Source organism: Myotis daubentonii, chromosome 5 (genome assembly GCF_963259705.1).
Source record: "Myotis daubentonii chromosome 5, mMyoDau2.1, whole genome shotgun sequence".
NCBI classification, from domain to species: domain Eukaryota; kingdom Metazoa; phylum Chordata; class Mammalia; order Chiroptera; family Vespertilionidae; genus Myotis; species Myotis daubentonii.
The window spans coordinates 104,418,241-104,994,681 of NC_081844.1; the positions used below are offsets into that span (position 1 = coordinate 104,418,241).

The window sequence follows — 576,441 nt, forward strand, 5'->3', positions numbered from 1 at the left end:
TATCTCCATTCCAGGGAGTAAAGATTATGTAGCTTAAGTGTGATTGTTCATAGTTAAAGTGATTAATTACCCGCCTGGCACTTAGTTAAAGGGTTTTATTCCCTCCCTAACTTCAGGGGAAAATCCCTACCTGGGGAAACAACCTTTCTCAGAGAGGTGACCTTGGTTAAAACACATAGTGCCAAGAAGGTGAGCAAACATATTAAGAACAGTATGCCATATATGCCAGGTCCCTTGAAACAGCAAGGATGGACCGGCTCCTGGCAAGTGTGCATCATAGCGACTGGTTGTTCCACTGTTTGGTTGATTTAAATATTAGCCTTTTATCATATAGGATTCTATTTATCAATTATACTTCAATAAAACTGGAATGAAGAAGAATGATTTTGGCAGAAAAGGGAAGAGGGAATTGATGCTGGAAAATTAGCCAGTGAAAGTCCACAATATTGGAATGGTGCACCTTTAAGCGAGGACTGTACCTACCTATTCAGGGTGAAAAGGAGTATAGCAACGGGGCTCATGAAGAGTTGAACCGGTGCTATAGGTAGCAGAGCCAGGAGAGACTGCAGACTGGGCTGTCATTGTCATTACTACTATTCAATAGTTGAGACTGCCTCCTGGTATAATTATTCAATTTAGAATCAAATTATCACACAAGGGGTTGTGACAATTCAATTTCTGATGTCTTCTCAGATGGCTCTTCTGTTCCTATTGTCAGATCCTTCTCCTTCTGTTCCATGAATTAGTACAATCACTAAAGTCCTGCACATAGCATAGCATCTCCTCCCCTCTCCTTCTATCCTCCCCTCCTCTCTCCTCCTCCTCCTCCTTCTCTCTCCTTTCTCTCTCTCTCTCTCTCTCTCTCTCTCTCTCTCTCTCTCTCTCTCTCCAGGTTTCACATACTGCAAACTTCATCTCCATCCTATGAATTACGAAAATTTGTAAATTAATCTAATTCTTATTTGCAAACCCGTGGTCCATGGAGCAGCTGCTAGGACTCAGACGTGCCCATTTAAACGTTGGCTATTCGTATTTCTGATTAAACTTTTTTGAATAATGAATAGGCATCAGATTTACAAAACATAAACCCATCCTTTCAACACGCACGCAAGAGCTTGGACCCTTGCAGCCGACTGCATTGGTTCACATTCTGATGCTACCGCTGGGCCAACACACTTCTCTTCTTGGGGCTTGTGTTCCTCTGTCCACAAAGGGAGGACAATCGCACGTACCTCACGAGGCTTAACTTAGACAATCCGTGCAAACGGTGGCCCCGCAGGGGCACACGGGGAAGGCTCAAGGGTGAACGCCATTAGAACGGCCCTCAGTCTGTCCGACAGAGATGCTGAGATTTGTCCTACGATGTTTTCAGGCAGACTCTACAGGTTTAGAGTCCTGGGACCTCAGGACCAGAAGGAAGGGCCCCCAGAGCACATGCGGCCGACCCGCGGGTGGTGCATGAGGCCGGCCCACCTCAGAATTGCCCGAGGCTTCGCCTTCCAGTGGCACTGTCTTTCCAGAAGGCACTGCCTTTAAAAAAGAAAACGAAACAAAACAAAAAAACAACACACAGCAACGAGAAGCGGCCCCTGGTGGACATTCGGGAAACCAACTCTGAGCAAAGTTGAGGAGACTGAGCCATCTCCTCAGCGCGGACTCTGAGATCGCCACTCTCGCTAGCACCTGCGCAGGCGCAGTAAGTGGGCGGAGCTGACGCGCGGCTGGGGCTGAACTTCCCGTGAGAAGTGCGCGTTCTCGCGGGAACTGCATTCAAAAAGCCGCGGCGCTTAGCCGGAAGGTAGGTGTGCGCGTCGGCTGATGTTTCTGTGGCAAGACTTACCCTCAGGAGCCTGGGCGCTGTGAAACTCGCCGTGAGCCGCCGCCGGCAGCAGCTGGGGAAGGGGTGCTGGAGGTAGGGGCAAAGGGCCTGGAGGGAAGTGCGTGTGGCGAGGAGCGGTGGGGAGCGGCGCTGAAGGGCTCCTGCGGGGAAGAGAGGGCCCTCGGAAACCTGGGGCCTGGATCTCGGCCGAGGGCGTAGGCCGGAACGGCTTCTCCCGCGGAACCCCGAGTCCTTGTCCACCGGGTTCCGAGTCGGTTTCAGTTTTCCGTTGGGCCGCCTCGCCGCCTCCCGGGGATGCTGCCTGGACTTGTAAGGCCTGGGAGGCCGCCGGGACCTCCGAAAGATAACAGTGTCCAGGGTGAGAAATGCTGTAAGTGTGAACTATACAGTGGATTTCGAAGACTATACAAAAGTCATATTTCGTTAATAAAATCATATTTCGTGTTATGATTACATGTTGAAATGATATTTGGGATGTATTGGGTTAAGGAAAATACTATCCAAATGAATTTCGGTGGTATTAACCTTCTTTTTTTTTTAATGTGTCTGCTTGACAATTAAAAATCCCATATGTGGCTTGCCTGATTATTTCTGTTGGACAGCGCTGCCCCAGACAGCTGTGTGTCCGATTCTCCCCTACCTGCTTTTCACAAGCCATTGGCTGATTTAACCTTCTCAAAACCCCTGTTAGGTCGATGTTATTGGCCTTGTTTTATGGATGACGGGACAAGACATCACATAAGATGTTGTGGTCCGTGCAGCCAGTGAGTAGTGAACGTGGGAAGGACGCGGCAACCGCATTGCCAGGGCTCCCAGTCTCCTCAATGCTTTGCGCAGGCCATGCTTCTGCGGGGCAGGACGTTAGGCGCTGGACCCCCTTCCCGTCTCACTCAGCCGCTTACTAGCTGATAACCTCTGCGCAAGTTACTTAACCTTTCTGGGCCTCGGTTTGCACATGTGTAAATGGGGGAATTACCTTATTTCATGGGGTTGTCGGGTGGATTATAAATCAGATAAAATATGCACAGCACCAGGCACAATGTCTGGCACATACTAGCTGCAGTTGTTATTCAACCCTGGCTGCCTCTCATTGCAGATGGATATTTAACTCTTACGCATTCATCTACTGAAAACTCACTTCCTCAGGGAAATCTCTCTTGTCCCTATCCCCCATACCCAGGTTGGGACAGTTCCCCTGTGTTGTAGGCTCAGATAGTACCCTACAGCTCTCCCTGTTGCACTTAGTCACAGTTTTAACTCTACAGTTACTTTATTTCATGCCTTTCCGCTCAGAGACTGTAAGGTTAAAAAAGATAGGGCTCTTGTCTGGTTTGGGGTCACCATCGTGTTCTCAGCAGTAGCTCAGTACTTGACATGTAATAGGAATTCCAGCAAATCCTTTGAGTGAACGAGAGCTAATGTTTTGGCTTCCGTGGACATTGCTGGCTGGTTCCAGTTTTTCTTTGGTAAATTTTAACCCAGGACTCTCAAGAGAATTAAATGAGATAATGCATTTGAAGCTCTGTGCCTGGCAAATGGTAAATCCTCAGTAAGTATAAATTATTTTAACAGTTAGCAGCTGGCCCCATCATGTACAGGCTTTGGAAAGGGCTTACATTTCAAAGCAGTAACTGCCAGCCCTGCGAAATGTAGGCTGCTATTCTTCTCTTCTAAACCCCTATATCTCCTCTTTTATCTACATTCTTAATGACCTTGCTTCCTAATTCACAGATCAGTTGAAGTGGTTAGAAGGACACTTATTATATTTATCATTATATTTACACCATTATATTTACATACTTATCAATGTCTGTAACTATAGACTTCGCTTTCCCATACTTTAGATGAAATATTCATGCTTCTGTCTAAAATCAGTTCCTGTGCATTAGACCTCATTCTCTTTATTCATCACTTCAGCAGTTCTCCATGTCTTCTGTATTATCACTTTTTCTTCTCTCCTGGATCTATCAAATAGCATAGAAGCATACTGTTAAATTTTTCTTAAAATTTCTTATTTTAATAAATTTTTCTTAAAATTTTTGTCTTTAAAATAAAATACGTTTGATTTTTGCTTTCCCTCCAGCCCCTGCCCCATTTATCTGTTCTCCTTTGCCGCAAAACTGTACATACTGTCTCCTGTTCTTCTACCATTCTTTGTCCAACTCATTCCAGTCAGGCTTTTGCCCCATCTCTCTACCAGAACTGCTCTTAGGGTCATGATGACCTCTGTGAATTCAAATCCATTGGCCGATTCTCAGTTCTTCCCTCATTTGACTTGGCATTTGATAGAATTGGTCACATGTACCTCCTTAATACACTTTTGTTTATTGGCTTCCAGGACAGCACATGATCTTGGTTTTATTCTTCCTCACTGGTCATACCTGAGTATACTTTTCTCTCTTCTTTCCTGTCTCTTACCAGGGCTTATTCCTTGGCTCTCTTCTCTTTAATTATGCTCATACTCTGGTGATATCAAGGTTCAAGGATTTATGCTAATAACTCCCAAATTTATATCTTCAGCCCAGATCCCTCTTCTACTCATGTAGGCAACTGCTTACTTGACATATTTCATTAAATAACACTTAAGCCCCTGATTTTCTTACTCACAGTTTTTAATGCATCAACTGATGGCAAATCTATTTTACTAGGTGCTCAGGCCAGAAGCCTTGCAGGCATTTTTGACTTCTCTCTTTTTCCCACATCCCACATTTCATTTGTCAGAAAATCATGTTGGCTTTACCTTCAAACTATATGCAGAATTTGACCATTTCTCACCTCCTATGTGGCCACCCTGGTGTGAGCAGTCACACCAGGTCTTTCTGTATCCAGCTTGCTCCCCTCCAAACTGTTCAACATAGCAGCCAAATGACCCTTTTAAATATATCAGATCTCTATTCCAGACTTTTCAATGACTCTCCATTTCCCCAGAGTAGAAACCCAAGTCCTTACAATGGCCTGATCCTACCTATTTTTCTGCTATTGAGTCTTCTGATCTAAACTCTATCTTGTTCATTCTTTGGGCTTCCTTCCGTCTTAGGTGCTATCCCTCTGCCTGGACCATTCTTTTTCTAAATAGGTACACTGGTAGTTCTCCGCAAGGGCGCTTTGCTCAGAAGTCACCTGAGGGCCTCCTCCCACTCCAATACTTATTTCAACTTTCATCCTTGCAACAACACATCCACCTCTTGTAAATTCCCTTATTGTGTTTTTTCCCCATTGCTACTTTCTAATTACTATGTTTTTATAATTAATTAGTTCTAATTAATTATACTATGAAGGCAGATATAATATGATATATTGTCTTCTCCCACTGGAAAGTAAGCTTCATGAAAGAAACACTTTTTTTTGTCCATTTGACCTCTAATGTATCTGAAGTGTCCAGAATGGAGCCCAGCATGTAAGGGATTCAAACAATATTTGGCTACATTGACTGGAGAGATCAGGGAACACCTTAATAATGACGTGTTGCTCTTTCAAGGCAGCTGAATTTGAGTCTGGCCTAAGAGGCTGACACCAATTTGGAAAGGATGTTAAGTAAGGTTGAGTTAAAGTGGGATGTTTCTATATATATTTAAGTCTTTGCTTGAAAATCTAAAAGGACAGCAATGCTCTTTAATTATGCTGAACATGGTTTCTGTTTGCATGCCTTCTTTCAAATAACTAGGAAGATACTAGTGAGTCTGTTTTCAATAAAGCATATTTAATGTGGCAAATCTGATTTGTGCAGGAAGTTAACACTGTTGTGAAAAATTGTGAACATGATATTCTTACAATACCTGTACATATGTTTATTAGAGTAGTTTCTTTATTTCTTTCATTCTTGTCTTATCTTGATTGCCTGTATAAAGATATAATTATGAGACCCACCTTTTCTTAGCATTTAAGAAAACTTAGCACACAACAATTAAATAGTTTCCTGATACAGCAATTCTTAGAAGCAAAATTAAATATATTCACCATTTTTTGCTGTTTGATTCGGTCTCAAATCAGGTAATAAAATCTTGAGACATTCTTAGAACAAGACTGCAAATGTGACCACTTAAGTCAGGAAGAGCCCAGCTGATGTGGCTCAGTGATTGAGCCTCAACCTTTGAACCAGGAGGTCATCTTCGATTCCTGGTCACATGCCTGGGTTGTAGGCTCAATCCCCAGTGTGGGGCGTGCAGGAGGTAGGCCATTGAAGATTCTATCGATGATGTTTCTCTCTCTCTCTCTTTCTCTCCCTTCCTCTCTGAAATCAATAAAAATAAAATTTTTTTTTAAAGTCAGGAAGAAAATCTTTAGTACTGTGTTTTTATATGGCAGTGGTATTGAAATATATATGTAACTATATTTTTAAATTTTTATTATATGGAGTTTTTGTTTAAGCTTAAGTATTTTTATTTTCTCTATTTACAGTAGACTAAAAACAGGAAAACATGGAGGCAGATATAATCGCAGATCTTCGACGCAAGCTCAAAGAGGCTGAAGAAGAGCGACTAAAAGCTGCACAATATGGTTTACAACTAGTGGAGAGCCAAAATGAATTGCAGGCACAATTAGATAAATGTAGGAATGAAATGGTGACCGTAACTGAGGTAGGACTCTAGACTCCTCTGTTTATAAGGGTGTACTTAGCTATTGAAAATTTGTGCTGTCTAGCAATTATTGTAAATATTATTTTTATTCTTTTTTGAAGATTTTAGATCTAGTTCCCACCCACTCCCATCCCCAGTAAAGAGGAATGAACTAAATGAATTCCTAATGTTCTTTCTGACCCAGGGTGTTCTGACTTTAGAAATTAAGTTATGATTGCTCTCTTCACCACATATTAGATTTTAGATTCTGTTTTGTCTGTATTGTTTGTAGGTGGCCTCGCTTGTTTCATAGCTTTGGATGACATGTAAATGCTCTATGACACTGTACCAAGTCTTTAGTTCTTCACTAAAGTCTAGACCAGGGATCCTCAAACTTTTTAAACAGGGGGCAAAAGAAACTATGAACAAATTCCTATGCACACTGCATATATCTTATTTTGAAGTAAAAAAACAAAACGGGAACAAATACAATATTTGTATTTGCATGTGGCCCGCAGACCGTAGTGCTGGGGGCCGGTCCATCCTTGCTGTTTCAAGGGACCTGGCATATATGGCATACTGTTCTTAATATGTTTGCTCACCTTCTTGGTTTTAACTATGTGTTTTAACCAAGGTCACCTCTCTGAGAAAGGTTGTTTCCCCAGGTAGGGATTTTCCCCTGAAGTTAGGGAGGGGATAAAACCCCTTAACTAAGTGCCAGGCGGGTAATTAATCACTTTAACTACAAACAATCATGCTTAAGCTACATAATCTTTACTCCCTGGAATGGAGATAAGAAACGCCCTAACCTTTGGAATAGAGATTGATAGGATTGGAATCAACTGGTATAAATACAGATGTAACAAGACAACAGGACACAGAACCTACACAGAACCTGGAGAGAACATGGCAAAAGATCCTGGACAGAAACTGGCCTCAGAACCTAGAGACAGAACATGGCAAAAGATCCTGGACAGAAATTGGCCACAGAACCTAGAGACAGAACCTAGGGAGAGAACCTGGCTGAAGAACCTAGAGATAGGACCTGGCTACAGAACTTGGTTGGAGAACCTAGCCAGAACCTGGCTGAAGAACCTGGCTACAGAATCTGGTGACCGAACCTGGCTGGGGAACCTGGGGAACCTGGCTGGAGAACCTAGCAAGAGAACATGGACACAGAACCTGGCTGGAGATCCTAACCAGAACTTTGCTGGAGATCCTGGACAGAACTTGGCTGGAGATCCTGGATAGAACCTGGCAGGAGAACCTCTCTATGCTGATCAACAGAACCTGGCTGAAGAACCCAACTATGCTGATCAACTGAATGCTGCCTCTGTGTCCTTCCTTCTTCTCTGACTCCGTCCACACCTTTGGGGAACCCTGGACCTGCTGGGGTTGGACCCCAGCACCGTAGTTTGAGGACCCCTGGTCTAGACTGTATACTCAATTGCCTGCTAATGGGCATCTCAAACTTAATATAAACTGAAGAGTTGGTTTTTTCTGCAATTTTCTTTAACTTAATTCAGTAAATGTAATAACATTCATCTAGTTGCCTGTGCCAGAAATGTAGTAGTATTACTCAATATTTTTTTTCCCTTCTTTCTCGTATTTAATCCATTAGTAAGTTCCAGGAACTTGACCTACAAAACATATAGTTATGCTATTGCCACTCTAGTCCAGACCACCATCCTCTCTCCCTAGGCTAGATTATTACACTAGCCTTCCAACCAGGTTGCCTGATTCTCTCATTTCTGTTCATACGACTCATTCTTTACTTAGCAGCCAATTGGTCATTGAAGAATATATAAAAGGTCATGTGACAGCCCCTCTACAAACATACACTGGCTTCCAATTATATTTACAACAGAATCTGAACTCCTTACCTGCGTTTGCAGATCCCTGTGTGATCTAAGCCCTGCCAACCTTTGACCTTATCTCAAACTACTTTCCTTTGTTCTTAACTGTACTAGTCCTGCCTTATGGACTGTACACGAGCTGTTGCCTCCATCTGAGTTGTTCATACCCCACTTGCATAGATTGAGTTCCTAACCTTCTGGTTTCTGTAAGATGTCACCTCAGTGGAGATGCCTTTCCCTGACTATATAGGGTGTCCCCCAAAATGCATACACACACTTTGAATAATTGTAAAGGCAGCATTTATTAAAATATATTGTTTTAAAAATTGAGCTATGAGATGTTAAAATGTATATACCTGGTACATTTTTGGGGGACAACCTTTATATTGTAAAGCTTTCATCATTCACTCTCTTAATTCTCTGTAGTGCTAATTACCTCCAGAGTAAAAGCACCATGAAAGAGGACATTTTATCTGTCTTGTTCACTGTTTCGTTTCCAGTGTTTGGCACACATTTATTAGAAAAGGAATAAATCAGTTTTATTTAGTATATGCTCGGTAACATGTAAACTGATCTCAAATTTTAAATGTAGCAGGTAAAAATAACTAATAGCAACTCTTGTTTTTTAATTTTCTCTTTTTATTTAATTTTATTTCGTCTTACTAAAAAATACTTTTGTTGATTTTTGAGAGAGAGGAAGGGAGAGGGAGAGAGAAACATTGATGTGAGAATGAAACATTGATCGGCTGCCTCCTGCATGTCCCCTACCAGGGGTGGAACCTGCAACCCCAGTATGTGCCCTAATAGGGAATCAAACTGGCAACCTTTCCGTGCACAGGATAGACACCCAACCAAATGGCCACACCAGCCAGAACTTTTAAATCTTATTTTTTAAAACTTGTTGAAGAAGTTTGAATTGATGGCCCTTTTATCTTTAAGCTTTCTTATCAGTAAGCAAAAGTCCAATTAAGTACTCCTTTCATCTCAACACTGTATTAATTCAAAGAGTCATTTGTGAACATTCCTTAGAGAACTACATTCTAAAAAGTAAGGGCTGACTTAGTATTTCACTTTACCCTTAGTCCACTGTTTCTTCATTTTGTTCAGAGCCACAAGTAGAGCATATCATTATCAAACCAAGTAATCCTCACAAGGAAAACTTAAGTGGTATTAAAATTTTTTTTTCCTAGCAGAAATTACTTAACACACTGATATGCCATGGTATACTTCTTACTTCCTTGACAAGGTTTCAAAGCAATTACCATATCCCTAGAATGTACTTGAATATAGCCTCAAAATACTCCTTAGGGAGATTTTAATTTTTTAAGATTGATTAGCTACAAAGTTATTCCAGATTTAACATGTGGTTGTTGCTTAGAAAGCAGCAAGTGTGTAAAGCAGACATGAAACAGTTGAAGGTGAGAACTGCTTATATGTGATGGCTTTGTTATTTTTATGCAATTGAATTGTAATTGAATCTGCTTTCAGAATTATGAGCAAGAAAAATATACTCTTCAGAGAGAAGTTGAGCTCAAGAGTCGAATGTTAGAAAGTTTGAGTTCTGAATGTGAAGCTATTAAACAAGATCAAAAAATACACCTGGAGAAATTAGAAGAACAACTGAGCAGGACCCATGGACAGGAAGTGAATGAACTAAAAAACAAGGTTTGGATATCTATGTATTTCAGAAGAAAAATGTTCCATGCTTATGCAGCAATCTGTAAACTTTAGGTGATTAAGATTTTTCTTAATACCATCTATGCAAAATAGCTGAGATCAAGAAGAGCTCTATGTTAATATGAGGCATGGGAACACTGTGAAACAAGAGTTTACCTAAGGAATTTGTATAAATAACATTCTATTAGTTAAATACAATTATTTAATTTTTGTAACTAGATATTTGTTACAGAGTTTTGGTTTAGTGACCAGCATGACCCTTTTTGCTTATAGTGGATATTATGGCAGCCCTCCTACAGAAAGACTAGTCCCCTAGTTTTCACTACAATTAGTGACACACTCTATAATTCTACAACAGTTTCTTATAAATGTGTGTACATCAGAATTGATACTTTATAGTTTCTTTATTGAAGATAAACTAACATATGATTCCGTTTTTATAACAACTTCATAAGGGGGGGTACCATTATTACCTGCATATAACAGTTGAGAAAACCATTGTTTAAGCCTACAGAGTAAGTTGGACAAAATTACAGAGCTAGAAAGTATCAGTCAAGATTTGAACTGAAGCTGATTCCCAAGCCAGTGTTGCTGCACTTAGTCTAACGGCATGTAATACTGGTTCTATTCCAAGCATAAATACAGAGTAAATGCTTGTTCAGTGAGTGTCCATTCCCTTTTGACACCCCATCTGCAGAGTGCCCTCAGGTTACTTGTAAAGAATCCAGAACTTTTATGATGGCTTCTCTTTGTATAGTCCATATTTTTCAAAATCCTCTCCAGTAAAACTTGTGTGACTTTTGTCCTGATTTCTCAGAAGTCTGTTTTCTAATTTTCAGTGTTTTGTGTGGCATCTTTTAAGGTTTTTCTCTATTTGTGTACTATCTATACTATTACTTAATTTCTCATTAAATTCCTTTTAAAATATTTTCTCATTTTAAAGTAATAATATCAGTAAAATGGCATGTTTTAACTGGTAAGGTTTTTTTCTAATATGCAACACAAACATAACTATCAAAATATACTTTTGTGTAATGCTTAGAATCATCTCACATTCCACTCTGGCAAATAGTAATCCAGCTTGTCTGGAGCTAATCTTAGTTGAAACACCAATGACTGATAATGGTGCTTTTTCTCCCCACTCCTGTTTTCATTTTAGCGGTATTTTTCATTATCTGCCCTAAACAAAAAAGTAATCTAGAAAATATTCAGAGATTGAGGCAAGGCCAATTATAGAGATGGCTTTTTGGTGGAGCAAATACTAAATCAGTCAAAAAATATTTTCAGTCTTACTGAAGTTCTCAAATCACTTGCCATAAATGTGGAGTTTTATTTGTGATCTTTCATTTATTTCCCACATGTAACCTATCAACAAGTTCTAAGAATTTGACTTAAAAAACATCCATGTATACCACTGCAGCTCTAGTTCAGGTCACCATCATCTCTCTCCTAATTACTATGCTATCCCGCGTCTTTCACTGCTGTTTATACCATTCATTCTTCACACAGCACCAATGCTATCAGGAATCCAGACCTACCCTGATTACTTATACAGACTTATTTGTATGTTTATAAAACAAGGCATGTCACTATCTTAAAAGACGCCTAACCTTGGCCAAATATGAAGCCTCAACAGTCTCATCATGCAGTAAGTTTGAGTCAGTCAGTGATGTTTTTCAGAAAGATGGCCATGTTTTCACATAAATCATTTAGTTGAAATTTTTATTTTACATTCTGAAAGTAGAAAAGGGAAAACAAATCAAGCTAAGAGGCTGTGATTTTTTTAAATAGAAAATATATTTTAAAAATACATTCTAAGAATGTTGAAACCCTATTGACGATAATTCAATATAGATGATAATCATAACCCTGAACGATAAGTAAAAGCTTTTTATTGATAACAGGAACCCTTTAGTGAATGCTAGGCATGGTGCTACCGTTTTTCCTATGCAATCTCAGTTGAGAGTTGTGATGGTAGGTACATCATTTACCAGTGTTACATACGAGGAATGAAACTGACACAAGTTAAACCAGACCTGACCCTAACACTTCACCCTTCTGCTCTAAATGTTCCCTGTAAAGCTATGTATCCTTAGTCCTCCAAGATTTGGAACTATGTGACACTTTAGAAAGTTATTAAATAGTTCTGTTTAGGTCGACTATCTTCCAAAGTAGTTATCCTACAGGTACAAGGACAATTTGTACTGCAGTGGTATGTTCTGATGATCTTCATTTACCTTTTGATTGAGATTGTTTTGTGTTTTTTTTTAACTTCAGCTAGAGAAACTAAAAGCGGAATTAGATGAAGCTAGGCTTAGTGAAAAGCAGCTGAAGCACAAAGTAGATCATCAGAAGGAGCTCCTCTCTTGTAAATCAGAGGAAATGCGGGTAATGTCTGAACGTGTGCATGAAAGCATGTCTTCAGAGGTGCTGGCTCTTCAAATTGAACTGACAGAAATGGAAAGTATGAAGGTAATTTTTATGGCACATATGTTCTCAGGTTTTCTTCCCCTTTTTTGCACATATTTTACATGTTTTTGTAATAATCCTTATGAGCTAGTTTTAAGGCTGAATTATTTTTTGGCCTTTTATCTAACTAAAGAAGTGTTTTACAGAGTTTTTAGGGAGATTAGTTCAAGCATAATAAAGCTTTACATTAAGTGATTATATAAGGCAGACTTTATTAATGAAACCTCTGGAAGAATTTAGAGACATTTACTCTGATCCTAGTTTGTATCATTTAAAAAAACCCCAATATGAAATGTTGGTCCTGTGGAAGTTAATATGCATATGAACGTAGTTTTTTCATTGCAGGCTAAGGATAATTAAAATTTAAAGCCTTAAATTCATAGGAAAGAAACATAGTCTCTAGAGCCTTTTTTTGTTCTCTGCTGAAAAATTTATTATTTCGTTATGCACGTTATAAAACCTTTAACTAGTTCTTTAGTTTTAGGTGTGAATCATTGCTGATAGATAAACTGAGCGGCTGCTAAATAAAAGATTATTCAAGAGTTTCCTCTTTATCAATTCCTATTGAATAGACCACCCTCAAGGAAGAAGTGAATGAACTGCAGTACAAACTAGAACAACTAGAACTTCTTAATTCTAATCTAATGCGCCAGGTCGACCGGCTTACAGAAGAAAAAGAGGAGCGAGAGAAAGAAGCGGTTTCTTATTATAATGCCTTAGAGGTATTATGATTGCAGTAACATCTTTTCCAATTCATAATAAGTTGTTTTCTTGCCAATCTAATCTCTATTAGGTAAGTTGTTTTCTTTTTAATTTAGAAAGCTCGTGTAGCAAATCAAGATCTTCAAGTGCAATTAGACCAAGCACTCCAGCAAGCCCTGGACCCCAATAGTAAAGGCAACTCTTTGTTTGCAGAGGTACTTACAAACATTCCATTGATTAAATTGGCATTTCACTTAATACAAGCATAATTGCACATGTTAATATTTTCTAGGTGGAAGATCGAAGGGCAGCAATGGAACGAAGGTTTATCAGCATGAAAGTCAAGTATCAGTCACTAATGAAGCAAAATGCATTTAATAGAGAACAGATGCAAAGAATGAAGGTATGGAATTATCACCTTTAAAGGTTTATTAAACCTTTTCTGTATCAGCTTTACATGTACAGATACATCAAAGAAAGCATCTTTTCCTTCAATAAGTATACTTACAAAGTTATTTTTAGAACTGCATGATTTTAGAAAATCAGTATTTTTAAATTGAGCAAAAGATCCATTTATATTTTTAAAAATCCTATAGTAAAGATTTAGTTGTATATTTAGTACCCATTGGTTGTTTGATTTTGTAATAGTTACTCACTAGCCTTACCAGAGAGGTATAAATCTTTCTTTGTGGAGTGGAAAAGGAGACTTACATGATTTTATTTCTTGCTGTTGGTTTGGTGTCTTTTTTAGCATAGTCCTGAGATTTCTGCTTCAACTAAAAGTAGTTCTCTCATCCTTTAGTTCTCCCCCAAAAGCTTATATATAGGGTAAAATTTGAATTGCCTTTCCTTACAATTCCTCAAGTCAAGCATATAGGCCCTTTTAAATTTAAGGGTTTGTTAGTCATCATATTAGGCAAATAAGTGGTAATAGGAAAACATAGAGAAGTTGGAAAGATTTCAGTATTATACCAGCCTTAGAGTCCCAACCCCTGATCTGTATGTCTAACTCAGCTAAGATAGTAATTCAAAGACTGGAAGGCTTCCTGCCTTTTGTTTAGGATAATGAGATCTACCAATGAAATAGGAAACCTTGATTAAACCTTGGTGTTTGAAAAACTTGGGATTGAATCCTCATTCTGTCACTTGCTAGCTGTGTGACCTTGGTCAAGTATTTTTACTTTTCAGAACATCAGTAATCTAATCTGTAAAATAGAGATAATAGAATCTGCCTCCTAGAATTGTCCTGGAGTTAAATGAAAGCATAGAAAAATTCTTACATGAGGCTTGGCAAATAAGGAAGTGCTACTTAATAAACAACAGCCTTTGCTTTTATTTCTAAGACTTTTGACTCTGCTGCCTGGTTTACTGAGGCTCTCCACTTTCTGATTTCTTTGTAAATTTTCTCACATTTGCTCTTTGTTTTTCTTTCAGTATTTGTTGAGCTCCTGCTATTAACCACCCAACATTCCAATGATATCCCAAACTATCTTGAGATTGTAGATCTTCTTAGGCTAAGTGCATCTAGCCTCCAGTCTGAAGCAGGAACAAAAAGTGGCTTCTTTAAAATGTTACAAGTCATCTTTCTCTCTTCCTTGTAACTATTCCTGCTCTCTCATATCATTGCTTACTTTACTCAAAATTGTATTTAAAATAATTGGCACTTTTCAGAACTTCAGAAATATATGAAGGGAGAAAGAAATGTTAGGTACAGATTTTAGCTAATTTCCTTTCAATTGCTATGCAACTCTAGGTTTACGTGAGGTCATAATTAGATAAGTTAATTCTTCTCTTAAAAAATAAATTTATATTTATATTGAACTAGGGGCCCGGTGCACGAAATTCATGCACTGGGTGTGTGTGTGGGGGGGGAGTGTCCCTCAGCCCAGCCTGCCCCCTCTCACATACTGGGAGCCCTCAGGCGTTGACCCCCATCACCCTCCAATCGCAGGATCAGCCCCTTGCCCAGGCCTGACGCCTCTGACAGAGGCATCAGGCCTGGGCAGGGGACCCTCATTTCCCCCCATCACTGGTTCTGCCCCCAGCCCATGCCTGATGCCTCTGGCCCAGGCATCAGGCCTGGGCAGGGGACCCCCAGACCCCTCCAATTGCTGGCTCTGCCCCTTGCCCAGGCCTGATGCCTCAGCCAGAGGCGTAGACCCCCATCACCCTCTGATCACCTGATTGGCCCCTTGCCCAGGCCTGACGCCTCTGCCAGAGGTGTCAGGCTTGGACAGGGGACCCCCATCTCCCCCCGATCACTGGCTCTGGCCCCCACCCAGGCCTGAGGCCTCTGGCCCAGGAATCATGCCTGGGCAGGGGACCCCCATCTCCCTCTGATCGCTTGCTCCACCCCCCGCCCAAGCCTGACGCCTCTGACCCAGGCTTCAGGCCTGGGCAAGGGGATCATCATATCCCCCCAATCCCCGGCTCAGCCCCCCACCCAGGCCTGATGCCTCGGCCAGAGGAGTTGACCCTCATCACTCTCTGATCACCAATCACCGGATCGGCCCCTTGACCAGGCCTGAGGCCTCCGGCAGAGGTGTTAGGCCTGGGCAGGGGACCCCCAGCTCTCCGCGGTTGCAGGCTCCGCCCCTGCCCAGACCTAACGCCTCTGGCTGAGGCGTCCGGCTCGGGCAGCGGGGACCCGCAGCTGCAGCGCCCCGCGATCATGGGCTCCGCTTTAGGCCCAGGCAAGGGACTCCTAGCTCCCGGGACTGCCAGCTTCTACCGTGCCCAGCTCCCATCGCTGGCTCCACCCCTACTTCCTGCTATCACTGGCCAGGGCGGCAAAGGCGCCTGATTCTCCGATCATGGCTGGGGGGCAGGGCAAAGGCGGCCCCAGGGCCGCCTTTGCCCTGCCCCCCAGCTCTTAGCTCCCCCCTGGGTTTCTGATCACTGTCAGTGGCAGGGGGCTTCTTCCTGCTTTCCCTTTCGCCTTCCTGCATTGTGCCTACATATGCAAATTAACAGCCATCTTGTTGGCAGTTAACTGCCAATCATAGTTGATAGTTAATTTGCATATAGCCCTGATTAGCCAATGAAAAGGGTATCGTCGTATGCCAATTACCATTTTTCTCTTTTATTAGTGTTGATATTTCCTTAATATTCTTAGATTGCCTTTTACCCTTTGCTTTCCATTCTTGTGCTTTCTGAATCTTACATTTATGAATGTAAGTAGGTTAATAATTTCTCTCACTTAATACGATTGAAGTTAATTAAAACTTTTGAGAAATCCCACGAGACCCTAATGAGAGTGTGCAGCCTTTGTCCAGGCTATTTACCAGTTAAGTGATGTGCTTCCAGAACACCGCTATGCAGTTCAATTATGTCTCACAGAAGTACAAATAATTGTTACGGACTTTGGATATCATTCATAAGCAGTCAAAATAAGTAACTAAATTTACTGGTGTAAATGTTTCCAAGTTATTAGATTATTAGACTAGAAATAGCTAATTAGTTTAATTTCCAAAATGAGTTCAAAGAAATATAGTACAAAATATGAATTATACAAAAAATATAGTTATCAGAATCTTCCTCTCCCTCACTCAGTTTTATGGAGGGATGATAATTTTTTTTTCCAGTTACAAATCGCCACATTGTTACAAATGAAAGGGTCTCAAACTGAATTTGAGCAGCAGGAACGGTTGTTTGCCATGTTGGAGCAGAAGAATGGTGAAATTAAACATCTCTTAAGTGAAATTAGAAATCTGGAGAAATTTAAGGTACGTGTAACACCTTTTAAAACTGCAGCTAGGGGGGTGGGGCGTGAAAAAAAATGCGGCTAAATTTTGGGTTGAATATCTTAATACTTCTTTTTTACTTGAATAGGTTTCTTTGTTATATAATTAATATATAGTTTCAGTTGAGATTGACCAATATTTAATTTTTTCCTTCTAGTTTCTTTTTGCTTTTCACTGGTTTTGACTGTTTCTTCTTTTAGTAGAGTCGGAGTAAACTAACCTTCCTCATACTTGTTATTATGTGAGTTTTAACTTAAAGTACCCATATCTTTAGAGTGTAATTCAATGAGTTTTAACATGTCTCTTTTATTTATCAGCGTTAGATGTACAAGTAGTCTTGAGCTTCAGAGAAATGGAATCGTTCATTATATCTCTCTTGTGCAACTCAACATAGTGAGATTTGTTCAAGTTACATGTTATCAGTAATTATTTTTCATTGCTGTCCAGCTCCATTTTTTAAAATGTTTTTATTGATTTTCAAGAAAGAAAGGGAGAGGAATAGAGAGATAGAAACAGCAACAGGCTGACTCCTGTATGCCCCCTACTTGGAGATTGAGCCCACAACCTGGGAATGTGCCCTACCCAGGAATCAAACCAGTGACCTCTTGGTGCCTGGGTACATGCTCAACCACTGAGCCACACTGTCTGGGCCAGCTCAGTATTTTCTTGGCTACTCTTTTTTTTTTTTTTTTTAATGATAAAACTGTTTTTTTGGTGTGTGTTTTTTATATATACATTTTATTGATTTTTTGCAGAGAGGAAGGGAGAGAGAGAGAGAGTTAGAAACATCGTTGAGAGAGAAACATTGATCAGCTGCCTCCTGCACACCTCCCACTGGGGATGTGCCCACAACCCAGGTACATGCCCTTGACCGGAATCGAACCTGGGACCCTTCAGTCCGTAAGCCAACGCTCTATCCACTGAGCCAAACCCGTCTCGGCTTTCTTGGCTACTCTTGCATCGTTTTCCTCTATGAACATCATATGTAACTTCAAAAAAACTTTGTTGGTATTTGTTATTTGCCAGAAGCCGGTCCATCCTTGCTGCTTGACACAGTCGCTGCAGGAAAGAAACATCTGCACAACATATGTTTCAAGGGACCTGGCGTATATAGCATACTGTTCTTAATATGTTTGCTCCCCTTAGTGCTATGTGTTTTAACCAAGGTCACCTCTTTGAGAAAGGTTGTTTCCCCAGGTAGGGATTTTTCCCTGAAGTTAGGGAGGGGATAAAACCCCTTAACTAAGTGCCAGGCGGGTAGTTAATCACTTTAACTACGAACAATCATACTTAAGCTACATAATCTTTACTCCCTGGAATGGAGATAAGAAACGCCCTAACCTTTGTAATAGAGATTGATAGGATTGGAATCAACTGGTATAAATACAGATGTAACAAGACAACAGGACACAGAACCTAGAGACAGAACCTAGCAAGAGAACATGGCAAAAGATCCTGGACAGAACCTGGCTACAGAAATTGGCTGGAGATCCTATACAGAACTTGGCTGGAGATCCTGGCTAGGCTGCTGATCAACTGAACCCTGCCTCTGTGTCATTCCTTCTTTGCCAACTCTGTCCACACCTTTGGGGACCCCTGGACCTGCTAGGGTTGGACCCCCAGCAGTTATTAGAATTACATTAAATATAAATTAACTGTGAGAGTATAAATGTCTTCTCACTAACTGAATAACTAATTAAAGTTTATAAGTGACAGATTTTAAAAATGTTAACCTCTTGAGCATTTTAAATTGTAGCCAGTAGTGTATTATGAAATTTTAAATGTATGTAACCTTTTTTTTTCTCTTATAAGAACTGTTGACTACAATTTTGGTTAAATTTGTAGTATATCAATTGTCAGGTTTATGTGGGCCACCAGCAGGCTTAGCACTATACTTTGAAAATTATGGCTTGAACCAGGAGGTTTTAGCCTGCAATTTTTAAAATTGTTCACAAGTTTTTAAGCAGTATATTATATATTTTTACCCTAGAGAAATCTTGCAGGGTTTCCATCAGAATCTCAGAAGAGTGGGCACCAAAAATAACTGTAAGGATCTCCACTCTTTCAAATTTTTCTAATTTATGGCTTTGTCATAAAATCCAGAATTAAACTCAGAAGTATTTATTTCTTCCATTTTAAAAGGAGAGGGAAATCAGAGGATGCAGGTATGGTTAGGAGCCTTGGCTTTGGAGACAGATCTGGGTTCAGATTCTTCTTAGTTTACTTGCCTGTGGCATCTTAAACCAGTTCTCTTATGTGTATGAGAGGGATGTTCATTCTTGCATCTAGTTCAGAAGGTAAGTGAGTTGAGTGGATAGTACTTGTTAGCACAGTGCCTGCTATGGGATAAGCATTCAATAAATGGTAGCTGATATTATTATTAATAAACATTTTGCTAACCTAATTTGTTATTTATTTTAATTAATAAGAATTGTTGCTTTATTTAGAGTTTATATGAAAGTATGGAATCTAAGCCTTCAGATAACTCTGGTACTCTGAAAGATACTACCTATTACACGGATTTACTTCAGATAAAGCTTGACAACTCAAAGTAAGTGTTGGTTGGATTGAAAGATGGAGACTCTTGTTTATAATAAGTAGTATTAGTGATTACATATTTTTGTTTTAATATTGCCAAAAAAAAAAATCCAAAAAGGGAAGGTAACAAAAATATCTCTGGGCATTAAGCAAGATTTAGTCAAGATTTAATTAGTGCTGATTATTGAAGAAAAAATACTTTTAATGAATAATTAAATATTTTTATTTCTTTGTGTTTAGCTTTTTAGATTGGTAAGTGAAAATAACTTTAATGTAGAAAATGTTCTTATAATCTAAATTTTTCAAGAATGAATATCATATAATTTTAAAGGAATTTATTCACACATGAATAAACGTGAAAAGAACATTTCCCCACTTTGTTCATTTTCTTTAGAGAAAGCATGAGGTTTTTATTTTATTTAAAAGTGCCATTGTTAAAGCTTAAAATACATTTTTTGACTAAGTTCTAATATATAATAAAAGATTTGCACTAACAACTACACTTGTTTATATTATGTTATTTTAATATTCCTTGGTTCCCCTTTTTTATTGATATAGCAAAGAAAATGAAAGCACTAAAGGGGAATTGTCCATACAACGAATGAATGCATTATTTGAGAGCCAGCGGGCTCTGGATATTGAGCGAAAACTTTTTGCCAATGAAAGATGCCTCCAGTTTTCCCAAAGTGAAAATATGAAACTGAGAGCTAAAATAGATGAGTTAAAACTAAAGTATGAACCTGAAGGTATGTATAGCTTATAAATTTTGTCTTTTAATCATGAGAAGCTCTACAGTTCATTTTTATACAAATCCCATTACAGACGAATTGTATTTATAGTAAAACCTGTACTGCTACAAAATGTGTAGGAAAATTCAAAGAGAACTGGGTACTAAGTGTGCATGACTATAATAGCTATTTTTGGGTATCTGTATAGGAGAACCTTGACATTTGTGACTTTTTCAGTTAAGATTACAGCATCTCATGTAATGCCAAAGAGTTCCATTTTGTTGAGGCAACTGATGTTTGGGAGCTATGTTAGTTAATGCTGTTTATAGAAAACCTAAAACGATGGAGACTTAAATAAGATAGGTAGTTATTCCTTCCCCTCATAAAAGTCTGGAGGAGGCATTCCAGTACTGGCCAAAGTCTGGATCTAGACTTCATTTGCATTGTTTGTCAGTATACATCTTGAGCACAATTTAGTCATGGCCTCATCTGCCTACAAGTAAAGCTGAGAAATGCAGTCTTTTTCTCAGGGTCCATGTTCCCAACAAAATCTTGGGGAGTCTGTTATTAAGGAAGAATAGTAGAACCAAATATTAGAATGCAGCTAGTGAGTATAATCACTCAGATAGAAAATACCCATTTTATACACTTAAAGAGAGTGATTTTACTGTACCTAAATCCTATATAATAAAATCCTAATATGCTAAGGGTCTGGTTGACTGGTTGGTTGTTCAGCCAATCAAAGTGTAATATGCTAAGGCCTCTCAACTGCTTGGTATAACATGCACTGACCACCAGGGGGCAGATGCTCCAACTGGTAGGTTAGCTTGCTGCTGGGGTCCGGCCAATTGGGACTGAGCGAGATGGGCTGGGCACGCCCTGGAGCCCTCCTGCGGTCCCTCCCCAGCTGGCTAACCTCCTGTGTCCCTCCCCGGCCCCAATCGTGTACTGACGGGGTCCCTCGGCCTGGCCTGTGCCCTCTCTCAATCTGGGACCCCTCGGGGGATGTCGGAGAGCCGGTTTCGGCCCGATCCTGCAGGCCAGGCCGAGGGACCCCACTGGTGCACGAATTTGTGCACTGGGCCTCTAGTCCTATATAATAAAAGGTTAATATGCAAATAGACTGAACAGTGGAACAACCCCAACAACCGGTCGCTATGACGTGCGCTGACCACCAGGGGGCATGTGCGGAACATGGCGGGCGTAGGCCATTGGGGGATAGTAGAGGAGGTGAGTGGGGGCGCCAGACCAAGGCAGGGTGCTGGTCTCTGTCATCCAGGTTACTGAAAATTATTTGCTCCCGCGTGCCACAGTCCCGCCTGGTGCTCACACCTGCTGCCGGTGCTGACCCCACTCCCACCTGCTGCCGGCACTGGAGCCGCCGTTTGCATCCACTGCCCATGCCTGGCGCTGGTCCCGATCACTCAGTGCCATTAGTGGGTGTTGGTGGCGGCTGCTGGCCCTGATCGCCCTTGAGGGCTTCTCCACCTGCCCCTGCTCCTGAGGGGTAATTGGAGCTGCAGCTGCTGCTCAGACCCCTGACGGCGCCAGCCCCACTCGCAGCTGCTGGTGCTGGCCCCAATTGCTCTGCGCTGTCAGTGGGTGTGAGCAGTGGCGGCGGGAGTGGGGCTGGGCAGGGGCATGGAGGATGGGCCAAGACCTGCCCCTGTGCCTACCGCAGCCTTGCAGCCCACAGTTCCTTTCAGGGTGCATGAATTCGTCACTGGGCTGCTAGTTAAGATATAAAAAGCCCAAAGTAAATAAGTCTAAGAATGTGATGGTGCTTATACAAAAAAAAGTGTTATTACTTGTTTTAGGTTATAGATTTTTCAGCAGTTTTTGTGCCTACACTGTTCATATGCCTAACATTCTATTTTCATTACTGTTTCAATGACTGGAGTTATTCTCAACAATAATGGGAAAGCTGTCAGCAGTAGTAAGGTGTTTTTAGTTAAAAAGGCTTCTCTTTCCCTAATTCTCATAGGCTCTCCTGATTAAGAATTAATCCATTTTCAATTTCAAAGGTTGCTGAATTGAATGAACATAGCAAAGAGACTTGAGGCAGTATAGTGAACCTAGATGATGTGGATTTTAAAGGAGCAGTGAAAGAGAAAGGGAAAATAATCCTATATAATAAAAAGCTAATATGCAAGTGGTCGTCACGCCCTCATGCCCTCGCGCCCTCGTGCCGGAACTGCTCAGCCACTCAACACTGGGGAGAGAGGAATGGGAACCAGCCAGGCACAAATGAGCTCGCAAGAGAGGAATGGGGACTAGCCAGAGTGCGGCCCGGGAGAGGGACAAGCCACACACCCCATGGTCCCAGGCACCTGTGACTGCAGCCCAGTTAAAGCCACCCGCCCACAGTTCCCTTCAGCTGTAGCTGACCCAGGTGAAGCCAGCTCAGGTCCTGGGTGCCTGTGGCCGGCCAGAGGGAGGGATGCTCGGGTCCTGGATGCCAGTGACCAGCCGGAGGAGGGAATCCTGAGTCCCAGGTGTAGGACAAGGCAGAGGCATTTAGGTGTGATCAGGCTGATCGGGGAGCAGTTAGGGGTGATCAGGCAGGCAAGCGGTTAGGAGTCAGTGGTTCCAGATTGCGAGAGTCAGTTGTACATCCGCCAAGGGGCCTTGGATTGGAGAGGTTGCAGGCCGGGCTGAGGGACGCCCCCCTGCCCCCACCACCCTGCATGAATTTTGTGCACCGGGCCTCTAGTGATTCTATAATGTCCATATAGAGCAGGAACACCACCCACACTAGTCCATGGTTTCTCCAACTTCACTAAAATTTTTATTTTGAAAATTTAAGACATGTTGGTATGAGGACAGGGAAGATGTATTAGAGCATTTAATTCAGTGACTGGATGTGGAGCTGCATAGGGAATGGAGTGGTGTTAATGTTAAGCAGTGGAGCTAGAAGGCCACTGTAGTCTATAGTGAGATCTAATATGGTTTGAACTAGGGAGGTATCCATTGTAGAAGAACTCAGGTTTTGAATATATTTTGTAGGGGAGGCTAATAGGCACAAGTTACCATTTTCAGAGAATCTGACCTGGTTTTGTGTTTTGTTTTCACTTCATCCTTACAAAACGCAATATTGAATCAAGTGGGTACTTTTATTTCCCATTTTAAAGATAAAGAAAATCTCAGAGAGGTTAAATACTTCCCCAAGGTCATCCAGCTGCAGAGTGCTTGTGTACTAGGATTTCGACCTGGATTCCTTGACTCTTAGCCATGGGATCCTTCCTCATCTTCACACTGTGATCTTATGAAACCCCAAACAACTTTTATCACAACACCAGAAAAGAACATTGAAGTGCTCATTCCTAGAGGCAGATATATTGAGTTCCCGAAGAAAGTGACAGGCAGGCAGATGACCTTTAAAAGACAAAATTAATGGAGTCCATGACAAAGAAAGATAAAAGAAACAAAATATTTACTAAGGCAATGAGTGGGTTTTAAAAGAATGGGGGAAGGAAAACTATATAACTAGTTCTACCTCTTAATGTGGATTGTGTCCTTGATTTATTAACTGGATATATTTTTAATGATTTTATTCTCAGAGAAAATTGAAGTGCCTGTACTCAAAAAGAGGCGTGAGGTACTGCCTGTGGATCTAACCACCCCTAACAACGTATGTTCTAACGGTGCTGTTGGGGAAGATGTTTCTAGATCACCATCTCAGAAAGAGGAGGCACAGTCCTGTACTAACAACTTAAAAGATAACAACTTACAGTTAAAAGATACAGTTGCTGTAAATGTACCAGGAATTACTCTCTCTCCTCACAAAAACCTGACTGTGAATATTCAGCCAACGGAGGAAAAGAAATGTGTGAAACTTGTAGAAGTTCCAGCCATGAGTGAAAGAAGTGGAAACTCCCCTGACTCTCGCAGGTCAGTGTCCTCTCTTATTCAAGGTAACCAGCACTTTCTCCATCTCTTCTCTATAACTGCATGAACTGTGCTGTTTCTTCATCTCTTTTCTTAGTGTTACATGCAGTATAATTTCTTCTCTCTACTTTCAACATTTTTAAAACTTTAAGAAAGACTAATGATTGCTAGGGGAAAGGACTTCTGAATAAGGAAATTATGTTTTTAAGTTACACTTTTCTGTTTCATGAAACAATTATCACAGTTTAATACCTCTGAACATTTTGTTGGTTTGGATAAGTGTACAGTTATTGTTTTCCTGGTTCAATAGGAACCAGGCCAGCCAGGTGTTGCTCAGGGGTTGAGCATTAACTTACAAACCAGGAGGTCTTGGTTCAATTCCCGGTCACAGCACATGCCTGAGTTGCTGGCTCCATCCCCAGTAGCAGGCATGCAGGAGGCTGCTGATCAATGATTCTCTCTCAACATTGATGTTTCTATCTCTCTCTCCCTCTCCCTTCCTCTCTGAAATCAATGAAAATCCTATATCAAAAAAATCAAAGGCTAATATGCAAATTGTCCCCTGGGGAGTTTGACCAACCAGGAGTTCAACTGCTCACTATGACATGCGCCGACCACCAGGGAGTGGCAGCCAGCAGCCGGAGAAAGGAAGGCCTTGATCGTCCCTGATCGCCAGCCAGGCCTAGGGACCCTACCTGTGCATGAATTTTGTGCACTGGGCCTCTAGTATATTAAAAGAAAAGAAAAAAAAGAGTGGTGATTAAAGAAAAATAACTTACCTCCTAAAATGTCTTTCTAATGGTCTAAGAAATTTCAGCCTTTTGGAAAACTTCAATAAAATTTTTAATTGATTTTTAAAATGATTTATCCTAAGCCTTTAAGTATGGGCTTTGATACCTGTTTTGACATTTTTAAATATCAAAGGTAAGTTCATTTAAAAAATATATATATCTTTTTATTGATTTCAGAGAGGAAGGAAGAGAGAGATAGAAACGTCAATGATGAGAGACAATCATTGATCAGCTGCCTCCTACATGCCCTGTACTGGGGATCAAGCCTGCAACTTGGGCATGTACCCTTGACTAGAATCAAACCTGGGTCTCTTCAGTCCATAGGCCTACACTCTATCCATTGAGCCAAACCGGCCAGGGCAAAAGTAAGTTCATTTTTGTTTTATATCAAAACTTCAAAGCTTCTATTCAAATATTTCTGAATATTTGAATTTTTACTAAAATAGAAAATGTCTAGACATGTGTAACTTTAGAAACTCATGTTTTAAGAGCCTTAGCCTTAAAAAAAAATTAAAGTAATAGAGGTCAAAAGGTAAGAACGTAAGTGAAAGAGAAATACCTCGTCATTGTTTATTTTTTCTTAAATTATTATTCTGCTAGTTGAAACTCAATTTGATTTCTTTTATGAGACAAATACACATCTACTTATGCAGCACAGGATCTCACATTATTTTTACTTATGCATTTTGCTTTTTATATATTATGTTAACATTAAATGAGTGCTACAGCATTGTAAACCTTTTCACTAGGTGTGCTTATTATGATAGGCACCCTCATTATATTTTAGTTCTTTAATTTAGGCTTTGCCATGACTTTTTATCCGCCTTAAAGATATTTCTTTAGACATTTAAAAAGGCAGTCTATTGACATAAAAAGATTCTTTTAGAGAGTCAGTGACTTAGTTTTCTTAATGGTATTAGAGTCAACTATAATGTTTTTCCTTATATAAATAAAAAAAATCACCATATCTTATTAGAGGCCCATTATACTAGAGAATTCTCCCTTCTTTCTTTTTCTTAACCACACTTGAATTCAGAGTGGGTGCTTTAATGCCTGTAGGTTAGCTGCTGAATCAAAGCTTCAAACAGAAGTTAAAGAAGAAAAAGAAACTGCAAGAAAATTGGAAAAGAAAACTTGTAAGAAATCACACCCTGTTCTATACGTGTCCTCTAAATCAACTCCAGAAACTCAGTGCGCTCAGCAGTGAAGACTGGTCTTTAAGAAGAGTAAAGTAACACTTGCCCAAAAGGTTGCTGTGGAGGTTGTCTTCAAATTAAGATTGTCTTCCTCTGAAGCATACCACCTTGTTGGTTATTTCTTTCTACTCACTGTGCCAGGACCTGGCATGTTCATACTGTTTTGACCAAATGTTCTAAATTTGGTTGTGATTCCAACCAGGAGATTTCTTTAAGTGATGGTCCTTCGTGGAGCTCCTGTGTGAATAAACTATTAAATGAAGGAAGGTGTTGTTATAAATCTATTTGTTGCATTGTATATGGATTTTTAAGTAATATTAACACATACTATCAGAGCCATATGTTATATTGTAACTGGATTTTGTCAGTGTTTAAAATACCTATGTTCATCTTTGTATTTTTGACTCTAAATTTTCTAAATAAAAATTTTTTTCCCTTGAAATGATTATAGACTGGTCTATGACTTAATTTCATATATACTGTAGGTGGGTGTATTACTCTGTATCAGTGGTTTTCAACCTTTTTCATCTCATGACACACATAGACTAATTATTAAAATTCTGTGGCACACCAAAAAATATATTTTTTGCTGATCTTACAAAAAGAGGGGAGTATAATTTTGATTCATTCACATCAGATAGCTGTTGTTGTGTTGACTGTGGTCATTTTTTTATTTGACAATCTAAGGGAAAAGAGGTCAGTGCCCCTAAGTAGTCAGGTATTGCATGTTTTATAAAGTCTTGCAGCACACCAGAGTATCTGCTGTGGCACACCGATTGAAAATTGCTGGTCTATACTATATAGAAAGAGGCAGAGAGATTTATTTTAAGGAATTGGCTTACGTGCATATGGAGGCTGGCAAGTCTAAAATCAGCAGTTCAAAAGGTGTCAGGGTGGAGACGCACAGAAAAGCCAATGTCATAGTTTAAGTTTGGAAACTGTCTTCTACAGAATTCTACAGGTCAGTCTTTGTTCTATCTAGGGTTTCAGCTAATCACAGGCATAGGCTCACCCATGTTATGAAGGGAAATCTGCTTTACTCAAAGTCCACAATTTTAAATGTTAATCTCACCTAAAAGCACTCTCACAGAAACATCCAGAATAATGCTTAACCACATACAGCCCAACCAAGGTGACCTACAATTAACTATCACAGTAGGTTAGTTAGGTAAGTCTATTGAAATGTATTAGGTAAAAGGAAATTGCCTCTTCTAAATAAATCAAATAAACTTAATTTATTGCAAAAAGCATACCCTCAGGAAATTAGATATTGCACATTAAGTAACATCTCTTGCCAAAGGAAGTAGCTGAAGGCACTAGAAAACTATTTTAAACTGAGAAAAATAAATGAATAGCTTATTCATTGCATATTGTAGAATGTAGATCAATTTCTTCCAACATTGAGTTTTTACTATGAGTTAGGAGTGCAAAAATAATCCTTCATTGCTCTCAGTGTAGTAGACCCACATAAATGAGTAATGGTAGAAATATTACTAGTATTAATAGTTATATCTAACATTTGGATCACCTAATGTGCCCAGCACTGTTTTAAGCCCTTTCATGTATTGCCACATTTAACCTCATCTTTGTGAGCTGGATATTATATTTAACTTATTCTCATTTTACAGATGAGGAAACCAAGGCCTCCAAGTGGTTAAGTTACCTGTAAGGGCACAGGTGTTAGTGGGTGATGAAAAAAATTAAAAGAGTGGTAGAAGTTGTAATAGAATATCCAAAGTGCTAAAGGGACTGAGAAGGAAACAAGAAACTGCCTGGCGGCTTTTTACTTTTTTTCAAAATCTTTCAGCTTAGATTCCTTCAGAGGTTTCCCAAGGCATGGAGAGAATAGCATTACAGCAACAACTACTATCAGAAACAACAATCTTTGGTGAGGGGAGAAATCTGAGTTCTAGAGTTGGCACATGATAATTCTCAAAATGTCCAATTTTCAACAACTATTACAAGGCAAGAAACAAAGTATGATCCAAAAATAAGAAAAAATAAACTCTGCCAAACATTGGACTTACTAGACAAAAACTTTAAATCAACAATTTTAAATATGCTTAAAGAGCTAATGACATAAAAACAATGGCAAATAGAGACTGCCAATAAAGAGAAATGGTTAAAGGAACCAGATTGGCACTGTGGAGTTGAAGAGTACAATAACAAATGAGAAGCTCACATTCAACAGCAGATTTGAAAAGCAAGTAGAAAAATAAGTAAAATTAGAAGATTGGCCAGTTGAGATCATTCTGACTGAAGAACAGAAAAGAATGAAGAAAAATGAACCATGCCTAAGAAATCTATGGGGCACAATCAAGCATGGCAATATATGTAAACCTAAAACTGTTCTAACAAAAAAGGCTCTCTCTGTAGTTTGAAAAGTGTGTGTGTAGGGGGTGGGGGGTGGGTGGGGTGCGGGGCGAGCAAAAGAGAAAATGAGGGGCCTAGTAAGACAAAAGAACCACAATATCAGAGGACTCGGAAATCTACTCTGCCACTGACAACAGACTATTAAAGACTGTACTTCACTATGATGACAGAAGGGGGCACCATTTGACTAGGAACCTTGTAAAAACACCCCAAAATTTACATGACAAATAGGCAAAAACACAAACCTTTTATAAGAAGGAAACAAAAAATAAGACCACCTTGTGAACTGATGACCCCACCAAAACCACTCAGCCCGCCCCTCCCAAAAGCCATATGAAGGTGAAGCAAAGTATAACTTTCTTCTAGATTCTAGAACACTCAATGCTATTGAATTTTTTAAATAGAGAAAAATCCTCAAAAACTCACACACACAAAAAATCAAGCACTTACAGAAGCAAGAGAATTAATCTGACATCAGACTTCCCCAGAACAGTATTCAGAAGAAGGCATTAATCATACAGACTTAAAAAGAACTTTAAGAAATTGTAAATCTTGGATTTTATTTGCATTGAAGTTATTCTTTAGGCATCAAGGCTATAGGAAAACCTTTTAAAAATGACAAGAAGGATTTTTTTTGTACCCATGAACCTCCTTGAGTAATCTCTTAAGAGTAATCATCCCAGCAAAAGATGACTGGGAAAACTTTTGAAGAACTGAACTAAGAAATAAATATATTGTGGATAATTGGAACCAGATTTTTCACTGTTGGAGAAGAAAATTCAACAAAATGAGGGGAGCCTTGCCAATGTGGCTCAGTGATTGAGTATCAACCTATGAACCAGGAGGTCATGGTTTGATTCCCGATCAGGGCATATGCCCAGGTTGCAGGCTTGATCCCCAATCATGAAGGTGGCAGCCAATCAATGATTCTTTCTCATCACTGATGTTTCTATCTCCCTCTCTCTTCTCTGAAATCAATAATATGTATTTAAACCAACTAAACGAGGGGGAAGGCTAAATGAATGAAAAAGGCTAAAAATGCCTACTATGGTGCTGGATTCCATATGAACTAGGTTTTTGAGAGATTTTTAAAAATTATATATATATACAGATATACAGACACATTTACACACAAATACACACTTCCTAGCCCTATCTGCTGATCCTTAGAAAATGGCATCTCAATAGCAATGAGCTCATCCAGCACAGCTAGCACCCAGATCTTGGTTTCATAATGTCATTCTCTACTAAGTGAACTATTTCTTTGAGAGATGGTTACTTTCAGGACTAGGCTGAAATGAATGAGATGACCCTAAACATCTTGTTCCCAAAAGAAAAAGTGCTTCAATGATGGGGACATGTCAAAATGACATGGGCACCAGCTTGAAGTGGCTTCCACTGTCCAAATCGAGGACAATTTGAGCCTCTAAATAAATGATGGTGATGGATTATATTGAGTAGAATAAGAAACCATGAACCCATAGTTTTGAATAAGTACATTAATAAAGAAGGGAAAGCTTTTTCTCACAGTAGACTCTCATTTAATACACGTAGAAAGAATGGTAGAATTCAAAAATAACTACTTGGTAATTAAGTGATTCAGAAAAGAATTATCAATAGTTGCTAAAACTAGTGGACTAAAAGTATGATGAGCCCATGGGTACTGTGGCTCAGTTTTTTGGAGTGTCATCCCATACACTGCCGGGAGCCGGTCCATCCTTGCTGTTTCAAGGGACCTGGCATATATGGCATACCGTTCTTAATATGTTTGCTCACCTTCTTGGCGCTGTGTTTTAACCAAAGTCACCTCTCCGAGAAAGGTTGATTCCCCAGGTAGGGATTTTCCCCTGAAGTTAGGGAGGGAATAAAACCCCTCAACTAAGTGCCAGGCGGGTAATTAATCACTTTAACTACGAACAATCATGCTTAAGCTACATAATCTTTACTCCCTGGAATGGAGATAAGAAACGCCCTAACCTTTGTAATAGAGATTGATAGGATTGAATCAACTGGTATAAATACAGTTGTAACAAGACAGAAAGAGACAGAACTCAGAACACAGAATTTAGAACACAGAACTAGAGACAGAAGAACTTCGCTGGAGAGAGCATGCCGGAGGATCCTGGAGAGGGACTGGCCTCGGAGCCTAGAGACAGAGCCTAGCGGGAGAACATGGCAAGGGATCCTGGACTGAACCTGACTACAGAGATTGGCAGGAGAACCTGACTGGAACCTGGACACTGAACCTGACTGGAGAGCCTGGACAGAACCTGGCTGGAGAACCTAGCGAGGGAACATGGCTACAGAACCTCGCTGGAGATCCGAAGCAGAACCTCTCTGGAGATCCGGGCTAGAGATCCTGGCTAGGCTGCTGATCAACTGAACGCTGTCTCCGTGTCATTCCTTCTTCGCCGACTCCGTCCACACCTTTGGGGACCCCTGGACCCGCTGGGGTTGGACCCCGGCAATACACCAAAGGGTTGCAGGTTCTGTTCCACATTTGGGGCATGTACAAGAGGCAACAACCAATGTTTCTCTCTATCTTCCTCCCTCTTAGAGTGAATAAATATGTCCTTGGGTGGGTATTAAAAATAATAATAATAAAAGTTTGCTGAGTTACAGACTATTTACATCATCTCATGGTATCTCTCCACAAATACACATTAATTACAATGGGAAAAATAGTAAACTTCACATGGAGAAACCTAGGAGACCTCACCTTACTCAATGATCAGTTAACAGCACAGTAATAGAACAAATTGATAGTGTGCATGTCCTGCCATAAAATGCATAACTTGCATCTATCTAATCATGACAAAACACCCTGAAACCCTAACTGAGAGGCATTCTATTTAATAACTGGCCTGTAATCTTAAAAATGCCAAGATCATGAGTGACAAGTAAAGGTGGAGGAACAGCCCTAGCTGATTTTGCTCAGTGGTTAGAGCATCAGCTTTCAGACTGAAGGGTCCCAGGTTTGTTTCCGGTCAAGGGTCTGTACCTTGGTTTCAGGCTTGATCCCCAGTAGGGGCTATGCAGGAGGCAGACAATTGATGATGTTCCTCTCTCATTGATTTTTCTATCTATCCCTCTCCCCCTCTCTCTAAAAATTCAATAAAAACGTATTTATTTTTTTTTTTTTTACAAAAAGGTAGAGGAACAGATCCTGTTAAAGAGACATATAGCAAGTGAATGCAACTTGTGATATGTAATTTTCTTTGGCAACAGAAAACACTAATGAGACAACTGGAGAAATTTGATTGAGGACTTTGATTAGCTGATAATATGGTGTCAATTATAATTTCCTGAATTTGATCATTGTTTTTAAGAAATACCCTATGAAATATTTAGAGGCAAAAGGGCATCATGTCTGCATCTTATTCTCAAATGGTTCAGCAAAAAGCATACACACACACACTAATTGAAAGGGGCATGATTAAGCAAATGTGGTGAAATGTTAACATTTGGAGAATCTGGGTAAAGAGTTTACAGATATTTTTTAACTGTTAAAACTTCTGTAACTCTGAAATTCTGTTAAAATGAAAAGATTTACAATGGCATTATTTCAGATGATGACAGTATATGTAGAAAATCTAAAACACTTTATAGATAAACTATTAAAATTAAGAATTGATTTTATTAAGGGTACCTATTAAATATAGGGTATTTAAAAATTTAATTATGCCGTATAAAAACAAATATGAATTTTTAAAAATTACACAGGTTACAATAGCATAAGTTATATAATATGCCTAGGGATAAAGTCAACAGAAAGATGTACAAAACCTATATACTGAAAGTTACAGAAACATTGTAGGGATAAATTAAAGATCCAAATAAGTGGTGGAGCTAAAAAAGAAAAAAAAAAAAAAGAGGGATCTCTTACCCTTTGGGACAGCATGAATGGACCTGGATATGAAATAAGCCAATCTGAGAAAGACAGATGTCACATGATCTCACTTATTTGTGGAACCTAATGCATTGACCAACAAAATAAGACCCAAAGCATGGAGGCATGGAACAGACTGGCATACCTCGATGTGGGGTTGGGGAGATGAGAAGAGAGAAAGCAAAAAACTTACATACTTATATGCATAGCCCTTGGACATGGGAAATAGAGTGGTGAAGACCTGGGGGCTGGGCAGGGGCTGGGAGGAGGGGGGCAAAGGAGGGGGGAAAATGGGAGATGTCTGTAATACTATCAACAATAAAAATATATTAAAAATTAAAATAAATGGTGGAATGTACCATCACTTCTTTCCAAATTGATCTAAGATTCAACACAATTCCAATATAATTCCTTGCAAGTGTGTTTTTGGTTTTGTTTTTTGTTTTGAAACAGGAAACATCCTAAAATTTATATGCAAAGGCCAAGGAAATCTTGCAGAAGAAGAAAAATGGAGGACTTATACTAAGAGGTACAGAGGCTTGTTATAAGATGATAATTAATTCAGTGTAATATAAATGCAGACATTGAGAAATATATCAAAGGAAGAGAATAGAGAATCTATAAACAGAGCCAAACACATATGCTCATCTGACTTGTGACCAAAAAAATGGCTACAAATGCAGGAGTGGAATGGGTGGTCTTTTTGAAAAATAATGCTGGGTCAATTTGTATAAAATATGAGGATGGGGAAAAAATCGTCCCTGTCTCCACCTCTCCACCTGGCACAATATCAATTCTAAATGTATTGCAGATGTAAATGTAAGGCATGAGAATTTTCTGTTAGAACCCAGTCTTTTTCCCCTAATATATTTTATTTATTTATTAATGCATTAAATGTTTGGGGTGACATGAGTTAATATGATTATATAGCTTTCAGGGTTTCTATGTTGCACAATCTGTATATTGCACTGTGTGCCCCCACCCAAAGTCAAATCTTCTCCCATTACCACAAATCAGGCCCCCTTCACTCCCCACCCCATTCCCACTGTTGTTTGTGTTCATGAGCTTCAGTTTTATATCCCATATATGAGTGAAATCATATGAAAACCCAGTCTTAAATCCAGAAAATGTTATCCCCAAACTGGTGTTCTTTTTAATAACGGTACATCCTGTTAGCCTTGGGAGGTACCTTATATCAGTGGTTCTCAACCTGTGGGTTGCGATGCCTTTGGGGGCTGAACGACCCTTTCACAGGGGCTGCCTAAGACCATCGGAAAACACATATATAATTACATATTGTTTCTGTGATTAATCACTATGCTTTAATTATGTTCAATTTGTAACAATGAAATTGGGTATTACCACAGCATGAGGAACTGTATTAAAGGGTCGCAGCATTAGGAAGGTTGAGAACCACTGCCTTATATAGACAAAGAAGTTAGGAAAAGTATGCATAGAAACTATAAAAGAAGCACAGGCAAAGAATATGTCAAAAGAGAATAAGAATAGTGAAATTTAAAACCTAAAATAAGTGATTTCTTCTAACTGAACATATGGCCCTTTGAAGCAATGTTTTTCCTATCTGGTTACAATGAATTCCTTACCATGAATAATCTGTTATTCACATTTCCTCTACATTCTGGTTGTGAAACCCTCTCTCATTTTTTTAAATAACTTCATTTTGCTGCTGTACGTTAGAAAGTAAAATGAAGAGAGTCTTTACTATGCAAATTGTCCACAAAGTTGGAAAACATAGGATACATGTATGCTTGAACAGTATATTACACGTCTACCTTTGTCACCCTATCCACCCCTAGTCACTGGCTATAAACTACCCATGAAAAATGTAGTCTCAGTATGACTGAGGAAGAAAGATTTCCAGAAGACATCACTTGGGACCATAGACATTTATGTTCTTTGCAGTGGATTTAAAAGGCACATTTCTATGGTCACCACACCTCTTGTAATTTCTTCTTAATTCTATGGTCTCCTCCAGGTACCACCCATTTATCTGCTCTTCTTTCCAATAAAACTCAGAGAGTTGCTTTATGCTCACTGCTTCTATTTTCTTATCTTATACTAGAGGCCCAGTGCACGAAATTCATGCACAGATAGGGTCCCTAGGCCTGGCCGGCAACAAGGGCCTATCTGTGAGGTGACCAGCAGGGCAATTGGGGGGCCCCTGCTGGCACCTGCCTTGGCTGGCCTGGCGCCACCTGCTCGCCAGCCTCCCCCCACCCCCCCCACCACTGGTCACCTCCCTCTGTGAGAGGCAATTGGCAGGGCTACTGGGGGGCAGTGCTGGCCCACTAACCAGCCGGCCCTACTCCTTGCCGCTGCCACTGGTCGCCTCCCTCTGCGGGGCGACCGGCAAGGCAATCAGGGGGCCCCCACTGGCACCTGCCTTGGCTGGCCTGGGACCTGCAGGCTGGGGCAGCTCTTGCATTGAGCATCTGTCCCCTGGTGGTCAGTGCGTGTCATAGCAAATGGTCGTTTGGTTGATTTGCATATTAGGCTTTTATTATATAGGACTAGAGCCCCGATGAACGAAAATTCGTGTAAGAGTAGGCCTACCTTCCCTCGGCTGCCGGCACTGGCTTCCCTCCCACACCCGGGACCCAGGCTTTCCTCCTCCTGCCGCTGCAGGCACCCAGGACCTGGACTGGCTTCCCCTGGGCTGTCTGCAGGCACCCAGGACCCGGCCTGGCTTTCCCTTGGCCCCAGCTTTGTCAGGAAGGACGTCCGGAATGACGTCCAGTCTAATTAGCATATTAACCTTTTATTATTATAGACTAGAAGCCCGGTGCACAAAAATTTGTGCACTTGGGGGGCAGGGGGGTCCCTCAGCCCGGCCTGTGCCCTCTCGCAGTCTGGGACCCCTCGGGAGATAACAACCTGCTGGCTTAGGCCTGCTCCCGGGTGGCAGAGGGCAGGCCCAATCCCTAGGTGCAGCCCCTGGTCGGAATCAGAGCAGGGCCGATTGGGGAGTTGGGGCGCCTTCCCCTGTCATGCACAGAGCAGGGCAGATTGGGAGGTTGTGATGCCACCCTCAGTCACGCTCAGGGTAGGGCCGATTGGGTGGGGGGTTGAGGCACCGCCCCGTCACACTCAAGGCAGGGTCGATGGGGAGGTTGCGGCGCCACCCCCTGTCATGCACAGAGCAGGGCCAATCAGGGGGTTGGGGCGGCACACCCTGTCACACACAGAGCTGCAGGGTGGTCAGGGGGTTGGGGAGCTCCCCCCTATCAGGCACAGAGCAGGGCTGATCAGGGGGTTGGGGCGCCTTCCCCTGTCACGAACAGAGCAGGGCAGATAGGGAGGTTGTGGCCCCGCCCCCTGTCACACACAGAGCCAGAGCCGCAGGGCGATCAGGGGGTTTGGGTGCTGCCCCCTGTCACGCTGATCCCGGTGCCGGGAGGCATATTACCCTTTTACTATATAGGATAGAGGCCTGGTGCATGGGTGGGGGCCAGCTGGTTTGCCCTGAAGGGTGTCCTGGATCAGGGTGGGGGTCCCCACTGGGGTGGCTGGCCAGCCTGGGTGAGGGGATGATGGCTATTTGCAGCTCCTCACACACCCTTCAGGGTGGGGGTCACCACTGGGGTGCCTGGCCAGCCTGGGTGAGGGGATGATGGCTGTTTGCAGCTGGTCACACACCCTTCAGGGTGGGGGTCCCCACTGGGGTGCCTGGCCAGTCTGGGTGAGGGGCTGAGGGCTGTTTTCAAGCCGACTGAAGCTCCCAACTGCTCCTTTTTTCTTTCTTTTTTTTTTTAAATTCTGGGCCAGCTTTAGCTCTGGCTGCAGCTCTGAGGCTTCTGCTGCTGAAAGAAGGTATCTGGTTTGTTTCGGTTCTATAATCGAAACACTGTATAACTCCAGCTCTGAGATCCTGGCTCGCTGAAAGCAGGTTTCTGGGGTTTTGTTTAGCTTCTATATTTGTTACAATGTTTCTTAAATTGCAGGCTCAGAGGCCAGCAAAGCTGGCGGGGAACGTTGGTTTCCTCCGTCACTGAAGCAAGCAAGCCTCATGTTAGTTTCAAGCTGCCTGGCTGCCGGCCGCCATCTTGGCTGGCAGTTAATTTGCATATCTCACTGATTAGCCAATGGGAATGGTAGCCGTTGTACGCCAATTACCATGTTTCTCTTTTATTAGATAGGATTCTCTCCTTAACTAACTCCAGCCAGGCTTTGTCTTGCCCCTTCACTGTCTAACTATTTTCCTATTCCTCAGTAGTAGACCATTTAATTAGACATATGGCTACTGAGAATAAAGACTCTATTCCCCAAATTTCTTTCCAGTAAGGTGTAGCCAGAGGGCCAGGTCCTGGACAGAGAAATACAAGCAGAAGTGACGTGTGCTGCCTCTCAACCATTCTTCCTCTGTCATACCTCCTGCTAGCTGAAATGGGGATGTGGTAGTAGATCTATCGTGGATCATATACTTATACTTCATTTTGTAAACCTGAGGGATGGATGGTGGAGTAGAAAAAAAGAAGGAGCCTGCATTTCTGATAATTCCATTGACCTGCAATGCCATCTAGAACTTTATGGGAAAAAGAAAATAGGCTTTTATCTTGTATAGGCTGATTTAATTTTGGGTCTCTGGCTTTGGCTGTACTTATCTCTATCTTTGTATCCATACAGTTTACAGGCAAGTCCTGCTGATACCTGAATCTGAAATATTTATTGAATTTAACTGCTTTGCCCCCACCACTTTGATCCAGTCATCATCTTTCCCTGCATACTAAAGCAGCCTCAAACTGGTCTTATTGCTTTTATTCTTAACCTATAGAGTTTGTTTTCCAATGAGAATAATTTTTTAAAATGATTCTATCACCTCCTACTTCAAATCCTCTAGTGACATTTGTTTATGCCCCCCCATCAATAGACCGCCAACAACACCCTGGCAGGTGCGGCTCGGTTGGTTGGAGCATCATTGTCTCATGCACTGAGAGGTCGCTGGTTCTATTCCCAGTCAGGACACATGCCCAGGTTGCAGCCTCCACCCCCAGTAGGTAGTGTGCAGGAGGCAGCTAATTGATGTTTCTATCTCCCTCTCCCTTTCTCTCTTTCTCAAATCAATACACACACACACACACACCACCACCACCACCACCACCACCACCACCACCACCACCAGCATCAAACCTAAAGTTGAACATGTTTAGTTTATTGCCTATGACTATACAACCATGGAGAGCCATACGGTGTCTCAGTAAGAGGGTATTAGAAAGGATTTTGTTACAGGATTTGGGCTTGGGTTGGTGATTTTGGGTAATGTTTAAGGAAGCAAAGTTAATCCTATAATTAGATATATTAATAAATCTCATGTAGAAAGAAGGACTTTAGATTATAATGAGGCTTAAGCTGAAATTGATGAAAAGAAAAAAGCACCAGTCACTGGTATTAGCCATAATAGGAAGATGTTTTGGTAATTTTTGTAGTTTATACAATGTTCTTTTTTGTTTTTTTTTTCTTCTGTTTCTTCATGATTGCAGAGCGGTCTAGTTTTTACCTTTATCCATCATGGCCACGAGTTAGCCTTGTCTGAAGTTAATGTTCTGAGAAATTGTTGATGTTCAGCAGGACAACACCACAGCCGAGCTCTAAGTGTGAGGCCGGCACCTGACTGTCCGGGGGGGCTGCTTGTCTCTGTATCACTTCCCAGTGCACTCAGTGTACAATTCAAACTCCTTACCATTGCCTTCAAGGTTCTACATGATCTAGTTCCTACCTAACTTCCAAACTCATCTCCTACCACACCAGCAGTGCATCCCCATAACAATGGTCCTTTTTTGGTTTCTTGAATGCTTCAAGCTTGTTCTTACATCTGTGGTTAGTTTACTCTGGAATTTTCTTTTTGTAGGTGCCACTTCTTAAATATTACTTCCTGGTGGAGTCTTCTCTGACGCTCTCCTTCTCCACTCCCCCAAGACACTGTTTACATCACTTTGCTGGTTTATTTTCTTTATTAAACCTTATCCTGTACTTGATTTTCTGTCTTTCCTGCTAGGGTACAAGATCCACGAGAGAAGGAATCTTGTCTGTGTTGTTTGCCAGGATATATCCTCAGTGCTTATCACTCTGCTTTTCACATGATGGGCTCTTAGTGGAGTAAAGGAACAACTAGAGTGTGCTGTGCAGATGTGCTTCTTAGGGAAGAGACACACCCAGATTGTTGGAGGCTTATTGTCAGAATGCAAATGCCTATGAGAAATCCATTGTCTCCTGTTAGCCATGTACTTGCTCTCATCTGGATTCCTGACTGAGATTGTTCCAGAGGTCTCCTTGGCTCTGGCAACTTTCTGCCTCCAGGAACACCTACTATTTGTATTCCTGACTGGTTTGGTTCCCTATCACCCAAAATAAAGACCAAAAAGTGTTGGCCTACCTAATTTCCAATAAACCCACTGAGGGGGTCACATCTCAGATGTCTACAAGGACTCAGCAGGCATGAAGCAAAGTGGGTTTGCTTTATTATGGCAGCTGAAGAAAAATTCTTTTGACACACACCTCAATCTAGGACTATTCTTCACATCCATAAATATATACCCTCCTCTCCTATGTTTCCTGAAACATCCTGTCAGCCTCTCTTGTTTTCCCACTTGTGATGGAACATGGGCTCAAGCAGTTTATCATTTTTATCTTTACCTTAAGAAAAACAATAGTTTAATGATAAATGGCAAATGAGACTTGGCCTCAGTATTGGGGGGAGAAGAGGGAGTGCTGGGGACTGTGGCAAACTAGAGGGCAATGAGTTATCTCCCGCTGATTTCTGCCTTGTGGAAAAGCAGACTCAGTATCTCGGAATTACCAGACCTTCATATTTGATTTGAGAAAAACTATAAATCTAGAAGTTTAGGTGAAATCCCTTGATTGTTAATAGTTGACATTAAAAAAAAAACCGAAACACAGTGAGAATCAAATGTGCTTGTTAAACAAATAGGTCATCTTTCAAATTTGGCCTTTGGACTACTGGTGCTGGATCTCTGTTGCATGTCCAGTTTTCTCTAGGTAAGGAATCACTCGGTGCCATCAGACATGGATAAGAAACAGGGTTGGTGACATCGTGTGCACAACTTGAGTCTTGGCAGCGTTGCCTAGAGTTTCTGGACAGAAGAGGCAGCTAAAGACTGAGAAAAGCAATTCATGAGAATGGGCTGCTGTGGGTGCCCAGGAGGGTTGTCTAACTGGAGAAGGAGTTGGCAGGTGGTGGTGGTGGGGGTGGTTAGCATGGAAGTCTTCCCAGAAGAAGAGGTGTTTTTGTTGAAGGAACACACATATAAGGACTTGGAGACTTCAAACAGTACCATGTGGCAAGACACCACCTCTGTCATGTGGTGTCACGTGGTATAGAGTGGGTTTGGTGCAGGGGAGTGGGGCTGTAAGAAGGGGCAGGCAGAGGAGGCAGGAAATGAAGCTGTAGAGGACAGCTGGAATTCAATCATGAGGGGCCTGCATGATGTTCTTCTGAGTTTAACTAGTATCCTAAAGGGTATGGAGGATGCACTGAGGTATGTAAACCAGGGCCTTGACATCTTAGTTTTGCCATTTCGACAGATCCTCCTCGCAGCCATGTGGAGTGTTAGTTAGCAGTAAGGTTTGAGGCTATTAACATTTATTGGAGCAGAGCAAACCCTATTAAGCAGTAAAGCTCCAACCCCACTCCCATACTGTCTTCTAGAGATTTCACTGGTACCTTAAGGCGGACTTATTTAAATGCATCCTTATCTAGTCTTTGTTGTTGCTGTTGCTGCTTCCTTTGGTGCAGGTAATTACTTCTTAGCACTCAGGTTTTCTTACCTAGAGTCTTCTATGGCCCTGATAGGCACCTAGAGTTTCCTCTGATAAGTAAAAGTTGGGTAAATACAAGTTTTAGCTCCAGGATATTAGAACTACTCAGAACATGTAATAGAGGCTATATGCCATGACTCTTATGAATAACACAAGTAGAGATGCAAATGCTGAGTAATACTATGGAGGCTGCAATTCCCCAAAACAGCCACATGTCAGACACCAGTGGAGGATGGACCAGAAGACCCTTGGCCCTTACCTACTGACATGCCAGGTAGAAGTCTCCTAGCTACCCTGGGTGCAGGTGTTCTCTGGCTGAGAATTAAAGAAACTCACAGGAAAGGGGGCCCACCCCGGTAAACTATAGGGGACAAACTTGGTGCCCAATGAGGGCTTCCTAAGAATATACTCAATTTTCAATATCAAATTTTGAATTTTATCATTAAAAATTGTGGAAACTTGAGTTCTCTTTGTTTTGTAACTACCTATATAATATCCTTGATTATGCCTCTGGTCCTGCAAAGACTTAAATATTTACTATCTGATTTTTTATAGAAAAACTTCACCAACCTTTGATGTACAGTACAATTTATAATACTGCTGTAATGGTTAGTTTTATGAGTCAACTTGGTGTGACTACGGACCTAATTAATTATTTAATCAAACACCAACCCAGGTGTTGCTTCCTCAGTATTTTGTAGATATAATTAACATCTGCAGTCAGTTGAATGTAAGTGAAGGAGATTATCCTCAGTAATCTGAGTAGGCCTGAGCCAATTAGTTGAAAATGAGGAAATTCCATCTGTGGACAGCAGCTTCAGCTTCTGCCTGAGAATTTTCCAGACTTCTTCCTGTTGGCCCGTGCTATAAATTTTGGACTTACCTAGCCAGCCCCATCTTCACATAAGCTAATTCCTTGCAAATCTCTCTCTCTCTCTCTCTCTCTCTCTCTCTCTCTCTCTCTCTCTCTCTCTCTCTCTCTCTCTTTCTGTTTTTCTGGTAGAATCCTGACTGATTCAGCTGCTCACTATAAATAATACTCCCCAATTTGTGCTGCTAAAAAAACTGAAAAGGAAATAACTTTAGAAAAATGAAATTAATATTTTGCCACAGCTGCCTGTCAGCTGTGACATTGCCTATTGTATCTTATTGACTCTATAGTACGAGGAAGAAAAGGGGCAGAGAGAGTTATGAATAAAGGAAAAAAATTCAAGAAGACTTTAATTCAGTCTTATTGTGAATCAATGAGACATATTTGTTTCTTGATAGAATCTGTTCCCAGAGCAAAAATGAGTTGTGTTGTTGTTGTTGTTTTGCAAGAAATGTCTCTATTAGCCTTACTCTAGGACTCTTCCTGAGGTCACTGTTACTGGCTGCTAGAGCACCCTTGACCTCCTGGCATTGTTGGTAAGTCCTGTGCTTGCGTATTTACAGAGAAGAGGTTCTTGAGCTCTTATCAGATGTTCAAATGGGCCTGTGGCACCAAAAGGATAAAAACCCAAATGACTTCCCCTCCAGTGGATATTTAATTCTATGTGTCACCCACTGCATACATTCTTCCTCTAATCGTCACAGTCTCTATCATGTGTCACCCGCTGCATGCATTTTCTTCTGTGATCTTCACAATAATCTTAGGAAGTGGGTATCCCATTTTACAGATGAGGAAACCGAAGCTTAGAAAGGGGAAGCCATTTGTCCTAGATGCACAGTGATCAGGCACATGTGGATTTGAACCCACAGCTGACGGGATGCTTGTGCAGGTGGGAGGAGTTCTGTTCAATCTCTAGGCCCAGTTATCTGGGAACTTCCTGCACTTGCAGTGATAGCCTGGGTGGCCCCAAGTCCTGGCTTGGCCTCTCTGTCCCCTGGCCTGCCTGGGGAGGGGATACATTGGGGGTGGCCCAGCTTTTCGAGGGGGTTGGGGGCTTCTAGCCATCTAGCCACTAGCCCTCTAATGTGCCCCTGCTCATCAGGAGGAAGGAGCAGGGCGCCCCAGGGAGGAGGGGAGGGGAGGGCGGGTCCTGACAGGGAGTTTGAAAAGAGGAAGGAAGTGGGGCCGGCAGAGTGCCTTGCCACCCCCTGGCTGCTTCCCCGCGGGACGACTCCAGGGGCCCACAGGCCCCCGGCCCAACCATGGCTCCCTGGCGCAAAACTGACAAGGAGCGGCAAGGCGTGGGTAGGTGCGGGCGAGGGGTCCGCAGCTGGGAGCAGGGCAGGTTGCCTGAGAACCGCGCGCTGGAAGATGCTGAGGAGCCCGCGGCTCCGGGCGGGCAGGGCGCCTGCAGTCAAGGTCCTGGGCGTGCTCAGTGGCTTCCTCCGCCCGCGCGGGGCCAGCTGGGTGGGGAAGAGGAGGCGAGGGGAGAGGAAGGTGGGCACCCAGCCCACCAGGCAGCGCCCAGCCCGTGCCAGCACCCGGTCCCTCCCGCCTGAGGCTGCCCTCTCTCCTGAATGCCTATGCATTTCCCAGATGGCATCCTGCCCAGCGCTTGGCAACTCCGCTCTCTGTGCCGGCTCAAGGCTCCAAGGATGCCGGGTCGGAAGCTGGTATTTGTAGAGGGAGCACTGCTCTCTTCCTTGGGCTGCGCTTGCCTCTGCCCAACGGACATCCAGCTGCCTGCTTCCCTGGCCGGTTCCCCCTGGGTCAGGTGACCTCTGATCTGGCTGAGTGCTAGCCCAGAGGGCTGTGGAGGCTGGGGGCTGGGGGCTGCAGGGTAGAAAGCCTCTGGGGGAAAGGCTCCTACCAGGTCATCTGGGGATATCCAAGAAGCCCGCTCATCAGCTTCAGCCATCTCAGCTCCCAGAGGCCTCTGCCTCGAGCTCAGGGGCGGAAGTGGTGGCTGGGGGAAGGGAGGCTTCAGGTACTGGGACTCTTTCTACTAAGTGGCATCTGTGGTGCAATCCCCTAGACTCACGTGGTTTTCAAACTTGAGTGTAAATTTAAAACCGCTGTGTGGTCTGCTGCACAGGCAGACACCACCCCCAGAGATGGGGGTTGAAGGTCAGAAGTTGGAGGACCCAAGTGTCAGAGTGATTAGGTGCAGGGCGTCCCAGGGCCACCGTTGTGGAAACACTGCCTTGGGGAATTCAACGTTTATCCATATACTTACTGGGTTCCAGGCGCTGTTTTCAGATAAATAGTTCCCATCCAGAGAACAAATAATCCAAACCCTCAAGGAAGCTCAGTTACTCCATCTGCAAAATGGAGAGTTTGAACTAAGGATCATTTTTAATGTCAAAGATTCTCTAACTCTGGCCTTCCAGCTGGGGGTGTCAGGCTAAAACTCTTCTCAGGGGGAGATGGAGACTATTAAATGGGGCAGGCCGCTGTAGGTGGGGGATTGGTGTGGTCTAGATTCTAGACCAGGGGTGGGCAAACTTTTTGACTCGAGGACCACAATGGTTCTTAAACTGGACGGGAGGGCCGGAACAAAAGCATGGGTGGAGTGTTTGTGTGAACTAATAAATTCAAAGTAAACATCATTACATAAAAGGGTATGGTCTTTTTTTTTTTTTAGTTTTATTCATTTCAAACGGGCCAGATCCGGCCCGCGGGCCGTAGTTTGCCCACGGCTGTTCTAGAACATGAAAGCTGGGCATGAAGGACATACACATCCAGGGAAGGAGAGCTCCTGCCCTCGGGGGAGGGTGCATTGAAGGCAATGATTGTGCTCAAACTAAGTCGGAGTTACATTTTGGAAGACTATGAATGCCAGGCTAAGAAGCTGAACTTTTCCCACTTAGGCAATGGGGAGCCATAGAGGGTTACTGAGCAGGGGGAGGGACAGCAATGTATTTGTGCTGACGTCAGTGTGGAGGGAGGCTGAATGGACAGAAGAGCAGAGATGCCTGTGTGGTAGACAAGGGGCAGTATTGGAGGTCCAGGGCAACTTGGGCAGTTAATGGGAGAGACTGAGTGTGGTGGAGGAGTCCCACCCTCTGTCCCAAGGGCTGCAGCAAATTCCTGCTAGTTAGGCCCTGTGTGATGGGGTGAAGATTATGGACTCTGGAGCCAGAGTGCCCATTCTTGGATTCCAGCCTCCAACAATTCCCAACCCTGTGACCTAGACAGTTTACTTACTCTCTCCAGGCCTCAGTTTCTTTGTATGTATAATGGGGATAATAATAGCACCTGCTTCCCAGGGCTGTGGGAGGACTAAATGAGTTAATCCACATAAAGTTCCAAGAATAACAGTTGCATAAAACAATCCTCACTTAATGTTAGGAATTATTTTTAGGCTTTGTCCTCTGCATGGGGACCCAGTTGAGGACATGACATCACAGGGTGGGGTGGGGTTACAGGGTGGAGTAGGGTTCTCACCCTCCCTAACAGAGGAAATCCCACCTATGTGCTTGGCTTCTGGTAACTCTGGTAGGCCCTAGACCTGGAGGCTTCTTGATCTGATGGTATAGACATTTTTGATGCCTACTTATAATAATTCTATTTTATGGGAGCTCAGAGGCTCTATGACCTTCTAGGGAGCTAGAGAGCGCTTGCCAGGGATCTCTTCTCTCTGCAGATAAATGTCAGAACTAAGGAAAGTAACCTTTGACCCTCATCTGCAGGCTCTGGGTAGATGGAAGGAAAAGTCAAGGCTTGGCTTATGATGAGAAGGTCATCCAACGGAGAGAACAGTGGAACTTTTGAGTAGGTTTTCACCTGTAACAAAATATAATTAATTGGGAGAGGGCGTGGATAGAGTAGAAGAACAAAAGTGGGTGACAATTTACCTTTCTACTGCCTGCCTGACTAGTTAATCCTAGTCCACTTACATTTAACATTTCCTTTTGGCTTTTACTCTTTAATATATATGTATATTGATTTCAGAGAGGAAGAGAGAGATAGAAACATCAATGATGAGAGAGAATCATTGATCGACTACCTCCTGCATGCCCCACACTGGGGATCAAGCCCACCACCTGGGCATGTGCCCTGATTGGGAATCAAACCATGACCTCCTGGTTCATAGGTCAATGCTCAACCACTGAGCCACACTGGTTGGGCTAGCCTTTACTATCTTAATCCCTTACCCAAAGACCCTCTTGACACTTTCTCTTATATCCTATTGGCTAAGACCCAATCACATGACTAAACTCAGCTGCAAGGGAAACTAGAAAATGCAGTTTGTAATGTAGGCAGCCATACACCTAACTAAAAATTAAGAGTGCCTAAGGAAGGAGGGGAAGAAGGATATTGGGGATTATATATTAATTTTTTCAGGCTGCCATAACAAAAATACCACAGACTAGGTGGTTTAAACAACAGAAAGTTATTTTCTCATGGTTCTGAGGGCTAGAAATCTAAGACCTAAGTGCTAGTAGGTTGATTTCTCCCGAGGCCTCCTTGGCTTGCAGACAGCTGCCTTCTCATTGCTTTGTCTTCACATGATCATGCCTCTGTGTATACTCTCCCCCGGTGTCTCTTCCTCTTCTTAGAAGGACACCAATCATATAGGATCAGGGCCCCACCCTAACAGATTCATTTTAATTTAATCATATCCTTAAAAACCTGATCTCCAAACATGGTTACATTTGGAGGTACTGGGGGTTGGGGCTTCAGCATAGGAATTTATGGCCAAGAGTAGTGGGAACAAGAGTTACCAGATGATCTGTGGTCTGTGGCATGATGTTTAGGGACTGTAAAAGAAGGCTTCAAGGCAGGGATTCTCAGATAATGGGTGAGGGTAGAACAAAGATTTGTTTGCTCGGAAGCTGGGGTGCCAGGTCAGTTTGTATGGGGGCTTCAGTTCTGTTTAGAAACCTCTTCTCCCTGCAAGTTGTCTCTAGCTATGGTCGTGTACCCGTGTGTGGTGTTGGGCAGTCTTTGTTGGTCCTTCTGAGAGCTGTGAGGGCCTATCCCCTCGCTTCCAGTGGTTTGCTGGCAATCTTTGGTATTCTTTGCTTATAGAGGTATCACCCCAATCTCTGCCTCCATCTTCACATGGTGTTTCCCCCTGTGTGCATGTCTCTCTCCAAAATTTTCTTTTAGTAAGTGCAACAGTAATGTTGGGTTAGGGTTCACACTCATGACCACTTTTGACTTGATTACTTCTATAAAGACATGATGTCCAGTTAGGTCACATTCTAAGGTACTGGGGGTTAGGACTCAAAGACATCTTTTGTTTAGGGGAAGGAACACAATTAAAACAATAACAGGCTCTGCAAAAGCAAGGAGGGCCTTTTCTACATTTTGATTGGGGAATATGGATGAATCTGAGATCATCCTCTGGTCCAGAATGCAGGCGATCCTGCGGCAGCCCAGGACCCTGGACAGAGCTAGTCCATGCCAAGGTGGGCACATACTGAGTGGGCAATGGGTGCTTAAGTCTCTTGCAGCAAAAGCTCTTATTACAAGGAATAAAATCCACTAAACTAGTTAGGCCCAAAAAAATGTGTGTGTGTGTGTGTGTGTGTGTGTGTGTGTGTAGGAGGGAAGTAGTGTATTTTGAGAATCAGGGAAAAATCAAATAGAAGTCCAGGAAACAAGAGCAGCAGGCTTCTCGAAGGACCTGAACTGAGGAGTCCTGGAAACCTCTGGCTCTTTCCATGGCTTCCCACATTCCCTAAACATATCCGCCCCCTTCTCCTTTCTCTCCTCGCTAGTCCTCATTCTTTCACTCCTTCCTAACTTTGATATTCTCATAATACCATGATGATGGTCCCAGCATGCCACCTGCCCCAGCTCTGCATGACTTTGCAGCTCCAGCAACTACTGAATCTTCTCTTCGTGTTTACTTGTCAAAGTGCCGAGAGAGAAAATCTGACTGCCTCGACCTTTTTAAGAAAGGCCACCCAAGTTGGAGATCATTGTCCATCTAAGAAGAGACCCCACCCTGATCAGGGTCCAGTATGCTGTGGCTGTGGGGTGGGGTCATGAGGCTTGCTACTCATCTAACGTGAGCCACAGGTGGGGACAGATTTTTTTAGGAGGCATAAGTTGAGCATGCATCCCAAGCACATGAGGGCAGGACTCTAAGACAGAGAGACCAGTTTCTACTGTGCTTGTTGTCAAAGGCATCATTTAAGGAGAAAGGATAGAGAGCATCATTAACTCACTAACTTGTTCATTCATTCACTCATTCTTCTTCATTTATTTCTTAAATATTTGCTGGGTATTTCCCATGTGCTAGGCACTATGTTAGACACAGATAGCTAGAATAGGCCAATTTGGTTCCTGTCTTTTGGAGCTTATAGTCTGTGGGGAAGACAACAATGAACTTTATGGACAATTTGGTAGTCATATAATTACTAATTGTGGTATGTGTTATTGTAATAAAGGAGTGCTGTTCCATGAATGAAACTATAGGAGGGAGGGGTCTTAAATAGATGGTCTGAGAAGGCCTCTGAAGAGCAATGGGGAAAAGAGTTCCAGCCTGGTTGGTGTGGCTCAGTGGTTGAGCATGGACCTATGAACCAGGAGGGCACAGTTTGATTCCTGGTCAGGGCACATGCCCGGGTTGCAGGCTCTATCCTCAGTGTGGAGCATGCAGGAGGCACTCAATGATTCTCTCTCATAATTGATGTTTCTATCTCTCTCTCCCTTTCCCTTCCTGTCTGAAATCAATACAGATGTAGTATTTAAAAAAACACAATTCCAAAGGAAAGGCTTGGACAGATCTTAGTACATGTATCTTTGCTATGGAGGCCAACTGTATCTTTGGACTGTCCCCAGAAATTAGTCTCGTGCAACAAAAATACCTGGGTTGGAAATCCAATTCCTTCCTACCACCAATTCTCAGGTGCCTGGGACTCCTACTTTCCAATGCTTCAGCAACTTGGGATTGCTTAGGATGCCTGCTGAGCTGGCTGTTTGAGTCCACACAAGGAGATTGTCCTAATCCCTAAACTCATGGGAGCTTCATTAGTTGGTGGGCATCTTGCTCCCAACCATTATGTTTCTGCTTGTGTGGGCCTTGCAGACTGTATTTACTAACCTCTGCTTCTTCCTGAGATCAGCATCCTTATGTTGCTGCTGTATTTTGAGACAGGCAGTGCAGCCCCCATAATATTCTGCTAATTTCTGGACATTTGGAATTCTGTTTTTTTTTTTTTTTAAGCTTATAGGCCTTTCATTTCATAGCTAATTGCACATGGGTGCCACAGCCTGTGTTTTGCAGCAAATGTTCTGCAAATGGGGAATGATAATGCGTATCGCCATCCAGCTCCAGAGGGATATGGGGAGTGACACCACAAATGTTCCCTCTAATAGGCACTTTCTCCTTCCTTCCCAATCCCCTTAATGGGTGTGAGTTGAAAAGCAGTCAGACCGAATTTGCGAGCTTCGTCTTACTCAACTTTTAGTTCTCCTTGGAGAAAGTCATCCCTTGCCCTTCTGACCCCACTGGGACACTGTCAGCTTCTGCATTGTTTAGAGCCTCAGTCACAGAATCTGGGGCTGCAGGGGGATGTGACTAACAATGTGGGTTCTTTTCCAGGCCCCTCCCAGACACTGCTCCCGGGCTCTCAGAGGTCCCCTGACAACACGTGATCCCTTGGGTCAAAGCCTAAACTAGGTGGAAATTGTGACTTGCGTACATGCCCCAGGATGCAACGTGGGGTCTGAACAGAGAGAGTGCTGAGCAGGCGTTTGTTGCACTGGATTAAGTGGAGGCAATGCCGGGCCTGAGACATGGTGATTGGCATGTTGGGCTATCGAAAAGGAACATAGCTGGTGCCAGCTGAGCCCTGGAAACTGGGATTTTGCTGCTTAGCTTACTGGTGGAGGCAGGAAGGGAGCTGTTTCAGGGAAGAGTGTTCAGGTGGAATAAAAAGTCAATGCAAAGGTCCTGAGGAGGGAGCCTCTCTGCTGTGTGGGAGGAGAGTAAGCAGGGGCAGAGGAGTAGGAAATGAGTTATCTGAGGGCACCAATTGTACTGAGTAGCGCCTGGTACACGTTGTAATGACTTTGGTTTTTCCTCTGAATGGAAGGGGTGGGGCATTTTGGGGTTTTGAGTGGAATTGTAGAATGTTCTATCTTGTTTTGAAAGAATCGTTCTAGCAGTGTTATGGTAAAGTGGTAGAGGGGAATTAAATGTGAAGCAGGGAGGCCAGTAAGGCAACTGCCACAATAACCAGGCAAGAGTTGGCGGTGGCCCATATCTGGGGGCAGTGGAGTAGGTGAGATGTGCTGGCATGCTGGATGCGTGTGTTATAAGTGGAGCAAATGGGATTTTCCTCATGGATCGGTTGTGGGTATGAAAAAAAGAGAAGAGTCAGGGGTGGAGCTAAGGGTTGTCAAGAATAAGAAATTTTTTATAGTCTATTCATATCAATTAAGTTCAATAAGCCTGTGTTAAGTGGTGGTCCTGAGCTGGGGATTGGGGCCCAGAGTTGAAAAGGGTGTAGGCTCTGCCCTCAGGAAGCTCACAGGCCAGTAGGAATTTCTTTCTTCCTTTTGCTTGAGGCAGCAAATAATACCACCATTGTTAGTACTAATGTCTCCATTTCACAAGTCAGGGATGGATGTACCTCTTGCTTCATGTTCCTATGGCTCCTGCCATCACCCCCATCATATTTCACTCCAGCCTTGCGTATAATTACCTGGCTCCTCCATAGAATGTAAACTCCATGACAGCAATACTGTGTTTCTGGCTCTTCCCCAGCACAAAGCAGGTGGTCATTTAGTAGTTGTTGTTTGGGTGATGAATGGATGGGTGGGTGGAGAGGTAAATGGATGGATTGATGTACAGATGGATGGATGGCGGGTGGATGGGTAGGTGGATAGATAAGTGAACAGGTGGATGAGTGGGCACAGGGTAAGGGATGGAGAGGGAACAGGGATTGGAGGTTTTTCACTTTCTGGTGCCTCATAAGGTTCAGATGGATGGAGTTGCAGCTTCTTGCCTTCACATCCTCCCTCCTCCCCACTTCCCTGTTAGGTTAGGTCCCCTGAGAGCAGCATAGCAATGTGGTGTTCTTGAACTCTTTTCCAAACACCTAGACCCCTGTAGTTGGCCACTGCATCAAGCCCCACGGTTCTCACCCTTGGACTCCATTCAGATGGTCCTGCTGTCCCTCACTGGACTGGGCATGCATCAAGCTAATTTCCTCCTCTGGGCTCTCACTCCACTTCTTCCCCTTGCCCTCCCGCTGCCCCTCCCTCTCCCTCCAGTCTCACTTCCTTCATGAGGCCTCTCTTGATCTCTTTCCTCTGAGAGCCCACAGCTGCTGGGGCCCACAGCTCAGCCCTTTATTTTGAAGACAGCTTCTTGTTTCTTGTGTGCTTACTTTGTCTCTTCACCTAGATTTCACAAATACTCAGGAGAGCAGGGGCCATGCCCTCTCACCCCACTCTTCTTCTTTTTTTTTTTTAAAATATATTTTATTGATTTTTTACAGAGAGGAAGGGAGAGGGATAGAGAGTTAGAAACATCAATGAGAGAGAAACATCGACCAGCTGCCTCCCGCACACCTCCTACTGGGGATGTGCCCGCAACCAAGGTACATGCCCTTGACCGGAATCGAACCTGGAACCTTTCAGTCCGCAGGCTGATGCTCTATCCACTGAGCCAAACCGGTTTGGCTCACCCCACTCTTCTACCCTGCAGGATCCCTGGGCTGAAGGCTGGGGGTTGAGAAATCAGACTCTCTTTCAGCTCTAGTGTGGGAGTGTGTGAATGCAGAAGTGTGTGTGTGTGTGTGTGTGTGTGTGTGTGTGTGTGTGCCTATAGGAGTATGGAAAGGAGATAGCGATTCCAGCATGGTGTTTTAGAGCGGGACTTATCAACCTACCGCTATTGACACTGGGAGATAGAGAATTCTTTGTCATAGGCTGTCCTGGCCCTTGTAGGATGTTTAGCAGCATCCCTGACCTCTACCAGCTGGATGCTATGAGCTCTTCCATTACCCATCCCCAGGTTGTGACAAATAAAATGCCTCTAGATATTGACAGATGTTCCCATGCAGGCAAAATTATCCCTAGTTGAGAATCACTGCTTTAGAGTCCCAACTTTCCTCTCATTGGTTGGGAATGCCACTTTGGCCCACTAACAACTGAGCACAGAGATATGCAACCCATATGGTCATTTGTGGATCCATTAGGGGTCCAGTAAGCACCTGGCAAAGAGCAGCTGCTAAATACATGCCCATTAGTGAGCAGCAGTATGGTGCAGTGGCTGAGGGAGTGTGCTCTAGAGCTAGCCTGCTTGGGGTGAAATCCTGGCTCAGCTTTTTCCTAGCTGTGTCGCCCTGGGCTACTTACTTGATCTTATACTACCTCAGTTTTCTCATTTGTAAAATGGAGCTCATCACGGTTTCACCCACCACAAGAACTGGCGAGGATTAAGTATGTGACTGTGGCTAAAGCCCCTGGAAGAGTGTCTGGTCCATAGAAAGTGCTCAGCAGAGGTTGTCCTCTCTCTGTCCTCTCTTGGTTGATGGAGGAACACCACCTCCTCCTTGGTTTCCTCTGGCTGTGATTCTCCTGCTCATTCACTGCTGACTTGCACCACTTTTGAGCTCTGGCCTTGCTGCCTGACACTCCTGCTAGGTCATCTCATGCACCTGAAGCAACACCAGGATGTTGCCTCGGTGCTGAGGCTGTCGACACAGGCCAACTGCTTGTCCATTTCAGTAAACGTGTTTCCCTTGAATCCAAAGTGGACCTGCTGGCCAGTTCTATTTCCCCCTGGAGTGGAGACAATCCAAAACCCAACTCAGGGACTGGAGAAGTGAGCTTCAGGCAAATGTATTCCTTTTCTCTATTATTGTTCTGTTCCTCTTATATAGTTACTTGCCCAAACTCTATTAACACTTGGTGTTTGCTGAAGCTTTTGTTTTCAAACATGTCAGCAAATGGCAGGGCCCCAGATGAGGGACAAATCAATCCATCCTGAAGGGTCACAGGGTGCTTGGTGGCTACAGTCATAATTGGCAGCCAACTTGGGTCAGCATCTGTTGAAGTAAACTCAAGAAATGCAAGAAAGATCCAGAAGAAAGGACATACCTGTCCTTCATGTTTGTATCCCTTCACCTCAACAAGTATTTATTAAAGCTCAGTAAACACTGATGGAACTTCTACTCTGGACCAGGTTCTGAGATGTCAATAAGGGAGGTTCAGTCTCCACCCTCATTGAGGCTGGAGAAGACAGGAAATGAACAAGTCCAGCATACACACACACACACACACACACACACACACACACACAGTTGTGACATCAGCAATGGGCTAGTCAGGGAAGCAAGGACTTTGGACTCCGTTCTGGGTTTGAATCCACTTTCTACCACTTAATCTCTGAGTTTTTCACAGATTATATGGAGGCTAATACTTTGCAGGGTTACTGTGAAGATTAAATGAGCTCATACAAGAAAAATGCTAGGGATTTTGTCTGTCTTATCTATCACTGTAACCCCAGTAACCAGGACAGTGCCTAGCACACAGTAGGTGTTCAAGTGAATATATGTTGAAAAATCACATGTGCTTGGTACACAGTACATGCTCAATAAATCTGTTTACCATTTGGGGGGAAGCAGTGTGTACAGAGGTTAGAATCTAAACTTCTGAATTGCTCTGTCTCTCTAATCTTTCTGGTAGATAACTTGTTTACCTTCCCAGTGCCTCTCCTAACATTGCAAAGAGCACTGAGACCCCACCTTCGTTTCTGTGAGCCATGTGATGTAACAAAGTTGTTTACTTTTTTTTTTTTCTCTCAATTTGGGCTTCTGGTAAGCAGGGTGCTTCCATATGTGCTTCCATATGTTAACTAGAATTGGTGGCTAATTAGTAGATCCAATTTCCAGGATTGTTGGAAGACCCACCTGCCTCAAAGTAGCTACTGTTTTGTCCACCCAGGATTTCCAACATGAGAGTCCTCACTGGGTTCGATGACCCAGTACTTGAAACACCCTTTGATCCTTGGCCATACACCATATGTATTTTAGTCTGGGTGGGCTTGTCAGTCACCAACTGCTGCCTTGGTTCCTGAGCATAGCATTTGGATACAGGTGGAATCCTCCTTGGGGAAGCGTCATTGTTCTCCAGGGCTGGAGACCTTGCATGAAAGGGGAAGCTGGGATGGGTGTCTATGGAAATCCTTTCCTCACTTGTCTGTCTTCCATAGGTGGGCATGGCTGGGGCGGGGCGGGGCAGGTTATGATTTCAATAGTTTTCACTTATTCTCTGTCCTATATCTTCCTTGTGTTTTTCTTCCCTTTTCATCCCTCACTCAGAAGTTGAGAGGGGTTAGGCCTGCAGAGAATGGGAAGAAGGTCACCTGTTCTTACACTGGTCAGAGGCAACTCAAGGAGGGTCATAGATAAGCAATCAGCCTTCAGCAGAGAGTGGCATTCTGGTTCAAAGTTTCCTGTTAGTCATTTAGAAAACATAACAGAATTGGGTATTAGTGTGCAAAGCCACTTCCTTTGTCAGTAATGTCTACTTTTCCCCCCAAAGGAGCTTTGAGAACAGAAGGCCTTATGCAAGCAGAACACATTTATAAATTACAGGGCAACGTCAGTTACTTTTATTTTCAGAAGGTATGAGTCCTTGGAATGAATACAGAGCTGCACGTTGAATATCAAGTTTCAAGACCTGTTCAAGACACCTTCTTAAGCTGATTGATTGGGACCTTCCCACCTAACAGAGCTGGACAGAGCATGCGGAAGATTCCAAGAAAAAGCCAGGGTTGAGACAGGGAACAGCACAGTCTTGCCCCGCCCTCCAAATATCTGATGAACAGACCTAATTTGCTAGTACTCCAGGAGCAAACACATGTTATGGATGCTTTTCTTCTGTTGTAAACCTCAGTTGCTTCTCTGTTCCTGCCCAGCTTTGTGGCAGGCACGTCCTCAGTCCTCAGCCATACGTCTGGGGCTAGAGGGAGCAGGGGGTGGACAGTCTGTAGACAGAGGGCACCAGCAATCTGGAGCGTGTCCACTTGCCAGCAGCCTTTGTGGGGACAGGGTTTGAAATCAGGCCAGTCGTGGAGGGAATGAAGAAACAGGCCATGTTTATGCAGGAGAAGAAAATTCTTAATCCCCTGAAGGCCCTGTCAAGGTTCTCTTTTGGACAAAGGATTAATTTTATTGTGTGGACTACAGGGTCATTGGTTGCAAAGTACAAGGAAGCAAATTTAAAGGTGACATAAAGACAGCTCTGAAAGAGTTCTGAATGGATTGTTTAGGAGGTTTTACAATGCGAATAAAAAGGAAAGTGACTATCATTTATGGAGCAGCTATGATGGCCAGACATGGAATCGGGCCTTATCTGTGTGTTAATCTCATCTGACTTTCCTAGGAACCCCTGTGAGGTAGTGACCAGCATCTTCTCCATTCTGCAGTTAGGGAAACTGAGGCTCAGGGAGGTGACGATGCTGCTTAAGCAGGCTGCAACTGGCCCATACAGTGCCTTTGTGTGGGTTACAAAAAGACACCCCTCCCCTGGTGGACAAAGTACCTGGGTTGGCACAGGCCTTGGCAAGCAGATTACTGGTTAGGTGCCAGCCTCCACTGCTCCCTTATGGGTGGCCTTATGCAGGGCAAAACCTGAGCAATCACATGCTGTGGCTGTGGGCGTGAGGCCAGAGCTGGTAAATAGCAGAATTGGGCTTAAGAATCACTGTCTGACTCCAGAGACACTGGCTCTTATGAGATTTATCATCTCTCAGGATTAAGACCTTCCATCCCTGTGAATGTCTACAAGGCTAGTTGGTCCCTTGGTGAAAGGGCTAATGTGTATAGGTCTTCAAACTAAGTAGCCTGCAAGTTTCTCCTTTTCTGTCAGAGAATGCGGCTCAGAGAATGTGGCAAGACCGAAGCAGGAAGTAGGATCTGGTGAACACCTGAACACCTGCTACCCAGGTGTGGTGGGGGAGGCAATGGGTGCAGAGAATGAACAAGGCACAGGGCTGGGTTTGGGTCCTGGCTTTGTGATTTATCACTAGGCGGGTAAAGGGGAAGCATAGGTAATCCACTCAAACCCTCTGAACCTCAGTTCCCTCATCTGTAAAATGGGGTAGTACCTACCTCATGCAATGACAACATGAAAGGACATTTAACAGGAATCAGCATTATAAATGTGTCTTGTCTATGTTTGAGGAGGGTTCTGATCTCATTTCTTCTCCAAGGACTCTTCACTGATGTGATCACTGTTTTCACTGAATCTGTATGTTTTGGTAGGTTATGTTTTCATGTTTTATTTGTCTCAAGACTTTTTCTCATTTTCCTTGTGAGCTCTTCTTTGATCCTTGGGTTGTTTAAGAGTATGTTGTTTAATTCATTCCTAACTTTATTCCTTTGTTGTTGGAAAAGGTGATTTGCATAATTTCGGTTTTTAGAAAATTTCTTAAGACTTGTTTTGTGGCCTAACATATGGTCTATTCTGAAGAATATTCCTTATACACTTGAGAAGAATGTATATTTTGCTATTGTAAGTTGGAGTGCTCTGTATATGTCTTTAATTTTTGCTTATTTACAGTCTTGGTCAAGTCCTTCTTATTGGTTTTTGTGCCTAGTTGTTGTATCCATTATTGTTAATGGAGTATTGAAGTCTTCAATTACTATTGTAGAACTGCCTATTTTTTCCTTTAATTTTGCCAATGTTGGCTTCATATATCTTAGTGTTCTATTATTAGGTATGTGTATGTTTATGATTGCTGTGTCTTCTTTTTATATTGGCTCTTTTGCCTATATATAATGTCCTCCTGTGTCTCTTGTAATAATTCTTTTACTTAAAGACTATTTTGTTTAATATTAGTACACCCATCACAGCTCTCTTTTATTATATGTGTGGAACTTAAAAAAATTATTTCACTTTCACTCTATTTTTGATTTTGGATCTCAAGTGAATCTTTTGTAGCCCTAGCCAGTTTGGCTCAGTGGGTAGATTGGCGGCCTGTGGACTGAAGGGTCCTCTTATACTCCATCTACAGTAATTTTCTTTGTGCTCTCAAGTGTCTTCCTTCCTCAAGGCTTTTGCCCATGATGTCCCCTCTCCCTGAAATGCCCTTTCCCTTGGTGTCTCCATAGCTGAAATTACAAGGTTGCTGTGAGAGTGGGATGAGAAGATGTGCTGAACACATGCTGGGCAGTCAGTAAGAGGTCAACCCACAGGCGAGGGTGTAAACACCCGCCTTGTCACTCAGACCAGAGTGATAATGAATGGAGGCCTGTAGGAGCCAGGCTGGGCCCGAGCTGACTCCTGTGAGTAGGCAGTGGGTTGGATTTGTTTAGACCAGGTGGGCTGCCTGGGCATCAGATAAACTCGGGTAGAGAGAGCAGGAAGGAGCAGAGGTTCTCAGTGCCTAGAGTTCTCACAGGGTGCGTCTCTCTTCCATTTTACAGCCATATACAACTTCCAAGGGAGCAGAGCCCCTCAGCTTTCCCTGCAGATCGGCGACATGGTACGCATACAGGAGACCTGCGGAGGTGAGTCCCTGTCCCTTAGAGCCAGGCCCCTTGGCTGATGGTGTTGAGATGCCCCCACTACATGCTACACAGCACCTCTCGCCCTCTGTTGGAACATGCAGCTTTGTAAAATATATTTTGCTGATGTTAGTAATTAGAATGCACTGAAAATAACACTTGTTTATTTTAGGAATTTATGCTTAGAAGCAAAGGCCTGACTGGGTGGTTTGAGGGGGGTGGTTTTGGCCTGTGATACTTTCTAGATACAATTCTTTATTAGTAATGATTCCATTACAAAGGAAAATCAGCATTATTAGGGTCCCAAAGGGCCCAGTGAATTATACCCCTGGTTCAGGAGTGCTGCTGTGCACAACTATGTGGCTTGGGCTTTGCACCGGGTCCCCCATGCTTATCCCTTCATCAAGCTGGGAGCCCTGTCTTGGGCAAAGGGGTATTTTTCTTCACACAGAGCTGCCATCCTCTTATGAGGCCAGTGTCTAGTGGGCTGTGGCCACCCATGATGGTGGTAGGGGGTCTTTGTAGAATCTGTACAAAGGCAAATGGTCTTGGACTCATGAGTCGGGCCACTAGAAATCAATGTGTATCACCTACGTCACTGATAAAATTGATCATGGGAACGTGGCTTGGGTCTAAGAGCCAAATGAGCTTGCTCATGTGTGGCCCACAGTCAGGCAGGCTCTCCCAGCTGCGCCCTAGGCTGCTTATAATCCTACCTCATGGAGGGCATAGAGTGTGCTCTTCCTGTGGCCAGGCAGAGCAAGAGGAAAGAAAAGTGGAGTAGGCTGAGCACCCTGCCCCTGCCCGCAGTTAATGCCCCAGGAGAGGCCCTCCTCCTGCCCTGAGTGGGAGTGAGGAGCAGATAGGAGCAGGTGTGCTACTGGCAAGGGGAAACAGAGAGCCAGGGGAAGGGAGGTGTTGCCTACAGAACTAGCCACTTTGGGCTCTTCCCACATTGAAGGTGGGGGCCCTGTGCTAGGTTCTGTGTAGCGCATTCGTTCAGTTACTCCTCAGCGGGACAGGTAGCATCTCCAGTGTCGGGTTAGCTACACGCAATGTGCAAGGCGCAAGGTGCAAGGTTGTTGCAGGGGTGCTCATACATGCACACACACACACACACAGACACATGTACACACGGACACAGGCACACAAAAGGCAAACAAACAGAATTTTATTTTGGGGGGGGGTGAGGATTTCAATATTTCAAAATACCTTTAAAGGAGTCATCATGGAGAAAATGAGAAGTTGGTTCACCTTCTTTACCTTTATCCTATGCTTTAGTATTAGTATTATTTTGGGCTGTATATGCGAGGATCCCATGTACTTTTCAGTTTCCAGGACTAGAAAAATTCCTAGTCTGGCATTAGAACATTTTATACACAGAGTAACTGAACCAGGGAGGGGGTTGGTGGGTGGGCAGGGGTGGGGAAGGAGATGGAGCAGGGAGGAAGAGGGAATGCTTTCCTAAAGACTCAGGTCTGTAATTCCTGACACCCTGCCTCATTTCTTACAAACCTAGCTCTGTGGCAGATAAGCAAATTCTGGGTGTCTACCAAGGGTAAAGAATGAAACTAAAAGCAGCAAGATAGCTCTTCTCCATGGCTTTTAGGTGCCACTGAACGTTACTGCTAGAGACAGGCACGAGGCCTCACATTTGCAGCTGAGGACCCAAGGCTCAGGGAGGAGAGGTGACTGGCCTAGGGTCACACAATGAGCCAGGTGGCCATTGTCTCCACCCCATGCCCATAACCCACACTCTTTCCTCCACGCCATGCCTCCCAAGGCAGTGAGAAAGCCTCTGTAATCAGGCTTCCTGTCTTACATTTTGAACTTCACACAAGTATTTTCTCTTCTTTTTATACACTTCCCTTGAAGAAATCTTGGGGGCAGTGCACAGACTACACAGGCTGTTTGTAGCCAGCCTTCTATGACTTCGACGGGAGCGGGCGGGAGGGGGGTGGTGTGCGGGGCGGGGGGGGGGCGGGGGGGGCGGCAGGGGGGGGCGAGGGCTTGGAGCCGGCCTTCGCAAAGCCTACAATTGCTGACTCAAGCCACTTTCATTTGTCTTTGGGATTGAAGTCCTTGCTTCTAGCCTCTTTGGTACTGGTTTCTACTTATAATTCTATTTTATTAGTCGCATTTTAATGTATTCTTGTAGTAAGCAGCCCTGATACATTTCTAGAAAGATCTGGGCATATTTATTTAGTAAGTGATGGCCAATTCATGAGGAGTTTGAAAGTACAATGTTCAGAATTCTGTTAGAAAGAGTCTACATATCTGAGGACTCACACCCACACACTGGTGCCCACATAGTGTTTTTCAAACTGGAATTTATGGAATCCTAAGGTTCCCCGAAGGGCCTTGGGCAGCTGAGAGCTCAGATCAGGCCTAGTGTCATCTGCTTTGCAGATGGGGTGTTCTGCCTATGATTCTGATCGAAAAACGGTTCCTCTGCAATATTTAAAAAAGTGAAAACCACAGTGTTAGTCAAAAATTAGTCAAAACGGTGTAGCAGAAAGAACTTGGGTGTGGCCATGAAACCCTCTTATAGAAACCTACTGTCGACATAAGAAATGTCCAAACTGGTAGAGAATTTTTATAAGAGTTTATTTGAGCCAATCTAACCGTATATGCCCGGAGCAAGATCTCAAATGCTCCAGAGAAAAACAGTTTTCCAATTTATTTTCTGCATTTAAAATTAAGGTGTGGGGGAGGACATAAGGAAGATTGCATGGAGGTGGGAAAAAGCAAGCTGGTGATGGAGTTAACATGATTATGTGCTTTCTTGAGGGTGGTTATAGCTTATTACAAAGGTATGTTAACCTGGAGGCACAGAAACAATGGATAGGGCTTGCTTAAGGCAACTGTAAACCTTTTACTAAAAAATGACCTGCCTGGGATGTGGCTAGTCCCCATGACCTGCCCAGTGAGGAATTTATGATCGCATATAACCTCTTTTTTGTACACACTACTTGAAAAATAAAATTGAACCAATTGAGAGATGAATAAAAAATGTACAATATGAGAATTGCAAAGTTGTGAAAAGGAAATAGGGTGAACATTGAGTCCAGATGAATCCATTTATAAATACTAGTATTAAAAGTCATAATGTTTATGGCTACCAGAAAGAATGTAATTGTCAGGAAACTGGACAATTAAAAACAACTAATAAAATCATAAAGTAGGGAGCCCGGCCAGTGTGGTTCAGTGGTTGAGCATTGGCCTATGAACCAGGAGGTCACAGTTTGATTCCTGGTCAGGGCACATGCCCAGGTTGGGGCTCGATCCCCAGTGGGGGTCATGCAGGAAGCAACCCATCAATGATTCTCTCTCATCATTGATGTTTTTATCTCTCTCTCCCCCTCCCTTTCTCTCTGAAATCAATAAAAACATACTTTAAAAAAATTATGAAGTAGGGAGAGCAATGAAAGAGAGTAGATTAATTCCATGATATCACTTTTATAACAGAGTTGGTTTTAATTAGAAATAAAACATGTAACTAAAAAAAGCCATAACCACTCCAGTTTTTTAGTTTTTTTCATGACTATTTTCATTTTAGAGGAAATTTTTGGAAATCTTTTTTGAGAAGAAGAAACATTTAATTGAAGTTTCAATATTTCCTTCAATTTCACTTCTTTTCTCCTGTTAAATACAAATAAGATTAAGTTTGAGATTTGTATTTACATAGTATCTCTACTATATGCTGATTTTTATGAGAGCATTTAAAATTATATTTCATCTATTTATCCATCTGTCATTTTGTATACTAATTATAAATGAAAGTTGACTGGAATGATATTAACAGTGTTTTCCTTTTTCTGGGTAATGAGATGCAAGATGATTCTTTTAGCTTTTATATTTCTACTCTTCTTAGTTTAAATTCTTTATAACACATGTCTATTTTAGACAAAAATAATATAGTCTTGATGATTTGAAACACATATCTCCAGATATTAGCACCAATTAATATTAGGTGATAGGAATGCGAATAACTGTTTTTTTTAAATTGTATTTTTTGTACTTTTTAATTGTTTTTAAATCTCTGCTTCCTATACCCTCACTACCCCGCGCAAGAGTGGAAAGAGCATGGGCTTTAGAATCAGAAAGTTATTCTCTGCTCCACTACCCACCAGCTGAGGGACCCTAGGTAGGTAAGCTTCCGTTTTCTCACTTGTGAAGTGGGTTATTACCACCTTGCTCCTGGCCTTGTTCCGAGGATAAAATGAGAGAAAGTAGAGAAGCTGGCCAGCTCCATGTCTGTGTCTGAGATGCTCGTGTTGGTAATTCCCTCTCCTCCCCATTATAGAGAGTGACACTGAAACTTTACAGTATGGCCAGGGAACCCTGAGGCTGGCCCTCTCCTTGCCTGGGATGGGTGAGACTAGCCCTGCCCTGCTTGTGTAAGAGATTTACTCAGTTGGGTAGATGAGGAAGACAAAAACCTGCCCTGGAACCTTAGACATGAATGAATTTCCTTTCTCTAGAGCTCAAGCATTTGGACTTTTTATTATGAAGATAATACTTTGGTGTCATAAAAAACTAAACAGTTCAGAAGGATACCTGTTGCTAAGCCTTAAACACCCTAATGCTTATTTCTTTGTCCACATTACACTCTCAGGCTGCCTCTTCTACGCAGAGGCAGCATAAACATTCAGTGTCCCGACTTTACTAGTAAATGTGGAAACACATGTAAGAATTTATTGGGCAGTCAGAGCTCCACATAAAAAAGCAGTGCTCTTTCCCCCCAGTCACTTCCTTCACTCACACTTGGTTGACATCTTCCCTGATATTTAATGACATCTCAGAAGAAGACTTCATTTCCATATCCAGTGTAATGTTCCCCTCCTTCTTCGCTTTCCCCAGCTTCCATGAGGCTGGGGCTGGGAGTCTGAAGTTCTCTCTTTCTCATTCTCTGTCTTCCCTGATCAAATGAGCCCAAAGATCAGCCTGTCCCCTGCACCTGTAGCCATGTAGCCAGGGAATGAGATGCCAGCCACCCCCCAACATCTCTGAGTGGATCTCCTGGACTATACCTCCAAGCTTGTAGTAGGTTTGGGGTATGAGGGAGCTATACAATGCCTTCCTCGGGTGACCACATCTGCCACCTCCAAAGATCTCTCTGTCTCTCTGTCTGTCCCTGTCTCCCTTCTGATTACACAGACCGTAGTAGTGGAGGTAGCCCAGCTTTGGGGGTAGCCCAGCTTGCTCAGACTCTTCTTTATGAGCCCTTCTGAGGGAATGTCTGCTCCACCCTCAGTTATTTGCTACCTGGGTCTCTTTCTGGGGCAACAGAGAAAGTTCCATTCCATCTACTGATACACACGCTATCCCAGCCATGTGTGTAAGATCACACAGACATTAAGTTGTAGATCTTGATTCAAATCCAGGCTTTGGTTCCAGAACTCACCCTCTTAACACATTGCGGACCAGTAGTTTTATTGCTAGCTTTACCCAGTGGCCAGATAAGTTTCTGTTGAACGAGTACAAAAAACGTTTTACATCAACATTAAAGGCACGCTTTAAAATTAAATACCCATTGCATTTTGAAGTTATTTATTACATGTTCTTACAAGCTAATATCTTTTTAAAGTATGATACTTTGTAAAACACTGTGTAATACGAAGTGAGAATTCTTGTGATCCATCCACAATGTCTTTTAACTACTGATAGGTACTAGCTTCTGTTTGATCTTAGTATTATTAGATACCTCAATCATACAGGAAAGTCAAATACACCCAGGCACTCACCACTCAGGGAAACAAATATTAACGTTTCCCACGTTTACTTCAGACTTTTTTTTCAGAAACAAAAATTTTAGAGGCAGTTGAAACTTCCTCTTTACCCCTCCCTTATTCCATCATTGTATTTTTGTCCACACTATAGGTAACACATCCTGAAATTGAGATGTTTTTTTCCTCTCTAAGGTTCTGTACCTTCGCCAGACATGTTTATGTTCATAATCCTGTTTTTTTAAAAAAATAGTTTTTGCAAAAACTCTATGGGGTAGGTGTTATTTTTCCCATTTTACAGATGGAAATGCTGTAGGTGCTGGGAATAGCACCTGGTGTCTGACCCGTGGGGTCAAACCAAACCCGGGTCGAGCAACCTTAGTACTTGCTTTCTGGATAAGAAAAGAATTCAGAGCCAAGACCCAAACTCGCTAGAGAAAATTTATTTGAGCAAGCAAAGAGAAAGTACACTGGAAGAGAAATTTCAAGCTGGGGGTGGGGGGTGGATGAGGTAGGGAGAGAGGGGGAGGGGGCTAGGATTCCTTTTTAAACCCTGGGAGGATAATTAACTGCTTTCTTCTTCAAACTGACCTATCAGGGGCTGTTCTGTCTTCTGTTCATGCATAGAAGTTAGCCTCCAGCCCTCCCCCACAGCCCCCCCCCCCCCGCCCCCTTGTTCTCTACCGGTGGGGGTCTACCACATGACCAACCACATGCCAGAGGAGAAAAGGTCAGGAGAATCCCACCTGCATGACCGGAGGCATTCTAGGGGGGAGAGAAATCCCAAGGGCAAGGTCTTGAAGTGAATATTTCCAATATCTGCTCTACCAGTTCCTTTTCATCACTAGGTGTCCAGGGTGTTCCGCCCTGGTGACCTTCTGTAGCTGGCCCGTCGTCCTTGCTCTGCTCATGTCTGTCTAACTGCCTACAACTGAGGCTTAAGTGACAACCAGACATCATGCTGCCAGGAGGTGACAGAGAGAGGACTGGATCTCTAGGCTGTGATTCCTTTTTGGTGTGCTGGGATATTTTTAATCTCTCCTCCCTCTCCCCACCACCTGCAACTCATAGGTGACTAGAGAATTTAGGTACATTTCATTTCGGTATTTGGGATGTGGGAAGAGCGGACAATGGGAGTATTTTGGCGCTGCACAATTGTCCAGAAGAATGGTTAAAAAAATCCCTTTTCTCATCTTCCCTCACAATGCACTTTGTGAGTGTTCCATTTAAGAAAAGAAGTGCAATTACATGGGCAGGATTAGCACAAAACCCCTTGCTATTATTTAACCAGAAAGATGAGCCCGGACAAGTCCTGGGGTAGGGTAAGCGCTGTGTTACACTGAGCCTGCTTTCGCTCAAAGCTCAAAGTCTGTTGTCAAGGATTTGGCTGTGCGTGTGCCTACTATTGGTATAGGCCTAGTCAGGTCTTGGAGTACAGCTGGGTAACACTGACAGCTGACCAGATTAGGCAGCTGACTTCAGAAGGTCACAGAGGTCAGTGATCCAGCAGGGTGGGGATGTCAGCGCTGAAGTAGTTGCGCATTCTTGTCACCTAGCACGGGGAGATGGTTGTAAGTCCTTCTCACCAAGTGTCATTGGGATTTATTTCTGAAAGCACCTAGCCCCATGTACATGGTAGGTGGACAATCAGTGTTGGTTGAACTTGCATCTTGGAGCCAGAATGTGTATCTGGGGGTAAAAGTCAAGAGACTCTGTGCTCAGGAGTGAACTGAAGTTCTGAGAATTAGGAAACCTACAAGTGTGCACAAGTAACTGAGTCTCAAGGGTCAGAGCAGGCAAAGTCCCTGGAATGGAGCCCCTGTGACAGAGATGCAGATGTGGGCATGAGCTTTGGGCAGGGACTATTTGTCCCTTGATTGTTTTCCTATTTTCTGGTGGATTTTGGTGGCCTTAGCCATCAAGTGGATTCAGGTCATTGCAACCAAGTGACCCTTATCTGTATTTGTACTCAAAGAGACAGTTAATCTGTATTTATGCTCATCTCACAGGGGACATTGTGGCAGAACAGCTGGGAGGGCTGGCTTTGAAGCCATGCAGACATGCCCTTGAACCCTGATTGTGAGATTTGGCCCAGTACATCAATTGACTTGAATCTCTACTTCTTTATCTATAGAATGGGAATGTTAATACTTAGCCCACAGTATTGATATGAGGACTAAATGAGAAAATGCATGTGCAACACTTAGCATACAGCTTTACATGAATTAAACCATCAATAAATGGTAGTGAGTGATATTACAGAAATGCTCTCACACGAAATTGGTGGGATGGGGAAGTGCCGGGGTCCAACCCCAGCGGGTCCAGGGGTTCCCAAAGGCGTAGACGGAGTCGGCGAAGGAGGAATGACACGGAGACAGCATTCAGTTGATCAGCAGCCTAGCCAGGATCTCCAGCCAGGATCTCCAGCCAAGTTCTGGTCTGGATCTCCAGAGAGGTTCTGCTTTGGATCTCCAGGGAAGTTCTGTGGCCATGTTCCCTCGCTAGGCTCTCCAGCCAGGCTCAGTCACCAGGTTCTAGTCAGGTTCTCTTGCCATGTTCTATAGTCAGGTTCAGTCCAGGATCTTTTGCCATGTTCTCTCCAGCGAAGTTCTTCTGTCTCCAGGCTCCGTGTAGGTTCTGTCTTCTGAATTCTCTTCTAAGCTCTGTCTCTTTCTGTCTTGTTACATCTGTATTTATACCAGTTGATTCAATCCCATCAATCTCTATTCCAAAGGTTAGGGCGTTTCTTATCTCCATTCCAGGGAGTAAAGATTATGTAGCTTAAGCATGATTGTTCGTAGTTAAAGTGATTAATTACCTGCCTGGCACTTAGTTAAGGGGTTTTATTCCCTCCCTAACTTCAGGGGAAAATCCCTACTTGGGGAAACAACCTTTCTCAGAGGTGACCTTGGTTAAAACACATAGTGCCAAGAAGGTGAGCAAACATATTAAGAAAAGTATGCCATATATGCCAGGTCCCTTGAAACAGCAAGCATGGACCGGCTCCCAGCAGGGAAGAACTGTTATTGTGCAATGCTTTGGAGTGTCACCTCTGGAGTCAGATACTTGGGTTTAAATCTTAGTTGCGTCACTCACCAGCTGTGTGACCATGAGCAAGTTGCTTAGTCTCTCCGTGCCTCTCTATTTTCACTTGTAGAATTGAGGCAGTAATTGTACTGACTTTCTAGGCTTGTTGTGAAGATTAATTTATAATTAAAAACAAAACAAAACTAAAGGCTTGACCATAGTTGCTTGCACACAGCAAGCACTCAGAAAGGATAAGCACTGTCATTAATGGCTAATTATTACCAATAATGATGGAGAAATTAAAGAGGAGCATGAAAATAGAATGTCATGCTGTGTGGAGTGGTAAGGTTTTCACCACTGGAAGTATTCAGCTGGAAAGTAGCTTAGTGGGCTGTGGTTTTGGGGATTCGGGTGCTGGGAGGATGAAGATCTTAGGCAACCACTATTCTCCTTCCTACATTAAACAGGAAGCACGGTATGATGGCTGCTTATGTTCAAATCCTGACACTGTCACTAGCTGTGTGACCCTGGGCAAGTTCCTTTACTTTTCTGTGCCTCAGGTAGACCACTCTTCTGCAAAATGGGGTGATTATTACACTTCCTATCTCATATGGTTGTTATGAAGATTAAAAGGCTTCATATCCGAAGAGTGCTTAGAATGGTACTTAATTCCAAACCTGAGAATCTTTCTCTCCAACCTCTATTCCTTTCTTTCTGCTTTCCTTCTCTCTTTCCTTTTATCCTTCTCTCTTTCTTCCTCTCAAAATAGGAGCCACTGTGGTTCCCAGTGGCTTTGGAGCTTTCTTTAAGCCCTGCCCCTCAAACTGTGTCATGATGGGAGGGGTGACTTTGCATTGTAAGTTGTTTGCTCTGGGACCTGCTCTTCACTCTGTGGAGAACATATTTCAGCTACAATCTGTCAGCCTGGGAATGAGGCTTTGCTAATGAGGCTCCCGACAGACACGTTACATTTACGGGGATGACAAATGCCACTACTTGGCTGTGCTTGACTCATTTCAAAGGCCGGTGGGCTCATCACAGTCATCAGTACTTGCTACGCCGAGGTTCGTTTTGTCTGAGGCCTGGGTGCAACTTGGGTTTGTGTTAATTGTATCATTTGATATTCCTGCAAAAAGAAGAATCTTTTAAACATCTTTTTACCCATCCCTGAACTTGCCTGTTTTGTAATGACTAACTTTTGCAGATCATAGTTAGATGTCATTTGCTGCTGTTAGAACTGGGATATTATTTTAGGATGTTTGCCAAACTCCCTTAGCCTTTCCATGTCCTTGAGGCAGAGGCTGAAACATGCACATGGACACAGCACCCAGCAGGTCATGGAGATAAGGGAGGGGCTGGGTGGCGGCCGGTGAGCTGGAGGCACCTGCTGTCTCAGGGACCAGCTGCTCCTCCCCACCAGCCAGCTGTGGCCATGGGAGGGCGCTGGCCATCTCTGCTGGAACCTCCTGTTTTTTTTGTTTTTTTTTTTCAAAAGAAGGAGGAGACTTGCTTTTATGTGAAATTCCTGTATTTGTAGATGCTTTTTGGAGATGTTGGCAAACAACAGCTGGTTGAAGCCCAGGGGCTTCCCGACTTGATTAGTATCTAAGGTCCAAAGCAGTTTGCAGAAGTTTCTTTGCTAGTTAAACACACACACACACACACACACACACACACACACACACACACAAAAAAAAACACAAAAAAAAAACAACAAAAATACCAGCAATAGACTTGTGAGAATAGATGAGAGACCTGTTTCTCTGTTTTCTCTTTGCAGACTGGTATAGGGGATACCTCATAAAGCACAAAATGTTGCAGGTAAGATGAATTTGTTTTGGTTTGGGACAGTACTGGGTATCTTTACCTGCCATTCCTTAGCAAGCAGGTTCCACCCATCCCTCCTTGTGTCCTGTGCTTTCCCACCTCTACAACTTGGTACTCAGGAGCCTCAGCTTCCCCTTTCACTCATTCTTCAAGGCCAACCTGCAGAAGCCCTCTCCTCCCTGAAACTTCCCCCAATATGCCAGTCATATCTGATTTCTCCCTTCCTTGAGCCCCATGGTACTGTGCATTTTATATTTGAAATTGACCTACTGCTTTCCTGTAGAGTGCTTCGGGCATTCATAGTTTCCTCACCTCTGTGTCGCCATGACAGAGAAGAGACAGGGCTGGTCCCTGCCCTCGGGGAGTTCCCTTGTTCCAACCTCACATTACACCATATTCGTCTCCATGAGAGCAGGTGCCTGCTTTGCTCCTCTGCACACCTCGCACAGTGTCTAGCGCAGTGGCAGATGCCCCTACTGTGCCTATTGGTTGAATTTAGGAAGGAATTTCCGAGTAATTGACAAACTGTTGTTATTTACTGAGCCACGCTTTTGGAGGAAGGAAATAACAATAGATGCTTCTTCCTTCCTCCCTGACAGTGGTGTCTTGGGAGGCATGAGACCACTTTGCTCTCTAAAGAGCAATCAAATAAATCCAGGGAGAAAAGGACCTCAAATCAAATGAGTCCACTTGCAGCCAGGGAGACGCTTGCTCAGGACCTGACCTTCCAACTGCTCATGACTGTCGGGGGGACTGAGCACAGAGGGGCCAGACAGAGTGCCTTGTCTCTCTTAGAGTGAGTCCTTCAAGCACTCCTGTCTTGCCCATGTGATACGTTGAGCGTCCATGTGTCACCTGGGGCTGGAGCATCCTTTGAAATCTAGGGCTATTGTGGGATCTAGAAGAACTGATGGAGAATTGGAGGGGACCTGGACCTAAATGGGTGGATTTAGAATCCAGCCCTTGCTCTGTGGATGCTGGGGTTATTCCTTTAAAGTTTGAGAGTTTTTCCAGTAGTGGCTTTTGGAAAAGCCATGAGGACCTGGAGTCAGTTATTTCTGTGGGGATGTGTCATTTTATTGTACTTGATGTTTTGTTATGTATATTAAGCTATGTTATCTTATTTCCAACAGGGCATTTTTCCTAAGTCCTTTATCCACATCAAGGAAGTGACCATTGAAAAAAGAAGGTACTTGCCATTCCTCACTAGGCTTGGCCTTCAGTGGCTTATGAGGTGTCTCTGTCCTGTGTTCTTTGAAAGCATGACTTGGCGGATGTGATCCGTCTTTTTCGTGCCTGTGTTTATCTGTGTGGCTCCTTTCCCTCATCTAATCCAAATTGATTCCTGCTCAGGTCTGATTCTGAGTGGGTATCAGTAAGTTGGGAGAATCAGACTTTTCATTGGCAATTGCCTTTGGACTGTACTAATTAAATTAACCGTGAATAATGAGCTTGAAGGGCCCACCCCAGTGAAGGAGGACATTAAAAGGGAAGCCTCTTGCATTTGCATAATGTAATTGGTGTGGCTGTTGGAGGGGACAGCAAGTTCACAGCAAGGACCCTCTCAGCAACTGCAGCTTCAGGCAAATTGGCCAGCATTTTGTCCTGTTAGCACCTGGGTCCCAATTTCACACCGCTTTCTCTCCTGCCTTAAATAGAAATATTGAGAACATCATTCCTGCAGAAATTCCTCTGGCACAAGAAGTGACGACGACACTTTGGGAATGGGGCAGCATCTGGAAACAGCTCTACGTGGTGAGACCCCAAGCCCTGTTCCCAGGGATGGGCACTCCTTGCAGTCTTCGTTTGGTTGAAATGTGGAATGTAGCCTTGAACAGGGCAAGGGGGCTTTACTGATATAGTAGGACACAGTGTACGAGGACATCAAGGCCCAGAGGGGTTCGGTGACTTTCTCAAGGCCACACAGCCAGTTAGTGATGGAGCCATAATAAATGGGGGTCTGGCGTGATCCTTTTTTAAACGAATGCAAACATTTTCAAACTTGAGTGTCTTAAAGAATCACCTTGAGAGCTGTTACAATCTAAAGCTTACTTCAATGGGGCTCTGCCGTTTTAATAAACTCAGGGGATTTTGATTTCCTGGTCTGCTTACAACTCCTTCAGAAACACTGTTCTCGTATGTTAATTAACTAATGGCTGCTGTCCTCAGATCTATGAGGAAACTCTGACCCTGGAAAAACAAAGAGCGCATTTTGCATCTGTTTTCCCTGTATTGAATCGAATCTAATTTGAAGTCCTCCTTTGATGTTTCTGAAGTTCTAATGAAAGCAATTAGCTAAGAAAACCATTAAGCTGCGAGTGAAAATGTCAACCACGGATCCCCGCATATTTGTTACAGCACCGACACAGCTGCTGCTGTGCACACACGGTTTGCAGACTTACTTTTACAGTCATAAATGTTGACTCCCACGTGGATATTTCATAATATATGGTCATCGATACCTCCAATTCTGTAAGTTCCCCGACAGTTGTTAGCAAAGTTTGGGGGACCGACAGTAGACTTGAGGCTCATGTGGAGCATTATTCATCTCCACTCCCCTTTTGAAAACATCTCATACACATTCGCCAGGGAAGCTTGGCGTTTCCCCTGGAGAAATCTTTGACAGCAAGTCCATCGTGCCCTTGACCCTAGTAAACAGCTCCTTAAACTTCCAATATTCCAGTATCGCCTTCGTGAGTCTTGCCTTATTTCTACACCATCTATGTAACATGTTCTTAATACCTAAATTGGCTCCCTTTTTAGTAAACTGAAATGATTCGCATAAGGAACTGTATAGCAAGCTATTTCATTCTAGCATTTTCTGATTCTCCGACACCAATTGGATGCCCTACGATTCAATTCAATTTAACACTGACTACCCAGAGTTAGTGTCAGACACCATAGACTTAAGGGCTCAACCCTGCAAGATTTGTCATTTCAGATGCCAGTCACAAGTCCTGCGCCCCGATTCGGGGGTTCTCATGATTCCTCCCTAACCCCACCTCGGGCTCTGCTCAGAGAGTTCTGGAAAGAGCTGTATTCATGGTTACTGTTTTATTAGAAAGGATATAAGGCAGGAACAGCCACGTGGAAAAGATGCCCAGGAAAGGCACTGGGGTGGGAGTGGGCACAGAGCTGCTACACCTTCCCCAGGTGTGCCACTCTCCCTATATTGAAGCAAATCTAATCTGTTCACCATCTGGGGAGTTCCTTGAACCTTGTTGTGGAGGGTTTTAATCAAAGTCTCATTACATAGTCATGATTGATTATATCATTGACCATTAGTGACTGAGCTCAGTTTCTAGCCCCTCTCAGCTCCCTGGCGGTTGGGAGTGGGGAGGTGAGAGGGAAGCTTAAAATTCCAACTCTCTAACCACATGGCTGGTTCCTATGGCATCCAGCCCTCATCCAGAGGTTATCTAGGGGCGCTACCAAGTGTCATGTCATTAGCCTAAACTCAGGCTTGGTCGAAAGGAGCTCATTATGAATAAGAAAAGACACTCCTATCTATCACCCAGGGAATGCTAAGTATCTTATGAGCTGTGCCAAGACCTGGGACAAGGACCAAAACTATATTTCATTATACCACACATGCTTTCCCAAATGGAAAGCTAAAAGTACTTGGCACCATTAGAACATCATTCAAATAAATAACATTGAAAACAATGTTATTAAATGCTTGCTTTAGTACCTGCCAAAAGCTTTGAGCCACGGACCTTCTCTCTCTCTTTGTTAAAAAAACAGAAATTAACCAATGTGAGAGAGAGGTTAGAGATGTATTACATGAAGCTGCAACTTTCTCCTTGGCTTGAACAGGACAGGAGGAGAATCACCGTAGAGGCCCATAATATTTGGCATTATGTCTTTGTTCCATTAAAAGCCATATTGTATCCCGCAGATTATGCATGTCACACTTGGGGAAAACACTCTCCTAGAAATGGGCCTTTATCACCAGAGAAATGGCCCTAGTTCCCAGCCTTCAAGGGGCCTGAGCTCTAGGGCTGGGGAAAGTTTCTCATCTTCTCTTCTTGGTTCTTTGGGTGGCCTACTAATTAAATTAATATAAGACAGCTTAATAGGAGAGAAAAAAACAAATTTAATTTCATACTTATGAGAGACCCAAAGGTTTGAGACTCAAAAGGCAGCCAGGTGATGGAGGCTTCCAGAACATCCTGAGCTCAGGACAGGGGAGGGGTCTGGGAATACAAAGTGGAGGAAGGTCATTCACAGGAAGGCAGAGGAGAGCTTTGGAAAACTAAGCTTGCTCTGTTCTGCAGATAAGTTTCTTAGGTACAAAGGTATGTATGGTGAGAGCTCTCTTCCTGGTACAGGCCCTCCTTCCAGTGTAAATTTAGGCAGTTGAGGGGGAGGTAAAGAGCATTTTCTGAATCTGTTGGCTTTTGATTGCCTTTAGCTTGAAATAGTCCTCATGTCAAAATCTGCTCCCCTTCACAGCAGCTGCTCATGGTGTTCCTGCCCAAGCATCTTTTGGGATAAGTCAGAAATCATCCTTTCTTTAATTGAGAAGTGATTGGGATTATTACCTTTGCTTTTGGGAAACCCTTGTGGCCCAGGGACAGAGGGGGTATATGTCAGTGACTAAGACCACCACCCAATCCTTTTGTAGCTGGGGAAGGGTACCTCCTGCACAGGTGACTGGGATTGTTTCCTGTCTCCTAGGCCAGCAAAAAGGAGCGCTTCCTCCAGGTGCAGGCCATGATGTACGACCTGATGGAGTGGCGGTCCCAGCTTCTCTCAGGAACGCTGCCCAAGGACGAGCTGAAGGAACTGAAGCAGAAAGTCACGTCCAAAATCGACTACGGCAACAAGTAAACGCTCTTCCCTCTGAAAAGATGCTTTCTCCCCCTACCGACCCCCTTCTTCCCGTCCTCCCTCCCCAGACACTTGGTTTCATTTTTAGATACGAGTTGGCCACTTTCTATTTGGGAAAAGGCTGTTACCAAGGCTGTGCTTGTGTGCCTTTGTCATCATCCCCCTGGGACCCAGGACAGGCAACCAGAGAGCAGGCTTGCTTATGCAGTAGTTATTACCCGGCTGAGAGATTTAGGACACTCATTTAACCTACTTCAGAGGGGCTGGGGAGCGCAGTCATGCTGGCTCACTTTTGGCTTAGTTGTCATTTTATTCCTGCATTTACAAAACTGATCCTTAAATCCCAGTGTGAGATTTAACGTCCTTCCCCATCCTAAATTATCCAAGCCCCATACTGTCAGCTAACTCATGCACAGTTACAAAAGCATTTCCTCCAAAGGGAATAGCAGAGATTGATTGGAGTTTGAATGTTGTGAAGTTAAGGAGAACATGAAACAATTTTTTGAGGCAGGGAAACCTACTGGTAATAATAATAGTGGTAATAATATTTTAACTAACATTTAATCTGGGCTTATTATCTACCAGGCATGCTAAGTGCTCTGCATGCACTGTCTCATTTAATTCTTATAACAACTCCATGGGGTATGCAGTTGTAGTGTCCTCATTTTTTTCAGATGAAGAAACTGAGGCTCTTAAAGAGGTTAAATCACTTATTTGCAGTCACACATCTAGTAAGTGGAAGAACCAGCATTTAGTTCCAGGCTGCCTGGCTCCAGAGTCCATGGGCCTCACCACTATGTGACTTGGAGAGCATTTGAGAGCTGTAAAGACCTCCCTCTCCTCCAAATGCCTTATTCATTTGTTTATTCATCCCAACAACAAATGAGTGTTGAGCACTTATGATTGGATGAATTTCCTGCTACGTGTGGAGGCTATAGAAATGAAAGTTTCTGTCCACTACAGGACCACAGCCTAATTAGGACTGAACTCCAGGGAAACTATTGATATGTATTGTTGTCAGTCTGATGGCTTAGGAAAAAGATGTTCTTAAGTTGATTGGAGAAGGAAGTCAAGGAAGGCTTCTGGAGGAGGTGACTCCAAGCTGAATTTCAAAAGTTAAAAGAAGTGGGTCAGAGTGCCCACTTCTTTAAATACCCAGACTGCAAAGTGGGCCACAAGTTTGGAACTTCCCTGAGGAGGAAGTAGAAAGAGCCGATGCAATGAGAATAAGATCATTTCCTAGCAGCCAGGCTTTCTTGCTTTTGTCATATGCACTTGGGAGGAGATCCAAAGAGGAAAGCCAATGGGTCCAACTTACAGCTGCTGTCCATCCCAGGAGCCCAGGCCTTCTGCTGGTGCCTTGGCTGGCAGCTGCCAAGCGTGTCCAAATCTGCTTATAATGCACACGGTCCCAGAGTGACAGGACAACGGGTTTGCCACGCAGCTGCTGCCGCCATTGGTGCTGTGGCTCTGAGCACAGCCACAGCTGGGAGTGTGGGAATTGAGGGAGTTTTGCGGCTTTACAGCCATGGCATCTGTGACTTTCAGTTGTTGTGTCCTCCTGGAGGCTCCTGAGAAAAAGGACCAAGGATGGAAGGAACGGTCTGGCTCATGGGAAGCCTTTCCTGGGTTAGGGGCTCTTGTAGACCCTGGGCGTCCTGAACAGTAGTTGCCTCCCTTCTGGCCTGTCTCTCCCACTGTGCTGGAGGCTCCTCCAAGACAGCAGCTGTCTAACTCATCGCTGTGTGCCAGGGACAGGGTCTGCACACAGTAGGTGCTCAGTGAGTCGTCACTGAAGGAGTGCATGAGTTATGGTGATGGAAGAAAGGGGAGAGAACAGGCCGTCCCTCCATCAGCCTCCCTTCTGCCTCATGGCCCAACAAGCCCTGTGCTTTTAGTTTCATGCAGTTCCCTTTGGGGAAGTGAGAGATACCCTTAGAGACTGAGGCCCTGAGCTGAGGGGCCCCTTGCTTCTCGCCTCCCTTCCCCGATGACTTCAGCTGAAAGTGAGAGAGAATGGTGCACCTTGAATTAGTAGCGACTCAGAGCTCTGATCTGGGGTGCAGCGAGTGGCCTCCTGAGAGTCAGAGGCTGGACCTCTGGCTAGAGTGTGGCTGTGAGGTCAGGGAAGCATGACCGGGTACTGAGTGCCCACGGAGTGACCAAAATCAGCCCATTTCCTCCCCAACTTACTCCATTCCTGCATTGAGAAAATTTTGTTGAGCACCAAAGTGGCCCCAAGGACATATATAAAATGCATCCTTTATACATATTTCACAACAACAAAAAGCAAGCAAGGAGGACTAATGATGATATACTGAGCGCTTGCTATCTGCCAGGTACTGTTTTAGGCACTTTCCATGTATTAACTCATTTAAGTGTCAGGACAGGTCCCCATTTCTCAGATGATTAGGTCATTTTGCCCAAAGTGCTCTGGCATTTGAACCAGGATGCTTGATTCCAGAGTTCAGCGCTTAACCACTGCATTCTACTGCCTCCCAAGGACCATGTGGATTGGAGAGAGAGAGAGAGAGAGAGAGAGAGAGAGAGAGAGAGAGAGAGAGAGAGAGAAACAGACATCTGAGTAGGAAGTCATGCATTGCTTGAGAGGAGGAAGCATGAGTGAGAAGGTGGGAGGAGGCAGGGGTGGGAGGCAGGGCAGGGTGTGATAGCTCGGAATCTAACAAGACTAGTAGGAATTATTCAGTGAAGAATTGCAGGAGACAGGGATGGAGGGAGGGAGGGAGGGAGGGAGAGAGAGAGAGAGAGAGAGAGAGAGAGAGAGAGAGAGAGAGAGAGAATGCAAGAAGAGCTGTGAGATGAACATGAACAGGGAGAGGAAGGCAGATGGACCAGAACCTTGAGGGCCTGAGAGCCAAGTGGAGAAGTTTGCATTTTTCCAGGGGGCAATGGGAAACCACAGAAGGAGCCATTTCTGTTTTCTTTATCTTAAATTTTTATTTTTATTTTTAGAAAAATGCATACAGTGGGGGCTTCTTCCCTCACCTTCATCTTGGGTTCACTTTCTTGAACAGAAGAGAGCACTGGGGCCACCTCCTAACAGGAAATGTCAAAATGGTCAGTTCTCCAAAACAAATGGTCTGCTGTCCTGTGGGGGGCAGCCCTCCTGATGCTGAGTCGTGGGAATCCAGGCAGCCCTGCCCCTCGACTACTAAAGCTCCCAGCTTCAAGTGAGATTGGCAATGGATTGGCTCTCTGTGTCCAAAGAGTGAGGGAGGAATCCTCAAATGACCCCTCCACACCCAGGGTAGCTGCACCTGGAAGGATGTTTTATTCATACATTTTAGAACTGAATCCACTTTGATAAATTTTGAAGAGAAAGAGCTGGAGAGATCTTGGCATTAAATTATGTATGGGCGATGCTCCATCTTTTTCGAGGCCACGTGAGCCTCTGCTCGGCATTAGCCGAATGAGTTTGTTCCCCCTGAGCACGGCCCGTTCTGCACCGTGGCTACCCAATATTATGAGTCATATCTAGTGGGAAGTTAATTTCCTAATGAATGTGGACAAACGGGTGAACCTTGGCTCCCTTCTGTTTGCATTTGGATGAGATGAGAGACGTGCCTCTCAATCCGATTCTCAAATAATAGATGAAAGTTTAGTCTCCTTCATTTGTCTTTGCTCTCCTTGCCCAGTCTGGTACCCAGTAGTGGTGCCCAAGCAGGACTATTGGCTTTCTCAGAATCTCCATCAGCCCACCTCCCCTAGGGACAACTGAGGTCCTCCATCTCATCATCAAGTGCAAAAGCAGCTTCAAATTAGGCCTCTGCAAACCTATTCCGGGTTCCCCAATCCAATACTGCTCTTAAACAACTATAACATATACCATAGAGGTCAAGAGTGCAGACTAGGATGTAGTATTCCTTCTTACTAGCTAGCTGGGGTCCAACCCCAGCAGGTCCAGGGGTCCCCAAAGGTGCGGACAGAGTTGGCGAAGAAGGAATGACACGGAGACAGCATTCAGTTCATCAGCAGCCTAGCCAGGATCTCTAGCCAGGATCTCCAGCCAAGTTCTGTTCAGGATCCCCAGCGAAGTTCTGGTTAGGATCTCCAGCCAGGTTCTTTCCAGGTTCTCTAGCCAGGTTCAGTCACCAGGTTCTAGTCAGGTTCTCTTGCCAATTTCTGTAGTCAGGTTCAGTCCAGGATCTTTTGCCATGTTCTCTCCAGCGAAGTTCTTCTGTCTGTAGGTTCTGTGTAGGTTCTGTCTTCTTGGTTCTCTTCTAAGCTCTGTGTCCTAAGTTCTGTGTCCTGTTGTCTTGTTGCATCTGTATTTATACCAGTTGATTCCAATCCTATCAATCTCATTTCCAAAGGTTAGGGCGTTTCTTATCTCCATTCCAGGGAGTAAAGATTATGTAGCTTAAGAATGATTGTTCATAGTTAAAATGATTAATTACCCACCTGGCACTTAGTTAAGAGGTTTTATTCCCTCCCTAACTTCAGGGGAAAATCCCTACCTGGGGAAACAACCTTTCTCAGAGGTGACCTTGGTTAAAACACATAGTGCCAAGAAGGTGAGCAAACATATTAAGAACAGTATGCCATATATGCCAGGTCCCTTGAAACAGCAAGCATGGACCGGCTCCCGGCACTAGCTGTGTGATGTTGAGCACATTAATTAGCCTCCATATCCTTGGTCTTTCTTCACCAGTAAAATGGGGGTATTAATAGTATCTCCCTCAAGGGTTGTTGTAAAGGTTTAATGCATTAATACACATAGAACATTTAACAGATGTGAGCTCATTGCAAGTGCTGTGTGAGTCTTTGCTGTTATTAGTCGTCATTGATGCCAAACAGAAAGGTAGATGAACTTGAAACAAATCAATAACAAAGGAGAAAGTGTGTGACCTGGAAATCAGAGAGCTAAAGAGAGATTTGCCCCCAACAACTATGTTCAAGTAGTTATTAAATAAATAATATGTGAATACCTTTTCTGCATTTATATTATATATAAATACTAGAGGTCCGGTGCACAAAATTCGTTCACTCAGGGTGGAGTGGGTGGGGTCTCTCAGCCTGGCCTGCCCCCAGGGGATGTCTAACTGATGGCTTAGGCCCACTTCTTGTGGGGAGCGGGCCTAAGACAGCAGTTGGACATCCTTAGTGCTATTGCGGAGGCAGGAGAGGCTCCCGCCACCACAGCTGGGCTTGCCAGCCATGAGCCCAACTTCTGGCTGAGTGGTGCTCCCCCTGTGGGAGCGCACTGACCACCAGGGGGCTGCTCCTGCATTGAGCGTCTGCCCCCTGGTGGTCAGTGCACATCATCACGACCAGTCTTTCTGCAGTTTCGGTCAATTGCATATTAGCCTCTTACTATATAGGATTGTATTACATCATATCAAATCATATATCATATTAAAACGTTAAATAAATTGAGATAAGGCACATGTTTCCTTTGACCCCCTTTCCATCTCTCCTAGTCCTAGGGCCCTATCTCTCCACATAGGTACCCTTGTTGATGGTCTTGGTAATTTGGTGCATTTTGTCCAAGCTTCTCTCTCTGTTCATTGTCACTCATGTACATGCACCCAGATAACATATCTGGCTTGATTTTCTTTATATAAAATACACTGTATGCATCTGTCCATACTTTTTTTTTCATTGAGATACCTCATTAAACATATTAAAACAATATTATAAATTTTAGATCCTGCTTCATGAAATTCCATCACAGATCACAGATTATTTAGCCATTCCCTTTTAAAAAAAATTCTTTATTGTTTAAAGTCTTACATATAGTATTACATATATCTCCTTTCCCCCCATTGGCCTCTCCCCAGCCACCCCTAACACCCAACACAAGCCCTCATCCCCCTAGTGTCTGTGTCCATTCATTAGACTTATATGCATGCATACAAGTCCTTTGGTTGATCTCTTACCCCTCTTCCCCTTCCCTGCCTTCCCACTGAAATTTGGCAGTCTGTTTGATGCTTCTCTGTCTCTGTATCTATTTTTGTTCATCAGTTTTTGTTGTTCATTATATTCCACAAAAGAGTGAGATCATGTGATATTTATCTTTCTCTGACTGGCTTATTTGTCTTTACTGCCCTTCCCCAATCTGGTACCTGGTAGTGGTGCCTAAGCAGGACCGCTATTGGCCTTCTCAGAATCTCCATCAGCCCACCTCCCCTAGGGACAACTGAGGTCCTCCATCTCATCATAAAGTGCAAAAGCAGCTTCAGATTAGGCCTCTGAAAACCTTAGCATAATGCTCTCCAGGCCCATCCATACTGTTGCGGATGGTAAAGAGTTCTCTCTTTTTTATAGCAGCATAGTATTCCATTGTGTAGATGTACCATAGTTTTTTTAAAATTATTTATTGTTTAAAGCAGTGGTTCTCAACCTTGGCTACACATTAGAATCACCTGGGAATCTTTTTAAAATCCTGATTTCTGGGCCTCATCCTCCAGACATTCTGTTTCTTTGTTACTAATGTTGTGGCCCCACCCCATAACAAAGAAACAGAATTTCTAGAGGATGAGGCCCAGAAATCAGGATTTTAAAAAGATTCCCAGTTATTCTAATGTGCAGCCAAGATTGAGAACCACTGGTTTAAAGTATTACATGAGTCTCCTTCCCCCTCCTCCCCTCACCAATTGACCTCTCCCCCATCTCCCCTCCCCCAAGCACAAGCCATCACCCCCCACACTGTCTGTGTCCATTGATTTTGCTCATATGCATGCACACAAGTCCTTTGGTTGATTTCTTACCCCCTCACCCCCCACCTTCCCTCAGGTTGTACAGTCTGTTCAATGCTTCTATGTCTCTGGTTCTATTTTTGTTCATCAGTTTATGTTGTTCACTATATTCCACATATGAGTAAGATCATGTGATATTTAGCTTTCTCTGGCTTATTTTGCTTAGCATAATGCTCTCTAGTTCCATCCATGCTGTTGCAAATGGTAAGAATTCCTTCTTTTTTACAGCAGCATAGAATTCCATTGTGTACATGTAATTTACCACAGTTTTCTAATCCACTCATCTGCTGATGGGCACTTAGGCTGTTTCCAAATCTTAGCTATTGTAAACTGTGCTGCTATGAACATAGGTGTGCATATATCCTTTCTGATTGGTGTTTCTAGTTTCTTGGGATATATTTCTAGAAGTGGGATTACTGGGTAAAATGGAAGTTCCATTTTTAATTTTTTGAGGAAATGCCATACTGTTCTCCACAGTGGCTGCAATGGTCTGCACTCCCACCAGCAGTGCATGAGGGTTCATTTTTCTCCGCATCCTCGCCAGCACTTATTGTTGTTGATTTGTTGATGATAGCCATCCTGAAAGGTGTGAGATGGTATCTCACTGTTGTTTTGATTTTCATCTCTCAGATGACTTAGTGACTTTGAGCATGTTTTCATATGTCTCTTGGCCTTCAGTATGTCCACTTTTGAAAAATTTCTATGTAAGTCATTTGCCCATTTTTTGATTGGATTGCTTATCTTCTTTTTGTTAAGATGTGTGAGTTCCCTGTTAATTTTGGAGATTAGGCCCTTATTGGATATGACATTGGCAGATACGTTCTCCCATGCATTAGGCTTTCTTGTTGTTTTGTTGATGGTTTCTTTTGCTGTGCAGAAGCTTTTCATTTTGATGTAGTCCCATTTGTTTATTTTCTCCTTAGTTTCTATTGCCTTGGGGGCTGTATCAGTAAAGATATTGCTACAACATACGCCTGCTATTTTGCTGCCTATGGATTCTTCTAAGAGTTTTATGGTTTCCCATCTTACGTTTAAGTCCTTTATCCATTTGAATTTATTTTTGTGTGTGGTGTAAGTTGATGATATACTTTCATTTTTTTGCATGTATCTGTCCAATTTTCTGAACACCATTTAATGAAGAGACTATCTTGACTCCATTGTATGCTCTTGCCTCCTTTGTCAAATATTAATTGAGCATAATGGCTTGGGTCGATTTCTGGGTTCTCTGTTCTGTTCCATTTGCCTATATGTCTGTTCTTATGCCAGTACCAGGCAGTTTTGAGAACAGTGGCTTTGCAGTATTGATGTCTGGTACTGTGATCCTTCCAACTTTGTTCTTCTTTTTCAGGATTGCTGCGGCTACTCAGGGTCTTTTTTTGTGTGACCCATATGAATTTTTGGAAAGTTTGTTCTAGGCCTGTGAAACATGCTGTTGGTATTTTAATGGGGAGTGCATTGAATCTATAGATTGCTTTGGGTAGGATGGACATTTTAATGATGTTGATTCTACCAATCTATGAACATGGTATATTCTTCCATTTGTTTATGTCTCCCTCTATCTCTTTTTTCAACATCCTGTAGTTTTCCAAATTCAGGTCTTTTACCTCCTTAGTTAAGTCTATTCCTAGATATCTTAATTTTTTTGTTGCAATGGTAAATGGGATTGTTTTTGTTTGTTTGTTTGTTCCTCTTTCTGTGAGTTCATTGTTGGTGTATAAAAAAGCCATAGATTTCTGGGTGTTAATTTTGTATCCTGCTACATTGCCAAATTCATTTATTAAATCTAGTAGTTTTTTTTATGGAGTCTTTAGGGTTTTCTATGTACAATATCATGTCATTGCGAATAATGACAGTTTTACTTCTTCTTTTCCAATTTGGATGCCTTTTATTTCTTTTTCTTGTGTGATCTCTATGGCTAGCACTTCCAGTACTGTGTCAAACAGGAGTGGTGAAAGCGGGCATTCCTGTCTTGTTCCTGTTCTTAGGGGAAATGGTGTTAGTTTTTGCCCATTGAGTATGATGTTGGCTGTAGGTTTGTCATATATGGCTTTTATTATGTTGAGGTATGATCCCTCTATTCCCACTTTGCTGAGAGTTTTTATCAGGAAAGAGTGTGGCATTTTGTCAAATGCTTTTTCTGCATCTATTGATATGATTATGTGGTTTTTATCTCTCGATTTGTTTATGTGACGTATCACACGTTTATTGATTTGTGAATATTATACCATCCTTGCATCCCATGGCCATTACCTTTTTATAGACACTTTTTTTCAACACTTTGTTAATGCAAATAATGCTGCAACACACATCCTCATTTCAGTGTAAGGTGTTTCTCTAAGTTCAATATCTCAGTAAATATACATTAATACACATGCCACAGTCCCTCCTAAGGAGGCTGTACTGCATCAGTGTGACTCCCAGCTATGCACAAGGCTGAGGGTGTAGAGCTGTTCTGTGAGAGTCTATGAACCTAGAAATCAGGTGAACTTTCTGGTAGAAACTCCTCACTGTTGTCCCGAAGGCTTCAGCCTCTCGTGATTTATCCTCCCCTCCCATTTTGCTTTTCAGAATCCTTGAGCTTGATCTGATTGTCCGAGATGAAGATGGAAATATCTTGGACCCTGATAACACCAGTGTCATCAGCTTGTTCCATGCACACCAGGAAGCAACTGAGAAAATCACAGAGCGTATCAAGGAAGAAATGGTGAGCTTTGTGAAACAGGCTTTGACCAAGATGGGCAGGCATTCAGTACATCATAAACTTAAAATGATAGGCTAATTAACCAGACTATTTTCCCTATGGACAGAGATGATCAGTAACCACATTCATTTTACTGTGGTTTTGTACTGGGATCTGTAATTCATTCTGTATCCATCCCATAGGTAGTTTAATGCCAGTAAATTTCCTGTTCTCATAGAACTTTATAGCCCAGAGAGGAGAAAAGAAGAAAGGCAGTAAAAAAGTAAATAAACAAATGAAACAATTAATTACAGGTGGTAGTAAGCTTCTAAAAGGCAATAAACTAGGGTTATGTGAATCAGTGAACCAGGAGCTATTTCAAAAGGTACCATGAAGAAAGGCTCTCTCAGCAGTGACATCTGAGATGACACTTGAATAATGCAAAGGCATCAGGCCTGGGAAGAGCTAGGGACAAAGTGTTCTATGCAGAGAGAACAGCCAGTGCAAAGGCCCTGACGTAGGACTGAGTTCTGAATGTTTGAAGAGTAGAAAGACCAGTATGGATGAAGTATGATGAGCAGTGTGAGAGTGTAGGCAACGCCTTGGAGAAGCCGGTAACAGGAGCCAGGTCTTATAGGACCTGAGGAGTCATGCAAAAGGGCTAAGATGTTATTTCAAGTGTGGTAGGAAGCCAACAAAAGATTTCAAGGAAGCAGTCTTTTCAAGGTTAACATCTGATTCATAATTAAAAATAATTTTAACCACAGTATTTGAAAGCAACCTTATTTTTAGATTTATTGAGATACAATTTTCACACAATAAAAATTAACTTATTTAAAACTAGTCTAATGAATCTTATTAATACATAGTGTTGGGTAAACTACACCACAATCAAGATATAGAGTGGTTGCATTACCCTAAATGTTTCTTTGAGTTCCTTTATAGTCCATCCCCTTCTACATCTCCAAGCCCTAGGCAATTTCTAATTTGCTTTTCAAATCTTTATCAGATATACATTTTGCAAATATGTTTCCACCCAGTCTATGCCTGGCCTTTTGATTTTCTTAAATGTGTAATTTCATAAGCAGTTTTTAGTTTTGATGAAGTTTCTTTAAGCAATTTTTTTCTTTCACAGTTTGTGCTTTTTATGACACTAATTTCATGAGGAAGGTTGGGTCAGTGGTGGGAAACCAAGATGGGAAAATCAAGGCCAAGAGAGGTTAAAATCAAGGCAGTGTGAGAGTGTAGGCAAGTGACTTTGGCTCAGGTTGCAGAAACTTTGGGTTGTAGAGCTGAAAATACTGCTGAAATTTTCGGGCTCAAAACCTACGTGATTCTCAATATCCTGGACCATTTTTCTGTTGTCCCAGGTGGTGCTGGGCTAATTTTCTCTTTCTTCCTCTCACGTCTCAGTCAAAAGATCAGCCAGATTATGGATTGTCTTCCCGGATCTCCTCATCCCCTACCCACAGCCTCTATGTCTTTGTGAGAAACTTTGTGTGCAGAATTGGGGAAGACTCTGAGCTCTTCATGTCTCTCTATGACCCCAACAAGCAAGCCGTCATAAGGTAGGTGTGGTCAGTGTTCCCTGACTTCTCTGCATGTGGAAGGCTGGAGTTGGCGGACCACAGAACATCTTTTCTTTCCATCATCCCTTGTGCAGAAATTCCCACCCACAAGAGAAACTGAGCCTAACTGAGAATATGAAATAACTTTTTTTTTAGGGCATGGAAGTCAGGTGGGAGTATTTCTTACCACCAATTTTTTTCCAGAGTTGGGTTATGGTTTTGTAAATAGTTCTGGTTTCTGGAAGACAACCAGAAATAACAAGATTCAGAGAGGTAGCATTGGATAGAATAGAAAGAACTACTTTAAAATGGGAATTGAGAATGAATGGTGCAAACTCTGTATGCTTCTTAGCAGCAGTGGCTTAAGAAAGAGTAATTGCTCTGGGTTCACATCCTGACATCCCCACTTATTCTTTCTCTCTCTTTTTTTTAATATATTTTATTTATTTTTTACAGAGAGGAAGGGAGAGAGATAGAGAGTTAGAAACACGATGAGAGAGAAACATTGATCAGCTGCCTCCTGCACATCCCCTACTGGGGATGTGCCCGCAACCCAGGTACATGCCCTTGACTGGAATCGAACCTGGGACCTTTCAGTCCACAGGCCAATGCTCTATCCACTGAGCCAAACCGGTTTTGGCACTTATTCTTTCTCAACCTTGGGCAGGTTATTACTTTTTCTTCACTCTGGGTTTTCCATATGCACAATGTGAATGCCAACTTCACAGGGTCATTTCTTTCAAGCTTTTAATGAGAAAAAAAAAAATCACATGGAGCCCAGGGCTGGCAAATGCTACCCAGGCTCCAAGAGGGAGTGGCTGTGATTATTACTACTTCAATGAACTGTTCTTGAGAACGAAGGAAATGAGGGAACTTCTAGGTGCCTCAGCTCAAGGCGGGAAAAGCACCTTTGGGAATCTCCAGGGAAAGACTTTGGCCCTCACTTCTGTCCCCCTGGCCTCTGCTTTTGGCTCAGGCCATACTTCCTCCCAGGTGACCACTGACTATGGCCCCAATAGGGTTAGGGCCAACACATGGTCCTATACTGGAGGTCCTGGTTTATGCATTAGAATAGAGCTGGAGCATGATCTCCTGCTTTTATGGAGAAAATGATGTCTTTCTAGCTGTGATGCCATGACAGTGAAATGAGTGTAGGGCTGGTGAATGTGGGGCTTTAGAAAATAATGGCTCTCTTGGAGACACTTGTGAAACATAGAGGGGACTGTCCATCTCAGAAGGCTGAGCTGAGGCCTGTATAGGACCTCATTCACTTTCATTACTCTGTGCCACTTGGATGAGAACATGAGGCTCAAGGAAGCCAAGTGACTTTCCCAAAGTCACATGTTTTTATAAGTGGCAGAGCTGGGATTTCTACCCGGGTCCATCTGGCTCCAAAGGCAAGGGGGGTCCCCAATTTAGCTTGTCACCAAGGCACTTTTTCCTAGGAGTAACATCAGATACCTGAATGGTTTTCACCAGGGTGTCATTTATGGTGGAAAGTTATTCTTTATAGCAAACCAAATCCCTAATACTAGAGAGCCAGCCCAGCTCACCTGGCTAGGCCTCAGTGGACACTGCAAACATGTTTTCCTGCTCCCTGAGAACCTGCCTTGGAAGGGTCTGAGTGGCAGTCTCCTTGCTGCTCCTGTCCTTTGCTCCCAAGGCACCCGTGACAAAGATCCTGAAAGCCCTAACAGGACCCTCCCTGCCTCTAAGAAAACATGAGGACTCGTCATGACTGAATTGGCAAGGGTGCCTGGCCTGCTGGCCCAAGTGATGGATGGCCTGAACCTGTTCTGGGGAGAGAGGCAATGGATCAGTGAGATGGCAGCCCTGTTCCCTGATGTGTCACAGCGATGATGTGCTTGCTGGGGCGTGCCTGAGAGATGCCTCTGAGCATGCAGAGACACAGGGAGTGAGGGATGGGGAGGAGCAGGACAAAATGGGCAGAAGCAAAAAAGTAGAAAGCAAAGAAAGAAGAGAAGAGGCATGATACAGAAAAATGAGGGGGAACTTGGATGCCTTACTGGTGTCAGACTGCCTCCGCCCTTTCCCTAAGAAACCAATCTCCGCTCTTGCCTGCCCTAATCAGGGTTGACAGACAGTGAGCAGCAGGCTAGTTAAGGCATCCTCAGCGTGGCCCAGATGTGGATTGGGGAGAATTTGGCTGAATTCCAGTGGGATGAGTCATGGTCAGATTCCAGTGGGCCTCTGAAGAAATCTGGTTTGGAAGATTTAAGGTAAATTTTTGTAGGACAAAAAAAAAAAAGTAGCTCAGGCATTGGGCCAGTACAAGGCTAATTTCTAGAAAGAGCTTGAGGAGGAGTTGGAATGGTCCTCACCCTTCCTCTGAGGAGGGTGCCACGTGGAGGAGGCCTCACCTGTCTTAGTGCCGGGTGGACCTTCCCAATTTACCCTCAGGTCTTCCTGGGCAAGGATGGATGGGCCCCTGCTCAGCCCTCTAAATTGCTTTCCTTATTTATGATTCTATTTCCCCTGGAAGAAAATTGCGAGGCCCTGCTGTTTCAACCTAGCAGGGTGGTTCTCTATGGGGCTTGCTACCTGTAATGAAAGGTCTGGGTGATACCCACGTATTTCACCATGACGGGTCAGAAATAACCAATGGGAAATCGCTTAAAAATTGGGGAGGGGAAATGAAGTCTTCCTGGCTAGTTTGCTGCAAATTTCACTAAGATTTGAAAATGTTACTGAAAAAAAATATAAGGTGCATTTAACTTGATTGAGTTTTAACCATTGGTTAATCCGAAGCTGTGTTCATTTGTCAGCAGTTCCGTTTCCCCCTTGAACTTTGCTTGGATTACTCTCATTAAGCTAGCGGTGAGTGGGGAGAGAGAAGCCAGAAGTCAGAACAAATCTCTAAAAAGAATGCAACTGCCCTTAACTTTGTTGAATTCTCATTATGTCTTCTTGGGGTGACTTGATTTCTGAGCTTTATTTTGCTTTTTTCTAATTCAAGATAATAAGCATTTATTTAGCACCTACTATGTACGCCTGGATGTCACAGAAAACCTACTGACTCAACTGGGCAAACTGTACTTGGCTTCTCCTCAGCTAGACTCTCTCTTTTCAGCACAGCTGGATGGACCAGGATAAACTGCACAGGGTGGTGTGTGGCTTGAAGATGTGAAAGGATTAATGATCGTTTGTCAGAACCATGTGACTGCCTCTCATAAAACCCTTAAATGGGATTTAGTTAGCCACGGGATCAAGCCAAAATTCTTGAATGGCCTTCAAGGCCTACATGGACTGGCCTCTCTCTCGAATTTCTCTCTTTCCCTAGGATCTGTTTCTAGATGTATATGTTTCATTCTGCTTCAGGTTGGTTGTACTCATGTTTGCTTTGCTGGAAAAATTTCCCTTTCCCACTCTTTTCTTGACCAACTTTATTTGCATGTCTCATCAAACACTTCCTTGACCTCTCAAACTAGGCCAGGCTTTCCTGGTTCACATTCTCACAGCATCTTGAACAGTTCTCTTAGAACACAATTGCATGTAAATAGCTGTTAGGACCCCATTTAAACAGTTACTTAAGCGTATCTCAGATAATGGCTAAGGCCCTCAGTGGTCCATCACAGTGTGATGTTCCATTCAAGGAAACAGTCCTACATCAAAGGGATAATTTAAAATAATTAAAATCTTTACTCAGTCTTAAAAGGGGAGTGGAATGGAAAGGGTGAATACATTCTTTTTTTTGGGGGGGGGGATACAATAAAAAAGGACATTTTATTTATTGCAAAGCAGCTCAATTGTGATATTGTGATAAAGCACAGCAGTGAAAACAGCTGAATACATTCGTAATGTCCAGCAAATTGCACTAAAAGAATTTCCCCTTCCTTTCTGCCCCTCAGTAACCCCACAGAAAATGCTTCTGCTCTTCAAAGAATATTAGGCAGCTGGGCCAGAATTTGCTTAGCAGCTGTGGGAGGAAAAGAGGTCGTACATACACACATCAGTACTTCTCGGCCCCTGCAAGTCTAACGTCTGTCTCCCTGATGGGACCGTCATCTTCTGCAGGGAGGGGCCGTGTCTGTCTCCAACACTGCGGTGTCCCCAGCAGCCGGCCTGGTGTGGCGTGCAAAGCAGTGGCTCGGCGAATATTTTGAGGGAATCCGTGTTGAGCCCCTGGCAGTAACGGGTTGCCACTTCTCTTCCCACAGTGAGAACTACCTGGTGCGATGGGGCAGCAAGGGCTTCCCGAAGGAGGTCGAGATGCTCAACAACCTGAAGGTGGTCTTCACGGTGGGTGTGCACTGTTTCTCGTTACATGTTCCACACGCCCAGGGACACGATCTTGGGAATGAGGCTGAGTTGGCCCGGAGGGAGTGTGGCCTCGTTGCAGAGCCGTGTTCCATGCTTTCTGCAGCGCTTTGGAGCTGGGGAAGGGCACGGTGTGCCCCATGGAAGCTGTGGGGAAGGTGGATCCTCCCCCTCTCCCTCTCTCGTCCTCCCTCCCGGTCTCTTTCTCACTCAGCTGTACAGAGAACACATGCAGAGTGCTAGGTACCATCTGGATGAACTGGGTACAGCAGCTGTGCTGGCTTTCTGGTTCATTCATGGTTAACCTGAGTTCCTTTCTTTGGTTCCGAGCTAAAAACCTTTCTCAAATATATCGAGAAAAAGATAAAGACCTTCCTAGATCATTAACTGGCTTGGTAATCTGGATATTCTGAACATAATGAAGTCATGCATGACTGAAGATGTTACCAGCCATCCTTTTCAAAACCAGTGCTCATGGGGCAAGACATATGTAGAAATGCTGAAATCAATTGCCATTTGGACGATCTGTTTCTGAGAGTGAACAGGCTGTTTGGCTTTGGAAAGGAGAACCAGTGGGAAGAAGGAGATAAGGGCTATTTCCAGCAGAGTCCCTTCCCTTGTCCTGTTTCCATGAGGTTGTGTCAAAGGTGTGATCTTAAAACACCTAAGGATATCGGTGTTGTCTGAAAGCTCCTTTGAGGCAAAGAACATGAGATTTTTCACTATGTTGCCTGTGTTAGCAAGGGCAGTTATAGAGGAGAAGCCAGGGAGGGATTTGGGCGCTGGCCATCCTGATGGGTTTGATCCAGGAATATCGAACATGCTGGATTAACCTACCTGGCTCTACAATAATTTTCCAGTTCCAACCCATTAAACGTGATGTCTTATGTTATGTCACTATGAGACAGGAGTGCAGCTGATTTATTTTGTTTGTTGTTTCCTAAAAAAAACAAATGGGCCAGAGGAATAAGATCATAGGTCCTAATTGCTTAGACAAAGTTATAAAAATGTGCCTCAGTCCTGTTTATCTATTATTAGTTCAAAGGAGGAGCCAATTTATTTTCTTGATAAATAGGAGAATCCCGTGGGGCTTCCTGATTAAACCAGGAGACAGATGTTTCATGAGAGGGAGAGGGACAGGGAATCAATCAGTGGTTCATTTCTCAGAGAACCAACTCATGATGTAAACACTCGGAAAAGGGCATCAGTAAATTTATGTCGCTCAGTATTAGAGCGAATGGGATCCTGCCTTTGTGGACTTCTGCCTGTAACACCAACTCTTACTCCCACAGCAAATGAACTTGAGAACGTTGGTTGACTGGTTCAAAAGGCTGACACCGCCCTCTCTTGAAATGATGGGAGTCTTCATTTCGGGGCAGGCAAGGTCATGGTGCTCTAGCTTCTTTCTTTTTTACCCAAGGATATATTTTTCATTGATTTTTTTTTTTTTTTTTAGAGAGTGTGGAGGGGAGGGAATAGTGGGAGAGAGAGAAAGAGAGAAAAATCGATGTGAGAGAGACATATCAATTGGTTGCCTCTTGCAGGCACTCCTACTGGAGCTGGGTCTCAAGTCTGCAACCAAGGTACATGCCCTTGACCGGAATCAAACCCGAGACCCTTGGGCCCTCAGGCTGACACTCTAACTACCAGCCAGGGCTCTAGCTTCTCATTGATTCAAGGGCTATTTAGTGAGTATCTGCTGTGTGTAAGGACTGTGCTAGTTGCTGGGGACCCAGTCCTGAATAAGCTGATAGGCCCCTGCTCTTGTGATGTGATGGGAATAATTCAGAAAATAAGTAAGTAAACAAGCAAGCAAACAAACAAGAGAAATGTCAGAGCAATCTATGCAATGGAGATAATTCAAACAGGGTGACGTGATGGTGTTTGACCGGGAGTTACTTTCAGTTGGGCATCTAGGTGATGTTTAAGTTAGAGATGAGATAAGACTTGGCAGGCATGTGTCTCGCTGGCCTTATTTATCTTGTCCTGGATGTTAGCTCTTTCTAGTTTCCTCTTTGGGGGCAGAGCTTGAGGAGCTGGCACGTGGGTTTGGCTGATGGTGGAATTCCCCTCTGCTTTACAAGCATTTACCTCCCCTCCCCCCGCCCCTTGGCCTCTTAGAAGGAGAAACTGAACCAATGAGACATGTAGGCATAGACCATGAGGTTCCCTAAGACCTTGCCCAGTTTTGGAGTCACTGCTAACACGTAGGAAATAAGACTGAACAATAATTATTAAATCAGGTGACATGGTTTTAAGTTTCGTTGCCCTGCTTCAGCTTCCCCGACACATCTGAGTTTTTCAGGCCAAAGTAAAATGATGGGGAGACACCACAGATTGTAACAGTTCTGAGTGAGGGTTGCCCGTTTGTTTACGCGCCCTTAGAGAATAACCTGTGCTCAGGCCTTTTGCTGTGTTTGCATAGCATATCAAGATTCTCTAGTGCCAAGGGTCTCTGATGAGACAGCTCTTAGAAATCTGGGGCCTTCCTTCCTTTGAGTGAAGGGAAGAGGGGGTGGAATAGAGGCTTATCTAGGAACCTTATAGGTTTATCTAGTGCAGTGGTTCTCAACCTTCTGGCCCTTTAAATACAGTTCCTCATGTTGTGACCCAACCATAAAATTATTTTCGTTGCTACTTCATAACTGTCATGTTGCTACTGTTATGAATCATAATGTAAATATCTGATATTCAGGATGCTCTTAGGTGACCCCTGTGAAAGGGTCGTTTGATCACCAAAGTGGTCGTGGCCCACAGGTTGAGAACCGCTGATCTAGTGCATTAGTTGCCAGAGCTGCCATTCCAAAGGACAGACAGGATGGCTTAAATAACAGAAACTTATTTTCTCAGCTCTGGAGGCTGGAAGTCCAAGATCAAGATGTCTGCAGGGTTGATTCCGGCGGAGGCCTCTCTCCTTGCTTGCAGATGGCCATCTACTCCCTGTGTCCTAATCTCCTCTTCTTAGAAGGACATATTGGATTAGGGCCCACCCTAATAACCTCAGATTAGCGTAATCACCTCTTTTTTTAAGTACTGATTTTAAAATTAAATTTATTGGGGTGAATTAATCTGCTTCCAAACACAGTCATGTTCTGAGTATTGTGGGCTTAGGACTCCAACATATGAAATGGGGGAGGGGGTAATAATTTAGCCCTAACATCTAGGAAGAAACCGTTCAGGTGCTGGGGCCTCTGTAGCTCTGAAAGATACCAATTCAAAGCTTTGAAAAATCACAGTGGAAGAAGAGAAGTAATTAGGAATGAAGGTCATTATAAATGAAGCAAGACTTGAGCCTTTGAGGATGGAAAGGCTTTGGCTCTATAGAGGAATAAGCCATAAGCATTTGAGGCGGTGGTGCGGACAGGGGGCTTAGGAAGAAAGACCCAGGGTTGAAAGCAAGCATTGTGTGTTTGTGGAGCAATAAAGAAATCTTTGTGACAAAAATAGAGCACTTACCTGCAGAGAATAGTGGGGAATCGGTTGGATAGGCTGGCTGGAAACATATTATGTCTAGGACTTTTCGTGTCAGCCAGGGAAGATTAGCACTAATAGGGTAGGACCTAGGGAGCTGTTAACAGTGTTGAGGGGAGAGAAATGAAATAATAAATGTGGCTTCTAAATCTGGGCTTGTAGGGGATTTCAGGGTGGACTGGAGAAAGGGGTCAGGCAGGCCGGCGAAGAGGCTGTCCCACCATCTGTACGTGAGATAATTGGGATCTCAACCTCAGTCACCTATGGGGCAAGGCAGGGAATGCAAATGAGTGTAGGGTCATCCTCAGGCTGAAAGCCTCCTCCTTCCCTCTTTCCCTCCCTCCCTGCCCAGCCTGGAGGCTTTGGGGAATGAGAAAGCAGATGTCCATGCCTCCAGCTGGTGCAAGGACAGCCCCTGTATAGGTCAGCTTTCTGTGAAGAAACTGAACCAATAGGACATAGGTGGGCAGATAGATGCATTTTAAGGATTTGGCTCACCCCATTATGGGGGCTGGCAAATTTGAAATCTGCAAGTCTGGCCAGCCGGCTGGAAACTCAGGCAGGATTTCTACTTCTCTGGGAAACCTCAGTTGCTGTTCTTAAGGGCTTCAACTGATTAGATGAGACCCAAGTACATTATGGAAGGTAATCTTTGTTACCTAAAGTCAACTGTTGGTAGCAGCTAAAGAGACGTACAAAATGCGGTCACAGTCAATGTCTACACTAGTGTTTGACCTGGCAACTAGGCACCATAGCCTAGCCAAGTGGATGCATTACATTAACCATCTCGGCCTCCAAGCAGAAAGGGGTGGACCACATTGGGGCCATATCCTGTTCCCAGAGACTTTGTACCCTCCCTCATTTTCCTCCTACACCAGCCACAGTGAGAGGCTGGGGATGGCTGCTTTGCCCGAGCCCTGGCTCCGATGTGAGTTGGCAGGCTATACCGTATGCCTGCATGCGGCTTGGCTTGGAGGACAAGCAGCTATTACCTAGTTAGGCCTTGCCCAGGGTTCTCTGCTCTGATGCCCACAACATCCCTTGATGTTCCTTCTCCAGCTGACTCCAGCTGGAAGGGGGTCCCAGGATCACTGGAGCTTTTAGTTTTGAGCCCATCAGTCAGATGCTGAGGTGGTCCAGGTTGGGTTTCCTCTTGCATGCCAGTCTGATGGTGAGAAGATGTATTGTGGAAGTTAGACTTGTGGACTTTGAAGTCAGAGTGATTGGACAGTGTCTCCAAGGACTAAGGGCATAACCTTGGGGAAGCTCCTTATCTTCTTTGTGTCTCGGTTTCCCCATCTATAAAATTGAAGTACAATAATAGCATCTACTTCTGAAAATTGTCAAGGATCAGTTAAGAGGATGACATGCGACATTTAGCACGTGCATGCGACACTGGTGTGGGTGATTTGGTCTCCTTCTTCTGGACACCGAGTGAGTGCACGTCCCTGTCCCCCTTGAAGGTGGCGTGCTCACACACCTCGCTTTCGCCAATGAAATGAAGGCTGAAGTGGTGTGCATCTGTCCTGGTGGAAGCTTTAAGTGCCAGGACGTGATTTGCCATGTTTCCTTCCCTCTGCTGAGGGGTGGGAGCACCTTTGTGACGAGGTCATCCATCAGCCAGGGGCCCAGAGTGAAGAAGTGAGTGGAGTGGAGACCCGCCCATCTGCAGTGGACCTATTGCTGGAGACAGAAGGAAACTTCTGTTGTGTTATAAGCTCTGAGATATTGAGGTTGTTTAGTGTCATAACAACCCAACCCTGAGTGATATATACATTAGGTGTCAGGAAATGGGAACCTAGGGTTTCCCCCTCTTCTTTTTGCCTTTTTCTTGAGAGGTGCTTAGCAATGATGAAATGGATAGAGTCATTTGTAGCAAATGCTGTTTTGGGGGGCCACCAGCTAGGATACAGGGAATTCTATCTGTATAGCCAATATTATACCTCTAGATTTCTCTTTCTGTCAGATTGAGGTGGACTGGGCACCTGAGTTCTGTCACCCAGTTTCCTTCCCAACACTCACCTTTCTCATCTGTGAAATGGGTGTGCTAGCTTGGTTTTCTGCCTTTAGCAGCACCAGTTGTATGATTATTCCATGAATACTAAGTGCTAAACTCGTCCTCAAGGACTTACTGTTACTTGGTTTCCCTTTCTACTTTTTCCCATTAGGCCCATGATGTGTAATTGTTCTCATTTCCTGCCCCACAGGATCTTGGAAACAAAGACCTCAACAGGGATAAAATTTACTTGATTTGTCAAATAGTCCGAGTTGGGAAGATGGATCTGAAGGACACTAATACGAAGAAGTGCACACAGGGACTGAGGCGGCCCTTTGGGGTGGCAGGTAATGACACACGACACGCCATTCACTCTCACTGGAGCGCACATTGTATGTGGCTGTGTTTTAGGGGGATTCTCTTCCCTCTCCTCCTTGACCTCTCCCCACCCCACCCGAAAAAAATGTTATGCCAGACAGCCCCTCATACTTACATTTCTGGTGGCTAAATAAAAAGTATTAGTGACCAAGTCCAGGTTTATGATGAAGGCAATGATAATGGGATCCTCCAGTCTGGAGCAGGGCGCAGCCTGAGCAGTGGGCGCCGGGGCTCCCCAGCAAAGAGAAAAAGGAAGAACACCATGGGTGGGATCTAATGATAAAGAGCAAATCATTGAAAAAAAACAACTCAGGAGGGGAAATGCAGTTACACGGAGTGAATCACCCACCACCTGTGTGATTGCAGGTGGGAGCGGATGATTGGAGAGTCCGTGTGACCCCGGAGGCTGCCGAGAACAAGGTCCCTTTCCCACCATCCCCAGCCTTTGCTCTCTCGGGTCCTAGACTTCAGTATTCTTGTCCCACTTGTGTGGTTTTTGTTATATTTGACTATCACTTGTACTATTATTTACCTAACGTATTTTCTTTTAATTAGCCCACTTTATTATAACTAAAGCATATTTTTTCCTTAAAAGGCAATTTAAATACCTGTGAAAACAGTAATTGGATATGCTATTTCTTTTGATTAGAATATAAATTTCTAATTATGTACCATTTATAATCTCTGTGTACCACATTAAAACCCAGGGTTTCTGGTTCCTCACTTCCAAATACTCTGATCTTCAGTAATCACAAACCAGCTGGCTCTCAACTTGTCCCCTACACTGCTTGCAGAGTGGTGGAGTGGAACAAGTTAGCTTATTCTAAGCTGGTTTTTTTTTTTTTTTAGCCTGGCAGTGTTGCTAGCTAACTAGTTGATTTTGGGCTAGCATTTTCCCCTTAGTTTCATCATCTGAAAAACCAGAGACGTGGCTCTGGTTGGTGCATGATCTGCTTTAAAATGCTCTGATTTTATGTGAGGGGTGAGGGAAGGCCCCTCACCCCTGACATCACAGTGTTCCTGCTAAGGCATGAGGGACCTTACACCTCACCTCAAAATGTGCCTTTGCCCTCTTCTGTGGCCTGACCGCTCTTTCAGTTTCAGGTGACAACATTCTGGTGTAACTGAAAGGTTCAGAGATAGATTGCTTCAGGCATAGCTGGATCCAGGAACTCAAATGAACTGACATCTCTCTATCTCTTGGCTCCCATGGCCTCTTATTCTGAAGATGGCTTTCCAATTAGTTTCCAAAATGTTGGCTAGTGTTCCAAGCTTGCATCCTACCAGCTTAGCAATCCAGGGGCAAGAGGCATCACTTCCCTATTAGTTTCAGCAGAAATCCCAGGAGCTTAAACACAGTCATGTGGTCATCCCAGAGTATCTACCCTGACCAGGGGTGTGTGGTCCTCTGATCGCCCAGGTCATATGAACAACTCTGGAGCCAGAGGGAGATTGCTCCACCCAAACACTGCTCACGGAGAGTGGACCATGGGGGTGTATTAATCGGAGAGAGTAAATGTTGGCCAGGTTCAAATAACACTTCCCCGCCTTTTCTTGGCTCCTTAACTCACCTCTTGAGCTAGATTTAGTCACTGATTAATTATTACTCAAGAAATTTTAGGGGCTCCCTGCCCAGGGCCTGCTGTGTTGGGGGTATGTCAGGTTACTAGGATTTTCGCTCTACCTGACCAGCTTTTTTTAGTGCCTTCTCTCACCCCCATCACTTCTATATCCCTGCTCCAATGCCGGAGCTCTTCACCTTGGTTTTGTAGACCTTTAGTGACTGAGTTAAGAAATTTCTGAGGATCCAGGACCCCTCTGGAATCACAGGGTTCAGAGCTCCGACAGTTATGTGTCTCTGCTGTGAGCATGTTTATGAAAAGAGGGTGAATAGATCTCATTTGATTCTCAGATCCCATAGCGAGTCACCACTCTCAGGTTTTGTAGGCACAGTAGACGTGCAATACATACACGTCAAATCCAAAACCAAGTGCTTCATTCCACAGTCACTACCCTGACCCTTTCTTCTTGGCTCTGCTAACCCACATTCTCCCGGATGGTTCCCTGGCTTGCTGATGCCCAGCCCCCTTTGCCCAGAGGTTGGCCAGGTGCTACATGTTATGAGCATGTCTGTGTATTGTCCGATGCTGGCTTGCCCTCTTAGACTTTCCTGCCCCAGCCTTCTGCCCTACAGTCTCATCCAATTGTCATCCCTTCCTGGGTGCAGGAGGACTTACACTGTTCATTTCTCTTCTTTTTCTAGTTATGGATATAACAGACATTGTCAAGGGGAAAGCAGAGAGTGACGAAGAAAAGCAGCACTTCATTCCTTTCCACCCGTGAGAGATTTCCCATTTATCTCCATTCCATTAAGCCACACCCTTTCGCATCAGGGACTGCATGAGGGCCTCCTGTGAGTGTTTGTGCTCTTTTCCTTTGCAGGGTGACAGCAGAGAATGACTTCCTGCACAGTCTGTTGGGCAAAGTCACGACCTTCAAGGGAGACAGCGGAGGGCAAGGTACAGTGCCAATTTGCCAAGTGGACTGGGCCTGACTCTGGCTTGGGAGCCTCTGATTCTTCAACAAACAGGTCAAAAGCCTGAGCCTTGGGAAAGACAGCGTTCCTTCCAGACAGACCATTGCGAAGAATGGGGGCTGTGACCCACAGAGATGGAAACCACATCTCCTGAAGCTGGGAGCCATGTCCTAGTGCCCATAGGAAGACAGGGACTCCTATGTCCTGGCTACCTCCTATATGTCAGGCACTTGAACATGTTTCCTTATTTTATCTAGCCCTTCCCACAGTTCTGTGAGGTAGACGGTATCATGTCCTTTATGAAGACTGGGCTTAGAGAAGGCGGAGCCATTTGACAGGCGTTGATGTTGCTAGAAGTAACCGGTGGGATTCAGACCTAGAGATGCCTGGTTCCTGATGTCTGCTTCCAGATGCTTGCTTCCAGTGTTCTCCTTCAGAAGGAGACCCAGGGAGAGCTGGTGGGGGGGCCGAGAGGGTGAGACTGAGAGAACACCTTGAAGAAATTGGCTCTTCATCCTTCCAGGCCTCTGGGTGACCATGAAGATGCTCGTGGGGGACATAATTCAGATCCGCAAGGACTACCCCCACCTGGTGGACAGGACGACCGTAGTGGCAAGGAAGCTGGGCTTCCCCGAGATCATCATGCCAGGTCTGGCCTTTCCCCGGGGTGGGTGGGGGTCCGGCTGGTTGAATCCTTTCTTTTTACAAAACCAACTCCTTCCTTTTCTAATGCTTTTTTCTAAATTTTCCTGAAGGCCACCACTGAAAACAATTTTTGTATCTACAGAAGTCTACGCATTCACTTACTAAACACAAACACATAAATATAAACATGCACTTTCTCCCCACAAGTGGGGCTGTCCTTTATATGCTTTATACACCATTACTTCATATTCTTTATATATAAAGTTACTTGCTTCACCACTTAACTATTTAGCATGGACATCTTTTCTATTTTACTACATATAGAATAAGTCCATTCTTTTGGGGAGAATATTCATTCCCTTCAAATTTTAAACTATATTTTTATTACCAAAGGACTTCATGCCTGTTGTAAAATGTTCAAATAGCTTTAAAAGGTATAAAGTGAAACATTAAAAGCTCCCTCAAATCTTTGTCTCCAGAAGTAACCACTACTATGAAAATTTTCCCAATGTGTCTGTCATAAAAGGAAAATAACTGAGGTTACATGAGAGTCTTTGGAAAGTTCCCTTTTCCTTGTATCCACGACTGTTCTCATTGACTTCCCCCCTACCTTTCACAGCCACTGGGGCCTGTATTGTCATTCCTTCATGCCTGCTTTACCTGAGACCTCAGTTTCTTGTGATTCCCCTTCAATTATTCTTGCCCCCATCCCCGAAGACCCTTTGCTCCTCATCCCTGACCCTGGGTTCCTTGGGCACACGAGCAATGCTCCGCTTCCACAGAGTAAAAGATCAGTGAGTGTCCACGGTAGCTATTAATGGGCCTGGATCAGTTCAATTGGAGCTTTCCTTTGCCTTCCCAGAAGGTGTCACTAGAGGATGAAAATTAAATGATTTCAATGGAGAGAAATACATGGCCAGTTTTGACCATCCTGCCCCCCCCCCCCCGCCCCACACACACACTTTGCAACTGATTTCCTAGTGTTCCTCCATCCCCTTGTTACCTATTGCTCCCACCTCCCCGATGAGATAAAATGCCTTTCCAAGCAGTTCTGATTTTAATTTCATTAATGGACATGAAGGCGGGGCACTTCCGCTCACTCCCCCTGTTCTCCTCCTCTCTAATCAGCAGCCCTCCAGCTGCACAGACTCCAACTCTTGTCTCTCTCTCTCCCTCTGCCTCAGGGGATGTCAGAAACGACATCTACATCACTCTCCTACAAGGCGACTTTGACAAGTACAACAAGACCACACAGAGGAACATGGAAGTGATCATGTGTGTGTGCGCGGAGGATGGCAAAACGTTGTCTGTAAGGACTCCTGCTGTCGCTCTGGGTGACAAGGCCCCCCTTGGGGGCCTCTGCTAGTAAAGATTTGCATTTCCCACCCCTGATTCTGCTCTCTAAATGCCAGCTGCCTTCAGGATGGTGTTGAGTAATGTGACCTACACCTTAGAGCTCGGTTAGCACAGTAGCCCATAATAAGACCTGGTGTTGTTATTTCTTTACACCAAAGCAGCTCTTCAATGCCTGTTCCTCTCCTTTCATGACTGCTAGTTCTTTCTTTTTCTTTTTGCTTGGCCTCACTCCATAGGTTAGCCTTTGCAGTTAAAATGTTGTTCTCATTGAAACATGAGCTGGTTTATTCAGGCAAAATTCATGGCAAAAAAAAAAAAAAAGATCAATACAGAGCCTTAGGCTGGTGGAGACTCAGGATGTGCTCAACACAGACAACCCAACACTTGCTCTAAATTCCCAGCGCTCAGCCAGATTCTGGTGGAAAGCCTCATTAGTAAATTGGTCTCCAGAGGGCTGGCCGAGTGTATGCAAGAATGCAAAGCACGTTGCTATAAATATTTAGACAGCATATGTCCTCTACAATATTTGTCATGTGTGTTTACATCTATTTACTTACATTTCCTCTAAGGTTGTCAGCAGCTGTGACCGGTGTGTGGGAGGGTCTTGCGTCTCAATTTCTCCTTTCGGAACACTTAGCTGAAAATAAAATTGCTCTCAGCAGAGGTGGCAGCATGGGCAAATGCTCCTCTCAGGCCGCAGTAGGTGATCAGATAGCACAGTGGGATGTGGTGCGAGTGACGATAAGTCATCTGCTCTCGCCTGGGGCCTGAGCTCAGGCAGATCTTGCCTTCCTCTACCTAAGAGTAACTAGCATTACAGAGCCATTGCAACGTGCCAGTTACCCCGGTAAGCATAATGCATTGCCGTCATTACCCCATCTTTACAGAGCGGGAAACTAAACAGCTCTCCCAAGGTCATGAGGTGAGTTTGAGGCAGAGGGGGATTTTGATTCATTCCAGGTTTCTGGCCCTCTTAAACACTTCACTGTGATGTCTATCCATATAAAAAATTACCCAAGTCATTTCTCATTTTAACATGAGGCTAGTAACTAATTCTACCAAAATCTATTTTAACTTTAAGGAAATCCCCACAATTGCATTTTTGTTCATAAAGACTGGCTTTGTTAATTAATATTTAATTGAGCAAAATACAGGCATTTAACTCATTTTATTTTTTTGGATTCTGAAACTTTGCTGAAAAATAAAGTAAGTGAGAGACATGTTGCCGAAAGGAACATAAAGGAAGAGTGGAGGGTTTTTATCTGAAAGGGAATTTGCATTTCCCTGAACGTACAGACCACTGCTTTGAAGTTATTTTTACCCAGCTACCTGTTGGGGAACTTTTTAACCTCGGCTTCAGTTTTTAAACCATTGATACCCTTGCCGCCAATGCTGCCAAAGGACAAATTAGAAGAAGCAGTTAACAGAAAAGCAGGTGTCTTACCTTGTTTCTGAACCATTCTTGCTTCTATCTCTGCTACCTTTTCAAGTCATACCCCACCAGGCGGCATAGACGCATTTCTCACAGATGAATACGGGAGCACGCATGCTGGGGCTGAGGTGGAGAGGCAGCTGTGGGTCGTGGTGATAATTTGCAGTTTCATCTACCAGGGAAGTTATGGGGGAGTTCAGTTGACTGACTATTGAAAATTGCTATGGAAGCCTGTGGGAGGCTTGCCTTTCTCTCTTTGCAGAAATAAATATGATTGCCTAATGAAGTGCCAGGCGGCTCACTCAAACACTCCTGTCTGACGCTGGTGGGCTCCTGTGGGAACGGGCCCCTTTAGGGATATCGACTTCTCCTCCTGCTCCAGGGGCACCAGGCCCTTGGCGGAGCGGGGCCAGAGGACAGTGCGGTATATTGGTCATTGGCTCACTTTGGGGTCTCAACGACCTCGCTCAGAAAGGGCCATAGGAGAGAAGCTAATGAGGTGAGCTCTGGGCTCAAACATTCAGGGTTCAGAGCCAAGCCTCTCCTATCAGCTGTGTGGTCTTGGGCAGGTTTATTTGTCTATAAAAGAGGAATAATAATCCTTCTCGTCAGATTTCAGGTTAAACAAAATGGTACGTGTAAGGTACCTGGTATGCAGTACTCGGTAGCAGAAAGGAAAACATTAAGAGAAGGCAGATCTACTACAGGGTGAAGCCCTGGGCATGAATCCAGGGGTTCAAGGGGCAATCCAATGTGGATGCCTGAAGCAAGTCTAAGGAGAATCAAAAAAAGGCTCAGATGCCAGGTTGAGAAACCTCTGCTCTTCTGATCAGCTTAAGGTGGGAGGTAGGGCAAGGGGGGCAGTGTGGTGTCGTGGTTAAGACTATGCCTTCTGGGGCCAGGTAGCCAGGCTCAAAGTCCAGCTCAGCTCAGAGTAGAAGGATGACCTTGAACAAGTAACATGATCTCTCTGTACCTAAGATTTTCTGCCTGCAAATGAGGCCAGCAGTGGCACCTTATTTTTGTGACTATCAAGTGAGGTAATCTACATAATAGGTGTTCATTACCGTTGGCCATCTTTCCTGGAAAGGTAGAGCGATCTCCAGGCTTCACTCCCTCCTGGTGGATGCTCATAGGCATCTCCCCGTGAGGTGGCTTCGTCGGTGTGGCACACTTTCTGGCGAGTTCCCATCCATGGTGACATTTGTTCCTCAGGTGATTCCTGCAAGGTAAATAGGGCCTGTGTTATGAGCCTGAGGTCCCTCCTGCTGAAGTGTGCCTGCCAAGGCCAACTCAGCCTTAAAGCCTCCAGCTTCCTGATTCCTGCTCAGATGTGCTCAGCTGACGGAGTCAGCAGAGCCTCCTGACTGTTAGCTGGGGTCCCGGGGGTAGGCAACGGGGAAAATTATTGAACAGGCTTACTTGAGACATATACAAATCTATATTTTCCCTAAAACTGGGCTCAGTCCCAATCACGATGCTCTCTAGACACATTTGGCAATGTCCAATTTATCTCTAAAGGGTTGAGGGTCTTAGGCCTTTCTCAGAATAATACTGAGACTTTTCTCCAGCCTTAGGCAATCAAAATTTTTCATCATCTGAGGCACTGGCTGGGTAGCTCAGCTGTTTAGAATGTTGGCTGCGGGTTAGATCCCGGTCAGGACACATACAAGAATCAACCAATGAATGTATAAGTAAGTAGTACAACAAAGCAATCTCTCTCTCTCTCGTCCTCTCTCTCTCTCTAAAAAAATCAATACATAAAATTTAAAAAAATTGTTTTTTCACCATCAGGACAGTTTTGTGGGATTGCACTGCCTGCCATACAGCAATTCTACTTTCACCAGAGATAGATGTGTATCTTTAGATTTTATGAGCTAGATGGAATTCACTGGAGCTACAGAAACTCTAAGCCCATAAATGTCACCAAATATAAATCTTGGGTGGCTGGAAAGCATCTAGGTTGTTCTAGAAGGAACACTGGACAAAGAGTAGAGGGTCTGAGATGTAATCCAGCTCTGCTACTTGTGGGCAAGTGACTTAACCTCTCAGGGCCTCAGTTTATGCAGTTGTGAAATGGGGATAATGATGGTAATCATCAGAGGTAGTTATGAAGATGAAAATAAGTGAGGTCAGGTGTGGAAAGGACTTAGCACAATGCTGGACAAAATGCACTCTTTGAAGGCTTCGAAAAAGCTTGGAAGCATGTTTTTAGTTTATTGCCCCGATAATTTCTGAAAGGCTTCCTCCCTGTGAGAAGTAGAAGAGATGTGTGTCTTTCTTTATTTCCAGTTCTCTGGTTCTCCTTGTGATTTATTTATTTATTTATTTATTCATTCATTCATTCATTCATTATTTATTTATTGTTAATCCTCACCTGAGGATATTTTTCCACTGATTTTAGAGAGAGTGGAAGGGAAGGGGAGAGACACACAGAGAGAAACATTGATGTGACAGAGACACATTGATTGGTTGCCTTCAGCATTTGCCCTGACCAAGGCCAGGGATCGAGCCTGCAACCAAGGTATGTGCCCTTGATCAGAACTGAACCCAGGATCCTTCTGTCCTCAGGCTGACACTCTATCCATGGAGCCAAACCTTCTAGGCTCTTGTTTTTGTTTTTAGAGATCAGTTTTGAAAGGACACTATATCCTTACTTTGAAATAGACTCAGTTTGGCTGCAAGTACGACCCATCAATATTAAACTGAGCTCCTCCTTTCCCTGTGGCTCGGAAGTAAAGTGGGCGCTCTGCCACAAGAGGGGCGTGGTTCTCCTTCCCACAGGTGAACTTGTTCACCAGGGGTCCCAGGGCCCACACGCGGCCAGCTGGGTCATTCAGTCCTGGGAGGTGGGCTTGGTGCCAAGGATCTATTGGAGAATCTGGTAGAATCTGGTGAGAGGCCTGGACTCTCTGATGATACAAATGCCCAGAGGCACACGGTTTTGCAATTTGGGGGTTTGGAGCTACAAACCCAATCCTCACATCCCTGAGTCTGTATAGACTCGAGGTTAAAATCTGCTGCTCTTGTATAAGAACCCCACTTAGGCCCCTTCTGGGTGATCCTGGCTCAGATGTGTTTGGTGGCCAAATAACTAGAATGAACAGAGAGAGAGAGAATCAGGGGTTGGTATACTTCATAAAGAGGTAATTCCTATTGCCCTTGTTGGTTTGGCTCAGGTTTTATTCTGGTTAAGGGCATGTACCTCGGTTGCAGGTTCAGTCCTGAGCCGCGGTTGGGGCATGTGCAGGAGGAAACTAGTTGATGTTCTCTCTCACATCTATGTTTCTCTCTCTCTCCCTCCTCCCTCCCTTCTACTTTCTCTCTAAAGATCAATGATATCCTTGAGTGAGAATTTTTTTTTAAAAAGGATAGGTAATCCCTGTTACTTGGAGGTGACTCTATGGCAAGGAATAAATAGCCTACACAGGTATGCTTGCTCTGTCCTCACTCTGCTCAGAACATCCTTGTGCATTTCTGCTCAGAGCCTAGGAATTTTTCTTCAAGATCCTTCCTGAGTCAGTGGAACTCAAATGCCTCTTTTCTGTGCAAATACATGTGTCTGTCATCACATTGCATTGCTTAGTGATATGTCCGCCCATCTAATGATCCCTCCATTGAACAGAACCCTCATGTCAGCTTTAATATCTTATTCCCATAACCCAGAGCTCAGGAGGGGCCTGGTACCTGGAAGATGCTTCCTAACCATGGGCTGCCTCAGCCCCCTATGCCTCTGTCTGTCTGAAGCCTGAGCTCCTCCCTCCCCCTTCCCAGCTCCCATAGGCACTTTGATGTGATAGCATCAGAAATCCATCAGCACAGCGACTGCCTGACTGATGGGAGCCTGTTTGTAAACTTTGTGCACAGTCAGACTCAGGAAACAAATAGGATTAATCAGACTGGCAGCGAGCAGGGACTCTGGGACCGGTCACCATTTGCAGTAGGGCCTCTGCGTCCGCCCTGGCGCGCTCCTGCGGTCTCCAGAATGCAAGTAATAGGATTTCTGCAGTTAAGCAGCTGTCACCCTCGGGCCTGGGGACATGCATATACATCTGTAATGTAGAAGGCCATGTGGGTACCTGGTAGGAGGGCTGGGAGGAGCAGGGTTTTCCCAGGTCCTAAGGCCAGCCTCGGCCTTGGGACCAAAATTACCCAAGCCCAGAAAAGGGCAGTTCTGTAGAATTCTCTCTCTCTCTCTTTCCCCCCTCTTCGGTCAGAATGCAATCTGCGTGGGAGCAGGGGACAAGCCTATGAGTGAATATCGGTCCGTAGTGTACTATCAAGTCAAACAGCCACGGTGGATGGAAACAGTCAAGGTAATAATAATACATTATAATAATAGCAGCAAATACGTATCTGGGGCTCAGAGGCACCTCCCTGGGACCTGGAGCAATACCCCACAGGTGTCCGTGGCACACCGGGCTGTGGAAATGGCGGGCCCGTGGGTGAGCACTCCGGTTCTCTTGCTGTCTCTCCACTGGCCGAGGGCCTGGCCACCGTGCAGTTGTCAGATGGTCCTCTCGTGGGTGGTACCCAGCCCACCAAGCTGTGTCGGGACATCAGCAGTGAGGAGTGACAGAGCTTGTGAGGCTACACAAGGCCACTTAACACCTGAACAATAACCTGCTGGGAGGGACCTCAGAGGGAAGCAGCATTAATCACAGATATTCACATTCCTAGATTGTCACACTAAGCAGAAGGGAAAGCCAAGCACTGGAGGAAGAGTTGGGAATTCATTCAGAGAACAGGGAAGCCTGGTCCCAGCTTCAGATAGCTCTGCCTATAACGAGCAGCAGGTTTGACTTCCCCTGTGCACTGAACCCAAACTCAGACGTTCACATGACTCAAGTTTCAGAGGTAGCTACGCAGACCCTGAGGTCCTTGCCTGGTCACCTGTATTCCTGTTCCCCTCAGTGGGTCTCCCTGTACTCACTTTCTTAAAAATGATGACCTGCCCAGCTTTGGGGTCACAAGCTATCGAACCAGGGCGGGGGGTGTCCTCTTCTCTGTGTTCTCTTGCACCCCAGTTATACCTCCTTGTTGGTCCTTGTAAACTTTGTGCACAGTCAGACACCCCCCTGGTTCAATAGCTTTGTGACCCCAAAGCTGGGCAGGTCATATGGTATAACTAGGCGCCGCCCCATGGGGGCCACAGGCTCTTTGAATTGCAGGGACTTCAATGAGCACAGCCAGGGCCTCACATGATTATAGCTTATAGTAACCACTCAGCGTGCAGGGGAGAATGGAGTGGATTGCAGCTGCCCATGAGGCCCTCAGGTCTTGTGTCCTGTCTGAAACACCCAAATGGGGACCTCTGCAGGCTCCATGTTCATTTTCTGGAGCAGAAAGCGCCCCAAAGTATGCATCTGTTTGAGTTTTAATAGTCTTCTATACAATGTAAACGTGCCCCTTTTTAAACACCAAAGTGGTTTCTCACAGCTCGCTGAGCTTCTCTGCCGAGGCCTGAATTGCACATTACAGAGAGAGCTGTAGGCTTTGTGGGAGATTTACTCAAATGTTATTGGATTCCAGCATTTTTATTAATTTTCATAAATGGGGGTCCTCAAGCATACCCCCTAACGACTATTGCTAATTTGCTAAGCCCTGCTGCCATTGCCCAAACTCCAGTGGTGAGCCAGGAAAGTGTGTGGTGTGCAGTTTGCAGCACATCAAACCCTGGGCTGAAGTTATGTGACTTTTATATCAATTTGGGGAGATTCATTTCCCCTCACTATAATTTACAGGTCTCTTTTCATTGGCTGGGATTGCAATTTGCCAAATGGATTACATTTGGTACTTTATTTTCTCTTCATAGCTAGTCCTTATGTAATTTATTTACAGTTCATCAGGCTTGATGGGTGGGTGGTAATAAATCAACATGCAGGGCTCTCCAGTAAATGGCCAGGCTGCCCTTTGGGGGTTGGGGAAGTGGGGAGGGCCGTGTAACGCATGGTCTCCTGAGCTCTGGTTTCTGCCTGCGGAGGTGGCTGTCCCCATTGAAGACATGCAGAGGATCCATCTGCGATTCATGTTTCGACATCGGTCATCCCTGGAATGTGAGTACCAACCAAGTGGCATCTGGGGCGAGAGGAGGGGGATAGCCGGGTGGCCCATGTGTCCTCCTCTTTCCTGACCTCACAATGCCACTTCCAGCTAAAGATAAAGGAGAAAAGAACTTCGCCATGTCCTACGTGAAGCTGATGAAGGAAGATGGGACCACTCTGCAGGACGGATACCATGACCTGGTTGTCCTAAAGGTACAGTGAGTTGGAACCAACTCTGCAGTGAGGGGGCTGCAGGAAGCAAAGGGGACAAGGTGGGATGGATTCGTGGTTAACAACAGGGACCCCAGGAGCACACACACCACGGCTTACCAGCTGTGTGGCCTTGTACAGAAACTAACTTCTCTGGGCCTCTGTTTCCTCATGTATGAGCCCTCAGTGAATAATTGTGGGGTGCACATGAAACAGTTTATAGAAATATGACAATGGTGGGTACATGGAACACTCAATATATGCAAAATGTGGGCTCTGAAAGGACCTGTGGGATGTGTAGACATTGGACAGATGCCTCCCTGGAGCTAATGGGGGAATAGTAGGATTTAGGGTCCCGATCCCGCTGCTGACCAAATCTGAACTCATCTCACATGTCTCCCTGAGTCTCAGTTTCCTTTTCTTCAGTGGTGATGGTGATATTTGTGACGAGCCCGTGAGATGACCCTTGTGAAAGGGCGTGTATAAAGAGTACAGATGTCAGCCATCATTGTTTTTGCATCGCGAGACTTAGACGGTTTTGGAGAAGTGGGAGGCGTTGCCTTGATTGTATTGCATGCTTCCCTGCGACCCCTGTGACAGCTGGTGCCTCTGCCTGCTAGCTCCTGGCTGTAGGCAACGTTGTGGCTGCGAAACAGCAAGGCCAGGAGGTGGGCATAGGCATCAGACCCTTGTGGTTGGCTTTCTCAACGTTGGAGGCTGACTTTGCTCTTTTGTCTGAGGTCCGCATGGCAAATACAGCTTCATTAAGGCTTTATGACATGATCCTCTTCTCTGAGTCTCTCTGACTTTTCCAAAAATGACCCTACTCCTTCTGTGCAGCCTCTGCGTTGTCATCTGTGTCATATCAAGGTAGCTCTTGGCATAAAAGCCATTCTTTCTCAACAGATTGCAGACTCACTGGGGGTAGAGTCCCAATTGCAGTCAGTTTAAAAATTACTCACCTTGCTTAAACCTTGGTCTCCTCACCTGTAAAGTGAGGATAATATAATGAGGATAATTGTAATCGACAGTTACGATTGTTGCGAAGCTTAAATGAAATGCACTAAGGCACATAAAGCACTCAGTGTGACATTTAGTTCAGAATAAGGCTCCATGAATTCTAATGCTCGTTATGCTCCCATCTACTCTTTCATTTCACATGCCAAGGGCTCACGCACGTATCACTCTGAGTGTGCTCTGTGCATTACTGCCATTTAGTCTGCTTGAAATGTCTAGGAAGCAAGTAACATGATGAATTCTCAGGTTCATCGTGAGAAATGTGACACAGAGAGACCAAGGGATGTATCCAACAGGACACAGATCTGTGAGTGGTAGGACAGGGCCTAGGTCTCCGGACTTTCAGACTCTAGGGCCTTTGCTAATATCAACTTCTTCAGGCTGATTCCTTATCTTGCTGGGGCAAATGTGTATTAAGATCTCAAAAAAATTAGGATGAATGCAAATGTCCTATCTGGGAAATTTTCCATTTCCTTTGCCCTTAATGAAGTCCACAGAGTCTCTAACTGGCTGATCAACCCCTTTTCCATGAAATGTAACCTGGGTTCCTGCCTGTTTGTGGAGAAGCTGCTCTACCAGCAGGTGGTCATTACTTCTCCGATGGCTTCCCCATGATTTCCAACCCTCCCCACTTTACAATGTGTGATGTGGCCACTGCAAGCTCAGTATGTTGGGTGTCTACCCTTGGCTCGGGGAAGTAAACAAGGTGCTGTTTCCAGGGGGACAGCAAGAAGATGGAGGATGCCAGCGCCTACCTGACTCTGCCTTCATATCGGCACCACATGGAAAACAAGGGGGCCACACTGAGTCGAAGCTCCAGCAGTGTTGGGGGGCTCTCCGTCAGCTCCCGGGATGTGTTTTCCATTTCCACCCTAGTGTGCTCCACAAAGCTCACCCAGAACGGTAGGTGTGTGCGTGTGAGTGTGGGTGCATGCGTGCATGTGCACATGCATATAAGTGTGCCTGTGTGTGTGCCTGTGTGTGTGCCTGCACTTGTGCATGCGTATGCCTGTGTGTGCATGTCTGTGCGTGTGTGCATGCATATGTGCATGTGTGTGCCTGTGCCTGTGCCATGCATGTGTATGTATGCACAAACCCAGCGATGGTAACTGTACCTGTCTGCGCTCTGTCCTAGTGGGCTTGCTGGGTTTGCTAAAGTGGCGAATGAAGCCTCAACTACTGCAGGAGAATTTAGAGAAATTGAAGATTGTGGATGGAGAGGAGGTGGTGAAGGTCGGTATTCATCCACTAGTAACAGAGCTGGGAATCACGAGTGGCTTTGGAGGGGCGGGGGGAGGAAAGTGTTGAAGGGGATGGGACAGCTTTTTCCTGTTACTGGGACATCTGGGGATGATTTGGTCCAATGACACTGAATGTGAAGTTGCAGAAAAGTATCTTTGTGCTCAGTTTCTGGAAAATGATCAGTATGGGTGGAGATCCCAGCTCACCTGCTTGCCAACTTCATGTGATATTAGTATGAATAGGACATACTTCTCAGGGTTGTTGTGAGCATTCAAGGTGATGATATTTAAAAATTACTCAGCACAGTCTCTCACACAGAGTACCCAATAACTGAATGAAACACACGACATATACAAAGTTCATTAAAAGGTAACTATTAATTTTGTTGTCATAAAGTACTATAGCAGTATGATCTCTTAGTGCTACCTACACATTGTTGTCAGAAATAACACAGTACTGTTGGTTTCCACAGCTTGGAGGGCATTATGCTTTAAACATGAGAATGGGAAGGACACCAGGGCTCACATTTTAAGTGAAACAAGCAGAAAAAATGCAAATGCCAGCTGTATTGTCGTGTCCACCTGGTGGTGGAGAATACAGCGTCTGAAGTTTAGGTCTAATTAAAGCCACCCTCCTCTCTGGCACCATGACTTGGGGCGAGTGTTTCCTGGAGGTCCCAATGAGGGTAATCTTGTTTCCACCAGGAACTTGGTGCAGCTAGAAGCTCCGAGATTCAGCATCTTTATACGGTCGCTCTGTGTTTTGAGGACTCTAGGAAATACTGACCCACCCCTTAGGAGGGAGGGGTAACACATTTTAGTTAATTTCCCATACATGCAGAAAAATGGTTGAATGTCCAGATCAGTTCTTTAAATGGTTGGTATTGACCTACCTACCTGGTTCACCAAAGGCAGAGAGGTTCCCCAAACAGCCTTTCATAGGGTCTGTCACTTTTGAGCAGCTTAAAGAAGACATCTGGGAGTGAATTCCACTGTCTCCTTTTTGCATTATTTTTTAAAGTTTTTTTAATTGAAGTATAATGTATAAACAATAAAATATGTACAGAGCACTTATTCTAAAAGTACAATTCAATGTATAGGGTGGGGCAAAAGTAAGTTTACAGTTGTGAGTATGCGAAACACACAGTTTATTTTTGTATTATTATTTATTAATTAGTGTAGTATCTTCTATACAAACAACTGTAAACCTACTTTTGCCCTTCCATGCATTATTATACATGTACATACCCATGCACCCACTACCTAGATGAAGATACAGATACAGAACATTTTAGCATTGTGGTAGGTTCCCTCATACCCTTCTCAGTCAATACCCACTCGGGGATAACCACTAAGCTGACTGCCATCACCATTGATGGGCTTTTGTCTATTCTTAATTTCATAAAAATAGAGTAATACAGAATGTACATGTTTGTGTCTGACTTATCTCACTGCACACAATGCTCAGGAGAAGTAGTTGGCTCTTTTATCACTGTGGGTTTATTTCTGCAGTGTGAAATGCCACCCTTTATTCATCCACCATGCTTCTGTTGGTGGACAGGTGGGGTGCTCCGAGTCCTGGTTCATGTGAACTTGGTCCCCTTGACCATGGCGCATGATGGATGTGTGCTCTCGGTCTCTGTGGTCTACACTGAGAAGTGGATTTCTGAGTCACCTGCACTCTTTCTTAATGCACCCTTCATTATTTTGTCCAGTTTCTCCAAGATACTCTGGATGCCCTCTTCAACATCATGATGGAGCATTCTCAGAGTAACGAGTATGACATCCTCGTCTTTGATGCTTTGGTAAGAGAGGGGATTGTGGCATAGACATCAACGTGTGTCTCACAGAAAGAACCCTGAGAACATATAGTTCTTGTGGCCCTTTTCATGACTCTTTTGGAGGAATTGTCACGTGAGGCAACCAGACCAATGAATGAGCTGCTATTTCCTTTTATTAGTTTGGAGTGGATGCCTAGGCAGAATGTGTGAAAGGGGAATCTTCAATGTTGATGTCAGAGTGGCTCTGGGTGGAAGTACATGAAGCTGGATACCATGAGTAACCGAGTTGGCTTTCCATGAATGCCAGGAGCTGGTCTCTGGTCAGGCTGTGAAGGACCCACAGTGTATCTTAACTATCCTTTCCCTTCTTTTTCTTCATAGTCTCCAACTCACCAGAGTCACTACGCTCACTCTTTCTACCCAGAACCTTTCATGGGGTATGCCATCCAGATCTTTCTGCTTTCCCTCTTTCCAAATGGTCTCTTCCTTCTCTTGCTGTCCTAATTCACGTTTCTCAGTGTCATGTCAAAATAAACATAAGAAACATTTGAACTAGGGGATATCAGTGACCAGCAGAGTGTTAATGTGTTAATCCCTTATGTCAGTGACATTTATGTTTATGAAGAGGTTGCTTGGAGACAACTGTGACTTAGAGCTTCCCAAGAGGGCCTGGAAAGCTAGCTTGAGGAAAGATGTTCTCTGACAAAAAGATCCTTTGTTCAACCACTTAGTGAAGTGCTGAACACTGCATGGCCCTCTCGGAGAGTCATGATGCACATAGATATATTAAAGACTCTGGTAAGTCCTGCAATAAAGAAGGCAGTCTAAGGATGGCAACCTGAGATTTCCCAAATTTACCTCACCAAGAAACCTTTGTATCTTATAATGCTCTGTAGCACACTGCATGAAACACTTTTTAGGAGAGATACCACCTTAATGAAAAGGACTAAAGATATATTAGCGAGCTAATTCCTGGGTAAAAAATTTTGCTAGGGGTTCGGTTATGCCATGTGACTATGGCTTCCTGCCCTAGGTCTGTCCTGAAAACACTGATTCTTTGTCTTTGCCTTAGATCTACATAATTGGACTCATTGCTGACCGGAAATTCCAGCATTTCAACACCGTTCTGGAGGCTTACATTCAACAGCATTTCAGTGCTACCTTGGCTTACAAGTAAGTGACTGTGTGCCTCCTGCTTGCTCTGCCAGGATGCTGAGGGCACAAGGAACTTAGGTATTTTCCTTTTATCACTAGTCTGTGTGAGTTCTCCCTTTTTTGAGAAAATCCAATTTGTGCCTCGGTTATTTGGATTAAATAAAAATATGCAAACCCATCGGTTGAAGTGAATACAGTGGCAGAAATACATGGAAGTCTTTCTTTCTTCCTTTCTTTCTTTCTTTCTTTCTTTCTTTCTTTCTTTCTTTCTTTCTTTCTTTCTTTCTTTCTTTCTTTCTTTCTTTCTTTCTTTCTTTCTTTCTTTCTTCTTTCTTTCCTTCCTTCCCTCCCTCCTTCCTTCCTTCCTTCCTTCCTTCCTTCCTTCCTTCCTTCCTTCCTTCCTTCCTTCCTTCCTTCCTTCCTTCCTTCCTTCTTTCCTTCCTTCCTCCCTCCCTCCCTCCCTCCCTCCCTCCCTCCCTCCCTCCCTCCCTCCCTCTCTCCCTCCTTCCCTTCCTCCCTTCCATAAACTATCAGCAGCTACTTGCGATAAACATTGGGATTCAAAAGCTACAGAGGAGAAAGGCACATGCTCAGTAGATCACTATAGTTTGGATATAGACAACTGAGGGTCACAGAAGGGAGATGATGCTGGGAGGTTGGTGGAAGCCAGTTTGTGTAGGGGCCTTGGAAGGAGATCAAGTAGTTTGAAGTCTGCCTTGCCGGAAATGAAGAAACATGGAAAGTTCCTAATCAAGGGAGTTCCATGGTATAACAAGAACATTTTCAGCAGGAAGAAAAAGCTGAAAAAGACATTATCACCACCATTATTCCCAATCATATTCTAATTGTGACTAGTTTTTCTAGTCAAAAGATTTTCCTTCCTCACTAGTTTTTTTGTTTTTTTTCTTTGCTGGCTTTTTAGAGGCAGGAAATAATTATTCACTCTCTGTATTAAATGTAATTTTAAGCAGAGTTATTTTTATGGTTGTAAATGAGTAAGCTTGGCTGTTCCACCACCTTTAACCTTTGATTGAAAGCCTTATAATTTACTGAGCAAAGGAATTACCATGCCGTGGGTTGGGAAGCAATGTATTTTGAAAATATAATCCCTTACTCAGGAAACTGATGACAGTGCTGAAGACTTACTTGGATACCTCCAGCAGAGGGGAGCAGTGTGAGCCGATCCTCAGAACCCTCAAAGCTCTGGAATATGTGTTCAAGTTCATCGTTCGGTCGAGGACATTGTTTTCTCAGTGAGTACTTGCTCTGTGAGGGTGATTGATTGGCTTTGCAATTCCTCTGGGATACAACATTGTGCCACGGGAGAAACTCTCTTACACAATGATCACCAGCCTTCCATCAAATACAAATCAAAAACCCAACACAGAGAGTTAGGAATAGGTAATAATTGTTCCTTGTAAGTTTATTTGGGCATAAAAGAAATCTTAGCATGTTGTAGAGTCATGCTCCATCCAATGAACACAATTGGTGATTTGAGGCTCTTCAGCGTTTCATATGATCAGGTTGGTTGTGTGTGATGGGATATAAGAGGAAAACATACTGGGAATGTATTGTCCAGATTCTTAACAGTTCAAATGAAGAACACTCAACTCAAACTGACTTCTGGAGAAATAGGACTTTATTATATTTTACACTAGGGGCCCGGTGCACGAAATTCGTGCACTGGGTGTGTGTGGGGGGGGAGTGCCCCTCAGCCCAGCCTGCCCCCTCTCACATACTGGGAGCCCTCAGGCGTTGACCCCCATCACCCTCCAATCGCAGGATTGGCCCCTTGCCCAGGCCTGATGCCTCGGCCAGAGGTGTAGACCCCCATCACCCTCCGATCGCCTGATCGGCCCCTTGCCCAGGCCTGACGCCTCTGACAGAGGTGTCAGGCTTGGACAGGGGATCCCCATCTCCCCCCGATCACTGGCTCTGGCCCCCGCCCAGGCCTGAGGCCTCTGGCCCAGGAATCATGCCTGGGCAGGGGACCCCCATCTCCCTCTGATCGCTTGCTCCACCCCCCGCCCAAGCCTGATGCCTCTGACCCAGGCTTCAGGCCTGGGCAAGGGGACCATCATATCCCCCCAATCCCCGGCTCCGCCCCCCACCCAGGCCTGATGCCTCGGCCAGAGGAGTTGACCCTCATCACCCTCCGATCACCAATCACCGGATCGGCCCCTTGACCAGGCCTGAGGCCTCTGGCCTAGGTGTCCGGCCCGGGCAGCGGGGACCCGCAGCTGCAGCGGCCCCGCGATCGTGGGCTCCGCTTTAGGCCCAGGCAAGGGACCCCTAGCTCCCGGGACTGCCAGCTTTGACCGTGCCCAGCTCCCATCGCTGGCTCCACCCCTACTTCCTGCTATCACTGGCCAGGGCAGAAAAGGCACCTGATTCTCAGATCATGGCTGGGGGGCAGGGCAAAGGAGGCCCCAGGGCTGCCTTTGCCCTGCCCCCCAGCTCTTAGCTCCCCCCTGGGTTTCCGATCACTGTCAGTGGCAGGTGGCTTCTTCCTGCTTTCCCTTTCGCCTCCCTGCATTGTGCCTACATATGCAAATTAACCGCCATCTTGTTGGCAGTTAACTGCCGATCTTAGTTGGCAGTTAACTGTCAATCATAGTTGGCAGTTAACTGCCAATCATAGTTGGCAGTTAATTTGCATATAGCCCTGATTAGCCAATGAAAAGGGTATCGTCGTACGCCAATTACCATTTTTCTCTTTTATTAGATAGGATTATTGAAAATGCCAGCCTCAGGCATGGCTGGATCCAGATGCTTATTGTCATTGGGGTAGTCTCTATCTCTCGAGATTTTGGCTCTGCTTTCCTTTGGCTGATTGCTTTCTAAGGCAAGTTTTCCAAAGTTGAAGCTATTTGAAATCTCAAGTTCACGTATTGGCTTAAGCAATTCTAGGTTCCTTGTTGTTTCAGCAAAATCCTATGCCAAGAACTGTGATGGGTCATGTGCTAAGGTCTTAAACCATGTGACCAGGGGAATGAATATGCAGATTGTGTAGTGGTGGTCACATGTGCACCTCTGGAGCCATGGGTTGGTCAGCCACGTCTGGTGTGCACTTGCTTAGTTGGACAGAAGAAAGCAGAAGTCTGTAATCATCATTTTAATAATGATGATGGATGGGTCATGATGCCATCATACTTGATGAGGCATCTGAAATGGGTAATCATTTGGGATTCTCAAAACATTTTTTGAGATTTCAGTTAATAAATAGAAAGAGATGAGTGTTTTGCACCATGTCACAAAACATATGTCATTTAGGTTATTCTAAAAATGAAGTATCTGTTTCAATTCCTCTAGCTTGTCAGTGTGTCAAGGCAGAGACTGTGCTTAATTAAAATCTTAGGGGTATTCTTGCAAGTTGGAGGGATACTTGTAAATTATTTGAAATCCAAATAGAAGACAACTGTGGGTCTTTCAAAGGGTTGAGTTTCTTGGAGGAGTTCAAAGACTCACACATTGCACTTCTAGATGAACAGGCAAGGATATCTTACTTCATCTTGCAGGTGAGATCTTCAGATCTACAAGGACAAATTCTTTTCATTTATCATATCTTCTGCCCAATTTTTCCTTTTAGTTTATTTGTTTTATTGTCCTTCTTTTCCTACCTCCTCCCTTTGTCTTCTCCCTCTTAGTTTTTGTCTCTTCCCTCCATAAGCATTCCTACCTTTGCTTTCTTCTCTGCCTCAAGGCGTGTCATCTTGCAGGGCACCTAGCTCTTCACTTAGAGTAAATTCAGTGCTGCTGGAACCGAAGTGACTTTTGGCTTCTTCAGGCGTGGGTGATCTGTTACCCCTCACTGTATCCCCAGCATAGCATACAAAACACCATTGGCACTCAGAACTGCCTGCCAGATGAAGTCCATTTGGGGGACTATGAGAAGGAATTTGGTGAGAAGAGATGTCTCTAAGATAACTGAGGCATAATCTTGGATCCATTTTCATGAACATATATTTAGGCAGATCTGCAGGGAGGGTCTAGGACAGCGGTTTTCAACCTGTGGGTCTGGACCCCTTTGGGGGTTGAACGACCCTTTCACAGGGGTCACCTAAGACCATCGGAAAACACATATATAATTACATATTGTTTTTGTGATTAATCACTATGCTTTAATTATGTTCAATTTGTAACAATGAAAATACATCCTGCATATCAGATATTTACATTATGATTCATAACAGTAGCAAAACTACAGTTATGAAGTAGCAACGAAAATAATTTTATGGTTGGGGGTCACCACAACATGAGGAACTGTATTAAAGGGTCGTGGCATTAGGAGGTTGAGAACCACTGGTCTAGGACCTCATGCTGAGGGAAGGTAGATTCCCTGTGTCTTGTTCATTTTCGAATCTTCAGCAGTGGCTTGCCCTCCAGTGGATTCTGAGGACATTGGGAAGTAGTGGGGGATTTTCCCTATATTCAGAGAGCATTTCATTTAGGAAACTGGAAAAGAGAAGGTTCAACACGTTGCGATTTATTAGCCAGCTGGTGGAAAAATGTAACAGTGGTCACTTTGGGGGCTTATTGTGTCTGGTACTGTGTTTGTTTCCTGCCATTCCTCTGTCCTATTTCCTCATGTGCATAATTGCAGCGAGTCCAGCTCCCATCGGCTGTTCCCTGGCCATCTGTCTTTGCACACACCGCACATGAACATGCAAGGGCTGGGGGTTTTCCTGGGTCTGTTTCCAGGGTGCAGTTGGGTAAGGGAGGAAGAGAAGATGGTGACAAGAATGGGAACTTTTGGGAGATTATTCATTTCTATCACAGCCAAAGGAAGCGATTTTCCTGGCCCCTCTTCTTGGGTCACTAGCTCCTGAGTCCCAGTCTGGGACAGGTGTCTCGGGGCACATACCTGTGCCGTAGCTGCAATGGAGGTTGGCAGAGCCATTTGAGCTTCTGCCAAAGGGAGGCCAGCTTACAAATATGGGAAATTCCTAAATTGTAGGAATGTGTGCCAAAGATGTTGGGTGGCCATCAATCGAACCAATATCTACTACGCTTTTCTGGAATGACTGAGCCCCTGGGCGATATGGCACAGAGCGAGGAACATTCAGAAAGAGCTGAAACGATTATCTTCTAGGCATTGAGCTTCTGTACAAAACTCCTTGCAGTGCCTTTTATCCTAAAGCTCAGGCAGCCAGCTGAGCTGATCCCCAGGGTTTCTGAGACGTGGAATCACTCAGCGTCAATAGCAGCCTGTGTGTCCCTGATCCGCATTATGGGCACTGGCTAGCTCTCTTTCTGCTGCTGGCATGTAGCAATGGGACTGCAATTCCGTGGGCTACGGGATAGGAGGCAGTGTGGGGTGATGATTAGTGTTGAATAGTTGGCTCAGTGATGGTTAGTGTTCACATTGGACAGGCCTTGGAGGGATCACATTTCTATCCCTGTAAGTGCCTGGCTTACAAACCCAGCCTCTCTGAGCCTCAGTTTCCTCATCCATAAATGGGGATCAACGGGCTCTTAGTGTTTTGATGATGAAATGAGATTCATGTACAAAACTTCTCCATGTAGTATCTGGTGCTTATTCCACAGGCATAATAAATGGCTTCACCCAGGAGAGAGACAGGGTGCTGGTTTCAGAGTCTCAGATTTAAATCAGTAAGAGGGAGGTCTGTTTCTTGATTCATTCTCCAGATTTGGCCTACCAACCATGCTATCCTACACATTTCTTGCTGTTTATTTCTTAAGGGGAGGGGATACCTTTACCAGGTGTCTGTGCTCTTTGAGGTCCACAATGAAGGGGCTTTTACGGCCCCATGAACTCACCTTGGTCTGCTGCTGGCACATTGGGTGGGCCCTGCTTATGTCTGCTGCTTCCACTTCTGTGTGTGTGTGTGTGTGTGCATGCACACACACTCAGGCCCCTGTGGCCCAAGCCACCCAGCTCTCCGTTCCCGGCTTGCTCTGCTGTCCTTTGCATCATGCCTTCCACTCTGTTGCAGACCTGCGTATGCAGTTCCAGCGCCCTCCTCCTTCTCCATGTAATCCCAGCCTCCTGGGCTGCTCTGCCATTCACAAACGCCTTCTCCACCCGCATCCCCCTCCCTGTGCTGATGAGAGGCAGTCAGCTCAGTGGTTAAAGGCACAGCCCCCAGAGCTAGGCTCCCTGGGTTTGAGTTCTACATTTGAATTGCAGCACCACTACTTACTGGCATTTGTGACCTTGGGCAAATTATTTCATCTGCCCAGAGCTCAGTTTTCTCATATGTAAAGGAGGCCTGTAGAAACCCTTGCAGGGCTGTTGTGCAGACTAATGAGCTAATGTAGCAGGCACTTAGCACAGTGCCTGTCAAACAGCAGGTGCCCACGATTATTATTATTGCCAAGTGCATTTCACTCATTGTCTCCATCAGTCTTCACAAAAGTCCCATGGAGAATCTCATGTCCTGACTTCATCTCCTCCTACTCCCGCCTCACTCCGTGCCAGCCTCACACGCCTTCCCTGCTGTGGCTCAGACTCCTGACTGGGGCCTTTGCACCCTTCCCCAGATACCTGCTCGCTCACGCCCTGGCCTCTTTCACATCTTTGCTCCCATGTCTCCTCAGGACCCTATTTACAATGCAAACCCTGCCCCAGCACTTCCGTTGTCCTGCCCCCCTGCTTTCTGTCTTCTCCTCCCCACAGAACCAATCACACGTGAACATGCTCTATACAATTAGTTATGCTTTTGTTTCTGCTCTCTCCCTGTTAGAGTGTCAGCTTTGTTTCCTACTGTATCCCACGCACTGAGAACAGCGCCCGGCACGTGGCTGGCATTCATTCCACGTGAAATGGGTCAGTACCTGTTCCCTTTCATAGATCAGGGAATGGGGGCTTAGATTCAAGCTCAGAGGTCACACAGCTAAGCATCAGCAGAGCCAGGCTCCATAATTGTACCTCGTCTGATGAAGCCACCTTAAGAACCGAACCTTTTCCGGGCCATGCCTGGCGAAATGTGGGTGGGCTGGGGAGGGGCTGTCCCGGGAGAGAGCCGCACTGCCTGGGAGTGTGGGCTTCCTGGATGCTGGCAGGGCTGCTGAGAGGCACAAGGCTGCTCCGGCTCAGGTGTGGTCATCCCCAAGCACAGAGGGTTTCAGTAAAGAAAGCGATGATTAGGACGAGTTTCAGGAAAGGCGTCCTTACCAATATGGCGAAGCTGTGCAGGCAACCGTGACTCTATCCACGGACCCTCCCAAGGAATGAGTAAAGACGAGCTGACAAAGGGCCAGCCCAGGTGAGCTCACACTCACTGGTCAGGAAAAGAGAAATGCACTCAGCATCCCAATGGGCGCAACAGTGTCTCCAGGCGTGGTCCTGCTCCCGGCCTTCATCTGGGAGCCGGAAGGCAGGCCGTGGTTTGCCTGCACTGAGGCTGCAGCTCCACTAGCACAGGCCCCACAGGGCACGGTTCAGGCCTGCAGTGCGTAGTCCGTCTGGTTCCCTTGCCAGGGCCAGACATCCTCGCCCTTTCTCTAATTGCCTTCAGCACCAGGATGCTCTGGGAGGCTCCCGTTAGCCTTTTTATTTTGCCTCTTGCTTTATTCCGCCCATTCCCAGCCTCCTCCTCACCCAGCCACCAGCTCAGTTTTTTTCTTATGTAAATATCATATGCTAGTTTATCCTCCAGGTCATGAATATGTTAGGAGGCAAGATTGTCTGAATAAAGCTCAAGGGTGCTCAGTGTCGCCTGCAGGTGGAGGAATGCATAAGCTTCTGCCTTTTAAACAAAAATGCATTTAGCTCGAAGGTACTTGCCAGTATGAGTTTCCATTGTTCACGTATGACTAAATATTAAAATGTACTCATTTGTTTATGCCGAGCCAGGCCCGGAATGCTGGTTTCTTCGCTAGTCCTGTGTCTCCTGCATGTAATTTGTTTGCATGTTAATGCCATTTATTCCTATGGAAGCCTCTGTTTTGGGTTTTGAATACAGTTTCACTTTTTGATGACAGTAATGGCTCAGTGAACTGCACAATTGCAGCTAATGGAATTATTTCATGATAACATTAATTTGGCATCGGATCAGGATGGAAGAGTAAACTGTCATCGAAGGATATTGTCAAACAGTCACTTCCCTTTAATTTATTATCTGCTTTATGAGTTGCTACAGTGCAGGGGGGGGGGGGGGGCGGTTAACAGCCCATTTCTTATAAACACAGGGAAGGGCATTGTATTTCGTTAAGTCGCCGTTATTATAACATGAAATGTGCCTACGCTTGCATTTTTAAACAGTCCTCTTTCCCCTTTGCATGTGGGGATATTGATAAACTTTTATTGGGCACCTATTTTGTGCTAGGGATTTTGAATGCTGGGAACTCTGAAACGAATGTCAGACTTCCTCAAGTGGCAACAATCTAGTGGGAAAGACAGATGGGCAGACCAGCAATCAAATCCTAGCCCCCTGGAAAAGCAATGATCATCAGTAGTTGACAATGGAGGCTTGCAAATGGTTCCTGGGGGCAGAGAAGTTTGAGTGACAAACCTCAGGAGGCTTGGTAATTCTCAGAGGAGATGATGTTTTAAACTAGACATTGAAAGGCATTTAAGAAGCCTGCCCATTGGTAGAAAAGAGAACCAAGTACGAACAGTCCCCTACTGACGATGCTTTGACTTATAATTTTTGAACTTGACAATGGTGCAAAAGTGATAGACTTCCAGTAGAAACCCTACTTGGAATTTAGAATGTCGATCTTTTCCTGGGCTAGTGATACATTGTAGGACACTCTCTGGTGATGCTGGGCAGCTCCCAGTCAGCCCCGCATTCACAAGGGTAAACAAACGATACCCTGCCTAGTAGTCATTGTGCTCGATGACTTGGCCCAACTGTAGGCTAATGTACGTGTTCTGAGCACGTTCATGGTAGGCTAGGCTGAGCTATGATTTTTGGATAGGCTAGTATATTAAATGCCTTTCAAATGATGATATTTTCAACTAACAGTGGTTTACTGGGATGTAATCCCATCATGAGTCGAGGGCACCTGTAGAGGGAACAACATGAACTAGAACTTCCCATTCTGTGACACTGAGGCCCCACTTCGGAAGCCTCCCCTCTGTGCCTGGCCCTGTGTCACTTTTCACTTCCCCTCACTTAATACCCAGAACAACTCTGCAAAGTATAGGCATTCTCATTCTCATTTTACAGAAGGGAAGTGGCGGCCCAGAGAGGTGCAGAAAGTGAGTCCAGGTGACAGGGAGGGACATGACCGCAAAGCCTAGGTTTTTGTGCTATCCCATGCCCAGCATGAAGAGCACGATGTGGAGAAGAGCAGCTAATAGTGGGTGAAGCTGGGCTGGTGGAGGAGTGGGGTGATGTGTCCGAAGACGTGGGCTCTGGCTAGAGTCCAGCCGTGGGCAAACTACGGCCCGCGGGCCGGATCCGGCCTGTTTGAAATGAATAAAACTAAAAAAAAAAAAAGACTGTACCCTTTTATGTAATGATGTTTACTTTGAATTTATATGAGTTCACACAAACACTCCATCCATGCTTTTGTTCCGGCCCTCCGGTCCAGTTTAAGAACCCGTTGTGGCCCTCGAGTCAAAAAGTTTGTCCACCCCTGGGCTACACTGAGAGATGTCTTGAATGCCAGGCCAAGGAGTTGGACCTCATCCTCTCTGCCGGGGATATTGGCATAGATGCCACCCTCTGTCCTCAGAGCACAGAGTGAATACCCCAGAGGGTGTTCAAATTCTTTGGGATCAGGTAAAAATATTAAAATTTGTTTATTTTGTCCAAGATGCAGAAATTGAACTCTATAAACATTTGACTTATAATTTAGAGTAGTTCATGGATATAATTTATAAATAAGTGTCTATTGAGAATCATGCTTCAAGTTCTTTTGTCATAGGAGTAGTTTGGAAACCCCCTGCTTTGGGGTTCCAAGCAGATCAACACGATTGCATACATGTTTTAGAAAGATGACTGCAGAACTAATGTTATGTTGTCCAGGGGTGGAGGGGAGGCAGGAGATCAATAACGAAGCTGTTGCTGTAATCTGGACAAGAGACTGAGTTCATCTCAGGGGGGCTGGGGAAGAAGAGGAAGAAGGTGAGGGTTGATAGAGGGCAGGATTGCCCATCTAATGGAATGTGGGAGTGAATTGAAGGAGAGGGCTGATCCGAGGCTGGACCGCGGGATGGGGCCCGTGCGATCAGGCATTGCTCACCAGCATGATGAGGGCTGGGAGGAGCAGGTGTGGGGCACGTTAAGTTTGAGGTGCTTCTTGGCACAGCCAGATGGAGATGTACAGCAGACAGTTAGATATAGATTTGCAGTGTAGGAGAGATGGGATACAGGTACAGTTTGTCACAAATTGATCCCAAGAGGTACCTGAAGCTACAGCATAAGGTGAGCAATACCCTAAAACTCAGGATGAAATGCAGGAGATGAGCGTGTTGAAGGGATGGATGAGGAGAGTACCAGGAAGGCTTGGGCTCCAGGAGCCAGGAAAGGATGTGTATCCAGGAGAGGGTATAGCAGCAATATAGCTGCTGCCATGAGGTCACTGGGACTGAGGACTGGCCAGAGCAAGGTATTTTGCAATTAGGAGGACTTTGGGGAACTAGCCAATCCTTTCCCAGAGTTTAGCATCTTTCCTGATATCCAGTCAGGAGGCCATCTGGGAGCCGAGGGATCAGGTGCAATAGATGTACCATCATCTGCATGTGAATTAGGTCCATTGTGGTTGTCCTTTGCCTGGTGCAATCCTGGACTGGCTTCCCCTACGGATCCTTCAGAGGCCTACGAAACTCATTCTGATTTGGCGCCAACCTCAGTCTCCGCTCACAGCAAAGTGTAAGACATTCACCTGTCAGCTTCCATTGTCCCTTTAAATGGCTTAATTTTGCAGAACAGGACTGTCTGTGCTATAGATAGGTAAGGGAAAAGCCATGGAGGACTCTCTCAGGTGGAAGTAGGAGCTGCTTTCCTTTCCTTGTTACCTCCTCGTGCAGAGTCTGGGAGCCAGTGTGCTGGCAGAGTCCTGGCCTCCGCACAGAGAGGGCGATTTCTGTCAAACACTGGCGCTGACAATTCCTCAGAGGATGACTTAGGTGGGAGATCAATTACCCGAATAAATGTATAGGCGTAGGAAACGTGTTTGTAAATTCCTGGTAACCAAATATGAACATGCAGGATGGTAAAGGGTCCATCCAGCTTGCCAGAGGGTGAAACTCACCACATTAACGTAACCATCAGGAATGCCGAGCCGAATCAGGACGGCTGGGTGTACTTTGTGACCCCCAAAGCAGAATTTGTTCCCTTAATAGGAAATAGTGTGTTGCCCAGTTGTTGGAGTCTTTGGGGTGGATGGGAGATTTAAAGGGACTTACTTGAGAAGTGCATATGTAATAATATGGTGCCCCCCATTGTTATACATTTTAGAGTGTGGCCTCTCCGGAGCCTGAGAAGCCACCGCAGAGCGTGGCAAGGGCCCTGCCCTGGCTCACACTGCAGCCTTTGTCGGCTGCATGCATTGCGTGCCTGCTTTTCTGAACCCTGGGACTTTGCCCTTCCCCCCACTTGGGGAGGCACCCATGGGACAGGAGGAATGTGCACCTGATTCACTGGCTGTCTTAGGACCTGGAAATCTCAAGACGGTAAACAGTTTTTCCTGTATGTGGGTGTCTGTCAACATTTGTAGAATCGCCCCTGGAGCCTACCACCTCTGAAAGGCCTTTAACTCGGCATTTATTGTTCCTTACCACAGCTTTACCACATCCCATGTTCTGTGCACGCTGGGCCCTAAGACTTGCTTTCCCTTCTTACCCCTGGAGTTGGTAATGAAAGTTTCTGTCTAGTCTAAATATTTCTCCAGGGGTGGAGGTTTGGTTCGCATTAACAATGGAGTGTTTAGCCAACAAATATTTATTGAGTAGCCACTAGGCCACTCTGCTGTGCACTGGAGATACGACAGTGAAAGGGACGGCCTCAGGCCTAGACTCCTGGGATTTTTAGTTTAGCTGGGAAAGGAGTCGTTAAGCAGATGGTCATGTATGTGCAAATGAAATCAAGGGGAGATGTGTGAGGTGCCCTGGGAGCACTTTAGGAGGTGATCAAATCTGATCATGGCATCAGGGAGGTGTTCTGGAGGATGTGCCATCTGAGCTCTGACTTGGCAGGTGAAGAGGAGGGTGTGGTCAATGAAAATGAAGCTGAAAGGTGGCCTAGGAATAGTAGGGAGCTTGACTCAGTTGAATTGTGGGAAGGCCAAGGTAGCTGGAATTTAATGACCGAGGGATAGAGTAGCAAGACATTGCCCGGAGGTATAGGAAGGGGCAGACCAGATGTTAAAGATTCTCGAAGGTCAGGCCATGTTTATGGACATTATCCTGAGAGGAATGGGGAACTCCTAAAGGATTTCAAACAGAAGAACAATATGACCACTTGTGTTTGGAAAATGGTCCCTTTGACCAGTGTGTGGAAAAATGATTGAAAGTGTTAAGAGTGAAGGAAAGGATGTGGGTTCAGAGACCCCTATAGGTGAGAGGTGATGGGGATGTGGTTGAAGGTGGTGCTGATAAAGATGGAGTATAGTAAATGGTCTTGGTGACTACAGTTCACAGGACCATATTATATACTTGGGAGTTGCTAAGAGAGTAGATCTTAAATGTTCTCACCACATACACACACACACACACACACACACACACATACATTATATGGATGTGTTAACTAACCTATTGTGGTCATCATTTTAGAATATATACATGTATCAAATCACCAGGATGGATACCTTACACTTATACAATGTTATCTGTCAACCATATCCCAGTAAAGCTGGGGAATGACGTTTGGGGAAATGGGGCTTGATGACTGAATGCCATCAGGCTCTTGAAGATTTACTCTACCTATTCCACTCTGTCGCCAGGGGCCTATGGGTCATACACGTGCTGGGGACTCTGCAGATGGGCTGGCTTGGTCTTGGGTGATTGGCATGCCCTACCTGACTCTGACAATGGAAGCCAGTTAAGAATCCCGAATGCCCCCCCAATGGCAAAGTGGTCCATTTAGAGATGAGGGGACCTGCTAAAGGTCACAGCACTAATTAACGCTGGAGTCTGGTGTAGAATTCAGTTCTGGGCATCCAGATCACTGCCCTCTGCTGGCAGCCGGCCTGGCCCTCAGCCATCCCGCAAAATGAGGTCTCCAGTAACGCACACCTATGCTTGAACTTAACACTTCCTCAGGTGTTCCCAGATTTCAAAACAATTTTATTTCACATGTATTTTTAAAACCAGCACCATTAGTAAGGAAAATGTTAAAAATTCTATTTAACTCCACACACCAAATGCCGAGGCTCTCCGTGGAACAGAGCAGGAAGCCTGGGATTAATTATTCTTCCAGGGAAGCCATAGGCTGAAAGGACCAAGTTTAGGTGCTCTTGACATGACCACTGTTTAGAGTAATAATACCTTGATATTTGTCAGGCAATTATCTCTCTAGCTGGAGTCCGTGCCAGGTACCAGGAGGTAGGCGAAGCATCTCTCTTCTGCAATTGTAGAGGAAAATCTGCTCCCGTTGTATGACCTTGAGCTAGATGCCCTGCCTTCAGCCCCAGTTCCCAGGGTGAGAATGAGAGAATTCAGGAAAGACTTGGCGGTGGGGGGGGGGGGGGAGGGCGGAGTGGAGGGGGGGTGTGGCGCGGAGAAAATTGTTGAGAAAGGAGCTGGAGGGCGAGAAACATTCACCTCAGAGAAATATTCACTTTTTAAAAATCAAATGTAAAATTTACTGGTTTAAAATCAGCATCCTATCTAATAAAAGAGAAACATGGTAATTAGCATACGACTGCTACCCTTCCCATTGGCTAATCAGGGCAATATGCAAATTAACTGCCAGCCAAGATGGCAGCCGGCAGCCAGGCTGATTGAAACGAACATGAGGCTTGCTTGCTTCAGTGACGGCGGACTCCAATGTTCCCCGCCTGCCGCTGCAGGCTTCTGAGCCTGCAGTTGGAGACATTGTAATAAATATAGAAGCTAAACAACACCCCAGAAACCTGCTTTAGTCTGCCGGGCTTCAGCCAGCAGGATAGCAACATTGTAAGCAAAGGCCAGAAACCTACTTTCAGCAGCGGAGGCCTAAGAGCTGGAGCCAAGCCTCAAAGCTAAAGCTGGCCCAGAATAAAAAAAAGAAAAAGAAAAAAAGGAGCGGTTGGGAGCTTCAGTCACCCCCAGCCTGAAAACAGCCCTCAGCCCCTCACCCAGGCTGGCCAGGCACCCCAGTGGGGACCCCCACCCTGATCCAGGACACCTTTCAGGGCAAACCAGCTGGTACCCACCCGTGCACCAGGCCTCTACCCTATATAGTAAAAGGGTAATATGCCTCCCAGCACCGGGATCAGCGGAGCCATGAGGCCTCCTGGTACTGGGCTCAGCATGACAGGGGGCAGCGCCCAAACCCCCTGATCGCCCTGCGGCTCTGTGTGTGATAGGAGGCGGGGCCACAACCTCCCTATCCACCCTGCTCTGTTCCTGACAGGGGAAGGCGCCCCAACCCCCTGATCAGCCCTGCTCTGTGCCTGATAGGGGGGAGCTCCCCATCCCCCTGATCGCCCTGGGGCTCTGTGTGTGACAGGGTGTGGCGCCCCAACCCCCCACCCCCATGGGCCCTGCTCTGTGTGTGACGGGGTAGAGCCATAACCTCCCCATCAGCCCTGCCCTGAGTGTGAGAGTGGCGGCAGCCTAACCCCCTGATTGGCCCTGCTCTGTGCGTGACTGGGGGTGGAGCTGCAACCTCCCCATCGACCCTGCCTTGAGTGTGACAGGGGACGGTGCCCCAACCCCCCAATCGGCCCTACCCTGAGCGTGACTGAGGGTGGCATCACAACCTCCCGATCGCCCTGCTCTGTGCCTGACAGGGGGCGGCGCCTCAACTCCCCAATCGGCCCTGCTCTGAGCCCGACCAGGGGCTGCACCTAGGGATTGGGCCTGCCCTCTGCCACCCAGGAGCAGGCCTAAGCCAGCAGGTCGTTATCCTCCGAGGGGTCCCAGACTGCGAGAGGGCACAGGCCGGGCTGAGGGGCCCCCCTCCCCCCCGAGTGCACAAATTTTTGTGCACCAGGCCTCTAGTATAATATAAAAGTATATAAGGGAACTATTGACATGCACAATCGGTTTCCTAAGAGATAATGTAATTATTAATTTTAATGTGTAGACTTCCAGATTTTACTCTGTGTGTGTGTGTGTGTATGTGTGTATGTGTGTGTGTGTGTGTGTGTGTGTGTGTGAGAGAGAGAGAGAGAGAGAGAGAGAGAGATGTATGTAATCATTCTACAACTTAATTTTTGTTATCACTTGAGATATCAATGACATTTCCTAGGTGATTAAAATCCTAAAGGAAGAAATGGTAAGAGAATCAATCAAAACCTAATTTCTTCTTGGTACTCAAACTTAGACCACAGCAGGCCTAAAGAGAAAGAGCTGGAAGTACCTTGCTGAATATTAGCTTCTCTTTCAAGTAGATGAAGCAATCTCTCTTATTCCCAAATGTCTTGGAACCATGGAAATGTGTGTGTGTGTGTGTGTGTGTGTGTATGTGTCTGTCCTTAGGAGCTTTGTTTTGGGAACACTCAATTTCTAATTATATTGAGGGGAAAACCCCTCAATACTGATTTTCATGCTAACGGGAAAATTTACTTACTGCAGAATTATGCAACTCACTTCTTGCCAAATTATATAAAGGCCACAGCCCCTCTCAGTACAATGAAGGATGGCACGGGGCACCCATCACACTTGATTCATAACTGAGAGTTCTTGTCAAGGCTTTTGTCTTATTACCTACTTCCTATTAATTTATTACACAGGGCTGCCCTATTTTAAAAGTAAAGTGAATGTTTTTCTTTCATTGCTTCCATATTGTTAACTTCGATTTTTTTTAAAAAATTTAGGCTACTTAAGCTTCCACCTGAGACAGTTTTTCTTAGTGATTGCATTCATTTATTGTGTGTGCATTCTAGACATTTTTTTTCAAAACAGGATCCTCACATGTGGAGTTTGTCTTTTCCCTACCAATCATTCTTACTTGGGCTGATTTACAGGAAGAGGACTGTTGAGTGAAACTTCTTTGCCCTAAGGGGCGATCCCTTCTCAAATGTCAGAATCTGGAAAAGTAACAGCTCAAGTAGAAATAATCTCGTCACTGAGGAAAGGCTGGTATCAGGAGCTGGTCGGAGCACTGCCTGTTGGCTGCTGGTCGTGTTCAGATACATGAAGTCTGCATGCGTCTCTTGTGTGCTGAGGCTCCTTGGCAGCGCACACTGCGGTGGTCCCAGCCCTTCATGTCATAGTCCCTTTCTCATTCTTTTAAATCATTGTCTTCTAACGCCATAGTGCTTTACATTTCAACTTCGTTACCTATGCAAAAATAATTTCTCTGGCCACATTGAGCTGGACAACTCACTCCAGGCTCATTGCAACCAAAATTCCCCGAATTAATCTATAGTTTCCGATTTATTTCGGGTGAATGAACCTCGGTGGTTGGGGAAGGGGTGGGGATGGTGACAATGACCATGCAGGAAAGAGGTGAGTCAGGAAGAAGGCCCTCCCATTCATGCATCTTTCCCAGCCCGAATGCTTTGACTTAGATGTGCCTGCTGAGTGCACTGAATGGCTCCTTTCTGTAAGTAGGATCAATAAATGCAAGGATGAGTTTCAGACTGATTCAGCCCCTGATTGGGCTATAATTATTCTTCATCCCAGACTGGGGGGTGGGGAGGTAGAGAGAGAGAGAGAGAGGTAGGTAGGTAGGTTTGATCTTAAGAGTGTTGTGAATTTTCCAGAGTAAGGACTCTTCTGAAGCCACGAATGGCCTCATGGTTCTTTTGTAAAGTCACTAGTTTACCTGTTCTAATAGCGCGAACTATTGGCTTGGGGTAGAAACATCAGCCAAGTCACCTTGAATTTAGAGTTTGGACAGAAAAAGGTTCCAGGCAGTCATTTAGTTTCCCTTGCAGACTCATAACATCATCCCCTGGACAAATAATGCTTTTATTTTTTACCACCACCTGCTCTGTTCCAGCCTGGCAATCAGCTATCACTTGTCTCTGTTCCCTGGAGGCAGTATTGCCCAGTGGTTAAAGGAGTGAACTTTAGAGCCAGACACTCTTAGGCTCAAATTCTTACTTGCCATTTACTCGTTGGGTGACCTGATGCAGTTAGCACAGTCCTTGGTGCATAGCAAATGCTTAGTAAGTAGTAGCTCTTATTAGCAGTAAAGGTAATAATAATGAAGTCTGCACAGCTGAAGATGACTGTTTATACCACCCTTGAGATCTCGTTTATGTACCATTAGAATTAGCTTAACTGCAGTGAGTTCCAGATTCATCAGATAATTCTGTATGGCTACGTTGAAGGCACCGAGGTTCATTTCTTTAATAATGTATCATTTGTTAATACATTTGTTTATAACTCGCTCTTTTTTGAAAATCTTCATTATTGAAAGTATTACATAGGTCCCCTGTTTCCTCCCATTGATCCCCTCCAGCCTGCCCCACCCTCCATCCCAGGCCTTCACCACCCTATTGCCTGTGTCCATGGGTTATGCATATGTGCATACAAGGTCTTTGGTTGATTACCTCCCACCCACCCACCTTCCCCCTGTTTTGGGTCTATTGATAGACATGGGATATTTTGGCAGATAGTCTTGCTCTCGGCCTGCATGGAGCTTATACCTAGTGGAAAAGACAGGAAGTGAGTGGAGAAGATAGAGACTGAAGCATTGGGACAGGAAGCCTCAGTGACTGTGGCAGTCATTTCTTCATCGAAGGAAGTCCACTAAGTGAGTGGCCTCCCTCCCACAGTATTCCTCCAGTGCCCATCGTTATATTTGGGGGCACAGAAGAATCTTCACTTGTGTGGCAAAGTAACAAAATAGTGTGGTGTGACATGATTGTTTGAGACGTTTCTCTCAGTTCCAGAGATGATCATGGAGACACTTAAAACAGAGATTTCATTTTAAAAACCTTCCAATTAATCCGGTCTTGCTCCCAGGCACTTGAGAAATGCATTAAGTATGTGTCTTGCCAAGAGCATATTCAGGCAAAGATGTGACTGGGTGTGGGAGACAGAGGAAAGCTGGAGCCTGGGGCTAATCCTAGGGGCATTTCCATGACTTCTTGGGAGAAAGGAGGCAGGAGGGAGCCAGGCTGTGCTGGTGGCATGGGAACGGGGCTGCCCAGGGCAGAGGGGTGTCATCAGACAGGTGGTCAGTGTCAGCTGGTGCCCCTGCTCCCTCCGCATTTCCATTCCCTTGTTTGTGCCTCTTGAACCGCTTTTTCCTTTTCTCATCTAGAAAATGTATTTAATATCTTCTACCGAATGAGCTAATCCGTGTGAACAATGCAGCAGAGTACCTAACCCTTAGAAAGTGCTCAATACTAATGTTAACATCTTATTAATGTAGCAAGGGGTGGTGGTGTCAGTGACCCTGCGGGCAAGGTGCAGATCAGGAAGGAGACCCTCTCATTCATGCCCTGTTCCTGCCCTTGAAGCTCTGACATGCTGCACCTGTTGACTTACCTCATGATTTCTCTGGGGACAGGGACTGAGTCCTATGTCTGTCTCCACGACAGCGCCTGGCACGCAGTAGGGGCTCAATAAATGGGGCAGTGGTTGTTTTTTTGAAGATGCTGATTTCTGTCTCCTTATGGTTTCGGAAGCAAAACGGGTGGGCTGGAAGAAAAACATGTACAATTTAACAATAGCTAATATGCATTGAGTGTTTACTACACTAGGCACTGTGCTAATTGCTTTCCATGCACTATTTGATTGTAGGACCACCTTCTCGGGCTACTGCCCTTTTTCTAACGAGAAGGCTGAGCCTTAGGATGATTAAGAAACTTAGCCAGGGCCACCCAACTAGGAAGTGGCTGAGCAGGGTGTGGAAACTGCACAGTCTCACTGCAATGTCTGTATTGACTCCAAGAGGTGGGGAAGAGATCAGGAGGATGCCTGTGGAGGTGGCACAGAGGAGCTAGGAGCAGCTGAGGGATGGAGAATGAGACGGGGTTGGGGGCCCAGAAACACGGCCCCTGGATTCTAAGGTGAACCTACCTGCTGCCTTTCCTGCCCCAGGACGCCTTGGTTAGATGCTGCTCCCCTGAACGGTGGCCTGAGGCTGCCACCTCCATTTCAGGCTGAGAAATGTACCTTTTATATACCTGCGTGGAAGAGGAGGTGCAAATACTGCACATACCACCCTATGGGGCCCCACTTGCAGTTAGTGTGGGCTCAGCTGTGCACAGTGTCTCCTTAATGAGTCACGTGCAGGCTGAGCAGCACTGTATTTACCTGAGTCCTGGGAGCCCGAGCACCCACTGCTAGGGGAGGAGGGGCAGGATAGGCTGAGGTCAGCCTCATGTGCCCCGGGATGGTGCCTCGCAGGTGGATGCAGTTTTTTCTGGTGGCCAGAGCCTTCAGGCCTTCAGCAATCCGTTCCCTGGTACCATCGGCCGGCGTCTGTAGTATCTTCCTAGGCATTCTGAAGCCTGAACAAATGTCTCCCTCCCGAAGCTATAACAGAGACCAGGTGCTACAAAAAGACCTTGGAGCTGCATCTGCTGTGCCCTTGACTTCAAGGCCACATGGACAGCCTTGCAGAAAGATGAAGCATGATTTTCCTTTGCACTTCAAGCTTCTCAGGGGAGGCCCACAGTGCTGAATGGCCCTCCATCGCCCATTTATTTCTACCATATAATCTAAAGCCCTGATGTGTGTTTTTTCTGAGTCACTTTTTCCTCTATTCCTTTCATTTCTGTATACTCGGGTCAGAAAATTTGCCAATATGATCACTTCTCTACTCAGGAATCAACAGCACAACAAGAATAGCTAATAGTTACTTAACATTTACTAACTGCCTGATACCATATTAAACACTTGAAAGGCATCATCTCATTTATTTTTTTTCACCTTGAAATAACCCTTTGAGCATTATATTTCCATTTTCTCAATAAGGAAGGTAAGATTCAGAGATAACATTTCTCTGAAGCCACAAAGCCAGTGTGTGGAGGAGGCTGGCTGGGTAGCAAAGCCCTTTTCAACTAAATAGCTTTTGTTTCCTTCCTTCTTACCAAAGGTAATCATTTCCTCCAACTTATTATTCCCACCAAGTAAAACCTCAGGCTTAAAAATCACACACACACACACACACACACACACACACACACACACACACACCACGATTGTTAAGACTGCAACAGTTTTGACTAATGATGTAGCCAGTGTAAACTGCAAGCCATTTCTGCACAGAATCATTCTTTATCCTTTGTGAAACTTAGGCTGGTGTGGAATACATTTCCCTTCCTGACCTAGAGTGTGGTGTTAAGGGACCTACTTGTGACAAAACGACAGTGAGCAGCTTGGGTTCCCACTGAGGCAGATGCCCCACCCAGTCTTGTCCTTGTGGTTCTGTGTCATCTGCCCTCCGCCAGGAGGAGGAGAGTGCTGAGTTCTGTCTGGAGCTATTCCACTGGAACTGTCTGCGACCTGGAGCAAATCACATGTCTTCTGACCGAAATTAAATTCAGTTTCCCACAGCTTACAAGTCTCTTTTCCTTCCCACATCAGTCAAATAACATTTCTAAGACGGTAGTGAAGCCAAGTCACTTCCCCACCTTGGCCTCAGTTTCTTCATCTGTACAGTGGGAAGCATGGACGAAGTCCTCACTGTTCCTCCCCACGGCTCTTGGTTCAGGACCCAGGAAGTCCATCCCACTCTGCAGAGTTCTGACTAGAAGGGGCCGGTAAGGAACTCAACCAGGGCCAGTCTAAGCAAAAAAAAAAGGGGGGGGATTATTGGGAAGAGTTAAATAACTAGACACAGAAGAGGTCAGGATCCAGGGTAGCTTTAGGGATCTCTTCAGCGGGGGTTCACAGACACTCCCTCCCCCTAGAGCAGTGTCATTAAGAAAAAGCCCATTTGTGCTGGCCCATGTGGCTCAGCGGTTGAGCATTGGCCTATGAATAGGAGGTCACGGTTCAATTCTGGGTCAGGACACATGCCCAGGTTGTGGGCTTGATCCCCAGTGTGGGGCTCTCATCATTGATGTTTCTCTCTCTCTCCCTCCCTTCATATATATAGACAAAGGCCATTTTTGTTTCTCTGTTTAAAAAATATAAATTTTAGAGACAGAGCTACCTGGAACTATTTATTATGGGAGGTGGGTGTGAGTGTAGGTAGGGTCAACAGGCAGGAAAAACTGCCAGAGGTGCCCTAGCCAGTTTGGCTCAGTGGATAGAGCGTTGGCCTGTGGACTAAAGAGTCCCAGGTTCGATCCTGGTCAAGGGCACATGCCCAGGTTGTGGGCTCCATCCCCAGTGGGGGTGTGCAGGAGGCAACTGATCAGTGATTCTCTCTCATCGTTAATGTTTCTATCTCTCCCTTCCTCCCTCTCCTTTGCTCTTTGAAATCAATAAAAATATATTTAGAAAAAAAAACTGGTGGGGTACACACACACACACACACACACACAGGCAAAACCACAAGTAAGTTACAGAGAAAGTCCATACATATGTAAACAATAATGAGTCCCCTGTGGGCAGCCACATCTGGGTATTAAATCTGACGAACAACTGGGATTATGACAGGGATTATGATGTTCATTAAAGATTCTCAGGTGGCTGTGACTGAAGGAAAGAGTAATGGATTTCAAGGGAAAAGGCTTGGGGGATGGCCCTCCATTAGCTTAGCTTGGGGCACAAAGAAAAACTAGCATGCTGTTCTTTGGGGCAACCACCACCCTTTGAATTAGGATCCTCCCTTCCTCCCTGCCAGACCTGTCCCATCTTTTCCACTTGGATGGGATTCAGGCAACGTCTCGAGCATTGTCTGTGTCCTCGTCTAAGCACGGGGAATGACAAGAAACGTTATTCTTCTGCACCCACAATTAACCACAGCAAGACGAGAGCTGGCAATTACTGGCCTGGCATATACTGAGCACTTTGCCTGTGACTGGGTCTCCTCACCGTCCATGGGCATAGAGCTGTCACCTTCATTGTGCAGGTGAGAAGCTGAGGCTTGCAGGAATGAAGAGAGGCAGCGAAGTACACAGCTGATGGAAGGCCAGGGTTGAATTCTGGCTCTGTCCTTACTCAGGGGGAGCCCTTGGACATGGTGCTGAAGCTTTGTCAACCTGTAAAATGGGGATAGGGCCCGCCTCATGGTGTGGTTGTGAGGGTAAGTGATTTAGTGTGTATCTGAGGATAGTGCCTGGGGCACAGTAACGTTCTGTAATGCGGGCTGTTATGAATAAGGTCTGCAGCAAGTCCAGGGCAGAATGGAGACTGGAACCCAGGGCCGGCTGACTGAAGCGCTTCTCTGTGCCAGCAGGGAAGGAAGGAGGGGGAGAGAAGGGGAAGTCGGAGGGGAGAGAGGAGGCACGCTGCTCCCGGACTCCTGGCTCCTTGTCTCTGTGGCCTTGAGGCAGACACCCGGAAGTCAGCGGTGATTGCTGGGCCTGTAATGCACCGCCACGCTCAGCACTGGCTGACCCTTAAGCTTCTTACTCCAGAGGGCTGTAGGAGGGAGTAGGGAGAAAGAGAGAGAGAAAGACTAAAGACAGAGAGAGAGAAGCAGAGACAAACATAGAGCCCCTCACAGAATGCACATTGCTCAGAGGTAAACAGAGAGAAACACAAAGAAAGGAAGTGGAGCCCAGCCAGCATTGCTCAGTGGTTAAGCATCGACCTATGAACCTGGAGGTCATGGTTCGATTCCTGGTCAGGGCACATGCCCGGGTTGCAGGCTCAATCCTCAGTGTGGGACATGCAAGAGGCAGCCAATGATTCTCTCTCGTCATTGATGTTTCTAACTCTCTCTCCCTCTTCCTTCCTCTCTGAAATCAATACAAATATATTTTAAAAATAAAAAAAAGAAAGGAAGTGGAAGAGAAGCAGAAAGGAGAGACTCGAAGGGCAAGGAGGTGGGTGGGGATTTAGTGGAGACCGCGCTGAAGTGGCTGCAAGGGGCCCGTCTGTGGTTGACAGAGCAAACAAACCTGTAAGTGTGTTGTTTTATCTGCGGGGAGCACGTTCCCCTCAGCCGGCACCCGGGAGCAGAGGCTGCGGGGCTGAGACAGGAGACGCTCCTTATCTGCTGGGACAGACGCTTTCCGCTCTGTACTGTGTGCAGGTGCCACAGGTCAGGCCGCGGATATGCCACAGATGGCGATAAAGGCTTGTTTGGAGAGGCCTTGCGCTGAGCAACACTCCGAGGCGGGGCCCTGAGGGCGATAAGACTCGGGTTGTGGAGGCTGATCTACTAGTACAGTGATCGGCAAACTGCGGCCCCTTGAGTGTGGCTCTTCCACAAAGTACCACGTGCGGGCGCGCACGTACAGTGCAATTGAAACTTCGTGGCCACACTCAAGGGGCCAAAGAGCCACATGTGGCTCGCGAGCCGCGGTTTGCCGACCACTGTACTAGTACATTGGACATGGCTTCCATAAAAAGTCACACATGTGTATTAGCGCAGGGCCTGAAGATCTCTAGGAGGGCGTCCGTCAACATGCTAACACTCCTGATCTCTGGTAGGAGTAATGAGCTGTCTGGCTTGGCAAGCAATGCAGTTCTGGTTTGTGTACCCTTTTTACAATAACAACGTGGGGCCTTTCTATTCAGCGAAATAGCAGGTTTAAAATGGCTGATAAGCATGCTCCTGAAGTGACGGGGCAGCGAAAGCAGGGCCCTGACGTGGGACACGCGTGTCCCTAATCATCTGACAAGCTGGGGGGCCCTCGTGTGATTGAGAATTTTTCTCCTTGATGCTTTGCATGATACTTTGAAAATGCGGTGATCACCATCTCTGCTCTGATTCTTGAAGGAGGCTGACATTATTGATGTCTTCTCAGCTCAGACACGTTTTATTCCTTATTCTGCAGGGCTTAATAAAAGACGGTGAGGGCAGGTTTACCATGTGAGGCCGTGGGAGTGGGAGCGGGAGCAGCCTGTTCAGTGGAGGGGGGGTGAGGAGGTTTCCCTGGAGTAGATTATGCAGCAGGGACTGCTGAGCCCACTCCCTTCCCCTGAGTCCCCTCCTCCCACCCCGTTCTCTTTCCAGTTTTAAATGAGGTTTGTGGCTGGCACACACCTTCAAAGCTATTGCCTGTTGGCTTGAGAAGTGACCCAGATGTGTCTTCTTTCAGGCTTTACGAAGGCAAAGAACAGATGGAGTTTGAAGAATCCATGAGGCGGCTCTTTGAATCCATCAACAACCTGATGAAAAGTCAATACAAAACCACCATCCTTTTGCAGGTTGGTTTACGCCATGAAAACAATCTGTCTTTCCCCTCCGCTGCTCGGTAAATGGCAGCACGGTGAGATCACGTCTGCTTTTGCTTGAACGCGCAGCCCTGTGTCAATGGAAGGTCTGGGAAGGCCATAGGTTCAGGGATCCCGAAGACTAAGGACTCCATAAGGCAGGAGAGAGAGAGCATTTTTATGGTTTGTTTCCCATGAAGGTAGCAGTGCCTCTTAAAATAGCTCTGAAGCTCTTGCTACCTGGACAGAAGTAGGCCAAACCTGATCCACTTCTAATGCTGAGTGTAAAGTGGCCGTCTCTTCAGATCGTCCGAGTTTTATTCTCAGCAACCTAAACTCGGGCCCCCTTTGAATGAGGAGCCTCTTTCAGGAAGACGTCATACGTGCACGTATTGTGGGGGGCTGGGGGACAACAAAGGGCAGTGGGGTGAGAAGGTAGGACAGGAAAGAAGGAAGAGGGGAAGCAAGGTGAGCTGATGAGCATTTACAGAACTGAGGAGTCAGCAAGAACGTTCTTTGTCAGCAGTACGACTTCATGCTGGTCATGTAACCTCCCCTGTCTCCTTTTCCTCATCTATGAAGCTTCCCTGTTTGTGTGAGGAGTACACGAGCATGGTCTGAAAAAGAGCAAATTATAAAACGCTATGCAAATGTGGTGAACTCACAGGATTATTATGCTTTGGGCATACGCATTTTTACCCAGGTTCTCATTGTCTAGGGAGCTGTTTAGGAATGGAATATATCGCTTTCCCTGGGACTTGGCCCCGATTTTGCTGGTTTCTCCGCATGGATCCCTACCCCAGAGCCATGGAAAGGGGCTCCCTCTCTTTCTTGATTTGCTCTAAGGGCCAAATGTAGCTTCAGGGATTTACATAAAATCAATGATGCTTTCTACCTATTTGCATGGTTGTTAAAAAGTTGGCAAAGAAGAATTTAAAGTCATGTTCAGATATGGAGAGCAAGAGCGTTTGAAGGTAATTTAATGCTGTTTGAGGCGGATGAGGGAGAGGGGTCAGGCCATGAGATGTTAGCAAACCCCACACAAGGAATCTTCTCAGACATTGACATTTGCTGCAGGAGAACAAGCATTGGGTTTTGAGCCAGAGGGCCTGGGGTGGGAAATGGGGCCTCCACACTTCCGGTTACCCTTCTATGAAACGGGAAGCCTAATGCCTAATTTAGAGGATTAAACGGAGTAATGTGTGTAAATCATGATGTATAGAGCCTGTTGCATAGTTCAATTTAAATCACTTTTAGTCATTTGCATCCCTCCCTCCTTAACCATAAAACAGAAGCGTGGGAGGTCTTTTCCTAGGGTGGAATCTGGGAGGGGGTTTTGTGTTCCTAATTCTGTCACATGGAGCCAAACAATGTGAGGGCATTCAAGATTCAGTCAGATTAGGAAATACAGATTCAAAGTTCAAGGGGAATAAAGCCACAAAAACTGACCATATATAGAGGAAGACAACGTTTTACCTAGTGGAGCACTACCAGACTGCGGGCGCTCCGATTTTGAGCCTGCGTGGGGGATAGCAGGAAAGGGTGCTGTGATCTATTAGTAATATCTGTCATAAGTTTTGAGTGAGAAGGTGTTCCCTGACAGCCCCCTGAGTCAGTGGGAGAGGGTTGTCACCAACCCTGATCCTTGTCTTCTCATATAAATGAGTTTATACGAGAGACCGTGACTGTACTGCGAAAAGCCAATTTATTAAACCATGCACCTTTATTGAAAAAGCAAAGCAAGCAAACCTATACATCTGGCTTATGAAGCACAGGCGTACAGTAAAAATGCCAATGATTGACATTCGTGGTTCAGACTTTACACTCCCAGCTGGCCAGTGGCTTACGGTGGAAACCCGAATCCGTGCCTGCCTCAGTCCAGAGTGGAGCGGGTCTGGTTCAATCTCAGCTTGGTCCACTGTGAGTTCTGGGACCTAAACAAGTTATCACTCATTTTTAAGGCTCATCTAACTCTTGTGAATGGCTTTCTGTACCTTTCCCTCGTTGTTCAGCATTGTCACGGCAGCAGCTCACCCAGAACGATGAAGAATTTAAAGCCAGACATTCAAAGAGGGTAGAAAGAGCATTAAAACCACCTTCCATTGACCTGAGTACCTACCAGGTGCCCAGCATGAACCTGGGCTTTCACACACAGTGTTTTTAATCTGCTAGGAATCACTGCCTTCAGTTTCCACAGGAGGCTCATAAAGTTAAATAATTAATCCTAAATTATACCTATTTATAGTGGTGGAGCTAGGATTTCAACCACCCAGGTCTCCTAACTGCAAAGTTAATACTCTTCTCTAAGCCGTAAGAAATGGGTTACGCCAGGGGGTTCCATGTGTTTGCAATAATGGGCCATATGCTAGAAGCCCCTGTGTGTGCCAGGCTGTAAGCGTTGTTGATAAAACGGATGGCAGCTTGAGACGGTCAACACCAGACGCCTGGGAATCAGGTGTAGCATTTGGAGACATTGTGCAGACCCATTGGACCCATTCCCCTGTAGGTCTGCCATTCACTATTGCTCCAATTTGGTGGGATGAGTCTAAATAAATGAAAAGCTCATACTGTATGACATGCTTCTTTGGTCACTATGATTACCACGCATGCTAATGAATCCATTAGAAGGTCCAGGAGGGCGGCGGGGAGGGGGTCTCTCTCTTTTATTCTAATATCTGAACCAGCAGCTGCCATGTAGTAGGTACTAGAATATCTTCTGGTTGATTGAATGAAAGAATGAATACCCGCTTCCACCATTTTATGTTTTAGCATTTATTATGTGTCAAGCATTGAGCTAAAAACTTTACACATATTGTTAGCTCATTTGGTACTTATAACAACAATTTTATTAGGCAGGTCCTCTCTTATCTTTACTTTGCAGATGAGGAAATGGAGACTTAGAGAGGCTGAGCAACTTAACCACAACTAGGAAGTGGCAGGCCTGGGATTTGAATCCAGGATGTGTAAGTCCTGAGTTTGAGTTCCTAATCACAGCCAAACCAAGGACTGTTTCATGAAAGACCCAAGTCTTTGGCAAAATGTCAGGTGGATAAGCAATAAACAACAGTAAAGAAAGGGAGATATTTGATCCATAGTCATGAAGGGGAGCTAATTAAAGTTGCCTCTTTCTTTACTCTCTTTTCATTGTTAATCGGCATAAAATGTTCAGAGTCCGAACTAAGGGAAGAAAGGGGGCCATTCTTAAGTGGCCTAGGGACTGTATGCTGAAGCCCCAGAGGTAGGAGAGGTGAGATGTAATATTTAACAACAGGCACTGGAGTGTCACCTCAGGTCTTTAAATGATTCCTTTTTTAAAAATATGTATATATATATTTTTTGATTTCAGAGAGGAAGGGAGAGGGAGAGAGAGATAGAAACATCGATGAGAGAGAATCATTGATCAGCTGCCTCCTGCACGCCCCCTACTGGGGATCGAGCCCGCAACCAGCCATGTGCCCTTGACCAGAATCAAACCTGGGACCCTTCAGTCAGCAGGCCAACGCTCTATCCACTGAGCCAAACCGGCTAGGGCTATAAATGATTCTTTAATTGCGTCCCCTTCTCAACCATATACCCCCTACTTAGAATTAATATTTGGGAAGGATGACATTTTGTTCCGGTGAGGCTGCTGTGGATATACTGACAGCTCACCTTAAAAAAAAAATTAATCTTCACATCAACTCTATAAAGCAGGTAACTTTATTCCCTTCATTCTCTTGGCAAAGAAACTAGAGCACACAGTGTTGATTTCCCCAAGGACAGTAGATAGACATGATCCAGCTGGACGTGAACTCAGACAGTCTGCCTCTGCAGCCACGCCTGCCTCCTGCCAAGCCTCAGGGGCCTCGGGGCACATGGGAGATGAGTGACGAGGCTGAATGTCCCGAGAGCGTCGCATGCCTTCCTCTCGTCATGCTGTGGTGGATTTCTGTGACATTGTTTGTCCTGTTTCCATGGACCTTGACCGCCATCACTTGGCTAAAATCAAGGGGTTGGCAAGGGGTGGGCTGGGACTGCTGTCTGCGCTCCCGGGTGAGGAGGATGTCAGCGCTCTGGGGAGCCGCGCCTCATTGCACAATGGGCTCTCTTGGCTGGAAGTCTGTGTCTGCTGGCACCCAGACTGAGCCCTCTCTGTTTTCACAGAGAGAGACAGAGAGTCTGGAAACCCTCAGAAGAAAAGTCCCCTTTGATTTTGACAGCATGCCAGCAGTTTGGTTTGTTTTTAAACCTCCGTTGTTTGCTAGCATCCCAGGTTGATCAATTCTGGTGAAGTCCATCTGGATAGCAGTCATCCTGCGTGTCCTCCCATGACTCCTCTCTGAGCAGTGAAATCATCTGGCTCTCTTCTTGGAGGCTCTGCCTGGCCTCTGGAAGAGGGGTCCAGAGCTGATGAGTAATCTAGGAAATTTACTTGGGGGTCACATGATGAACCCATTCATGACCTGGCAAACATTTTCCTGGTGGCTATTCTTTGCAGCTCCCATATCGGTGGTGAGGAGAGTCCTTAACTTAAGGGATGTCAGAAAACTACCTTCTTTCAAAAACTATGGTCCTAAAGAGAGGGAGGTGCTTTCTCTACCTCTGCCCCTAAATCAGCCTCTCTCCCTCCCTCACTGAGATCCCCCCACTTACCAAGTGGAAGCCTTTACTAAGCAGAGGGTCAGTGGCAGCATCAGGTCCATGTTCTTGCTGTGTTGCTTACTACAGGGTTTCTGGCAAAGTATTTAACCTCCGGCCATAGTTTCCTCATTGATAAAACAAGAGCACAGTGTCCACCCGTAATGTAGATGAAAGAATGAAACAACATCATGCATGTGAAGTATTTGATACATGTAATGTTTCCAATAATAGCTGCTACTTTAAAACCCTATGATTAATAATCCTATTATGTATGTTTGCATTTTCCTATTATATATACACATGTATATTCATACAGAAACATGAACATACTGCCTGTGTTTTCCTTAAATATCACATATAATAAACATGACAGCGACAGTAAAGCCACACGGTTCCCAGGAGGCCAACAGGCGAAGCTGTGTCTAGTCTCCAGGCCATAGAAACATGCACCCAGGGGGGTCTCCAGCGGGTCTAACGGCTGAGCTGCTCTGCCTTCTGGGAACCTACCTGCTCTCCCTCTGCTCAGGTGTGTCAGGGCTGCGTGAAGGGAGGACTCAGGACAGGAGCCCTGCGGCCATGCTGTGCTGTGACAGTGTGGCTGTGACAACAGACTTGGCAAAATTCCTGTGTCAGAGATGGGCTGTCCCCATCGGAAAAGAAAACCACAGCCTGCCACTTCTCTGTGAGGGTGCCTGGACGAGATGGAAGTTTAATACTCTCCCACTGAGTTCATAACACCCTCTGTGTCTCAGGGCGGCAACTTTTCCTTTATTGCCAGCCCACAGCTCAGAAGCTGGAAAGGTGGGTCCGTCCCCCAGCCCGGCCCCTCCTTACTAATAGCTGAAGGGCTGACTTGTGAGGCCACTGTAGGCCCCTGGGCTGTCTCTGTCTACAGCCTCACCCCAAGCCCGGAGGTGATGCTATGCTTAAGTCCAGGCCTCCCCAACTGGCTGAGTGTTTCTTTCTGTTTTTGTTCTCTCACTTGGGTCTTTGATAGGATGAGTTCATATTATGGTTCTTCCAGGTGCTGGGGAATGAGGGCAGGTGCATGAGAGGTGATGCAGGAGAGGTCCAGCGCACACGCTTTTGGGGGCCTGCTGCCTGCTGGGCATTCCAGTAGATGCCCGATGCGCTGTGTTCCAAGGCATTCCCCCTCCACTCCGCATGGAGATGCTGAGGCTGTGCTGGGGAGAACCGGCCCAGGTCCCTGTGGCCCAGACTCTGTCTGTTGGCCTGAGAATGAGTAAACGATCGGAGTGCTTGGACCAGCCTTTTTCAGGGCATGTGCCTCAGCCTCCGGTGTCTCTGAGACCTGAGTGAACTGGCAGCTGGTGGAGAAGTGCAGCCGCAGATGTGTCTGGTCTGGCTGGCACGGTGTTAATTCAGTGAATCAGAACAATGCATCCTGTGGACAGAGTGTGCATTCCACACAGCGCATCTCTCCCGCTGGCCTGTGTGGGGCGCATTCCCCTTCTTTATGTTGCTTGACCAGCCCTGCAGGTGTCTGCGTTGGCTCTACCTGCTTGGCGTTTCCTGGTAAAGATGGCCTGACCAGCTAGGTATACTGTGGCTGCCGGCAGGGATGTCACAATGCATCTTGGCTTATTAAAATGCTGAAAAGCTCTGCAATAAAAAAAAAAAATATACTCACTGGTTTATCTTTGCTTAAACCAAACTTTCCCAAATTATTTGAATGCAAAATCCTCCCCCCCACCCCGAATACCTAACACCATCCTATGGGACAAGGATGTAGTTTTAGGAACATCAGCTTTTGAATCTTGTTATCTCCTGTCATCATGACTTGAAATAAAAAAGAATAAATATCTAGACACAACATCGAATAACTGTAAAGAAGTCTGACAAATCTGACAAGATACAAATTAAAATCCTTCTGTGTAACGAGAGAGATGATAAAGCTGAAAGACAGCAACAGTTGAACTGAAGGAAAAACAAGAGAAAAGTCGTGCAATATGTCTCACTGGGAAAGGGTTAATATTAGCGAAACATAAAGAATTCCCCAAACCAGTGAAATATCCCCTAAAGAAGAAATAGGGAAAGAATATGGACAGTCAATTTACTGAATACAGATGTTCAATCAACACCTGCACTCGCAACCAAAGAATTGCAAATTATATCTCATATAGACAAAATTAAAAAGATTTATAGTGTGGGGTTAGCAAGGTTGTAGGGAAAGAAGTCAAAGGAAATTGATCATTGCTTCTTTCCGAGGTAATATGACACTATTTCCTAAAATGTATATGTGTATACCTTTGTATATATGTGTGTACATTTTGAAACTCTAATTTCTCCTCAAGCAGTCCATCCATCCTACTGAGAATCTTACACATACACACATGTATATGTCAAGTATTTTCTTACTACATATTTTATAGTAAAGATAACCTTTAGAGGAGGGCTTCAAATGGTATAGTGTACCTACAGGGCATCACTGTGTAGTGGTTAGAAATGAACAAAGTGCACTCTATGGAGTGATCTGCAAAAATACCAGTGGTATATGTTTAGCTGCAAAAAGCAAGTTGCAGAACTGTAAACATTACATACATGTACACATACATGCATACACATACAAACACACACTCGTGCATAGAAAGCAGTCTAGAAGGAACTCACCATGCTGTTGACAGTGGTCCTTTCTGGGGAGGAGGTTCTGGGGCTGAGATGGAGTAGTGGGACTTGAGGGCCAATTTTCACCCCATTGCTTTAACATATGCACATTTTTACATCAAACATGTATTACTGACATGTAAAAATGATAGAGAACAGGAAGAAAAGGATGTAGGCCCAGAGAGAGACAGTTGCTATTTGAGCGAGGTGGACATGTAGCTCCAGGGCTAGACCGTGGCTCTCTAGGCCGCCTGCCTGAAGCTGAATGCTGGCTCTCCCACTCACTAACTTTGGGACCTTGGGCTGGTTATTGAATTGATGTGCTGGAGGGTCTTTATCTATGAAAAAAATTCCCTGGTAGGGCTGAACTAAGGTTTTAACTTAAAATAAGAAGCCAAAATGAGAGGCAACAAGCATTTATTTGGGATAAAAAAGAATTGCAATTCTGTCGGTGTGGCTCAGTGGTTGGGCATCGACCCAGGGACCAAAAAAGGTTATGGGTTCAATTCCTGGTCAGGACATATGCCTGGGTTGCATGCTCAATCCCCAGTAGGAGTACATGCAAGAGGCAGCAGATTGATGATGTTCCTCTTTGATCGATGTTTCTCTCTCTCTATCCCTCTCCCTTCCTCTCTCTCTAAAAAACAATAAAAACATATTAAAAAAAGGAATCGCAGTTCTTGGAACTCTGATTGATGCAGAAACCCAAATAGAGTCCTGTTTACAGAGTGAAGGCAAAGGGATTTTATGAGAAAGGGGAAGGGCAATGATTACATGCATAGCATAAAGGAATTTCTTTTGGTGTCAGCAAACTGAGTTATTCTTTAGCCAGACAGGCCTGGTTACTGATTCCATCTCCAAGAGTTCGTAATCATCAGTCCTTATGGTTAGTTCGTGTACTTCCCCCATTAGCTCTGCAGACAGTGGTTGGTAAGATGCTGTTGGTTGGGCCAGTCTAAATGTTATTTGCCCAGTTCAAACATTCCAGGTTTGAAGGTATAGGAGGGGCTGGGCAGCTCCTCCAGAAGGCCTTGCTTAGGCCACTTTTCACAAAGGTTTAACAAAGGAACCTAGCAGTGACATTTGACGTGGTTTCTGCCCCACTGAACTACTCAGAGACTAGTCCTAATCATGTATGTTGACTAAGAAGCTGACTTGCATATGACTAGGATGTGATTTTCTTTAAGAAAGGAATTTTTACTATTTTTTATTTTGGTCTGACTATAAAAGAGTGATACTTGTTGACTGTAGAATACTTAGAATATACATAAAAATAAAAAGTAAATTAAAAATTCACAATACCCCTAGATTCTTAAATGTTATTTTCCAGCCATGTGACTTATAACTCCTTCTAGGGGAATGGCAGTTCCCTCTGCTGCTTAGTAAATGGTACTGCCATGTGAGAGGGTGGGGATGCCTCCTGCCTCTGGGTGCATCAGTCAAGGTGCACAGAGGGAAGGACAATCCACCATGAGGCCCAGTTCCCCCACACCAGCTAGTGGACCAAGATGTGCCCGCAATTGTTCACACATTGGCCAAGGAGAGAAAATCTGCATGATTCGGCCCAAAGCCATCCTCACTACCAACAAAACAATTCAAGCACCCCATCTTCCAATAACGATAGAAGTTACCATTTGTATTTTTAATCTTCACAATCCTGCAAAATAGGTTTTACTTCCTCAGTTTTACAGCTGAGGAGATTGAGATGTCAGAGAGGTTGTTTTGTCCAAAGCCAGGTGGCTTACTAAATAGAACCAGGATTTGACTGAAGAGCCGTATAACTTCTAAGTCTGTGGATTTTCTATACATTACTGCCTCCTTGAAGACAGAGGCAGTTGTGACTTACTTTTGTATACAGTATATGCCTGCCTATGTTTTAATCTACATAGAGTTTCAAATCACTGTAGCTGTGCCCAGGATGCACGATCAATCTCCCTTGATCTGTGTCCAGTGGCCAAGTATCCTCCTCACCACACCGCGCAGAGTTGTTGGATGTGGGCATCACTCATGTTTACTTACCTTCCCACCTAGGTGGCGGCTTTGAAATACATCCCATCTGTCCTCCATGATGTGGAAACGGTCTTTGATGCGAAGTTACTCAGGTGAGAACTTATGATGTACTTTCCTGGGCTCTGTTATCAAGCCAGGGACTCAGAGGCAGAGGAGGGCTCCTGCGGGGGATTCCCAACGGGCATGCCATTTAATGTCCGGTATAAATGTCTCCATTTCACCTGGGCTTGAAGGTGATTTGGGGTTTTAGTCTTTGCTTCAAATGCCCTTTTGCTTTCTCCTTCTTCACTCTGTTCTTCTCATGAAATGAACACACTATTGTAATGTGACTGTGCTGTTAGAGTGGAGCCATCTGAGCCAGATATGTCCTTTCCTTCTTCTTAAGTTCCAAGTTAACATATAGAAGAAATACTTTTAGATTTAGAAAGGAGTTGCAAAGATAGTATAGCGTTCCCACAGGCCCTTCTCTCAGCTTTCCTTAATGTTCACCTTTCCCGTATCTATGGCATATTTATCACAACTGAGAACTTCACCCTGGTACAAGTCTACTCACTGTACCCCTTTCTTCACTCAGATCTCACCAGTTGTTGTTGGTTGTTGTTTTTAACTGATGTCCTATTTCTGTTTATATGACAATTTTTGCTGGCTTCTTCTCATCTTTCTGGCCTTAAACTAAATGTTAGATTCTTGGAGAAGTTAACTCTGTAAAGAAATTAAGTTCCTTCCCCAGCCTGCACCATCACTCTCTGTCACAACTTCTTATTTATTTTCTTATAGCATATATCTCTTGCATTTGTTTATTTACTTCTGTGTCGTATGTGGGCCTCCATTAGAATACAAGTTCCAAGCCACTGTGACAGAGTCTCTTCCCATTGTCTCCTCACTGCTCTGCACATTGCTGGTCACATATTACGTAGATACTTAATAAGTACTTGAAAGAATGAATGAACACAGGGAGCTCATTTTGGAAAGCTCATAGGGGCTATAATTTTGTTTCAGTGATAGTTTTATTTTCACTCTATTTGGGAACAGCTATCTTCTTTTTCATGTCCCAAGTGGGTTATAACCGACAACTTTTTATATATTTTTTAAATTAAGGACCTTGTTTGATCTTAAGACTTATCATAAAGCATTACTAAGCACATAAAACATCCTATCTAATAAAAGAGAAACATGGTAATTAGCATACGACCGCTACCCTTCCCATTGGCTAATCAGGGTGATATGCAAATTAACTGCCAGCCAAGATGGCGGCCGGCAGCCAGGCAGCTTAAACTGAACATGAGGCTTGCTTGCTTCAGTGATGAAGGACTGCAACGTTCCCCACCTGCCTTGCCGGCCTCTGAGCTTGCAGTTTAAGAAACATTGTAACATATAGAAGCTAAACAAAAACCCCAGAAACCAGCTTTCAGCCGGCTGGGATCTCAGAGCTGGAGTTGATACAGAGTTCGATTATAGAACTGAAACAAACCAGATACCTGCTTTCAGGAGCGGAGGCCTAAGAGCTGGAGCTTCAGAGCTAAAGGTGGCCCAGAATAAAAAAGAAAAAAAAAGAAAAAAAGGAGCAGTTGGGAGTTTCAGTCCCAGCCTGAAAACAGCCCTCAGCCCCTCACCCAGACTGGCCAGGCACCCCAGTGGGGACCCCCACCCTGAAGGGTGTGTGACCAGCTGTAAGCAGCCATCATCCCCTCATCCAGGCTGGCCAGGCACCCCAGTGGGGACCCCCACCCTGAAGGGTGTGTGACCAGCTGCAAACAGCCATCAACCCCTCACCCAGGCTGGCCAGACACCCCAGTGGGGACCCCCACCCTGATCCAGGACATCCTTCAGGGCAAACCAGCCAGCCCCCACCCATGCACCATGCCTCTATTCTATATAGTAAAAGGGTAACATGCCTCCCAGCACCGGGATCAGCGGAGCTGCGAGGCCTCCCGGCACCAGGATCAGTGTGACACGGGGCAGCACCCAAACCCCATTATCGCCCTGTGGCTCTGTGTGTGACAGGGGGCGGGGCCACAACTTCCCTATCCGCCCTGCTCTGTTCGTGACTGGAAGGCGCCCCAACCCCCTGATCAGCCCTGCTCTGTGCCTGATATGGGGGAGCTCCCCATCCCCCTGATCACCCTGCGGCTCTGTGTGTGACAGGGTGCGGCACCCCAACCCCCTGCTCAGCCCTGTTCTGTGTGTGACAAGGTGTGGCGCCCCAACCCCCCCAACCCCCCCACCCATGGGCCCTGCTCTGTGTGTGATGGGGTATAGCCATAACCTCCCCATCAACCCTGCCCTGACTGTGACAGTGGTGGTGCCCCAACCCCCTGATCCGCCCTGCTTTGTGTGTGACAGGGGGCAGTGCCCCAACCCCCTGATGGGCCCTGCTCTGTGCATGACAGGGGGAGCTCCCCAACCCCCTGATCGGCCCTGCTCTGTGCGTGACAGGGGGGAGCTCCCCAACCCCCTGATTGACCCTGCTCTGTGCGTGACAGGGTACGGAGCCCCAACCCCCCTGATGGGCCCTGCTCTGTGGGTGATAGAGGGCGGTGCCCCAACCCCCTGACCCGCCCTGCTCTGTGTGTGACAGGGGCGGTGCCCCAACCCCCCAATCAGCCCTACCCTGAGCGTGACTGAGGGTGGCATCGCAACTTTCCAATCCGCCCTGCTCTGTGCATGACAGGGGGCGGCGCCCCAACTCCCCAATTGGCCCTGCTCTGAGCCCGACCAGGGGCTGCACCTAGGGATTAGTCCTGCCCTCTGCCACCCGGGAGCAGGCCTAAGCCAGCAGGTTGTTATCTCCTGAGGGGTCCCAGACTGCGAGAGGGCACAGGCTGGGCTGAACCCCCCCCCCCCCAGTGCACAAATTTTTGTGCACCGGGCCTCTAGTTAGTAAATAAGGTGATATGATAATGAAGTGAGAATCTGGTTTTAAACCCCTGTTTCTTCAACCCCTTTGCTGTGTAGCCTTGGGAAACGTAGTTAACCTTTCTCAACCTTGTAAATACTTATCCTACTTGGAAAATTGGGATAAGTATCGGAGCTATCTCATAGAGTTAGTCTTGAGGTTTAAAGGGCATCATGGATGTAAAGGGCAAAACACATGCCGGATGCACAGTCAGTGCTCAGGGTGACTGGCATGACTTTTCAGATTTTCACGTCTTTGCATGCTATTAGTGTTCAACATCAAGACTAACTGCACATCTTCACTGAAGGTTTACTAAGCAGCCGATGCTCCGCTAGGAATTGGGGGGCCAAGGAAGCTGGCAGTTTGGGGGTGGGCTCTGAGTGCCATGATGTTGGAGACACTGGTCTCACTGGTTCTCTGTCTCCTTTTTTCCTGCCTCAGCCAACTCCTGTATGAGTTCTATACCTGCATCCCCCCCGTGAAACTCCAGAAGCAGAAAGTCCAGTCCATGAACGAGATAGTCCAAAGCAACCTCTTTAAAAAGCAAGGTGAGTGCAAAGCGGCCTGGCTGGGTGGGCAGGGCCACAAACCCCAGGTACTCCTCACGTGATCCTGCTCCTTACATGCTTGCCTGGACAGAGCAATCTGCCCAATTACTAGACCGGCTCTCTAACCACTCCCTTAATCCGAGTAAATGAGAAAAGTGTCTAAACTGACAACTTAGAAACCAGAATCTAAACTGATTGTAGAAGAGCTTAGGTGGCATCGTTTGTCTGTCCTGAGAAAGTTTAATGAGGTGGTAAATTTGGAGTGGGATGTTTTGGTTTTTCTACTCTATGGTTTTTTGCTTATTTCTTCAACTTGAGAGGAAGTAGGTGAAGCTGCTTTTGGTAGAAAGACCCTGTTATGGAGAAGTTCTCAAAATTTCCAGAGGATAAGAATGACCTGGAGAGCTTGTTTAGACGTGGATTTCTACAACCTATCTCAGAGATTCTGATAGAGTGGGAATTCATTTTCTCTTTCAGTTTTTTAAAAATGTGAATCGGCTTTGAATAGGTGATGCATTTTACAAGGATCTAAATGCCGGGGTCTGAGAGGGTGCCACCTGCAGGAGATGCCCCCAGACCCATGCATAGCCACTGGGTCCCCTTCCCTAGAGGCAACCCAGGGGTCCCAGTCTCCAGTGTTTGCTTCCAGGGCCTCTGGATACATGGATTCCCAACCGTGGAGTTGATCCTTTAACAACACTTTGCTTAAACTTTGAGGGTCAACTGGCCACAGGTCAGGAGGTGGGAGATACTGGTCTCACAGGCTCTCAGCACTCCTTCACAGGCCAACTGAAAAAAATCGGAGTCTTAGTGGGCCTGTGCAGCTCACACCCTCGTTCAAGTGTCAACTGTTTGCAACACATCCTCCCCTAGCCTCTAATTATTGTTGCTCAAACAGTAGCATGTCACACAACTACCCTGTACTCGCCTTCCTTCCCTCACTAATGCTATTTCCTGGAGAGCAGGGCATGGCCGTGGATTTGAACAGGAGTGTGGTCAGCCTCCTGCTCACCCAAACTGACCTGGTAACCAGCAGTCCTAACCAGCACTCCACTGTCAAGGGCCTCCTGTTTTTGAGGCTAGAGAGCTAGGTGGCCACACCTCCTCCAGAGAAGACCAGATAGGACTTAGAAGTCTCTGTTCACTGTCCCCCACAGCTCCAGCCACACTCAGCCTTCCTGGCATCACGCCTGTATGTGAGGGTAGAAACAGTGACTCGAGGGCGAGCAGTGTTCTCTGTAGCCCGAGATCAACCCTTTCCAATTAGGTCCCTCTGTGTCCATCCTGGTGTCAGTAAGCCCCCTGGGCAAGGAACGAGAGACTGGGGAAGCAGAGGGTCAGTCAGCACCCAACTGGACTTCATGCAGAGTGAAGCTTGAATATTTATGTAAATTTCCTGGTAATCACTGAAATAACCAGGAACCACTTTGCTGTAAACATTTCTTCCCCGATTGCGTGGTTAACATGGTGCATCCGAAGTCGCTGTGGGAGGCCCTGGCGTTGAGGATAAGACAAGGGCCTGGGAAGAAAGTGCTGTGTTTTATATTCATGTCTGTGGCTTCCTGACTGTTCAGACAGATGTGTGACAACAGATTCATGCAATGCATCTATGCTTTGTTTGTGCAAGGTGGCTTGGCAAGGTGATTGGACATGAATCCTGGTGAGTCGTGTTGCATTTTTTTTTTACTACTAGCTTTTTTCAAGTGAACGTGCCGTGGTTTTCAAGTTCTGACTTCCACATCGGAACCAACTGCCCTCACGCTGAAAGCTTTGAGACATGTCTGCCCCTTCCTGCCCTGGCAGGCCCTTCTTGGATCTCAGGTGGTGTCACTGTAGAGATGAATCGAGTCCCCTCCTAGGGACATGACAAGGACAACGCTGGCTCCATGTGGTGCTGCACAGGCATCAGAGAGCAGGGTTACTCAGCTCTCCTCATTGTTCAGAGCTGCCGTCACTGTCGGGCCCTGCTCAGTGTCAAGGCCGGATGGAGTGCGGGCACCGTCCCGGTGGGGCACGGGTTGTCAGCTCCAGCCTGGAGGAAGGCGGAGTAATTCCTTACCGCAGCCACATCTCCTGGGCTAGGCCATGGCCCCGGAGGGTTAGCATAGTCCCAGGGCCAGCTGCACGGCTGCTGCTCACCAGGCCTCCTGCGTCTCTGAGTTTCAGATTCAGTAAAAACCCTCTGATTAATATTAACAGACAGAAGGCCAGTGCTGTACACAGCTACAACAGTAATGCAAAATTCTTAGCTTCAACACATACAGATGTTAGAAGTGGGTGAGCAGAGAGCCCTTTGGGGGCCCATTTTAAAGAGGAGTCAACGTGTAATTAGTCTCCTGTCTTTGGCTCACACGTGAACACAGTGTGCTGTATGCATAGCTTAAGGAGCCTCCTCTCCCACTGTTCATTTGCTAAGTGAACCCTCTTCCCAAAAGAACCCCCGAGGGAAACTCCAGCTCATCCTCTTTCTTAATGAAAACAGTCCGAATCCATGCGTGCTTCTGGGGTGCCTGTGTGTGAGCGCTCCCTTCATACCTGTCTGTGAGGTGAGTTGGGTTCCTTGGCCAAGCCTGAGCTGTAATGAGATCCCTCCTGTTCTCCCTGTGCAGTGTCCTGAGCCTCAGGGACCTGATTTGCTTTGTGCCTGTACCAGTTTTATCTGCAAGATGTGCAAATTGCCTGGATTATTGTAGGTGATGTCAGCTCACACAGCCTTGAACATTGCCATCAGCAGAGGGCCAGAGGCTCTTAGGCAGTCTCTGAAATGTTGGCCGCCTGTCTTATTGGCCTGTCTTCAGGAGGATCCTATGGAAAAGGGGAGACACTTCACTGCTTAGGGCTACTCGTTCTGGGGTCTTACTAGGCCCGGGTTAGATTCCTGATGCAGCCCCTTCTCAGCTGTGGGACTATGGGCAATTTACTTAACCTCTCTGAGTCTCAGTAAGCTCATCCATAAAATGGGAAAAACAATAACAGTGTTGTGTCTGTCCTGGAAGGCTGTTGTGTGGGCTAATGAGACGGATAGTACATTATTATCACAGAATAATGCCCCATTCCCAGCGGCCACTGTTATTCCTGGCGTTGTGGTTATTCTTTCTGCTGCTGCTTTCATTTTCCCAACTTCCACCTTGACCTTTGGATTTCCTTCAATGAGGGTGTCCTTCATGTTTTTTTGTTGAATATATTTTTATTGATTTTAGAGAGGAAGGGAGGAGAGGTAGAAACATTAATGATGAGAGAGAATCATTGATTGTCTACCTTCTGCACGCTTCACACTGAGATTCAGCCTGTACCCCGAGCATGTACCCTGACCGGGAATCAAACCATGACTTCCTGGTTCACAGGTCAACACTCAACCACTGAGCCATGCTGGCTGGACACCTTCATGTCTGATAGTTGCACGTAACCCTGAGCCAATCTTCTTTGTTTCCCTGGAACCTACGTGCTTTCCTCAGGGTCTGAGAAACAGGGGACTTAGAAGGGCTGGTCTGTATGTGCTTCCCATGCTGGCCTTGAATAGTTTCTCCAGGTTTTATTTCATTTCCCTGGAGTATTTTACAGAGCACCCATGCCAGGGTGTCTGGAAGGAAAAGTATAGGTCAGGGTGAGGTGTGAATAGTTTCTCACTTTACTGTTTCCCTTGCTGCAGCCTCAACAGAGTTGGGGACACCTGACAGCCATCCTCTATCATGATTTGCTCCTTGGGGCTCGTCAGAACACACACACGCACGCATGCACACATGTGCCCATGCATGCACTTTTTTCCTTTTTTTCTCTCCTGGAGGCAATTGCTTTTGACTTTTACTTGGCCTGTGATCTTGAGTAAATTACCTAATCCATTTAAATTTCAATTTCCTCCTCTCTAAATAACCACAGCATGGGTCTCATTGGGCTGTGGTTCAGACTCAGGGGCATAATGTGGCTTGTTATCTGGGGTGCGAGGGAGTTGAGTCACAGCAGTCAAGGTCCCGGTGGAGTGACTGGCCCTGTGTGAATGACGGCAGGGACAGTGGGAGGAGAACTGGGACATCTGTGCAGACTAATTTGCTCTCTTCGCCAGCCCAAGCTCAGACTTGCCTGGTGGTGAGGATGGGAGACGAGGAACAGATAGGCCCTGGGAGAGCTCTGAGGGGAGGCTGTGAGGAAGCCAGGCCTTCTGGTCCTTTGGAACAGATTTGTCCCTATGAGAACCTAATCTCTAAGTAATGTGTCTTTTTAGTCTGATGCTAATCAGATACGCCATCTGGTTCAGTGTAAACTGCTTTAGGATCCACATTGCTTGCTTTTCTCAACTTCCAAAACAAACAGAGAAGGAGTGGAAAAGGGAAAGGGAGAGAGAGAGACAGAGAGAGACAGAGATTTGGAAACTCTTCCCATGTTTATTTTCAGCCAATGGGTTTTTCTTTAGAAACTTTATCGAGCTGTTCTCTGAACACAAAGCATAGAGTTTTCTCTTTATCCAGATGCAGTTTCCTTCTTCCTCCCCTTCTTATCTGTTGCCCACAGTATCTGGAGCTGCTGGGCCCTCATTTCACCATGGGCTGGGCCACTGCAGGGGAGCGGGGGGCGGGCCAGGTTGGGAGGTCCAGCTCCATAGGGGTTTCTCTTTTCTAATGACCACACCACCGTAGCCTGGCCTGGGAATAGAGAAAAGTCCGCTGACTCCAGCAGGCATTACTCTGCCTGGTGAGCTGATGTAAGGTCTCTGAGTCTCCAGGGTTCCACCTCTGGAAAATGTGAGTAAAAATGTTGCCCTTAGAATATGGACTTTTCATTTAGGCTCTGCTTTTTTATGATGCTGGCTTCGTCACTTCCTAGCTGTGTTCCTTGAAAAAAGTCTCTTTAGCTACAGAAATGGAATAGTGTAAGTAAAAGAACTAGCAAAATTCCTGACATCATTGCTGGCATCTGTTCTTGAGGCATCTGTTGTATCACAATACTGACCACAAGAATAATAATGGCATCAATATCTTAAAGGGAGAGACTTACATTTATTAAATGTCAACTATATAGGGGCTATACAGACAACACATGTGTTAAATTCTTACAACAACTCAGTTACGTAGGTATTATCCCCATCACATAGATGGGGAAACCTCCAGGGTCAAGTAACTTTCATCCCAATGAGACCAAAAGTTACACCATATATTTGGACATTAGTGTATTAGACCATGTGCTGCTGGGGTAACAAATTGATCCCAAAATCTCAATGGCTTAGCAGTGTAAAAGTTAATTACTCTCTTGCATAAACCTGATGAAGGTCCTATACCAGTGGTTCTCAACCTTCCTAATGCTACGACCCTTTAATACAGTTCCTCATGTTGTGGTGACCCCCAACCATAAAATTATTTTCATTGCTATTTCATAACTGTAATTTTGTTACTGTTATGAATCGTAATGTAAATATCTGATATGCAGGATGTATTTTCATTGTTACAAATTGAACATAATTAAACATAGTGATTAATCACAAAAACAATATGTAATTATATATGTGTTTTCCGATGGTCTTAGGCGACCCCTGTGAAAGGGTCGTTCAACCCCCAAAGGGGTCCAGACCCACAGGTTGAGAACCTCTGTCCTATACCGTTTGTCTTCCAGAAACTATGCCAGCTGGTACCCATGGCCTCCCTGCAGCAGGGAGGAGAGGGCGGGAGAAAGCACAACTGCTCTCAACCACCTCACCATGAGAGTGACACCCACTGATGCCATCCACAGACCATTGGCCAGAACCCATCACATGTTTCCAACCTAGCTGCAAGGGAGCCTAGGAAGTGGAGAACACACATGGACCATTTGACAAGCACCCTCTCTCTCACTCACAGATAGTGTTAGAGCTAGATTTGGAATACAAGTCATTTGAATAATAAACTTCTTTCCACTACACCACTCTTTGTTCTCATAATGAATAAAAAAAAGATAGTGTTTATTTTCTTATTGGAAATGCTTTCTTCTCCATATTAGAAAAGGTGCCTCACTGTTGCTCCTGAGGGATTTTTTTTCCTTCCATTCTTCACTCCCCTCCCTTGTTCTAAGTGTTCGGCAACTAAGTTCAGGGTTCTTTGCCTGGGCAAAGAAAAGTGCTTTTCTTGATGCCAGTGGTTGCTATGCTACTGCAGTGTTCAGAGCACAGCTTTCCTGCAGTGAGAAGCCCTGTAAGCAGGCTGCTTAAGACTTGGGATGTCCACATCAGGCTCGGTGCTAAACTCTTCTGAAGGAAAAAACAGTGAGGGAACAAGTCCTCTTCCTCCCAGAACATGCACCAAACTTGTGGCTGGCTTCTTTCCTCTCCTGGCACCATACACGCCCTTCCACAATTTCTTTCTGTGCAAACACTGCCTGGAATACCTTCCACCGCCTCCCCACTTCCTTCCCTCCCCCAGACACCCTGACTAATAGTTCCTACCCATTCTTTGAGACCCAGACCAGACATCAAGTCTGCAGTATGCCCTCCCTGATGTCTCAGGCTTTTTGGTTGAGTCCTGTTCAACACTCACTCAGTCCCCACTGCAGGCCAGGCCCCGGGAAGGTGGTGGAGACACAATGACTACGAGTGGGCAAATTCTGCACCACCCTCCATGTGCCAGGATGACGCAGCTTCTTGATTCTGTTTGTTTATAATCTCATCTAATCTTGTTGAGTCTCCACATCACTGTGTACTGTGGCAACTTAAAATTTTCAAATTAAAGACATTTTGTGTCTTCAGATTTAAGCAGTCTTTCTAATTCAAACAGTCCCCTCCCGCTCTCTAAAAATCTTCTGGGGCTGGGTCCTGGGAACCCAACTCAAAAAGGGAAGAAAGACTCTGCCTTTGGCTTTCCCTAGAACTTATCTAAATGGCTCTCATTGGGACTTTAGCTCAAGAAGGAGTGTTGGGACACATGTGTCTTGTGGATTCAGGTCTCAACAGCAGACACCCTTCCCTCCCATCCCATATGCTTCCTTTCCAAGGAGGCCTTCCTCATCCCTCTTCCCTGGGGCTCTAAAATGGACTGGCTGCCAGGGTACCTGGCTAATGCAAGAAGGTGTGACAGTAGGGAGTTTAATAGGTTCAAAATATCTTCCTGGGTTCACAAAGAGGATAAGTCAAGGTGTACCACCTCTGAGCGGCAGAGCTCTCAATCCTTGGCTGCACCTGGGGAGTTCGTTAAAACTGCAGAATCCTGGACTCTCCCCGGAGATTCTTACACTGAAAATAGGGAAGGGGGCCAGGGGGTGCATTGCAGCAGCCTCCCCAGGGGATTCGGATGCAGGTGGCCCCTTGCCTGACCCTCTCCAGTTGGAAACACAGCTCCTAGAGCCCGAGTGGAGGCAGGGAAGCAGCGTGGGCAGAGAGAAGTGGCTCCCAGCACACAGGGCAAACTTGCATCATGATACCTGAGATTTTATTACCCATCTCTCTGTTTATGTGACTGTCTGTGCTGATAAAGTGAACTCCTGACAGACAAGGTTTAAGTTTTATTTCTTTGTGTGCTCAGTCTGATATCAGCTTCCAGAAACTAGTCTGTGGACCTTGGTGGTAAAATACATCATTGTTATTGGCCAGTGTCCCTTAACAAAAGGAAAAGGAAAGAACGTTGTACAGAACTGGAGTTGTTCTAGTGCTTGATTCATAATACACCTCATCATTGGTCTACACAAGGGCCTGCTTTTATTTACGTACATATTCAGTTAGTTATTTTAATAAATTAAACATCCATGTACTCACCACCCAAAACAAAAACTAGATATTTAACAATCAGCCTAGCCAGTGTTTCTCAATGGTTGAGAATTGACCTATGAACCAGAAGGTCACTGTTCCATTCTTGGTCAGCTCACCTGCCTGGGTTGCAGGCTCAACACAAGTAGGGGGCATGCAGGATGCAGACAATCAGATCCAGATCAGTGATTCATTCTCTCTCATTGATGTTTCTATCTCTCTCTCCCTCTCTGAAATCAATAAAAATATATTTTGAAAAAACCTAAAAACAGTCAACTACATGTAACCACATGGCTCTCTTTTCCACATTCTTGAATCCTTTGTTAATCATTCCACTGCTGTCCTTTTTATGCAGTTTTAATGAATAAATATTTTCCCTAGCATTTTGGTTATTTTAACTTTATATAAAGGGTATTGAACTGTGAGTAACTTAGAGGGACATACTTTTCCCTCTTAATTATTTTCATAGTCAAATCTTTTCCCATTTAATATTATACTAAGATTCATCCATCTTACAGGTTGCTGGTGTTCATTGTTTTGAACACTGTAGGACATTCCACTGTTTTCAATTTTAGGCATTTGGGTTATTTCAGGTATTTTTTTCTATTGTAAGCACTACTGCTAAGAACATTCTTGTGCATGTCTCTTGTAGCACATATTTAAGAGTCTCTATTAGGCATAGAATTGCTAGATTTGCTTGGTCATAGACATTATGATATAGGGGATCTGAACATGTAAAGTCAGAGACAGTGCTCACCTGTTTTCCAAAGGTGGCTGCACTACCTTACATCTCCACCAGCAATACATATGTGAGTCGGTGGACCCACATTCTCTTTAGCTCTGGGTGTTGTCCTAGTTCTTCAGTTTTGCCCCTCCCCCCCCAAAAAAGACTGTAGAATGTCATTACTCTTTAAGTTACATTCACTTGACCACCAGTGATGCTGAAGATCTTTTCTTATATTTCTTTGCCACTTGCATTTCATGTATGTGGCATATCTGTCCATTCTTTTGTGCATTTTTCCATTGGTTTGGTTGTATTTCTCTTACTAATTTGCAGGATGTTTTATATTTTCTTTATACTCATCTTTTGCTGGTTGTATGTATTACAAATATCTTCTCCCTATTTCTACACTTATAACTTCTTTTTTTTACTTAAGATATAGTTTTCCGACAGAAGTTTTTATTTTTAATACAAGCTTATCAATCATTTTCATTGTCAAATCTTGTTGTGTCTTGTTTAAGAAATCTTTCTCAACCCCAAAGTCTAAAAGATTTTCATTTATATTTTTACTAAGAATTCTATATTTTTAATAGTCATAAATCAATCTATAGCACTTACATTTATACAAAACATATATGGTGTGAGGTAGGAATCTGATTTTGTCTTTCCTGCCATTTCAAGTATGGGGCCGTCTCTTCTCCATGCCAGTGTCATTTTGCATTTCCAGGACATTGCTCTTCCCTGGAGACTTGAGGGCAGGGATTCCATCCCTGGTCCCCAGAGTGCATGCAGTTCCTCTGTGCTAGGTGAAAGCTGAAGGGTCTGAAGGGTCAGGGAAAAGGGGTAGCCTCTCCTTCCCAAGGCACGCCCCAAATTAGGCGCCTGTGTTATGTTAGCATCCCGGGGATTATGTGCAAAGACATAGCACTTCTCCAGGTGTAACACCTTCTCAATCATGAAAGAGATGAGATGGTTTTTCTGAGAATGAGAATTTTTCTTATAACAAGAGATTGCCTGGGCCCCTAGGGCAAGCTTCTCATAGTTTTTCTATGTATCTGATAAAAAGATTCCTGAGCTGAGGGAGGAAGAACCGTGGTTTATTTACACAGTGGAATTCCTACAGTGGTCAAAACAATGAACACCAGCAACCTGTAATACGGATGAATCTTAGTATACTATTAAGTGAAGAACAGCAAGGACAATACCATCTGCAGTGGAAACGCCATTGGATGTTTGCTGAGTCCTTACTATGCCCCAGGCACCATGCAAAACTGCTAATGTGCATGATCTCACTCACGGCCCCACTGGGTGACCTTGGGCAGGCCACTTAACCCCAGTAGAATAACCATAAAACCATGTGATTTTATAGAAGGTTAAACAGATGAAGGAAAACCGCATGATGACCTCACAGTCACAGAGCCAGGCTCAGAATGCTCGGAAAGGTTACTGGCTGGAGCCAATTTATTTCTTTAATAAAGAGCCGTAGAGTTTTGAGGACCTAAGTTTTTTTTTCTCATCGGAGCATTTAGAAGCATCAAAGATCTTGAAATAGGGGTTTGGTCCTCCCAGTCACAGTGTTACAAAGTCACATCCAGTTCCAGAACGTCCCTTCCGCACTCCAGAGATCTGAGAGGGGGCTGTCCTTCACATCCATCCCCTTTTCAATGTGGTGGATCACAGAATCCCAGCCCCGAAAGAAACCTTTAGATATGGAATCAGAGAAGACAGTGATCTAATAAGCTGCAGACAAATCCAAGAGAGATTTATGAAAGTGCCCTTTTTTTTTGGCTGAAGTAAAAATAAAAGGGCATACAATCAAAGAAAAGAATCCCCTTTGAACCTCCAAAAATACTTAGAATAGCAGCTTTTAATGACATGCTGAAGTACAGTTTAATTGGGCAGGGGGAGAAGGCTCCCAGATCAATTCTTTAATGGAAATCCAAATCAAGTCTTTTGCAATTTTTAAAAGGAGAATTTACCTCATTAAAGCTTGAGAACAGCACAATCAGGCTGCCCTTACACCTTCCAATCCGTGTTCCACAGGGTTCTTTTCTAGTTGGGGAACGATTCTTTATATAAGTGGAAACACATGTAATGAGGGAGTTTATGTAAACCTTTGAAAGGTTATATGTTTATTCCAATTCTTTTGTTTTTTGTTGTGAAATTATAGTCATGGATGGTTTAAATTATAGTGAGGCAGGTTTTAGACTGTCCTGAGACTTTTCTGTTGACCTGTTAAAGTTTGATTTTGCTGTTGTTTCCCCCCAACATCTTCTTAGAATAGAAGGAAGTTTCCGTAAGACTCTGATGCAGTTAAATTGAAAACCCGCCACAGAGTCATTTCAATTCAGGTAATATTTATTGAAAATATAAAAATGTAGCAGCACTGTGCTACAGGGAATATAAAAGAACTACAGTAATAAATAATTTTATGGCCACCACTTATGTAACCTTTATTTGGTGCCTGGTGCTATGCTTAGCTTTTCACACATTATCTTGTTTCGTTATCATGACATCCCTGTAAAGTTTAGGTATGCACATCTCCCTCTTATAGGTGAGGAAGGTTGAGAGAGGTTGAGAAACATGGCAACAGTCACATCCCCAGTAGCGTGTCAGAGCCCAGAAGCAGCTGGGGGCTGCGTCCACAATGCACTCTCTGGATTGCTGTGCAGTGTGGCGTCGGAACAGAAGGGTTTCTGCACCCCTTGGGGAGCTTGCAGCTGGGAGAGAAAAGATTCACCCCAAGGGTCTTCACACTTGAGCCCACACAGGCCGTGAAGGTGATGGGAATGAAGGTGCAGGGTCCTAGTCAGTAGGCCGTTTAATAAGGTGACCTGAGCAAATGTGTATTTCTAATGCCATCTGCAGTTAACTTTTCCCAGAAGATTTTCCACTTACCCACTGAACGTGAGGGCTTCCTTCACTTCACAAGGTGATGTGACTCCTTTCATTTTTTTCCTAAAACACAGTGCCATTTGGTCAGTCATTCATGTCCCCACCTTGGACAGAGACAAGTTCCAAGTATTTCTCTTACTAAGGAAATGGAGTGGCAATGATCCATGGACACTCGCTTAGGGTGGGGAGTGAGAGGAAGCAGTGAGGCCTGGGGCAGAGTCTGTGCCAGGGTGTATAGGATGCTGCGGATCAGTGCCCAGTGCTTGTTGCCATGTCTATTTTTTTAAAAAGAAGTCCTCCTTTGGGATTTCTATCTGAAATCTGTTTTTTTTTGTTTGTTTTTTTTTAAACAAAACAGGATGCAGGCCAAATAAACCTACATATGGACCCAGGGCAATAGCCTCTGGTTTAAATTTGTAACTTATAAGGTTCAATAAAGTTATAGGGTTTTAATAAATGTATATTTTATAGGTTTATTTATAAATAACCCTTTAAGAATGACCATTACCAGAATTCAGTGAGAACAGTGCTTTTGGAACATTGGGGATGGGTTCATGGAGGAGGCGGGATGTCAGTGAACATCAGAGAATAGTGAGTGTGATAAAGCCTTCTCTGGAGGAGTCTAGGGAGAGCTGGGTGTGTATCCGCTGGGTGTGTCTGAGCTGGGCCTCAAGGGGACTTGGGGTTCACCCTTGCCTGACATGCTCCCTTGCTAATGGGGGGCTCAGCCCACATCATAAGTTCTACCAGACCTCTCCTGGGCACACTGGTCCAGTGTTGGAAAAGATGACATTTATTGTTTATAGGAGTTAGTATTATCAAAACACTGTGAGTTTTCATAGAAGATTTGGAAATATAGAAAAGCACCCATGGTCTCATGATTCAGAGGTAACCATTGTTTATTCTTCCTCTCTTTTATATCATATTATTATCTATAATAATAAAAGCATAATATGCCAATTAGACCGGACAGCCAAAAGACCTTCCAAACATCCTTCCAGATGACCTTCTGGATGAAGCTGGGGCTGTGAGGGCTAAGGCAAGCCTCTGTGGCTGTGAGGGCCGAGCCCCTTGCACAAATTTCATGCATCAGGCCTCTAGTTTTACATAATTGTCATAAGGTCTTACCAGGTTTGAGATCTGCATTATCCACTGAGAATTATCAGGACTGTTTTTCCAGGCTATTTTTAAGGACTTGGGGATTTTATTATATAGATGGGCTATGACCGAGTTCACTATTTTCCCATTTAGGGAAATCTGGGTTCATTTAATTTTACGATAGAAAAACTTACTGGAATCCATAGCTTAGCCGACAGTGTTGTCCTTTTTTGCTCATGATTTCTTTACTGTTGGGCATGAATCTCACCCAGCTTTCCCAGCGCTGGCCCAGGATTCTGACTCTCCCTTCCTCCTCCTCCTCCTCCTCCTCCTCCTCCTCCTCCTCCTCCTCCTCCTCCTCCTCCTCCTCCTCCTCCCCCTTCTTCTTCTTCTTCTTCTTCTTCTTCTTCTTCTTCTTCTTCTTCTTCTTCTTCTTCTTCTTCTTCTTCTTCTTCTTCTTCTTCTTCTTCTTCTTCTTCTTCTTCTTCTCCTTCTTCTTCTTCTTCTTCTTCTTCTTCTTCTTCTTCTTCTTCTTCTTCTTCTTCTTCTTCTTCTTCTTCTTTCTCTCTCTCTCTCTCTCTCTCTCTCTCTCTCTCTCTCTCTCTCTCTCAGTAATTTGCTTCCTCCCAATTCAATAGATGCAGTGTAAAGCATACCATATTGTCTCTCATACTGAGCTGGAGTGGCATGATCCAATTTGGGAGGGATGTGTTTTCACAATGGCATCATAATCCTTGACGAAGAGGGTGTGTCCGTGTGTGGCACTTACACTCAACCACACAGAGAACCCTCATTAGCCCTGGGCAGCCAAAGTGGATTTGCTGAGCATGACATCCTCCAGGCAGGAGCGACTGCCCAAGTGGAACCAGACACTGAGCAAAGAGGGGGAAGCCAATTAACCAAAGGCAAACGAGGCCCTGACAATGGCATGAGCCTAAGAGGATGAAATAACTTGAGAGACATCCATTTCTGAAGTCGGCACAGCTCAGGACAGTTGTTCAGAACAAGGGTTTGGATCAGGTCCTGACTTTGTTGCCTTAACCAGTTCACCTCACCCCTAGGAGCATCCAATTCCTCACCCGTCAAAGGGCACAGTGTAGGGTGCTGACCTCACTGGTTTATCCTGAGCAGTAAACAGGATAAAGCCTGCATGAGGCGTAGGGGGGTCTGGCACTCAGAAGGGGCAGCAATGGTGTATCATCATCATTGATAACTGTTACTAGTATTTGTCATTGTCTGACAGTGGGTCAGAATGTGGAGCTGGACTCAGGAGACCAAGATTCTCAGCTCAACAGGTTTCTATCTACTCCAGCTGGGAAGTGAATGGGTCTCTAAGTCTCTCTCTTTCTCTGTTGCTGTCTCTCTCTCTCTTTCTTTCTCAAATGAGACACTTGGATTAGGGGTCATGGCATGTGTGCGGACCTCCATGTGCCCAGAACTATAGGTCACGCTTTTCATGGAGCTCATGTGAGCCCTATCTCAGAGGTGCTACTATTAGCTCCTTTTCCAGAAGCTAAAATGGAGACTTAGGAAGCTGGGATTCAACCCCAGGTTGCTAACATCTGCACTACCCTTACTTGTCTCTGCATCCCAGCGCTCTGTCATGATGGCTGATACACATGTGGATTGGTCACACTTGAGGCTTTTGAATGACTACGAAGGTGATGATGTTCAGGGCTGTGTTCACGGTGCACCCTTCTCTCTATTACTTAACCCCCCCCCCCCAAATTGTAGGCAAACAAATTCCAGAAGGAATCTCCTGTTAGACTTTGGGGACAGCTTCTGATACCTCCACTTTGTTTAACATAAATGACACTAGTAGACACTTGTTCTACTTGGGTGGTGGGTTAATTTGAGAGATACCGGAAGGGTTGTATGTGCTTGCATGCATTAAAGAATGTAGCATGCCATGGCAGTGGGGGGATCAAATATCTGAGCCAGAGGGCCCTTAACAGCTGCCCAGACACAGTCAGACTCAGCAGTTCAGAGAACAGGTTCACCCCTGGATGGACCGCAGCCAGCCACTCGCCCTCTTCTCCCAGAGAGTGCTCCCTCCCTCTCTCCGCCCTCCCGCCAAGACAATTTAGTTTTAAACATAAATATTCTAGGTCTAAAGAAATCTCTGCTCTGGCTCTGATGAGGGAGGTCGGCAGTGGGGAGGCTGTGCATGTGGGTGGTCAGGTACAAGGACAACTCTCTGTACTTTCTGTTCAATTTTGCTGGGATCTTAAAGCTGCTCTACAGGGATGGTTTATTATAAAATGGTAGAAATGCAGCGAGCGCACGCAGACACATAAGCACACATTGATTGGCCCCTCCCGCCATTCTTTGGAAGAACAGACAGAAAGGCCCTGAAGGATTGAGAGGCCCTCAGAGGCCCCTCAGTCGCCCACACACCGATAGTTATCATTGGTCCTCTGACCCAGGAGCGGTAGGGTCCTCTTTCTCTCTGGTTCACGGGAGCATGTCAGGCTTTTAGGGAGGCAGTGAGAGAGTTCCTTCATTGCCCAGGCCTGTGGTGGGGCCCATGGTGGTCTCTGCCCTTGCTGGCTCTCTGGTGTCACTGTCCCTGCAACAAACCCACGTAAGCCATCTGTGATGAGGACTAGGTGGTGGTTCAGGCCCACCTGTGCCCACGCCACTGCCCCCCCCCCCGCACCCCCCCCCCCCCAGCTTCCAGCTGTACGGGATTAACCTCCTCCCTGCCTTTGACTCCGCCATGGCAGGTTCACCTGGCCCAGGCCCACACTGTCCTCACGCAAACCCTTTTTAAAATGCATTGCCTTCACCTCCGTCTGGAACCACTTCACCTTGCCCCACGCCCTCTCCTGAAGCCTGCTGCAGGTGTCCACTGCTGCTCAGGGAGGCCTCCTCTCCTCTGCGCCCCCTCCGGGCCCAGGATGTGGGGTGGCGATTGACTATAGGCCCCATAGAGAAGTGGGGGCTGTAGGAACTTACCCCGTGCCATTTTCCCTCCCAGAGAGAGCGACAACCAGTTTTCTTTCTGGGTCATCTCAGAAACAGACACACTTTGCCAGGTGAGCTGTCTTTTATCTGACAGAGCACTGTCTGATCTCATCTGGGGGAGGCACATTTCTCACTAATGTGGCTTTGGCCTCAGTCGCCTTGGATCAGCCATTGCTCTGCTTAGAAGCAATTGGCTCCTTCCCACCAGCTTGAGCCTGTTTTGCCCCAGAGCTGCCATTCAGCTGGTTCTGCTACAAGGACACAGTCAGCCGTGTGTGTGTGTGTGTGTGGTCATTCTAGTACTCCTTTCCCTAGTGAAATCTTTGTAGGCTCCCCAAATAGATGGGAAAGTTGTCAACTTCTCCTCCAGGAAAATGTGTGGTGTTTCAGGGACCTGCAATGAGTTGCAGCTCTGACATCCAGGCTGCTTCCTGGTGGTGAGTTACAGTTGCACCGATGTAGGACCTCTGGGCCTCCTGCTGGCAGCTCTGGCTGTGAGGTGGGTTCCTCGGTGACATTGGGTTCATCATAAGTTCGACAGATGCAATGGAACCGCACGGTCTGAGTTTGGGGAGGCGCTCCTCCTCTCATGCTGCTCTCAGATTTCCCTTGTATTTGCACATCGCCGCCACCTTGACTCCAAGCAGCATATCTTCTCTGTGATCCAAAGAATCGCTGCTGAGCAGGGGCTCAATCAGTGTTTCCAGGACGAAGGGATGATTGCCTTCATCAAGGGAATGTAACAGTCTATTGGAGAAAACACTCTACTAAGAGTCAGAAGAGTTAAACTCTAGTCCAGGAAAGCTACTAACCAGCTGTGTGACCTTGGACAAAGCCCTTAACCTCTCTGGACTCCATTCTTCATGTGTATCATCGGAGAGTTGGAGTTCTAGTACCCTGTCCATCTCTGATAGTCACTGAGTCTGCACTGCCAGACAACATAGAGAAAGAGGTAGCGACTTCAAGGAGACCGAAAGCTGCTTGAAAAACGCTTTGTCATCCTGGGGTGTGGAGAGCACTCGGGTCAGCCGGACATGAAAGACACTGAAGGACTCGCTGTGCTCAGAGGCATCCAGGGCCGTGTACTGTCCCCACAGGCCACAGCCAATTCCATGCTGGGTCACCGAGAGGTTTGTGGGGATGGGCTCGGTGTTTTCTGGCACGAGGGCACCTGAAAGGGGGCAGCAGTCAGGACCATGGAGCTTCATTTACAGGTGGCTTTTCCTCTTAATACAGATATTTCTGTGGGTCTCAAATAATTGCTCTTCATCAGGCTCGCTCCCGCCAATATTGCAGACTTGCCGGGACCTATGTGTGTAGCGAGATGCTTGGTTTGGTTTGGTTTGGTTTACAGGGATTCGGGGCTCCCCTCTGGTGGCAGCTGCAGGTTTTAAAATCAATCACAGCCCAGGTAGCAGGAGGGTCACCACAGCACTCTGCTGTCTGTTCTAGGCTGGTGCCGAGAAATCAAGCTGGTCCCAGCTGCCTCCCAGGAAAATGTGTGGTGTTTCAGGGGCCTGCAGTGAGTTGTAAACCTTGATAGATGGTGGGACCTGCTGTCAGTGAACAGCAGAATAGCTTGTACCGTGTTCAAAGGAAAAGAAGAAATTATTTCTCAGAGCGTAAGAACCAGGATGTTCTCACGCCCTAGTTCATCATGAGATCACTGGCCACGTACATCAAGACACAGCCCCCCTGGGTGTGTGAGGGAGCAGAGAGATGGCTTTCCTGCATTTGCTCCATGACAGGGAGCAGCTCTGACATCCAGGCTCCTCCCTGGTGGCCAGTCTTCTGGAAGTTTTCTTTTTAATATATTTTTATTGATTTCAGAGAGAGGGAGAGAGAGATAGAAACATCAGTGATGAGAGAGAATCATTGATCGGCTGCCTCCTGCACGCCCCCTACTGCGGGTAGAGACGGAAACCCGGGCATGTGCCCTGACTGGGAATCAAACCGTGACCTCCTGGGTCATAGGTACAGCTCAACCACTGAGCCACACCTGTTGGGCTTTCTGGCAGCGTTTAGCTCTCTAAGCTTTAGATCTGACCCCTTACTTCTTTTTTCCTTTCTTGCCAATGTAGGGGAGCACACTGGGAAGCCCTCCCCTGTGCCCCTTTCCTGGGTAGTCCTGGGAAGTGGGCACCCTCAGAATGCGCTGCTGGTGGCTGCAGCTCTCCTGCCATCTCTCTGTGCCTGAGGTCAGAAGTGAGGGCCACAGAGATGGGCGGAGTCTGCCTTGGAGCCTATTCAGTTCACTCAGCAGCCACTGGGCTTCGGTCCACAGCTGCATCCCAGCTTGGCTCTGCCTGCTCTTGCCTGGGCATGTGCATCCACTCTGGCGGCTCAGTGCCATCTCAGTGCTCACAGCCCAAACTAACCTCTGGTATGTCTTTGCTTTCACTGTAAGACCTGTATCTTTCACTGCCTCCGGGACGTCTCAACTTCCATATAGGATGGGTGGGGCCACCCTTGTAATGAAGAGAGACAATATTTAGAACAGGTTTTCCAATTCCATAAATGTCTATTGACCCCCTGCTGTAAACAAAGCATTGAGTAGCCATTCAGGAAATAAAAAGTTGGCAAAATATGATAAAGTCCTCAAGGAGCTTGCCTTCATTTGCAAAATGAGGTGCTCTTTGTTCAAATGCAGGATGAATATTCTATAGTAGAAGTATAAGCAAAGTGCCTTAGACTTGAGAGGAGAAGGTTGTATGATTTTCAGATCTTTCTTCTTGTTCATAACATCTAAAATGCTATTTTTAAAAACACAAAAAGCACAAGAGAGCTTCAGAAATGTGAATATTCATTTTTTCTCTCTCAATTTATTAACCTAGATTTTGGTAACCTTTGATTTTCTTTTTTCCCCATGATCTTGACTTTGGCTTCAAATGTATAAAGAAGGTTTCTTGGATGACCTTTTTACCAAAGGCTTGTTGCCTCTGGAGACACACCACGGGGTCTATTCATCTTGTTTCACAGTCTCTGAGTTATACCCATCAGTGACCTTGGAAAAGTCACGTCACATCATTGCTTCTTTCTTTATCTGTAAAATGAGGATAATAATAGGTTTGATGAGAATGTGAAATGAAATCATGCTTAGCATGGTCCCTGGATGGTAAAAATTGCTTCATAAGTGGTAGCTTAAAATGAATATAAGTATAATTATTATTTTCATAAATTATTTATTCATAATTATTATGTTCATTTTCATTATTATCAGTTCAGAGTCAGAGCCAATGTAGAGCATTAAAAATAAAAAGTTGCCTGAATTGACTCAGCATATTAAGATAGGGAGAAAAAAAAAACAAAAACCCTGTTTAAGAGGATATACATATGCATTACTATAATTACAATAATATTTACTTTGTATAATTTTCATAGAAACTTTATAGTTTTCTGTCATTCTTATACAATGGAGAAATTTATTTAACTGCACCAGATCTTACAAATGAGCAAACTTGACCTGTTTTGAACTACTGGTCTGGGTGGTGTGTGTGTTTCCCCCCTCAGTCTGTTCTTCTCATGGGAAGGGGGAAATCACACTGGTAGTTTGAGTCAGCACGCTCTGTCACTCACCTGCATAAACTACACTTGACCCAGGCCATTGGCCAGGTGGTCTGTGAGGGCCGCTTCAAGTCGGTGCTTTGCCCCTGGCTCTCAGCCAAGGGATGCACGGGCATGGATCCTGGACAGTCAGCTGCTGCTGTGCCCGGAGTGCAGTCGATTTTATTGATTTTTTCTCCCCAACACAACAGCTTCAAAAGGCTCCTTTGCCCCAGAGTAGCTGATCTTTTCAAATCTTTCCTATTTGCTCCTGTAAGACTTTCACATAAAAGGGTAAATGCAATTAACAACCACATACTTTAGATGATGATGAGATGTTCTAGAATGTGTTTAAAGGTTTCACAAAACCCAGACACATGGAGTTGAGTGAATCCTTGGAGAGATTGCCTAGTCCAACCTCCTCTGTTACAGCCAAGGACACCAATCCAAAGAGTGGGCATGACCTGCCCAAGGTCGCGCCACGAGTTGGCCACAGAGATGAGAAGCCAGGAATCCTAGTTTCTATTTTTTTCTTTTAACTTGTGTTTCTCAATGTTGGGCATGTACTACCATATGCCAGATTATTCTCCTTGGCACGCAGGGTCATTTTAGGCTCACACAGGTAAAGTACTGCATCACAGAAGCAGATCATTCATTTTCTTCCAACTCCCTTTCAGCCTTTCTATGGCAGGGATGGCAGGACTTTCCTATTTTGCCTTGAATCCTTCTCTACTAATGTCCTTTGATAACAAAGAGAGAGCAGACCTCAGGACTAAGCGCCTCTGACAATTTAACCAAAGTGTTTTGTTTGCATGGTATTGGTACACTTACCCTGCCATCGATGGCAAGGATACAGGTTTTCCATGTTGAGAAGCATATATTTCATTTAAAATAAATGTAAACAGATTAGAATGAATCTACTTTAGGAAAAATATCAAGTAAATAACAGTGCAGGCTGCAAATGATGAGGAATCCATGGTGAGTTTCACATTAGCAACAATAATGGTTAACTAAAGCTTAGAAAAGATTGGATTCTGCCCTTGTGAATGCTCTGAGCCCTTTGAGGATAGATGTAGCTGAATTCCAGACTCTTTCTTATTCATGTCATGCCTTTGTTTATGTAGCAGCCAGAAAAACAATTATTAGATTTAAGAGGAAAACATAAAAACTATATATCAGAGATGAACTCAGAAATATTGACAATCTCATTATCGGTAACTTTCCTACAACCTAAACAGATGGTTTGGTTGCCAATTTAGTTTTGTATGTAGGGACTTTTGTGAATATTTTCCATGATAAACTGTATGCCGTTGTTGCATTTATTGAGAACAGAAACTAGTGTTATTTTTCAGGGACTAATGCTCTAGTCTAGACCTCATTCTTGTCTTGTGTTCCCATGCTAAGAAGTACTTTAATTTCTGATTATCTTGCTATTCATTGAGAGGGCATGAATGAAGAAAAAGGTGGCAAAATGCAATTCACCCAACATTTTCCCACTATTATCACATTTAAAGATTAAAATGAATGGAATATGAATATTAAACTTATTCATCAAATAGGGGTATAGCTAGGTCACTTTCTTTCTTTTTCCTATAATTTACCTATATCAGGTGAATACATGGAAGGAAAGATACAATAAAGTACACTGTTTTGGTGATTTTTCCATTATCTTTAATAGCTAACCTTTGAATACGGTTTGTTTTCCTGCTCCCTGAAGCAAGTTCCTGCTTACCTGTCACTTAGCTTCCCAGGGATCCAGGAGCCCCGAAGACCAGTTGCCGCTGGTCCAGCAAGAGCCTGCCTGCCCTCAGTGTCACACAGAACTCATTCACGCCTCCTCGTGCTGTAGGCCATTATGTGTGTGTTTTCTACAGTGCTCCTTCAATGGGAAATTTATTCTCATTTAGAGGAATATGAAGAAAGAGAAGGAAGGCGGAGTCAACTTCTGGTCACTTATGGGCAGTTAGAATCAGCCGTTTGAAAAATGAGCTTCTGAATCAGGAGAGATGTTGCAAAGTGACTGGCAGAACTGCATACAAAAAGGTAGAATGCTGAGATGCCAAGAAATAATGCCATTTCTATGACGGCTAATAAAAAGACTGCATTCAGGGCGAGGAAGGTTAATGATGATACATTTTTTTTAACATTGAAGATTAACAGGATAGCTTGCATATTCAAGTCAATTCAGACACACTGCTAATGGGGGAGGCATGCCAAATTAATTTCGACAGCACCTCTCAAATTATGATCACTCACTCTTCTCTGGCTGCTGCTCTTTGTTTTGGTAGGAAGGAGCTGCATGCATACTTACAGTGGGTGCACGCCACTGTGTAGTAGGGCATCTCTGGACCTGGGGAGTTTGGAGAGCTGGGTGGGGGGGGGGTGTGCCCTTCAGTCCTTAATCACCAGCGGTCCTCTGCTGGGTGTTTCCCTGATGGGATGTGTGCAGTTTGTCAGGAGCAAGGTTGTTGCTTGGCAGGGATTTTGGTTTCAATAGTCAATGAGACAAAGGAACTGAGCTGAGATGAGAAGAGAGTGGGAGGTGGGAGAAAGACTGGAGAGGAGAGAAGAGCTGCTCTCTCTTTATGCAAGAGATTCTCCATGTAGAGTTGGGGACAGCGTCTTTGGGTTACTGCTGCCTTGAGTCCTATTGAGGACCAAGGCTCAGATGACATAGGAACTGGCTCTGGAATCTAAACACCTGAGCATGAGACCCAGTGCAATATCTTATGCAATTTGCTTGATTTCGTCAAGCCTCACTGTGTTCACTATGATCAACAGGGAAAAGAATAATACCTACCTGATACCAGTATGTATTTTTAATTTTGGTAGAATTTACATATAGTAAAATATACACATCTTAAGTGCACAGATCAGGGAATTTTTTGCATGTGTATATACCCATGCAACTACCACCCACATCAAAATATAGCATATTTCCATTGCCTAGAAAGTTACAGATGGATATTTTAAAAAGTAAATAACAATAGTTTTTACCTTTATAGTGCTTATCATGGGCCAGGTGTTTTACATATATGATCTTGTTTCATTCTTACAACCTTGTGAAGGGAGGTGCTCTTACTATCTCCACTTTAAGGTAAAGAGACTTGCCCAAGGTTATAAGGACAGTAAGGTTCCTGCTCTTAACATCCACGCCCCATCACTGACTCTAAAACTTGCCCTGTGGCCTGGTGCCTTATTAAGTGCATTAGACGAATGAGAGTGGAGCCTCCTAAATGCTGACATTTCTTTCCATTCCTTCTCTCCTTGTCTGGGGCTGGTAGGCTGTGCATGATGCTCTTGCAGGAGAATTCGTGAGGGAAAAGGCAGGCTGTAGCTACCGTTCCATCCCAGCTTTGAACATCAGGTGCATTGTGGGTGCTCATCGTCCTCCACTGCTGTTCCCAGGAAGCCCTGCCCCAACTCCCCTTCAACCATCACTGCTTGGTAAAGTGGCAATGTGACACACTCATTGGTTAGATCACCTGGGCAGTTTTGGCTGCTCAACCATCTTTGGGCTCTATCCAAACCTTGTCCTTATGAGGATCTAAAAACTTCAAGTGAAAGTCCCTCCATTCCAAGCCCCTTTTAGCTGTCTTGTCCCAGATTCCCAGTATTTATATTTTCCCCATCCATCCCGTTCAGATCCTAGGACTTGCTGGTTTTCCTTCTCCACCCTTATTTTCTCCTTCTCCTCTTTGTCTTCTTCCCTTCCTTTTCCTTTTTCTTCTTTTCAGTTCATCATGGTCTTCATGATATCACCAAATGAACTGTAATAAGCCACTCACTCTCTGCTAAATGCACTGTAATTGCCCATTATAGATTCTTTGTGGGGGGCATCCATGGTTAATGTGTCTTTCATAGAGTTGAATTCATGCTTAACCTTTTGTACTAGATCATTTTCAGACACATTTAGCCAGCCGTCCCTTTGACATCTGCATCTGAATGTCAAACTCAACATTTCCAAAATAGTATTCATTGCATCCATGAAAACCCTCTCCTCTTCCATTATTTTTCTGCCAGTCATTTGGAGCTGGCCCTCAACTCTTCTTGTGCCTCATTTTTCACTTTCAATTAAGTACTAAGGCCTTTGAATCTTTCTTATATATGCCTTGAATCTGGTCTCTTCTCTTGACCTTTGCCACCTATCTCCTGGTCCTATTGTTACCAGTCCATGTCTGTGTCAGGGGCTGGCTATGCCCTGGCACAGGTCTGGGAACTTTCATGAGTCAGTTCTTGACTAGTGCAGGAAAAGTTTCAAGATACAAGTCCAAGTGAAAGTGAGGCAAAGGAAGGGCCCCTGGAGTGTTGCTTTTCCACAAAATACCACGTGCTGGCGTGTACGTACAGTGCAATTGAAACTTCATGGCCACACTCAAGGGGCCAAAGAGCCGCATGTGGCTCACGAGCCACAGTTTGCCGACCACTGGGATAGAAGAAGCAAAGGATACACCTGAGGAAAGGATACACCTGAGGAAAGGGGGATAGGCATGCTCAAAGGAGAGGGCACTCTGTTATTCTTTGTCCTGAGAGTTTTATCTATTTTCGATACGTGGAAATTTTAGAGGAGGTCCCAAGGAAGCATCTGAACAGAATATTCATTAGATTTCCGGGCATGTTGTTTAGTGTGCTGGGTATTAAAATGGGGTCATTCTCTGGTTAGTTTCACCTTCATCGTGGGTTAGTCTGGATCTCACTGGTTTTTGTTACCTAACTCCCTAACTATGGTGATTTGAACCATCTTAGGCATCTTCACTCAGGGAGGATAGGGTCTTGTGCTTTATCAGCTGGTGTTAATTGTTCAGCTATCCCGGCCATTGTTCAACTATTCGCTCAGTTTCTTCATTCCGTTTGCCAGGGAATTATCCTAGTTTCTTACTAATCTGCTTCACTCTACACCCCTGCGCCATATATGATGCTAGGCACTTTATTCACTTAAAAAATAAACAAAGGCGTGTAAGGGCAAGCACACAGTCATGAGCTACCTCCATTTATTGTTTTCCTGTTGTGCACGACCACATAACACAGTCAAATGAGTCAAAACCATTAGCTTTGCTCATGGTCTTTTCAGAGCTAAAATCCTACCATTTGATGTCAGAAGCAGCTAATCACTACTAAACTTGATGTAGGACATAAACATGAGAATGCAATAGGAAAAATTTATTTGAGGGTTCCATGCCACGGAAAGCTATGCTTCTCGAAAGGAATTTGTTCTTTTTGGCCTCAATGCTCAGGAAACTCAAGAAGGTGGGTGATTCCCTTTATCTCACTGATGTCCTGCTAGTGAGGAGCCACGTGGGCGGTTGGAACCTTACGTTAATGTTTATACTGGCATGTCATGCCTTTCTCCTCTCTTCTTTATGGACTAAGAGAGTAGATGAAGAAATACATAAACCAATAATAAATAGACCAACATGTCATGCCCCAAATATAATATTAATGTCCGTTTTATAAAAGTACAATTTGAGATTTATCGGCAGGGACTGAACGTATTTGCACACCCAGCGTGTTTCATTTTATGTGTGCTTCTCTACTGTCCTGCCAGTTGACCGGTTCTTTATTACACTTGGACTGCCCACGGGCAAGGGCCATGTATTGTCCTCTCTTTGTAAGAAAGCTCATTACTGGTCATTGACTGATATTTATTCTCTTTATCTCCTCCCTTCTCATACTAAACCAGTTTCCTCTTCATTCGCTTTAGAATCTCTTTGATCCTTCCATTTAAATAGTGGGCCTGAGTGTGTGAGTCATTTCTGAAATCGCTTTTGCTGTGGGCCTTCAGGGGAGGGCTCTGTTGGCTCGTTGGCACGGATGGAGAAATGAAGCAAGAGAAGCCCCCGCCCCCTCAGCTGCCTCCAACCTCCACCTTCTCAGCTGAGTCCTGTTAGAAAAGAAAACCAGGCCAGAAGGAGACATTCCCCCCATTTCCATTTTGATTTAAAGCGGGGGAGGGATGACAATGATTTTCCTCCTGCGTCTTTGAAGTGCGTTTCCAATTCTTCAGCTGGTTCTCTGTTTTCCCTTTGTAATAAACAGCACTGGATTTTACATGTGTGGGGCTATCCACCCACAGGACCCCAGCCTCCTCGCCTTTGGCACTGTTATGGGGAAGGTGAGGGAAAGATGATTGGAAACAATCACGCAACCATTCCATTTTGCTAATGCTTGAATCCAGGGGAATTTTCTCATTTAATTCTCTGAAATGAAGAGCCCCTCTGTTAGCCTTAAAATGTAAACAAGAGGCCTTTAATGTGCGCTTTCCCCAGAAATGGAATACCGGCTGCTCATATTGATCCAAAACACTGCTGTGGTTTTTTTGTGTTTTTTGTTGTTGTTGTTGTTGTTTTGTTGTTCTTTTCTATATTTGTAAGTTTTGCGATTACAGTGATATGATATAGGATTGTTTGAGTGTGGCTTGAGGATTGCTGGTAAGTGGCATTGTTATTCTAAGCTGTAAGCAGAAATGTAAAAAGATGCTCTGAGAACGCTTGCCTGAGCTCTTCTTGTCTATCCACACACAAAGGGAACACGAAGATCCCAGGCATTTTTCCCAATTATTTCAATTTATACCCGCCTCTTGAAACTCAATTCTCCGAGTCTGGTGTTTCAGACAAAGCGCACTTTGTGTGAATGATACAGATAATAGCTCCCAGTCCATTTCATTCCAGCCTGGACCAGGTGTTTTGTCGAGTGTGTGCGTCAGCTACAGCTAACGGACCTTGAAGCATGCTCGGTTTTGCACCCAGGAACTTCTGAGGAAGACCACAGATCCCATGCCATGTTACACACAGTAACTGCAACTGAATGTGTGTAATGCTTTCTCATGAAAAAGCCATTTCAATCCCTGTTTTTTGGAGGAAGGGAGGTAAAATGACCTGTCTGAGGTCACACAGCCTGGCAGTAGTAAGGCTGTGTGCAAGCCTAGGTCTGTAAACTCTCAATCCAGAGTTGTACCCATTTCCCCATACCTGCCTCCCTAGTGGGGAAGCCAAGAACGAGAAGATATTGCCAGAATGGGTGCTCAGGGCAGGGGTGAAGGTGAAGAAACACCAAGGTCTTGTTTCTTCAAGGACAGCACAGAAGAGTAAATTTTGAAATAACTCAACACTAAATAGAGTTCTAATTCTGAGAGTTGCCTTAAGTGTAAGCAGAGAGGGCTCGCTCTCTGAAATTAGCAGACATTTATTCATCTAATGCTTGTTAGGATCCCACTGCGTGACAGGCATTGTGCCCGGAACTGTGGCAGACGTGACTTGATTGAGATTAGATACTTCACCCCAGGCTCTCACTGTCTTCTGAGGGAAAGATGGTGAAAGGTTGGAGGGTCATGATCGCTGTTGGCTAGTCAGTTGCAGTGACATAAGTAGCTGAATAGATGGTTGGTTGGATTAAAAGATATGAAAGAAATGAGTGGCTGGACTAAAGACTAAATCACAGAGTTGATGAATGCTCACTGTTGTTGAATTCTACGACTGGGGTTTCTGTTTGTTTTTTATTTTCCTGGGACTGTAACTTGCTCTCTTTTAATTGAGCTAGACATTAATCAAACCAACCACCCAGAGTCTTTAATTTTCTGTTTAAAGAGCTTATGGGACCCAGCAAATTCAAGGGTGGCTGCCTCAAGCCTGCCGAATCCTGGGTTGGGAGTCATTGTCTGCACCCAGGAGCCTGTGAATGAGGTTGGATTCATGTTGGCCCTGGAGTCGGGCAGGTCTGTGTCAGAATCTAGCCTCTGTTGTGGCCCCACTAATTAAGAGATCATGCTGACCCTTGGCAAGCTCTTGTCCCCACTTTACAGGTTAGAAAAACCTGTAAAATGGGGACAGCGCAACATACACGTTTGGATAGGACCAAATGCATTCCCAACATGGTGCCTGCAACCCAGCAGGAGCTCAACACATTGCATGTCTCTCAAACTCAATATTCCACTCTCCCACTCTGCTCACTTCCGATGGCTTTCCAGGAAATGGCTTCTGTCCTTTATGAAAATATATCTGTTATCATGACTCCTACTGATGAGAAAACTCAGGTATGTATGTGACCATGGACTAGCTTAGAAAGGCTTGAGGTGGGAATAATTTAAGAAGATATTCATTGTCTTGGGTTGGGTTCTCAGAAGCAAGCTCTAAGATGAGGCCTGGGAGAAGGTGACTTACTTTTTAGGCAGTGTTTCAAGAACCACTGCTAGAGTAAAGATTGAAATTCATGGAGCCAGGCAACCGCATAAGTCTCGAGAGGGAACAGGGGCTGGGGTGAAGGGATTAAGGAATCCTGTGTAGCGTGATGCAGAGAGAGGCAGTGGGTCTGCAGTGATAAGCCTGGAGGGGTGAGGATGTAAGCCTGTTATAACAGGTGTCCTAAGTGCTTATAAATTGATTCGAATGCCAGATGTCACTGAATTGGAACCAAATGGGGTCAAGGGATAAAAGACACAACTCCTTGCAGTCAAAAAGCTACCATGACTCATTTATCCTATTGCGTGAATGTGAAATGGAGCACGTTGCTTTGATGGGAACCCTCTTTTCAAGCCTTCCCAGATTTGTTCAGTATAGAAGCTACTTGGCTCAGCCCCAAGCCATCTCCTCTGCGTGTCCTTCTGTGAGCCAGGGTGAAGAGGTGGGGGAGGCAGTGTGCTAGCAGGCTGAGCTACACTCATCTGGCATGGCATCGCAAAGGCAATCATCCTAAGCATTAGGGCACAAGTCAAATTTGGGGTCATGATTCAATTGGCCATATCGGCACCTTTGTTTTCCTAAAAGAACTTCCTTTTTTGTTGTTAATCCTCACCCAAGGATATTTTTCCATTGATGTTTAGAGAGAGTGGAAAGGAGGGGGAGAGAAGAGAGGGAGAGAGAAACATTGATGTGTGAGAGACACGTAGATTGGTTGCCTCCTGTATGCACCCCGACCAAGGATAATCCTGAAGTATGTGCCCTTGACCCGAATCGAACCTGGGACCCTTCTCGAACCCAGGGCCGACATCTTACCACTGAGCCAAACCAGCTAGGGCCTAAAAGCTCTTTCTATAGAGCTGGTTGGTGGTTGAATGAGTGCCCTGGCAGGGAGGAGGCCATGGCAGCATGGTCAGCAATAACAGGGTACATGATCTCAGAAGTTGTGCGGGGGAGCTGCAAGTGCAGGTAGCTGTCAATTATTCTGCCCTAACAGCCTCTGGAGGTGTGATGATAGACAGGCCATGTCTGTAGCCACTCCACATCATCAGAGAAATGTCAACGGAAGCCTTTCATTACTTGCTAGTTGAGGCGGTGGAATGATCGCCATGATTAGATCCTAATTTGATAAGCCCTAAAATCAATCTATGATTCTCTCAGTCGCATGCTCAAAATGCATATGCATACACATCTGTACAGCACATTTCATCCATCAGCAAGCTGTGTTGACACTGCCTCAATACTGTACCCCAATTATGTCCACTTCTGCATCTCTCTCCTGCCACTAACTCATCAAACTTTTATCTTCTCTCCCCTTCACTGTTACAGTAGGAGGCAGGAGAGCTTAGTAGATGTGAACACAAACTCTGGAATCATATTTCCTGGGTTTAAACCCCAGCTCTGCCACTTTCTAGGTGTGTGATCTTAAGTAAGTTACTGAATGTCTTCGAGCTTCAGTTTTCTAATCCATAAAATGGGTATAATGATATACTTCTCCATAGAGATAATGCCTGGTAGAGAGTGAGGGCTCAATCAATAGTATACCTCTTCTTTCCCTCTACAAAAAGCTTCCTCAGTGTTCTCATGCCTCTCTTTCTAGACCCTCCCTCCTCTCTTCATTAAAAATACAAAAACAAAACATAGTTATGTCCACCTAGTAATCAGACTCCGTGCCATGGGACAGGGGGTCTAATGAGACCTGGACCCAGTCAGGCTCTCCAAGTTTATTGTTTCATATTATCCCCCCCCCCATTTTCTATAATTCCAATCACACTCACCTCCATATGCTATCCCTCCAACAATCTAAGCAGATTTCCACCCCAGGGCCTTTGCATGCCATTTCTTCTGCTTGGGATGCTTGTCCCTGAGATCCTTATAGGTAGTTCCCTTCTCACCCCTGGTCTCAGCTCAAGTGTCTCCATCTCAGGGAGGCAGTCTTCCCTGCTCACTCCAGCCCCTGCGTCTCCCGCTGCCCCAGTCACTATTTTGTGGGCAGCTGACAGTATTTGTTGCTGTAGCATCAGCTCTCAGGGATCTTCCCAGTTCTCCTGGGATCCATGATCATTTCTGTGCATAGCTCCAGGAAGACTTCCTCCCTCAGTAGCCAGCTCCAGCCTTGCAGGGCTGCCCTCCGGCCATGGGGGCCTGCTTCGCCTGGGCACCCAGAGCACCCACAGTGCCTGGGGCTGTCCATCCCCAAGGTTTCACCACTCCTGCCGCTCTGCCCCTGTGGCCCACACTGTCTGCGGAGCTCCCAGTGTGAGACTTGCCTGCCTTTGGACGCTGCCCAGCCTCCTTCCCTCATGACCCTTCCAGAGGTTTCTGAAACACCTCCTAATAAGTAAGTCACCTTCACCCAGGCTTCATCTTAGAGCTTGCTTCTGGAGACTCTAATCCAAGACAATGAATACCTTCTTAAAATTATTTCTGATACCCCAATAGCATATAATATCCCCAAGAACAGTGCCTGCTGTAGAAGCTATTCATTACTATAAATATGTTGCATGTAGACTATCAGAGCTTACACATTATATTTATAATCAGTAAATTTTAACTTATATTTATAATCAGACATTTTTAGACATAAACATACATTTTCTTAAAGATTCCAGCACTTACACATCGATTTAATGTTCCTGCTGTCACTGTGTGTCTGAATGGCAGGTACCAACTTATTAGTAGGGCGTTAGCTTATAGGTTTAGTACAGTGGCATGCTTTATGCTAAGGATAATGGATGTATGGTAAAAGCAATAGCTTGGGTTAGACTTTAAGTGAGTATTTACAATTAAGTTCTGGAAGTCCATTTCTCTCTTGGGATTTCACCTCCATGGATATCTGAATCCCATGGATATCTGACCAGGATTTTTACAGCTGCCGAGTTCGGAGCTCTCCTAAGTAGGTTGTGTTGGTTTATCTGGGGAGATGTGTTTTGGCCCTTGGGGTTCATCAGGAGGAGAGTGAGGGATGGTTCTGGACCTTATAATTAGGCATGCTTTCCGGAGGTGGGGAAGTGAATAGTGAAGAGTGCGTTAGGGGAAACGCTAGTAGAGTTGTAAGAGGCTTGTAACCTGATCTGGAATATGGAGTTCGTGGATAGTTATTGATTTCCTGGTGGGTGGAATGGCTTTTCTCCCTGTCCCACAGCTGGAGGAGGGAGGTTGTTGTTGTGCCCAGATTTCAAGGTTCCCAAGACCCCCAGGGAGCCAGTCAGTCCGATGCAAAAGCAAAGAGTCCTTTATTATGCAAGCCGGCTTGCGCGCCCCGTTCACCAGACCCACCGACACAGCGGAAAGTCCAGTGGCCGAGAGAGAGAGGCCTGATGGGACAGGGGGTTTTAAAGGGGGGTGGAGTGAGGGCAGGAGAGGGAACTGTGGGCCCCGCCGACTGGCCAGGCGCGAGTCCATACAGGATGTGGTCATACTGATGGCCTGCACTTGCCTTGATTATTATTGGTTAGTCCAGAGAAATCCTGGGTGTGGCTAGCAGCGGCTTCCCCGGCGAAGAAGCACATGGCTCTGTCCCAAAATGGAGGACCCAAGGCAAGATGGAGGGCGCAGTCCTCGCCCGGCTCCCGCTGCTGCCGCTCAAACACGCCGCAAGGCAGGATGGCCCTCCCGCACAGCACCTGCAGCCAGCCTGCGGGCAGACCGGGACTCCTGCAGTGGGCGTCTGGGCAGCACAGGCCCAGCAAACGGGGTGTGGCCAGTGGAGCGGCCCAGCTCCTGAAGAGCAGCATCCGCTCCGAGCAGGCCCGGCCCGTGGCCGGTGCACCGCAGCATGGCGGCCTCCCTGGGCTAGGGCACGCGCCCCACTCCGCTGCCGCCGCTGCTGCACCGGGGCCGGGGATCCATGCGGCCCGTGCGGACGCCAGGTCGGAGGGGGGGGGGCGGGGGGGGGGGGCAGCGGGCGGGTGGCAGCCTGCGCCGGGCTCCCGCTGCGGGCCGGGGAGCCGATGCCCCACGGGGCCCGGCGGCTGGCCCACGCAGGCTCCCCTGACTGGGCCCGGAGGGCCGCATGGACCCCTGGCCCCAGCGCGGGCAAGCGGGGAGCCGACCACGGGGGAAGGGAGGAAAGAGCCAGGCGGTGAGGCCTTCTGCTCCCACGACCTCCCCCGTGGTCGGCCGCCGCCCGGCCCCACCCCTGAGCCCACCGCTGGCCACGCAGCCAGTCTGGACACTCAGACCCGCTCCGGGGAGGCCAGGCCCTATTTCGGGCATGGAGGGATTTCAGAGCCCAGCGGCCAGACTCCTCCTCCCGCACCGCCCGGAGAGGGAGAGGCCGGCGGCGCGCCTTTCAGTTGTGAGAAGAAATTGCCATCCATCAGACTGGAGAGGTGTCTGTGGAGGTCCCTGCGAGACTGGCTGATGGGACCAAGTGGCCTCTGACACGTGCAGATGCTCCCCAAGCCCGTGGAAGAAAAGCAGCCGAGCAGAGCTGCGTTTATGCTGCTCAGATCTTGCCCGGGAGAATTTGGAGTTTCAATTACTTGTTTGCCAAAAGGCCTGGGGCGAGGGCAGGGTGATCCTTGACAGCCACAAGTTCCTCACCTTCCCCCAAGAGGGTTGAGCTGAGCTGAATTCTCCTTGCAGTCAATAGGAACTCAGCCAGAGCAGAATGAGTTTCACCTTAGAGCCTGTGAAAATCGAGCAGGAGTGAAAAGTGGATTAACCTGGGGATTAACCGGTGCCGGCGAGGAAGGAAGGGCTGGCTGTGAGCGGACTGAAATTTCAAGTGCAGGCAGCCATGGGCAGGCTTAGAAAGGGGGTGACCACACTGAAGATGTGACTGTCTTTAAACTTGCTCCAATTGTAGGAGAGGGGCTCCAGAATGCTCCCGGTCACCTCATTGTGCTGGTGGGACCAGGATGTGCCTGGGGTGCTAGTCTCATCCTCAGGGATTTTATGGGTGGTTTTTTTGGTTCTCAGCTTCAGGGAGGTGGCTTCTGCATGTGGACTTTGATTCCATGCACAGGCCTTTGCGGACCCTCCCTCAGTTCTGGGCTCATACTGAACCCATACCTCTCAAAATCCTCAAGGGATGATGGTGTACCCCAGCTTCCAGAGACAATATGAATTTAGAATGTGAGGCAATTACACCTTTTGTTTTCAGCTTCAGGCCACAGTTTTATTTATGGGATGGTAAGAGTCTCACTTGTCCTGTTACATAGACAATGACCACAGAGGGTGACAAATGGTGAGGCAGAAGTCAAGTCTGGGCACTACAGGAGCGCAGAACAGGGTCACCCAGATCAGAGGTGAGTGTCAGGAATATGGCCCAAGGGGATTCGCATCTCTGTGAAGATCTAGAGCAGCGGTTCTCAACCTGTGGGTCGCGACCCCTTTGGCGGTCGAACAACCGTTTCACAGGGGTCGCCCAAGACCATCCTGCATATCAGATATTTACATTACGATTCATAACAATAGCAACATTACAGTTATGAAGTAGCAACGAAAATAATTTTATGGTTGGGTCACAGCATGAGGAACTGTATTTAAAGAGCCAGAAGGTTGAGAACCACTGATCTAGAGGGTAGGAAGCGGTTAGTGAGGAGAAGATGGGTGGGTAAGAGCATTACGGGCAAAGAAATAACGTACAAAGATCCAGCAGGAGGACAGACAGGGCTGGGTAGCATGGGAAGAGGGGGCTGGACAGGTAGAAGGGCTTGGTCACAAAGAGCTTACCAAACTCACCCTCAGGGCAATAGGAGATGCCTGAGAAACTTCAAGGAGGCGCCTTGTGGTCAGGCTACAGTTTGGGGGAAATTTCTGCTCCTCAGACTGAAAGTGGGGAGGCCAGGGTGGGAGACTTGGCACAGGAGATGGAGGTGGATATGACTTCATGGTGGAGTGGATGCTGGGGAGAGCAAGGAGGAATCAAATTTGCTGGTTGACAGTGTGACAGGGATGTCTTCCCCCTGAGAGGGAGCTGAGGAGCAGGAGCTGGGCTGTGCACAGATGGGAAGTTGGGAGGTGTCCCCGGGAGTGTCTCCCTCCTAGGGCCGTGGCCGTGGTCATGGCCACTGGTGCTTTTTAGCCAGATGCATCTCAAGGTGGTTTTCCAAAGTGGACAAAGGATCTCCATTTCATTCTTTCTGTGGGGCTGATATTGGGGAGAAAGAGGTGAGGAAAAGGAGCATCTTATTTGCAGTGTCCCTGGGCCGTGAAATGATTGCAAAAATGTGTCACATTTCAGGAGAGCTGTGCATTCAGGCGCTAGCACCTTCTACCACAGGAGAGAACTTTCTGGAAAGAAAGCAGGGCCCAGAAACACTGCAGCTTCCTCTCTGCAGCCACTTTGACACATGAAGACTCTTTTCTATGAAAACACTGAGCTGAGTAGCTCTGCAGGCTCCTCAGTACCTGGTCTGAATTGCAATTTAGGCTTGTCACTGGCTGGCAGGTCTTCAGCTTGTGTCAGGCACTGGGTCCCAGGCTGGGTTTGCAGGTCTTTCATACTCATTGCCTCTGCCTAGAAAGATTGATCTGAGGCTCTGCAATATTTATCTTTTAAATCATTTGTGTTTGTTTGCTTGACAATCAAGCTGCAATTTAGAGATGCTGTTTCCCGAAGCCTTACAGACTAATAGGATTTCACAGCTCCAATTACAAAGGAGAAAAATCATTTCATCTCCAAACGGAGGAGCCAGACATTTCTGAGAAATCATGGTTCACAAGAAGACAAAAGTACTTCCGAAAAACAGGCTCCATTATTAATGGCTTCCTTGGCTAAAATCTCACTGACTCTCAGCACCAGGAGTCTTTGTCTTGTTGGGGATGCGGTTTTTGATCTGTAAAGTAGAGGACTTTCATATTGGTAAACCACGGCAGCGCCCACAGCCACAATGGTTTGTAAGCAGTGTAAACATGTCCACTGCCTTTCCCCCAGCAAAGGTGTCCTCCTTCCTGATACTTCCTCTGAACTGATATTGTCTGGAATAATAGAATATTTGATGGGTTTTAACAATCATTCAGTTCAGCCCTTCATCTGATACTTTAAGAACATCTTTTAATATGTTTTCTTATTGATTTCAGAGAGAGGAAAGGAGAGGGAGAGAGAGATAGAAACATCAGTGAGAAATATCGATCGACTGCCTCCTGCATGTCCCCTATTGCAACCCGGGCATGTGCAAACCAGAAACCTCCTGGTGCATGGGATGATGCTCAACCAACTGAGCCACAGGCTGGGCTCATCTGATACATTGAATGCCTTTCCATAGACAACTACTCCTGCTTAAACACTTCTAGGATGGAGAGCTCTCTACTAGACCTTTCCATGGGAATTTACTAATTTTGCTCAATTTTAATTAGAATTTAAAGTTTAGTGACTTCCCAAGGAGATCTTTGTTAATATCTAAAAATCTCCAAGCTGGCCTATCCTCTGGGATTCATATCTTTGTGATGGAATCAAATGGAGGTATCACAACTAGAATCCCAACAGAATGAACTTTTAAGAAAAAGCACACAATCTGGTCTTAATTATTCCATAGCTCTGTTTTTATGGCCAGTCCAAACAGGTTGGGGAAGGGACCAGAATGATGAGTGACTTTCTATGGAAATCTTAACCTAATCTTTAACATTAACATTTTCACAAGGAGCCTATATTCTTGAATTAGTTATTTAATGAAAAGTTTTCTAAAAATAACAAGGAAAGGAAAGTAAGCAATGAGGATGCTCAAGCACATCTACACTGCCTTTGTTCCAGAATGCCGGGACATCCTGCTGCCTGTCATCACCAGAGAGCTGAAAGAGCTGCTCGAGCAGAAGGACGATGGGTCCCAGCATCAGCTGCAGGAGAAGAAGTTCTGCGTGGAGCTACTCAACAGTATTCTGGAGGTGCTCAGCTCTCAGGATGCGGTGAGTGCTCACGATGACAGAGATATCCTGGACGCAGACTAGGGCCGAGCTGATGAGGCTCTAAAATGTTTGTGCTGACGAATGGCAATTGAAGTCTAAAGATGTAGGCCAATGGCTTGCTCAGCAGGTCTGCTTCTCCAGGGACTAACCCCCATGACTGTGAAACATGGCCTAGGGATTGGGGTTGAGCATGTAGCATTCTGTGGGCATGTTTTTCATTAGACAGTCTTGTGGTGTAGGTAATACATATTGCAGGCTTTTTAGATGACTGGTCCATTTCCAAAGCCTGGTTTGCAGGGGCAGGAGGGGCAGTTTCCCATGCCTACATGGCCAAGAGAAAAACCTCCTACGGCTTTCTTTGCTGATTGGATTGAATCTTATTTCTCCAGTTAGCCCCTGCAATGGAGAAAATGGTTAAGAGTCATTCTGGATGAGCAGATTGCTCAGGAGTGATGTCCAGGAGGTGTTTACCCTGGATGGGCTGGTTTCAGAGGACAGGGTAGAACCAAACAATCAACTAAGTCTTTTCTAAGTGTTAGTGTAAGCTTTCCTCCTCCTCCCTCCCCAACCCCCACTCCCAGAAAATCCTCAGAGAAGGACTTTCTGGATGAACTCTATCTGTGATAGACTATAATTAGAAAACTCTGCAGAACAATGCTCCTTCACTGCTCATATCCCATAGTCAACCATTACTATCAATTTCTTTGCATTTCTCTCTTCTGTGTCATTCTTTCCATTCTTGCTTTCCTAATTACTAGTAAGCTTCCTCTAATCTCATTACTATGAAAATGCAGCAGCTTGCTTGCTTTCTTCAAGCATTCATTCATTCATTCATTCATTCACTCATTGTATAGTATATGATGTACCAGGTGTGTGCCAGGTATTGGGTATACAAAGGCATGGTTTCTTAAGAAAATCTTTATAGACATATAAATAAACAGTTGCAATATAACCTAACAACTAAAATCTACATGCATACTAGGAGTCTGGAGCCACAAAGACTGTGTGTGTGTGTGTGTGTGTGTGTGTGTGTGTGTGTGTGTGTGTGTAAACATTTTTGTCAAGAAAGCCTTCACCAAGATAGTGAAGCTTCAGTTGGGTGTTCAAGGGTGAATAATTACTGATCACAGATGCTATCTTATTTCCTATTTCCTAGGCACTGTGCTGAATGCAATCCATTCCTTCGTTCTGCTCACTTTAACCAGTGCCCAAGGTTGTTATCCTCATTTTACAGATGAAAAACCTGAAATTCATAAGCTTAATGTTCAATTATAGACAGCAAATAAATTGCATGGTCAAATTCAAACCCAAGTTGGTCCAACTCCAAAGTCTGCATAGTGATAGGCATTGGGGATACAAAAGCTTGATCTTTGTCTCTTCCTTTTCTTTCTATACTCACCCTTTTCCTTGGGGAGAGAGTGTATAATACCCAAAAACTTGGCTACTCAAGATTCACTCCGTGATGTTATGATAATGGTGGTGTTTTCATATATACACTCATGAGCCGGTTGTTGAACTGGCCCTAGTCTTTGCTATTTGATCTTAAAAAAAAAACTTTTTAAGGGAGAATTTTGTCATAACTCTCACAGTGTAGGGATCTGAAGGTAGGCCTAACATTTCTCCAGAAATATTCCACAGAATGTTTCCTCTTCCTGTTGAAAAGAATTTACAGTGTTCCTTATATATCAGTAATGCTCACATCCCTTTTCGTGTGGACTGTGCCAGAGGACCCCAGTTTGAGGAACATACTTTTAATGGGCTAGCTGCCAATTGCCCGATTAGGGGAGGCTGGCGCCAGCTCACAGTTCGTTAAGCCGTGATGCAGGGATTTCGCCCATCCCATGGGAGCGGCTCCCTGGAGTTCCATCCTGACAGGTCTCATCACTATGCACATTGGGTAACAGCAGACACTGGTAAGAAGAGGCGATGTCTCACACACTCTGGGCCGTGGGCCTTCAAAGCAGAGAAGTGAGTGCGAGGCTCTGAGCTCCCCTGGGGGGGCTGTGCATCTGGACTGGAGGTGTGTGAGAGGCATGATTTCTCTCTCTGCTGCCTTCAGTGCACGGCTTCCATAATGACTTCCTACTGTGGGGACTGCCAGCCCTTTCCCCAGGGGGAGCACCTGGCTGCTGGATGAGTTTTTAAATACTGGTATTACCACTGGGTTTGGTACAAGATTTGGATACTTTTGGAGCTTCTGACTAACCTCTCCATCTCTAAGATGGAAATCTCTCCACTTCTCAAGAGCTTTTTCTCTGACAGAAATTCATTCAGTAGCCATGATCACTTTGAACGAAATGGAAAGTCAGAAATCCCAAGTATCTAATCTAAATCTCTCTTGCTGTGGTACAGAGTGGCTCTCAACCCGGGCTGCACATTTACATCCCCCACGCTGCTCTGCAGAAGCAGCCGAGCCGAGGCTGCAGTCCCAGTCCTTCTGATTTAATTGGTCTGGGGTGGGTGGGGGCACCTCAATGACAACTTTACCAGGTGATAGGAACAGGCAGCCAGGGTGAGGACCACAGCTCAGTGCACGTCTGCAGCTTGAGCATGAGCCCGAGTGCCTTGGAGGAGCTATTAAAACAGGTTTCTGGTTGTTAAGTTGGAAGGATGGGGCCTGATCATTTATTTTTCTAACAAGTTCCCGGGTGATATGGATGGTGCTGGTCCGGGAACCACACTTGAAGAATCACTGCTCCAATATGGCCTAATTTTTTCCCCATCTTCAGTATTCCCTGGAAATAGAAGAACAGTTGGGCTCATCCTCAGGCCTTTACCTTTCTAATTGAAGAGCCCTTTCCAGTCTATAAAACCTAGCATCTTGCAATATGGCATTTAATAAACCGTAAAATGGCAGAATCTTCAAGCCCATTCATTTGTACTCCTGCATTCCTTTTCATGCGGCAGCGGGGACATGGCCTGTGCAAAGATCTGACTTTGAGAATCCAGACCGTTGGGTGTGCCGTTTGGTTTCTACAGGCACCAACTTCTCAAAATCAGAAATTAGGAAGAAAAATAAAAAAGGCTCCCAGGGAGAATGTCCTGGAATTGTTTTTTCTGGTTATTAGAATCCTCTCTGCTGACAACAGCATAGCCATCCATTGTGTAGTGGTTCTTTGGGGCATCACAGAATAGCCATCTGCCCTCCCCAAGCATAGACTGTGTCTGCCCGATGGGACCATTGCCCAGGGACAGACCGTGTGTGGAAGTTCGCAATTGTAGTGCAGGATGCCAAGCTTCCTTTTGGGGGCCATTGTGTGTTTGGGGGATGGGAAAGCATGCTTGTCTTCAATAGGTTGTCATTGTTCTAGGAGTTCCACCCAGCGCAGCAGGCCTGGCATGTGGAAGCTGGTTCCCTGTTATTACTTTATTCATCGTAACCCTGGGTGGCATATGACTCAGGGCAGATGCCAGCCTTAGCCTGGGTGTCGGTGGTTTTTTTTAATGATGGTGTTAAATTTCCTCACTCAGCTGCATGAGTTGCACTCAGCTTAGGAAAGAGACAGGCTCCGGTGAAGGGTGAAAGGTTGGACTTCTGCCTCTAGTAACCCCCTTTCTCCTCTCCTTCGCCAAGTTTAGTTGTCAACTTCCGTTGCTTTGAAAGGCAGTTTCCCACCAGCTTCGTTCTGTGCCTGGCCATCTGCTGAGTCACTCATAAAATTTAATTTTGCACCAGACCAGGAGAGAGTTGGTTTTCCCTCTTAAAACAGGCTTTTTGTTTTTATGTGTCATCCCTCAGAAGGAAAAGAGTCCTTGTTTGTACCCTGCCTGCCAGTCACATAGCAGGGAAAGATGGCCCCAGATTCTGAAGAGGAGGAGGTGGTTGTACCAGTATTTGCATCGTGGATGTCATAAAGAATGCACAACGTCTGCTTTAAAAAAATAAACCCTTGGAGTCCATGGACTAGACTTGTGGGTCTTACCAAGGCATCTTTCAGTCCTGACTGGTATGGGGGAATCTCATACTTGGACTCATCAGCTTAGTGATGGTGAACCTTTTGAGCTCGGCGTGTCAGCATTTTGAAAAACCCTAACTTAACTCTGGTGCCATGTCACATATAGAAATTTTTTGATATTAGCAACCATAGTAAAACAAAGACATATTTTTGATATTTATTTTATATATTTAAATGCCATTTAACAAAGAAAAATCAACCAAAAATATGAGTTAGTGTGTCACCTCTGACACACGTGTCATAGGTTTGCCATTAGACACATAGAACTTTCGCCTCTGCATTTTCTCTTGCTTGGAATGTCCTCCCCAGCTCCCATTCTTTCTGGGCAAGTAAGATGCTAAACTCCTTTTAGCTTCAGCTCAAATAATGTTTCCCTTCCGAAATCTTCTCCATTCCACATCCTCTTCCTCTCACTCTCCCACCCCCACTCCAGGCAGGACTTCCTTCTCTGGGTTGTCATAACCATGTGTTCAGACTGATATTACAGCACTGGCTGCTTTGTCACACTTCCCTGTGTGTCCCCTGCCAGGCCTTGAGCGCAGAGGCTCAGCAAATCTCACTAGCTGGCTTCTCAGAGCGTACGCTTCCAGCCTAGCCTCATACCAATCCCCCTTTCCTCTCCATCCTCCTGCTCCGTTAACATTCTCTCAATCCCTCGCCTGCCCAGCACTCCCTCACCTGTGGGCTGTGTGGGTGCTGTTGGCACTGCCAGAATGCATCCCCTCTCTTGTGGTCCCAGGAACAGCTTATGCCTGCTCTGTGTAGCATCTGTGTGTCATCTTCTGTCACTTACCTGCCTGTGGAACCAGGAGCCCCTGATGAGAGAGGTCCACCAATCTGCCGTGCAGCTCTGCTCTCCCCTCCCCATGCCTCCAACGGTGGCTGCACAAAAATATCTGTTGAAGGAATGAATAAGTATGAGTTTCCCAGATCAATAGCAGGCCCTTGGGTCTTCGGCTCTGAGTCTAAGGGGATATATATGCCTTTTCCTCCTTTTGCCTTCCTTGGATGTCGGGTACAGGGGGTTAAATGAACCACACTCAGTTTATGACATGTTATCCTTATGGGTATGTACAGGCCCTTCCTTATTTCTTGTGTGTGTGTGTGGTGTCTGTGTATTTCTCACCTTTCATCCATATCTCCTGCTCCCATCCCTCTTCCTCCCCCACCTGCTAGAGGTGATTTGTCAATATGTTGAATATGCATGTCTGATGTTTGGTGCATGTGGTTCTTAACACACAAACACTCCCACTCCCCAGGCATGCCCCTCTCTTAAAAGGGACCAGGCATTGACAGCAGCAGGGCATTAGCATCTTTAGCTCTGCTAAGGTCCCCAGGGCGGCGTGCACAGGGAGTAGTCTGCCTGGAGGGTGTTCTTGGTCCAGAGCTGCCCTGACCTGCCCACGTGTGGGAGGAGCAGACTCCACAGCTCTCTGCTTGGGTGCCTTCTAAAGTGCAGCCCCCATGGCCACCCTGAGCTCCGTGCTCTCATAATCCTCGGCAGCCTGCCTGATGCAGGCGTGAAGGGAGGCTGATGCCTCCTCTTTGCATTACCGTTTAATTCCCAGGAATCAATACCACCGTGCAAAAGCGGCAGGTTTTATTCTATCCTATCTGCTCCCTCGTATCTCTAATAACAGGCAGGGAGACAGGGCTTGCTGAAATTCTTTGTCTGGGGTGCATTCCAAGCAGAGAACAGCTAATTAATCCCCAACTTGCAGTTGAAATAGATCAAACTCTCTTGCTGTATCCAGGGCCATTTTCTTTATTCCCTTGCTCATCCCCTGCTTCCATGGCATTAAATGTGCCTTTGCTAGACCAATGGAATGACCTTATGTGTTCATGGACAGTGACATCCGATACACTTTTTCCCCCAGCACCTTCGAGCCTGTAAAGTCTTTCCTCATAAGTCATAAGGACTTTGTTTCTGGCCACCAATGGCAAGGTAGGCTTTATTATCCCGTTTTATGAGTGAGGAAGCTGAGTCTCAGAGAGAGGCTGGGTGATCCTAACCGAGGTCAGAGAGTTAGTAAAGGGCAGAGCTGGGAGGGAGTCACCCACCTAACTTCAAAGTCACTGGCATCCCACAGCCACGCCCGCCACCACTGAGCATTGACACTTTCCCAGTGTCGGTTCCCTGGTGGAGGGGAGAGCACAGGCCCTGGAGTCAGGCCACATTGCATTCATATGCTCATCCGGCAGACACCAGGGCTGTCCTGAACCCTGCGTCGTATGCTGGGGTGATGGTGGGGAGCAGAAAAGGCCTGCATCTGAGCTCCACCTCTTCCTAGCTGGGGACCTTGGAAGTCATGCAATCTCTCTGTGCAATGGGGTGCTCCTTCCCAAGGTGCTCAGGATTATGGGGAACACAAGCACCTGTGAACACAGGCAGCTCTGCCCCTGACACACAATCCACACCCAGTGCTGGTGGCTTCCCTTCCTCCCTTGCTGTCCTTCCTTCCTCCTTCCTTGCTCCTTCCACTGTTCCAGGCTTCCTCTGAGGCACCCCTGTCTCTCTTCTAAGAGCAGTAAAGGGCCCAGTGGCCTCCTGGGAGAATGGCAAACAGGTACTGTGCCCTTCCCACTGAGGCAGCCCCTTCCCGCCAGCCTGCGGCGCCAGCTGCTTCGGAGGAGGCTTGCCAAGGAAGATGCTGCAGACAGAGCAAAGCGTCGCTGCAGACAGAGCAAAGCGTCCCTGCAGGGCAGCTGGACTTCCTAAGTGTTCCCTGGTGGGGGGAAAAGAGCCAGCCTCCTTCCCAGGGGCTCCTTAGGGTCCCAGAACTTCGGGGCTCAGGATAGTCACTGCTGGGGGTCATGTGCTGGGTCTGACTCACACCAGCTCCTGAGAACCCAGCGTTACATTTTTAAAATCTTGTGAGTTATTTTATTAAATCACTGCCATTATTAAAAATTTATATAAATATCTATAAGTAAATAGACTAATTAAAATCAGAGGCAACAAATAGATACTCAAAACGCATCACTTCCTAATAATCTCTACCCTGGATTCTTGCATCTAGTGGGTTCCTTTGGTGGGAATACTACGCAATGCTCTGCGGCCGCACATCTCTTCCCAACTCCGTGTTCAGTGACGTCACATTGGCAGCTTGAAACCCACCGTCAGTGAGGACTCACACACAGCATTGCCAACACTGTCTATCCAGGCCTTTAGTTTTTCTTCCCTGAGAGCCGACTGGTAAACATGTGCCGACACATCACTGCCTGGGACTCAAAGGAATTGCAGAAAACAAGGCAAGCCCAGGGGAGCTGCCCGTGCGCCTCTTCTTCCCGTGGCCCTGGCTCTGCTGCCCCGAGCAAAGAGAAGCTGCTCCGGGGAGGCAGCGGCTTTTCAGACAGACTAAACACTCAACCTAGAGCAGAGATGTAGAAGGATGCTTCAGTTGCCATGGCAATTCTTACTGACTGGCAATGGCTTCTTTCCCAGCCGCGGTGAGAATATGGTGGCCTACATAGACCAGGGAGCGGGCTCCCAGGTTCCCGCACAGGTGAGGGGTGGGCAGAGTGACCTGGGCTGTGGGTTGGCTCTGCCTAAACCAGATGTTCAGTCCACACAGCTGTGGGAGAAGCATACTTCCAAGGGACAGTATTGTTTTTCCCTTCAGTAGGTTTTGACTCTTTGGCCTTAAATAGGGTTCAAGGATGAATAAAAATTCATTTTGATTAGCAAACATCACAGTAATCATTGTTACAAGGTAGAAGCATCTATGGATACCAAACTTGTTGGGCTAAAGTGTGAGGAGAATCAGGATATTTGCATAGTCTCAAGGTATCTTCCCAAGGTATCCACTTATTAATGACACAAGGAATGATAGTAACTTTATAGTGGAGAAACCTGACAGGCACCACCTTACGGTAACCAGGTGATGACAGAGAGCACCCCCAGTAAATACATAAAGCAGCATCCTGTGCCTCTTGACAGGATGTACTGAGGACAAGATTACTCATGTGGGGAATCGTGCCAAAAAGGCACAACCCGGATCTCATAATTAGAAAGCATTCAACAAACCCCAGTTGAAGGATATTCTACAAAATAATAGACTAATACTCTTCAAAAGTTAAAGTCATGTGAAAGACCAGGAGAACCCATCACATATTGGAGGGCACTTAGGAACCATGGCAACTAAATTCACTGTACAATCCTGAATTGGGTCATGGACCAGAAACTAGACATTAGAAGGAAACTGGCTAAACTGGAATCAGGCTTGCCATTTAGTAAGTAATATTGTGCCATTGTGAATTTCCTGGTTTGATCATTGTGCTCTGGTGATGTTAGCATGTAGGGAAGTTGGATGAAGAGTACATAGGCACCTTCTCTGCTACATTTGCCACTTTTCTTTAAGTCTGACATTTCAAAATAAAAAACATTTTAAAGATTAATTTTGAGGTGTGTAAGGGATGCTTGCCCACGTACAGAGAATGCATTGGGAGGATGAGGAGTTCCCCAAAGCACACCTGTTCCAGCATGAAGAGATGCTGATCGGTGAGGGGCTTTCTCCGCTTTTTCAGTTAAAACTACAAAATCCGCAGGCAAATGACCATCCTTAGTAGAGGATTCTACACTGTTAACTGCTCCGGCCTAGCAAGAGGTGATCAAGTGAGCAATTAGGCCATTGCGTGACTAAACCATCAGCGTGCACTCACCCAGGACTGGGCAGTTTCCTTCTAATGTCTAGTTTCTGGTCCATGACCCAATTCAGGATTGTACAGTGAATTTAGTTGCCATAGTTCCTAAGTGCCCTCCAATATGTGATGGGCTCTCCTGGTCTTTCACATGACCTTAACTTTTGAAGAGTACTAGTCTATTATTTTGTAGAATTTCCTTCAACTGGGGTTTGTTGAATGCTTTCTAATTATGAGATCTGGGAGTGTGATGGAGCAGAGAGCCTGTCCTGGCCACAGGACCTCCAGGGCTGAGCCTTGTCCTGGGCTCTCTGACAGCCGTGTCCACGCCATGATTCCTAGGCCAAATTTTGGGGCTTGAATGTCACCCGATCTTTGCTTGACAAGCTTGGAGAGTGAGTGGTTTAGCAAAACTTCCCAGATGGTCCTTGGGTTGTTAATCTCAGAGGATCCATCTGGAAAATTAAAAGACAGCTTTGTTGATGGTTGACCAGAACTCCCCCCAATAAAATTAATAATCCAATGTGTTCTGCTCCGTCAGCACTAATTAGAAATACTTCTTGACGTATTCTTCAATATTGCTTTATCTGCCAGGACCAAAGTATAAAGGAGTTTGCCTGCAACCAAATCCCTGAGGGCCTGTGTGCACTCCCTTCCGCCCTCAATTCCATACCCACCTTGTGCCTCCCAGGGCCAGGACCAGGGTGAGGCAAGTGAAGCTTACCTGGGGACGGGGACAAAGTGTATGGGCGCCAAAAATGCACTGATCAAGAAAAAGAATATTTCCATGCAGTATGGGTTGATATTTTGTTCATCATGTATTTTTTGCATTAATTTCTATTTTTAAACGGGGACATTAAGTTTGATTTGTCTGGATTATTGAGTTCTTGGATGCCTCTTACATTTTGTCCCATGGGCAGGAGCCTTGATCTCTCACCTTAGTGCTGGCTCTGTGTAGTGCCTCTTGCCAATACCAGCACCTGTGGTAAGAAAGCTGGGCTGTGCGCGTGAATGTATGAGCGTGGCAGCTGGCAGGCGTGGAGAGGCACCTTTTTGTTCACCCCGAAAGGATGCCGAGGAAGGTTGCTGTCTGCAGGGAATCCTTGCATAAAAGCACGAGTTGAAAGGAACAGCCATTTACACTGAACCTTCCCTGGACCAGCCACTTGCTTTCCAAAAAGCATTTCCTACATAATGTCTGAATTAAATCTCCCCTTCACAGTTGGCAGCGTGAGTTAAAAGCCCGCTCAGCAGCAGAAAAATGTAGCTATGTTTGGTCCAGGTTACAGTTACTGAGGGAACTATAACTTTGATTTGCCCAACTGGTCTAAATGTAAATCCTTAAGAGAAGCATGGTAAGTGCGAAAGGAAGTGCTTGGTTTTTAAAGATGCCTTTGATCCACGGCTCTGTAGTACCCCAGCTGCCACACGCAATCTGGGGGCAACAACCAGGGACTGAACCAGCAAAGTTTCCAGAAAACAACCCAAGAGTTCTAGAATGGACATTTTCTCAGGGAGATTTCAGATAACATTAGCCATAGGCATAAACAATTGACTTGGCAGCACAGGTTAGAAAATGAAATGTTTAATTCCATCCCAGTTTCTCCAAGCAAAATAACATGCTAAAGCTGTGTTTGACTAATGAATGCCTTTTCTTCCACCAGAATTCACTCTCAACTTAGCTTTCCTCTCCACCCATCTTTCCTACTGTCTCCATTGTATGCTGCGTTCCAGGTATACCAGTCTCTCACTGCCCCACCAGCCCTCATCCTTTCCTTTTTCTTTGTCATTTACCTGGTTCCTCAATCTGGAGGGCATTTAGTCCTGAGGCCCCCCAATTAGAGGTTCATGACCTGAATCTGGCCCACCGATCTATTTCATTTCCCTCATCAAATTATTATTATTTTTAAAATATGTTTTTATTAATTTCAGAGAAGAAAGGAGGGAGGACTAGAAACACCAATGATGAGAGAGAATCACTGATCTGCTGCCTCCTGCATGCCCCCTACTGGGGATCCAGCCCACAACCTGGGCATGTGCCCTGATCAGAAATCAAACTGTGCCCTCCTAGTTCATGGGTTGATGCTCAACCACTGAGCCACACAAGCTGGGCACACTTGCCGAATTATTTAATGAAACTACTTGAATTACTTCCTATTGTTTTCTAGGTGATGGAGTTGCAGGTTTATGCTGTCTGCTTCACCCACCTGAATGGTGACTACTGAGCTCCAGACTGCCTTTCCTGATAGACCCAACCCAACTTCTCTTCCCATTAAGAAACCATCACAGATTCCTTTTGCCCTATCTTATCAATCTCCCAGATGCAGTCTGAAAACTTTTGATTTTATATAGAATTAAGCGCTTAATTATCGGCAGTTTAACATCTGTTCTTGTCATTTTAGGCATGTCTGGCATATGTTGAAACAGGGCCAGCACTTTTTCTATTATTTTTCTATTTTTCTTTTCAACTAAGGCAATGTCTTTCCATCTCACAGAACATTATCTGAGCACCTACTGTTTGTCAGGCACCATTCTGGGCATCATGGATGCGAAGGTGATTAAGACAAAATGCTCATTCATTCAAAACTACCTCCGAGGTTCCTCAACTCTGGTGCTTGGCCTCAATGATCTATTCATTTTTCAGGGCCCACCTTGTCCTGTGCCTTTCTCCATGGTTAACACTCCTCCCGCTGCCACCAGGAACTCTCTCTGACTATTCAGATCATCGCTGTCTTTTATTATTATTATTATTATTATTATTATTATTATTATTAGTTAAGGTATTACAAATGTGTCCTCATCCCCCCCATTAACCCCCACCCCACCCCGCCCCGCACACTCATGCTCCCATCCCCCTGTTGTCCATGTCCATTGGTTTGGCTTATATACATGTATACGAGTCCTTCAGTTGATCTCTTCCCCTTACCCCCGCCCTCCCCTACTTTCCTTCTGGGGATTGATAGCCTGATCGCTGTTTTTCAGTCTTTGGATCTGTCCCTTTTCATCAGTCTATGTTGTTCTCTATAATCCACAAATGAGTGAGATCATGTGGTATTTATCTTTCTCTGACTGGCTTATTTCACTTAGTATAATGCTCTCCAGTTCCATCCATGCTCTTGCAAAAGGCAAGAGTTCCTTTTTTTTTTTTTTTTACCACAGCATAATATTCCATTGTGTATATGTACCACAGTTTTCTAATACACTCATCTGCTGATGGGCACTTAGGCTGTTTCCAAATCTTAGCTATGGTGAATTGTGCTGCTATGAACATAGGGGTACATATATCCTTTCTGGTTGGCGTTTCTGGTTTCTTGGGATATATTCCTAGTAGTGGGATCACTGGGTCAAATGGGAGTTCCATTTTTAGTTTTTTGAGGTAGCTCCATACTGTTCTCCACAGTGGCTGCACCAGTCTGCATTCCCACCAGCAGTGCAGAAGGGTTCCTTTTTCTCCACATCCTCGCCAGCACTTGTTGTTTGTTGATTTGTTGATGATAGCCATTCTGACAGGTGTGAGATGATAACGCATTGTCGTTTTGATTTGCATCTCTCATATAGTTAGTGACTTTGAGCATGTTTTCATATGTCTTTCGGCCTTCTGTATGTCCTCTTTCGAAAATATCTATCTAGGTCCGTTGCCCATTTTTTTATTGGATTGTTTATCTTCCTTTTGTTAAGTTTCATGAGGTCCCTGTAAATGTTGGAAATTAAACCCTTATCAGTGGTATCATTGACAAATATGTTCTCCCATGTAGTGGGTCTTCTTGTTGTTTTGTTGATGGTTTCCTTTGCTGTGTAAAAGCTTTTTATTTTGATGTAGCCCCATTTGTTTATTTTCTCTTTAGTTTCCATTGCCCTAGGAGCATTATCAGAGAAGAAATTCCTTCGGCATATGTTTGCAATTTTGTTGCCTGTGGATTTCTCTAGTATTTTTATGGTTTCCCGTCTTACGTTTAAGTCTTTTATCCATTTTGAGTTTATTTTTGTGTATGGTGTGAGTTGGTGGTCTAGTTTCATCTTTTTGCATGTATCTGTCCAATTTTCCCAACACCATTTATTGAAGAGACTGTCTTGACTCCATTGTATGCTCTTGCCTCCTTTGTCGAATATTAATTGAGCATAGTGGTTTGGGTCGATTTCTGGGGTCTCTATTCTATTCCATTGATCTATATGTCTGTTCTTGTGCCAGTACCAAGCTGTTTTAAGAACAATGGCTTTATAATACAGTTTGATATCTGGTATTGAGATCCCACCTACTTTGTTCTTCTTTCTCAGGTTGCTGCAGCTATTCTGGGTCTTTTTTTATTCCAGATGAATTTTTGGAACGTTCGTTCTAGATTTGTGAAATATGCCGTTGGTAATTTAATGGGGATTGCATTGAATCTATAGATTGCTTTGGGTAGTATGGACATTTTGATGATGTTGATTCTACCAATCCATGAACACGGTATGTTCTTCCATCGCTGTCTTTTGAAGACTGGGTGGATTCCCCTTATCTCTCAGCCACCTAGTGCATTCCACAGATGTGTGTCCACCCCAGCCTCCTGGAATTTTGTCATAGTCTACGATTTACTGGGCACGTTCTTATGTGGGTATCCTAATTCTAGTTTATAGGCCCTCCGAGGATGGGGCTGATCCAGTCTTCTATCTCTCCTCTACTTCCACACTGCCTGGGCATAGTGCCGAAGTCAGAGCAGATGCTCAATAATTAATCTTTGTGTTTTGATTGATCCTCTCATCCTCAATTATTCAACTTTCTCAAATACACACTGACACTAATTTTATTTTTTATACTCAGCATACCCTAATGAGAAAGGCAAATCTGTTGTTGCATTAAACATCATATACAAAGCAGGTACCAACTTGGAATATTGTTGTGCTCCCCAAATTGTTTCTACCTCAATTTAGAATTCAACATGCATTTTCCTGCAGAAATAATGCCACACAATGACGGTGGTCAGTCTGTGTGAGCATGTTTAACCCATAGTGTAAAGGAACAATGGGATAGAGAGCAGAGGCTCACGGTTACCTGTCCTCATTTCATGAATAGTTTCCAAACATTGTAGGTCCTTCACCTTACCTGACACTCATCACACTTTGCTCACCTTCAACTATTGGTTCCGTTATCTAGACAGTAAGTCCCATGAGTGTGAGGACTACATCTCTCTTGTTTACTGCCATATCCTAACACAGTACCTGGCACAAAAAGTATCTGTTGACTTTCACTGAGTTAAAATGAAAGATTATGAACTTTGGAGGCCCACAGACATGGATTCAAATTCTACCTTTGCTGCTAATTAGCTGTGTGATCTTGGGGAAGTGCCATGGCCTCTCTGAGCCTCAGCTTACCTCTGCATAATATTTTGTTCATCATGACTATCATATTGATACTTAATATATGTTTCTTCTTTTCTTTCTTCTTCCCCCAATGTAATCCCATAAGTATTGATTATTTAGTGATGTCTACTTTTCACGCTGTATTGGCTGAGGTGGTGGTGACAGAGAAGGTGCTATTTGGTCTGAGAGTGTTTTTACAGCTTTAGACAGCACATGACTTCTATTTCCAGCTCTAGTCCTGACAGTCTGTGTGTTCTGAGGCAGGTGACTCAGACATATCTGTGAAAGAGTGATGTTGGGTTTCTCTTATTTTCAAGTTTTTTGTTTGTTTGTTTGTTTGTTTTTACCTAATCTCTCAGTGTTCTAGGGGTAGAGCCCAGATTGAATTCAGTTTTGTGTTTTACCTTAATTATTCATGCATACTTTATATTCTAATTCAAAACAGATCCAGGTTTAAGAAATATTACTGTTATTTGTGAGTCATGCATTAAGGAACACCTGCTATAAGTCAATCACTGTGTAAAGCACCTGACATACAAAAGTCCATTCATTTTTGCCATAATCCAGGGAGCAAATTGTTATCATGCTCAGGTTGTCTGTGAACACACTGAGGCTTACAGGAGATTTAGGCTATGAAGTACATTACTGGCAGAGGCAGAGTTCAGTCTGTTTAAATCTAAACCTTTCTCCTACCCCTCCTCAAAGGATATATAAAAACAGGGTTTTGCCCAAAATGCTTATGCCATGTTAACTGGGAAGAGCAGGACACAAATTGTCTTTCACACATATAAGGACTTGAAGGAATCATAAATGAATGAGAAGTCAGATGTGTTGCAGGGTTGGACTGATAGGTATATAATCTCATTTTTGTTTTTGGTAAAGTTTGTGCAATAAATAATGAATGTTTTTAAAGAATGCTAGAATGCTCTGCATAATTTAGAGGTATAATCTGAGAGATAGTTGACTTTTTTAGACATTATAATTTATACTATGCATTTTTGTAAGGGATCAGAAATATAAAAATGAATGCAAAGCTAGTATTGTATTTTATGTCCCTCCCCAAGCATTACTATGACTGTAGTAGGTAATAAAGGACACATATGCCTCAAAGAACCTCATGGACAGGAACTAGAAATCCAAGGAGCAAAGTCTAAAAGTCACCTCTGTGGAAAGTGGAGACTTCTTTTTCTGTAAATAGAGCCAGTCATTAGGGAACAGAGGGACGCTTTCATATCTGGGAGCAAGGAATGCCATGACTCAAGGAAGGTTGTAGAGGAGTAGTTGTAATCTTCCTAAATAACCCCCCAGGAGATTAATTATTTATCTGCTTGAACCCTATTCTGGAAGATAAGTTACAATACTTTGTCTTCTTAGTTGTACGATAAAAGAAGAGAAGGCGATAGTACATATATCACCAGCATCTTTGCTTTTTGAGAATAGATAATTTAGCACATTTTTTATTTTGTATCAGACTCTGAATTGATAATATATAAAGTTAATTTAGGCAATATCATTCACCCATTCATCCATCCTTTCATCTCTCTGTCTAACCATCCATCCATCCATCCATCCATCCATACATACATACATCCATCTATCCACTCATCCTTTCATCCATCTGTCTATGCATCTATCCATCCACCTACCCATCTATCCATACTTTCATATGTCTATCCATCCATCTACCCATGAACACATCCATTTCCCATATTTGTTTATGTGCTTAGTACTTAATCTGTGTCAAGCAGATACTACCCTTTGGATATTAAACATTAAAAGCTGTGGTCCCCTACTTCCAAGAAATATGAATAAAATTGTGTGAAGACTCAAAACAGAGAACCACCAGCCCTGCCTAAGGTGAGGTGGGGATTTTGAGTGATGAGTCAGGAAAGCGTTCCCAAAGGTGATGATTGAACTGGGTTTTTTGACTACTGAGTAGGAGATTGGCAGGTGACCGGGGGAAGGGGCATCTCAGACACAGGTAAGAACCTGCTTTCAAAGGCATCCTGGTTGCTTTCTGTGGGAAGGGCGAGCTGACTCAGACTGTCAGGGTTAGGGCCTGGGAGAATCAAGACCTCACCAGATCCAAAGGACTGAACTCCCTCCATGAGCTGACTGCAGTCCAAGAGGCAGGGAGTTCTGCTTCATGAAGACATCATGACTGGGAGAAGATTATAATCAGAAATCTAGGGAGCAGATGGAAACCCAAGACACAATGTGAGCAGGGCCAGACTGACACAGGCCAAGGGAAAGCGCTTAGTAGGAAGAACATACTAGTATAAGGCTGAGTGAGGTGTTATTAGCCTGCACTCTTATTAGAGAAAAGCACCCTATTACAAAGATGTCCTTGTTATAGCAAAGGACACAACAGGTACACATTCCTCCCAGTTAATTCTGACAGTGCCTTTCTCAGGACATCTTCCCAGATTCCCCCCAGTTGGGTTCTTTGTGTCTTTTCTGAGCATCCTCAGCGCTCTGGGAGAACACTGTGTGGTCTTCCCCCAAGCACATTGCCCGCAGGACCTGGGCTTTCTCTGTCCCTGAATCCCCAGCACTTAGGACAGCACTTGGCACACAGTGAATGGTCTCCCTGGGCTGCATGTAGAAAGACCTAGAGAGCATTTTACAAATAACAGTGCCTGGGCTCAGCCCCAGAAAGTTAGTCTGGGTGGAGCCTGAGCATGGGCATGTTTATATATTTAGAAAGTCCCAAGGTAATCCTAAAAATGCAGCCATGGTCGTGAACCACTAGAGCACATGCTGAGAGAACGTTTCTGGAGATATTGATTTATAATGAACACTAGCCTGGTCATCTCATTGTTGGCAGGGGTTGGGGAAGGAGCAGCAACCAACTGTTCAGGCAGCTTCCTAAGGCTAGCTTCACCCCCAACTAGGAACACTGGGAGCAAAAGACTTCTTTTCAATGCTGTGCTCTTACTGGAAGGAAACTCAGCGTGTGGCTAGGCTTACACACATAGATGTGACTCAAGGTGAGCTGGTTACACTAACCAACTAGGTGGGTTCTCACTGGCTGAGAATATAAAAGGGCTGAACATCCAAGAGAGAAGACCGTCCTGCTTGCAGCTGATTAGGGAAGGATCAGCGCCCGGGCTTCAGAGTGGGGGCTCTGAGTATACTATGGAGACGGGGAAAGAAACTGGTCATGTTCTCGTCATCTAGAAAGGTCACCAGAAACCATGTCAAATGAGGCAATTTGGAATAAATCAGAAAAATAAACTAGTTCTCTCCCAAATTTATTTGAGATATATATATATATATATATATATATATATATATATATATATATATATATATATATATATAGAGAGAGAGAGAGAGAGAGAGAGAGAGAGAGAGAGAGAGAGAGATGGAGATGGGGAGGAGGGAGCCCACAACCCAAACTTTCCAAAGAGAGTGAGGTGGGGATGATAGCAATATTAGACATATGATCGGACTTTAAACATTTGTTGAAATCATCATTACAATTAGGGAACGGTGGAGAAAATCTCACATGCTTTATCAGCATTAAAGTAGAGACACACAGTGTGGGGGTTGGTAGGGGGACGGAGAGAGAGAAAGAGATTGAGTAAGAAGAGATCATACTTTGCAAGATGAGAAGAAATGCTCTTGTTCTAGGAGGCAGTAATTTTGTCAGCACATGGAGAGGGGCATGCACCTCCATTGCTTGCTCTTCATAGAGATGGGTTTCTGGGGAGGGTTTAGTTATATCCGATCTGAACTGAAAAACAACATTGAGGCTGTGTAACTGCACACGTAGATCAGAGGATACACAGTCATCCTTCGGATTTATTGCTCTTTTCTGGCCAACTCTCTTGTGATTAGATTGGCCTACTTTCTCCATCCCTTCCCAGCAATGGGAAAGAGGTTTTAGGGTGATATCTTAAAGCCTCCTGTTGGTAATGTTTCTAAAGTTTTGGGTATAATTTTTGCCTAAGCAGGCTTATCAGGGAGAACAGGCTCTGAATTCTGGCTGAGACCCAGAATCCTGGGATGTTCATGAGACCTGTCTCTGAACTTAGATTTGTGCCTGGCTGGCTTAGAAGGAATCTGTGGGGCAAGAGTCCTGTTTCAAAAAAAAAAAAAAAAAAAAGGAAAAGGGAAGGGTGGGGGCAATTGAGTGTTGATATGGGGAGACCCTGCTGAGGAATCTAGGTCAGTCATCATCCAGTGAGCTACAGAATTCTGTCTTTTTCTCTGGAGTGATTAGGGGTATTTTCACTGTGGGAAGGAGTGTACAGTGGAAGGTTGTGTATTTTTTTATTCCTCTCTTCCCCTGTCTAACAAGCCCTTAGCATTAGTGTGGGGTCAAGCTCTGTTGCCAGTACCACTGAGGAAGTCTATGCCTAGAAGTTTCCAGATTCTCCATTCTGACCCCCTCCTCTCAGCATCTCTAGGGAATTCACCTGAGTTGAAGAATGACATTCTATCCATGGAACTTTAAATATCTATAAAAACTTGGAGGTATATTTGGGAAATAATTTGGGGTGGTGGAATATCATGCTGGTCCTTAGCGGCACCTTCTGTGCCTGCGGCTAAAGCCATCTGGGACTGGGGTTGCAGGCTGGTGATGAAGTAGAGGCATAAAGTAGGAGGAAACAGAGAAGAAACTAGGCAGCCAGTGGAACAGGGGAGAGAGAGGAGGGCAGTAATGGAGGGTGGAAGAGGTCATTGGGAAGTTGGGCAGGGAGGGATAAATGGTAGCAAAGGTTTTTACCAACAGGGAGTTTTCACCACCATTTCTTATAGGCCCATGGATGCATGCTTTAAAATACATTGTTTCCCAAGCAAGTAGCATCTATTAAAAGTTAATTAATTTATTTACACATTTAAAAATTAATCTGTAATAATAAAAGTGTAATATGCTAATTAGTCCGGACAGCCAACCAACCTTTCAGACCTCCTTCTGGATGACATTCCAGAAGAAGCCGCTGTGGCTGCAAGGGCCAAGCCACTTGCACAAATTTCGTGCATTGGGTGTCTAGTAATATATAAGTAGCATTTATAATTTTCTGACCAGCAGAGTTCAACAGAATGCCTGCCTATCTTGTTTTCATTCAAACAAGGGATCTTGACATTGCAATTAGCCAATGTGGTAACACTGAAGAGGACTCTACCATTTCTGTTAAGCTTCTTGAAATACTACAAATAGTTCACAGAGCCCCATTTCTACAGTGGGAACTCTAAGGGAGCGCATTGCTGCTGGGGCATTTGGACATTTATCTTGCTTGGTACATTTGGGTATTACAAACAATACAAAATTGCTGTAAATAGCTGTGTTCACAGTGCATGAGCCCTGCACCCAAGAAGACATGGATTCAAATCCAGCTCCATCACCTATGGCTCTGTGACCCTGGACAAGTTACGTAAATGTCAGAATTTCCTGCTTTGTAGCATGGGGAGCAGCAGTGTAGCAGATGGATACGATCATTCTGGGAATTAAATGAGATGGTGCACATGAAGCATTTAGCATAGCATCTGTCACCTATTAAGTGCTTAAAATATTGAACGGTAATAATAATTACAATGGATCTTATTTTATACCTTAAAATGGAATAACACTTATCCCCTGGGTTTTCCCACAATGCATTGAGATAATAAATACAAGGCACACAGCCCATTGCGGGCACATGTGAAGAATCAAGCAAATGTTAGCTGTGTTGTTTTTCCATTTCTCCTTACACAGTCCCACAGATCCCTCCTGCTTTGAAGAACAAAAGTAGACACCTCTGAGGTACATCTCCTAAGTGGCTCCAGCCAGTCTCCATTCATCCACATTAAGATGTTAGACTGACAGACCTTGGTTTCATTTTCTCTGCTCTTGGCCACCGGTTGGAAGTTCTAGTGTATTTTACTAAAAGCTCCACAAGCAACTTAATAGGACCTGAATAAAAGAAACATTTGTCTCTAAGCACAATTGGATATTTTTTGTTGGAGGCAATAGTTTTGTTATGTATTTTTTTTTCTTTTTTCCTGGTTGCTTTAAGTAGATTTTTTTCCCCCACCTGCAAATGGAACTTAAAAGCATTTGATAAATGGAATACGATATTTCATAGTTCTGCCTTTTTAAAAGGTGTTAAACCATGTTACTTTGTAATGCTCCTCTCAGTTGACAATAGCACTTTATCCATGAGCACCAAGGTTCCTGTGGCTGCCCAGCATGGGGCAGACACGCCCCCCCCCCCCCCGCCCCCACCTCATAGGGCTGCCTGCAGGGCACCACCACAGCCCCTGGAATGCATCCATCCAGTCCCTGTGAGTGCGGTTCCTTAGGCATATTGACTGACTCATCTTTTTCAAATTGGGAAACAGGTCTATTCTCTTAATTATCGTAAGTGATTATTGAGAAAATTTCCAATAAACCATAGCAAATAAAGTTATCCCTTTAACCTCACATCTCTGCCTCTTCTCCCTGCTCAGAGGGACCATTGTTAATGTCTTGCCATGCATATTTCCAGATTTTTGGACATAGGAAAATATTTTTTCAAAAACATAAATGGGATTATATTTCACATGGTAGCCTGTGGTCTCTTTTTACTGGCTATATTAAGGATATCTTTTCAGATCAAGAATATCTGCCTTCTCCTATTCCATTGAGTGGATAAGCTGTCATTTATATAATGGGATCCCTGATTGGGGGACATTTATCTTGCTTGCTGCATTTGGATATTATAAATAAAACAATATGCTATCAACAGCTGTGCACACAAATGTTTGCCTCGCTGTTTACTTTGGGCAAATTTGCAGAAAGATTTATCATCTCAAAGTCCTGCTGCCTGCATTCATCTCCGTGGTCCTAATACACAGAGGCAAGGCAGCTATAAGCCTGGACCCGGGGGTCAGACAGGCCTGGGCAGGAACTAGGATCAGTGCTCACACCTGGTGTGTGATCCCACCAGAGCCTCAGTGTTACCAGCTGCAAGTCTGGGATAATAGAAGGATTTTTCACATTTCATAGATGCTTGCAGAATTCCTTAAGCTAATATAGGCCATGTTCTTAGAAGAGTACCTTACGTGTAATAAAAGCTCAGAAAATATTAGTGGTCAGTGTCAGAACTAGGTACAGATTCTCAAAACAATCCTGATATTGAGGGTGCCATTATGCCCAGTTTAGAGGTGAAGAAACTGAGGCTCGCGGAGATGAGTCTGGTTAATGTAGGGAAGGAGCACAGTTAGTGCTGGCTCTGTAGTCTGTGCGAGGAGAGACTCTATTTTCATAACACTGAGGCCTAATGCACTCACTCTTCTTGGCACCTCCCAACACTCTGAAACGGCAAGAGCATGGGATTAGACAGAACTGAGCTGAAATTCAGGCTTGGCCACCCGTGAGTGGATAATTCCTGGGCAAGTTACGCATCCTCTCTCTCATGCTCATATTTCACTTCTGGGGCTTCAGTGGTTTTTTTTTTGGTGTTTTTTTTTTTTTTAATTAAGTGAGATTACAGTTGTTGGCTCTATATGCATAGTTCTTAGCATATAGTATCACCTCGAGATTGTTAGGTAACAGCGTGTCAGAATGAGAAGCCAATCTTTCCTTCCTTTTTTTGCTTCTCCTACCACTGATGCAAACTCTCCCTCCTAGAGAAGGCGAACCCCTGGGACTCAGACACTCATGGCCACATGAGGGCTCACCCACATCCTGCCTGGGACGTGGGGAGCTGCCTGGTGGGTAGGAGATGGGGAGGTGATGGCGCACAGCAAAGCCACTGCTCAGCTCCACTGACCTCGCCCTCTGCCTCTCTGAGTCCCCGCCGCCTCTGTTGCCTCCTTTACCCAATGAACTGTCCTGCAATTAATCAAGTCTTCCCGGAGAGAGCCAGTCACACAGGAGGGAAGAAGACAGCCTTAAACCTAGAAATCCTGAGAAGAGAGAAGGAAAATTTAGAGGAAAATTGTTACTCTCCTTTGAGGGTTAGGATATTTTCTTTGTAGGGAGTGTTCCTGGTGCCTTCTAAGTGAAAAGGAAGTAGAAAGGACCTCTTCCATAGGCGCACAGAGCAGAGAAAGACTGTGGCAGCTCTGGGCAGCAGCAGTTTCCACGCTCCGACTATGCATTGTGTCTCTGTTGTTAGAAAGAAAAGGTCTTTGGACATCACTCTGTAGCCGTGACCTTGTGATCTTCATCTTCGTACTAAAAAGGCCAAAAGACAAAGTAGGCAGAGTAGCTGGGGTTGTCCTTGGCATGAACACAAGGCCCAAGGTTGCCCGTGTGCTGGGTCCGGGAGCAGTCGGCCAGGCACTGCCCAGCGGAACTGGTTTTTCATGCTAGCTCCGATGGCATCACCTGTCACTGGTCATGTGACCCAGGCCAGCCCCTTCTCAAAGCTGATGTTTGGCTTTCTGTAAAGTAAGGGTTGCACTAGAACTCTTTTCAAAATCTGGCATCGGCATAACACAGTCACCGTTTTGTCACTGAACATGATCCCATGCCCTGTTAACATTTCTAATTCAGTGAGCTCAATTATAAACATTTACCCGTGAACATTTAGGGTAGGAGTCCCTGTAAAGATAATAGATGAAACAGAGTCTCATATTTTGCTCCCTCTGGAAAAATCTACTAAAAAGAAAAAGTGAAGGGAGTTTTGTAAAAGGAAGGCAGATATCATATGGAAAAATGCTAACTGATTTAGCAGACCCGGGAAGAGTGATTCATAAGCCAGCAGCAGGGAAAGCTGACGTCTCATCTAACCTACAGCAAAGATTTCCCCCAAGTTACAGGAAATGGTGGTAGCAGGGCCCCTGGAGGTGGGGGTGAGGAAGAGGAGCTCAAACTGGGAGGATCAGTCGCAAGTGTGTGTAAGAAGCAGCCTGTCTGGGCAGCTGAGTCATGGGTGGGGGTTGGGGGGTGTGGGGTATTCTACAAAGAGGATACAGCACAGGGCGTCAGGACTAGGTGACATTAGGTGCAGTGGAGGGCAGCAACACCCTACTCCAAACAAGGTTTCAATCAAAGTCTTTGTCTTAGAAGCCAAGGCCTCTGGCACTTTCCTCCCCCTCAGCTCCCAATGCTGGCAGCCAGGCTCTCAGCCTTCAGGCAAGAGATCAGAGGAGTCTTGTCTGTGGAATCCAAGCTGCCCCAGAAGAAAGCCTGGTATATATGTGGGTATTTGAGTCGCTCCAACTAACCATCCCAGCCAGACCACCCTGCAGAGAAGCTCCTGGACCACAAGGTCTACTCAGCCAGAGCTGTAACCAGCCTGCGAGTCCCCCACACTGAAATGTGAGCATACCACCACGGGTTCCAGAGAACTAAGGAAACAACTCCCCCGGGAAAGAAAGAGTCCAAAACAGGCAGACGGAAGAGCAGCAACTTGCAGGAAACAGACTCTGTGAGGCAAAGCAAACTTTTAAAACCGGCAGAGAGAATTGTGTAAGAGGAGAAGAGGCAATCATGAATAGGGAAAAGATGGCATAAAAGACAGAGAACTAAAAGGAATCTCTGATCCCCCCCCCCCGATTGCTTTTATCTTTTGCGGGAATGAAAAGTTGTACGAGAAATGAGAATTTGTTTACAACTTGGATAGGGATGACATTTACATATCAAAATATTTTAAACACAAAATATCAATCCAACAAAAATTATACTATAACTTTATAGGAGGAAGGAGACATGGAAAGAATATCGGTGTCTAATGGGGCTGAGTGGGGGAGCAACAAGGGTTAAATCAGGGGTGGGCAAACTTTTTGACTCGAGGGCCACAATGGGTTCTTAAACTGGACCGGAGGCCGGAACAAAAGCATGGATGGAGTGTTTGTGTGAACTAATATAAATTCAAAGTAAACATCATTACATAAAAGGGTACGGTCTTTTTTTTTTTTTAGTTTTATTCATTTCAAACGGGCCGTAGTTTGCCCACGGCTGGGTTAAATCCTTGTCTTTTATGGCAGAGGCTTAATAGAGAATGCCAAAAAGTGAACAAATTTGTTTCAAGAAGAGGTAATACATAGTTTTGACCACATGACCATAAGTACTAAAGTAACAACTACATATGCTAAAAAAAATAAAGATCGTCCTCTGGTGGGGGGACATGAGGGACTGGTGGTTTTGTTTTAAATATTTTTATTGATTTCATAAAGGAAGGGTGAGGGAGAGAGAGAGGTGGAAACATCAATGATGAGAGAGAATCATTGAGCTGCTGCCTTCTGCACGCCCCACACTGGGCATGGAGCCCACAATCCAGGCATGTGCCCTGGCTGGGAATCGAACTGTGACCTCCTGGTTCATAAGTCGATGCTCTGAGCCACAATAGCCGGGCTGGGTTTTTTTGTTGTTGTTGTTGTTCTTTTTTGTTTTTGTTTTTTTAATGATGAACATCGGACAGTGTTTCTCAACTATACACGTTTGTAACTTTGATTAAAAAAATTAACATTACCACCATTAAGTAGCCAGCATCACTTGTGTAAAAGTGGAATTTTCAAGTGATTAAGAATATCATCTTATGTAGTTAGATAGTGAGCACATTTCAAAGTTTTATTTATTGAACTGGGGGAAAAGCTGACCAAAGAAATAGCTAGTTCAAAAGTGTTTAGGATTCTTGAAGTTGGGGAGAGGAGATGCTTATATTGAGTTGGGCTTAGATATAAGACACGTAAAATTTTTACAGACCAATAGAGCTATAAACTTTAGCAAACTAGAAAATATCACACTTTATCACTGTTCTACAAGTGAGCCTCTGGCTTTACGGAGCTCTAATATTTCTGCTTGCTACTCAGTTGTAGATGCTGAAACAAAATTACATTTTCCAAGAGAGTAAGAGGACTCCCCCAGTTGGGTTTCTCAGAAATACGCTATTAAAAATTTAAGAAATTCTTATTTTGCTTTATTTTCAGGTGTTGGGTCTTTTCCTGAACACTTGCTATATATAGACACAATACAACAATGTTATTAGGTTCTAAGAAGATGCTGTTGTCTGTCAGCTCTGATCCGAGGCCTCCCCTGGTTGTTCTGTTTTGCATGAACAGACAGGTGTTAAAGACATATTAGCACCAAAGGGGTTCTTTTCTACTTGGTATCATCAAAAGGATTGAAAGAAAAATGAAAATAGGGGACACCTTTTACAGAATTTGATTCAATGTTGTGAAATTCTGTGTCTGTATATTATTTCCTAAAATCATCTCATATATGGTATGCGCTATTATTATTCTGGAAATACTCTGGGAAATTAATAATTTTGAATTGCATTCTACAAAGTCCGAGGGCTGGCACAGGGCCCAGGGTGAGCCAAGAAGACAGGGGTTGTCCCCCCAGCCACCTACCTACCCTTCTTTCAGTTTCCTACCTCCCACCCTTCTTTGTTTGCCTTCCTTCCTTTAAAAATATACCTGGCCCCCTGACTCCCCTGACTCCCTTGCTCCCTTCCCCCTGGTAACCACCATACTGTTGTCTGTGTCTGTGAGTTTCAGTTTTATATCTCACAGAGGAGTGAAATCATATGGTTCTTAGCTTTTCCTGACCGACTTATGTCATCCCTCTTTTTACTGTTATGTATTGGGCTTATGGGTAAGATTAAAGAAAGGACCCCAGGTTCCTTCCAGATATCACACACAGCCTATAATTATTAAAAGAAAAAGAAAAAAAAAACAACTCCGATACAATTTGCAGTGTGTTTAGGTTGGCTGGATTGATTTCTTTGCCAGGGCCATAATGGGAAGACTGACTTTGTCATTTCAATTACAAGCCACCGTTTAGTTCGAGCCCGGAAGACACTTCCGCAGAGATTCCTCCACTTGCCTGGCAGCGGAGCAATTAACAGTGGGTGATTTGTGGCTGCATTTTTGCTGCTTAGCACAGGTTTATCATCTTGAAAGTTTTCCATTTGCATATACGCTATATGTTCTTTGGGCGACATCTCGATATTATCCAGAGCTTAGATTATGCATTGCCTTTTACTGCACGTGCTGCTGCATGCTGGGAATCTGCAAGCTTGGCCGGAACGCAGCTGAAGACCAAGGGGGACAGGAGTTGCAGCCGCCACTTACTGAGGGCCTACTATGTGTCCACCCTGGGCAGCGAGGGCTTGACCTGCATTCCTTTGCTCATTCTTCAAACCAGCACTTCAGGCTTCTATTGTTTGTCACAGAAACTGAAATGCAGGGAAGAAAAGTAATTTGTCCTAGGTCACCAGCTCAAATTAGCAGTATTGGGATTCAAAGTCAAGTCTGTCAGAGCCCAGAACACTCCGCCACACCACCTCTCCTATTGGGACCTAAAGTGAAAGGAAATAAATTGGACGGTTTCCCACTTTTGAATACCAAACTTTCTGAGCAGTCTAATTGCTGCTCTTTGCATGAAGAAACAGCTACTTAAAAGAAGCAGGAGAAAGGGGTTTTATTATCTCTATTGGTAAAGGAAGAGAGAGATATAATCCGGTGGGGTGGGCATCAAATGGAAACCATTATATGAATTGGCAGTGGGCTCAGATTGATGAAATTGCAAAGGAATGCAGAGAGGACAAGGAAGTAATGATTTTCTAAAAGGGAAAGACAAGATCAGAAGTTACTGAAGGTAATTATACTTCAAGCTGGAGGGTGGGGCTATCCATCCTCTCAGGTGCAAAGAGGCTGATGAGGCCCCAATGTAGCAACCAGAGACCTATGCTCCTGTTCCAGTCCACCTGGGTGAGTGTGGGCAAGGAGCAGGCTCTGCAGCCAGAAATGCTGGGTTTGAATCTTTTTCCTTTGAATTTTTAGCTGGGTGACCCTGGACAAATTACTTAACCTCTCTGGGCTTCAGTCGTCTCATCTAAACAATGAAGATCATAATATTGCCCCTCTTATTGTGGAATGAGGTCTTATTTAGTAGGGTGCCAGGTATTTAGTAAGCTTTCAAAACATGTTAAACATTTTTATTACCATTAGCATTACATTTATATCATATAAAATATTGGAGATTGAAAGTCAGAAAAGAGGCTTGAGGACATAAAGGATAGAAGGAAATCACAGGAGAGTCTCACCTGTAGCCTAGAATTAAAGGTAGATGTTCTCTCCCTTGCCCCTGAGCGTCAGGAGGAAACCGTGATATGGGGAAAGGGCTGGATGGGGACATGGCTCAAATCCAACAAGAGACTGGCGTCTGAGGGATCATGAGCACTTGTTTCTGTAAAATACATGCTTGGGTGGAAGCTCTGGTGGCAGAGGTTCTACTGGGGAGCTCCCTAGGACTGGAGAGTGGGGATTAGTGCATAAGGAGTGAGGATGGGGGGAGGGCGAAGAGAGAGAAAGAGAGAGAGAGAGAGAGAGAGAGAGAGAGAGAGAGAGAGAGAGAGAGAGAGAGAGAGAGAAAGGGAGGTATCTCTGGGCTACTCATCTTTGGAGTCATTGAAAAACTGCTGGGAAGGAAGGAGGGTTTTTAATAAGCACATCTTTGTTCTTTTTCTTACTACAAATCTATCTATTTTCCTTTCATGGGTTCTATTAAGAGAAAAACCACACTTAAATGGAAAGCAGCCACATTTCATAAGGTGCTTATGAAGAAGTATGAGGAGCCGTCCACCGTTCAGCCACCATTTATTCAGCCCTTTCTTCTGTCAGGCTCTGCCAAGGTCCTGGAGACACAGGCGGCCTCCAAACCCCAGCTGTCTCCGGAGCGCCACAGTGTGTCGTGTCATGGATCTCAGCCATCAGAATGCGCTGCGTAGAATTCATTAATTACTGGAGCCCAGGCTCTATCTTGGACCCACAGATTCTCCTGCCATGGAACGAGGCATGTTCATTTCCCCAGAACTGCCATGCTATTTTCATGTTCACATCAACCTTGAAAGACTGGTGGGAAACCCGTATGTATTTTGTAGATAAAAGAGTGGAGGCTCAGAGAAGTAAGTGATAAGTGAGGTCACATGATGCAAGTGCCGAGTTGTGTCCAGACCCAGAGATGCTGAATTTAAAATCCCAGGGCCTCACCACTTGGCCATAACCACCCTCCCAGCTATGCATGGATAATACTCTGTGCAGGAGCTTAGAATGTGCAAAATACACAAAACCCTCGCCTACCACAGCAAATGCTCAAAAATTATCGACAAGTCCTACTTGAGGCTCAGAGACTTATATTTAAAGTGGGCAGAACCCCATAAATGTCACAACCTGGCTCACCATGATTCCCCTAAAGTAGATCATTTAGCTTCTACTGCACAAGCATCCCATGCTTACAGTTTCCACCACAAACCCCAGTCTCGGGCTCCTGCAACACTGGCTCCTCCATTTGTCCTTCTGGCCTAGGGAGATAGTGGCACCCTGCTGTTGCCAATCTCTAGGTTATCTTGTTTGTGTCTCAACTTCTTCATCACCTGTATAACCACTGCCCTGCATTACATTCTGTCTTTACTCAAGGTTAGATCCCAACTGTCACACAGGTGAAGAAACCAAGGTGCAGAGAAGTAACGCAGCCCATGTAGCACAAGAATTCTTGACCCAGTTAGTATTCTCAATCAAAAGTTTCTGGTTCCAGAGCTTAAGCTCTTAAATACTGACTTATATTTAAGATGGTTAGTGGAATTCCTGGTGCCCAATGCCTGGTGGTGATGGTGATGGAGATATGACAACGACAGTGATGATGATGATGATGATGATGATGATGATGATGATGATGATGTTAGTGGTGATAAGGATGGTGGTGATGGTTCTAATGCTGCTGCTGGTGGTGATCACCATGTCTGACCGCTGTTGCATATCCTTTGGAAGAGGTGTGCAGACACAATGTCCCGGTTGTCACACAGATGTCTCTGACTGTGTTACAGGCCTTCACCTACCACCACATCCAAGAGATCATGGTCCAGCTGCTTCGCACGGTGAACCGGATGGTCATCACGATGGGGCGGGATCACCAACTGATTGTGAGTAGATCCTTCCTCTTGTCAAACGTTTTCCACTGTTCATGGTCAGGGAATGGATTTTCTGGAACACCAGATCATGTTGAACACCAAGCGCCGACCACTGCTTTGTTTTGGAGTTCAAGGGTCAGATGATTTTTTTCCTATCTGAGCTGGGAGAACATGTGAGTTAAATCAAGTTGCTGAAATAAAACAAGACTTGGGACTTGTCTACCGAGTTGAGTGTGGCAGTGGGGAGGGAATGTCACTGGCGAAGAGGGAGAAGTGAGAGAAGCTCTTTGTGAGCAGGCTGAGCAGAGCGCTCCACGCTCACATTCACCAGGAACTTTACTTCTGGCCTAGAGTCAAGCAGGGCCCAGTCTCCGGGTTCCATGAGCTTGGTTTTCTAAGTGGCTTCCTTGTGTGTTAACTCTTCTCTTAGATGTTGGTTAATTCAATGTCACTGCTAAGTTTTGGATTATTCTTCTGCACAAACACTACGTTCCATAAATCAGGAGATTCCTGCCCCATAGTCTGATTGTTCTTTTTCTTCAGACACAGAGGCCATCTCTAACCTTTGCTCATCGTGCTCTAAGCTAAGGGCCAAAAACTAATGCTTACAGGGACCAGTCATGAAAAGAAATATGTCACTCTCTTGCTCAAACTCACCAGTGCTTTCCCATCTCACTCAGAGGGACATCTAAACCGTCACTGGGGTCTGAAATGCCCTCGCCCCCTCGCTCATACCTTTACGTGTTCCTCCCACGTATAAAGCATTATTCCATTTGCCATTTCTTTGGCTTGGCCCATCTGTCCCTCAAGTCTGAGGGCTGGTTACATCATGTTAATCAGATTTTGGCTCAGTGTCACCTACTCAGAGAGGCTTCCCTGCTGACTGCTCTGTCTATAGTACCTGCCACCTCTCTCCATCCTCTTTCAATCTCTACACCTCACTCTTCTTTAAGTTGCTTAGTACTTATCACCTAAAAATAAATAAATAAATATATATATATATATATATATATATATATATATATATATATATATACACACACCTTTATTTATTTGGTTATTGTCAGGCTCTCCTGGTGAAAATATAGGCTCTAGGAATGTAATGTAAGTAATTTTGTCTGATTTGTACATTTGTATCTCCAGACCCTTCAACAGTGCCTGGCATGTAGTGGGTGCCCAATAAATACTTGTTGAATGACTGAGTGAATGAATGAGCATTCTAGGCAGGGATCTTAATGTTTAAAGAGGACAAGTGCCACTCAGCTCTGATGAAACCATGTGGGATTGGGTCCTATAATTTCCAGAACTCCCAACATCTCAAGAGAAGCTGAAAATCTATAAACTTTATGTGAAATGTCCTGATACTTAAGTGTTGACAGATAATTAAAAGTGGATGCTGATCATGGATAGACTATGGTCTTGCTTCATGGACATACACCATTAGGTGCTGAGTGTTATTCTAACATTAGATGGACAAGGACTTACACTAGAAGCAATAGAGTGTAACAATCTTCTTTATATCCATCTGTTCTGTCCACTCATGTCAAAGCATGTGTACTTAGTATATATTAATGCACAGTTCAGAGAAAGGGCCAGCAGTGCCAGGCACCCCTGCCTTCCTGGGGCAGAGAGCCACATGAATTGGTCTCTGTCATTCGTTTCACTTACCATCCTTTCACCTTAGCAGTGTCACCATTTCTTTTTCAGCTACAAGCTTCCATATCTGTGGTTCCCATAGCACACCTTAGATAAGCATCTTATGAGTCCTCTAATCTTTATTCCTTTTCTTTGGAGCCAGACATAAAGGTGACCATCAACCCATTTAGTTTATTTCATACATCACAGGGTCTTCACACTCTCTCCTTCACAAGTGATTCTTTAAAATAGTGCCTGGATCATAGCCCTAGCTGGTTTGGCTCAGTGGATAGAGTGTCAAACTGCAGATCAAAGGGTCCTGGGTTCAATTTCGGTCAGAGGCATGTACCTTGGTTGCAGGCTCCTCCCTAGCCTGGGTCCTGGCTGGGGGCATGTGGGAGACAACCAATCAATGTGTTTCTCTCACATTGATATTTCTGTCTTTCTCTCTCTCTTCCACTCTTTTTAAAAATCAATAGAAAAATATCCTCAGGTTTAAAAACAAAACAAAACAGAAAACAGTGCCTGGATCATAGAAGGCACCAAATAATGGGGTCTATTATTTTTATGGTGTACAATGCTTTTCTCTGTCTCTTTGTATTAACAACACAGGCAGGTGGCCACCGCTTGGCCCTGATTTGCTACAGCCAGTTCTCTGAGCTTTTTATCTGATGCTCTGCCCTGGTCGCTCGCCCTTCCTACACACACTTCTCACTGCTGCCCCCTTCAGCTTTGCCAGGACACTGCCCTACTCTCGAATGTTCAGTGGCTACCCACTGTCAACCAAATTAAGACATAAATGCATTAGTCTGCCCCTTCTCCACTCTGTCATCTGGCAGCAACCAAGTTTTTCATTTTCATTTCTTTTTCTCCATCTAAATTGGCTCTCTGGATACTGCCCAAACATGCCTGGCACATTCGCTCTCATGCTGCTTTCTTTGTCTGGAATGCCTTTATGTGCCGTTTCTCTCTGTTAAAACCCTCCCTAGTCTTCCAGGTCCAGCATAAATATGTTCTCTTATGAAGCTGCCCCAAATATCTCACCAACCTATTTGGGACATCTTCTGCCCCTTCTTCTAAATCATACAGCTCTCTCTCTCTTCCTTTTTTTTTTTTTTTTTTTTTTTTTAGAAAAGTTTCATTGAAGTATAATTTACAGACTTGAAAATTGAATGATTAGTCTTAGTGAATATATGCGGTTGTGCAGTCATCATTATAATTCAGTTTAGAACACTTCCTTCATCCCCCAAAGTTCCATTTGCAGTCACTTCCCGTCCACTCCTAGTCCCCATCCCCAGCCCTAAGCAACCATTTATCTACTGCCTGGCTCTTTTGATTTGCCTTTTCTGGAAATTTCACATATGTCTTTTGTGTCTGGACTTTTTTTTTCTTGGAATAGTATTTTGAGGTTCATTTCTGTTTTAGGATGTGTAACTACTTAATTCGTTTTTATTGCTGAATAGCAGTACATTGTATGAAAATACCATGTTTCGTTTATCCATTTACTACTTGATAGACATTCAAATTACTTCCAACTTTTAGCTATTGTGTATAGTGCTGCTATGAACATTCACACACAGATTTTGTATGAACATATTTTAATTTCTCTTGGGTAGAAATCTAGGAGCGGAATAGTTGGGAGATGTGGAAAGTGTATGTCTAATTTTGTAAGAAAATGCCAAACTTTTCCATAGTGCCTGTACCATTTTACATTCCCACTAGCAATGTTTGAGGGTTCTAGATTATTTAAATGACCCACATTATCTATATATCTACATTTAGTATTGTCGGTCCTTGGGATTATAACAATTCTAGTGGATATATAATGATTCTGGTTGTGTCTGATGAGTTATGATTTTGAGCATGTTTCCATGTTCTCTCTCTCTCTCTCTCTCTCTCTCTCTCTCTCTCTCTCTCTCTCTCTCTCTCTTTTGGTCACTTTAATCTGTGAACTTGCCCTACTTGGCTCCTCACTCATACCTGAGACTTCGGAGGCCTGGCTCTATCCATAGAATGGGATAATAATAGACCTTTTTTATAGAGTTGCTGTGAGAATTAAATGAGATGATATGCAAGAAGCATCTGCACAGGTGTTTTCTTTATACACAATATTCATTTATTTATCCATTTAGTATTTTGTGAGAACTTCTTATGTACTCAGCACAAAGCCTCAGAAGTGAGTTAACTATGATCTGTGACCTCAAGAAAACCATGACCTGCTCCAGTGAAAACTCTCTCAAGTGTCTCAAATTCACTCAGTTTATGACTCTCCCTCCCATTCACTGGCCACTGCTAATCACCAAGTGCTGCTCTTTTCAGCACCTCTGGCCCCAAGTCCCTCCCCCACTGGTCTCCCATTGACTCTCAGAGCCCCTGTCGCTCTCAGTCATTGGATCATTGTACTTGGTCCATTGCAAGGAGATTTTTCTGGTTTTGTGATTCATGCCCCTACATTCTGCAGACTCCCTTGAGGGCCAGGGGCATGTTTTACTCCTTTTCATCCTCAATACCCAGCAGTGTGCCTGGCATACGGTAGGTATTCAATAAATGTTTGTTCAAGTTATGAATGAGTGAACTACTCCCCCAAATGCTGTGCTATAGCAGACCATGATTTTCTATGTGCTTTTCCTATAGTTCAGACCCCTTTTCCTCCTTCAACAAATGCTTTTCGTAAATGTGGAGAGCAGCCCACTTCTCAGGCAGGGGCAGCAGTGTAAGGAACCTCCTGCTCAGACTTGCCCTGCCCCCTGGGCTGATTCCGGGAACCTTGCAGAGGTTCAGAGCTGAAACTGAGTCATTAGTCTCAATGACCCTTGAGTTTGCTGGTGTAATTACAATGCTGAGAGTGCTGAGAGAGGAGAACTCAGATGGGCAGCAAGCACACCTCACTAGGAGGGGGAATGTCCTGATCGAGGAGGAAGAAATAAACAGGCTTTTCTTAAGATGTAGCTTCATGTTCACAAAATGAGCTTACCCAGCAATTCTTAGAATAGAACTCTCTCCTCCAAATTAAAGAAAATGATGTGGGAAAGTAATTACTCAGAGGTCAAGGGTCCCTGTCTTAGCACTGAAAGCCCCAATTTAACTTCAAATTGGAATTTGACAAGGAGGAGAGATCCCCATTCCAACCGTCACTTTTAATTTTCCAGATATGATTTTTATTGGTTACCTTCCATTGCCTGGGAATATTAAACAACCAATATTTATGGCAAACACCCGATATGTCTAGTACTTCTGAAATCCCTACGAGGCCTTGATCAGGCATGGGGTGGCTGGTTTCTCTTGTGTCATTATGGGATTAAATAGTGACATTTTTTTCTTCTTATTTATGGAAGTGGGAACATTGCTATGAAAGGTGTTGGCTATTAAACGTACAGGAACCATAGGGCTAGGATGATTGCTTCTTGCACAGAGCACATTGTAATTATCGTTTGCTGGAAATAACCATTCCTGCTTTGTTCTGTAGATTGCCTGCCTGAACAATGAGGTGTTTATGGTGACAAATGAGCAAAAGGAAATTTTGCAAAACAGAAAGCAAAAGACTTTTACATGGCTGCTGCCCTATCTTCCTCTCTTTGCCAGAATCTAATCTATTTACTTATGTAAGCAAAGAGTTTGACTTCGGTGCTGAGAAAGGCAGCATGGGTTGGTAGAAGGATATTTTGGATAAGAGAGCATAGGAGAGTGTCCACACTCATTTGGCAGAGGGTTGGCTCTATGACAAGATGATTTCACAGCTCTAGACCTTGACCTCTGAGCAATGGACTCTGTCATTGTTGAGATGTTTTTCATACAACTAAGTTTCTTGACTTGGCCAATGCCCATTCTCTTTCCCTATCTCTCAAGCTTCTGAGTCGGGGACAGACAATAGATGCTGCTTCATGTACCAACTCTGGTGGATTGGTATTAACTGCCTATCGTACTGCATTGAGAAAGATTCAGAGGCTGCATTTTGGCTCAGTGGGAAGGAGTGCTGAATTGATTAGTGATGTTTGTCATGAGTATAAGATTGGAGAAACACGAGGTATGCAAGACACTTGCACAATTATGTACAGACTAAAACCACTGGTGTTTTTCTGATCCAGTCCGAAAGGCCTTTTATAACTGATATTCTCTTCCACATAGTCTTGGTTCCTTTAAGAAGGTTGTGATTTAAGAGCAGAAGATACTGGAAAAAAACCCCACACAATAATCAGAGAGTTTACAGTTTGCCAGGGAATGGTTTCTATTTACCACAGGTCATATTTTATCAAATGTAAGATGCACCCTGACTTTATGTGCCCAAAGAAAGTGAGCATGCTGCCAATGAAACTGACATAGTGGTTTATTACTGTGTTGATTGCGAACTTACAAAATACAAAATATGTTAAAATACAAAAAGGAAGTTTGACTGAAAATCCCTACCATGTGATTGAGCGCATCTTTGAACCCTCACAGGCAATTGTCATCATCTCTTATTATTTAGGAGGATTGATGTGAACCCTGGGGTGTGTGTGGTGCTGTTCCATAGGTCTTGGAGCAGAGTAAGGAAACATGCACGGCTTGTTTGTGCGGGTGGCAGTCTCAGGGAACCCCTCCTGACCAAGGCTCCTCACTGCTGGCTGCTCTGGATAAGCCTGTCCCCTGCCTCTGGGCTCCCTGGTGCTGGAGACAGACAACTGCATTGGGAGAATCCACCAGGGAAGGTAGTCATTGCCAGAAGGTCTTGGAATGGAAATGGTCTGGTAATTTTGTTGGAATTGGGGATCTAGCTTTTATTTCGGGTAGTTAAAATAAGCCTCTGGGTGATATATTTTAGGCCTAATTACCCTTGTTTTCACAGAGAGTCTATTGAGTGATTAAATAAAGGTAAATACACTTGGCATCATGCCAGCTCCAGAAATTCAGAGCAGCTTGTTCTAAAAGGAAAAAATAATAGTGGAAACCACCCCATTCTTCATGGCTTGACCCACAATAGCACTTAAGACTCCAGAGAATACCTGAGTCATCAGAGAGTCAGGGCCACAAAGGCTGCCTTCACTTTGCAAATGGCAAATGGACCACCTGTGTGCCCATTCTCTGCCACACTGTGAGCCCACAGACTCCAGGAAACCTGTGCAGAGGCCACAGAAAGACAGTGAGTGCCAACTCAACCCACCCCTGCCCCCTGGAGAACTGGTGTGAGGATAGCTAGGACCTGAGGAAGTGGGGTTCCCGGCTGGAAATGGTTGATTGACTCTTGACCTTCACTCAGGAACCCAACACTTCATTAAAAACCAGCATATCTGATGAAACTATCACTTATTAAGCAAATATCTTATTTCAGGCAGAGCACTAAGCGCTTTAAGTAGCTCTCTTAACCTGCATCAGGGGCTCATATTTTACATATGAGATAACTGAGGCACAGGAGAGGGTATATAACTTGCTGATTATCACACACCTTGTGAATGGAAGAACTAGGTTTGAACCCAGGCAGTAGTTTCCAGAGTCCCTGCTCTTAAACAGCATACTGTTCCACACAATTCTATACTATTAAAACCCATTAATTTTGTTCTCCAGACATCAAACATTTTAAAAGTACCAATGAGCTACCTTAAAGCCAGTTGTTGCCCTGCCCAGACCATAGAACGTAATCGGATAACCTATGTGGAAACTTCCAGAAACCTATACAATGGCACAGAGTTTTTGGTGGTTTTATGACACTGATATCTTTAGGATCAATCTCCTCAATTCTGGAAAATGAACCATAAAAGAACCTACAAAATGGGAGCAAGAACTTTTTTTGTACTTGAGCATTGGCACTTAGGAAATAGCAGGATTAAGAGAAGAAGACAGAGCTGGAACGGAGACATGGAGATTCTGATGTGCCCTGAGGGGAGAGAGTCTCCTTCCACAGCAGGCATCTCCCAGTTCTGTCCATTCCAGGCTGAAAGGCCTCACAAATCCAATCCTCCTCTCCACCACCTGTACCACGAACCCAGCTTGGCCATGACCGTCCTTCATGGCTGCCATTGCTACATCTTCTTGTCCCCTTTGAGTTCTTCACACTGTAGTCAATGTGGTCTTTTCGAGGAAAACTTTCTTGATGAGAAAGCGTCAGTGGCCCTATGGTGGCTGAGACTCTGGGAGATTGACGATCATTAAAATCTCCTGTCAAAGAAGAGACAGCAATCGGAGAGTTTAAGCCTCTTGCCCAGCATCACATGCTTGGGAAGGAGGCAGCTAGAGTCCCAACACAGGTCTGCAGCGTGTGAAACTGACATGTTAATCATTTCACTATACCTGTCTGGGCAGTGGTTTCCTGAGATAAAATGAATTGAGAAAATCCCTGAGAGAGAGAGAGAGAGAGAGAGAGAGAGAGAGAGAGAGAGAGAGAGTGTGTGTGTGTGTGTTGGAGGGAGATCAGGTTTAGAAGGGGAAAATAACATTATATATGAGACCTGAAATTGGGTGGCAACCAAAAGGTGGCATAATGAGCTTGGGGGAGCCTGGTTGTTTACTGAATGAAAATTTGGATGGTGCTTATGTCCTGGGGGGAAGGGGAAAGCTTTGCTATAATAAGGATTTTGGTAATTGCATATCAAAGAGTACTTGGCCTAAAATCTATATGCAAAATATGGATTAGTATCTCAATTTCCAAGGGACCCATAGCACAAGTTGGCAGGAGTCAGTTACCAAGATGGACTTTAAGGGACTGGGTGTCCTTCTTGAAGGCCATGACACATTTGAGTAGGTGGAGAGGAAGGACTAGGGGATTCTAAGAGGGAGCAGCATTTTCTGCCTTCTCTCCTGCTCTGTGAAACCTCCTCTCATTGCTCAAGTTCGTTTTTCTTGTGACCTCATAGTTCTTTGTCCATTTTTCAGTTATAGCATTGCCATGCCGTAATGGGATTGTCTCTCTGCCTATCTATGTGCCATGGTAGACTTAGGTCCTTCAGGCAAGGGGCTGTGTCCTATTATCTTTGAGGGTCCTGTGCATTGGCCCTGGGCCGGGCAGGTAGCTATGGAAGTGAGTTAGTGGAAAGAACAAACTAATTAAAAGTCCAAATTAATGTCTAGCTTTAAAAGAATTCTGTCTTAGAAAACAAGATGAGGAAAGATTTGTTTCACATCAGGCTTTCCCTCAAGGGCCTTTTAAATATAAAATTCCCCAATACTTTACTAGCCCTGTGTGGTATAATTCTTTTAGACAATGTTTGAGAGCTGGAATGTCAGAGCCAGTTTCATTCTCCAAACCTTTCTTCTGTTAGATGATGAACCCCCGATGAGGGAAGTAAGAGGAGATAGGAGATAGAGGTTCCAAAATGTGTTAAAACAGCAGCTGCGTCCTCCAATGGAGCAGACCTTGGCCACGAGGAGAGAGTGCTCTGAGATAACACACATTCTGAAGCCGCTGCCGCCCTGATGTGTCACACGTGGCTCAGCAGCCCACGCCTTGAGGTTGTGCTGGGGAGGGTAGCTCAGGCCCTGGAGACGCTGGTGCCTGGGCTAAGCCTCCACGAGCCACCCAGGGCCCCTGGGGTCAGCACCCAGAGAGGGAGAGGCAGAGACTGAGTTTGGGAATTGAACACTGAGTATTAGGAAATGCCTGGCCAGTATGTCATCATCCTAATGAAATTACCTCCAAACATCTCAGTGCCTTTTGGCGGCTGTTAGTGGAGCTGGACAGATCTGATTCTGACGGGTCCTTTTAAGTGTGTTTTTAAAGGTATCTCCCATCCTGTTTCCTGGCACTGGAAGAGAGGTGAGCCTTTTCTCGTCCTGGGAGAATATAGAAGCTTTAGAACTTTAGAATGTCTGCTGTCTGGGTACTGACACAGCGCCCTTTCATGCCCAGCGGTGCTTTCTGGGGTCCATGGTGTTGGGGCGCAGCATCCGGAATTGAAGAGGCTCTGACTGGCTGGGAACTGGTCCTCCTTTTCCCGAGAGGAATGAGGCGGCCTCATTTCACAGCTAGGAAGTGTCTTCACAACCCTGCTCCTCAGTCCCCTCGTCTGCAAAATGGGGCCAATGGTTATTACCCATCCACCCCTGGCGAGGATTGAATAAAAACTCACATGTGAAGCTCGCAACCCAGGCTTCTCGCTCAGCAGGCCCTCAGGAAATAAGAGCCATCGCGATTCTCCTTCAGCACTCAAGTCTTCTCTCTCCTTTAATGCAAGATCAATGGACCAGGTCGCAAACTATTTTATGGCCTCGACTTAGGATCTCTCCTGAACTTGGGAAGTATTATCAAGCTGTCACCACAGCTGGGCTGTGAATAAAGCCCCCTTGAGATGGAATCAGCCACCATATGTCTGCTACAAAAGCTTGAACGCAAACTGAAGGGAGGGGCCCTTGACCGTGTTCTGAGGGATGGGAGGTGCCCATGGAGAAGCCCAGGGATACACTGCAAAGGAGCAGGTCTCCCCACAAGGCTCTATCCATGCCATCCCTGCCTAGGTCCCTGGCCTTCTTAAGTGACTCAAAGGAATCTATTTTGTCACCTGCTCCTTTAAATTCAGAAACATTTTTCTAGATTAACACCACTCTCACACAGTGTGGCCTTTGTGCAGCCATTGAATATTCATGAGTATTCTTTAATAACATGAGGAAGTTCTATGACTTAAATACAGAGAAAGGATTACAAGAGTATAACAACAACAACAAGGATGCCATCAGGGACCCCGAAGGTTGGGGAGGGAAGACTATGGTCCCTCAGTGGAGGCCCTGGATCTCTCAGAAGTCAGGCCCAGGGACCATGTTCCAAGGCTAAAATTATGTTGGCATCTTCTCTTAAAGGACACATGGTTTGTACATTTCTGTAGTTTCACATTTTCTAAAATGATTTTGCTTTCCTTTTATAAACCAGAAAAAACAACAACCTTAAACACTGTTTTTAAAAAAGTAGGAATTAATGCGACAGTCAAGCACTTTCATGTGTATAATTTCCCTTTTCTTTTAACCAGCCTGTGGCGCCAGATGGCTCCACTTTAAAGACAGTGGTGGAGGAAGGAGGGGGAAGTACTTGTTTAAAATTTTGCAGAAAGAGTCTACGGCCATACCACCCTGAACGCGCCCGATCTCGTCTGATCATAAAATTTTGCAGAAAGGGGCAGAAATGAGGACTCCTGGTCTCTTGTTTTGGTCTGTGTATTTTGTCTCCAAATTTTCTCCCAATTCCCTCAATAAGCCTGTATGAAGCATTTACAGCATCTCAGGCCATGTGATGAGCACATGGGGGGCCCAAGAGATGTAGGTGACAATTCCTGTCTCCCAGGACTCTGCTCCTGGTAGATGTGAGTGTGAAAGATTGACAGGAGAAATGCCCAGAAAATAAAGCAGCAGCCTGTACAAAGCGCTGCGTACTCGGAGGATGGAGTGACTAATCCCATGGTAGGGGAGGGGATGATCAGAAAAAGTTACAGAGAAGAGGTGACATTTAAATCACAGCTCGCTGTCTGGCATGGCAGCAAAGAGCCCAAGCTTCCAAATTTGGCAGACCTTGAGAGAACTTCAGCCCTTACCACCTCATACTTGTGGACTTTGACCAGTTACTTATCTCCCTCCAAGTCTCAGTTTTTCTTCTGGAAAATGGGAGTAATCATAAGCAACCTCATGATAATTTTTTCAGGAGTAAATAAGATAATGGAAACAAATCATTCAATTACAGCCCATTGTAACTTCAACAAACCAGAGCTTTTAGAAAAACAAAACAATTAGTAGTGATGTAGCTACTATGAAATATCCCACCAAAATGAAAATTATTTCCCATGGTAGATAGGTAATGGAATAGCATCCCAGGCAGAGGGAACAGCATGTGCTAAGTCACTGATATGTAATAGCTTCTGACATTTTGGAAAGCGGCAGGAGGTGGGTACAGGAAAAAGTGGAGTAGTTGGAAGTTAGACTATACATTCTGGGTTGAGTCTGATTTCAAGGAGCCTTGTTTGCTACGGGAGGAATTTTACGTTCTAGAATGGTGGTGGGGTAGAGATTAAGAAAAAAAGCCAGGGAATGGCATAGCCAGATGTGTGTCTCAGAGAGATCCCAAGGCAGCCAGGAGACTGGGTCCATGGGAGCTGGAACACTATAAGGGAACATAGACTTTGAAGGTCAGTGCAGTGGGCCACATGGGACAGACAAGGATTCGTGATGAAGTATTTCCTTTCAATTAAAACATTTTTGGATTTAAGACTTCACAAGGTAAGGAAAGCAGTTCCTACTCTCAGGACACAATGTATAGTGGAGAAAGAGGGAGAAAACTAGAAATAGCCATACTTTAGGGCAAAGAATCATCACAAGAGAATTGAGGACAGCCTTGAGACGGTCAGAAGGAGGCGGTGTGACATCCAGGGGGGCAGGTCAGAAAAGACAGGAGCTGATTTTCAGACCCCCCACCCCCAATGGACCACAATGAGCAAGGGCAGCATCTGTAGTTCCCCTGCCCGACACAGAACGGGAATCAATGCCTGTTTATTGGGAAAAAAGTGATTGTGAACTGAGGTTCATCTGAGACATTTCTTTGGGGCTGGTGGTGCCTAGAGTGAAGAGGGAGGGATCCATTTCAGGAAATCCCAAAAAGTCAGTGGGCTGAGTTTGTGAATGTCAGTGGCTTTGTTTTGCTTCCTGTGACTTTGGTTTTTGCTCTCTTCGATCCCTAGGCATATATATATGATACTTAAGGCATATATTTTTTTTTAAATCTTGAAACAAATAAGCAAACAAAAAAAACATGACAACAGCACATAACTCCTGCCCTCCCTCCCCAATATGGGATTAGTGCCTGCGGGGCTGGGCGCAGGCCGGCTTAGTGTGCGGGTGGAAACGCTGTGTGAACCTCTCCTGGTTTCAGCAGTTGAAGTGACTCAGTCCACTTGGCTCAGGAGAAAGGCTGCTTATTTGTCAGCATCACTAGGGCATCACAGCATCGCGTGTGCTCCCTGGGAAAGCGGCCCGAGTACCAACAAGAGGTCACTGTGTTTAGCTGATGATTTAAAACATATATAATGGTCTTTTGCCAGAAAAAAAAAAAGGTATGGGTTTCATTTGAGTGAAATTTAGTGTAAGATAGCTATGGATATTGAGAATTTGTGGAAGCCATTCGTGATAATAAAGCTTTTATTTGCTTTGGAGCAAATAATCCTTTGGTGTGATGTTTATTGTCTTTTGATTTTAGTTGTGGTTTAAGCCAAGGCAGAATGCTCTGCCCTAAATGCTTCTTCAGCGAGACAGACCCTGTCTCCTTTAAATTGCATTTGTCTGAAATGGACTCGGTCACATGCAATAAATTCTGGCATTTTAATGGAAACATTACAGCAAAAATAGTTAACAATCTGCTTTAATTTCAAAACCAATTTTCCCCTTCATACAGTAAGGCAGTATCTTGGTAAAATGTGCAAAACGCATTGGCATTTAATTATGATGGCAATTTGTTCTGAAGCAAGGTTAACCGGGCTGTCAGTATTCTGGATAAAGGGGTTGGGGGCTTGGCAGAGGGGGAGGGCAGCAGTGGCTTGGTGTCTGGGTCCTGAATACCATGCAGACCCTGGTGGAATCAGGAGCCCTGGCCTATTAGCTGATGAAGGTCCAAATCAGTGGGAGCAGCCTGTGTGCACCAATGGGTCTGTCCCTGTGCCAGACTGAGAGACAAGGAAACCAGCTGGGAATCATTTCTTCATGTCTCTCCACTGGATCTAATCCATTCCCCGATTTATTCCTGCAACAACTATTTGAATCCCATTGCACAGGTGCTGGAGATACAAAGGTGAGCAAAAATAGGCAGGATTCCTGTCTTAGGGAGGTTATAGGCAAACTGAGGCCCAGTGCACGAAATTCATGCATGGATAGGGTCCCTAGGCCTGGCCGGTGATCAGGGCTGATCAGGTTCCCCGCCTCCCTGCCTCCCACCTCCTCCTTCCCTTGCCACCCACATGCCACCCCTGCGTGGTCTGTCCCCCCCTCCCCCCACCCCGCCCGCCTCCCTGACTCCTCCTTCCCTTGCTCCCTTAACACCCACTGCTGCCGCTGGTCACCCTCCATGTTCTGTGCTGCCCCCTGGTGGTCAGCACACATCAATAGTGAGCGATCGAACTCCCTAGGGGATGCTTTGCATATTAGCCATATATATATATATATAGAGAGAGAGAGAGAGAGAGAGAGAGATGAGGGGAAAAGACATAAATCAAAGGATGATGCACAGATAAGTACAAGGATAACTGAGCTAATGGCTTTGATGGAAGGTCCTTGGTGCCAGGTGACCGTGTTAGAGGGGCATTGGGTGTGGTATGGGCAGTGGTGGTAGTAGCATGGAAGGCCTTGCTGGGAAGCTTACTCTGCTGGATCTTGGCGGGGAGGGTGACATGGTGGGTATTGTCCCAGGTACAAGGACAAGTGCACAAAGACCCTGGAGGGAGTGTTGCATGCTAGGCCTGAGGAGCTCAAGGTGACTCAGTGTGGCTGAAGAGCAGATAGCACAAGGCTCTTAAGTCTAGCATCAGTGGTTCCTGAAGCTGCCCTGGGCACTGGTGTCTGGTAGACTCTTCTGTGTTCCACCCACCAACCACATTGCTTCCAACACTCACTTCCCCATGTGATTGCTGCGAGTCCTGGGACCACTCAACTAGCCTCACTTAATTGCCTGATGCTTGAAATGGCAGGGTCCCAACTCCCACGGTACCATTCACCTCCAGGATATCTGATCCCTCAGAGTGCTGTGCTGGGCTGATCTGCCTGCATATCCTGGATCACCTGTTAAGTAATGTTCATTGCCACAGTCTCTGGTCTTTCTCAGGCAGGAAGAGTTCATTCCCTTATCACTACCACTTTTTGCCTGGAGAAAATCTTAAGCCTGTTTCTGAAAACCCACTGCAGCCCCATGAAGGCATCTTCCGTCCTCTTTCTCAATGTACTTCAATCAACAAATGAGTGAATACACACTTATTGAGCACCTGTTGTGCGCCCTCCCTGTGCTCAGGGCTTTCACCCACTTAGTTTTTAGACACCCTTGTAAGGCAAAGGTTATGTTCAGTTTTGTAAGAATCAGAGGCTCACTGAGGGCTGAGGTTAACTTTCCCAAGGTCAACTGGCAAAAAGAAGGTCGCAAAATATCAAACCCATGTGTCAAGACTTCTGACTCTATGTCCAGTCCCCCACCCCACAAATTGGTAAATAAGCTGGTTTTAGATGGCTCGGGGGGGGGGGGGGGATGAGGGAATTTAATAACATGATGGGAAAGTTTTTTTCTTTTCAATTCTCTCTCGAACATCCCGATCAATCAAGTAGAAAACATATTTGGTATCCAAATGGCTTTAGCACATGTTGAAGGTTTGCTAACTCCCTTAACAAAGAGAGCTGGTCTCAGGCTTGGCACTTTCAACACTCAACAGTCTCTAACAAGAATTTAATAAAATTATTTTTATTTCATCCTCTATATTTGGAACATAATTGGTTTTCTTTGTGGTGGTATTATAAAGTTGCCTTTTAAGGAAGAAAATTATAGGAAAAATAAAGAAAAATATTGACTAAATTATAGGTCTGGTATGTGGATATAATAATGATAAAAACATGAATGTGTGTTCATCCAAATGAGCTGGGAAGTGTCCTGTTCATTCACTCTGCCTCCCTTGCTCCCAGGACACATGGTGTGTCACCATTATGGCCCTAAATTCTGAATCTGTTCTTTGTTGTCCTGGAAAACATATAGAAGAGGTTGTAACAAAAACTATCCCTATCATTAGGACCATTGAGGTATCAATCTTCTTTTTAAAAAATATATTTTTATTGATTTCAGAGAGGAAGGGAGAGGGAGAGAGAGATAGAAACATCCATGATAAGAGAATCATTGATTGGCTGCCTCCTACACACCCCACACCAGGTACCAAGCCCACAACAGGGGCATGTGCCCTGATTGGCAATCGAACTATGACTTTCTGGTTCATGGATCAATGCTCAGCCACTGAGCCACGCCGGCTGGGCAGGGATCATCCTTCTTAAGTTTAAATCAACCCAAGCTAGTAATGGAGTCTTAAAACCTAGGAAAAATATGTAAGTTTATTGCAAAAGATAATATCCCATTTAAAATAGTTTAGAAATTTACAAAAACTTACATTATACATTGTTTTTAAGAAGGGGCTCTACAGATGAGCTGGTATTAAGTTCCAAGTATAGCGGGTACACATTTTTTCTTAACTACAGAGAAAGCAGCTACATAAACTCCAGCAATTTAAGTTGATGTATCAGTCTTTTCCCCTTCAATTTTATAAAAGTAATCTTGGCTAAATTAATCTCTCTCTGTAAAACCATATAACCTCAAGTACAGCATTTTTGCAGATTATCATGGTAGATGTTACATAATATTTTACAAAGACGTGATTTTCACATGAGTAGATAGGTATAGAGTTTTGGTCTATGAATATGTGTGGGTGTTTTTTTTTTTAAAAAAAACAAACAGAGATGATCATTTTTATTAGCAGGAAGGTGTTTACTGAATCCCTTTCCCTCATAATGATTTTAAATGTTCAATTTCCAGAAGAGACCTCCTTCCCAGTTTCAGGTTGGTGGCCCCAGCAATGCTGTGTTGTGCTTTGGTATAGATTCATTGCAGTCCCATTTGGTTGTATTTTTAGAAATGTCAACATTTCCTACCCCAATTTCATTTTTCAGTTGAGGGTTTATCTGATATCTCCAACTAAACATAAGTATATAAGAACGTGCGCTTTTTAATTACCCAAGGGTTGGGTTCTACTCTGAGAGAATGGCCTTAAACACCTCTTCATCAATCTGGGCTAAGTTTGGCAAATGAGCCAGCTCAGCTCTGGGTCATTCTGCTCATTTGATGTTGGACCATGCCCAGAGCTTATAAAGTGGATCGAGTAGGTGTTGATATCTCCATTTCAGAATGGACAAACAGGCCCTGACATTTTAAGCAGTTTGTTAAAGGATAGTGGACTAGGCTATTCTGTTGCCTGGGTCTCTTAATTCCCGAAACAGGATTATTTTCATGCTGCCCAAGATTATAAATTAATTTGAAAATTAGTGTAAGCAAAGCGAATTAAGATGGAAGCTCTACTACAAGATAAAATTACATAAGAGATCCCACATGATTTTGCTTTATTGGGTTATCCTCGATGCTGTTCTTTTCCATTGTTGGGGCCAACTGAGAGTTGATTGTGTGCATACAGAAAGATCTGTGGCTTTCAGCCAGTGGGAGCATATCTTATTGAAATGTGGCTTCCTCCGTATGACAAGTGTATTTATCTTAATTCCCACTTAACATTATGGCTGCCGGTCTCACTTTCTGGGCTTAAACATTACACTAGAAACAGAACAAGAACATCTTGAATGACATTCCAAGACTTAAATAGTGCAAGCTGAGGTTCCTTGCCAAATTTCCCCCCTCACTCTCGCTGAAAGAGCTTGCACACTGCAGCGCTGTGGCAGGAGCAGGTGCAGCTGTCGGAGTGGTTTGCTTCATTCGTCTCAGTTTGCAGTGGGGGTACGTTCATCCCAGACTCTAACTCAGACACCTGATCTTGAGCAAAGGGGTGTATGAAATGCCTTCTTCATTGAATGCCATGTTGAGCTTTAGGATCCCTTTTCTAAGCAGCATCCACCTGAGCACAGGCTGGTAGAGAATTTAACAAGAACGCACCCCTCATCCCCCAAAGTATGGAGAAGTTACTTAATTATAGTATGTTAGTACTTTGTTCAGCCATGCAAGTTTGACTGGACCCACATGTATAGGGGTCTTGTCAAAAGAATGAGCCAGACTTTAAAAGAATTCAGACTTTGGGAAGGGAAGGTCTTTAATACTAAAATGGAAAAAAATATATATATCCCTCCTCCTGCTGCTTCTTCAATCAGGTGATCATTGAAGGGATCACCAGGAAGGGAGATTATGTAGATTAATATACTTAACAACCTATCTACAAAGCTATTGCAGGGACGAATGCATGAGAACCAGTGTTGTGTTTTATCTTAGTCTTATTTATGTTACTGGTCAGATGAAACAGACAGGTTGCTGGATCTCATGATCTTACTAAATGTTGCAGGGAAATCAACTGTGAAATTTTAAAGTTCAAACCAAATCCCACCTATTTTCCAGGTGGTCTCATGCCCCAGGCTGAGAAGCATGGTGGCCTAAGGTGGGCCCTGGAGCTACAACCGCAGGAGAGACACACCAAGTTCCTTACCCCCTGCAGTGACCTTACCCTGCCACAGACTGGAAGGCCCCCGCAGCATGAGATGACAGATTCTTAATTTGGGGTCAAGGGGCTATTTTAAAATGAAAATGACCCAGCCCACCAGGCGCTCTTGCATTTTTGCCCTGCGCATTTCTGTCATGCTATGTATGCCAACATCTTAGAAAACGGCCAGTGTATGTAACTGATCTTTCCTGGTGTATCAGTTTCTAGCTCTCCTCTAACTTCCTGCTCTACATAACATTGCTTTTTTTCTTTTTTTTTTTTTTTCTCGGATGACAAACCAAGGATGAGAAGGAAGTGCTTAGCATCATAGAGGTGTTGGAGAGTCAATGGGGACTTTGTTCAGGGTGGGAACCTAGACTCGCAAACCAGGATTGTGGCCTAGTCGTGCGTGATGGGGAACTAGGCAAGTGGTCACTCTAGGGTCCGTGAAGCCCTCAGCAAACAGTGCACTCATTCAGGTGAGGTTGGTGGTCAGGGGTCCCGCAGCAGCTAAACCAGCCCCGAATCTTTCCTGTTTCGCAGGTTGAGTGGCTCTCGGTCTGGGGCCTTTGCTAAGAAGCAGAGAAGACCGAAGGGCAGTGGTCCCCATCTCAGGGAGGTCTTGGGGGAGGGCAGAGTGCATGGTCCCAACAAACTCAGATCCACCAGAAGCATTTCTTCTTCACCTTCTTGGTTTTCCGCCTTAAGTCCTGTTTCTCAGGAACAGGGGGTTCTGCTGTGGACTTTGGTGGGGGACATGGCTCCTCAACTGGTTCTGCTTCCTCCAGACTCTGTAGAACTTCATGGAACCTGCCTTCCTGCTGCCGAAAATCATATTCTACACTGAAAAACACAGGACAAGGAAGGACAGTAAATTCGAGTCAGCACATATGGCTTTAGCATCACCAAGGGCCCAACTGATATGGAAGAGCATGGCCTTTAACATCTGGTCCCAGATGCTTAGGTACCTACTGGCTATATGATCTTGGAAAAATTGTGCCATCTCCCATCCATCCATCCATCCATCCATCCATCCATCCACTCATCCATCCATCCACTCATCCATCCATCCATCCATCCATCCAACCATCCATCCTTCTCATGGCTCAACACTGTGCTCAGTTATGGTACACAACAAGACAGACAGACAGACATGGACACTGCTCTTGTGGATCTTACTTCTCAGTGTGTGAGACAGATGGTTAAACTAACAATTGCTTTTAAAATATGCCTTGTATCTATCTCAACTATGCCTACTTTCCTGCTCTTTATCCATACACCTCTACCAAATGATAAAAGCATACACAAAAACCAGCTATCTTTTTCTCCTTATATGTGACATATCTCTGCCTTCATAATTTGAATAAACAATGGCAACAACAAACCACCTGAGTTTGTCAAGACTCACAGCAGTGTCCTAATACCAATTGAAAAAAAGAATGCTGTGGGTGAATCCAGAATGTGGACAGAACTGGCAGGCCCGGGGAGAGAAGAGCTAGGAGACAGAATGAAACTGTCTCATCATCATGATTTAAAGAGCAGCCCAATATAGAGGATAGAACAAAAGCTTTGAGTGGAACACTCCCAAGTTTGAACAAGGTTATACCACTCACCGGCTAGGTGACCTTGGACAAGTTGCTTCTCTTTCAGAGACTCAGTTGAAAGTGGGGGTTATAAAGCTCTCTCACTGGACAGTTTACAGATGGGACACAATGACAGGTGAAATGTCTTCACGTAGGATATGGTCTCTGCCCACTCCATTCTTCACTAAGTCTTTTGTCTTCCTATCTTATGGGCTAAATGTCTCTTCACTCATACCTGAAGCTCTTCAGTAATTGTATACCTTGCCAGCATTATCCCTCGTCACCCCTCCCCTCCATGTACATTCAGGAAAGAATACATTCTATGTTTCTATGGAAACACCACAGGATTGCCTTATAATCATTGGGACTTAGAGCTCTCCCCGCACCCCTCTTGCAACTGCCCCCACTGATTTTGACAATTGGAAGGAGATTGAAAGTAACTTCTTTTCAAGGCCAGGCAAAAAGCAGAGCATAGAGAAGTGTGTGAACTTAGGAAAGAAATTGATTAATGTTTTTTTTTAGGCCAAAGCAATTTATTAACATAAAGGAAAATTGTCGCTTTCCTTCTTATTCTTGACAAACTATTCTTTAGTTTGGATGAATGTATAGGGTCTCATTTCTTTTCATCTTGTCACTGGATGGAGGAAAGGAGATACCCTTCAACTTCCTTTTTAGCCAACTCACACCATATTCAGCGACCTCTTGATAAGAGGAATAAATAGTCTACATAGTGAGAAGTCAAGGAGAGGGTTGTTTGTAGATTCTAGGGAATGCCATCTGCCTTGGGTTTGGTATCAAGGTGAATACCAGTGACTTTTTAAACCTTGCTCCCCATTCTGTTCTTCTCTTAATTTCCCTCCCAGCCCACCCTTACCATCTCCTGCCACCCATATTCTGTACAGATGAAGAGGAGTGCTGAGGGCTTAGTTTGCAGAGCTCTGGCTCACAGTGGGGGCCAAGAAATTGCTACAGTACAGAATTCAGACCTGGGTCCATTGAGGTCGTGTGGAGCAGTCGAGGTCAGTGAGGTTGGTCCAGTGAGGAATATCTGACACCTGGTTCAGGCTGCCCCAGTCATTGTCTAAGGGAGCCTTGGGGCCCTGCCCATGTAATCTGTCTGGGTGTGGTACTGCATTGCTTTGGAAAGTGAGCTGTCTGTCTGCCAGGAATGGGAGAGAGCTTTCAGGTCTCCCTTGGGAGAGCACCTCACTAATCCAGCTCACAGATCAATGCCTCAGCCACCAGGCCAGGTGAAAAGCACAGGGATGTTTTTCTAGGAAATGGGAAGCAGTGGGAAGCCTAAGTCATAACTTGTTGGGAAGAAGAAATAGTGAGAAGCAAACAGTAGATGGATACATTAATACATGAGCAGACAATAGAGCCTGGCAGCAGCTTGGCTGGGCAAATCGAAGTTAGGTATGCCAGAAAGAGATGCAAGCTTATATAGAAACAGATGAATAATAGAAACCCCTTACTTTTGAGTAGCACTTGCAAATTGCAGACCCTTCAGATCTGCGAGGCTTTCTGTGGCTCCTGGCACACAGAGCTGGTGACCACAGGCTTAGGGACCTCCCACAAGTTTCTTCTCTAAAGAATGAGCCGGCGGCATCAGTGAGCTCAGCGAGGGCAGTTTGGTTCCTATCTCCTTGGATAATCAAGTCACTTTCTTTGGGGAAGGATCCCAGCCTTGGAACGTAGGAGCTTTAGTTAGTCTCACTGCCTCCCCTCACCCGCACCCCCCGCCCCCGTTCCAAAACTTTGTCCTAATGACCAGTTTGCTTGTTATTTGTAGGGTGTAATTTTAAGCTTCACAACTTGCAGCCAGTTCAAGCTGGCAAGGGCACCCCTTCCCTTAGGGCAGTGGTCGGCAAACAGCGGCTCGCGAGACACATGCGGCTCTTTGGCCCCTTAAGTGTGGCTCTTCCACAAAATACCGACTTCTGCGCATGGGCCACGAAGTTTCAATGGCACTGTACGTGCGCTCCCGCACGTGGTATTTTGTGGAAGAGCCACACTCAAGGGGCCAAAGAGCTGCATGTGGCTCTCGAGCCGCAGTTTGCCGACCACGGCCCTAGGGCATGTGTCTGCTGAAGAGTCCTCAGGGAGTCGCAGGTTCTCCCCTGGGCACTTGGACACGAGCTGCAAAAATCATCACGCTGATCGCTAATTGAGAGAACCCTGCGCTCTGGGTTCTGTGCCTGTGGGACGAGGAGGTCTTCCCGCTAAGCCCTCAGCAAGGACAGGTTCGCTCAGAGAACTTGAGCACATATATTCAGTGATTATGCCAGGTCCCAGGTAAGAGGGGAAGGGACAGGAAAATCTCCCGAAAGCAGGAGCTGTTTCAGCCCCAGCTCTGTTGGATCTTGGACAAATCACAGAGCCTCTCTGAGTCTTCATTTCCTCATCTGTAAAATGGGACTAATAGCCATACTCGTACATTAGGATTGTTGGGAGTCTGAGAGGAGATGCTGTGTGTACCGTGTTTAGCAAACTGCCTGGCTCAGTGCCTAGTAGGACAAGTGGTAATGATTGTTACATTCACTTGACAGAGAAATAAAGATTAGGTCATTCTGTGGTCAACCAGGGCCTCTGTGCCAGCAGCCATCGTTTGTTATTCCTGGGAAATTCTCAGCTTGCTTGATTTTATATTTATGGCATGTTTCAGCCTCTTTAGCTATTAATGCATTAAAATAGGTTTCATTTTTATTGCAGATAAATTGCTGATGCTGTAAATCCTCCTCCTTTCCCCTTACACTTTGGGGAGAAGGAAGGGATAATGTGCTGCTGAGAGAAACAGGGACCAGAGGCAAATATCTTGGGGATCAACCATTTGGGGCTCAGAGAAATTTCCACATGTACCCCAGACTTTATGCCTGTTCTCTAAAGAGACGGCTTGAGCTATGTCTGGTGGTGGTTATGTAGGGAGGCTGGTTGGTATTGCTATGATGTGCAAGGTCCAGCCTTTGAAGTGAATGTTGCTCAGTCCATGTTGAAATGTGATGAGAACGGCAAATGCGTCTGTGATTACTAGAAAGAACAGATAAGCTGTGTGCTTTGTGGGTGTTTTTCACTGGGACTTCCATTTTTGGCCAAAATGAGGACTGTGACTGGAAGACCCCAGCTCTTGCAGTCACCGGGCTCCATGCTGGGAGAGAATCCTAAGCAGACCAAAGGAAAATACTAAATAATTGAAGTGGAAAGTTGGTTGCTAAACCTACAGGCCTGGGTGCATATTACATTTCTAGTGAAATACCTTGTTCTCTGGTTAGCTAATAAATAGCTTTAAGTGGCAAGCAAGGACCTTTCAACCTCTCCCTTCATCCATTAAAAATGCTAAGTTTGCAGCATACTCTTTATTTCCATTTCCTAAGTAACATGTTTGGATGGTAGATGAAATTTTTTTCTGAGAAAGGCTTTCTATTCTCTTCCCTTAAAACATTTGATGCATTTTACAGCTTAAACCAAGAAGATTTCTTTCCTGGGAGCTATGTCCAGAATATAAATGCATGATTGGTATAGTCAAAGTCCTCCAAAGAGGCTCAGCAATGATTGTCAGAGTGAACTTGAAGATGAAGTACAGGGAGATATGGCTGGAGGAACAGGGAGTGGAGTGGGGGGAGGAGGAGGGATGTGGCTTGGGGAGGATCGTGCTTTTGAGAAGAGGAAAGGGAGCTGATTCCTCAGGGCTCCGTTTCTCAAACTTCAATCATTCGTTCACTATCTTCATGGTTTTTGTGAAACTATTGACTTAATGCTTTTCTTCCTTAAATCCATTTTCTATTTAAACTTCAAAACAGGTATATAACATAAGCAATACCACTTTTGAAAATGGAGACATGCATCATTTACAATGAATATTTAGGGGGACTTGTTTTAAAAGTTAAAAGCTTCAATAAAAATTTTTTAAATGATTACATTCTGGCTAGATACTATTGCTTGCCTATGGCTATGAGCCTGAGACCTACTCTGCCTGGGCAAAGAAGCGTGATCAATAAGCATAGGAAAGCTTTTGAAGACATTCTAGCACCAACTTCGATTTTTCCCTCATGGTAATCACAAGGGTGGAAATAAACTTGGAAAGAGAACAGCCTTCTCACTCGGTAATCCAGTATTATTTTATCTTAGGTACCATAGGTAGCCTTCACCCAACCCGTTGAGAAACTTGTCTTAGAATCAATGCTAAGGATCGGCGAGGAGTGTGACTGGCGACTAAATAGCCCAGAAGCAGCTTTAACAGCAACATCTCCAGGGAGAAAGACCTGGCAGGCAGTGTGTCCTGAGCCCGTGTGCTTTACGTACAGTGACGTGCACTGGGCCCATCCGCCGTCAGGAGAGGGCCCACAGCCGAACAAGGCCCGAGGATGAGCATTGCACATCACTTATTCATTAGATGTAAGATCTGACTTTACAGGACACAACACAGGGTTTGCAGTCGTTTGAAATGTTTTAAAAAAATGACAACTCTCATCTTCCCACTGTTACTATGATGGGAATGTTTGATCTCTTTGCTTTCATCAAATTAATTGCCTGTTCCTTCGCAATGGTTTAGATACAAGGGTACAGATACTGTCTGCGAGGATAGACTGGCTCTGAATGGTGATGAGCAGTGGATATACACAGTGGCTGCTCCTCTTGGAAAACTGGGAAGGGACGTGTGCATGAAGGTTTACTAACCTTTCCAGGGGTGTAGATTAATTTAGACTGTTTGCTGGGACTGTTTGAAGTAGCTACAGGAAAATGCAAACATTCTCAGACTTGAGAGAAGGTCATAGTGTAGCCAAATATTGCCACTTTTAATTGAGCACAGAACACCCAGATGTCAGGACTGAAGGGGACCAGAGGGAGCATCTAATTAAAGGGCCTCATTGTTCAGATGAGGTAACTCAGGGGTCAGAAATGATCTGCCCACGGCCAGGCCGTGAAACTCACAGTAGCCTGGGTAACAGCCACTTATCCTTTCCATTTACATAAGCGAAATAAAAGTCATCTTAAGGTAACAGAAAACACATCATCTGGCTGAGGAAGAAAAGAGACTATGCAAAATTTGAATGGAGATTAGTTAAACGTAATTATTGTTTATGATGAATAGATTTTTCTTTTGTCCTGCCTAGCTGTCTAGACATTTAATAATTTTTGTCTTCCTAGATCTTAGAACATTTGCTTAAGATAGATGTTTAAAAAAGGAGCAAAAGGTGGCAATGGATGAGCCTGCCTTATTCTTTCCAATGTCCCCTGCCTTTTCCAGGGGAGTTTTTGGAGGGGATGTTTCACACCGAGATAAAGGGCATTTTCTGTGCTCGCTCCTGAAGATTCTGCCATTTGGTGAAAATATGTAGTTCTGAGGCTCCTGGGTGGAAGGAATTGACATTTCTATAAAAGAAATGCCCAAGGCCCTGCCTAAGTGTAGGGGCCTTCTGACTTCCAGGCCTCCCATCCAAAAATCTCGGGATTCTGCTGGAGAGAATGAGAAGAATTTCAAAGAAGACACAGGCAACCCAATTGGGCTGCCCTTTTCATCCAAAAGAAACGTAATAGAGAAAGCAAAACCATACACTTTGGACAAAATTAGATGTCATCACCTCAAATGACTGCTTTTGACCGCATTTCCACCAGGCCACTGAAATGGGCTTCCCGCTCAGGGGACATCGATCGTTCTAGTAATAACGGTATTAAGGCCTTGGATTCGTACAGAGCTCTGCAGTCACAAAAGGCACTCACATATGTTACCCCGTCTGCTCCTTGTGGCAACTCTGTACAGGGATAAGAGTCCCCACCCTCTGGATGGGGAAACTGAGCCCCAGACAGGTTAGCAGACAGCTGACTTGGGGGTTTTGACTGCTCTCACTATTATATGATGCTTTCCTTCTATTACTTATAAAAACCCACTTTATTGCAGCGGCCTTTTCCCGCTGCTGGAAGGAAAAGATGTGCTTAGAAATGCAAAGTGCTTAGCGTGTTTTTTGATGGATAGTAAGTGCTTGGCCTGTGATAGCTGCTGTTGAGGAAGAGGCATTGAGGTGCAATAATCAGGACCACAGGGTTTGGGGTCAGAAAGATCTGGACTTGAGTCCTGAGCCTGAGCCCTTCTCTGAAAATGCTGTCTGTGAGCCGGGTCCCGGGGCTTAACTTCCCCAAGGACATGAATGCCTACCTCATAAGGTGAAAGTTTGAAACGAGATGCCAATGTGCACGCAGAGCTCGGTAAGGTGCCAGCACTCAGCGTTCAGTAAGTGTAGGATCATTATCAAAAGGATGTGCTCAGAGGCCCTATTGTAAGAAAGCAAAGCCATGCCTGCCTTAGAACCAGATGTTAACGTCTCACAGTTAAACACCTTGATATGTAAGTCTCGGGCATTGAAAGGCCTCCTGTCTTTGCCTCTCTCTTGACTTTCTGCCTCTAAGAGAGTTTACTAGAAGGTTCTGTGGACCCGTAGCTTCTGCACGCCACAGCCGGCCTCCGCTGTGGCCAGGTACCTGTATATGATGCACGCCGTGTTCTGGCAGGTACTGCAATTGTTGAGATCTTGGCCGGTTCGATAAAAGTTGCGCCTGCAAGATAGAGCATTTGCTGGGTAAATCTGTGGGCGAAAGTCCCAGGGGATGCACGCATCCTACTGACTCCTTCCCGCAGTGTGGCACTGCCCCTCCCATCGAGAGCCGTGCCCTGAATCCGCGTGACCATTACAAATACACAAGGAGCCGTGATAATGGGGCCTCGTGTTTCCAGAGGGTTTATACATGTTTATGCGCTTTCAAATCTGTGGGTTTCCTCATGCTGACAACAATCCCAGGGATGATCGGCTCTTCTTCACCCCTCGTGACAGAAGCGACACTGCGGGACTTCGCAAAGAGTGGAGGGAGGTTGTTTAAACTCCCGACCCCTTAGTCTGGTGCGTCTCTCTCTGGGCCCCCCAGTGCTGTTCTCTCACAAAGCAATACTGACTCTGATTCCTATCAGCAAATGTCACTTAATTTCCTCAGCTCTCTCCTTCCCTTGTGTGGGTGAGCTTCACCATTCCTTCCTCTCAGTCTTCAGGGAGCACATTTTCAAGGGACGAACACGTCACACCTAAATAAATAACTGCCTTCCCCTGCCCAGGCTGGTTCTGAGTCACCCAGGAAAGCACCATGTGCCTTTTTCTCTCTGCAGAACTGTGACCTCATTGCAGTTTCTGCCGACTTGGTCAGCGGTGGCCTGGCCCACACCCTGAGGCTGGTCCGTAAAGGGCAAGGTCCGTTGCAAATGCAGTGACTGGCTTCGAGGCTGGGGTGGGGGCAGTACCTGTGTGCTATCGCTTCCCCCCACCATTTATCAACTGGACCCACATCTTACAATCCTTTTAGGCCCGGCTGCTTCCTCGCCCCCTTACCTCTAGTCTGTTGATATTTGGAAACAAAAACAAACAGCCGTGGGAATCCACCAAAGCCTGGAATTGAATGAAGCCCAGTTGGAGTTAAGGGAGGCCATTGCTTACGATCTGGGGAAACAACTGAGATGCAAATATTTTGGAGACATTTTACTAATGGAAACCAATGTGCTCTCTCTGTCTGCTCCTCTCCTGGCAAATGACTTGACCCAGTAGTTTTTAACATAAAAAACAAATCACCTTACCCTTCTGTGAGAGCCCGAGCTTTCTCCAAGTCTTGAATTACATTCAGAAGGACTTTAATTTTCTCTTGGTTCGAGTGCAGGGACTCCTCCACGGACTGCAGCCGGCCTTGGAGGTCGCAGAGCTCGCCCCGGGCCAGGTGGATCTGGTTAAGCTCCCTGTTGCTCTGAAGTTTGGTCTCCCTCCTTGGACGAGAAGACGGGAGGTGATCATTTCCTGGACAGTTTAGAAACTCCAGGGTGTCCGACTGGGTGGGGTTCCTTGCGGTCCGCTCCTGACACGCAGGGGCAGGCCTGGATGGGTGGTTAGGTTTGAGTGGCGGCGGGTCCTGGTGATGGCTGCTCGATGACGAACAGTCCGAAGCCCCTCCTGGATGGGCTGGCTGTCCGTGGGAGCCTGGCGAGGGGGAGCCGTAAGTCCGTGGAGGCGAGGGGACACACGCTTCCTTTGACAGCGATGACAGTGGGCCAAAGTCTGCGTCACCAGAGTTGTCTTTGGGCAAAAGCAATTCAGGTTTAAGTTTCCCTGTGCCTGGCATGGGGTTGGCACCGCTGGTGGCGTTCAAGCAGGAGGGGGGTCTCTCTGAATCTGACGGCAGCACTCTTTGTCCATCACCGGGACACGGGTCCACTAATGGGTGGACAGGGTTGCTTATCTCCACGGACCTGTCTTGGCTGAGAGCGGGCTCCCTAGTCGCCCAGGCCGGGCTGTGATAGATATCCTCTGGGACCTGAATGGCAGCGGTTGCTTTCTCCGAGGCTCTCCCAGCTCCTGCTTCCAGGCATATGCTCACCGGCCCGTTGCTCTGCACCTTGGACATTCGAGGGAGAAACGGGTGGGACACCTGGACCCTTCGAGGCCCGTCCTCCAGATGCTGAGCCAGCCGCAAGCAGGCGAGGTCGGAAGCCACCGTGTCCTGTTCCGAGAGGTTGCCGTTGACCTGGATGGCACTTTGGAATGCTGCTGGCATTTCCACCAGGGACTTACTGGCTGTGAGTCTCTTCCTCTTGAAGATCGGGAAATGCTTCCTGAGACTGGGGGAGGTTTGGATCGCCATGTTCCGGAAGCCCCCTGCCTTCTGGGACCTGGGGAAGGAGAGGGAGTAGGCGGGGAGGGGGTGGTGTCTGGGGGCTTGGGTCATGCCCAGCACAGCCGGGTCCTCGGTCGTGTGGACGTCGACCCCAGCCACGCCAGGCGGGGGCTTGCCGGTCCCATCTTCCTTGAACCGCACCTGCTGAGACTTGCTGCGGCGGTGGTGCGGCTGCTTCGCCAACGCCACCGACTCCAGGCTGTTCCGCTTCAGAAGCACCGGGCGCATTTTTATATTTTGCTGGGCCATTGAGCCTCAGTTGGCAGGATTGGGACCGTACACGTGTCCTGGGCACATGTCCTTAGGTCTTGGGAGCAGCCTCCAGTGCTGGCATCTCAGACACAGACACCTGCCAGCCGAGATGGAGCGGCCCTTTCCTTGGTGCCGAGGAGGCCGTGTGGGCCATCCCCAGCCGGTGGCTTCCGCTTGGGAGCTATCCGCAATGCTTCTCCTGCAGTTACAATATTATTTCATTGCGGCGATAATTGCCACTTAGATAAACAATGAGTTAGGCTAATTATTAAACATCCGATCTACCAAGAGAGCTGGTGGGCTGTTTATCAAAGAGAGGCTGGCAGGCGGCTCCGATCCTGGGAAAAGCTTGCCGCCTTGAACAAAAAGACAACAAAAGTACCATTTAGGGGATAGCGCCAGACTCCCGATGTGTGAATTCCAAAGGAGACCTGCTATGTCTGCAATAGGCGGCTTCCCTTCCCGGAGCATCAGTTTCCAGTGTAAAACTACGGGGCACTTACACACATCTTCTGGCCAGGGCATGTAAGCAGGCGGCGAAATCAGAGGCCTGGGGGTCAGCTTCTTTGATGACCCATGATGCTCCTAAGGGAGCCGCCCCGTTTCTGTCAATCACAGATCCCACCCTCAGAGCCATTGTGTCCTTTCATACTCTGCCCCTTTCCTGCAGCCTGGGACACGTATCTTCCTAAACAGCCTCACAAAACCCGGTGGGGTGTGACCAGGACAGGTGTGAGGCATCTGAAGCCATGCAGAGCGCAGAGTCCCTGTCGTGGTTCACACGCGGCTCAAGTTCATAGGTGGGCAAGTGATCCGTGGCTGTAGCCTCTGGGAGTCGCAGCTGAGAAAGGCTGGCCCTTGGCCCTGGGGACTGGGGGTTTGAGGCTTGGCTGTCGTTGCCAGAGAGCAAGGAGAGTCTGAAAGGGAAGAGACAACAACTGAGAATGCAGTTCCTGAGGACCTGGGATTCTCTCCAAATTCTATCCACCCAGCGGGTGCTGCTGAGGGAGGGTCTAGGAGCAAGTCAGTCACGCTGTGCTTCCTTCCGTTCCCCTGTCACCTTGTGGCTGCAGGGCCTCGGCACTAAATGCCTATCTGCCCGGGTCATTTCCTCCTTCACTCCTGGGCATCACTAGCCAACTCCTATTCATCCCTGAAGTCCCAGCTTAAATGTTACTTCCTCGGGGAGCCTTCCCAGTGACTCCTCCCTCAGGTACACCTCCAGTGCTAGACCATTACACCTTCCCATCACATACTTCATAACACCTATTGCAGCTGTCCTTAAATAATCATTTGTGTGTATTCATTTGATGTGCTGCTCCCCTGTAAGCTCCAGGATGGCAGGGCCAGAGCCCTCTTGGGTATTCCCAGCCCCCCTTGGGCTCATTGTGGGTGCTTCATGGGCGTCTGTTCATAGAGTGGATGGCTGGATGAAGGTGCTTTGGAAGCAAAGGAGAACCCGGGCACCGGGGTGCTAGGATCCCCTGCCAGGGCAACAGGACAGTGAGCTCTCTGCTGTGACTATAGCATTTACTTGGGGACAAGATCTTCCCTAATGTCTTCATTTTTTAAATTGCTTTCCAGGAGATAAATGTGCATAAAATTCTCTTTGGGAAGTGTGCCTTGTAACAATAACAGTTGCCATTTATTGAACACTTATTTTTACCATGCTGAGGGCTTTCCATGCATTAATCATAACAACTCATTTACTGAGAACTCACTAATGTGCCTGGTGCTGCTCTAAGCTGGAACTCATTCATTCCCTACCCTGTAGAGGTGGAAACTATCATTATCTGACATCATCCCCCTTTTACAGTTGGAGAAACTGAGGCCCAGAAAGGTTAAGTAACTTGCCCAAGGACATGTAGCTAGCGGTAGAGCCAAGATCTGAACTTGTACAGTCTGGTACCCCAGTCTGGGCTCTTAACCTCTACACTTCATGGCCTTTTCATTATTGCATTATCTCACTTAATCCTTACAACAAAACCTTTCAGGTGTCAGGATTCTTATTGGACTGATGGGGAAACTGAGGCTCAGAGAGAGTAAGTACTCAGTGGAGGAACTGAAATATGAACCCAGGCATCTGTGATTCCAAAGCTTGGGTTCTTAGCCATGAGGTTATGACTTTGTCCCCTTGGGATCTGCCCTGAGTGCAGACAGATGATATCAGTGATTTGAGAAATGAGGTGGAAGGCCCCTGCAGGCCTAGAGAGATGCAAAGGACCATCCTCTACATGGCAAAGTGAACTTACTCTCTACAAGTTCAAGGGATCACACTGGGGTCAGACAAGTTGGAAGCATGCCTGGGTTGACCAAAGGTTTTTAAAGGAAAGTGAATGTCATAAAATAGCGCACATTCTGTCTATGGTTCTCAGCCTTAGAGTCTTCTTCTTTCTCCAGGGATTACTAGGTAATGACCAGGGCAATTTCAGCTTTCCCTGCTCCCGGGTCCCTTGAGAAGGACCAACTAACCCAGCGAGGTGGGGCAGTGAGTGGCCAGGCCTGAAAGAGAACAGGATCCATCTATAATGCAAATGACTTGTCAGCTTGTCTTGAGGCCCTGCTACTCCTCTTGTGCTGCAGAGCCTAGATGTTTATTTGTCTACTTTTGCGGATTTATTTAGGTAATTGTCCTCCACCTTTTCCCTCTCCCTATCTGTTCATTAGTGTTTTGTTCCGGTAAAGTTAACTCACTTCGACTACAGTGGTCTGAAGCTGGTTTTCATAAGCTAATGTTTAGTGAACATTGGTTATGTGCTAGGCATTGTGATAGCTGTTTTTCATTTACTTTCTTCTTTAATCCTTGTGACAATCATAGAGGCAGGTACTATCAGCTTCTCTTTTTATAAATCAGGAAACTGAGGCACAGGAGGTTTAGTAATTTGCCCCAAGTCATTCACCTGGTAAATGCCAGAGCTGACATTTGAACTCGAGGAATGACCCTGTGCCCAGGCTCCTGCCCACTGCACTTCCTCCTGCCTCCTCCAGGACTGGATAGGGACTTCTGGTGCAAAGCTGTCAGGCAGGTTTCAAAGTCCCTCCCCACTTTCCTTCTGAAAGTCAGCCATTATTCTGATTTTAGCCCTGCTTTTTCTCCAGGAATTTATGTATCCTTGAAATGTTTTCTTTTGAGCTTCAAAAACAGTTGGTTTTCTATTTTTAAAGATATTACATGTGCATTGCAAACATTCAAACAATGAAGATTAACAAAAAAGGAAGAAAAAAAAATCATCTGAAATCTCACCATCCATAAAGAGCCACTCTGTATGCACGCGATTCAGGTCACCAGACCCACATTCATGCACATTGCACACCCATGCAGGCTCACGGGAAGCCTTTAAAAAAACTGAACAGCATGGAGAACGTTTTATATTATGGCTAATAGATTCACACCCTCCTTTTAAGTAGGTGAACCAAACTCTGTTGTCTAGTTATACCATGATTTTTTTAAATGCTATCCTTTTGTGGATATTAGGTTGTTTCCAGATATTTGGTATTATGAATAATCCTGTAAGTAACATTTTTTTTTTTTTTGGTGAACCTTGGAGTAAATTCCTAGAAGAAGAATTAGTGGGTTAAAGTACCCATACACTTTACACTTTGTTGATATTATCGCTTTTCCTTCCAGAAAGTTCTAATGTGTAACCCCACTATTACTGCATGAGACGCCTCTTTACCAGAGCCTCTTTGTTACTGTGTTTGGTCATTTTCTGACTTTTTTCATCATTGCCGATAAAATGGGAGAACAATTTATTATTATGCAATTTATTTAAAATTTGGCATTTTTCTATATATGTATTGGTTTTACCCTACCTTTGGTATGCGTAAAGAATGAAAAGTTAAACGTGATCATTTGAACAATTAAGCAAATATGGAAACTCTTGTGTGTTAGACATAACCTAGGAAGCATAGTAAATATAATATAACAATTTTCACTTAAAAAGTTTCATATTTATATTCCAATTCTTCTACCCCACTGCCCACCAGGACCTTTGCACAGACGTGTTCTGGGGAGTACACCTGGCTAAAGGGAATAGCCTTTTATAGGCCTCAGGTCTCACAGGCTCCCAGCTCACCACTAATTGATAGGGGGTTCCCTGGGCCTTGGTGGTTAGGGCTTAATTAACATCCTGGCCAGAGTCCAGAATCGCTCCCCGGAGGTGGTTGTGGCAGCCCGTTGAACACCGTGGCTGGGAGTTATTGCTGATCTTTTTATTGTTATTGCTGTGACATTTTATTCTCTCCTCCCTTGATTGTTGACTTATTGAACACCAGCGACTATTTACGTTCCAACCATGAACTATGCGTGGTCCACGTTGGATGGTTCTCATGAAATCACGTCCATTTGGTAGCTACCAAAACATTAAGCACTATCTCTGTAGGGCATAAACTTTGGACTTCCTCTGGAATAGACTCCCAGCTCTCTGCTGTGGCTTTTAGGCTCTACAGTGAAAGATTGAGTACATAGGTGTTAGCCTATGTTTGACTTGACTAGCATCTTCCACTTCCTGACTGTTGGTCTGGAACAAGTGCCTTGGCCTTTGTAAAACCACATAGAGTTGTTGTGAGAATTAAATCAGATCATCTACATAACATGGCCAGCATGGTCCATGTCAGCTCATCAGATAGAACCCAACGGGGACCATGAGGTACTCATGAGAGTATCTGCCCCTTGCACTTGCCCTCTGGAGAGTAAACTGGGGTACATTTTCAGGATGCAGTGTGCCAGGATGGCATTCTCAGGAATCCTGCCCTTCTCCCTGCCTGTCCATACTTCATGTACCACATTGACTTTGCGCTTACCTCCCTGAACAGTGATTATCTGCTGACCTTCAGCTTCCTCAACTAGACTGCAAGCTCCTGAGGGCAGACACCGGTCATAGTCCACTCTGAACCCCTGGCCCTTACACCCATCTTGATACAGAGCCCATGTTAAGTGAACTCTTGTTAAAGGAATGAATATAATCCCCTATTACCTATTTGCCTTAGCTTCTATAGCATGGAATAGTTGCGTAGTTGGCATGGAATAAATATTTGTGTAACTAATTATTAAATGACAAATTAATTCATTTCCAACTTACTTTCTCTTTCAAAGATATACAATCACTAGGTCTCTAGGATGAATGAAATATGTCTGTCATTTAGTTATTATGTCCATGACTCATTGAGTTTGGTGAAACCATATTGAGAAGCCGCTATGACCTGGGCTCTGTGATAAACATGGTGGAGATGACAGAAATGAATAAGGCCCGAGTCCTGTTGCAGCACTAAGAAGGGGCCTTGAAGAGCCACCTCAGATAGAACCAGTACCTGGCGGGGGGGGTGCATAATGCTGTACAGAGTAGGGGATGGCGCGGATGGAGGAAGCTACATGACTCACCTCATGTGTTCAGATCCGGCTCCAAGCATCAGTGGCACTTACATTTTAAATGGGATTCACGCTTCAGCCTTTACTCCAGGAGTCAGCAATTTTTTTCTCTAAAGGGCCAGATAGTAAATATTTTCAGCTTTTCTGGCCTTACAGTCTCTGTCACAACTATTCAATTCTGTGTGTGGCAGGAACGCAGCCACAGACAATATGACAACAAATGGCTGTGACTGTATTCTAATAAAACTTCATCTATAAAATGGGCACCAGACCAGATCTGGCCTGGGGGTGGGGGCAGGCACAGCTCGCCAACCCCTGCTTTGGGCAATGGTTTCTGAGCGGGAGAAACCTGATTAGGTTTTTGTTTTTCAGGGAAAGCTCTATTTGCTGACACCTTGCTATCTCCTTTCTCCTTCTGTACTTCAAGTCAGTAATAATAACCCTGACTATTTATATCACACTTTACAACGTATGAAGCATTTTCAAATTCCTTGTAATCCCTACTAAGCAAGCTGGGAAGCTTTACCCCGGTTTTAAAGAAGCAGAATCAGCTGCAGAAGAGTTAGGTGGCCTGTCGTGAGTCACAGAGGTGGGACTGGAACCCAAACCCCGGTGCTAGGCTCGGGGCTCCAGTGGAGACCCCGAGTTCCCCGCCCCGCTCCATTTGGCCCATCAGATGTCTCCCCCAGCATTTAGCCAGACAGATGTCTAACCATTGAATGTGTTGCTCATGTTTCCCCAGCTAGAGGATGCGTTCTCTCTCTCTCTCTCTCTCTCTCTCTCTCTCTCTCTCTCTCTCTCACTGCATTCTCAAAGGGTAGGAATATGTCTTATACTTTTATATCTTCCACAGTATAAGTTTGTAGGAGGCACCATAAAAATAACTACTGATCACTTACTCCTGGGTCTTGTGGTTCTTCACATCAAAGTTCCCTTCACTTCCATCTGTATTCAGCTGCTTGGTGGGCAGATGCTGGCGAGCATCATCCCTGCCTACCCATCTGAAATCAAAGAGTTCATGTCCATGGTCCAAGATTTTGTCTTTTCAATTTGAAAGTTGCCTCAGCAGCTTTCTCAATAAGGAGAAGAGGGGCTGATAAAATGTGGGGGGGGTCCTGTGTGAATCTGCACTTTCCCCCAAATGGCCAAGAAGCCACCGGGAACTGGCTCTCTTTTTGCCTCCTGGAATTACTAAGCGTGGGTTGACTTGGGGGCAGAATTAGGCACCAAACGATAAGAATCAAAACTCATATATTTGGAGCCTAGAAAGATATAGCGATCATGAAATCTTCTCAGTTTTAAACACTCCCTGTTTCTCCACTTCTCAGTTTCTGCTATTTGTACCCAAGTCTCCATCATCTCTCATTTGTGCCACCAAAAGCGAGGTCTCCAGCCTTGTCTGCTTTGCCAAGCACCCTCCACATGGCAGCCAGAGTGATCTTTATAAAATTTAATCAGATCATGCCAGGCCCCTCTCTGAAACCCTCCAAAGGCACCCCATTGTATTTAAATTAAAATCCAAAGTCTTGACAAAATCTGCAAGACCCTGCATCATCTGGCCTTGCCTGCCACCCCTCCCATCTCATCTCCTGCCACTTTCCCCTTCCTTTCTCTGACCTGGTCCCCGACCCTGGACATGCCCCATTAATTCTCGTCATCTGTCCTCCTCGCTGGCTGTTCCTTTTGTCTGGACTGCTCTTCCCCTTTCCAAGGCTGGTCTCCTCACCCAGGAAGCTTCAGCTCCAAGGATGCCGTCTCCAGGAGGCCCTCCCCAGCCTCCTCTCCCTCCCATGGCCCTCTGTTCTGCTAGCTTGTTGGTTTACTTGTTGATTGGCTGATCCCATCCCATTTTTTGAGGAACCTCAGTGAGCATTTGTTGAAAGAATGAGTGAATGAATTCTTATAGTCAGAGCCTTCAAGGGATCATACAACCTTAGAAATAGAACAGAGAACTTCAAAACTTTCCACCTTGGGGGATGTCCCATTCAGTGGTTTTCAGTTCTCCTTCAGCAGTGGAATCTTTTTTCTAAATCCATGCTTGTTCCCCATCCTAATATCTGGGACAGAATAAAGCGGAGCTGTTCTAGAAAACAAGGGAAGCTGTGCACTCCCGGTCACTCTGAGCCACACCCTGGAACCCCAGGGCTCCAAGCAAGCTCGGTTTGAAAGCCACTGAGACAAGTCCTCTCATTCTACAGACGGGGAAACGGAGGCTCTGAGCTCTCCTCTACCTATAAGGTCCTCAAGAACAGGGACGCTGTCTCGAACCCCTGCCCCCAGCACGGTCTCAGGCAGGGCAGGAGCTCAGGGAACATTGCTGAACTCTCGGCGACCCACTGAGTTTGCAGGCAGTAGTGGAACACGATGCTGCGTTGCAGGCCTCTGTCCTCCAGGGCAGCAGTGATGGTGGAGGGACCATGGCCTCCACCTGGTTCAGGGGCAGGCGCCTCCTTTAGAGCCAGACCTCAGGGAGAAACTGGCTTCCTGCTCCCGGAGGCCTCACGTGGGGGGCAGGCCACCAACGCTATTTCCTTCCTTCCTACCACTCTAGCCCTCTGATTGCATTTGTCAAAAACCCAGGGAGGATATTATTCCTCAACCTCCTCTTCATTCGCAATCTCATTCTTCTCCTCTTCCTTTTATTAAAAAAAATCATAAAATATTTCAGGCATGAAAATCAGCATAGAGGAGAGTGTGGTAAACATAATAAGCACTGAACCCGCAGCCTAGCTTCAGAGCAGAGCTGCTACAAATCCCCCTGAAGCCTTCGCCCTCGGCTCTCCCTCTCTCTCCTCTCTCCTCTATTTCCCGCTCCCGTCTCCCCTTCCTTCTCCCCCTACTTCTCCCCCTGTCCTGTTTTCTCCTGCACTTTGCCTCCTCCTGATTCTATTCTCCACCTCCTCCCCAGCTCTTCACCCTGCCGCCTCCCTTGTCCCGCGTTGTCACACCCCTGCCTCCGCGTCCTCGTCCCCTTCTCCCTTTCTTTTCTTCCTCTCGGCCCCCTCTCTTGCCTTCTTCTTCTCTGTGTGTCTTTAGAAAGTGCTTCTGGGTCAGTGATTCATGCCTTTAGCTGTTCAGTGTCAAGATGGGAACACAGTATCTCTTGGATTTGCCTCTCCTACAGACCTCAGGGGACTTGCCCTGCAGGGACAGTTCTCTGGGTCACATGTTCCGGGCCAGAGGCACTGGATGCTCCTGTCGCTACTTCTGAAAAGTCACCTCCAGCTTGCTCTCTCCCGGGTGAAAGCGTTACCACCATCAGATGCAATGGCTGACCAGCTGGCCCAGCTCTTTCTCCTAGAGGAGAAGCAGTGGATGGGGGAGCTCTGTATTGGACGCGGCTCGGTGGATTCCTTCCAGGTGGCTTTTCTGGTGTCCCTCCCTGCATTCCTACTTCACTACATCACTAGGCACATTTTCTTCCCATTTATTAGTTTGTACTCCTTAGACTTTTAAAGCATCTGATTTCCTCTTCCTGGGGTCAGACGCTAGGGGAGCTGCCTGCTCAGACATGGAAAAGAGCCTTTTGGATTTGACATCAAAGGAGTAACAGTGTGTCCGATGGCAGTGGGGACACAGTAGTGATTGTCTAACTCCCCCCACCCCCAATCAGCTCAAGTCAGAACAGCCAGCAAGAAGCTCGGGGGGCGGGGATTTGCACGTCTGGACACGGGTGCACTAGTGGGGCACTGAGTTGGCCCAGGACTCTGCTAGGCTCCTTTTCAACATCAAGGTGATGACACTCAACAGGGGGAGGACCCAGATGCAGTGGAGGAAGGCGGGGAGCTCCATCTGAGCATCTCTTCTTTGGTTTGGGGCACCTGAGACCTCTGTTTCCCCTCTTAATTAGTTGGAGTTTGCACTTGGTAACATCACCCTGCCGCCAAAGCTGTTATGAATAAAATTGGAAAATCTTCCCACTCTGAGGAAATCTATGCTCCCGTGTAATCCAATCAGACACATTTGGTTGATTAAAACACTAGAACTTATACTCAAAAGAAAAATGACTCCCGGGACCCTCTGCTCGTTAAAAGCACTGCCAAGGCCTCCCAAGCATCTTAGGCTCGCCGGCCCGTGTTGGCCTCACACCAAGTCCACCAGGACCAGGCTTTATGGCTCCCGTGTTGCAGATGAGGAAACTGTAGGGGGGAGGGGAAGATTGGCTCAAGATGAGTGTGGCCTGGCAGGACCAAAAGGACCTCAAAATTTTATTAGGTCAGGAGCTTCCATGGGACCTGGAGGGAGGCCAGTGCCCATCAGCGGTGCCTGGGGTGAGGGCCAGCAGAAGCGTCCACAGCGACGCACCCATCACACCCGCCAGGGACAACTGTCAAGCCCTGGGCTCTGCAGTGCTCCATCCACCTCGGTGCCGCACAGCATTGGCAGGCAGCTGCGGCGAAGGCTTCCGCTTCTGGATCCCTGCCTGCACTGCAGACTTTTCACAAGGAGCAGAGCAGGGGGAAGCTGATAGTCTGATCTAATCACAGATGCACTGAGAGCTCAGGGGTGGCCGGCAGTTTGCAGGGGCACAGGACTCCAGGGCTGCTCATGAGCCCGTCCCTCATTCCTTGGACCAGCAAATGGTGTGCCCAGCCAGTATCACATGTGGCACATAGTACGTGCTCACTAAACAGAGGTTGCCACTGTTCTGTTTTTACCATGATTACCACTATGCATTGGGCCCCAGGTCACACAGAGACAGGGCAACATCCCAGGATTTGAAACTCCCTACAGGGGTTGTGGCAAATCTCAAGCAGCTGCCCAGCTTGCACCCAGCTCCAGCCCCCTTCTCATGCTCCAGGGTAAGAGATGGAGAAAGGCACGAAGATGGGCAGCCCCATCTGAGGGCTTTGGGGTCCTCACCTAGCCACCTGCACTCCCCGAGTCTTCTTGCTGCCCCTATCCTGGAGAGAGGCAGGGCATTCCTTTTTCCTCTCCTGCTGAGAGGAGGTTCCTCCTAGAGCCCCCACAGTGCCCCATCATCACCCCAACTCCAGCCACTGGGGGTCATGCCCCATACACCCTACCTAACCACAGCCCCCAGTAGTAGGAGTGGTATTCTATCTCCTGCAATGGCATACATATAATTATTTGGTGGGGGCTTTTTCCTACGAAGAGTTATTCCCATGTTTGCACCTCTACTTGCTGAATGACCTAGAACAAGTCACCTGATCTCTGTGAGCTCAGTTTCCTCATTTTAGAATGAGACTATTTGGCTTATGTCATGAAGCATCTGGCACGTAATAGGTATAGTAAGGATCAGCCAGCAGACCTCTTGGCTTCCTTCCTCCTTCCTGTTTTCTGGCGCGGACATTGTCCCGATGCCCCCTCTCCACCTTGCCTTGCTTGAACATGGACCTTTGTACAGATGGTCTCAAGCCAAGCCTGGCTGCCCTCCATGATCCCTGCTGGGCCGATGACTGCATCCCGGTGGTTTGTTTGAGCCTGGCTTGCTGGACGGGGCACAGGATTGGGAGCACCCAGAGCAGACGGGTAGATAAGAGGGAGCCAGACACCACTGCTGTGGGGGCAATAGTGAGCCACCCCCCAGAGCCACATCAACATTCCCTGTGATGAGGTCCAGGACCTTACAGGTCTGGGGTTGCCAGGAATGGCTCTTTTCACCTGCAGGACCAGGACCCCTGAAGTCCATGTGGGGCAGCTTGCAGTGGTTTGATCGTTAGGTAGTATGGCCCGGTGGATGAGGGCACACATTTTGAAGACAGACAGCCTAGGTTTCTAGCTGACTCTGGCATTTTCTGAATTTATGAAGTAGGTTAAAGAACTTAACCTCTTTGTGTTTTGGTTTCCTCATCTGTAATAGACAGCTAATAATATGACTGTATAAGTTGTAAGATTTAAGTGCAGCCATGCTTTATAGCATTCAGAAAGGTACCCGTCAGGCCAGAGGCACTTGGTAAATGTTGGCTCCTTTTATCATGACTAGTATCATTATTCTTGGCTTCACCATAATTATTATCAGAGTGTGAGAACCAGCAAAGACTTCCATCACTTACCAGTTGTGCCACTCAAACTCTCACCAGTGAAATGCAAGTATTTATCATTCATCCAGAGACTGCACAGAGTGGGTATGAGGACTGATAAAATAGAAGTGGTTGTGTGAGACAGTTACAATGAAAAGCAGATGCTATAAAACCAAAGGCAATAGTAACTGATGGAAGATAGGAGGCAAACAATAAAGTTAGGAAAGAAGAGAAAACCGAGCCTAAACCTTGATGTGAGCTTCCTAGTAAACCATGGTGAAAAGGGAAACCAAAGGGGACATCATTATCATTACTTAGTGCTGGGAAATATATTATTTCATCACTAGAGACTTTAGCTTTAAGAAAAACTTATCATAAGTATATTCATTATGACTTTGTTAGCAAGTCTCAAATTTCAGTCCTAAACTCTAAGAGAAAAGAGAATTCTGATGACATTTGAAAAGTATCACAGTAAAAATGGTTGCAGGAATGCAAGCTCCTAACCCAGAAAAGGGAAATGGTTGGGGGGAGCATGATGTTCCCTTTGAAGACTTCACTACAACATCAGTGCGGAGTAGCATTGTTCTGAGATGCTTCTGAAAACAGAACCAGAGCTCCATGGTTGCATGCCTTGAGGAGACAAATTGAGTTTCAGCTAAAAACATAAATTCACTCAAACTGAAGTAATCCAAACATGTGGCAGACTTGCCTGGGAAGGTGTGAGCTCCCTGTTCAAGCTAATGTTTGTGCAGGTGGCCCCTGCTCAGGGCTATGTGGGGAGGTCCACTGTGCTGTCAGGGAGCATAGAGAGGACCCTGTATCCCAGGCCACTCTCCTAGTCCCCGAGTCTGTGTCATGTAGGAACAGCCTCCCAGAGGAAGAGGCCAGCCTTTCTCCCTTGAATCTGGCTTAACAACTCTAACAAAAACCACTCCCTACAAGGCCACTCACTCAAAAATCAGGGGGCAGGCTGGGTAGAACAACCAGATTGCTTTTTAAGATTATTATTCAAGATAAAGACTATTAGGAAATTATTTGGCCAAGCAATTCTCAGCATATTTGGGGGAATATTCCACTTTTCAGAAGTGACTTTCACCTGCCACCAACCTCCCTGTGTGTCCCAGTTGCCACCAGCATAAGCAAGTGTGCAACCCCAAGACCCCACAGCCCTGCTCAACTCTCCACCCAGGCACTCATCGACTAGGCTGCCAGTATCTCTTCCACACCTGGAATCCTTTTGGGCAGGGCCATATCTCACTTAGCATCATATGATCAGTGTCTATGGCAGGGGTGGGCAAACTTTTTGACTTGAGGGCCACAATGGGTTCTTAAACTGGACCGGAGGGCCGGAACAAAAGCATGGATGGAGTGTTTGTGTGAACTAATATAAATTCAAAGTAAACATCATTACATAAAAGGGTACGGTCTTTTTTTTTTTTTTTTTTTTTTTAGTTTTATTCATTTCAAATGGGCCGGATCCGGCCCACGGGCCATAGTTTGCCCACAGCTGGTCTATGGAGAGCCCGACTGCCTGGGTTTGAGTTCCAGCTCTACCATTTACTGGCTCTGAGTTCTCTGAGACTCATTTTCCTTATTGATAAAGTGGGATTGATAAGAGTAACCACTATACACACATATACAATTATCTATATATATAAAACTCTAATATGCAAATTGTCCCCTGGGGAGTTCTGTCTGGAGACCGGGAGTTCGATTGCTCGCTATGACGTTTGCTGACCACCAACAGATGGCGCAGAGCGAAGTGAGGCCCTGACCAGCAGCCGGAAGGCCCCTATCAGCCCTGATCGCCGGCCAGACCTTGGGACCCTACCCGTGCACGAATTTTGTGCACTGAGCTTCTAGCAGTTATATAACAAAATTAAGCTTTTAGCATAGTGGTTGCCTTATCTATTGCATCAAGGGTTGGAGAATTATTTCTTCCCTCCAGGGTCGGATAGTAAATATTTGCAGCTTTGCAGGCCATGTGGTTGCTGTTACAACTATTCAGCTCTGTCATTGTAGCCATAGATAGTGCATGGTGCTATTCCAATAAGCCTTATTTACACAGCTTGTGGGCGAGACATAGGCCATCGTTCGCTGATCCCTGTAATTATATGAAGCAGCGAGTGAGATGACCAGATGGAAAATTACAACGACCACAGAGGCTAAAGGGAAGAAACAAAAGGGGGTGGAATGCTGGTTTCAGCAAAAGCCCCCAGTGGGTAAGAGCTCAGGCTGTAAAGTCAGATAGACGTGGGTTGAAGTCTGGTTTGGGTGAATGGTGTATGCTCTCTGAGCCTTGGTTTCCTAATATATCAAATGCAAAATGGCAAGTAAAGGGGACCTCTCTCAAAGGCCGATGTGTGGATAACGAGACATATTGCCAGGCATTTAGTAGGAGCCCAATAAATGTTGGCAAATAAGGATGATAATGACAGAGTGACTTTTTCACTGAACTAAACCAAATTGAACCACGGCCTTGCCTTACTTCAAGCAGATGGTATGGCTCATTAGGTAAAGTACAGGCTTTTGATTCTGGGAGTGCCTGGCGCCCTGCCTTGAGTCTCCTCTTCCACTGTCTGTAAATGGGGCTGTTCCTCACGGCTTTTCCCTCGAGTGGCAGCGATAATTGAGACCATGGAGGGAGAGCCTGCCTACCACCTGCCTAGCAATATCATGCCACGTCAGCACCGGAATCAATGACTGCAGTCCCCGTGTGTCAGAAATGAGCCTTGGCCTTTCAGTCTTGCCCTCCTCAGAGGATCTGAGACGAGCAAGGCCGAAGGTCAGTCACGGAGAATATGAGTTTCTGTCTGGGCTGTGCACAGCCGCTTGGAGACTCAGGTTTGGGGCAGTTCTGGGAAGGCCCTTGGCTTTGGATTGCTTTTGTTTGATATTAATGTCCTGCAGATGGGCCTCTCTGCAGATCATTTTGTTCAGGGAAGATATTGCTGTCAAAGGTGAGGCTCACTGTGTTCCTTCCCACTCATCTTGATGCAGGAAGACTGTCTAACAAATGGGTCTCCCCAGTGTTCATATTGTGCTTTTAGTTTAAATCTGGTTTTCATTCCTTACTTTCTGTGTCTCACATTTCGCAGAAAAAAAAAATCTTTGGACACTTATAGCCCTAATTAATGTTACCAAGGCATCTCTGCCCTAATCATCTACTAATTGGTATTGATTGTTTTATGTCATCTCTCTCCACAGAGTTATGGGATTCTCACAAAATGTCCTCTTTTTCCCCAACACTAGAAACCCCAATCTTTCTTTTTCTTTATTTTCCTCCCTCCCTTCTTTTTTCCTCCCCCCCCCCTTTTTCCTCCCTTTCAGTATACTTCTATTAGTCACCCACCATGTGCCAAAAATTGTATTGGGCATTAGGATTAACTTCAAGTCTAAAGGATGAGATGGCACGTTACAGATAAGGTGGTAAGAGGCAATCTCTAAGCAAGGTCAGGTGGAAATCTCCCTTCGGGGCCTTTAACCTGTTGCTACAGTCAGGAGATGCTTCCTAGTGGAGGGAACACCTGAGCCAGGCTTTTTAAGATGCACAGGAGCTCAAGTAGGTGAAGAAGGAAGTAACAGACTCAACAGAGGGCCTAGTCTAGACAAGGAAATCAAAGTTGTTCCTTCCACCAGAACTTGGTTATTGTGGCAGGCAGGGGCCAGTGGCAAGTATCTGGAGAAGACTGGCTGGCAGGAGGCAGGGCACAAAGGATGTCTTAGGTCAAACAACATCTACTTTCAACATCTGAAAAGGTAGGCGAACTGTACATTTATGAAGCAAATGTAAATGTCAAGTTTCTTTGTTTGGGCTGTAATTGTGTCAAGAATGCGTCTCCTTGGTCCATTACTACTAATTAGAAGCTTTGATTAGTAGTGATACATGCCTGTGATGAGTAAAGTGATAAAAGAAGTTAATTGTGACCTAATATATAGAGTTTTCTACCCACTATCTTTCAATACTCAACTCTGTGGGGACAGAAAAAGCAACTAAAGGGCTCTTGGTGGTGAAAAAAACTGGAAAGTATTTCCTCCTAGTACGAAGATGCATATAAAACCTGCTTTAGAATTGAATGCAAGTAAACTGATAAACAACAACAAGCAAATAATTTATTAGGAGTTCTGCTCATTATGGAACTTAGTTGTGGGTAGAAAAGATCAATATTAAGCAAATAAACACACAAATAAGTATGTAATTATAAAATGCACTAAGTGTTGTGAGAAAAATGGAGTCCTATGAGAAAATAATAGATTGTGTTTGCATCAGAGGTAAGGAAAGTACTTTCTGAGGAAGTTCAACTTGAGTTCAACTTTAAGTACAGGAGGGATGGTAAGCGTTACCTGGGTGAAGGGATGGGCATGGAAATAGGGTGTTCTAGGCAAAAGAATACTGTGCACACTGGTCCAGAGACCATGTTTGGTCTCTGTTCTAGCTAAGTAATAGCCACTGAAGAGATGGACTAGAGCCATAATGTTGGTCCCAAAGGCCATGACAAACCTTTATGTTGGTTCTGAAAACATCTGAATGATTTTTAAGAGTTTTGGATGGGACAAAAGTTAAATCAGGTGACCAGAAGGGGGTTATTACAGTCATTCAGGTATGAAATTGTAGTGATTGGACTAGGTGTTAATAGTGAACATGGTGTGAATTGGATACATTAAAAAAAAATGCTCTTGGTAAACTTGGTAATAGATGAGTGAGTGTGGGAAAGATGTAGAGCAAGGAAATTAATTTGAGTTGACTTGACTTGGAAACCAAGATTCTGAGCTAGCTAGACTGATGGCTTCATCTAGTGTTTGCCAGGCCACTTGGAGGGGTTTTCTGGCTCCTCTAGGCCATGGGCTATGATGTGACCACTATGTTTGCTTAGATCTTTTGGCCAACTTATAAGCCTACGGCTCTGGGGACAGTGATGTCCTCTCCTTTCCTCATGTTTAGCCCATGGGTGGTGTGCACCACACCATCTAAGACACCAGCCTTCAGAGGAGAAAGACCACCCAATGCCTAGGCAGTCAAACCATTTGGTTCTCAGCTCTGTATGTACCACGGGGCCATGATACAAATGAGACTGCATCTTGACCTGCAGGGATTATGCTGTCTATCATGGCAAAAACACGGAAGGACCAGGAGGAGTGCAGGGGAGTCATAACACATTAGTCTGGGCATGTGTTCGCTCCCCCAAAAGGAGAAAGGTCTGCAGGGACTAGATCCCATTTGTCGAGGAGTTTGGACTTCACCCTGAGGCAATGAAATTCTCCCATGGGTTGAGGGGCGGAGAAGGTAACACGGTCTCTGGGCAGTCTGGATCGTTTGTACATTTCTTGGGATAAAGAGATGTGCTGATGGAGTCTTTGGCGAGAGGCCTGAATGTCTGGGCCCTGGGGAAGTGGTTTTGTTTGGCTCCGAGGAGGGCTTCCCTCTGAGCCTTAATGGAAGTTGTTCCTCCACCTCTCCACATCCGGCTTGCCAAGTACATAGATGTGTTTTATTTTTTAAAGAGCTACTTGTTCCCTTTATATCATCTACCTGTCTGTGGGATTTCTACCAGTGTCTTCAAAGCACATCCAAGGTCTCACTTCTGGGCAGCTTCTCTGTAATGGGAGTGTTGGGGAGGGATGCAGGTGGGCGCAGGAGGGCCTGTGGCAACAAGGAAGCAAGAGGCTGGCAGGAACTGTGGGCCATTAGGATGGCAGTGACCTCAGGAGCCCCCTCAGCTCATCCTTTAACAACTGCACAGAGACCTCCCGATCGATACCTCCCCTGGTGAGGGCTCCATGGTCAATTAAGAAGGCTCCCCATCAGTTAAACGGGCAGTGACAGTCTGATACAAACACTGCGGGTGGCCACAGCTCACCAAGCAGTAACTGTATTAGCCACATAGGAGTTTCCATCAGTATCACCTTATGGAGCTCATTTGTGGGCTTATTAACCCCCAAATCACTCCTAACAAGGATCCATCTCCATGTGGGAGTGCCTGCAGGGACTAGGGTACCATTACAATTGCTCCTCAACCAAAGCAGTTCAGTATTAGGAAAGGAACCGGCCTCTGGAACCAGGGATACCCTGGTTTGAATCCCTGCTCTTCCACTTTTCAGCTGTGTGACCCTGAGCAAGTAACTGAACCTCTCTGGGCCTCAGTTACTCAGTTACAAAACAGAGATACAGGTCATAACCCTCCCACTGGACTGTGGTCAGGATTATTTGAGGCCATACAGAGTGTTCAGTAAATACAAGGTACCGTTATTACCATTATTTTTATAGGGGGTTTAGTAAGGATTGCAAACCCAAATGCCTTCAGGATAACACAGGCGAAGCAAGCTGGGAAAATGGGCAGAGAGAAAAATGCCATCAGGGGGGCCATTGCTGCTCAGCCACAGCCTTCATTATTAAATGAGATTCGGTGTTATTACAGCCAGCGACTTTTTCAGAAGCAGCCAAAATTTCGTGTTAAATATCCCAGATTTTAATTGTTGGTGAAGGATTTAAAATTTTTAAATAGTTTACATGGAGTGGGGGGCATACCAAGCACATCTGAGAAAGCTGCCCCCTTGCCACCTCTGGGTTTTCCTTCCTGCCGGAACTGAGGTGAAGTTGGGTCCTAAACATAACTCACTCCAGGCGGCCAGGCAGGACCACCCTGGGAGCGGACTCTATGCAGGGCGGAAGCCAGGGAAGGCCCACCCCTCCCAGGGTTGTAACGTGTCATCAGGCCCTGTGTATGGAAATAGAGAGGTAGGGCAGGGATTGGACACATGCACTGTGTCATAGGCTGTGGTCCAGGGTCCCAAGGAGGTGACTAGCAGAACAGTGGTGTCTATATCCAGGTGTCCAAGTCAGTCCTGTGTGCTGTGCCCGTGGCTGTGATTTGGCTCCTCTGTGTGGTTCAGACTTGAACAAAATGAGATTACTCGGGGGTTACTATAGCAGCCAGGGAATTCTCACTTTCTGACAAGAAGACACCTAAACAGTCGTTTACAGAGTCAAAGTGGTTTCCTAAATCAAGTCTCTTGAACCTAACTATGACTGAAATGTCTGATGCCTTCAGAAAGCCTCTGTTCCCTTTACCCACAAATGTTGCCTCTTAGACTAAGTGGCAACTATTAGTAGATAGTGGCATAGACTTAGGAGATAGACTAAGTGGCAACAATTAGCACCCTATCTACTTTCAACTGTTAGCTATTGGATGCTAGCCATTGGTACAAACTGCCTTGTGTAATCCTTTGTCAAATGACTTAGCACAATTATCACCCTCATTTTACATATGAGGAAACAGGCTCTCTCAGCAAGCAGCAGAGCCTATATTTGATCACAGAACTTTCTGACTATCCAAGGCCCCCTGCACAATGGGGCCTATCCTTGGAAGGAGATAGGGTGCTAATTGCTAATGAGTATGAAGACATCTTTCTTACACTGAGCATTATTAAGCAGTCCTGAGTTTCACCTTTTCATTACTTCAGTAAGCCATTCAATAAATACTGATTGTCTACCACACACCAGGCATTGTGCAGGGGGCCTTGGATAGTCAGAAAGTTCTGCGATCAAATATAGGCTCTGCTGCTTGCTGAGAGAGCCTGTTTCCTCGTATGTAAAATGAGGGTGATAATTGTGCTAAGTCATTTGATAGTCAAAGGATTACACAAGGCAGTTTGTACCAATGGCTAGCATTCAATAGCTAACCGCCACCCAATGACCATTCATGTCAATGATCATAACCATCAGGGTTGCTTCTGTTATCCCCACTTCCAGTAGAGGAGGAAACCAAGTTGGAAAATGATGAATGAACTTGTCCATGGTTACACACCTAGCAAGTTAGAGTTGTGATCAGCCAGTCACCAAAGCCCACTGTCTTTTCATCAAATCACCCTGCCAGAGGCACACATTCCTGGTCTCACTGCTGTCCTGAGAGAGAATTGGGAGCAGCCCTAAGTCTGAGCTCTGTAAAGACTCCGGGGGATTTGAGGCTGAGAACAGACCACCAGCCAGCTCTCTCTTGCTGGAAATGTACACACGGGCCATGCTTAGGGCGCTGAGAACACAAATGCTCTTTATAGGGAAATGCTATCATTCAGTAAATATTTATCAAATCTTTCTCTGAGCCAGGCAATGTCTTTGTCAATGTCCTTGAACCCAGCCGGGAGCAGAGCAGAGCCACTTTTTTGTGGAGCTTACAGTCCGTCACCGGCCTGCAGATGGAAAGTTGTGCAGCTATAAATGTGAGGGTTCAGAAACCCCAATCAAAGCAAAGCAGAAGATGTGGCCGGCAATGCACTGGGGACCCACAACTGATGGCCACTGAGGGGTTTGGTCACTAATGAAATGGTATTGCGCTTATCAAGGAGCAACTTGGTTTTGCATTGGCTGTGCAAATTAAGGTGCCGGGGCCAAATCGCCAATCCCAACTTTAAGAGAAGAGCCTGCTTTCATCTGGAGGCGCTAACACTGCATTTCCGGGAGGGAGATTGTTTTTGGCCATTTCTGCTTCTCTGTTTACTCTGTGTTCAGACCAAGTGCCTGATAATTGGGCTCGTGCAGAGAAGGAGCTAGTCTGCAGCTTGTTTGCTTGAAACGTTTTAGAAAGCCAAAGTGGTTAATGATGATGGTAACTACCACTTAGTGAAGACTGTTTGCCGGCCGAGATAAATGCTCTACATATATCGCCTAATTCAACCCTCACAAACAACCCGGTACAATTGAAGGTGCAATTATTCCTGTTTTGCACATGAACAAATGAAGGCTCAGTGAGGTCAAATCTTTGTTCAAGGTCCCCCAGCTGGGAAATGGCGGAGGGGGAACTGAACCAGGTCTCGCTTTCTCTAGAGCTGTGGTTCTGTTCCAGGGGCAATTGTGACCCCCAGGGACATTTAGGAAAGTCTGGAAACATCCCTGGTGTCACACCTGGGAGGAGGTTGATACTGGCATCTAGTGAATAGATAGGCCAGGGATGTGCTAAACATCTTACAATACCGAGGACAGTCCTGAAGTGAAGAGTTGTCCGGTCTACATCATGTCAATGGAGCTGCAGTGGAGAAACCCTATATACTAGTAGAGCCTCAGCGCTTACCATTGCCCTGTCCCATCCCTAAACATCTTTCGTGCAGTGCAGGCCCTTCCTGTTGAAGCGTTTTGCATTTTATAAAATCTTCCCAACCTCTGTTGAAGTGTTGTGTTTACATCCTCGGTGTCGCTCTGTTTTTAATCTAAGAACTTGTGATGGAACAATTTAGATCAAGCCATCCCCAGAAAAAGCTTTTAATGAACAGCAAAACAAGGGAAACCCCCAATGGATTTTACAGCCCCATTTCAGCTAAGGTTCAAGTTCACTAATGCTGGAAGGGAACTCATTAGAGTCTTATAGGCTGCAGGACAAATATTAATGGCTTTACCTTTCATTTAAGCCAGGTTTTATTTTTATAGCTTGTCCTTTGGCAGCAACTCGATTTATTAAGACATTTTTAACAGCTGAGGAAAATAACAAAGTACACAAGCTCATGTGATTCTTGTGCAATTTGTAAATATAATTCTGACTCCTCATATGCTATTGGCATCCTCGTAGATGCTCTAGGAATATGCTTCTCTCTGCTCTGTGTTTTACAATTGACTCTCAAATCAGGACGTTTGGTCTTTTAAATGTCGTCCCCAAGTTATGTGATGGCCCAAGGTTGGAATGAATAGAGGAAGAAACATAAATAAATCCCCACCTGCGAGGGGAAGAAATTCCTCAAAGTACACGGGTCTTGGATGGCGCTCTTGGATGTCTTTACCCATAAAGACAAGTGACTGACTGCAAGATAGACTCATGACTGGACATAAATAACACATTAGAGCACATAGACCTAACAGACACGGACAGAACTTGCTGTCCGGCAGCAGCAGAATACACGCTCTTCTCAAGTGCACAGGAATACGCTCCAGGATAGATTGAATGTTAGGCCACAAAACAAGTCTTAATAAATAAATGTAAGAAGATTAATGTCATGCCAAGCATAATTTCCAACCACAAGGGTGTGAAGCCAGGAGTTAACCTTAAGAAGAAAACTGGGAAATTCATAAACACGTGGAGATTAAGCAGCATGCTTCTGAACAACCAATGTGTCATGGAGGAATCAGAAAAGAAATAAAAAAAATCCTAAAAATGGAAATACAACATACTGAAACTTATGGAATCTGGGTGTGTGTTTTTCTATTCCCAATTTATTTTGTGGAGTCAGTACAGATGAAAAGACGGGTTAGTAGCACAGATTTAGGAGTGCGACATCCCCCAGTTTGTATCCTGACTCCACTGATTATTAGCTGTGTGACCATGGGCAAGTTATTAAACCTCTCTGAGACTTAGTCTTCTCATCTGTAAAATAATAAAAACAATAAACAACCTCATAGTCCTGTAAGGAATAATAAGTGAGACGAGTAGGAATGAGACATTAACACAATGTCTCATTCTGTGCTTGCTGGGATGCAGCAAAAGCAATTCTAAGAGGGAAGTTTATAGTAGTAAATGCCTGCATTAAGGAAAAAAGAAAGATCTCAAATAAACAATTTAACTTTACACTTCAAGGAACTAGAGAAAGAACAAACTAAGCCTAAAGACAGAAGGAAGGAAGGAAATAATACAGGTCAGAGCAGAAGTAAATGAAATAGAGACTCAAAAGAAAATAGAAAAAAGCGATGACACTAAAAGCTGGATTTTTTTTTTTGTAAAGATGAACAAAATAGACAAACCATTAGCTAGACTTCACAAGACAAAAGAGAGAGGACTTAAATAAATAAAACCGTAATTGAAAGAGGAGGCATTACAACAGATACAAAAGATCATAAAAGACTACTTGAGCAATATGCGTATCCTCTTATAGCAAAGCAAGAATTCCAAATCAAATCTGCTTTCCAAGCCCATACATCTACTTCATTTCACACCGAGAATCCTCAATAAAAAGAAGAGCTTTGATTGTACCCCTAAGTTGATGTCTTTTTGAATAAGATACATTCCAAGGTCATCACTTACAAGGATTATTATCATCAGTTTGGAGCTTTTGGAAGGATTTGAGTGGATAATCAACAGCAGAATCTCACAAGACATACTTTATGCTAAATATCACCGAGTCCTTTCCTGGGGCCGAATCCTTGCCTCTTTCCTATCACACAGTCACCGCTTGTACAGCTTGAGTTAAAAAATGCCACTCGAGTCCCACACCAGCCTTGTTCCTTATAACTCTGCAAGTCACCAGGGTGCATTTCTTCCAGCCCTTGGAACAGATTCACCGTGGGATAGCAGTGATGACACTAAAGTCTATTGATGGCACCAGAGCCAGGCCTGCCTCCATGTCTGTGGCCCGGTGTTAGCCTAACCATATGTTCTTATGACACATCTTCCTGGCCCAGATGGCTTTCTCAGCTTTATTAGAATCAGAAACCCAGATCCCATGTCTTCCCATTTACAAGAAAGAGAGGAGTCAGCCAAGCCAGTGTAGCTCAGTGGTTGAGAGTTGACCTATGAACCAGGAGGTCCTGGGTTACAGGCTTGATTCCCAGTGTGGGGCGTGCAGGAGGCAGCCGATCAATGATTTTCTTTCATCACTGATGTTTCTCCCTCTCTCTCTCTCCTTCTCCCTTCCTCTCTGAAATAAATAAAAATATATTTTTAAAAAATAGAAATAAAAAAAAGAAAGAGGGGAGTCATCAAACAGGCACCTAATTGCTAGATGTGGCCGCCTGGGAGAAGCAGGACATTTTCCCCAGGGAGCTGCCACATGGAATATGTAAAGAACATTTCTTTTGAGCCTGAGATTACATAGGCAAGGTCACTACAAAGTCATTTAAAATTGCACTTCCAGACAGTTCGATGGTGAAGGACCTTTCTGCTGATTTATTGCTTACTCTTTTAACTTTTTAAAAAAGATCAGCAGATTGATTGTGCTGCCTATCGTTGGAGACGTGCTTACTTTTTCTAGGGTCTGATTCATAAAACATCACTGACCTGCTTTCCGCACTATTCCATTATTCCCCCTGTGCCAGGGAGCTTCTGGAGGCTATAGCACTAAGCCTTTAGCTCTCAGTGAAAACAGTATGCGCATTCTCAGCAGATGACCCGGAAGGGGGCATGGCAATGAAGTCCCCCAAGGGAACCATTGCCCCTCCAGCTAGAAGACGAAAGGAAGCAAAGAAGTGATTTCAAGTGGGATCCTGGAGGCATTTAGACTGATGACCATGAACTTTGCGGGTCGCAGCTTTCCAGAGAGCATGGCAGGTGTGCCTTCTGCCTCTGGTGAGGCCACTGGTTCTGGTCTCTCTGGACCCTACGCCGTCTCCAGCACACTCACTTGATCTATCATTTGGAGTGGGCTCTCCATCTGCCCCTGGGCGCTATTTGAGCAAAACACCATCTCTGAGCCCTTTGTATATTTTTTGGGATGTGAGTCACCTGGAGATGAGAGTGACACGCAGATCCCTTGGGTCCACCCGAGGTCCCCTGGAAAAGTATTTTTCCACTTTTGTTGATGCTCATTAGCAAACTTGCAGTAGCTGTGGTTCTGGCCGCTAAGAATATCTCAATGACTTCATTTCTTTTCTGGGTTTATTCCTTCATTAGTGCTTTTATTTCATTGTATTTTATGCTGACAAAAATGGCCCCTATCCAGTTAATTTATTTAACAGGTCGGGTGTGTACTAGGCTTAGAGGCAGGGAATTAGAAAAGAATGATGGTTATTAATTTAAGTTTTATGGCTTTCCCAAGTCGTTATTAAGGCCATGCCGCATCGTACACACATATAGACCTTGTACAAATTGCTGTTTATCAGAGAACACGCTCTTGGCTTCCTTTTCATGTTGTGGTGCTCACAAGCCATCAGGGGCCAAGAGTCGTTCCCACTGTGCTTAGTACATAAAATTGCCCTCCCTGTTCCGACCAGGGGATGTTTAATGTGGTCAGTGACATTTTTCCAAGTCTGTTTATTACCTGCGGTGAGAGTTCCTCCGAGACAATTTCAGATAAAACTTTAGGAGTAATTATGCTTTATGAGGACATAATGTCCTTCAGGCTTAATTCCACACGATATTAAATCAATGCTCCCATTCAATACTTTCCCGTTTGGGTTCAAGTTAAAGGGCACAATATTAAAGTTTCCCACAATTAGCCAAGAAGTTGATGCTGCAAAAATGGTAAAAACTGGCTCTAGGCCCTTTGCCTCATTGTGCAAAATCCATACAACATGGGAGCTGTTTGAGTCAGCAGCTCCTATCAAGTGCTGTGGACAGCCTGACGCCCTATCGTCTTTACTTCCAATGTACCACAGGGCTATTGCACGTCTCCGTGCTTTCATTCGCACGCTATTCGCTGGGTCAAAATCGGTGTCTTTCTCTAGCGTGATGTTTTCATCTGAGATCGCTGAGACCGGAGGGCCTGGGCTAACGGGGTACCAGAGCTCCTCAGGCTGGCGAACAGCCAAAGCACCTCGCTCCTTTAGAGAGCGGCATCTCCTGAAGGACTCGATGATGCAAGGGACCCTGGACATGGGAAGAGGAAAGCCTCATTTTCTTCTGCTTCGAGGTCTATTGTTTTTCCTTTCAGCTGGAGGCCAGGCCATTACTTATTTTTGGTTAGAAAATATATTGGCTTTTTTACACACACACAAATGTGTTGACCTTTGCTCTCGATATGAAGGTGTGCTCTAAACATGAAGATGGGTAAGGGTCACTGAGCGAGCTCTGGGAAAGGAGATGTGGTACCACAAAAGATGGGCCAGCCTGTTTGTAAGAGAGAAATAAACGTCTACCTAATCCCTGCTACAAAAGGGAAGAAACGCTATTGGCTTCCTTGGCTGAAGGGTGGCTCCTTATGCCTGCCCTTTCCTGTTATCTGGTGCTTTCACCATTGTTGCTCTGTTTGCAAAGGGTCTTAAATAGGCTCAGCTGCACACAGGTTCATCTTTTGCTGTGTGCTGAGCATGCATGGGTGTGGACATGTGCACATGTGTTTTCTTGGAGTCTCACTCAGACATGGCCATTCTCCTGTACCCTTTCAATCCCTGTCATACATCACTAACTCTGCCTACTGAAGTTCACATCAGAAACAGAATTCTTTATGTGTTGCTGTGTGTGGTGGGACATGTGTATGTGTGAGTCTGTGTGTGAACATTCACGTGTATTGCATTATATGCTTGATGTATGAGTGGTCCAGTTCATTACCCACTGCCACTAGTTTTCAGGAAAGAAAGAAAAACCAAAATTAGCAGCAGCAGCAGCAGCAGCAAAGTGGAGATTTTTAACCAGAATGTTGAGGGTTTTTTCATAGGAGGTGACTCCTTTTTTTCTTCTTTCAATCAACTCATTTGAATAGATTACTTAATTAGCATTTATTGTTTGTAAAATTCTTTGTCCAGATGTAACATTTTAGGGCCTGCAATTTTAAAGAAAGACAATTTAATGGGTGATAAGCTGATATAGAATTTTCAAATTGATTTCTTGGAAGTAAATTGTTCTTCAATTGTAGTGCCTTCTCTACTCTCATTAGACACCAAGGATTCTTTTTAAATGCATTCATAAGTATTAAAATGTTGTCTCCAGCTTCCTGTCATTTGAAACAGGTCATAACTTCAAGCACAGACATTTAAAGGACAGCTATTCTGTTTCATTAGTGGGGAGGAGAGTTGGAATGTGCTGTAGGAGTGTAGAGAGCTTTGAAATTTCTGATAGAAGCCATTTGGCTCTTCTCATCCCAAGAGTAGAGATAACCTTTCTCTTGGTCCACAAAGTTGCTTCATTTAAGTTTTGCTCTGCCTGAGCCTTATTTATCAGCTCGATATATGGCGAGGGCAAATAGAGCCTCACTAGAACCCCTTTACAATTCCCTGACACCCCTCTTTCCCCAAGGATGTCTTGGGAACAGAGCAAGCTCATTCCCAAGGAAACTGGCCGCCAGTAGAGTACACGTAGGCTCTATTTGAAACTGGCTTTTTTTTTCTTTTCGTTTTAGAAGATGGTACTGAAATGTACTACTTAAAAGGCATGCAAGAAAATCTGAAATAAAATAACAAATAAGCTTACTAAGATGTCCTCTGATATGTGTGTGGTTTTTGGCTTTCTAGAAGTGAGTAGTTTATGAGCAGAGATATTTCACACTTTGCTATAGAGACTTTAGTGGGATAGTGTGGTCTTATCATGGCTTTTGCCTAGAAATTTTCTAGTCAGAATCAGTCTAAAAAAATTATCTTACTGGTCTAACCCTCTCATATTATCAATAAGAGATTAGATGCTTATATAATAAAAATGGCAATGTTGGCCCCATTTAAGAACTTTTGAGCAAGAGGTTCTGAGAAAATTATCTCTCTTTTTTTATTTGTTAATTTTTACCTGAGGATATATTTCCCATTGATTTTTAGAGAGAGTGGGAGGGAGGGAGGAAGGGAAGGAAGGGGGGAGATAAAGAGAAAGAGAGAGAGAGAGAGAGAGAGAGAGAGAGAAACATTGATGTGAGCGAGCCACATCAATTGGTTGCCTCCCACATATGCCAAGACCAGGGCAGGGATCAAATCTGCAACCCAGGTACGAGCCCTTGACCAGGAATTGAACCTGTGGCCCTTCAGTGCTTGGGGTCAACACACTATCCACTGAGTCACACAGGCCAGCACGAACATTATCTCTTTTAATCCCCAGTCTGGCTGCCAAACTGATAAAATAGGTAGAATCAGGCCAATTTCTACAAATAAGGAAAAATATTCAGAAAACTCAAGCAATTGACCATATCTCACAGCAGGTTGGTGGCAGACTTGGATTGACACCCCAGTTTACTGAGCATGCCCTTTCGGGTGAAGCTCTTGAGTGAAGAAACAAATGCCTTCCCTTGTTCCTCAGAAGCTCTGTGGTGCGGGTGTCTTCTGGATTCCACCACCTGAAGACAGACAGCCCTTTAAATCTCCCATCAACCTTCTCTACTCTCTTTGACCTGCTTTTCTCCCACTCCCATGATTTGTTGATTTGCAACTTGATGCCCCCCTCATGCTATGTCCTAAAGGTCAAGTAGTCTTACTCCACGCTTAGGACTCTTTATTGCCCTTATCAATAACCTTCTCTTCCTCAGCCTCTCCTGGTTAATCTCACTGATCCCTTCATTCTGTCAAGAGAACATTGAATACTCCGAGCCCTGAGCTGCACTGGAGTATATCAGTGAGCCAGACTTTCAGGTTCCTGTTGAAGGAGCTTATGCTTCTGGTGGAAGGATCATTGGAAAACACTGAGTGTAGATTCAGAAGACCAAGGCCAAATCAGAATGCCAAAGCTAGCAGATGTGGCAAGTGGTTATTTTTAATTTGGCCTACACAGTGCCTTAAAAATGGAATTAACTGGTAACATTTTAAAACCAAGAGATTCCACAGGGAAAACCATCTGGATTTCCAGCGTCTCAGGGGTGACCTGGACCCACAACCCCATAAGGTACCACTCTACAATCCCTGTGATTTGAGCAGTCATGCCCCCTTTGAGTGGGGTTTCACTCACACTTTCTTATGCCCAGCCAGCTGGGCTGACTCACACAATCTGCTGACGCCTGTAGACACTTCAGATTTTGCAATGCCCTGAGTAAATGGTCTAAAAAGTCCCTTCACATCCTGACACAGCTGTGGTTGTCCGTTTTCCCATGGCACCATGGTGGCCTCTCCCACAGATGGCACCTGGACCCCAGCCAACAACCAGCCCAGGAGAATCTGTGTGGAGCCAGAGGAGCCTGGCTCATTACAGGACAAGCTCAGAGCACATTCAGACCCTGGACAGCGACCAGCTGTTCTCTCCCCAGCGCCATTTATTACCTATTTCAGCCCTTGATGTTGCGTTCCCTGTTTGAACTTTTCAAGAGATTTAGTGCAAGTTAATAAAATCAACAGAACCAGAAAATGTTAAATTACCTCTGGTAAGAGCCAAGTGAATTAGAGGTGAATAAGGAATAAACTGCTTGATATTTGGGGGCACTAATGCTGATGATTAGTATGTATTTTTACAGTTGGTTTTGGAATTTTCAAAATCTTGACTCAAAATCAGCAGCAGAAGCAACAACAGCTAACAGGCCCACCTCCCTGAATGTAGCCCACTGCTCTCATCTAACAGAGGGGAAACCGAGACCCAAGGAGACCAAGTCACTGTTCAAGGTCATCTAACCAATGTATTCAATCAATCACATATTTTAATGAGTTTGGCTCATTTCTCCATTTGCCTGACCATGTGGAGAAATGGTTTGGGCAACTGACACACACAAACACACACACACACACACACACACACACACACACACACACACACACACCTAGTGTAAAACTTCTGCAAATAAAGTCAAAACCTCCATTGTCAGGGGTTGAGCAGATCCCCCTCCCACCACTGACATTCATTAGCTAGATCTATTTTCAGCATTTAAAGGAAATTTTTATTATGATCAACTCATCCATATTCAGCCAACAAGGACAATGATCTTTTACTAAAGAGTCCACACAGGGAATTGAAATCATATTCCAAATGCACATTGGTAAAAAAAAAATGCAAGTCAACAATAAAAATACATACATACATACATACATACGTACGTACATACATAAAAATACAGAACATGTAAGTGTGAGATTGGTGTTTTGAGATTTCATCTCTATGGCAATTCTCATTGAAGAATATAATTTGGTTTAGAAAAATAATCTATCGGGAAAAATCCTATTTCTCAAAAAATGCCATGCTAAATTCTGTAAGGGTATAAGAAATACTTCACACTAGACTTGAAATGTTTCAAAGCTCTTTGATTCTTCCTTTCTTATTTTCTTATGTTTGTGCTCAAATACAGCACAGGGAAATCTTACAGCAGTATGCAGGTCACCCAGGCAGTCAATGAGAATTCAAGCTGGATTTGAGGTCTTCCTGACCCCTAGGCTGAAGCAGGGGCTGCAGAAATTCTGCGGGTAGAGTCCTCTTAGAGCATAAGAATCACAAAGACCCTCTAAATCAGCTGTCAATGACTAGAAGTGGGATGAAATGATTGTGTTTGTCAGAACAGGCACTATTGTTTATGACCCATGTCTACGCATGTGTGGAACGAAGGGACCAGCCACTTGGCGGGGCCCTTTTTCAGCATCCCCTTGGTCACACTATGTTCCTGGCACTCCTGGTTACCCCTGTTCTGGAACTAAAGAAACCTTCCTTGTCCCCCTGTGAGGACACAGGGTTCGAGTAGCGACAGCAGCTAGCAGAGTGGTAAGGGCATTAGGTTTGAACCATGGCTCTGCCACTAGCCATAGGACATTTTTTGTACCTAAGTTCCCTCATCTATAATATGAGGGCAATGACACTACCTCTCTCATAGAACTGTTAGAGGGTCCAAAAAATTAATGCATATAAACCTGGCACATTTTGTGTTGAATTAGGTTAGAGGTTATTAAATGGCATTTCAAAGTATAAGCTATTGCTTTTAATAACAACAGCTAGGATTTGGAGACCTTTTATGTGCCAGGCACTAGTCCAAGACGTTAGCATATATTAAGTCACTTAATCTTCTGAATATATGAGGTATATATACAGAATATGCAAGATAATACTATTTTATCTCTATTTTCAGTTGACAAAACTGAGGCATAGAAGTATTGTATTATGCCCAGGTCACACAGCTGGTAAACAATGGATCCCAAACTCGAAATCAGGCATCAGTCTTTGGAACCCCATGGCCTTGACCACTATGCTGCAAAGAGACAAAACCACCTTCAAAGTCCAAGGTTGAATTCATTCATTGTGGATATGCTGGGCCTCTGGGACAGAGATGGGCACATGTGTTGCTCCCTCAATACCCAAAGTTTAAAGCCGGTGGGCTGATATAATCATGCCATCGAATCACAGTGTTTCCTGGTACAAATGACACAACCTCTTTAGTGAAGAAAAATCCACAGCAACCAGTCTGGCTGGGGATTTTTGGTGCTTGTTGCTTGCTACCAGGTGTTTTCAGTTCCTCTCACCAGTGTTGGCTCCCCAACTAGATTATAAATTCTCGGTAAATTAGGCTGTTTCTCCCAGGACACCCCTGATGAGTGTCGGACACTCTAAGGTTCAATAAATAGCAGTGAGTGGATTGATTGCACTTATTTTGCACCTGATAGCAGCAATCCTTGTTGCTCATCGATTTGTTCACTAGTCAAGGTAGGAATTCTAGAGTTTGCTTGGGTGGAAAGTTGGAGCTCCAGCGCTCCGTAATTCCTGCGGATATCGGTGGAGCAAATCACTTGTTGATAATCACAGTATCCTATCTCTTTATGTCCTCAAAGAAAGCTCTTTACTGAAGGGAGGCTCTGCTGATTATCTTTGATTTCCAATCAAGAGACTTTTAAGATAAAGCACAAATTGAATGTTGTTTGCTCTTGATTACTTAATGGATTGTTTGCTGTTTTTTTAGTGATTGTGAAACACGAGAAAGTCCCAAAGGAACCAGATATGCATAAAAAGGAGGAGCAGCAAAGAGATCGGGTTAATAGGGTAGGCCCACATAGAGTAACTGAAGATGACAGAAGCTATAGTGCAACCCTCAAAGGGCCTTTTTCTGGCCACACAATGTAGAAAATGATGATCTCGCAGTGGAGAGAGAGACTGGTAGGTATTTCAGGAGGAGTTGCACTACAGCCGGTCATTCCCTTCCACTGCTCTGGACTCTGCAATGGGACATTAAGTAAAGAATGGTGCCATAGCTCCGGGGAGAGAGGCTTATAAATGACAAAACTAGGATTGGAAGAAACCCTGAGCTGATGTGTGCCCTCTGTGAAAGAATCGTGCCTTTCAGCAAGGAAAGGTGTTTAGCTGGCCTCTGAGATGTTGACATTCTAGCCTTCATTTTGCAGGGGAAAAGTTAAACGTTAGATAGAATTTGGAAGCTTCCCATTCAATTTGCTATGGATGGCATCTGTCACGATCTATTTAACAAACAAACAAACAAAAATGCTTCTTGTCTAGGCAGACCATCCATCCTGGTTGCCCAGAACAGTCCCAGCTTGTGCCTGTGGTACTGGTATAATGATTAATTTTTTTAAAATGTCCTTGTTTGGACAATAAATAAAACTCTAGCTACAGCACAGTGATCCCACTGCTCTGTGTCTAACCTAGAAAAGTACTCACATGTGCACAAAGAGGTGATTGCAGCTGTGTTTGTGATATCACAACATAGAAAACCACATGAGTGCCCCCCGGAAAGAGAATGGCCAAGTGAACACAGCATGTTCATCCTAGGAGTACCATCTTGCAATTAAAAGCAGGTGAGAGCCTGGCTGGCGTGGCTCAGTGCTTGAGCGTCGACCTATGAACCAGGAGGACACGGTTTGATTCCTGGTCTGGGCATAAGCCTGGGTTGCCGGGCTCAATCCCCAGTGTGGGGTGTGCAGGAGGCAGCCAATCAATGATTCTCTCTCATAATTGATGTTTCTATCTCTCGCTCTCCCTTTCCCTGCCTCTCAGAAATCAATAAAAACGTATTTTAAAAAATAATAAAATAAAAGCAGGTGATAGATCTGTATATACTGAAATTAATAATTCTCCTAGACAGATCTCAAGGGAAAAAGACAATTTTCAGACTATTGTTCAATATGAAAAATGTGTAGGTTACTTTAAAAATGCAAACTAATTTAAAATATATCGTAGGAGGTCACATATATGAGTATGTAAAGATAGAAAAATGAAAGCACATTCATCAAACTAGTAATGGGGTGAAGCTGGATAAAAGTGATGGGCCGGAATTCGATACGGTGGTCATGGATGACAGTAACGGGCACATTTCAGCTTTTCCACCAGGACACTATCATCTCATATTGCTTGTGGAATTGATCAGTGATTTTCAATATAATTTTAAATTTGAAACAATGTTTAAGAGGTGATGTCACTCAGTTCAGTGTGCAGAATGGAGTCATCTGGGGCCCAGAAGACCTACATAAATTTTCTAGGGTCACATCATGAATATGCGGCAGAACTGAGGCCCCAATGAGTCTTCCAGCTCCTGTTTCTCCTGTTTCTTATTCCATGGCTGGCCAGCACTCTCCCCCGAGGTATACGAAGATTTATTAAGTTGACTCAACTCCATGAAAATGAGTGGCTGGACACAAACTTAACCATGCTCATCAAATTTTACTCCCTCCAAAGCCCAGACAGAGAAGTAACAGCCGGGGCTGCTGAGCCCATCCGTATCACCCAGACTGGCGGCCACCTGGCGTTCCCTGGCGTCTGCTGTCTGGTTTTGTTGGACCTAATTTCCTAATTCCCCAGCACATATTAATTTGATGTGGGCATTCAGTGCTCATTACTAATTGGAAGAAGGGGCAAGTGTGTGGAGAGTAGGGTTTTTCTGACATATTTTCACTGCAGTGATCATGGGGTCACCTGGCCTGGCTTATGTCACCGAGTAAGCAGTACACTCAGGGCCTTTTCCTCTCCAGCAGTTCTCTGATCCCCAGTGAAACCTCCTAATGTGTAGGTAACTGGAAGCAGTTACACACGATTTCCCCTGACTGCGTGTGTGTTGACAGGGATCAGGCTGAGTGAGGTTTGCTGATGCTGTAAGGTGGACGCTTGGACACTGGCCAGCAGATCAGTATTGGTGAAAGGATTAGTGCAGAGGCTTTTATTGAACTTGCTTTTTGCATTCCTAATTTTCCTGAAATTATACCAAAGGACTACACTTTCTGTTCATCATGAATAATCATCCTAGCAGTAACTGCCATCGATGTTGTTGAATTTAGAACCCAGCCCTTTATGTGAATTATGTCCCTTCATGCCTAAAACACCTTTATGAGAGATTATTTTATTTCCACTGAATAGATAAACGCTGACAAAAAGATTGGTTTCTTAAAGTTTAGCAACGTGGGAAGGTCACACAGGAGGAGACGGAGCTGGGTTCGAACCCAAGCAGTCACAGAGCCTCCGCTCTTCACCCCTAACCCAAAGTGCTCCACAGAATAGAATGTAATACGAGAAGATCAACTATTATGTAAGATATGATTGCATGCAGTTAGCTATGCGGGGACTCATTTGCATACTTTGATTCCAGAAATGCCAAGGGGGAAACACTTTCTCTGAGAGCTGTTAGGAAAATTCCAGAAACTTGGTGGGTTTGGGAAGAGTTTGCAAGCTGCTTCCCCACCCGCCCTCTTTCTTGGCTGAGTTTGCTGGCTGGCCCTCACACTTGCCAGACAAATTCAACTGCAGATCTCACTGCTCCCCACTGAGGGAGCACACACATCCCTTCCTGAGTAACTGACGGGCGTGGTAGGAGGCATGGCCATAACTCAGCTGAAGGGTTCTGCAGAATTCACAGAAGCAGGTGAATTAGCCCAGCCCAGTAGCAGGTGATGGACGGCCGTAGCCCTGGAGAGCACACAGCTCTGTGCTTATTCCCATTTCCGCAGACTTAATTTATGGCTGGGACGCGGCCCTTCCCTGGACTTACAGGAAGGCTGCTGAGCAGCTGAGCTCACTGTGGTCTATGTGGAAGGATCTATGTGGAGGTTTCTGACCTCCATCCAAAGGCATCCGGAGCTCCCCGCAGCCCAGTAGCAGAAAGTCCTTTCCCTGGAGTACGGTAGCTCTTCTTGTCAAAATATGTTTGCTAAATGAACTCAGATTCATTTTATTAGGTCTTTAATCATAGAAACTTTCTCAATGATCTTTACCAGGATACTATTATCCCTCTTCGTTACCTTTCTGCTCCTTCTACAAATGTTTAAAGAAAGAGTCCCCGTGCTGGGGTCTTACTGCCGTAAAGGAAAAGCAAGTCGAGTCATGGTTAATAGGAGTGAATGCAGTGTAAACCTAGGAAGGTGTCTGGAGTGGGGAGGGGACTCAGGGAATCATGCGTGTGATCTGAACTAAATCCATATTGTGCCTAAGAGGAGATTTGGGATTATAACGTCCATGATCATCATTTTCTAACAAATCTTGGTGTTAGTAGCACCCCACTCTAACCAAACTGCCCTAACGCCACATAATCTTCATTTTTAATTTTTAAATTAAATCTTCATTGTTGAAAATATTATATATGTCCATCTTTCCCCCCATTAGCTTTTCTAGCTCCCCACCCCCACCCCAGGCCTTCACCACACTATTGTCTGTGTCCATGGTTTATGCATCTATTGTTGCTCTTTGGTTGATCTTTCCCCACCCACCCACTCCTGCCTTCACTCTGAGTTTATTTTGTTCATTAGATTCCACATATGAGTGAGATCATGTGACACTTGTCTTTCTCTGACTGGCTTATTTCACTTCATTTTTCTTTAATCATATGTTTTCGCTTTCTTAGCATCAAGTTTCAAGAGGCGATCGATGAGCCTGGCTTTTTGAGCAATTGGGGACTGCTTCAGCATTTTTTAAAGATGAAAATTACATTGAAATCAAGCTTTCCCAAACATATTCCTTGGACACCCAGGCCCCCGGACCAACAGTTTTGTGGCTAGGTTCACGTGGAGAACTCTGCCTCTTTACCTCTCTGAGGAATGCGCCATACACAGTAGGCGCACTGGGAATGCCTGCATCCAGCAAGGATGTCGGTCTAACTTGGTTTAACTCAGGATTTTCCAAACTCGCCTCCTCAGAGCCCTTCCTCGCCCAATGGGGAGGACGTGCCAGGGGAAGCTGCCTTCAGGATGGGATCACACCCCGTACTTGGAGACGCTTCCACTGAGGAGGAGGGCCCACTATTCGGAACAGGTTGCAAACAGCATTAATGACAAACGATCTTTCCCCAAGATTAACTGAATGTTTAAGTTCTTCGATTGAATAGTGCACAATCACAAAATGTCCCTTTGAGAATGGAGGGATGACCTTAAAAAAATATTTCTGTGTCTTTTGGAATGCCATGTACATCTCAGGACTGGGCAAATATTATTTGAGAGCTTTGCCATAACCCTGGTGACCTTTCCATCCGGTTCACTCATTTCGTGAGCTTTAATGCCATTCCACTTTGGAGAGAATGTTAACACAAATTGCAGTCATGTCACTCTTTGGTGTTTGCAGAGCTGGCCGCAGCTTTGGGAGGAAGCTTTTTGAAAAGAATGCCACTAGAGCGTCTGCATTGCCTACGGTATTCATGGTTTCCAACAGGTCACTCCTCCCATTTCATGTATGAAACGGTGGAGCCTCAGGGCAGAAGATCCCAAATTTATGCAGCTGGAGCCGTGGCAATATTCACCTGGGATCCCAAGAAATAATGTTAATAAATAAAAACAATGTCAACCAACTGCAGCTATTAGCTGAGTGATCTGGAACTGGTTCATCTGGTCAGGTTAGAGCTGTCCTGATGCCCTCGGTGTTACTCTGGGCACCAGGCCTGATAGCTTAAATTATCTCAAGGTAGATATTAGTAGACACTGGCCATTACCTTTATAACACTAACAGGAATGGGAAAAAAACCCTTAATAATTGAGGATTTTGTAGTATTCAGCGGGTCACCTACATTATCTTTCTAGGCTGGCAGAGTTAACTCAGTTTATAGATTTTCAGGACTCAGAGAGGTTGAGTGATTTGTGTATGGTCACACAGCTAATACATAGCAGAGTTGGAACCAGAACCTAACCCACAGTATTGTACTGTCTCGTTCCACAGAGCTCCTCAGGCAGAGTTTTTGGATTGGGTGTAACCCACCTCTTTGGGGTATCTGATACATTCTGTAGGGTTTTCCGAGGGGAATCATTTGGAAGGGAGTTTGGAATTTGTATGTTCAGGTTGGGTAATCACTTTATTTAACAAATAACCTATGTAGGCTTTATTGTCCTAGCAGGTTTCTAAACACTTTGTAAATACCAAGTTGTGAAGTTCTCTCACCAATCCTACTATGCAGATATAATTTTACTCCCTCGTACAGACATGGAAACTAAGTCACTCCCCTGAGGACACAGAACCACCACCTATGAGAACTAATCAATGTGTCTCTCTCACATCTTTCTCTCTCTCCCCACCCCTCCCGTTCTCAGGGGTCTATGGGGGAAAAAAGGGGATAACTGTAATACTTTCAACAATAAAGATAAATTTTTAAAAAAATAAAAATAAAATCAGGTGGAGTGTGCTTCACATTGGGAGATATTCTGAACATGGTGTGTCTAGGTGGTAAATATATGCTTTGGTCTTACTTTGTCAGTCATACTTTCATATATTTTCTAAGTTTTCTACAGTATTTGTGTGTCACTTTCATAATGAAAAAGGGCACACACAGAAAGCATTCTTCTAGCATAGGGCTGCTCTAGATGCTGCAAGATACATTGGCAAACACACCATCATACAAATGGAATGCTGAGCCAGGACACTTGTCATTAAGCCCCATTCATTCCTTTTTGCACACGTCTTTGGTGACCTTGGGCATATCCCTGCACTCCTTTGAGCTGCTTTCTCATCTGATAAGTGGAAACTAATACCACTTCATAGAAGATGAGAAGGACTAAATGAAACACTGAATGTGCGCAGACTGCGTAAGTCTAGAGGTGCCACAAAAATGTAAATGACTCTGTTGGGTAACGACGTGTCAGGCATGTTTTTGGAAGTTGCCGTTCTCCATTATTTGCATAGATGTTACACAACCTGTGTTTTGGAAGCTTTTCCAGGAGGATTTATCCTGAAGCCCTGAGCCAGGCAGGATGTGAGCTGGGGTGGAAGTTTGTAGGGTAAGCAATCTGCTGCTCCCGCAGAGAATTCTCTAAATGTGCAAGTCAGAACATCGCAGTTGGCAAAACAGAGCCGGAGCAATAACATTTATCATTCAGAGGGAGCAGAGGGCTTGGTAATTGGTAAATAGTTGATCCCCTCCTAGCCTCCTCCTGCCACCCCCGCTTCCTCCTGCCCTGGGGTAGGTACCCCCAGTGAATTCAGAGGCAGAGGCACCTGTGTCCTCTCACTGTGTTGCTCCTACACAATGTCTGGGAGGCCCAGCAGGCCACAGCCATCTGATGAGTCAGTACCGGGGTGAATTACACCGGCCACAATGTGCTCTGGTCCTGCTGTCCTGGGCTGGCGGGAAATGAGGTCAGGCCTAGGAGACATCAGGCTTCGGGCAGGGAAGAGTTCTAATATAAACAGGAATTCTCTGTGCCCGTCTTTCCCTCTCGCCTTTTCTCCCCTAAAGCTTAACGTCAGCCTTGTCAGTTTCTTGGATTCAATGATCCGTTTTTGCTTCCCCCAACCACCCCATTGGTAAGTCAGATTCCCCCTGTGTTCCCTCAGGTAGGTGGACTTTTGTCATTCACGTGTTCCCCAGATGAACAAGGACCAGAAAATCTTAGTGATCCTTCAGCCACTTCTTGGATAGCAGTTGAGGCTCTCATTGAACACCCACTTCATCTCTTCGGCTCCATTTAATATCGGCCGAGTTCATCTGGAGGGAATGAAACTTCTTATTAGCAACCCCTTCCTGCCTAAAGGGTGGTGAGCCTCCTTGCTGCCAGTACCACAGACCTGAGATTGATTCTTCTCTGGGAGGAGGACTGTAAACTGAATAATCAACAAAACCATCTTTCCTGACCTTTCATCCATTTGGAGGATCCTGGCATTCTCTTTGGCCTGGCACATGGGTGGGTAGATACATTGTTGAAGGCTACCCTATCAGTCCTCAGGCCTTTGCTAGTAACTACTTCCTCTAGAAGCTCCTAGAACTAAAAATGAATGGTCTGCACCCAGTCTTCCCAGGGAGGCTTTGGTCTTAGTGGGCGGCTCTCAGCTCTGTCGCAAACTGTTTTCCCCAAGGAATCTACATAATTTAGACTATCCCATCCTTTTATATTTGTTTATATTTTTTCTCTGTGGTGCTTTTTTTCCCCCCACCACCCTCCCCTACCTCCCATCTGTCTGTTCTTTTTATGGAAGGCCGAAATAGTTCACCTATAGTAAGGAGGGGGACGTGGACTTTGTCGTGGGGCCCTGAGAGCCTGGTACAGCCCAGCAGTCCTCGCTGGGCCCATGTTTTCTAATGTGTAAAGTGAGCAAGTCATACCTGCCTCTGGGAGAGGTGACGGGACTGTGGTGAGAATGGGTCAGGGTTAGGAGCACTGTCGTGGGTGGGATCCCAGCCCTGCCCTTGACTGGCTGTGTGACCCTAGGGGACCTCTGTGCTTCAGCTTCTTCATCTGTATATAACAGCAATAACAGCACGTGTTTACAGGGTTGTGTTGGGAGGATTAAAAGAGATCATTCGTGTGCTTCACAGGTTTTCGGACCAATAGAGTCAGTCTGCCATCCATATTACCTGTGGCCATTATTGTCATTGTTCCTGGAATTTAGCAAATTCTGGTTCCCTGAGGAGGAGATGCCCCCCCCCCCCCCCCCCCGCCCCTAGTTTCAGTGCTTTTCACCCCAGAGACAAGTGGTGCAGTTCTTGAAGGTGTTTTGGAAGGACACAGGCACACAGCGTGGTCCACAGGCCTGGCAGGCTGTCACTGGCTCTGGTCCCCGGGCCCCTTGTTCTCAGAGCTGATCCTGGCAAAGGGACTCCCTCTCTTGGAGCCCAGTGGGAAGTGCAAAGAGAACATGGGTCTGGACAGCCGTGAGGCCAAAGGGCTCTAGGCCCAAGAGTCGCCACAGCCATCTCATGGTCGCTCACCTGCCACATGCAGACCGTGTCCTTCCTGGCTGTTCAAAGGACATCGTCACTCTCCATAGAAGGGCACTTGTCTTACTAATGATGAGTGTCCACAAATGAGCCTATTACCGTCACGTTTGCTGAACTGCCATGTAAGCCTCGGCGTCACTGTTAACAAATAGGCTCCTTTTCCTAACAGCATGTCCAAAGAGGGGGTGATGCAAATGATGCCTGAGGAAGGTGAGTCTGGTGGCTGCAGGAGGCTGAAACCTGGGAGCAGGGACCTGGCTCAAAGGCTGGCCCAGGCAGGACTGACCAGGATTATTTAATCAGAGCGAATAATGCTCCCTGCCTCATGTCACGTCATATACCACCATCAGACCATGGCACAGGCTGGCGGGATCACAAAGATCCTTTGCAGATAACACAGCAAGGCCTGTAGCTCCATAAATAGAGGTCAAGGCAGGCTGGGTACATTCATCCAGCCCCTAGTTATTTATTGAGCTTTCAGTGTATCTCGGACACGATGCCGGAAACTCTAGAGTGAATAAGACAGATAATGTCCCTACCTCTAAGTCTTAAAAAAAAAAAAAAAGACCAGTAAATAATAAACAACTATAAATTGTGATACAGAACAAACAACCAAGGAGCAGAGTTAGGGAAGCACTGAAGGTTAGGACAGAGGTGGCACTTCACGTAGGTGGCCACGAATAACCTCTGACACTTATGCTGAGGATGAAGAGATTGAAAGGAGCTTGCCATGTGAAAAGTGGGAAGAAGATCAAAGGGCATAAGAGCATTGCAGGCGATGAAACAAACTGGCATTTGCAAAGGCTTGAGCGGGGAAGATGCGGGGCCTGTCCAGGACTTGGAAGAGGCCCCTGTGGCTGCAGAGTCATGAGGGCAGAGCAGCCGCTGATGAGTTTGGCGCCCTGGAGACCACAGAAAGGGGTTTGAATTGTGATGCAGGGCAGTAGTTTCAAACTGGAACAGGAGTCAGAATCACTCGGAGGGCTCTTCAAACCTAGGGTGTTAGGCCCCACCCCTAGAGATTGATTCTGACAGTGGGCCCTGGGGCTTCATATTCTAGCATACCCCTGGGTAGTGCTGATGCTGCTGGTGCAGAGACCATTTGAGAACCAGTGCTCTGAGGCAGGAGAAGCTGATCTGAAAGGTGTTTCCTAGAACTGTAATCGAGCATGGGGCTCAAGAGGGAAAGGCATCAAGGATAATTCCAAAGGTATAATCCCATATGACCAGGAGGTAGCTATGCAGGAAAATTCCTTAGTTGGGGCTGGATGATGAGATGATGCAGCCAGCAGGAATCTCCCATGGGTTTCAGTGGATTGGGAAAGCACAGATCCATACGCCTTTCACAGAGGGGTGGTAAGGGGGTATAGATGTAGGGGAAGGAGCAGACGGAGGCAGGATGCAATACTGCCAACCTGGGGTTTCTCTAGATCCTCCCAGCCACCCCTTTCCCCCTCAGACTCGGGGCCAGCCACCTGTCTGGCTCACTCCACCCAAGGCCAAACCAATATTGGCAGCAGCCTCAGTCCCCACCAGCAGGTGGGCCGACTTGCTCCTGCCATCCCCTTTCTCTTCCATCTACTCCCTGCATCCTGTGAGGAAAAAATCCAGTTCCCCCAACCAACGGCCATGGCCAGGGCTGCCCACTCTCCACCCAAATGAACCAGGACAGCAATTGCTCCTCCCGACCCCGAATGCTCTGCTGTTTTCATGGGGTCAGTCAAGCTTCCCAGCCTCACTTCCACCAGAGCTCAGTTTCCCCTCCTCCCCATCCGTGTGGGCTGCTGAGAGCAAATTCCAGTCACTAGGGCAGCTTTGCTGGGCTGGAGGACAAACCAGTGAGGGGCTTAGCACACGCACCTACAAGAAAAGCATCATGGAGGCCAAAGGAAAGAAACGTTTTAAAAGAAGCAGAGAGGCCCAGATATGTCCAAACTGTTGAAAAGTGTAAGAAATTAGGGAGCAAATCATGATTTGTCAACAAACCATAACATACACAAGAGTGGGCGGATGTAAGAAAACAGCAAAACCCAGTAATGCACAGCTAATGCTATTAGGTTAAATACTACGCAAGTAATTGAGGGATGGAAATTATTAATTGTGCACTTGCTGCTGACTCTATGCCCCAGGTACTTCTAGTCCTGCTTGAATAGTGGAATAAGAAGTAGATAACTGCACTATTAATTATGCCAAGGCTTGCATGGAGCTAGGCTAAGGGCCAAACATGTAGGATGAGGGGTATCCATGCTTCCCTTTACCTTTGCACCCTGAGAAGAGCAGATGGGATGCTCAAGGTCATCTCCAGTCCACAGCTGGTTCAGTAGACAGATGTGCAGCCATGCTCTGCCTGGGAGGGAAACCAGAGTCCCCATGCAGTAAGCCTATGCAGGCTCCCAGGGCACCGGCAGTGTGGCACGTGCCACACTGGGAGTTAAACGGATTCTCAAGTTCTGTGCTGAAGACGTCTATAAGCTAGGAGCAGTATTTGATAGGAGGAGGAAAATTGTCCAAGGACCAGTGTTCTCCTTTCTTTGATTCATCCATCCTGGGCCACATGATAATGATAAGCATTCCCCATTCCTTGCTCTACTGACACCAACGAGATCATCCCACAGGGGTAAGGACAGACAGAGACAATGCCCCTAGCTTTGCACATCGGGATTGTCTACAGTGTGGATCATGGCAAATTGTATACAGAAGAGCTGGCTACCTTACCCTGGGATGAGACAAGACAGTAAGAAGCCACCCTTTTGGAGTCTGAAAGCTTTGAACCAGCCCTGTCCAATGGAACCTTCTGTGATGATAGAATTCGTATTTTGTGCTACCAATATGGCAGCCATGAGGCTCATTGTCTGTCCAGCCGTTGGGATGGGGCTAATGTGACTGATGCATAGAACTTTCAGTTGTATTGCCTTTGAATTAATTTAAATTTCAGTAGCCACATGTGGGTGGAGGTCCAAGCACAGCTTCAGAGGACACTCCAGCCTTGCATCTTCCCTGGTGCCCTTGACTTCTGGGCTCCCATCCAGGCTTGAGGGTCTCAGAGCCTGTTAGGGTGATGTGTGTCCTTCAGGACATCACCTCCTCTCAGACAATTTTCCTCCTCCTTTCAAACAAGAGTTTCATTTGCTCCAAATGAGTAAAAATCTGCCTGGAATTACTTAAGAGGATGAAAAATGAACGTATTAACAGACTATAGATAACAAGAAAGTCCTTTAAAAATGAATGTGGTGGCTGTTTAATGCAGCCAAATCAATTTGTGCAAAATCACGGGAGACAAAGACGAGCTGTGGCTGACAGGGAACAATTAAGTTTTGTGATTTTGCCTTGAATTATGAATTTCAAGAAGGGTTGCTCCTGTCTCTCAAATCTCCATCTTCTTCCCACTCCATGTGTCAAGTAGAAAGTACCCTAGGGATGAGCCTTTCTTTCGGATTGTTGAGCAACCTTCTCTCGTGGTCTCTGTTCTCCTGCTCTCAGCTCTCCATCGTGGTCTCCTTTCTCTTTCTTCCCACATCTGCCACATTTTAGCTGAATAAATAAGTGTTAAACAACAGCAACAAGGGAGAACGCGTCCTTATTAAATGTCCTGGGCAGGTCACTTTCAGGAGTTGTTCCTGCACAGCCAGGGCATATACACGGGTGTGTGCCAGAGGGGGGTGCGTGTTGCTGGGGAAAGTGAATGAGTGGAAGGTCATTTTCCTCCTGGGAAAGATAGTAATACCGCTGGCTCGTCAGCTCATTTGGTGAAGTCACTGTGCTACGGCCTCCTTGACCTCAGGGTTAAGCTGTGTGCGGGATGCTTCCCATAGTGACTCCTTCGCCTGGAGTCTGGCCCTGGGAAGCCATCTAACAATTACATGTGCGTCCCCAAGAGGACTGGAGAGAGAGGATGGCCGGTTCACTGTGGTCCGATTGCTAGCCAAAGCCAGCAACTTGCATGCCTTGCTACCCGCGGTGGGTAGTGGCAAGGACACGTCTCAGCAACTGATGAATTCTCACCTGAGCCTTCAGGCTTCTTTGGAGAAACCCTTCCCACCTATCCAGGCACATTAAGCCCTGGGTCTATAAAGTGAGACTTGGCTATTTTATGAGATGGTATGGGTTTCATGGAAAGTGCTTTGGGGTCAGACAGACTGGAGTTTCAATCCCACTTGTGTCACTTACTGGCTATTTGACTAGTGAAGTGAAAAGCAGTATCTGAGCCTGTTTCCTCGTCTGTGAAATTGGGCTAATGCTGCTCTGAGAGGGTGTGGTGGTGAGGGTTATAAACGAGGACTGTGAAGTTTCTGGTACAGAGGCTTACATGTGGTCAGGTGCTGTACATTGTGGTTCTACGTAGGCACAGCCAAGAAATAAAATAAAATAAAAACCAGTTCCCAGCCAGCCCCCCAAACGGTGTGAAACCTCCCTCCCGGGACCTGTCCTCCAGTCGTTTCCCTCCTGCCTGCCCTTTCTTCACTGGAAACACCATTCATTCATTCACTCATTCACTCACTCACTCTCACTCAATCAGTAAATACCCTGGAGAGCCTCCTGTGTGCTGGGAACTGCTCTAGGAGCTATGGTTTGGCTGTGAACAAGAGTCCTGACCTTGTGAGGCTCATGTTTAGTGGGGGAGGGGACACCAATGCAGTAAACAGAGGAGACAATGTCAGGTGGTGATCAGTGCTACCTGGGAAGATAGAATCAGTGAAGGATATGATGGAGGTGATGGAAGCCTAATGAACATGAAGGCTAGTATGTGATCTCTAAGGTTACCTGTGTACACGGTGTGTGTGTGGGGGGGGGTCCCTTCTATTACGGAGCGAGGAGGACAAATGGCATGAAGAGATGGGACGGGGTGGTGGTGGTGGCAGGGGATGTAGGAGGGGAAATGGGTGGAGTGAGTGGGCTGAGGAGGGGTTGAGGAGGGAACGAGAAGATGGAGGCAGGGGGTGTGGAGTAGGGAGAGCCATGGGGAGGTGTGTGGGGAAAGAGTGAGGGAAGGTACCGGAGACTTCCCACGGATGTGACACACCAGGCTCCTGGTGGAGCCCTCAGCTGAAAGGTGCCTGACTCGCTGATTCTTTTGCAGTTTAACGTTTGGGCTGCTTGGATCTGAGACATGTGGGATTGACCACTGGATGAGGCCTCCTCATTTAAATACCAAACATTATCAACAAGCATGAAGTAAAAAACCCATCCCTTTCCCTGTTCCCCAAATTCTGGTCTCCAAGAGTGACTTATATAAGAGTGAGTGTGTCTCTTTTCTCGTCTTTCCTTCAAATATATAAATAATCACACATGTGTAGTGTTTAGAAATAAATAGTAGTTTCCTTCTCTCTCTCCCTCTTTCTCTCTTTTTTTTTAAGAGACTTGGTATCACAGTTTCCTGGGGACCAAATCCCAAGCAAGAATAGCAGAATATTCTAGTATCAGAGCTGCCTCCTCACATCACAGCATCTCTCACAGAAAGCCTCCCTCTGGCTCCCACCATCGCGTCCAGCTGCTGCTCAGCACACCCTACAGGGAAAGAGTCCTCCCCTCGCCCCCTACTGGGGGGTATTCACAGGCAAGATTCTACCACAGCCCCAGGCCCATCCTCCAGTTCTTAAATAAGAGGGATTCCCTGCTCTGTAACCTGAAACAGGATGGGGATGAGCAAACTAAATAATTCACCTCTGGGTGTGCTCTGAAAGGGAGAGGAGCTGAGCCACACGTTGCCATGGAGATCAGTTTCTGTTTACTAGTAGCTTCCTCCATTGGCTGCAGCAGGTTAGCCTGTAGGACACTGGTTCTCAGCCCTGGCTGCACATTGGGAATTACCTGGTGGCTATGCAACAATTTTGTTTCATTGGTCTGTGCCACAGCCTGGGCCACAGCGTGGGCATGCCCCGGAAATTCAATGTGCAGGCAGAGGCTGAGCCGTTCGCTGTAGGTCGGCTCTCCCTGTTCTGTAAATGAGCCGTCATTCTGGGCTTCCAGCGTCAGCACAAAGGAATGCAGTGTTCGTTTCATTTTAATATTGATACCGCACTCGTGGGGGAAGCCGTCTGCTCATTTGTCCACTGTTCAGAAACAATGAGTCTCTAGTCCGACTCATTCCCTACCCTTTGATTCAGTCTCCTTCCCCGTGAGAGGGAGCGTGCGTGGAGTTCAGGGACCTTGCTGGCCTCTGCTCCAGAACGGCCTGGGTATCGGCTTCAAGCAGTGGGGAGGGCAGGGGGCAGCCTCTGGCCTGCTCCTCTAACTTCCAGGCAGTTGCCAACCTTTGCATTTCCGTCTTGGGTTCCCTTCAGCGCACAGACTGACGAGGTGGGGAACTGAAGGGGCGGCTGGAGTCCAGACTTAGTGAATCACCCACAAGATGAACAAAGCGCCTGGCAGCGCCCCCACTTCCTGCACATACTTCTGGAGTCATCTGTAGCCTTAGGGATGCTGACTTAGGGACCTCCTGCCTTTCTGTTTATCCTCATTCAGCTTGGCCAGGTCTGTGGCTAGTGTTAGGGGTAACCCTCCAGGCGCAGAGCACCAGTCTTCCCTCTGTCTGTGCTGTGCGCCAGTCACGGTGGCATTTGTAGGTCACCTAGTGTTTGCATGTGGTGTCCCCAAGGCTGTGCGATGCTGAGGCCGGAACCGAGTGGGTGCCAGCTGTGGGGCGGAGGCGGGGGGAAGGGAAGAAGCGAGGGGGGCGAGGCAGTAACCAGGATCTGTGACCAAGCCTATGTTGCTTGCCTCATTTTTTAGTAAAAATGGAATAGAACTGTGAATCCCTTGGACAAGTCCTCCAGTCGTCCTTCCTGGGGAAGGCTTCCGTGATGCAGGCTGACTTATAGTCCAGTCCCCTCCTAAGGACTCTGGTGGTTGTCCCCACAGTGGATCATAGCTTCTACCACCTGGGTTGTCACCCTGATGTCCATTAAACACAGACCCCTGAGGACAGGGTATCCCAGAACCTGGCCTGGCATCTGACCCGCATGAGGGATGTGCGCATGCGCTAGGAATGGACTGCTGTCAGCTTCCACGTTTCTCCCAACCTAAGCACACTCAGTAGGTCCACACTCCCTAGACCTGAATCCTATTCTTAACGTCTGGCTTTCCTGACTTTGGGCAGGACACTTTGCTTGCTAAACATTGCCTCTCTTCTTTCTAGAATGGAGCTAGTGGTGAGATCCTACCTACGTGGGGACAAATAGTTATTAAATGTGATAGTGTAAGCACAGTGTCAGCACGGCACTGCTCACAGTCAGAACCTGATAAGTGTCAGTTATCATGGCATTATTCTTATTTTTAGTTTCATTATTGTATGTATGATAAGTTAATTTTAACAGCCTCTACAAATAAGCAAATAAGGCATCATACTTCTCCAAAACAACTTTAACCATTTGCCCTTGATAGTGATTCCGGTTTTTAAGAAAAACCTGAGAAAGTGGTTTGTACTGTGAAAGTGCTGCGCAGGAGGAAGCTGATGCACCGTTAGTCACACTGGCTGTGGCCGCCTGAGATGGGAGGTCACTCTCAGGAAGGTCTGATAATGAATAGAAAGAGCACTGGAGAGAGAGTTGGTCAGGCGGGACTCCTAATTGGGGGGAGCAGTAGTGCACAAGGGGGGGCTGCACTTCACCGCGTTGGTACCATTTCTGAGCAAATTTGTACGCCGCTTGCAAGAGTCAAGATCTGCGAGCACAAGGTCTCATTCTCCACGGCCGCAGCCAAGATCCTCTCTCCGGTACATTATGGTATCAGAATGTAAAATCAGCAAAGGAGGAGGCCCGGCTCACATGCCGATCCAGGAAAAGGAATGTCAGTGTGTCCTGCCCCTGCTGAGCCATCACAGAGGACGGATTGCACCCACTCTCTGCCTCCTCTCGTACTGAAAGGCCAACTGCATGGACGGTTTGATTGATAACCCATCTCTCAAACCACTGGCACTTTTGGACGGCAACTGTTGGAATAGCGGGTCAAGGTGTGAGAGACGGTACCAAGAAGCAAATGCTAATGTGTGCTAGAGGAGAAGTCCGCACCCCGTCACGTCCTCCCTACTCTGCGGCGAAAGGGAAGGTCTTCATAGGGAGGCATGATGAACATTGCAGGTGCGCGGAAGTCATCCCTCATCACCCAGTTATTTTGCTTAGAGCTCTAACCGCTACATTATGTCTTAAAACTTGTCAAATTCTGCACAGTACACTGACTTCATAGGAGAAAAACGAGTTCCGTAAAAATATAAAAAAGTCAGACATTTCTGGTAGAGCGAGACAATATAACTCAAAAGTCCTCCAGATAAATAATAATTAGGAATGACATTTACTCAGCGGAGCAGACAGAAAACAGCATCCTCTATGAGCTACATACTTAAGGAGTTGCAGTCTCACGCCTCTAGACACAGCTAAGAAAATGCCAAGCAGGCGGCCTGTAAGAGGTTAGCAGGAATTTTTTCTTGGGGTAGGGAGTGGGAGAACCAACTTTAAAGAAGTATTATTTCTGTTCCCTAAGCATTTTTTGCGACTAAGAAGAAACAGTTCTCCGGTTGTCTGCAAACGTTACAAAACCACCTGTCTGCCCTTCAGGAAGTAGGAAATAAAATCCGTGTCTTGACTGTACACACAGACGTAACCCACAGAAGCACAGGGTTTGTTTTTTTTTTAAAGAGACCAAAGACCGATAACAATGTCGCCATCATTTTGCAGCAAAGGGAATGTCTGTGTCTGTGACAGCTGGGGCGAGGCTGTGGGACGGGAGGTGCCGGAAGTTCGACATTTTAAAAAGGCAACATCAAGGGGAATCCTGCAGGCTCAGGGCACCTGGCCTGTGCACCCTAGTCCTGGCGCCGCTCCAAAAGTCTGACCGGGCCTGGTGGCGAGAATCAGCCGGTCTTCACTGTGTGATTTATTGGCCTTCTTTTCTTTATAGATTGGCACACAGAGGGAGTCTCACCATTGCAGACACCAGGCTGGCTCCCAGTGCACTACAGGATGGCGCGTCCCCCGGAGGCACACACCTCCTGGGGGGTGCGCTAAGATCTAGATGGATCTGGTGCACCGACGCTGCCTCGGCCCCATGAATAATCTGTGATCTGAGGATGATAATTAGGACGTGGCAATGCCCACTTAGTAAATTAGCTAAACTGGCAAAACTCAATTTAAATAGCAATTTTGTCTCTGGTGATAGAATTATAACAGCACCCTTCGCTTAATGAGCCAGACACTTAATAATTCAAACATACTTTGGGAAAAATCAAACAAAGCTTCTCCATCACGGATTAGTCTCCCACCACCTCGTCCGCTGCTGCTTTGCAGACGCGGTGACTTCGACGCTCTGGGAGGAGAGGAGTGGAATTTGGAGAGGAGGCAGGGGCTGCCCAGCTCGGGGCAGGGGATTGGTTAGATCAGCGGTTGCCAACCTTTCAGATCTCACCGACCACCAGTGGTCCACGGACCACTGGATGGCGACTGCTGGGTTAGATGACTTCTCTCAGGCTGTGCCCTAGCCTACATTCTTTGATTTAAGTCGCAGACTCAACAGCTCTTGCTGATACCTTCATCTGGAAGATATCTTTCAAAAGACTGAATGTGGCTTAGAAGAGCTGACTAACTGCTGGCCAGCCAGCTGCCTTTTTTGTAAATAAAGTTTTACTGGAACACAGCCATGCCCATTTGTTCGCATATTGTCTGGCTTCTTTCACCCTACAACGGAGGAGTTGAATAGTTGTAGCACAGATCAATCTGGCCCTTTAAGAAAAAGTTTGCCAAGCCCCAGCCTGGGTTTGCCTGCTGGATCTCTGACTTTGGATACTTCTCACCTAACCTGACCTATGGGTGGTTTCCTTAAATGCCCAATGGAGATACTGCAAAGTGGGTCTCCCAGGGCTGCGAGAATGAGGTGAGAGAGCACGTGCTTGTCTGTGTGGCACATAGTAAATGTTCTATAAGATGCTGGTGATAGCAATAATGATAACAATAACATGTGTTGAGTGCTTATTATGTGGCAGACCCTGTTCTAAGCACTTTAAATAGATATCACCTCATGTAATGCCCACAGCAACCCTAGAGGTAGATACTGTAATGGTCTTAATTTTGTGGGTGAAAAAGAAGTACTTCTTATTCTTTTTCTTCTTCCGCACTCTCTTGCATGTGTCTCCTTTATGTAACATGCTGCCCAGCAGTCGCGCTCTACTGATGGTTCTCTGTTCAAGGTCAAGACTCTGATGTGCCTCCTGATCCCCGCACCTGTGGGGCCGGGACCCAGCCGGCATCAGGTGCCTGCCACTCTGCTCTTGGCAGGGCCGTCTCTTACTTTTTACCCCAAACTTATATGTTCACATTCGCCCGGGAATATTTCTAACTGTTCTCCAGAGCTCTGGGACTGCTGTGGGTGGGGAGAGGGGCGAGCAGGTGGGTCCCAGGCTCCCCATCCATCCACTGGAGCAGCACCTGTTCCACTGTTCTCTGTATTAGCATTCCACTGAGTTTTAAAAAGGGATCTGCTACTTTAAGGAAAAAAGTAAAGGGGGCTCTGGAAAGTGGACGGGCCTGGACTGAGTGCCAGCTACGTGCCGGACCCTACCAGTGATTCTCACCTGGGGCAGCTTGGCCACCAGGGACATTTAGCAATGTCTGGAGACATTTTTGATTTCCACCACTTGGGGGTTCCTACTGGCATCTCAAGGGGAGAGGCCAGGGAGGCTGACCCCATGGTGCACAAGGCAACCCCCACCCCCCAACAAAGGATCATCTGCCCCAAAGTGTCAGTAGCCTCAAGGTTGAGGAACCTGCTCATCTGTCTCAGGCTTTCAGAGGGGAGCTAAGCAACAGAGAGCCTGCCCTTGTGGAGTGGGGCTCGTGGGTGGGCAAGCATTAACCAGCTCCCCCATAACTGAGGCTTTCTTCACAAACTAAAGGCGTGCTCTGAAGGGAAAGCATGCGGTGCGAGGAGAGGTGAAAAGGAGCCCTTGTCTGGGAGGTCCACAGGCTGAGGTTCTAGGCCCAGGTCACTGCAGGTGCAAAGGTCCCGTGGGGCGAAAGTGAGCGGCTATTTGAAGACCCGAGGGCTGGGCAGGTGATGGGTGACAAGGGCAAGAGCCAGACCAGGCAAAGCCGTCGGCCCTCTTCAGCGTCCTGGACTTGGTCCTAAGAGCTGTGGGTACCACTGAGGAGTTTGCAGCTGGGCACCACGTGATTCCATCTGGGTTGGAAAAGAGGACTCTGACTGTTGTGTGTAAGAATAGACTGGAGGGGTCAAGAGTGGCCACAGGACACAGCAGGCCTTGGTACCAAGAATATTCTCCCAGTGGAGGGCTGGGACTGGGCAGGCCCCTCCGGGATCCAGCCCACCGCGCCAGGGCCACCTTTCCAGCGTGTGCTGATAAGCAAGTCGCCGTGCAATAGAAGCTCTGCCACCCATAAATGTCAAGCCTTATTCTTCCCTGCAATTAAAAACATGCACCATTCACAAATAAAAGCCCCCCATCTCATTTAGGCTCCGCATCTGTGCTACAGCGCACAGTAACAATTCCGCCGCCTCCGGGAGCGCGAGTGGAGGAAGTTCAGCATCGGAGGATGTGGGGCCTGCCTCTCATTTCTTAGTTCTTTATTGACCTTTCCAAGGTGTCAGAAAGCAGATTCTCTCATTAAGACGCTGACACCTGAGAAAGTCTGTGGTATGTCTTATTTACGGCGGCGTGTGTACGGTGCTGGAGAAAGGAGCTACAGGATCGGCTGTGCAGGCGAGGGAAGTATTCTTCTCCTTGGTCCCGCTCCCTTCCCAGTGACTTCTGTCCACTCTGGACCACGGGAGAGTATCCCTGCCTCTCCCAGGGTCTCATTAACGTGGAGGGAGACCGGGAGGAGGGGAAAACCTAAAGGCACAGGAAGCACGGGCCTGCGGAGCTGGCACAATTCATCTCAGATTAGCAACAGTTCGCTCACTCCACGAGCTACACAGATGTTCATGTGGGATGTCTGGAGGTATTGAGAAATTATCATAAATTTGAACTCATTTGCAAGCATCTATTTCCATATTTCACAGAAAACTATAATCTTTCCTCCCAAGTTCCCTTTCTGGTGAGGGGGAGGAAATACTCACCAAGATGGCACCGGTTCCACCGGCTGCGGCACTTAGGCACTGAGGATGCAAGGCGGGCAGCGTCTGCCCTTGGCAATGTAAGGAATCCCGGGAAACAGAGGGCATCGCCCCTGCCCTCTGCACCAGGAGTGCCACATGGGCTCAGGTTTCAGTTAAACTACCAGCCAGCCTCATGGGAGGTCACCATCTCTGCTGTTCTGAGGTCCTCATGCCCACCCCCCACCACCACCACCCTACCCCCTCTCCTGCCATCCTGACCACTGTGGGGTGCTCTCTCTGAACACAGGTTTGCTTGCTCAGCTGGAGCACGGGATAAGAGCACTTCCTTCACAGTATTATAGAATTAAATGAGACACTGGCCAATGTCTGGCCAATCGTAGAAATACAACAAAGGTTGATACCAATAGCCCAGTGGTTGATGCCAATAGCCCAGCCCTCCTAATGCCATGACACTTTAGTACAGTTCCTCACGTTGTGGTGACCCCCACTTTCATTATTACAAATTGAACATAAAGCATAGTGATTAATCACAAAAACAATATGTAATTATATATGTGTTTTCCCATGGTCTTAGGCGACCCCTGTGAAAGGTCATTCGACCCCCAAAGGGGTCGCGACCCACAGGTTAAGAACCACTGCAGTAGCCAAAAATGAGGACTAAGTATAGGACTCTTCCAGGTGGGCCCATGAGCCTGAGAGGCTGTGGGCTTTGATAATGCCCCCTGCAGCCCCTCTGTCCCGTGGAAGGGAGGGTAGCTGAGTTTTCCCCACCCCCAGATCAAATATCCCTGCTTAGTAAGGCGACCTAGGAAGCTGCGTTTCAGCTTTGGCAAAGGCATTAGGGATGTGACTTAGATGAATGGATGTTAAAATATTTATTGGTCCATTCTCTTTGGGGAACCCCATGATTTCTGGATTAGGTTTCTCCTCGGGGACAAGCAGCAGCCCTTAGTAGGGTTGGTCCCGCCCTCAGATCCAGTGGACAAAGCAACACCAACATCCCAAACGTGTGGTCTGTGGGTCAAACTCCCCACGTGGACATAATTTATTGCTCCAAACACCTTTTTTAAAAAATGTGAGGTAGTTGCTAACCTTTAATTGTACGAGTTTTCTCATGAAAAGACAACTTCATGACTTATTTTCAGAAAAGGGAGGGCCTGGAAACACAGGGCCCACAGTTCCGCACAGTGCGACTCAGCGCTGAGCAGTAGCAGCTGCTCCCAGAAGACCCGGCATGACCCTCAGATCCTAGTTCACCTATGATATTAACTCACCTGCGTGGCCCCAGGTGGGGTGCTGGAACCCACAGATCCGCATCCCCTGGGAGCTTGATAGACATGCACACAGTACCTGGTACCACGGGGAACTCCAGAACCTAACCTTGGGGTGGGGCCCAGGCTCTGACTTCAGCGCCCCCTACTGGTGCCTGCGGTGCTGGTCCTGTTGGAGAACCCCTGCCCTGGGGCAGTGCTTGGAAATGAGGGGAACTGGTTTTACTGTCATCTGTGCCACTGGCTGTGAAAACGTAGAAACTCACTTTGCTTTGGGGGCCTTGTTTACCTTCTCTGTGAAGCAAGAGGGTTGGGGCTAATTGGTTTCTAAGGGCCTTCTGGCCTCAGCACAATGTGATTCTACATTCCTCAGGTCTGTGAACTAAGAGTGAACATTCATAAAGTGCTCACCATGTGCCAGGACTAGGCTAAGCATTTACCTGGGTGATGTCCTTTAGCCCTGACTGCTGCGGTGGTCCCTATGTTACACAGAGGCCAAAGTGAGGCACAAAGAGGTGAGATAAAGTATATACTGTACACTTGAAACTAATACAAAATAATATTGAATGTAAGCTGTAATTAAAAAACAAAATGAGCCCTAGCTGGTTTTGCTCAGTGGATAGAGTGTCGGCCTGTGGACCAAATGGTCCAGGTTTGATTCTAATCAAGGGTATGTACCTCTGTTGTAGGCTCAGTCCCTGGGCATGGTCAGGGCACGTGTGAAAGGCAACCAATTGATGTGTCTCTTACATCGATGTTGCTCTCTCTGTCTCTCCCCATCCTTCCACTCTCTTTAAAAATCAATGGAAAAATATTATCAGGTGAGGATTAAAAAAAAAGAAAAATTTTAAAAAATATTAAAAGAGGTGAGATGCCATGCCAGAGTGCCTTCCCCGATTTGAAATAGCCTACAGGCCAGGAGCCCTTGACTCCCTGTGGCCCCTCCGGTGGTCTGCCGCGTGGGGCAGTGTCTGAAAGGCAATGGCAGCGTCGTGGCTGGCACTCAGAGCCGAGCTGGCTGGCTCTCCGTTGCAGTCAGAGGCACGTTCTGCCGAGCAAGGAGGATGATCAAAAATAGAACGTGGCAGCAGTGTCTGTCCCCTGCCCCAGTTACAAGGAGCCGGCAGTGCCACTCGGAGTGATACTGGAGGGAGCAGAGCGGTGTGGAGGGAGGGAGAGCAAACCACCCTGTGTAGTGAGCACAGCCAGGCTTTGGAGTCCCCCATCCCTCAGCGGAATCCCAGTGCCATCCCTTGCAAAGTGTGACCTTGGGAGAGCATTTTGCCACCTGGAGCCTCAGGTTCCTTGTCTGTGAAATGGGGTGACGATGCCCACTTCACCATGGGGGTGGGGGTGAGGATTGAATGAGCAAGCAGGTGTATACAAAGCCCTGGCGGCTATCATCACCACTAGCTTCCTTGCCCTCTCCGAGCAGCTCGGGGAGGGAACACCTTGTGGTGTTGGCAGTGATGATGGAGGAGCTGAGCAACCTGAGGCAGGGAGAAGCTGCTCTCCTTAATCAGCCCGGTGGGCTCCATCCGCCTGGAACGCTTCATTTCCCGGATGCCTCGTCTCGTCGCCTTGTCCCTATCTGCCAAATGTTCTTTTGTTGTTGTTCCTTTAAGAACTTCTCTCTGGGGTCTGTCTGCCTTGAGAATAAATGGTTGGCAAATGACAAGGAGGACTTAGATTCTTATGACAACTTCAGAGTTATTTTCTTGACATACCCAGGACATGGAGAGCCTCCATTTCCAGATTAGGGGACACAGCATGGTTCCCTTCTCTTCCTCCTGATCCAGGAAGAACCCTTTGGCTCAGTTCAAAGAGTGTGGATTGAAACCATACAGCCCCTGGCACTCCCCTTCACTAGCTGTGTGGCCTTGGGAAAGTCACTTCCCCTCTCTCGGACTGTGTTATCATCCACACAATGGGTCAGTAATGTCCTACCAGGTGCATAATGAGTGATAGTTCCCTTCCCTCCTTCAATTGTGCAGAAAGACCAGGAGGTTAGAGCAGATAGCATCTGAATTCTTTGGGTCTTGGAGTGAAAAATCAGTAAGAGTAAACTCAACTGCAATGATAATAATCAGTACTATTAACTGAGCAGTTACTCGGAGCCCAGCACAGAGTTTCAAAGGGGAGACGGCGAGGCTCAGAAAAGTGCAGTAGGTTGCCCAAGGCCCTCAGTAAACAACTGACTGCGCTGTGTTGCAGGTTTGCAGCAGCCTTTCCACATGTGCACTGAGAAGGAATAGAAAGGGTACTGGGTGTGCTCCTCCCACATGAAAATCACTGCTTCTTCCAGCCTGCAGAATACTTCTCTCTGGAAGTATTAGCCCCCGAGCCTTTTCTCCAGCAGCCAGTACCTCTGGGTTTTGCTTATTATTTTGATTTGTCCATGGCCTCAGTCCTTTGTGCAGCCTGTGTTTTTTGTTGTTGTTTTTTTTTTCTTTCTTGGCTTTGGTCCCTAAGACTTGTCCTTATTTGTATAAGAGGCTCCCAGAATATTGATGAGGTTCTTTTCCAGAAAAGCGAACATCCCCACTATTGCCAGCTCTAGGCAGCCACGCAGGCCAGGCCAGGCAGGCTCCAGCCTGGTGCAACACTCCAATGCACACCCCTCCTCCCTGCTGCCCACCATCTATTAGCAAACCCTCAGCTGAGTGAGGCTCTTGGAGCCAAAGTCGCATTTCCTCAAGAGGACCCGGATCATTCCGCAAGCAATCTCAGCAGCAGTGCATGCGAGGAAGGCCTAATTTAACAGTCTTCCTGACATTGAGGGAGAGAGGGACCCAAGCTCTGGTCCCTTGAAGAGTAGAGCAGGCCTCCAGCTGCACATGACCAATCTGGAAGGCAGCAGTCGGGGGAGTGGCCCAGCCCCCCATCAGCCCAGCCTGGTGCCTCTGAGGCCGCTCTTGAAGGGTGAGGGGTGTGAGCTCCTCTAACCAGGTGATTGAGGGTGGTTAGTCCAGGAAATCCTAGCAAGCTCTCCCAGGAGCGACCTTTAGGCTTTACCAAAGGGGATGGTTAGCTGGTTTTCAGATTTAAAGAAAGGGAAGGAGAGGTGGAAATAGGCCTTTGCCACAACTCCTGGGTCGGGCATCAGGTGAGCAGGATCCCAGAAAAACACTGCAAAGAGTCAGATGCTTCAACTTCTTTTCTCTCCTGGAGACATAGTCATTCATTCATTCATTCATTATTTACCCATTTACCCATTCATTCGCTTCTTCATTCCTCAAATCTACTGAGGACTCACTATGCATCAGATACTGTTTCAAGGAATGAGACAGGCTGGCTTTAGCTCATGGAGTGATGTTCCAGTGGGGTGGGAGGGACGACAGATGAGCAAATCAAACAGGAAAATTAATTTTATGTAGTAATAAGAGCTCTGAAAAGACATACAAAAGGGACTTGTGGTGGAGAAGGTCACGGTTGAGGGAGGCCAATTGAGACTGAGTGGGCAGCAAAGACCTTGCTATGGAGAGCGCCTTTAGGCTGGGACCTGCATGCTGAGATGGAGCCAAGTGTGACAAGATGGGTGGGGGGTGGGGGGAGCTCCAAGCAGAGAGAACAGCATGGGAAGGAGTTCTGTCATGTTGGAGGGACAGAACAAAGGCCAGAGGGGCTGCAGAGGAGCATTGGGTGCTCTCACAATGGAGAGCATTTACGATGTTCTTGGCACAGTTCCACATCTTATCTGCACCATCCAGTCAATCCTCACCCAGCTCAGCCAGTCCCTGTCACTGTTCCCACTTAGAACTGCAGCAGCTGAGGTCCAGAAAGCTCACCCAACCTCCAGGGGTGTACACCACAGGAGTGATAGAGCGCAATCTGAACCAGGAACCCATACTTCCTGAAGTTCCTGTGAGCCCACTTGAATTAACCAACTGAGCCAAGACTAGGAAGAGAAGATGAATCTTGGAATAGGACCGACACCTTCCAAGGGGAATGAGGAAGGGACTGGCTTTCACCGACAGTGCCCAGGCTGAGGGCCAAGCCCCGGACTACCCGCTCTCTCACCCTTTTTCCTCCCCATGGGCCCCCAGGGCTGACTTCATCAGCCCTCTTTACAGATGTGAAAGCAGCACCCAGAGAGCTGATGCATCCGGCCAGGGCCGCTCACTAATCCCGGGTTGTCCTGATTAGGATTCAGGTCTATCACTACAGACAAATCTGAACGTGAGCTTTCCCGACCCTCCACATTAAACCACCTCCTTTTTGTTTCATTATTTCTTATTCTCCCTCCTAAAAATGGATGTGAAAATCCTCAGCTGTGATACAACCTTGACAATGACTGCATTTGTCTGGGGAGGAGGGACCGCCGGCTATGAGCGTGCATGTATTGTTCCTCAAACCGCCTGTTATCTGGAGGAGAGGGACAGGAGTGGGTCCCCTTGCCACGGCCCTGCTGCTGCGCTGGCAGGAGCACACGCACATCCCATAAATAAGAAATAAATGCCACCCCAAGCAGCCTTCCTTCCGAAAGGTTGTGCCTGGGGCCAGGGGTGTCCTTGCAACTGTGAAAGGCGGGGTCAGCGGTTGCCATTCTTGTTTCCCTCATCTGTACCCGCCGGGGCTGGCCCCACTCTAGGCGAGATGCAGAGTCCATCCTGTGAGGCACTGAGAGAGGAGCCAGGCCATCATTCCACACACATCCTCTTCACCTCCCAGAAAATTCCAGGTGTGAAGATCCATCTGACAGCTTTTTTATTCGTTCACTTAACAAATTGTCATGTGTCTACTGTTGCCTGGGCTCTGAGGAGACTGTGAGGAATAGTTCACATAAGGCGCCCAGTCTCACAGAGCTTACATTTTAGTAGGGAGGGTCACAATGTTTTTTTTTTTAAATAAAGAGTCAACAAATAAACATGCAAATAAATTAATTTCAGATTGTGATAAGTGCTATCAAAAAGGTAAAATAAGATCATGCTACAGAGAGAGCCTTAGGGCAGAGGGGGACAATGATTATTTGCACTTTTCTCTTTTTTTCCCCTATCCATGCACCTATCATCTATCTATCTATATCTATCTATCATCTATCATCTATCTACCTATCTATCATCTATCTATCTCTATCTATCTATCTATCTATCCATCTATCATCTATATATCATCTATCTATCTATCTATCTATCTATCTATCTATCTATCTATCATCTACCTATATACACATACAGGCACACATACATTTATATACTTCCCAGGTCCTCTCTCTCCCTCCTTGCTCCCCTTCGCCCCTAGCTTACCCCTTCGTTCCACAGATAACTGTGGCTGCCTCTCAGGGCCAGCCACTCAGAGTGGTGGGTCTGTTTCCTCTGTGGGCCTGGAGCTGCCCGATGACCGCACCCGGCTATTTCATGCTGAGCACACAGTTGAGCAGAAGGCAGGCATTGCAAGCAAGTGTTTGTTATGTTACAAGATTGACAGGACATCTCACACTCGTCTTACACACACACCCAGCTGCAGAGGTGGGAGAGAACCCCGCATGCCCTTCCTACCTTAGAGTCCCTGTGCTGCCTCGCCAAGAGGCCCATCCTCGGTGAAAATCAGAGCGTGCACAGAACGGTAGACAGCCCCACTGTAGAGCTTCTCTGGCATCATTTTGAATGTAAACCCCAAATTCCAGGATGTGCCACCCATGCATCAGCTCCCTAAGTGATCGATTCAACTCTGGGGACACTTGCTGCATGCCCACTATGTGGACAACGTGATGAGGACCCACTGAGGGTACATCCTCGCCCTCCCATTGCTTTTGCTCTGGTCCTTCCAGAGATCATGACCATGCAGATTCCAACGTGGGCAGAATTATAGCCACAGGTGCTCGGGAGACTCCACAGGGACCCCGTGGGCTGCATGAAGGGAGGGTGGGAACTATTCCTTGAAGAAGATAGCAACCAGCAGCCCAGCTTAGCTGAAGGGAAAGAGAATTCATCAATGAAGAGTGGAAAATAACTTGGAAGGGTGGCTGTAGCCTGGAACTCCAGACTGAATTGAGACTAAATCCAGAGGCAATGATGATTGGGGGTGAGGGGTGGGGGGCGGGCAGCAGCTTTTTAACGATTGGGACAATATGGGATGGAATGCTGTGATCAGGTTAGAATTTGATTTCTTTGGGCCGTGGCTCACGGAGCAAATGACATGTTCAATGTGATCTTTAAAATAAATTACAGAGATCAAAAGGGACCCTAGAAGAGTTGCTGAGCGTACACAGAGGTGTAATGTTCCAGAGATCATGTAATTAAAGGAGCCGACGGTGCGGGCTATCACCCTGTCATTGAAGACTTCTTGATAAAAGAGCCGGTTGTCTCGTGTTTGAAGTGGGGAATGGAAACAGGCTCTTGCACATCTGTCTGTCCTCACATCAGTTAGCAAGCACCCTCCTTTCTGGATGTTTTTAAGACTGAATACTGGTTTAGATTATCCTCTGGCAGAATTCACATTTGCAAGGGGCAATGAAAGTCACCAGGGAGGAGGGACTGGCCTGTTGGGGATCCCAGATACTGCTCACGAGGGATCTGCTGCTCAGGCTGGGGCCACCCTGAGCCCTACAGCCCTTCATGCAATGTGCTCAGCAGGCAGTGATGCCCTCTCGCCCTCTCTCTGCTCTAGCATCGTAAGATGAGGCAGGAGCCACCAGGGGCAGTGGCCAAAGGCTTGGACTCTGGAGCCAGCCTGTCTGGGTTCAAACCCCAGAGCTGCTATTTTCTAGCTCCGAGCCCTCGCAGATGTGATTAACCTTTCTGGCCTCCATTTCCTCACAGGGGAGCCAGTAAGCCTTCCTCGTAGGGGATTTTGTAAGGATTAAGTGCATGGATACATGCAAAGAGCTTAGATGGCGTCTGGCATGTACCAAGAGCTCAATAAATATTAGTGTAATCTCCACGCCACAGCCTTTTCAGACCTCCCAACAACAAGCTTTCAGAAGACAAATCCGGGGAGCAGGAGTGGGGATTGCTGTGCGACCCGCATGAAGGGGCTTGTGTGAGGGGCACTCGGCACGTCTGTAGCGGAGGGATCATTCGTGGGGAGCGGTGTCGGCTGCTGCCTGGGTTTTGGCTCACACACCTGGACTCTGCTGTGGATTTTCTATCTGACAGGAAGCCTTGGGTGTGCTGTTTTCACCTGTGAAATATTTCGCCCAGGGTTATGTTTTCCTGGGCTTTTTGTCATTATTCCTTATCGCAGCCACATTTTGTCGCAGTGTTATTTGGTCTCTTACGGTTGGCTGGGGCATCAGGACCGGGTCCCTGACTCTGCTTGGCCCGGCTCCTTACAGCATCTATGACGTGGGCCCCAGGGCCATCCTTCAGAGGCTGGGCTCAGGTTAGAGGTTCGATGCTGGCAGCCCATAGGTGAGTCTGGCCCACAGGGTTTCGATTCTACCTCAGGGTGCTGGCCCACCCAAAGTCATAAAATTAACTTTGAGTCAAGTGGGAACATATAAAATTTGGTGCACTGCGTGTGATAGTCCAGATTTCCCACTTCTCAGAAGCACACTAGCTGGCTTGGCTGGGCCTGCCTTCCTCCATGGCGATGCTTGGCCAAAGCCAACGGGAGCTGCCTGCTTTCGATGTGCACAGCCCCCCCCCCCCCATTCCCTCTCACTCCCAGCTGCTCTCATCTACTGTCACTCTTGCACAGAGAGAGTAGCAATAAGAGGAAAGGGACTGCTTGTTATACCCACGCTTTATAAAAGTGGGGAGACTTTGAATCTCACCCCCCCCCAACAAGGACAGTATTAGAGCTTCTTCAGTCTCTTGTTTGTTCCGTTGACATTCCTTCCGAGGTGGCACAGGTGCCACAGACAGAGAGGAGTTCTTAATGTATCCGCATTAGATGACAAATGGCAGACTTGGGACTTTAATCCAGATCTTCTAGATAAAAATTCAAATCTTGCCCTGGCCATTTTTCTCAGTGGTTAGAGCGTTGGCCTATGGACCAAAGGGTCCCAGGTTGGATTCTTGGTCAAGGGCACATATCTGGGTTGTAGATTTGATCCTGTGCCTTGGTTGGGGCGTGGGAGGGAGGCAACCAATCAATGTGTCTCTTTCACATCAATGTTTCTCTCTCTCTCTTTTCCTTCTCCCTCCCTCCCTCCCTTCCACTCTCTCTAAAAGTCAATTAAAAAAAATATCCTTGGATGAGGATTAACCAAAAAACCCTCAAATCTCTTGCTCCTTTCCCCACTTTGTCTTCTGGATTATGAATTTTCAGCTAACTCACGTGGAAAGGCTGCTCTGTGTCACCTGCTCAAATCTAGGGATTCAGAGATAGATTAGGTGGAACACCTGCCTCAGCATCTCCCCCTGGTCAATATAGTGCATTCATTCATTCATTCATTCATTCATTCATTCAACACAGAGTTGTCAATAGAAATAAAGTCCTTGGATATTGAGAATAGCATTATGATGAGGGTCCAGAGTTTATTATCCTATATAATAAAAGCCTAATATGCTAAGTGTCCAACTGTTTGTTTGACCAGTCACTATGATGTACACTGACCACCAGGTGGTAGATGCTCCGACCGGTAGGTTAGCTTGCTGCTGGGGTCTGGCCGATCGGGATTGGGTGAGACAGGCTGGACATGCCCTGAAGCCTTCCCATGGTCCCTCCCTGAACCCTATTGTGCACCGGTGGGGTCCCTCGGCCTGACCTGTGCCCTCTCACAATCCAGGACCCCTCAGGAGATGTTGGAGAGCTGGTTTTGGCCCCACACAGACACACGTGCACACACATGTACGCATATATACACACCAAGCGTGTGCTCAATATTTTACTCGTATCATCGTGCCTAATGATAAGCACAGTGCAGGAGGCAGGTGCTATTATTATCACCATTTTATAGACAATGAAACTGAGAAACAGAGAGGTTAAGGAACTTGCCCAAGATCACACAGCCCATAAGCAGGCACTGGAACCAGAGCCCTGAGCTCACAGACTGCCCGGCCTCCACTCTTAGGCACACTGTTATCTTAACCCTCTCACCCAGGAAGTCACTCCTTTAACACAATGGCCAGTGCTATGGTTAACTATTTCTAGTCTTGCAATGTGGAAAAGAGAGAGCCCTGTGGTTTGTTACCCAAACCCCATAAGTTTTTCCTACTTTTTCTGAAAGATATAGCAGCTTTTCTTTGCCCCTGAACTCTGACTATGAAAATAAAAGGGAAAACATCCACCAAAGGACTACAAATCTCTCATCTTTACAAGTAAAACATTCACTGTAACAGAGCTTTTCTGCATGCAACACTGGGAGGATACCCTGTTCTTATTCCACCACCTTACTCATTTGACAATTTATTGAGTACCTTGTGTCCTAGAGGCTGTGCTGGCACTGGGGATGCAGAAACCCAAGCAGCATGGCCCTGTCCCCAAGTAACTCAGTCCCCTGCCTGGCTCTCTTCTGGGTAATTCTAATTATGATTCCCCTCTAAGCAAAGGACAGAGAAGCAGCAGTGAGTCTGGGTTTTGCCAGGAGTCTTATGCCGGTTCCCCGGTCTGCTCAAAGCGCCCACATGTGGGATCTGAGCTGGTTAAGCCGGGAGCCCTCCCAGGCAGAGAAGTTGGTGTGCCCTTTCAGCAAAACAGATGTGTTAATTAGCCAGAGAAACCTTGCGGAGGGGCAGGGAGATCGAAAGGGGGAGGGGCCCTACCTGCTTTTCCTGACCCCATGGAAATATATCTGGACTCTGGTCAGCTTTGCTCTTGGAACTTGGATATCTGGGGGGAGGGGCTGTCATTGCCTTTTCCATCCTGGGAGCTGCCACATGTAGGGAGTGAAGACACCAGAATAAATAAGTGAGGAAGGAATGGATGGATGAATAGATACCTAGATAGACATGTAAATATATAGCAAAAGCCTAGGAGGATGCCCACCAAGCTACTAGCAGTGGGCACACAGGGAGAGGGGACCTCAAAGGGGGAGAGAAGTAGGTTAGTTGTGGGAATGGGAGGGCTTCACTTTTTTACTCAGTACATTTCTTATTAAGCTAATTGCTAAACAATCCACGTATATTCCTAATATAAAAGAGAATTCAGGCTTTAGAATAAGACCAGAATGTAAGTCCTAACTTCCTCCACTTCTGAGAGTGATGTGACCAGGGGCAAATTATTTCAAGTCTCTAAACCCCAAACTCCTTGTTTATAAGACAGGCTTTGTTGTGAGGAGTGGATGAGATTAAGCGCTGGATAAAATGCTGACCGAGCTGTCAGTGGCCATCAGCTCTTTCTCTAAAATTATTTGTTGCATTATTAATAGCATATAGGTGGGGCTGACAGTCAGCTAGAGAGGAGACTGGGTGGGCAGAAGAGGGTGGCGGCAGCAGGGCCAAGCAAGGGGGTTCGGTGTGAGGCAGCGGAAATGACGCTCCTCATTTGCAGAGATATGCTCCCTTCTCACCCCCCAACGCTGCTTTCTTCTCTGGAAATGTCCAGCGCATGAGGCTGGCTAAGAGCATGAGCCCCGTTGGTTCCCCGCCCTGGCTGTGCTGCTAGCCACCCTGTGTCCTCAGGAAGGGTCCTTCCCTCTGTGTCAGTTTCCTCACCTGGAAAATGGGAACAGTTTTTACCCCAAAGACGGTCTCAAGGACTAAATGAGCCAATGATGCATGCCTGGCACAGAGTAAGTGCATAATAAACACGAATTCTTAGTATCATGCCCCTAGTTGTAGGACAGTATTAAGATTTTCCAAGGCCGTCGCTATTCCTTTTGGAGATTTCACTTCATGTCCTATCAAACCCTTTAATATTTTTTGGTGTAAAATATTTAAAGGGTTTTTAAAAATATATATAATTTGGCTATTAAAACCATTTCTTTATGAGTAACTCCTGGCTATAAACCCTCAGCATTTACTGGGCATATTTGAAATTTTTTTCCAAGTGGGATATTCTAAGGAACAAATTTTTGCGTGTGTGTTTTTTAACATATTTTTATTGATTTCAGAGAAGAAGGAAGAGGGAGAGAGAGATAGAAACATCCATGATGAGAGAGAATCATGGATCAGCTGCCTCCTGCACACCCCCCACTGGGAATTGAGCCCACAACCCGGGCATGTGCTCTTGACCGGAATCGAACCTGGGACCTTTTAGTTCACAGGCCGACGCTCTATCCACTGAGCCAAACCGGGTAGGGCAGGAACAAATTGTTTTTAAATGGAATGAAATTTTTATGGATATCAAATTTAATAATTAATGGCATGTACATAATGTTACATTATGTGACATTTAATTAAATATTTGCTCATTTTGATTTTGCAGTTTTCTCTTTTTGTACTTTGGAGCAGGAAAAAAAATTTTTTCAGGCCTCAGGCAATGTAATTATTACAGGCTGCTCGCCAGTGGCCGGAAAGACCCCCGCCTCCCCCACCCCCGCCGCCCTCCCTCCCCACAGCTGTCAGCAGGCAGGTGGGACACGACACAGAGGAGACCTGTCAGCTCACCTTTCCCTGTCACCCCATTTAACACCTGGCGAACCTCAGATCCAGGAAGGAGAGTGACGTGCCCAAAGGACAGTTTGAGTCCCCAAATGCAGAGTCCTGGGCCTCCCCAAAGTTATTTTTTTACACATTTTTGAGGGGTGGCTCCCATAGTCGAGGTGGTCAAAGTCACCAATGCCAGGGAAGGCTCAGCTGGGTCCACCAGGGCTGCACATGTTCGCAACTCAATGACTAAATCAAATAGCGACGTGAACTGCCAGCCCGGAGTGTCCATGCAACACAAGCAGGAATGTTCACCAGTTGTTAGGATGCAGCAGGGCATTGGGAAGCAGTCGGGGGCCTTGCTCCTGTGACTTGGCAGACCTCCAGGAGGTGAGCTCAAGGGAGTGGAAGAGCCGTCTTGGGACCCCACCTGCTAAGGGCAGGCCTGGGCAGAACTAAACACTGTGTGTCCTCCTGAGCCAGGCAGCTCAGCTCATCACCCTGCAGAGGTTCGGGAAGGATGGGAAGCTGGGGAACTGCCTGACCGTTCGGAGGGGGTGGGAGCACCAGGCTTCTGCCATCTAATTAGGGCTCAGAGTGGCTAGTCCTACAGGAGAGGAAGGAGGAACACCCTGCCTGGGCCCACTGGGGGCACAAGGGCACCTGGGTAGAGCCAGGGCATGCTCAGGGAGCAATGGACCTTTATTTGCAAATAGGAAGGTTCCAGGTCCAGACACTTCCTGAGCATAGTCAGTCAGTGCGTAAGAAGGATGGGGCGGGACGCTGCATTTGTGCACATCTTCACTGGAGAGGTTCAGCCAGGGAAACTCCCTTTAAAAGCCTGATTAGCCCAGCCAGTGTGGTCTAGTGGTTGAGGGTCAACCGGTGAACCAGGAGGTCATGGTTCGATTCCCAGTCAGGGCACGTTCCTGGGTTTCTGCTCAGTAGGGGGCATGCAGGAGGCAGCCAATCAATGATTCTCTCTCATCATTGTTGTTCTCTCTCTCTCTCTCTCTCTCTCTCTCTCTCTCTCTCTCTCTCTCTCTCTCTCTCTCTCTCTCTCTCCGCCCCTTCCTCTCTCTGAAATCAATAAAAAAATATATTAAAATAAATAAATAAAAGCCTGGTTACATGGTCTCCATTTACAAACAGGCACAGAGGCTCCACAGATTTGCTTCCTGTTCACATCTCACGGCCAAGGGGGTCTTGCCTGAAGCCGCACAGGACACAGCAAGCCAAATGTGCCCTGGGCCACTACTGTGCCTGAGCCCAGGCTGTGCGCGTGGTGGGGGGGGCTTAGGGAAACAAGGTGTCCATTGGGGCGGAGGGGACTCCTGTTTGTAAAGGAAAGCGTGCCAGCCTGGTGGTCTTCCCAGCTTTGCCACACATTTGCTGCGTGTCCTCGGTCCGGCCACTTTAGTGCCCAGAGCTTCCGCTCCCTTCTCGGTCCGGCAAGGGCAGGGCTGGGTCCCTAAGACCATCCCGTTGAGCAAGTGCTAAGCTGCATGGCACAAATGACTGGTTCCGCTTCAAGTGTCTCCAAGGAGAGGATTTTCGGAGATGGACTGGGTGTGTGGAAGCTGCTAGAACAGGGTTAGGGAAATTATCCAAGATTCACCCACACTGTGTTATTAACCCAAGAGGCTGTGCAGCTCTCAGCTGCGCACAGCTGTGATCTACCCAGATCCCCCACTGCCCTCAAGCCCCTCTCCCTCAGCTTATATTAGAAAGATCCCTGAAGTGACCTTAAGCATCTCAGGGAGGGTTCAGTTACATTTAAGGAAGGACTTCTATACAAATACTGTTAGAGGTATGAGCATGTAAGCAAACAGGGAGAAAGGCATCATCGACCTTCCAGAAGCCTTAAGGTGCTGGTCATGGGCATATTTTGCACTCCTGCAAAGAGGTGTGCTAAGAAAATGCATTGAACCAATCCCATTTCAAATGCACTGGGAGTGTGTGCTGCTCAAAGGCCCTGGAATGCCCTTCAATTTACCTGTTTGTAAATGCAGGCTCTGTTTAACCCAGTATTTAAAGTGAATTTCCCTGGCTGACTCTCCCCAGCAAAGAAAAGTACAAATGCAGCCTTTCTCAGGAACTGAAAAATGGATCCAATTCATTCTCCAGGTTCCTTCCAGACCTACAAGTCTAGGAATGCGTCATCCAGAAGGGAAATGCACAGGCCCTCTCTGCCTTGGCCAAGATGCCTGCTTTCCGTCTCCCTGAGCATGTCTCTATTGCCAGCACCGACCAGGCTTGTTCCGAGGGCTCCGGCTGGGCACCACTGGGGGGTTGAATAGAATTTGGAATTCTATTCTACTTCCATTCACTCTGGACTGTGTGTGTTCCAGTTACATTCCAGACAAGAGGGCAGGGACTCTGGTTTTAATTCTCAGAGCCTGGTGTGGAGCAAGCAACTCAGTAAGTAGCAGTGAATGAATGAATGAGTAAAGACGGGGACCATCAGTATAGTTGTCTGTGTGACCTTTAACCAGTTACTTAACTGCACTGAGCTCCAGTTTCTGCATCCATACCTCTACCTAGTAGGATTGCTGTGAGGATTAAATGAGACAAAAATGTAGAAAGCACTTACCACATTGCCTGGCATATAATAAAGACTCCACCACCACTAGCTATCATTATTGTTCACTTGATCCTTTCCATAGCCTGTGAGGATAAGTACACATCACCATCCCCACTGAGCAGATGGAAAAACTGAGGCTCAGAGGTGTCAGGTGCCTGCCCGAGGTCACAGGTGGAACTGGGACTCTTCCCACTGCTGAACAGTCAGTGAAAGGAAACCACAGGAGACCTCCTTCCTGCTAACGGAGCAGCAGAGGCAGCGTGCCAGGGAGGCTTGGGAATGCACGGAGTCCTCCTGGGTCATCCTGCTCGCAGAGCGCCCCGGCTTTGCAGGGGGGCAGGCGTTGATTTTCCTCGGGCTCCTGATCTGTTGTTGGCCCTGTGAGCTTCAGGGGTGGTTGAGCTCCGGTTAATGCTGCTGTCCTCGCCCCTGAACTGCCCCTGCTCAGGGGAATTTATTACTTCCTTAAACAAGCCTGCCTACAGCGATACCGAGCAGGCAGTGGAGAGGAGGGAGGTGTTACTGCAAGGCCATCCTGAACCGTGCACATTGCCGGGAGAGGGCCTGCCAGCTCCCCGCGCCCGACGCTGCATGCAGTGTGATGCTCTGGAAAATTAAAGCCATGCAAACACATTTAAAATTCACCCAGTGGATATTCTTCCCGAATGGGTGAATACATGGGAAACAAGACATACACAGGCACGGTCGGACAAAGCACGGCCTTGAGTCCATTCGATTACCTGCCCTCATGGTGGGGACGGAGGGCCCTGGCTAAACGGACACACAGATAATCCGGAAACTGCTTGGCAGGAGAAGGAACCTCCCCATCGCACCTGGCTGTGCTGTTGTTAATGAGGAGCTTGTGAGACTGTCAGCCCATCTCTGCCTTCCTTCCCATCTAAGCTTGGGCTCTGGGGACAGTGAGAAGCCCCAGAGGTGCGCAAACAAACAAAGTCTGAGAAGCCCGTCCTCCGAATAGCAGGGCTGTTGGCGTGGAGCGCTCTCCTGGAAATCCTGGTGTGCCCATTTAAATCACAGCCGCCCGCAGCCACAGGGTGGCCCTGGCTGTTCTCCTCATCCCCGCCACGCCCCCTTTTTCATACTATTAAAATAGAGGACAAAGGGGGTATGTTTTTCTTTTTAAAAAATGTTTTTACTGATTTTCAGAGAAAGGGGGAGAGAGAGAGAGAGAGAGAGAGAGAGAGAAAGAGGGAAACATTGATGTTAGAGCAGAACATTGATGGCCGCCTCCTGCATGCCCCCCATGGGGGATGGAGCCCGCAACCCAGGCATGTGCCCTGACCTGGATTCGAACCATTAATCCTTTGGTGCATGGGATGATGCCCAACTAACAGAGCCACAACAGCCAGGGCTCTCCCCCGCCACCTTTTTTTCTCTTTTTGGTGAGAATTTGCAGCATATGGCTTAATCATTCATTTTATATGAATAATGCCACATTTCAAGATTCAATAGGAGGCAAAGAGCTCCCTTAAAGATTGTTCAATAACACTAAGGCCAGGAAAAAAGCCGGTGTGTTAGCAGCGCCTGGCAGGAAAGGCCATTCATGCCGAAGGCTGTCATTCATCAGCCTCCCAGTCACCCTCGTCACTGACTGGAGGTAAAGGGCTCTCATCTTCTCATGCTTCTCTATTTTGCCAACAATACATAAGATATATATGCTGGTCATGGTTACTTTATCAGCATGACCAGCTCCTGGTAGGTTTGGTAAAGAATGGCACAGGTTCCCAGAATTTAGGTCCAATAGATTCCATTAATAAATTTCTAACTTCCAAAGTACTTAAGCCTAGGCCTGGCCATAAAGAACATATGAAGGTTCAGGTAGCTTCGCAGAGTGTTCTGGTGAGCAGGAGTGGGTATAAAAAGCACGTTTCAGGGAATCAGAAGGCCATTCTACAGAAGCAGAACTGGTTCTACATTCCAAGAAAGACGTTTATGCACAACAGAAGAAAGGCCTTTGTAACAAGTCTAACTCTCCATGGGGGAGGGATTCCTGGTCAAGTGGGCAGGTCTCTCTTCCTGGAGTTACTGGAGCAGAGGTCACTGGATCTTTTATTGGGGATGCTATGGAGGGGAGCATGCATGAGGGTGAGTGTTGGACTAAAGTAACCCTGGAAAGTCCTTCCAGTTCTGAGATCCTTGATTTTGTTTCACTTTCTTGGCCAACTGTTTTATTAATAAATGCTATCCTAGTTGTGCCTCCCACGTCCTAAGAGTCATCTTAGAACTAGAAAGATCAAGGAAGAGTGGTGTGGAGACCAAGTAGAATACACCTAGGGATAAAGTAGAAAATATAATGACTGACGGAAAAAAGATAGGGCCTGGCAAAGAGGAAACAGAAGCGTGTCAGAGAGCTGAGCCTGCTAATACTCGGAAGGAGGGCAAACGGCTGTTTGATTTCTATTGAGGTCCTGATTAGAGCAAATGGGGTTAAATTAAATTAAACCACTATGAAGCTGGATCATCAGGAGCAGAGTGTTGGGTCCCGTGCTATCAATCTCTCAGAGAATTGCCTTTATTGAGGGTGGAGATGAGAACAAGGTTGAGCTGCGTTTGTTGCTTTCGTGAAACTGATTAAGGCAAAGTCTATCCTGCTTCTTCTCTGAGTCTTTTAATAAAGGACTCATGATAAGCTCCTGCCAGTGTTTCATTATAGAAGAGCAAATAATGTGGTCTCTGCAAAAAGCTGTACTTATCTTCCATGTCAGAAAATTAAAACTGTGTAAATTGATGTAGTTTCTTGTTTTCTGCCTTCGGGGCCAGAGAACTTGCACCAGGCCCTTGGGCACTTACATCTGCTCAGTGATGGTGCCTGAAAGTCACTATGTCCGCTCCTCGTAATAGATGAACTCGCTTCAGGACCTTGATAACATGACTTGTGTTTTAACTTGTTGTTCATCTCACATCTTTGGGAAGTGAGTAGGCTAAAATCTCATATACTCAAGACAAAATAGAGTAAAAGGGAGAAATGATCGATTGGAAAGGAGCACGAGTTCCTGGGATGGGTTTTCAGTTCAGATTGAAGAATTTCAGTTTCAGGAGACGAGCAGAGATGGAGGGGGCGGTACTACACTCTGCGTTGTGTTCTTGGTCATCATCTCATTATTCACTCCCACTGGTCTTCTGCAATATTTAAAGCTCCGTAGCTGTCATTGGACACCCCACACATTGGTAAGTGATGGCAATGAGATCCAGTTCAGGTCAACCAGTTGTCTGTTTGCAATTTCCTGAGTGTAGGTAAGTTCAGTTGTATGTCTGACAATTGTCACTGGGGAGCCGTAAGTGGGGAGCACCTTGAGGACAGGAAATGGATTGTTTTTATAGCGGATTTCTTCCCACCCAGCGTATAGGCTGTCAGATTTCTTGTGTCTGTGAAGGTTTGTTTAATCAAATTAAAATGAATGGAATATAATTGAAATGGCTTGAACTTCACTGAACAGAATTAAATTGAATTGCCTAGTCTTGCCTTACACCAGGGGAATGTCTCACCTTTGTTAGCTAATCAACTCTAACAACAGAGCAAGAGTAAGCATAGCATGCTGAGCACAGTGTTTATAATTTAAACATGTGTTCGATCAAAAAATATTTATTGAGCACCTTGTATAGTCAGACCCTCCCTCCATTGGATGCTGGGAAGCTAATGGTGAATGAGACAGACATTGTCCCTGCCTTTAAGGAGCTCCACCGAGGAAAGGAAACAGGCACTGAGCAAGTCACTGCAGAAGTAAACATCTAATTTAGACTTGGGACAAGCGCCTGGAAGGGAAAAGATAAAGTCTTGTAAAAAGCATAAAATGAGGTGCCTACTAGAACAAGCTAATGTACTCAACTTAGAGAAAGCCCTGTGTCTGAGCAGAGTAGTGGGAGGCAAAACCGAAGGAAGGGCTATAGATGTTATTTGGCTAAGTAGAGACATGAGTGATGGGAGTTGGATTTTTAAAATTCAACTCTGGTTGCTCCCAGGCGGGGAGGAAGCAAGAATCAAAGCGGATACCGGGCAGGCGGCTACTGCTACAGTGCAGGAGAGATGCGGTGGTTGACTGAACTGGAGTAGAGAAACAGAGAGAGCCTAGCCATATTCCGAAGGTAGATTGGAAAGGGCTTGGTCAACAGTTGGATGTGGCCAGGAAGAGAAGGTGTCAGCTGTTCATAGGGACAGATGGGAGATAGAAGTATATTACTAAGATAAGGAAGAGGGTCAGGTTTGAGATGAGTAAAGAGGTAAAGATCAAGAATTCCAACTGAGCATCTTGAACTTGAGACGCCTGTAAAATACCCGCCTGGAGTTTGCGAACAGAGAATTGTGTATGGAACACAGAGCCATTCTGCAAATATTTACTGAAAACCTAACCTGTGTCAGGCACTGGGGTGGGTGTAATACAAGGATGTACGTAAGACATGATCCCTGACCTCTAGGACCTCACTGCCCATTGCTTAAGATGACAAATGGGAAAATATTGCAATAAGAGGTAGGAATGATTTTTAAACACCATTAGAGAGAGAGAGAGAGAGAGAGAGAGAGAGAGAGAGAGAGAGAGAGAGAGAGATAGGGCTATCTGAGTTGAAAAGACAAGGAAAGCCCTCCCCGCCCTCCCCGGCTGAGTTGATGGAGGGTAGGCATCCAGGTAGAAGTCAGAGTGAGGAGAGAGGGCATCGAGGGCAGGCTCTGGAGGAGGCAGAATCCTCACTGCCCAGAACAGAGAAGGCACTAGCACTGTGCCTGCCTGGGTGGAGCTCTGCAGCCATCACCTGACCAGGTGTGGGCGGGGCAGAAGAAGGACACACTAGGTTCTCAGCTCCAGCTGGGCCACACCCGCAGGGGTGAGGATTGACATTTTGATGGTAAAAGTGAGGGTCTGGAGGGAACTTACCCATCATGAGAAGAAGCCAGGCAACGGGAGGGACATTGGCCAGGTTTGCTCTAGAGAAACTGATATTCCTCCTCCTCCTTAGAGGGGAGGGGAGCAGGAGTTGACCTTTGGGCTGTCTTTGTGCCCCAGCCTCTGCCCCTGGAACATCTGTACTGAACAACGAAACATCCCAATCCCTTTGTTCTGTGTTCACCAGGCACTGCTGTCTTTGGCTAAAGAGAGTTTTCGAGGGGCTGAGAATGTTCTTGAAAGAAGAGTCTCTTTAACGTAGCCCAGGTATCGTGGGTATAAATTTATGCCCAGGAACTTTTGTGAGATGGATGACAGGGCCATGATTTTCTCTGAGTCAGGTCTAACCCAGAGCAGCCCTGGCCTGACTCATCTGGCCTTGACAGGGACTCAATCTCAGCTTCCTCACACCCAGAGAGTCACAGAGAAGTTCCTGGTCTTAGATGTACCCTGCTCACCACTGGTTCAGCCAGTGCGTGGTCATGCATGTCCCTAACAGTGGGGGCTCTGCCGGTTCAGTACCCCGGGGACTGGGGGCACAGTCCCCCCTGAGGCATGCCAAGGGTAGGAGTTACTGAACTTTGCTACAGCCCCTTTTTTCACTCAGTTTCCACCTCCTCCTCCTTCTCAGCATCATGTGTCCCTCTTGCTCCCCTCAAAGCTCTCAAAGGCAGCAGTGCTGCAACTTTACCCCCATTAGTGCTCCTGGGTGGCTTGTTTAGCGCAGCTTCCTGGGCCAGCACCGGGGTTCTGATTCAGCATGTCTTGGGGGAGGGGGCTAAGAATGCATTTCAAACAAGATCCAGGTGATACCCAGGTGAGGCCTACGCTATTGGTGCAGCTGTGAGGACACCGCTCCAAGTGGAGGGGACATAAGTCCTCCTCCTCCTATGGAACCGGCAGGGAGAGAGAAGTCACAGGGAAGTGGAAGCGGAAATAAACATTTCAATTAATTGCCGCACCATCCACGATCTCATGCCGATGATGAAATCATATTGGCCAACACATGGTTCCAATGCAGACTTTCTGAACTCCTGTGCTTGGGGAGGAAGCCCCCAGGAGTACCTGGTATCTTTCTTCCCAGGGGACACAGGCCTGTGCTTTCAGCAACTCCTCCTTAGCCTGGAGCTCAGGACCCCGGCTTGGGGCTCCTGGCCCCTGCTCCTGGTCAGGTGATTTTTAGAAAGTTGCTCTGCTCCTACCCCCAAGTTCAGACAGTGATTTCTCTTCCTGTTGCCCAGACTTGTCATTGAGAAGCCTGGCGCCATCTGCGAAATACATTTGCAAGTAAAATGTCCAAGTGGCAGGAGAGAGGCCGGGGAGAAGGGCAGCGAGCTGCGGTGAGCTGTGTCAGCCCCGCAGCCTGCAGTAGCTGTCAGCCCTCGGCCAGCCTTCCTGCTGGAAATAGAAACCCGGAGGTGTCCCTGCCCGCAGGGCCTCCCGCTGCCTCTCCCCACAGCACCTGGGGATGGGGTTGCCCTTGAAAGTCAAAGTTAAGTGGAAATGCCCCCAGTGCTTCCTCTCCCAGTGGCAGCAAGGAAGAGTGTCTGCTGGGACTGCCCTGCCTTCAAATCTCGGTGCCATGTATTAGCCGAGGGTGGTTTTAGACAAGCTCCATTACCTCCCTGTGCCAAAGCGTCCTCATTGCCAAAGTCAGACGAGAATACATCTCCCCCTAATGTTGTTGGGAGGATTCAAAGAGACAATGTGTGTCAGTTGCTTAGCGTGGATCTGCTTCATTGCAAGTGTGCAAATGAAGGGGTGCATTCATTCCCCCTACTCTGTCCTGGATAATGGAGTTCCCATCTTAATTTTCCTCCTGGACCAGAAGCTCCTAAAGAGCAGGAGCTGGGTCTGATTCCCTTTTGTGTCCATTCCTTCAATCACCAAATCTCTGTTGAAGTCCTACTATGTGCCAGTCACTGTACTAGGGGCCCAGCATCCGGCCCTGCCCGTGGTATGCAGATGTTGATGAATAGTTAATGAATGAGATTGATGAGAAGGTTACAAAAGGTACATTTAATTAAACAGCACCCAGTGCTTGTCAAACTTCAGTAGCCGGCTGCCCACCTGGGAATCTTCACAGGATCAAATTCTGATTCGTCAAGTCTAGACTGGGGCCTGAGTGAGACTCTTCATGTCTAACAAGTTCCCAGGTGAGCCTGTGGCTGCTGGTCTGAGGACTGCACTCTGAGGAGCCAGGCACTGGCACCCCTGTCTTGTCTCACTTATTGCTCCTAAAACCTTGTGAGTCAGGAATGAGGAGAAGCAGGTTCCTGGGGACCGGGTAGCTGGTTTAGGACAGCTGGCCAGACTGGAGTCAGGGCGGCTGCCCCGCTTTGTCTGTCGAGCCACACTGACTCCCCAAGAATGGTGGTCCCTACATTGGCTGCATGTAGAACCACCCAGGGAGTGTGAAGAACCCTGATGTCTGGGAATTGGATGGCAGGTAATTCTAATGTGCAGCAACATTTTGGAACCAGAGGTTCCAAGCCCAATTCATCCAAGGGACAAGAAAGGAAGGGGCCTAATTGCCAATCTCTCTACTTTCAGGTACCAACCATAGACTTTCAGTATTTGGAGCTAAAGGCCCCTTTATTACTTTACAGGTGAGGACATTGAGGCCAACAGAGATTAAGAGATTCAACCATGATCTCCCAACTCATCTTTTTTGGGGGGCTGGGGGATGGAGGGGTGACATGACTTGGAGTTGAAGAGCCCAAAACTTTGCTGTTTCTGTGTAGTTTTAACTTAACAACCGTTGATAACTTAGCCATGTGACATGCCTACACTTTAAATTGTAACCATTAATTGGGCACTTATTCTGTGAGTGGAATTAAATTATCCACTTAAGGAATGTGACCACATTTAATCTACCTAACACCCCCACAAAGCCAACATTACTTACAGAGCCCTACACAGCGGGGAACTGGGGAGCCAGGATGCAAATTCAGCTGTGGGTGACACCAAGTCCCCACCCTCGGAGTAGAAGGAACTGTGACTTTGTAGCCTTGTTTTATAGATGAAGACCAGGAAGGGGAAGCAGCCTGCCCAGGGGCACACAGGAAGCAAGTGGCAGGCCTGGAAGTGAGATCAGGGTCTTCTAACTCTGGGCCCAGTGCTGTTTCCTACGATGTCCCAGGGACATGAGGCCAGGAAGAAAGGCCAGGACTCCAAAGCCATCGCCCCTCCCACTCAGGCTCCAGCCCCTACACCGTGAGCACTTTACTTTCTATAACAGACCAGCCTTTAGTCCAATTCCCCAAGGAAACTAATTACAAGAGAGCCCTTTGCCAATCTGTGCATCCCCTCCAAGCAGACCCAAATCAGTACATGTCCTTCCTGTCTCTTCCAACCTGTGCCCCATTTCCTCTGCCATCTGAGACCACATAGCTACTCATTGAGCAAATATTTGTTGAGTACCTACTGTGAGCCAGGCACTCTATTGCAGATGAAGAGAAAAGGAGAAAATGGGACCCTACCCCAGTCTCTGCCTTCACAGCCCTAAGGCAGAGATAGACGGGTACGGAGGGGGCTCCTGAGAACCGACTAGTGCCATTGGTGATGATCCCGGGAAATGAGAGCTCAGAGAAGGGTCCCCAATGCAGCTGGGGGTGGAGAGGCTCCCAGAGGCCTTACTGGAGGAAGGGATTTCAAATGTGAGACCTGAAATTCAATAGAGGTGGGGTGTGTGTGTGTGTATGTATGCACATGCTGAGGCTGGGAACAACATATGGACAGCTGTCAGAGGTGATCTGAATATGATCTGGGTAAGTGAGTTGGAGGGAATTAGGGCAGATTCTGTGGGTCCTGATGGTAGAGTCTGAAGGAGCAAGAAGGAAGGACTGCAGTAGAAAAGGGGCCAGATCGTGCAGGGACTCGCACCACTGCTAAGAGGTTTATATTTTTCTGTAAGAGTCAGTGGATCCATTAAAGATTTTAAGCAGGAATGAGAATTAGTCTCATTCCAACTCAGTAAGATTACGCTCTGGCTGCAATATGGAGATGAGGGGGGCAGAGGTGGAAGCTGGGGACCTCTTAGGAGGCTATTGGCATAATCCAGGTCATGATGGTGGTGGTTTCAATTAGGGTAGTGAGAGTGGGGACAGAGGAATGAACACATTTGAGACAGATTTCTGAGGCTCCAGGCCTGGTGACTTATGAAATGTGAGCCGGGAGAGAGAAAGAGGGAGGAAGGGCCCAGTCGGTGTGGCTCAGTGGTTGAGCGTCAACCTATGAACCGGAAGGTCACTGTTGGATTCCTGGTCAGGGCACATGCCTGGGTTGTGAGCTCGATACGCAGTAGGGGGCATGCAGGAGGCAGCAGATCACTGATTCTCTCTCGTCATTGATTCTATCTCTCTCTTCCCCTCCCTTCTTCTCTGAAATCAATAAAAATAGATTTTAAAAAGACAAGTCAAGAGGAAGGAAGAGAGAGAGAACAGAATCAAGGACTGTGGCTGGGCTATTGTCTTGAGCTAGTGGATGGTTCTGAGGAGTGCGAGGTGGTGGGGGAGGAAGAGGGTTCTGAGAGGGGAAAGATGATGTTGACATGTTTATTATGTGGTGTCCCTGGGGAAATGTACAGTAGGAAGCTGGACTCCTGGAATGTTCTTTATTTATCAGAAGAGACCTTGAAGCTGTCAACACTTTGTAATCTTATCTTCCTAGGAGAAAGGACGGAAAGAATGACAGCTTGAGACCAGTCATTGACTGCTGTAGCTCATGACATGGCTCAGGGAGATCACTAAGCAACAGAGGCCCTGGGGGCCCTGGGACAGCTAAGAAGACCTCTTGTTTTTAAAATCATAGAAAATGAGACAGCCCTCCCAGTCTCTTCAATGGGCATTCACTCACTCACTCACTCACTCACTTAGATAATCTTTTACTGAGCACTTTCCCTGTGCCAGACATTGAGGATACAGGATGCAGAAAAAGGCCCCTGCTCTGAGTGTCTCCAGGGCTGGTGGAGAACACAGATATGTGGACATATGATTAAGATTCCATGTCATGGGCAGAGGAGAGCTGGATATCAATGCTCAGGAGACCCAGAGGTTCTTGGACTTTGGGATGCCAAACATTGCCACGGAGTAGGTGTGGGTATGCGTAGAATGGTTTTCAGTTTTCATTTTGGTTCATTGTTCAAAATTCACAGCTGCAGAGATGGGGCCTTCAAATTTCACAGTTTTCAATATTATCACAATTCTGACTCCCTCCAAGTCCTTAGGAAAGCCACTCCCAAAGGCTACTCACTTGATGCTGTGTTAATGGGGATAAAAGCCTTGAAAGGAGAACTAATTGAGTGTTACAGGAGCAGAGGGAGTACCTAGCTCTGTCTGGGGTAGAAGAACATCAGGTGGAATCAGAGAAGGCTGCCTGGAGGAGGGAAAGGCACATGCGTGGGTCTTTAAACATGAATTGGACATCATGGTGTATAAAAGAAGGCTCCTATGGCTTATGCCAATGCCAAGAGAGTGAAGAGAACGTTGGAGTCGATGGCCTGGCTGGGGAGAAGCAGGATTCAGGGGGTGGGCAGCCTTGAATGTTATTCTGGGGAGACAGGTGGGCATGAAGGAAACAGTGGGGAAAAGCCCATACGTGCAAATGCCCACAGGGACCAGGCAGGGACATAAATGAACTGGTAGGGTGACCAACCGTCTCAGTTTGCAAGCATTTCCTGGGACACGGGGCTCTTAGTGCTAAAAGTAGGAAAGTCCTGGGCTAGCCAGGATGAGTTGGTTGCTCAAGAATGGAGGCCAGGCCTTGGCTACCTGGAGAGTTGTGTCCACACCCTCAGCCCTGCCCTCTCAGGTGGCAGCTAGCTGCCAGTACTGCCCTATGGGAATGCAAAATGGGATCTTGGATCCTCCCAATATCCTAGAGGCGCTGAGAATCTAGAAATCTAGAATGTTATGCAATAGCTTCTGGTGTTTAAATGTTGACCCAAAAAGTCAAATGTTTCAGAAACACCGTGCTGGCCAAACAAAGCATTTCCATGGGCTTTGCGAGGCTTGGGTGCTGTCAGTGTGAGAATCTCCAGGCAAAGTGATGCAAGTAGAGCCCCCCCCCCCCTGTTTCTGCCCTGAGGCCCCTTAAACACACATGCAGATGATTTTCATTATGCAGAGTGACTTCAGTGATCAATCGTTTGGTTCTTAATTTGATGCTGTTAACCAGATTTGGATGCTGGGCAAAGAGTGTAATAGATCAAAGCAGGGATAAATAGTGGTAATAGAGACACCCACTTAATTTTTTTAAAAGATGACATTAGTGCTCAATGGTTTGCTCTTCCCCAAATCTGGAAACCTATGTGATGAGGAAGATAAAGAAGACTGTGCATCACAAACACCAGCCTTAGTGGTTAGTTGAGGCCCATTTATCCGGGATTTCAGTTCAACTACTTGGCTGAGATAGGATTGGGAAAGCATAGTCACTTTGTTTGTGGGGAACTTGGAGACTCGGGAGGAACGTTGGGAGGCAGTAGAGAATTGTATACTTTTAACACAGTGGTCAGAATGGTAGGGCTCTAGTACCAGTTCTGCCACTTTCAGAGGCTGTGTGACCACGGAGAAACCACCTAACCTCTCTGGACCATGGCTCCCCCATTTGTGCTGCAAAGAAGCTGGCTTGCAAGGACTCCCAAGAATCACTCTTTCCATCATCTCTCCGATTCTAAGCTTTGACTTTGATTAGACTTTTGTCAGGATTTCTTCTGGGGTGAAAGAGTCAGCAGGGGTTTAAAAGAACAAATCAGCTCAGACAATAGTAACATCTTTTTCCTTTTCTAGATGGAATTAGTAGATATGGCCTGCAGTAAGTTGATCTATCTGGATGCCACCAGGCCAGCTCTCTGGATGGCACTTTTCATTGTGTCGCTTGATTTTTCTTTAATTGAGTGCAGATCAGACCTTAGCGATGGGAGCTGGGTGCAGGGAGAAAGCCTCAGAGGCAGGGGCTCTCTGACCAGGCAGCCTTCTGCTCCCGGAGTGGGGGCGGGGGCAGGTGGGAGAGGACCTGCATGCATGCCAAGCTGCAGTGTCACCTTTATTAATGATGACGGCCAGGGAGTCAGCAGGCAGCTAATGCGGACTGCAGCGGAGGGTAATTGGAAGGTGTTGTTACCATTCCAAAGGACAGGGAAGCAAAGTGGGACAAATGGGAATTTAAGAGGAGGGAGGTGAGCAGAGGGAAAGGATGGGGGGGGGGGGAAGGAGTATGATGTCATTGGGAAAATTGCAAGCCAGTAAGTCAATGAGGTGTCATTCCCGGGTCAGAGAGGAAACTGTCTAAGAGGAGCCAGCCTGTCGGGGAGCCGGGGCTGACAGGAAGCAGGAGATGGGGTTCTCGCCAGGGTCAGCTGAGCAGGAATGGACTTCCATTTCCTTCTGCTCCATCCTCCGTGGGCCTTCTGTGGGTGTTGTTGTTGTTGTTGTTTTGGGAGGGGGAGCATTTTCCCCCGTGAATGACATCAGAAGCAGTGCTCTATGCAAAAGGGCTTGACAGGGGCTCGTTAATGTGCAGCCCGGAGTCAGCCATTCAGCCAGTGATCTCTGAGCTCAGTTTCATGGGATGTTTTATCATCCGGATCAGCTTCATAAAAGCCGGAGCATGACGATCCTGCCAGTTTTCACTGTTAACAGATGAAATAGCACTCCCTTCATAGGAATGATGAGCAAGGGCTGCAGTCGCTCCCTTTAGTTCTCAAGACCTTGTCAGCAGAGCTGGCCTGGAGGCAGCCCGGTAGGCAGGGGTCTGTGTGGCTTCCCGTTACCGTTACCTACAGGTGGGGGGTTAAGACCCTTTCAGTCTGCCCCCCGCCCTCCAAACATCGCTCGTGACCTCCATCTGCTGTGTCCACAGTAAGCTGCGGTCAGACCCTGCTACCTGGTGTGCTAGACGGGCCGGGCTCTCCCAGTAGGAATAGCTAGACAGATGTAGGGACGAGGGGAGGTGCTAGGAGAGGCCTCAGAGAAAAGCTGGGCTCTACGTTTAGAACGTGAGGGGAGAGACCTTCTTCATACTCCTTTATTCTTCACAAAGGAAGCATGAGGTGAAGTTTTATCCACAAAGTACTCATCCTTCTTGAAAACTCTTGCCTGGCCTCCTGGTTGGCCATGAATGTGTGTCAGTCTGCCCCTCCACTCCTTTCAGCGTGGAGGCCCCGCAAAGGGAGAAGGACGAAGGGCGGGCAGAGCTTGTACAAATCACCACCCGCAATGCTCCCCAGGCCCACGGGAAGGTTTAAACCATCCCTCACGAGTCAACCAAAAGCCAACTCTACAACTTCCTCAGCTAATCATCAAACCTCCTGGCGAATTGGAAAGGAGGTTGAGGCTGGGGGTGGCAAGAAGGCTGTGTGAGAGCCTCTGGGGTGCCAGGCTCCCCACGGAACCCTCTTCCACTCCGTCCTCACAGCAGCCCTATCGGTAGCATGCACTGTTATCCCCATTTCAGAGATGAGAGAACTGAGGCTCAGAGAGTGAAAGCAATGTACCCCGAGTTCCAGAGCATCTGAAGAGAGCTGGGATTTGATCTCAGGACATGGGATGCCCTGTCTAGGGCCTCAGAAAAACTGCGTCTATCGGAAACCAGACATACTTCCTAGTGGTGTCTCACACTGAACCCTTCTTGGCCTTCAAAGCCCCAAGCAATGCCGCAAATGAAGGGGTGATCCTCAGCTGAGCCTGAAGTCATGGGAGACTGATACACCATAGCGCATAGTTATTAAGAGGACTGGTCTTATCTAGGCAGTTGTGCATCTAGCCTTATCAGGTGGTCTCTCTGCCTATATCATCTGCCAAACTAGTGCCATCCTTTCATCCACCCATTTATTCATCCATCCATCCATCTATGTGTCTGTCCATTTCTCCAACATTCTTTTATCTCTATATAGGCACAAGAAATGCTTAGAATGTTTCTTAAGATTTTAGAGGTTTATCACCTGCATTGAATATTCTTAGCATTCAGGGGTAGGCAAGGGGCATGGTAAAGTGAACTATTATGCATTTTTCTTCATGTGATTGCTTAATTTTCATATTAAGATTATATCATGTTTACAAAACAATAGTCTTTTTGTTTTTTCTAAAGAAAACAAAAACATTCTGGAGTCAAGCTGCCCTAGGCAGCCGTGTCACCTCTCTGCCCCTTGGTTCCCTCGTCTGTAAAGTGCACGTGGTTTTGCCAACGTTGACTGGATGTTGTGAGGATGAAATGAGATGCAGCATCGACAGCGCTTGGCCCATAGCACGTGCTCAATACCTGGTGGCTGCTGTTACCATCAGCATGCTTTTTCAGCCCAGTGTCTGACATTTAAGTGCCCAACTAATATTAGCTCTCCTTCTTCCAGATCTTTTCTTCCCTTGCCGCAACCGTGTACAAAGTCCTTAGTGATAAGTAGAGGGCTTAGCGTGCTGCCCAACACATACTTAGCCCTTTAAATGGTAGTTGTTATCCTTCAGCCCACAGTGCCTCCTGCCCGAGACGTACTATCCTTTCGTGACGCCTTTTCCTGTTGAAGGTTGACCTTGTGTCATCTATAACCTGGATGCAAACGTTTGCAGGAGAAGGCGAGGGGCTACTTAGGAGTCCTCTCCAGAGCTCACATCCCCTCGATGCCCCTGACTCTGACTTTTCTCGGGGAGATGTGAGCTGAGGACATCACGCTGGCCGGGACTGAAAGCAGGCTGCTCTGCCCAGCCCTTTCCCAGGCACTCGGTGAGAAGCGTGGAAGGCTGTCACTGGTGAATGCACCAAGAATAAATCCTTGTTTCTGAAACTACTCCTTTTGCAATCACATTTGTGAACTTCCCCACCCACACCTCCAAGGATGCAATTAGAAACATTTAGAGAAATTGTCTGCTGTTCAGTTAGAAATTGAGGGGGTGGGGGGGGGGAGGAGGTGTCCAACGATAGCCCCTCTCCTGGCCAGCAGGCCTCACAGGCCCACAGGCTTGCAAGACTTTAACCAGAGGCTGGGAGGGGCCAGAGAAGGCCCCCCCCCCCCGCCTCATGCAGCTCTGAACAGCAGGCAGACGAGTCATGTAAAACTAGAGTCCACATCCACGCCTGCCGAAGGAGGAGGCCTGAGTCTGCTATACCCAGTCAGTTAGTGAGAAACTTCGCCGAGGAGCCAGGACACTACCACGAATGAGGAAGAGGCACCATGAAAACACAACTTCTGTTTTTCATGGACCATGACCCCAGGAACAACTCCAGTATGTCTTGGAGGTGGGCTTGTGTGGTTAGACATAAAAAATGCCTCTTTAAAGAGGGATTCCTAAAACACACAGCAGACAGAGCGAGCTTCTTAAAACCCAAAGCAGTGGCCTCCCTTCGCACTTGGAAGAAAATCCAAACTTTTGTCTCTGATCCACAGGGGCCCACAGGACCTGGCCACCGCCTGTCTCTCTGACCTCGTCTTACACCTCACCTGCCCTCATTTCGCACATCCCACCTCAGGGCCTTTGTACCTGCTGTGCGGTTGCCCCAGAATGTTGTTCTGCCAGGTTTTTGCATGACTGACTGTCATTATTCAGACCTACATTAAAACATCAGCTCTCTAAGAGGCCACCCACTGAAAATAGGTCCTTCCCCATTCCATTCTACCTCATTACTTTGTGATATTTTAAAAAATATATTTGTATTGATTTCAGAAAGGAAGGAAGAGGGAGAGAGAGAGAGGTAGAAACATCAATGATGAGAGAGAACATTGTTCAGCTGCCTCCTGCATAGTCCCTCACCCGGAATCGAACCATGACCTCCTGGTTCATAGATTGATAATCAACCTCTGAGCCACACCCACTGGGCTCTTAGTAATATTTTACCAGTAGTAGATATCACTGTCTAAAATTATCTTACACATGTATTTACTTGCTTAATATGTTTCCCCACCCCTGACCCTCTGACCAACAGGAATATGAGCTCCTTAAGCAGAAATCCCTTGTTAATCTCACTCATGGCTGTATCCCCCGCACCTGGAAGGGTGCTAGAACATAGTAGGTGCTTAAGAAATACTTGCTAAATTAAGGAATGTGTGAAAGAACAATCTCACTCTGGTTTATCAAATATAATTTTAGATGGAGTGTGCTCAGAGTAGAACAAAATTCTTTCAGTTCCAAATTCTCTCCTAAGGCAACACATGACCCTAACATTCCATAGTTTGTGGATGGGGGGGGGGGTTCCTGTAACATTTGTTCAGAGATGGGGAATCTTATAATAAACTCAGCCTCTCATCTAGCCAACCTCTACTGATCCCATACTACGTGCAAGTTCAAGTCTAGATTCTGCCACTACAGCAATGAATAAGTGGACAGAAATTTCTCCCAGGTGGAGCTGCCAGTGCTGACAGGGGCAACATGGTGGGTTTATGAAAAGAACACAGGGGTTGGAGTCAGAAAGACCCCGATTTCAATTCCTGCCCCATTGTATACTAAACGTCTGTCTAGGCCAGCTGCTTGACCTCCATGCATCTTACTTTCCTCCTCTATGAAATGGGCACACAGCTGACCTCCTGAGGTTGTTGAGATAATTCAGTAAGGCGATGAATGAATGGAATTTGCCTGCCTTCTACCTCCCCTTGGGATGAAGGGTCTCACTGTATTCCTTGGAAGATTTGAAGTCACCCCACACAGAGCCATGTGCATGGGCTCCAACCAGGATCCAAAGGGGTTAGTTTCAAAGGATGAATGTGTGACCAGTTCAGGCTCCTCTTCTGGCCTAATTCAGAGCAGCCTTGGGACCCTGCCCCTCCTGCTCCTTGTCGGCGAGGGCAGTTCTCTGAGAAGACACCAAGCCCGCAGTTCTAGCCAATGCCCACAGCGCTGGGCGGGGTTGCACACAGCTCACCCTGTGAGCTGCCATGAAGTACACAGGAGTGTGTCAGGGCACATCCAGAGTATAAGGCAACCACGTGGCACCTTTCTGTTTTGCTGAGATGCTGGGCCTTTGACATGGAGCAAGTCTCAGGGAGCTCTGGATCTGTGCCATCAGAAGCTGTCCCTGAAGGACGGTGACTTGGTTAATGCTATCACAGAGCAGGGCCCCTGGTCACCAAAGGATGTCACTGCGCCCGCACAGAGACAGGCACCCCCAAAGCAAATGGCTGCGGGAGTACTTTTTCAATATTTCATGCTTTTGGACACTGTTGTCATCCTTCCTACCTGCTAGCAGCTATCCCCAAATAAAGGAAACCTCCTAGCATGCTCTGTTCCGAGAGGCACACACTGATTTACTAAAAAGCTGGACGTTGGGCATGTTGTTAACCAACATCAGAGTCGAAGGGTGCTTAGGTGTTGGTCCCGCACTGTGATGGGGAGCACCGGGTGTGCCCGCAGATGGTCACCGGTAGGGGGAGGCATCACTTCCTCTGCCCAGGTCAGGACTGCAGTTACCTGATCTGCACAGTTTCTCTGGACCAGAGCCATCAGCAATGACAATAGTAGTCATCGTTGATAATGATTGAGGGCTTTCTCTGTCCCCAGTGCTTTACAAAAATTAATTTAATTCTCCTTAGAGCTGTATGCCCCAGGGACTCTTTCTACCCCTTTTACAGACGAGGACGCTGAGGCACAAGACCCTGCCCAAGGTCACACAACTAGTAAGGGGTAGAGCTGAGATTTGAACTCAGGCCGCCCAGCTCCTAGACCCCCACTCTGAAGCTCTCCATCCTGGCAGAACCGGATGTAAGCTCCTTAGAGCTCTTGAAAACACAGCCTCATCTATCCTGCCCACTGCTGCACCCCAACACCTAGTGCAGTGCCCAGAACTTGATGGTCGCTCAGATGGCACGCATACTCTAGTCTCCGCAAATCTCACCACAAGCTCCCATTCTGAGCTGCCCGATGGAGGAAGGGGTGGTAGACGCCCTGTTTTTCCTGACACCACAGCCTCCCACCTTCGGTCCTGGATCCGCCACACAGCCAGCACCAATTCCATCCAAGAATAAAATCTGTTATATAACCACATGGCAGTCGCAGGGGTAAATGGAGAAGCAACCTCAAAGTGTCACTCGGCCACTTTTAGTCTCCAACAGAAATCGATGGTCCAGTAGCTAGAACGTCTCCTCTCCCTGTGAGCCTCCCTGGGCATGCAAACTTTGCTTCCTCTCCTTTCCTGGGTGCTCTCTCTATTTTATTTTATTTTATTTTGGTCGTGCACATTATTTGAAGTTACTATAGCAACGTGTCACCAGCTGGTATCGCATAGTAATGTTGGCATTTTAGGTAGCAAGCTCCCGAAGTTGGCTGTTTTCCTCCCTCTGCGATCTCATCACTCCCCCTGATCTCAGGTGAGTGGGGGACACATTGGCAGCAGCCATGCCCCTCCCCCTGTTCTGTTTGTGTTTCAAGGCCAGGGGAACCTTTAGCCTCTTCCTGGTTCCCCTGGCACTGCAGGGGTCCTGGCTGGTGTGTAAGTGCATTTGCATCAGTGCTGGTTAAATGGGTATGTTAGGTTGAGTGTTGTGCACCGAAGCTATCAATGTGGTGGTGATGGTGATGGTGATGATGATGATTTTTTTTATGCAAAGGAGTAGGATGATTTGGGGAGGGCTGCTCTCCTGATCACAATCATCTAGTAGCCCAGCTAATTAATATTAATCACACGATCCTGGGTTTTTCTTTTTCCCTCTCGCCTGGGCACAGTGAAGGGACCCCGACTGTTTGCCTTTGGAGCTTCGGCCCTCTCCCAGGTGTGCGAGACCTCCCACACACGGCTGGGCTGAATTAATGAAGAGGGCTGATTGTCTGGGTGGCTGGAGAGGCTTAGCAGCCCCTCATCAGCCGAGTGCCTGCATGATTGCACTTATTTTTACACGTTTGACCTAGTTTCACACCGTGTCTCCTCATGCTGTGATTCATTAGCTACGTTTTAAACCGCCCTGAGAGGAGCCGGGGTGACTCTGCCCGGTTTGTGCCAGCGTCTTGGATACAATTTCTCTCCGGAATTTGATATGCAGGTCCCCCTGGTATTCCGTTTTGGGAAGCAATTTCCCATCCGGGCGCCTGGCATGCTGCTTGGGTATGGATGAGTGGCTGCCTCATGCCTTGGTAGTAAATCTATGTCCACTACAGCATCTCGGCCAGGGCTGGGAAGAGGCGGTCCTCACCAGCCTGGACTGCAGGGGACCCCTCCACCCCCCTGCTCCCCACACAGCCCTCAAAGGCTGCTGACAGGGCTCGGGTTGTGGGCTGCTACACTATAAAGTTTGAGCTGTGCCAATGGCAGGAGTATCTGAGTTGCCGAGGCAGATGCAGTCTGACCATCACCCCCACCCCCAATTCCCCTCTCTCTTTCTAAACATTTAAAACATGGTGGATGCAGGGGATCTCAAACTTGTAGGAAGGAAAGGGGGCAGGAAGTGAAAAGGTGGATTTCCATGCCCAGGAGACTGCTGATCTGGGGGACACGGCAGAGGAGCCTAGTGCGAAACCATCATTCTGTCTGCGTGACAGAGGTTTTCTGGTTTTGATTTTGTTTGTTTTTTTGTTTTTTTAATTTAAATGACTGGAGGAGCCTTTTCAAAATATGAACCTGCGGCTGGCGTGTCCAGCCATTTCACAGATCAGTCAGTCTCCCTGGTGGGATGTCTGACAGGTGTGGCTCTAAGGTGGGCTCCACACCATGGTAGAAACAGGGGCGCTCCCCGTCGGAAGTGAAACGCTGTCATTTCTCACTAACAGCCAAATGCAGGTAACTTGTCCAAACTTCAGTCTCCCGCACTACTGAGAGGCACTCAGCCGGCGTTTCTCCGTGGCCGTTACAACGAAGGAAGGGACACGCTGGCAAAAGTAATGCTGACGGGTGGGTGAGCTGGAACACCCCGAGCCAGTCCTTACACAAAGATAATGGTTTCTTTCATGAACCAGCCACTCTCTCTCGGTGGGGACCCGTCCCCCTCCCCCTCTCGATGTTTTTCTAAAAGGAAGCATGGAAGTTTCTCTAAACAAGGCTTCAGACAATGCAGCCCTTTCAAGGTAATGCCAGTGAACTTGAGCGCGGAGGTTTGTTTTTCGCCTTTTTGCCCCCTTCACATTCAAATCAAGCCTTTGGGAATGACAAGCATTCCCGTGCCTGTGCATTCGGGGCAGCCTGCGGCTCTCACAATGGTGGATTTCCCACCACACACACACACACACACACACACACACACACACACACAGCGCCCAACCCCAGGACTCCTTTATGCCAAAGCTTTAAAAGTAAACTATTGTCCAAGAGACGATCGCATTTTCTCTCACGGGATCATCCATCACAGAGAAGAAAGCCTGGCCAGCCTCTTACCTTGAAGCAGTGGTTACCTGCAGGGGAGGTCCTCCCGCGCCTTGCACAGCGAGCCAGGCTCTGGCCAGCAGCGGACTTACTCCACGAGAAGGAATAATAAGTCCTTCATGTTGTAATTTCCACTGTTTAGATGCAAGAAGTGTAGTGGGTCTGCTCACGTAGGAATAAATAAAAAGCCGAACAAACTGCTGGGCTGCTACCATGTGAAAGAAAAGACCTCTAGTGGCCACAGGCTGAATTCTTTGAGGAAGGGAGACAGGAGATTGGAGGGAGTAGGAAATAGTGTGTGTGCTCTTTCCCTCCTCTCTCTCTCTCTCTCTCTCTCTCTCTCTCTCTCTCTCTCTCTCTCTCTCTCTCTCTCTCTCTTTCTCTTACACACACACATACACACCCCACCTCCCAAACTCTAAGATTCCTCCTTTCCTGCATGCAGCCTGTCCAGAGAGATGCACAGTAACAAAGCCCGCGTCCTGGTTTAAGTGGGACCTGGTTAAGTTAGCAGTGATGGTGTTCTGTCTGGTTTGATAGGGACTGACAATGGCACAAACTCACCCCATCCCTGGGGGCCTGAGCTGGAGAGAGACTCACCAAGGCGGCCTGGATGGCCAAGGTGGTCGCCCGGTGCAGAGGCTGGGGTCCCCATCACCAGACACAGCGTCCACGCTGCTGCCCCTGAGAGTCGAGTCTTGCACTGTCTGCAGCTTGCATGCTTTCTGAGCATCCGTGTGTGTGTGTGTGTGTGTGTGTGTGTGTGTGTGTGTGTGGACACTAGCAGACCTGGCCTGGTGCTCGGAGGGCCCTGTGGTTGTCTTGAAATTCTGAATAATTTTTAACAAGGACTCTGCATTTTCATATCGTCTGAGCCCCACTAATTGCATAGCTGGCCTTGCTGATGGGGAAAGCAACGCCCCCCAACCCCCCGCTGCCCCCACCAACATCCTTGTTGGAAAGAACCAGAAAGCAAATGAGAGTCCCCATCTTTGGGAGCTACTTTAGGGAATGTGAACTTGAGGGACATTCGATTCCCAAAAGACTTCCTGTGGAGGGATAGGGAAGGCGCTTCCTGGGACATCGGGGCTGTTCTTCCACCACCAACGACACTGCACGTCGGTCATCTGGGAGAAGACTTTTACTTCATATTTTTTATATATTTTCAACAAAGGAAAAAGTTGGGGGTCTTTTTGTTTTGGGGTGTGTTTGTGTGATTTTTTGTTGTTGTTGTTTTAACTAAGACAGAATTTGTGATACCAGACCTGCTTTCCTGGTTCAAGCATGGTACCTCCAGGCCCACCCCGTTAGTGTGTGGCACCCTTAACAGAGGGGCTCCCTGGAGACATCCATGCCTCCCCAAGCCGACCACCTTCCGCAGCCCTGTTCTTGCCCGCGCCTCGTGGGGCTTCTGTGGCTCAGAGAGCAGTCCCACTGGAACCTCGTAGGAGGTAGTCTCCAGTGGCCCACCCACCCCACCCCACAGTGGGTTTGTAGACAGTACTTCCTTTCCCACGTTTCCAGAGCAGATCTCCCTAAATGCTGCCTACAGACACGAGACCTAGCAGGATACACACCGTGATACAGACTCATAGGGTCTGGGAGGGAAGAGGCAGGAAAGGGTGAGACATGGACTCCGCTGCCTGAAAGGATATGCCTCTTGCTCCTCAGAGCCCACAGGTCCTTCCAGACCCACCTGGTCTCCAGTCCTTGCAGGGGTTCCCCTCTTGTCTGATCCCTCTGCTGCAGGGTTTGCTTCCTGATCGAGGGTCCTGTACTCGTCCCCTCATGGATGTCACTCTTACTTTCCCAACGAGTTCACAAGCTCCTGGGGAACAAGAACCACGTCTTCTCATTTCTTTCATCCTCCATGGCCCTTGACAAGTGCTGGTCCTGATGGCTGCCGGCCTCCCAGAGGCTCGCTCATGGTGGTCCATGGAGAACTGCAGGGCATTCAAGGTGCTATCGGCCATTTGATTCTTCTGTGCACCTCTCGGGGTAGACATAGGTGGATTATTATCCCACTTTACAGGTAAAAAAAATGGGGCTTAGACATGTGCAATTATTTACAAGAAAATCAAACTGTCTCTAGGATCTTGATATGGGCTAGATCTCCTGACGCCAGCACAGTGCTCTGTCCCCAATGCCCAAGCAGCTGGAGAGGTAAAGATTGGGCCTTGTATTCTATCTGGAGCTCCTATTCCAGTCCCAGGCACATACTAGGTGCTCAGTAAATGCTTTTTGGATGAATGAGCTGATGAATGAGCCATAAAGAGGCATTTCCTTACAGAGAATTGCATATGATGATCTGGTAAGGACGCATTCTTCATCCCTGGGGGGCATATTTTTATAAAAATTATTTTTATTGATTTCAGAGAGGAAGGGGGAGGGAAAGAGATGGAAACATCAATGAGAAAGAATCATTGATCGGCTGCCTCCTGCACACCCCCCACTGGGGACTGAGCTCACAACCTGGGCATGTGCCCTTGACCGGAATCGAACCCGGGACCCTTCAGTCCTCAGGCTGATGCTCAATCCACTGAGCCAAACTGGCTAGGGTCCTGGGGGCATTTTTATACTTGCCTGGGATAGTTGGGATATCTGAAGTCAAAGAAATGAACGTGAACCTCGCAGTCTCCTCACCATTATTTCACGACACTTTTCTTTTGTTTCTTGCAGAGTCACTTTGTGGCATGTATGACAGCAATCTTACACCAGATGGGCGACCAGCACTACTCCTTTTACATTGAGACCTTCCAGTCCAGCTCCGAGCTCGTGGTAAGTCTATAGGATGCTGGGGGCAGGGAGGGCGGTGTGAGGGAGACATGTCACACTCGGTTCTCAGGAGTTTGGGACAAGAAGGGCTCCACTGTGGACCTTGAGAAAGTGTGTGTCCAAGTTTACAAATGGGACTGCGTGGTTTGCAATTCTCACTCCCCTTCAGGCTGGTACACATCCTCTGGAACATGCCCACATCAGAGATGAGACCTGAATGTCAAGTCATGATTCATCAACAAACATTTTTTAATGAATTTGGGGGCTTACTGGCATGCATGTTTGAGTTGCACGGTCCTGGGCTCGAACCCAGGATTTGTCCCAGTTAGCTGCGTGACCATAGGCAGTTAACCTCTCTTCGGCTTTAGTCTCCCTATCTGTAAAGTGGAGATAATATCATTTATGTCACAGGGTTGGAAGCGGGTTCAATGAGAACACAGCAGCTCTGAGATGCTAAGTGCTCAGGAACAGACAGCGAATATGACATTATGACAATAAACGAATGGAGGAAGGTGGCCTCTGAACTGCTCTCTTCTTCTGGCCTCTCTGCACTCACTGGCTCCAGGATGACTTCATCAACACGGAGCCCAGCCCGGCTGTCCCAGGGCATAGCGGGCCCTTCGCCCTCAGCGTGGTCACCTTTGCCATCGCCTCCCTACGGCCATATTCAGGGGTTCTGCCCTGGGAACTCACTTTCCACTCTCCTTGGAGAGACCAAAGGCACCAGCATTGGACAAGCCTCAGAGAATGCCCCATAGAAAGGGAATCAGTAGGAAGCCAATTGCTACCCTTTCATTTATCTGGGGGAGAGATTCTCCTTATTGGAGGGGAATGGGCAAGAAATGGAACCTCCTTCTGGATATAAAACAAAAGTAAAGCTTAAAAACATAAGTTTTCCCCTCCCTCAAGTTCTCTGTCTTGGGACATGAAAATAAAAAGACCAGATTCATAATTTTTGACCCCCAGATGGAAGGAAGGATGGGAAGGAAGGTGGGAAAGGGAGTTACTTATTGAACACACACACTTTCTTATATAACCCTCACGACAGCACGACATAGGGGTCACTGCTCACTTTTCCAGGCCTTCTCCATTCCCACAGGGAGGGGGTGTGTCTGTGAGGGTATCCACACCTATTCAGGTGACATCAGGATGAATAGCAATGCTCGCCATCATCATTATCATCATTGGGCACTTAGTGAACAGCACTTACCAAGGGCCAGGCTCTATGCAAAGTGTCTTCTGGTGCTCACGCCATTGTCACGGGGACCCTCTGGGCGAATGCTGTCCCCACGCTGCCGAGGCCGAATCCGGGGCTTAATGCACTGCGGTAATTTCCCCTAGAAGCAAAGATTGCTGGAAAGGAACCAATCTTATTTCCAGAATTTTGCAATTTACTATGAAGCAGGGGTTTTCGAATTACATTCCTCCCAGCCCCACTACCTCTCCCATACACACACACACACACACACACACACACACACACACACACACACACATTGCAACCACAGCTCTTCTACTTTTATCTAGTTTATATATCAGGTTCCAGGTAAGATTTTCTCTGAACAAAAAATTCTGCTGTTAAAATCGTATGAAAACCACTGGCGCAAGGAAAGCTCCGGCTGGGTGTCCCAGGGTCTGAGATCTTCCCTGAAGCGCACAGGTGAAGGCTGCATGACTTCCTCCCTGCAGATCAGGAGGCCCCCCCGGCAGTGGCCCTGATCCCCGCTCCGTGCATTTGCCTTGCACTTGTGTTCCCCACAGATGGAGAGCAAGTCTGGTCAACTGCATAACCCAGTGGGTGTGCTGCAGTCCACTCGGAACCTCTGCGAAGGAGAGGAAGAGGTCCCTGTCCCACTTCCCCTAATCACCCGGGCTCGTGACTGTGACACATGAATTAGCTGTGTTTACAGTGCTGCTAATTCAGTGTTCATTTTAATAATAGTTTGTTTGTTCAATGGCCTGCGATGCTTTCATGGAGTGTAGATCATTTCCTTCTCAGATACATATTTGGGAAGATGATTATAAAATTGCTACAGCAGTGAAGGCACTTATGTCTTTACTCCCAGAGACAGAATTAATGGTGCTTTGTTTTGAGAGTGTTATCACATTTCGTGTTCCTGTTCCACTTGTATTTGTGAAACAGACTCTCAGTAACCGACTTCAAGCTCCCATTTAAAAACCCACTGCTGTGGGCTTCATTGGATTTACCTAATGGAAGGCTACGCCCTTTCCCTTTCTGCCCCACCAACGATTCTAAAGAAAAAATATCAACAGCCAGCAAGACCTGGGCGCTCTGAGTCTGTCCCTACAAAACAAGATGACAGATGTGATTTTTTTTTTTTTACTATTTCAGGACTTCTTGATGGAGACATTCATCATGTTCAAGGACCTCATTGGGAAGAACGTGTATCCCTCAGACTGGATGGCCATGAGCATGGTTCAGAACAGGTGAGCCACCCGGCCTCCTCGCGGCCCCAGCACCCGCAGTCACTCTGAAGGATGCTGGCGGAGATAAGGCAGGATACTGTCTCCCTGGTGAAAGGAAGTCGAAGTGTCCCAGCTCTTCTCTTTCTACTTTTAATCCCTGGGAAACTCCTCACCAACCTTGAAGTTGGTGTGTTTCTTAATTTTTTTGTTCCTCATGCCTCTTTATATGCTGACCTGGCTACTCCCCCATCTTTTCCATTTTTCAAATACCAATGATTTAATTTAATTTTTTACTTATTATTGATTTGAGAGAGAAACATCGATGTGCTGTCCCACTTATTTATGCATTCATCGGTGGATTCTTGTATGTGCCCTGTCTGGAGTTCGAGCCTGCAACCCAGGCATATTGAGATGATGCTCTAACCAACTGAGCTACCTGGCCAGGGCTCAGAAGCCAGTTAAAATATCATACTTTGTCTGTGAAGCCTTCCCTAAATTCTTGGGATAGGAGAGCTTAAGGTCAGCCTTATTAAAATTATATTACTTTAATTTTTTTCAAAATAATAAAATACATTATGTGACATGTGGTAAAATAAGTGTAGGAAGTATTGGATTAAACAACTTTGAAGGAATTTCTGTGCTGCAAGACTTCTCAGAGCCTTTAATATGCTAATATGATCCTCTAGTTGAGGATTTAGGATATAGCATTTCACAGTTTTCTTTGCCCATGGAACCATCTGGTATATATATATATATCTGTCTCTGTGTGTATATATAATACCTATTAACATCTCATAAAATACCAATATAGCTCAAGTGTGACTCGGATCCCACATGGCCCAGCTCAACATTAGATAAAAGTAATTACACACAATTTCAGTCTTTAATGCTTTCTCTCAAGTAATATTATTTCCACCAAATGAAATTCAAATCATAGCGCTCAATACTTTACAATATTCCCTTTCTCTGGTCTTTTGATATTTCTTAGATCTCATAATTTACCCAAGTCTCTCTCAGAACCTTATTCTCAATTCCTACTCACAAACTTCTTTAAAACTGGGTCTTCTTGGCTTCTCTCCCCCGCCCCTGCTCCCCCCCCCCCATCCCATTCTCTCTCGCTTACCTTTGCTGTCTTATATCTGTTTTAGGTCTTTCCGACGGAAAGCCCTTTTCTCTACACTCACTAGAAGCTTTGTCTCTCTCTACCGATTATCCTCTTTCTGTATCTCAGAAGCCAAGTATTGACTGCAAGTTCAGAAATATCCAGAGAGGGTGGAAGGAGGGGAAACAGAAGAGGCAAAAGCAGAACTCTCTTTAGTGGGAGGCAAAGAGGGAAGACTATGAACATTTCTATGCATGAATAGTTTTGTCGTTGGATACAGTCTGAGACTTTCTATCTCATGTGCGCCTAAGAGCTGACTCCAGTCCCAGCTGGCCTCTGTCCCTTCCTTTTCTGTCCTCTGAAAAGCTGCCTTCCCTCTACCTGGATGCCTCGGTGCCTAGCCATGTGACTTGATAAACACACCTGCCCACAGTGCTCCTGGGGCCAGCTTCCGGGACTGGAGGAAGGGAGGAGAGGTTAATCAAGGACAAAAGAAGTATCTGTCGGTGTATCCCAGCTTATGGTAGGAGGAGGAAAATCAGCCCAGCAACAAAATGTCAGAATCCTCAGTCTGGGCTAACCTTGTCCTGATTCTCCTGTTTGCATCACGTAGGTGGGAGGATGGCTTTGCAATGACTAAAATGTTGGTGGAAATTAGGTCTAGGCCACATCATGAATCAGAGGCAGGTCCCTTTCTGGCCCTATGTCAGGGCCAGCTTTCTGGGCATGCAGACTATACAGTTGCATAGGACTCTCTACCCTAAAGGGTCCCATGCCATGCCTGGTTTAATGCCCTGCTGTCACCACACTGAAATTCTGAGTAATTTTTCAACACAGAGACTCGCTTTAACCATGAACTGAGCTAAGCAAAGTATGTAGCTTGTCTGCCTTATGCCAACGCGCAGTCTTCTTATGTTTTGGTGGCAGCCGGCTCCTAAACTGTGTGTGAATCCCTTTGCTGTCTGCCAGCTGGTCAGTAATGTCTTGGGGTTTTGCCAAATTACATGAAGCACCTGGGTGAGTCATCTATGACTCATCCTACACTTCAGATACTTTCAACTATTCACCGTTATCTACTGTTTCATCCATCTATGACTTTGCATAAACTATGACTCTCCTCCCTTCTGGACCAAACTCAGCATGAAAGCATCCTTCAAATTCTTGGCCATGTCATTCCTCCTTTGTGTACCCTTTTAGGACTCCCTTGTGATAAGACAATGTGTTTCCTCTCTGTGTTTCCATACCTACCCCTATTATAGACCTTCCTCCCACTGTACTGTGATTCCTGCTTCATATGCATGTGAAAAATGCTATTCATGTGACCCACCTTTGGAACTGGGTGGGGGCAGGGGGAGGGCGGCTATAGTTAGTTCTACCCAAAGCACAAAGACCAAGAGCAAAGGGGGAGGTAGTGGAAATTGTCCTCCAAGGAAAATCTGGGAGTTGTTATGAGAAGGAGGAATGGAGGATGGACAGGCAAAGCAATGCAGAGACATTCCCCGCTGAGCAGGCCACCCCCCACTTCTGAGTTGTCTTCTCTCATCCTGGAGGAAACTGGGGGAAGAGCTTTGGAGAAATGTTCCCTCCGGAAATCCCAGCTCGCTGTGGGCTCTAGTCTTTTGGGGGGACAGGCCCCCAGAACTATATAGTAACCCTTGCTTCTTGATGCCTATAAAATTAGAATTAATCTTCTAAGGGATCTGTGAAAGTGGGATTGTCTCCAAAATATAAATATTTGTGTCTCTTAAGGATCAGCTAAGTATTTGTATTTCAGAAACACAGCCTGAGTGTCCAAGGTCTTAGCTCTGCCACCTTCTCTTTCTTGGGAAGTCACTTAATCTCTTGGAATCTCCTTGGGCTTGGAACCTCGGAGGAACCCACCAAAGGGAAGCGCTGGCATCTCCAGGTGCAGAAGCAAAGGCAGCCCTGGGCTAGAGAAGCGTGTACCTAACATCAACCAGAAAAGACGCTGTTGTCCTTGCAGGCTCATAGGTTAGTTCGTAGCATTCCTGCATCTTCGCCACAGTGATCCCCTACAGTAATGGGACACTGGACATATTATCACTGGTTTTGCTTTTTGTGTCAAATGTTATAATAGCGAACAGGTATTGAGCGCCTAGATCCACCACTGGCATGAATACATTGCATGTATTAGCTTATTTCATCTTCACAGCAACTTTGTGTTGTAGAACTGTTATCCACATTTTACATCTGAGGAAACCGAGGTGTGGAAGAGATGAGTAACTGACTCTGTGTTACACTGCTAATAAGAAACAGAGAAGCCATGCAATTGGAGCCCATGCTCTTAATCTCTACTGCTTTATCCTGTAAAATAGTGAGGCTGGGATCATCGCGTGCATTGCACACTCGCGCCAGCTGTATACTAGTATTCATTGGCCCAGATAGCTGAAAGAGGCCCGAAAAGGTGAATTGCCCAAGGTCATGCAACTAGTTAGTGAAAAAGTTCAATGTAAACTGAACAAACAAACAAAAATCATGCACCAGATCAGTATTCCCCAGGGCACTGTTTTCAAAAATAATGGCAGCCAAAGCTCCATTCATTCATGCAGCCAAGGCAAGCTTCATGTGTTGGTCAGTCTGTACATTGCAATTTCCTCCCTCCCTCCTTCCCTCCTTCCCTCCCTCCCTCCCTTCCTTCCTTTCATGTATATTTGTTATAAGGTACCTGTTTTTATAACTTCTCTATTACCACTTATGATCTATATATGCATCAGTCATACAGAATGTATCTGCTTGTTGGGGAGTGGCGGGGAATGGCACTTTTCAGATTTGAGATCCCATGGCTGTGCACTGTTTGTGTATGCAGACATAGTCACATGTCTACTGCGAGAACGGCCGCCTGTTAGAGCATTTTTCATTTTGGTAAGAGGCAGCATTCAGAAAGATCTGATTTATGGGACATGTTTAATTTTTAAACGACTGAATTCTTTATAATATTGTCAATTAAAAAAATTCTGCCTAGGAACCTCCTTTCTCCTCTTCCGTCGGCACCTCAGTTGGGAAATCTAGCATTTTGAGGAGGCTTGAGGATTTATACACGTCCCTAGAGTTGCTCTAAAGGGAATCATCCACACATAGTCATCGCATGTCCTGACATCCAGGAGTCTAGGGAGGTGAGAGACCCATTTATGCTTTGGTCTCAGGAGGGAGGGACTTGCAGAGTAGTTGGTGAGACAGTGATATGCCCCGAGAACAGTGACCAAGTGCTGCAGTCACTGTAAGCACCCAGAGCACAGAGAACGACCAGAGAAGATAGGATAGGATTGTAGACTGCCAGGGTTCAAGGCCTGACTCCACCATTTAATAGTTATGTGATCTTGGGAAGAATGACTTAATCATGATGACTCAGCTTTTCTCACTCTTAAATGGGGCTAATAATAGTACCCATCACAGAGGACTTTTATGGGGACCAAAATGAAAGGAAATAATACATATAAAGTATTCAGTACAGTGTTTGACACATAGCAAGCATCTCATAAGTGTTAGCTGTTATTTTTACTTTTCACATTCCTGTGGTCTGAGGATACCGAAAATATTTCACAGAAGAGGCACATCTGGGTGGGTCTTGTCTACCTTTATCAGTGACGTATTTCAAGGTCTCACATCGTCTCAAGCACATAATGGGCCCGTAGTAGGGCCCCGAGAGTTGGCTGTAGGAAGTTAAGTAGGGCACTGCCCAGCAGTCCTGTGCAGGCTCCATCAGTCGGCTGATAAGTCACAGGTGCCCACTTCCCTTCTCCTACACACATTAGTTTATGTGCCCCCTCCTTTTGTAGGCCTGACCCCCCGAAACCCATGGTCACCAGAAGGAGGTCTCCATGGCTCGTTAGCCAGCACAGTCTACCTGACCCGACATGCGCTGGCCACAGCACACCAGGTTCCGGAGCCTGCTGTGTCCCTCACTGGAATCCTAAATTACAGAAGTGTCCGGGCACTCGGGGGGAGCATGCCCTGGCACTGAGTGTTTGTAGCCTCCGGTCCTCCTGCCTCAGAGCGGCAAGGTGCCGGGTAGTTAAGGACAACAACCCCTGACTTGTCTCGGGGACTCCCATATGCCAAGGTAATGGCCATCAGCTTCATAGACTGCCTCTCCGTTCATCTTCACACCCGTTCATCCTATTCAGAGGCAGGTGAGGTTCCAGAGGTCAGGCAGCCAGCTCTAGGCCAGAGCATCTGAGTGCAACTTCCCTCCCTCTGTCCAGCCTGAAGACTGGGACTGGGACATTCAGGAGCAGACACTGGGACTCCTGGTGGCCTCCAGTCACAAGGATCTGTGCTGCCTGGGAGAGGGAGGAGGAGGAGAAGTAGGAGGAAGAGGAAGAGGAGGTCCAGCGCTGCAGTGAGGTTTCCTGGCAAGCGCTTTCCAGGGCACCAACCTTGGGGCTGGCCCCTCTTTCCACCAGTTCTTCCTGCTCCAGCAGCTGACTTCCCTTGCACGTGGCTTCTGCTTCCTCACGAATCATCTGCTCTTGGCTCCCACTCAGGGCCCAAGTTCCCTGCATTCTCCCCAATTGTCCTGCTTTTGGGCTGTCTAAAAAGGTCAGATTTACTGCTCTCCAGGCCTGGGTACCCACACTGGTACCCAAAGATCACTCACAGGCTGCTGGCCATACAGGGAAACTGCCTGAGTCGCATTGGCCCTGTGCCCACCGAGCTCGGGCAGGCGGAGCAGCAGGCTGCCCGGGCACAGCGTGCAGGGCCCTGTGCATGGCGGCGTGAGGAGCACGCCCAGTGCCAGAGACCATGCAGGCTGCCTCCCGGGAGCCAGGACATCTTCCAGGTTCATTGCACAGGCTTTGGAGAAAGAGAAACCCGAGACTGGAACTGCACTCTGCTGCGTCTTGGCTGTGTGAATGTGGGGAGATTATTGGATCTTTCTGACGCTCTGTTTCCTCTTCTGTTAAGTGGCTGCAACAATAGCATCTACCTCCGTCTGTAGAACTAAATGAAATATTGTCTGCAGAGCACCTGGCACAGGGTCTGTGAAGGGTGGCGATGGGACTCCCATCACTGCTGTTATTAACGAAGGGAGCGCACAACGTGGGTTGAACAGAATCACAGAGATTTCCTTGTGGACAGAGGGCCAGAGTGAGGTGCCGGAGGCAGCATGCCTTCATTTAAACCCTGGTTCCATGGTGTACCGATGGGCTTATTGGGAAAGTTACCTAAACTCCCATCTCTAAAGCGAAAACAGTGTCCAGCTCAGGAAGTCACTTGAGAATTAAAAAAGAAAGAAAGAAGCCATGCGAAGAACTGAGCACAGAGCACGCCCTCGGCAGCTGTGGCTCAGATCGTTATTGATCTCTTAGAGCTGCTACACATCACAGCCGAGATGCGGGAGGGGCTGGGCTGAGAACTGATCCTGAACTTGTCTTTCAACAAGTCAAGTTCACTGTTGAAAGTCACAGAAAGAGTTGAATGTGTTTTCATTCTAAACCACTTCACCATATTAGTGCTGAGGCTTTAAGTAAAATTATAAGATGAGGAGGAGGAGGAGGAGGAGGAGGAGGAGGAGGAGGAGGAGGAGGAGAAATATGAAGGAGGAGGAGGAAAGTAGGAGGAAAAGGGGTGGAAGAGGAAGAGGAGGAGAGATGGAGGGAGGAGGAGGAGGAAAAAGATGAAGAAGAAGAGGAAAAAAGGAGGAGGAGGGGGAGGAGGAGGAGGAGGAGGAAGATGAAGAACAAGAGGAAGAAGGAGGAGGAGACAAAAAGAACGACTTTTCCAAACCCAAACATGGGAAACCAAAGTTAGGTGATACTCTGATTTCCATAGAGTGGCTGCAGAAGAATCCTGAGAGAGAAAACTTTGTTTGCTGTCCCCCAGGCCCTATCTGCCACCAGCCCCCACCATCAGCACGGGCCTTTGAGAGCTGGGGACAGGTTTAGGACAGCAACCAAATGAATGACTGTCACCGAAACTACTGATAGCTGTGTTGCTGCCGAGGACGAGTCAAACTCCTCATGTCGGTGTCGTATTAGAGAGTCTGAAAGGTTTCTACATAATATGACAGCCACTCAATGCAGTTCCCTCTGGGGAATCAGATTCTAATCTATAAGGAGAAAATATAGATATTTCTTGGAAGGCATATTAGGAAATGACAGAAGAGCCGAACCAAGGAAATGTCACATGTTGGCAGCCTGACAGGATGGAGGACTTTGTGGGACTGTTGTCTCCTGTCGTTACATGGTCCTGCCTGCTCATTGTCCTCTGCCTGTTTGTTTTGCTGTCAGTCCCTGCCTGCGGGAGAAGAAGGCAGCGACCGAAGGGTCCCGAAGTGGCCACAGCTTCCCCAGGCGCCATGTAACAGCTCTATGCTCAGCACTTACCACACAGCGGCCTGTGGACGAGGTTACAGTACTGCTGTTTCACAAGCAAGGAAACTGAGCCATCACAGGTGTCACGAACATGTCCCAAACCCACACAGAGGGGAAGTGGCCAAGCCAGAAATTATATCCAGTCATGTGTGTCCGCACAAATCTTGTGATCCCGATGCATTGCCCTCTTTGTTCAGCAAACATTTGAGTGTTCACTAGCTGAGGGTTCCGCACGAGCAACGAGTGATCCAGCAGTTGTTGTAGGTGCCCTGCCCACACTCTTGGTCCAAAACACCTGCCCTGTTGGTAGACATTTCCTGTCCATCCTGAGAGCGCCCTACTTCTTTTACTCTCTGGGCTTCCTCTGGCTGCAGGAGAGTGTTCAGCACCCTGCAGGGAGGCCAGAAGTACTAGGAACTTAACATCCATAAGAGCAACTTTCAACCTGTGAGGGGCTGGCATGAATGGACACATGGCCCCGCCCCCTCACCCCTGGGAGGGGACACATCTATGTGCAGGTGGGTTCTGTACAGTCTCCCCCAGGTTCCTACGCAGCATGGAGTTTCAATCATTATGCAAAGCAATAACCTTCAAATAAACACTTCCTCCCCTCGCTTCCCACTGTGTCTCAGGCAGACCAAATAGGCGTTTTCCCTGGATCAGCCACCCCTCAGAGAAATTGTTGGTTGTCCGCTGTCAATCAAGAATTACAGGCAATAGTGCAGGTGAGATCTGGCCGCTGGCCGCTAAGATTTTACAAGCACGTCCACACACAGTGGAGACTTGGCCAGAGCCGGGCAGGTAGCAGTTGGGAGACGGCTGCACAGGTCCAGCAGAGAAATGACGGTGGCATGGTCAGGTCAGTCACAACAGGGTCCTGAGCAGTAGTCAAATTCGGGACATATTTTGAAAATAATGTTAAGAGATTTTGCTGGCAGGCCAAGTGTAGGACCTGACAGAGAACAGTTAAGGGTGCTAGTGAAGGCATGTCTCCCCCCTTGAGCAATCAGAAGAACGGGCTTGTCCTTAGCTGGGATGGAAGACTACAGAAAGAGTGCAGGTAACGGGAGTCGGTTTTTGACATGTGTGTTTGAGATGCCTGTTAGTCATCCAAGTGACGACAGAGAGCAGAGAGCTGGGGTGCAAGCTGGAGCCAGGGAGAGGCCAGGGGTGACGGTATAGACATTTGTGAGTCAAAGGCATGTAGATTGGAGCATAGATGAGCTCATGGAGGGAGCCTCTGATTTCAAAGAAAGTACAGCGGAGGAGGCCCATTACTGAGCCACACAAATAACCACCCAGACCCCAGACTGTGATGAATTCTGGGAAAGGAAGTAGCAGTGAGTGTCCTTCGGGGACACAGGATGCAACAGACCCTGCTCCATGGAGATTAGACGGGGAGGGTATTCTATACAGAGGTGGAGCATGTCTGGGAACTCAGAAAACAATCAGAAGCACAAGGGAATGGTGAGAAATGCATCTAGAAGAAAGGAAGGCTGGGGTCCAATCCTGGAGGGCACTGACTTTGAGAGAAAGAGCTGGGATTTATCCTGTGGGCAGCGGGGGCCATGGGGTGGGGCATTGGCGTGATTGGAGCTGACTGGTAGGAGCTCTTGAGGCGGAAGGGGCAAGAGACAGGAGGCTGCAGGACCAGTTAGTGGGGCTAGGTAGGAGAGGAAAACATTTAAGAAGAAACACAATTGTCCTAGCCGGTTTGGCTCAGTGGATAGAGTGTCAGCCTGCGGACTGAAGGGTCCCAGGTTCAATTCAGAGCAAGGGCAAATGCCTGGTTGTGGGCTCCATCCCCAGTGGTGGGCATGCAGGAGGCAGCCAGTCAATGATTCCCATCATTGATGTTTCCATCTCTCTCCCTCTCCCTTCCTCTCTGAAATATATATATATATTTAAAAGAAGAAACACAATTTGACAACAGGCATCAAAACGTTAAGTGTGCATAGCCTTTGGCCAGTATTTCCACTCTGAGGAGAAGACTGGAGGAGAGGTGTGGAGATGGGAGGTGAAAGTGTGCAGATGAGGGTCATTGACACACTGCTTGGAACAGAAGAGGCTGTGAAAGCACACAAAGGTCCCACAGAAAATGACTGATTAAATAAAGGGAGACACAGCCACACCATGGAATGCTTTTCAGTGATTAAAAGGGATGATATATATCTGAGTTCACTGGCATGAAAGGAACACACAATGTATTGCTGAGTGAAAAAGACAGGCTGTGAAACAGCATTTATCGTTTAACCCCATTCATCAAAACGGTATCTGTAAAATATCAGTTGTGCATAGAGTCTGGGGAGACCTCTGAGATTGCATTCATCAAAACACCAACGATGGTTTACTTTAGATGATAGATAGGATTCGGTGGTGTGTTTCTGTTTGTTTAGGGGCGGGGGGGGGGGGGCGTTTCTCTCCTTATCTTTCTGGATGGCATGAATTTTCTGCCCTAGGCATGTAGTAGTTTAAACAAAAGGCAATACTAGTACAAATTTACTAACGGAAGTCAAACAGATGGTCTTTGAGTTCTTGCAAGGCAAACATGGCCCCCAGTCTACAGTGTGAGCAGGTGGTGAGTGGGTCGGCTGACCTCTCCCTTGGGTCAGGACGCTCTCTGAGGGATCTTTGGGGGACGGGAGGGTTGCCTGAGATAGAGGGTTCAGATGGCCTGATGACCTTCTCTCCTCCTCCAGGGTCTTCCTGAGAGCCATCAACAAGTTTGCAGAAATCATGAACCAGAAGTTCCTGGAACATACGAACTTTGAGTTCCAGGTGAGTAGTTGGCACCTGAGTGGGCATCTTGGGCTGGTTGCTTCATCAGACACATCCCAGTACACACATGGGTATGCCATGTCTCTGGGGTGCCTCAGAGGGGTGTGGCAGGGAGGGAAGTACTCAGGGTTTGGAATCAGGCCCCTGATTAAATAGTCAATAGCTGAGCAGCTTATGTAAATGTGACTGCATAATGGATCTTGTGGTAAAGAGACTTGCGCTGCTTCATTTGTCAGAGTGGGCACCACCTTCTAAAGATGGATCACGTTTTCTTACTTTTCTATTCACTCATAGACACTGAAATATAAAGCTCTCAGTACATCTATGTGACTCCCGATTCCTCCAGAAGTCACTTGTGCTCAGACAGGGCCTGGGGCCTCCGTGAGACACAGCCCCTTAGAGCGTGTCCCGGGGGCTAGCACAGTGACATCTCCTCAAAACGCAGGCAAGAAGAGCCAACTCTTCAAAGCCTGTGGAAAAGTCCATGTTGCTACCTCTAGCTGGAGATGTGAGAGATGCCCAGAGAAGTGGGGGTTTCATACCTGGATCGTTTGAGATTGTGAGCTGTGTGACTTTAGGCAAATGACCTCTCTGTGTCTCAGTTGCCTCTGCATCAAATTATGATGCTAATCGTAGCTACCTCATTGGCGTGTGGAGAGGATTATGTGAATTAAGTCACTGAAAGTTCTTAAAACAGTGCCAGGAACATGATAGCTATTATAGTCACTCATTATAATTATGCTCATTGGTATCACTTTGATGGTGATGGTGATGATGGTTCTGAATGTGTCGGGTCTGGGAACTCATATGTCAGTTCTCAGTAAGCAGGACTGGAGGGAGGCATCTTTCTGGTCACCACAACATTGCCTAGAGCGGTCAACCCCACAAGATTTTGTAGCACTGGAAAGTGGCCAGCACTACAACATGAGATGTCTCTTTTTTCTAACGAGACTTCTGTAGATGTTTATTGATAAGTACTCAAGAACAGGACCATTTTTCAACCTTATCTGTGTCCTACTCAGCCCATGTTCTCCTCACCTCCTGTGGAGCGGATTTGTTCTCTGTCCCCTGCCTGGAACACGCCTCGTCTCGTCTCCTGGTTTCATTAATTATGCATTTGGTATCGGCAGGAACAGCATCCATCACTGGGCCCTGCCCGCCCTGGAAGCCGCTGTCCAGAGGAGGGGCAGGTGCAATGAGATGGTCCCCAGTGTCTTTTCCAGAACGGTGGTTTTCTGATTCAAAGGGCAAAAGGCAAGAAGCTCTGTGGGGCCACTCTGTAGGTGACAAGACCCGAGAGTTACAGCAATGATGTCTTCTGCTGGGGCCAAAATAATTTGCATCTTTAGGCCCTGCTCAGGGTGCTGGGCCTGGCCTTCCCATCCATTTGCCTGCTCAGGGAAGACCAAGAGAGGATTTCTAACTAAACTCACTGGGTTTTTTGTGTAGGACTGATAGTCATGGGTCTAAGCTATTGCTTTGAGGGATTCGAAAGCAAAGTAGAGCACAGCCTTGTCCTCCAGGATTGCGAAGTCTCGATAGGAGGCTGGAAATCCATCTCCTAGCAGCAGCCAAGACTTGGAAAGAGGTGACTAACTTTTACTAGGCACCTACTTAGGGCATTTTGATGCTCATTATAACCCCATTAGGTTGGGATATACCCATTTTATTGGTGAATAAACTGAGTTTCAGAAAAGTGGTTGGCTTTCTGTTAAAGGTCATCCGACCACTCAGTGGGGTGGCTGGGAGTCAGGCCTCTCTGTAAAGCCAAGCCCTTTCACTCCTCTGCACTGCCTCTTAGGAGCAGGTGCCTGTGCCTCTACCAGACAGCTCTGTTTAGCTCCAGAAACACTGTCTGCCCTGGTTAGCGCTTGCTGGCCCAGGGACAGGCAGCTGTATGACAACTGGCTGTAGGACTGGATCCTCCATGTAGGAAACTCTGATTGGCCCAGGAATCCGTGCTTACACCTCGAATGTGCTCTTTGGTCCCAGGAAAATTGCTTCTGCCTTAGGCACCTGTCTGAATGCCACTAAGATCCCTCTCTCTCCTTGGGAAGCTCTAATTGGCTCTGAGTTTGGCAATTCCAGCCTTGGCCTTGGGGCATTTCTGGATTAGCTCTGGGGCACTGGACCACCTTGGGATCATTTTTGAACCTGTACTGAGAAGCCGTGAAATGAAGCTTCTGGGATATTCCCAGCCATTAGAGGAGGAATGAGGCAGGCTTGGTCTTTATAATGAAAATGTAACCAGTAATGGTAAAAAAACAAAACAAAAAAAAAAGTGCAAGAGGGAGCACACACATAGAGGGAGCACTCACCGAAGCCTAGAAGAGGCCCACAGCGCCGCCTGCCTAGAGGCCTACGGTGGGACGGTGGGACGAGGGACAGCTCCACCAGGCAGAAAGATGGTCACAGGCTTGGGATGGCTTCTTCAGCCCTGCCTGCTTCAGCTTGAGGGCCCCAGAGAGCCTCTGGCCTGATGTCCCTAGCCAGAGTCCATGTCTGGAAACTCCCACTCCCAGAGTCCACAGTATCCCCAGAATGGTCCAGGCAGTTGCGCCCATTGCATTTCAGCAGCACCATGTGCCCGGCACTTTTTCCCTCCCAGTTGGAATTTGGGGCAAAGAATAATTCAAGGCCATTAGAAAGAATCTTATAGGAACAAAACTCCTTGCCCTCTCTGCTGTAAAATTCCAGATGAACCAGGAAAAACCTTAACCAACAGTAAAGGGTAAAGGAAACTGAGGGAAGAGAACAGTGGTTAAAAAATTAAGTGCTGGAGTGAGACGAACGTGGGCTCAGATGCCAGCCTCACCATTCTGCAGCCGTGGGTCCCTGCTCCCTAAAGTGGGGAATAACAATACAAAATCAGAGTTTCTCGGAGGATTTAACAACAATGCCTACAGAGGGGGCTCATTAATGAACTCGTTCAGCAAACACAGGTGTCCCCCCACAACTTTAACAGCTGATAGCTCACTTTTGAAATGAAATGTATTTTGATACAAGGGCCCTTATCATTATTCAAGTGCATGCATACATTTTTGGGGGGAGACACCCTATGTTCCCTGAGCACACGCTGGGTCAGACACAACCCTAGACGCTGGAAATAGAAGAGTGAATAGACAGATAAGATTCTTGCCTGCGTGGTGCTTGCATCCAGCTGTGGAGACAGGACATAATTAGTTCCCCTTAAAATATGTCGTAAACCCTGTGAACAGGGCATGATGAGGGCGAATGGCGGACGGATCTCCTTTAGCCTGGGCGACCCGGGGAGGCTTCCCAGGAAGGGATGTTTGAACTGAGATTGCAAGACTGAGTAGGAGTTTGCCAGGCAGAGCCTTCCTCATTTAGTCCCTGTGACCACCCCCTTTGGGTACTATTAGCCTCATGTTCCAGGTGAGGAAACCGAGGCTTCCAGCCGTAAGGAAACTTGCTGGTGACAATGCATCTGGGAGTTGCCTGAGAGGATCTGTGAAAACAAAGGATAAAAGCCACCAAAAGCAACACAGAGGCCCTGTGTCTTCACAATTGCAGCTCCGGCCATGGAGGCTGCATTACAGTCTCTCGTGCACAGAGATGCAGAAACAAGGATGTCAGCTACAGCTCTGATGCTAACGGGGGAAAAGGTGGAGTCAAGCTAAATGTCTACAGTGGAAGGAATTGGTTAAAATGGAAGTACATCCTTAAACAGAACGCCATGCAGCAATAAACCAGAACAGAGCAGATCTGAATATGCTAATATGCAAACATCTGCAAGAGAGATTTATGAGAAACTAGCAAAGCACCACAGATATTAGAAAAGATGTCTATACATACATTATTTATATATAAATGATTTTTGGAAGGGTAGCCAGGAAATTGTTAAGATTTTCTTCTGGGAAATTAGACAAAGGTCCAAGCATGGTAGGATGGAAATACCTTATTTAATATTTTCTACCATTTAATTTTTTACAATGTGTGTATTCTATAATTTTTAAGAGTCAATTAAAAATAACTAAATTCAGGTTACAGTATGATTTTGGCTGGGTTTTACTATTTTACATCTGTGAAATAAGGGCCTTGGATCAGATAACCCTTAAATTTATTCCAGCTCTATGCTTCTGTTGTCCTATGATTTCAAAATATTTAATTCCTAATCAAAAATCTCCTCCCCCAGGAAAAGGGAGCGTGTGTTTTGCAGAAGCCCCTCTGGCTTCTCTGAACCAGCTGAGATGGGTACTTAGTAGAAATGCCACCAGGCAGCTTGAGGCAAGGAGGAAAGAAAAATCTGAGACCCTTTGAAACGACTGGAGAATTTCTCTAACAATATAATGATCAATAAATACATATTTTCTGGAACCCAGCTGTATTCAAACTGTTGTGCTGAATATGTCATAAGGGATACAAATAAGTGGAAGGCAGGACTCTGGGTATCTATGGAGCCTTCAGTAGAAAAGACAGAGCCATACATATACATACTCTTGAGTCAGTGCCCCCGCCAGTGCCACCATGCCATTCACTGAGCTTTTGCCAGGCGCCAAGGCTGTGCTGGATGCCTTCGTGCTCATATTATCTCATCAGTGCTTATAACAGTTCTTTATGGTCATTACCATTCTGCTTCCCATTTCATAGGTTAGGAAAACAAGGCTCAGGAAGGTCCAGTACAGCAGAGACCACCCAGCCAGTGAGAGCTAGCCCTGGCACCCACACCCTTGCCCTGAGGCACTGATGCCTGTGCACCCGCCTCAGGGAAATGAGGTGCGGAACAGAGTGCCCTGCTCTGTGGTTGCAGACGCTTATTGCTACTCAGTTCAGCAGGGACTGGGCACACAGATGTGCTCGGCCATCTGGGAAGCTTCCTGAAGGAAATGGGTCTTGAACTAGGATTTGAAGAAAGAATAGGACTTCGATGCTGTAGGTATGAGCACCACAGTGAGCAAAGCCAAGGAGTCCGTGGGGCCTGAGCAGACCAGCCCTTGGAAAAAGGCAGTCTGTTGAGGGCAGAAATACTGGGAAACGAGTGGGGTCTGAAAAGCCAGGTCAGTGCACTTGGTCCTATTCTTCGGGAGCAAAGTCGGGGAAGGTTCGGGGCTGAGGAGGCCCCCTGCGTGCCAACCACCATCTAGTTGTGGCCGCTGCTCACCACTCAGGGCCTTGCACAAAGCCACTGGCCATGGCCACCTTCCTCAGTTTCAAAGTCAGTCCCACAGAGCCCTCTGGCAGGGGCTGTGGGGAGGTGCCCAGGGCACCTTCTCTGATCCACTAAAAGAGGAGGCTCTGGATCTAGGGTCTCATGGTCCACCAAGATCTTCAAGGAGGAAAGCAGAAGAAAGTCAGGTCCACTCCTAAGTACGTACCCACCTCTACACAGAAACTTACATGTAGATGCTCATAGCTGCGCTATTCATGATAGCCAAGAGGTGGAAACAACCCATCGCCCGTCAGTGGATGGACAGATAACAAAACAAAAACATGGTGCATCCTTATGACAGAAGAGTTTCAGCAACAAAAAGAAATGAGGTACCGACACATGTGACCACATGGGTGAAGCTTGGAAACATTAGGCTGAGTGAAGAGTCACGCATCTAGGAAATATTGGACTAAGCAGAGAAGGAAAGTGGTCCCTGGTCTCCAGGCCTGAGGGGGAGGGAGCAAGGGCAGTGACTGCTGGTGGGTAGGAGGTATCTCTTTGGGGTGATGAAAATGTTCTAAAATTAGATGGAGATGGCAGTTGTACTATCTTGTGAATATACTAAAACCCACTAAATTATACACTTTAACAAGTGAATATTATCATATGTGAATTATACTTCAATTTTCAAAAAGGAGATCAGGAATGGGGTGACAGCATTTCTGAAGGACTAAGTCAGGTGGAAGACAGGGGAGCAAGAGGCACAACTGGATCTAACATGTCTCGTGTTGCCACATATGTTGGGGGGAGGGCATTTCTGGAATTGCTCTCAAAAGCAACAGCAACTCAACTTACTTTGTCATCTATCAGCTTCCTATTCTCTTCTGATTATTCTGATGAAATTCCCTAACGTCAGAAATTTCTCACCTTCCAATGACCCTTTCCACGTCCTGTGACCAGGTTGTCCTTTCCCTGGCTTTCTGTTTCACATCCTGGTCTTAAATGGGAGGAAGTGTGAGCTCCGGGCTCAGCAGACCAAATCAGCACATTCAAAACCTGCAAATCACGGGGCGCCGGGAGGAAAGACAGTCTGAGGAGTCCCCGGAGACCCGACCTGCACTGCGAGTTTGGATAAGCGGGGTTACTGTGGAAACACGGGGCATGGGATCTCCTTCTACGAGTTATGAGGAAGCATTTTCAGGACTTTGAGGAAGGGAGTGGTAGGACCCAACTTCTTTTAAAAGGTCCTTGGGCCTGTCTGTGGAGAGTTGATTTTATGGGAGCCACAAGCCAGCAGGTCACCTCATTGCACCCTGGGAGTGGCTTGGTCTTTTGAACTCTGGGAGTTAGGTTTCAATAAAGAAAGCACATCCCCTCAACAGAATCTGAGCAGCATGCGGGCAGGGTCTGCAGTCTGTGTGACCCCTGCCCTCCCCTCATGTGATGATAACATCTGGCACATTGGTATTCAGTAAATATATGTTATTTTTTGACTGACTGTGAGGTGTGTGGAGAGAACCATGGATGTCAATCAGAAAGCCTGGGTTCAAATCCTGGCTTTACCTCAGTCTCCTCATCTGTAAAATGGGACTAATAACAGCTACCCATTATTGAGAGCTGGAAGGAGGGGGCATGGGAAAGGGCCTGGCTGTGGTGGAAATCGAGTGTTGTCTTGCTTCTTTCTGAAACTGGAACCACATGCCCATTTGAAAGCAACACTCTGGGCAGCAATATGGCTATTATCAAGGGTAGAGGTGACTTTTACTTAGTCTTAGCATCTGAACTTCTTGGAATTAAGGATGAAGGTCTTAATGGCAGGTGATTTCTCTAGCCGGTCATCCGTTCTCTTGCTGTGCAGTGTTCACAGGCTGAAAGTGGGTGGGCTTTGTCCAGCAAAGCTGTCCTCCACCGGCTCCATGCAGGACCTTAACATCTGTAATAATTGCCCCTGAGTACCTCAGGAGCCAGGCTGTGCTATGTGCTTTGGTACCAAAGGAATCACTAGAATAATGAAAAGGTCAATAAGGCTAACAAGTGCTTTTGAGCTCTTTTCTGATACTCTAGCCCTTTAAACTCATCATCTCATGTGGTCTTTACTGCAGCCCTCTGCAGTGGGTACCCCTTTTGCAGACGGGCTCACTGAGGCTCAGCAACGCCTTTGTTTGGGTCTCCATCTCTCGGGTTCTGTGGCCTGTGTCAATGCCTCTGTCACTGTGGTACTGGAGCACGTGCCATGCACTGAACCTTTGTTGTCTCTGTTTCACCAGGAGCTAGTATTAGCCCTTGCATTTATCACCAACAGGTCATGTGAATGTTAAAATTATGCAAGCCTCTATCTAAGCTGGGTCCTTGGTGATTCTTGCAATCCACGGAGCATCAGACTCACCCGGAATGCTTGTAAACACACAGCATCCGGGGGTCTGATTCAGGGGGTCTGGGTGGGGCCAGGGAATCTGCATTTCTAGCAAGTTTCCAGGTGATGCTGCTGGTCTGGGGCCACATTTTGAAAACATTGAACTAAGAGTGAGGAGATGACAAACTATTCTAAGACAGAGTGGGTTGCTGGCTGGTCCTGGGAGCTGGCTGTTTAATTTCGGGAGGACTTCCAGAGAGGCTGGGAGTCCCTGAGACACGTATCCCTCATCACCCTCTAATACACAGGCAGAGCAGCCAGCTCACCAAGACACCCAGCTGGGGCCAGTTATCTGTACCCACAAAACCCCAAAACAAAACACAGAATGAAGCAAAACAGAAAGCATCCCTAAAATCCTTCTCCTTGCCCAAGTCCTGTTGTCAACGAGGGGACATGGTCGGCGCCTGGAGATGTCCATCCATTGTCCTCGCTTTGGCCGGGATATTAATTTCAGAGTCAGTGCCAGTTAGAAAATTGCAGTGCACAGAATTAAACTGGTTCTGCTTCTGTCTTCCGCCATCCTTATAAATTATTCACATCCCCCAGCACTGAATCTGCCTTCCCACTTCAGACCCTCTCCATGACGGCTCTCTCCTCTTTCATTTGCAGCTGTGGAATAACTATTTTCATCTGGCGGTGGCTTTTATCACCCAGGATTCCCTGCAGCTGGAGCAGTTCTCACACGCCAAGTACAACAAAATCCTGAATAAGTAGGTTGCATGTTTGGATCTCCCAAAGGGGGAGTTGCATGGGGGTCTCTGAGACGGAGCCTGAAGCAGACCTTTTTGGTTCATCCTAGGTACGGGGACATGCGGCGGCTAATTGGCTTCTCCATCCGCGATATGTGGTACAAGCTTGGTGAGTAGCCCCCGCTTCCAGACAGACACATCTGCACCTGCTGCGCACCTTCTTGAAGGCCATCTGTTAGAGGGCCACAGGGGTGTCAGCAGTGGGATCTTGAAATAACACTTTATCACTGTACGTAACCCCAGGTCCTCCACGAGTGTCTGATGAGAGCGGGTCCCCACCCTCTCCTCCCACCCCAAACAGCTGTGGATCTGCTTATGCTCGGTACCCGTCAGGGGTTACGGTGTCAAATTTGGATTTATAGAAAGGAGGAAGGGCAGGACTGCTGTGGGAACTCACGTCCCTGTCCATCACACGAGTGCTTCCTGCTGATTGGTGGGCTGTCCTGCATCCGCTTCTCATGTGATGTTCTGGTCCCCAAAAGACGACGCCCCACCTCATGGGGGAGAATTGGTTCTGTGAAGAGCAGGGTCTTTTGTGACGTGACTAGAGCTGGAAGGTGGCCCCAGAGGCTGTCCTTGCCTCACTGAGCTACAGGAACCATGTCTGAGCTGAGCGGTACCCGTGGGAGGAAGGAGGGCGATGGACTCGGGGAGACATTTATTGAGAGTCTGAGGCAGGCCTGTGCTAAGGTGATCTTTTTTAATCCTCACATTACCTCCTGCAAGATGGAGTACTTTCTCCTCGTATTGATCAGGAAACTCAGAGTGGGAAGTAACGTGCTTCATCAAACAGCTGCAAATCCCAGAGCTTGGTTTTGCTCCCACGAGGATGAGGGCCACAGACCTTGCTCGAGGCCAGAGCTCCATTAATATGTGCTGAGAGGGCAAAGGGAGGGAGGGATGGATGGATGGATGGATGGATGAGTAGTAATGAGTAATGAGGCATTTCCGCCCCTGATGTTTGGGGTCCTCGACTCTCCACTGCTGCACTGCTCTGCCTGAGGCTTGGATGATGACCCTCTTCACTTGACACTTGCAGGGACTGTGCCCATCTCTTGGATTCAACTTAAGTTACCTCCCTGACCTTGCTTCTTGCTTCCCCAGACATCTTAGTGTCTTCCAGTCCCCGTCTTCTTCCTGGACAGCAGTTTCTTGCCCTTTCCAGCAATTTCCAGTTTTGCAGGGGAAGCACAGGGGGCAGACGATCAGACTGGCTTCTGTGCTGGCAGCGTTGGACTCAGGCTGAGAGCACACACCGAGAACAGGAGGGCTGTGGGTCGGCTCATAAGATGAAAGGGAGAGCTGGGAACTGGGCCCAGAACACACTGTCACATGTCTGCCCTGGGCCTTGCCCTGTCATTTACAAGCTAGGAGGCCGAAAACAAGGGGACTGAGTGACCCTGGGCCTGAGCTGGGGGAATGGCTCCTCCTCCCAGGGTGCGTAAGAGGCTCCTAAGGGCAAGAATGGAGAGAATGAACTCATGGAGGCCACACCTATGTCAGAATGGTCATCATTATTTTCACTCTTGCCCCATCAGGACAGAAATCATTTTCCCGTCCTGGCTCCTTCATCATCAGTGCCAGGCCTGGGTCACCAGGACCCGAAGGGCAGGGGCCTGGCAGGTGATGTAAAAGAGTGAAGGGGCAGGGGATGTAAACCACCAGGAATCCACAAAACAGGGTGCTGCCAGCATTCGTGGTTGGAGAAATCCTTGTTGTAGGGGCTGCCCTGTGCATTGTAGGGTATGCAATAGCATCCCTGACCTCTACCCACTAGATCCCAACAGCATTTACCCTAGTCGTGACAATCACAAACATCTCTGGACATTGCCAGATTTTCCGGGGGGGTGGGGGGGGGGCTGTGTGTGTGTGTGTGTGTGTGTGTGTGTGTGTGTGGTATGTCTGTGTGCATGTGCACGCACACAAAACTCCTATTTGAAAACCACTGTCATAAAGAAATACCATCTCTGCCGTTTTTTTTAGAGGAGCACGCCTTTCTCAGTTTATCTTCTGTTTCTCCATGTTGGATAAGGACAGGGATATAAGAACTATTTTATGTTTTATTTACCATTATTCTGCGTTAGGGAAAACACATACACACACACACACACACACACACACACACACAAAAGCATAATACAAGCGCAGGCCTACCTGGTCACCAGCACCTGGGCTCAGTCAGGGTCAGGGGCATGTGGAGGTGCAGCTGGGCAGGGAGCAGAGTGAAGCAGATGCACCAGCCGGAAGGGGCCATCGCCGCTGGGCTCTGCTGATTGCTGTCCCATTAGAATGCCAGGCTGATGTTGTCACAGCTTCTAGTTTGTCAGAAGAAGCCAGGGACCGGGATTTTAAAATGCATTTTCCAATGTATGAATATTGATAACTAATTGAAAGTCTTTAAAACCTTGAATCTGCCCAGCGAAACACGGGGCCCAGGTTTGGTTTGCATATGAGTTTGCATTTTTGCTACAGCAGCAAAGACTAGGTAAAGCCCTGGTGAGCTTCGTTCCCCAGACCCACACCCCTGGCGTTGCCAGAATAGCAAAGCCCGGACCTGCGCTTTGTTCGTCTGCAGCTCTCTACACAGCCTGCTCTTCCCTGAATGTCCTTCATTGTCGTTGTTTTGCACACACAAGATTTTATTTAGATATAGAGGGTGTTTTGGCAGGCTTTCCTGTGCTCCCAATTATGCTGATGAATGAAAAGATGTTACCAAATATTCCACCTGCTTAGAATCACAGAATATCAGAGCTGGAAGGGCCCTTTAGAGATCATATTGTCCAGCATTTTTCAAACGTTTATTTTTAGCCCAGGACCAATAAAAAATATTTCATGCTCAGTATGTAAATTGGATGGAAGCTGAGCTATTGTCATTGAAGTGGGGTCCGGCCCCACAGCCCTTATAATAGGCGGCTCCTGAGCTCCCCACGTGGCCCCCTGCGGATTTTCTGGGGAGAAATCCCGAAACACTTCAGATAATAGTTTGAAGCTACAGTTGTGGTCTAACCCGGCATTTTCCCAGTGAGGAAGCGGAGGCTCTGAGGGAGAGAGAGGTGCGGCCAAGGTCACAGAGCGGATTAGAGGGGATACGGACAAGCACGCTGGCCCGAGTATTTGTCCTGAAGTATAACAGACTCCTTGCTGCTTGCGAACCCCTGCAGGATGAATAATGCAATGAAAAGACATACTTGTCAGGGTTTGGGGGTTGCAAGAACCAGACACTGGCTGAGGCTGCCTGGATCCTTACTTATGGGAAGGATGAGGAGAACCAGGCTACGAAGGACGGGGCAGGTGGTGACTTTGCCTTCAGGATGTTCCATTCCTGCATCTCTGCCAAGGATCCAGCCTCCAGGGGACTCCATTCCTTGGCTGGCCTCTCCATTGCTGCTCCCACCAAACCCACATCCATCGAGGGAGGCAGAGTTTCTCAAAATAAAACGTTTCCCCGCTTATGAGAGGTCAGACAAAGCCGCCGATGTCCAGTGCAGAAGATACGAGCAAAGGCTGCTTTTACAGACAAGGCCACCCACCTTCCCTCCTGGCCTGGCCTCCCAGGAAGAGGAAAATACATCATCAGCCTGAAGGGGTTTGCCTGTTGCTCATTAGTTACCTGGCAGCTCCTCCCTGCCCGTTTCCCTTGGGGACAAGAGAACAGAAAGGCAGGGTGAATGGATGGCTCCCCACGCCCATACCCACGCCCGCCCACCCCATCCCACCCTGGCATTAGCATCTTCCTCCCGCATGCTAATGAGCTGAACCTGCTAATCCAAACCAGGACGAATCCCTGTGGGCACTGGGGGCGGGTGCAGTGAGAACACGGCATTGGGTAATGACAGGTTTCCAGGTGCAATTCCACAGAAGCCCAGACAGGGTGGAGCTCAGAAGCTGTCTGTAGCCAACACTGAGTGCCCGCACAATAGCTTCTCTCCCTTCTCCCTGGCTACCTGAGCCCCAGTCTTTCACGATCACAATTTGCTCGGTTAATGATGTCCTCTAGCAGGCGACACCCTGTGACCCAGCTCTCTGGCTGATGAGAATCAGCAGAAACACACCAGCTGGGGCTACAGGAAGACATTTTTTTTCCAGTTAAGACAAAAGGGAGTGGGACAAATTCAATGAGCACAACACGTTCTTTTGCCCAAAGACGCCTGAATGTGCAGTGTCCACTCAAAGCCCCAAAGACAAGGTCACGTGATAAAGGTGCAGGAGCAGCTCTGGAGGAAGCACCAAACCAGCGCCCGCCCATTTAGCCACGGTACTCAGGCGTCTATTCCTGCGTCACTGCCACATCCTCTCATTCAACCCCCGATTTTCCAGGGGAGGTCACTGAGGCCCAGAGAGGCACAAGGACATTCCCAAGGTCAACAACAAATCACTGACTCAGCTGAGCAGAAAGAACCTTGACCCCCAAGTCCAATGCTCTGACAGGAATTTTATTTCAGAATATGCATATTATTTTCAAAGGCTGTGAAATAGCAAACTTACCATGTTTTTCAGAGACTCCTGATAATGAGTAGATCATAACGCATGTTAAGTTTTCAATTTTGTTTTAATACCCAAAGCAATCAGGGCATCATCACCATGATCATCAGTATCATCCTCTTCTTCTCATCAGGAAAGATTTGAGCAAGCCTGTGATTAGGAGATAGCTAATTGCAACAATAATCTCAGGCTTGAAGATTATTTAACATTCTTCAGGGGAAAGTCTAGACTAAGTGCGTGCGTGTGTGTGTGTGTGTGTGTGTGTGTGTGTGTGTACTTTTGTGAGATATGGTAGGTGCAGGGAAGACTTGATGGGGAGAAGGACCACATGTTGCTCTGGGACCTGCCACTAAAGGGTTAATGCCATTTGTGGTTTTGGGTCCTAGGAAGATGCCAAATGCAATGTACTTTCCCTGAGAGTGTAGCATCCTAACATTTGTTTCTGCTTGGAGTAAAGCAATGCACATTTTGTCAAAATGACTTTGCACTTGAACACCCCACATTCACCCCACATTAACATCCGGCAACTGTGTTAACAAACTGCAGCGGCTGGTGTCATGGCCTCACTTGTGGGAGGTTGCTTCTGGCAGAGCTGTGAGAGCAACTGGGTCATTACTTTTTAAGCATCTACAGAGCACCCAGCATGGCACTAAACTCCAGGGTAGGGAGGGAGAGTTGGAGAAGTATGAGGTGCAGTCACTGTCCCGCCAGGAAGAGCCACCATCTAGAGCTACAAGTAGAACAAACTAAAAATTAAAGGTCAAACCAAGAGTATGTTCTTGAAGGTGAAATATGTGGTCAAAGCTCAGGAGTTCAGGCAAATGGGAGATACGTCAGGACAATAAGGAGGGATAAAGGACTCTATCAGGATAAAGGACTCTTGAGTTAGACCCCTAAGTGGCCCATGTCAGGACCAAAAGAAAGGGGGAAAGGGCAGGCATTTCGGGAGAGCAACCAGCCTAAGCAAGCATGGCTTCCTGGGGTTGGGAAGAAGCTGCTGGGAAGAAATAGGAAATGGGATTAGAGAAGCATCTATCTATCTATCAATCTATCTACCCATCCATCCATTCATTCATTTATTCACTTATAAACAAAAACTGAGCGCTGTGGTATGTAGAATAATAGCTCCCCAAAGAGGTCCACACCCTAATCTCCAGAACCTGTGCATATGTTACCTTAAGTGGCAAAGTGGATTTTTCAGGCCTGATTAGGTTAAGGTTCTTGCTGATGGTGAGAGTATCCTGGACTGTCAAGGTACAACCAATGCAATTACAGAGTTCTTATAAGTGAAAAAGGGAGGCGGGGGGGGGGGGGAGGAGAGGTTTGAAGAAGCTACATTGCCAGCTTTGAAGAGGGAGGAAGGAGCCATAAGCAAAGGAATGTAGGTGGCCTCTGAAGCTGGAAAACGGAAGGAAACCGATCCTCCCTAAGACCCTCCAGAAGGAACTCAGCCCTGATTGTACTTTGATTTCAGCCTAGTGAAACTCATTTCTGACTTCTGCTCTCCAGAAGTATTCTGTATATATAAAAGCCTAATATGCAAAGTGTCCCCTCGGAAGTTCAACCAAGAGATGGGGAGCTCGATCGCTCGCTATGACATGCGCTGACCACCAGGAGTTGGTGTAGAACAAAGGAAGGCCCCTGGCTGGCAGCTGAAAGGCCCCAATTGGCCCTGATTGCTGGCCAGGCCTAGGGACCCTACCCATGCACGAATTTCATGCACCAGGCCTCTAATAGGGTAACAAATTTGTGTTGTGTTAAGCCACTAAGTGTGTGGTGATTCACAGCAGCAGCAACAAGAAACTAACACATGTGCCTCTAAATGCCAGGCACTGTGCCAGTGGTGCAGGCTACTACTGAAAACGGGTGAGAGGTTCAGGGACTCATGATGGTCACGCTGAATAGTGACACACTCATTGCAGAGCTATTGAATGATGGTTGCAAATGGGAAATAACTGTAGAGCAGAAGCATGGGGCAACCAGAGAGTCTATAAAGGAGACTCCCCCACACACAGCGAGTGTGCTGAAGATGGCCTCCCTGAGGAAGAGGCGAGCCCTGTGCTCCAGACTAGCACCACCCCATGGAACTAGAATGTGAGCCCCCATCTAAATTTAAACGCTCTAGTGTCCACATTTTAAAAAGTAAAAGAGAAAGAGTGAAATTAATATTAATAATATATTTTATTTAACCCCGTTTCCCAAAGTATTATTATTTTAACATATAATCGACACAGACATTATTGAGATATTACCTTTTTATCCCTAGTACTCGTTCTTTGAAATCTAGTCGGTTTTATATTCTTATAACACATCTCAACTTGGACTCAAAGTACACATGTGGCTGGTGGCTTCCATATGGGCTAGAATGACCTTACACAATAGTAGGGTTTACCTGTGGGGAGGGGGTCCTGTGGGGGGTAGGTTCACAATGGAAAAGGTGTCAGGGAGAGGGAGGGAAGAGCATGGTGGACAGAGGAGGGTGTGTGTGCGGGCCCAAGTTGGGTGAGTGTGTGCCAGAGGAGTGGGAGTCAATGGAGGGAGGGCAGGCAGGGGAGAGAACGAGGTAGGCAGTGGAGAGGGAGCATTGCCTGCAGGGCCCATGCTGAGAGCAGCAGACCATGGAAGGTGTAAACTGTGGCTCAACATGACAGATTGAGGCTTTGCACCTGCCTTTCAGGACAGATTATAAAGTATTTAGATGGATAGCGAGGGGTTGCAGGGTTGTGAATGTCAGCCATGGGAGGCAAGATACATCTATCCTGACCCTCTCCCCAGGCCAGCTCTTTACCCCAGAAGGGAACAAAGAAACTGACTGGCCTGGAAGTTCATGAAAAGCCGCAGCCGGCTCCATGAGGCTGGCGCATGTCTTTCATGCTTTTCCCAGAGCCCAGCCCAGGCTGAGCTCAAGGCACTGACAGTCACCAAGATCATCATCACAGCCAGTGTGGACACTACGGAGCCTCTCTAATAAGCAGGCGCCATGCAAAGCCCTTGTTTATACTAAGTCTTTTAAGCTTCTCAACAATTCTACCAGGCAGGGAATGTTAGTACCTGCATTTCACAGATGAGATAACAGAGGCTCAGGGAAGGTAACCCACAGGCATACCACACGGCCATGGGGCCCACACAGCCACGGAGCCCACAGAGTCAGGGAGCCCACACAGCCACGGAGCCCACACAGCCATGGGGCCCACACAGCCACGGAGCCCACACAGCCATGGGGCCCACACAGCCACGGAGCCCACACAGCCATAGAGAGGCAGGGGCGGAATCCTCATTCAACAGACATCAGGTTGTGGGGTTCAGCTTCTGCAGGGCCTGGGGCAGGGCACATTCTCGGCGATGAGAGAGAGCTGACTGCCCATCTCCAAGCAGTGCTGAGGGACCAGGGATCTGGGTTCTTCCCTCCCAGTTTGAGCTGAATGCGTGACCTTGGCTGACCAGCCCAGCTTTCTTTCAGAGTCCTCAGGAGGCCACAGCCCTGGGAAATCCAGGGATCCTAGTTGCCCTCCTTCCTGCTCATTTCCGAGGCTGTGCCAGGACCAGAGAGCCCTATACTCTCAGCTGGAGTGTCCCTTCTGTCCCATCCCTCATGCGGCCGGTGACTTGCCCAACTCCATTCTCACGAGGTCCCGGTGGTCTCCCCTCTCTCTCCTCCCCTCCCTTTCATTTAGCCTTCCTTCTTTCTTCCTATTTTGCAAGATCATCTCAGGGCCCTCAGACCCTCGGCATTCATTCTCACCATCTCCTCCTGAGAGGGGCGATAGAAGAGGCCACCTCAGAGATTGTCCCGAGGCCGGAGGACACAGGCCTGCCTTCCACCCACCTCTGAAGCTCCTGTGCCTCATCGCCGCGTCTTTCCCCAGCCTGCGCAGCTCAGCGTTCGCATTTATCCCGCTGGCTTATTGGCATTTTAAAAAGCCTTTTCTAATTGGCATCTGGTCCCAGTGAGATTCCGCTTCCATTATATGAAAAAGACCCTCTCACCAATTCCCTTCCTTTTTTTCTTTTTCAAATATAGCAGCAGGTGTCTGTTGAATGAGGATTTTTATCCCTAAAAAATGAGTTTGCACTCCTTTAGCCACAAATGTATTCTGTGTGTTTGTGTGTGTTTGTGTGTGTGTGTGGGTGTGTGTGCACGCACACACACACCTGTGCATCTATGTATATGAAGACACGCACATAGTTGGGTTGCCTAAACACAAACCTGTTGTGCTAAAATTCCATATCTGATGTAAACGAGTAAAATTTCTCCATGGGGCATTGAAGGGGCCACTGAGATCACACCGTGTTCAGAGATCAGCATCTCCCTCTCTCCTTTCTTCCTATTCTTCTAAATATCAACTGACTGCAAAGAATGCAGCTCTAAGAAGTCCCTGGCCCATGGCATGCCTGCTCTTTATTTTAAACCCCCTTAATACATCCTTCTCATACCCAGTGCCCTCCGGTATTCTAAGGCCTTTGTTGCATAAGCAATTTCTCTATTCCGTGGTGGCTTATCTGACAGTTTCCCATTTACCTTCTACTTATTACCGCACTTGACTTTGAATTTTAAAAACCCAATGTGGGTTTAAAGGATCTTGAAGGACGAAATCAGAAACCTAGATTAGCAATTACTATAAAGCTGCAAGAAAGTAAGATATTTTTTTTTTCCTATTTGGGCAAAAACAAGGACTTGAGGCTCGAGTGTAATCCAAATGCATCACATAATGAAGCTGATATCCTGGGAAAGTGTCTTTATCTTTCACTCACTCTCTGCCTGACTTTACCATTTCATTCTCACTAACCGGATAGATCCCTAGGATGATGCTTTTTTATCTGAATTCTGGGGAAATACTTCGACATTAAGCCCCATTTAGGTGGAATGAAAATGCATTTTTTTTGCTGCCTTCCCTCTTGTCTCCTTTTTTCAGCTTTCATTGAAAGCCACAGCGCCAGGCTCCATGCCATACTACCTGAGCCTCTGTGCCTGGGAGCTCTCTGCCCCAGGGGGAGACCACCTGTGTTAGTCCTGACAGTGGGGAGAATGGCTCTTGGCTCTGAACCTCAGGGGGAGAAAGAGGAAGCTGCTGATGAAACTGGGGGTGTCAGTATCAGCGATAGGCTGGCTTAGATGTGCTTGCCCTCGCTCCCTGGGGTGTCATGGGGTCCCCAAGGGCCCATCTGCCTTCCCTCTCTGCCAGTCCGATGTGTGTGCTGAGGACTGGGCTCAGTTCTGCTCAGCAAGGCTGCTCTTCGTAGTTCATTTTGGCCAAACATCACCACAGCAGCTTACACTATATAAAGTGTGCCACCTGCCAAGCACTGTCCTGGACACTTGCTACCTAATAATCCATTTACTCTTTACAACAACCCTATGAAATAAATACTACTCTTCTCCCATGTTACAGATGAGGACACTGAGGCCCCGTGAGATGAGACAACTTGGCCAATATCACATAGCGGGTTGACGGTGGAGTCAGTGAACAGAGTCAGGCAACCTACCTACGAAAGCAGTGCCCTTAGCCACTGGGCCACACTGCCTGGGCACTGATTCTTCCGGGTGCTGTGCTGAGTACACACACACATATTTTCACATGGTCTTCTCTACAGGGGGGCATTGCTATTGCATTTTTATAAGATGCATATACAAATCAAGAGCTAGAGAGTGCAGGAGTTCAACAATTGTATTTCCTTCTTCAATGGGCATTAATTGAATATCTGCTGCTAGAGGCCCGATGCACAAAATTCGTGCAAGAGTAGGCCTTCACAGCCACAGCGGCTGCCTGGATCCATCCCTTGCAGCTGCGGCTGCCTCCATCCCGCGGCTGCAGCCCCGGCTTCATCCAGAAGGACATTCCCGGACACACGTCCAGAAGGATGTCTGGTCTAATTAGCATATTATGCTTTTATTATTATAGATGTCTTGTGCTCACTGCCAATGATATAATGGTGAGAACAGACATGGTTATTACTATCACAAAGCTCTTAGTGGGGGAGGCAGACATTTGTCAAATGATTCCACAGCCCGGCTGGCATGGCTTAGTGGTTGAGCGTCAACCTATGAACCAGAGGTCACTGTTCAATTACCAGTCAGGGTACATGCCCAAGTTGCAGGCTCGATTCCCAGTGTGGGACATGCAGGAGTCAGCCAATCAATGATTCTCATCATTGATGTTTCTATCTCTATCTCCCTCTCCCTTCCTCTCTGAAATCAATAAAAATACATTTTAAAAAATGATTCCCCAAAGAAATGGCATCGTTGCAAACTTGGGTGAGAAGACAGAACACAAGGACCCAGTGCAGGTGTGTCTGACCAGCCGGGGGTGGGCTGGGCATGTGGCGGGGGCTGTGCTCAGCACATCCATCCCGTGGGACCCACCCAGGGGAAGCCAGGTGGTAATAAGGTGGGGTGTTGGGGTGCAGCGGGGAAAATATTATCAGCCAAGGAGCAAGGTATGCACAGGCCTGGCAGTGGAGGAAGCGAGGTGAGTTTGTGGAACTGCAATAGGTCAGCGTGCCTAGGTGCCAAGGGCGAGGGGAGGGGCTCAGGAGTGGCCAGAAATGAGAAGCTGCGGCTCCTCTGGCCCTAAAGCAGCACTTGAACCCAGACCCTTCCACCGACTGCACTATGACAGCTGGTTCTCAGCAGCAATTTTTCCTTTTCTTGTTTCATGAAACACTTGATAAAAGCATGTTTTCCAAATCTCAGAAACACGGCTTGTTGCAGGCAGGCATACTTTCCATGCCCCTGTGATTTACTGTCGCTAACATGCTCCGTCCGGGGCCCTGTTTTCGAAGATCGACGCAGGTGAAAACCCTTGTAAACAGTGGCGTGCTTTCCACCCCGCTGTTATCGCCCTTAATAACGAGCTCGTGGGGATGATGCATGCGCCTCCTGCAGGAGTTAACGTATGTAAAGTGCTCAAAACGGTGCCTGGCTCCGGGGAAACAGCGGTACGAGCGTGAAGTATTGTTTTCAGCGTGCTCCTTCGCTTTACCGTTCCCCCAGGCGCGGTCTGAACGAGGACGCCCATCATGCCGCCTGTTTGACGTGTCCTGCCCCTCTTCTCTTCCAGGCCAGAACAAGATCTGCTTCATCCCGGGCATGGTCGGCCCTATACTAGAGATGACACTCATCCCCGAGGCCGAGCTCCGCAAAGCCACCATCCCCATCTTCTTCGACATGATGCTGTGTGAATATCAAAAGAGTGGGGATTTCAAAAAGGTAAAAAAACGAGGCTGGAAACTCAGCCAGCATTCCTAATCCCCCGCGCATTTCCTCATCATGCTCCCTCCTTCCATCTGCCCGGCTCCATCCCAGGCCTGACGGGAGGCACAGTGGGGACAGCGCTCCGCGCCCGGAATGAGCTGGCAGATCGGATTTGGTCTGTATTTTATCACGCTCTCCTGCCCGAGGCCAAGATTAAAATGTGCTTTCTTGCTGTGCATGCGCTGAGTCCCTTTCTCAATCGTGTGAGAATCCTGCTTCCCTGCCTTAGTGTTCCCCAAGGTGTACCCAAAGGCTCCCCTCCCCCTGCCCATCTCACACCTGCCTGCCTCTGTCTGGCGCTTCCTCTTCCAGGATGACTCGAAAGATCTGTAGATTCTAGAAAGAGAGACCCTGCCTGGTGTCGCCCTCAGCCATGCACCAAAGGCTGATGGGGACAGAGGCCTGTCGCTCAGGGGGCACCCATGGACCCCCTTGGAATGGGTGGCTTCCCCAGCAAGCAGGGAGTGAGCAGCTGGGGAAGGCCAGGTCACGGGGCCAGTGTTTTCAGTGACAATCCTGCCAAATGTGAAGGACGGGGACCACGTTCTGGGCCCAGCCACTCTAGAAGCTTCTGACAGTGGGGTACACACCCACTTCCACAGGAGGCTCACCCAGTGTAGGGAGGCTGACTCACAGGCCCGGCAAGGCTGCCTTGGTGGTGCCCTCAGGTCTCACCCTCCTGTCCTCCCTGCCTCACCTTCTCTCCTGCATTTACCCCCAACTGGGCTCCTCCCCTTCTCCCCAGAATTTCTGCCTCATTCTATACCATGTCTTGCCCTCAGATAATTTTTCTTAAAATGGGTACTTAAAGGGCAGCAGATTCCAAACAGTTTTTCCTAAAGTTCCTCGGGCATCTGACCCCCCACCCCCACCCCGGCTCATTGGTTCTCTAACCCTCAGCCGGCATTCAGCGCCCTCCTTGCCTGACCTCAGTCAAGCTCTCCAGCCTTTTCTCATGCACTGTGCCCTTCACATGTCCCCTCAAAGGTGTGGGCACCAGCTGGCTCAGGAGGTGGCCTGGGACAGGTGTGCGATGGTCCTGAAGAGGGATGAGCTCCAGGCCTTTTGGGGTTAGGCCCGGACAGGTGCTTGGTGGCCTCGTGTCCTCAGAGGCTGGCCTGCAAAGTGATTTTCCAGCCCTAAAGGATTTCCTTACTGTGACAGCCCCATGACAGGCACCCCCCTGTTCTCCATGCACAGGGTCAGCCTTGGGCTCCTCGTTCCGGGCGTGTGCTCATTCTAAGCATGTTCCCCAATTGCTTCTCTTCATTCCTCTCTTATCAAAAGAGACAGGACAATCAGGCTGACTAATGGGGCAGCTTCCCGGTGGACAGCAGCTGCTGCGCGTGGTGGTTGCTCAGCTGTGGGATGAGCAGCCCTGGCATGGCTGTTTGATTCAGAGGAAGTGGCCCAGGAAAGGGTGGAGGCAAGGCCCCCAGGAGCCACAAGCAGTCCCGATGGCTGGATCCAGGATGAACTCCAGAATTGGGGTCTGAAATCCAGACGGCCTCGTCACCCGGCTCCGCACCACCCGCCCCCCGCCCCCGGCACCCTGTAATTTCCCTCCCAGCAGGCGCTTCTGTGACGCCCAGTCAAGTGCTTATTTACCCATCAGCACCTCTTCTCCAAAGGAGAGTTCATCTCCTGAGGAATCGTGCCAGCATCCACCACTGAGCAACTCAGACAAGAAAAATGCTGCTTTTCTCGGCAAAGTTGCTTTCCAGGACCTCTCAGCAGGCGTAACAATAACCTCAGCCATCATCACCAGAGGACAGAGGCCGGCCGGTGCACACCTGGCCCTGCGCTCCCGAGGCTTTGCACATGCCGTCTCCCTGCCCCCTAACCGCCGGGCTATAGTGCCCCAGTTGTATTTACAGGGGATGACACGCTGTGGCCCCACAGGGCAGATCTGTCTGCTTTATAAACCATGGTTTATGGAATCCAGGGTTTATGGAATCCAGCCATCCCTATCTATACGGACCATTTAAGGCTGCTTTTGGGCCACAACAGCTGAGGTGAATAGGTGGGGCAGACCAACCAGCAAAGCCTGAAATATTTACTCTCTGGCCCTTTGCAGAGAATGTTTGCTGAGCCCTGGTTCAAACTATGACTGAGGATTAGAAAGACCTACTCCTTTTCCTCCAGTGGTGGAGGGAATGGAGGAGGCAAAGCCAGACGGCCTGACCTCAGAGCCCACTCCTGCCCCAGTCTCAGCACAGTTGACATCTCTAATCAGGAGGGCCCCGCCCCTGACTCTCTGCTCTCTCTCCCTTTCGCCTTCTCTCTCTCTCTCTCTCTCTCTCTCTCTCTCTCTCTCTCTCTCTCTCTCTCTCTCTCTCTCATGCCCTCTCTGTGCTACAGCCCTTACCATCTACCTTCTCTCTTCACTCTCTGGGAACTCCCAAAAGGCACATGCAATATCCTGTTTCATTCTGCATTCCCAGGTCCAGCCCTAAACCTGGGAGGTGATGGGTCCTCCCTAACCTTTTGGTTAAAATAATGAACTAATTTCAACGTCCATCCTCCTAACGATGTGATTGTTGATTTTCGTCTCTGCCTTCTTCAGTTTGAAAACGAAATCATCCTCAAGCTGGACCACGAGGTGGAAGGCGGCCGAGGGGACGAGCAGTACATGCAACTGCTGGAGTCCATGTGAGTTCAGTGCCCAGGGCTGCAGGGCTCTATCCTCCCCTGGAGGCCAGCCTGGAGGCTCAGGGGCACAGAGGAAACTCCGGTGTGGGGAGAAACCTCACACCCCTCGCTGGCGTGGCCACTGCTTTGATGGTGATCGAATGGGAGAGATAGAAAGAAACTTTGCTGTTGGGAAGAGGGAACTAGTCTACCCACAGGTTCATCCTCATGATCTTGGCTGCGGAATGATTCTCGCTGTTCTCCTGTCTTCCTTTTCAATCGATGACAGATATTGATCACGAGCATCACATCCGCACACATGCAGTGCTCGGATGCCATGCTCAGCACCCTGCCTGCATTGGCTCGTTTAGGCGAGTTTACTCTTTGGTCCCTACTTCGCAGAGGGGGCCCTGAGGTTCAGGAAGTCTCTTGTCCAAGGGAACGAGGACAAGTCAGTGAGTGGACAAGCTGGGACCCACGCCTGGCTCTGCTTGACCCAGCCATAGACAGGGCACAGCTCCCAGAAGCAGAGGACTTGGAGACAAGTGATTGTTCTGTTTTGTTTAGTTTTGTTTTAACAGCTTATAATTTGCATACCATACAAGTCACCTAAGTGTACAATTCAATGGCTTTTAGTATATTCCCAGAGCTGTGCAACCTTGACTGCAATCAATTTTAGAACCTTTTTGTTACCTCCTGAAAGAAACCCTTACCACTTACCCCTTAGCCATCTTCTCCCTCCCACTTTCGGCCTCTATAGAGCTGTCTGTCCTGGCCATTTTGTATAAATGGAGTTACGCAATATGTGGTCCTTTTGATGGGCTTCTTTCACATAGCATGTTTTCACGGTTCATCTGTGCTATAGCATGTGTCAGTAATTCACTTTTTTTTGCCAAATAATATTCCAGTTTGGCTATACCCATTTAGTTTATTCATTCATGTGTCGATGGACATTCATTCATTTCCACTTGTTGGCTATTAGGAATGATGCCACTATAAGCATTCATGCACAGGGTTTGTGTAGACCAGTGGTTCTCAACCTTCTGGCCCTTTAAATACAGTTCCTCATGTTGTGACCCAACCATAAAATTATTTTTGTTGCTACTTCATAACTGTAATGTTGCTACTGTTATGAATCATAATGTAAATATCTGATATGCAGGATGGTTTTAGGCAACGCCTGTGAAAGGATCTTTCGACCGCCAAAGGGGTTGTGACCCACAGGTTGAGAACCGCTGGTGTAGACATATGTTTGCCATTCTCTTGGGAGGACACCTGGGAGTGAATTTGCTGGGTCATGTGGGAATCGACATGTAACCTTTTGAGGAACCATCAGACTCTTCCCCAGTGGCTGCACCACTCACTCTCCCACCAGCAGTGCATGAGGCTCCCATGTCTCCACAACCTCCTCAACACGCATTAATGTGGGTCTGGCTGACCACAGCAGTCCTAGCGGGTGTGAGGTGTTGATTTGCATTTCCTTGATGGCTGAGGCTATGGGGCAACTTTTCATGTGCATATTGTCCACGTGCGTATCTTTGGAGAAAGACACTGGGTTTTATCCCTGGTCCCATCTCTTGGCAGCTGCAGAGATTGGCCCCGCCTGCAACATCTTTGGCTTCTTTTCCCCATCTGTGCAATGGGGAGAATAAGCCTCCTGGGGGTACTTTGAAAGCAGAATAACTATAAGGCACCTGGCACACAACAGGTAAACAGCTCAATAAGTGCACTCTCAGTTTCTGTCATGGTAGGTGCTACCTTCCTACCTCCCACCCCCAAGAATTCTCCCCTGGTTTAGGAATGTGACTCAGACATCCCAAATGTCCCCCCAATTGTAGATTCTTCGATTTGTATTATTATCTGATAGAACTCTAATTTTGGATGCTTCCTCCAATCTTCTTTGAGTATTTTAACTTTAACAACAAAAGCAAACTGAAGGCCTTGCTTTAACCCTCACAAGGACCCTTCTGGTCCCACCAAGCAGGGAGAATGGAGCCCCAGGTAGCAGCATCCCAGCGGGCCCCACCGCCTCCTGTACCTGCACAGCCCTCACTAAACACCTAGAGCACAAAAGCCGCTGTGTCCAAGGAGTAGCCTACCACCTGCTCTTCGGTGGGTATTGAGACTGATTCTCTGGGGGGGGGGGGGGGGGAGGGGGCGGGGGGGGAGATGACATTTTGCCTGAGTCAATGTTTTCCTTAAAGTTCGAAAAAGGAAAATCTAAATATTGACCAGAAGTAAAAGCACATATACTGCTGGCAATTTCCATTTTTATGAGCGGATGGGGCCCTGTGGCAGTCTTCAGATGATCAGCGGGATTTTCAAATCCTTCCTGAGTGAATATTTATAAAAGGAACCCTCAGAGACTGAGGAAATGAGAAGCAGCTCATTATTTTTCTCCTAAGTCAGAGGTGTGAATGATTTTTACAAAACCAATCAAGGCGAGCCCGAGGAGGCAGGACCCCATGGGACGTCCAGCGGCCCAGCCCCTGCTTCTTCCTTTGAACTTTCTCAGCCTCAGTGTCCTTATCTGCACAGTGGGGATAAACTCACAGTCCAGAGTGATCTTAGAGTTTTTGTTGAGATAACCAAGAAAACTCATGTAAAAATGCTTGGCTCATAGATAGTCCAGAAATATTAACTATCATTATTATTCATCTCCAGGTGGATAGTGATGGGGTCATTTGAAGCTACAAGCCCACCTGTCTTTCTCCTCCAGGCTAGTCATCCTCACTGCCCCTAGCCCGTCCACATCTGTCTTAAAGTGACAGTACCACATTAAAGTTAGAAGTGAGATGCTCTCTGCTCTCCTGTATTCCATCTGCTTGGGAATCCTATCTAATAAAGAGGGAATATGCTAACTGACCCTCACATCATCGCAAAGATGGTGGCACCCACAGCCAATAAGGAGAAAATATGCTAATTGCTGCCCCGCCCTCAAAAATGGTGGCACCCACAGCCAATAAGGAAGGAATATGCTAATTGACTGCTCCACCCTCAAAGATGGTGGTGCCCACAGCCACAAGATGGCTGGCAGGGGAGGGCAGTTGTGGGAGATCAGGCCAGCAGGGGAGGGCAGTTAGGGGTGACCAGGACAGCAGGGGAGGGCAGTTAGGGGTGACAGGGCCTGCAGGGGAGGGAGAGAAGTTGGAGGGACCAGGCCTGCAGGGGAGGGCAGCTGGGGGGCTCCAGGCTGGCAGCAGAGGGCAGTTGGGGGGGGGTGTGTTTGGACAGGCCTGCAGGGGAGGGCAGTTAAGGGTGACCAGGCTGGCAGGGGAGGGCAGTTAGGGGTGAGACCGGGCCGGCAGGGGAGGGCAGTTGGGGGCAATTGGGCCAGCAGGGGAGCAGTTAGGCATCGATCAGGCTGGCAGGGTAGTGGTTAGGGGGTGATCAGGCTGGCAGGCAGAAGCAGTTAGGGGCAATCAGGCAAGAAGGCAGGTGAGTGGTTGGGAGCCAGCAGTCCCGGATTGTGAGAGGGATGTTCCAGGGAGAGGGTGCAGGCTGGGCTGAGGGACACTGCCCCCCCCCCCCGCACAAATTTCATGCACCGGGCCTCTAGTAATTCTAGAAGTAGGGAGGCATGGAAGTCTAAAGAAGACAGAAAATGTGTGTTCTGGGGTCTGGGGCCCACCCAACTAGTTCCACACATAGTCTTAAAAGGAGCAGTGACAGTCGGCTCTGTCAGTGCAGCTGAAGGGCATGGGCCAGGTTCCTGCTTCTGAGGACCCTCCATGTGGAATGACAACCAATTTGAAGTGCAGTTCCCCCCAGCCCCCCAAGGCAGGCATAGACACCACCACCCTCCTTCCACGGAGTGAGGAATTACCTGCACTGCCTGGAGATTTCCACAGCTTTCTCACTGTCACTTCTTCTCCCCTGTGGGCCTCAAAGGGGAGGAACAGCTGAGTAACCTTGGCAGGGCCAGGATCCAAGCCCAGCCCCAGGGGCCTCATCTGTAAATGTAGGGCTTCATAGTGCCTACCCAAGGAGATTTTGTGAGTATTAAGCAAGGGAATCAATAAAGCGGGCTTAGCACAGCCTCTGGAACACAGGAAGTACTCAGTACATGGTAGTGCCATGATATATTATGGTACGTTTTTATTTCTGTATCTGCTTCCTTTGCTAGATATCCCAGGGGTCAGTGACTCTGGAGTTTCTAGAACAGAACACATTTAGAGGATGGATGGTGAATGGATGGATGATTTCAAACCAGTCTGCCCATTTATCTCACATTCCTAGTCCATATGAGCAGCTTTCTTACCTCTTGCCTAAAGAATAGAGAAACGAAGAAAGCCAAGACTTTGTTCTCCTAAACCTTTGCTTCTCAAAGTACCAGCAGTATCAGCCTCACCTGGGAGCCTGTTAGAAATGCAGACTCTTGAGCCCTAGCCAGACCTGTGGAGTCAGAATCGATTAGCACAGTGCCCAGGTGTTCCCACACATATTGAAGTTTGCAAAGCAGGGGATGAAGCCAGTGGTTCTTAATGTTGGCTGCACATTAGAGTCACTTGGCAAACGTAAGCAGGGAAATGCTGCTGCCTGGCTTCCACCCCTGAAAATGCGATGTTACGCCCCCAGGGTGGGCGCTGAGCTTTGTAAAAGGCCCCTGATTAGCATGTGGCCAGGGCAGAGAACCGCTGGTCTGGCTGTGCTCAGGCTCTGAGAACACTACACATTTAGAGGGTGGATGCTCATGGAGGGCCCTCAGAAACAGTACACATTTAGAGAAAAAATCACACCCTCGACACTGGGCTGCATTTTGTTTAGGGTGGGAAGCGGGGCTGCACCTGACCGTCCCAGAAGGAGTCAGGCACAGCTGTGAGGGGGCCTGACAGGCCAAAATCTGAGGGCAATTTGCATCTCTCTTTGAGAGCCAGGAGACAGGTGCTTCTCCCACTGAGATGATGGATTTGTCTGATCGCAGCCACAGTTTGCAACTTCGCCTCCTTGCAGCCTGGTTTGGCTTCTGGGAGGAAATGACCGCCCCCCCCCCCCCAAAAAAAAAAAAAATCCTTGTCTTTCTTACCTGTCCCCTCCTAGGAGCTCTTGAGACTTAAACTTCCTCAGGAGAGTAGGCAGAAACAAATGCCCTGGGTAATGCTTGTCCATGGCTACACAGGGTGCCTGAGGCCATGTCGCAATGCCTCTCCCCAGAGAAATATTGAACAGTGATCATTTTGGTTCCCAAGGTCACCGTTTACTATCTGTTCAATATTGGAAAGGTCATTTCACCTTTCTGAGCCTTGGTTTCCTCAGTTGTAAAACAAGAGGAATATTTTTTACTTATCAGAATTATCGTGATGGTTTCTTAAGAAAAAGTGATTGGTATAGGATCTGGTCCAGAATAAGTGATTAAAAGTAAGTAGTCATTAATCAAAATTTTAATCCATCCATCTCTTCCTACCTAGCCTGTGGGCTGACTGAGGGCAGATATGATTCTTTTTTATATTTCTTTATTTTATATCTTTCTTCCATCCCTGCCCCAAGCAATGCCTAACCTAGTGCCTAGCAATCAACAGGTGCTTAAGAAATGCAATGTTCCTTTGTGGGTATTTTTGTTTGTTTGTTTTTTAAAATGTAGAATATTAATATTATAACAAATATTAAATTTTTAAATAATAGATGCACATTTAAATTGAACAGTGAACATTGTCTTCCTCTATTTCCCTACCTAGACCCCTCATAAGAAGCAACCACTCTGAAGACTCTGGGGTTTATCCTTCCCACCCATATCCTGCAGATTTACAAACACATAGACACACAACACAGAAGCGCATTCCCACTCACACATGGTGCTTGCTGGTGGAGTGTGCAGATGCTTAGGCCGGACTGTTGGCACTGATCACCTGTGTGACCTTGCACTGCTTAGTTGACCTCTCTGTGGCTTAGTTTCCCAGTTTGCAAACTTCCCATCTCATAATAATGTGATGGGAGGTTAAGTGAGAAAAAATTTGTGAGACGGTTAGAATAATGCCTGGGACATGGTAGGCTCTATGTGAGCAGGTTAAATAAAAAACAGTTATTGTTTGGAGTCTTACTTTTCACAACTATATATTTTTTTCAAGTTCTTTGTGTTAAAACATATTGATCTCTCATACTTTTTAATGGCTTAATGGAATTATAGTTTGTGAATATGCTTTAATTTACTTAACCATCTGCTTATTGATGGAAATTTAAAATAGTTCCAACTATTTCACCATTGGACATAACTTATCAGTGTTATAAGTATATCCTTGCATACTTCTGAGAACATTTCTGGAGAATAGAGTCCCCAAAGTAGAATTATTGGGTCAAAGGATATGCACATTTGCGATTTTGATATTGTGAAAATTGCTACCCCCTCCCCAAAGTTGTACTGATTTACTCCCAATGTGGGTGTATAAAGGCGACCATTTTCCTGAAACATTGCCCATACGGGAAATTTATTTTTATTTTTCCCCATTTTGATGATGGGGCGGGGGGGATCACAGTTGACCCTCAAGTGCCATGAGTTTGGATTGCGAGGATTCATTGAACTGTGATCCCTTGAACTGCTATGTACGTGCAAATAAGTGTATAATGAATAAGTGGTTGGGAAATGCACAAAATGAGCCAATGAACCAGGGGAACTTGAATTCACTAGATTATTTGGCTTGTGCTCCACCCCACCCCACCCCCCTATACCCCTCACCCCAGCACAGCTTCTTCCCGGCCCAGCTCACTGCCCTCCTGTCTGCCCACAGCCTGATGGAGTGTGCTGCCGAGCACCTGACCATTGCCAAGTCCGTGGCGAACTTCGTGAACCTGGTCAAAGGCCTCCTGGAGAAACTGCTGGACTACAGGGGCGTGATGACGGATGAGAGCAAAGACAACCGCATGAGTTGCACCGTGAACCTGCTGGTAGGCAGGGCGGAGTCCGGGGACAGGCCTGGCTTTGGGGCTCACTACTGTTCTTGATCCGAAGACAGCACTTAGGGCTCTGTGAATCAGACAGATGTTAAGACTAAACTCCTGCTCTGCCATCTGCTGGCTCTGTGTCTGAGGCAATCACATCACCTTTCTGTGCCTCAGTTTCCTTATATCTGAAATGGGAATGAGTATTGCCTTTAGCACCTAACACATCCCATGGGAGGAAGGCGGCAGCAGGAAGTGGTTAAGAGGTGAGCTTTGGAGACACACAGCCCACGGGTTCTCATGCTCCCTCAGATAATTAGTAGAGTAGACAGTCAAGGAGGCTTTCTGATGGTTCTCAACCTGTGGGTCGCGACCATCGGAAAACACATTTAGCATATCAGATATTTACATTATGATTCATAACAGTAGCAAAATTATAGTTACGAAGTAGCAACGAAAATAATTTTATGGTTGGAGGCCACCATAACATGAGGAACTGTATTAAAGGGTAGTGGCATTAGGAAGGTTGAGAACCACTGGTTTAGTGTGTTTATCTGTTCCGTGGAGAAAAGAATAGTACCCATTTCATAGGCCGTGCAGTCCTGGCCTGTGGTTAAATGCTCACTGTGTGGTAATTTCTCTCTCTTACAGAATGAAATAACACTAATAACTAGAATTTCTAGAAAATGAGTGTGGGGCACAGGCTAATCAGGGCAGCTAATCCCAGAGGCTCTTAGCCTCTGTACACAGGACCTGCCATGGGAAGCTCCCAAATCTCTCTCTTCCCATGTCCTGTGATGTGGTCAATACACAGATAGAGGCAGACACAGTGCCTCACACCCACCATGCCTGCCCACCCTCAGTGGTTACAATGAGGAAAGTTGACCAGAGACCACGTGGCATCCATCACAATGAGCCCCTGCCATTCTCAGTGTCTAGAAACACCGTTCAAGCCCTGTCCCCAAAGTCCTGTGGTGTGGCCTCCATTTCCCTTTTTAACAGCCTCGATATTGCCAATTGATTTCCATAACTGCTAAGGGGAGTTTAAAAATCCTGATTATAGCAGAAAGGAATTCATTGCTAATCACTCCACCAGGCCCAGTTTACATACAGAGCATGGAGCGGGGTTTTCCTGGAGTTTAGCAGTCTGTCTCTATGAAGACACAGAAGTTAGTAGAAGAAATTGACCTTCAGACTCACCTGGGAGAAAGCTTTGGACAGGCTGTTCTAGAAGCAAGTAGACCCTGCTAGTTTTGGGTATCAGCGTGGTATCGGGGCGGAGGACAGGGTGGAGGTCAGGGGTATCAGGAGAGCTGAGGTCTCGTATGGCTCTGCCACCCACTGACTCTGTGCCTGGAACACATCCCCTGCCCTCTGGCTGCACTGGAGTCCATCAGGTTTTCTCCAGGTGTGGCCCACAGATCCCATCAGGACCTTCTGGCTCAAAATCTGTAAGGACTTATTTTAAAATACATGGGATAGGATCTCTGGGTGGAGCCCAGGATGACCACTGGTCTGAATGGCCCCTGAGCTCAAATTTCCAGGTTTAAATGTCTTTGGCTGTGGAATCTCACTGTAACCCCTGATAATTCTGCATGGTCAGGAGATATGATCACTGGGATCTACGTATTATGATTTCTATGACTGTTTCTCTGATAATTGCTATTACTCTGATTCCAACTCAGCCCCACCAGGGTGCAGGGTCTGCCCCTGTGAAGATCAAGCCAGGCTGCCCTCACAGTGGACTTTGTCAGTGTAGGTGGCCTCGGCCTCGGCCTCGGCAGCCCACCTCTCAGCACAGCCAATAGCTCCACTGCAGGCCCTGATACGTGATGGGTGGTACTTCCTTTGTCCCTCCATTGGCTGAGGATCAGGGAGTGATTCCCTCGGCAAAATCTCCTAATGAGGCTGTTGGATGCATTCAGGAAATGCAATTTCTTGCTCCCATCTCGGGGTGCCCAGATAGTAAACACCGATCTTCCTTCTCATCTCCGTCGCTGCACCCTCCACCCCTGCCGCTCTGAAAAGAAAAGCACTCACCACTGTTTTCCTTCCCACCTAGAATTTCTACAAAGATAACAATCGGGAAGAGATGTACATAAGGTAAGATTTTTGTTTTCTAAAACCCAGTCCTGCTGTGTCACTCTCCCGCTCAATACCCATCGATGGCTCCCTATTGTCTCAGGCCAGAATTTAAACTTACCTTCTTGGTTCTCAGGCCCTCTGTGTTCCGATTCCTATCAATCTCCCCAGATTCAGCTCCTTTCATTCCCTGTCATCAGCCCGCAAGCCCGCTGGGAGTTCTCTGACCTGCCATGTTGTTTTGCGATATCTACAGCTCAAACTCTCCTTAACCCACCTTGTGGCTCGAGCTGGGACATCGCACTTGTATTTGGTGCAAGGCTGGCACGTGAAGCCCAAGTCCTGCGTTTATAAGGCATGTAGTCAGGTCATTGGCAGCCCAGTTTCAAAGGGGAAAAATGCTATGATGTACGATGGCGCTTTCTTGTAGGCATGTGAAAGGCAGCTATTTGGGCATGTAATGAAGGATTTTTTGGGACATTAGCCTGGAGCAAAGAACTCCCTTGCCAATTTTTCTCAGAATCATATTTTTTTCTTCAAAGTTTTAAAAAAAACATCCTGTTATTTTTACTCATTGCAGAAATAACACATATTAATTACCAAGACAAAAAATACTCATAAAATACAGATAAGCAAAACAAAAAAAAATGAAATAAACTCCAATAATCCATACATATTCCCAGACCCTTTTCTATTTATATATAAATTGAATTCTACGCATGCACATTTTTTGCAAAAATGGGATCACATTGCTCATAATGTATGCTTTGCTTGACAAGAATTCTATGTCAACAGATATATTTCGACATCATTTCTTTTCTTTTGATATCATTTTTAATGAAACTATAAAATTCTCTTTCCAGAATATACCGTAATTTATATAGCCAACCCAATATTGTTGAACACTTAGGTGTTTCCAGCTGTCTTCTGTCATACACAGTGCAGTGACGGAATTCTTGGGCCTATATCCTCATGCACATCTCTATGTCATCAGGACCTGCAAAGCACAGTTGACCATGGCCCCTTCAGGCTCTGACTCGAAGTCTGAACTCACTCTGCTAGCACTGCAGATAGGTCTAATTTAGTTTAGCGTTAATCCAGAAACAGGCACTATCGCTTGGAAAAGGTATAATTCCATAGGTTGTCCTGAGCTTGAGAGTATTTATAGCATCACTAGACATGGCTTATTGTAGTAGCGCAAAGCTGTGGGTCCGAGAGGCCTGGGGTCTCCCCTTGTTTTCCTGAGACCCTGGTTATTTCCCTCAGCCCCTCTGGGCTGTGATTTCCCTGCAGGATGTCTTCGCTCTACCTTGTGTTCTGAGGATTACAAGAGATGCTACAGGTGAAGTGCCCGGCACACGGTGCCCTCCCTCCAACCTCTCTTCTCTCCTTCCCACTTTAGAAACACAGATAGTGGCTCCCAGATATCCATAAGCTTTGGAGATTTGAGGACTACAGAGTCTTCTAGGAAAACCACATTTTCCTAAACCAGATGTTGTAGACAAGGATGTAGTCTAAAAGTCTGTTTTATTTGGCAGACATAATATTTAAAGACACTATTAATTGCCAATTTTTTTTAATCTAGAGATTTTTACCCCAAAAATCAAAATTTCCCACTTCTCCTGAAACACCGAGAAGGTATGGCGGCACTGGGCCCTTATCCTGTCCTGACAACCATCGCCCAGACTGGTGGTGGGGCTCCTTGAGGCAGGGTAGGGGAGCTCTGGGCACAGCACTGTCTCTGCTCACCCCTGAGCTTCTGGGGCATCTCCCTCACTGCCCAGTTGGCACCGGTAGGTGTTTGAGTTTGAACCCAGGTTGGGCCCATCAGGTTCCGTTGCTGTGGGCACTGCAATTGATCACTACCCCCTGGAGTTGACGTAGGAGAGGAGAGGGTGCGCTGGCGAATTAGGGGTTATAAGCACCATGAAGGCTCTCCCTCTGACTGTGCTCTCCACGTGCTGTGGACCCAGCCATCAGAGATCCAAGGACAGGCAGGCTGGGATAAAGTGGGTTCAGCCATAGATGGAGGGGTTTCTAAAGGTGGACCACAGGCTCAACACTCCCTACGTGCAGGCCACGTGCAATTTCACTGATCACTCTGATTGATCAGCAGGAAGTTAACGCATCGAGGGTGGAAAGGCCATGATTGTAGAGGCAGAAATAGCTGGTTTCAAAACCTGGCTTTACCTATTTCTAGCTCCATCTACTTCAACACAGGTCTCAGTTTTCTTATCTATGAAAGGATTGTAGGGAGAATGAATGAATAGAATATATAAAGCACCATTTGATAAATGAATGAATGAATGAATGAGATCATTTGATCATTCATTCATCCCCTTACCTGCAGATGCCAGTCCAACTGTCACACTATGGAAACCTTGCTGGAAGCCCCACCTGGATTAATCCTGCTGTCATAGTAGCATAGATCCTCCTCCATGACATTGATCATAGCTATCTTTAGGCAATTATTTATTTGATGATTTGATTGACATCTGCCCCTTCCCCTAGACTGTATAAATGCCAAGTCCTGAGAATGGTGTCTGCTTTGGTCCCCACTATCTCTAGTGCCCGGTACAGCCGTGCGCTCAGCACAACTTGGCTGGTTGAATCAAGAACTGAGAGAAAGGTCACTAGGACGTCCTGGCTCATTAGTTATCAAAAACCACCAGCTGCCTTTTTCTCCTCAAACTCTTTGCCAGTCCCTGCCCTGAGGTCAGGCAGCCTGCATCTGGCTCGCGGGCCATGTTTCCTGTGGCCAGCTTCTCCTTTGGTGACATTCTGTGCGGATAGGTTTCTTCTAGCAGGAGCCCAAGCCTGAGCACTGAGCTCTGCTTTGAGAGCAGCTGCTTCAGAAGCCCTTTGTACCCTGTGGTTAGGCAGTCAGGGCACAATCTTGGCAGACACCGCCTTCCCTCTCAGAGGAAGAGACCGGGGCTTGCATCACAGCATCACCCCTTCACTCAAGCACTAAGCGTTGCCTGCTCCTGATGACATGCAAGTCGCCAGAGCAGTGGTGCTCTGGCTCTGAATCTGTTTCCAACAGTGGCAGGTTCTTCTTTGTAGAAGAACCGAATTCCCAATGAAAATAGATAAGAACCATTACAGCTCAGTGCTGGCTCTAGGCTAATCACTTCCAGTGCAAACTTGCATTTATCTGCTGCAATGCTAGCCGTCACTTTCTGAGCCTTCCGACATGGACTGCTTGGCTCTTTATATGCCCATAAGTGTGTTCTGTGAGCGTTGCCATCTTACCGATGAGCAAAGGAAGGCACCAAAAATTAATTCCCTGCCCCTTAATACCTCTTATGTGTCAAATTAAGAATTGACCAGAGCGCCCTTCCTTTGTTCCTGCCCTGTCCTCAACACCACTCATCCATACAGTCCTCCCCGGGATCAGAATTGGAGCATCACATTGTAAATGGACGGGAGTTGGGGATGTGATTATTGTTGAATAGTAGATTCTCCCTGCTGACAGCTCCAGGTCTGGAAGTGAATATCCAATCTCCAGCCCCTGGTCCACTTCCTTCCTTGAATGTACTTCCTTTATCCCCAGAGAACACTGAAGAGCAGGTAGGATCTGCCCCTTTGCAGGGCCATGGCTTGTTCATGCTCTGGAATAGGACAATGACCAGAGCATGGGCTCTAAGGGCAGTTACCTGGGATCACGTTTCAGCTCTTCCACTTATTAGCATGTGACTTCTGACGAGTTACTCAGTTCTCCTTCCCTGATTTCCCTTGTCATGTTGCACTGGCTGGAGTCTTCAGTATGAAGTTGAATGGTACTGGCCTGAAGCATGCCTGACTTTTCCAGGCCATAGTTTTCTCGTCTGAAATGGGTATCCCCAACAGACCCATTTTACAGGGTTGTCATGAGGATTAAATGATCTGAGGCATTTAAAAGACTTAGCATAGTACCTGCCACACACCCAGTGCCCCACAGATGCCAAGTGCTGTCATCATGACCACACAGGGGCGCTGGCTATTAGGGAGGGAGAATTCCCCAGAGGCACTCAGTTGCCCTGTCTGGCTTCTACCTGGCCCTACAACCTGCCTCCTTATCACCTGGTAACTCAGCTTGTTTCCCCAAACAGGTACCTGTACAAACTCCGCGATCTTCACCTGGACTGTGACAACTACACGGAGGCTGCCTACACGCTCCTTCTCCACACTTGGCTTCTCAAGGTACTGCCCTTCCCATGAAGTGGATTCATGCAGGGATTCCCCTCGGGCCTCACAGCAAGTGGGAGAGTTAAAAAGAAAAGAAAGAAAAGAAAAAAGAATTAGCCAAATAAATTTTGTGTTGCTCTGAGTCCAACAACTTGATCTGGCAAGGTTACTTTTCTGCACTGCTTCTCCTGGGCACATAAGGTCTCTGTGACCTTCATATTAGCAGCAACAGTAACCCCTCGAGATATGTCTTATGGTTTTATATAACATCCAACTGTTTTCTATAACATCCAGACATCAACTGTAAATCATTAGCACACCCAGACCTCTACTTGAGCCATTTTCCTACTATTGAAAGTGCTGCTAGAGCTGGACAAAGTCTGAGGGATTTCCTCTGGCTTTTGAAGAGCTGGGACCCTGTCTCCTAGGAGTTCAGAGAAAGTCCCTACACACCACATTTATGAGCCAGTAGAGCAGTAGTTCTCAACCTTCTGGCCCTTTAAATACAGTTCCTCATGTTGTGACCCAACCATAAAATTATTTTTGTTGTTACTTCATAACTGTAATGTTGCTACTGTTATGAATCATCATGTAAATATCTGATATGCAGGATGGTCTTAGGCGACCCCTGTGAAAGGGTCGTTTGACCACCAAAGGGGTCGCGACCCACAGGTTGAGAACCACTGCAGTAGAGACTCAAGCGTGACTCAGCAAAAATCAAGGGGTGCTTCCCAAGTGTAGCCTGTCAACCAGTATCTCTCCAACTAGCCGCTGACACCCAGGGTGGCAGGGAGACAGCTCCTCATCCGTGAGGGAGGCACCCACCCTCAGTGGCCCCTCAGCCCCTGATAACCCCGCATGTCCTCTCTCCACAGTGGTCAGATGAGCAGTGTGCCTCACAGGTCATGCAGACAGGCCAGCAGCACCCCCAGACCCACCGCCAGCTGAAGGAGACGCTGTATGAGATCATCATAGGTTACTTTGACAAAGGAAAGGTAATTTGTCCCCGCCTTCCCTCTCTGTGGGGACCCTGCTACCGGGAAGGGTGGCTCTCTCCTGTGCTCCATACCAACCCATCTGCATATCTCCATCCCACTCCTAAGTCTGACCACTTCTCTCCATCTCCAGTCCTACCACCTTTGTTCATGGCACCAGTATTGCACACCTGGACCCTCAGGTGGCCTGGGCTTCACAACTTGGTCCTCTACCCACAGTTCCCTCGGCCTCTAGGATATGCTAATTCCTTACCCATAATAGTGAGATATGACTCATACCCACTTCTTAGTGATATTGGGAAAATTAGGTGAGAAGCTGCATGTGGAACATGTAGCACAGGACCTGGTACATAGTGACATCTGGCTGAGTTGTGACTGTCACCATCATCACCGACTCCACCTTCAAGGCCCCAGTTGAAGGCCATTTCCTCCGTCATTACCTGCTGCCTCTCCTCTGAATCGCAAGGCCTCTGGTGTTCCTCAGGACACAGATTAGCACTGAATTTGGTCTGTCCTAGTACTGCAGTTCCTCACATCTGTCTTAGTCTGATCCCCCCACCTTCCCTGGAAAGACAAAATGAGGTAATGTCTGGGAAGGGCTTATAAATTCCCAGGAGCTGAGTGGGTGAACAACACTGTTTTTATAATTTACCATTATAAGCCTCTTGAGGGCAGAGATTCTGCCATCTCTGGAACCTCCTGCCCTGCGAGACATCCAGTCAGCGTACTGTTGGTTTACCAGCTGACAAAGTTGTCACAGTGGGGTAGGGGGTGGGGGAGCCCCAAAAGTGCATGCTGAGCTTTGTTCTCTGCAAGGTATCCAATTCGACCAACCCTGTGCTAAGCAGAGAGGAGAAGGCATAATCCCCAATCTCAAAGACTGGCAAGATGGCAAGATGGACATGCCAATCATGATGTTTTTTGTACATTACCCTTTGGTGTTGTGCAATTGTGGGAGAGGGGGTGGAACAGGGTAGTGACTAAATACTTCGGGAGCAGAGAGGAGGAGCAGATGGGTACGGCTCACTCTGAAAGCCACTGTGTGGAAATTTCTAGAATGAAGCCCATATTCCTTAGCATCCTTTCAACTTCTTTTCCCCCACACCTCTCCTCCTTAGAAACTCGTTGCTCCAAGCATACATCATGGCTTTCTACCCCATAAGTCCATCTGTCGCCACCTGGTAGACTCCTCTACATCCCTCAGAACCCAAATTACATCTATTTTTGTGTGTGCTTTACTCGCTTATGTTCCACATTTATATCTGCTCCACCACTGTATACCATGTCACACCTGGAAGCCAGCAGGCCCTGGACTGTATCAGGCTCAGGGATCCGTGACTGTCAGAGGTCCCAGTGACCACAGGGGCAGATGTGGGAGGAAATCCCAGGTCCCTAACTCCCGCCTGGCTTCCTTCCTGGTCCCTTAGTGGTCTCTTACACACGGGAAGAGCATTTCTGGCATATTATGGTATGAAGTTGGCAAAGACCTCCACTTGAGCCACAGTCCCCTCGCCAGCTCAGGGTGTTACCACCACCCCTTGTTCTGGCTGAAGAGGAAGCACCAGGCGGCCTGGCCCACAGACTTGGTTCCTTCTGGCACATAAAGCTCTTTTGCGCTGCTCCCTACACTGTCCATGGGTTTACAGCCATGGCGCCTGCACTCCGCACTATTTATTTTTATGCTTGGATGCAGAGAGAGCACTTTTGCTACAAAGCATACACTGCATTTTGCCAACCTCCCCTCTCTCCTCCCCCACCTCCCCAGCTTCTCCATTTAGGTGCATTTTTTCTATTTTAAACCAAATGTGAAATGTAATGGGTGTCCCTTGAGATTGCCAGACCTCTGCCCACCGTGCCTTCCCCGGCCTCTCTGCTGGGGTTCCCACCCCTGTGGTTGCAGATGGAGGGGTGATCTGTCAGCTCCAGCCTCACACAAAGTAGAGGGAAATGGTTCCCTATGTCCAGGGATTGTTTTCAGAATTGGTTTTAAATACAGAAAAGACCTATCTTTTAAACACCTCAATCACTCTTTTTATTACTCTAGTACCACTCCCATCCCTGCCTCTATGCGGCCCCTGCACACACACCCCGCCCCAAAATAACCCCACTGAGAAGGGACTGCGTCATTTCAGTTACACAGATGACTGGGCACTAGAGCGCAGCTGAGCAGCATTGGCATTGCTTAGCAATCCTGGGTTCCATCGTGAACTTAAAATTCTGTTTAGATGGTCGCCCGGCTGGTGTGGCTCAGAGGATGAGTGTCAACCTATGAACCAGGAGGTCACGGTTCAATTCCCAGTCAGGGCACATGCCCAGGTTGTGGGCTCTATCCCCAATGTGGGACGTGCAGGAGGCAGCCGATCAATGATTCACTTGTCATTAATGTTTCCATCTCTCCCTCTCCCTTCCTCTCTGAAATCAATAATATATATATATATATATATGTATGTATATATATATATATATATGAATAACATACAATTACAAACAGCTAACTAGGTTTTTAAAAAATTCTGTTAACGGTAGATCTCGTGTCCTTACCACATACACACACCAAAGAAAGAGGCAGAGGAAGGGAGGGAAGGAAGGAGGAGAGAGGGAGGGAGGGGAGATGGCCAGAAGGGAAAGGCGTCAGGCTGGCAGAGTGGAAGGACCCCAGGCATGAGCACCAGGAGAAGTGGATCTGGCTCCATCTCTATCTCCAGAAACCCTGCGCCCAGGCACCTGCTTACTTCTCTGTGAACCATTTCTCTTTGGAAAATAGAGCTACACCTCCTTGCCCCGCCTGCACGAGGCAGCTGAGGGAGTTCATTCACTTCTGAGGCAGGAGTGAAGCAAGGCCCCGGGCCACCCCCAGGTGGGCATCCTGGCCCTGCTTTGGGTTGGGCATCTGAGCTGGGCCACTGGTCTGCCCATGAGGCTCTGCATCTTACCTGGGGAATACAGAAGCCGCCAGTAACCTCTCAGAGAGGTTGTGAGGGCTCGAGAGCCTGTGGGGACCATGTTCAGCCTAGTATGCAGCTGCTCCGTTATTTGTCAAGGAACTGGGCTGAGAGGCAAAGGAAGGGCTCCTGGGAAGCACCGAGCTCCCTGTGCGTGGAGCTGGGGATCCCTGTGCGTGAAGCTGGGGCTCCCTGTGCGTGGGGCTGGGGCTCCTGTGCGTGGGGCTGGGGCTCCCTGTGGGTGGGCTGGGGCTCCCTGTGTATGGGGCTGGGGCTCCCTGTGCGTGGGGCTGGGGCTCCCTGTGTGTGGGCTGGGGCTCCCTGTGCGTGGGCTGGGGATCCCTGTACGTGGGCTGGGGCTCTCTGTGTGCGGGCTGGGGCTCCCTGTGTATGGGGCTGGGGCTCCCTGTGCGTGGGGCTGGGGCTCCCTGTGCGTGGGGCTGGGGCTCCCTGTGCGTGGGACTGGGGCTCCCTGTGCGTGGGGCTGGGGCTCCCTGTGCGTGGGGCTGGGGCTCCCTGTGCGTGGGCTGGGGATCCCTGTACGTGGGCTGGGGATCCCTGTGCGGTCTGGGGCTCCCTGTACATGGGGCTGGGGCTAGGGCTGGGGCTGGGCCAGGCTTGCCACTGAGTCCCAGGAGACACAGCCACCAGGTCCCTTCCTCTGCAAAGGCCCTGCCCACCTGGAGGCGCCCCTAACCTCTGTCTCCGTGCCCTTCCTGCAGATGTGGGAGGAGGCCATCAGCCTGTGCAAGGAGCTGGCGGAGCAGTACGAGATGGAGATCTTTGACTACGAGCTGCTCAGCCAGAACCTGGTAAGGTGCCACCTCAGAGCCGACTGTTCTGGAGGCTGGTGCTCGGGACCTGGCTCCTCACAGAGGAGGGCGAGGGGGCGGGAGGCCAGCCAGGTGGGACACAGAGAAAGGATGGAGGGAGGGCCTGACCTGAGCTGGGCTGTGCTGAGCAGCTCCCTCCCCATTGGGAATATTTCCAAAGGGAGGAATTCTGGGAAAACTCATCAGACAGCCGCTGGGATGGGCGTTAAGTACCTGCTTGGCACTGGGCGCTGCCGCGGCTGCTCACCCAATCAGCGCTGTGCTCCATTTGCAGTCAAATTCCCACAAATCACTGAACCAATTAAATAAAAACGCAAATTCGTGCTTTCTGATGAACAGATAAATCACATTAAAGTGCTCCCCATCTGGCCGTTCCCCATTAGCTCCTGGGTGCTTGTGATTAGGGGGAGGGAGTGGAAGTGGAGGAGCAGCCATGATGCTTGTGCTGCAGAGGCCGGGCTGGCCGGGAGGCCGCCTCTGCAGGGAAGATGTGGAGAACTTTTAGGTTGCTGCCCCCCACCTCCACCCCCACCTACTTCCTGGTGACCTGAGAGCCAGACCCAGAGCCCCATCGTAGCCCCTTTTAGAGGCCAGTCCAGCTCTAATGAGAGTCCGAATGTTGGGAGAGAGTTTATAGGATGGTTTTGGGGGGGGGGGGCTGGTTATGGAGTATAGTGTTCTAAGAGATGTGCTTGAAGAGAAAACACTTATATCTGCCCCATGAGTGTATCCACATAGGCGTTTTGCAGATAGGGAGGCCCGAAGGCCTGCACACACATGCTCAGGACACATTTATGCATGCACACACTCACACACACACTGTACATATTCACACACATGCTGGCATGCACACACATCTGGGTACCAAGCCCACATCACAGGCTCGTGCCTGGGTCCATGCACACACATCTTCCATTTGTAGCAGGTTTCGGATGTCACAGTTTGTCCTTTTCTATGTGCCATGTCTGGCTAGTGATTTCTTTCTGGCTCATATCAATCACAAGAGGCCATCAGGTGTCAAGTAAGAGGCAAACTGTTCCAGAGATGCGGAAATGTGGAAAACACACGCCTCTTAGAGGTGATGATATATGCCATGTGCACGCATGGGAAGACGTCGATATGCAGACACACATCCATCCACACACCTGCACGGACACAGGCCGGTGACAGCTGGCCGGCTTCGCTTCCTTACCCACGGGCTGCACCATGAGATAACGTTTCTTTATCTGCAAAATGGAGATGCAGTACTCGTGGGGTTACTGTGAGGGTGATGCAAGTAAATGAGCTAGTGCAGGTAGAGCGATTTGCCTGGTACATGGTCTGCGCCAGATAGAGCTGCTGCAGGTGTCCCCTGGCATCATGGGGACACTGGTGCCAGGACCCCCGGCTGACAAACTCTGCAGATGCTCAAGGCCCCTATGTAAATGGCATAGAACCTCTATTTGATACAGGCTACAGCAGGGCCTGCCTGCACACTGATTCATTTGCATGGATTTGATGTGATGCTGGGCATGTGTCAAATTCGAGGTATTTTTTTGTGGGGGGGACACAATGGGGGACTTGTTTTCTAATAGTTGAAATCTGTTGTTGTCGACTCTGTGGACGTGGAACTTGCAGATACAGAGGACCCGCTGTACTGTTACAATCGCAGACGCTTCCCCCGATGTGCAGATGTGCGCACACGGGTGCTGGTGTAAGGAGCACGTCTGCACTGAGGCCGCCCTGAGCTAAGTGTGCCTTTGACACACATCTGGGTTGTTATGAGCTGTGAGTTTTCCTCTTTCAGGTCCAGCAGGCGAAGTTCTATGAAAACATCATGAAAATCCTCAGACCCAAGCCAGACTACTTTGCCGTCGGGTACTATGGCCAGGGCTTCCCCACCTTCCTGCGGGTGAGTTTGTGGTGATGGTCCCCGGTCAGGCCCAGTTTGTGCACCTCAGCTGTCCCTCTGCTGGGTGGACTGGGTGCGCTCAGACACCATGCTCTCCTCCCTTCCAGCACTGCCCCACTCCCGCTCACCTCCCATACACAGAGCCGCCTCTGGAGTAGTGAGTTCCCCGTCCCTGCAGCAAGGATCTCTGCTACCCAGCAGCCCCATAGAGCACTGGCTCTCAGACCTTTTGGACTCAGGACCCCTTTTTTCTCTTAAAAATTATGGACGTCCCCGAAGAACTTCTATACTTATAGACTATATATACCACATTCAAAATTAAAACTAAGAAAATTAAAAATATTTATCAATTTATTTAACATAAAGCCATCATTTGTCAATATAAACTTCATCTTTATGAAAAAATAACAATATTTTCTAATTTAAAGACTAGCACGAACAGTGAATTGTTTCCTGTTCCTGCAAACCTCCTAAATGTCTGATTGAGAGAAGACAGCCGTGATCCCACACATCACGCAGCCTCTGGAAAACGGCTGCACACTCGTGAGAGAATGAGAGTGATGACGGCAAATGACAGCTTACTGTTATTATGAAAAGAGCTTGGATCCTGTGTGGCCCGGAAAGGGTCTTGGGGACCCTCAGGGACCCCTGGAGCAGTTTCTGAACCACTGCTTTTTGGATTATTCCTTCACTCATTATGTAGAGAGTTGAATTGGGTCAACTACAGGCTTCCTTCCGGTCTGGGAGTCTAGGGTTCAAGTCTGAGCTCAGGGAGATTCAACAAGAACAGTAAACCTGGTGTCTGACTCCACTTGATTGACAGTCCAGTCAATGAGACAAATCACTCACTGTTACCAGTCGATGTGGAACTCACAGTGGGCATGAGCTGCATGCAGGAGGGGACATGCTGAGGCTTTCATTGATGGAAGAGAGGTGCCTTCCCAAACCTGATGGTGCATCAGAACCCCTGGGGAACTTGATAGAAATCCACGTCCTGGGCCCCACCACATAGGTTCCGGCTCAGCAGGTCTGGAGTGAGGCCTGAAAATCCGAACTTCTAAAGTCTCCCAGGCTCCTTGGATGGTCTCCCAGGTTCAGAAGCAACCAATCTATGGAGGTGACAGATGTGGGTTTAGACAGAAGAACTTAGGGCCATCAGAGGCTGCCCAGATCTGGTCTAGAACAGGGATTCTCTACTTGGCTCTGCTGACATTTTAAACTAGGTCATTGATCTTGTGCATGAAAGAATGTTTAGCAGCATCCCAGGCCTCTGCCCACTAGATTCCAGTACTCTTCCCCCGGCCATCCCCGCACACCCCCGCACCCCCCGCACCCACCCCCCCATCCCCAAGTGATGACCAACAATGTTTCCAGACATTACCAGATCCCATGGGAGCAAAAACACCCTCTGTTTGAAAATTTCTGGTCTAGAAGAGGCTAATGTGGTCAAGGAAGGGTAAAGAGTGTGTCTCCATGGAAATAGATGGAAGACCCAGATGCTGGTCCCTCCCCGCCCACAGGCCCAGCCCACAGGGCCCATTAAAGGCCAGACGTAAAACTTGTGGTCATATAAACAGGAGAGTAGTGACACAGTGAACGTCAAGTGAGGAATTATTCTGAAAGCTCTGCATAGGACAGTTTAAAGGAGAAGCTTTCAGCGTCCACGATCTTCTCTCCCTCTAGACCAGCCGTGGGCAAACTACGGCCCGCGGGCTGGATCCGGCCCATATGAAATGAATAAAACTATTGAAAAAAAAAAGACCGTACCCTTTTATGTAATGATGTTTACTTTGAATTTATATTAGTTCACACAAACACTCCATCCATACTTTTGTTCCGGCCCTCCGGTCCAGTTTAAGAACCCATTGTGGCCCTCGAGTCAAAAAGTTTGCCCACCCCTGCCCTAGACCCAGCCTTTCTTAAGAAGTTGGGCCTGGCTAGAAGGTCAGTGAGCTGAGCTTCTCCTTTCCTCGGTGGGAAAGGAGAGAAAGAGCCATAGGAAGCCACCATGGCCCCGGGCTCATGTCACAGCCTCCCAGCTCTGCTTGGACCACACCCTCTAAACCTGGGTCCTGAGATCTCTGGTGGTTTCGTTTCTCTGCAGAACAAAGTGTTCATCTACCGAGGGAAGGAGTACGAGCGGAGGGAAGACTTCCAGATGCAGCTCATGAGCCAGTTCCCCAACGCGGAGAAGATGAACACAACCTCTGCCCCCGGGGACGAGGTGAAGAACGCCCCAGGCCAGTGTATCCTTGGAGAGGCCCCAGCCCAGGGGCTGGACATGGGTAGCCCTGCTGGGACTGTAGCCCACAGAGCCCCATCTTAGAGCTCAGAGCTGACAGCATCATTGACGGGTGCCAATTTCAGTGTCCAGTGTGGTGGGATACAGGGAATCCACCTGGGGAAACTCTAGATGTTGAATTCATTGGTTAATGACTCACTCATTCATTCTTGTAAGGAATACTATCAAGCTCCCACTGCGCCAAGCATAACGCAACCTGCTGGAGACTATACTCATAATGTGGTTCTATCTCGGGGAGCATATAGTTTAGTAACTAAGAGAGACATTGAACAACAGCACCATTAATTGTATCGATAAAAATGTGATCCCTGCCAAGAGGAGGCTATGCAGGTCCTGCGATGGGGAGGGCAGGGAAGGCCTCCTTGGGGCAGGTGATGGGGAAGGTGAGTCACCAGCCAAAGGTTAGTGGGAGCTGGGAAGAATGTCCTAGACAGATGGACGGCCCATCACGTGCAAAGGCCTGAGTGGGACGAAGCAGAGGAGGTTCCAAGAACTGAAATGGGGCCACAACGCTCTTCTAGGAAAAGCAAAACTCCCAAGTAAGACCTCCAGGCTGTCCAGCCTCTGACTCCTGCCTGCCTCTCCATCGCCATGGCCCTGACTCTTTCTTCCCTCGTTTCTGTTCCTTAAACACGCGAAGCTTGTTCCCACCTCTGGGCCTGCGCATGCTCTGTTCCCTCTGCTTGGCATGCCCTTCCCCCATCAGATCCTAACTTGGCGTCACCACCTGGAAGAGGCCATCCCTGACCTAATGTGGCCTCCTCTGAACTCTTCAGGGCTCGTACCTCAGCCTCTGTGTGTTTTCCTTAGAGAGCTGATCTCAGTCTGCTGTTATCTGTGTGCTTTTTAAAGGTACGTGTAAGTTAGACGCTAAGCTCTGTGAGGGCAGGGACTTGAACATCACAGTAACTCCTGCATCATCCCGTGCCCTGTACAAAGCTGACTCTCGGGAAATACATGCTGATTAATAAGGAGACAAAGAAAACAAGAGGAAAGGAAGAGGGAGATGGACACAGAAAGGGACGGGGGAGGGAGCCAGCTCACTGGCGCACACAGAGGACAGAGGTGGCATGAGATGATGCCGTGAGGTGGGGCAGAGTGCGCTGTTCACAGGGCCTAGAGCCGACCCTGGGCAGGAGGCAGACTCCCAGGGGAAAGGCAGACAGCTGAGCGGAGGCACCTCAAACTAGCCTGGCTCCCCGCTTTGCACCCCCGAACACAAATTAAGTTATAGCCTTTAAAGTGGGCTCGACAGGTTACATGGCCGGTCTGCTAAGTCTCCTGAACTGTAATCCAAATGTATTTCCCTCGGGTGATGCATATTCACCTGTAACCTTTTCATTATGCTCGCCTGCCCTTCGTGCCTGCTCTACCGCGGTCGGTCGTTTGCAGCAGGAAATGCAATGGTGGTGGGGCTGGCTGGTTACAGATGCAAGTTTGGGTACAGATGAGACCCGGGATGGACACATGGAGTTGAGCAGCCCCGTGACCGTTACTCCGACAGGTGGAGGGGGCATGTGCTCCCGGCCGTGTAATCATATGGAGGCCTGATCCAGGGTCTGGATCCAGATCTGTCGTTTGTTAAATGTCCTCTGCTTGCTATGCAGGACTGAGTGCTTTAGTGCCATCATTCCTTTAATTCCTGTAACATCTTGTAAGGTTAGTATTAATTTTCCTTATTTCATAGAGAAGGAATGTGGGAAGCAGGGAGATAAGGCTACAAAGCTAGTTGGTGATGGAGTTGGGATTTGAACTCTAAGTTCTATGTGTCTCAAAGTCTGCAGTGTTTCTGTAATGTCAGCATTTTGTTTAAGACTGATGAACAGAATGTTCTTTATTAACTAATTGTTCATGTACTAGGCATTTGCATGCATTGTTCCCTTGTAGTCTCCTAATAATCCCCTGAGATGGGAAGTATTACTCTCTGGACTTTACAAATAAGAAAACGGAGGCTCAAAAACTGTAAGCATCTGCACAAGATGCCCAGAAGTGATGGAACTAGGATTTGAACTCGGGTCTGCATTTTACTAAAACCTGAGCTCTGTGGAAAAGCTGCTGGACAGTTTGGAAAGCTGGCAGATGTAAGGCGATGACAGGTCTCCTGTCTTTCCACTTGGGTATCAAGTGGGGGAAGACATTTATAAGCAAAGGTCGCTTAGCTGGGTATCTCCTGCCCCTACCATCCTCTCTGCTCAGACCTCGGGGCCTCACTTCTATGCACAGCCTCAGCACCTGGCCATACACATCCTCCTGTGTCACTGGCTCCATTGGGTCAGGGTTGGAATACCCTCTTGGACCAGGGCCAGTTGCTGAGGTCAGTAGACATGACCTAGAACCTTCTTTAAAACAGGAGCTGGCAAACTTCTCTATAAAGGACCAGATAGGAGATATTTCCATCTTTCTGAGCCATGTGGTCTCTTGTCACAACCACTCAACTCTGCTGCGATAGTGGGGTGGGGGGGCATACATGGACAATGCATGGATGGATTATCGAGGTTCTAGGCATTTTCCCACTAAACATCTTGGCTGCAAGCGTTTTCCCCTCAAACATTTTCACTGCACAATGAATTCACCGTAAGGCAATTTTGCCGTAAAAGGACATAATAAAACAGGAAAACATGAATAACAAAATTAAATAGACTTTGTTGCTATACATTTTTTAAATGTCAATTTGTATTTGTATATGGTCACATGTCCATTGCTAGAGGTTCCAAAGCTCCATTGGAAATGCTGAGGTATGCAATACATACAGTATCACCTGAGGCTTCGCAAACAGATGTGTGATCATTTTCTAGTATAGTATGCAATCCAGCCCATATTTCCTATCAAGTAAATATATGTACTTGTTATCATCCACTCTTCAGACCACCCCATCTACATGTCACTGTGTAGACTGTTATGAGGGCTAAGATTTATATAATGTGAAGATGGGATTACTGCAAGACCTGTCAATGGAGAAATGAAATAAAACCAAACTGTCATGACAGCCAGCGTAAATACATTAAGTATTTAATGTATTTAAATTGATTCGTCAATGGAGAAATGTAACCAAACTGTCAAACAGCTATTTTATCTTTTACGGCAAAAAATGCTTGAAGCCAAGATGTTGACAGCTCAGATGCTTAAAAATATCCAACAAGCCCAACATTTATGGGGTGGGGGGGCAGTTGAATTGAACTTGGAATGATGTCTTGGCCATTTCCTACGTGTGAAAGAATCATAGCCTCCTCTATCAGAAAGATCACAGCCTGGTGGGGAGGGGGGTGGGGGGGAGACAGGGTGCTGAAAGATAAGAGCCAGGTACAGGCAAAGCGCTTGAGGGGCCCCCAAGCTGTGGAGAAGGAGACCTGGCTGAGGACAAGCCAAAGGCTCGTGGAGGTGCTCAAGGTGGGGAGAAGCCTTCCCAGCAGAGGGAATAGTAGTGGGATCTGTTGGACGCGCAGAGGTAATGGTGGGAAATGGGTCGGGAGCCTAGTGGAGTATTTGAATACTCCATATTTAACATTGGCGTACAAGAATGCCAACACGAGGAGTTTGTGAGCCCTTGGTTGGCAGAAGTGCCAGGCCCAGGAGGAGGGATTTCGGAGTCACGGCAGTCATCTGGTAGAGCCGAGCAATGAGAGAACTCGGATCGCCAAAGAGGACGGATGGGTGGAGACGCCATGGAGCAGGGCGCAGGGATGGGCCCAGTGATGGCTGCCTTTGTTCATCCAGTTTGCAGTATCATTCGCTTAAAGTGAATAAAGGTCTAGAATGAGGGTGACAGAGATCTTGCCTCTCCTCAGATCTGTGCCCATGGCAGGCATCACTAATCGATTGTGGAACTCTTTCCCACCGAGCCTGCTCATGGCCTTCCAATCCTGTCACACAGCAGGCAGCTACTCTCAAACTCTCAGAGCTGGAGTATAAACGGGCATGTATCTGCATGCTCTGAAGCTGTGCTTCTCAAATGTGTGCGTGCATATCAGGATCTTGGGAAAAATCGGAGTCAGATTGAGCAGGTCTGAGGCAGGGCCTGAGAGTCACTGTTTCTAACATGCTCTCAGGTGTTACCTACGTTGCTGGTACAAGGGCCACACTGGGTAGCAGTCGAGAGTCAAAGAGCCCGAGTTTAGGATTGAAGATGAAAATACAAACCCCTGCTTTGTTCTCACAAGTGTGTGCATGTCCGCGAGTTGTCTAGCCTCTTTGACCTTGATGTCCTCAGCTAGGAATTGGGACAATTACATTAATACCGCTGCTCTGGGGAATTGGAGGGAGGAAAGGAAACCATGGGGAGAGGTGCTCTGCAATTGATTAAGAGCCATAAATGCATTAGATGGTATTATTGCCGGTTTACACTCCAACTCTGAGAGTTTGAGAGTAGCTGCCTGCAACAGGATTGGAAGGCCATGAGCAGGCTCGGTGAGAAAGAGTTCCACAATCGATTAGTGATGCCTGCCATGGGCACAGCAATGGAAAATGTGGTTAAGCACCACTAACTTACCATCAGCAGGGGTGGAGCCCTGGGACAGGGCTGCAAGTGACAGCAGCTCTGCCTGTGAACTGGTCAGTAGGACCTAGTTGGCAGCCAGCAACCCGAGGTTGGTCCTTCAATGAAAACTGGGCCCCAGCCCAAACCGGTTTGGCTCAGTGGATAGAGCATCGACCTGCGGACTGAAAGGTCCCAGGTTCGATTCTGGTCAAGGGCATGTACCTGGGTTGCGGGCATGTGCCCCATGGGGGATGTGCAGGAGGCAGCTGATCGATGTTTCTCTCTCATCGATGTTTCTAGCTCTCTATCCCTCTCCCTTCCTCTCTGTGGAAAATCAATAAAAAATAAAAATAAAAAAAGAAAAAGAAAAAAGAAAAGAAAACTGGGCCCCAGAGGGGCTGGTCCGGAAGGAAGGTCTCAGCGGGACACGTTCTGCTTGGAACCGCCCCTCTGGCCAGGGGCGTGCTGTGAACCTTAACTCGGGGACCCCAGATATCCAGTGTTTCACCGTCCAGCCCGTCTTGGATGAACACCCCAGGTTCAAGAATAAGCCGGTGCCTGACCAGATTATAAAGTAAGACCCGCAGCTCGCTGGAAGGCGGGAACGGGGAAGAAATCCCCAGCTGGGCTGGGGGCAAGGAGTTCTCCCCAGGGCACTTCTGGGTCCTTCCTGGTCTTAGCCAGCCTGTTCCCCTTCCTCTTGGGAGGAGAAACACACAACCCCCCTCAATTAGCCACCTGGGCCCTGCCGCTGAAAAGGCTGAAGCCAGAGATGAGTGACAGGAATGAGGATGTGGTTCGCCTCGAGGCAGAGCCTCAGTAAGCAGTGATGAGATTCACTGGACTGGACGTGGAACCTGTCGCCCAGGTGGATCCCACAGTGTGTGTGTGTGTGTGTATTATATGTGTGTGCGCGTGTGTGTATGTGTGTGTGAGAGTGTGTGTATGTGTGTGAGTGTATGTGTGTGAGTGTGTGTGTGTGAGTGTGTGTATATGTGTGTGAGTGTGTGTGTATGTGTGTGAGTGTGTGTATGTATGTGTGTGTGCATGAGTTTGTGTGTGTGTGTATGTGTGTGAGTGTGTGTATGTGTGAGTGTGCGTGTGCGAAGGAGGGGTCCAGGGAGGGCGTGCTCAGCTGGGCACTTTCTCCCAAGGGGCCATCTTTCAGCGTGTGCTGGGTTGTATGCTGACAGTGGGCATGTTCAGATTATGGAAAGGGACATCCCAGGGAGTCCCGTGAAGGCAGGTATCAGTCTGTTCAATGCTAGATGGCAAGGTCAGTGATGAGCCATGAGGCACGGGCTCTGCTGACCCTGTAGGCCACAAGGCTGCACCCCTTCCAGCTGTCCAGCTCACCCCCTTAGACCCAGGAGCCCAATATAGCACCCCACATGCTTTAGTAAAAGGCCTCCCTTCTGGACCAGTGGGAAACAGGTGCTTGTAGGAAGAAGGGCCCATGCCCTTCACATGGCTGAGCAGGACCTCAGCCCCCTGGCCCCCGCGGTCAGGCACCCATGGGCAGGGACCACAGCCGTACAGCTAGCACTGTGCCCTGCTGGCCCCGATGGCAGAACCTCACTAGAGAGTCGGGAAAAGTGATTTGGGGGGATGGCTGGGATCCCTAAAGATATCCTTGGAAGATCCCTCTGGGACATTGGCTAGGTGTGTCCAGTCCTTCCCAGCAGTCACAGGAAATGACGACCCAGGCGGCTCTGTGTGCATTCATGCAGGAATTCCAACTCCTGGGGTACCCCAAGGGCTGCCCTCTCCTCATGAAGGGGCAACACCAGCCTACCCTCTAATCACCTGGCCAGGAAAGCCTGGCTCTAAATGTCGCAGCCAGGACTCTGCCAGGCCCGCACTTGCTGTCAGGGTCCGCACTGGGCAGGCTCCGGGCAGGCTCTGCGTCAGCGGCCGGCGTGCTGCCGGGAGCCTCAGCCTTTTCCTGTCTTGCAGCTTTTACAAATCCAACTACGTGCAAAGGTTCCACTACTCCCGGCCGGTGCGCAGGGGGACAGTCGACCCCGAGAACGAGTTTGCCGTGAGTACCTGCCCTCCCCCGCAGCAGCCCTGACCATTCCCTGGGCCCCCTTGCCAAGCAGGGCATGCATCTGCCGACCTCCGAATGGGAGGGGATTTGATCCAAAGCCAAGGAAGTAAAGCCAGCAGCATCCACTGACACAGCGACACCATCCCTGGTCCTCCCATTGGGGTTGTTAGTCTTTTCACTTTCAAGATAGGCCCCGGGCCTCAGTGAGATGGCCTTTCAAGCACAGGGCACTGGGCGTATCCGGAAGGGAGGGTCCTCAGGCTCAGCAGGGGCAGTGAAGCCAAACCCTCCAGGAAACACCAATTATAAGCCACAGAGGTGTGAGTCCCGGCCGTCCCCTGGGTGTTTCCCTGGCTGGGGCCTCGGCATGAGGAGGTGGCCTCAGGGCTCCTCCAGCTCTTGGCCTCGGGCTGTGACCCTTCGTATTTGGGGAGTTGCTGCCCCTTTGAGAATTGAGTGCACACAGTGGCCTTTCCCCAGGAAAGGCAGGTGGGTGCACTCAATATTACCTTAAGGTTCAAACCCTTCAGAAACCCCAGTTAAAACTGACGGGGTCTAAATCCAGGGAAAACTTAAACTTCACCCTGGGAAAGGATCCCTAAGGGGAAGGTGAGAGTGTGTTTCTGGGTCTTGCAATACTTATTCTGGTCTCGGGTGCATGGGGAGCCTGCGGGTCTGGAGGGATCCGGGAAAGCGTGTCTGGAACCCAGGTTTCCTAAGAGGTGCTTTCCTTCCCTCGTCACCCCTGCCCTGGCAGTCCATGTGGATTGAGAGAACCTCCTTCGTGACCGCGTACAAGCTTCCGGGGATCCTGCGCTGGTTTGAGGTGGTCCACATGTCCCAGGTGAGTCTCCGGGCCTTCGGGGCGCACCTCTCCCAGCCCCAGGAGCTTTGGTTTGAAGCCACCGTGGGAGTCCTGGAATTCCAGTGCCGGAAGGGACCTGAGGCAGCATCCAAATTAGCTGCTTTCAGATCTTCCTTAAGCATCAGGTGGCTTTCTTTCCTCACAAATGAAAGCTGATGCCATGCAAGCTGGTGAATGGGGGGCTCCTGTGGTGGATGCAGGGGGAGGTAGAGGCCTGGCACTCTCTCCACGCAGCCACCCCTCATATCCTCCTGTCCCAGCAGCCCCTGAGGGTGCATGTGCAGAATCCCACGATGAACCCATTTTACAGCTGGATAAAATGAGGCTCACAGAGAAGAAATCCCACAGCTGCCAGGCTAATTTTTGAACTCCCCTTATGCAAATTGCATGTATTTTACTTCTCAACGCACTTTAGGGTCTTCACATCCTCATCTAAGAATCTTTTTGCTCCCACAAAAAGGGGGTCAGAGTGGTGGTGAGGAAACCTGAAATGTAGGCACATATTCAGGATGTCTTATTCATTCAACAAATTTTTGATGCGTACCTAACACAAGCCAGGCGCTGTTCTAAGACCTGAAGACTTTGCCACGAAGCTTACATTTTAGTGCAGGAGACAGACTAAAACATCAAAGTCAATATATTCTGTGTCAAATGGTGATAGCCATTATGGAGAAACGTGGAAGAGAGAGATGATGGAGGGATTGCTATTTAAATCAGGTGGCCAGAGAAAGCCTAGAGGGAGTCAGGGAGTGGCCCATGCAGATACGAAGAGGAGGACTTTCCAGCAGAGGGAACGGCAGTGCAAAGGCCCTGGGGCCAGTGCATGCTTGTGTCTGGGTCAGCACCAGTGAGGGCTGAGGAGGAGGAGGCGGACACCAGATCATGTAGGAATTTACAGGCCATTGCCAGGACTTTGGCTTTCCTACTGAATGACCTGGAACCGTGAGCAGAGGAGGGACGTGATCTGGTTGGTATTTCCCAGCTACTTGTGTGATCAGCTTTAGGACCACCCAACCCCAGCAGCTCAGTGGCCCTCCAGTCTCCTTTTCACAGGCATAGCCTGGACCTTGGGGGAAATGGAATGATGATCAGCAAACATTCATTGAGGATGTGCTAAACCATTAGTGGGTTGTTCAAGGTTAGCAAGTAAGGCAGGGTTTGACTTCCACCTCAGGTTCCTGGGCTGGATTCACTCTCTCCTCCTTCCTCAGCGTGTCCCATACCGCCCCAGCAATAAGGAGAACCCTGGAAAGGTAGAAACCATTCTTGCTCTTCCTCGTGGGGCAGACTGACACAGGCGAAGCTTGACAAGTGTCCCAGGCCCTGTGTCAGCCTTTGTCACATTATTCCCCGAATACAAAACCCTGCGAAGTACATACTATTATTAATCCCGTATCTGGAGTGAAGAATGTGAAACTCTCTGCCAATCTGTAGCTGCCACCCCAAGGCCCTGCTGTGCCTTTCCCTCCAGGGGCGCTCAGCAGGGTGCCCCCTGTCCTTCAGTGACCCCATGAGGCGGTGGGCAACGGAGGGAGCCCTGTGGCACCCCCATTCTCCTCCCCCCTGACTTTCTCCTCAAAGCACCTGCCGCCTCCTAACAGACCATCTAATGTGGCTGCATGTTGATTTTAATGTCTGGAATATTACATATAATAGACCCTATTAGGATCTAAGTGCTACACTAACATAAGTTCCAGGAAGCCAGATTTTAGTCTATTTTGTTCCCTGCCATATTGCTCAATGCAAAGACTAGTCCCAGGCCCGAAACTGCTGCTCAAGAATCTTGGTTAAGAAAACCTATACCCACCAATCAATATGCAGACGCCATCACGCTGAACCGGGTTCCTTGTCTTACGGACTCAGGAGTCAGGAAAGGATTGGTCAACATTTTTGTTTCGCTCCTTTTATCCTGATGACTTCTGATGGGAAGGTTTAGGAAAACTTCCAAAACGTTGACCGGAGTGGATTTATCTGTAGCAGCCTCCCGGCTGAGTGACCCTGAATGTCAGCACGTCTCAGACGCCAGCTTCCTGCCTGCTGAGTGAGTGCGTTTCCCTGCATTGGCGTTTGCGTTCCCCGAATTGATGTCTTGTCGGCTGTTTCTTCCGTGAATCGTCATGGCGACAGGACTGTTTGTACAGAGAGGTGTTTTCTGATGGGATTCGAGTGTGGGTTCTGCTTACGGAGGGGTCTTTCTTGCTCTCAGTCCCGCGAACATGCCCCCTTCACAGCAAGCCTTGACCTGGGGTCAGGAACACAACTGCAACACTGTGGTTAACAAGCTGCATGTTTTTGGACAAACACAGTGTGTCTCAGGGCCTTCGTTTCCATCGTCTGTAAAACGGAGACTGAAAACCTATGGAACGTCAGAGCGGAAAGCCGCCCAGGGGTCATTCAGTCATGAGCTACAAGCTCAAAAACCTTCATGGCCCAGGAGAAAAATGCCAATCGGTGAGATAGTCCCTATTCCAACAGCAGGGGCTGGCGATGCAGTGGCAGCCCCTCTCCAGCCGAAGTCAGTTTGACAACTAGACCTCCCGTGCCGTCTGCAAGGACCTCGCCAGGCCCAGCCTGGCCTGCAGATCCTGGTTCTTGTCCATCCCACTATTTTACACGGAGGAAACGGAGGCCAAAGGTGGGACTTGAGCTGCCGAGTGATCAGGGGCAGAAGTAGGATGCAATGGCATTGCCTGCCTCGTGCAGCACCTGGGGTCCTAAGAGGGTCTGATTTAAGAAGGGGATGTGGGTGACACGCCTCTGAAGAATGCGAAACACCCCGATGACAGGGAATTCGTGTCCCTTCGTCCTTTGGCTGCTCTCACCTCCCAGGTCTAAAACTGTTTCCGAAGAGCGTCCCTCTGGTAGTTCAGTCTCCCCTCCAGCAGGGTGGGCAAGGTTGCATGCAGTGGCACTGCTCCGAGCACTGCACACTCGGTCACATGGAAGTCGGGGGTGAGAAGCCAGAGGCACCATCACCCTCACTCCCGGCTCCCCAGGCTGTAATGAGGTTGAAGACGGGCGGGGAGGGGGGAGAAAGGGGGATTCAAAAGTTGCTTGAGAAATGGGGCGGAAAGCCAATCAACAGGACTTCCCATGGTTAATAACTCTCCCTCACATCTTCGTCTCTCAGACGCGCCAGGCTATTGTGAGATCGGGATGCGGTGCTGGGCCCTCCCCGCATGGTTGTGACAGATTTTCCCTGGAGCCCAGTCTGGACGGGGCTTCCACAGCCCCTGCAGGGGTGCAGCCTCGCTGAATGGGCACATAGCATCCTGCTCCAGCTCACTTGTGTGTGTGTGTGTGTGTGTGTGTGTGTGTGTGTGTGTGTGTGTGTGTGACAGAAAGAGGCAGTGCCAGTGAGAGAACCTGGTCCCAGGGCCGCCTTGCTGCAGACAGCACCATCTTTAAAAATGACAACAAATGAAGAAAGGTGTGGGAGGCTGGGATTTCACCAAGATTTAAGGAAATGGTTTAAAAAGATGTCCCAGATGGCTCTAGAGGTTGGATCTGCCCTTCCCACGTGCCCCATGGCCATAATACCTACAGCGACATTTTTTTAAGAATTCTGCTGAGTCGAGGGTCATATTACCTCCCCTAGTCTTTGCTACAGACTCAGGGAGGCACCCCCCCCCCCCCCAGGGAGGCTCCCTGGTGAGGACCACTGCCGCTCTCTGTCCTCGCGCCTACGAGAAGGAGGAGCAGTAGCTACCAGCTATTCTCCGAGCAGGTTTCATCAGCCTCGTCTTACCAATGAGTCCACTAAGGCTCAGAAAGGCTAGGGTCGCAGGGTCACACAGCTGGAAAACAGCAGGCAGGGGTGAGGGCTGCACTCAGTGTAGCCCAGGGCGAGCGCACGGGGGCCTGTGGGAGACCCCACCTGCCACCTGTTGTTGTGAGTTGTTTTATTGGAACAACCAGCGCATTAATTTTGCTGTTGCCTGGAGCTGCCTTTTCCTACAGTAACAGAATTGACTGGTTGCGACAGAGAATGCCTGGCTTGCAGATGTCTGGGTCTTTTATGGAAAGGTTTGCAGCCCCTCGCTCAGTTTTTCCCTCCAGATTCCGTGCTCTTGAGATCCCTGACTGTGCAGTTAGCATCTGACGGGTGTCTTGTACATATCGCTTTCTAACGGGTGTTGGAGAGGCAATGAGTGTTATCTTCCCAACTAAACCGAATCCACCTGGGGACAGAGACCCCTCGTACAACAACCAGTTTTAGGACTGACGCTGGGCCACGCTGGGGCATCAGGCCTCCCGCTGCTCTGGGCTGCCTGCTGACAGCTCACACACAGTAGGTACACAAGCAGTGCCAGATGGGTTGGATTACAGAGCGGTTCTCCCAGGTAATAAGAAGGAAGGGCCTCCCTCACGCACATCCAGGCTCTGAAACCCCAGCAAAGGCCTGGAGTCTGCCTCAGCTCCCCAGGGAAATCCCTTCTCACAACACAGGACGCTGTCTCTCCCCAGACAGCAGGCAGCCCAGAGCCACTAATTACAGGGCCGCCGCGGCCCCTCGGGAAACATCACCTCATTTGAATTCCAGCCCCCAGTGAAATCAATACCTACCGGCGAGCTTGTCTTATTTTTCTTTGTCTTTTTTTGTTTTTTAATTTATTTCATTTTATTATTTATTTCAGAGAGGAAGGGAGAGGGAGAGAGAGATAGAAACATCAGTGATGAGGGAGAATCATTGATCAGCCTCCTGCACGCCCCACACTGGGGATCGAGCCCACAACCCTGAAATGTGCCCTGACCGGGAATAGAACCCTGGCCTCCTGGTCCATAGGCCGAGATCTGTTTTTAAAGGCCCTGCTAAGGCCTCCTCTTTCTGCTGATCTCACTTGCAACAGACCACCATCAGCCCCCTGGAGAACGCCATCGAAACCATGTCCACAGCCAATGAGAAGATCCTGATGATGATCAACCAGTACCAGAGTGACGAGAGCCTCCCCATTAACCCGCTGTCCATGCTGCTCAACGGGATCGTGGACCCCGCCGTCATGGGAGGGTTCGCCAAGTACGAGAAGGTGAGGACTCTGCTGTCCTGGCCCCCGTCGGGGTCAGAGCAGTAGCTGGGGGTTTGGGGGGCAGACACAGCTGCATGTCGCTCATCTTACTCTAGCCGTTTGCCCCTAAAGGGACCCCTCAGCCTGGTGGGAACCCATTCACCTCCCAGAGGCTCCACAGCCTCCCTCTCATCTCCTCCCCACACTCAGTGCCGCACTGTGCTGTGGCTGGAAGGGGCAGGGCTCACAGGGCCCCTTAGTCCACTGGTCACATCCAGGTGCCTCAGCCAAGGAAGGGCTCTGGGAAGACCAGGTGACCGTAAGCCAGGCCACTGAAGTGGAGGAGCCATGAATCCAAGTCCGTGACTGCAAATATCTTCTAAAAGAGAAAGAAATGAAACCCAGAATCTGTGACAATACAGACAGGATGGAAAGTCAATTCCAAAAGGAGAATCACAACTTAGATAGCTAGGCCCAAGGTCCCTCCAGAAATCCTCACGCATGGGAGCCACCAATTTTTTTTTTTTTTTGAGCTTCCTAGTGTCCAGAGCAAAAAGGGAAAAGCCATCAGATATATGAGTCACAGTATTCACTGTGGAAGAATACCAACTTCTCAGGAGGGGACATAGCTTTTCCTGGCAATGGAATGGAATGGAAAGTCCTCACTTGTGTCACACCTTACATTGTAGGAACACTGGGGGGAAGTGGCCTCCTCCTTCTAGTAGACATCACAGTGAACTAACTCCCTAGTATCTTTCCATGCCAGTCACTGATGTGAGACTAAGAATGCAACACAGTAATTTCATTCAGAGCGATTCCAGTTGCTAACCCAACAGTCCTTCCAGCCACCCTCAGTCCCCCATAGAGTCCCCACTGGCATGCCTTCACTCAGTCTGGAGGGCTGCTGTGTGTGCCCATGTGTGTGCACACCTGGAGGACATGAGCCCGGAGAGAGCTGGGGGTGCCAGGTTCACACACCAGGAGGGAGGTGGTGAGGTGAGCTGCTCTCGAACGTAAACGTGAGTCAGGTCCTTGCAGAGCTTTGTAACTAACCTGGGTGCCCGCCCCCCCCCCCCCCGCCCCCCAGGTTCTGATGCAGTAGGTCTGGGTGGGGCCCAATAATTGGCATCTCTGACAAGTTCCCAAGTGATGGGTGATTTGCTGCTGCTGATCCAGGGACCCTACTTTGAGAACCACTCTCCTGGGGTCTGTGGCCCATTCCCAGTGGGTGCTGACCTGAGCCTCCAAGAAGGGAAAATAGTGTCAGTCACTATAGGTCTCTGCCCCATCAATACTGTGGCCTCGCTGCTGGCCCTCTCCAGTGGAATCCTCTCTCGGTGCCGGGGACATGGGTCAGGGGCCCACACCAAATGAACAGAACCCCCCAAACTCCCATCTGTCCCCCCAGGCCTTCTTCACAGAGGACTACACCAGGGACCACCCCGAGGACCAGGACAAGCTGAGCCGCCTCAAGGACCTGATCGCGTGGCAGGTAAAGCAGAGCTGATGGGAGCCGCCCTGCCTCTGCCCTCCCAGCCCCTCCCGTACAGGCCTCAGCCAGCCACTGCCCGGCCTGGTTGCACCTGTCCTCCTGTCCTCTGGCTTTCAGCCCTTCTTCTGACACTATATCTCACCCGAGCAGGCCCACTCGGAGCCTGGATTTGGGCCACCGCACCCCTGGGGTGCTGCACGGGGACCGGGCGAGGACGTCGTGCTGCCTGTCGCTAAGACTGCTTTATGGGCTCTTGAAGTCAGGGGCAGCTTCTCCCAGCGGGACTGAAATAAAAGCCAGGCCCCCCACACCCACCACCACCTTCCCCCACAGCCGGCTCATGGCAATCAGATAAAAGAGGCTCCGCCCCCACCCCCTCCTGAGGCTGACCCAGTCTGTTGCAGATAAAGCTCAGATGGACATCAGGTTTGGGGAATAACTGAGGCCTTTGCTTGGTTTTTGGTCAGAGGGCCTTCATTCTGCACAAGCTGCTTACCCTCCAGAGCCCAGCCAGGGGACTGGGAAGGCGCGTCCTCCCACTGCCCGCCCGCCCTGCGGTCCCCTCTCCTCCCCTACGTCCCTCCCGCCTGGCACCTCTACCAGCCTCCACACTCTGCCTCCTCTGACTCTCTTTCTGTTCTCTCTCTCTCTCTCTCTCTCTCTCTCTCTCTCTCTCTCTCTCTCAGAGGTTCTGTGCTTCTGCCCCTCCCCACTCCATCTTTTACCTCCTCTGCATCCCCATCATACTCCTCTCTCTGCACCCCATCTTACTCCTCTCTCCACCCCCCATCTTACTCCTTTCTCTTCTCCTCTCCACCTGCTCCCCTCCTTTCTCTCTCCTGGGTTTTCTCTCCCTTTTCTCTCCCCGCCCCCCACCCTCCCAGAGAAGGAACAATCCACCAGACACTCCCCCAACACACACTTTAAAGGACCAGGCTCCTCCAGGCCTGATGCAGCACCCCCCTCCCGCCGCCCCACCCCACAACACCTCTGCTCTCAGGGGCCACCCACCCACCACCAGGCACACTGTTGAGGGGGCTGTGCTCTGAGGGCAGGAGCTGGAGGACAGCAAGCCCAGGGGCAGCGGGCAGCTGCTGCAGCTGCCAGACCCCCCTCCCTCCTTACCCATCGCCAGGCAAACAAAAGGAGCTATTGTGGTGGGGAGCGGAGTGTTTGCTACTCTGGGGAAATCGGGGAGCGTGGAGCACTGGGTGCAGCCTCTTTTCTTAAAATAATGATTCCTAATTCAGGTCCTTCTCTGCCTCTGCCGTATGCAAAGTGAGGCTTGGAAAGGGGCGAACCCAGGCGCTGCACAGACGTGCTCCCCGGAATGCATTTGTGTGTCTGGAATTTTCTCTCCATCCTTACCTGTGCCACCTGTGAAACCCAACGCCCCCAAGGCCCCAGCCTTCCCTCCCAGGTCTCATGCCTTTTTCACTCACAACCATATTCTCCCTCTCTCCTCCCCGCCCCCACCGCACGCAACATGGGAAGCAGGAAGGCCAGGCTTTGATTTGGTTTCCTTCCTCTGATGATTCTGGGTGCCCCAGAGTGGGCTAACATGTCACACAAATCTGTTTGGTTGTTGGGGTCATCCTCAATCCATACCCCTGCCCGGGGTCTCTCCACCGGGCACCATTTATCACCTGGTAATGGATTCTCAGTGCTGTGTCCACCACCCAAAGCCTGGAGCTCAGACTCACAGCACAGAAGGAAATGTTAGCTAATGGAGAGGCACTACAAAGGAGACTTTGAAAGCATATAGTAGATGGCTTCTAAAAGCCCTTAGCTGGGAGGGGGGTGGGGGGAAGAAAAGAAAAGCAAAGCTGTTAGCTAGGCCCCTTTCAGCCAGCGCCCCCTAGTGGCCACCCCCTCCCTACCTGGTCCCCACGCACCTGGTCACTATGTTACAGAGACCCCGTCAGCCAGGAAAAGGGGGTTGCCCTGGGCAGTGTACCTCCCACCCAGAGTCCAGGCACCCTGACCATGGCACCTACCCTCAGGGGGAAGGCAGCCCTTTTGCATTATCACACACAGCAAATGAGTTCCTCCTGGCCCATTCATTCCCGTCACGCTTCGTTTATGTCATTGAGTCCCTCCTGTGTGCGGGGCCACAGAAACACAGCTGGACCAATCGGGCCTCTACCTCCTAATTAGAGATAATTAGAGACTGTCAGCTCTCGCTGCTCCTGTCTCAGCCTCTCCCCCTGCCACCTCTGTGCTCGGCCTCTCGGCCCCTTCGCTTTTCTGGGTCCCAGGTGCCTCCAATCCCTGAGCCCCTCCTGGCTTCCCAAGGGCAGATGGCTCCTTCTGGCCACAGCTCCCTCCCTGCTCCAGGTCGGCGACCGTCCTCCATCCTTCCCCTGACAGGCTGGGGCAGGTTGGCAGGTCTCTACCTTCACTGAGGTCCCGTTTCCCCTTTGCCTCACTGTTTCGGGGAGATGTCCGAGATTGAGAGAGAGAGAGAGAGAGAGAGAGAGAGAGAGAGAGAGAGAGAGAGAGGGGCAGAAATGTCTTTACGTCACCAGTCATGGAAACGTGTCCTTTTTTCTCCAAATTTCACACCCTCGTTCTGCTGCCCCGAGGCCAGGATACTCTCGGCTCTCCCTGCTCACAGTGGCCCTGTGGCCCGGCTGCTGCCTTTACCTCTACCCCTCAGACAGGACCCTCCCTTGTTGGTCAGTCGGAACTTAACTCCCTCACATCCCACATCCACCATCTCCCCCTCGTCTCCTCCATCCCTTCTTTAAATCCCCTGTCTATGGGCATCGCCCAGAACTTCCTGGACGAGGCGTTGAGTCAAAGCAACGGTTGCCTCTCCTCTGGTCCCACACTCCCCCGCCCAGATGCCACTCTGCAGAGACTTTCCAAACATCCGGGGTGCTGGGGGGGGGTGCTCCAGCCCTCCTGTTGGACACGGCCGCTGCTGCTCTCCCTCCCCGTCCAGAGTCCAGAGGAAACCCCAAGGCTGCAGCTTTCTGTTTCCCAGGGCCCCTGACCCTGTGAGAAGGTCTCGGGGACCGGAACACCCCGGACATATTCTCAGCGGGGTGAGGCCTCCGGCACCCAGCTCACTGGCCACCACTCCTCCAGATCCCCTTCCTGGGAGCTGGGATTAAGATCCACGAGAAGCGGGTCTCCGAGAACCTGCGGCCCTTCCACGACCGGATGGAGGAGTGTTTCAAGAACCTGAAAGTGAAGGTGGAGAAGGAGTATGGTGTCCGAGAGATGGTACGGGGGTGTCTGGGGGGAGGGGAGGGGTGGGGATGGGGAGGATGATGGGACCTGAGGAGAAGGGCTCGAGGGCCCCATGCCTGAGCTGAGGATTCAGGGGAACCTCCCTGTGAACTTGACCCCTCAGAAGTCACCCCCAGACAAACACCACTTACAAACTGGGAACTGAAGGGGCTGTGCTAGTCATAAAAGCTACACGGATGAAGCACCTACTATGTGCCTTGTCTGATCTAAGCATGGGACATGTGCTAGGTCACACAATCCTCACTGCATGTCTGTGAGGCGGGAGTGATTTAACCCCGTTCCCTTCTGGAGGGCCAGGGGTGGTGGTGACTTCCAGAGGCTGCCTAGTGTGAGTGCAGGTCAGAATTCACGCCTGGCTCCGCTGGCCTCCAAAGCCAGCGCTTCCGGCCACTCACAAGCTCCCTGGACTAAAGAGGCCGTTGGCCTGGTACTCACAGGAGCACCTTCGTCCTCTTCCCCAGAAAGTGGGGCCATCACACGTCAACCCGGATGGGAAAGCTGAGGCCCCGAGGGGCAGTGAGTGACCGGAGGGGCACGAGGGGACTCGGGTCTCCTGTCTCCTGGTGCCATAGTGGCTCCATGAGTCAGGGCGGTGCTGATGCTGTCAGAGCTGGTCAGCTTTCTCAGTTCAAGGGTGACGTCCACAAGACTCCCCTCCCACATCTGGACCAGCCATAGGGTGAGGTCTGGGGAGGTCCCAAGCACACTGCCTACGCTGCCGGCCCCTGGATGCAGGGCGGCCTCCAGGAAAGCTCACCTGAGCCCAAGTGGCCTGAGTTTTTATTGCCCTTTCGTTACACAGACATGACTGGGTGAATCATTGGTCACAGGATGGGAATCCGTCTCCTGCCCCATCCCTCCAGGGACTCTGAGCTGGGCTTACATGGCTCTAGCCCTATCATCACATGCTTGGCTTTTCTGGCCTGGCCCTCCCCCTTCCAGAATCTTCTCGTTAGCATGAAGGGCCACCATATATAACAAAGACACTCCTGTCACTGGGGAAATTGCAAGGACTTAGGGTCACCTTCCCTGAGCCCTGGCCAATTCCTTATCCAGCCAGCCCCTCAGCCCCACCAGCCAGGGAGTTGTTCCGCCCCCTCTACCCCCCAGCTCCCCACCGAGCTGGAGGATGGGCAGCAGGGGGGGCAGGTACCCCAGCTCCCAGCAACCTGTGGGCCAGGCTTTAACCGTCCGTTCTCCCCCGCAGCCTGACTTTGAGGACAGGCGAGTGGGCCGCCCCCGGTCCATGCTGCGCTCCTACCGGCAGATGTCCATCATCTCCATGGCGTCCATGAACTCTGACTGCAGCACCCCCAGCAAGACCACCTCCGAGAGGTCAGTCCCCGCCCCAAATGGCACTCTGGGCCCCCCTGGGCCCCGGCCCAGCCCCCACCACGCTCCTGCCCCAGCGCCGCCCTTCCTCCACCTTCCTGCTCTTCCCTCCGAAAGCCTTCCCCACCCTGTGAGGCTGCCATCCTACAGCCGCCATCAAAGGGGCATTCGAGGCCCCAGAGGCAAGGGGACTGTTCCTGAAGGTCCTGCAGGACCCGCCTGCCCACAACCCACAGAGCGACCTGCAGAGCCCGCCTGGGTCCGGAATCGTCTCCCAACTCCCCACCACGGAGGCCCCCCCTGCACTCCCCATACCTCTGCCAGGCCCCTCCCCTCCACCGTCCTGGCCTTAGGCTCACCAGGCCCTACTCAGCGACTCTGATGACAGACACTGTGAACCCGGCGCTCTCCACAGGCCAAGGGTGTGCTGAGGGGTCCTCAGACCTCATCGCCGTCTCTCACAAGGTTACCACCAACACCCCATTTCCTGAAAAGGAAATAATGGCTCAGAGAGGCTGAGTGACTTGCCCAAAGTCCTTCAGCTAAAACGTGGCAGTGTCTGAATTTGAATCCAGACCCCTATCTCCCATTGATTTCCTCTTCTCACCACCAGACTCGCTTTGTATTTTGAAAGTTTGCCACTTAGGCAAGTGGCTCCCCACGCTCTGCCAGGTCAGCTGTCTCCCATCCGGCCTGTGGCGACAGCCCAGTCAGCCTGGGTCCCACAGGGGCGCTAAAGGCAGTGGCCACGCTTCCCTCTCGCCCTTCAGCTTCGACCTGGAACTGCCACCCCCCAGGGCGCAGAAAGCGGAGCCGGTGGAGCCCATCTCCCCGCCGGGGAGCACGCTGCCCGAGGTCAAGCTGCGCAGGTCCAAGAAGCGGGCCAAACGGAGCAGCGTGGTGTTTGCCGACGAGAAGGCAGCAGCCGAGTCGGACCTCAAGAGGGTGAGCATCGAGGCAGGCTGCCTCAGCACCCCCCATAGCAAACCTACTGTGCGCCGGCACTGTCCCGGGGCTCCCAGACACAGCCCCACACAAGCCTCACTTTTGCCGTGAGGTGGGTGTTACGCAGGCGGCATCTGAGGACAGGAAGGTGAAGCGCTGGCCGGCGCCATGCAGCCTGGACACAGCGGAGCCGGGATTTGAACTCACGCCGCCGGGCTCCGGCCTGGGTGTCTTTTCTGCCATCACAAGCGGCTCTGTGAGGCCGGGAGAAGCGCTTGCTTCACCCACTGAAGGGAGAGCGGCCCTCCTGTGCTGGGCCTGGTGTTTCTACCTCTCCTGCCCTCTGGCCCCTGGCCCCGGGCTGCTCTAACCGCTGACCCCGCTGGGTTCCTCCAGGGCAGCAGGAGCCCAGCCAGAGGTGGCTTCTGCCTGCGGAGGTGGCAATAAGATTCCTGTGTTTCACAGTTCCAGGGGGAGTCATTCACATGATAGTCTAAATCAGCGGTTCTCAACCTGTGGGTCACGACCCCTTTGGGGGTCAAAAGACCCTTTCACAGGGGTCGCCTAAGACCATTGGAAAACACATAGATAATTACATATTGTTTTTGTGATTAATCACTATGCTTTAATTATGTTCAATTTGTAACAATGAAAATACATCCTGCATATCAGATATTGACATTGTGCGATTCATAACAGTAGCAAAATTACAGTTATGAAGTAGCAACGAAAACAATGTTATGGTTGGGTCACCACAACATGAGGAACTGTATTAAAGGGTCGAGGCATTAGGAAGGTTGAGAGCCACTGGTCTAAATGAATGCCACACGCCACCCCCACCCCCGCCTGGGAGCTGGATAGTGTGCAGCCTGTGCGTATGTACCCCACGCGGGCACGGGGTGATGCAAAACAGAATAAATGAACCTGGAGCGGGGCCACGGAAGCCTGGCCGAGCCCTCGTCACTAACTTTCCAGCCCAGAGCTGCCTCATGCTGAGTCTCTGTGGTGTGTGTGCGTGTGTGTGTGTGTGTGTTCAGCTCTCCAGGAAGCACGAGTTCATGAGTGACACCAACCTCTCGGAGCATGCGGCCGTCCCCCCCAGGGCCTCCGTCCTCTCTCAGATGAGTTTTGCCAGCCAGTCCATGCCCATCATCCCAGGTATGCACCCTGCCACCACCAGCGCGGGCGTGTGAAGAGGGTCCGGGCCACCAGCCTGGGGGTGGAGGATGGGTGTGTCTAGACAGCAAAGTGGGCCCGGCGCCCTGTCCTCTGAGCTGCTCCCCACCCCGCAAGCTCCACCAGGCGCCGGGGCGGAGGCCGGCGGTCACCGGGCTCAGGATCCCCTGGGAAACTGTTCATCGCACCCGGTGGCCCTGCTTTCTCAGCGAGCCGGGCCTCCCCAGGCGCCAGCAGCGGGTCCCTGAGCCCCGTGTTGTCTATGGGGACCTGGAACTTACCCCCGCCTCTTGCAGGTGACGAGTGTTTGATGCGCGGATGCTGCGTGCCTCCCCGGCACCCATTCACTGTCCGGCGAGGTTAGCAGCACCCAGACGACCCTTTCGTTCATAGAGGGGACCCTGAGGCCCTAGCTGGTCATGTGGCACACCCAAGAGCACGCCCTCTGGCACGCAGCAGTCTCTAGTGTCTGCCACTCTGTGCCAGGCTGCCTGTGCCAGGGGCTAGGGCAGAGAGGAGCAGGACAGGCCGGTACTGCCCCCAGACACGGCAGGTCAGGGGGGCCTCGGCCAAGACGCCTGCTGTTCCCCAGTGCCGACCAGTGCCCGGCGCTGTGCTCACTGCTTCTCCCACTATTTCATTTCCGCCTCCGTGCCCACCTGAGGAGTGCCTGGTGCCAATAGCCCCACCGTGTGGATGAGGATACGGAGGCACTGAGAACGCCACGCCCCTGCCTGTCACGGGCTAGTCATGTGGAGGCCGGGTTCACACTCAGGCCTGTGCCCTGGGGCCGCCCCAACACAGCCCACTGACCCGCAGGAGAGCCCTACAGGAAGGGGTCTGCCTGGGCACCAGCCCTGGGCCGCACAGCACTCTGGGAGGCTGTGCTCTCACCCCCATTTGGCTGATGTCAAAGCCGAGGGTCAGAAGGTAGCTGATTGCTCTGGTCTGCGTGACTCTGAGCAGGTGTCACACCGGCTGTCCCCCCTGGCCCTGCCTCCGGGAAGGGAGAAAGCCAGGCTCCGGTGTTGGAAGGGGGAGGGCATGTCCCCGGAGGAAGTCGGGGCCCTCCCCGCCCGAGCCCCCCGCGGCCAGCCCAGAGGCCCTGGGAGGAGGGTTCGTGGGCCCGGAGGCAGGCCCTTCGCTGTCCAGGGGCTGGGCAGCCTCACCCAGAGGACACGGCCACCGCCCCTGCCCGGCTGGGACCCGTCCTTCCCGGATTCTGTGCCCTGCCTGCCCCCCACCTGCCACCCGTCACCCACCTGCCCCTGGGCTGCGCCCCGCACCTGCCACTCACCCTCTCTCCCACCTGCTCTCCCTCTCCCTCCAGCCTTCACGCTCTCGGTGGCCGCTGTGCCCGGGACAGAGGATGGCAGCCGGTCCCCCCGCCTCAGCCAGACCTTCCTTCCTTTCTCGGAAGGCGACAAGCACGACAAAAAGACGCTCAAACGGAAGAAAGTGAACCAGTTCTTCAAGACGATGGTGCGGACCCAGACGGTGGAAGCCGGGGCACGGGAGGGAGGTGGAGAGGGAAGAGGCAACAGAGAGGAGAAATGGTGTGTGCATGTGCGTGTGTGAGTGTGTGTGTGTGTGTGTGTGTGAGTGTGTGTGTGTATGTGTGCATGTGTGAGTGTGTATATGTGTGTGTGAGAGTGTGTATGTGTGCGTGTGTGTGTGAGTGTGTGTGTATGTGTGCATGTGTGAGTGTGTATGTGTGCGTGTGTGCATGTGTGTGTGAGAGTGTGTGTGTGTGAGAGAGAGTGTGTGTATGTGTGCGTGTGAGTGTGTGTGTGAGTGTGAGTGTATGTGTGCATGTGTGAGTGTGTATGTGTGCGTGTGTGCATGTGTGTGTGAGAGTGTGTGTGTGTGTGAGAGAGTGTGTATGTGTGTGTGTGAGTGTGTGTGTATGTGTGCATGTGTGAGTATGTGTGCATGTGTGAGTGTGTATGTGTGTGTGCATGTGTGTGTGAGAGTGTGTGTGTGAGAGTGTGTGTATGTGTGCGTGTGTGTGTGAGTGTGTGTGTGTGCATGTGTGAGTGTGTATGTGTGCGTGTGTGCATGTGTGTGTGAGAGTGAGTGTGTGTGTGTGAGAGTGTGTATGTGTGCGTGTGAGTGTGTGTGTGAGTGTGTGTGTGTGTGTGAGTGAGTGTGTATGTGTGCATGTGTGTGTGTGAGCGTGTGTGTATGTGTGTGTGTGCGTGTGTGTATGTGCACACGCATGTGTGGTCACCAGGAGGCAGGGTCAGGCTCCAAGGGCCCTGGTCACTCCTCTGAGCAGCACTGACCCCAGCGGGGCTGCGGGTTGTGCCCAGGGGTGTGTAGGCCCCGGGTCTCGGAACCCACACTGTCCTTCGCCCAGACTGCCCTTGGGCATGCCCGTCAGGCCACAGCAGGCAGCTGGCTTTGGAAGAGTCTGGGGAAGTTCCCTATTCAACTTACCTCACAAAATCCTAGTAATTAGAATTCAGCTCCCGAGCCCCAACTATCCAAGTGCATCTGCGGCCGTTCCTCCGCGGCCTTCGCTCAGGATACAGAAGGAGCCACTGGCACTTTAAAGGGGGCTCTGCTTCCGTAACAGCGTCAGGTTCACTGCGTGCAGCGAGCAGGCCCCTGCCGACCCCCTTCCCCTCTCCCTGGTGGTCACAGCTCCCACCAGCTCTCTGTGCGTGAAGCAGCGAAGTCTGTGCTCTCACCGCTGTGTGGCCACACTCAGGGCCGGGCCCACGCGCACTGGGCTCTGGCAGGGATCTGCTTAGGGGCCCTCAGGATCGGGGGCCCGTGCGATCCCATCTTGGGGGTGCTGTTCCTTCTCCCACACAGCTGGCCAGCAAGTCCTCCGAGGACGGCAAGCAGACCCACGACCTGCCCCCTGACCTGTGAGACGTGCCCGCCCGCCCGGGGCTGAGCTGGGCCGGAGAGGAGCTTCCGGAAGAAGCGAGCTCGGGACACGGATGCCTCAGGAGCAGGGAGACCTGATGGGCCTTCACTCAGACAGGGAGGGCGGCTGACCCGGCCCAGAGCTTCTGGTGACAGACGCCGGCGGGGGGTGGGGAAGGGTGAGGACACCACGGTCCGCTGCCTCTCCGTTCCGCCCTCCAGCATCCCGGGCACATCTTTCCACAGCCCGGCTCGCGGGTGCAGGAGCCGTGGTCCTGGCTCATTTCTAAGCCCGCGTCCTTCATAGAAAAGCCTTTTAAATACGCTTTTATTTTATTTTTCGTTAACAGTTTTGTACTTGACATTTTTTAATGACAACACCCAGTCTTTTTTCTAGCTGATCGTCTCCGAAGTGTTGCTATTTCTTTCTGGCAATAAAAGTGGTTCCGTTGCGTACTTCTGAATCCGGCTGAGTCCCTGAGCCCAGCACGGCCGGTGGCTCCCGGAGGCCGGGGGGGCGGGAAGGCCAGGGCCCGCCGCCATGTGAAGGGGCCTAGCCCCAGCCCGTCCTAGAGGCAAAGTTGCCCACCTCGTCCCCGCCACCCGGGCATCTTCTCCGTGCCTCCGGACCTGAGGCGCTGAATGCTGGGTACAGGGACACCAGAATAGTCTTCCAGAATCTTCCTCGTGGGGTCTGCACCGTGGAGAGTTTCACGTGCCTTTCTCCCTTCTGGACAGAGATGGCAACACCATCCAACCAAATGCATGAGCTTTAGGGAAAGGGGGCTGAGGTCCTCTGGACGGAGGGCCCCGCCTTTGGGCCCATCACCAGACCAGAGGTGGTGGCTTTTCTTCCAGGGACCCCGACGTGAGGCCCCAGGGAGGTGAGGGGCTCCTCCAGGGAAGGAAGAGGGGACGGGGAGGCCACCTCCGTGCCTGCCGGGGCCTGCAGGGGGGGCTCACTTGGGAAGAAAACTGGCACTGGGTGGATCTTGGGTGCATGGAAACGTGGGGTTCAGAGCTCCAGCCATCGAGAGACCTGGGGTGGATGCTCCCCTCTGAGAGCCCTAGTCCCTGGGGATGGTGAGGAGGGAGCATCATGATGATGGTGAGGGGGGAGCATCATGATGGGGTGAGGGGGGAGCATCATGACGGGGTGAGGGGAGAGCATCATGACGGGGTGAGGGGGAAGCATCATGATGATGGTGAGGGGGGAGCATCATGATGGGGTGAGGGGGGAGCATCATGATGGGGTGAGGGGGGAGCATCATGACGGGGTGAGGGGGGAGCATCATGACGGGGTGAGGGGAGAGCATCATGACGGGGTGAGGGGAGAGCATCATGACGGGGTGAGGGGGAAGCATCATGATGATGGTGAGGGGGGAGCATCATGAGGGTGATGAGTGGGGAGAGCATCCTGACTACAGCTCAGGTTCATTCCGCCCGGACTGCCCCAGCTCAGGGTATGGACACGGCAAGAGTTAACTTCCTACGTCCTGACAGCAGCCCTCGGAGGGGTCTATTACCCACAGGAAGAAAACGAGGCCCAGAGGCAGAGGTGACCTAGATCGCAGGCTCGGTAAGTGGGCAGCCAGATGGAAGTTGACTTTTCTCCACTCCCCCCGCTGCCCCTTGGACACCTCTGTGCACAGGACCTCTGAGTCCCTGTAGCCTCTGTTCTCCCAGGCTCTTCCCGGTGGCCTCATGCCCCCGTCCCCTCCCCCAGCCCCAGACCTGGCGCTGGCCCAGCCTCCCGTCCCCTCACCAGGCCGAGGCCTCTGGTGGTGGTGGTTGGGGTTTGGGCTGCAGCAAGTTCCCTAAGGTGAGGCGGTAGCTCCCAGAGGCTGGGAATCTGCTGGATTCACTTGTCAAAGGAACAAGGAAAGTGGGTGTGGGCAGAGGAGTGTCCTCAAGCAGCTGAGCCGCTGGGTGGCACCCACCCCTCCCCCAGCCCGGGGAAAACCCCCAGATTCGGAGATGTCCTGGGAAAGTCTACTTTAACCTCTAAAAATTCCCTAACGCTCCTCTCCTCACTCAACAGTGTGTGGCAATAATATTTGTGAGTGTTGTTTTTTTCCTAAAAATTATTAGTATCTGTGAGTTCTGTGTGAAGTCTGTATTAAGGGGCCTGGGCATTCGGTCACGTGGCAGGAACAGCTGTGCCAGCTGCACTAACAGTGACAGACAGCAGCACTAACATAGCTGCCCTCACTCCCGCTTCCCTCCCTTCCATCCTCAACCAACCCAGGAGAGTCCCAGCCACACGCATGGGGACCCCAGGCTTGGGGAGTTGGTGACGGTCCCTTGTCGCCTGGCTGGGAGGGGGCCAGCTCTGTCCACTTCCAGCCACACGACCTGAATCCACACACTCATTTTCCACTTTGCCCGCGGCTCAAGGTCAGACTGCATATTCCATGCCCGTTTGAGAGTCTCCCCAGCCATGCCAATGACAGAGCTCTGGAAAAAGGGGGCGGGGGGCTGTGTGTGCAGCAGGGCCCTGCTGTGCCCCTGGGGAGGTGCCCTTATTGTGAGCAGGGTCTGTGCACAGCCAGCTAGCGATGACGAGGAAGGAGGAAGGGTGCTGTTTGCCGTCAGAGCTCCCAGGGAGGGCAATGGGGCGGGTGGGCTGGGGTGAGAGGAAGGATCTACCTCGTATATCTTCTTCTGTCCTGATGTAGAGTTTCAGGGACCCTTAGAGACTGCTTCCTCCAGTCCTCTCGTCCCAGAGCATTGAAACTAACCCAAGGCCACACAGCTGTGATCAGCAGGGCCCGATCCGGACTCAGACCTGCCAGCCTCTAAGCCTGGGTGTCTTCCAGGTGCTCTCCCCTTGTGGGCACCCAGATGCTGGGGGCCTGCCCCAGCTGTCCAGGGGTTCCCAAAGGTGTGGATGGAGTCGGCGAACCGCTGGGGCTGGCCCCCAGCACCCAGAGTCCCCTTGCCTTTTGCTTGCCCTTCCTCTGACTCTAAGACAGAGCTCATATCAGTCATTCACACTTTAGTGTGATTTAGGGAACCAAGCTTCCTCTCCTAGCCTCATCTCTAGTATGGCCTGGACGCTTTCTTCCTTCCTTCCAGACCTTCAGGCTTAAGGAGGAGAGAAACTTAGAGAAACAAAGGGCCCTCCTAACATCGAAACCCAGGTTGCTCTCTCCCTCCAGGCATCCTAACCCATTTGCTGCGCCTTCTGAACCCTGGATGCCTTCTGCTTCTGGTTTCCATGGAAACGGACCCTCGGGCAGTGACTGAATGCCCATGCTTTTTTTTGGGGGGGGGGGGGGTCGGGGGCGGGCAGCTGTGCAGAAGTGAGTGCCAATTAAAAATATATGAGTAAGTCAGACTATGGGCACAGCACAAAGATGGCAAAATCACGAGGTGTGAGCCTGAACACTGACTCGTACAGGGCCCTGCACACCTCGAGCTGCTACCGCGAAGGCAGTCATTGGTTTGCTTAATAAACAAAGGAATGAACTACTGCCAAGCCTCACTTCCGGGGCATTGCCTACATCGCCTCCTTCGGTCTTTGCAACAGCCCTTTGAAGGAGGTTACCCTGGTTTTATCCTCGTTTTACGGATAAGCAAACCGAGGCTCAGGGTTAAGCAACCTTGAGGCACTCAGAAAATGTCACTGGAGGAGTCGCGATGGAATCCAGACCAGTCCCGCTGCTCCCCTTGGCTGCCTTCTAAGACCTTTTGCCCAGTGGAGCTAAAGCCTTTCCCTCTAGGGGTGCATTTCCTCCTGACGCTGCAGGTCCTCCTGGGAACCTGCCCCTTATAGGGGATCCGACCCCCTTGGCCGGCCCTGAAAGCCACCCAGTCTCTGCACTCTGCTCCCTGCTCTTAAAGAGATGGCCGCCAGAGGGCGCTATTGGCCTGTGTTTCTCCAGCTGTCAACTCCACCAGAGGCTGAAAAGCAGGGGAGATGGCACCAATATGGGCTGCAGCCTGCCTGACAGCTGGGCCAGGCTTCCCGGAGGCCCATACCCTCCTGACCACTGTCCGGGCAGGACAGGAGGCCAGCTGCTGCTCACAGACATACCTGTAGGCAGTAGGTAGAAAACCTGTGATTTCTTATCCTTATTTTACAGATAAGGAAACGGTGGCACAGGGAGGTTAAGCTAGAAGCCAACTCAGCCCGTAACCCTGACTCTCACCCCAGCCCATCTCCACCCTGCCAGCTCCGGGAACCCTGGAACTCAGAAGGTACTGGTGTTTTCTGTGTAGAAAGGAGAAGAACCCCAGAAGCCACGCCCCTGTTAAAGGGGAACGTGGGGAAGGCAGGGGAGACCTCCCCTCACCCTCGGCTCCCGAGTTCCCTCACGGGAGCCCACATTCACTGAGCACCTGCTAGTGCCTGGTACTTAGTCCTCAAAGCAACTTTGGGGGGGGGCGGGAGCTGGGCTTCCCCATTTTACAGATGAGGAAACTGAGGCCCAGACAACTGGCTGTTCTCTGAGGCACTCCAGTGCCATATTCAGGAGTCGAGTCGGCATTGAGAATTGGCAGCTCTGGCCTCAGAGCCGCACTGTCTGCTCCCTGCGTGCCTGGTGGGTGGGGCAGCGGTAGCCGGTGCAGATGCCGCCTGTCTCCTCTGTCTCTGGTTCTTCATGCTCCCCCTGCCTGCTTCCCCACACAATCCTGCACCCCTGAAAGTCAAGGCCAGCGGTAGTGGCCCTGGCTGGCCACAGTCTCTAGGTGGGGGCCGGGGCATTCACCCCAGCCTGAGCTCCAGGACCCGGCAGTGCACCGGGCTGACTGCTGGGCACCCAGAGAGTGGCAGACCTCCCCTTTCCCCAGGCATCGCCCCACATGGAGGGAATTGCCCAAAGTCAGAGCAAATGGCAGAATGCTGGCTGGAGGACAGACCCCTGCCCTGAGCCACCTCCCTGTCAGTCCCTGTCCCCTGGCACCCAGCGTCCTCCTCCTCATCCTCACCATCAGCTGCTGCCAGGTCCTGGGCTCTGCACTTCCCACCTCACATCACTTTTCCCCGCAAAATCCACGAGACAGGTTCCGTTTGCAGCTCCATTTAATAGATGAGCCAACGGAGGCCTTTTGAGATAAGAAACACGGCTGCCGAAGAGCAAAGCGGGGGTTGGGGCCCAGCTTTGCCCACCCCAGAGCCCACGTTTTGACATTAGTGCCTTGTCGCAAATGTCCCAATTTGAGGTTCAGAATATATGATCCTTTTCACCTGGGCTGTAGCCGTGGCCCCAGCACACCCTAGGCTGGCTCAGGACCCTCGGCCCAACGTTTTGTGTTTTTTTCCCTGACGTTGGTCAGGGCCCATCGTCTCAGACTGAGATTTCCACTTCTGGAAGATTTCAAAACCCAAGAAAATTCCACAAAAGGACCCCTGTTTAGAGAGAGAGTTGCTTTTTCCCAGAGGTCCTGGGGCTACTCATGGGGCTCCAGGGCCTGCAGCTCCCCAAGCTCCACTGGGGTCAGGACAGGCCGCACTGTCCCCCACCCCAAGGGCTGTGCAGTGACAGGGACTCGGGAATGGGGGCGTCTGGGGTGCTTGGGGCGCCGGGGCCTGAAGCCCTGCCCTGTGGCGAGGGCAGGGAGGGCAGGAGAGGCAGTGTCCCAGCCACGGGGCTCCGGGGAAAGAACCAGGGCCCAGGCGTGACAGGAACACACAGGTGGGCATTCCCCCCAAAATGCTTCTAAGGAAGGACACCCCAGCAGCAGGCAAGCGTGGAACAGGAGGGGGGGCAGGTGCTGACCCAGAACAGCCGTGAACTTGTCATGTGACTCGAGGCCCCTCTGACCGTCAGCTTCAGATGGCAGGGTCTGGCTGTCCAGTCGGTGCCTGCACTGCGTGTCCCGCCCCACTGGCCTTCGCTGCCACCCCACCCGCCACCCCTCCCTGCCTGCAGGCTGCTGGGAGGGAACAGTGAGCATCGCAAACCCGGGTGATCACACCTATGGAACGTGCCCTGACTATGCCACAATCTCCACAGTTTCCGAGCGCCTCCAGGCTCCGTGGGAAATGATTCACACGGTGACATGGTTCCTCCGTGGGTGCTCACAGCCACCACGGGAGCGAAGTGGCACCCTTCCCATTTCCACCTGAGAGCACAAGCCAATAATGTGGCGTCACGTGTCAAGGTTTGCACAGCTGCTCAGCAGCAAAGCTGGGGTTTGAACCCAGGTCCCCCGACTTCAGAAGCCCTGTGCCCTCTGTCTTTACCACATTGCCTCTTGCTGGCCTTTTACCCCGAACCCCCAAAGCAAGTGACCCGTGTTTGTGTAACCACTTAAATCAGAAATTACAGAAAAAGAACAATAACTGAAATCACACCCAATTTCCCATGCAGAAGTCATAATTGACAGTGTTGTACTTTTATTTATATATTTCATACACATGAGTGAATATACACTTTTTCCCACCTCCTGCCACTTACGGTATCCCAATAGTATCCTGATGTTATTAGAACATACACATCTCTCCACAATATGCTACGATCGCTTTCATCGTTTGGATGGAGAGAAATTCATTTGACCGGCCCCCTATTGCTGGACATTTGGGTCAGTGACAGTTTGTAGGGCTCCGGCCATAGGTAGCATTGGGGTGGGCAGCCCTGGAGCTATGCCTGCTCTGGCTGACTGGGGATGGACGATCACAAGTGGAGGGGGAGGCTGTGGTCTGCATTGGTGGGTCCCACGGGGACTGTTCTTTAAAAAGACAGCAGCCAGGCCTCGTGGAGACCCTCGATCCAAGAGTGTGGCCTCTGCTTTCTACTCTTTGGAACAAACGTGCAATCAGGCACCTTCCGAGCCACCCTTCACGCGCTGGCTGTTCCGTGGTGGGGACAGGTGGTTCCTCAGGGCCTGGAAGGACCCCTCCCACCCCGTCCCCCCGTCATCCTCTGGGGACCAAGATGCGGCCAACGAGATCCATCCACGACATTCCACTTTCCACGTGTCTCCACACAGGAGAGGGAAGCAGAGGGACTGGCAGGGAGGATCCCGGGAGCACCCCCTGCTGGGGTAGTAGGTGGGCTCCTCCTTTGGTCTCAAAGGCCTATGGGGCCTGGAGGGAGGGAGAGGGAGCTGAATGTGAGGAGGAAGCAGAGGCATGAGCGCAGGAGGGAGGTGGTGACCAGAGGCTGGCTGGAACTTTTCCATCTGCTGACCCCGAGGGAAGTCTGTTCAGGGGACCACCGCCCATTCACCAACCTGGGGCCTGCCCTGGGGTGAGGGGGGGTGGAACAAGCCAAGTCCCAGCTGCAGATGGAGGCTGGAGCCCCCAGAGGGAGGGCCTGGTGGCAACGCCTGGAGGGGGGGGCGGGGGGGGGGGGCGCTAGAGTCCTGTGCCTGGAGCCTGAGGCAGAGATGGGCTGGGCAGGCTGAGGGGTGGAGGGCTCTCCCCAGGCCCGGCTCCCTCCCCCTCCTTGGCCTCTGCAAGCTGAAACATGAAAGGACTTTGATCAGATAAGGGGCTGCCAGCCTGCCTGGTCCCTGCAGCCAAAAGGAGCTGGGACAGTGCAGTCCGCGCTCATTTGTCCCTCAGTCCAGCTCACATGCTCTTCCTCTTGTCATGTTATGAGCCCAGCTGCTCCTGCAGAATAATTCTGACCTGTCTGCAGCCCATTCTCTGCCTGCTGCTGTGTGCGTGCGTGCGTGTCCGTGTATATGTGTGTGTGCATCTCTGTGTAAGAATGCGTGCATGTGTATAGATGCAGTGTGCATGTGTGTGTGCATCTACATGTGTGAATGCATGCATGTGCGTGTGATGGGAGGTCACCTATACACCCGGCCCTTTCCCCTCCGCTCTCCTGATTCCCAGAACCAGGTTCCTTCCTGGAACCTCCACCAAGAATGTCTTCACTTCAAGACCCAAAATGTGGCTTCTGATGCCGTGTCTCACCCGGTGTGGGAGGGGCAGAGAATGAGGTGTCAGTGGGAAAGCCAGGACAGCTTGATGGTGAAAGAAACGCAGAGGAAATGTGTGTGTGTGTGTGTGTGTGTGTGAGAGAGAGAGAGAGAGAGAGAGAGAGAGAGAGAGAGAGAGAGAGAGAGAGAGAGAGAGAGAGAGAGAGAGAGGTGCCCAGATAGAAGTTAGAGACAGATGACGAGAGAGAGCAGGAGGAGGGAGATGCAGGGCCCAGGAGGACAGGGATGGGGGGGGGGGGGCAGGGGAGAAAGACATGAGAGGCAGAGAAGGGAAGGAAGAAGGAAAAACATGCACAGAGGATGGCAGGAGAGAGAGGAGAAAGGCGTGAAGGGGAGAGGAATATGAGAACGAGAGAAGAGGAAAGAGAAAAATGAGACGGAAGGAAGGAGGGAAAGGGGGCAAATAGGCTGAGAAAGGAGAGCGGTGGGGACAGAGGGAACCTCTGCTGCGATGCAGGTCTGGGCAGGTCCTTAGCGGGACGGAGGTGGCTGCGGGCAGGGCGACCGCTGGGCCGAGGGGCGGGTCTGCCGCAGGTGGCCGCCCCTGGGTGGGGCGGCGGCCCAGCCCTCGGGGTATAAGTGGGAGCCGGGCCGCGGCACCTGCAGGGACAGCTCCCTGTGCAGGTGGCAGCAGGTGCTCCGGAGCCCGGTCCCAGCATGAGCTCCTTCGACCTCCCGGTGCCCTCGCCCCCGCACTGCAGCCCCCAGTTCCCCAGCATCGGCCAGGAGCCCCCCGAGGTCAACCTGTACTACGAGAACTTCTTCCACCCGCAGGGCCTGCCCAGCCCGCAGCGGCCCCCCTCCTTCGAGGCGGGCGGCGAGTACGGGGCCACCCCCAACCCCTACCTCTGGCTCAACGGGCAGGCCATGACCCCGCAGCCCTACCTGCCGGGCCCCAACGCCAGCCCCTTTCTGCCCCAGGCCTATGGGGTGCAGCGGCAGCTGCTGCCCGGCGTGTCCGGCATGGGGGCCGGCGACCTGGGCTGGCTGCCCATCCCGTCGCAGGAGGAGCTGATGAAGCTGGTGCGGCCCCCCTACTCCTACTCGGCCCTCATCGCCATGGCCATCCACGGGGCGCCCGACAAGCGCCTCACCCTCAGCCAGATCTACCAGTACGTGGCCGACCACTTCCCCTTCTACAACAAGAGCAAGGCCGGCTGGCAGAACTCCATCCGCCACAACCTGTCGCTCAACGACTGCTTCAAGAAGGTGCCCCGCGACGAGGACGACCCAGGTAACGGGAGGCGCGGTGGCCGCTGCATCCGCAGCCCCTGGTGCCCAGGGAAGGCTCGCCGCCTGCCTCACATCCCCTTCTGGAAAGTTCTAAATCTGACCGTGCCCCCCAGAACTGGGGGTGCTGAGGGGAGTCAGCGGTGAAGGAGACCAGGGGCCCTGGGGGCAGATTGGGGTTTCCATCCTGGCTGGGCCACTGCCCAGTCCATCACCTCAGGCTGGTTCGATCCCCGAGCCTCAGTTTCCCCAGCTGAAAAGCAGGGATGGTAACCGTGCCTCCTGCGAAGGCTTGTGGCGGGGCACGGGGTCATGCACGCCAGACTGTGGTGCCCGGGGGTGCCCCTCGGTCTGCAGCGGTGGCTGATGGGCCTGGACCCCCGGCAGCAGCTCCTCACGCGTCCTTGGGGGTGAGAGACTGACATGGAAACCCAGGGGGTCCCGGGGCTGCTGGGAAGAGACGGGGCATTTGTTGAACAGCCACCAAGGGCCGCATTCTGCCACCGCCCTGGTTGCATCACCTCCTTTCATCCACTGCTGCGGGGCGGCTTTCGGCTTTTGGGAAACCCATTCTACAGATGAGGCAAGTAGCAGGCGGGAGACACCTGCCCGCTCGGCAGGATGGAGGGATTGGCTGGAATGCGACCTGAACGCAGGCCTCTGACACCAGACTGCGGACCTGTCCTTTCAGTGGTGAATTTCTCCAACGCGGAGATGTAGGGAGCGTAGAGTACCGAATACTCATGTCTCCACGCCCAGAATGAAAGTCCACTCTGGCCCCATCGCAGGAAGCCAGGAGACAGTGTGTGGGGAGGGGGGACCAGCTCCACCACCTGGAGGCTAGCAAGGGGGCCAGTGTGTGTCCCTTCAATAGCCGGCCGTAGCCTCGGGCCCAGAGACAGACAGGCAGGCAGAGTTCAGACCTAACCTGGGGCCCTCGGACTTCCCAGTCACACACCTAGCACCTTCCTTTCCACTCAGCCTGAGGATGAAGGGCAGGTACAACGGGCCCACTTCTCAGACTAGGAAACGGAGGCTGGCCCAGAGCCCCTCAGTCAGGGGGGAGCAAAGTGGAGGCTCAAGTCCATCTTTGGAGTCCATGCCCGGGACTTTGGGGGAGCCCTGCCTTTTTTCCCAAGTATTCTCCCTCCCCCCACCCTCCCCCCCACTCCACCTCCAGTACCTGAACCTCTGAGACTCTGCTGTGAACAAGGTCACAGCCCCTGCCTGTCTGTCTTTGAGCTCCGAGCAGCGAGGGGTTGGGACCCTTCTCCCTTCTCAGTCTCCGACTTCTGTTCTCTGTCTTTCCGGGCTGTTCCCTGTGTTTTGACTTGACCGTGGGAGGAATCAGAGCAAAGCGCCCTGTCCGTCTCTCCACTCACCTCCACCTCTTTCGTTCGCACAGGCAAAGGGAACTACTGGACCCTGGACCCCAACTGTGAGAAGATGTTCGACAACGGAAACTTCCGCAGGAAGAGGAAGAGGAAGTCGGACGTCTCGTCGGGCCCCGGGGAGAAGACGGAGAGCGGGCTCCTGGCGGGCAGCCCCAAGAGCGCAGATGCCCAGGACATCTTGGAAGGCACCTCCCCGGGCTCCGCCGGCTCCCCTGAGCAGCGACCGTCCCCGGGGCCCCCGGGCACCCCATGCCTCAACGGCTTCCTCTCCTCCATGACGTCCTACGTGAGCGGGGCCAGCCCCGCCAGCCGCCCCGTGGCCACGCCGGGACTGAGTCCCGAGCCCACTGACAAGATGGGGCAGAACTTGGGGAACTTCAACTCCTACACCCCACTCACCAGCCTCGGCAGCCACGGGGCCGGGGGCGAATGGGCCAACCCCATGCCCACCAACGCTCTGGGCTACGGAGGCGCTGTCCTCAACCAGTTCAGCCCCCACTTCTACAACAGCATCAACACGAACAGCGTCCTCTACCCCCGGGAGGGCACCGAGGTCTAGGCCTGCACAGTCCCTGAGCCACATGGACGTGCCCGAGGTCCCCCGGCTGCCCAGACACCTCTGAGCTGCCCAGACAGACACGGGAGGCTCAGAGCAATTCCTCCTGTTTCCGGAACCCGGTGTCAACCTTCGTGTCACCCATACCTGGACACACACCCACAACTTGGCACTGGAAATGCTGGTGTCTGAGTGACAGTCACCAAGGCAGCCCTTGGTTGAGCACTTACTATGTGCCTGGAGCCGTACTAGGCTCAGAAGGCCTAACCACGCTTACTATCTAGCTACCTTATGGGGGTCCTATGAAGGTCCTCATTTTACAGATGAGAAAACTGGGTCATACAAACTGGTGAGTGGCAGAGCCAAAAGTCAGGTCCTGGGGGACCCCCACTTTGGGGGCCAATGGAGGGAGGGGTGGAGGGATTGACTGAGCAGCGAAGGAAGGTCCGGGAAAGCTGGTTGTGACGAGCACACCCACTGCCTCTGGCCGTCCATCAGAACTTAGCACCAGCCCCGGGCACACGCCATCCTGGTCCAAGTCGTGCTGTGGCCCCAGCTTCCCTGCAGCACTCCTTCCGCCGCCGCTGGAGGCGGGCAGCCCAGGCCATGCCCCCTCAGAGGGGCACCATTGTCCCAGACCCGGAGACCTCCCACAGGGCAGGGACAGGAGTGGTGCACCCCCAGCCCCCCACCCCGTGCTTCCCCACCCGCAAACCCTCGCAAAGACCAGCTCCTTGTGTGCACGTCATGGACCGGTGAGCGGGCGGCGGCTGAGCCTTCCAAGAGAAACAGGCCGGAGACCCGCTTCCCTCTCACAGCCCGAGAAGTATGTGTCAGAACATGTCAGAACAGGCCTCGCGGAGGGCCTGCTCCCGCCAGGGTCCAGGAGCAGCTCCCGGGGCTGCTCTTGCTTCTGTATGTACTTTACACGCTTCTGTATGAACTTTACACGCTTCTGTATGTACTTTACACGCCTGCGATCCTTCCTCACAGCACACCCTGGGAAGTGTTTTTTTGTTTTCTTATTTTCTTTTTGATTAAAACAAACCAACAGAAAACTGTGTGCGTCCCTTCCTTGTGAGTTTCCCTGCCCCTGGGCCGCTGGTCGACTCAACGGGGGGCCAAGGACAGGCTGCAGCTGCGGCTTCAGGGGCCGCAGGCGAGGCAGAATGGGTGCGAGCTCCCTCCCTCCCACACTGGTGTGCGGACAGGACAAAGGCCCCACGGGAAAGAGGGGGGCTTGCAGGGATGGGGTAGGCGCATGGAAGGAGCCCATCTATCGGACACAAACTACGGGCTGGGCATCGCCCAGGCTCGACAGCTCACATGGTCCTCATAACTGCGCTTGGGTCATTTAACCCTCCTCAGCCCCTTGAAGGGTGGGCCTGCCCATTAACAGACGGGAAGACTGAGGGTCAGGGAGGTTGAGCAACTTGCCTGAAGTCCCCAGACTGTTTTCACCCGGGTCTTCTGACGCCTGTACCGCATCACACCGCAGTGCAGCCTCTGACGTGGCTAATGCTGCTGGTGGGCACAGCAGTACGTGGGCTCCAGGTCACCGAGGGCTGTGGGCAGGCGCTGGGCCGAGTGCCAGGCAGAGGGAGCGCTTTTGTCCTCACAACAGCACACGAGTGTGTGCACGGGCGATTCGCAGGGGTGCCTGGCACAGTGCATGCTGGGAGTCACGTGTGGAAACTGGAGGTCTTCTAGTTAGAGTCCCCTCCTCGGATGTGCACACAGAGGGCTCAAGCCAGGGCCCCCTGGCCTCCTGCACAGGCTGCGCACGCTGCCCCCTCATGCCCTGCAGGACTCTCTCCCGGAAGTAGCAGAGGGGAGGTGATGACAATGACGTTAATGATGAGGATAGCAGCACTCACTGCAGGTTCCCCGTGTGCCAGGCATGTGTTAGGACTTGACCTGCCCGATGGCATCTAATCCTCAAAAACATCCAACGCAATCAATACTGTTGTGTCCATTTTAGAGGAGAGAAAACTGAGGCCCGGAGAGAGATTCTGTAACTTGATGAAGGGACACAGCCAGGATTCAAACGCAGACTCGTGGATGCCAAGGCCGAAACTCTCACCCGCTGCACCGAGCACTGAGGAGACCAGGACTGACCACCGGAGACCAAATCAGGGAACCTGGGAAGAGGAAACGAGGGGCTCCCTGGAACCGCCTCCGCTTCTTTCCTGGGGAGTCCCTTGCCCCACGGAGCCTGATTCTCCAGGCCATGGAGGTGGGTGTGGGTGGACTGGCTGAGGGAGGGAAGGGAGGAGGAGGGCCACAGTGTCAGACTGTGAGGCCTTAGAAAACTTGGGATCGGCTGATACCTTGCTGCACAGGAGGGAAGCCTGAGTCTGGGGGAGGAAGCGACCCCATCAATGTCACCAGGGAGATGAGGTCATAGGCAGAGTTCAATCGCAGGTCCCTGAAGCCGGGCCAGGATTTTTATCACACTTGATCCCATTGCTACCACATGTGCCCGAATGGACTCTGCAATCCCACCGTCTCCCCTGATAATGTCACTGCCTGCTCCTGGCGCCCCTCCTTTGTCACGGGAGGCCAGGTAGGTGCGGGCTGGGCAGGGCCTGGGTGTGAGGGTCCCGAAAAGAGACCAGCCTCCTGGGAGGAGGTGGCCATTCAGAACCAAGGCCCACTACACTCCAGCCTCCATTCTTCTTCAGCCCAGAATGCCATGGGCATAGCCGTGAAAGGATGTCTGCTCTCTGACAACACAGAGACCCTGCCAACTCCTGTCGGTGATGCTCGGGCAGTTCCTGGTAGCAGCGCCAGGAGCTCCCGGAAAGGGAGGTGCGAGAGGCGCCTGGTCACGCTGCTGGAGCGCGGGGCCCAGCTTGTGAAGGGGGTCTCCCTGGTCAGCTTCCACGGGCTGGATCTGGCCCCCCTTGTGGCTTCTCTTCCTCTGAGAAACAATGAGAGAGAGGGATGGAGAAAGGGCATGGAGGCGAGAGGTCTGGGTACCCACCCCCTGAGAGGTCAGTTCCGTGTGCTGTGCTGGGGGTGGACACTGCATTTGTTAGCTCCTGCAGTTTGGCGTTGCATTGAAGACATGGTCCCCAACACCAGTAAAAGGTCTAAGGAGAGGGCTTCCTGTGTGTTGGGAGCCCAGGGAGGCTGCCTGGAGGAGGTGAGGCTGGAGCCAAAGGACAGTAGAAATCAACCAGTGCACAGAGGTCTCCAAACCACTGGTTTACACACTCATCCTCAAACCACCTACCTTCAAGCCTGCAGCCCTGGATCACAGTCCAAGTTCTATGGGGAGGGGGCAGGGGAGTGTGCCTCAAAGCACAACATACATGTAAAATACAGGACATTCTTAAGAGAAAAGGGCACAGGACTTGGTGACTGGAGCTGCCGGTGGTGGCGGTGGGGGTGGGGGTGGTGGGGGAGCAGTAGGAGTCAAGGACTCCCCAAACTCCTGGCCCAGGAGGCCAGGCGTCCTCCAGCCCCTCCTCCCGAGGGCTTCATTTCTGTTAGCGCGGAAAGGATATTGTAAAGGCCAATTACACAGCCAAAGAGGAAATCCAAAGGCAGCAGGGGATAATAGAAAAGCTGTGGGCTGACGAGTGATTCATTATTGTTCTTTAAGGCAAGGAGAAGAAGAAATCATTGATCCTGGATGAAGAAATTGGGCTTGGCCGAGCCCGGGCTGTGGGAGACGAGCCTGCTCCAGAATCCCCTGGGGGCATGTGGTTGAGGAGTGAGGGGGAAGGAAGGGGGGATGGGCCGCAAATACTTGGAGACATTTTGTCCGAGACTGGGGATGGGAAGACCTACTGCTTGGGAGGGGGAGGCATTGGCAGCACTCAGCGCTGTCCCCGCAGACGTGCCTCAGTGCCAGTCTTCATCTGCAGGGAACTCCGCCTGAGCCCATTTCTGCAGGTGAGGAAATGCGGACTGTGAGAGAGAGAGAGAGAGAGAGAGAGAGAGAGAGAGAGAGAGAGCAACTGAAGGAGGTCGCACAGGCAGGAAGTGGTGGAGCGCCACTACTTAAGCTAAACCTCGGCTCAAGGTTTCTGACTCCCAGGGGAATTCTGTCCCCTTGAACCACCTTAGTCCTGGGGGGTGTGATTTATGCCAAATAAGACCTCCCAGTGATCTAGCCACTAGTACAATGTTTGATAAATGTATATAAAAGAGCCTAAGTGACCGCTCGACTGTTCAACAGTTCGACCAGTAGCTATAACGCACTCTGACCACCAAGGGGCAGACACTCAATGCACAGGCATGGAAACATGGAACAGACAGATGAATCTCAGAGGGAAGGGGGGAGAGGGGAGGGTGAGAAGAGATTAAGCAAAGATCTGATATGCATACTAGAGGCCCGGTGCACAGAATTGTGCACCTGTGGGGTCCCTTAGCCTGGCCTGCAGGGATTGGGCTGAATCCATGTACCGGGCCTCCAACATCCCCCGAGGGGTCCCGGATTGCGAGAGGGTGCTGGCCAGGCCAAAGAACCCCACCGGTGCACAAATCCATGCACTGGGCCTCTAGTATTTATATAATTTTCCATTGGTTCAGTATCAGCTGATCCATCAAGCAACCAGGATTGATTAAGTTTGTCTGATGGGGAGTCAGATCAGAGTACAGGAAAATCGATGAGCCCTGATGCATCACTAGGAAGGCACATTGAGGGGGACACTGTACATGCCAGGAGGGAAGGAGAGAGAGAGAGAGAGAGAGAGAGAGAGAGAGAGAGAGAGAGAGAGAGAGAGAAACATCAATTGTCTGCCTCCCATATGCATCCTGACTGGGGATCAAACCTGCAACCTAGGTATGTGCCTTGACCAGAAATTGAACCCCAAACCCTTTGGTACACAGGATGATGTTCCAACCAACTGAGCCACCCAGCCAGGACCCCCAAAGTCTTAATAAAAACCTAGGGGTTTCCGAAGGACAGAGCAGCTGCCTGAAGGACAAGCCCCGGGCGGCTGAGGCCAAGGCGGCGGGCGGGCTGGGGTGCAGAGCAGCACGCAGGGCTGCAGCTTGGAAATGGCCTTATCTCTGCTGCTCAGGTGGAGTGTGCCACCTGTTTATGAGTAAACTAATGGCCTAATCTCAGCTGGAGGCAGGGTAATGGGGCGGGGCAGGCTGGAGAGCACCCAGGCTGGGCTGGCCAAGGTTTAACCCTTTCTCAGCAGCAGCGGGCGACTATGTGAGTGCCCCTCCAATGGGAGGGCCAGATCTACCCAAACTCTGCTTTTGGCTGGTTCCCTTCGGCCCCACTGTGGTCCCACCAATGTGAAGTTGGCTTTGAAACTTTTAATAACCTTGAAACAGCTGAGCAAAGCACTGAGTCATTACCTACCCAGCAAACAGCCACTATGCCTACTGTGTGCTGGGCGCTGTTGGGGCTGGGGTTAGGATGTGGTCCTATCTTTTGGGGGCGGGGTTACCATTCCGCCCTCTATAACCACAGAATCTTCCTCAGTGTAGCGTCCAAATGAATTGACCCCTGCAAGCAGAGGCTGGCCCGTGAAAGAAACCTAATCTCTGGTGTGAATCAAAGCCCGTGATTGGATCTATAAATGTTCACGGAGCACTGGTCATGTAAGAGCCAGGGTGCCCTCCCTGTGCACAGGGCCCTGGTGAACACTGAGAGATGACCCAGCAGGAAGGGCCTCGACGGTGCCTGGCACATGATGGCATCATTTAGGGCTCGTTAGCTCTTCCAGGCGCATTGCTGGGTCCTGTAAGACCGAGCCCCTGCCCTAAAGGATAAACTAGCAAAAGCACCGGTAAGCATGGAACCTCAGACATCCTAAAGGAAGGCAGCCTCCGGGGAGTTACAGTCCTCCCACGTGTAATCCCATGTGTAACATCTGCCTTCCCCAATCCTCTGATTCATCCAACACTTACGTTTTAGCTGCTACTCCAGGTCTCTTCTGTGCCAGGCTAAGGGGATAAAAATGGCTGATGAGCCTCGTTTAATTGAAATGTGATTGCCTATCCCCATTTCACAGATGGAAAGAGCAAGGCCGAACATTTAAGCCTGCACCTGACCGGTGTGGGTTTCTGTGAATGGGGAGAACCTGGCATCTGCCGACAGCTGCTTGCTGAGGTTGTCCCCACTGTCCTTCCTCCATCAGCACCTCCCCTCCCCACTGGCGCAGGCTCCCTGAAGGGGAAGACCAGAGGGAGGTGGGGAGGGAGGCCTCATTTCAGCTTGGCACCAGGTGAATTCTTTAGGGCAAGAACCAGACGAGCTGGTGGCCTGCATGCTGAGAAGCCGGAAGAGAGAGATAATTCCCAGCAGGTGTGCCAAAGCATTGCTGTATTGGGAAATCTCTCCCCTGCCCTACCCTGGGCTCCGTGCTGCCCTGGCCCTGGCAGACGGACCCTCTCCCTGGGTGCTTTCTCCCGGCGGGCTCCCACTTGCTCTCTGAGTGACTCTTACCTGCTGTCCAGGCTGCGCTCAGCTGGCCCCTCCCATGCTCTACCACCCTGTGCTCATCTCTACTATCAAGATCCTCAAGATGTATCCCCCCTGCCCAGATGGTGGTGACCTTGGTAAGGTCAGGGATCGTAGCCCCGACTCTTGTGTGAATCCAGCACCTGAGTGACTTACATAGGCACCTGGTTCAAGTTAAGGAATAGGCATGTGAAATAAAAAGAATGAATGAATTGATCAATCAAAATTTATTTGTAGACAGGTTGCATGTAAATATCAAAACCACGATTCAGCCCCAGGCCTGCTTCACCCCAAACCCCACGCCTGTGAGCACTTGCGTCCTGCAGGGATGTGTGGGCTGCTGGAGCATCCAGTAGGTGCAGAGGGCAGGAGAAGGCTGGTGATGATGAGAGAAACACGTGATTCAGGGATGGCTTCTGGACAGAAAGGCATTGATTCTTTCCATGTTTATTGAGCAGCTTCTATGCCGCGGGCACTGAATTGATGCACTGGAGCCTGAAAGAAGACAAGGCCTCTGCCCTCAAGTAGTTCACAGTTCCAGCTAGCCCAGGGGTGGGCAAACTTTCTGACTCGAGGGCCACAATGGGTTCTTAAACTGGACCGGAGGGCCGGAACAAAAGCATGGATGGAGTGTTTGTGTGAACTAATATAAATTCAAAGTAAACATCATTACATAAAAGGGTACGGTCTTTTTTTTTTTTTAGTTTTATTCATTTCAAACAGGTCGGATCCGGCCCGCGGGCCATAGTTTGCCCACGGCTGAGCTAGACGGATGTGCTGTGGGTGCGGGGTGGGGGAGCAGGGTAGTGTGGATGTAGGAGAAGATAAGCCCAAGGTCAGCTTTGGTCAGCTCAGAGACATGACCTACTCTAGATCCAGAGGCCTCTGGGTGCACATCAACATGGAGGTGATGCCTCCCTGCCCCGAGACTGCAGCGTCCATCCTGCTGGACCCCCAGCCTCTGGGCTGCCCTGCACAGTTCAGACTTGCGAGTCTCCACAATCACAGGAGCCAATTCCTTAAGATCAAGATAGATAGATAGATAGATAGATAGATAGATAGATAGATAGATAGATAGATATAGATAAATAGATAGATGGATTGATAAATAGATGATAAGTAGGTAGATAGATAGATGATAGATAGATAGATAGATAGATATAGATAGATAGATAAATAGATAGATGGATTGATAAATAGATAGATGATAAGTAGGTAGATAGATAATGATAGATAGATAGATAGATAGATAGATAGATAGATAGATAGATAGATAGTAGGTAGATAGATAAATGATAGGTAAGTAAGTAGATAGGTAGATAGATAGGTAGATAATAGATGGATTGATAAATAGATAAATGATGAGTAGGTAGATGGATAGATGATAAGTAGGTAGATAGATGATAGGTAAGTAAGTAGATAGGTAGATAGATAATAGATAGATGGATTGATAAATAGATAGATGGTGAGTAGATAGATAGATAGATAGATAATAAGTAGGTAGATAGATAGATGATAGGTAGGTAAGTAGATAGGAAGATAGATAGATGGATGGATAGATAGATAGATAATGTATCTCCAGTTGGTTCTATTTCACTGGAGAACCCTGACTGGTATATATTTTGGTATCATTGCTCCAGAGATCTTTCTAGTTGGATGGTGTCTCACTCCTTCTTAAATCTACCTTTAATTCGTCATACTCTTGGGATAAAATCCAAACCCTTCCAGATGACTTCCCAGCCTCAGTTTCCCCAATCCCTGGGCCCTCCTCTCCCCTCCACTCGCGGTGCCCTAGTCTTCAGCCAGCCTGAGCAGTGAGGAGATATTGTGAGGACAAGAGCCCAAGACTCTCAGGACAGGCCTCTCTCTCTACATCCCTACAGTTCCTCCCCCCACTGCCAAGCAGATCTAGAACTTTCTAGGACACAGATGCAAGGAGGGCCCGGGCCCAGGATTCAGTCTGAGGTCCCCGGGCACGAGTGTCTGGACTCAGGAGCAGGCAGAGGGAGCCGTGTCTAAGCCAGTCCCTCCCTGGGCAGAGGAGGAGCCAGGCTTGGCAGAGCCGCTTGGCACGGCCTCCGTGGTTCCTGTAGGTGGAAGGCCCTGAGCGATTGCGGTTTTTCTGGGCCTCTCGGCCAACCCGGAACCCCAACCACAGCCTCGGCACCAGGCAGCCTCCCACTGGTGGTGATTGTGAAAAAGTGAAACAGCGACGTCGCCCAGGGCTCAAGCCCTGCTTTGGGCGCTGTGCTGTTGGGGAGCATGGCGGCTGGTGACTGCCAGAGGGAAACCCCCGCCCCACTGAAGCCCAGCCTCTCACCACGACCCGGGGCTGTAGGCTTCCTGGGGGGCACAGAGGGGACCCCGATCTCACCCCAGGCAGGGTGTTGGGTAGCATCCCACTGGAGAACACATGCAACGTGCGGCCCAAGAAAAGCCTCGCGCTTTGGAGTCTCACGGCCATGAGGACGCTTGCCCACAGGCATCCATAGAAGGGTGGCCGTGCCGTGCAGTGGTAGGCGCCCTGGCTTGGGAAGAGGACCGGCTCACATCCTAGCACGTTCTCTCCCTTAGCTAGATGACCTTATATTTCCCCTGTCACCTTGGAGGGCCCCAGCGTGCTGATCTGTGAAACTGGCATAATAACAGGCTGCAGCTGATCCCCCGGGAGGCGCCTCCGCTCCCTCCCCAGCCAGGTGTGGCCGCTAAAGTAACGTGGCCTGAAACCAGCCGATGGAGCTTGCGCGCAGACGGGACTCGATTGGAAATCTCCAGGAGCACAAACCCTCTCTGGACTGGCTTCCAGATCAATCCCAGCTTTGGAAAAGCACCAACCTGCAGTCCTGGACACAGAGGGGAGACCCCAGATGCCAAGCCCCACAGCCCGTGGTGGGTGCCAGCGGCAGACCAACACAGGCAGGGAAGGCCTCCGGCCCCCGGCACCTACCTTTCCTGTGCATGGCTCACTAGGGGGCAGGCAGTGCGAATTGATTTACTGCTTCTTCTCCACCCTGGGAATTAGGTCCTATAAGGGGAGTCTCAGAGAGGTTAACTACCCTGCCCAAGGTCACACAGCAACTCGGCGCCAAAGCCAGGATCTGACCCCAAGCCCCATGGCCTGTAAGTGTTCTGCTGTACAACTGGGGTGGGTGGGTGGGTATGTGCAGTGCTGAGTGGGTCCAGGTTTGGATAGGGGGCAGGGTGGTGGCAAGAGGTACCCGTGAGATGGGAATCCATTCAGTCACTCCTCAGCACCTACTGTGTGCAGCCACTGAGGACCGCACGCTCAAGCACAGCACCTCCTCGAGTAGGACTTCAGAGACAGACAGGGGTGCTCTGGGGGCTCCGCGGGAGCGAGCTTTCCTGTGCACGTCCTTTCCGAACGTCAGCACGAAGCCAGTGTGCAGCTTAAAGTAGATCAGCTGCCTCAGAGGTCCCTCGCTACGCGCGGAACTGACTTGCCTTGAAATGCAAAGGGGTGAGATCTTAAAGGAACTTGTAAAGGAGGTTGGCGGTACCCACCTGGCCTTCAGCACCTGTGTGAAAGGGAGGCCGGGTGGACTAGTTAAGGCCAAAGGACTGGCTCACGTGCGGCTGAGCCCCGGCTCTACCGCCTGCCAGCTGAGTGGCCTTGAGCTAAGCCCTCGCCTCTCTGAGCCTTCGTGTCCCCCTGAAGCAGGGCGCATAACCCTGCACCGCAGAGCCCTGGGAAGGAGTAAAGGAGATAGTGCCTGGGGAGCTTTTGGCTCTGTGTCTGGCGAGCAGCCCTTCCGAGGCCGTGGCTTTACTAGCAGCCTTGTGCTCCAGCCCAGCCCCTGCCCCGGGTCCTCTGTGCCCACAATCAGCCCAGTGTGAGCCCCACACATGGTGTGTGTGGGGGGAGGGACCTGCCCCCGGGCCTATGCCCTGGAATTCTCCTCCTTCCCAGACCAACCGAGCTGCTTCCTTCACACCCAGACCTTCACTTCTCCGAGAAGCCAGCTCTGGGCCCCAGGGGTGCTGGGAACAAGGGGCCACCGTCAGCAACCATTTCAGTTTTGTTGCCGTCTCTTCTACCCCCAAGTCTTCAGAAGCCAGGAGAGAATTTCAGCCTCAAAAGCTGCAACTCCACTCTCCAGACTGTTCCCCGTGTCCCTGTCTGAGCAGCCACAGCTTCCTGGAATCCTGACCCGGCCCGCACGGCTCCACCTCTGAGCCAGGGCACGTGCCGTCCCCACCACCTGACGCCCCCAGTGCGTCCACCGAGGGCCATGGGCCCTGAAATGGGATTTTATCAATCATTCCCCATATTCAGGTGAGCCAACTGAATCCCAAGACCTTAGGTGACACCCCCACCCCCACCCCCATCCTCCACCAAAACAGGAACCAGGCACCCAGACAGCCTGGTGTGTGGGCTTCACACCCCGTCTCTCACTAGCGGCACCAGGGTATGGAGCCAGCGTTGTTCTCTCCCGCCTGCAGATGAGGAAGCCAGGAGTGTAGTAATGGGAGCACACGTGTCAGGTGCAGAGATGGCCCTGCAGCCCGAGCCCTGGGGATCCAAGCCTGTGCCTGAACCGCCTCCCTCTGCTGATTCCTGGGAAAATTCCATCGAATGGTGTCCTGATTGGGGGGCACGCTCTTCTGGGGTGCAGCATTAAAGAATTAGGGTCTCAGGAGGCGCCCCAGGAAGGTGGGCAGCCCTTCTTCCCTGCCATCCCCTCTACTGTCGTTTAGATGCAGTGAGATTCCTGGACCCAGGGAGACGGGATGACCAGGGGTTCCCACAGCCTCCTTGCCAAGCCCCTCACCATCCCGGCCAGCCAGGGCTCACTCAGAGCCAAGGCCTCCTGTACCCAGGTTGCCACCCCAGGGGCCCCAGACAGCTGGTCCCTGTGCGGTGGAGGGGGCTCAATTCTTTAGAGCAGAAGCTCTGGAAACAGCTGCCTGAGTTCACATCCCAGCAGCTCTACTTGCCAGCTCTGAGCCCTGGGGCAAGTGACTTAGCCTCAGTGTCTTGGCCTGTGAAATGGGAATAATCATTGTATCAGTCAGAAGACGCTAGGTCAGAGGTGGGGGTGTGTTTCGTTTTGTTTTTCCTGATGTGAAGCCAAACATTCATAAGGAGCCTTGCTTTCCTCGGATGCGGCTACAGCCAGGGATGTGGAAACAGACCGAGGGCCGAGAAGGGAACGGCCAATTCCAGCAAGCGCCCTGCCCGGTGGGGGAGGGGCAGCTCAGGATGCGGAGGCCTCTGTGCCAGTCCGTGCGTGGGCCCCTCTGGGCCAGGTGCCTATTTTCATTATCAAGGACACATTCCTGAGATTCCTTGGTGACCAGGCACTTATTACAGGAGAATCAAAGCACCAAAGGAAAATACTCATTTGAGGCTGAGGCCTGGATTTTTCATTTTCATAATTGGCCGTTGGGTCTGGCCGTCCTGGGGGTGCAGGCAGAAGGGAGGCGCTGGACAAAGTGTCTCTATGGGAGTCCAGTCGCCCATGGGGGAAGGCGGGCCGGCACCCGCCCAGATCTGCAGGGCAGCCCACAAGGCCCTCTGAGGTCCTGTTGTCCATTCCCCGGCCACTCGCCCGGCATCATCAGCACCGAGGCCAGAGGGACAGGTGTCTGAGTGCTGAGAGGTCTGAGCAGAAGGGCCTAGGCCAGTGGTTCTCAACCTCCTGGCCCTTTAAATACAGTTCCTCATGTTGTGACCCAACCATAAAATTATTTTCGTGGCTACTTCATAACTGTCATGTTGCTACTGTTATGAATCATCATGTAAATATCTGATATGCAGGATGCTCTTAGGCGACCCCTGTGAAAGGGTCGTTCGATCGCCAAAGGGGTCGCGACCCACAGGTTGAGAACCACTGGCCTAGGCACTCTGTAAACTGCCCTGGACCCTCCCAAGCTACCCATCTATCCAACCCTGAGGCTCTCAGCTACAGGGTGATTCTCTCTCCGCCGCCCCCCACTGCCCACCCATGGGACATTCATCACAACTGGGGGTGGAGAGGAAGGAATGGATGGACTGGCCAAAGAGGCTTTGAAACACCCCACAAAGCACGGACAGCCTTCCACGTTGAAGGATGATGCAGCCCCAAGTGACCAGTGTCAAGGATGTAAACCCTGGCTCTGGCCTAAGTCCCTTGCCGATAGCTAGTGCTTGTTTTCCCAGTTGGAGTCCATGAGACTGTACCAGGGAAAAAGGGCCTGTGGCCTTTAGGGAGGGGAGACATGGGGAATGAAGGTCCCTATACACGGCTCCTTACCCCAGTGGTGCAGGGTGGGAACGACAGACAGGAGTATGGAATCCAGCAGACAGGGGCCAATCGGGGGGCTCCACTCTTGGGCTGGGGAGCCCTAGGCAGGCCGTACCATGGGGCTGAGCCTGTGAAATGAGATCTGGTTCCCACTCCCAGGGAGGGTGTAAGTATAGTGATGACGTCTGCCAAGCGCCTGGCGCACACCTGCTGCATGGAAGGGTCCCTGCACAGGCGCGCCTCCGCCCCACCCCCTCCCCCCATCTTTCCACCGCCTTCTCCTCTGCACCTCCTCCCCCATGACCTCCTAAGTCTCATCCTCTACTCCAGCCTGGGTACTTCCACCTCTTTCTGCCTCTGCAAACCCTCCCTGCACCCAGGCCACTCTCCCTCAATAGCACCAGCAACCCCCACCTGTGGCCCCCTCCCAGCCCAGCAGAGATGCCTGATGTGGCCACATGCTGGCTTCTACGGGTTGCGCCTGGCTTTCGGGGGTGTGGCGTATTTCAGAGTAGGTGGGGTGTGTGAGTGAGGTGTATGTATAGGTTGGCACGTGTACTGGGCATGCTTGCGTGTATGTTGGGGTGTGAGTGTATGTTTCCTGTTTTGTGTGGATGCATGAAGCCCGAGACTGCCTCCTTTTTCGTAGGTTTCTTCCCAGCCCCAGTAGGACACTTTGCATTATGCTGGGCCCCTAAGCTGTAGAGGGTCCCCTGGGGAAGGAAAGCTAGAGAGATGGGTCTCCGGATCTCAGAGCGGATCTTCTCCCCTGAGAAGCGTGCAGGAACCCAGGTCACCATAGGCCTTCCCGCCTTCCCCACACCCTTCCGTGCTCCTTCTCTGAGCACTGCCTCCAGCTGAGCCATGTCCTGGACACCTAGACAGAGAGATGGACCACACATGGCCCCTGACAGGCAGCTCCTGATCCAGGAGGGAGCTCTCGGGCTGCTGGTCAACCAGAATGCATCAGGCCTGCAGATCCTGCTTTTAAAGGGTTGAAATACTCCGTAACGGCTGGTAAACAGCCGCTGGCCTGGGCCCCCGAAGCCCCCTGATTCCCACCATCCAGGACGTGCCCTGCAGCAGCCCCCAGGGGTCCTTCTCCTGGCCGTGCTGGCCTCCTGATTGGTGGGGCGCCTGCCACCCCAGTCCTTAAATATTTTTAAACACCCCTAGAGACAGATACGCCCTCATGCTGCCAATGGCTAAGTGCTGCACTGGTATTCAGGGAGCCGCTAACTCTGCCCGCAGGATTGCAAAGAAATCCTCAGGAAGAGAAAAATTCTCCTGCGGGGTCTTGCTGCACAAACAGGAGTTGCAGGGAGATGCGGAGGGGGAAAGGCTTACCAGGCCTGGGGAACGCGAAGCACAGAGGCAGGAAGGTGTGTGGCAGAGCCCCTGGCTGAGACCGGGGAGTGCGAGGGTGCTTGCAAAGGCTGTCAGGACACGGAACTGGAAAGGGCCTTGAATGCCAGGCGAAGGAGCTGCAGTTACCCTTGGCAACCCCCAGGGCCCCATGCCTAGGACCAGCTCCATAGTTGTGGGGCCCAATGCAAACTAAAAACGGGGGCCCCCTGTTTGAAAATGATTCGGCATTTCCAGGCAGTGACAGCAGGGCATGAAACGAAAGGCATCAGCACAGGCCCCACAGACCTGCACAGTGGGGGCCACTGGTCTGACAGAAGTCCCGCCTGGCATTTAGGATGATCGCCTGCGCCCAGCGGGCCTGGGGAGGAAGCAGGAAAGGCCTCTGCGAAATGCCAGCCTCGCCGGAGATTAGCCCTCCCCTGGCAGGAGATCAGGTTACCCCTCCAGATGCGCTGCTTTCAGGCGTTCATTAATCAGCGCTTGTCTCTTTGCACAGCCCTTGTCTCTTTGTGCGCTAACTCCTCAACCTGCTGACCCGCTGCTGTACAAACACACCAGGCAGGTGCCCCGGAGGACCCGAAAGCCGGCTTCTGGTAAGTGCTGGCTCCCACCGCTGCCCAGTGGCTTGGGACCGTGCCCGCAGCCTGCCCAGGCCCAGCTGGAGAGGGACCCAGGATCCCGGCGACTCTGGAAAAGTCACCGGGTCACATTGCCAATGACGGCCTCCCAGAGATGAGATAAGGAATGAACAGGGTCCAATGCAAATAGAGGCCAAAATCAAAAGCTCCTCTTCTGGAGGTTAATGGAGTCATTTGGTTAAAAGTTCAGAAGCATTTCACGGCAACCTCTGTCCCCAGAAACCTGCCCTCGGTATTTGCATGTGTTTTGAATGAAAATTGTCGGGATCATGCAAATTAGATAGCTAAATGCGTCTTATCAGATGGTTATCTGGGGCATCTTGGGGGAACAGGCCAGAAACACAAGTCGGGGCTGAGGCCCTTGTGTGGGTCTGGGCCTCAGTGATACTATCGGCCAGGCCCCGCTGATAAGCGGCCTTCTCCATTTCACCGGCCCCTCGGGTGACTAACAGTCACCTGCTCGTGGTGGGACCTGGGACAAAGATAAAGGGCTGTTTATGTCCCTCCTGGTTCCATGAGGTCACGCGTGAGGAGCAGGGAGAGGGTGTGCCTGCCCCTAACGAGGTATCCATGGTCGATCCATGGCTTTATGAAATGTGAAGTGCTCCATTCAGCCCTTTCGACCTCCAGTCTGTGAGTCTGTCTGCTGTGGGGGAAACAATATGGAAGGAAATACATCAATTTCTTAATGGGTCACATCATACGCATCACGTAAGTTCTTTGCAAGAAAATAACTAAAATACAGATCTGAAAGCACAGATGAAAGGATGCATAACTCTAAAGCTTCCATCATTTGGCTGCCCAGAGGGTCACCGCCATTAGCTCACTCCCCCCAGCCGTGCACATGGAACTCCGTGTCCCTGACATTCATTGGGTGTGCCTTGCCCCCAGTTAGGACTGTCCCTCACATCCCTAGCTCCCCCCATGACTTGCCATGTCCCATTCTGACAGCCAGAAGCTCCCCTGCCCAGCCCCAATATTTCTGCACACACCTTGGGCAAGGGACGTTGGCAGTACCCCGCTCACAACTTTCCCAAGCATCTCCCTCCTCCTGCCAGGCACTGTGCTGGGCCCCGGGCAGGCTGAGATGAAGAAGGTACGCTTGGGAGCCTGCTGGGGTTTGGTCAAGGAAATAACCACCCTCCAACCCTCCAGTTTCCAGGTGGGAATTTGCATTTTCCTTTCCAAAGACCCCTTAGCATGACTCTGCCCTTCAGAGCGTACTTAATCCGGCCTGCTTATAGTTCCCAGTTTATCATAGCAAGCTTAAATTGCTGCTGTTACAGGGAAAAACCATAAACTTATTTTTTACAAAGTTTATTTAGCTGGTATTACATACCCAGTATTGGGCAAACATTATGTCACAGGGGTAGGAATAGATGTAGAAGAAGAAAATCTTCAAATCTGCTTACAAAAAAGGCCATCTATTTTCATTTCAAAGTGCTTGATACATCCAAGGCTTAGGGCACACGGACAAGGAAGCCTGTGTATGTTTTAGAGGAGGATTCTCGGGGGGCAGGAGTGTTTGGGATTCTTGTGTGGTTAGGGAAGGTTCCCCAGGCGTCACTAACACGACTCAGAGAGCTGCCTCCCGCCCTGGACCCTGCAATGTGTACGTCTCCTGTAATAAAAATGATAACGGTGATCTAAATGGCGCTATTACACTTACCAGGGGCGTCCACACGTCCTGACAGTGCTGAGGTGAGAATGTGAAAGTAATGAGGTTAAGTGGGATGATCGATGCCTGACACAGAGCAAGTGCTCAGATATTGAGAGCTGTTACGTTCTGCCCTCTTCTTTTTCATAACAGCCACCTCATGAGGCAGTTTATTTCCCATTTTATCGATGAGAGCCCTGCAACTCTGAGCAGCTCCCAGCCTGCCGTAGACTGCAGCGGCTAGCAGGGGGGAGGCTGAGATTTGGACCCAGGTCCCCTGCCAGCCACGATGTGTTGACCTGACAGCTTTGCAGGGATTTTTCTGGCAGAAAGAGAGAAGACATCATTCTGTGTCTCCGCTTAATTTCCAAAGTGCTTTGATCGGCTTGTTTCTATAGACTCTGCACTACTCAGCATTTTCCAGAAATCGTCTTGCCTCTGATGGTGATTTTTCACCTCTTTTGCTTTGGTCTGAGGGGAAACTACTCAGAATATACCCTTTCCTGTCGCGCTTCAGTCCAACCCTGCTGACGTACGCTCGACTTTCTCCCCCAAGCTCTGCCTTTTACATTGAGATCAAGGCCCAGTGTGGACCTAGGGTGGCTCAACCAAAGTCTTCGAATATTGGTTTGAGGGAAGGAAAAGGCAACGCGTGCTTTGGTCTGAGAGCCCTTCCGTTAGGGGGATCCCTGTCACCCTCAAGAGCCTTCATATACTGTCCAGCACAGTTCAAAACTCCGTCCTTGCCTTCAGAAGAAGGCACACGGGGGGGTGTGGGGGGGGGGCGACCCCCACACTGCATTGGGCCCATTTGACTGCATTTGAATGAATTGCCACCATTCACCACTGAAGGGATTTCCCAGCCGATGCCTATGTCCTGCTTCTATTGGAAAAAGGTCTGGAAGATGTAGAAACACCAGGGGGCATTTTGAGCCCCTGAATAAGAGCGCTCCCTGGAGACAGACATGGGCTCTTTACCGGTTTGCTTACGTCACACATGTTACCCACGAGGCCCCGCTAGAATGCCGGGCAGGTCCTGCCAGCTACCCAGCCATGTGATTATGGACAAGCCATCTGAGCGCCGTGAGCCTGGGCCTCCTCATGGCTGCCTCTTAGCCTCCTGAGTCAGACTGGACTTTCCAGTCCTATGAGCCTCCAATGATTGCGTCGGACAATTCGTCCAGCTCTCCCTTGGCCAGAATGCAGAGCCGGAGACAGGGACCCCCCGGTGACACTGAGTGCGGGAGGACCGGGAGCATGGCCTGCGACCTCTGTGTTGCCTCGATTTAGACTGTCGGGCCTTTTTCCTTCGGGACAACAGCTCTCATGTTCTTGGTGGAAAAGCTACCAGGACCCAGGGCTTCCAGAAACAGCCCCAGGCTCTGAAGGGTGATTTGATCTGTCCCTTGCCTCCAGGCAGGCCGTCAGCACCATTTCAGAGCAGACTTCAGGGCTTTGCGCCTGTGAAATAAGAAGAAAGGAAAGAAGGAAGGAAGGAAGGAAAGAAGAGAGGGAGGAGGGGGAAGAAAGGGACTGTTCTGATGAAAAATACAACAGATTTTGCAACATTGACATAATTTAAATCTCAACAACAGGCCTGCAATGCCATCACAACAGTAAATATGCTCGTTAATCTCTGTCCATATCCACATTAGAATGTCACCGTAAACAAAGTTGACATTTGCTGAGAGGGTGCCAAGTAGACCTACAGAATGTATGAAAACATGGTTGGAGCCGGGGGTGGGGGGGGCGCGGGGGGCGGGAAGGGTTACCACAGAAGTAAAAGGCGACGTGAAATGCACACAGCGGCCGGTGTCTTTGCCTATGCGTTCCTCCTTTCTCCCTGGCTAAATGGGAACAGGAGCCACACTCCTCTCAAAGGTGAGGGTCCCCTAAGGTCAAGTGCGTAAGGTGCTCAGCACAGCCCCTGACACAACCCTGAACAGGCGTGAGCAAGTTGGACGGGCAGTCATGCTTCAGTTCAAGTGCATTTAATGCGATAAAGCCAACCCTAAGGGAAGCTCTGAAGCGCCACGTTAGAAAGCCAGGCTTCCCTGCTTATCCTGGCTGCCGCGCCTGTTTTGTTTTCACTCGCTAACTCCCCTTTGGTGGGTTTCCAGCAAGACCTGATTTGCAAAGATGCATTTGACACCAGATATTTCACAACCATCCAAATAGGTAATCGCGGCCAGTCTGCATGGCTGCAGAGTCACTGTGCTCCTTCCATGCTACGTGTGAAACACCTGCGGGTGTGAGGTGCATCTCAAACCTCACTGTGGACACGCATCCCCGGGTTAAAGTAGGGACGCTGGTTCTTAGGTGTGGAGGGGCGGAGACCCCGCTCTCTGCACGCTCCCCGGATGCCACGCGTCCGGGGCCCGTACTTGGAGCAGCAAGAAATGCAAACACAGTAACTGTCTTGTTTGGAGGTCAGGCTTCCCTGGGACCTGAAGAGCAGGAGGGAGCCGAGCTGACGATCACTCTGTGGCTGTCATTGGCCCCTGTGCTTGTGGAGTGGGACTCACTCAGAGCCAGGTGACTCTTCGTTAACACACAACCTGTACCAGGTCATAGCACCGAGGGCTGGCTCTAGCCCTTCACCTGCTCCTCAAGGTCCGAGAAGGTAAAAAGGCCCCGGGAGGCCTGTGCTCTTTCCCTCCTCCCCCAGCACCCAGGCCCTGCTGGGAGCACAGTCCATGCCCTGAGCCTCCTCCCCCAGCACCCAGGCCCTGCTGGGAGGACAGTTCTGAGCCATGAGCCTCCTCCTCCAGCACCCAGGCCCTGCTGGGAGCACAGTCCATGCCCTGAGCCTCCTCCCCCAGCACCCAGGCCCTGCTGGGAGCACAGTCCATGCCCTGAGCCTCCTCCCCCAGCACCCAGGCCCTGCTGGGAGGACAGTTCTGAGCCATGAGCCTCCTCCTCCAGCACCCAGGCTCTGCTGGGAGGACAGTCCATGCCCTGAGCCTCCTCCCCCAGCACCCAGGCCCTGCTGGGAGGACAGTCCATGCCCTGAGCCTCCTCCCCCAGCACCCAGGCCCTGCTGGGAGGACAGTCCTGAGCCATGAGCCTCCTCCCCCAGCACCCAGGCCCTGCTGGGAGCACAGTCCATGCCCTGAGCCTCCTCCCCCAGCACCCAGGCCCTGCTGGGAGCACAGTCCTGAGCCATGAGCTCAGCCAGTGACTTGCTGTGTGGTGACAAGCAGACTCTTGCTTCTGGGTCAGTCTCCCATCCCTAAGAGTTTTGAATTGGGACCGTGGTTTCCAACCTGGAAGGTCCTGAGAATCACCTGGGAAGTTGGATAAAATCCTGATCTCCAGCCCCAACCTTGATCTAGATCAGCAGTTCTCAACCTGTGGGTCGCGACCCCTTTGGCGGTCGAACGACCCTTTCACAGGCGTCGCCTAAGACCATCCTGCATATCAGATATTCACATGACGATTCATAACAGAAGCAACATTACAGTTATGAAGTAGCAACGAAAATAATTTTATGGTTGGATCACAACATGAGAAACTGTATTGAAAGGGCGAGAAGGTTGAGAACCACTGATCTAGATCTTTGAATATCAGTGGGAAAGAGGGCAGGGGAGAGCTCAGAACAGAGTCTGCTGGGATGTAGGGGAAAAGGATAAACCTAAGTGTGAATGAAGCCAAGTTTACAGGGAGGAGCAGCTAAAAACCTGGGACCCACATGCCTCCCCTCTCCTCACCCCTGTTTAATATACCAGAGGGGTAGGAGGGGGTTCTCCATCAGCCCTTCCCCTCCCCACTGAGGGCTAGGGGGAGGCGGGGCCACCCCTGTTCTGTTTGCTGTAAACTCCAGGGGCGGCTGCTCAGACCTCCACTAATCCTGGCTCCACGCCACCCAGGCCTGCGGGCCTCCCACCTCCCCAGCACCTGAGGCCTCCCTGGCCCTAATTCCCTCTGCTCTGCCCACTTGACTTCTCCCCGCTCTGGATTAGTCAGGAGTCTTAGTTACAAGTCATGGATACTCCAGGCAAACTGACTTTAGGGGGAAATAAATAAAAGGACAAACCAGAAAACCATAGGCTCATGCAACCAGGGAGAGCTTCCAGGTGGGCTGGATCCAGGACTCCTGGATGCCCCCAAGGTCAGGAATGAATGGGTGGACTGAGGGCTGAAGTGTCTGTGTCTCAGGGGCAGAGCAGGCCCTGCCCGAACCCCTGGGAGAGGAGGACACTAAGGCAGGCGAATAACCCCCCCTGTGTTCCTGCAGGGAGCACCTTTCCCAGACGTCCTTTCAGGCTTCCTCTTCCTCTGATACACACCTGCCCACAGCCTCTCTCGGAGAACGGGGGGAGCCTGTATTTTCCTGGTTACGTCCTTGCATAGAGTTCCTGTCTTGTGAGTAAGAAGTGCCCTCAGGAGGCTGTCTGGGGCACGGGGTGATGCCCCAGGAAGCCCCCCTTTGTCGATTGTTCATCTGGGCTCCATAAGAACAAGTTTCTGGCTCCTATTCTCAGCATCCCGCCACCTCCCAGCATCTCTCCATCTCCCAGCATCCCTCCATCTCCCAGCATCCCACCTTCTCCCAGGATCCTTCCATCTCCCAAGATTCTTCCACCTCCCAGGATCCCACTATCTTCCAGCATCCCTCCATATCCCAGGATCCCGCCATCTCCCAGGATCTTACTGTCTTCCAGGATCCCTCCATCTCCCAGCATCCCACCTTCTCCCAGGATCCTTCCATCTCCCAGGATGCCTCCACCTCCCAGGATCCCTCCATCTCCCAGGATCCCTCCATCTCCCAGGATGCCTCCATCCCCCAGGATCCCACTGTCTTCCAGGATCCCTCCATATCCCAGGATCCCGCCATCTCCCGGGATCTTACTGTCTCCCAGCATCCCTCCATCTCCCAGCATCCCACCTTCTCCCAGGATCCTTCCATCTCCCAGCATTCCTCCACCTCCCAGGATCCCACTATCTTCCAGGATCCCTCCATATCCCAGGATCCCGCCATCTCCCGGGATCTTACTGTCTTCCAGCATCCCTCCATCTCCCAGCATCTCTCCTTCTCCCAGGATCCTTCTATCTCCCAGGATTCCTCCACCTCCCAGGATCCCTCCATCTCCCAGGATGCCTCCATCCCCCAGGATCCCACTGTCTTCCAGGATCCCTCCATCTCCCAGCATCCCACCTTCTCCCAGGATCCTTCCATCTCCCAGCATTCCTCCACCTCCCAGGATCCCACTGTCTTCCAGGATCCCTCCATCTCCCAGCATCCCACCTTCTCCCAGGATCCCTCCATCTCCCAGCATTCCTCCACCTCCCAGGATCCCACTGTCTTCCAGGATCCCTCCATCTCCCAGCATCCCACCTTCTCCCACGATCCTTCTATCTCCCAGGATTCCTCCACCTCCCAGGATCCCACTATCTTCCAGCATCCCTCCATATCCCAGGATCCCGCCATCTCCCAGGATCTTACTGCCTTCCAGGATCCCTCCATCTCCCAGCATCTCAGCTTCTCCCACGATCCTTCTATCTCCCAGGATTCCTCCACCTCTCAGGATCCCACTATCTTCCAGCATCCCTCCATATCCCAGGATCCCGCCATCTCCCAGGATCTTACTGTCTTCCAGGATCCCTCCATCTCCCAGCATCTCACCTTTTCCCAGGATCCTTCTATCTCCCAGGATTCCTCCACCTCCCAGGATCCCACTACCTTCCAGCATCCCTCCATATCCTGGGATCCCTACATCTCCCAGGATTCTGCCATTTCCCAGGATTCCACCACCTCCCAGGATCCCACTGTCTTCCAGGATCCCTCCATATCCCAGGATCCCTCCATCTCCCAGGATGCCTCCATCCCCCAGGATCGCACTGTCTTCCAGGATCCCGTCGGCTTGGAACCCTGAAAGGCTTCTCTCCCACTTGTGGCGCAAGCTGATCACTTCCCAAGGGTGAGGTTCAGTGGGATTTCTGGGGCAAACAGACAGGTGGTGGGAACCAGGTGCCAGGCATGAGCAGGAGGTACTTGGAACAGGGCAGGATCCATGTGAGTGGTTAAGACCTTGAGCTCCGGGGTCCGAAAGACCACGGTTCCACTACCTGGCTCCACCACAAACCAACTGTAATACTTTGGGCAAAGTCCTTAATATTTCAAAACCTCATTCCCCAAACTGTAAAATGAGGATAACAATAATACCTTGTCATGACAAATTTCAAGGTTAAATGATCCAAAGCATGTTAGTACCGGGCACTGGGGACATGCCAAGTGCTACGGACGCTGGCGGATAAGCATCGCTTGTCTTATCTTGTAATCAGTCTTGCCCACTAGACTGTGAGCTGCCGGGGGGCAGGAACCCAGGCAGCTGAGACAGCGCCTGGCCCATAGTAGATGTTCATCGATTACTTGTTGAGTGCATGTCAGACAAAGCAGAGTGGAAATTACACTTTCTGTTATGTTATTGTGTTGATTTCTACTCCTGTCTCTCTAACTAGATTGAGGTCCTGGAGATCACAGATAACCCTTATTCCTCTATGTATTCCTAGTGCTTAGCGCATAACCTCTCTGAGTCTCAGTTTTCTTACCCATAAAATGGGAATCAAATTCCTACTTGACAGGGTTTGTGAGGGTAACATGGGCTAATGCACGTAGAACACTTTGCACAGTGCCCAGCTCACTGCAATTATGACAACTGTGGTCATAACCAACTGGCATAACGGTGTCACCGCCAGTGTCCAGGGCTGAGCAGGGGCTGCCGGTGAAGGCCAGCTTCCTCTCTCGCCCAGGGTATGGCCATTTGAGTTGATTGCTGTACAAGCTTAGAGACAGCTCACCTTTTTAAAAAAATATATATTTTATTGATTTTTTATAGAGAGGAAAGGAGAGGGATAGAGAGTTAGAAACATTGATGAGAAACATCAATTCAGCTGCCTCCTGCACACTCCTTACTGGGGATGTGCCCGCAACCAAGGTACATGCCTTTGACCGGAATCGAACCTGGGACCCCTCAGTCTGCAGGTCAACGCTCTATCCACTGAGCCAAACCGGTCAGGGCGAGACAGCTCACCTTTTACTCGATGCTTATCTCCTATACATTAGGCACCACACTAAATGCTTGACAAGCGTTAGCTCCTTGAATGAGAGGCACAGAGCACCTAAGTAACTTGCCCAGGACTGGACAAGTGCTAGGTAGTGGAGCTGAGATTTGAACCTGAGCTTCTGACTCCACAGCCACTGTGACTGAACTTCAGTATTCGGCTTCTCTGAGGCGGGGTTGACCGACCTCAGCACTATTGGCATTTGGGCCAGATTGTTCTTTGTTGTGGGGGCTGCGCTGTGTGTTATAGGATGCACCATTAGCAGCATCCTTGCCTCTGCCCACTGGATGCCAGGAGCACCTCACCCCTCTCCCAACGTGTGACAACCTAAAATGTCTCCAGCTACTGACAAATGTCCCTGGGTTTGAGAATCACCACTCTGAGGGGACAGCACCTTTCCCTTCTCCTAAGCCAATGGCAGTCCCCTCCCCACAGGCACTCCAAGGCCATGGTCTCCGGGGACAGGAGTGCCTTGATGGGAAGTCTGAACGCTATTCCAGTTCCTCTGACTTGGGAGTGAGCTGGTGGGTCAGCTCCCACTCTCAGCATTTTTTTGCTCACTAGCAGTGACCCCCAACATCCACTTAATCGTCCAACGCAGAAATGTGGGCATCACCCTTGGCCCTCCCCTCCCTCACCACCCCATCTTATCTCTCACCAGTCCTATTGGCACTGCCTCCCAATGAGTGTTCCAGTCCATCCCCATCCATTCCCTTCTCCCTCCTCTCCATTCCCTCCCTCCTAGGCTGCTTAGGTTCAGGCTGCCATCCGCCCACCTGTGGGTCAGCCTCCCAGCCCATGTCTGCCAGCGATCTCACACTCTCCAGTCCACGATGATCTTCTGAAAACACAAATCTGATCCCTCCCTGCCTGGGGTGTTCCCTGAGAGCACCCTCTGCTCCTGAAGGAGCTGGTAGATGGCAAAGCCCCCTTAAACTGAGGGCCCTGGCCGGAGGTGTGGATGGAGCCCATCCAGGCACATGGCTCCTGCACTGTGATCACGGGTGACCTGTCTCTCTTCCACCACATGTGAGCTCTGCACAGGCAGGACCTCTCACACCCTGGTCCTCTGCGTGGCACCCAGCACATGCTTGTTGAGTAAACTGTGAGCGAACAGACAGGTGGCTGGATTGTGGTCGAGGTGTGTGCCGGGCTCCGAGCTGGGGAGGGCAGCCTGAGCCCACGGAGGGCGCTCCAGAAGTGTCTGTGGGTGGCCAGCTTCCTGCCTCAGGGAGGACTCTATGTCCACCTTCTGAGGGGTTTCACATCCAGAGGGGACACAGGAGGCAGATGGACGAGAGGGAGCTGTGACTGACAGCTCTCCTCGGAGCCGGGACTTTCTCACCGGGACTCCTTCGAGCAGGAGGTCACTGCCCAAGGAGCCTGGACCTGGAGACCTGGGGCATCTGGTGGCCTTTATTTGGGCGGAAACGCACAGAAAGCGACACTGGGTCTCTTTGGCAGCCACAGGCTCACTCTGCCCAGTGGATGCTCTTGCCAGCGTGGGGAACAGGTTTGTTCTAGCAGAGGGGCTGCTGGGGCCGGCATGGGCAGTCCATGTGAGCCCACAGGGCACCCTGCTCCCTCCTTCTCCTGCCCGAGGGAGAGGGCCAGCCAGCAGAACTTGGGGCTGGGGACAGTGACAGCTGCCCCTGTCCAGAGCCAACAGACTTTGTTCCCCTGGATTTTCCACGTGGGCAATTCTCAGATCGGGTCTGATTGTCCACGCGCCTTCAGAGGATGGTGGGGGCAGGGCAAGGGTTTGGAGTAGCTGTGGGGCTGAGCCACCTGAAGGAGGTGCTCTCCCCTCCCCCCAACACACACACACACACACACACATACACACACACACACACACACACTCACTAACTAGTAGAAGCAAAGGAGCCAGCCAGGAGACCGACTTAGATGCGGGGTCAGCTGAGGTCAGGCCAGGTGAGAAAAGGGGTCCATTTCCTGCTTGGCCTTAAGCCAGGAAGATGCTGACAGAATCCGATTACAGCTCCCAGCAGGCCGTAGAATTGGAGCCCCAGAGCCTTTCAGTGGGGGCAATTTACTAACAGCTTCTAGGAGGCAGGTGAAGAGTCAAAGGGAACTGGGCTTCACCTCCAGCTTTTCCCCGTACCATCTGTGTGACCTTGCGCAAGGCCCTGCATCTCTCTGAGCCTCAACCTCCTCATCTGTAGAATGGGGATTGTCCTGGGGACCAAGGAAACAAAAGGTGAGGCGCTCGGCACAGAACCTGGCATGTTGTGCGCGCGCAAGGCAACAGGGTTCCCGTGCTCACGCCCCTCGCCCTCACACAGGGTAGGGACCTGGATGAAGTGCCGTCTGGGAGGAGGAGGAAGGGGAGAGGCTGGCTGGTCACTGCTGGGGCATCCGTCCACATCCTGCATGGGAGGCAGCCGCAGGGCACTATGGCTGGCGGGTAATAGACTCACCCGTGCCCGGGGGGCAGGTGTGGGGGTTTCCCTGCCAACAGCCACTGGACTCCCTGGGCCTCACTAGGTGTGAGTGACTGTGGAGCCCGGGTGAACGCACTGGAGGAAGAACATGCTGGAGCCAGGCTCTCTCCCTCTGGGGAAAGGAAATCGCCAAGGAGACAGGGCCTGACCCTTGAGCTGAGTCCCAGAGGGTCAGTGAGTAGACATTCCTGCCTGGTGGGTTGACCAAGGGAAGGCGCCTCTGGGCAGAAGCAGCGCAGTGAGCAAAGGCCAGGGGTGTGGAAGCACCTAGTGCAATAAGGGAAGAGCAGGAAGAGGGTGGGGGTGGGGTGGGGAGGGTCATCTGGGAGGTGAGTGGGGCTGGGTCCAGGGGCCAGGAGAGGTGAGCTTGACTCTCTTGGCTCTCTCTTAACCAGCAAATGTTCTGATCTGGTGAAGAGAGAAGCAGGGGGAGGCTGGCCAGACAGAAAGGCCCAGAATTTGGGCCTTTCTCCCACCCTCCTCCCTCTCTCCCTCTCTTTCCATTCATTCCCTCCTTCCTTCCTGCATTTGTCAGTCACTGGACACATATTGATTGAGCACCTACTGTCTACCAGGCACAAGGCAGGGCTTTGCATGACAAACAAGATACAGTCTCTGTGCCTATGGCCCTGGCGGTGGGAGGGGACAGATGAGAAATGACACAACATTTACACCTTTAAGCAGTGGTTGACTTGCTACCTTGGCATCCCAGGATGGGAAGTGCCTGGAAGACAAGGATGGTAGGTTACAGGACCGATCTGTCCCTTGGCCCATGCCCACCCCTTTTCCCAGCACAGCGGTTCATGTGTGGGCTCCGGAGATGAAGGGCCTGGGTTCAAATGTGAGCTCAGCCACCAGCTGGTGTGATCAACCACGGAGCCCTTGTTCCTTCATTTATAACAGTGGTTCTCAACCTTCCTAATGCCGCGACCCTTTAATACAGTTCCTCATGTTGTGGTGGCCCCCAACCATAAGATTATTTTCGTTGCTACTTCATAACTGTAATTTTGCTACTGTTATGCATCGTCATGTCAATATCTGAGATGCAGGATGTATTTTCATTGTTACAAATTGAACATAATTAAAGCACAGTGATGAATCACAAAAACAATAAGTAATTATATATGTGTTTTCCGATGGTCTTAGGCGACCCCTGTGAAAAGGTCGTTCGACCCCCAAAGGGGTCGCGACCCACAGCTTGGCAACCCACAGGTTGAGAACCGCTGATTTATAAAATGAGGATCTCCTGTCTCACACCACCTGCAGATGTGATGAGGGTGGTGAGGGAATTTTCTGGAATTGCAGGGAGTCCTCTGCTTCTTGATCCGGGTGCTGATTGCATGGGTATGTCCACCGTGTGGCAACTCTTCCAGGGAAACGTTTATAATTTGTACACCTTTCTGAAAGCAGGTTATACGGCAGTGAGCAGCTTTCAAAGTTGAATGCCTGGAGCTGAATCCTCCAACTCTCCCATAAAAGTTAAATGTTGCTGTCACTGTCCCCCAGCCATGCCCACTGTAGATGCATCCCTGGAATCTCCCAAGCTCATGACTTTGCTACTTTCTGGAGTTCTGGGGAAACGGAGGCCCCAGGCTCCAGTGGCTCAAGGTCACAGGACCCATGAGGAGTTGAGTCAGGCTGAGCCCAGCAGCAACCTCACACCCCCTCCCCTCCGCCTTCCCTGGCTGCCTCCCTGGCTGCCTCCCTGGCTCGTGCCTGCATCTAGCAGGGGTGTGGGTGCCCATTAATTCCTAGGCAAATGGGCTCTTGGCACGTGCAGGCGCAGGGCCCAGGACAGCTCAAAACAGGCCTGGGCCGCCCAGTGCCCCAGGCAGCCGCCCCCTGGCCTCTAAGTGATGGTGCGGGGCAGCTGGCTGTTTGCAGGGTAAACAGAAGGGCTGGAGCCACTGGGGAGGCAGGTATGCACCCTGCCGAGCGTAAACAGAGAAGGAGTGCAGGGCTCCCCTGCACCCAGGGTCCGCCCGCCCCGGGGCCAGCTGGGGTCCGGGACTGCTGTCAGGGTCAGCACCAGTATTCTTTGGAGGGGCGGAGGGCGCTTGGTTTTGTCCACCTCCAGTGGCTCCTGCATGCTCCCTCCTGGAAGCCTCTGGCCAGGCGAGGTGAACAGGGCAGGGTTAACCCTTGCTTCCCCAGCAAAGCAAGGAGTAAGAGAGCCTTGCAGGGGGAACCCTGGCTGTCACACTGCCACACCTGCCCCCCCAGCATCTGGTACGGCCCCTGGCTCCCTGCCTGAGAGGTAGCTCTCTCATTCATTCTCGTGTAACATAAGGCCAGCTGTTTAACCTCTGCATGCCTCCGTTTCCTCATCTCTAAAATGCAGCTGTTAGGAATATTAAACACCCAATAACTTAATGGCTAAGAAGCCTGTGTAGGTGGTCCTGACTCAGGAGACAGCCCTGCCCAGCGCTCGGGAAACGTACCACGTGGGCCCAATGCGACCAGCTCTGCCTGTCTCGGGAGATGTGCAAGAAGATGTGCGAGACCCAGGTTTCTGAGTGGCCACCTGGTTTTCACATGTTGGCAACTGATCAGAAAACCCTGAGGAACCTCCAGCACCGTGTCTGCAGACGGGCTTGGCCAGAGTGCCGAGCTGGGGACCTCGGATTGGCTAGCTCTAGATTTGCTCTGGGGGGACTGAGGTCCAGGGAGGGAATGTGAGGTGCCCAGCCTCACCCAGTCCACCGACTGCCAAGTCGCTAAAGTCACAGTGTGGACCGGGGCCCCATGGCAGCCTCTCTTGTAAGCTTCACAGCAACTCTTTAAAGATTGTCTGTGCTCAAGAAAGCCAGAGGGTCGAGTAACGTCCAAAGATCGCCCCCTTGGCAGGTGCCCAGCCTGGATTAGACCTCTAGGATGAGCTGCACTGCCTCCTTAGCTCTGGGAGGACTGGAACCCCAGCCGTGCCCTGCTCTCCACGCCCCCCCCCCCCAGGCTCATGCTGAATGAGGCCAGCCCTGTCACACGGAAGAGCAGCAGCCACTACTCACACCTGCTCACCTGAGCTGCCTCCCGCAGCCCCGGCAGGTCACAGTCCCTGGGTGCACAGCCCCCTGGGATGCCAGACAGTCTCAAAAAATTCTTCATTATCATTATCATTATTACTAATCTATAAATATTTTCTTGATACTAGAAAGATAATTAGATGACAGAAAAGACACAGCGTTTGTCTCTCCTAATTCCACGCCCCTTCTCAGGGGCTATATGACCATTGAAGGTAACGTCGCCTCCTTGGGACCAACCTTTTCCTGGGGAGACTTCAAAGGAGCCCCATGAGCTGGCCAAGGGCCCCGGGTGGTCTGAGGGATTGGCTGCCACCTGGCCATCAGGGCGCAAGACGGCCTCTGGCCAAGAGCCTTTCCCTGAGGCCCAGAGCATGGCAGGCACATGGGTGGTGTCATGTGGGTGGTTCCTTCTCAGGCCCTTGGGTGGGTCAAGGAGAAAGTGACTGTAGGGGCTGGTGGGTCTTGACCGCCTCTCCAGCTCACGGTCTTGTTTGAACAAGCAGAGGGCAGGCGCTGTCCCGAGGTGGGTGTCTCTGGGATTGGATGGCTTGGTTCTGCTTTTGTCCCCTTGGTTTCATAGGAACCCTCAGCCTATGGTAAGCCAGGCTGCTTTTCCACTTAGAGCAATGAGAGGTTCCCTCTTAAAAATAAAGCGTAGCCCCAGCCAGTTTGGCTCAGTGGATAGAGCGTCTGCGATTCCGGTCAAGGGCATGTACCTCGGTTGCAGACTGGATCCCCTGCCCTGGTCAGGTGGGAGGCAACCAATCGATATATGTCTCTCACATTGATGTTTCTCTCTCTCCATCCCTTCGACTCTCTCTAAAAATCAATGGAAAAATATCATCGGGTGAGGATTAACAACAAAAAAATAAATAAAGTTTATTTTTTGGTTTTTTTTAGGGGGGGGGGTTGTGGGTTTTTTTCTTTTTTAGTTTAAACAGTAGGATGATTTAAATTTAATTAGTGAATAAATAATGTGTGGGGTGGTTGGCAGAAATGGCGCAAATAGGTCCAGTGGGAGGAAAACGGGTGGATCTGGCACACACAGCCTTAGATAAATGAGGATTGCCTCCTGGCAAAGTCCTGGGGAGCTGCCCGGCCACCGTGGGCCAGGCACCAAGGCCCGGGCAGCAAGCAGCTGGTCCTGGCAGCCGGAAGTCCAAGACAATGTTGGAACCAGGCGCTCTGAGCTGACCCTGAGAAGGCCACAGCTAGCCCTGGAAGCCTCACTGGTACCTGTCCAGCAAGCCGGGGTGAAACCAGAGCGAGGCCAGCCTCCCAGCCTCCCTCCGCCTGGGTTCCTGTCTGTGAGAGACACCAGCCTAGCACAGTGGGACGAGTGATGGCCGGGGGGTTCTAGGGCCAGGCCTGCTGCGATGACTTGCTGGGTGCCCCTGGGGTCGAAGGGGCAGGCTCCGCAGTCACACTGCCTGGGTGCAGGTTTCTTCTCTCCGCTTGCTGAGTGTGTGTCCTTCCACAATCCCCCATGGCAGCGCAGTTTCCTCATCTGTCAAATGGAGCTGGGCTCTCTGAGTGTACTCTACTCTCATCACTAGTAGTTCTAAAGCAGACGCTTCGGAGCGTTGGGGCCGTGGCCTTGGACTCGGCCTGTGTTTGCATCCACATCACAAACCCTGTAAGCCTTAGTTTCCTTGTTCATCAAATGAGGCTGATGGCTACCCCGCAGGATGTGTCTGCCTTCAGAAAACCAGTGGGTGTGCGTAGACACCTAGCCTGCTTCTAGACACAGAAGGCATCTGACAGAGGACACTTTCCTCACCTCCTCCCTCCAAACACACACACACACACACACACACACACACACACACACACACACACACACACTTGTTTTGATCTTGGCCAGAGGCTGGCAAGCTCCAGGGTCGGGTTGATCAGCCCCCACCAGAGGCATTTGCATATGGATAGAGAATCTAAAACTGGGAAGCATTTCCCATTTCAAAGGAGTGAAGTGGTAGGATTATTAGACTTCATGCATCTCCTCATTTCATTAACTGTGGGCTTCCTGAGTGCAGTGGCCTTCTAACACTATCATTTCATTTAAAAAAGAAATGACAAATTTGTTTGGAAAAAAGCAAGCAATTCAGAGGTGAATAGAAATAAACGTAACAGACTCTTAAATCTCCTTTCTCCCCTGGCATCTTCCTTCTGTGCGCCACCTGTAGGTAAGCAATGCTGGCCGCAGGTGTGGGTCTTCCCATATCTCTTAGTAGGTTCAGAACGATATATATGTCCTCCCATAGAGTAGAGGGAAAAGGAAGGTAGTCTGCTTTTTACAAAATCACACTGCACACATTTTTCTGTAGACATTCTCTGAATGCATCATGGCCATCTCCCCAGATCAGTGGAAAGAGAAAAAGATTATTATTGTTCATGCCTCTTAGTCTAATACTGTGAGTGTGCCATAGTTCCTCCCACCTCTTCCCTACTGATGTGTATGAATTTTATAGGGTTCTTCAGGTTCCCCCCCCCCCCCGACAAAGGCAATTATTGTAGCAAAAGTTGTCCTTGTTCACGTTCCCCTGTGTGGGTTAGAGTGCCCGAGAGTGCCATTGGTAGCCAAATCGAAAGTACTTCTTGTACCCTCACTTGATGAGTCAGAGATTTGATGATTACAAAACAATAACATTCAAGAAACCCAGGAGACTTGGCAGGGGGTGAGGTCTGCATCTACAGAGTTCTAAGCTCTCACCTCTACAAATGATCTCATCCAGCCCCATCAATCCTAGATTGGGGGAACAGAGAGAGGGGGTGCCCACTAGACAGATGTGGAAATGGAGGCTCGGAGAGCGGGAAGCACTTGCCCAAATTGGGGGACTCTGAGACCTCAACCCAAATCCAAGAAGCCATAGAGCTGTCACCACCTCCTGGTTGCCACCGTGGGTTGAGCCATGAGCAGATGCCAGGCGCAGGAAGACCAGAAAGATTCCGACGGGGAGGGGTGTGCGGTGGCAGGGCAGCTGGGGAAGCTCTGAGGGCCATCTCTCTGCTCAGGAGCGATCAATATTATTAATGTTGCTGTCTGTTCTCCGTGTTACCGATCCATCAGCATCCTGGCTAAGTGCCATCTTTGACCAAAGACAGAAGGGATTCGCCTGTCTAGAAGGCCAAAGGATGCTCACCTGCCTCTAGTCCTTCTCTTATCACTTCAGGCAGGGGAGGAAGCAGATGCTTTGTGAGGACCCGTGGGCCCACCAGGCTGAGCTGGCAGGCGTCTAGGTGGCCTGTGCACAGCGGAACCCCGGCATCTCTGAATCAACAACACCCCGGAGGAGGATTCCTCAGCAAGTTCTGGGCCACGGAGCCTAGAAAGAAAGCGCTGGCTTCTAGTCATTCAAATAACTAATTTGAATAGAGAAGAAACTGAGATGGAGAGATTAGAGATGGAATAGGTTGAGGAGATAGGAATGAGAGAGACCGTCTGAGTTACCTGACGTTTACAGGGTCATCACAGGGCCATTCAAACGGACTATTTGAATCTCATTTGACTAGTGGGGTGGAGAGAGACAGTGTTATCAGGGGATCGCCCTGCACTGATCCCAATTTCTGATCCCAAAGCAAGTTAGCACAGAGCCTGTGTCCGAAGTAATGACTGACATTTGCACTGCAGAGACCTTACGGAATCCTTGCAAATTGCCCGCGAGGCCAGAGGCAGGCAGGAGATCCATGTTTCATATGGGGAAACTGAGGTTGGAAACCAAGGGCCAAGGGAAGCAGAGCTGGAAAGCCCAGCTTCCTGGAGCAGGAGTCTGAAGACAGATCCCCAGGGTGTCTTAGACCCAGACACTTCCCTCCTCCTCAGGAGGACAGAGGCCTATGTGGAGGAGAGAACAGAAGGTTTAGCTCTCCTGTGTCAGCAAATTTTTTTAAAAGTCTAATTGTTTCAGTGTTTGATATTTGCCAAGCCCTGTGGTGCAGGGTTCAAGGCGGGCACCCCCCTGCAGGACCAGGGGCATGCTGCCTCCTTTCCTTGGCACCGGGCTGGGCACAGCTTTGGCTGCTTCTCCAACCCCCCGCTCGGGTGCCCTGAGAGTGAAAGCATTCCTGCTTTGGAACTAGACAGCCCTGAATTCTAATGCTGCCTCAGGTACCGACTGCTGTGCGCCCGTGGGCACGGCACTTCACCTCTCTGAGCCTCAGTTCAGGTCGTCATCTGTAAAGAGCAGATGAAGGACTGTTGTGAAAGGGGGGAAGCATGGACCAATACCCACAGAACCCTGATCTCAAGGCCTGGCACGGGGTGAGCAATGAGCAGCGGTATTTGTCATTTCTGTGGCCCTTCTGGGAGGTAGTTCTGCTGCCAGCACAGAGCAGAGGCGGCCAGATGTGAACCTGCACGGAGATCCCCTGGTCCACTGGCCAAACAACAGGCCTTCGGACACAGAGGCCTGGGGAAGGCTCTCCAGGACCCTAGAGCCACACACGGGGGTGGGCCGGTTCTGCAGGCGGAGGCCCGAGGGGTCCACGAGCAGTTCCAGAAAAACCCCTGGGCTCTGTTTGGTCCTTGTGGCTTGGAAAAAGCTTTTTCTGATCACTCCAGCATGACGCACCCCCAGCCACCCCCACTCCCTGGCCCTGCTGCTCCCCAGGCCGCACTGGCTTCTCACTGGAGGGCTAGGATCGTGTCACGTTTAATCCCCGTGGCCCAAGGATGGGTGCAGGGACTGGACAGGCGTGGCTGGGAGAGGGGGCTGCAGGGGCGGCCAGCATCCTCATTCAGTGCCCCTCTGCTTCCCCCTCTCTCGCATCCCCAGCCCTGACTCCAGCCCCCCAGGGTCCCCCATTGCCTCTTGTGTGACTGAAGCGCACAGCCAGCTCAGTCCAGCCTTGCAGCCAGCCTGGTTTCCAAGGTCCTGCTGCCCCCTAGAGGCCAGCTCCTGCAGCTTTTGTTGCTGAGCGCTGTCCGAGCCTGGAAGAGGTGGGGAAGCCTCTCTGTGGAAAGGGCAGCCCCAACTGAGAGGAAGGTCAAGAGGCCAGGAATCCGCCCAGGCAGGTGGCAACAGGGTGCAAGTGAAAGGACCCACACATTGGCGTGGTTCCGCTCCCCCCCTTGACTTTCCTATCTGTAAAATGGGTCTTTGAGAGACGCGAGGATCACGTGACCAGGAGATAATGACTACGGTGCCTGGCTCAGCTTTATTGAGCACTATGAGCCGGCCCTGTGCCTTACACCCTCGTGTGCGATTTCGTTACAGCTTCCCCAAAGGCAAACTTCTGGAGGAGGAACCATCCGTAACCCTACTTTACAAATGAGAAAACGGAGGCACAGAGAGAGCTGGTGATTTGCCCCAAGTTACACGTGGCGAAGGGCAGGGCCAGGCATCCAGCCCAGGCCTATGTGATGCCAGACCCTGTGTCCCTCACCAGCCACAACACCCCGCCTCCCAGTATCACCTCTGCATCTCTCCCCCCTCTCTCTCCCCACCCTTCTCTTCCATCCTTCCTTTGTTCTCTCTTTCCTTGGCTTTTCAACTCTCCAGGTCCACTGTCCAGCACATGTCCTGGCACAGAGGAGGCACGCCTCTCCCAGGCTGTGAAGCGGGAGCGACGACCCATGGAGGGCTGCTCTGGAGCTGGAGGTGGCCAGGGCTAGAGCCACAGCCCTGTCTTACTGTGCCCCAGCCTCTGGATGAGGCAGAAATTAATATTTCAAGTTTATGACCAAGGGAGACTCCTAGAGCATCACCCGCCCAGTAGTAAGAATGGCAACTCTCAATTATCAAGCACCTGCTGTCTTCCAGGCGTCAGGTAACGTCTTCTCTCACCAAATCATCAGAAGAACACTGGGGTAGGTTGTACTGACCCATTTTACAGGCGATAAAACCAAGTCACGGAAGCCTCGCTCCGGTTCACAGACCTATCAGAGGGAAGAATCCCTGCCTGCCCAGTTTGCAAGCCCCTGTGCTGACCACTCTACTCTCTTGCCTCATGGGTCACCTGATCCAACCTGCCGCCCTATGGGAAGCCTGTGTCCTGTCGGGTGAGCAGTCACCATGTGCCGTGCTGAGAAGTCCTGTGTGCACCGGTCCGGCTTCCCAGGATGGCTGGGGGTCCTCCTGGGTCTCACCTTAACCCTCCGCAGCTCCTCAGCCACCTAAAGCCCTGGGAGACATCGCATGGAGGAGGCCCACCCTGGCAGGGCCCTCAGAGGCATTCAAGGGCTCCAGGTCGCACATGCCTGGGTGCATACCCTGCCGGCCTCAGTATGTTGCCAGTGACGATCCTCCCCGGCCCAGCTCTGATTTCCCAGCTCTGCCCCTTCCTAGCTCGGTGGCCTTCCTGAGCACAGGTCCCTGCACTTGTGTCGTGGGGATAATGCAGGTAGTGACCTCTGAGGGTTGGTGGGAGAATTCAATGAGCTAAGACCATCACGTGCTTGTCCAGCAGACCCCCTGGCAGGTGATGGGCACCGAATCACTGCCGTGCACTGATCGCCCCACACCAATCCGAAGTCTTCATTTGGGATAGAATGGGACACATAATTTGCCATTGATTGACGCTGATAAAATAATAGCCAAGATTTTTCAACATAGAATGTGTTTGGAGCCAAATGATAAACAGCGTCTTTGATTGTCAAATGAAAACTGCTGCTCTGGAGTCCTTGGGTCTTGCTGCAGAAGTGAGGGTGTGGGGCACAGCGGCTGTTTTGAACTTTGCCCTGCGTCTGCTAGAGGTCACGGGCTGTGGGAGGAATTCCCGGCACCGGGAGACACACATGGGGCTGAAGCCGAAGACCCTGCAAGGAAAGACGCTCCCATCATCCTCTGAGGTTCTTGGAAACGGGTTCATTTCTCCTCAGTGTTCATGGAAAACTAGATTTTCTTCTTGGCAAGACCACGGGGCGGGGGGGGGGGGGAGGAAATTCAGGCTGTTTTGAGGGAAAACGCAGAGGCTGGTCGGGGTGAGGTCATTGGCTTTGAGACTGGACGGGTGCGTTCAGAGCCCAGCTGTGCCACATCTGTGAGAGCCTGGCTCCCACACAGCAGGCCTGGCGCACTGGAGCCGGGATGGTGACCGCGGTGATGCTCGCTGAGGATGGCCTGCTCGCAGAGCGCCGTGCTCAGCCCTATGTGCGGGCTTTGTTTCCGCACCAGGGCGACCGCATGAGCTGGGTCCCCTTTACAGGCGAGGACACTGAGGCTCTGTGGGCTTGCCCGGGGGAGGCAGGGTAGCTGAGGGGAGTCACAGCTGCACCCCCGCCCGGTGGAAGGGGACAGAGCGATCTTTCATAAACATTACCTCACCTGCTCTGGGGAGATAAGGTGTTTGCTAAACTTTGTTGGAAGAGCAGGCCCTTCCTCGTGACCTCCGCCCGGCCGGCTGCCTGCTCAGACTGGCTGCGGGGGCCGCCAGCTGGGCTTGCCCAAAATACAGCAACCGGCAAATGGCGCTGCGTCTATTTAGTGTAAATAGAGGCCGAGGCTCTCGGGGTAGAGGACAAAGAGGTCACAGCTGGGAGAGGGACGCGGCCTCCTCGTGAGCCAGTGTCTGTGACACCTTTGCAATTTGGGGTTCAGTCCCCTGAGGTGGCATTAGCTCCCTCTGTGGTGCTCTCTGGGGTTGGGGTTGGCATCGGGGTCTCCGCGTAGCCCAACTCCATAGGGAGGCATTCACAGAGACTACCGCGGGAAGGGGGCCCCTCAACTGTGCTGTGGGGCAGCCTGGCACGGGCACCAGGAAGTTGCTACCATTCCTCACAAGATTCTGAGCAACTGAGCTGGCCACCAGCCCCCCCACCCCCACCCCTACCATTTACCCTCCTCTTCAAAACAGCGGGCTTCCTGGCTGTCTAAAGCTGGTCCTGGACAGTGAACTTGAACCTTTCTCTATCAGAGCAAGGCCTCCCTCCAATTCCCACACCACAGCCTTGCCAGGGAGCAGAAACATTGCAAATACACAGGTTAGGGCCCAACAAGAATGTCCTTGTTAATTTTCGGGGTCTCCTGGGCATGGGGAGTGGACTGGGCAACTCAACGTTTTCTTTCTTGATTCAGGTTCCTGGTACATAAAGAAAATAATAATGTAAGATGAGGAAATAGGAACACAGCTTTGCAAAAAAAAGTGATCAATATGATTGAACTATTTACATTTAACAGATGAACACTTCCCATACAGTAACTAGTATAGAACTCATGTAGAGATGACATTCAAAGTCTGAATTGGAGGTCCTTCAGGAATATTAGGCTGAGGCCAAATTTCCCTCCTGCTCTAGTCCAAAGTGAAGGATTTAACTCAGTAAGTAGTGAGGTCCCCATCACTGCAGGCATGCAAGCAGAATGACTGCCTGGGGCTGTTTAGGAAACATGAACTGCAGGACCTTCCTGGCACCAAAGGCATATTTGGTTCTGAGTCTGAGGGCAGAGAGGTCCTTTCTGCTGGCCTGGCACAGTGGGGAGCAGGGAAAGAGTCTGGGAGGCACTCCAGCTGGGCAGTATCTCTGCGACAGGATGGGGTTTGGTAGAATGAATTAAAAACCCAAATCGAGGTTCAAAGAACGCATTTCGCACCGGCCAGTGAGCCAAGCGCTTTGCTTCTGTGAGTCTCAGTTTCCTCATCTGCAGAATGGGAGTGGTCGTTTCTGACTCATGGGGCTTTGATGCCAATTGTGGCCCAACGCTATTCCAGGCACCCAGTGGGCATTCATGAAGGTGGCATAAGAAGTATGAGCCGTGCTCTGGACAACTGGGGGTTCAAGGGGGGGCACAGCTCTTCTTCGGCTCAGGTGCCTAGACTTCCCCTCACCACTCCTGAGGGTGACTCCCAAGGTCTCCTGAGCAAGGACAGCAGACATGCCAAGTAAAGAACCATACTCGGTGATGTTCTCTCTCACTGTCTCTTTCCCTCCAATCCCGCAGCTCTGGAATCAGCACCCACGGCTCCATCCTCTCAGAGCCCGAATGCCTGGCCTCCTCTGGCTGAGTTAGAGCCACCGGCTTGGGACAAGCTTGGCTGAGTGACTTCCCTTGGGGCCTGTGTAGAACTTCTGGGCATGTGTGGTCTGTAGATCTAACTACTTCTGACCAGCAGATCAAACACATAGGCACATAGAGCACCTTTATTATAATACTGACCATTGGTGCAGCTCTGACTAATTGCCACTTACTTGCTGTGTGGCCTTGGGCGAATTCTGCACCTCTCTGAGCTTTAGGCTCCTTGTCCTTAAGTCAGAGGAAATAATAGTCCCTATCCACAGGGTGACTGTGACGACACCTTGGGAGCACGTGTAAGAAGCAGGACACTGCTGGCTACATAGCGAGTCCTCCATATGCACTTAGTGTTGTCGTGCGTCAGGCCCGGTGTTCGAAGTGCTTTGGGTGTATACATCATTGTGAGAATAGCCTTTGCGACGTCTTCTCTCATGACAGATGGAGAAACGGAGAGTGGGGTAAATACTGCCCTAGACACTTGGCCAGCCATTGGCACATCCGGAGTTCAACCTCTGGTCACCTCACTCCAAAACCCACGCTCCCAGTCTTCACATGCTTACCAGCGTGGGAGCGGGTAACTCGCCCGCATGAAAAGAGAAGCTACCACCCAAACGGCGACGCCAATAACTGCAAAGGTACGTGCCTCACGTGCCCTCAAGCGGAGGGTCACGCAAGCAGAGGCATTGCCCTTGACTCGCCTTCCAGGAAACCCCTGAGGAGAGCCCTGCATGAGTCCGGAGAGAGATGTCCTTGTTTGGAAACAGCTGCCCTCGGCCCTGACTTCCCAGCGGGGGACACAGTTGCGGGAGAGCAGACCTGCCCTTGTCTAACCCAAAAGTTAGGAGCACAGCCTGGGCCTCCTCCCGAGGGGACCCTGTTCTCATCACCGCTTGGGCCCCTCTGCCTGGTGCCTCTCAAGCTTGCCTCTCGGGGTTCCCTGTATCCCAAACCCTCTTTCTGGTGAGTTCCTTGTCCTGAGGGTGGGGCCTCTGAGGTTCGTCCCATCACCGCACTCAGCGGCCGGGCCGTGACTATCTGAAAACTCGGTGATTCCAGAAGTCCCCTCCCTGTCGCCCCTGGCACCGGGCCCGCCCGTGCTTGGCTTCCTAATTCTATTTCTGGAGCTTAATTATGATTACACAGCTTCATTACGTGGAGTTGATTTGAAGTAATGGCCCCAATTAAGAGTGAATTTTAATTAAGCTTAACTCAGAACCTTGCCAAAGCTCTGCAGCCTGAGGAGGGGGAAGCCGCTCGGAGCACAAACTCTGACCTTCATGCTCCTGGGCCATCCCGGCCAGATGCGTCCGCCTGGCTTTCTGGCCCCGGGAACATATTTCTTCACCAGGTTGCAGGGGTGTGAACCACATCTCACCTTCCCACCCACCCAGCGGCCAACTCAGAGCCCAGCTAACCTCGGCGGAAGGAACCTGCTCTCCTCCAGGCTCAGCCCAGGGATCCGCTCTGTATTGTCTTACCGTTTGCGTGACTGTCAGCCACATCGCCCACCTGTCGCAGGAAATGAAATGCACCGTTTCCCCCCCACCCCGCCTGCTCATAACACCCACTTTGCAGATGGGAAAACTGAAGCTCAGGGAGGCACAGCTAGTGAGGGCAGAGGGCAGACTGGAAATCGCATCTGTGAGTCCAGGAGAAACCTACCTCCTTTCACCTCCCGCTGGGCCACTGAGATGAGTGCATCTGAAATGCGAGGGCCCACGTGACATGCAGGCGAGTTCTGCACCTCTCTGAGCTTTAGGCTCCTTGTCCTTAAGTCAGAGGAAATAATAGTCCCTATCCACAGGGTGACTGTGACGACACCTTGGGAGCACGTGTAAGAAGCAGGACACTGCTGGCTACTTAGCGAGTCCTCCATATGCACTTAGTGTTGTCGTGCGTCAGGCCCGGTGTTCAAAGTGCTTTGAACACAGTCATTTACTTAACAGTAAACAAAATCTTCAACCCATCTGTCTTACAATGAAACTTCACATATTTCTCTTCAAAACTGCCAGCAATCAAAGGTCATCGTACAAGCAAAACAATGAAAAAGAAAGCCATGTTATTAAATCCAAACCAGAAGCCATAAGCTCGTAAGGGCCCGCATTCAGGCCAGGTCTGCCTTTATTTTTAAAAGAACAGATAAGAGCAATGTTAAAGATCAAGCATCATACAGAGACTGTGTCCTTGATATAATCAGGATTGAAAGACAGTTGGAAAGATAATCACATATCACTATGTGACTCAACGCTATCCAAGTGCCACCTAAAGTCAACTCTCATTTGTCCAACATTTTCGGAGACCCTGATCCAAGCTGATTTAGCATGTGGTCTGCCTCTGATCAGTAAGTACTGTCCTGAGCCACTCCATGGGTGATGAAAATCTGGCCAGAACTCTAGCTTTCCTCATCCCCCAGCCCTGATCCAGCACGGGGTGTGGACATTCCTTTGGTGTTTCCAGTGAAAACAGAGAAGTCCATCTGATCTTCGAAGCTGCCTGAGGTGGCCCGTCCATGGGCCTAGCACAGGCCTGACAGCCCGTCCTGAATGTCATGGCCACACCGGCCTCTCATGCTGTTGAAGTTCCCACCTTAGAGAATCCCCCACTGAGAAGCTAAACTCTGTAAACATTTTTATTTTTCTAGAGGGAAACGGAAAGTGAAAAATGGGATTCAATTACCCTGAACATACAAGGGCAATTTCACTCACAAATGCCATACTTACAAGCTCAAGTTGAAAACGAGCATTCGAATGAGGGCCAGCCGAGTTAAAAAGGGAATCATTTATTAATTCCACCCCTTCTGACTGAGTGAATCTTCCTTAGACTCAAAATAAATGATAAATGGGCTTGAAATACAATTAGATAAGCACTTATGACTTTAATAATCCAAACCACAGAACTTTTCCTTTGAAAGTGATGGCCTGAGCCTTGACTTGGGGTGGTGGACACACAATACAGTGTACAGACGCTGTGTTGTGGAATTGTGCACTGAAACCTATACAATTTTGTTAACCAATGTCACCCCAATAAACTCACTAAAAAGGAAAACACAGGTTGAATACTTAGAAGACCCATTCCCTTACCCTAACCAGTCTAGTAACTCAGGTGTCCTCAAATTTTTTAAATTGATTTTTAGAGAGAGAAAAAAGGAAGAGGGTGAGAGAGAGAGAGAAACATTCACCTGTTATTTATGCATTCACTGGTTGCTTCTTGTATGTGCCCTGACTGGGGATCAAACCCGAAACCTTGGCATCGGGAAGATGCTCTAACGAACGGAACTGAGCTGCCCACCCCTTCCCAATGGAGCTGAAGCAGGGACTCTGTGCTTTTCCAAGGGGTTTGTGATGAAATTAACAGAGCCGACCACGCATAGACATACCTGCTCACAAATGCTCCTGGGAAACTGCTACACCTAGGAAACTCCACTAGACAAGGAGGAAAAGAGACAGCCTTGGCTGAAAGAGAAAGACATTATGGAAATTTACATATGCCGGACAACCCAACAGATACAATGACCCCTATTCAAGCCACTCATTCATTCTTTCTTGAAATTTTTATTCATGGCCTAGGAGTGATCTCATGAACATCGCCAGTGGCTTCTCCCAGCAAGCAGAGATGACGCATTTCCTCCTCCCATAGATAACTCCCAGTCGCCCAGGGGTTGAATCTTTGCTCTGCAAGTTACCGGCTGTGGAGCCTTGGGCCTCTGTTTCCCCATCTGTACAATGGGGATAACAGCAGCACCCACCTCCTGGGACTGTTGTGAGGGTTAAATGAGGGGGTGCTTCATGCAAAGCATAGCCCATAGTCAGTGCTCCATGGGCAGCTGGTAAATACTAACCCTGGCTGAGGCTGTGTCCTCATTTAGCTCAGAAACTTCCTGACCTGCCTGCTGGGAGAAGACACTCTTACCCTCAGAAATATCCAGGAGACCCCCAGGAGGGTGGAGAGAGGCGCGCTCCTCTACACGTCTCTAGATGCTTCTCTCTCTCGGTCTCGGTTCAGCTTTCTGCCCAGCACATGGCCCAGAGCTCCGGGCAGAGCTCAAGCAGCTGCGACCCTTTCCTCAGGACCCCCTGGCGGGATGGGCCATGCGTAGCACATGGAAGCGGCGTGTGCTCAGACCGGCTCCTCCTTGGAAATCCAGTTTGTGGATCCACAGAAAATCCTTCCAGGCTTCGCGTGCACACGCCGAACAGGCGCACACGGGCGCAGCTTCCTACCTTGGGCTCATCTTGGCAAAAGCCAAGCCCTGTCAGCGACACCTTGCGCGGGGAGCTGCCCAGTCCTAGGATAAGATGCACTGCTTCTCCCCACTGAAGCTTCACTCGCTTCAGCCTGGGGATTTATACCAAGCAATGAAACCCGCAAAAGAGAGAAATGCAAATAGATCGCAGAATATAATATTGTCATTGTCAACATGAAAGACTTGTATTGACTGCCCCCCAAAAGAAAATACAGCACCGTCATTTGTTTCGGGGAATGCAAAAGAGGTTTCAACAACTAACAGGGCATGTTTCTGAGCAAAATACGTCCCTTACATGATGTCGGAACACATATTGTCGGAGGCCACTGGTGGGTCTGTGTTCTCGCAAACAAACGCGTGGAGGCGAGTAAGGAAGGTCACTTCCAGCCGCCGCCCTCAGCCACGGGCCACCCTCCTCCGTCCACAGACAGACCAGACGGCGGGGATTCATTTGGAGGGCCAGGCCCCCGGAGGCCCTCGCCTGACCAGCGCACCTCAGGACCAGGAGTCTCAGGTGGGGCCGATGCTCTCCCTAAAGGCAGATGCGGGCGAGGTTGAGAAAGTGGATGAAGCACATTGCTCTGGGCAAAGGGAAGCTGCAAAGAGGAAAGACAGCAGAGGAAATTTGGGGAGCAGTGACATCCACCTTTTCTCTGTCACTGCAGCATCAGCGCCCCCCCCCCCCCCGCGCCCCCATGCGCCCCCAAGTGGTAAAGTTATCCATCAGCTCTTTTGTTTAACAGGAGCCTGGCAGTGAATGATGCCGATCACTTTCACGGAATTGGTTGAGTAACAAATCTGTGACTTTATTTGGGGATTCGGTCACCGTGATAGTTTCAATTCTGTCTGAGAAGGTTCTAAATATATGAGGCTTTAAACCAGGGATGGGGAATGTCCGGCCCGCAGACCCTATAAGGCCCGAGAAATCATGTGTTCTGGCCCTGCCAGGGCATTAGCGGTGAGTTACTTAAATGAAGAAATATAACAGGCTGATTTTCAAGTTGATAATTCTGTATGGCCCACGATTGATGTCATAAATATGCAAATGGCCCCTGGCCGAAAAAGGGTTCCCCACCCCTGCTTTAAACAGTAACAGTTACCTGAATGATATTTTGTGTAGAAAATATATATTCTAGCTGACGGTCCCAGCAGCCCAGGGAAATATGCGGGTAAGAATATAGCCATTTCACAGATGAGAAAACAGAGGCTTGACAGAGTGAAGCGCATTGTCCACAGTCGCTGGCTTGTAAGAAGGAGAGTCGAGATACAAATTCAGGTCTGTCTGACCCCAGAGGCCTTGAACCTGAACTCTCCCCTAACCTGCCAAGCCCATCAGGGAAGCCCTCCGTGCCTGTGCTTGGGGCCCTGGAGAGGGTGGGTCACTCCATCCTTACCCACGAGGAGGGCACTGAGGTCCTGACTCACAGATGAAGAGCCTGATGAATGAGAGAGGAGACAGCATTGACCCAAGTCACACAGATGACTTGTCGCTCGACTGGGATTCGGCCCCCAAGTCCTGATCCCACGCCCTGTGGGGTGTGAGAGGAGAGGTGGAAGATGGGGCGGTCATGCCCTTCCCAGACTAGCCCATGTCAGTCCTACACCTGGAGTGACTTTCTTGAGTTTTAACAACCAAATCAATAACTACGTGTCGCATCCACAAATTCTTTTTTTTTTTCTTCACTTGCAGCTCATTTGGGCAAAGAATGTTGTCAGTGTTTGAGAAGATGGCTGAGAAAGGAGCGGTCCCAGGGCTTTCTCATCCAGGTGGGCTGGAGGGGTCATGACAACCAACTTTGAGTAAAGAAGGAAAGAGAACATTTCATCCCTGCTCCCAATCCGCCCATCCATCACAGATCCCCTCTTGACCTCCTACGTGTGCCTGCAGATCAGGACCAGGCTACCGTGCCATGGGCTGGGGATGGACAGAGAGGAACACTGCCCAGTCCCTGGGTCCCCGATAACTGGGGCTTATGTCCCAGTGGGGACACAGATGAGAATCCGGTGAACAGGTAAATCAGACCAGCTCTCAGACAGTGCTCAGTGTTAAGCAAACAGTAAAACAGGGCCGTGACGGTGGGAGTGGGAGAGGATAACATTAGAAGCAGAGGCCAGGGGAAGGCTTCTCCAAGGAGGTGGTGCTGAGCCGAGACCTGGCTGCTGGGAAGAGGCCCCAGGAAGACCAGGAGGGCTCCGCTTGGGGCAGTCACCACGTCAGTTTCCCTGCAGGCCCCAGAGATCAGACTCTAATTTCAATCACAAATGAGTCACCAGCACCCTGTGAGCACCACCATCCCAGGCCCCAACCCCCCACCACACCCACCACACCCACCAGGGCAGTTTGTTTGACCAACAGAGAGAAGATTTTTTCCAAAATACTCTGGGCAGGAAACCTCTGGGGGAGGGGCAGGTCTCCAGTTGCTCCTTCAGACAGCGGGTCATCTCCGGGATTCAGAACTCCCACAGGGTAGCGCCTGCTGCGGGGGCTTTGTCCCTGGAGTTAAGTTCCACAAACTCTGCGCCTGCCTTTGGAAAATTCTGCACGAAACAGGAGCTGATAAGTGGAGGCAGGAGGCTCTATTGCTGGTAGAGGCTCGTGGGCATCCACACGGGGAAAGGAACTGGCGTTAACGAAGCCCCTCTCCGCACCAGCCTTTAACCGGTTGCTTTGCCTGCGCTGTCTCCTTCAATCCCAGGAGGAAGGTCTTAAAAGCCCCATCTTTACAGCCCAGGACATTGGGTCTCTGAGAGGCAAAGCAACTTCCTTAAGGTCATACAACAAGGAAGTGGCAGAGCCAGAACTAATTACATTATATTAATCGCTGACGCATCGGTAATTACATCAACCACATGTATTGATCATTTACTGGTCTCCCTGTTCGATGCCCCAGGGTCACACACAACGTCATTGAATCATCACCGTATGTTATTCCTGTTCCCATCTAGCAGATGAGAACACTGGGACTCAGGGAAGAGAAGTAGCTTGTCCCGGGGGCACTCAGCTCCTGAGTGATAAGGCCAGGATTCAAACCCACATCTATCCGATGCCCTCTTCTTTGTTTGTTTGTTTTACCAGAAAGAGAGGCTGATGCCAACAGAGGAAAAGACGGAGGTGCTCCATCTTAAAAGAGACTGAGGAGGTAGGACAAGGAAATGCCAAGCCTGATGCTCAACTGCGCTGAAGGGGAAAGTGCTGGGCGGGGCCTTACGCGGCCACCTGACAGTGCTGGAATGTGGGTGGCAGATCAGATAAAAGCGTTGTGTCATCTTGAATTTATGGTTATGATAATGTAAGAGAATATCTTCATCTTTGGAAAACACATAGTCAAATACTCAGAGGAAAAGGTCATGATATATGGAACATCTCCCTGTGGTTCAGGAAAAAAAAAAATGTGTGTGTGTGTGTGTGTGGAGAGAGAGAGAGAGAGAGAGAGAGAGAGAGAGAGAGAGAGAGAGAGAGAGAGATGAATTTTTAGAGACTCATCGATTGGTTGTCTCCCACATGCTTCCTGACAGAGGCTGGGGGATTGAGCTTGCAATGGAGGTACATGCCCTTGACCAGGAATCAAACCAGTGACTCTTCAGTCTGAGGGCCAATGCTCTGACCACTGAGCAAGCCGGCTAGGGCCAGACCTGGTTTTGGATCTGAGATGTGCAACTCTCTGCGACTTTAAGCCAGCTGCCTAACTTCCCTACACTTCATTTTCCCATCTGTAAAAATGCAGATAAACATGGCCTCTGACTAATACTTTTATGCCATTAGCTCTTAGCACTGTCCCAGACCCTGGCAAACACTGGACAAATGATGGCCATTATGATTGTGATCTGTTACGTAATTATAATTATTATCACGATCATTATTGTTAAAGCCATAGTTAAAAGGAAAGGAATCCTATGTAAACATTCAGCCGGCTGCTGCCATGGAAACCCAACTGAACACCTGGAAGTGTAACTGACCCTTCATCCAGATGTTGGATGTACCACAGCACCTGGGGATCTTGCCTCAAGTAGAATCTAGCGCTGCAAACTAGATTTGTGTTTCCTTGGCCAAACTCAAACTTGATGAGGGAAAAGTAAAGCATATCATTTCAAATTCCTGGCCCCTCATGTCCAGAACCAGGACCTCTGTGTTCTGCTAAACCTGGCCTGGAACCTTGAGTCAGGCAAGACAGTTGTTCGGGCTTAAAAGTACTTTTTCCAGGTAAGTTTCCCAACAGAAAATGGGCCACCACCTACAGTCTTCAGTTCTGTGGGCGTGAATGTTGGCGTGGGTAGGCACACAGCCTTCAGATCCAGGCTGATAGCCCCATCACCTTGGGGAAATTCTTTGTGCCTCAGTTTTGTCCTCTGTAAAATGGGGCTAATAAAAGTATCTACCTCAGAGATCTACACGAGGATTAAATGAGCAGGTATTTGTAAAATGCCCTGGACAGTGCCTCCTATTGTTTATTAAATAAAGTTAAATAGCAGTTTTTGTGGTCAACACAAACAAAAGAGAAAATTATAGATTGAACATCAGAGCCTTGGGGCCCATAAACGTTTATTTCTGCATTTTTGTTTCCAAGATAATCTGTTCAGGAGGGCAGGAGGGCAGGAGGGCAGGAGGGAGGCAGAAAGAAAATCCTTTTTGTGCCGTCTCTGTAGTTGGCAATTCCCATGGGGGAGAGAAATCAGAGAGAATTTGATGAACAGTTTGCAACTCCCTCTGGCAAATCCCTAAAATTGATTCCACGAAGGTCCTTGACTTTCAAGTCCTGTATGAAGAGGACAAAAATAAACACAGGCTTTTCTCTAAGCTAGAAGGTGAACTCTTATTTCCAATAGCAATGATGCTTTTAACGATAGACCAGTTATATCCAACTCAAAGGTAACTTACTTTATGAGGAGTTGTTCAAATATAGAATAAGGTAGAACTAATCATAATAAACAGCAGCATCAAATACGATTAGCAATTAAGAGGCAATTTAAAATTTTCAAAACATATTCGCATAACTCATCTGCTGTCCACACGTGCCCCATTCCGTGGGTACCACAGAAAAACGAGCGCAGGGACCAGAACTAATTGGCTGCCATTATTTCGTATGAACTTCTATTCATCAGCAAGTGATTTCATGTTTCTAGGCCTCAGTTTTCCCGTCTTTAAATGGGGATCATATTCCTTACCTTCCTATTATTGCCTCATACAATAGATTTTGAAGATATATTCTGAGACTAGAATGTGAAAGTCAAGTTAAATAAATTTAAGTGCTTTTAAAATTTCACATACAGGGTATCATTTAAAATGGGATTCACAGGTTAAGGGATGATTGCTAAATTTCCAGATATGAAAATGATAATAGAATTATGTTTTTAAAAGGGTCTTTGTGGGGAAAATGGCAGATTCCAGATCTAGGGCGGGAACTGTACAAGATGAGCCTGGGACACCTTGTCAGGAAGGAATCCATCCAAGAAAACCCAGGTTGTGACAAAAGGTCTCACAAGACAGCTTGCAGAGGTCCCCACTGGCCAAAATGGGACATGATGGCAAAGAGTGAAAACATCAACCATGCTCACGCCATGCGTTTATAGATGATACTGCAAAAGGGATCACTTTTGGAAGTGACAACTCATTTGTGTTCAAAACTGCTGAATAAAGGGGAGAAAACCAAGCGTGTCCTGCTTTTCCTATAGGAACCGCCACATAATCAGATAGTTCACTAAGAGAAGTTCCTTTGCCCAGGAGGATTCCAGCGAGTAAATGCAGAAGGAATGGTGAATACCTCCATCTGGTGCTTTCCTAATGAATGAGCAGAGCTAGCCGATGATCCCTGCTGGTCACTCACGTCACCAAAGACAGACAATCACAGGTCATGTGCCTGTGCGGTAATCTTGCCCCTTCCAAGAACAACAACAAAACATAAAACCTATGGGAGCTTCTAGATCTAATGACCAGATCACAGGAAATGCAAGGGGCAAATGAAGACAAGAGGAGGCAGGCTACAGAACAGTCCCAGGAGGTCACGTGTCTCATCCTCCAAAGCCAGCATCATCAGACCTGGGGGAGAGGAATATGGCAGGTGAGCATGTTAAAGCGATTCTTCCAGAAGAGGGAGGATGGCAACGTTTGATTGAGCCGTGATGGATGAGTATAATTTTGTCAGGCAGATTGGAGCCGGAAGAGTGGTCTAAGCAGAGCCTTGGGGAGGTAAAAAGATTGAAATATTTGAGAGGAGTGAGCATCTGGAGTTGTCTCATCTCTAAGGCAAACATCCCTCGCACATTCAACCCTCCTCACGTCTCCAAGGACACAGGGCCAGGGCCGGGGGAAGAGGACAGATGCGCAGGCGGCAACATTGAAGAAGCCCTGGGTCTCAGGTGTCCACCCCGCACTTGCAGGAGCCTGGGGGTGAGGGCTGCTTTCCATTTTGCACCCTGAGCACCTTTCTTGCCTGACCCTGGCCCCTGCCCAGTGAGGTATTGTCCTCTTTCACATCCCTGGACTCCAGAGGTGAAACCAGAACGGACTATAGAAAGGGCTGCCATCTTCCTCGCTCTGGATGCTGTACTCTTGCCAATTCTGTTGGATCTCCTACTTCTAGTCTCCTAACACCTCCCCTCTCCATCCTGGGTCTGACTCCACCCCGAAGCCCCCGCCACATTCGCATATGGGCTCGGTCAAGCTAGCACTGACCCATCCTGTCCTTGTCCAGTTGATGTCTTAGACTGGGAGCAAGCCTTACACTTAATCTGAACGAACTTTATCCTGTTTCTTTTAGCAACTCCTGCCACTGACTATCATTATGTTTTAAATCCTTACTTATTACTTAGCATATTAGCTATTTTCTCAAGCCTTGTTTTCATTCATTCATTCATTCATTCATCAAATATTCCCAGAGCACCTGTTCTGAGTCAAGCCCTGAGCTGAAGACACCGAAATGAATGACCTATCTCTGCCCTTGAGCATCAGTGTCGTAGTCCCAAAGAGGAAACAGGCAGATAAACAGCCGATAACAACCCAATGGGCTGAGTGTGATGGTAGAGAATGCCAGCGCTGAGCACACAGTGGGGCACCTACACCAGGCCACAGGGCCAGGGAAGGCTTCCGGAGGAGGTGACACAGGCGTTCAGACCAGAGAAGATGACCAGCTATAGTGCATCACTGGGCCTGGTGCACGACGAGACTTCTATGTCTGCCTCCAGGTTGGTAATCAACATGGGGGCAGGGCCAAAGCTAAGCCTGTCACAACCGGGAACCATTTCCATCTGAGGGGGACGATCACCTCGATACCCAGGTGCGCTAAAAGCCTGCTGCTGGCTCGTGGGGGCCTTTTGCAGTGAGAATGAGAGGAAGGCAGCCCCAGCAGCCCCAGCAGCCTCTGCGCCTCCCCCTCTGCACCCGCCCCCAGTATGGTTTGGTGCGGGAAGCATGACCCAAACACAGCCGGAAGGGACCAGGAGATGTTAGGGTCAATGAGGCTTCTCTCCCTCCTTCAAGCACGCATATGGACGGCCTCCTTTTACATTGAGCATGAGAGAGAGAGAGAGAGAGAAACTCACCGTTGCAAAGACAAAAAAGAGGCTGATATTCAGGGCCCTGGTCTTGGGAGTGTCAGTCAACAGATTTCTGTTCAGAACCTTTATAGTTCCTACTCCAAGAAACTTGCTGATGCTCGAACCCCCAACTAAACCAAGTGCTCACGTTCTGGAGTCTATTAAGGAAACAGCGCCCCCTGCTGTCACTCCTGACAACAGGTGGACTTGCTTTAGGGCAGTGGTTCTCAACCTCGGCTGCACATGAGAATCACCTGGGAATCTTTTTAAAATCCCGATTTCTGGGCCTCATCCTCTGGAAATTCTGTTTCTTTGTGACTAATGTTGTGGCCCCACCCCATAGCAAAGAAACAGAATTTCCGGAGGATGAGGCCCAGAAAATAGGATTTCAAAAAGATTCCCAGGTGATTCTAATGTGCAGCCGAGGTTGAGAACCACTGTCTTAGAGACTTCAAATTACTTGCCTAAGGTAGCACAGCTGGTTGGTGGAGGAGCTGGGATTGAAACTCAGTTCTCCCTGATGCCAACACCCTACTTGTTGAGAGTTTATAGTGGCAGGAATGCTATTAAAAAAAAAAGTTTAGCCAAAGCCGGTTTGGCTCAGCGGATAGAGCGTCGGCCTGCGGACTGAGGGGTCCCGGGTTCGATTCCGGTCAAGGGCATGTACCTGGGTTGCAGGCACTTCCCCAGTGGGGGATGTGCAGGAGGCGGCTGATCGATGTTCCTCTCTCATCGATGTTTCTAACTCTCTATCTCTTTCCCTTCCTCTCTGTAAAAAATCAATAAAATATATTTTTTAAAAAAAAAAGTTTATGAAGGGATCAGGAAGATGGAATGAGCAACTCTACCCAAGGTGGGGCAGACAGTTTGCTAAAACAGCTGGTGATCTTTGCATTGTATCCATCATTTATTTTCCCAGCCATCCAAAGAGCCAAAAAAAAAAAAGTTTATTGAGCACCTACTATGTGTTAGGCATCTCACTGAAAACCAGGGAGATAGTGATGGACCATCCAGTATGATACCTGCCTTCGTGGAGCTTATAGTTGGGGGGGGGGATCAGGGCTGTCTAGCATTAAACAATGGGATGCCCAGTGAACTTTCCAATTGGGCTCAGGTGCTAGGAAGAAAGAGGAACAGGTGTTTCAGGAATCCCAGCAGTGCCCTAAGACTGAGGCATGCTGGGAGGGCTGGCTGAGGGAGTCATGTTTGAACCCCCGTAGAAAGCTGGAGAGCGGAGGGCCGAATGGAGAGGATGGAAAGGGGCACCAGGGACGAGGAAGAGCATATCTGAAGGTTCAAGGTAGGAAGCGGGTGGGAGCAGGAATGTTGTGAAAAGGAGAGATGGGAGGAAGGGGAGGCTGGTGAGGAGGGTGAGGCTTGGAGGAGGGTGAGCCTGGGGAGGAGGGGGAGGCTGGGGAGGAAAGGGAGGCTGGGAAGGAGGAGGGTGAGGCTGCGGAGGGGTCCCAGGAGGTCAAGGCAAGGGAAGGGTTGGGACGTTCAGCTGAGCAGTGCTTCTCAAACCCACTGTGGGAAGCATGCCTCTGTTTTTGTTTCTCTGCTCCCTCGCACACCAATGCTTCTGTAAAATGCAATCAAAACTAAAAAGCAAAGTTACACAAAATAATAACGCAAACTTATTACAAGATTCAACAGACGTAAATTCCTCTGTTGAATTGCTGCTTTTGTGCTTATCTCAGGGAGGACCTGTGGCAGTTTGCAGACTGGCACCTGCCAAGGACCCCCCTTGGAGAAGCACTGCCTGGCGCCCCGGGGAGCCGTTGTCCCTGCATCTGGAAGACACAAGCCGCATCCAGCCAGGGGACACAGAGCAAACAGGAGCGGAGGGCACGGAGGGCAGGCAGAGCCACACAGCCGCCTGAGGTGTGTGGGGAAGGGCAGGTTAGTGGGTGGGTGGGCTGGAGAGGTGAGAGGCGGGGCTGGCCCAGGGCTCAGGCCGGAGGGCTTGCTCAGCTACGATGAAGAACTGAGAACTGAGCCACAGGAACTGCACAGCATTGCACAAGCATGGCCAGGGTCATTGCTTTCTTCTGAGAACAGCAAAGCAGCCAGGGCCAGTTCCACCGCATGAATTGTCCTGTCCTTTTTCGCTCCTTTGATTGCCAACCTCAGCACAGTCCCTTCAAAAAAAAGGAAAAAGAAATTGGCTTTTGATTAGATCAATACTTAAGTCAAAGGCAGCCACCTACTAGAATAATTGGATTAGAAAGCTCAGAAATGCAATCACCGAAGAACTTTAATCAGTAGGCGTGCCCTAGACTTGCTAGTAACTGTTAGACTCAAGCGCAGGCATTTAAGAAAATTTAGGAAATATGCACTGTATCATCCCGAGCACAGGAGGAGCTCCTCTGGGGAAAAGACTAAAATCCTAAGTGTGATAGAAACGCCTTCATTTCCCAGCCCTGGGTCCACATGTTCCTCACAGGCTATTCACAAATGAGGAAACTGAGGCTCAGGGCAGTTACAGGGCACCTGAATTCACACCCCGAGTAAGCAGGCGCTGGATTCCAACCCAGACCTGTCGGGGCCCAGAGCCTGAACCCCTGTCCACTAATTCTCATGCCCCCTTCCCCCGCTCCACCCCCCAGCTCCAGCCACGCTGCCCACTGGTGACCTGGAGAGCAGGGACCTGGTGGGGGAGGTGGGTGGTTAGAGAGCCCCAGGCAGGACTGGGAGGCCTGGTGGGAAATAGTTCATCTCACTCACAAAGTGTCCTGGGCTAGTCCTCCAGGGGACCCAAAAGCAATGACAAACAAGTCTTGTAAATGTTTGGTCAGAGTACAAATAGAAAACAACCGAAGTGGGCAATTTGAGGAGGGCTTGTTAAAGAGACAGTGCACAAAGCTGTGGGCAAGATTGGATGGAAAAGAAAGTTACCACCACCCCCCACCCCTGGCCGAAAGCAATGGGCCACCCTTTCTAGCCCTAGTCCCCTGGGGCCAGGAGGCAGAGCAGTCCACAGAACTGGAACAAGAGGTCATTGGAGAGGCTGTGACCTCTGGCGGAGATACCGCCAGGCTCAGGAGCCCAGCGCAGGGGATTAGGTATAAATAGGCCCCAACACCAGAAATGTCTTTCTGAGGAAGCTTTTCGAGGCTTCTTCTAGGTGAAGTTCCCCAGATATGAAGCTTGACGAAGCCCAGCTAGGGAGAGGAGATGCCTGCAACAGAGCAGGGTGGCTCAGGGCTCCACGGTAGCCCCCACTTAAGCTGCTTTGCAGACAGCCGGGACTCACCCAGTGAGGAGGGGCCATTGGTGGTGCCAGACCAGCTCAGAGCAAAAAAACTCCCTCCCATCTCCCTGCCAGGCTGGAGCGAGGTATTCTCAGGACCGTGAGAGACGACCCGTGGCAAGACACTCCGTGTTTCCAGGCCTCGGTCTCCTCTCTCCTAAAAAGAGGGCATCACGCTTCATGGTATTCAGGCACCAGGCACTGCTGTGTAGAAGCAGCACAGGTGTTGCAGCCAAGCAGCTGTGAGCTCCAGTCCCGCTGAACTGCAGTTCCCTGGACGACTGTGGCCCACCACATCTCTGCTCTCAGCTTCCCTATCTGGCAAATGGGGATGATACACTCGACCCAGGCCAATCATGACACTTAAACAATGTACGTAATCTCTAGCACTCTGCGCTCCATATATACCTGTTCCTGTCCTTCAAGGCATCCTATATAATAAAAGGCTAATATGCAAATTGACCAAACAGCCAATTGCTATGATGTGCACTGACCATCAGGGGGCAGATGCTCAATGCAGGAGCTGCCCCCTAGTGGTCAGTGTACTCCCACAGGGGGAGCACTGTTCAGCCAGAAGCCAGGTTCACAGCTGGCAAGTGCAGCAGCTGTGATGGGAGAGCGGCAGCGCTAAGGATGTCCGACACCCCCCAAGAGGTCCCAGACTGCGAGAGGGCACAGGCCAGGCCGAGGACTCTCCTCACCCCAAATGCATGAATTTCGTGCACTGGGCCTCTAGTTACAGGATAAGGGTCCAGAGAACAGGCTCTGAGGTAGACACATCATGAACGTGAAACCAGCTGTACTCTTTCTGCTCAGGGACTTGGGCAAATCACTCAATCTCTAAGCTTCCACATGCTCATCTATGCAACCATAAAGGAAGGAAAAATGCTGCCTGTCCCTACAGGATTGCTGTCAGAACCCAATGAAATAAAGCATATTAAGCACTTCGAATGCCTTCCCACACCCCAACCCTCAGCCCTTCAGCTACAATATTCTGCAGCTGTCCTTAGCATTACAAAGCTTTCCAGAATGTTCTGAGATTTTTCTCAGTACTCTTAGCTCAAAAAAGTTCCATGGGGTTGGTTCAATATGGTGGTGTCAGAATTGTCACTCTGATAGGATTGGACCCATTAAGCCTGAAAACTAGCCTTGCATTGCCCTGGGGGACTGGCACCCAAGGTGGTAGCCTGTGTGCCCAGCACGGACAGCGAGCAGAGCCCCAGTAGGCCCCCAGCAGAAGCAGTACTGCCCCCAACCCTTAGCAGGTCAATTTATTGCCCTAACTGCCTTTTCAGCCCCTGGTGAGTCTTGGTATGAAGCACAAGAAATTGGAAGGGAGCTGCTAATTTAAATGAATAGCTTTGGCAGAAGATGCCCCTGAAGGGCTCTGAGAGAGATAATGAAGGCTCCTGTTTAGAGTTGGAGTCCGGATGGTTGTTTGTGGTGCTCTGGGGCCAAGCGTTGCTATAGCAACAAATGACTTAGAACAGACTGCTTGAGTTTACATAACAGGGATTACTTGGGCACTGGCTGGAAGGGTTCACAAAAGAACTCTTTTCTCCCCTTTTCTTAAGCCTAAGGATAGTTGAAGGAACAATCCTTTGTCGAAAGCTGTATGGTGGTGGTTGGGGGGAGAGATAGGAGAGCTTCGGGCATAAATGTTATATTACAGGTGATCACGGGTGATTATTTGTTGTTGTTCTTTTTTGGGTGCTTTTCTTGAGTCTTCCATGGTGGTTTTGGCTTTGTAACCAGGAAAATTTTATGTTAAAAATAATAAATCGAATATGATAAGGTTTAAGCCTGGAAATGTTAGAAAGTGCAAGATCAACACTAGAGACGGCGTTTGCAGCCTCAAAGAAGGTTGGGCCTGGGCCTGGTGAAGGAATGGCCCATCGGGGCTTTGCAATACCGCTGTCCCTGGCATTTCCTGGCTTTGACGATGGGCAAGCACCCCAGGGTGAGTGAGTGACACCTGGCTGGTTGCCATCTGGCTGAGGGGAGCATCTGAACCTGGTCTGTCCTGGGGATGGGGTCAGGGAGCCCCGCCGCTGCCCACTCCCTTATCCCATCACCGCGTCATTCTGCAGCACATCTGGGGCGAGTCTCCTAAGCGCAAAACCAGGCTTCTCCATGGAAAGTAGCCATCGGCAACAACAGAACGAGTGGTTAATGTGGGATGTTGGGGTTTCTCCCGGGGAGCTCATGACTTTGGAGGCAATAAGATTTGAGAGATGGCCCCATGCTGTGCAAATATTTACTTTTGTATCCTGAGTTTGATCACTTATGAAGGTCTTGATAGGGGCAGAAATAGAGTGTTGGGGAGCAGCTATAATTGTAAGAAATATTAATCATGCTCTGTTAACCATGATTATTTAGTTCTGATTAAAGAAGGCACATTCTAACCTGGCTGGGAGTTGCACGTGGGACCTGGGAGCTCGCCTGGAGATGCAGCCCATCCTCCCCATCGGGGAGCTGCCTGTTAGCACGGAGAGATTAACAGCCTTGTTGCAAAAACTAGATCCCCCAGCCCTTTGAAGGCCCCCTTTTGCATATCCACAGGCCATTGCAAATCTCCAGCCTGCATTACCTGGAAAGTGCCCATTTGGTATAGCTTTTGCTTATGCCCCCATGTAATCTTTGTCCTTCTACCCAATGTAAGCAGCTGGCTTATGGTGTGGGGCAGAGCAGATTTTTGTGGGTGACCTGCTGCTCCCCCATGCCGCTGGCAGGATTGGTATAAATGCACACATGATTCTGTCTCTGATGAATTGGCTCAAGTACAGCGGGGCCTTGACTTACAAGTTTAATTCGTTCCGAGACCGAGCTCGTTAACTCAAATTACTCTATCAACTCAATGCAAAAAATGGGCTGAGACAGCTGGTATCTCAAAAAACTCGTTAGTCGGGACACTCGTAAGTCAAGGCCCCACTGTAGTGACAGGCAGCGCAGACCCCTTGATTGTCCGGTTACAGTGTGAGGATCTATTTCTCTAAGATGCTTCTTTCCAGTGATCTGTATATTTGTCAGCATGCATCTTATGGAGCTCCTCTGTATAGGAGGCATTTGTTTTAAGGCTCTCATAGTTGTGCAGTAAATACTTAACACATTGCGGGCGGATCACAGGCATTCTCGTGTTTTTCGTATTACACAGTGTTTTACATAAATGTTAAAGGCACGCCTTAACATTAAATACCCATTGCATTTTGAAGTTATTTATTACATGTTCTTACAAGCTCATATCTTTTTAAAGTATGGCACTTTGTAAAATATTTTTTGTACTCGTTCAATAGAAACTTACCTGACCACTGGGTAAAGCTAACAATAAAACTACTGGTGCGCAATGTGTGAAGCAACTATCGTACGGCATACTATGTTCATGAACAATGTAATGGTGACGGGTAACAGGATGTGCCATCCGAAAATATGCCTTTTTGGCACAGGAATCATTTTGAACTGATTATTTTTTGAGCAGCTGCGGACACAGGAGAAGCCATGAAAACCGAGCGGAGGTTACCCTTTTGTAGGGACATTTACGTACAGAACGGAAGTCTCCATTTGCAAGCATCTCCGCCTCTGTACCCAGAAGAGGCACTGCCTTCAATCTGCACAGCAAACCTTGTCCTTGTTTACTTGCTTTCCTGTCACCCCCTTAACTGGCCTCCTCTCACCTCAACTCCCCAACATCTTTCTTTTGTCCTCCGTTTAGCGGAAGGCGGTATTTAAGCCGGGGGCTTGGGCCACTTGGGGGATGACTCCGTTTCTTGGGTATCTCCCATGCATACATGAGGTGCCCATGTTGTGACAAACAAGACAACAGGCCCAAAATGGAGTCACTTACGCTAAGCCTCATGTCACCAAATCAAGACTTCATTACAGTTTGGCTACCCCAGAAGTGGAATCCTAAACCAGCCAGGAATCACCTGATCCTGACCAGCACTAGTTGGGTGATCTGCCTGGTAGACCCCCGCCAACCCCTAAAGCAAAGTAACTTTGCAATAACCAGCCCCTCCCCCGCTTCCAGCATGGCTTCCTTGTTCCCGCTTCTGCCTGTGGGTCTTTCACTTCGCACAGCTCCTCAGAGCTCCTTTCTGTCCCTAGATGGGATGCTGCCGACTCATGAATCATTGAATACAGCCAACAAAATCTCTAAAATGTATTCAGTTTTCTTTCTTAACAACGTTAATAGACTTCTGGTTTTTCTTCTGTTATCTGTCTCTGATCACTGGGATCTCAGCCAATCATTTAGAAGAATAGAGGGAAATTGTTTCCCCTCCTCTCCTGGCTAAAAACCACAGGCTCAGTTCAGATTTGCATCTGAATCCAGTTCTGCAAACAACCAGCTGTGTGCCCGTGAGCCATGTGTAATCAAAGCGAGCAGTGCAGTCCATGCCCATGTAACCCCAGAGTCCTGGGCTCCTTACTGCAAACAGATGGACTGGAATGGAAGGGCTTGGTGTTTTGTGGGGTGTCCTCAGGCGCCTCTGCTCCTTCTGGGCATCTGTCTGGCTCAGATGTGGTTCAGACTGTGCAGAGTTCTCCCCACAGCCCCTGCGCCCCAGAACCCAGGCTTCGGGACACTGTTTGCGGAGGGTCTCCTTCCTGTCTCCTCTTTAATTTTGTTGGAGCCATGAATGGAGCAGGAAGCAGATCCCATATATTAATTCCATTCCTACTCCGCACTAATAATAATAATAATCATCATCATCATCATCATCATCAACTCTGTTGAAAGCTGCCTTAGGGAACATCTGTCAGCTCCTCAGGGACCCTCAGGGAGACAACTTCCCCTTTCCTTTCTCCAAAATAAACCCACAGGAGGAGGAGCTGTAAGTGACAGGAACGTTGAGACCACAAAGAAATTCCCACCCCATCCACAGCCGTGGCTACCCACGTACCATTGACCCTCTTTTCTACCCAAACGGGGAACTGATACGTGAGTGTGCCAGGCCCTTTGCACAGATGGAATCTCCACATCAGCCCTTTTGGGTAAAAATGTAAATTATCCTCGTTTTACACCTGAGGGCCCTGACTAGTCAGGGAGAATAGGTAACTCTGCGATTTAAATCCAGAGCCATGGGATCCCAAAGCCTGTAACTACTAGAAACTTCTAGATCCTTTTGGAAAGCATTCCAGCAAAAATTCCAAAACTGTGGTCCTGGGGAAGGGAGAGTGAGGCCAGTGAGACTGTGGTTGAACTCAGACTGCCCTGCAGCCGGCTCCCGCTGTAGGGGGCTGGGGGAAGTTTCTTATTCACGGAACACACGTTCCCTGGCTCCCACTCTGAGGCGGCACCCGACTCAGTATGGACAACAGGGGCAGATACGGCCCAGACCTCAGCAGCCACCAGCATTCCCCTCTCCCACCTGCTTAAGAGCACCTAGTGGCTTCCCACAGGGGTCAGGAGACACCAGCAGCCTCCACACGGGCTCCTTGGCCCTGCATGCCCCCTCCTCAGCCTCCTCTGGCCCTGGCTCCCTCTCGCTCCCTGCAGTCCAGCCTGGGTGGACATCCTTTCAAGCCTCCGGCCTGCCAGGCTGTTCCTGACACAGGGCCTTTGAACACACTGTTCCCTCTGCCTGGAAGGCTCTTCTCTCCTGATCTCAACAGGAAGTCCCTTCCTCAGGGGAGCCCTCCCTAAAAGTTGCCCCGCCAAGTCACATGACCTGCCGTGACATATCTCCGTCCTGGACACTGCCTCATGAATCTGTCACTTAACGTGTATTTGTGCCGCTTCTGGGCTCCCGTCCACCTCCTCCCCCAGACCGTGAGCTCCCCGACAGCGAGAGGCCCGTCGGAGGGGCTCCCCACTATCTGCCTTAGACACAGTGACTGACAGAAGGGAAAATCCAGAAAGATTGGTGGCATGAATACATGCAGGCACTCGGTCAGTTTAAGAACTGTGAGTTCCATTTCCTTCGCCTGGGGCTTCTTAAAAATGCAAAACTCAAAAAATTTGCTTTTGTTTTGTGGTTGTTACAATGAAATCAATGATTTGTCAGGGTCCTCACGGTGCAGACTTTTAGAAGCTTGCCCTTTTTGAGAAATGGCCGGCAGAGGGCACCCCAAGAGCAAATATGGAAGTCAGGTCAGCAAAAATGGGAGCTGCTTGGAGACCGCAGGCCTGTCCCCACATCTGTCTGTGTCCGAGCCACACAGAGAGGATACCGCCAGGCCAGCGGACTGCAGAATGCAGCGAGGCTCTGGCCGCCAAGCGCAGGGATTCACAGGGCAGGAGCTCAGAGCCCTGCGTAGGTGACTTCACCACACATCCACCGCTTGCTCCTTGATTTTCCCGTTTTACGCTGAAGAGTTTGTAATCAAGAGCTCGCACTGTTGGGGAGAATCATGCATCGTGTCGGGGAGATCTGTGTTCTTTGGGGGCCACTTTCCACTTGCCAGTCAGTAGTTTTATTTCCATTTTAATTTCAGAGCATCTGCCCCTCAGCAATTCCAAGCCTGTGGTTTGGAATTCATGGCTCTGCTGCGTGTGTGCGCTGGCTTGTAATTGACAAATTTAAATTCTGGTCATATTTCACTTATTACACAGACCCGGGGAAAAGTCCTCGGTGAAAACCTAATTACAGAGAAAGTGCCACGAGGTAATTGCTGTGGAAGAACTCCTGCAGGGGCAGGGCCGAATATTCCATCCGCCCGTAAAATGATTATGCTGACAAGATTCTGAAAAATAATAAAATCTGTTTAATAAAAAAGCAGCAAAATATCCGTGTTTTTACACACAAAGTATTAAAACATCCTTCATTTTGGACAGATCCTGAGTCATTTGATTTTTATTCAAATGATGATCTTTTTCTTTTTTTTTAATCGGGGACCAGAGTTTCCTAATCTGGCCCGCAAGGCACAGGCTGCGTTGAAGCTTGCAGGCTTGTCGCGGCTTCTAGAACAGCTGTCAGTCTGCATTCTGCGTAGACAGCGTGGGGCTGGCGGTCCCTCCTTCGGGGGCTTGGAAGCCAGGAAGGTGTTGCTTCTGCTGTCAGGGCTTTGCTGAGATGCCAGCAGAGTGGCAGGCGCTCATACACACCTCAGTTCCTGTGGCTCTCCAGGGTGCCACCACAACAGGCCAGCTCATCCAGTCATAAGGTTTAGTGAGCACATACTATGCGCACATGAAAAGGCTAGGAAACGGAAAACATAAAGACCTAAGTTAGGAAGAACTTGACGCTGGGATGTCCATCTCCTTCCTCCCACCTCCAAGAATCAAGTGGACATTAAGTGTGTTTGCTGCTGTGCTGGGGGGTTGGAGTGGGGAGGTACTGTCCTCTTTTAAATGAACATTATGTGAATCTGATCTATGCTTGAAAATATATATAGTATATTATATATAACACATATCTTACCTAATAATAGACAAATGTAAATTGACCATCCCTCTGCTATGCTCACCAGCCAATCAGGAGAGTATGCAAATTAACCCAACAAAGATGGTGGATAATTTGCATATGTAGGCGCAAAGCAGCAGAGTGAAGACTGAAGGCTCCAGCCGGAGTGAAGGCCTGGGTCTCGGGTGCCGGAGGAAAACTGGTGCCGGCAGCCAGGGGAAGGGAAAGCCTATTGCACAAATCTCTTCATGCAACGGGCCTCTAGTATTATATATGTATACTAGAGGCCTGGTGCATGAAATCTGTACATGGGTAGGGTCCCTAGGCCTGGCTGGTAATCAGGGCTGATCAGGGACTTCTGGCTGCCGGCTGGGGCCTCCCTTCCCTGGCTGCCAGCTGGGGCCTTCCTTCATTCCACGCTGCCCCCTGGTGGTCAGCACACGTCATAGAGAGTGATCAAACTCCCGGTCTCCCAGTCGAACTCCCGAGGGGACGCTTTCCTTATTCGCCTTTTATATATATAAATACTTTTTTAAAATGACTACATTCTGACATTAGTGGTCATTTAGATAAGTTTCCACTACGGTCACGCAGTTGAGACCTGTAGAAGCTGTGAGTCAGTATTGCGTTCCTCAGAGGATGGCCCGCAGTCCGCAGAGGGTAAAATGGAAGGAGGGGGAATTTAAAATGTGGACTCACAGAGCTGCTCCTTAGATGCACCAACTCAGAGTCATCACACTGCGCCCCAGGATCTGCATCTTCCCAAACTCCTAAGAAATTGTGCACTGTAAAGTCTGAGAATCCCTGCTTTAAAGCGATTGATGTTGCACCACCCTGAGAAATGCCCCCCTCCTCCCACTCCCCCGAGAGATTAAAATAGAGAGAAGAGGGCCAGGACTAAAGTTACATACAGCTAGGCTAAATAAGTAAACGCAAAGAAACGACATCACCCATCCATCTCGCTACCCAGAGATAGTCATTGCTAACATTTTGGTGAATGGTTTCCCAAACTTGCTTTTGTGCACACAAACTCCTTTTTCACCCCAAAAGGTGAGCACACGCTTATATTCCATCGTGATTGACTTCATGCACGTACTATGTTTTTTCCTAAAGAGGCTCATTTTTCATTGCTTGGCTGGCTGATGAGGGTGAGACATGGGAACGAGGGGCAATGTCCAGAGGGAGAAACGCCTGATCAGGATCCATGTCTTCAATAAACAGGGGAAGTAGTGTTGGGGATGGAGGGCTGACATGTTGGAATTAGAAACATATTTTATTTGGGGACAGAAGGTGTTCTCTGATTGGTAGATCTCTGGCAATAAACACAGTTTGTGTCATGAATAGGCCCAGCTGGCTGAAGGCATATTCTGAAAAGCCAGGTGCGAACGGTGTTCAGACGAACAGGCATAGCAAGTCACTGTCCAAAGCAGCACCATCCGGAATATCGTCCTCTTTCGCCCATCTGTCTTCTCAAAGTCGTCGCTTCTTTCCTGCATTCCAGGGACGCCGAGGAAGGAGGGCATCGCATTCTGGCCCAGTAAGTGTGTGTATCTTATTACTTTGGACATCAAGTTGGAAAACATCAATATTCTCTTGGCTTCCGTACCTCCTGAATCTACAAGCCTTCGGACTGTTTGCGTGTCTTTTCACGGTTGAAGTGTTTGGGTAATAGCGTTGCCAGATTTGGCAAGTCAAAGTACAAGAGGATTCCAGGTTAAATTTAAATCATAGACAAATACGTTTTTAATAGAGGTCTGCGCCATACAATATTGAGGACATACTTATGGTAAAAAAAAAAAATTACCTGTTGTTTACCTGAAATTCAGATGGAACTGGATATCCTGTGTTTTATCTGGCAACTCTATCGGGTAGCTTCCTAGTTTGGAGGGAAATATTGGCACAGAACTGTAATTTCTTCCCCCTCCCCCAGCTTTATTGAGATATAATTGACTTATCAGGTTGGGTAAGTTTAAGGTATAAATGTGATGTTGTGATATGCGAATATGCTGTGAAATGTGAACCACAATAAGGTTAGTTAACACATCCTTGGCTTCACACGATTACCATCTTGTTGTTGTCATTGTTGTGGAGAGAGAACATGAAGCTCTGCTCTCCCAGCAACTTTCACGTATACGATACAGTACTAGCTCTAGTCGCCAAGCTGTATACAGACTCTGGAACGTGCTCATCTATACTAATAAAAGGGTAATATGCTAATTAGATGAGGAGACCTTTCAGGAGACCTTCCAGACAAAGCCATGGTGGCGGGTCCAAGGCAGAGGCGGTTAGGGGAGATCAGGCAGGAGGGGAGGGCAGTTGGGGGTGATCAGGCCGGCAGGGGGGGCAGTTGGGGGCGAGCAGGCCAGCAGGCAGAGTGGTTAGGGGTGATCAAGCAGGCTGACAGGTGAGCAGTTAGGGGCCAGTGGGCCCGGATTGCGAGAGGGATGTCCGACTGACGGTTTAGGCCCGATCTCTGTGGGACATCTGGCAGTTGGACATCCCCCAAGGGGTTCCAGATTGGAGAGGGTGCAGGCTGGGCTGAGCGACACCCCCCGCCCCCATGCACAAATTTCATGCACTAGGCCACTAGTCTGATCATTGTAAGTTTGTATTCCCTGACCAACATCTCCCCATTTCCTCGCACTCTATGTTTCTATGAGTTCAATGTTTTTAGATTTCACACATTCAGTGTTTGTCTTTCTCTGACTTGTGTCACGTAACATAATGCCCTCAAGGTCGCAAATGTCACAAATGGCAGGATTTTCTTCTTTTGTGCAGTCTCTTAATTAGAAGTGAAAACGTTTTTGTTAACACAGCGAGCAATTTGGGTTTTCATTAATTACATCTTCCTATAGTTCAGAAGTGTTTCTTCTGGAGAAAAAAAGAAAATGACTCTGCACAGTGTAACATCAGCTATTTGCAGAAGACAGTGGGCAGGGGACCCAACTCTCATGGCAGAAGTCACGTGCCTTCTTGCTTCCTGGGCGTGATTGGCTGAGGGGAAAGCATTGCTCTGACACATGGGAATTTCCTGGGTCATTCCAACACCGGCCGTGCTCTTTAGGCAATGATCCAAGCACATGCTCCTTGCCTGCCAAGTCTGGGTACACGAGGGTTGTGCAGAGCAATATTCAGATGCTCCAGCAGGAAGCCAGTCCCTAGGCACAGAGACCAGCACTGTCACTGGGTGAGGGGCAGGGAGAGGATGGGAATGGGAGCTCCGAGAGCGAGTGGAAGAGTGAGATAATTTACCCAATTGGTTTTCCTGGAAATGAAGGCTGTATGCCCAGAATTAGTAATAAAACTAACTGAGGCACTCACCCCCGGTTCCATAAAATGCTTAATCACCTTGTTGTTCTGTAACAGCTTTTCTCTTAATGGGGAAACTTACCGGCTTTTTAATTTCCTTTATTTGATTAACACGAGAATCCACAGCTACAACCTGTGTTGGGCTCCAGCAAAGTGTTGTATTTGCAAACGTATTAAAAGAGATAGATTTGTTTAAGGGCCTCATCTGTAACAGTCTCAAGCCTTAAGTAGCCGATCATGCTTTTAAAGTTTTACTTTCTTGTGGAGTAAAAAACAAAAAAAGGGAATCTATAATTACTTAAGGAGGATGAACACCACAATAAGTAGTCATCATGGCTCCAAGACATTTCTATGAAGGAAAATACTGTACATTATTACAATCTATGTTTTTCTGAGTTCAGATCTCTACCCCCCCCCCCATTTATAACGTTTATTCAAAATAAACACAATGTTTATCCTTCTTTTAAAAATAGTTTAATGATGATTTTTCCCAAATTACAGTGGTTTGAATCTACTCACAAGAAGCAATCAGCACTCTGGCTGTGTGACAGGTCTTCAGATTCTATCTCAAGTCCTGTGAGCAGAAGCTGGAAGGCGGTGGTTGAGCCCAGGCAGGCCTGGCAAACACTTGCGAGTGGGTTCAAGGTGATGGGGAAGATGGGGCTCCAGAGACAGCACCTCCTACTCAGCCCAGCCCCCCTCATCCCCGACTTTCAGGATCCTCAGTCTTAATGCTATCTCCACCGACCTACTTTTGTTCACCCTAGGTCTCTTAAAGGCCTTATTTTCTTTTGCTCTTACCCATGGGGCGTTTCCCACAGCACATCTAGAATCCTGCAGATCTGAGGTGAAGTTTTAACTAGCCTGCATCAGTATAAGGGGAATTCAAAAAATGACACATCCAGTAAGATTTCGGTTAAGCTTGTCTTATTTCGAAATTATTGTGACCTTCCTTCTTTTTTCCTTCTTCCTTCCTTTTTGATGCTAAGTTATCCCTGCGTTTAGGAAAGAGTGATGGCAGTTATTTTTGTGTCGTTAATGTCTCTGGTTCAGAAAATAAATGTTGCTCCCCCCAGGTTGGTCACTCGTGTTTGTGTGCTGCGTGCACAGCGGTACCTGTGTGTTCAAGCCCAGTGATCTGCGAGGCCCCGAACACTGCGGCGCCGTGATGTAGCTGTGGGCTGTCTCAGGAGACTGTATCCTGTTCCGGGAGACAACCTGGCGCAGAGAAAAGAAGGCTTTGGAGTCGCACAGACAGGATCTGCTTCTTGTGCAGATGAATCTTGTGCTTCTTAGTGCCCTGGGCAGGTACTACACTCTCTGAGCTCCAACTGCCTTTTCCAGGTAACTGGGTGATAACAGCTACCTCAGAGAGCTGTCAGAAGATGAAAGCTTCTAACATAATGCAGGATATACAGTGAGTGCTCAGAGAATGCGTGTTTTCTGGCCTCCTGTGCCTCTTTTTTTCTCCCTTACTTAGGACTTGAAGATTAGATGAAAAGTGCTCAGCATGCAGTCAGAAGTAAGAAAACGCTAGAGTCTGACACTAGCAAGTGTCCACAGGTAGAATGTTAAGTGAGGGAAGTATTGGCAGAGAGCCTGGCATGAAACTGCAGAACTGGGTAGGGTTGGTTCCAGAAGACTCCCTCCAGGACTGAGCTAAGTTTTGAAAGGCATCCATAGCACATGGAGAATGAAGGAGTCTTTGGAAGGGATGGGATACTGAAGAGCATCTGATCTTAGGTTCTGCAAAGTGTGGCACCTATCCCACTGGGATCTAAGTGATGTATCTGACACAGAGGCACTAAAAATCATGTAACTACACAAGGAGAGTTATTCCCCGTCCGAGTCTTATCATCCTGAAACACTAAGAAGAAAGTCTCCATTTGTGCCAGACTACCTTTAAGACTTCTTCTATAGCACGCAGTATGAACCTATTTTAACAAAGAAAATCGGGCTGCAGGAACATAGCTATCAGGAGGCAAGAATAGCTAGATAATTAAAAATAATGTTTCCTTTTCACTGTCTTTATTTTTCCTATTACCTTCTGTTTATATTTTCTTCCATTTACATTGGTGATATCAAGCTTTTCCAGTAGACTTAAATTTTTAAGGGAAGGCAAATTTAAAATATGAAGGTAATAATGAAATAGCCGGTATATAGCGGCCCTATAATGAGTGACATTTAGGAAACACTGATCTAGCCCATCCCTTTCTAAAGAAAGCAGATGAGGAAACTGGGGCTCAGAGAAACGAAGGTACTCCTTTCCAAGATTACATGGCTGGCAGACCTGAGACTGAAGCTCAATTCTCTTGTACCCCTCCTCGCCTATCCGACAACAAATTCTGTGTTAAATAGAAGGCAACGGGATACAAATTAAACAACAGACTCTGTGCTGTGGGTTATGAGGAAGGGATTGGTTGATGAGGCTGGTGTGTGTTATTGGTGAGACTTACAGAAGACAAAGATGTGTATAGAAGCTGATACTGCAGGTCTGAGCTCATCATCAAGTCAAAGGCATGTCCTGTGGCCACCAAGCAAAGTCTCCGAGTCAGCCCCAAAGGTGGTGGTGGCAGAGACTCCTCTAGGAATCCAGCAAAGATGGCTGGAATCCCAACGTCATTATTTGGCAAGAAACCAGTGAACATCTCTCAGCTCATCTGTGCTCTTTCCTCATCCATAAAAATTTATAGGAATGACGATAGCTCACATTTATTGGGCACATCATCTGCCAAGCCCCGTTGATGCATTCTCTCTCTTAACCCTCAAAAGACCACTAGAAGGCAGTTACTATCTGCGTATGACAGATGAGGACATTTGGACCCTGAATGATTAAAGCGCTTCCCAGCCTCTTTATCAAGTGATGGAGCAGGATTCAAACCCCAGCCCTTTCAGTCCAGAGTCTGGCCTTAACCACCCTCCTATGCTGTGAATATTAAATGCAGACGAGGCCTGTAAAGCACCTAGCACAGTGCAGGGCACATAGAAGGGAGGGGAGGTCAGCCCCTTCCTGCCCGCCCTTTCTGCTCGCACCACAGAGCCGGCCACTTTCAGCCTGGCCTCTAGAACTGTCCCCATGGGAGCCTTGCCTGGGACTACAACCCCCAGAATGCATCAGGCAGAGAAGCTGGCCAATCAGGAAGCCCTCTCCCTTTTAGGGCCGCTCGCCCCACCCCTCTAGGGGTCAGAGCTGCAGTGACCCTGGGCCTGGTGGGTGGTGAGTTGCGACCGGTTGCGGGCAGGCCAGGGTTCCTGGGTTTAGGTCATCCTAATCCGGTTTGGGGTGGGGGACGGGGGGTGGAGACTGTTGCAATAGCCAGGCTACTAGGGTCCGTCTTCAGTGCCGGAGCTAGTGGGCATGGCGGCCGGAGCCCCTGGTTGGGGGTTGCGTGGGGCGGGGTGGTTGGCGGGCCAGTCCAGCAGGGCCAGGGTCGTCCGCAGGGTCACATGAAGGCGGTTCACGTGGTCCCACTTGTCCCCACCGGTTTGCTAGGGCTCCGTTTTCAGACCCCGGGAGCGGTTGGAGGGCCCCCTCGCGGTGTGAGCTGGGCCGAGGAGGAGGGGGTGGTGGTTAGAAGGCGGGTGTGGGCCTGGGTGTGTCTGCCTCCGGCTCCGGGGTCGGTGCCCACGTGCAGGTGTCTGGGCCTCGCTGCACGCTCCCTCCGCCTGAGCCCGGCCTCCACCTCCCGTGTCCTGGGGAGACTGCCCACCTGTCCTGTCTGAGGAATGGCCTGACCAGGCTCTGTCCCGTGGAGTGGGGTCTTGCCGCAGCTCTGCCCACCCACCCACCCATGGGGCTTAGAGCCCCTGGCAACCAGACCCTGAGCGGGAGGGTCAACTTTCTTGGGCGTTTCACTATCCATCTAGTTTCTACTTCCTTCTTGTTCTTTTTGGCTTTTTTTTTTTTTTTTAATTTACTTTCATTCCTCATTTTTAAAGTTATCCTTCGGTTTGCCATACCCAGGATACAGCTGCCATTCCCGCTCAGCGCCCAGGGGCTTGTGGGTAGATGCCAGTGTGTTTTATTCATTGTCCTGAAAACGAACGTGTCACTTCCTTTGCAGTGGGCTCTGCAGTGAGCGTGCGGAAGCGGATCAGCCCCTCCGACTCAGGGAGAGGTGGGGCCAAGGAAAGAACTGTTTTCATTATTTTGGACAAGCCCCGGAAGGGCCTCTAAGCGCCCCCCTTGCACATTGCTGGAGTGGCGTGTGCTGACTGCTGACTGCTGCTGATTTTTCAAGTCGTTTTGAGAGGTTTGAATGGCTCAGGTTAGTTTGGTTTCCAGTGACCCACCTACGTATTTGTTTCTGACGCAATTGTTTAACTATATGTGCTGTATACACTAGTACTAGTATAACAGAGTAACATGTTGATTTACGGATTTCTCTCAAACAAAATTCAGAGGTGGAATTAGGTTGCCCTAATTACCTTCGCTAAAATAGAAGTGATCATTTTGCTCTCCTCTTAGTCAATGAGTTATAATTGAATCTTATTTTGAATTTTACTATCTCTTTAAAAAAAAATTTATGGGAACCCTGTCACTCCAGAATAAGTTAGAAAAGAAAAAAAAAAAGTTAGAAAAAGACAGTGACTTCCGTGTAAACAATGATTGCTCAGGTGTCAGGGAGTTTGAGTGTGGAGGCTTGCTGAGAAGGGGGTGTCTGCATCTCCCCTGTAAAGGCCCCATCTTGTGGAAGTGGTTTGATTAAAGAAGAAACTTCATCCTAAGATTTCCAGTTGTAGGTGTTTTGAGTTGAGAAAATCTACAATAATAAAAGGGTAATATGCTAATTAGACTGGACAGCCAAACCATCTTCTGGATGTCATTCCGGACGTCCTTCCAGATGAAGCCGCAGTGGCGGGGGCTGAGGCAGAGGCCGTTAGGGGCGATCAGGCAGGCAGGCGAGCGGTTAGTGGTGATCAGGCAGGCAGGCGAGCATTTAGGAGCCAGCAGTCCTGGAATGCAAGAGGGATGTCCCCCTAGGGGTCCCAGATTGCGAGTGGGTGCAGGCCAGGCTGAGGGACCCTCCCCTCCCCCCCCCCCCCGCATGAATTTCGTGCACCAGACCTCTAGTATTAACATAATAAGTTGATATCTTTTTATGTTAGAATTCTATTTATAAAGACTACTACTTCACAATTATTTGTTCTGAAATAATAGGTTTTCCTTTTAAAAGTATTGAAAATTTAAGTATTTTAATAACACATAAATGTTTCTGATTTTACATTGTTTTTGTTTCTCTTTTAAAATCAGATGTTGAACAGTGATGTTTCTGACCATAGGCTAAATGTGAAAGCCATAATTAAAAATATGAATACAATTTCTTTGGAATTGAAGAAAATGAAAGGTAAGTATGGAATCACTAAACTAAAATGTTTGCATGTCATTGTTATAAAATAAATAGTAGAGCCATTTTTGCTTCTGCTGAGGTATTAGCGAATTTTGCCCACTATTTAGGACTTTTCTGTTTCTTAAGAAATGCTTACATTATAATATGAACTAGATCTCTAAAGATGAATTATGTTTAAGCATTGATCTAGGAGTTAGCCAATTTGAATTCCCTTCCTTGACACTAACAAGCTTATGATATTGTCTAACCTCTCTAAATTACTGCCCTTTCTTCCTTTCCACAAACTATTACATGACAATGTCACATTCTACAAAATTCAGTGTCTTTATCCATTAATCCTTACTAAGCCCCTAAGGTTCCTTACAAATTAAAAATTAGAAGTTTGTTTGATTCTGTGAGTTAAGGGCTCTTCATTTTAAACAGACTCACAGAGTTGGATTAGACCACAAGGGGCACAATGTTTGGGCACTCACCTCACAGACATACTCTGTTTTATCCCCGGCATGTGAACTTCCCATGATTGAACATTTCTAGGGGTAATCTATCCTTGACCAAACAATCCCTCCAGTCACCCTGTTCCATTTTAGGATAGCTGCTCCTTACGGACTAGCTGCAATCTCTTCCCCATTCTTTCACCTGCAGGTCCTACTTCTAACCATGAAAACTGCATTGATTATGTAGTTCTTTTGACAACCCTTTGATATTTGGAGATAGCCTTTGTGTCAGTTATAGGTCTTCAGCTACATGTCAAAAAATACCAACTTAACATGCTTATAAGTAAGGAAAATAGCAAGAAGATCTAAGGTGGGGCAGCCTACAGTTGCTTCAGAGTTTTAGAAACTTCATCGGATACTGGGTTCTTTCTCTGCTTTTTCTCTGTTATATTCACTCTGTTCGTCAGTCCTCGTGGTCATTACCTGCAGGCTTGGCCAGACACTACCTCTACCTCTTCTCTTTATGTAAGCCTTTCCCTGACCCCTCCAGCACATTTCCCCTTTCCTGTCATTGACCAGATATGCATCAAAGGCAACTGTCTGCAGCAGCTGCTGCCAAGGGGAAGGGGACTGCCAAGACCAGTGTGGACCAGTCAGAACTTACTGCTGAGGCTGAGGAGGAGAGGACCACCACACCTGGAGGCACAGTGCCACCAAGAAGAGGCAGGTGGCTGTTAGTTAGGACCAGATAGTCAGTGCTGTTTGGCTATTTCTGCCTGTTCCTGCTGGGGTCCAACCCCAGCAGGTCCAGGGGTCCCCAAAGGTGTAGATGGAGTCGGCGAAGAAGGTATGACACGGAGACAGCGTTCAGTTGATCAGCAGCCTAGCCAGGATCTCTAGCCAGGATCTCCAGCCAAGTTCTGGTCTGGATCTCCAGCGAAGTTCTGGTTTGGATCTCCAGCCAAGTTCTGTGTCCATGTTCTCTTGCTAGGTTCTCCAGCCAGGTTCTCCAGGTTCTCCAGCCAGGTTCTGTAGCCATGTTCCCTTGCTAGGTTCTCCAGCCAGGTTCGGTCGCCAGGTTCTGTCCAGGTTCTCCTGCCATGTTCTGTCTAGGTTCTGTAGCCAGGTTCTGTCTCTTAGGTTCTTCAGCCAGGTTCTCTCGCTAGGTTCTGTCTCTAGGTTCTGTTGCCAGTTTCTGTCCAGGATCTTTTGCCATGTTCTGTCTCTAGGTTCTGTGTAGGTTCTGTGTCTAGGTTCTGTGTCTAAGTTCTGTGTCCTGTTGTCTTGTTACATCTGTATTTATACCAGTTGATTCCAACCCTATCAATCTCTATTCCAAAGGTTAGGGCGTTTCTTATCTCCATTCCAGGAAGTAAAGATTATGTAGCTTAAGCATGATTGTTCATAGTTAAAGTGATTGATTACCCGCCTGGCACTTAGTTGAGGGGTTTTATTCCCTCCCTAACTTCAGGGGAAAATCCCTACCTGGGGAAACAACCTTTCTCAGAGAGGTGACCTTGGTTAAAACACATAGTGCCAAGAAGGTGAGCAAACATATTAAGAACAGTATGCCATATATGCCAGGTCCCTTGAAACAGCAAAGATGGCCCGGCTCCTGGCATGTTCCTCCCAGAGCAGCATTTCCCAGACTTCGCTCTGTGGACCCTGCTGTCCTAGAGATGTTAATAGGTGGCTGCAGTAACGCTGGATTCCACATCCTCCTGGGACTTAAGTTTGGGAAGTGCATAATGCTCTGTATTTCTCTCACAAATCTACAGTACACATTAGCAAAGGCACCGAGGAGTCTGATGTAAAGAAATCTGGTTAGTTTTGCTTCATTCATCTCTAAAACCAATCTCAACTTACAGCAAGGATTATCTCCTAACATGTAAATATGCTGAAAACTCCCATTGGTTCACTGCTGTCCTCCTCGAATGGACTAGAAGGCCTCTTGAGACCAGCCCCAGCCCATCCAATCTCTCGTCTCATTATCTCTCCCCTGCATGTGCTGCGCTCCTAACCATGCTGACCCGTGTGCATCTCTACACAGTTGCTTTTTTTTGTATCTGTGTTTTAACACATGCATCTCCTTCTGAAATGCCCACTGCTGCCCCCCCCCCCCCCCACAGACACACACCTCCACTCTACCAGGTTAACTGCTACTTATTAAACTGTGCTAGTCAAGGCTACTTAGGTTGGAAAACTTCCTTTAAGCCAGCGTGTCACCTCTTCTACCTTTTCATACCATCTGTCATGCTGTGTTGTAATTGCATGTTTACTTCCTTTCCCTGTCCCTGCTCAACGGGAAGCTTTGTAAAGGTATTCCTAGCAGTTAACAGTGCCTTGATATAATGGACTCTTGGAAAATGTTTACTTAATGAATAATTGGTTCTGGGTGCTTGCACTTTTAAAAAATTCCTCCCAAACTCGATTATCTAACTGTTCTAGACAATCCTTTCATGAAGTAAATTAGAAATAATAAATATGCTATACATGTCCTGAAAAGTTGTGGGGTAGGTCAGGCAGTTAGGGTACAAGGGGCTTTTGTAGACGTGTAGGACGGTAGACTTCTGGTAAACATTGAAGATTAAATGAACACTCTGTTTACCCCACTCTCCCCCAAAATAATAATGTCAATAAATAATCATAACATTTACCATAATCCAGATATCCTTCTAAGAGCTTTAAATAAGTGGACTCAGTTGTCATAACAACCCTGTGTGATAGGAAATATTGTCATTGGCCATTATAGGTACAGAAACAGACATGGAGACATTAACTAACTTTCCGGAGGACAGATATCTAATCATTGGTAGATCTGAGAGTTAAAGTGATGTCAAACAGGCAAAAATTCATAAGACAAAGAGCTCTCAAAAAGTGTTACCTACAAAACAGAAAGCAAATGGAAACAAACAGAGACGTTTAAACCCTAAAGCCCAAAAATCTAAACTATGAACTGGCTGGGTAAAGCAAAGAAATAGCCCAAAGATTCAACACACGGTTGTACCAGAATCCTCTGGAAGTAGCGGGGGAGGTGGAGCTAAGAACAGGAGGACTGGCTAAATGTTTAAGAAGTCATAGGCCCCTAAGGTCTCTTCCTCCTCTACGGAACTGGGCAGCTGTTTCTCTGTGACAGAGACACAAGGTTTATTCCATGAGAGGCTAAAACCAGGGATCCCTGGCCTGCAGCCACTGGTCACAAGCCGAGGGGCAGAGTACTGTACTAAAAATGAGGGTATTAAGACCAAATTGATCTCTAGCTTTCTCTTCCCACTTGCCTATAAAACATCAGAAGCCTGATTTATACCCTCAAGCAGATTTTTCTTTCAGGAATATGACCAGCCTAAGAGAAAAGATCTAAAAATACTGAGAGCACAGGTTTCCCCACAAACCACCCAGTCAGACCAGCCCACAATACCGCCTACCACGGCAAAGAGCTTCTGTTGTCTTTCTAGTGCCACGGTCTCAAATATGAGCAAACAGCTGTGGCACGGACATTGGAGGAAAGCATCTACTATGAAAAGCAGAGACAGAACCAGTAAATAGGTTCAATCAAGGAGGAAGAAAACCAAATTATGAAGGGAAATGAGAACTCCAAGAAACTATAATATCCACAGAGGAGATGCTATGTCTGTGAAACTACAAAAAATATTTAGAGAACAGAAGGGACCTCTTGGAAATTAAAAATGCGATCATAGAAATAGATCTGTAGAGGGTTAAAGATAAAAATGAAGAAAATACCCTAGAATATAAAGAAAAAAAAAGAGGAAAGAAAGTTTTAGGGGGGAAATGACAAACCCGGCAAAATGAAGTCCAATATCCAGTCTATAGGAGTGTTAGAACATAGACAATGGACGAGGAGAAATTCATTAAAGAAATAGTTCGAGGAACTCTTCCAGACTTGAAGGGTATGAGTTTTTACAATGAAACAGCCCAACACAATGGATGAAAATCAGTGCACACCAAAATGCAGCACTGTGAGGCTTCAGAACCCGGAGAACAAAAGATGCTCGAAGCTTCTAAAGAGAAACAAGAGAAGCTTGACAATTCTTAATAGTGACACTGGAAGCTAAAGGAAAATGCAGCAGTGTCCTTAGAAATCTGAAGAAACATGATTTCCAACCTAGATTTTTATATTCAGTGACTCCATTAAGCATTGGTGTAGAGAGAGAACTTTTCAGACATACAGAAGTTACCAAGGTTGTATTTCACCAAACAAGGAGGCAGACCAAAAAGAGAAAGACATGAGATTCTGGAAAAAGGATGCTCCACATGAGGGAGGGGGAAAGAGTCCCTAGGATCATGGCGAAGGGGGCTCCCGGAATGTGAGCTGTGCAGCGGTCCTGGAGGGCATCGGTCCAGGCTAGAGCAGGCAGAAGGCTCTGGAGAGGAGAGACTTTCAACTGTAGAGTAGTTAGGTGCTTGACTGTACTGGGAGAGGAGATTTACCCAACTGGGGGGAATTTGAGATATCAACACTAATAAAAGAGAAAAATGGTAATTGGCGTACGAGCTACCCTTTTCATTGGCTAATCAGGGCTATATGCAAATTAACTGCCAACTAAGATTGGCAGTTAACTGCCAACTAAGATTGGCAGTTAACTGCCAACAAGATGGCGGTTAATTTGCATACGTAGGCACAATGCAGGGAGGCGAGAGGGAAAGCAGGAAGAAGCCCCCTGCCACTGACAGTGATCAGAAACCCAGGGGGGAGCTAAGAGCTGGGGGGCAGGGCAAAGGCGGCCCTGGGGCCGTCTTTGCCCTGCCCCCCAGCCATGATCGGAGAATCAGGTGCCTTTTCTGCCCTGGCCAGTAATAGCAGGAAGTAGGGGTGGAGCCAGCGATGGGAGCTGGGCACGGTCGAAGCTGGCAGTCCCGGGAGCTAGGGGTCCCTTGCCTGGGCCTAAAGCGAAGCCCACGATCGCGGGGCCGCTGCAGCTGCGGGTCCCCGCTGCCTGAGCCGGACACCTCAGCCAGAGGTGTTAGGCCTGGGCAGGGGTGGAGCCTGCAACCGCGGGGAGCTGGGGGTCCCCTGCCCAGGCCTGACACCTCTGCCGGAGGACTCAGGCCTGGTCAAGGGGCCAATCTGGTGATTGGTGATCGGAGGGTGATGAGGGTCAACTCCTCTGGCCGAGGCATCAGGCCTGGGTGGGGGGCGGAGCCGGGGATTGGGGGGATATCATGGTCCCCTTGCCCAGGCCTGAAGCCTGGGTCAGAGGCGTCAGGCTTGGGCGAGGGGTGGAGCAAGTTATCAGAGGGAGATGGGGGTCCCCTGCCCAGGCATGATTCCTGGGCCAGAGGCCTCAGGCCTGGGCGGGGGCCAGAGCCAGTGATCGGGGGGAGATGGGGGTCCCCTGTCCAAGCCTGACACCTCTGGCAGAGGCGTCTGGCCTGGGCAAGGGGCCAATTAGGCGATCGGAGGGTGATGGGGGTCAACGCCTGAGGGCTCCCAGTATGTGAGAGGGGGCAGGCTGGGCTGAGGGACACTCCCCCCCCCCCCCCCCACACACACAGTGCACGAATTTCGTGCACCGGGCCCCTAGTGTTCATGATAATTAAGCAACGAAAAAAGAAATTAACAGTGGCTGGGTGGTAGCTTAAAGGAAGGGAAATGTCATATTACAAGACTCAGCTGTGAAGAATCCTGTATAATAAAAGCATAATATGCAAATCGACTGAACTGCAGAATGACGGGGGGGGGGTAGGGCCAGCTGGGCAGGCGGTGCCAGGCCAGCCAAATCGTGTGCCAGCAGGCAGAGGGAGGGGACGGCAGTGGGGGGGAGGGGGCAACCAGAGGTGGTGGAGGAGGATGGGGGGGGCGGGGCCGGCCATCGTGGTCCCATGATCAGCCCACCAGGTCACCTCCGGCAGAGGGTGGGGTGATGGGGGGCAGGGCCGGCCACTCGCTAGCCAGCACCATCCCTCCGCCCACCTGTAGCCTCCCGCAGAGGGCTGTCAGTCAGACATCCCCTGAGGGCTCCTGGACTGCAAGAGGGCACAGGCTGGGCTGAGGGACCCCCCCCTCCAGTACATGAATTTTCATGCACTGGGCCTCTAGTACTTATATAATTAAAAACTATAAGCATTAAATACTGAGTTAGCAAAAATTGTACTCAAGTATATTGGGGATGGGCACGAGTAAAAAGTATTATATCTTAATCTTCTGTAATCAGAAGCAGATAGGTAATACTTAAATTTGAAAATATAAAATATGCATGTTTTTTAAAAATATAGAAGTAATTCCAGCCCCCATCTCAAAAAAAAAAAAAAAAAAAAAAAAAAAAGATAAAAACTCCACAGCCACAAAACAACAAAAGCAATAAAAACAAAATGAGCTCCAAAGTTAGAAGTGGTTGCTTTTGGGAGGTGAAAACTGCTAGTTTTGTAACATGCCTCATAGACTTGTTAGATTGTTTATACCATGTGCATATAGAACACACAAAAGTGACGTTTAAAAAGTGTAAATAAAATTTGCATAAATCAAGTTGCAGTTTAGTAAGATAGCTGACAAGTTGGGCTGAAGAACCCTTCTAGTAAATTTTTGTCATGCTTATTTTATAGTACATAAATTTGACTTGAAGTTACAGTAAGCACACCTAATGTGTAGTTGGATCAATAATCACTTAAAAGAAAACTAAATCAAGAATTAAGCAATAGCTACTGAAAGCCACAATAGTTGTCTAGGGACATATATGCTCCAATATGATCCCTTTTGTTACTGTTTTACACAGAGCACTCCCAGTTACTGCTCTGTGACCTTACTCTACATTTTAATCACCCTGTGAAGACAGACGACTCCAAGGAAACAGAAAGCAACAAGCCCCTCTTTGAAGAGTTTAAACTGTCAGATGTATCCCTTACTTCTAACCGTTTTTCTTCCTAATTTCTTACTTATCTGTCTTGAATTTATAACTATGTATTGTTGAATTAACAAGTATCTTGGAGAACTGAGTTTACTAATATATTTAATATAATAAAATATACTGAGTTATAAATAATCATTTTATGTTCCTGAAGGCTGTTGTATTATTGTTTTAATATTTCAAAGAATGGCTAATTTATTTCACTAATGGCAAGGGTATGACATAGGAAATTGGCCATGTGACACTGCTTATCATTTACATTATGCTTGAATTTGGCTCAGGCTGAAGGAGAGTCACTAAATTATAAATGGATGGGATGAGTTTATGTTAATAAGATGTCTCCTGGCAACAGGTGCCCAAAACAACTCAAGCTAACTGAAGCATGTATCGGATCACGTGACTTGGAAATCCATGGTGGGAGTAGATGTCAAGGACTCCGCTAATGGACCAGGTGGCTCTGTCCTGGTTCTGTTTCTGTGCAGTGGTCTCATCCTCTCCTGTTATGGACTGGTTTCCTCCACAAGACCAAAGGAGGGTAGAGGCATGGCAGCAGACAACTGCAGGTGTGCAGACCACTCCAGGTGTGCAGATCCCTAGAGGAGAGAGACCCTCTAATTCAGCCTCTGTGTTTAGCATCCCAGGGAAGGATGCCAGCTTTGGTTAAGATTCTTATTCCTGAGCAGGGTCCTAAGCAACTGTGATTGGTGAGGCTGGGCCATACGCCAGGTCTGTGGTCAAAGGCGGAGAGGCCCTACCAGAACAATGGAGTTGCCGTTGCCTGAAGAAGGGGAGGAAGAATGCTAGTCATGAAAACATCAGGTACTCACCACTGATTTCAGTCATGGCCATGGATAGCTTTTAGCCTTACCATATCTTTACCCTAAACTTCCTAATTTTTGTCCCTTTCCACCCAAGGAGATGTAAAATAATAGGCTTTGGTTTGCCATGTAAACATGATTCACTACCAAATAGTTGCTTTGAAATCTACCATGTCCTTCATTTTAGATAATTTTTAATATAAAGGACAGAATACTATGAAGCAAGACACAAAGTCAGCACCAAGCTCGGTATTTAACACAGAACAGGCACTGAATAAATGCTTGTTGAATTTCCTATTGAATAAACATGTAAATAGTGCAGGTTTTTTCAGCTTTAGAACTCCTAGTTCTGGACCCTAAATTGAGAACTTCGGCTTGTAAGGATGATGTTTTGTGAAACATTTTTATCATCGTTGGTTAAAAGTATCCACACACTCATCATACCAAATTGTCAGTTTTAACCCGGTGACACTCTTGATCCCTCCCATGTTCTATTAGCTCATGAAATGAAGTTGCAAGATATTCTTTGCCACTCAGAAAAAGTGTAGATTAAGCAGAGAAGCAAACAATTTTTCTTAGTAAAAGTTGTGGAAGAATAACCAAGGGCCCAAAAGGGAAAACTTGAAGAATCACTGAATGCCAGGTTCTTGTTTTGCAAATGCCTACTGCTTGTTAAGTGAGATATGTTAGCAAAGGAAGGACCTGCATTGCTTTGCAGGATTTATGAAGCTCTTATGAGAAGGATGAGGAAAAGGTCTTTATGACAGTTGTCAGGGGGATAAAAAGAGGTGTAAGAAAGGTTATCTGGCCAGATATTTTTCTGTGTAGGTTCATTGCTTTTTCATCTTCCCAGGAAGACTTTGGTAAAATCTACAACCAAATCCTTGACATCTACTCCTACCATGGACTTCCAAGTCACATGACCCAATACATGCTTCTTTGTACTTAAATCCAAGTGTATTTGATTTAAAATGGGTTTTTTTTGTATTTATCGCTTAAGTTTGCTTCAAAACAAAAATATAATAGTACAGACCAAACAGTAAAGTCAATAAAGTTGTTTTAGGAACCCGAAAGTAAAGCAAAAGGCAAATTAATTTTAATTCCAGGAAGTTACTCCAACATGCATTTATCTTTTCATAAAAAAGTATACAAAAATCCCCCCAACAAAAAGAAACACCAAGAAAGGATGAAATATTTTTGAAGCCTTTTAAATTATTGCTGCTAAGAAAGTTAATTTTAGTAATTTTCAAATTACTATAGTATACATATAAAAACTCATGATTGCCACTGATGGACAAGGTTTGGCTATCAAAAAATCAGTTTCATGTGATAACAAAAGCTATTATTGTTTAAATGTTTTGAAACTTGCCCCAAGTTATTTTTGTAGCTGTGGAAACTACTGTACTTTGAAACAGGTATCAAAAATGCACATTATTTGCACAGATCATTACAGTGCACGACTACAGTGCCAGTGTGCACATTATCACTCATGCACTTCACAAACACTGAAGAAGAATAAATAAATTATGGGACACGTGACAGTCTTCATTCCAAACCTTTGTTAAGCGAAAGGACCAGACCCTCGTGTTCATGCTGAGGGGTTCGATTCAGTCCTGAGTGTTTGTGCAGCCACCCAGGTTGGCTGATCTGCACCGGCAACAGTCAGGGAAGGTTCGCCTGCTCGGCTAACGTGCTACGGGCAACCTGCCGAATGGGTCAACGTGCACTGGTATCTGGAGCCTCGGTTCTTCCCATCGATGAGCAGGAGCGGCATTTTCCGGAAGTAGTCGATAATAGCTGACACAGACTGAAAGTCCTGAAAGATTCAAAATGGAGATAAATCAACACAGGAGCAGGTAGCATGAATTGCACCCTCTGTTTTTTAATCTGCATAATATCTTACCTCTTGAAGTTAGGAGGACTTTTATTTTTTTAATGTAAAATTTGGCAAATGTTTTAATGATTTCTGCTGTCACCAACATCCAATATACTATGGATAAAAGACTATATATATGTGTGTGTGTGTGTGTGTGTGTGTGTGTATGACTAATTTTTAAAAAATATATTTTATTGATTTTTTATAGAGAGGAAGGAAGAGGGAGAGTTAGAAACATCGATCAGCTGCCTCCTGCACGCCCCCTACTGGGGATGTGCCCGCAACCAAGGTACATGCCCTTGACCGGAATCAAACCTTCAGTCTGCAGGCCGACGCTCTATCCACTGAGCCAAACCAGCCAGGGTGACTAATTTTTTTTTTAACTTCGGACAGGGGATCATATATAGAGGGGCCTAATTATGATACCTTGGCCTTTGCCTCTCGGTGTTTTTGATTTTGGTTTCTGAATCCCATATCTCAGTCATTAATATGTGAGGAGGTGTAGGAATCAGGAGGCCACTGTCCCTGCTGTCTGGAGGGGACATCTGCAACATGGCATAATAGTTCCTTCACGATCTCTCTGCTGCCTGCCCACTGCCACCCCGCACTCACCAGGGCTCTGTAGCCAAGTCTGCATTCAGTGCCTGGATCACCTATCCCGGAGGGCCAGACTGGGAAAACCCCATCCACCCTTCTAGGTGGGCCAGAAGTCACCTAGGTATCCCGACAGGACCGTGCACTTCCTCTAAGACCACCCTGCTAGGCAGCTCCCTCGGGGCAGCTGTGATTCAAGCACTTGACCAAAATCATGTGGGGGCTTTTTTCCTGCTCATTTACATGATCGTAACTGAAACACATTTGGAGTGAAACGGAAGTTCTGGTGGGCTGTTTCTCAGTCTGGGAATGTTTGGTTCGGCTGACCCTCCCTCCTGGAACTTTGAACTTAAAGAACACGTTTGGGGCAGTAAATTTAGCTGTTAGTTTCCTTTGCAAAAAGCAGCCCTGAAAGGCTTTCCTCATAACCGGATCACCACCCAAAAAGTGACTGGTATAAACCTCGGCTGAACAGGGGAAGATGCCTTTGGCAATTTGGCCACCTTCATTGGCCACACCTCCAGTTTAGCAGGAAATGAACCAAGTATCTAAATAATCACAACAAACATTCTATTCCATTTGTTGATTTAAAATACAGCCTTATAAACACCCTGCAATCTTCCATTGAAATGCTGTGGCAAAGGTGACTGAGAAGGGACTTGCCTTTGACACCATCCAACTGGAGCTCTTTTGAAAAATGTAAATGTTTACATATATTTTCTGATTTCAAAAGTTGCACATGTGACTTTAGATTATTTGGAATAAAAGGTAAAAGAAAGATTCCTGTGGTAGAGGTGTGGCTACTGTTAATATTTTGTTTTATTGCCTTTCAGTAAATGAAGGGTTTCACGAACATGATTTAACTTAAGCTGCCATACCGTATGGACCTGCAAAGAATCTTACAGTGAAGTTCCGCTCGGTAGGTATGCAGGGAAGCAGAACAAGAGAACTGGGGAACATTTTGCAACTGAGGTCCTTACCTCCTTCCCTCGGAGCCCAGTTCCCAGCATGTAAACGTGGCTTTCCTCCACGTAACGGATCTGGACGTTGTAGACCTTGTCTTTGTATAACACCATGAGGACGTACGGATTGCTTGGTGTTTTCTTTGAGCTGTCTCTAACCAGGAAAGTGCCATCCTAAAAGGAAACATTCGTGTGGGGATGGGAACAGTAAGTCAACAGTGGGCCAGTCTCTAGGGATCTGGAAAACTATGGGTTACAAGCCAAGCCGGTGAACATTCAGGTCCCAAACTGCTAAAATCCCAGGAATGGTTATGGGGAAGGAGGCAGGAGAGAAAGGTCTAAGTCAACCTCTGCAGTCTGACGAAAGGCGTGCCCTTCTCGGTAATGAAACACATCGGCGGGTGAGTGGGCCCAGGGCCAGGCGACATAAGGACCTGGTCAGCTAAGGAGATAGCTCCCTACTCCTGGGAGCTAATTAATGTCCTTGCCCTTCTTCCCTCAGCCAAAGTCAGAAAACACCCAAACGCCTTGAAATTCACGCACTGTTTTAAACCTCCTGACCTCCAGGTGGAGTGTTCGTCCGTGAACAAAACTGAATGTGGACTGACTTTGTGCTTATATTTTTTTTTCTGCTATTTTCTAAAATAGTGTTGTGATTCGTCCTGTACTTTAAATTTTTATTCTATAAATTATTGCTATCTAATATTAATACTGTAAAGATAATGATATTAAATTAGAATTAATTAGTAAGAACGCACGTAAGCTATTTTCTCTTCGTGTATTGAGTCAGGATGGCTTTATAGAGCCATCGATCTGCATTCATGGCTTTCCCCTGTGCTTTTCATTTCAAGTTAATGAGTAAATTTCGGTCAGAGCATCTCTGTTGAAAAATTATACCCTTGGACCAGTGATGTAGAGGGTTGGCTTCACTTTAGATTCACCTGGAGAGCTTTGAAGACCCCGTGCACCCACAGCGCCCTGACCGATTCAGTCAGAACCTCTCCAGGGGAGACCCAGGAAGCAGGAGTTTAGAAAAGCTCCCCCAGGCGATTTGCAGGTGCAGGTAAGGTTGAGAACCCCTGTTGTGGACTCGAGATATGAAAGATGCAGGGTCTTCGCTTTCTCCTCTCTGATACGTGCAGATTAAGTTTAAGGTTCAGCACCGACGACAAGACATCTGGCTAAGACCCGATAACATTAAAGGGCAGCAAGGCATTTCCAGAGGGAAGGGCCTGCCTACGACCCACTGTCCGCCTGGATGTGATCTCTTCCCATCCGTGCGAGTGGCCACTGAGCACGAAGAGGAGGACTGGGCCAGTAAGACGCTGGAACTTTGGGGGAGAGTCTTCTTTGGACACTGTATGATTCCTATGACAAGTTGGGCCTTTTTGATGATAAAATCTGCGATTCTGCCAGCCCAGTGTGGCCTTAATTTAGATTTTTCCCGGGGTCCTAGGAATCACTGTGGCGGCTGCTGGGAGGTGGGAAGCCAGTACTGATAGGTCTCCCCGGTGTAACAGCGCGGACCTAGCAGAATCCCTAGCCCGTAACTGGTACTCAGTAAAAGCCAGCCCCTTCTCCTCCTGCCATTAATGTTTATAACCACTTAAAAACAAACTTCAGCACAGTACCTGGTTTATCCTTCTAAGAGCAGCTTCTGCCTCCGGTCGGGTAATATAAGAAACGTACCACTCTTCACTTAATGAATTCTGAAAATGTAAATTTTAAAATACAGAGTAAAGTGTGCAGTTACATAAGTAAGTAAAAAGAAAGGCCTCCAAGTAATCATTTTCATAAATCGCCACCTCCATGCCATGAGGTTGGAAACGTTTGTTTTCTTAATTTAATAAAGAATCATTCAGGTAAGGCTAAATAGAAGGTATTTCCTGCAAACTGCTTTTTATCATGACGCTGTTTCAAAGGTATCTGCGAGTAAGTATTCCTTATATAATGGAATCTTTAATGAGGAAAATATAGACATAATAATTTCTTCAGTCTAATAGAATAATAGACTTAATGAAAAAACTGAATTAACAAGCATTTAAGGGACTTACTCAAGGTCATAAACTAGAAAACAGATGAAAAATAGGATCATGGTACTCACTGTTAAATGCAAAACACATCTGCCATTGGAAAAGTCTTTAAGAGCACAAGGAAAAAGAATATATTTTTCACCTGGATCCTCCCTTTTAATTATTTTCACTTAAAAACAAATTAAGGCCATGCCCAGCCGTGGCATGGCTCAGTGGTTAAGCATGGACCTATGAACCAGGAAGTCCGGGTTCGATGGCTGGTTAGGGCACATGTCTGGGTTGCGAGCTCGATGCCCAGTGTGGGGCACGCAGAAGGCAGCCAATCAATGATTCTCTCATCATTGATATTTCCATCTCTCTTCCCTCTCCCTTCCTCTCTGAAATCAATAATATATATATATATATAATTAAGGTCAAGAAGATAAAAGTACAAAAGAATGTTCAGTGGGAGTTTATGGTGATTCATTTCCTGGGGGGAAATGAAAATGCAATGAAAACATATGTGTATCTTTACCTCTTCTTCCCCAGGGGATGGTGGCCGGGGTTTGGTTGGAACCGGCAAGGAAAAGTTCCTGCCTTCCGACCTGAGCGGTGGTCTGTTGCCAGGACCTTCAAAAGTACAACATTTGGAAGTTAATTTACTGTAAACCCTTTTTCACTTCTCTCATAACACACACTCCCCGCCCCCCGCCCACCCCATTGCTCTTGCAGTTGTTTCCAGCAACTAGCATTTCAGGAAGCCTAGTTCAACAATAATTTCCACCTGTTCAAAACCACCACGTGGTGACGAGGCAGGAATGAAGATAATTATGTCCTCTCGTGTTCACAAAGAGAAATGTCAGCTGCCCGAGACAAGATGAAATTACCTTGAGAATACTGTTAGCTTTTAGAACCAGAGTTTGCTCCCTGCTGCTCACTCTCTTTAAACACCTGGAGGAGATATTCTTTAAAAGGCACGGCCTCGCCCTGGCTGGTTTTGCTTAGTGGCTAGAGCGTCAGCCTGCAGACCAAAGGCTTCCGGGTTCCATTCTAGTCAAGGGCACATGCCCGGTTGCAGTAGGGGGTGTGCAGGAGGCAGCCGATAGGTGATTCTCGTCATTGATGTTTCTATCTCTCTCTCCCTCTCCCTTTCTCTCTGAATCAATAAAAATATATATTTTTTTAAAAGGCACAGCCTCACCCAGACTTACCGAATTGGAATTTGGGGGTTGGGTTCTCTTAATCTGTGTTTTAAACATGTTTCTCAATGTGTAAGTCAAGTGTAGATTCATTGTGGAAACAAACTACAGAGAAAGCCCAGTACGCCGAGCCCGGGATAAAAACATGGGCCTGGGAGCTCTACCGGGGAAGGTTAAAGGCCAAGGCCGCCTTCCGGAGGGGGTGTGTGTTTCCAGCAGCCCTTGGCGCACTGCAGACCCGACTTCAGTGTTGGATGAGGAAGCCGATGCCTTTAGGAACCAGCAGAACCTTGGCCAAGAGCTTTGGCACAGGTCGGTAACCCTGGCATGACGGGTGTTGCCTGGAGTAGGCCCCCGGGTCCCAGACCACAAACCTTGAGAGAAGTACGGCGGCAGGGAGGCGCTCTGCGGGAAGCTGCTGCTGCTGCGGGAAAAGAACACACTCTCAGCTGGGTGAGGAGCCAGTGGGCGGCTGCCTGAGGGAGACCGGGCTGTCCTGCTCCTTCCTTTGTGATTACTTCCCACCCCGCCCTGAAACCAGGGAGCCGGGCCGGAGACGGAACGGGGCGCACGCATCTCCCCACTGGCCAAAGTCTAACCAGCTTCGCCAGCCGCCAAACAAAACCAAGAAAACTGTAAGTACAGGCATTTGAAAGCGACTTCATATGGTTGCCTGCACTTTGGGGCCTTTGTGTTTGGGGAATGGCAGAGTCCTCTGGGGAGAGGGCCTGTCATGGTTAGGAAAATACAGTGATGGGCATGGAGTTGGGGAACAGGGGACCCCCAGGGCCTAACAGTGAACAACGAACGAGAGGGTGGGCGGGTGAGGAACAGAGACCAGGCGGCGCTGCAGCGGACGGTAAGGGATTCTGGGGACCCTAAATGCCATCTGTCCATGCTGCACGGCCATGCCCCCACCCATTAGCCCAACCCTTCTGTCCAGGTCTGCTCTGCTCGGCAAGCTCCCGTGAGTGGTGTTTTGTGAGAATGAAGGCTGGGACAGGGGCCCGTGTGGGGCGGACAGTGTGGAAAAGGGCAGGCGTGGCAGAGGAAGAGGCATAGCTGGAAGGGTGAGAAGCAGCAGCAGCAACTCAGAGCAAGAGGCACCCAAGGAAGATTAAAAAATAAAAAAATTGATGGGGGGCAGGGGGGAGGGAAGTCGTGCTGATGGTTGAGTTTTCTCCCATATTTAGAGCGGGGCTGGGCCTCTCCCTTTGGCTATTAAAGGAGAGAGCGAGCCCACAGGGCTGGAGGTCAGGGGGACACCAGGAGGCACCCTGTGGGCTTGCTGAGGGAGACACGACCGGGTCTTTTTCCTGTCCGTGCCTCTGGCCAGCCTCGTTGCGGGCCCTGAGATCCACCCCTGCGGGGACAGCCTGCACAGTGGACCCTTCACACCTGCCAAGCACACCGTAGGCTTTCTCCATCTCCCACTCAAGACGCAGGGTGAACTCCAGGGACTCAAGTAACTAGATTTCTTGAGTGGTCGTGTGTTTGTTTTAACTCACAAAGTGAAAATATTCCCTATTTCCTGCCAAAGCGTCCGTTCTTTGGGGTGACCATGAGGCATTCTATTCCATACCTCTCTGACCCTGAGCACAGACTCAGAGGACACGGTGGGTTAAGATGTGTGGCTCGTTGTGATTAGCTTGGTTTTGGTTCTTAAGACCCAAAATATTCTGACCCTACTATACACTGGCTCATTTCTTCCTTCCTCAACTTACCTCACATTAGCTCAGTCTCAGTGGACCCAGACGTCAAGTTAGATCTTAAGGACATTGCACAAACCTCTCTGAGAATGCTCCGAACATGTGTGATGATGGGAGGGAGGGCTTGGGCGATGGCTTGTTGGATCTTGAAGGGAAAGTGTTGGAGCTCATGGGGAGCAGTGTTGGCTGGGGCAAAGGTCTTTGATGCACTGTGGGAAGGGAAAGAAGAAAAAAATAAAGCTGATTATCAGAGTCCAAGTGTCATAGAACATTCCAGAACTGCTCCCCCATTAGAAGCAACTAGTCCAAAGAGAGATACAAAAATCCAAGAAAGATGAAATGTAATTAGGAAGTGGTTGGTAGGATGGAACCCCACCTCCCAAGGACTTTCTGGGTGACCTTTCACCTTAGTGTGCATTTTAAAATGTTGCCATTCTATGTCAGTCTCTATAATACACTTTCCCCCCCCTTTTTTGAAATGCTAAGTTGGCAGAAAATTATCAATTGGAAACCATATGCATTTTAGAAATGATTCACAAGTTTTGTTTTGTTTTATGAAAGCCAAATTGTATGCTGTCTTATTCTTCTGCAATTAGTGATCCTTTACCCATATGCATGAGAGGGCACAATAGAAATGTTTCCATCAAACCATACATGCCATTTTTAACTCCCTGTACCATTAAGTAATTTGCACTGATACGCACAAACTTAATAGTTCTCTTTGGTAATCCAGCCAAACAATTCCATTTTATTACAGTCATGCAGTACACCACATGATATATGTCCATTTAAAACTAATTTAACAAATGTAATTGACTTTATGGTGTCTCTGTACTAAAAATTTCGTTTGAATGCCTGAGCAAAAAAATGAGGGGATGAATTATAAGCTATAAGATGAACATACCATCATCTTCATCCTGGTAAAGGGAAGAAAAAGTATATATTAGTCTATCAGCAAGACAATTCCTCAATCACATAAATGGTTCTATTTCACGTTAGCAGTGTGCGACTCTGTAACGAATATATTGAGGGAACAGAACTAGTTAAGTGGTTTATGATTCCTTAATACAAACCGGCATCGAAGGACACTCCACCGGAGCCTCTCCCTATATACTTAGCACCAAACAGGCCCTGAGGTGCCTAAAAGGGCCCAAGGATACAGTAATGACACCAATGATTCATGCCTGATCTTTCATCCAGCTTCCTCAGCGACCCATCAAGGATTTAACATCCCCATTTACACATGGAAACCAGCTGCTCAGGGGGGACTCCGAACTTGCCAGGGAATTGTTACAGAACTGGATTCAACCCTGCATGTGTCTAACCCCAAGCTCAGCCTTCCTTTGGGCTCTGCTGTGCAATGGCCACTCCTGTGAAGAGCACCTGCATCTTATTTATGATGCGGCTTACAAGGTGCGCCCGCATCGCTCAGCACACTGATCTGCAGGGCACCCGTGTGAAACCAGCAAGGGGGAGGCGAGTTGCTCTCTCCTCAGATGAGAAATGATGGGAGAGGCATGTTGCCATTGATTAGACCGACACTGGCAACTTGGCTTGTTTTGTTAGGATAGCATGCTGGTGATGAAAGTGCTGTGAGAATTACATTAGTTATGACTTGTGCCTCACGTATATGGAGTGCTCAGTAAAAGTTAGCTGTCACTAGTCTACCACTGAGATGAGGCAAGAAGGATCATAGCCAGAATCACTCATCCCACGTGGCCAACTGGGAGTCCCCACCCAGGGCTGCAGAGCTAATGCATCTGGGCTCCGCGAATCCCCACAATGAAAGCTCTCTTCAGCACGGCTGCCACCGTATCAAGTCCCAGGTTCTCATGACATGAGCAGCTCCCCTTCCAGAGACTGTGAGCAGCAGGAATGCGATGTTAACCCTCGCTTTCAACCTTCCCTCCTTAGTCCCTCTGGCTCGGCAGCCAAGCTGCCCTTCTCTTGAGCTCCTGGGCTCCCTGGGCACTGCCACCCACCTGCCTTTGCTCAGGACATTCCTGAGGCTGGGCTGCAAGCCCATTTCTCTTAGGGTGACTTCACTCTGTGCCCTCCCCAGCTTTCAATGGCCACCACAAATTTCACCTCTAAGAAGTCACCCCTGGCTCCTCCATCCCCATGGGTCACTTTCTTCCCTTCACCTCCGTAGCTCATTCCATGATCATACACTGTTTAGCATGTTGGCTGTGGGTTTGCCTGCCTCCGTCACGTCTTAACACTTCATCTGAACAAGCACACCATCTAGCACAGGCACTTGTGGGCTGAGCCCTGACTAGGGCAGGTGTATGATAGCCTGCAGAAGGCTTACAGACCAGAGGACTCGGCTCCTGCCTACTTACTCGCTGTACTACTTGCAAGGAGCATGGCACCCCCTCTGAGCTTCAGTTTCCTCTTATAAGAGAAACCATGAGTCCTCACGGGGCCAGTAAAGGCAAAGCGTGTGTAAAACTGGGTGACCAACTTTCCTGGCTTGCCTGAAACTGATGGAATTCTGGGACATGCGACTTTCATTGCTAAAGTGGGCAAGTCCTGGGCACACAGCTGGCCCACCAACTGTAGCTAGCTGGCACACAGTAGGCATTCAATAAATACTGTTTCCCCTCCTTTGCAGGTTGTGCAGGTATTAAAAGGAAAAGAGAGGACTTAGAAACTCTGCTGCAAGGCCAGCCTCTCGGCCATCCCTCCCTTCATTCTCCCTTCCACCCACTGCCCTCCACCTTGCTATTTGCCACCAGAATTGGGGCTGCTATTCACCCAGCCATCCCGGGAGCTCTCAGAGGGGCCTGAGCTACTGCAGTGCAGCCTGGCAGCGGGCCGGCGGGACAGATGGAGGCCCCAAGAGGCACAGGACTCTGGCGCCCACAGTGTGTAGGTTTGTCTCTGGGACTGGGCTTCAATGAAGGCAGGGACAGAGGGACCTCCACCTGCACGGAGCCCGCACTAGTTTCCCCTGTGCCAGGCGCTCACCGAATGACATTGTGTACTTACATTCTCTCTTCTGTCTGGTGCCCGTGCATGCCTGAAATGAATTGGGGCAAAGAAAGAGAACTGAGCATGAAGTTCAAAGACCCGGCCTCAGAACATAGATCGTTTCACTTGGCGTAATAGTGAGAAATCAAGCCCATTGAGCTGTGACAAAATAGGAAGCAAAAAACTCCCAAAACCCAGCAGAAAAGTGGGGAGAGGCCATGGGGGGAAGTCTGGTGACTGAGCTCTGTCCTGTTGCCCACTGAGCTAGGCAAGCCTTTATTCTGTTCAGCTCCTGCAGCAAAGAATTATAAATGAAAAAGGGTTTAGCCAGCAAACGAACTCTTTAGTAGCTGTTAAATGTCATTGAATAGATGTTGTGCCAAGCAAACGAGAGCATCGCAGCTCACATTCTCCTTCGCTGATGGGTTAAACAGCCACCCGGGCCCACCCTTGGGGGAAGGGGAGACAGTTGGAAACGCGGCTGCTCTGGGGCTTTGCCCGGATGCACAGCTCGTCCAGCACGTTTGGCAGCAGCTGTGCCCCTGGGCCTGCATCCGCTCTCCCGACAGAGGGGGAGGGGATGGCATTGCACATAGTAGGTGTTCAGGGTGAGAGCTGGAAGCTTCACCTGCCACGTCTCCCTGTATTTAAAATTCCGATATTCTGTTCATTATGATATTTTTTCCATTCATTTTGAACTTTTAAAACATTCCATTAAAATGTTAACTTGATCACTGAGGTTTGGGGTGTACCCAGCCCTGGGCCAGACTGAATCCTCACACTGGCCGAGCCAGGGTCAGGGTTACAACTATTATTCAGATAAACGGAAGCCTTGGCTTTGTTCTTAGGAAGTGGTGAGGTTGGGCCTGACCCTTTGGTAAATAGGCCCCCAGAACTTTCTAGCAAAGCGAGCAACGTTAGAGCAGACCTCAGGATTCTGCTGTTATAAAATGAGGAAGACACTTTCAGAGGCCGCCCAGCCCCATCCCCCCCCCCCGCCCCCCCACCCCCACCCCGCCATTATCTCCTCCTGCTGTCTGTATGGAAAACTGCAATGCCAGGTCCAGTTCCCATGTCCTGTGGTGGGAGCAAAATGCAGCCGCAAATGTGACTGGTTGAGGACAAGGTCTCCATGAACAGCAGTCACACCCCCTCCCCCCTGCCCCCCCCCCCCCCCATGATTAAGCATCTCTCCACCCTTTTTTGGCTGGATTGCCATTTTCTTCCAGGGGACTTTGCATCCAGCCTAAGCAGCCCGAGCATTCCCTTAGCCCTAGGGGCAGACAGGATTGGGTCTCTGAGTAAAGCTACCACTATGCAGGTGGGGCAGGGAGGGGGGGGGGCACACATCTGCAGCAAACGACAAGCTCAAGCAACAGAGGACAGTTACTTGGGCACAGGTGGCTTCTTCCCGGGCAGGGGGCTACTCCTGTCGTGTCTTTCCGCGGTCGGGGGTAAAGGAGGCTTTGGTATCTTGGGTAAATGGTCCCCAAGAGGCCTGCAGAGTTGAGAGAAAGGATGTGTGAGATACAAGCCGGAGTCCCAGGTAGACCAGTTCCCTCCCGCAGACACAACAGAGCACTCACCTTCCTGCTGGGGTCGGGGGCTGCAAGACAGGAGGGAAGACGAGTGAGTGGCCTCAGCACTTTCCAAAGAATAAAGACAAGATACAAGACACGACCAAAATGAAAACAAACACAAACAAACAGGAAAGCAGCTCACCTTGTCAGAAAACACCGGTTTCTTTCCTGTAAATGACAAACAGCAGACAGGCCTTGAGTTCTGGCCTTTACCAGCTAAGCACCAGGCATTAAAACTTAGTTCAATGAAATTGAACTGAGTCTCATGGGGGGAGGGAGGGAGGGAGGGAAGGAGCTGCTTGGGTTCGAGCTGGGAGGAACCATAGACCTTAGACCTGATTTTTCAGGCTCAGAGAAATTAAGTGACTTGTCCCGGGTCGCACAGCATTGCGTACATACAAACAGTATTCTGGGTTCTGTGCTTCTCTCCCACAGTTTATTTTAGGTAACGGATGATGAAAGGATTGGGTGTCTTTTGGGGTTTTATCCCTCTTTCATTGGGCAAGAGGTTCTTGGTATAAAGCCTAGGTTTATGTTTGTGTCTGAAATAAACCCATTTGCCACAAAGAGGTTAACTTTCCTCTAATCCTTTGGTACCGTTGACATTATATAAAATATTAATTACACTTAGTTTCTGAGAAGATTTTTAACTTGGGGAAGAGGGTTTCTGAAGATTCTCCTGGCGGGCTGGTTTTTGTTGGCCGGCCTTTCTTCCTTTCTTTTTCTCTTTCTTCCTTTCTTTTTCTCTTTCTTCCTTTCTTTTTCTTTCACTTTTCTCATGAGCAGATAACCTTCAGGCTCCCTGAGGGAATGAGAACTCTGCATTGCAAAGTTATTCACAGCGCTTTCTTCTTTATTCTGTCTGAAATGCCCTATATCCTCAATGTAATACAAGTATTACTCAGCTGGATTCAAGCAGGTCTAGAAGTAAATCCTGCATGACCTTGAACAAGTTATTTAAGGTCTTTGAGTCTCGATTTTCTCACCTGTGAAATGGGAGTGTGGGTGAAAGGGCACAGGTTGGCTATAGGAGTCAGGTGACACTATATGCAGGGCCAGGCACTTGATCCCTGTGAGCTGAGCTTCCCCACTCCCTCCCACCATCCTGCACAGCGACCACCCTGAGGTGGATGGTGAAATGGTCCACCTGGAGTTGTATTTTTACGTGATTTGTTTTCTAGATGCTGAGTACAGCCAGGCCCACGGGAGGGCCAAGGGTCTTGTCTCACTGTGAGGAGCTCCCTGCCCAGTGGGGGAGCATTTTGGTATAAGAATAAGTTTGTTATTCATAAAACTCGTTGGAGGTGAAAACTCTACTTTAGAGGGATAACCAGAAAACTTATATGTATATCTTCAGGCCTGAATAGATTTTCTCTTTAAAAAAAAATCCCTTATTTATGCACATTCTCTGGGCATTTTAGGAATCTCCCGTGAAGAGTCAGCTTTGTAAGAGGTTAGTTCTCCCAAAACATCATGGACAAGTGAGTCACTTCGAGGGCAGAGCTGGTATTGTCAAGACAAGGTCACTTCCCAAGGGAGAAGGACACCTTTTAAAAGGCTGGGTTAGCTCAGAGGTGACTGAGACTTGATGGCAGTATTCCACTTTGTAAGCTTTGGGACAGCACAGTCCTGCATGAGTCAGCAGAGCCTGGAGCCCTTTAAGAAAAACAGCAGCCAGCAGCAGCCTCGAGGCCAGGAATTGGCCAACAGGAGAGGAGGCTGAGGCCCCCAAGGCGAATGCCTTGCTCAGAGTGCAGCAAGGAAGGGAAGGAAGGGCTCGGGTGGGGCCTGGCCTCCAGGCTCCTTATCCCTCCAAGCCGGGGGCTCCTTGCCCAGGACTCTCTGGTCCACAGGGGGAAAGCCAGCGTCTTCAGTGGCAGGAGGAGATGGTGGAAGAGAGCACCACTCTGAAGTCAGAAAGACATGGGTTCAAATCCTGTACCTAGTTATACACATTTAGGGATGTTATTCAACCTCTCCGAGCCTCAGTTTCATCATCTGCATAGGTGGGGGGGAGGGGGGGAGATAATGCACCCCCTTTGTTGGGTTGGTTTGGGAATTAGAGAAAATGTAGGTAAAATATTATGGTAGGTAAAGCACTGGGTCTATAGTAGGTGCTCAATAAATGGTAGCTACATTTTAGAATTGAGTTGAAAATAGCTTCATGTGGAGGTAGCTGCGATCCAAGACTACCCTGGGTCAGTTCTGGGGGAGAAGGACTGTCGTAGACCCAGTTTGGCCAACTGCACACAGACAACAACAAAAGTAACCCTGCCGTTTAAATAGCACGTTAGAGTTTATGAAGCATTTTCTCCGAATAGAACACACACCTTACAAATAAGGTAGGTAGCTCTGAAAAGATTAGGTCCCTGTGGCCAGGCAGCTGCTAAACAGCAGTTCCTCCCTCGGCACCACAGTGCCCCCTGCATCACCTTCGGAGGACAATGAGATGAGTGTACACAGATGGCCCCGGGGAGAAGCAGGCCCAGCACAGGGCAAAGGGCAGGAGCTCTGCTTCAGGCTGATCTGGGTTGGGGTCTCTACTTGGTAGCTGAGCGATCTTGGGAAGTTACCTCTTTGTGCCTCAGTTTCCTCATCTGTAAAATGCGATGTTTCTAAAAGCCCCCACTTCATAGTGTGGTGGTGTTAGTTAAATGAGTTGGTGGGTGTGAAAGGCATGCCATAAGCACCCTACAGAGGCTGGCCATCATTATTATGCATCCAATACAAATGATACGCACCTAGTGTGAGGGGCTCTCTGTCAAATGGAGCTAAGGAACGGTCGAGGGTGGGCTTGGTGCTTCTGTCTATCGAAGGGGCCGGGACTGGAAGGGAAAAGAAGGAAGTCAATTGAAAGAAGAATGGTTGGCTGGCGGGTGGGGCATGGCAGGCCAGGGAGAGTGGAACTCACGCTTTGCTGTTTTGGGAGTTCTACTTCTGCTAGGCTCTTCGTGGTTGGGCTGGGGTGTGGGGAGTGGCTGTTTGGAAGAAAAAAAAATGTTAGGAAGTATTTGCAACACATCAGCAGTTCCTGGTGGCTTTATCTCCCCAGATATGTCTGAATCTGTTCACTCTTCCCCATTTCCAAGCTCCACCCTCAATCTTAATCTCTGATCCCAGTCTGAACAGTAGCCTGCTACGGGAGCCCCCTGTTCTGCCCTCTCTCCCCCAAAGCGATTCCTGCATGGCAGCGGAGGGAGGGAGTTGCTCCCTGACAAGCCTGCTAGTAGATCCAGCTCAATGTCACCTCCCCACCCGGCATCACATTCCTGGGTCTCCTGACTCCTGAGCCTCACATTACTACTCAAACAGTCTTGTTTATACATCTATTTATTTTTTTTATTATTTGTATTCCCCCCTGATCAAATTAAAACTTCATGAAAGAGAGACCTTATTTGTCTTACTCATGCTCACTCTATTCCCAGCAGCTAGAACGCTGCTGGGCACACAGTAGCTGCTCAATAAATATCTGCTGATTGAATGAGTGGATTCTGCATGCCAATAGCAGAGTTCACAGCCTTCAGATTTCAAAAGTAAAATGCATTTGTAGATCAATTCAGGTCTGTGAGCCCCCTTTGCAAGAAAACTGCACAAGCAGGAGGGAGCTGACCATTCTCAGATGGGAGGTCCTGACTGTGGTGTGCTCTTGATTTTGAGCTTTGGGGACAATATGTCCTCTCCCTCCCTCTAGCACTGACCCTGTCCTCTCCCTCCCTCTAGCCCTGACCCTGTCCTCTCCCTCCCTCTAGCCCTGACCCTGTCCTCTCCCTCCCTCTAGCCCTGACACTGCCTCTCCCTCCCTCTAGCCCTGACACTGTCCTCTCCCTCCCTCTAGCACTGACACTTTGGCACTTGCCATGGCTGTTAGAGTGCTCGGATCCCTCATGAAGGGAACACATTTACAGATATTGACTCCTTATCCTGAACTTCTCGGGGTCTCTCTGGGTCTCTCTGGGTACTTGGATAGGCCCCCAGGGCCCGAGACTGTCAGTTTGGAGGAAGAGGAAAGAGAGTTGCTGCCTCTCTTTCGATCTGGTCATAAACCTTGTAGTCTCCAGGCATTTGCCCGTGGAATTTCTGGCATTGGCCAGCAGGTGGTGCACATCCTTTTTGCAGGAGAGAAAAGGGGACCTGGGACTCTTGGAATACCATTAGGTGCCATTGACTTAGAGTATATTTTACAGTTTTCACTTATTTCAAAAGTGAGAGGCTTTTTATTATGCTATTAGTTTAAATTGTTCATGATAAAAATAAAGCACCAATTAGCATTATAATATGAATAAAAATCACTAGTATATCAATACCCCCCACCCCAAAAAACACACATATACACAATGCAGTGAGTACGTGGGTATGCATTTTCCCAGCCTGCATATAATCCTATCTTACTGGTGAGAAGTAGATGAAGATGTTTACCAACTTCTCTCTGGCAGAGGAGGTCTGCGGAAGGGGCAGAAAGTGCCAGGGAAGTGCGAGGAGGCCTACCGTGTGGCTCCGGCCGGCTGGTGGGGGAGGGAGGGCAGCCATCGGTCTCTGGGGCGGCACGGGCGGCTGCTGGGGGGATTTCCCGGAGAGGGGCCGGTCTGGGAAACACAGGCACAGCAAAATGAAAGGAGAAATGCTAAAGCAAGGTGAGTGTGGGCCACGCTCAGGGGTTCCCAGAAACAGATCCTGCACCCAGTTCTGCACATCTCGGGGCTCCAGGAGTCCTAGGTCCCACAGCCTTCCGCCAGCGCCAGCGCAGGCCGTGGCAGGGATGTGTCCATACCTGGGTTACAAGCGGTGGGGAATCAGACACACATACTAGTACACACAGAGGCACGCCCAGATGCCTGGGCAGGGTTAAATTGGCACTCACGGCTCATGGAGATCCTGTTCTGGGTTCCCTTTCTTCCCCTCACAAATGCTCTGGGCTCTTCTGCCCACTCCTACTTCCTCCTTTGGCTTATCTCTTCCCTTAAAGGGAGGAGCTGGTCTTTAACTCCAGTTACCCAATCACAGATTCTTAACTGGTTAGGACTTGCCCTGGAGAGCAACTCAGATCTTTCTGGTCACTACAGAAGAAGTATCCCTGAGCCAGGCTTGCAGGCTGACAACGTCCCCACCCCTTCAACAGGGAAAGGCCAGGCCAGGACTGCCAGTGCCGGCCTCCTTACACTTTGGGCCCTGGGTGCCTCTCTTGTCTCACCCCAGCCCCAGCCCTTGAGAGGCATCACCCGTCCATGGAGAATGGGGCTTAGAACATAGGCAAGTCAGGTCCAAGCTCATGCCACTCCACCCACACTAGCCATCTCTCAGCTCCTCTGAGATGCCATGCTCCTACTAACCCCAGGACCTTTGCACAGCCATTTCTACTGCTTAGCATGCTCTTCTTTTCCCATAACTACCCTCACTTAGCCTCAGCCCTACTCATCGTTTAACTTTCAGCTTAAATATCACATCCTCAGGGAATCAAACCCAGACGAGGCATATACCCCAGCCTCATCTCCCACACTTGTCTTCTGAGTTTATATCATGTTTTAATTAAACCGTTTTGTGACCCATTCATTTGACGTTGCCTCAGCCACTGGACTATGAATTCTTTAGGGTGAGGACTGTCTTGCTCACTCTGTATCTTCATAACTGACACATACGAGGTACTCAACAAGTCAGTTATCTATTTCTTCGCTGGGCCTGCTTCCCTACATATATAAAAAAAAGGTTGATAATTGTTGCCCTTATCACATAGAGTGCTTACAAAGACAAAATAAAATGTTGACATGGAGTTTATGAAAGGGCTTTAAAATTGCCAAGTGTGATATAGAATCGGTGGTATTAATTTTTTGCGATACTGACCATTAACTTTCTGGCTTACTCCTTGATATTGTATTCTACGTGCTTATTTTCTGTCACCATCTCTCCTAAAAGGTAAGCCCTGCTCGGCAAGGGCTATGTTTTCTTCCCTGATCATGCTGACTTTCAGCATAGAATGGTGCCTGGATCATAGTAGGAGGTCAGTGATTTTTGTTGAATGAATGAGTGAATGAATGAATGAGAAATGGGCTGACAGAAATAGAGAGACAGTGAAAATCTTAAAAATTTGAAGTTATGCTCAAACCCCACTCAATATGGTTACATTATTCTGACAGCCTGTGGGTATTTGTGTCACCTAACTATGAGTTGGTCAAAAAATGTGGAGAAACAGGACACAACGAGTTATCACCACCACGTACCCTCAAGTGGCAGTTCAGTGCTGGTATCATCATGGGCAATGATTTCTCTGCAGTATGAACAGTCCTCACAGCAAACCTCTGTGGGTGTGTTATTATGACCCTGTCTCACAGAGGAGGAAACCCAGGCCCAGGAGGTGGAGTCACTTGCCCAGAGCTGGCATCAGCACATCCAGCTCTCTGCTGCGTGGGCGCCCACCTCGGGTGCATCGGTGGGGGCCGGGGTGCTGGAGGCCAGGGGCCGGGGACCAGGGGCGGACCGCAGGGCCCTTACCGATGTACATGGAGTTGGAGTTGGAGAACGGCTTGGCAGGCAGGATGGAGTTCTGCAGGGCTTCCTCGTCATTGGAGGGCGGCGGCTCGTAGTCGGCGTCGTCTTCCAGGGGCGCCTGGTCCTCCTCGTTGGGGGACTCATAGTCGCCATCATCCTCCGCATCCTGATCGTCATTGGGACTCTCGTAGTCGTCTTCTTCCTGCCACAGTGACGGGGACAGCGCAGGCTGTAGAGGCTCCTCGGCCCTCAGCGTGCCCGTGTCTACTCTCTCTGCCAGGCTTCACGGTGGTACTCGCGTGGGGACAGGCAGCACCAGGATGGTCACTCCCATTTTACAGCTGAGAGCACTGAGGCTGGGGAGGACAGGATGACAGGCCAGCGAGTCGTGGCCTGGGCACCTGTCAAGGTCTTCAGGCCGTGAGGGCAGTGCGTTTTCCTCTACACCGTTTTGCCCAACCGAGACAAGCAGAGGAAAGGAGGAGGACTCTGGAATGGAGGGGCCGGAGGCCTGGCTCCGTTTTGAGTAAACGATGTTTACTCCAGGCATCACCAAGTGGCAGACTAAATGCCCGGAGCATTTGTGATGCCCCCAGTTCATTGTCGATTCTGTTCATTGAGGGTGGGTGCTGTGCTCAAAAAAATGTCTTCTCATTACAACCCGGCGCAGCGCTACAGGCCACGCTAATGGCTAATGGGAAGGCAGAGAGCCACGCCTGAGTCAGAAAGCAGGTTGAGCTGTGTCTGGGAATGTTTAGGGGCCAGTCACACTGCGCTATTCATTTCGGCTGAGGGCTGCACATACAGAAACAGGTCATTACTCATGACCTCTGACACCGAGTTGGAAGCCGCTCTATTGGAAAGACTCTAAGTTTTGTATTGCATTGCACATGTGCTTCTCTGTGTGTGCCAGGAAGTCAGCCCTGGGGGTGGGGTGATTGCCTGGGAAGCAGTCCCTGGACCTGGACAGTCACAGGGATGACGTCCCAAGAAGAGGGGCCACCATCAGCCGCCCAGCGGAGTGGCTGGTCACTCTCAGGCCAAAGTCAAGGGCAGTCAGCGAGCCCAGGGCACTTCTCTCAAGTTCAGGGCAAAGAAGCAATGGGAGGTTGCAGCTCGGTGAGGAAAGCTACGGAGTGATCATCTAGAAATCCTGGCAGCTTTGCGGGTGGCGTGAAGACCAAACCGTTCAACTGAAAGATCGTTGTGTTAATTTTTGACTTGAGGAGCATTTGAAAATATATGTTGGAAGGCAAAGTGAGGACTGAGTGTCTTCCTGGACTCCAAACAAGGCCTGTCCTGTCATTAGTGTTTCTTTATCTTAAGAGCCAAGTTGGGGGGAGGAGGCAGGAGGAGGGGGAGGACCTGTGACAAACAGGACTTCAGAACGATGGTGTCAGCCCTCTCCAGCCCAGGCTGACTGTGCCCTGGTCTCATGGGCGACCCTCGATTCTCTCAGCCTGCCCCCCCAGGCCCATGGCGCCTGACTTCCTACCAGGCTTCCCCCACAGGCCTTTGCAACCAAAGACTCTTCCTCTCCGCCTCTAGGACGGTTACGTCTCCCAGTGACTGGTGTGTGTGTTCTTGTTCCTGATCAGACTCTGCCCCGCACCTGTGCCATCCCTGTGCATGTCCTGCACTGTGAACTGCTCACACATTAGGGTTCTTTATCGCCACCCTGCCCCCTAGTGCCCCGTTGGGTACTGGGCACGACCTGGAAGCCCCGAGTTCTGTGGTCAGCAGCGAATGGAAACCATCTGTTTATAGAGGGGAGTGGGGCAGCTCGTCTGGGACTGAGCCCTGCACAGAAGGCACTGCATTCGGCACCTGCAAGGATGTCATTTCTGGGCCAATGGGTAAACATTTTGGGGGAGCTCTGGTCTGTCTTCCTCTCCTACGAGATAAATCTGACCTATTCCTTCGTGTTCAGGCACAAAGCACAGAGTTGGCAACTTTTTCAAATTCAATGCTTCCCTTTGCCCGAATCCCAGTGAATGGGACAAGGAATGTGTAGGGCCTGTTCATAAAGGCACTAGATCAGTGGTTCCCAATGTGAGGCACATGCCCCACAGGGGGGCAATTTGATTTTCCAGGGGTGGCAATTTGAGAATGAGTTATTAACAGTGAATTTTTCGCATTTCTTGTGGCTCTAGGGCAGCCGTGGGCAAACTACGGCCCGTGGGCCGGATCCGGCCCGTTTGAAATGAATAAAACTAAAAAAAAAAGACTGTGCCCTTTTATGTAATGATGTTTACTTTGAATTTATATTAGTTCACACAAACACTCCATCCATGCTTTTGTTCCGGCCCTCCAGTCCAGTTTAAGAACCCATTGTGGCCCTCGAGTCAAAAAGTTTGCCCACCCCTGCTCTAGGGCCTTCCTATACAGGATATAAATACATATTGTGACATATTTAAGCATTTCAGTTCTCTATTGCATGTTTTGGAACTATTTGCTATTTTTTTATATCACTTCATATTATTATTTTTTTAACAATTTCTTAGTGATTTCTTCCTCGGTACTTCAACTGTCCTTTCATTCTTTTATTTTTCTCTTTCACGGATGCCAGGTTCTTTGGAAGCTTGTTTAGACCAAGGGAATGGCCTTTTAGGCTTCCTCCCCGTGAATAGGAGTTCTCTTTTTGAACAATAAGAATTCTATGTCACGGGGGGGGGGGGGGGGGGGGGGGCATCAGGGTTCTAGAGATGCTTAGGCGGGGCGTGGCCTAAGAGGTTGGGAGCCACTGCACTGGAGGCAGCACCTGCCGGCAGACCCGTGGCCCAGGGCGGCCACCTGGCCCAGGGCGGCCACCTGGCCCCAGGCGGGTCTCTAACTAGCTGAGTGGCTCTAAGAAGTCAGGCTTCCCAGTGGGCTCAGCGGCTTCTTCCATAAAATCCACAGATAGGCTCTGGTCCCGATGGAGCCTTCGCCTGGGCCTAGCCTCGCGCACAGCGAGTGTTTATTGGGTGTTAGGGGTGACGGTGTGCAGAGCTCATTAGAATCTCAAAGGGGTCCCTGTGACCCCTCAGCTATAAAACCAACTGGCTGGAACCTTCCCTGAGGTCTTCTCAGGCCTAAAGGTTGATTCTGAAATCCGCTTCCTATTGCTCCACCAGGGGGGACTGATGTGAATGAGAAAAGCTACATCCGAGCTGCTCTAAAGCAGGGGGAGGCCCTGCCGTGGGTGGTAACAGTGGGTAATCACGGTGGGTAATGGTGTGGGCTGCAAACTACGACCCACGGGCCAAGTTCGGCCCAGCGTCTGGGTTTGTAAGAGAAGCTGGTGAGCTGCCACGTGGATGGCAAGGCCGGGAAGAGTTACTCTCTGGCCTCTGCACATTCCCTGACCGTGGTGGCTACACTGGCCTCTGCGAGAGGCCTGTTCCTCGCTACAAAGACGCTCTGGGAGAGCAGCCAGCCATACTCACAAAGGACGACCAGCCTCCATTCTCCTCCTCGTGGCTTTCTGTGGAAGGAGACAACGCTAGTTAGTACCAAAGAAGGCGCTAGAAAGAAAGTGAAAGCAGCTCTTCCTTCAGTGCCTCCCCCATCCATGCCCCATCCCACCTGACACCCCCCTTAGTGCTAGGCCGTCTGCCTGAGGCTCATTCTCCCCGAGGGCAGCGGGCTCTCAACCTTCCGTGGAGATGCCACTGAGAGTGCTTTAAAGTGGCCGACGTAACCGTAACCGCTGGGAGGCTGCTCTAGAGGCTCAGAACCATGGGGCTGGCCCCACGTAGGTGCCCAGCCAAAGCCTGTGCTCTCCGGCCCCCTCCCCAGCCCCGCGTTCCTCTCTGTGTCTCTGCAGAGGGTCCCCGCTGAGCAGGGGCATAAGCCACGTGCCCTGCATAGTGACATCTCTCCTGCCCTCAATCGGGACCCAAACCCTTTTCTGGGTCAGAACCGGCTGACAGGCAATGAACAAGGTCACTGGCATGACCCCCAAGGAGCCCTAGGAACCAGGAGACGGACTGAAGTTCCTCCCCCCCCCCTGCCGCCCGCCCAAAGCCATCTCTCTCCCCCCGAGACCTTTACCTATTTCCTCAGGAAACCGATGGACTTGGGGTCTGCAAAGGCAAGCAGCATTGCGTTAATGGCCTTACTGATGTCAGGAGGCTCCCCCTTTCCTCCACCCGGCCCTGCAAGAGGATACCCCCATGGAGAGTATGTCTCACCACCCAGGGCCGAGGTCCTTGTTGCTTGGCAACCAGGGCCAGACTGCCCCAAATTCTAGAAACCACCAAAGCCACATGGGTGGGGCCACTGGCAGCTGGCGACTGCCTGAGTGTCTCGGAGAAGTTCTGCTGACATCCCAGACCCAGGGTGCAGGGTAGGGAGCGGGAACACCCCCACCCCTCCCGGGAGCCAGCTTCAAGACCCGGGACTGAAGAGACACCGATCACAAACGGGGCCGAACCAGTTCTGCGCCTCCCACTTAAGGCCCGACTTGGGCGTGAAAATCCTCGCCCTCCCTCCAGCACACAGGGCCCACTCACTTGCGAGGTGCGAAGATGCTCCTCCTCTCCTCATTCTTGTTGATTTCCTGACTTAACTTACTGAGAATCCTACAAGACAAAGACAGATACGGTGACAAAACCATCCGCCCCCAGCCTTCCCACCGAGACCGGATGCTCCCCGACCCGTCCGACCTCACGCCTGGACCAACCTCCCCCAGCCTCCTCCTCTGCCTCCAGCCAGTCCCCTAGGAGGCTCCTCTCCTCGCTTCCTCCGGGAGCTGGCCGCCTCCATGCCCCTGCCAGCCCTTCTCCTGCCCAGGAGGCCCTCCGTGTCTGGCTCAGCCTCCTCAGTCTCACCCCGAGCCCTCCGGGAAGACGGGTCAGCTCACACCTGGCCCCTTCTCTGGAGTCCTCGGCCTTATGACATGGGGATGACCACCGTGTAATGGATGCTATCGCGTGAGCCTTCCTGGCTGAGGTGCTCTGACTCTGGGCCTTGCGGTGATGTCTGGCTCCTAGGAAGCCTGCAATCATCTCGGACATGATTGTATAGTGCTTGACAGGGGCTGTTCATGAGGCCGGATCCCCTTCCATTCTCCTCTGCCTGCCTCCCCCCTTGGTGAGGTGGATTCTAATCTCAGAGAAGTATTCCCGGTCAAGGCACAGCCTGGGGAGTGGGAGTGGGAGTGGGAGAGTCCCTCCATCGCCCATGCCCTGAGGCCAACTGTGGCCAGGACCTTGGAGATACTCTTAGACCCTGGGGGCTGTGAACCAGAAAATCCCCAAATGCCAGAATGGGGAGGGCCTTCTCCGGCGGGACCGCACACAAGCAGGCCTTACCCACAGGCGTCCGTTCCCTGGGCTCTAGCAAACCCCCAGGACACGGGACTCCAGCCTCCCTTCGCGCCCCCTGCTTTGACCACGGGAGTGAACAGGCTCAGAGTTTCCTAGGGGTTCGGGGCAGCCGGGAGGAGCCTGGGAGATGATCTGGTCTAAGGCCGTTTTCCAGGCGGCCCAGACAAAGACGGGGACAGGCCACCTGTGGGTTAGTGACGAAGGCCACCCCTTTCCCCACAACATAGAAGCCGGGCGCCCCGATTTCCAGGCCAGCACACCCCACACACCACTTCCTGTGTTCATGCCCGTCAGCAGTGAGCACTATGAGCCGTGCCCATCTGAGAAGGACCCAGGAGCTACATGCCTTCTGCGAAGTGACTGTCTCCAGGTGACAAGCCTGGCCCACAACAAAATTGCTATGTTAGAAAGGCAGTACCCAGCACCCACCACTTCCTGCTTCCCTCCTGACCGGGACCCTCCAGACCCCAGACCCCACGCTCCTCCAGGCTCCCAAACCCCCCTCCCTCATTAGATTGACAGCTAAACTAATCGTGATCAGGGCAATGGGGACTTCAGAGGACAGGAGGGGAGGGCATTGCTGAATCCTGGGCCACAGTGTCCCTGTGGGGGTGTCACACTCACTGACTGCCCGGAGGGGAAGTGTCCTAAAGCACCTGGGGCTTCCCAGTGGCCTTCTGACTAGCACCTGGGACATGTGTCACCTGAGACATGGTTCCTTTGTTTCTTTTAAGTGATTGTTTTGAGAGGCTAAGGGCCCCTCTCCTCCCTCTGACTTGGGGGATGGAAGGATCCCACAGAGGGAATCCTGGCAGGGAGGCCTGGTGGTGTCGGCCTGTGGCCAGGCTGGAGGTCCCCCCTTCATTCAGCCAGGACTGGGCTTAAGGCACCTCAGTACACAAAACAAAGCTTCCTGCCATCAAGGAGGCTCCATGCTACTTAAGAGAGAAGACATGCACAATGAACATTTAAGGAAGTGAAATGCTAGGTGAGACCAGTGTATACAAACATGCCACCGTGGGGGGGGGGGGGGGGGAAATGGGGTGGGGACAGGGTGCCGGGGAGGGTGCAGTGCAGTTGAGAAAGAGCAGGCCTCCTGCTGAAATGACATTTCAGCAGGGACCCGGGGAAGGTGGCGCGGCCCACCTCACCGCCCCCGACCTGGTCCTGCAGAGCCTTGCTGGGCTCTGACTCACGGAGCTGCTTTGATCCTAGAAGGACCTCCTTCTCTACGAGGTGGAGGTGTCGCTTCGCACCAGTATCTTTAGCAGCCAGGCTGGAGGCTAAGGAAGGAAATGCCAAACCACAGGCCCCCACCAGAAGAGAAGCAAAGAGCTGAGAGAGCGGGGCAGGGCCTGCCCTTCTGGTTTGCAGCAAAACCCGGGCTCTTGGGGTCCTCCTCCTCTGGTGGGCCTCAGAGGACACCTTCCTAGCCAGCTGGGACCACGCTGGGGAGCGGGGGGACAGGGCAGGAAGGCGGTGGCTTCCTCTGTGTGCAAACCTTGTAAGTTGTCCTCCACTCCCACACCCCCAGAGGACCAAGTGACAGTGAGTGGCCGGAGGTGACTCATTCCCCCTCCTTCCCACAAACCTCACACCTCACTCAGAGCCAGGGAGCGAGGCGGAGGGGGCTGGGCAGCTGGTAGACATAGTTCGCTTCTTTTTCTCATTTTAGGGGTTCACTGGCTGAGAAAGAGGGGCTGAACCTTCCAGTAGGAAGCTAGGCCATTACAACAGGTGACATCCTGCCGTGACCTAGTCTGGTCCAGTTGCACCCTTGCTCGTTGCATCCTAGGGGCCAGTCTGGCACCTCCTGGTCACCTTAGACCCAGAGTCTGACAGCAGCGTCCTGCCCACGGGCAGAGGCAGAGCCCACCCTGTGACCTCAGGCAAGGCGTTGGCCCTCCCTGTGGATTTAAATATAAAACTTACAATATGGGGTTTAAAATAACCTCCCAACAGCCATCAGCAGACTTTATTGTGCACTCTGCTGGCTTACCAGCTCCTGCTCAGCTGTGTGTTGGTTTTGAACTAGGCCCTCTCTATAGGGAGGCTCCATTTTCCTATTTGAAACCCGTCCCCCATTACAGAATTTGGGGTGTCTCTGGGAGACACTGTGTTCTGAGAGACCGACGACAACTGCAGACAGAGAAAACCCTTCTCACCAGCATGGGTGTTCTGACAAAACCTGCTTAATACTGACTTTTTAATCGGGGGAAGGAAGTAGATTCAGAGGACACAATTGTGTTTTGGTCTGTTGCACATACACAAATTCTCCTTCACAGGCCTTTCGGGTAATGATCAGGGCAAATGCACCTACGGACAAGCGATGGGAATGAGTAAGTAGTGACTATCGATATGTGTCAAGTACGGCACCAGGCACCTGACTCGGGCTGCCTCCCTGAAAACCCACTTCTCTGAGGGTTGGCTCTTTCCCCCTCTGTAGATGAGGAAGCCGAGGCCAGAGTGTTAAGGTGACTGCCCCAGCTTGGAGCAGGCCGAGCCAGCTTTCGAACCTGGCTGTCCCTGGCTCCAAAGTCCACGCCTTTCTATTCCTTCACATACACCCCCACCCGCTTACCAGGATAGGATAATTAGTAAAACTTTGATATCCTGCTCATGGGGAATTTGCATAAAATAATAAGAACAGCTGACCCTTCCTCCATGCATTTTGTTGTCTCCGCATTATTTCCTCTAACGTTCCTACTGACCCTTTGAGGTAGGTTCTCTCTACATTTTCCTCCCTTTGGACTGTAATTCCACACCTATTAGGCTACTGGAAGTTTCCTACAGTTCCTTGATACTTTTTATTGTTTTATTTTAATAAAGCATTGTGTTTCATTTTGGATAGTTTCCATTGCTGATTCTTCATGTTTACTGATATTTTCTTCTGCAGTGTCTAATCTGCTGTTAATCCCAAGCAATGCATGTCTCATCTCAGACATTATTGTTTCTATCTCTAGAAGGTTCTCTTTGAGTCCTTTGCTATTTCTCAAGCCTCAACTTAACTTTCTGAACATATGGGCCACCATTATCTTGCCCCTGTCTGCTAATTCTACCATCTGTGTCAGTTATGGGTCAGTCTCCATGCATCGTTTTTCTCCTCATTGTAGGTCAGACTTTTCTGCTGATTTGTGTACGCATTCATCTCTGATTTGATGCTTGACGTTGTGACCTGTAGTTTGTTGGGTGATGGATGTTTTTGTATTCTGATCAGTATTTCCGAGCTTTGTGTGTGTGGTTTGTTTTGTTTTGCTTTTCCAGTCTTGCTGTTAAGACTCACTAGGTAGGGACAGGCATTTTTTAGACTATAGCTAATCAACCCTCACCACTGAGGCAAGGCCTTCTGTGCACCCTCCCCAGTGACTATGAATTGGATGTTGTTCCAGTCCGGCCGGTAGACAAAGGTGCCACGTCCAGCCCCGCGGCTGGACACTATTCCCTCTAATGTTGGGTGGTTCTTTTCAGGAAGTCTCCCATGTGCCTGCTCCAATGAGAACTCTGCTGCAGAGGGACCCTGCAGTCCCCCAGGGCATTTCCTCAGGGCAGCTCTCTCTTCTCTGATCCGCATTCAGTGAACTCTCGCCTTCTGGACCCTCAGCCCTGTCCCCTCAACTCAAGGAGTTCAGCAGACTCCACCTGTGACCCCTGCCATGGCCTGGAGATTCCCTCAAATCAGGGAGCAATCATGGAGACCACCACCACCACGACATTCGCTTTCCATCTCTCATTGTCTGATGTCCCATGTTTTAAAAACTGCTGTTTCGTGTATTTTATCTAGTTTTTTGGTTATTTCAGGTGGGAGTGCAAATCTGGCCTCATTACTTCTTGTTGTTCAGAAAGCGAAAGTTTCCATTCCTATGCTAGAAATGACTAGAGCACCTTAGGGAGTGGTGAGGACCTCAATGAACTTGGGAGCACACCCCCTATCTAAACAGGGCAGTAGACACTCAGATCCAGCTGACTGCTCCCACATTATAACATGAGCCCAGGCTTCTGTCTGTTTCTAAAGAAGCCAGATTTTATAAAACATACTTTGATTTAAAACACCATGTAGATCAAACCTACCTTGCCTGCAGGCTGGCTCTGGCTGGCCAGCCACCAATTCTGACCCCTGTGTGTTAAATTCTCTTCTTTATATAGAACTATGATATTTTTTTCTACAGCATTATATTTCCATAAGCATAGAAATATCCTGTCTGCACCCTCCAATACAGTAGTCACCGGTTCCATGTGGCTATCACCCACCAAGATGTGGCTAGTATCTGAGGAACTGAATTTTCCATTTCATTTTCATTTATAGAGCTATGTGTAGTTAGAGAAAACCCTGGGGGAGATTAAGCATCCTTCAACAACACTTGCCCGAGGAGATAGGTAGCACAGAAGGCAAATCCTTATCTCTTTTTTCCTTCACCCTTTCCGATAAGGGAAACCTGAGGGTCCTGTTTCCTTTAATTGACCTTCTCCAGCAGTCGTACTTACTAGAGACCTCCCGGCCTCCCACTCCATTGCCCTACTTCCCTTTTATTAGTATGAGCTCTGGGACCCTTGGAGCAAGAGAAAGGACCTCAGAGAATGCCCAGAGGACCGGTCTCAAACTTGTGTCCCCCAGACTAAATCTAGCTCATACATATGTTTACTTAGACTTTCACAGTATTTAACAACATCTGAGCCAACATTTAAAGATGAGATAAATCAAATAAAACCAATCTGTCTAGCTACGTTTGGTAAATTCAGAGATTGAGCATTCTTGGGTCCACATTGACTGGAGCTGAGTAGCTGCTGCTCTCTGTGGGTGGAGAATATAATTCTGATTTTCCACAATCTCCACCACTCCCTACTGTTCACCACCAATGAGGCTCTGTGTTGATTACCTCAGTTATCATCATTATTGTGCTATTATTTTTCTTATAGAGAAGAAATATGTCTCCATACCCATGTCTTATTCATAGGTGGTAAAATGATCTTGGCTGGCGTGGCTCAGTGGTTGAACATAGACCTATGAACCAGGAGGTCATGGTTGGATTCCTGGTCAGGGCACATGGCTGGATTTTGGGCTCGATCCCCAATGGGGGGCATATAGGAGGCAGCTAGCTGATCAATGATTCTCTCTCATCATAGATATGTCTCTCTCTCCCTTCCTCTCTGAAATCAATATTTAAAAACACACACACAAAAAAAACAATAAAAAACAAAACAAAAAAACCACAAAGGTGGTAAAATGAAAAAAAAAATCAGTAGGGCTTTGCATTTTTCAACCTGGTCATTTTACACATTTATATCAGCTGCCTGGCTCCTGGGAGCACTGGAGGGTGTGGGGCCTTTACTAGAGGGAGAGAACACGCACACGGTGTGCTAGGCACGCCGGACTTCTCATTTCAGCACCCATGTCAGACTCCAGCACCCATGCCAGACTCCAGCACCCATGTCAGACTCCAGCACCCATGCCAGACTTCAGTAATGGATATGTCGCCCTTCCCCGGGGATTCTCCTCAACACAGTGCCCCTCCCTGCCACCGTTCCCAAGCAGTCAGCTCAGACAGACAAAATGATGCTCTTCGCCATTCTTCACGCTGAGCTCATTCTCTCCTTTTACTGAGCTCAAGACCAAGGTCCAGAAAACTTGAGCAATCACGGAGTCTGTGATGACGCCACAGCGAAACCTCGGACCACTTGACTGGAAGTATTTCCACAGGCCCAAGCCACGCGTTGGGAAGAGAGGAAATGAAGACATGGCGCAGGGTGGGCTTGTCTTTGGCAAGAGCAGACAGCGTGCCAGCTGGGCTGCGCCTGCTACTTCCTTTTCCCAACGCGTCGCGTAACTTCTCCTCCCCGCACCCTGGCCTGGCCTTTGCTCTCTTTCCTGCTTCAAACCAACAGTGAGAGATCACTGACTCAGCTCCCCATTCCAACCTCTGTTCCCCAAACCACCCCAACGAACCAGGGGGAATACTTACGGCACCCGGAGCTTAGGGAACTTCTGAATGTCATTTTCTGTCAGGTTCTGAAATGAAGACACAGGCAGGTTACAACCCACAGGCAGGGCCCTGGGCCAGGCGAGTAGAGTCAGGTGTGAGACAGCAGGGAGTGGTGGGGACTGCGCACACTGAAGAGGTCGCCCCCCCACCCACTCAGAGTGGGCAGCTTCTAGATGTTGCATAAAAGCCTGTGGGCCTGGTGTTGCTGGATCTACCTTTTTCAAAGGGAACACCATTTCCTTTCCTGAGTTCTCTTGACAAATAATCTTGACTTAAACAAGCACGATGAACGCTGAGTTGTGGGCCAAACAGAATGTGTTTGGTGGGCTGAATCTGTCATGCTATGACCTCTTCCCGTCTGAGGCCCTTACCCCAGACTTCAGGGCCCCTCAATCTCTGTATGAGCTGAGCAGCTGTGAGAGGCCGACTTGCAGAAAGAATCTGGGCCTCATGCCGCCACTGCACCCCGAAAGCCTCTTTCACCAGGCTTATTGATAGAATTCTCTAGATGTGGGGAGGTGACAAAGAGGCTTTCCTGAGGGAACTGAGACGGGAAAGAAGGAAAAAATAATATGTGTGATGAACTGGACCTCTGCCTTATAGCACCTTCATTAATCTTCACATCCACTCTGTATTGTAGGAACCCCATTTTATAGATGAGGCACTGAGGCTTAGGGGGTTAAGGGGTGCAATATTGGGAAGAGAAAAGAAGAGGGTGGGCACACTTTCTGTAGAACCAATGCTGAGCCCAAGGGGCCCCACTGGCATTCCAACGGAGGCCAGAGCCTGGGCGGGAGCTCTGGAGTCAGGCAGGCCCCTCATCAGACCCTGCAGCGGGGTTGGGACAGGCATCTGCCAAGATTCTTGAGAAAAATCAGGCTTTCCATTAAACTGAACTTCTCTTCTTCATCTTCATCTTCGTCTTCATCTTCTTCAGTATCACTGAGCAGTGGCGTGTCCTCTGCCAAACCCCACCCCTCCCAGGGATGCACTAGGACTCATGTCCAGAGTGCGGCATGATGAGGGAGGGCCTCCTGGGGGCTGAGTACCAGGCGGCTGGCCAGCACCTTCCGGTTGGCTAAGCCGGGGTCATATCCTGAGGGGACTCCGGGAAGAGAGTGAAGGAGGAGGTGGAGGTGAGCGTGGCTGGAGACAGAGCAGCGGGTGTTAGGGAAGAGCAAGCCTTTCAGAACAGGGCCAGGAACTGGGAGGAAAGATGAGAGGTGTTTACTGGGCAGTTTTGCTACGTGATGCGATCCCTTCCCCCACCTCCTTCAAACACCTTCGGCCAACGCCGGGCTACTTGTACGATGACTCAGCGGTGGACTTGTGGCTTTGCGGGAATATGACTCTATGCTGAGTGTATCCTCCAGAGGGGCAGAGGGGCGAGGAAAGCTGCAGATTGGCCCCACGTGGAGGGAACGACGTGGCCCGAGCGACACTGATGCTTATCTGCCCTGTGTCCATTCTCTCTTCCTCACTCACAGGACCTGCATTTCGTTCAGGGCGACAAACGTGTCCTGCTCAAAATACGCAATACCCTAGACTCTCTTGCAGATGGCTGAGGTCACAGGACCCAGTATGGCCGGAGAGATAATTGAGGCCTACTGAGAAGGGAAAGAAGGAAGAAATAATATTTGTGATGAACTGGACCTACTGGGTGGAGCTTCTAGAAGTTACTGCTTTCCTGAAAACAAGGAGGATGCATTCCCCATGCACTTTTGCATCTTTTACTTTTTGCCCGTCCCCCCCGCCCCCTGCCCCCTCCGCTTTTTCCTGCCTGGAATGCAGATGTGATGCCTGGAGACAGAGTAGCCGTCTTGCAGCCATTAGGACAGAAGCCGTAGGCTTTTCCCATAAGCTGGATGGGGCCTGGGTTCTCAATGACTTCCTTCGGCAGATCACCAGCCACAAGTGCCCACCTCTGAACTTCCTACCACTTGAGAAAGATAAACCCTGATGTGTCCGAGGGGACTCCGGGAAAAGAGGGGACTCTCTTCACAGCATTGGTTCTACAGAAAGTGTGAGCCACTGTGATCGTGTTCCTGTTACGTGCAGCCACACACCTCCCTAAGTGCACGTCTTCCTTTTCTTCAACCTTCTGGAAGGAGGAGGTGGAGGTGAGCGTGGCTGGAGACAGAGCTGAAAACGTTAGGGAAGAAGAGCCCTTCAGAACAGGGCCAGGAACTGGGAGGAAAGACAGGGTCTCACCCTTCTCACAAGGAAACAAGATGGTAGCAAAACAGATCTGAGAAACCTGGTAGCTCCTATGCTGCAGAAGAATAAAGGAAGGAAGGAAGGAAGGAAGGAAGGAAGGAAGGAAGGAAGGAAGGAAGGGAGGGAGGGAGGGAGGGAGGGAGGGAGGGAGGGAGGGAGGGAGGGAGGGAGGGAAGAACACACCACACGGGCCTTTCACTCTGCCTTCAATGGAGAATGGTCCTGGATACTATAAAGCTGGAAGGAGTGACAGACAAGAGATAGAGCTCAGATCAGAGCCCAAGTTGTATCCGGAGCGCCTGGGGTGGAGGGTGGATTTCAACAGAGGCTGCCTTTCAGTACCCCGGCTGCCGGGACAGGCACCGGGTTCTGCTTCCTGCTCTCCTGGGTCTGAGCACCCTCCGTCCCCTTCCCCATTTATAGAATGAGCAGAATATGCAGCGGGTCTGCAGGTCCCAGATATTGGAGCAGAGGTGACAAAGTGACTCAGATACCATTTCTCAACCCAGGAAACAGCCAGGTCCTAACAGGCCTGAAACTCCCCTGGGGGGTGTTGGGAGACCCACAGGCTGGAAGGGACCGCCACCCAGTCCAACATGCTGGTTAGCAGAGGAGGGAGCTGGGGACGCTCAGCGGGCAAATATTTATTCAAGGTGAGCTAGGGCACCAGGACCGTCCTCAGGGATGTCTCACCCCTTCCCCACTCAGCCCCAGTAGGTCTCTGTTCTCAGTGCTAAAGGCGCCAGATGGGAACATTTGGGTTTAGCAGTAATTTGCAAGAACAACAATAACAACAAAACTCCAGGAGTTCTACTGGGGAAAAGCTCAGTATGGAGAAATAGCATTGTTAAAAACTCATGCAGTATTCGGCTGCATTAAAATGTGTACTTGAGTCCAATTGCTAAAGTGGGTGCGTTTGCACAAATCCCATCACACCCCTGTGCATTATTCCTCAATTGCAAACGAGGTGGTGGGAGCCTGCCTAAAGTTCCCTTTCTGAGCTAAAACCAGCCTCTGGAAGACAGAAGTCACACCTTAACCATCCCTTATTCCCAGCACGTGGAATGGCTGGTGTGTAAAAAGAACTCAGGGAAATGCTTGTCCGATGAATGGATGGGTCAATGAATGAAGTGATGTACGTGGGTCAGTGAATAAACATGTCCTACATGACACACGAAAGCAAAACTCAGACCTATAGGGACAGAGGTCTGGTCTCAGCCTGAGACTTCAGCGCTGCCCAGAAGTGGGCCAATGACTATAGGTAGTAGTGAGCTCACCATCACTGAAAGGATTCAAGAAGATTGGGGATGCATGTATGTAGTCAGGGTCTCTCTTACCCATTGGCAAAGGTGTCATTTCAGGGGAAATGCTCAGACCACATCCCCAACCAGCACCCAGTGCCTCTGTCCCCACCATTAGATCTGCATCCCTTCCAGTCAAAGGCTTAGTCCTTAATATGCAGATGCCTCTTAGTCTCCACTTGAAGTGGTATGCAACATAATGCCGTGGAGAGAGCCATAGCCCATGTGTTTAATGGGCACAAAACCGTGAACTTAGTAGCAAGAAATAGAGATGTAATTGAAATAATGAGGTGCTCCCACTCTTGATTCCACTCCATGAGCATGTACCCCAGAATGAGAGATGGGAAAAAAGAATCCTGTTCTCCATCCCAGATGGCCTTTTCTCCCTTGGACTTGGATTTCTCAAAGTGTGGGTGGTATTTGACTAGATTTTCAAGGTGTGTGTGTGTGTGTGTGTGTGTGTGTGTGTGTGTGTGTGTGTGTGGTTTTAACTATATTGGGTTTCTTCTTTATCCTCTGACTTTGGAATGTACCTTAGTATCAGTGAAAGATGTGGGAGGCACCCTAAATAGGAGGATCCTCAGAGGTGATGAGAGCAGGGTTCAGACAAAACCCCTGAAGAAGACAAAAGGTTGTATGGGGATCCTGGAGACAGGCATTGGTCCTGGGCATCCTCAAGGACAGGTAGACCAGTTGACCCTGCAGCCATTGGTTAAAGTACAGAACAGCTCTGGCCTCCGCGTGTCGGACCAGCAGCACTTACCAAAAACCGTGGCCCATCGATGTGATGCTTCTTCACGGCCTTTTCACAGTCCTTGTAGTTCAGCTGCGAAGAGGAGAGGAAGGTGCTGTCAGTGGCAGGCTCATGCCATTGGTTCCCCTCCCCTGCCTGGCCCAGAAGCTCAGCAATTTGTGGTACTTGTGGCTAGCCAGACTCCCCGCTCCCTCCCCTGTCTAACAGAGGGCCCGTCCCCGCCTCGGCCCTGCTTTCACTAATCCCGTGGGACTCTGTGAAATGGAGAACTTGCCTCGGTCGAAAGCTTTGGGGCCAACCCCTAAGAAAGAGAGGCCTTCAAGGCTACTCTGCAAGTGGAGAGGATCAGGAAGAGGAAAATAAATAGCACTCGTTGTCTTGCCACCCAAAGACAAGCTCGGTGGACATGGCCGTGTGTTTCCTTCAACGCTTTCACTCTGAGCATATTTCTAAACATAACTGGGGTTATAATTTATATTCAATCTTGTGAGCCTGGCTTTTGCTCACAATGACCCTCAGGCGATATAAGCACTGCCTCATGTTATTGCAAATTTATTTTAAACATTAGTTTCATTGATCTCTTGTTGCTAAACATTTAGATTGTTTACCAAACTGCTGCTCCAATAATGATAAGAGCAACTGCTGGAAATTATCCAACCCTTGCTCTATGGCAGGCATTGTCCTTAGTATTTAAACCAATCCTAGTCATTTCATCCTGGCCTTCTCCAGATGGAGAGCCAAAGGCGCAGAGCGTCATGTAACCTGTAGGAAGCTCCACGGGGAGTAGGTGACAGAGGCGAGAGTCAGGCTTCAGGTCAAGCTTTTAATGTCAGGAATGGTCCCGTATTTGTTAATAACATTATAACTTAGCCATAAGTAAAGTGAACAAGTTTAAGTGCAACTTAATACACATCCAGATCATATCAGAGGACATCATGGCCATTCTTTTGCATCCATTTTCATTTTCTTCTACTTAACACACTGCAGGTGGATCACGAGCATTCGCGTATTTTCGTATTACACAGTGTTTTACATAAATGTTGAAGGTGCGCCTTAACATTAAATACCCATTGCATTTTGAAGTTACTTATTACATGTTCTTACTAGCTAATATCTTTGTAAAGTATGGTACTTTGTAAAACGTTTTTTGTACTTGTTCAATAGAAACTTATCTGGCCACTGGGTAAAGCTAGCAATAAAACTACTGGTGTGCAATGTGTTAAGAGAAACTGTTTAAGTTAGATTCTCAGAACAGAGTTATAGGATTAACAGGGATGATCATTTTGAGGGTCTCGGTTGCTTTCCTAAAAAGTCACATCAATCAACAATCCTATCACTTGTCTGTGTTACCTTGTCTTCAACAGCATATGCATTTGCATTGGAAATATCTCTAATCTGCTGTGTAGGGATGGAGTATTTAAGGCTAAATGTTTGTCCTTGAGAATCTTAGGATCTCCTCAGAAGTGTGTCACAGTTTGTGGCAGCCTTCTTTGGGTACAGATTTAAAATCGTGACCTTTTCTTATGGCCGACAAGACTAAGAAGTAAGCACACTTGTTGTAACCTCTTGGCTTGGAAGGGTAGGATGAATGTTAGAAAGCTGATTTAGAGATCAGTGTGGAAAGCAAGCAGCATCCCTCTTATCTACATGCTCTGAGCTGTAAGTGGTTCTTAGAAGAGTCAGCTGCCTTTAATTCATCATTTTCACTGTCATCGTTGTCAGATGAACCTCTGATTTTGCAAAATGCTGACCTCAACTCTAGATAGACAGACATCCTTGCAGACTGGGGCCTGCCTGGGAGTTTGATTCTGATCTAACAATATCTGGGCTTGGGCGCTAGAATCTATATTTTTAGTAAATACTTATATGGCTTTTATGAGCACCCAATGTTAGTTGGCACTGGTCTAGAGTAGATAACCTGGTGCTGCAGATGGGACAACCGAGGCCCAGAGAGGCCTAAGTCTGGGGCCTAACATCACACAGTGAGCTGGGAACACAGCTGGGACTGGAACTCATGGCTCTGAGCCAGGCCTTCTCTACTGCATGGCCCACGTCAAAAGGAATTGGAGGGGTTAAAGAAGTACAGACCACGGCCTAGGTCCTCCTTGGGGGCTTGCATTCCAGACAGAGGATGAGCTACTTGTGTAGCTGGGACAATAAGACATAAGAACCTGCCAGTCTGCCTGGGCCTGGGCTCTCAGCTGGGGGCCAGCAACTAGAGCAGGAAAAATGGAAGCTCAATCATCAATAGCCCCCTCTCTGCTGAATGCCTCACATACGTTACTTCCTTTAATCCTCCCAACACTCCCACGAGGTTAGTTACTGTTAGTATATCTATTATACTGATGAGGAAACCGAGGCACAGAGAGGTCAAGTAACGAAGGCAAGGTCACCCAGCTAGCAAGTGGCACAATCAGGATTCAAACCGAGGTACGTCTGCCTCCAGAGCTGGCTGGAGAGGTAGCTCCAAGGGGACCTGATATCACTGCTTCATTAGAAGTTGGGCTGGCCAATCAGGGTTTTAAATAGGAGATTTGATGGTTAAGATCCATCCCCATTTGGTATTTTCTCTCGGGGGGACTGAAGTGCTCAGGACCTAAAGGGTGTTTATCTGTGTCTCTGGGGGGACTTCCAGGTCACAGAGGCCCTGCAGTCTCCTCATTCCCCACTTCGGTCATTTTATGCTGGTGCTGTGGGCTTGACCCGGGGTGTGGGATTTCCAAGAAGAAAGCTCTCCCCCTCCCCAGCTCAGGCAGAGACCTCTCCCTGAATCAGCCCTGGCCTGGGGCCCATCTCCCTGTGCCAGGGGAACTTGACCATGGATTCTTCTGTGGCTGGGCTGGGTTGTGCATTCTTCTCACATTGGCGATGGAGTCTATCTGTGCCTCCCGGCCTGCCCCCTGGCTTCCCTCCCTCATTCGCAACCCTTCTCTCCTTTCTTTACTGAGCTAGCATGCCGCTTGATAGAAATCTTGGCAAATTTCACCGGGCGCCCTGTTTCATTTGGTCTACGTTTAAGAAAAAAAACACTCAGAAATAGCCTTCAGAAGTCAGTTTTCCCAACCATCTTTGCAACCACAATGCTGAAACCTAAGTTGAGATGACCTTTTAGAGGGAAAAAGAACAGGAAGGAGATGCACAAAAAGCAGCAACAGCAGTCATAATTAGATACTGTAGTTTGGAAATGAAATCTTAGGTGCTTTAGATGTTTTTGAATTTTAGTGTTTTAATAAAACGTTTAAAAAACATAAATTTAGCCTGACTGGTGAGAAGGAAACAGCAAAGTTTGTGATTGTTTCAGAAATCTGCAGAAATGGAAGTACTGTGTGTTTGTGTTGCTGTTGGTAAAGCCTACCCCCAATCTCACCCCCAAAACATGTACCCTTTCCAAAACGTGACTGAAATGCCATCAGAAGGAAAAGTCATGCCCTTAGGAATTGCTGCCTTTTCTGTAGAGTCCATTGAAAACAGTATAATTTAAAGTCACCCCAGTAAGGCAGAGTTCCTGGGTGTTGTTTCTAGAATAGTATCAGAGGTTTATCATACACATTCCTTCTACTACAGGAAAAAAAAATGGATGCAATCTAGATTATTTTGTAACCTTCGGTTGTAGTCTGATTTGAAAATAAGTACATCTTTAAAAGTTACTAGATATTTCTGAGTTCATTATTTTGTTAAAAATCGCTTGTGGAATACTTCCTTATGTAAGAGAAGCCATCCCGAAATGAAACCAGTCTTTAAAAAATTCATTGTTTTGTGTAGTTGCAGCTGTACCTGAAAATAAAAATGTTATTGATGACTGCAAAAAAAAAAAAAATCATGCCACACCTGATTCAACATTTTCAGACTTTTCTTCCTGAGTTTGGGGAAGAGCAGTGTGACAGTAAACACCTCAGGGCCACACAGACCCCAGGGTTGGCTGTGTGACCTCGGGAGCTTGAACTACCCCAGGAAAGACAGCGCGTGGGCTTAGATGATTTCTAAGGCCTCGGCTTTAAAATCTCATCTGTATGACGGTCTGGAGTGTCAACTGAATCTGAGGCCAGCCTCCTCAGGGGCAGGTGCAAAGGGGTCAGATGTCCCTCACAAGACACCATATCCCTTGGACAGGAAGAGAATATCCCTGAGTCACGTGGCTTGGGATCTGCCCAAGCCGCTATGCGACCTGTGGTCCCACCAGCAGATGACGAAGCATGGGGATCTTGAGCATCTCCAATGCTTGAAAGCAGGACAACAGCCTTCTGGTCTCAGCTCTGCCGTAGCTCACTTCTGACCCTTCTGGCTGAGCCTCTTCCTCTGCAGGAGCCTCAGTTTCCCCAGCTGTAACCTGGGCTCATACCAGTTTTCTGACCTGCCTGGCAAGACCCTCATAAAGCTCCAAGGAGAGGCTGCCTCACGTAAGGACGCGAGGAGCCCTCCTTCAGGGTGATGAACAAGGACTGCTGCCTCGGGCATGCTCATCACGGCCTTCCCCTCCCCCGCCCAGGACACCACTTCTCCCTTTCTAATAAGGAGCCTTGATCTCACTAGGGGTTAGAGCAGTTCTGCATCTCAGAGCTTGGACTTTGAAACCAGACGGGCGACAGACCGGAATCCTGCCTCTGTCACATGTAGTCCCTGGGGCTTTGGGCCACTTAACCTCCCTGCGCTGATTTTGCAGCCGAGCCAGGGGACAGACCCTGTTAAATAGCCCTGGAGAGTGTGAGATGGGACAGTGCCTGGAGAGCACAAGCTCAAGCCCTGGCACACAGTAGGTACACATTCATTGGAGGACTTCCCTTCTCCCCAGATCTTACTGTGGGAACACTCGGTGGTGTAGGCATATCTAACGGTACTTGCCCAACTGGCGAGGTGGCTGTGAGGCTGAAGTTCGCTGCTATCTTTCATGCCTTTTGCGTTCTGCCTGGACACCACCTTCAAGCCTCTGTCCAGCTGCCCCCCGCCCTCCCCGAGGGCACTGCCAGCCCCCCACCACCAAAGAGCAAGGCTCACCTTCCTGAAATAGTCGGCGAGGCTGTCGGGGTCCCAGGCCAGGACCTCAGAGCGGAAGGGCACATTTCTCAAGGCCATGGCTGCTCTCCGGGGAGGACGCTCACAAGCTGAGCATGGGTGCGGCACCCATGGACAGAGAACCCCAATCCAGAGCGTGGGGGTGTCCTTGGTTCTTCCCACACCCGGTTACCCTCTGGAGCAGCCTTGTTGGAGCCAACGTCTTTTCTGCCGTAGCCAGATCCCAGAAAGCAACGCTTCCTCCGCGAACAAATATGGTCTCTTCTCAGAAAACGACTCAGCAAGTTTCCTTTACCACTTCCTCTGCTGGGCCCTAAATAAGTAAACAAGGAAGCCAGCTCCCCGCTGGAGAGGCCGAGCGAGCCTCGGGTGGTAATTCCCCAAGGCCAGCCACCCAGCCCAGTGGGAGTGGCATGAAGGGGACTTGGACCCCAGCATGAGTTCAAGTACGTTTCTGTTAAAACTCCTGGCACCCATAAGTCTACACCACATTCCTGCTTGCCTGGGTCTTTGCAGTTGAAAATCTATTTTGACAGTTGACCTAAAATATAGACAATCTCCCACATCAGTGAACTGCCGGGGGAAGCAGCAGGGCCTTTTCATGTTTTCCAACCACCCCTCGGTCTCTCTAGCCGGGGTGGGGATCGTCCGGCCCACTGGCCGTATAAGGCCAGAGAAATCATTTGGTCTGACCCCGCCAAAGCATTAGGGTGAGTTAATTAAATGTTTGACCAACTATAGCAGGCTAGTTTTTAGGTTGATAATTTGGTATGGGCCATGAATGATGGTATCAATATTCAAATGGCCGTTGGCAGAAAAAAGGTCTCCCACTCCTGCAAGGATAAAGTCGAGATTTCTTCAGCTGCCCCCTGAGAGTTACTGCCAGAGGGGTCTCTGTGAGTGAGTGGGTGAGCCAGGGCCCAGCTCTGAGAGAGGGGCTGCACGGGGCAGACTAGGCTTGATTTCTCATATGATGGTTTCCATGCCGTGCAAGGTGGGTAGGACTTAACACGTTGAGGACCAGTAGCTTTATTGCCAGCTTTACCCAGGGCCAGATAAGTTTCTATGGAACGAGTACAAAAAACGTTTTACGTCCATGTTAAAGGCACGCTTTAAAATTAGATACCCGTTGCATTTTGAAGTTATGTATTATATGTTCTTACAAGCTAATATCTTTTTAAAGTCTGATACTTTGTGAAACACTGTGTAACATGAAGTGCGAATTCTCATGATCCATCCGCAATGTGTTGAGATCTAGGAATCTCAGTTCCCATGTCTGTAAAACAGGAAAACAGAGGCATTGCTTCACGAGCACATGGAACTTAGATGCATTTAACTAGACTCACTTAAAGGGAAAAAATTAAAAGAACAAAATGATACTGATGCTGCCATATATTCTATTCACTATTTCTTCCTCCATATATATCTTCCTCCAAGATCATATATTTAAGCAATATATATATTGCTTAAAGTATTACAAAGGGTATTACATATGTGTCCTTTTTTCCCCCCCGCCCTTGACAGTCCCCTAGCCTCCCCTATCACCCAGTGTCTTATGTCCATTGGTTATGCTTATATGCATGCATACAAGTCCTTTGGTTGATCTCTTACCCCCCTCCCTCCTGCCCCCCAACCCTCCCCGGCCTTCCAGCTGCAGTTTGACAATCTGTTTGCGGCAGCTCTGCCTCTGTATCTATTATTGTTCAAAAGTTTATAATGGTCTCTATTGTCCATGAATGAGTGAGATCATGTGGCATTTTTCCTTCATTGATGGGCTTATTTCACTTCGCATGATGCTCTCCAGTTCTTCCTCTGTATATTCCATCCAGAGGACACATTCCCTGGAGTGGCCTCGAGGCAGGGAGGGGAATCTGCTGCTTCTGTGGATGTTGTCAGACTCTGTGCATTTCTCACAGTCTGAGAGCTACATTGTTAAATGTATTTATGCCACATCGTAGTCTCTAAACACAAGTTTATGGCTTCATCTCCTCTCTGTGCGCGTGCGCGTGCGCGCGCACACACACACACACACACACACACACACACGGCCCTCCGCTCCGATGCTGAGGAGGGAACCAGCGCTGTTGCACTTCCCAAGTGATGCTACATTGTCCCCGAGGTGGTGCCTTCCCCCAGCGTTTCCAGGGTAGCTGGGGCCATGCACCGTTCCCATCTCACGCAGAATCTAAGGCCCCACCGTCACTGTGATGCACCAGCCTCCCCAGGTCACGGTGAGCTTCGGTGACACATGCATTTCCTCCCAGGCCCGGCACCGTAATGGATGTGGCCCACGCACCTGAGCTGGCATCATCCTCGCCTCACAGGGAGCTGGGGCGTCCATCAAGGCAGCCCAGGCCAAGCGCTCCTCACAGGGCCCGGACCTGAGAACGCTCGGTCACTGGCCGTGCTCTGCAAAAGCCACAGTGGGAGAGGTTGCCTCACTTTTCAAATCACCGGAAGAGCAGCCATTCGAAAAGAGGGAGAGAGAGAGAGAGGTCATTTCCAAGTAGAGTGATCGAAGAAGATGCTGTGGAATGAGCTGCGGCTTATGCAGGGCCTTGGAAGGTGGAATAGAGGGAGGGATGTGTGTGTGTGTGTGTGTGTGTGTGTGTACTTCATGAGCAAATGAAACATTCCAGACCTGGGGAAAGGAACATTCAAGATCATCCTTAAAAGTAGAAGCAATATTTTTAACTAGAAGCCCGGTGCATGAAATTCGTATGTGGGCACGGTCCTGCAATCAGGACCATCTTCCCAGGCTGCCCACAGCCAGCCCCACACCCCCCCTACACCGTTGCCCACCCCCAGTACCCTGTTCGCCATCGGGTGATCAGAGCCTGATGGCTGGGGGAAGGGACCAAGAGGTGGTCAGTGCGCCTCACAGTGACTGGTCGAGCGGTCATTCTGGTTGTTCCGCCTTTAAGGTCAATTTGCATATTACCCTTTTATTATATATGATGATGTTCACCCCCAGTCAGGAGAATAAAAATCTGCAAATGTTAGAAAGAAGATACAGCTAAATATTAGGCTTTGGTGGAAGAATTATCCGATAAATGTGGCCAAGATGAACAATCTATGGAGCCCCTGCAGAGGAGGGACACAGCAGTCAGGAAAGCTGGTGACAGTGCTGATGGTACTGAGAATCACCAGGAGTCCCTCCTAGGTGCTGGGAGGGCTGAGGGCTTTGCACTAATTCTCTTATCGAATTGTTGGCACAACTATGCCTCCTTTGCAGAAGGGAAAACCAAGGCATGGAGAGGTAAAGCTACTTGCCACCGACCCCTCTGAGTCCACCTTCCTTTACCTCGGTGCCACGTAGGCTCCGAAATGCTACGTAAACTGTCCAAGCTGGAGGAGGGATCCAAACCCAGCCTTGTCTCAGGAGCCTGCGTGGTTTCCACTCTCCCGGTCTGCCTCCATGGAGAGCGATGTAGGTTGTCAATAGTGACAAGCTGAGAGGAGACAGCCCTTTCCACGAGGCAGGCCTCTGGTACCCTCCCCATACGGCCCCATGCCCACCTCTCAGAAGGGGCAGCTGGGCAGGCTGGAGCAGGTGACACCAGGGGAAGCTGCTTGCTTCCGGTCTGGAGCCTCTCCTCTTCCCTCTCCTCGGGGATTTCCCAATGCTTACAAGTTTCACATCTCCTGTCTCTGGCCAGATGGTTCCAGAAGGCCCAGGGGCAGGGCCGGTTAGTCCTGGGTTGGGGGCGAGGGTCAGGAGGACCAGCGTGACCCTGTGCAGGCTGACTCAGTGGCCGAGCCTCAGGCTTCACAGCTGTAAAATGGGCAGGGACAATCACAGCCTCTGGGTACAGCTCACAGCAGATGGGATGCTTCAGCTGGAAGGCCGGGCCAACTCATATCCATCCTTTAAAGAGAACCGGTCTTGGCCTCAATCATGAAGCAGAGCAGAGCAGGGAGCAGCTGTGGCCTGGGGTGGGGTAGGGGACCCTCCCCTTTCCCTCTCTCTCCCAGCCAGCTAAAGAAGCCCCAAACTCATAAAGAAGCAAACTGATAGGTTAGCAGAGGCCTTCCTAGGCTTTGGAACCTGCATCTCAGGGTTCGGACAGGGTCAAATAGACCCTGAGCACAGTAACAGCAGCAGCAACAGGCGAGCTCACAAGGACGGGTGCACGGGACAGGCATCTTAAAAGTGCATCAGGGCCTGTAGACAAACATGCAATACTTGCAGGGAGTGGTAAGTTGGAGATCTCAACATTAGGGACAAAAAGAGATGTAGATGCAGCACACTGCAACCAGAGGGGGTTCACCCCAGTATCCTCCCTGCCCCACCCCACCCCGTCCAGACTTGAGGGTCCCTCTGGTTCCCGCTAACCCACAGCAGAATCCGTGTGTGTGTGTGGGGGGGGGGGCGGGGGCGGGGTGTGGACAACTGCCTTCTCCAGCTAATTTTAAGGCGAGAGAAAGAACAGGTCATTAACAGGGACCTGGGAGTCTCCGACTGTGTGTGGGGCGGGGAAGGAAGCATCACTCAGGGACCCGGAGAGAATGGAAAGCAGGGACCTTGGAGGGGACCATGCGTTGACCTTCTGAGGAGAGGTGCCTACGGAGTGAGGAGGTAGGTGGGAGGATGTGCTACTTTGCATTCAGTTTGAAAGAGGGTGTTGGCTGGAGGACAGAGGAAAAGGCGGCGGCACGGGCCCATGCAGGGGCCGACTTGGGGGACTGCAGAGAGCGCGTCCCCATGGGCTCACCCCAGCCTCTCCTGCTGCTGTTGGAGCTTTCTCTGGGCCTGTGCGGGATTGCCTGCAGAGGGGACGAGGACGGTCACCTTCACAGAGAGGGACTGTTTCCCCCTCCATTCTCTGAGGCTGGGAATGGGAGCACCATCTACCTGGTGGAATCCTCTGGATGGCAAAGCTGCACCCGCGGGGAAGAAGGGCAGGGCAGCTCCACACGCCAGCAGCCACACGCGAAGGCACAGAATTGGGTGCTGGCCTCAGAGCCGTGTGCCCCGAGGGATGGGCCTGGCTGGCGTGCAGCATCCCTGTCCTCACCGGCGCTCCTAGAGGCTGTGGGGTGGCAGGTGGGGGAGGGCCTCGTGCCAGCCACACTGCCCTGTCTCCTGTCAGCCACCAAGACCCTCCTCCCTCCCAGACTGGACAGTCCTCCCCTCCCCTCCCCAGTCCTGGGATAAGCATGACAGAGGATGAACCGGTTGCTGCAGGCCAGACTTCGAGGAGCAATATTTTCCACTTCCTCAGAGGTAACAATTTCAATCTTTTCAAAAAACATATGTTTTTCATCCTCTCTCTCTCTCTCTTCTGTTTGAGCTGAGGCACCTCCGAAGTTCAGGGTGGGTGGGAGGAAGTGCTTATTTGGACTTCCTGCCAGCCTCCCTCTCTCGCCTGCCCTGTTTTTGACTCGGGCAGCCGATCCTCAGAGAGCTCCCTGCTCCCAGGGAAACCCCCCAGGCCCGAAAGGGTGGGTGGGGTGTGGGCAGGGGGCAGCGGAGGGGGAGGCAGACTTCTCAGCTCGATAGAAGAGGAAAAGGCTTGCCCGCTCCTCCTCCGGGCAAGCTGGAGAGGGCAGAGGGGTGGGAGGGGAGGGTGGGTGCAAGAAAAGCAAAAACAATGTTACCTGCAGCCCAGAGAGGCAGCTGTGGCCCCCTCCGGCTGCACCTCCAAGGAAGAGCTGTGGGCCCCAAAGCGCGTGTGTACCCCTAAGATGTGGCTGAGGCCCTGACCGGTTCGGCTCAGTGGATAGAGCGTCGGTCTGCGGACTGAAGGGTCCCAGGTTCGATTCCGGTCAAGGGCACGTACCTTGGTTGTGGGCACATCCTCAGTAGGGGGTGTGCAGGAGGCAGCTGGTCCATGTTTCTCTCTCATCGATGTTTCTAACTCTCTATCCCTTTCCCTTCCTCTCTGTAAAAATCAATAAAATATATTTAAAAAATAAAAGTGTACCTTTTAATAAAAAAAAAAAAAAAGAGATGAGGCTGAGGTTTGACCAACAAGCCCAGCAGCCCAGCGTGGGTCCAGCTCTTTCTGCCTCTTAGCACGATTGATCCTCACAAAAGCCCTGCATGTGGACCTGCGAGGAGACAGCAATGCTCCAGTCTTACAGATGCCCAGACTGGCATTCGCTTGCCCGGGTTCCCACAGCTCAGAGATGCGGGGTAGGATGCCCACTCATGGCCGGGGGCTTTCCGTCTGTTCTACCTGTATGACTTGGCCCTTCCTCTTGGCTTGTCACTGAGCGGATGACTTTGGGTCTGGACTTTCCTGCTTCACCTGTGGCCTGGTGCCGGTGGTGTCGTCAGCCCCCGCGGAGCTCCTGATGTTGGCTGCACTCCCTGCCTTGAAAATATCCGTGCCCTGCCCACCAGGCTTCACCTGCCCTTGTGGACTTCTGACCCGGACAGAGTGCATCTCCCAGTACACTGCCCCAGGAGGGGCCCCTGCTGGGCTCACCAGCTCCTTAGACCTCACAGTAGGTGAGTGTCGGGGCTTTGCCCTGAGTGTGTTGCTGGCAGTGTGGAGGGAATGGGGGACAAAGACAGTGAGTCCCCTAGAAGGAGCAGGGTAGGGGTTTGGGGAGAAGAGGACGCATCTAGAAAACACGTCCTTTGTCTACCCAACCCTTCCAGGAGGCCTCAAGGGTTTGGGGAAAATAAATGCTAGATTCTCATACCTATTATATCCTGTAAGCCTCTGACCACTCTGTGCAAGGGAGATGGAAGCGTGCATCCCCATTTCACAGATCACAGAGTGAAGCTTGGGAGGAAAAATGCTCGTCCAAGGGCTCACACATCATCAGAGGCGGAATGCGGTTTGAAACCAGACCTGTCTGACACTAAGACTCTTTCCACTGAGAGGTGCGGTTTCCAAGGAGGGAAATTTTACTTGGTGTCTAGCCAGTATTTACCTAGAACAGGTCGTGCCATACTTACTAGGCTATGAAAGAAAGGATATTTTGCCTCTGAGTTTTCGTAAAATAATGATTCTTGGTTTTTCTCTAATTAAAAATAAAAGATAAAAACAGGTCCTGGCCTGTGTGGCTCTCAGCTGAGCGTCATCCCAGGCACTGAAAGGTCTCCAGTTCGATTCCCAGTCAGGGCCCATGCCCAGGTTGAGGGCTGGATCCCCAGTCTGGGTGCATGGGGGAGGCAACCAGTCGATGTTTCTCTAAAATCATTTTGGGGGAAAAATAAATAAATAAACATTTAAAAAGAGCTTTTAAGCCCTAGCTGGTTTGGCTCAGTGGATAGAGCGTCAGCCTGTGGACTGAAGGGTCCCAGGTTTGATTCTGGTCAAGGGCACACGCCCCGGTTGCAGGCTTGATCCCCAGTAGGGGGCATGCAGGAGGCAGCCAATCAATGATTCTCTCTCATCATTGATGTTTCTATCTCTCTCTGCCTCTCCCTTTCTCTCTGAAATCAATATATATATATATATATATATATATATATATATATATATATATATATATATATATATTTTTAAAAGAGCTTTTAAAAAGCAGTGTAGCAATTCTAGTGCAGGATTAGTGGTGCAGGCTCACTGAGTTGAACCCCTCAAATGCGTAGTGCATGTAGGCAGCCACCCACTCTGGGGGATGGCTCAGCTGGGTCGGGCTGAGTGGGGATGGGAGGCCAGGGTGGAGGAGGGGAGTCATACGAGGGGGGCGAAAGGCCAGCCCTCATTCCTTCCCGTCTGGGTCCCCGAGGAAGCCTGCTTGCTCTGCTGTGGGGACCCCTAGAGTTGTCTGGCCAATGAAAACCATCCTCTGTGGTGTGGGAAGACCCCTGTGTCCTTCTGATAAGTTACCCTATGACTTGGTTGGCAGAGTTGGGTTCTGTCACTTGCAACCTCTCTGTTCGGGCTGTTGTAACAAAATACCATGGACCAGGCATCCGATAAACGGCAGATATTTATTTCTCCCAGTTCTGGAAGCCCAACATCAGGCTGCCAGCATGCTCGTGTTCTGGTGACCGTCTATGTTATCAGCCAAGCCGGGACTTTTTGAAAGTGGAAGGTGCCCTATTAATGCCGTGCCAGGTCAGCAGGCATAGTCCGGGGCCATCACTGGCAAATGGGGACATACAGGCACCCGAATCACACAGTTCTCACCAGAATTATCCTGGGGCCGTGGCCAGTCTTCCCCTGCGAGGTCTCATCTGCCTACTGACGCAGAATTCCCCGTCCTCACCCATCCTGGCACGTGGCGACTCTATTTGCATTTAGCAGCAAATCAGAATCCATTGGCCAGAGGCAGGAGCCCCAAATGTAACTCAGGAGGGGGCACGTTTGAGCACATAGACAGCAGCCCAGCGGCTGCTGGTTCCCAGCTACGTGACGGGTTCCCTCAGGGCAGTGCCATTTCCGCCCCTTACTGGAACTGGAGGGCTGCTTTTCCTTAAACCAGGGAGGCTCACAGGTTCACAGCTCTAAATTTAATGTGTGAAAAGCCAAGAGGCCTGGCCCGCGTGGCTCAGTGGTTGAGCATCAACCCATGAGGGAGGCAGAGAGGTCACGGTTCAATTCCAGGTCAGGGCACATGCCTGGCTTGTGGGCTCGATCCCCAGCGGGGGGGGGGGGGGGGGCGTGCTGAAGGCAGCGGATCAATGATATTCTCTCATTATTGATGTTTCTACCTCTCTTCCTCTCTCTGAAATCAATTAAAAAAAATACATATTTTAAAAGCCAAGAGAAATGTCCGATTCTCACAACCAGCCTCTCTCCCTCCTCCTCACCTCCACCGTTGTTCCTTGCTGTCTGTTACTGAGTTTCAGGCCCCCTTGCAGGCATCAACACGTACCCTGATTGCCAGGGTGATGATTTAGGGTCTCTCGTGTAGGTGACTCCAAGGCCCGCATTCCCCTGATCTGCAGCATCCCCTCCCACAGGCCCTTTGTTCCCATGCCCGTGGCCTCCTGTGTGAACCTGGGAACTCAGAGGGACTCGGCTTCATTCCAGAGACCTGCTGGAATGATCCTCTGGTCCAGCTTCTCTTCCCAAGTGCAGGTCCTCAGCAGCTCCAAACCGCAGACAACTCTCTCCTTCTAAAGAGAGAACTATAGGAGTCGAGACTCAGACTCTGGAGTCAGGATCACATGTTCCAATCCCAGCTCTGTTACACTCCCGCTGTGTGACCTTGGGCAGCTTAGTTGACGTCCCTGTGTCACAGTTTCCAGAGGGGGATGAGGCAGGTTAAATGGCATCAACCTCACTGAGCAGTTATGAGGATTCAGTGAAGTAAAATTGCAAGACGAAGCCAGACCATAGAAAGTGATCCTTTCTGGCATTTTCCACTGTTGAGAACATATCTGCCTTGTTCACTCTTCCCCGGGGACTAGCCCAGATGAGCAGTTAGTTCTTCATTTCTGTGGGCTCCCTGAGTTGCATATAACACCAAGCTCTTCTTTTTCGTATCACATGTGCCTGGGAATCAGTTGCCTACACCTCTCTGGAACGTTTCTCATGTAGACATACAGCAGCAGTGGTAGAGCTGAGCCTCCCTGAGAATTAAGAAGAGGCACTGCGACCTCGTAGGCTCATCAGTCAGGGGCAAATGCCAGTGCGCGAAGCAAGCCTGGTAGGAAGAACAGTGTAGGATGATGACAGGTGGCAACTGACTGTGGGCATCCATCAGGAAGATGATCAAGAGGGGTGGGGACTGGGGCAAACAGGGAGCAGTTCCAGCTGACTGTCGCCATATTTAAAATGGAGGCCGCTAGTGCAAGAAAGGGGCCCAGATCTTTGCTTATATGTAGCTAAAAAGCTAGATTTTATGTTTACAAAAAAAAAAACCCCAAAAACACACATCACAGGAAATGCCATCGATGTCATAACCAAAATCTGTGAATATGTTTGGTTACATGGCAATGGGGAGTTGAGGTTCCTATCATACTGGCCTTAAAACAGGGAAATTATCCTGCAATGTCCGAGTGGGCCCAGTGGAACCACCAGGGTCCTTTACCAATGGGAGAGGGAGGCAGAGTCAATAGGAGACGTGGATGTGGAAGAAAGGCTCAGAGAGACGCACCGTGGCTGGTTTGAAGAAGGAGGCCACAAGCCAACGAATGTGGGTGGCCTCCGGCAGCTGGGAAAGGCAGGGACCCAGATTCTCCCCTGGACCCTTCGGGAAGGAACGCAGCCTCTATTTTAGCATCGTGAGGCCTGGTTCAGGGATTCAACCTCTAGAAGTGTAAGAGGATGGATCTGTGCTGTTTTGCATCACTAGTTTATGGTAATTTGTAACAGCAGCAACAGAACACAAAGGTATCGCCTAAGTTTTACAAGAAGCCAGGTGAGACAAGCAAACCACGTGTTGGCTGTGGGGAGTACCTGTGAGCCACTTCCGATGTAGAATCACTGAATGATGTGATTGTTTAAGGTGGAAGGATTTCCATGACCTCATCAGTGGCTGGGAGGTGACCACAATCACATCGGGGTGACTCACACTAGGGACTTCGGTTCCGAGGACAGGACTCATGCCACTGTCTGAGCATCCGCAGAAGGCAAATGCAGGTGAGCTAATGTCGGGTAGGTCCCTGTCAGTGTGACATTCCCATTAAAAGCACTTACGCCTTACAGAAACATACTGCACAGGGCCAGGAGGAGAGAGAGGTAGAGCCATTTGAGTGGTGGGGACCATTTTGCCTACTGTTGTAATTAAAAAAAAAAAAAAAGATGCCCGGGTGAGCTCAAGAAGGCCAAGGACAGGTGCTGTCTTCAGAACGCAAACCCAGGGCAAGAGCAAACTTCCTTCTAGACACGAGGCATCGTGCTCAGCCCTTTCTCTGTCACGGCAGTTCACTCGGCTGGCCACTTCCCAGGCTGATGTTCCTGTTTCTCAAGCTAGTCACACTTTATTTCTTTAGTTTCTGTTTATTTAGTGTGTGTGTGTGTGTGTGTGTGTGTGTGTGTGTGTGTGTGTGTGTGTGTGATTTCTGAGAATCTGTTCTGTTCCCCCAGAGAGACCTGCCAGGAGGGAGAACATGAACGGACATGTCTTCCTTCAGCACCGTTGCTGGCACGGTTTTCTGGGCCCTGGTCCTGCAGCACTTGGTGCAGTAAGGACTACTGAGACCGTGCAGATTGAGAGTTGAACCCTTGGGAACTCGAACCAGCACCCGTTGGTTTAGGAGAGGTGCTGCCTGGGCTGGGGGGAGAGGAGATGAGCTAAGCATCCTCTCCCAAACATGCACGCTCCCCTTGTAACTATGGAGCGATCAAGTTTTACAAGAAGCCAGGTGAGGCAAGCAAACCACGTGTTGGCTGTGGGGAGTACCTGTGAGCCACTTCCGATGTAGAATCACTGAATGACACGATTTTTTAAGGTGGAAGGATTTCCATGACCTCATCAGTGGCTGGGAGGTGACCACAATCACATCGGGGTGACTCACACTAGGGACTTCGGTTCCGAGGACAGGACTCGTGCCACTGTCCTCACCAGACATGTATGGAGCGACCAAGTCCCCCCAAGGGGCCGCTCGTGGTGTCCGTGAGCCGTGGCTGTGCTGTGTGGACCACAGTGCTCCTCTCCACCAACCCCACCCCCAGAAAATGACTGACAGCCCTTACTTCAGGTGTTCTCTTCAGTTCGCCACAGTGCCTGCTCCTTCCCATTATCTTGTACCACCCCCTCCACGCATTTATATTAAGCCAAGCCCCTAAAAGAGTTTGAGTTGGTGACAACTGAGCCTTATCCAAGTCCCACATTCAACTCTATTCACTTATCCACTCATCCAACAAATAGATATTGAGCACCTACTATGTGCCAAGAATGTTACAGGTCATGAGGATTCACCAGTGAGCAACAGATAAAGCGCCTGGTCTTATGGAGCCACAGAATGATGCTGGTAATGGCAGTGAAGGTGATTATTAACTGAGTCCTGAATCCCCAGCCTCTACAGCAGTGCCCAGCCCAAACCAGAGGCCTGAGAACTCTTTTTGAATCAATGAGTGAATGATAGAGAGAAGGAAGGAGAACAGCTGATACTTGAGAACTCTGCAGCCCAGAGGGGCGAAGCCACTGGCCTAAAGCCACACAGCAGCGCGTGGCAGAGCCTTGGCCTCCCGGCCACGGTCCTGTGCTCCCCACCACCTCATGGAAGTGTCCCCTGTCTTCCCGAAGCTCCTGGTGTTCACGCGTCGCTTTTCCCTGGACCCAGCTGCGTCTTTACTCTCCTCCCACTTTCTCCAGAATGTACTCTTCTGTTTGGCTGAACTTTCCCTTTTTCTGCAGGCCCAGCTCAACTGCAATATCCAGAGAGTCATCTGCACCATGTGGAAGAAACGGAACAGGAAGCCACGATGCCCAGCCTGGTTTCTCTAAGAGGGCAGTCTGCGCAGTGAGACGGAGAGGTGCTGCCCGGGCTGGGGGGCGAGGGGGTGAGCTAAGTATCCTCTCCCAAACATGCACGTTACTGAGCAACGATGGGGGTCATGCAGTTTGCCCTGATACCTGCCCGGGACTGGCCCTGAAGAACCTCACTCCATCTGCTCTTGTGAGCAGAGGGCCCCCGTCCTGTCCCCCCTTCCCACCTCCCCTCGCTGACCCATGTGGGGGGGGGGAGGAATGGGGGAGGTAGGGTGCTTCTCCAGCTCGCCTTCAGACTCTTAGTCATTCCATCTCTGGTGTAACAGCAAAGTCTCCTCCATATTCTTTATCATAATATGTTAAAGCTATGCTTTAGATCACGTTCTATATTAGGCACTTAGCACATCTGCAATCCTTGCATAGCCCATTTTACAAATCAGGGCGCTGGGCTCAAAGGTTACCCCACAGGTAAGTGATGGAGTTGGGCTCAATCCTAAGGTCTCCCTGGGTCTGATTCTGGAGCTTGTTTTTTTCTCCAGACGTAATCACCATTCATTCATTCATTATTTGTTTGTTCATTCATTCAGTATTTTTTTTTTAATCAAAGCCATACTATGTGCCAGACACGGTTCTAAGTGCTGGGTGAACAAGGTGAGCAAGACAGACCAAGCCCTGCTCTTAGAGAGCAGCAGGAGAGAAAACAATAAGGGAGAACGAATGCCTTGAGGCCTTTTCAGTAGGGTTAGCTGCTGTGGACACAAGGGACCCAGCCAGTGAGTGAGTGCAGGGGGCGGGCGGTCTTCTCCAATGGGTGGCTGGAGGTTGCTTTGTGCTGATAGAAGTCAAGTGCAGCTGGAAGGAAACAGTCCCCGGGAGGTGGGAGTCCAGTCTGGGGACTGAGGCCGGCATCAGGAGGGTGGGGAGGCGCATCCTTGGGGAAGTCGCAAGGTGGTGCGGGCATCTTAGGTCCTCGTCACCAGCCCTGGTTTATTAAGTGGCAATATCCCCTCTCCCCTGTTATGTTTAATGTCACACAGCTCCTGTCCAACCCTAGTCCTTATTCTTGTTCCTTTTTTTCTCATTGTGCCTGGTTGGGCCCCTAGAGGTTTTTCTCCTACGACCACAGGCTGAGAAACCTAAAGCCACAATCACAGGGGAGGTAGCAGCAGCTGGAACAGCTGCCTCCAGCTCCACCTGGGGGCCTGTCTCCCAGCGGCACCCCTCTCCCCCTCACTGCTCCAGGGCGGCTGGTTCCCCGCTCCCATGTTCCCCATCTCTGTCCACAGCTGCACACATACCTCCTCTCTCCCCCTCTGCCCAGCCCCCTCAGACAGGATACTTGGTCAGACCCAATGCCTGGCTTTGACTTCAGTTGCCTTGCCCAACCCTGGGCTTAGGAACCAACCGCTCCTGGCTCTTCTCAGCTCTTGCCTGGTCACCTGACAAGGACCCTAGGGCCCTGCGACCAGACACAGAGCCGCAGGCCCTCTTACCTGGAAAGTGGCGGCAGAATCCCTTCACATGGCCCGAGATGCAGACTGAGGACATTATCCTGTCTCTGCTCTGAGAATGTGGACAGCCCCTCCCCACGCTCCTCCCATCAGAGCTGAGCATCACCTTCCTGCACCTCCAAATAGGGGTTGGGGTCCTTCCCAAGGGCATCCTGGGGTGCTGTGCTTACCTCCCATGTAGCACCAACCAGGAGTGGCCACCTGACCTCTCATCTCTCCCACCAGAAGGGGTCTCCTTGAGGACAGGAGTGACAAGGTGCCTGGCACAGAGGAATGAATGATCCTCAGGAGCCCTACTGGCCCAAGTTCAAGGCTCCTGCAGCTCTGCTGTCTGAACCCTGGGAAACAGCATGCGCTTGTTTCCATTTCTGTCTAGCACGTGGGAGTCCTTCAGCTTCCCCTCTGGTTTCTCCTAAAGAGCACTTCTGGGGACCTGTTAGCTCAGCTGGGGCTGGAGGCCCCAACACACATGTGTCAAGAGCACCCTCTGATTGCAAGCAGGGAGACCAGATGGCCTATGATGTAACCAAAACGGCATGTGAGGGTCTGTGCATCCCTGCGGACAACTCCAAGAGCCCCTGCTTTGAAGGTGGTGAATCCCTGGCACTGTGCAGGGTGCTGAGCCAGTCAGAGGGCAGGGGTGTGAGGGCAGCCGGACAGCGGCTTCCTGCACCGCCCACCCCCCAATCCTTTCAGGTGGTCTGTTCCCCTCTTATTTTGTCTTATTTGAACAAAGCTATGATTTTTTTTTCTATCCATAAAGGTAAAACACAGTCACTGAGGGAATATTAATAAAATACAAGCAAGAAACAAATACAAGACATTAAAAATTAAACACTTAAAATTTTATTCTCTTTTAAAAAAAGTCTTTATCACTGTCACAATGGGGTCACACTCTTCATATAATTCTTTAAAACTTCTTTTTATTTTACAGGCAACCTATTGTGAACAGCTTTCCATGTGGTTGAATGCTATCCTGATGCAGTTTTTAAAAATGACAGTGAGTATCCTGTGGTATGAAGGTACTAGAGTTTATTTCAATTAATTTGAAATAAAGGTTTGGATTCTTGGCTCCAGATTTCACTGTTATGAACAACTCCGAAATGAGCTTTTTTGCTTTGTTTTGTTTTGGTTTTTTATTGTTGTTTTTAGAGCTAAACTGCTGTATGCTAAGATGTAGACTTGCTGGGTCAAGGATATGAACTTTAATAATTTTGCTACATCTCATCCCACTGCCCTCAACAAGAGAGCCTTAACTGTGGCTCCCTGCCAGCAGGGCACAACGGTGGGCACTGTCCTTCGGTGGCATTTCCTCCTACCACGCTGTCCTTGGTGTGCATATAACCTGTTTTCCCTGGGGTGGTGGGTGGCAGGCCGTGCAGCTGGCTTCAATACCTACTTGGGAAAGCCCCAGACACACCTCAATCAATGTGGAACAAGAAAGCGTTCGAGAAAGGCCGTGGTGGTCCTATCAAACACAGCATGGAGGTTACTCACTCTGGGGTCACAAAGACTTAAGTTTGAATCCTGCCCTGGACTTGGCAAGACCTCACTGAGCCTCAGTTTTCTCAGCTGAGATATTATAATGTGTGCTATTATGATTCTCAGAAATACAATCATAATATCACATCTCATGGAAAAGAGGCTCATCTAAGTTAGTTTCCATAAATACTCTATTTTATGTTTCATAATTCAGTGTTTCTTAACCTTCCTCATGGCATTTGGCCTAACAGGCCCCAAGCTTCTCCAAGGCCCCCAGGTCAGAGGCTCCCTGGCTGGGAGCTCCGGGGAAATGCAGACACTCCAAGCCTTCCCCCTCTCCCCCCAGACCTCCAGGTGGGTCCGAGGGGCCTGTCCCATCAGCAAACTCCCAGGTAATTCTTCTAGCTGGTTAGCCCCAGACTGCAAACTAGCTTTGGAAATGCCAGAAGGTAACCATACACTGGGTATTTGGAGATTTCCAGGGGAAAAAAATGTCAATTTCCCCCCATTCTGTTCAAAACACTAACCGAAGCAACATTTCCGCTCTATCCAGAGGGAACATGGTCTTGGGGCTTGCCTAGTTAACACTTAGTTTAAACCTGTGATGGCCTATTTTCTTTCCATCCTAGGCCTACCTCTCAGGGCCCACGAAGAGGGCTTTCTGGTTCCGGAGTTGGCCAGGCAGTGCAACCCAGGCCCCACTTCCTCCCAAGGACACGGTTGTTCTGGGGGTGCAGTACCCCACTTAGCTGTCCCTCGGCAGTGGCTCCGTCCGCAGAAGCCAGGTGTTAGAAACCACTTTGTTCATGGTTGGCGGCTTGGTCTGGACACTTAATGTGGAGCCCCAGGTCAGCGCCTTCCAGTCCTCCCTGGAGGGTAAGTCATTTCATGTTATTTTATTTTAAGATAGAGTTCCTAGTTTCCCCTCTCCTCAAAGCGCCCATATCTCTGATAATTAATTCAGGTGACAGAATTCATTATTTGGGCACCAGGCTCTCTATCGGGCACTTTGTACAAAGTCTTTCAAATTCTCAAAACTGATGAAAAGGTCCGTGTAGGGCCGGTTGCCCCTTTTGGCTGCCCTGCGTCACCACCCTCCTTCCCTTGGGGGGCGCTCCCCTCAGTGCAGTCACCGTGGAAGGAGCGGGTGTCATACTGGAGACCCTGCGTGGTTGATTTTCCTCTATCGCTTTCGCCTATCGACTTGGCCCATCAGACACCCTGTACCAGTTTGAACATGTGATGCAAAGAAAGATGTGGCACCTGCTATGTGGGTCCTGCAGCCTGGCCCCCTGAGATCCCGGGGCTGCGGCCCACTTTGCAAGCCTGTCCATCTTCCAAGCCTGTTTGCCTCTCCATCAATTCTCTGTTCCCCCAGAGCTGTTCGATTCATGCCATTTGCTGTTTAACAGAGAGTCAGTTTCTGCTGCTTCTAGCCAAGAACCTAATCTGATCTCCAGGAATTAGTAACCCCCATTTCTAGGTAAAGAAGGGGAGCTCTGGGTTAGAATTCCTAAGCAAAAGCTCCCCTCTGAGAGAATTCATGTATCAAGAAATACCTGTCTGGGCTTGGCAAAGTTGGATCTGTAGCTCTGGTACCTGAAAGCAGTGTGTAATCTTTGGTTTGGTTTCGTCACTAAGGCCTGCACACCAGTATTTTCTGCGTTGTGCATTTCACATGGCCAAGTCCGTCCACACAGAAGGCAGCTCGGCATTATGCAGCCTTTCACCAGGGGTGGCAAGCCTGAGTCAGACACAGACGATGCACACTTTTTAAAAAGATAGCTATTGTGCATGCATGCACACACACATGCTGCTCTGTGTTAGAAAAATACAAGTGGCTCATCTAATACAGGAACCTATTGTGCATGCATGCACACACACATGCTCAGAAAGAGGGGAAAAAAACTCAATTAAAATAAAATAGCAAATAAATAGAAGTAACTGCTGTTAATCGTAAGAAAGACAAAAACTCCAGCACAGGGGGAAGGATCTGGGGAAGATTCTCAGGCCACAGTCTGGTCCCCGATGTGTCAACCCGAGGACATGTTCTTCTTGGTACCAACTCGTGGGTTGAGATGGATGATCTTTAAGTTTCCGGTTGCTATTTATCTATCCTTTATCTGCCAGTCTCAGCCGAACCAAGCCTGGGTGAGAGAGATAGGCTTCCCTGGCCCACTGGCTAATGAGCCAGTGACAGAGGCAAGTTGAGGTTTTTCTGATTATATAGAGGAACGTTCTGGGAAGCCCATGAGTTAGGACATCAAGAGTGGTGGCTGGTGGTAAGCCAAGGGCATGGGCAAAAGTGTGCTTCCAGGTGAGGCATGTCCTCAGGGAGGTGAAGGTAACTCCCATTCTTCCCATGAGGGCCGAGCAAAGGGGTTTCCCTTCGATGAGTCCATGTGGAAAGGGAGAAGAGAGAGAACTTTACAGAGGAGAGACCTGACAAGCACACCTCCGCCAGGCAGTGGAGACCAACGTCCATAGATGACATTGACAGCGTCCCTCAAGGTGATGTGATATGAATGGCATTTACCTCTGTGGTCTTTCTGCCCAAATCCTATGGCCCCTGTCTAATCGTTAAGAAAGTCATCATGTTCACAATAGACAAGAAATGGACACACCTGTGACCGTCTCTCTATCTCTCTATGTGTGAATAGATGAAGAAGAGGTGATATATATATATATATATATATATATATATATATATATATATATATATATATATATATATATATATATATAACTGAGTGGCCAGATTATTATGACCAGCCAGATTATTATGACCACCCCATCAGTACTTCATTGACACTTCCAAAAATACTGAATATTGAAAAATTCCTAAGCAAATACTCTCAAGGTTTTATTATTATTATTGTTTGCATAACTAATTCACTTCATTGTACTGATGGGGTGGTCATAATAATCTGGCCACTCAGTGTGTGTGTGTGTATATATATATATATATATATATATATATATATATATATATATATACAGTGGAACATTATTCACCCACAAAAAAGAAAACCCTGCCATTTGTGACAACATGGATGGCCCTCGAGGGCAGTATGCTAAATGGGATAAATCAGATACAGAAAGATAAATACTATATTATCTCACTTGTATGTAGAATCTGAAAAAAAATCTGACTTATAAAAAGAGACTAGAATAGTGGTTGCAGAGGTGGTGGAGGGTGGGAGATGGTGGAATGGTGAATGTGGTCAGAAGGTAAAAACTTCTATTTACAAGCAGAACAAGTTCTGAGGACTCTAATGTGCAGTATGGTGACGATACTTACAATACTGTATTGCGTACATGAGAGTTGCTATGAGAGTAGATCTGAAATGTCCTCAGCATTAAAAAGATGATAATTATTTGAGGTGTGACCCAGCACTACTATGGTATCATTTCACAGAATGTGATGTATCAAAACATCACATTGTACACCTTACACTTACACAGTGTTGTATAGCAATTATACCTCAATAAAGATGGAAAAATTAACTAATTTTAAAAAGAAAAGAAAATCATCAGACAAATCTCAATTGAGGGACATCCTAAAATGTGCTGACCATTACTCCTCAAATGGTCAAGTTCATCAAAAACTAGGAAGTATCTAAGAAATTGTCACAGCCAAAGGAACCTTAGCACACACGATAAAATTCCTCCAACCTTGTTGTGTGTCAAGTAATTCATAATTAAAATAATAAATTTGTAGGTATTTTGTTTAAAATGCAGGATGGGGAGATCCTGAAATGCTGCAAGCAGCTAGCAAGCAAAGGGCTGTAAATTTAAATGAACTGCACAGAGCTAATAACAATGTGCAAATTGCTCGGTTGTCCTCACTTGGTAAGCTGCGTTCGTTGCTTTGTATTATTCACTATAAAATAATGTATAAGGATATTAATAACGTCACCATCAACCTTGGTTCCCAACACACTGGTTTCCCCCTTGATATTTTAAGTTTCTTAATCCAATCAGTTTCTCCTAAATGCCCCACCGTATATTAACATATTTCCACAGACGACCTACTATCCTACTTCACTGAAAAAAACAACTGAGGTTGTCAGGGGCATAACTTCCTGTCCTCCTACCTACAAGCATATTTATAACCTTCCCACCCTCACCCCTTCCTTCCAGACTCAGATGCCAATTTGGGGTTGGCTCCTCATCCTGCCCTTCCTTCTCCCCTTCCTAATTCTTCCAGGACATTCATGTTTTTTCATCAACTACTTCCTTGCTTCCCCGAATCTTCATATTTTCTCCACTAATTCTTCTTCACAGCCACCAAAGCCTGTAAATTTCATCTCTCAGCAATGAACCACGTCCTCCGACAGCAAACCAGACCGGCTGCCACCAAGTCCTCTCTCTGCCTGTGTTCTCCTCTTCTGGCCGTGGCCAGAGTTCTCTGGAGGGCAACCTACCCTGGCCCTCTGCATGCTCAACCACTCCTCAGTGCCCCACTCTGCATGAAGCCCTCTGATGAGCTTACTGGTGACTCCCCAAGGTCCACAGCAGCAGCCTGGACTTTCAGCAGCAGGTGACGCCCATGACCAAGTGCCTGGTGGACATTCTCCCCTCCTCTGGCTTCCAGGACCCTCTCCTCCCCCATTTAGCTGATCCTTGTCGGTCTCCCTCGCTGGTTCCTCTTTCTCTGGTCACCCTAACAAATATCAGAGCTCTGCCCTTGCTTTCTTATCCTGCCCTGACACACACTTCCTGCGTGATCCAACTCCTCCCCAGGCCTTCGTCACTCGGAAACTCCCAGATCTGCGCTTCCCCACATAACACCAAGAGCTGACATGTAACTTGTTTTGAGGACCTACTAAGCATTAGGCACTGTTGGAGCGCTTTGTATACATCGTCTCATCTGATCTTTACAACAACCCTAAGAAAGTGGCACTATTTTTATCACCCCATTTTACTGAGTGCAGAGATCAGACAACACGCCCAAGTTCACACAGCTTGAGGCCAGGATTCAAACTTGACCCTGCTCTAACCATCACACCATTCTCCTTGTAGAACATCTGCACCTTGAGGCTCTTCATCCACTTCCAACTCAACACACCCCAAAAGAAACTTACAATCCCTTCTCCCTCCCCCAGCAATGTTCCCCTGCATTACCAGAAGAGGATCCAGGCTTGGTGGAGCCTGAAGCTTCTATAATTAGGCCGAAAGGGGCTCCTTAACAAAAATAAAACAGTGAATCCAAAATCAGGTTTAGAGTCTTAAAAGTGGCCCACAAAAGTGATGGGTCCTGGGACATAAACTGCATTAGCTTCATGGTGAACCCCACTTCCACCCCTACCTATACATTGTGTATTTCAGTGACTAGCATCTAGTAACTCTAGAGCCTTCCTCTCCTCCCATTCCCTCCTTCCCTTTCTCATCCATAGGGAATCAAAGATGCCTTCTGTCATCTCTTCCTCAAATCTCTGGGGTCTCTCCTATCAACCACCTTCACGTGGCTCAGGCCCTTGACATCTCTCATCTGAACCTCTGCCATAGTTTCCCCATTCCTGCTTCAGCCTGGATTTTCCCCGACACGTTTTCTGTGCTGCAGCAGGGGACTAGAAGAAGCACCACCTTCCAAGACTTCCTATTGTCCTCTGGCTTAGGTCTAAATCCCTTAGCCTAGCATTACCCACCTCTGGTCAACCTTGCCAGGCTTACTTCTCACCATGCTCTCCTTTTGTTTCTTCCGTAAACAAACAATTCTTGAGCACTACTACTGAGTACCAATGATGGGGTAACTAGATGCAAAACACTAGTGGAGCAATAGCAGCAAACAACACAAGAACTCTCAGACCCCATGTCCCACCACACCCAACAGCTTGCAGTTTCCAGACTATGTAAGACTGTGTTCAGCCTCTTTGTATTTTCCTGGGCTCCAGGGAAGGCTCTTAAATTCATTGATCACCTGAATATTCACCATTTATCCTTCATGACTCAAAGTGTCACCTCCTCGCAGAACATTCCCAGATTATATCCACCAGCAAAAATGGATCCCTTCCTCCTTCCTCCCCCAGATGTGCTTCTTCCTTCTCCCAGAACAAGTACTCTACCTGACTATGAGATCTCCCTTACTTCACAGCGAACTCTTGGAACAAAGAGACAGTTTTTTATTCATCTCTATATCTCCAATTAGGACCTGGTACATAGCAGATACCACCTACCATCCATTCATCCATCCATCCATCCATCCATCCATCCATCTGTGCATCCATCCATCCATCTGTGCATCCATCCACCCATCCATCCCCCATCCATCCATCCATCCATCCATCCATCCATCCATCCATCCATTCATCCACCCATGGATCTGTCCACACATGGATCCGTCCACCCACCCACCCACCCACCCACCCATACACCCATCCACCCACCCATCCATCCTTCCAGCCACCCATCTATCCAGTCCTCCATTCAATGTACATTTTCGAATGTCCTCAGTGTGCCAGCCATTTTTCCAGGTTCTGTGGAGACTGAGAAGAGTAAGACAGTTGAGGGCCCTGTTCTCACTAACGCTGTATTCTAGGAGGTTGGGGGGAGGCATCAAAAATGGAAATAAAAGAAGCAAATAAGCAAGATAGGTGAGTGAGAAGTACTATAAAGTAAATTAACCAGAGTGATGTCACAGAGGGTGCTTTTTAGAAGGAATGGTCAGGTCCTTTTTTAAGAAGGCGGCATTTGTGATGAGACCCAAATGGTAAGAAAGGAACAGCCAAACACAGAGGAGCAAAAACTCCCGGTGTGGGAAATGGGCTTTGTGTGTTTAAGAAACAGAAGATCAGAGTAAGCTGGGGGAGGGGTGGCAGGTGAGGGTGGAGAGGCCCACAGAATGGGAGTAGGCAGCCCCGGAGGCCATGGAAAGGAGCCTGGATAGCACTGGAAGTGAATTACAGGCATGAGTAACTGTCTAGTGAACGAAGGGATGGGTGAACGCATAGACACGACGCGTGTGCGCTGCTGAGAACTCAGTTTGCCTGTGGCATGTCTCGGCATTGGGTCCTCAGCACCACTTTACCTGGTCCTCTCCTCTGACCACCTGGCATCAGGTCAGACAACTTTTATTCTGAGCTCCCAGTGCATTGTTAGTGGACAAACCGAGGTGACCACCTTGGCCCCAGTCCCTGCCTCAGAATCAGGGCAAAGGGCAAGACAGCAGACTGGCCTGGAGACAGTCCAGGGCTAGCCCTTCCCTCCTGGCCCAGGACCAATTCTCTCACGGTGCCTCAGGGATCCTGGGTGAAGAGCGAGGTTGTAGAAAGGGGGTAGGGTGAGAGCAAGAGAACGGGCAGTGTGAGAACTTGGAAAACACGGGCACTTGGCAACAAGTCAGATTTTGAATCCTTTCTCTGGCATTCGCCTCTACATGTATGACCTCAGACAAGTCACTGCACCTCAGTTTCCCCACCATGACTTGTGAACACAAGTACCAATGACATTAAGTTTTGGGGAAAGATTGAATGGGACAGATTGGTGGCATAATAAGTTTCCACAAACCTTACTTGGGCTCCTTTTCTCGCATTAAACGAACAGTGACCTTGTTGCCTAGAAGTTAAGTCGCACCATGAGAAAGCAGCTGGCTCTCGGCTCCTGTTCTACCAAAATGAGAAAAGGGAAAAAATCCTGGGCTAGTCTCGGTTCCCCCTTTTGTTTAGATCCAAGCTGACATGTCCCGTTGGTGACAGTAACACAAAAAATGCCGAACAAAAATCGAAACTGCTTCACTTCTGGTTTCGTTGAGATCCACGGACAACCCCAATCTTAACCCCTGACAGAACTGCATGACAACAAGTGCTGGCGCAGGCACGGTGGTCTCGCCAAGGCGTTGGAAAGGAGCGGAGGGCTGCGAAGTGGGGCGCTGGCGGGAGACACCCCCCCAGGGCCCCCTGACGGCCTCACTTATCCCCTTTCCTCTCCAGGCTCCCAGTGGGAGCGGATGATGGGGTCTCACTGGCTCTCTTATTTCTGGTTGTCATTTAGTTGTTTTTTCTTCCCCTTTAAAGAATGTCCTAACAGACTTTGGCCCACATGGGACAATCCAGGAGAGGGGGTTGATGGTTTGGGAGTAGATTTTCTGAAAGCTCTGGTCCTGGGAAAACTCAGCTCAGAAAGGTACTGTGTTTTACTAGGAAGCCAACAGGGAACACACACACACACACACACACACACACACTTTTGCATGGGCACACACATCCCCTGGCCCCAGTTCCGAACTCCACCCCCACCCCCACCCCCAGGAAGTAGATTTCCTAACTTGCAGGGCCCAGTATGAGTCACAGGCAAGTCTGTTTTATTTTGGGGCGTAAGAGCTCCCTCTCGCTCCTGGAACCTAACGGGGTTGCAGAGAAGGAGATGTGGACCTGGCCTCAAGGGAAAGTCCCCGTCTGCCCTGTGGCTGGGGAAGAGCACCGTCAGCAGTGGACGGGCTGGAGGCCCTTGTTCCTCTAAAGCCCATGATCCCGGTGGGGCTGGTGCCCTGTGGTGTTGGGGGCACGGGGGGGGTGCAGGAAAGGAGGGCTCACATGCATTGTGTGGGCTCCTCAGAGCAGTCTACCCGGGGTTGCAGAGTGGGCGGGGAGGGAAGTGTGTGTGTGGACTCACACTGAAGTGCAGAGGGAAAGATGGGAAGGGAAACAGGCCATGACTATTTGACACTATAGCTGGCGACTGACACTTTCAAACTTCTTCCCCGAGCTTCTGAGCTGGGGAGAAAGGAGAGCTACATGCACACCCCCAGCGCTGCCGCCATCCCCTCTGCCTAGCCCTCTAGGTCCCTGGGAGATGGTGGTGAGGCCTGTTGCTCCCACATGCTGTCCTTTTCCCTGGAATCAGCTCAGACTAAGTGGAGCAGCAGGGGAGAGGTCCTCTGTCCATGGAGCATCAGGGTAGCCGGGGAGGGGCCTGCTGGGCGGAGGCTCCCCAGGATCCTCGAGGGGTGTTCCCAGGGCCCCTTGGAGGATGGGGAAGAGAAATCTCCAGGAAGGCTGGGGTCAGGCATCCTCCGCTCTCTCCCTGTGAGGGAGAAACAATGGCCTGTCCTTGTGACTTGCCTGCAGGCTGAGGGGAGAGAGGGACAGGGAGGAGAGAGACACACCAAGCAGAGCCAATAGCTCTACAGTAGCCACAGCTCCCACTGTGAGCTCGGCCATGGGGCCAGCTTCCTCCCTGGGCACGTGGAGGCTCCCACAGGGCCATTCTGATGACCAGAGGGGCCTGCCCAACACCCCAAGGGGCCGAGCACCCATCTCAGACACAGAGCGCTTCTTTGGCCACAGACCCAGGATGGGTAGGTGGATGAGTATCAATCCCAACTGACAGGTCACCCAAGAATGACACAGGCCACCCAAGCCAGGAGAAACTCCGATGATGGATCATTCAGGAAATAGAAGGCATTTCACTGACCCCAGGGATGAGGCAGACGCCTACCTACACCTGCCTTTTAGAAGAAAAGGAAATATGACACCAGATACTCTCAGAAAAGGACACATCTGCCCTGACCAGTGTGGTTCCGCGTTGGCCCACGCACTGAAGGGTCACAGGTTTAATTCCCGGTTAAGGGCATGTGCCTGACTTGCGGGTTTGTTGGTCGGGAGGCAACCAGTCCATGTGTCTCTCACATCAATGTCCCTCCCTCCTTCCCTCCTTCTCTCCCTTTCTTCCTCCCTCCCATTCTCTCTGAAAAGCAATGGAAAAAAGATCCTCTGATGAGGATTAACAACAACAAAAAGGACACATCTAGGGCATGCCGCCTGGGTGGGCACACGTCCGGGCCATTCTGACCCCGAGTCCTGGTCACTGGCTTCCCAGCTCTACCTGCCAGGCTCCATCTCAGAAAGATCCCCCCACTCCCAGGGCCTGGCGCCAACCAGGGCTTCTGCTCAGGTAACCTGAGCCCAGGAAGCCAGAGGCCTGCGCCCGCCCTTGGGAACTGGGATTTGACTGTGTTTCCCCGGTAGAGGGCAGCATCATCGCTCTCTTCCCTCCCTTCCTGCTCCAGGTCCAGGCCTCAGCGACACTGGCTTTTCTCAGGGGGAGGCAGAGCTGGGAGCCGGCTAGCTCCTGAGCCCTGGGCAGCCCAGGTGTTGGAGAAGATCCTGGTGTTACCACTTGGAGCACCTGCGCTGCGGGTTGTGCCAGGAGATGCAGTCATGTGCACGGGCCTGAGCGCCCTTCACTCACATCCCCCCATTCCTTACAGGGTGAGGCTGGGGAAAGGGTCGGAGCTTCTCCTAAACCCTGTAAGCAGCACCCCTGTTTCCTGCTGAGATCACTGCAACACGGTACAACCTTTCCTCCACGAGCAACGCAGGGTGCAGGGGCTGTTGACGGGGTGGACTCCAAAACTGAAAAGGACCGGGATCGAGTCATGGTGTCTACACCCCAGGAGACAGGCTGCCTTCCTGGGACTCTGCAGCCGCCCCAGGCACTGCCACACGAAGCCGGTCCGCACCGGAGGCCAGGTCGGTTCTGCCGGGGGAAGAAAGATGAGGCGGGGTGTGGTTTTCCAGTGCCTGGGCTCGGGGAGCTCTGAGCCTCTCTCGCTGCCCTTGCTGCACTGTGTTAACTGTGGAGGGAACCGCCCTCCCCTATCACCCTGGAGTTTCCTGCAGCCTCAGTTTACCTATCAGTAAAATGGAAAACCTAATTTTAAACTCGTTGCCTACATCAGGAACGAGAGGGGTGTGACTCTGTGGGCCTTTCTGCAGCCTCTCCCCCTGCCCATCACCCTCTTCCTCTCCCCTGCTTTCTGCTTGTTCTTGGTCTTTTCCTCCCGCTCTCCCTGTGCCCTGTCCCCTTTCACCTCTCTCCCCCCTCTAGGCGGGAAGATGAGGTGTGCACCTCTTTCTGGTTAAAAAGTTTTGCTTTGCAGAAACACAGCCAATTTGTGACCCTGCCCTTTCCAGCTGGGGGTGATGTTTATTTACATTTAGGGACCTGCGGGGAGAGGCTTAGCTGTGAGTTTCCGAGGCCAGGGACAGCACAGTGATATGGAAAAGCACTGCCCTCTCCCAGGTGCTGGGCTGGTGCTGGGCCCAGGCAGCGTGCAGCTCTGAAGGAAGGGGATGGGGCGGGGAGTGTAGGGAAGGAGGGGGTCTAAGGTTCCTCCTGACTTCTGAGATTTACTTATTCTTTGTTCCCAAGCTAAGAAACAGAGACAGAATTGCAGAGGGAAAGAGGGAGGCAGAAAAGACACAGAGAGACAAGAGAGGAGAGAGACTGAAAAACTCAACAATAAAGGGAAAGGAGAAAGTGGGACAGTTCCAACTATTTTGCAAAATCACAAATAAGGTTTGAAGGGAGGGGTAAGGGCTTCAGATTTTTTCATTGCAATTTTTGAGGAGTTTTTTCTTACTTGCTATTAAGTGAAAGGGCCCTGCAGCAGGTGGCTGGCCACCAGGGAAGGCTCTGTGAGAACCAGGGCCAGCTAAGCAGTGAGGGCCCGGCGTCTCTTCCTGACCTGCAGGATATCTTGTATCTTCTGCACTTTTCTTTGGTGCAGAGTCATTAAGGGGTATCATAGCCCAAACACTGACGCCTGTGCTGGTGGCCCAGGGCACGGGTTGGTCTGTCTGGGATGCCTCATGTCCCCCTGTCCCCTGGAGATCTGTCCTCCCACTGCCCCCGAGCTGGAGATGGCATGTTAGAGGGGGGAGGGTGGGCTCAGGGCCATACAGCCTCCAGCTGGGACCCAGGATCTCCTGCTTATGAGATGTATGTTTGAACCACGTGTCCTAATCTCTCTGAGCCTCAGTCTTCCCACCTGGACAATGGAGACATTAAAATCTCACGGGATTATTCTAAGCATTGTTAATGACATTAGGGTACTGTTAAACAGGGAAACAAATCATGGTTGCTACTCTTAGCAGACACATACTGAACACTGCCCCGGTCCGTGTTCCACATCCCCGATCCCAGCTGGTCCTCCTATCACCTGTACCAGGTGAGGGCCCCAGCACCCACACTTTTTTATGGGTGACCTTAGAAATGCAAGGCTGAAACCACTGCTGAGAGGGTGGCCCCAAAGTCCTGTCCTGTTAGCAGCCAATAGATCACAGATGATGACCAAGAAGCATGAACTTCCTCTCCTTCCCCCGCTGCCCCTGTGTTGATGTTCGGTTTGGATGGGCCCATTCCCTGCAGGTGGAACCCAGCCCCGCAGAGCGACAGAGCCCGCAGGAGCAGCCCGGCCTGGCTGGGAGGTAGGAGGCACCTGAGTCCCAATGCCATGGGCCAGGAGCTGGCGGAAGCATCTTGGGCAAAGCCATCTCCTCTCTCTGCGGCTTCTCATTCCTTGTCCCTGATGGAGACAGAGGGGATACGCTGGGTCCCCCTGCCCGACAGGCTGTTGTGAGGACCCAGGGAGCGGAGGCAGTATCATTAGTCCAGAGCGAAGCCACAGCTCACAGGATGCGAGCAGTTTCTTCCTCTCTCCCAGCCCCAGCTGGGGCCGAACCTTGACCTGTGGAGAGAAGACAGGCCCAGGCAGGGCTGGCTATCTTGCATCCTCACCTTGGTGGGGGAAGAAGAGGGACCATAGGACCTGGAATTTTCTCAGATCTGAGACTTAGGTCCCCACTCCATTGGGAAAGCAGTCAACTGTCAGGATAAGGTGCATGGGTTGAGGGCTCAGCTCATGGGGCTTTCAACTCCTTTCCTGTCATCGATAGTGTGACCTTGGGCAAGCCAGTGTCCCCCCGAGTCTCCATTTCTCTGTCTGTAAGTGGGAATAACACCAGGGAGGATGGAATAAGACTTAGAAAGCTCCTGGGCCTGCGTCCAGGGCACAGCAAACACTCATCCACGCTGCCGCTGCGGCTCGGGCGCCCGCACAGAAGAGCCCAGGAGTCCCATCCCCACCTGACCAGCCACCTCTGCTCACACCGCATGGGAGTGGCGCTGGCAGGGTGCGCGACCCACAGTGGCAGTGCTTGACAAACGACGGTTCTGTGCTGCTCATGGCTTTTCTATAGAAATGCACTGATTCCCTAATTATAATCTCAGCAAGGAAGAAATGACAAGGACCAGCAGGGGTTGTCAAGGAGCAATTAGTTGGCAATTTTCTTTTTTCCAGTGGAAGCAAAGGGGGTGGTGTAGCTAGACACAGGAGGGGGCTCAGATTCCTGACTCCTTCCCTTTATGTTCTGGGCCCCGCAGGGCTGGGTGGTGGTCTCAGAGCGACTCAGCACTTGCTTGGTGGGTGTGCCCCCGGAGGGCAGTGGAGGGGCGCTGGGGGTGAGGACCTGGCAGTGAGTGGGTGCGGGGACTTACCCTGAGACTGACACCTCTTTGGCATTTCCCTCTTTCTTAAAAAGCCAAAATAGCCTGCTCTCCCCTCGCCTCCTGATGAACAGATAACCCTAGGGAACATAACTATTTGGTAGATCTTTTTTTTTTCTTCCACAAATTTCCAAAAATAGAGAGAACACTTGAATATAATTACCCAGGGTCCAAGGTTCAGGTGCCAGCCTCACCCCAGACCTACGGAACCTGCATCTGCTGCTGGGTGGGTGCTGTCACCTGCAGGCTAGGGGTCTGGAGGGTTCCGAGGGAGAGAAGGCTGAGATGGGCTGGAAACTCCTGGGGCCCATCCGTGTCCTCGGGTAGCAAGGTGCCAGGCTGGCCCAGGCCCCTCTCTCGGGGATTGATTGCTGCACCCCTGGGCGACTCAGTTCATCACTGCTTGGGTGCCAGGGGCATGGGTTTGCAAGTGAGTATCAGATGCAGGAAAGGATGCCTGGACACTTGCCTTGTCCTCTGCATCAAACAACCCAGGACAGCACACTGTGGTTGGCAGTGGGACTCTGAGCAAGCAATTTCTGAGCTTTAAGCAGTGGTTCTCAACCTTCCTAATGCCGCGACCCTTTAATACAGTTCCTCATGTTATGGTGACCCCCAATTTCATTGTTACACATTGAACATAATTAAAGCATAGTGATTAATCACAAAAACAATATGTAATTATATATGTGATTTCCGATGGTCTTAGGCGACCCCTGTGAAAGGGTCGTTCGACCCCCAAAGGGTCGCGACCCACAGGTTGAGAACCGCTGTAAGACCAAAGCGGTAGAGTCAGCCTGTCGGCGCTTAAAAATCTGGTTCTGCTGCCGCTTACAGCCTCTCTGTGCCTCAGTGTCCCCAACCGTAAAATTAAGACAAGGGAGCTTCGTCCCGGGAGGATAACCTGAGATGATGTGTCAGCACGTGCGCGCACACACTCATTCACACGCATGTGCAAGCACATTCGCACGCAGGCACACACTCGCCCACGCATAGGCACACGTGCACCCGTAAACAAGCACGCACGCAACCATATGCATGCGAGGGGGCACAGAGGACCTCTCAGAGCGCCCGGCCCAGGAGCTGCTGGTGAGCTGCGGGGGTTGAAGGACATCTCTCCACCAGGCACAGTGCTGAGCGCCATCGCTGCTTCCTCATTGGGCCTCACCTGCTCTGTCTGGTGACGAAGATCTTGCCCCCGTTTCCAGAAGAGGGACCCGAGACTCAGACTCAGGGGAAGGACCTGGAGCAAGGTTAAAGAGGCAGGAAGGTTGGAGCCACTGGTTTTCTCATAAAATATCGACTGCTCGCTGGTGCCAGGCGCTATTCTGGGCACTGGGGGTTTTGCGGTACACAAGACAGACGAGATTCCTGGGCTCCTGGCGATCAGGCCTGCTCGGGGGAGGTTTGGAAACCAAATCGTCTGCCTCCGGAGCCCTCAGGTCTGACCGCCTGCCTCCTTGAGAGATGATGGGTCTTTTTGTCAAGGACACAGGCCGGCCTCTCCCATCTCCTCTCCCTGTGTCCGTGTTCCTGGGACTATACTTGATGGGACTTGCTGAGATGGGAGAGCAGGTTGGGGAGTGGGAAAACTCCATAGTATGTTTGGACCCACTTAACATCCTATGGCAACCAGATGCCTGAGCTCTGCTGAGTCAGCAGACGTCCAGACAGCACCGGGAGCAGACCCTGGCGGGTGTCACTCAGAACCAATCGAATGACCTCTCCGGGCTGCAGTCTCCTTGTCTGAAAATTGCAACAAAATGCTGAGGTTAGAAAGGGACAAGAGATGGGAAGCCCTTTGGACAGTGGAGTGCACATGCTGCACAGTATTTTCATTGTGTTTGAAACCCAGAAGCCCGCTGAGAGGCCTCATCCTTTGAAGGCATTTTGCCAGAATGTCCGCCACCAAGCAGAGTAGTGGCCCTTCCTCCCTCAGTCTCTCTGCTGTTGCGTAGATGTTGTGGGGAGGGGTGTAGGGAGAGTGGGGTTTTGCCCAGTCACCTGACCTCTGAGCACCTGCTTGTACTGACGTAGGCCTGTGTAGGGACCTGCTTGCTTTCCTGTGTGCCCTGGTCCTCTTCTCATTAAAACCATTTTAATTTGTAATTCAATCCCTTCTTTTAATTTTCATTTTTTTAAAAATCTGACAAGTCTCTTATGTGTAGCCAACTTCATGGGAGGTTAGAGGGACAGGATTTTACTTCAGAGCCACACAGACACCCCACGTGAATGTTAGACATGCCTCTTCCTAAGTCCTTAGCCTCTTTTCGATACCTCAAAGCCAGCCTCTCTCTCTCCTTCCTAAGCCCTCATCAGTAGTCTCCAATCCCAGATCCCTGCTTGTTCCTACAATGGAGAAGTGTAGATGGTTCTTTCTGTGTCTTCTGTCAACCATGGCTATCAAGGTGGCATTCAGGGCCCAGACCTCAACCAAGACAGTCCCTTCCCTAAGAGGGACTTAGGTGTCAGCTGATGGGAATGGCTTCCCTCTCCCACTACACTTTTACTTGTCTATGGACTCCCCAATCACATGGGAAGAGCTGGGAAAGAATGAGGGCTGAAGGGACGCTGCTGTAGGGAACGATGTGGAAGGCAGCAGAAAGGGGGTCCAGCGCCTCTCAGGGTTCTCCACATAGTTATTTTTGGAGGTAGCTTAGCTCCCCAACCAGAAGTCACGGGATCAAACTCAAGCATTTCACACCTACATGGCAGGGTCTCAATGAAGGTTGCCCTGTGATGACATAGTTCATGGATACTTTGGGGGACACAGGACACATACCCTTTCCAACCTCAGCTGAAGCCACAGAAGCAAGGGGACCCTGGCCCATTGTGTCCAGTCCTTTGTCCCCCTGCTCTGGAACCTCTAAAGTCCAAGGGCATCCAGCTCCCAGACTTTTGGCCAGAGACAGAGACCAGAGATATAAATGGAGCTTGTGGGTAAGGAGGCGGGACTCACAGTAATTCCAGACTCTAGATAATTCCACGTGGGATCAGAACATCCTGGAGGCGCCAGTCCTGGTCTCGGATTCTTCATCTGTATAATGAGCTCTGTGGTCAACACAATACAATCACAGCAACAGCCACTGCAAATAATAATAGGAGCCCTTGGTATATGCCAGGCCCTCACATGCATTCTTCACTGACTATGACGACCATATGATGTACGTGCTATCATTACCCTCATTTTATCCATGGGGAAACTGAGGCTCAGGAGGTTTGCTTTGTCTAAAGTCACATGGCTAGGAGGTGTAGGAACTGGGCTTTAAGCCACCACATGGCACTGCCTCTTAACCAATGGACCGCCCAGCGCAAGCATGCCATTTGCAATTTAGGGTTCAAGTTCTCATGTATTATTTAATTTAAGCCTCACACGGGCATGCCTCACCTGGGAGCTATTTGACAACCATATCACAGACGAGGAAACTGAGGCTTGGACAGGTGATGGGGTCTCCTCGCCACTGCTTCGCTCACGGGGATGTTAGGGTGACGCAGAAGTAGAAGGTATTGCCACCCTGGAGCAGAAAGATCCCCTGGGGAGGGGAGAGGGCAGGGGGTGTCTATGCCATTCCTGTCATAAGCAAGCTTAGATGGAGAAAATGGCACAACCTACCCCCAAAGCCCCAGGGTCCCCTCTGGCAGGCCTACTGCCTCTCATTCCTCCTGGAACAAGCCAGCTTGGCACTGGGCTTGAATGTTCCCTAAGAGTTGAGCTGGTTTCGCCATTGAAAGCGCTGGGCACAGAGACAAGGGCCGTTTTCTTGGATCTGCAGCGAGCATTTCACCCGAGTATGGGAAACAGCCCCTGTTCAGCACCCACTATGGACCCGATGCAAACATCCCACTGCCTCCCACCTGTCCATCAGCCGCCCCAGATTCTACCCACTCCTGGGGCACTGATGTCATTGCCAGGATGAGGATAAATATTTAAAGGGACTCTTACTTAACTGGTAAGCGCTTCCTCTCCAAGTCCCCTCCATCACTGTCTCTGGCTGGATTTCGAGAACGATTGTTCTGACTCAGAACCAGAGCTGCCTGTGGTTTGTCCTCGGTCATGTGACCATTCTCCCCCTTTTCGTGGTGGGTGGCCTTAAAGATAGAGGGGACGGGTCAGTCTGGCCTGGCTGTGAACATCAGGTCAGGCCTCCCCTTGACCAGATGTTGGGGAGACAAGACCCTGGCTGGTGGGAGAGAAGGAAACACAGAAGCAAAAGGGACTGAGCTCCCGTGACTAATGAGTCCTTTACTATTTCTGACACCCGCCTGGTGCCGCAAAGGATTTGGGGTCATTTGTGAACGTATACATAGGAAAATATTAAATGCAAGTGACCCAGAATCTGAAGGCAGTGTAGAATGTAGGTTAAAAATGCAGGCTCTCCACTCTCATCATCATTGTTGGCGAGGCAGCTGGTCCGTGGGGGGCTGTGTCCGTGCTGTCCCCGAGAGCGACCGGGTGTTGCTCTGGTGTTAGCACTGAGTGTTCTGGAATGCCCCCAGGCCTGGGGAACCAGGACAGTTGGTCACCTGCCTGCTGAATGCCGGCATCGGTTGTGAAAGCTGCGTGGTCTTATTCTCATTTTAGAGATAAGGAAACAGAGGCTCGGGGAGTTGGAATAACTGGTTTATGTGCCCTCACCGAATGAGTGGTTCAAGTCCCTGGGCGCCAAAACCTTGGTCTCCCTTCCTCTGTGTCTCAGCATCCCTCCAGGGTCAGAGGCGTTTTGTCCCTTCATCAAGGTTCTCAACCAACACAGCCGGCACTGCGCTGGGACCTGCGGGGAAGGGAGTTCATTCACTGTTCTGCGCATGTCAGGCCTGGGGAGGGAAGAGTGAACCAAAGACGAGCTTTCCTAGTCCTGCTCTCTCGGGTACCTTCTATCCTGGGGGAGAGGCAACTTTAAACAGACAGACACACAAAGGAGTCTCCATTTATGTGCGAATCAACACGACGGTGCATCCTATGTGAGATGAGCTGGGAGAGAGAAACTGGGGTGCTATCACAAAGGGCCTCACAAGCTCTGCCAAGCAGCGTGGGCATTGTTTTGAGGGGGTGACAGGCGGGTTTACTGAGAGAAATGGGTCGATCTGAGACACAGTAAGGAAGTAGAAGTGACAGGATAGAGGGGAAACTTGGGTGAATAGTTGCTCTCCAAAATTCATGCCCACCAAGACCACAGAATGTGACCGGATTTGGAAATAGGGTCTTTGCAGAAGCAATTAGATAAAATTAAGCTGAGGTCATGCTGGATTGGAGTGGGCCTGTTTCAAACACTGTTGCCCTTGTAAGAAGCAGAGGCAGAGACAGACTCAGAAAGGAGACCAAGGGGAAGATTCAGGCAGAGGTTGGCCGATGTGTCTACAAGCCAAGGGATGCCGGCGACCGTGGGAGGCTGGGAGAGAGGCGTGGGACGCATTCTCCCACACGCCTCTGGGACAGGGGTCCTCAAACTTTTTAAACAGGGGGCCAGTTCACTGTCCCTCAGACCATTGGAGGGCCGGACTATAGTTTTAAATAAACTATGAACAAATTCCTATGCACACTGCACATATCTTAGTTTGAAGTAAGAAAACAAAATGGGAACAAATAAAATACTTGTATTTGCATGTGGCCTGCGGGCCGTAGTTTGAGGACCCCTGCTCTGGGAGGACCCAACTCTATCAATACTTGGATCTCAGACTTCTGGTCTCCAGACTGTGAGAGACCGGCGTTTTGATCTTTAAGCCACCCAGTTTGAGGGAATTTGTTACAGCTGCCACAGGAAACTAACACAGAGGGGAAGGGGATGAGGAAGGAGGCAAGAATGACTCCCAGTGTTGTGACGAGGGTGTCCTGGGCGGCTCGTGGTGTGGTTTGTTGAGCTAGAGAACACGGGAGAAGCCAGCTGGGCCATTTGCAGAGAGCAGAGCCCTGAGGACCCAGGACCCGGGACAGGTATATTTTGATGGGCAAGTACGAGGAAGAAAAAAATAAGGCATCCAGAGTCCATTGAATCTAGGAATCAGGACTGCAGCCCTAATCTCTGTCCTTTGCAGGGCTGTGTCCTGCCTTCAGTGACTCTAGGAGGAAGAGGGGGAAGCAGCCATGAGACATAAATGAGTCTGTCTTGCAGGGCTTCCTGTTGGTCAGCCAGCAGCCTACGTATGGCCTTTGGTGTCCAGTTTAAACTGGTTCTTCTTGTTTCATGATTACACAATAAAGGGGGCCCCGTGGGCTCCAGAACCGAGGCCAGTTCTGCGCATGCTGTGCAATGGGGCAGGAGAAGCTAGCATGGGACAGGACACATGGCGGGGGTGGGGGAAGCGACGATGGAGAAGAGGTGGCTTCAAGGACCAACTCGGTCTCCTGCCATTTTTTCTCTGAAAGCACCTGCAGGTGCGCCCCCAACCCACCCACCAGTTCTGTAGCAAAATCAGCTATGGCACTGGTCCTTCCAGCCCCCAGCTGACCCTGCAGACCCGCTGGCACAGTTGGGTGCAGAGGGCATCGAGACCCCAACATCAGGTGCCCCGCCCTCCACACAGATGAGTCTGAGCACCTCCAGCCAACAGTGCTGATGAATTCCTCTTGCCTCTTGGGCATCATTTTCTCATAATTATAGTGGGGAGAAGACAGGGAGCCCCACTGAGAAAGAACGCAGAGCCCCATGCCGGAGCCCCAAGGCGAATCCTCCCTGAGGACTACACTAGAGCAGCACAGTTTTTTCCAGGACGTAGAGGAAAGATAAAATCTGATTTAATTCCTAGGAAATTGCCTTTTTACCCACCTGTGTAAGCCTGTATTTAAATGCTAATATTTTTGGCCTGCTGGGACGCCACATTTATTTTCTTCCTGCGCAGCCACAAAAATCATTTATTTATGAGAATTCCAGCTCCTGCCCTCTCTCCTGAATTCCTCACTTTCATTTTCATCTACCAGCTGGATGTTTCTCTCCCCAAGACATGGGGGATCTGTAACCTTCTCCCTCCCCACCTTCAACCCTCCGTATACTGTCCTGTTCTGTTTCTAGGACTGCTGGTGGCTTTTGACTCCCAGGCCCCAGACTTTCCTCAGATCAGTCCCCAGTCCCTTTGATTCAACCTCCTCCTCTTGGGGGGGAATCACCACATCTGACTGAGCCTCCACTTCCTCTTCTGTAAAATGGGTATAATAATACCAACCCATGAGTTTGTTATGAGACCAGGATAATCCACATACGGCCCCCAGCACAGCATCTGGTAACAGAGTAACAGATCATGGTGATTATTTTTAGAGCGATCATGACCACCCCGCCCCCACCATGGAACCTGCCCTCCTCTTAGTGGTTGTTCTATCATGAGCTGTTCAGTGAGCTCTGAGGGGACTCTATCCTGCAGATTAGGAAACACTGCCTGGTTGCTGTTGGCTTCAGAGCATTTTCATGCTCTGAAATTCTCTACCTTATGAGTGTGTTTGCTTGTTTATGGTCTGAGCACCCCTCCTGCAATCTACCTCTAAAATGCAGTTTCCGCAAGGAAAGGGATTTTGTCTTATTTACTGGCCTAGCCCCAGTGCCTGGCACATAGTGGCATTCTAGAACTTCAGAAGGGAAGACACCTCGACTGGGCTGGTAATGAGGCTCCTGACCCCAGCTTCAGAGGTGCCCTGCTCTGCCCTGTTCGCTGTGTTGGGCTGGGACTCTGCAAGCCGCCTTCCTGCATTGCTGCAGGCTGGGGAGGGGCCCTTGTTCCAGGCAGTTTCTGCTCCTACGGACCCCACTCCACTGCTCTTTCCTCCACCCCTGCCTGTAGGTTCCCTCTTGGCAGTTGCTGCCAGTTTCTGAAATGTGTTTTTTGAACGCCCAGAATCAGCATCATGACTCCCTCTGAGAGGTACCAGCATGAGCCAGCAGGCACCCGCTCCTCAGAGTCTGGGTCTTAGCCTCATAGGGTCCCCCCTGCAGGATTGAAGGTTCTGAGGATCCCAGCTCTTTCCTTTGTCTCTCTCCCGTCCCCAAGCACTGGAGCTGCTCCTGCAGTCAACTCCACGAGTCCTCAGTGCCCCCTTTTAGCCTGTTTGATCTTCCGATACCTGCTGGACAAGTCTTTATATGTAACTAGAGGCCTGGTGCACGAATTCGTGCATGGGTGGGGTCAGGTCAGCCCGCCCCAATCGGGGCTGATCGGGCCAGGCCAGCCAGGGGGAGGGGCCTCGGGCCATGGGTGGGCTGGCCCTGCCCCCTGGTCAAACTCCAGGTTGAACTCCTGGTGGAGGCGTCAATTTGCATATTAGCCTTTTATTGCATAGGATTCTCACTGTTAAATGGCCATGGGCTGTGTCTCCCAGCTGCACAGTGACACGGTGACTGAACCTATGCCTGGCCATGCCCCTCTCCACCCCACCTCCCAGCCCACAGCCATGGCCACAGAGGGAACTCAACTCCTTCCAGGATGGATGTCTCCATTCTTGCTCCACGATGCTTCAGGAGACAAGGGTTTAGGATCAAAACGGACAGCTGCTTGTTTCTTGCACTATTAAGGCAAACTCTTTTTCTCTCACGCTGCCAGTCACTTGAATTTTGAACCCTGCGAGATTTGAAATAAGTTTCCAATATCAAGTGGTCTTGGATTCAAATTCACCCTCAGCTGTGTGGCCACCTACAAGCGACGTTCCCTCTCTGGGCCTGTTCCCTCATCTGTTGAATGGGTAGCATAACAGTACCTGCCCTTTCAGGCTTATAGGAAGGATTAGAAATGGGGAACGTAGGTACTTGGACCAATCGCCGGCACCTGGAAGGCACTCGTGGATTCTGCCGTCACTGTTATCATTGCGGGGATGGCCTCTCAACCCGCTGAAGGCCAGCACGTTTGTCCTCTCTGAGCCTTGTACAAGGGAGGTCGGCACACTCTCCTGGGCCCGGATGCCACCTGGAGCTCCCACCTGCCTCTCCTTCCCCCTGGAACTGGCATGGCCGGTAGATGCCTGTAGCTGGTTCCAGGTGGAGAGATAACTCGGCCTTCCCGAGTCCCTTTGGCTGATGCACATCTGTGTCAAGGAGGCTAATTAAACCCTGCTAATGGCCTGATTTCCCTGGTGCCACCTGAATATTCCAGGAGCACGTGGCCTCTCTTTCCTTGCAGTCACGTGTTCCTTGAGCAGAAAACAATTCTCTCCGGTTGTGCGTTTCACTCGGGCACAACTTGCCTTCCTTTGCCGAGAATGTCCTTGGCACACTCACCACCTTGCCCACATTTCTGGGATTTTGCTGTGTGATGTTGTGGATGCTGCTGACCCTCTCTGGGCCTGAGCCGTTCATCTAGGACTGAGTACCAATACTTGATGCCTCGCTGAGATCAGAGGAGACTGAAATGCTCCGTGTTTGGGTTACTACGAAGGGAGGTTAAAATCTGGAGCTTGGTGCCATGATTTGCCGTGATCACCACGCTTTATCTGCACGGCCTCCACTCCCCTGTAGAATTGTTTTAGGGCACAGAGGCAGGGGTGGCAACGCCACCAGCAGTGGCAGCAGTAGGAGCAGCAGTCACGACCTTTGCCACTGACAAAATGGCTTACTCCAGCAGAACCTATGTTAAGCACATGGACTTCATTTAAATCTGCCCAAATCCTGTGAGGTAAGGATCATTATCCCCATTTTGCAGAAGAAAAAACTGAGGCTCACCTGCTAGCTCAATAGCTGCTAAATTGCAGACCTTAGAATCCCAGGTCTGTCTTTGGCCTTTGCACTTGTGGTTCCTGGGCCCTAACAGTGATCACCCCAGAGAGCGGTATGGCCGGTTTGGGGCTCTCTGCTCAAATGTCATTTTTATAGAGAGAAGCCTTCCCCGATGACCCTGTGAAATAGGAGCTCCTGTCACTCTCCATCCAACTGGGCTTTCTTTTTCTTCAAAGCACGAGCCTGTGTATAGACACAGGTGTTGACTGACCTGTCCTTCCACCACGCGAATCTGAGCGCCATAAGCTCAGGGACGTTGCTTTGTCCACCACCATACACGGCGCCTGGAGCAGAGGCCAAGGTGATCCATGGTTATACATGCTTCACAGGTGCAGACTGAACACGTGAGCGGCTAAACACCTGGGGCCAAGGCCCATGCTCTTAACCAGCATTGGCCAGACCCTTCGAACAACAGGTGCCACTGTTTCTTTTCCCCCAGGAGGCCGTTCAGATGTTGGGATTCCAGATTCCTGAGCTGGAGTTCAAATGCAATCCTCCCCCACCCCCCACCCCCAAAGAAACCACATGTAGAGGGTGAGTTCCAGCTCATCTGGCATTTTCCCAGCTGCCAGTCTCCATTCTCTTCCTCTAAACCAGTGGTTCTCAGCCTTGGCTGCACATTAGAATCACCTGGGAATCATTTCAAAATCCTGATTTCTGGGCCTCATCCTCTGGAAATTCTGTGTCTTTGTTATGGGGTGGGGCCACAACAATAGTCACAGAGAAACAGAATTTCTGGAGGATGAGGCCCAGAAATCAGGATTTTAAAAAGATTCCCCAGGTGATTCTAACGTGCAGCCCAGGTGGAGAACCACTGTTTTATGGCATCTCTGAGG

General features: G+C 48.3%; 6 protein-coding genes and 1 long non-coding RNA gene across 19 annotated transcripts; 4 read left to right on the forward strand and 3 right to left on the reverse strand.

Annotated features, from left to right (window-relative positions):
- Positions 1-1,689: 1,689 nt before the first annotated feature.
- Positions 1,690-50,418, forward strand: SPDL1 (spindle apparatus coiled-coil protein 1). Of its 8 annotated transcripts, none has more exons than XM_059699156.1 (12): positions 1,699-1,798; positions 6,239-6,417; positions 9,741-9,917; positions 12,207-12,401; positions 12,971-13,120; positions 13,217-13,315; positions 13,393-13,503; positions 16,685-16,825; positions 19,291-19,394; positions 19,940-20,127; positions 23,670-24,000; positions 50,376-50,418. In XM_059699156.1, exons 2-12 carry the CDS (start codon positions 6,259-6,261, stop codon positions 50,401-50,403), a joined length of 1,683 nt encoding a protein of 560 aa, XP_059555139.1. In that variant the 5' UTR covers positions 1,699-1,798; positions 6,239-6,258; the 3' UTR covers positions 50,404-50,418. The 8 variants fall into 8 exon arrangements, with proteins under 8 accessions (XP_059555143.1, XP_059555139.1, XP_059555136.1 ...); XM_059699153.1 differs by lacking the exon at positions 50,376-50,418 and adding an exon at positions 25,848-26,426; XM_059699157.1 differs by lacking the exon at positions 50,376-50,418 and adding an exon at positions 25,815-25,991 and having other exon boundaries at positions 23,670-24,009.
- On the forward strand, positions 42,090-409,788 carry DOCK2 (dedicator of cytokinesis 2). 5 transcript variants are annotated; one of them, XM_059699147.1, is made up of 53 exons: positions 42,090-42,216; positions 56,316-56,399; positions 66,933-66,973; positions 68,113-68,168; positions 68,638-68,734; positions 71,660-71,808; positions 81,100-81,235; positions 82,625-82,779; positions 86,958-87,039; positions 92,736-92,871; positions 95,166-95,241; positions 95,345-95,421; positions 95,962-96,087; positions 97,268-97,392; positions 103,089-103,187; positions 104,855-104,927; positions 105,025-105,128; positions 106,862-107,045; positions 107,278-107,375; positions 109,099-109,188; positions 110,237-110,337; positions 111,438-111,572; positions 134,452-134,560; positions 143,843-143,913; positions 147,159-147,265; positions 182,062-182,213; positions 210,898-210,993; positions 328,395-328,493; positions 330,844-330,938; positions 341,054-341,132; positions 349,265-349,365; positions 349,455-349,513; positions 360,945-361,093; positions 363,705-363,790; positions 370,492-370,648; positions 372,705-372,745; positions 376,819-376,909; positions 377,770-377,889; positions 381,554-381,643; positions 383,451-383,555; positions 385,660-385,801; positions 390,824-390,905; positions 392,288-392,372; positions 393,139-393,225; positions 398,097-398,273; positions 399,661-399,744; positions 402,838-402,975; positions 404,210-404,337; positions 405,105-405,279; positions 406,317-406,437; positions 406,752-406,814; positions 407,786-407,937; positions 409,276-409,788. In XM_059699147.1, the coding sequence occupies exons 1-53, from the start codon at positions 42,174-42,176 to the stop codon at positions 409,333-409,335; spliced, it is 5,568 nt and encodes a 1,855-aa protein (XP_059555130.1). In that variant the 5' UTR covers positions 42,090-42,173; the 3' UTR covers positions 409,336-409,788. The 5 variants fall into 5 exon arrangements, with proteins under 5 accessions (XP_059555130.1, XP_059555131.1, XP_059555135.1 ...); XM_059699148.1 differs by lacking the exon at positions 406,752-406,814; XM_059699149.1 differs by lacking the exons at positions 42,090-42,216; positions 56,316-56,399 and adding an exon at positions 74,786-75,003.
- Positions 227,016-325,931, reverse strand: INSYN2B (inhibitory synaptic factor family member 2B). The gene is made up of 4 exons (XM_059699162.1): positions 325,728-325,931; positions 237,957-240,213; positions 236,819-236,893; positions 227,016-229,604 (listed from the first exon to the last, which is right to left on the reverse strand). Exons 2-4 carry the CDS (start codon positions 239,291-239,293, stop codon positions 229,418-229,420), a joined length of 1,599 nt encoding a protein of 532 aa, XP_059555145.1. The 5' UTR covers positions 239,294-240,213; positions 325,728-325,931; the 3' UTR covers positions 227,016-229,417.
- Positions 409,789-417,693: 7,905 nt separating the features above from the next.
- Positions 417,694-421,453, forward strand: FOXI1 (forkhead box I1). Its single transcript, XM_059695361.1, has 2 exons — positions 417,694-418,465; positions 419,867-421,453. The coding sequence occupies exons 1-2, from the start codon at positions 417,889-417,891 to the stop codon at positions 420,412-420,414; spliced, it is 1,125 nt and encodes a 374-aa protein (XP_059551344.1). The 5' UTR covers positions 417,694-417,888; the 3' UTR covers positions 420,415-421,453.
- Positions 421,454-454,514: 33,061 nt separating this feature from the next.
- LOC132235950 (uncharacterized) lies at positions 454,515-462,598 on the reverse strand. Its single transcript, XR_009453127.1, has 3 exons — positions 462,133-462,598; positions 461,627-461,702; positions 454,515-457,321 (listed from the first exon to the last, which is right to left on the reverse strand). It is a non-coding gene; the product is annotated as an uncharacterized LOC132235950 (long non-coding RNA).
- A 19,404-nt stretch (positions 462,599-482,002) lies between these two features.
- On the forward strand, positions 482,003-496,658 carry C5H5orf58 (chromosome 5 C5orf58 homolog). Its single transcript, XM_059699165.1, has 4 exons — positions 482,003-482,150; positions 487,987-488,190; positions 489,177-489,270; positions 496,439-496,658. The coding sequence occupies exons 2-4, from the start codon at positions 488,182-488,184 to the stop codon at positions 496,588-496,590; spliced, it is 255 nt and encodes an 84-aa protein (XP_059555148.1). The 5' UTR covers positions 482,003-482,150; positions 487,987-488,181; the 3' UTR covers positions 496,591-496,658.
- A 1,804-nt stretch (positions 496,659-498,462) lies between these two features.
- LCP2 (lymphocyte cytosolic protein 2) lies at positions 498,463-537,640 on the reverse strand. Of its 2 annotated transcripts, none has more exons than XM_059699164.1 (20): positions 537,328-537,640; positions 532,345-532,407; positions 528,043-528,089; positions 521,270-521,338; positions 520,809-520,840; positions 520,202-520,239; positions 516,777-516,975; positions 514,779-514,876; positions 513,205-513,271; positions 513,035-513,118; positions 510,436-510,461; positions 510,300-510,319; positions 510,104-510,211; positions 508,719-508,762; positions 505,820-505,949; positions 504,406-504,452; positions 503,368-503,462; positions 502,452-502,529; positions 500,839-500,994; positions 498,463-499,204 (listed from the first exon to the last, which is right to left on the reverse strand). In XM_059699164.1, the coding sequence occupies exons 1-20, from the start codon at positions 537,403-537,405 to the stop codon at positions 499,082-499,084; spliced, it is 1,602 nt and encodes a 533-aa protein (XP_059555147.1). In that variant the 5' UTR covers positions 537,406-537,640; the 3' UTR covers positions 498,463-499,081. The 2 variants fall into 2 exon arrangements, with proteins under 2 accessions (XP_059555147.1, XP_059555146.1); XM_059699163.1 differs by having other exon boundaries at positions 504,406-504,455; positions 537,328-537,638.
- Positions 537,641-576,441: the final 38,801 nt, after the last annotated feature.

Bases quoted from the DNA above. Each gene is read 5' to 3' on its own strand.
- SPDL1 (XM_059699153.1), top strand. From the start codon at position 6,259: ATGGAGGCAGATATAATCGCAGATCTTCGACGCAAGCTCAAAGAGGCT. The intron at 6,418-9,740 runs GTAGGACTCTAG...ATCTGCTTTCAG, and splicing joins AAATGGTGACCGTAACTGAG to AATTATGAGCAAGAAAAATA. The intron at 13,316-13,392 runs GTACTTACAAAC...AATATTTTCTAG, and splicing joins GCAACTCTTTGTTTGCAGAG to GTGGAAGATCGAAGGGCAGC.
- DOCK2 (XM_059699147.1), top strand. From the start codon at position 42,174: ATGGCTCCCTGGCGCAAAACTGACAAGGAGCGGCAAGGCGTGG. The intron at 68,169-68,637 runs GTACTTGCCATT...TGCCTTAAATAG, and splicing joins GTGACCATTGAAAAAAGAAG to AAATATTGAGAACATCATTC. The intron at 406,438-406,751 runs GTATGCACCCTG...CGCCTCTTGCAG, and splicing joins GTCCATGCCCATCATCCCAG to GTGACGAGTGTTTGATGCGC.
- INSYN2B (XM_059699162.1), bottom strand. From the start codon at position 239,293: ATGGCCCAGCAAAATATAAAAATGCGCCCGGTGCTTCTGAAGCGGAAC. The intron at 236,894-237,956 runs GTAAGGTGATTT...TCTATCTTGCAG, and splicing joins GCTCGGGCTCTCACAGAAGG to GCGCAACTTTTATCGAACCG. The intron at 229,605-236,818 runs GTACCTGGCCAC...TGTGTTTTTCAG, and splicing joins ACGGCGTGCATCATATACAG to TGTAGAATATGATTTTCGGC.
- FOXI1 (XM_059695361.1), top strand. From the start codon at position 417,889: ATGAGCTCCTTCGACCTCCCGGTGCCCTCGCCCCCGCACTGCAGCCCC. The intron at 418,466-419,866 runs GTAACGGGAGGC...TCGTTCGCACAG, and splicing joins CCGCGACGAGGACGACCCAG to GCAAAGGGAACTACTGGACC.
- C5H5orf58 (XM_059699165.1), top strand. The intron at 489,271-496,438 runs GTAAGTATGGAA...TGTTTTACACAG, and splicing joins GGAATTGAAGAAAATGAAAG to AGCACTCCCAGTTACTGCTC.
- LCP2 (XM_059699163.1), bottom strand. From the start codon at position 537,405: ATGGCCTTGAGAAATGTGCCCTTCCGCTCTGAGGTCCTGGCCTGGGAC. The intron at 532,408-537,327 runs GTGAGCCTTGCT...TCCTCTTCGCAG, and splicing joins TCGCCGACTATTTCAGGAAG to CTGAACTACAAGGACTGTGA. The intron at 520,240-520,808 runs GTAAAGGTCTCG...CTCCTTCCACAG, and splicing joins TCGGTTTCCTGAGGAAATAG to AAAGCCACGAGGAGGAGAAT.